Here is a 576,716-nt window from a genome sequence, read left to right as displayed (position 1 = left end):
CAGTTTAAAAATAATGCTATTTTTATTATTGTTTCCTATGGAAACCATTTCCCGGGGCATGGCAACAGCCACATCCGAACAGGGACTTACTTATTTAAACTGCTTTCCCTTGTTGAGCTTTGGATGACCCAAGCACATATTTCACCCCAGTGGATTCTTCAGGGCTAATCCCTGCCCATTGGAGAACTAGCTAATACTGCCCAGCCACTCTCCCAGCTGCTAAGCAGCCAAGAAAAACTATTGTTCTCCAGAGATCAGTCTGAGGAACTTCAGATCCTCAGGGAATAATGGGAAGTTACAGAAGCTGTGATCAAATTGTCAGAACTCTCCAAATCTGCTTGAGGTCAAATGTTGACGAAAGCAGTGAGACTCAGAAGACACATACGCATCACAGAAGCCTTCCATGCTTGCACAGGAGACGAGAAATATTCCCTTTGCATCATACATGCTTCTGACAACATGCTATTCTTCTTTAAACAGTAAAGAATGCTAGACTTCTACTTGCATCTATGTATGAATAGCTTGTATCAGACTAACCCTCCCACAAAAATAGCCATAAAAACACCCCCTCCCAATAAAAAGGCTATTAAAACAATGGAGAGTATCCAAAGCAGTTAGGACTTAAGAGGTCAAGATTCTGGAGAAATATAATGCATTGAAATGACCTAGATAGTTATCACTGCAATTTTCCCCAGGTACTTTGCTAAGGCATAGAGGAGATGATAGATAGATAGATAGATAGATAGATAGATAGATAGATAGATAGATAGATAGATAGATAATATAGACATAAATAATGCTGCAGGACTCTCACTGGGCTAGGGAGACGAAAAGTAGACTTCAGGGCTATCAAACTGAAAGGATTTGAGGAGCCAGCATCCTGGAGAAGTGAGCCCCACATTCCCTGTGGAATTTCCCCTCAAGGCATTGACCTATTTTTAAACTAAGTAGACAGTCCAAGAGATAGAAACCAAGCAACCACACAACAGAAATCTTCTCAGACTAAAAGGGTCACCAGAGATTTTAGTAGTCTCAGTGCTAGGAAGACAAAACTTAGAGTTCTAGACCCACCAAAAAAGAGGAGTCGTGGTACACACTCTAAACTTGCAACTGAGACCCTGGAAGGGCTACACCTACGAGTGAGTGTGGGATAACTCAGAGATAGAACAGCCCTTACAACACCTGAAATTCAGCTCCAATCAGCTCAGTCCCTGATTGGATCAAGGTCACCTTGTCCAAACAAAATTATAGCCTCCCTGTACGATGGTAATCATCTAGAATCTCTATAATTTTTTATACACAATGTCCATCATTCAATCCAAATTACCAGGCATGCCAAAAAATTATGACCAACGCCAAAATTCAAAAGAATAAAAAAAAAGTCAAGGGAATACAAAGAGAGACACATGTGATCCAGATATTGAAGTTCTCAGACACAGCCTTAAAAATAACTATGATTGAAATGGTCATGGAAATAGATTAAAATATGGAGGATTTCACGAAGAACTGGAATCTATAATAAGAAGGTATTAAATGGCAATTCTAGAACTGAAAAACATAATAACTGAATTGAGAATTCAAAATCCTACATTTAATGGTAGATGAAAAGTGGTAGAGAGAATTGGCAAACTGGAAGATAGGCCAGTTCAAAAATCTAAAATGAAGCACAGAGGGGAAAAATGGAGAAAAGAGTTAAAGAGATACATGGGACATGGTGGAAAATTCTAATATACAAGTATGTGTAATTAACATTCCAAGAGAGGAGAAAGAATGAGGCAGAAACTATTTCCCAAAACTGACAAAAGTTATCAAGCCACAGAATCAAGAAATTCTAGGATCTCTAAGCAAGATGAATATAAAAGTAAACCATGCTTAGGCACGTCATAATGAGACTACTGAAAGCTAGAGATGAAGGGGGAAAAAGTCTTAACAGTAAATAGAGAAAAAAGACATATTACCCTCACATGGGGCAACAATAAGACAACTCTGAAGCAAACACTAGATTTCTCTATGCTTGAATAAAAATTAGAAAATGAAACTTAGAAGACAATGCCATTTACAACAGCAAAAATCATGAAATAGATAGGAATAAATCAAATAGAAGATGTGTCAGTTCTTTACACTGAACACTTCAAAACATAACAGAGAATTTTAAATAGACCTAAGTAAATAAAAGAACGCACCAAGTTCATAGATCAGAAGACCCAATATTTAAGGGTTAATTCTATCCAAATCAATCTGTAGATTCAATGCAATCCCAATAAAAAAATATCTTTTCTGACAAATTGGAGATTGATAAATTGATTTTAAAATTTACATGGAAATGCAAAGGGCAAGAAAAGGGAAAAAATATTTGGATGAAGGAAAAAATGTTGGAAGACCTATACAAGATTTATTACAAAGCTAAATTAAATAACTGGCATTAGTGAAAAACAAAATAAAACAGATCACTGGACTGTAACAGAGAATTCAGAAAAAAAAGTGGTCTTTCCAATAAATGGTGGTGGGTCAATATGGGAAAAACTTAACCTAAATCCCCTACCTACACCCCAAAATCAGTTCCAAATGGATCATAGAACTAAATGTAAAAATATTACAGCTTCTAGAAGATAACCTAGGACAACGTCTTCATCACCTGGGGTGAGCAAAGAGTTCTTAAACAGAACATAGACACTAAATGTAAAGGAGAAGGTAGAAAACTGGATTTTATTAAAATGAAAAGTTTCTGTTTTTCAAGACACCATTAAAATAATGAAAATAATGAAAAGGCAAGTGAGAAGCTGTGAGAACACATAATTAATGAATATACATATATATCCTATAAATAGCTGAGAAGGTAGAGATTCCAATTGAAAAATGGACTAAGGGCTTGAATGGTCTCTTCAAAACAGGATGTATCCAAATGCTCAGTCAGTACATAAAAAGGTGTTTGATTACATTAGTCATCAGGAAAACGAAAATTAAAGCACAATAAAATGCCACCACTCACTCAGCAGAAAGGCTCATATGAAAGGGACTGTAAGGATTGGTCAGGATATGAGTGGTGGCCCTCTCATCTGCTGATAAGAGGCAAAATGGTGCAAATACTGGGGCAACTTTTAAAATGGCCACGTATTCTTAGCATCTGTGTACGCATTTGCAATCAGCACATACAATCTGACTTTGCACTTGCTTTCTCCAAAAGGCCTATTTCTCCATTCCTTGAATCTGGGGTTGGCCATGTGACATGCTTTGGCCAGTGGGGCATTAGCAAATGTGACACTGGAAGAGGCTTGAAAAGAGTCAGTTTGTTGAAATTTGTTCTCTTTTGCTGCTCTTGGCAACCCTGCCACCACCAGCATGTGAAATAAGCACAGGCCAGCTTGTCACATGATGAGTGACCCATGGTCTAGTTACCTCTATCATGCCTACTGACAACCAGCCAAGTGAATGAGGACATAAACCACCCGCCGACACACACAGACCACAAATGAACCATCCCTGATTAGTCCAGTTCACTACACTGACCCACAGAACAATTATTTGTTATCCAGCAAAAGCTAACTGCGAAAGAAAAAAAAAAACACACTTTAGAAAATTGGCAGAATCTGCGAAACACATACCGTTACCCAAAAATTCCACTCTAGGTATATACTCAACAGAAATGCATCAAAAGACATGTACAAGAGTGTTCATTGTACAACTATTCTTATTATGCCAAACTAAAAATACTACGAATAGCCGTCAAGAGTAGAATACATAAATAAATTGTGAAATAGTCATGCCAAGGGATGCTATGTATAGAGCAATATAAATGAACAAACTATTGGTAAATGCTCTGCATGGATGAATTTCACAAATGCCATGTTAAGTTTTTTAAAAAAACACAAACAAAAGAATACATACTGCATGACTTCATTTATAAGAAATTTAAAAACTAGGAAAAAATCTGCAGTAACAGTGATCAGAGCATAGTTACCATGGGAAAGGTCTTGCCTGGGAGGAAGCATGAGGGAGGGTTCTGGGTACTTGTAATGTTTTATATCTTAATCTACTCAATTGTGTGTACTCTGCAAACATTCATTGAACTGAGTATTGAAGATATGGGCCTGTTACTGTATGTTATACTTCTATTTTAAACCTGTAAATATTAATAAGAAATGGTTCTCAGTTCTATTCTCTACAATGTGTTCTTCAAGGAGCTTATCTACCCACACGCACTTTTAGTTAGTATATTTCTGCTGATGACTTAAATCTATGTGTGCAGATCCTATCACTCTCCAGCCCTTTTGCCCATTATCCTAGTGAATGCTGAGTCTAAACCTGAACAAACCTCACTTACCCCTTATGTTTGGGTTTGGCTTGCTTCCCATCTCCAGGACCTCCTCTGGTTGTCTTATCTCCTTTGCTCTTCACATCGTATTGTCAAGCCCTATCAAGCCTTCCTTTGAATTTTCCTTCAGCGGATCCCTTTCTCCTTCCTACTTTGTCCGTCAGAGTTCAGAGGTGGGAGACAGAAACCACTCCAGTTACCTTAATCAAAAAGAGATTTAACGCAGAGAATTCGGGGTTTAAAGAATTTTGGGGAGGCTGGAGGAGCCTTCTTTGGCTGACCTGCAGGGATGACCCTGAAGTAAGACCACCAAACTAGATCTCCAGCAGAGTTCTACCTCTGCCACAATCAGGCCGGTGGGCTGCAGGAGGCTGCCACTGGAAGTGCTGAGTTCAAAAACATCCCAGCACAGCTGCAATCCAGATATCAGGGAGCCACCCAGACACCCCAACACTCAAAATTCGTCACACGAGGGACTAGAAACTTCAGAATAAACTCAACTTATCCACAACCTTGCTTGCCAATAGCAACAATCAAGGTGGAAAAGGTGGCCCCCATCTCACTTTCCACTTCAGGAAAGTGCATATAATTGGTAGAATACTGGCTGCATGTGAAATCTGAGAATGTAGCTATAGGCTTTCTAGCCTCTGCAGTCCAGGAAAGCCCCTGGAAGGAGATTGAAATAAGTAATGAGGGTCAATCCACCATGTCCATTGCACCTAATACAAGCCCATTGCGTCTCACACATGGACCAATCCCTTAGTCATACAGGAGACATCTACGCAGCGTCTGCTGGGCACCTGGGATGGGGGTAGGTGCTGAATACAAAAACAGACATAGTTCCCACCCTCAAGGATCTCTTGGTCTAGAAAGGGGGAGAAAGGTAACAACTGATGGTCTCAAAACAGTGTGGAGAGCGGGTGTGTAAAGGAGGTGCCTGATGCACCCTGGGAGTGTGGAAAAGATGCTTCTATCTTATGATTCTATTATTCTATCTATCTCTGGGGGAATAAGGGAGCTTTCCCAGAAGAGGCTCAAACATATTTCTGAATCTTTGAGAATATCATTTCCTTTGTCTCCATTCCATCTTTTTCTTTTCACACTTTGTTGGTTGGTTGGTTGGTTTTGACATTCAATATTATTTCCACTCCATCTTAATAAAAATGTTGTGAAAAAACTCACTCATGCCTTTTACTGTTCATGTGCATATTAATTATACCACTCCAATTTTGTTTACACACTTGGTCTAGAATACATCACTTTTTAATGGAGGAACGGATCTTTGACTCAGTCCCCCACCCATTTAATTGGAATCCACATAATTTAGGTTTTACCTTTGCTCAGCTGAACTAAAATTACTGTACAGAGGGCAATGTGCTTCATTAGAGCCAGCTCTGAAACACCAGTAACCCCTGGAGCGTCCATGCAAGTCTACAGGTTCTTAATGGGCACCTACCACCTTCATATCGTTCTTGTCCTTCTCTGTCTTGCGATGGGTCTTTATTTGGAGATGCTGCTTATAGTTTATGTATCCAGGTGTGATTGTAGCTGAATAAGCCAGTGAATGACTGAGATACAGCCGGTGTGTCATCCTATAGTGCTGACTCTTCTCTTTGGGGGCTGCTTCATTCCTTAGCTCAAAATGTGCCACTCCACTTCAAATAGCTGCCAGCCAGATAAGTGCACTTTCTGTGATGTCCCATCAGGCCCCAGGTCCATGCGTTATTAAAAGCTGAGTAATGCTCATCATCTTTAAAATAAAAATATTAGTTCCTTTAGACCAGCTACCAAATGAACTTGAAGCAGAGGAAAATGGGAATGGTGTCTTCACAGCACTGGACAAAGAGTAATAGCTAAAATTACTTTTGCTTATATCAGGACCAAGGTTCTTAACGAAGCAAAAGCATGAAGTGGGCAAGTTTGGTGGTGGGGTGGTATCTGACATGTATGGTTTTGTTCCATCCAATGCTGGCCCCTGTCTCTGAGGAAATCTCTGTTTGGGAAAAGAGAGTGGCTTTCTTATGATATACCTACCTCAGAGGCAGAGCCGTATCTCCTTTTGACCTTGTAAGCAGTCTAGGTCCCTGGCATATCTCACTGCTTGTCCCCAAGGCCACGTGAGCAACTCCTCCACTAATCTCATAAGCCACGGGGATCCCTGACTCTCTTGGGCAAAAGCTTTAGGGAACTGAAAAGGAGAAAGGCATGCCAGATTTTCACACCAAGTTTTCCTTGCACCTCCAGGTTCAAATTACAACTCTTAGTCTACTTATACATCTAGTTAAACAAAAATAATTAATTTTACTTTTTCTTTCATTAATGACTAATTATATTAAGTTAAACAGACTAAACTCCCTTAAACAATCATTGCCATTTACATCTTGGTTAATTAAATTTCTTCAAATATGTAAATCTGCAGTTATAAATTTAATGCCTTCTGTTTTCTTTTGAACTACTTCAAATGCCTATCCTAAGCAGCAAAGCCTTTCCAAGTATTTAAACAGCTGTAATAAATCTAATAAATTAAACTATAAAAACTATGACACTCAAGTTCACTTAAATATTCCAATTTGTTTATAAATTTAATCAACTTTTTTGTACTTAATTAAATCACAAGTCCAAAATCTATTACTTAATTACACATTTTAAATTGGAATCATAAGGCTAGTCCACCTTTGTTCTAATACGTTCAATTCTAGTACAAACAATGAGATCCAAGTACACTCAGATTTTCTCAATGATTTCAAATATATCCCTAAACTACACAAAAATCTGAGTATTACAGATTGGCTTACTTCAATATCTCTGTCTTGCGGGCGACCCTGCTCGCTGCACCATTTGTCACGCGGGGCGGCCTGCAGGGACTCTGTTCCCCCTCCCCGCATAAGAACGCAGGATACGGTGAGGCCAAAAAGGAACACCCACGCAGCCATAGGTAGGGGAGTCACACCACTATAGTCTCACTGGAGGCTGGATTCACACGACGTGCGACCTGCTGTCCGCTTTTCTGCCAACCGACCGACTCTCCTCGATTCCACTCCCCAACGCAGCCGTGGCAGTTATATCAGTGGCCAATGGCTCAAGGGTTACAGCTGACGGCCAACTAGCCACAGCTGACGGCCATCTACTACCCGAGCCAGCACCTTTCCACGTGAGGCCGAGAGCCTGGAAACTGCTCTCTGGGGCTCTGTCGCCACACTCCACCCCTACAGGGTCTCGCCTCACAATCTACGCGACAAGCATCTTCGCGAGGGTCCCTGTGCCATATTAGCCTATCGGCACCTGACCACACAACACCCAAAAATTTGACAGATAAGCCAGGGCCTTGGACCTTTTCCTCATTCACCCCCCAGCCACGTGACTTCAGGTGGCAGAGAAGAGAGGGAGCTGCTTGCTCTAAATCAGAAAGAGAATCTGATGTTAATAAAATATCATTGACATAACGAAACAATACCACAGAGGACGGGCAATCCCACTGTGCCAAATCCTGGGCCACGAGCCTATGGCAGATAGTGGGGCTGTGCAAGTATCCTTGCGGAAGGACTTGAAAAGTCCACTGCCGCCCGTCCCAAGTAAAAGCAAACTGCTCTTGACACTCGGGTGCAATGTCAATGGAGAAAAAAGCATTGGTTACGTCCACTACATAGTGATATATCCCCAGGCAGACAGTCAGACGATCCATTAAATCGTGATTTGAAGGCACTGCAGCGGGCAAGGGTGGTGTCACCTTATTTAACTCCCTGTAGTCACAGTCATTCGCCAGGGCCCATCTGGCTTCTTGACAGGCCATACTGGGGAGTTCAAGGGACTGTGCGTCGGCCTCACAACATGTGCCTTCTCCAATTCCAAAACTGTATGGCAGTACCTGGCAGGCGGTACTGTCGCACTGTAACCACGCACCAGGGCTGTGGCAACACTTGAGGAGGGTGGTGAGCATGCCCACGTGTCACCGCTTCACCACCCAGATCCGGAGACGGAACTCTCCTACCAACGTCTGTAAGCTGAGGCCATGTAGTAGCACATCCACCCCTAGAATATACTCCGGAACGGGGGGAGACATACACCTTGTAGGTACGGTGGGAAGCCTTCCTATACCCAGTGATAAGGAAACAGCTTTTACAGTCACAGTCTTTCCCCCGTAGCTATCAATGCAGATTGCTGGTCCAGGGAATAGTTTCTGGGTTCCCATAAACAAGACTGCAGTCTGCACCAGTGTCAACTAGGGCTAAAAACCCTCTGCACATTAGAAGGGGACCAATGTATGAACAGTTCCACGTGGAGCCTCCGGTCCTGCTCGTCCCCTCTGACTGGGTACCTTGGCCCCACCCCTAATCAAGCTGAAAGGAATCGGCCTCAAGCGGCCACATGAAGTCCGTGGAGGAACACGGGTCGCGCTTTCTCAGGCTTCTCCAGAATTGCTGTTCCGGACGCAACTGTTTCCAGAGTTCCAGCAGGAGTGCATTGGGTTTTTCGTCTATTTTCTCCCGATCGACCCCTGCTGCCACAAGATCACGCCACGTCTGTGCGCGGCTTACTCTCTGAGGCCCGCCACCTCGCCCCTTTACTTTTGATTTGGGCTTCCAGGTCTCAACTGCGTGGACCTCCTGTCTTAACTTCCTTCACCTCCGGCTTTCAACATCCCCTAGGGTGGCCATGGCATTTGTAACTTCATGATCCGTCGCCCCATATAAGATGTAAGAATGGCAACCAAGGATCCAAAAGCACTCGCAGGTGCAGTATCCAAAACCAGATCTCTCATGCTGGCTGTAAAAAGCTTCATCCAGCCCCTGCATATTAGGGTTGAAAATAGCATGTCTCATACCCATTTCACGGATGATTTGAGTAAGTTCCGTATGTGACTGCCATTGACTCACAGTGTCTGGCAGCTCGCCAGCCTGTCCCCATACTGTGCGTACCGCAGCAGTGAACCACTCATTAGAGAATGGTTGCCCTGGTCGTGGGCCAACCTATGGCAGTTCTATAACTTTGTCGCAGGGACGGATGCTGTCACAGGCTAGCTTTTCCATCTCACCTGGGGAGCAGAGAATGTGTCTGCCCCTCATCCCATAAACGTAGTAGCCAAGCCGAGACTGGCTCTCCAGGGCACTGTCGTACACCGCCTCCCCAGCTCCTGCAACTCAGTGGGAGTGTAAGGGGTGTAGGTTGTGAACTCAGTCACAGTTGGGTTGCCGGCAGCAGCGCCCCCGGGGCCCAAAGGTTGCTCACGGTTTACCCTTTGCTTCAAGATTGGCCGGGCTTGGGGGTTGGGAGCTACATTGTCTCCACTTGCTTCCTCCGCCTCTGTCTCAGAGTCTCTCCACTGTGGGGCCCCTCTTCTAACAGGCGGACCCGAGCTTCCAGCGCTTCCAACCGGGACACCTGGTCCGGCACCTGGGCCATTTCATTAAGCGCATTTTCCATGTTGAGACTCAAGGCCGTGAGGAACATCCAGCCCATGCGGCCAGCTGTAGCCTTCTCCTCCTCCGGCAACTGCTCAGCCAGAGCCTGCAGGGCCCTCTCCACTCTGGCTGGAGAGCCGTCCATGTCCTCCCACCCCTCCTTGGGGGTCCAACTCCTGAAAACAGTGGCCACTGGACACCACACACTGTGTAGGGGCCACACGTCCTCCTGCCCAGAGTCAGACTACCTGGTAGGAAACTTGCTCGCCATGCCAGGTGTCTGAGTGGGTGCAGGCCTCCATGGAAGATGTCCACAACCCTCGGAGCCTAAGGCCGCAGCAGATCACCAAAATGAAGGCAACGCCTTCCATGGCCAAGAGGGTGGTGTGCCAGCTGGAGGCTTGAGTCTCCCAGGCAGACCGCTCCTCCCATTCCCGGTGTCGCTCCTCCTGGGCTTCCTAAAGCTGAGCTCTCACACGCACAAACCGCTCCACCATGCTTTGGTAGGTTTTGGCTGGCACCGTACCCTGCTTACGAAACTGAGCTTTTATACTTATAAACTGCTCCAGTACATTCCGGAGAGTTTCGGCCGACACCACACCCTGCTCACTGCGCCATTTGTACGCGGGGCGGCCTGCAAAGTCTCTGCTCCCGCTCCCCACATAAGAATGCAGGATGTGGCTAGGCCAAAAAGGAACACCCACATAGCCATAGATAGGGGAGTCACACCACTATAGTCTCACTGGAGGCTAGATTCACACGACGTGCAACCTGCTGTCCACTTTTCGGCCAACCGACTGACTCTCCTCGACTCCCCTCAACTCCACTCCCCAACGTAGCTGTGGCAGTTATATTAGTGGCCCATGGTTCAATGGTTACAGCTGATGGCCAACTAGCCACAGCTGACAGCCATCTACTACCAGAGCCAGCACCTTTCCACGTGAGGCTGAGAGCCTGGAAACTGGTCTCTGGGGCTCTGTCCCCACAACAAGGAAGTCCTGACCAGGGGTATTTATACCTCTTGGGGGCAGGATTTGGGGACATCCCATGGATATGGCTTGTGAGTTTCCTCCCAGTGGGTGGGATCCTCAGTTTCCGCTCTTTCTACCTTATTCGTCACTTCCAGAACTATCATGGAGTCAGATGCATGCTGGGAGTGATAGTAACTGCAATGAAAATGAAGTTCCAATGACATCATAATTAGCTAAAGGATAATCCCCTGTCAAGGGGATTAGCATAGCTGGAAGAAACTGGTTCTTATGCTTCTCCAGCCGGAGGTGCCAGATATAGTCATTTATTTGTTACGTGTGTAACCAGTGAGGTGCCTCACTGTTGTATTCTGGAAGGGGTTGTCAGTTTCCTAAGATACCTATCCTGCCTCACACCCATCAGAGAACAATTTCATCATCCCCAGAAAACCTGGGTCGTCTTCTCAGGGTGTTGAGATCACTACTTGGCCAGGCAGCCAAGTCCTGGAGGAGACTGCATTTGTCTGAGCCTGCATTTGTGCTGAGTGATCCTCGCTGCATCAGTGGTGGACCCAGGAGCCTTTCCTGTCATCCGATAATGGGAACTCCAAGTCCTCACCTTACAGAGGGTGTTAATCTTGAAGACACCTGAGTTCAAGTGGCAGCATGACCTAACCTTCCAAAACATCTTCCAACATTCCTGCCTGATGGGGCATGATGGAGACCTGCACTCCTTAAGGTTTCAATTAGCCTTCTCTAGTCCTCATTACCTGCTGAATTTGAATTCTTTCCATCTTCCTATATGGTCAGGCCACACATCTTACAGACAGTGAAATCTGATTGGTTCTGCACCTGTGCCGTGACCCTCTCTGCCTCTGGCATCGTGCTGCTGATGCTGGCCCCGCTGCACAAGCGTCCTTTCACAGCACCCTTCCAGAGCCTGCTGTACTGGGCTGCTGACCTCAGTCCTCGAGACCAGAAGCGGCAACCGTTCTCTGTGTTCAAGCACACCTCCAAGCCACGGATCTAAAAAGGTGAGTTGTGCTTCCCTTTAATGAAGGTGACCACAGTGTGATTGGCTGGAAGAATGTAAGTTACAAACATCTATCCTATCGGATGCCAGTCAGGTATTCACTTCACAAACATTACTGGGCCCTTAGTGTATGCCAGGAACTAAGGATATAGTGATGAACAAGACCCACCAAGTCCTACCATCATCCCAGTAAGAGAAACTAGACAGTAAGCAAGCAAACCGCCAGCTCCCCCAGGGTCTGTCGGGTCTACACAGCCCTCCTGTGACTGAGGGTCTCCGGCCGCTGCCCTTAACACCTGAGGCATTTGCACGGTCCCACCCAGTGTGAAGCAGCGCCTGCTGCCAGGTCCAACAGCCTACCCTCCCGTGACAGAAGGCTTCTGCCTGGCTGGCCATGTGACCTGGAGCAAGAGGTGACAAATTCGATGGGCAACAGTTTCCTCCCCTGACAAGTGAGATAACAGTACCTACCCCACAGGTGAGGGGATTACATGAGCTCATGCAGGTAAGCACTGGCACCATGCCTGGCACTGAGCGTGGGCTTGATAAGTGATAGCAAGTACTGTCTTCAATAAATGCATCTTTAATTTTAGGTTTATGACTAGTCAACTCAGCTGCCATAATAGAATACCACAGACTGGGGCCTTAAACCACAGAAATTTATTTCTCATTGTTCTGGAGGCTAAAAGGCTGGAAGTCCAAGGTCAAAGTGCCAGCATGAGCAGGTTCTGGTGAGAGCTCTTTTCCTGGCTCGCCACCCTCTCGCTGTGTCCTCACATGGTGGAATGAGAGAACGAGAGCCAATCTCTTCCTCTTATAAGGATCCCATCCTGAGAGCCCTACCCTCGTGATCCTATCGAACCATAATTATCCCTCAAAGACCCCACTTTCAAATGCTATCACATTGGGGATCACGGCTGCAGGGTATGAATTTGGGGTATACACAGACATTCAGTTCCATAACAGAATGTTTTTCTGAAATTTCACCAGGCTTGACTTTTTTTATCTCTTGAAAATGATACATTCCTGACACCATTCACAGCTGAAACTTGAAGAAGCATAGCTAAGCATTGTCAAAATTGTCCTCAATGAGTTATCTCCTTCCAAAGAACAAAACATTCCTTCTGGGAGTGAGCTGGTCATTCTCCACTTGTGCCTTCAGATATATTCCTCATGCTCCCTGCTTTCTCTGTGCTCTGAACATCTCTCGGGGGAGAGGGGTCCCTTTCCACTGATTTCTGTTAGGATTTGGCCAGTAGGAGGCAGCGAGCGGAGCATGTTAGAGGGCAGGAAGTAGGGCAGTCTTTCCCTCTTCCCTTCCTGCATTGGTGCCTGGGTCTGGGCGTGACACAGCCCTACATGGCTTCACCTCCTACCAGGGAGAGCACCTTCTACCTGACTCCAGATCTCACTGGGCCCCCACTTCCCTTCAGGCCCAGGGTTTATAACAGCTTCCCACTCTTATTGGTCCCCTTAACCCTGCCTGCTCCTCTGTAAAGAGTTCCTTCATTAAACAATCTTCTGTTGAACCACCTGAGAGGTTTTCTATCTTCTGCTCGGACCCTGGTTGCTCGATACACTTATAATAAATTGCAATATTTCCCATGCAACCTACCTCCCTATCAGTCATGCTCTTTGTTTAACAAATATTTTCCATCATTAAAAGAAAAGAAATCTTGGAGAATTTCCAGCTGGCACATGTGGCTTTTGCAAGGTCATGATGATAATTGCCTTAAGGGTAATAGTCATTTTTAGTATTACTTGGAAGCGACAGAAAACAGTAAAGGAAATACTATCCTTGCTTACAGCTTGATGGATTAAGAAGAATGAAACCTAGGAAGTTAGAACAGGAGTTTGCAGATCAAGCTAGCCAAATATCATTTGCTGTTGCCCGTGGCCTTCTCAATGCTCCCTCCTTTTAAAGCAAAGTACTATTTATCTTACCAATCAGAATCCAACTTATCCCTCAGCCAACATTTAGGGCTACCATGAGGTATAGTCTCATCCCCCCCACCCTGCCAACAATCTTGGAAATCATGGAAATAAGGTTACTCTCAAAGAGTTCAACTTTAAATCCCTTGTACTGGTTAGAACAGAGAAATGAAAAACCACCTCACAAGCAAAAGGATCCTTAGAACTGTAAGGCTTGGCTTTAGCTTGACTGTATATATTAAACTATCTAAAGCAAAAATATGTCAGTCAGAAGAGGCCAGCGAAAGATCACAGCAGCAGACAGTAACTATGCTCAGAGAATTATCTTGCAGAGGAATAAGCTTGAATAACTCAGTAGGTTCTGATATCCTGATAGTGAGACAGATACCTCAGCTTCTCTCAGACAGATACCATTAAATAATCAATTCTTCTAATTCCCCTCTTCCAACTCTGTGCTCACCAAGAAATATTTTTACAATAATGACTTTCTTATTTCAAAAGCAATGCATGTTTATTATAGAAATAATCAGAAAATGTGGACCAAGCCCAGGATGACATTAAGGCCTTCATTTATTTTCTTCCATGCCGTTTTTCACAGTCATAAATACACAAACATACATATTAACAAAACTAGACATGTTTCATCTTTATGGAGGCGTTTTTCAACTTGCTCTTCACTTAATAATAAATAATGAAGATCTTTGTGCGTCAACAAATACGTTCTATTATAGCAGTTTAAGGGATACGTTGTTTTTAGGTGGGGCGATCCCATAATTTATTTAACCAGAGTTCCATTAGTGCATATTTCTCCCATTTCCATAATTTTGCAATTACCAACAGCACTGCCTGACACATCCTTGTAGCAAATCTTTGCACTTCATTAACCATTTCACTGCACAGGTTCCAAAGGGCATGAACATTCCAAGACGATGGAAACATTTGCCAATTGCTTCCAGATTGCTCCAGTGTTTGCCAGTTTTTATAGTTGATAAATCATTAGGTTGTTATTTTCATTTGTATTTTTCTGATCATTAGTGAAGCTGAACATTTTTTCATGAATTTATTAGACATCTGAATTTCTTTTTTAAGTCTTCCTATTCCTATCCTTTGCCATTTTTATTGGCATCTCGTCTGTCTCTTATTTATTATAGAGGTCTGTATATTAATAAGATTTAACTTTTGTGATATGTATTGCAAATATTTTCCCCAGTTTGTTATTTTCCTTTTATTGCCATATGGTGTTTTGCCTTAAGCGCAGACTCAATTAACAATGAATTTGACTTTTATGTAACAACAAGTCCACTCCACTGGCTTATTATCTCACATAACAAGCACCTATTAGAGAGGCAGCAGCTGGAACTGACTCAGAGGGTTGACAATATGACGGCTCATATCCCTTCCCTCTATTGCCTTTCTCCTGCTCGTCATCTTATGATCACTAAACGGCTGCTGCAGCACTAGCCATCAGGTCTGCATTCCAGGCAAAAGGAGGAAGGGTGGAGGAAGAGACAACACCAGTTGACTCTTGCTTATGCCCATTGGCCAGAACTGACCACATGGCCACTCCCAGAAGCAAGTGAGGGGCAGGCAAGGATGAAAGGGAAGATGGAATTAAGTTAGTAAATTTATGCTGTCTGCCGTAAAGCAGTTCTAAGATTTATATAGTTAAGTCGGTCTATACTTATTCCTTTGGTTTCATGCTTAGAAGTTCTTCCACAACTCAAGGATGTATTCCAGTAGATAGTAGCCTATGTTTTCTCTTCCATTGCTTTTCTTGGGAGGAAGGGGAACACGACTTTTTTATTGGGGAACAGTGTGTACTTCCAGGACCTTTTCCAAGTCAAGTTGTTGTCCTTTCAGTCTTAGTCGTGGAGGGTGCAGCTCAGCTCCAGGTCCAGTTGCTGTTGTTAGTTGCAGGGGGCGCTGCCCGACCATCCCTTGGGGAAGTCAAACTGGCAGCCTTGTGGTTGAGAGGACGCGCTCCAACTAACTGAGCCATCCAGCAGCTCAGCTCAAGGTGCCGTGTTCAATCTTAGTTGCAGGGGGCGGAGCCCCACCATCCCTTGTGGGACTTGAGGAGTTGAACTGGCAACCTTGTGGTTGAGAGCCCACTGGCCCATGTGGGAATCGAACTGGCAGCCTTCGGAGTTAGGAGCATGGAGCTCCAACCGCCTGAGCCACCAGGCTGGCCCCTCTTCCATTGCTTTTATGGTTTCATTGTAACGTGAGGTAGAATTCAAACACTTTTTTCCAGATAATTGGCCAGTTGTCCCAAATCATTTTTTACTTTCTCCATTGGTTTGAAATATCTTAATTGTTTACTATGCTATCAGATACATTTAAGTCCATTTTGGTACTTACTGTTCTGTTTCTTGTATCTAGTTAGTTACTCCTATGCTATAGCGAGTACTTTAATATAACTTATCATGCATTTCAACATTGCAAGGCAAGTCCCCCCTCATATACTGCTTTTTCAAAAAATTTCCTGACCATTCTTGAATGTTTATTATTCAGATGAATTTTTGAATCATCCTGTCAAGTTTTTTTAAATATCCTATTTGGATTTCAACTGGAAATGCATTAAATTTATAAATTGAGAAAAATTGACAACTTGTGTAGTTAAGTTTTCTGAAGCAGAGATATGGCATAGTTAAAGGTCTTCTTTCATGTGTCAGTAAAGTTTTGTGATCATCACACAGTAGGATCTTTTTTCTCTGTTCTGTATTTTAATTAGTAATAGCTAATACATAGGAAAGCTAAAGATTTTTATAAGATTGATTTTACAGCTGGCCACCTTACTGACCCCTCAATGCATTCTGAAAGTTTTCCTTACTTATTTTTTGGCTAGTTAATCTGCCTGAGCCTGAAAGAGGGGTATCACACACAACTTTCTGTTGTTACCTGGCTTCCTGTTATGGCTCTTACCATATTTTTCATTACACAATATTAACCTCAAGCCTGATTAATGTGATTCTTCCCTGAGAGATAAATCTTGCTCTGATGACAAAACCAGGTTTCAGAGACAGCAGAGATGATCTGGCCCAGGTTCAGCAACATAGGCCTTCTTGGGAGTTCCTGTCACTCAGGCAGGAATCTCTTCTATGTCATATCCATCAGATACTAACCTAACTTCTGCACAGAAAGTCCTAGTAATAGGAAACAATTAAATTCAAGGTACCTAATTCCGATTTGGGGACATTTCAAATTTTTAGAAGATTCTTATTTATAGACCCAGATCCTACCTAGTGTAATTTTTCCCTATTTCCTGGGAGAGTCTTACCCCTTCTTTAGCACTTTGCCTCAAGTTTTCTTAGGTAACACAGTTAAGATTTCCCACCAGTCAAGTGACTCTGTCTACAGCTGCTCTGCACAGTGAAGATGGTCCCTCAAGGACGTACCAGAGCTGTTGGAGCTAAGAGGAGACACCTGTCACAGGCAGAAGCACAATGACCTTCGCCGTTTCAGCATCATAGGCAGCTAAGTAGTCCACGGTTTTTCACAGGAAGCACTTTAGGCCAAATCTCCCCCATCCTATACTTGTGCATTTTCTGAAAATTTGATTGATCCCTGTGAAAATTCATTGTATTTGTGTTTGACTTTTTTTCCAGTCTGCCTATGTAATTTTGAGATAATTTTGAGATATTTCTCTCATTCATCTCATTCGTTAAAAAAACTAAACCTTCCTGTTTTGTGCATTTTATACAGTGTAATAGGCATGCCTTTCAGGGTCTAGGTCCAAGTTGCCTGCAGATGTGTTGAAATGGCCGGGGCTGTGGAGAGAGACCTGCAGCGTGGCCTCCTTCCAGGTGATACAGAAGCTGATACGCTGGGCATAGGGGCTCAACCAACCTTATTGAAAAAGTCATGAAAGCAGGGACTTTGTCAAAAGTCTACTGAAATAAGAGTACAGTACTTCCTAGTACTGTTTGACCCCTCGATGATGCAGCCAATTTAGGGCTTTAGCATTACAATAGGGTACGGCATACAGGGAGCATCCAGCACCCAGAATAAGATCTGACTCTTGGAGTGAAATGCACCATGGGCTTGGGGTGAGGGTGGGGGTGGAACTCACCGCAAGTAATAATTGGAAGCAGAGCCAGCCGCTCAGCTCATGGCAACCATGTTGGCCTCAGCTTCTAGAGGGTGTGTGAGTGGGAAAGTGTGTGGCACACGTGTATATTCAATGACCTACTAATATAAAACAACTTTATGTGAGAGAGGGGTACAGTTTTCCAATTCTAGCAAAGGGGCCATAAGGGCTAGTGACAGCACCAGGGAAATCACTCCACAGTGTGCCAGCCAGGGGAGGGGGGCTGAGAAAGGGACCTTGTAGGACAGCTTTAGGATATAGAAAAGAGAATAGCAGAGTTTCAGGAGAGAAGGAGTAGTCAAAACACGTGCCGCCATGTGTGTTTCAGATGGGGTGAACTATGCAATAAAGAGTTGCTGGCCTACAGATGATTGGCTTTGGGTCTGGACGTGATCTAGTCCATTTTACTTTGGCCAGGGTCATTGGGTCATGTTGCATGAAACATAGAAATCTCCACACGTGGAACTGTGTCTAACCATTCTCCTCAGAAGCTGAGGATTTGACTGACCTACAACACATCATTGAATTTCTCCAGTACATACTGCTCCAATAACCACAGCACAACTCAATTCCTTTAAGAGAAATTATGTGCAAGACAGAATGTCTCCAAGTTAACTGGTGGCCCTACAATCAGGAGTCAAAGACGGACCTGCTGTTGAGTCTGTAATTAAGAGAATTTGAGTGAAATCCTCTCGGATACGAGATGATGCACTACATGACCTCTCAAGGTCATTCTCATTTCCACAGTCATGCGACTCTGTGAAAAGCAACCAAATAAGGATAAATATATAGCAAGTCTTGAAATAGTAAGTCTAATTCAATGTAAGTCAGTCTATTTTGGTTTCTCAGCTATATCAATTCAAAACATGCTTTGGGGACCACGTTTTTCTTCCTAATTGATTGGAATGAAGTAGATTATTCATGACCGTTTTGGCTTTTTCTCCCCAGCAAATAGCTCTTCCTTTTCTCTTCGAATGTGAAGAATAGCTTTAAATTTGACATGAGAACATGAGATATTATTTTTGGCTTCAGTAGAATTAAAGCCTACATCCCCAAGTGAAATCTGGTCTTTGCTCTTCTAACCACGCTTCGGGTTCACACTAATGGCAGAATGGAAACATTATATTTTAGATCTGACCTTGAGGTGCACGAGAAAGAGAGTCACTACACTGTCCTCTAAACAGAGGAGCCTCGTTTCTCAAAACTTAGCCAGATCACAGAGCTGGGGGAGTAGAAAGAGTCCTAGTGACCAACTAGTTCAGTATTTCTCGAACTATAGTCTAAGGTATACAAGATGCTCCTAAACAAAATGTTCCATTGTGAAAATGGCTCACAGAATCACTGCTTACTGTGTCCTCATGAAGATTTTGAGAAAGCTTCAAGGGAAGGAAACTTTTTTCGCCCTAAATAATCCCTAACAACTTCTGGAACTGGCATGCCATGTTCAAACCTACTTTGAAGAATGCTGAGCTATTCAACCCTTCCCTCATTTTACAGAGGAGGAAAATAAAGCCCATATTAAGAGACATGAGAAAAATCACCCCCCTTTACTGGCAGGGCTGGGAATTAGAACTTGGCTTCCAGACAACTAGTCCAGGCTCTCTATCACCTTGAAAAAAGCATCATTAATGGCAGTAGCTTTGATGGATCCCCTAGTACATTTTCATTGTCTGGAATTTGAGGTTGTATTTATTTATAGTGCACTCAGCAATGAATCCATCAAATACTTTGAACATTTTAAAAAGGGCATTGGGCCCTGTACAGTTGACCTAAATAAAACACTATCTTTTAAATGGCATGTAATTTACTATATAGTGAAATATTTTGTCATGCTATATAATCACATTCTGAGAGGTTATTCCTTTTATAGGAGAGAGTAAATAAAAGGGGTCAAAATCTCAGTTAAATGTGTTACTGAAATGGAAATAGACTGCCCTGTGAGAAGTAACCATAGACACTTCTTTTGTAATGCAGAGAGCAATAAATGGCAAGTCAAAATTATAAAAAATTGCCCAAAGGCCATATATATATATATACATGTATATATATAATAAGTTCAAGTAGTTTGCACATGCTGACACTCTTCAGAAGCAAACTTTTTCTGACTTACTCTCTGAATTCCAAAGGCATTTTGAACCTATACACACTTCTTTGATCCTACAATTTTTTCTGAGACTCCAGCCCTGATGCTTTAGGATTTTTCCCCAAGATTTTTTTTTTTTTCTGCCTTAATACACTTGAGGTACAAGATACACTCTCATCAGTCAGGATATTTTAAATTGGTTTCTAGCCTCTGAATATCAAGTTTTCAAACATCATGTTTCCAAAGCCAGTGCTGCCCACATGGTGCCTTTTTGTGAACCAGAAAAGGTGCCCCTCCTTGGGGGCAGTTGCAACCCTGCACCAGGCCCAAGTCTTGGTGAGCAGAATGCAGGCAGGATTCCAGCCCCACCTGCCTCCCCACCATGGAGGCCCTCCTGCAAATGAGCAAGTTGCACAACCGAAGGCAGGGGCCCGGTCTGCATCCCTCGCTCTCTTCCAGGCCTCCACCTTGGAGGGCTGGACCAATTCCCACCTGCAGACCAGCCTTTACCCTGACCTGACTTACACTCTGTTTATGGACCTTGGGCCTCACAACTTGCCTTACTGACTCAGCACCACAACGCTCCAGGTCTGACAACTGGGCTCCTGAATGTGGTCTCTTGTTAGTTCCCTTGCTATTTTAACTGGGTCTGTGCCTTGAAATCACCAGTTACCATCCAGTTAACTGGATCTTCAGTTCTTCCCAGGGTCAGGGTGCTGTTATCCATGGATGAATCGCTTGATGACGCCAGCCTTCTTGCCTGAAATTCTGCACTCCCTCTCCTGCCCTGGATCCCCTGATGCCATGTTATCTATTCACAAATCCTCACATCTGGACCACGTGGACTGCAGACCTCTCCTGCCATGACCCCCTAGGCATGTGCTCTGTACCCCAGAACAAGCCCACTTGCTTCCGAGGCGTTTGCCCGGGCCTCGGCTGCTGAGCTACCTTCAAGGAATAGCCTCTTCCCCACATGCTGCCTCTGAATTCTGAGACCCACCAGTCCAGTTTCTGCACAGATGCAGACGCCTAGTCCTTCTCTATCCACATGGACAATGACAGTTGATATGCAGAGGGGTGACCTGAAGCACTGCAGATTTCATAAGAAAGAAATTAAAATGTTGCATTAGTCCATATTTTACTTATTAAGGCAGAAAGCAGAATACAGTTAGAAAGAATATCAACCACAAAGGTTGAAACAAAAAAGTGCTTTGATAAAATTCTTACTTAGATAGAAAATTAAGGCCAATGAATTACAAGCTCAATGAGCCAAGGGCTGTGCCTCTTTACTGCACCACAGTAAATCCAGGTTCAAGACCGTAATAGGTGCTCAGTTAGCACTTGCTAAATGAACGAAACTTAAATCAGTCTAAACACAGTATTTGATCAAGAAAGGTTTCTTTAATTTATGTTGTCATTCTTTCATCATACATGTTATAGAATCTGTTTTTAGTCATTTTATAGTTTATGTATTAAAAAATACATCAGAATAGGAGAAGATAATTAATAAAAATAAACACTATAAACATAATAAGCATTAATGACACAGTGGTTGACATAATGGATCTTAATAGGAAATGTGAGCAAAACATACGTGCCTGTGTGTGAAATACTGGCAGAATGATAATGCATAGATGGAAATATGTTTTACTCTTGGCAATGATAAAGGGTTTTCCATGACGATAAACCCAGGACTAAACAATAATGCTTTATATTGCCAGAATACTTGACAATTTACAAAATGCTTGAACACATGTGATCATATTTGATCCTCACAAGAAGATATAAGAATGTGGTTAAAGGAAATTATATGCATCACTCTTTTATAAGAAAATATCTAGTGGCTTTCAAATACAACAACTTTCAAGAGCTTTCTGCTTTATCATTAACAGTAACGATTCAACTGCTAGCATAGAAAGAGATAGGAAAAGATACTCTCTACTATAAAGAAAAATTGAAAGGAAGGAGCCTATAATGGCAACTTTCCTTTATTGTGATGAAGACAGACTTCTATTATTCAACCTGGACAGTTATACAATACAATTCTAAGGGATAAGTAATGAGATGCTGGAAATGAGTAATGAGACTCGAGCTTTGGAAATCTAGTTTCAGCTCACCGAAGAGGAATTATTACCACACTTACCATTTATATTGCACTGTATTGATTGTAGTGCACGTCAAAGTAGCTATAACTCTGGGAATCCAGAGCAGCTATTGGGAAGAATTCAAGAGGCTATAATAACAGCAAACTGGAGGTACCACAAGTTCTGTGTGGGTTCCCAGCCAGCCCAGAGCCTGTCCTTACAACAGTATGCTTCTCACTCTTGTTTCCTTGCTTTCCAACAGTGTTGTCACTGGATATCCTGCTGGAGAATTTGGTGAGTTACTCTAGAAACCTACATAATATTTCTACTTAGACAGAAAAGCCTACCTTTTAAATAAGACGATACATTTCTAACATATTTTTATTGTTTTCCTTTCTTCTTTGTTCCTTTCACAAAATACAAGTTCCTTGTTAAAATTTTTTCAAATGTTATAGAAATATATAAAAAAGTTGCTTTGGTCCAGCATTTTATTTGTTAAGGCAGAAAGTAGAAGAAAGACAATTAGCAAGTTTCACCTCCCCACTTCCTTCAAGTTAACCTCTGTTAATAATTCAGTGTAAAATCCAGTAGATCTTTTTTCCTAGGCATATATTTAATTAGTCAATAACTTAAAGTTCTTTATACTATATTTTTGACAACTATTTTATATCAAGCAGCAGGGAGAAAATGACCAATATGTGACCGTTATCAGATTTTAAAAAGAACTCAGCTTCATACTTCAAGCATAGAGAAAGCAAAGAGAAAAATGTTTTTAAAATAGATGGGAAAAAAGCCTGTCATTGTTTGGAACTAGCTAGAGTGAGGGCTACCCGAATTCTGGGAACTTTAATGCTAACAGGTTTCTAGCTGTCAAAATTTGAAATAGAATCCACAGAGGCCAAAAGGTTTGAAATAAGAATGTGGTCAGATGCATCACTGGTATGGACCTTCAGCTGAGTAAAACAAACACCAAAATAGCAACGGAGTCTGTCTCAGAGAAACTTGCTTTCCCAGCAGCCTCTCTGGCTTGCTTACAAGAAATTTCAATTACTTTTTCCTCAAAGGGAATCATGCTTCCATTGAAACGTTGGTCCGGCTCCTATTGCATGAAGCAACTTTCTGAGCACTGGTTTCCATGCTTGGAAATGCTTGTCTTACTCTTTCAGAACAAGTGCCCCTGTCTTGTAGAAACTGTGTTCCAAATGTTTGCAAGTCCCCTGTTTGGAGCTTGTATTATGCATTCCCACCGAAACCAGTCAACGTGGGATTTGGGGGTTCCTAGAGCAGGCGCATTAATCAGATGGCACCAGAAGTACCTAATTTTGTGCACTGGAGAAATATGCGATATTGGGTAACATTGTCTTTCAAATCTGTTTTCTTGAAGCATTCTAAGTTGGGATGGCTGGAATATGGTTCTAATCTCAGGGCCAGGGACTCCCCATTTTGTGCCTTGTAGGGTTCCCAGGCTCAGTAATCACCCTCTCCCAGGACCTGGAACAGAGCAAGTGGCAGGAGCTTGGGGCCAGTGAGGAGCGAGGTTATAATTCCCCCACGAGCTGGCTGGTAGGGTCCGAGGAGTTCTTTGTCCCTCCTCCTCAGGGTGTGTATCTGAGGAGGATCCTCAAAATGCAGATTGCTCACCCAAGGCAAAGGTTATCTATTGGTTTGCCTTAATTGCCTCTTCTGCCCTCTACTGGGAAAATGAGCTTTCAGTAGGAAGGAGGAAAGTTGTTCATTATCTTTGGGAGTTAGAAAGAAGGTAGAGGTTTGTGAGCTTCATCCTCAGGAATAAAAGCAGGATTGGTAGGTACTGTCTCAAAATAGAGACAGGCTCTACAGCACAGGACGCTGTAATGTCCCTAGATTTAAAGATGTAGCCTCTCTGTTCTATTCCTTTCAGTAAGTAATTATAAACTCCTTAAAATAAAAAGTTTCTGTGCTTCTTGGGGAGACAGCAAAGGCGGGGAGAGTCATGGAGCCTGCACTTTTTCCAAGAGTCTTGGGAGAACAGAATTCCAAGTGTTAAAGTGGATCTCAAGAGGTATATAACCTGTAACAACATGGCAGAGAAAAGACATTCTCCAAGTGGAACCAGCAGCATCTGTATCACCTGGGAGCTTATTAGCCAGGCAAGTTCTCAGGCTTCGCCCCAACCAAATTGAATCAACAATGGTGGGAGTGAGGCCCAGCTATCTGTGGTCAACAAGCCCTTCCAGGAGATTCCAATTATCAAGCTCAAACATGAGGCCCACTGGGCGGTGGGTAAGGACTCGAACAAAACTGTTTTTCAGTCCTGGCTCTGCTGCTTAACAGCTATGTGAGTTGAGGAAGTTAATCTCTCTGACTTTATGGAGATTAAATGAGATAATATATTTGGGTCTCAAATATATCAGGGTCTCAAAGCACTTAGACATATAGAGAGCACTCAGTAAATGTTATTGTCTATGAGGGGAAGGAAAAAAGCTAAATCCTCAAGATCTTCAACAAGTTAGCACAGCATTTACCAGTTTAAAGGGCCCTTTTAGACTTTGGCATTGTGTTTGCAAGGAATTCAAAGTTTAGATAAATTCTTTGTGATTTCACCCACATGAAATATATGAGCTAACATATATGAGTATTTATTTGAGCCAGGCACTATGCTAACTTCTTTTTTTTTTTTTAATTTATTTTCAATTTATTGGGGTGACAATTGTTAGTAGAATTACATAGATTTCAGTTGTGCAATTCTGTATCACATCATCCATAAATCACACTGTGTGTTCACCACCCAGAGTCAGCTCCCCTTCCATTACCATACATTTGATCCCTCTCACCCTCATCCCCCACCCCCCAACCCCCTTACGCTCTGGTAACCACCAAATTACGTTCCCCAGATTAATTTTCAAACCCCGTGGCCATCCTGTGGTCACCGACTGCCCTCCAATCCCCTCACCCTCCCCCCCACCCCCCACCCCTCCCGCCCATCTAGCAACCCTCAGTTTTTCCTCATTGTCTCCCAAACTGTTTCTGATTAGTTCATTCACTTATTCTTTTCTTTAGAATCCTCAAATAAGTGAGATCATATGGTACTTATCTTTCTCTGTCTGACTTATTTCACTTAACATAATGTTCTCTAGATCCATCCATGTTGTTGCAAATGGTAAGATTTCTTTCTTCTTTATGGCTGCATAATACTCCATTGTATAAATGTACCACAGTTTCTTAATCCAGTCATCTACCGATGGGCATTTTGGTTGTTTCCATGTCTTATATGCTAACTTCTTTATTTACATTGCTGCATTTAATTCTCACAGCAACCCTATGAGTAGGTGCTATCAGTTTCCTTATTTTACAGATGAGGAAACTGAGGTATAGAGAGCCTAAATAATGCAACCAAGCGCACATAGCTGAAAAGTGGTTTAGGACCTGAGCCCAGCTTCTAGCTATTAACTGCATGTAACTGATGCAAAAACTGACGCATTCATTTAGTCATTCATCCAATATTTATTTAACATGAACAACTAGGTGACACACTGAATATAAAAATGAGTAAAGATCTCCATCCATTTTTTTTTCTTTTGGTTCAGAATGAACAAATGACAGATTGCCTCATGTTAAAAGATGCTGTCATATGATGTCAGAGGGGCAATAGATTGGGGGAGTCGGGTGATTACTTTGTGAGGAGTGAAATGTCTATTACATTGTTTTGTACACTTGAAACTAATAAAAACAAAACTAAAACGATGCTGTCATGTGTCTGTTTGTGAGGCTGAAAAGATTTTCTATGACTACCAGTCTCCTCTCAATGGCCATTGACAAAATCCACCACCATTTACAAATCAGCCTCTCAGACTGTGAAGACCAGGCCTGTGCACCGGCTGCCAGCGTTTCCCCGGCTGGAGGAGCTCAAGCACAGCCTGAAGCACCGTGTCGGCAACCCTCCGAGCGGTCCTCTCCTCCACCCGCTGAGTTGTATCCTTCACTTCAGCTCAGCTAAAGTAGCCATCCACTCCGCGCCATAGGCTGATCAATCAAACCGTACAGAAGGAGGTGCATCACCCAAGAGCTGGTAGGCTGACTCTCTTCCAGGGGTAGAACCTGTCACTTATACCTAAAGTGAAAACTATTATGACATTTCTCAGAAAATGACAAGGACTGAGTCCTGTTTGTTAGAATCGCGAGATGTAGCGCAGGCCAAACCCTTGTACATGGTTTAAGGCTGATCAGGAAACTGAGCTCCATCCAGGGTCTCAAATCAGGCAGGGACTCGGTTCCCGGCACAATCTGTGACCCCTCACCGCCTCCTAGAGTCAGGGCTGATCACTGTTTCAAGTAGCCACCGTATTCAAGTGCAGCGATCGTCACCTGGGAGCTGGCAAACGATCCTCCCTGGGAGACGGCCTTGGCGGACACCGCCCCCGGGGCCGGGCTGGCGACACCAGGTGCAGCTACCATATCTTCCATGTCCTGCGGCGGGGAAGGAGAGAGGGTTTAGGGACAGCGGCCGTTCCCCGGACGGGTATTCAGGTTGTACAGGGGGAGTTGAGAGCGGAACCTTTCTCCTCCGCCTCGCTCTCGCTTTCACCCGGGCCCAGTTGGCGCCGGACGCAGTGGTGGAGGCTGATAAACATGGAGACCGCGGGCACCGGGCCTGGGGAACGGTCCTCGGGGCTGGAGGCTGCGGGGTCCACCGACGACCGGCTGTTCGTGGTTAAAGGTGTGTTGTGGTGAGCTGCGGGTGTCGGGGCGAGCTCACCCCCGGGCTCTGCCTGCGCGGGAGCGGACATTCCCACTTATACTCCGCCCTGGGAGACCTTGGCTTGGATTTGCCTCTGAGTTTAGCACGTGGGACCCGGCGGCCCGGGTGGGTAAGTGGTCGTGGGAGGTGGAGTCTCCCCTGGGCTCACGGCTGGTCCGGAGAGCTGCTCTGTGTGTTGCATTTCCCTCCATCCCTTCTGCACTTTCTCTCCTGCCCTCCCTTTTTCTAATCTCCACTATCTCGTTTTTCCTCCCCGGGAGAAACTTCACGCTGCGGTCCCGGTGAAGGGACCTGCGCCCATTCTCTGCACTTGAGAATGATACCCCAGAATGACCTCAGGAACCAGAGGTAGTGAGGTCACGCGGGTTTCACAGCCTCTGTCGTTTACCTTTGACAAGAGCTGCTTAGCCTCCTTTCTCGAATTGCAGAAGTGATTTTGAATGTAACTTAAGTAGTACCTGAAACTTACTAGTGTACGTCTTTTTAACTTCAGGTTTTTTCTTTTTCTTTACTCTCTCTCCCCACCCCCCACGCCTTCCCCCAAAAACTCTTGACAGGTGGAATTTTCCTTGGTACTGTTGCTGCAGCGGGAATGCTAGCTGGATTTGTTACAACATTATCACTGGCTAAAAAGAAAAGCCCTGAATGGTTCAATAAGGTTTGTGACACCGAAATCCATTCATAGAATTGTTATTGTTTACAAATAAATGACAGCTGTGTTGCGTAGTTAAAATAAAAATGTTGATGTTCTTTCATATTGCTTTTAGAAGTAAACCTGTATACAGAAGCGCACAAGTTAATCAACGGTCTTTATTTTCATTTGGAAAGAAGTAATTATGTGCTTTCTTAAATTTTAGCAGAACAAGACTTTGAAAAGCTCATCTAGCACACTTCCTATTCACAACATGACTTTAGATGTAAATCTAGGTAATTCATTGCCGGTTGGAAGAGGCCCTAATATTTTATGTACCACTAAGAAAGAAAAAGTGATGCCAGTTAAACTCTTGACACAGTACTGATTTCAAGAGGTATTTCTAACTCAGAGATGTTAAAATGTTGAAATAAAGTGCATCTCAGTATCAGTTTAAAACATGTCAGCTTCTTGAACCCAGAGACCATACATGGTTGTGCATTACTGCAACACCCCTTTCGAAGAAAGTTCCTGGCACATAGTAGGTGCTCAGTAAATTTTGAAACAATGATTACTTAGGACAGAAAATCCTCACTCCATGAGCAAGATTGAGCAATCATTGTCATGGTCTCATGTAGGTCACTTCCCTAGTTGATGAGAAATTTTCCTCATGTTTGCTTGTAGTTACTTGTTCTTATGTATTATGCTGTCTCTGCCCTTCCTACCCCATATGGTTTATCCATTACTTTATTGCTTCCACAAATGTTACCTTGGGCTCTTTTGTGTGTGAGGCACTATGCTAGGTAGGTTTAAGAGATATAAAAGTGAACAAAACATCTGCCCCTCTGGAAGCTAGCCTCACTGCAAGAGAGAGATATTAAATATTCACACAGATAACTATGTGATTACAATTTGATGTTTGCTTTAGAAGAACAGTGTTATGTGAAAAATCATAAGCCAGTTGAATTCCCTTTCTACTTGCATGTAGTACCTTTAATAACCTCATAATCATACTTAAGCCTTACGGATATGGTAATGTGAAGAGACCACATTACAAGTGCATTTGGACCCACCTCTGAATATCAGGGCTCATATGGCACTTCCCAGATCACTCCTACGAACCTCATGGTCATCTCCTCCTATATTATAGGATATATTCAGAGCAGAATATATCTTGTGGAAGAAATCAGTAAAACCTGACAAATAGTGGGGCTTTCATAGTGGAATTTGGGTGGATTTCTAAGCTTAAGTGTCCATATTAACCTTCGGGTCGGATCTTTTTGAGAATCTGATGAAAGCTAGGCATTCTCTCTCAGGGAAAAAAAAGCACATACAAAATTGTCTTCACAATTTTGCATTCTATTTTGTGGTTCTAAGATTTGATTATCACACATGCCCTTTCTGGTTTAACACAGTGGTTTTCAAACTGGTCCACAGAACTTTGGGGATCCTTGAGACCCTTTTTGGGGTCTGTAAAGTCAAAACTTTTCATAATAATACTAAGACATTTGCACTGATGGTACAGAAGCAATGGGGGGTAAAACTGCCAATGCCTTGATGTAATCTAGGCAGTGACCCCAAACTGTACTAGGAGTCATTGTGTTCTTCATTACCATCCATCTGTCATTTTTTAAGAATAGCCATCATTGCATCAGATGTCCTCGTTGAAGCATAAAATTACTAATTTCATTAAATCTGGACCCTTGAACTTACCTCTTTAATATTCTGTGTGAAGAAATGGGAAGTACACATTAAAGCACTTCTGCTTTATACCAAAGTAAGATTTATTTTTCGAGGAAAAGCAATTGTGTGATTGAGTTGCACACTGAACTAGCTGCTTTTTTTCATGGCATATCATTTTTACTTGAAAGAACAACTGACAAACTGCAGTTATTCTGAAGTGGGTATTTGGCAGACACTTGCTTAAAAATTAACAAAATGAGCCTGTCTCTTCAAGCAAGGAGTTGTTCGTATTTTTTGCCAATGACAAAATTTGAGCTTTCAAGTGAAAATTAGATCTTAGAAAACTTGTACCTGCCATTGTCAGCTTGACAGCTGCTCAACACTTAAAGGCTTTTCTGATGAGATTGGGGGTGATATTAATGATGTGATTTTTAAAAATATTTAATAAATGGTGTCAACATTGGAAAGATCTGTATGACTTGGTAAATCAGTATTTTCTGAATGATCATGATGCATGGATATACTAATGGATTTCAAGGTTACAAAGTACAAAAGAATTCATTGATATGACTTCTGGTTTCGTATTGCAGTTAACCTTAAGAAGCTGTTTGTTGAGTTTTGGTGTAGTATCAGAGAATGAAGGCTATTAAAATACTCCCCCTTTTTCAACCATGTATCTGTGAGAGGCTAGATTTTATTCCTACACTGCAACAGATTGAATACAAAATCTTGTATGAAAATCCAACTGTCTTTTATTAAGCCAGACATTTAAAGGATTAACAAAAATGTAAGAGATTGCCTCTCTTTGCACTAAATTTTGTTGTTTTATAAAACAATTATTTTTGTAAAAATATATTTATGTTAATCTATAATGAGTTTATTATGTTTAAATGAATAAAGTTCAAGAACTTCTTAGTTTTATTTTTAATGCATTAGATATTGATAAATATAATATAATCAGAAATCTTTGGGGTCCAAGTATAAATGGATCCTGAGACCACAGTTTGGGAACCACTGTTCAGGATGGTTAAATATATAAAGTTTTGCTTCCCCTCTGGGAAAACATTTAAATTAGCATTACCACTGATCCAGACTCTTGAGAGTTAAAGTGATTTGTAGAGGAGCGCAGAGGTTCTGGAGCAGTTATTGGGTTTATCCTGAGCAAGCACCACTTTAAAAGTACTACCACTTAGGCAGTGTACTGCGGGCGTTTTTCTCTTAATAATACCTAACATTTGAGTGCTTACCACGTGCCAGCTGCTGTTCTTAGGGTTAGGATTCATTTACCTCCCATCACAGCCCTGTGAGGTACTATACAGAGGGTGCCAAAAATATGTATACACATTTTAAGAAAGGAAAAAACTATTAAAATTGTAATACTCAATATATACCTATAACAAAGATGAATACAAGTCACATTTGACTTCTGCAATTACAAGAGGTGCTCAAAGTGCTTACCATCAGTGTCCAGACACTTCCGGTTACGGCGAACAACTGCTTGAACAACATTGACCAAAGTGTCCACTTGTCTACATTTTTTTGGCACCCTGTACTGTTGTCCCCATTAAACTTAGACACAGAGATTAAGAAACTTGCTCACCATGACGCTCTGTCCATCTTTGATTACGTCTGGTGACTAAATAATGCCTTTTCTTTTTTTTTTTTTTTAGCAGGTTTGTTATTTGAATAGACTTTTATCCACTAGCCTGAGAATCTAGATTTTAACCATAATACAGATTCAAATCGCAACCCAAAAGACTTTAAAGTGGTCAACTGTCAGTTGGGGACCGCCTACACTGTTATTATTTTGGATGATAATCCTTCCTTTAATGTGTTAATTTGCATTCTCTGAACTAAATCTCATGCTAGGAAACTGGGAGTTGAAGGAGAGCAATAGTAAGTGCTGAATGAACATTCATTTTTCTTCCTCCTCCTTTGAATAAACAGAAAGAGGTGCAAGCTAAGGTGGCCAAAAAATTCCACTCTTGAGTTTCTTTGGTTGATTAAAATAGATCAAGGTTTTTGAAAAAACTGTTACATATGGCACATTTGTATAACAGCAGTGTCATAAAATGATTGTGGGACTAACTGAGGCACTATGAGTGAAAATAATGTACATATTACATATCTATTTGGTTAAAACAATTAAAGCAAATATGGAATAATATATACATACACAAATAATTTACTTATCTAAATTAACATGGTGCCCCTACTTTTATAGCATGGCAAAGTTCTTCAAATAACTGAGTTATTTCAAAACCCATATCTGTGATGAGTAGATAAAAAGGGCAAGTCGTCATCTTTCTGCTATTGCTACTTCTGAGAAATTATGAAAATAAATCTTTAAAAAAAATGTATATACATTATAAAAGCACAGCCAGTATTTCTGTGATGTAAAGAATATATCAAAATGTGGTATCAGATAAGAATGCTCTGTAGAGGAAATAACTAGATCGAACATTCTTTTTAAATACCAGTTTGATTTGCATTAAACTGAAGAAAACTAAAAAGTGAACCTTGTTCTTAGGTGTGTAGTTGGCTTTCTGCCAAACTGAACAGTTTGCTCTTGATCCTTCCTGCACCTGTGAATAATAGATTGATTCTTGTCACCTGCTAGAAGATAATGGGCACTTAACGTCTTTAGGCCTCAGATGTATTGTAAAGACAGTTTTCAATTAGAAAATGATTTTTCAGTTTTATCTTGGGGATATTAAATACCATAACTACAATGTGATTTGTTAAAGTCAACTTCATGTGCACATGCCTTCGTTTTAATTTAAATTTAAAAAATAATGTGGCAGTGAGGGAAAATGTAGCTTTCATTATCTGTATGTGACTAGCATATGTGTTTATATCTAAAGATTTTTTAAACAACATGTTTCTTTGGCAAGTCAGTCTTTCCCTGCAGCCAGTCAGCCAATGTTCATTTTGAAACTTCTGAGTAGGATTTATGGAGGTCATGTGACATACAAACCAGAGGAAAAAGCTGTGACTAGATTTTTAAAAACCTAATAATAAGGACAGATCAATTTTTAATATAATTTCCACTAAAAATTCATTTTTGGAAGTATGTAGACAATGAGTAATAATAATGTATTTCATCTCAATCAATTTCTGAGGCTGATATACAAATATAGCATGTACTATTTTTAAAAAGGATGTAAAAGTTTGAGAAAATTAATATTTTATTAAGAATTGCTATGTCATTAAGAGTTATTTTTATACATAGTTATCTTTTTCACTTGATTTAGTAAAACAAATGTGGGTTTATGTATACTTTTAAAAATACATGTGTATGTATAATACATACATAATTTCTGTCCTTCCCAGGAAAATAAGGAATTTTTAATTTAAGTTTCTAAAATAAAATGTAGGCCAAAGCACTTACTTGGTTTAATAATATTTGGTTAGTCGTACTGCTATTCCGGATGAAAATTTAGGCCAATTAGAACTTAGTGCATTTATGGGAGCTCTGCGGTACCTAGGGAACAACTCTAAAATTACAGCAACAGGAGGAAATTAATTAGATCAGAGAGTATATTGTTTTTGTCATAGAAAATGTCTAAAGAAAAATTTCTTGAAAATTTGGTTGGGTCTAAGGTATATTTACAAAAAGTATAAGTCAGCAAATACTGAGTGTCTGCTAGGTCCGGGCATGTGCTAGGCACAGAAGACAGATAAACGGAGTTTCTGTGTGTTATCAGTAACATTCACAATCACAAAACACGTGTGTAAAGAAACTATTAAGAAATGTGTTGAGCACTGTCAAAAGTATTCTTAAAAAAGAAAAGGACTTAGATGGAAATGCCAGGTGGAAGATAGGATGTTATCAACTTGCTGTCTCTTACCAGATTAGCTAATTCGTTTGATGTCATTCTAATGAAAATACCAATGTATGGGCATTTTCTCCAGTTGTTTGGGAGTTGGAGAAATCTTGACAGAGTGTTCTAGGGTTTTTCTAGAAGAATTAGTGGACAAAAAGAGCAAAGAAAATTTTGAGAAAAGTAATGAGTATGATATACTTTCTGGTATTAAGAGTTTTTGTGATTCTGTAATTAAATCTGTGGTTCTGGCATAAAAAATAGATAATAAATTAGTGGTACAAAAATAGCTTAAAAATAAACCTGTCTCTATGTAATTTTCTCAAATAAGCTGGGAGGAGGAGGATAATGGATGGAGTGCTGCTGGGGCAGTGGCGAAGCTACTTGGGAAGTAAACTCCCTTTAGTTCATCAGCTCCCGTGAAAACCAAAAGAAATACCAGATGATCTAAAGAGTTACAGGTAAAAAGAAGAGAGAATTTTAAAACAAAAATACAGCTAAAGAAAAAGGGAGAAATGACTGTAACTTTAGCATAGGGGAAATTTTAATAAGCTTAAAAAGCATTAGAATGCACTTGGACCAAAAACAAAAGGAATTAAAAGTAAACCAAACTAGGGAAATAGGATCGTATATATGATCGGTATAAGGGCTAACGAACATTAATATATAAATAGAATATACAAATAAGAAAACTTTCAATGGGCAATTAACAAAAATACACAATTCAAAAGACAAGCATTTGATTCATGATAACTTGGGAAAATGTTCATTCTCACTAACAAATATAAATAGTTTTATATAAACTTCCAAAGTTTCTCTTGGGGTATTTTAGTGTGTGTTTGCTTTTTTTTTTTTTTTTTCCCCCACATTCATTTCAAAAACTCCCTAAATATTTACTCATTGTGAACTGATGCTTTGTATCCCAACCTTTCTGTCTTCATCGCAGGGAAGTGTGGCCACCGCTGCTCTCCCGGAGAGTGGGTCTTCCCTTGCCTTGCGAGCCCTGGGCTGGGGCTCCCTGTATGCGTGGTGTGGGGTTGGTGTGATCAGCTTTGCCGTCTGGAAAGCTTTAGGCGTTCACAGTGTAAGTAACTACAGTCCTGGAATTGGTATCTGGAGTGTTCGTTCTTCTTTCTGCGATATAAATCTTTCTGATTTTCAAAATGGCGGATAATTTGTTCTCTGTCTTGAGAAGTAATGACAGAGAATGTGACTCAATTCTTACTAACAACTAGGCAACTTCTAATTACTAGTAAATCATATAAATAAATATTTGAAGATGGTGAAACGTCAAATATAAATTAGTGACCAGTTCATAGCAATGTTCATGCTATATAAATTGGCACTAGCTACTTATTCAGTCAAAGTATTTAATTTGGAGCAACTTTCTATGATGTTTGACATCCATATATATCAATATCCTAAAATAGTTAAAGCATTTTAAAATTGTTATTTAAATTATTAATGTGTTTACATATTACTAGAGAAAATCCAAAAAGCTTGTGTGCATGTGTGTGTGTGTGTGTGTGTGTGTGTGTGTGTGAGATTTATTCCCCAAGCTAAAGAGCTGTGCATTCAGAATGATTGGCTTCTTTCTAAATAAACTACTGGTAGGAAGTTCTGTGGCCCAGGCTCTTTGTGACAGGTAAGAATTGATGGTGGCTCGGGATAGGTGGCAGCCGTGGAGTTGATGGAAAGAGGTTCTGGATATATTTCAAAGGTAGAGTCAACAAGCATTTGTTACCAATTGGATGCCAAAGGTGAGAGAAAAAGTGAAGTTAACGATGTTTCCAAGGCTTTTGACCTGAGCATCTGGAAAATGGATGGAGACCAGTGTGACAGGAGCAGGCGTGGGGTTTATTGTCAGAAGCTCAATCTGGGACTTGCCAGTTTGAGATATCAGTTAGGTAGCCAAGTGGAGAGTCAAGTAAGCAGTTAGCTATAGAAGGTTGGAATTCTGAGGAGAGGTGCAAGGTAAAGATATAAATTTGAGACTCATCAGCATACAGATAGCATTTAAAGCTAGGAGACCAGGTGAGCCCACTAAGGCAATGAATGTAGAGAGAAAAGAGAGCAGGCTCGAGGAAGGAGCTCTTAAGCACTCGTAAGGTTTAGAAGTTGGGGAGTGGGGAGAAAGCAAAGGAGATTTCCCTGCCGAAGAAGTAGGAAAAGCCAGGAGAATGGTAACTTGAATGCCAGGTGAAGAAAATATTTCAAGGAGGTGTATGCTGGGGCCAAGTCACATGAGATTGTCCATGAGTTAGCAATGTGGCGTCAATGATGGGTAAAGCGTGAGAGGAGGCGATCCAAGAGAATGGAGGAGAGAGACTGGAGGCAGTATGTATAAACACGCCTTGAGTTTTGCTGAAAGGAAAAGAAATGTGGTCATATCTAGATGGGGGACTTGGGATCGAGAGAGACAGACAGACAGACAGATATTAAGTAGGGAGAATTGACAGCAAGTATGCATGCTGAGGGGAGTGATTCAATAGAGGGGAGGAAGAGGAGGATTGCTGGTGCCATGGGCATTGCTACTATTACTGACATGATTGAGGTTTTCACATTTGGCTTAATCATAACTAAACATAGGCATTGTACTTTTCACTCAACATATGCTGATAGACAAACAAATATTGCTTTTCTCCTAGTCTGACTGACCTTTATTTTTAAAGAAACTGCTGGCAAATTTTCATAGACCAACAAACTTAGGTTATTTAAATTAAATTATATGCATGAGACCTTGGGCTCTATGGGCTAGACTGTACTAGTTTAGTTTCTAGAGTGTGAACTTCTTTGTTGTATAGGACTGAGAAGAGGACTGTTGTCTAAATAAAATATTCAGGGGAGAAAAATTCTTTGCTGTTTGGCCCTATTGAATATTAGGATAACTTGGGACCCTTTTAGATTGTATCTTCCTGTCTTTGACTAAAAAGAGAGACTGCAAATACACTCTCCCTACGGTGTGTCAGTTTGAGCTCCTCCTCTGAGAATGCTCAAAGAAAAACGGACCACTGATACTTTGTCAAGGGCACATGTTTTAAAAGCAGCAGTGTTTATTGATTTGATCATTCAGAAGACGTTTGTGGGGCTACCCTGAGCTAGGCAGTGTGCTAAGGCAGGGCTCTCTAGTCGACTTACTATAGAAAGCTTAGGTTTTAAGACTTTCTAAGCAAATTCTTACTACGTGACCCTGCTCTGAGGCTTGTAGAGAGTAATATGGTATATTTCAGCCCTACATTTAGAGAGTTCCTGCATTTGAGAGTTTCGATGGTAACTGAGGTTGCTCTGAATCCAGTGATGAATTTTTATCACTATTTACTGCCTGTTTCTAGGAAATGTCATCTTTCACTAACTAAGGAAACAGTCTTAGTCAGAAAATGTTGAACAGAAATGGTCCAAGTCTGTACACTCAATAAATAATCGAGATGATCATTCCAGATAAATGCAGGTAAATCAAAATCAATTCCAGCGTCAAATAATTGTGGATAGCTGCCTTCAATTACACTAAATCTTCAATATAAACGCAGTTCAAAAAAAGAAGGGTGCCATCTAATGGCTGACCAAGAACAGCTTACATTCCCTGTTCTAATTTACAGCTACATCTGCTGGCCTGAAAGAGAACATGTAGAAAATGCTTAAATCAAAGCTCTTCAGATTTTTAGAAATATTTTAGATTTATTTTTTGTTTATTCATAATTGTAGTATTTCATTTCACGTAGAATATGTATAACACATCAAATATAAATATAAATTTGTATTTTACACAATGGTATATCATTTAATCAGAGGTTCCAAAAAAGGAGAGATAGGAACCAATGCTGTCAATCGATTGAAGCAGATAAGTGGGCCCAGAATTTAAGAGAGGACCCTCCGCACGTCTGTGTAGCAGTCAGTTCAGGTTCAGGCATTGCCTCTCCAGCTCCACCCCGACCAGCCTTGGGCCGGCAAGCATGGCCTGATCGCTTAGTATGGGTTCATCAGTTACTTTAAATTATGGTATTTTATTATCTGATTATGACTGAGGCAACATTAATTTTATCACAGTAACTTAAATGAAAAGAATGAACAGTTACTGTGGGTTTATGGTCCTGGGAGACCGACACCTTCAGGCCAGAGGAGTGCACACCGTGCACTGGGATTAGATCGTTTTACCAGGGCAGACATGTGAAGTTTAGAGAATAGTTGAGGTAAATGCTCGTCAGTCAGTAAATAGGACCTTTTGTGATACCAACTGGTAATTCCCCAGTTATCAAAAGAATACCATGCCTCCTACAGTTATTTATTATATGTTACTCAAGAGCAATGGCCTGTTCACTTTGTTTACCTTTTATTATTTATAGTAGGTATTGATACTTGAAAGGATTTCTGAAGAAGTTGAGTGTATTTATGGTTAGACTATCTTATCTTTTTTTCTCCCCCTAGAAGGAAAAACATTCGGTGTATAACTAATCCTGATTTAATATGATGGAAGCTATATAGCTTCTTATGTCTGCGGACCCACATTCTGTTTTTTGAAGTGAGGTTATGTTCTCAAAGTACTGGTTAGAATTGCACATTGCTAATGTTTAATGTGGTTTGTCTATAATATATTCATGATATTTGGTGTAGTTAGAATTTACAGATCATTTCAAGTTGTTGCCCTCTTAGAAGCTACCTCAATAGTAATAAAACCATGAATGAAAACATTCTTAGTTATTGTGAAATACTTTAGGGCGGCCTGGTGGCTCAGCGGTTGGAGCACTGTGGTCCTAATGCTAAAGGCTGCCGGTTCGATTCCCACATGGGCCAGGGAGTTGCGCCCTACAACTAGACTGAGAAATAATGGCTTAAAAACCAGGTGGGGGCAAAAAAAAAAAAAATACTTTAAATTGTCCAGAGATGTATATTTAAAAATTAACTTATAAATGAAGGGAGTTTTTTGCTTTGTTTACCTTTTTACCATGGGGATAAGAGGTATTTGTCTTTATTTACATATATTGGTATTTATTTTTAAAGAAAAATATATTTTGGACCTATCTTTTTTTTAACAGATGGCTTTGTTGGTTTTTTTTTTGTAAAAATATATCTTCATTGTTTTTAGAAAAAAGAATCAGTGTAGGAAAGTGCAAAAAAGGAAACAGATCTCACTGAGTTATAATCACCCATTACAGTGAAATATCCTCAGACCTTCTTCTATAGGCACTTCACATAATCGCATATAAATGCTGTTTTACTAGGCTATTCTGGCACCTTTTTTCACTGGATAGTCATAGGAACATTTGCGCTGTAGAGTATATAAATCTCCATCACTTTTAATGGCCACATGGTACTCTATTGTGTTTTATAATTTATTTAATCATTCTCCTGCCAACAGTGTTTAGATTGTAATTTTTCACTGTTACACACCAGAGTGTACCTTCATAGGCATACATCTTTTTGTACTTGTCTTGGTCAAGAAATTTGTGCTAAGGACAGAAGATGTTATTGTTGAATCAGAGGGCATGTTAAAAATGTTTTTGATATTTGTGCTAAGTGGCCCTCCAGGAAAGTTGATGTAATTTAGAAGATGTCAACAGTGCATACAAGTTTCCTGGCACCCTTGCCATTAGTGGCTTCTATTACTCTGAAATGGTTGCCAATCTGATAGGCGGAAAATAATCTCTTTCTTCCTTTACTGCATGTCTCTGAAGGCCCTGCTGCTGTAAAGGCTTTTACGGAAATAATCTGTGATTGCAGTCGTGCGTACTCTCCAGCGCCAGTGTTGCCTCCTCATCTGCTGACATTGGTTGCTTCTTTCTGAAAAGCTTAGGCCTCTTTTCTTTAAAAAAATAAAAGTAAAAACAGATGAATAAAACATATATTAAATATTTCTCTTAAAATTGTCATTTAACTTTCCTATTCTAAGAAACATCCTATAAGAGAAGTGATATTATACCTTTCCTCTAAGATAATATTGGATGTATGCTAATAAAATTTATTTTTTCTAGCACTTTTTTGTAGCTGCTGCCAGCCATACCTTTTATGTTAATATTTAGCTCACTTCTTCATTACCTTCTGACCAATTTGAGGGCTTTTGCTAATCACAGTCAAATCTCTTTCTTTGACTTCGCTAATTTCAGGTTTTACCAGCATTGTGACGTATCTCATATTAAATACATTTATTCCTACATTGTCTTAGTCATTTCAAATGAAGCAGCATCGTAGAATGAATGCTAGTACCCCATATGTAAAATAATCTATGGAGACGCTTAGAAGTTTTTAACTTCTAAGCTATCTAAGAAGGAAATAGACTTTATGTTATATATTTTTCATTGATTAAGTTCAAAGATTACAAACAAATGTGAGTCTCCTAGCAAATTGTTGAGTGGTAGCCACTTCTGAGTGGCCTGCAGAAGTCTGAAAAGCGGTGGAAACATCTCCCTTCTGCCGCCCCCGCCCCCCAATCGAATCTCAGTAATCTCAGTGCTTCCAAAGGCCTCTGCAGGCTTCTGCCCCCAGGAAGCAGGCTTCAGTTTCTTACACTGATGACCTCGTCAGCAGACCCAGTCTTGCTTCCTCTTCCCGACAGTACTTACTGGAAGGCCCAGAGCACAGCGTCATCATGATCTTGCAGAGATAGTTCCATCTATCAAGCTCTCGAGCCTCAAAAAGCTTAAGCATTGAGGAATATTTTCCTGGAATCATTTTCAAATTAATTAGAAGTGGCACTGTGCATCAGTTAAATTCAGGTCTGAGGTGACAAGAATATCTCTGTGACCCTGACTTCCCATGAAGCTTTAATGGACCTGGCATCGGTGGTGAGAGGCACTCACGTGCGTGGGGGAGCAGTTTGGTGACAGAGAGCCCGCGTCACAGGGACTGGCTCAGTTTAAAAGGAGAGATAATGACCAATCCACTTTTTCCCTAAGCTGGGGGGTGGGAAGTCAGCTGTTTTGGCACATTGCCAAGATAGCTCTTTTAAAAACCCACCAGTTTCCTTTTATAAGTAAAATAGAGCCCAGGCATTTTATAAAGTGAGAATGTGCAAGAATTGCTAAGAAAGATAAGCTCTGCTATAAAAGGCTTCTTATTGGAGGCCTGACACAGATCAGATTAATCACCCCAAGAATGTTCCCAGACTTATTCCACTGGAGGAGAGGTGTCCTTGATTTCACTTGGGTTTTTTTGTTCTTTGCTCTTCTTTCTTTCACGAAGCCTGGAAGATTGGACTCACATGAGCAGATCTCTCCGTAAAGCATTGTTGCGTGAAGACCTGATAGTGTATGCTTTTTCCCCTGAAGCTTTGTTTGAAAAGGTATCTACTATTGGTTAGTCACTTAGGAATATCTAACACTATGAAAAAAATGTATATGTTGATACATTTATATATTATTGCAACTGATCTCTTCTGCCTGCCCCGCCTTGCCTCTCTGCAGTTCTTTCTCCACGGCACTGCAGGAGTGCGCCGGGCTTCACCTTCCCCAGGCTTCCACCTGCATCTGTACCACTCACTGCCTTTCTTCATGTCCTCATGGGTAAAACGGCCATGCTGCTACCTAAGGGCCCCCATCCTTCCTGCCCCCCACCCACGATTTATGGGCATTCAGTGTCACCCCTGGGATCTACCAAAGCACCTTGTTCCTTAATTATCTTCAACCTTCGCTGACCGTCAGTTTTTCCCTCTGCCACAGTGTGTGGAGCCATGCTCTAGTTTCTGCAGCCTCTGAAAATTCTCTCAATATTTCTCATCCTTCTCCAGCTACCAGCCCATTTGTCTGCTTCCTTTCACAGAGTTCCTGAAAGAGTTGCCCATGGTCCCTGTCTCACTTCCTCCCCTTTCTCTCCTCAGTTCAGCTTCTTTCCCAGCACTCCCTGAAACTGTTGGTGGCAGAGTCACCAGTGCCCTCCTTGTGGCCAGATCAGGTCTTGTCTTTATCCTCTGCCACTTGACCTCTCACAACGCTTGACACAACTGAGCATTCTTCCCTCAATGAACTCTTTTGGCTTCTGAGATACCTGTATCTCACTGGCCATTTTGCCTGTCTCCTTTGCTGGCTCCTCTCCTGGGAGACCTCTAAACATCAGTGTCCGGTGGCTTCCTACTTAGACTCTTCTGTTCTCCATCCCTTGGTGCGCTCATTTAAATGCCATAGTTCCTGGCATTTAAAACAGTCTATAATCTGAAGATGTCCAGATACATACATAGCTCCAGCCTGACCTTCAGATTTGCCTCACAAGTGCGTGTTGTCCGTCCTCACGTTTATCTCACAGGTCTGTCAGCGCTCCATGTCCTAACTGGACCTCTTGCTTTCCTCACCTCCTCCCCACCTTGCTCCTCCTTTAGTCTTACCCACTCCCATCCCCCAGTTGCTTACGTGAAAAACCCAGCAGACAATCATCTTAGAGTCTCGTTTCCCCTCACTGCCTCCATGTGATCCACGAGCAAGTCCTGCTTGTTAGCGTTGCTGCTAAACAAGCCTGGCTCTGTTCGTCCTTCCACCTCTGTTCATCTTTTGCCTCGTGTATTGAAATAGTTTCCTATCTAGGAAAGTGACCTCTCCTTTACTTCCTCCAGAATTTTTTCTCCACAGAGCAACCAGAAATATTTTTTAAATGTAGGTCAGATCATGTCACTCCTTTATTGAAACCTGTTCGGTGGCTCCTGTTGAAGTCGCTCAGGATGTAGCCCCACCTACCTCACAAGCGTCATCTTGAACCACCACATTCACCCCTCCCATTGCCCTTCTGTTCCTTCAACCGGCCAGGCTTCGTCCTGCTTAGGGCCTTCTGGCTTTGCCCAGGAAACTCCATCCCCAGGTCTTGGCACAGCTGGCTGTGTTGCCATCCTGGGTTTCAACCGGAATTTATTTCACCTCCTCAGAGAAGCTTCCCCAGACCATCTGGTCTAAAATAAAGTGGCCTCTTCACTCCCACCACTCAGTTCCTGTCTGACATTATCTTATTTTCTTCATGGCACTTTCGCTAAATAAGATTATATTGACCATTTTCTTGGTTTATCTGTCTTTGCAAAAAGAATGTAAATTCTGAGAGTGGAGACCTCATTTATCTTGTTCGTTGTTGTGTCCTCAGCATCATATCTGTGCCTAGCACAAAGTGGGTATTAGAGAACATCTGTTGAATGAAATCTGATCACACTGCTTCTGTCACTTCAGTGGCTCCCTCTTCCCTTGAGAATAAAGTCCAAGTTCCTTGAAATGGTTTATGAGTCCCTCTGTGATCTGGCCCTGCTTACTCACTAGCTCAGTCTTCTCAACCAGGGGCAATGTCCGGAGACGTTTTTGGTTGTCATAACTGGGGGTGTTTCCGGCGTCTAATGGATAGAGGCCAGGGATGTCACTAAACATCCTGCAATGCACGGGACAGGTCCACAAAGAAGGGTCCAGAGTGTCAGTGGTGCTTCGGCTGAGAGCCGAGCTGTGTGTCTCATGAGCTTTATATCACGCTCAGTTCTAGCCAAGCTGAAAGGCCGCGTTCTTCCTGGCCTCTGAGCCCTGGACTTGCTGATCCCCGAATACCCCTTCCTCTTCCTGTCATCCCCGCTGCTGACTCTCTTCTTTGCCAAGACAGAGTTTGGAGACAAGTTTCAGTTTTAACCTTTACATTCTGGAGTTAATCTGTTTGGGCGGTTTTGAGTTTATAAGGTAACTTATGTTTTACCTCAAATTGAAAGTAACTTCCATACACAAAGATGTTCTTTGTCAGTTTGTTGTTTTTTTTTTTTTAACATGAATAAAGCTGTTGTTACTAATCCACTGGCAGAAAATAAATGGAGTAGATTAATAAAACACCTATGCAGTTAGTCTCTAGCCATAAAGTTCAAGTTTCAAAATTGTATTTTAGATACAATTTGGGATGTTTACACACATACTAATGACTTTTAATTTGTTTTCATGTTTTGTGCCGCTTTTAAATACTTCCTTTCCCCCGTTTTGAGTAATACAAGCAGCTCATTTACATTGCACCAAAAATTACGTCTAAGATGATGCCTTTAAAGAACAAACATGAGATTTGGGTAATTTATTAGAGCTTGCCAATTCATGCCATAATGTTTGAATACCATCAATAGGAGGTTGATCGCAGTGTTGACTTTGAATTGACAGTCTACCTTTATTCTATTCAGGGGACAAAGCTTCGTGGCCCTGCTTTTGTCCTTCCTCAGCGTTCCCAGTATTGCTGACAAAGGATAATACTTTCAGGTGCTGGGATCTGTAAAGAACCCCACACAAGGATTACATAGTTATATAGATTTAGTATCTGTGAGCAATACAATTATAGCCCACTAATTTGTTTTAAAACTACAATTTGCATTTTATAACTTTCAAATCACAAAGAAGATTTTTAAATAATTGTTTATTTAATACCCTACTTGCATGCTGGTGAGTTTATAGCCAATTTTAGATCAGCTTATTAACTAACATGTTTTCATTGCCTTTTTTTTTTTTTTTGCAATTGAGGGCTTTGTGCATAATATTTTTAAAGATTTCCAAGGAAAAAAACATTTTAAATAACTTCAAAGGATAAAAATATTCTCTCTGCCATTGCATTTACTGTGTTAAAGCACTATGGATTTTTTCTTTTTTTTTTTTTGGATGTTCTAACTTGGTAAAGGTAGGTGTTGCCTTTGAGAATAGTTAAGAACTCTTTAGCTTACCCATAGCTTTATCTGAAATTTATGCATCAACCTTGCTAAGAAACCCCAGACAGACACCTACACATTTACTTACCACTTTATTTAGTGCCTTTCCATTTCTCTCTCACCTTTTAGCGCTTTAGCCTTATTTTACCCACTTCTATAGTTATTTACTTATTCTTTTCTACCACAAACATTTATTGAATCCCTATTTATGGAGCAAGCTCTGTTCTAGAGGACAGGATATGCTGGTAAATAAAACGTGATCCCTTTTGGAGTGACAAATTCCTAAGTAATTATATCAAATTACAGAATACTTTGGTGGCATAGGTTTTTTAAAATGTCAATTCTGCTTGGAGCATTTTAGAAGATTTAGGAGAAGATGGAATACAGATGGTCCCGACTGGATTGACTTAACGATTTTTCAGCTTTCTGATGGTGCCAAAGTGATTATGCATTCAGTAGGAAGTGTACTTCAAATTTTGAATTTTGATCTTTTCTCAGGCTAGAAATAGGTGGTACAATACTCTCTTGTGACGTGGGGCAGCGGCAGTGAGATGATTTTGTCCAACTGTAGGCTGATGTAAGAGTTCTGAGCACGTTTTAGGTAGGCCAGGCGAAGCTGTAATGTTCAGTAGGTTAGCTGTATTAAATGCATTTTTGACTTACGATATTTTCAACATACAATGGGTTTATCGGGATGTAACCCCATCATAAGTCCAGGAACATCTGTATTTGAACTGGACTCCTTAATAGAAAAAAGTTAGTGTTGGTGGGTGTGAGAGTCCAGGTGGGAGGAAGAGGATGACTTAATTGTAAACCATTCTTGGTCCAGAGACTTGCTGGTCATCTTTATTTCCTGCTTCATCCCTCCTAAGTGGTAAACAAAAGTATCATGGCATAATCCTGCCATCGGCTATAATGTTGTACTGCATTTTGAGTAGATAATATGAGTTAGGTTTCCATTCAAAAGAAATAATGGGCCACCCAAGATAGAAAATCATTAGGGTGGGGAGATATCTAGTTATAGTTGGCTTCCAACGTCTTTGAGTAGACCTAAATCTGCTGTGGAGGTCATGTACATCTCTTCATCTTTCTTAGTTTCTTTTTCCTTCTTATCCCAAGACATAAAAAACTGCTTTGTTAGAGGTATTTTTATTTTGGAGAGTGTTTTTTTTTCCCCTCAAAATTGATTTAGTTGTGGTTAAGGGGAAAAACTGAAGAGGCAGCTCTCATAGAAATTGTATTTCTGAAGAGGTTCAAACTCTAGAAAGAAAATTACTATAGAAAGAAGCTATCTAGCTAAGAGTCTTTATGCCCTTGAATTTCATCCGCCAGAATACTTATCTTGGAAAATGACTTGACTGGTCAAAGGAATCATTATAGGAAGGTGGGAACAGGCATCAGATTAAAATATTTCTAGTTATAACGGAAATAAAAGAAACAATAGCTATCAAAGTTGGTCTTTTAAAAGGATCCTTCTAAAATGTTGGCCACCATTAAGTAAAGATGATCGTTTTTTAAATTCCCATTTTTAATTTGGCAATGGTTAACATAGTGTGGAGAGAACTCACGTGTGGTGCTCTTACCATTTCTTGTGTCACAGAGCTTGTGACTATACCATCTAAACAGTGTGTCTGCTCATTGCTCAAGTGCCAGCAAGTCACACTAAGAAAGGATCAGTGTGGCTAATTGCCACAGTTTTCCCACCGCTCTCCAACTTCTGTGCTTATTGTTCCTCTCTTCCTTTTCAGTGGCAGGAAGAATGAGGATAGCTTTTCAAGCCCTGAATAGGAAATACTCATTTTGTCAAGTTTCAGTATTCTAAAACTGAAATCTTTTTTTGCTGACCAGAGGGAGTTTGCTGCGTGTACCAGGAGCCCCATTAGGAGAGAGCACGTTGCTCTCTTAGAAGGAGAAGAGAGCTTCGAGCAATCCTTACATGGGCAGAATTCTGTTTATAAGTGGGGAGAAAGTACCGTTGGTTTTATTTGGACTTTTATAGTTTATTGGGTTTATTAGAATATATATTTCATCAGATGGAAAGTTTTGTATGTCCTTAGAAACTTGAAAGGAAATTTGTAAGAATAACCAGAAAAACACATTGGAAGGCAAGATACACGGATGCGTTGTTGTCCTAGCTAATACAGTTGACCCTTCACCAAAACAGGTTTGAACTGTGAGGGTCAATTGGAAAAAATCTGTAAGTGGGCACGTGCAGTTCAAACCCATGTTGTTTAAGGGTCAACCATATTTATTTTACTGCTTTAATCAATTATCTTTGTGCAGGAGTTAAAATTTGCCACTTTAAGGACATTTAAGATGTATTTTCATTGTAAAGAAGGCTACATCATCAACAACTTTCTACTTGAGAAATATTTTGTAATCAGGACTCTCAATCATAAGCTTTCCTCTGTGTGAGAAAAAGTTAACAGCTTTCTCCTCGGGCTATTTTAGTTTAGTCCAAAACTAAAAATGTTTTGGACGAGTTCATAGTCGGCCCCTTACCCTTGTTGTCAAGCTCCTGTGACTTCCCAAGTTGTGGGTCAGGTTCGTGACTGGCGTAAACACAACAGAACCCTTTCCAAATAGAAGGTTCTCAAACTGGATACAACGTAGAGCAGGATCCCCTTGTGCACGTGCAAGGAAACGGTGCACAAGGCCACGGAGAGACAGTATGCCGGCAACTTCACTCTTCCTGGCAGGGTTACGGTTCAGAAAATTGAACCTTTTTTCATCTGTACTTAATGAAAGCGTTTTTTAGCATACTAAAAATACAGTAATCCCAGGGATCTGGGTGGGTCTATTATACACATTAAATATTGAAGAGAATTCATGTTTTGTAACACTTGAACTCCAGGGTTCATTTGCTAGAGAGCCCTTCCACCGCCTCAGTGCGAGCAGAGCAGATGCGACAGGGACTTCCGGGAGGACACGCGCGCTGCGCCTGTACTGCGCAGCCGCAGTAGGAGGCTGAGGGGCGCGGCCCACGGCCCACCACAGCCGTGCGCAGACGCAGCGGCAAGCCGAGCAGGTGGCCAACGGTCACTCGCTCCCTTCCTTCGCTCCTGGAAGCTTGCCTGCCGCTTTCCTCTATTCTCTTCCTCCACCTCTTGGGTGAGTGGCCATGAGCTGGGCTGTGGGAGCCCTGTGGGCCAGCCGGAGAGTAGGCGCTGCCGGAGCGCATTTCCTGTGTCTGGGGATGACACCGTTTCCCCGCCAGCCAGCCTGCATCGCACACGGGGGCGCTTGGCCCGTCATCCCCGTGTCCAAGATGGCGACTGTCAAGTGTGAGCTTATGAAGCATTTAATTTCAGAGGAGGCCGTTCATCGCAATAAGGTCTCCATTATAGGAACTGGATCGGTTGGCATGGCCTGTGCTGTCAGCATCCTACTTAAAGGCTTGAGTGATGAACTTGCCTTGGTGGATGTTGCCGAAGACGAACTGAAGGGCGAGGCAATGGATCTTCAACATGGCAGTCCTTTCGTGAAAATGCCAAATATTGTGTCTAGCAAAAATTACCGTATCACTGCAAACTCCAATCTCGTGATTATCACGGCAGGTGCACGCCAGGGAAGGGGAGAAACACGCCTTAATTTCGTCCAGGGAAATTTGGCCATCTTTAAATTCATGATTTCTACTATTACCCAGTACAGTCCTCACTGCAAGCTGATTGTTGTTTCCAATCCAGTGGATATCTTAACTTACTTAACCTGGAAGATAAGTAAATTTCCCCAAAGCCGTGTTATTGGAAGTGGTTGTAATCCGGACACTGCCCGTTTTCGTTTCTTGATTGGGCAAAGGCTTGGTATCCACCCTGAAAGCTGCCATGGGTGGATCCTTGGAGAGCATGGAGACTCAAGTGTTCCTGTGTGGAGTGGAGTGAATATCGCTGGTGTCCCTCTGAAGGCTGTGAACTCACACATAGGAACTGATAAAGATCCTGAGCAGTGGAAAAATGTCCACAAAGATGTGATTGCCAGCGCCTATGAGATTATTAAAATGAAAGGTTATACTTCTTGGGCCATTGGCCTATCCGTAGCTGATTTAACAGAAAGTATTTTGAAGAATCTTAGGAGAGTGCATCCAGTTTTCCACCATAATTAAGGGTCTCTATGGAATAATGAAGAAGTGTCCCTCAGTGTTCCCTGTGTCCTGGGAGAGAATGGTATTACAGACCTTATAAAGGTAAAGCTGACCCCTGAAGAAGAGGCTCATCTGAAGAAGAGTGCAGAAACACTTTGGGAGATTCAGAAGGACCTCAAGTTTTAAAGTTGTTAAATCTACCATTCCGAAGTTATTGAAGAAGAGATAGTAGTTAATGGGGTTATAGATGTTAAATTTTTTAATAAACTTAGATTCCTAAAAGTTGGATATAGGAAAGGGGATAGAGTGACTCCCGTTTGTTTAGCCCCCCAGCTCTTTTATTTAGTATCCAGAGTTTTTTAATAATCCTAAGTGACCTCATCGAAGGTGTTCTCATACCATTGAGGTACCAGTTCTTGCCTTGAATATATAAGTGTAGTTGCCATTTGGTCCAAAAGAATGTAGGGTGTAGGTGTTTGTTGTGTTAACAGAAATTCTGATTCTTTTCATTAATACATGTTAATACTTTCGTTCTGGATGGTTTATGTACTATTTCATTTATATACAATTTTTAAAAAGTAACTTCTCTACAATGTAAAAATAAATGTACACACAGAAGTACAGAGCCATCGATTACTTTCATTCTCCTGTGACAACCTATCAGCAGGGCCTTTAAAAAATCATGAAATGGTAGCTGCAAGTAGGTCCTGTGTATACGTATGGGGGGTGTGTATGTGTGTGTGTGTGCACGCATGTGTGCACGCACCTTCATCCAGTGAAGCAGGATCATTAGGTTAAAATACAAAAATTATAGTGATCAGGTTGGTAGCTGTTATGAAGTCTTTAATGCAGTAAAATACAAAGCTTTTAGGAAGAGGCTTGACAGAGGTGGTACAGTTACTGTCATTTATTTGGCAGAGAAAAACATCCCCAAATTCTGCAGTTACTGAAAATAAAGCCTGACTGAAATCATTTTAGAAGTGCCTCTGAGAACCTGACCTGTTAGCACTTTAAATCAAGAAGCATGTTATAAATTGTTCTTCCTGGGCTGAGTCTTAGCAGCAGAGAGGGCCCTGGCCCTAACACGCTCCGGGGTCGTCGCTGCTGCGCAGTTTACCTTACTTACATTAACAGAAAGCTCTGGCTTTTGAATTGTGCCCTGTTGTTAAAATTGGCCATTTAATGAGTACTTCAGGGATTGTATTTCTCAGCAAGTTACACATTCACTTTATTCCTAAATCAATTGACTTGACTACAGATTCTAGACTTCATCATGTGATACGTGTAGTGAGGGTTTAGGAGAAAGTGAAGATGCTTGTCCGACCTTTACCTAATGGTAGTACTAATAACTTAGAAAACAAGTTGAGATTATTGTATTCATGTTAGCTTTCCTAATGCAATTGAATATTAATGGTATGTTCAAACGTACCTCAGGATCCATGTGGATATCAGCAGGCCTAATCAGAAGTGAAAGAGACCAGCAGCTGCTGTCTAAACTAAGCCAGTCCTGCTTAATTTAACCAAGTAGACATAGGACAGTGATCTGCCCCCAAAAATGACCCTTTACCATGCTGTTCACAGTTCCTATACTATTTCATTGAAAACATCTAGGAACGTACTGATTCCCCCGGAAGCAGTGTCATATAATGGGACTAACTAATGTGCTGAGTGTCCTGAAAGTGGGACGGATGGTGGGTCATTTGTTCCAGAGCTTTTTAAGCTCTTCTGCACAGAGTTCCTCTTCTCCTTTGTCCAGCCTTTGAATTTTTATTCAACCATGTTTCAGCCAAATTTAATGTCCCATTGAAGGGCAGCAGAGCATGCCTTATGTCTATTTTCTAATTCTTCACCATTAATGTCCATCAGAATAGGTAGGGTTATGCTGGAGTAGAAAACAATCTCCAAATGTGTGGCTTAAAATAACAAAAGTTTATTTCTATCTTATGTAAAATCGTGAAAAATGGGTTTACACGACCCTAGGGAAGCTGTCCCCCACAAGTTGGCTCCGTACCTCAGCTTGCTTTGCTCTCAAGGCACTGCCATGGCAACACGGGTTTCCATGATTACTGTGGAAAGGGAAGAGACGCCTGCAGAAGCAAATACCTACACTTAGATGCTTCACCCAGGAAGTGACACACATTTCTTTTACTCACACATTAGCCAGTCACGTGGTTACCTAACTTCAAAAGGGTGGGAAAATATAACCCGCCCCGTATCCACAAATGGATGAGTACTGGCTTTTGGTGAAACATTGGTAATAATCTGCCATACCATTCAAAATAAAATGGTCACCATTGCCAGAGGTATATGTTTCCAAAGTTCATTTTTAGTGAAAGCTGATAGTAGAGGTTATGGAGGTGCCATGGTCTTTCCAGGTCCCAGAATCAGAGTGATTTACGGGAAGAGCCCTGGACATTAGTCAGGCAGCTGTACTGATTATAAACCATGTCACCCTGGATGGGTTAACCTCTCTCTCTCACCTCTGGTTCTCATATGGAAAGTGGTGGTCCTCATTGCTGCCACATAGAATTGTGAGACTAAGTGATAGCCTAGTGCTTGGTACAGTGCCTGGCATGGAGGAAATCCCAAATGGCAGACATTATTCCTGTTCGGGTAACATTTATAACCTTTTTCTGTTTTATGAAAAGCTGAATTCCCAGGTTCCTCAAAATTATCATTGGCGCTGCAATTATTCACATGTGCAAAGGCTCTCTTATTAGTTGGTCCTAAGGCTTTCAGCATTCTGACCCCAGCACTGTGGCTGGCAGCAGTCCTGCACCCCCAAATGAGGAAATTGAAACTAAATGAGCTAGTCAATGGCAAAGACACTTCAAAACTCGGAGCTTTTAATTCCAATAACTGCTTATTTATTAGAATCAATGATGTAAGGATTTATGAAATTAATTAAATTGGGGACACACCCTGAAGCCTTAAGTAATCTTTCAGCACACCATATATTATAACAAAAGTTTCCACACTGTTTTTCCCTGCCAAGACATGCATAATAAATATGTATATCCTGTGTTTTACTCCTGATGTACTGGCTATATGGCCCTTCAAGAAGCTATTGAAATGTGAATGAGAGTGACACTCAGAAATATAATCTTGAATCTGTTCTAATATCTAAAAAGTCAATTGTATCTAGTCTTCAGAATGTCCATATTAGTGACAAAATACTTGTAATACATGTCTGAATTGTCATGACACTCCATTGGACAACTGCTGCCTTAGACAGTGGTACTTCTGGTAATATTACAGCCCAGCCCTTTCGGACACAAACACTGGGACTTGAGGATGCCGTCCTGGGAGCAGCGGGCTCCAGGCCTAGGGAGACCCATTCGTGTCGTCTTTGCGGAGCGCAGCCCCTGGAGTTGTGCAGTGCACAGCGGCCCTACTTAGAAGGGCAGCCCTGTGATCCATAGGCACAGAAAATTCTCCCTGGTCAGAGGGAAGAGGGATGAGGAAGATACAGGGAAGAGGTCCCAGAGTTGGGGAAATGCTTCAGAGTAAAACTGAGTTGTTGGATGGAGATTCTCGTTCCCAGCATGCCCCATCTTCACCAAACTTTTGGGCTACAGGGTAGGGGGGTGGCGCTGTGCTAATAGCTGTGATTGTCATCGTGGAATTCAGTCCATTTATAACCAAGTTTGCTTAAATGTACTCCAATCCTAGGTCTGTCTTCAAGCACACTTTTAAGCAAGGGAATGGTCTGTTGGCCTGTGATAAGAGTCTCACTGATAAGACCAACACCTCTGAACTGCATATTAGAAACTGATATGGGTGAAAAAAACTGAAGGTTTTGATTTACTATGCATGTAATATAAATGATAGAAGCTTTAAAACCTTCTATGGAGTCTCATTGTTTAAAGCAGCTCGAGGCCCTGTTTATAACTTAAGTGTAGACTCTGGGTTTCCATTTCCACCGCTGCAAAATCAAACAAGAGGGCTAAGTGGTGTTCTTTATCCCCCTTGCCTCCCTTCCTTTACCTCGCTCTGAAGCCTATCTATTCCTAGTTGGTTATTTTTGAGATATGATTCCTTCTAGTGGTTCAGTTACTCACTTAGGACCCTGGGAACACATGAATAACACAGTACTTTGGAAATGAGAGGGAAGAAGAAAGCCAACACTAAAAAATGGGAACAGAACCATGCTGAAGTGGAGCAGGCCACGCTTCACCCTTCTACCCCGGCCTCATCTGAGTTCCCCTACTTCACCCTTCTCAGCAAGCCGACCACGTTCCATATCATAGAGGTGGAATGATAAGTGATTGTTCATTTCCTGGCTCTCCAACACTCCATTTGGAAACTCTGTCAGTAGCTCAGTTGTAACATGTTCCAACCAGAAAAGTGAAGCGGAGAAAGAGCCAGGCAGCACATTGCAAGCCCTAGCCAGGGATACATGTGTGTTTTGTTTTTGTTTTTAATTTTAAAATTAGTTTCAGGTGTACAAAGCAACATAATAGTTAGACCATCTAAACCCCTCATAAAGTGATGACCCCACCCCCCCAAACTACTACCCAAACTACATTCAATATTATTCTACTTCTGCTCTTCAGGTGTACAGTGCATTGGACACAGTCTATGAAGTGATCCTCCTGATAAGTCCCAGTGCCCATCTGGCACCTTACGTGATCTTTACAACATTGTTAATTATAGTGTAAAAGCTATCCACCTCCCATAAGCTAGTGTTCCCCTCCCTGAGGACGGTCTGTCTCTCCATGAGTCAGGTGCTTCAGGCTGATCCTGTGTATTAAGGTTTTCCATCCCCTGCTCCAACTCTTGGATTCCAAATCTCCTGGTAAAATCTCTATCTAGATTTTTCAACACTGTCTGGCACATAAAACATTCTACTTTATCTGCCATTCATTGATTTGTTCTTTTATTAACCCCCTACTATGTGTCTTCTCGCCACTTCCTTCCCTCTGGCTCTAAAATCTAACTCTTGAATAGCCTGAGTATATTCATGTATTCAGGTAGACAGAAATCTTGATCTCAGCTGCGTCTTTATATGTGAAAGCCAACAATACACAGCGTGCTTCTGGTAGGGGATAAATATCATGGAGGGTTGACAGTTCAGTCTGTTGCTTTCCAGTGCAGAGTGGAGTTTTATGTTGTTTAAGACCCAGTAGATTTATATGTGGAAGAAGAAAAGAGGTGTATGTCATTTTCTTTCAAGGTACCTGGGATACAGTTTCTTACCTTTTATTGGTCTTTCTTTGCTCTGTACCCACAAGCAATGAAGTATCATCAGTCAGCAACAGTGTCGTTTGGCTGTTTCCCCCTTCTTTTAACATTGATGATGGATTTTTTTTTCCTCTATCTTTTAGATGAAAGACTTTCGAAGTAAATGCAATCGATATTTCCAGCAATTCCCAAGAAGTCTGAACCTGCTGTTGAGTGGGAGGAAGCATTGAAATCCAATGAGATGAGCATGGTGGATGAATTCCAAAAGGATTGTTCCAGAAAGGGTGGGCTTTGGAGACGCCAGACAGCAAAGGGACGTATTGATTTCTCCTCAGGAAGATGTGCAGATTGTTCTCTGAACCCACAGGATGGATGACAGTGTCCGCACTGGAAGCCAGTAGTATTTCTATGTGCTTTACTTTAAAATGCATGTAGGCACGTGTGTGCGTGCGTGTGTGTGTGCCGTCTTTGGGAAGGGTCAAGTTTTCCCAAGTTAGGAAGACTATTTCAAGATAATTATATAGATAACTTCTCTATGTGGAGGAGATCCCGGGGAAATACTTCTGTTTATGATTAAAACCAAGTTTTATACCTGAAAAAATATATAATAACCTACCATGGAAAATCTTTATAAACAGACTGCTAACAGCAGCAGTACCTCAGTGTGTCTAATTAAATGAATTTCAGAAGACTTTCTTGTCAGTGTGTGACCGTCAGAGCCCGAGAGACTTGCTCCTATGAGGCTGATGGGCCAATCCTGTACATCAGACAGTGGACGCGGCTCTGCGGTGTTTGCTTCCCACGTGGTACTTACCTGCCAGATAACCTCGCCTGCAGGTCCTGCGAATGCTTAGACAAGAAGCCAGGAACAGATTATGATAACTTGAAAAGATATAGTTATGCTACATTAAGAATTCATGGGTATAAAATGCTTCTGGGTCCCTACACAGTGACTGACAGTTTATAGTTTTGTCTCAGTTGTCAATGTGCAGATAGCCCTGTTGTCATCTATTTTTTAACCAGAAAGTTACTTGAGTACCACCGTGTTTCCCCGAAAATAAGAGCGGGTCTTATATTAATTTTTGCTCCAAAGACGCATTAGGGCTTATGTTCAGGGAAGTCATCCTGAAAATCATGCTAGGGCTTATTTTCCGGTTAGGTCTTATTTTCGGGGAAACACTGTAGTCTCAACATTAAGTATTTAGTACCACTTTGCTGATGAAACTGCTACTGGTAAATCCTTATATAATACCCAAAGCTATCCTGTTTCTTCATGAGCTCTTACAGAAAACAGAATAATGTCTACATGCAGTTATTTCTACTGAGACTTAAAATTTGTAAAAGAAAAACACCTTAACATGTTAATATGTTCAGAAAAATAACCTCTCAGTGAATATCAGTTGTGCCATTTCTTTGTAATTGCTTGGGCCCTAATTAGCAATCAGGTTTAATAAAGTTTGTTTGAAATTAATCTATTATAATGAAACCTTTTAGTTCTAAGGAAATTTTTAAATGAAATGTCAAGTGCATAACGTTAACATTTTTCTCTAGACCACATTACCCTGTTAAAACTGTTGTATTGTTAATTAATTCAATAGGTATAACCAACGTCTGGAATTCACATGTAACCTGGTAAAAATCCAAGAGTAAATGGTAAGGCTTGTGAAGTTTATCAGGGATGTGGAGCAGCAAAACTCTTCACCCATCTTTTGATTTTTAACTAAATCTCTGCTAAGAGAAGATTTCTAGCAGTTGCTTCAAAACCTCCTTGGGAGCTTCACAGGTGAAATCTGAACCAGCCCCCTTACTAGGAGGGCAGGGAGAGACCAAAGAAAGAGGGAGGCAGGCCGCTCCAGATCGGTAGGCGGCAGGTTCAGTGATCAAAGGGACTTAATTACGAGGCTTGTCTTGTCTTGAGCAGCTGCAAGACAGTAGTTTTCCCACAGCCGTCCACCAAGTCTTAAAGTTTATGAGGAGCCCCTAATGGGTCAGCTCCTGGGAGCACTGCGGCAAGAGGAATGCACATTCCAGGGACGAGGAGGGGGTGGGGAGCCCCCCAGTTGCCCAGGTCCAGCACTCAGGTCAACCAGTGGCCATGTCTTCTCAATGACCTCCCCAAACTAGCCTTTGAATGAATGAAGGCAAGAAAGGCTGGAGCAAAGTGAGTAGGTTTTGTCCATATTGTCAGTCTGAGTTTAGGGTCTCCTGAATAGAGTGGGAGTTACTAAAACTATTTACAACTGGAATCTAGATTTTATTTTCTCTTAAATGGAGAATAACTATTAATTTTTAAAAGCCCTCCACTGGGTAGGAGAAAAGGAGAATTTCTAGCTTGTCTAGGATAAGAAAAGGGAATATCTTATAACTTATTAATTAAATATCTATTAATTCTATTTAATAGGTAGGTTCCTGCCTAGTAAGCTTCTTGAGGGTGGGACTCCTGTCAGGGCTCTGTCAACTTGTGATAGCACCTGCTGCAGGGGCTGATGGCATCCAGACCCTAGGAGGAGCCAGGGGCATCGTGGGTGCCCTCTGTCCTGGCACGTGGGAGGCCTGAATCTGAATACATATTTCTATGGCGTGCCTGTTTACAAAACCCTTTCCATATGTATCTTGTCCCTGAGGGGTGGCAGGGGACTCACATAAGAATGATCGTGGGTCACTTGCTGAGGGGAGGTTGACAGGGACAGAGTCCCTAGAATAGGTACTAAGTGTGGGCTCCTGTTGCATTTTAAAAGCAAAAATGAAGTAACAAAGGTAAAAATTGAAAAAAATCAATGTGACTCACGTGGTATTTTTCCATACTCAAAACTCAGATATCAGAGGATTTAGTCATTTGTCTATTCCTTTTATACCAGAGGCATATTGTTAAATTGGTTAATGGAAAGGAAAAATGTTTTAACAGATAATGTTATTCTTTATGTGAAGTACCATCTGTGTATTGAGTTCTGAATGTTTCTGGATATGGAAGAGAGGAAATGTTATGGAATTTCAAGTTTGCCTTCATAGCTGTCTTTATCTTGGGTAGAGTATGACAAACATAATCACATTTATCTCCTGGAGCATAAAGAGTTTTAATCACCCTATTAACCAGGATGACATTTTTCACAGACTTAAAAAGGAATAGAACAGACATTATCTTCCCATAAGCAATCCATTTCATGGAGGCTGAGCACTAGAAAAATTTTAAAGGCTGGATAACGCAAGCCATTTCCATTCAATTGTGTAAGCCAACATTAAGGCAGCTTTCAGTAAGTAAAGAGTGTTGCTTACAGCAGTTGAGTGTTAAGCTTTACATTTAGAATCTCAGCCCCAAAGAGTGGATAGGGAAAGCAATATAGAGCAAACTCAGTGGGCGGAGAGGGACGACTTCCAAGGCCTGGGGATTTATTCAAGAAAAAAAAACATATTCTTGTAAGTTATTGCCACCCTGTATAAATGTATCCATTGGCTGCTGTTATTCTCAGTCAAGAAAATGCGGTTTCTGAACAACCTGGGAATGAAAAATAGGGCACGGGAACTGCCTCAAAAGATGCCTGCCAGGAGCCTATCTCCACAAGAAACTATTCTAATGACACAGGCGAGAGCTAGAGGCACAGCCACAGGTGACCTCCATCGTCAACATCTGCTGACCTTGGGGGGAAAAAAAAAACCTTTCTTTACCTGCTCAGTCAAAAGGTGGCACTTTATCTCCTTGCCTATCATACATTCTGCTTAATTTCATGGATAGTGTGGGGACTCAACTTTGCAAATTAATCATTGCAACCTAAGGGGAAAATATAAGAAATTAAGGGGGGGTGGGAGAGCCATGGGGACAAAAGTAATTAAAATCCACTGAATTTAGCTATTGCACTTGGGGCAAAACTTAATCTCCTAGGTTTGGTTCATGGAGAATGTTGTATATTTTCATCTCATTTTCATGCATCTTCTCTAAAAGTAAAACAGTTAAGGACAAATGAAAATCAGCTGGGTAAAATTCAAAAAATATTTCTCCAAATAGTTAAATTTCTCACGAGAGGTAGTAAGATACACATTTTTATAGTATTTTACATGTTTAAGTGAAATGTTTTTCCTTTCTGCCAAGAGTCACTGCATAACATGTCAAGTTTTTGTGTCTCTGTATTGGTGTTATCAAGATTCATTATCAAAGGCTGTGATTTTGTGAGTCTAGAAGAAGAGGAAAGCATCTCTTGCAAACAGTGACATTCATCTGTAAAAAGGAGTGAGGCTTTTGGCAAATTTTGTCTGATGGCAGGTAACTTGGTGTCATGCAGGGTGTCATGCCGGGTCTCAGCTCCTGCTCCCCGCACAAGAACGCAGAATGTGGTGAGGCCAAAAAGGAACACCAATGGAGCCATAGATAGGGGAGTCATACCACTATATTCTCTCTGATGGCCAGGTTGGAGACACAGGAAGCAGGAGCCACAGGATCCACAGCCTGCCGTGCACTTCTCTGCCAACACACCTGTGGGGACAGAGCCCCAGAGAGCAGTTTCCAGGCTCTCGGCCTCACATGGAAAGGTGCTGTCTTGGGTAGTAGATGGCCGTCGGCTGTGGCTAGTTAGCTGTCAGCTGTAGCCGGTTGCCAATTGGCCACTGATAGAACTGCCGCGGCTGTAGTGTAGAGGAGAGTCGAGTCGGTCGGTTGGCAGAAAAGCGGATAGCAGGTCGCACGTCGTGTGAATCCAACCTCCAGTGAGACTATAGTGGTATGACTCCCCTACCTATGGCTCCGTGGGTGTTCCTTTTTGGCCTTACCATATCCTGTGCTTTTGTGTGGGGAGCGGGAGCTGAGACCCCACAGGCCGCCCCGCGTGATACCATCCCACTTGCTAACTGCAATCCATGCTTGCTAGCTCAGTCACAGCAGTTATATTAGTGGCTAATGGCTAACCGGTAACAGCTGATGGCCAACTAATCACAGCTGATGGCCATCTACTACCCGAGCCAGCACCTTTCCACGTGAGGCCGAGAGCCTGGATACTGCTCCCTGGGACTCTGTCCCCACACTCGGTTTTGGAGAAAATGAGAATTACAGTTAACAGAAACACAAGTAATTTCAACTTTTCTGCCTAAGCATTAGCAGAGTGATTCAGGACCTTAATTTGTATTTCTTACATAAGCTGGGTCAGGCTCTTTGCCTCATTATCATTGGGTGAGGCATAGTCACTTACTAAAAAAGTAAACAAGAGTAAAAAACACAGGCAGAAGAGTGTATAACTGTTCTTAATGACAGAAGGGGAGAGCCATTCTTAATGGACTTTCCTAAGAAGCTAAATCAGGCAAACTGAAGAAGCTTGGGGCATTTATGGAACACCTGCGTATCTGAAAATGCCGGGCTCTGAGTGGGGTTCCAGGTCTGCAGCCTGGCAGACATTCCACAGGACATATCCAGGTGGCTACCCGGAACGAGAGGCGCGGGCTGCAGACCCGGGTCTCCAGCACACATGGCCTACTGTCTAAAAGGAGACCGTTGATAGAACTGAGTATAAAAGAAAGCTTGGACTTGACAGGTCTTACCAAGTTGTGCCAAACTCTGCAGAGCCTTTTGCTCTGCCAACCTGGATGATGGAAATGTGCTTATTTTCATTTTAACTGCTACTGGTTGTCTTCCCAACTTACCTTGCAGCAGGGGCTGGATCCTACTGGCTCCTACTCTGAGCGAAGCCTAGTGGCAGACATCCTCATCTGGAAACCCGTGGGGCTTCCATCTCCTCCGCCACCCCCTTCTGCCCATATCCTTCCATCTCCCTTCAGTCCACAGTGACTCAGCTACTTAGAGACCTTTTCAGCCGGGATAGAGGTTACAGAGCTAAGAAAACTCGAGTAGTAAATCTCATGCAACACTAAAATAAGACCTCTTGTCAAAGATAAGAATGATTGAGGAAACCCTTTGCGCTGAGCTTGCTTATGGACCAGCCCTGGCCCTCTTTTCATAGATTTTGTTACAAATGATCGGAGTGAAATATCTATGGAAGCAACACATTATCAAGTCTACCAACTCCCTGTGTAAGAGGGAGACCCTTTGATGCAACATAGTAAGTGACGGGGACAGCTCCATTCTGGCCGCTGGGATGCATGGAGGTGGGACCACGGAACCTTATCTAGGCTTGTCTAGAGCAAGAGGCAGATGCCACTCCAACCTGCAAGATGGGGCTCAGGCTGAACAAATCTCCCTACAAAGATGTTCCCATGGAAGCTGTCCGGATGTGATGAGTTGGGGTGGAATCCATATCCTTCACAGGAGTACATACATTTGCTTTAACTCCTCAATATTTCAAATATTACTGAAGGAGCAGGGAGTGAGGGGCTGGGTTAAAAACAGAGGATCGGGTGAGCCTGAGAGAAACACCTACATCCCCCTGAATGAAGCAGCCATTCACCTTGGCATGGCTTCTTCAGGTTCAGGACTGAGCCCATAAAGAGCCCTTAGTAGTATAGGAAGGAAGGGAGGGAAGAGAGGAAAAGAAGGAAGCAAAAAGGAAGGGAAGGAGGAAAGGAAGGGGGAGGGAGGGCAGAGGAAGGACAGGATGAGGGAGGGAGAGGAGAGGGACTTCCTCACTGGGAGAGGGTCCGCACATGCATCCAAGATCCCATGTCCAGCTAATGGTGAAACTGACATGGGCCTTCTCACCCAAGCTAACCACGTTTACCTCAGCCACCAACACTTAAGAAAATAAAAATCACAACGCAATGATGAACAATTCGTTTCTGAGATGGATCCTGGGTTCTTGCTGGGGTTCGCCACTCCTAGTCCTATGACCAGATAGCCCCAAAATTAAAATTAAAAGCAAGATTGCAACGCATTCACCAACTCTGACCTCCGAGCGGGAAGAAACAGATAAGATGAAAGATCCATTGAAACAAATATTACTCAGGGCGACCTTGTGTCTGGCCAAGGACAAGGTGGCAGTCTCCCTGTGTACTAGGACCTGTTCAGGCTCCCAGATGGGGACACATTCTCTGAAAACAGAAGACCTAAAAAAAAAAAATCCCTGCCACTTTTCACTTCATTTTAGAAGCCCCACTCTCTTCCTATTGGTTGTATTGGCAATATCATCTGGAAATAAGTCTCCTTCCTCATCTCTGGGGGTGGAGAGTTTTATTTTGTAGTCAGAGAACCTGAACTGACGCTCCATTCTGAGAGCCTGAAAGACTAGGGGCGGGCACACGGGAACACCGGGCTCAGGTCACCTGGGCACAGAGCTCTTCATTGAAGAAATTACACCGAAACCAACCCACCATCCACTTCCCTGTGAACCTAATTTGCCCTCGAAAGAAGTCCAATAATTCTACCCAATTTGTGCCTTCGATGCAAGCTTCAGCATTATATCTTACTTTTTCACTAGTCACTAAATCATTTTGAGCTGAGTGCCATCACACATTAATTACATAGCATGACAGACCCTCAGGTCACTTGGTTTTCCTGGGTTGTGTCTGCCGGGAGACAGTGGGAGTTATTAGAAAAGTTCGGGCTGGCAGTTTAATATCATCCCTTCCAGTATCAATGTGTGACGCCCCACTCCGTGCCTGTGCTTTAAGAACTAAAATTAAAAACAGCTCTCTTTAAATACACAACAGGCCGAGCATCTTATGGGCCCTGAGCTGTCCTGACCGGGTGCAATGACTTTCCCCTCTGTGGCTCCCATTTTCTAAGCCACCCGCTCGGCCACCCCACCCTGGTTGGTCAGTGGTCACATCCAGTGGTGGTCAGTGACAGAGAAGGCCTGGAGGCAGACCCTCCTCCAAGACAGCAGCCTCTCCAGTAAGGACAGTGATCAATTTCTGAGTTAAGAGGAGTCCCGCAGCTGTGTATCTCTAAGTGCTTGTGTGTGTTTCGTCTGCCCCAGAAAACATTCCTAAAAACACCTGGTAACTTCAGGTGCACCCTGGCTAAATACAAGGCAACTCCAGTGGGGCAAGGGACACACACGCTCCCCACCCTGAGCCGTCCCCCTCTCCGCTCCATTTCTCTTTGTTTTATTCCAAGTGTGCCAGAAGACGATGCCCGACCTGCCTCCTGCCCTCTGTCTTCAGACCCACCTAGGCTTTCTCCCTCTCCTATCTTCCATGTCCTCCCCTCCTCCTCCAGGAACACCTGGGAGAGCAAGACGTGAGTGAGATCCAGTTTATAAGCAAAGGAACATTTACTGCAACCTGAAGGAGGTCTTCCCAACCTCTTAGCTGACACAAGGTCAAGCCTGCGGGGTCAGCATTCTTGGGTTTGGATGACTTCTTGTGTTTCTCTGGGTGGTCTGCAGCAAACCTCTTCAGGTGCCTTTCAAATGTCACTTGGGTGGCTCCTACCACAGGACCAGCCCTGGCTTTCCAAAACGAGACTCAAGTGAGCAGCATAGTGGCAGGTTAGATGAACCTTGGCTTTTTCTTTTTTCTTTCAGAACAAGGACCTGTTGAGTGATTCTGCAAACCTCTTTACCTGTTCTGGGGGCCCCAGCGTGGCCCATGCGCTCTGCCCAGTGCCTTTTGCTCAGCTAGGAGCATCCTTCCAGGCCCTGGAGTAGTCATTTCCCAAACCTTGTCCTTGCCCATAGTGAGTTCAGAATCTCTGTTCAGAACTGTGATACATAGGGCCGGCCAGGTGGCTCAGGCGGTTGGAGCGCTGTGCTCCTAAGGCGGAAGGCGGCGGGTTCAATTCCCACATGGGCCAGTGAGCTGCGCCCTCTACAGGTAAGATTGTGAACAACAGCTCTCCCTGGAGCTGGGCTGCATGAACAGATGGAGGTTGGCGTGAGCTACCACCGGCTGCTGTGCGCGGCCATGGGCTACCGTGTGCTGTCATGAGAGGCTGGTAGCCAGCGTGTCAGTGGCCAGCGTGAGTGGTCAGCAGCCATTGTGAGCACCAGTAGCCAGCAAGAGCTGCCTTGAGCTGCTGTGAGTGGCCAACCGGTGACTGTCAGCCTCAGGGGGGCAGCGCAAGGCTCCTAATACCAGCATGGGCCAGGGAGCTGTGTCCTACACAACTAGACTGAGAAACAACAGCTTGAAACGGAGTGGGGTGGGGGGAGGCAGAAGAAAAGGCGGGGAGGAGAACTGTGATACGTTCAATATACATTTTCTTTACAGGTAAAACTCCTTTATGACAAACTCCATTATAAACATTTTTAAAAATCCTTCACAATCACGCAGTACCCATGTAACAGTCCACCCTCCCTGAGAGGGTTTCCAGGGGCTGCTGGTGTGGGGACGAGAGATCTGAGTCCCTTCACCTCCAGCTTCTCCCCGACCTGGCCCTGCCCTACAAGCGCACTCTAACCTCTCAACCTTGACCCTAAAACTGGCCCCTCCACTTGCTACTGGGATTACTTTGGTCAAATGACCCATGCAGACCCACTGTCTCCTTCTCTCAAATGGGTACAGGAAGAATTCCCTTGTTACCATGTTGCTGGGACAGTTAATTGTATGTAGTGCTAATACAGCCGCCAGCGCTGAGACCCCCAGCCCGTGTTCCAGGCACACTGGATTCAGTGTAGGTTAGTTTGCACTGAGTAACCCCCAAATGCTCCTCCTACAGCACACTTTGCACACCCATCAGGCAAGCTCCTCCCAATACTTGGGCCTCCAGATCTTACCCACTTTTCACCTGTCACCCAGCAGGTGGGAGACTCCTGGGGCCTGGGCTCCAGAGGCCACACTTGCTGCTGAGTTGCCAGTCCCCACCTCTGCCCTAGCACACCCCTGAGTGCTCAGGGACCACTGGGCATCTAAAGGGGGGCAGGAGAAGGCTCGGATACCCCGGCGTGGAGTGAACAGGGCCTGTGGATTCACCCCAGTGGGGAAAGGAGGGCCCTCTGCCCATCCAGCACTCTGCCTGCACCGTGGTTCTCAGACCTCAGCTGGGACCAGAATCACCCAAGCGCTTGTGGGAACACAGGTCCTGGCCTCAGCCCAAAGCCTCTGGTTCAGTGGTCTGGGGTGCGGCCAGAGAACTCGCATGTCCAACAGGTTCTGGGGATGCTGACGCTCACTGTTGGTGTGGGGAGCACAGTCTGAGCACCAGGCCCCTCTTCTGGGACCACCTGTGCCGACAGCACTCCAGACTAAAGGTGTCACGGGAAGCGTCTTAGCTGATCACCCACTGGCTACCACAGACAACCTTCTCAGGCTTCTGTGAAAGCTACTGTTCCCCTTTTCCTGCTTCTCACACACCCCCAGATAACTGCATTCACTGGACTGAGGACACAGATCCATCGCTGTCACCCTCCCAGCCATGGGTCTGCGCCTTCCCCTCTTTCGTCACCTGATTCGCTTTCTTGGGCCGGATCCTTATTCTCATCCAGGCAGCCAGCTCCTAATGAGTACTGTCATTCTCTGCACCCTCCCGGGGGAGGGGCGAAGGGGAGGACACAAATGCCAGACACCAGACACGTTAGAGACAACACAGAGCCCCAGGGACCCCTCAGGGACTCATTCAGAAATGAGTAGTGAACACTTAGAAGTGTCTGACATGTCTCAGTGCCCAAGTTGCTTACGGTGCAAATGGGGGGGGAGACAAAGTCACAGTAAATGTCAGCAGACGATGACCCAAGGGAGGGGTCCTTCCCTGCAGACCTTGTGTCCGAGTGGGCGGTGGCCTTGGTGTAAGATGTCCACAACTCCAGGAGCCCACGGCAGCAGCGGACCACCAAAAAGCAGGCGACGGCCAACAGGGCTCAAGTCTCCCAGGCAGACCGCGCCTCCTGTTCCCGGTGCCACTCCTCACGGGCTTCCTGAGACTGAGTGTTCCTACACACAAAATGCTCCACCACCCTCGGAGAGTTCTGGCCAGCACCATACCCTGCTTGCGAAACTGAGCTTTCATAGGTATAAACTGCTCCATTACCTCTTTGAAAATTCTAGCCGGCACCGTATCCTGCTCGCTGGGCCATGTGTCATGTGGGGCCTCAGCTCCCACTCCCCACACAAGAACGCAGGATATAGTGAGGCCCCAAAGGAACACCCACGGAGCCATAGACAGGGGAGTCACACCACTATAGTCTCGCTGGCGGCTGGGTTGGAGACACAGGAAGCAGGAGCCACATGATGCACAATCTGCAACCTGCTTCTCTGCCAACCAACCAACCAACGTAGCCACGGCAGTTATATCAGTGGCTAATGGCTAACCAGTAACAGCTGATGGCCAACTAGTCACAGTGGATGGCCATCAGCTACCTGAGCCAGCACCTTTCCACGTGAGGCTGAGAGCCTGGAAACTGCTCTCTGGGACTCTGTCCCACACCTGGTCTGAGAGAACAACCTGGAGGGGGCAGGAGAAGATGCACCTTGGGAGATGGAATGAGCTGGAGCTGGGGAAAGGGAGCAGGGAACCATGGCATGACTCATTTTATTGCACTTTATTGTGTTTCACAGATGTTGTGTTTTTAAACAAATTGAAGGCAAAAAGATGACGACTGGCTTTATTTCGATTCTCGATTTATTGCAGCGGTCTGCAAAACCTCTGAGGTGGGCCTAGGATAAGAATGGCCCTTGTATGGCAGTTACTACATGTCAGTGACTGTTCTGAGGACTTGCATATATTAACTCATTTAATCCTCACAACAGTCAGGGAAACGGAGGACACTGAGGCCTGGAGAGGTTAAGGAACTTTTCCCAAGGTCACACATCTAGTAAATGTCACAGATTGATTCAAATGCGTGTCTGACCTACAAAGCCCTCCCCACCATTTGCCCAGGCAGCAGACTACAAGGGAAAGACAATCTCAGCCTTAAATCAGTGTCTGGGGGCAGAAGTTAAATGGAGGCCCACGTGCCAAATGCCCGCATAAAGGTCTGTGTGAAATGTAGAAGTCAAGCTAGCAAGTTGGTAAGTGAAATATGTTTAGTGTCCTCTCTTGACAAGTACAGCTTCACAGCCATCTGGAAACCTGTTCACACGTAGCATTCTGACCCCCAGAGATCCACCAGGACATGGCGGGTGCAGGTGGGGTGGCTGCAAACACACAGCTGGCCCTTTCTCTTCCCTCAGTCCCGGCTCCACCTGGAGCTACAAGGGCCTTGCTTGCACACATGTGTGGACACCCAGCCAACAGTCCAAGTGTGTCCTGCTGCAGCTGCCCTTCTAGCCCCAGGCTGCAGAGCTGGACCCTGCTGTCACCTTCTTCAGAGGCCCTAGTAGCTGTCACCAAGTGAACACAGTAACAGAGACACATTGATGTCCTTTGGAGAGCTAACACACTGCTTGTGACTTTATTTTCTTTCCTCCGATAATGACACTTCGGCAAGGCTTCATGTTTCCATCCTTGCTTTAGCGACCAGAAAGCTCGGCGCGAAGTTTAGCCTTGAGTCATAGTTATTTTGTCACCTTCTTTGCTTCCTCCCCCTTCGGCATGAGTTTTCAATTCTCTATTCCCATTTTAGCAACCTTGTTGTGCATGTCTTTTATTGGAAGCTGCCTCAAATCCTTTTTAGAAGCTGACAGGGTATAAATTATAAATAGACATAAATACGGCTGAAATCTTCCCATTGTCGCTTTCTTGGTTCTGGAGTTCTCTGAAGTCCTGACTTGGCGTTTGTGATAAATTCAGCACAGAACATTTTATGCACCAACACATTTAAAAATTTCTGTTTCGGTAAAAGACCCTGGGTTGCTGTAATTCTGGACTCACAACTGGAAACTTTCAGGGAAAAGTTTGTAAGCATTGTTCCTTCATGCAGTGGCTGTTTGCAGCACCTCTCTTAAGCCTTAATAAGTATTGTCTAAAATTTGCGGATTATTCTTAGCTAGCTGGGAATAGCTAAAGTGGGACATTGGGAAACAAAGAGTCACTTCTGCTCAGAGAAGCATAGTCTTGGGGAATTTATGCTTAGAGAAGGTTCAGGTGCCACAAGAGACCAGAGGGAGGAGGGTGTCCTGGCTGAGAGGGAGTGCCGAGAGGTAAAAGAAGCCTCCCTTGTGACTAACTCTGAAGGGAGTCTGGGTCTCACTGAGCAGAGGCCACTGAGCTGCCCAGGGTTAGGACAAGGCACCTTCTGACCTAAGGCTGCGGAGCGGAAGTGACCAATGGATCTTTGTTACTTGCTTTCAACTTTTTAAATCTTCACCAATGAGATTAGGTACTTCAGCATTTAATGCTATCATTATTTAGTAGTTGTAATAGAAAGGAATGGAATGGAATGGAAACGTTGTTTAAAACAAGAAGTAAACACACACACACACACACAGACACACACACACACACACACACACACTCACCTCCCCCATCTCATCTGGCGCCTCTCAGCCCCCGGGTGCCGTGTGTCACGTCCCGACCACCACCCGCCACCCAGAGGAAAGCCTAGTGCTCAGGGGTCATGCATGAGCTCTGCTCTAACCCTCTTCCTTTAACTCAGCCTCGACCCTCTAGCGCCCTGGGGACTCTTGTGGGCACGCATTACCGTCTCCTGTGGACACTGTGTTGGCAGTGAGACCTTCTCCCTCAGCCGCAGGCTTGTTCTTCCTCAGTGATCCTGGTCACCCACCCTGCTTGTGTCCCCTGCTCTTCCTGCCACCTCCCACCAAGCCCACCAGGGCTCAACTAAGGAGATGGGACTTCCCTCATCTTCTGGGCCACATGAGCCAAGCACCTGCCACTCGCAGAGGCAACAGGTCCTAAGTGCTGGTCAGATTTTGAGGGAAGAATAGCCTTCTTGAAAAGAAATCTACAACACTAAATTTATAAAGTGCTGGCAAAAGTCACAGCTCCAGAAAGGTTGGCTATCTGACATCATTCCCAAGGTGAGCAGTGTCACCAAGACCACTTATGTGTGTGTGTGTGTGTATGCTTCTATTTACATGCAGCTTTCACTGGATGCTGAGGTTCACGTGATTTTTAAAAACCTTTATCCTCTTCTGTACTGTCTTGATTCTTTTTTCTTTTCTTCTAACTAGAAAAAAATGATGGAGCATTTGAAAAAATTTTTGAGAATAAAAAACCATTGCCTCCAACATACTGGTTGATCTAAAGCCCCAAGCAGTTCCCACTGCCGTCATGGCTGGGGAAGCAGAAATGCCCTGACACCTCTCCGGGATCAAGGCCCCATTCCGGAAGGGGCCTCCACACTGGCTCACACGCGCCCTGGCCTGTCGGATCAGATTAGATCATCAAGATGTTCCCTCTGCCCCTGGAGTGAAGCCCAGAGCGTCCCTCTGGACTTTCCTGCCCACCCAACACACCAGTGTGTTGAATAGTGTCCCCCCAGAAGGCATGTTGAAGTCCTAACCCGTGAGCTGGGAATGTGACCCTATCTGGAAATAGGGACTTTGTGGATGTAATCAAATGACTAGTGTCCTAATAGGTTGAGAAGACACAGGCACACAGGGGAAGGCAGTGATGTGACCACAGAGGCCGCGATGCAGTGACGTGTGTATGCGCCAGGGACACTCCGGAATTCTGGGAACACCAGACACTAAGAGAGAGGCATGTCACAGATTCTCCCCAGGATCCTTCAGAGGGGTGTAGCCCCTGCTGGCACCTGGATTTTGGACTTCCGGCCTCCAGAATAAATCTCTCTGAGAAAGAATAAATTTCTGTTGTCTGAAGCCACCCCAGGAAACTGTTACAATGACCTTGTTTGCTCCACACCCACCTGCTGAACCAGAGCTGCTCTCCATTGTCATCTTTTCCCTAAAGCCGCCTGTGCTGCCGGCCCCCATCCCAGTGGGCTGCGGATGGCATTGCGTGTTTGCCTGGCTGTCCTTCTCACAATGAGCCAGCTCCTGGAGGATTCGGGTCGGTGTTTTTGCTTCTCTTCCTCCCGGCCCTCCATGCACTCAGCACCCAGCAGAGGCTGGGCAAACGACCCCATTTTGGGGACGCAGTGGGACGGGGAGGTCAGCCTCTCCCGCTTTCCTCTGATGCACCACGAGGCTCTTCTCTTCTAAGATCAGTCTACACTCCCGCATTCCCACGTTTCTGTGTTCTCAAGGACTGGGTGTAGACTACAGGCTGGGTGGGACCACGGGGCCAACATGAGGCTGCACTTCACGCTTCTCCCAGCAGAGGGCGGCCGAGCCCCGGCCCGGAGGCCGCTGCCTGCGGCAGTCTGCGCGGCGCGGGGCCCAGGCCGCGGGGCCCGCCGGCAGTGTGTATGCGGGGTCGGACGCGGATGTCGGCCCTCCGGGTGTCCAGTCCTGGCCCGTGCTGGCTTGGGCGGGAGTAACCACGAGTCTCCGGACGCGGTGACTGCAGCTCAAGCTGGCAGCAGCCATAGACGGGCGCCCACCACCGACTCCCGCTCCCTTCCTCGCTTTCTGGTCCACAAAACCGGCGGGAATGAGCGCTGCAGCCCGGAGATCTCGGAGCGTCGCTTTCTTTCCTTCTTCCGCCTCTGTTCCCTAGACCCAGCCCATCCAGGGCTCCTGGGCACCCACAGGGCGCCTCTCAGACACCTTTCCAGTCCTAGAGGCATTGTCACTCCCATGTCCAAGGGGCGTGTCTGCGTCTTCCGCTGCTCTCCCCTCCCCCAACCCCTGCCCCGCCCCGGAGGCTGACTTCTGACGGAGGTCCTCTGCTAGGTCTGTGCCCCTTGACTAGGCCCCGGCTGCACCGGACCCAGTGCACCCGCAGGACGCAGTGCGCGCTCTGAATGTCGTATCCACACGGCGCCCCCAGTCCAGACCCCTCCACACCGCAGGGTGCAGACATGTCCACCTCTTACTGCCTCTGTGACACAGTGTTGCCTGCAACTTGAGTTTGACGTACCTTTTCCCAGGTGTTTCCTTTTTTGCTTACTTATTTGAGTAACTTTTCACCATTTGTCATGCCGGGTCTCTGGTCCCGCTCCCCGCACAAAAACGCAGGATATGGTGAGGCCAAAAAGGAACACCCACGGAGCCATAGGTAGGGGAGTCACAACACTACAGTCTCGCTGGTGGCTGGGTTGGAGACACAGGGAGCAGGAGCCACACAATGCACAGTATGCAATCTGCTTCTCTGCCAACCAACCAACCAACGTGGCCACTGGCAGTTATATCAGTGGCTAATGGCTAACGGGTAACAGCTGATGGCCAACTAGTCACAGTTGATGACCATCTACTACCCGAGCCAGCACCTTTCTATGTGAGGCCGAGCCTGGAAACTGCTCTCTGGGACTCTGTCCCCACACCCTTGCTACAAGTAACCACATGCTCAAGGTAGAAAAATAAGAAAACATAAATAAGCAAAGGAATGAAAAAAGTCACCTGAAATCCCAAACTTCCGTCAGTAACCATATTAACGTCTTTGTCTTGCCCTCTCTGTGTGGCTGTGTATAGAGATACATAGGTATTATTTTTCCGAAATAGGGATCGCATCCTCTCCCCAACCTGTTTCCACTCACCAACTCTCGGAGAGCATCTCCCCAGGAAGGCTGCAAACTGTGCATCTGAGCCAGAGAAACTCTGTTAGCCTTGGCAGGGAGAGTGGGAGGGTGACCATGTAAACCAGGAGACCCCAGGCCCCGCCTGGTGGAGGGCTCTCCCTGGGAAGGAGCAGGAGAGCCATGGGCACCTGTCCCCAAGGCTGGCGCTGCCTGCACCCTCCGTCACTCGGTTGGTGAGGTCTCGTCCAGTCACTCGGCAGCTCTCAGGGCTTCAGGTTGCCCTTTTGAAGAGCACTTTGAAGAACATCCCATTCCTGTCCCTTTCGTCTCGTCCTTTCCCAGTCACCTGTGAGTGGAAAAAATTCTGCCCTTTGTGGAGTGGCTCTTCTCTCTTGGCTGACTTTAAATCTAAGGAAGACAAGCTGAATCTATGCTGACACGTGAAGGAGCATTGTTCTTCCTTTCTGTATCCAGAGGGCAAGGATAGACTTCCGGATCAGTGGTTCTCAGGCGAGTAGTGGAGGTGTGGGATGTGACTCTGCCGCCCAAGGAACATTTGACAATGTCTGGAGAAAACTTTGATTGGGACTGCCAGTGGATAAAGGCCAGAGATGCTGCCAAATACCCCATAATGCCCAGAACAGCCCCCAGAAATAAAGAATTAGCCACCCCAAATGCCAGGAGTACCAAGGTCAAGGACCACAGCTCAGGTGTTTTACACCTTCTCTTGGGGCCCAAGAACTTTGCAGCCTGGAGCACCTCCCAGAGGGCCATGGACTTGACTGGTCACTTCTACGCCATGTCCATTTGGCCCAGGACATAAAAGGGACAAAGAAGGGCAAGAGTTTGAAAAGCACATCTGCTGAAGTGAAAGGACCCCAACATTGGGGGCCTGGGATCGGGAGGAGAGTAATTCGGCAGCTGGGTGCCCTGTTTTGTTTTGTTTCATCTTGCGTGGATTCCAAACATTCCTTGCAGGGAAGATGTGACTCATTTTTGAGTCTTTCGGGGTGATTCAACCTTTTGACTGCAGAATCGCAGAGTGTTAGAGCTCAAGGGAACCTGACACATTTTTCAATCCAACTGTCTCGTTTTCCAGATGGGAAACAAGGCCAGACTGAGGTGAACTGTAAGCCCCGTGCCTCAGTTTCCTAAATTACAAATGACAGCATCTCCCTTTGCCAGGCGCTACCGGTGCCTTGAGCACTTTCACACACATTCTCTGCATTTGTCACAAGCCCATGAAGCCGACCAGTTCACAGGTGAGGATACGGAGGCGCTCAGATGCCAGGTCTTACCTGAAGCCACACAGTCAGCAGTGGAGGTGGCAGTGGAGGTGGAGGTCAACCCAGGTTTCTCACTGTAAACCATAGCAGGCCCCTGGCACTCAGACTTGGCTGCCCATTAGAATCATCTGGGGTGTTTAGAAAACAGCCCCAGAGACTCTGATTTAATTGGCCTGGGGTGCATTCTGGGCACTGCGATTTGGTGAATGGCATTGGTGAATGGCATGATGTGATGTGGGGCAGAGAAGAGTCTCTCAAGAAATTTTGAGATTTTTTTTTTTAATTGGGGAAGGGGAACAGGACTTTATTGGGGAACAGTGTGTACTTCCGGGACTTTTTTCCAAGTCAAGTTGTTGTCCTTTCAATCTTAGTTGTGGAGGGCGCAGCTCAGCTCCAGGTCCAGTTGCCGTTGTTAGTTGCAGGGGGCGGAGCCCACCATCCCTTGCGGGAGTGGAGGAGTCGAACCAGCAACCTTGTAGTTGAGAGCCCATGCTCCAACCAACTGAGCCAACTGGCACTGGCCCATGTGGGAATCGAACCGGCAGCCTTCGGTGTTAGGAGCATGGAGCTTCAACCGCCTGAGCCACCGGGCCGGCCCAAATTTTGAGCTCTTTGAATGCATATCTTCTTGGTAACAAGCCCATAGTTTGTAGGTCTAGAACCATCAGAATTGGCTTCGTGTGAGTTTGCTTCCCATCTGTATATTGAGGTCCCCAAACTTGGTCAATTTGAGACCTGTATTTTCTGGCTGCTCTTTCCTCCTTGGGGGTTTGGAGAGTTGAAATAAAAGCTTAAAATGAACCCATGGGCCTTGGGGTCAGGGGCGAGCTGGAACGTCCCCGACCTGTGTAGGTGACAGGAGGGAGCAGGCCTGAGAGCCGCAGCCCTGGGTTTCAGGGTTCAAGCCACCCTATCTCGCAGGGACATTCCCATTTGTAGCGGAAACTCCAGGAAATGGAAAGGCCTTCACAACAAGAACATGTCAGACGGCTGCATTCCAGGCACCATGAGGCAGGAGGGAGGTAACAGGTCTGGGGTAGCGGGGTGGTGCTTTCTAAACACGAGTCTCAAGTCTCAGACAGAGGGACACACATTAGATACAACCCTAAGCAGTCTATTCCTCCCAAGTTGCATATATCGTCTGCATCTTTGTCCTTTAGTGAGAAGAGCATTTGAACCCATACAGAGTGATTGAGCATGCATCGTCCTGTTTAATCCTCACAGCAACCCCACTGAGCAGGTATGATTCCTGGCATTTCATGGATGAGGATGCTAGGCCTTCAGACGGCTCGGTCAGTGCTGGTGGGCAACAGGCCCTGGCCTCTGACTCAGGTCCTCGCCTCCCACCGCCTCAGCCGCCGGCCTCCTTGCGGGGCACTTGTGTCTGAAGACAGGTGAGGTGGACGCTGCATCAACATACGAGGTTGGACAATTAAGTTCGCGAACTCAACCTAGAGAAAGTGCTACATACCTCATTGCTGAATATCACTACAGTCACCTTCGAATTACTCTCCTTGGGAAACTATGCACTGACACCAGCAGCTAGTCCACCTTTCAAAAGCAATTTTGGAACTCTTTTTCTCGAATGGCCATCAGAGCTGTTGTTGTATTACCGTTGATGTCCTGAATGTCATCAAAATGTCTTCCTTTCAATATTTCCTTTATGTTCATAAAGAAAGAAGTCCTTGGCGACCAGATCAGGTGAGTAGGGAGGGAGTTCCAACACAGTTATTTGTTTACTGGCTAAAAACTCCCTCACAGACAGTGCCCTGTGAGCCGGTGCATTGCCGTGACGCAAGAGTCATGAATTGTTGGTGAAAAGTTCAGTTCGTTTTTGTCTAACTTTTTCACGCACCCTTTTCAGCCCTTCCAAATAGTCAGCTTGGTTAACTGTTTGTCCAGTTGGCACAAATTCATAATGAATAATCCCTCTGATATCAAAAAAGGTTAGCAACATCATTGCAACAAGTTGGCGAACATTTTGTTAGACCGCATGTGCTAGTGCTGCTAATCTGGCCTACGAGCAGCCGCCGACTTTCCACCTTCCAGCTGTTGGTCCCTCATGGCCCCTCTTTCCTTGGGCAGGAGTTCTTCACTGTCCCCTGCGAGGGATCAGCTCATTCACGGCTTGGCGTCCATAGTCCATCGCTCTTGTTTTGCTCCACTCCCCACCGAGGGTAGGTTATATTTCTTTCACCTTGAAACTTCATATTTTCTGTATCAGTCCCCCAAATTCACATCTCTGGGCCAATAATATAGTACTGCTTTTCTCATCTGGTAAAATGGGTTTAATATGTTTTCCTCTCTCCATTTTATTTTTATTTCTTCACATTATTCAAGCTCTACTTTGACAGGAATTTTTACTTAAAAGTCTCGACCATTCTGCAAGTGTTTATGTGTTTGTGGTGTGTGCGTGTGTGAGCCACATGAGTGTGAGTGTGTTTTAACCTGGGCTGAGTCTCCAGGGGGGTCCCAGCATCACCAGAAGCCTGGTAGAAATGCAAATTACAGAGCCCCATTCAGACCCACTGAATGGGAAACTGGGTTGGGGCTCAGAACCTGTCTTACTTAATGTGCCCCCTGGGTGATTCTTTTGATAAAATTTGAGAACCACTTTCTTCAGTATAATCCACTGTTGTTGTTTTTAATGATCTACTCCTTAAGGCAGAAACATGTAAACAAGAAGAGGGATCGGTAGACTTTTTCTTTTTTCAAATTTCTTTGTTCATTTTTTAACTGATAAGACATGCATGTGCACACACACACTCATACACACTTATCCGTCTTCCAACCGTCCTTGGATTTTAAGAATCCTCCTCTTGACATCTGGCTCTTACTCTTGGGGACATTCAGTCAATAAGAAAAGCAGGTCTGAGTCTCATTACTTCACACTAAGGTAGTGATTTCAAAGAGAATGGCTGAGGAAAGCAATGACTAAGCCAAAGGAATAAAGCCGCAATGGTGGAATTTTAGGCACCTGGATGAGTGGTGGTGGTGGCGGTGGTGGTGATGTAAAGGTGATGATGGTGATGGTGAAGTGGAGGTGAGAGTGATGGTGGTGAGGGTGGTGGAGATGATGGTGATGGTGGTGACGGTGGAGGTGATGGTGACGACGAGAGTGGTAGAGGTGATGATGGAGGTGGTAGTAGTGAAGGTGGTGTTGGTGTTGTTGATGTCATTGGTGTGGGTGGTAGCAGCAGTAGTGCCGCTTACACGCCAGTCCCTCAGATCTTATTACCCACATGCACCATTTCTTACCCAAAAGGTCTGCCTACCCTGCATGCATCACGGTGTGTGCCGTGGTGTGTGCGATGGCACATGTGTGCTTGGACTTGTATGAGCATGTGTCTGGCCACTTTGACTTTAGCATCTCCAAAGTTTACAAAACCCCTAAAGCTTTTGAAATAAAAATAGGAGTAATCCATTTGGATCTTCCAAATTAGAAAGAATAAATGAACCACCCAGCTGTAGTTATAGGCAATTAACGTGATTCTGGGAGGGCTTCACTGCAAGATAATGGAAAAGCTGATTATAATCGAGCCAGGAGTAATGAGGGAGGTCAGAGCAGTCCCTTAGCTCTGGAGAAGCCAGGGTTCCGCTCTGTCCCACACTGCTGCTTGGAGGCACAGGTCTCTTTGCACACTGAGCAGGGAAGGCAGGGCAGGCGGGATCAGCCTGTTTACCCACGGGGGAAGGAGCCAGGAGGGAGCCTGGCCTCCTTTGTGCGTACCTGCAGCTTCGTAAAGAGAAGGCAGCTGAAAATAAACCCAGAGAAGGGCAAGGAAAATGAGGACAGGATGGGAGAGTGCAGGAGGGGAGGGTCCTCGTGAGAACAGACTAAAAACAGGACTTCTGACCTGGAAAGACACTGGCAGAAACAGGGAGATGAAGCCATGTGTGAGTCGGGAGTTGACTGGATTTCTGTTTCCACTCCTGCAATGAGGAATCTCATGGCCACATGCAGATCAGCTGTGGTCCTTAAGCAGGCCCCCACGCTTGCGTATTTGCATTCTAATTTTGTTTTTTTAAACCACTCTCCTGGGTCTTTTAAGTGTGTGTGCATATGTGTGTGTTGCTTTCTTACACACTGTGCAAATTGTTTTCTGAAAACAATTCAGAGCACGAATAAACAGAGAAGTCTGCAGTACACTGAGCGTCTACGTTTGCTGACCAAGTTCACCAGGCCAGCTCTGGTTTGAGCTGAGCTACAACAATCTCCAAGCACATTTTCTTTCTTCAGAACCTGGAGTTTTGGTCGTGCCCTCTGTCTGGAGACCTGCCCCGTGGCCGCAGGTGCCTTGCACTTTTTATGTCAAGCCTCTGGGCCTCCTGTTGGCAAGACCTGCTTTCTGGCCGATTCAGATCCTAAAGTTTTCTGTTCAGGATTCTGTGACTTTGCAGAGACATGAGGGATTCATCCTCTTCCTCAGACAGGTTCACTACAAAGAGCCCTCCCCCACTTCCAACCTGTCATCTGTGGGAAGAACGTTGTGGCCTCCTTCGGTGATATTTCTATCCTTTGGAGGACAACTATCTGCCCTACACTTAGTCCTATCCTACTGGACCTTTGACAAATCCAAGTGACCCACTGTGGCCTTATCTGTAGTCCGTATGGCTAGGTTGGGAATGAGACTGTGAATTCACGTCCACAGCTAGTGACGCAACAGCACCACGTAGTGGTGGAGGGCCTGGGTTCGAATTCCGGCTCCTCATCCTCGCTGCGGGAGTTACTTAACCTCTCTGTGCATCAGTGTCATCACCTACCAAGGGGGGATGGCACGAAACTTCTCTCACAGGGTTACTGTATTTAGAGATAAGAGATTTCAAGTGCTTAGTTCAGCACTGGACACAATGTAAATGATGACAATGACCATTTTAACTATCATTTCCCTTGGGCAGCAGTCAGGCACTGGCCTAATAGCCTATTATAGAAATTGCACCATTAGTACTTTGATCGTGGTTCAAAGCAGGGGCCTTAGAAGCCGTGAAAGCCTGGTAACCGAGACCTTTGGCCTATGCGACCCCACCTCCAGACCTCACTGGTCAGCAGAGGCCGTCCAGCTCTGGCTGTGCCCATTTCACAGATGCCCCGTGATACGTCACCCGTCCTGCCACACTCTTTCCCCATAGGGCACTATGTGACCACCACCACAAAGACTGATATCTAATGGGCCTGGGACAGAGAAACCAAGACTTTGGCTTAGGTGAAGAATATTTTTCAAAGTTCCCTTTCATTTTGGTGCCTAAGCACCCTGTAGTGTACATTTGTCCTTTATTTTCTGAATGACCTTCCTATATGTGAAGAAGTCCCCATGCTGTGACTCTTGACTTCTCATGGAAGTCAGGACTCAAGTCCCAGCGTTCCCTGCAGCGAGGATGCAGGCTCCACCAATGAGACACGACCTGCAAGCCCCCAGTTTAAAGGTGAGCAATGTGTGGGCACAGGCTCAGCTGGGGCTTCTGTTTTGCTGGCACTGGTGGAGGCGGGTGCACCTATTATAGTTTTCAGGTGATAAGAGCAGCTATGGCCGCAGAGCCCACCCTGTGTACCAGGTTCAGCTCCCAGGGCAGAAGGGACATCTGAGGTTGTAGTGAAGTTGAGCTCCCAACATTCGGTGTGTGAGGTGATCGTAGGTGCCGATCCTGGCAGATCAGCCTTGATCTGCTTCTCCAGCGTGCTCAAGGTTTCTGTGAACTACCTAATAATACACTGTAATAATTCCCTTTCGGCTTAAACGAGTCAGGTGGATTCTGTCCTTCACAACCAAGACAACTGATTGATAAAACACCACTGGCTGAGCGCTCGCCACGTGCCAGGATGTCACCTTCTTCACTTAGCACTTGACTGCACCATCTCATCGATTCTCACAGCAGCCAGGGCAGAAGCAATGGCTTTAAAGAGTCAAGCTGCTTCTCGGCTGAGTCTCAGCTCAAGCTGCTTGGGGCCAGGGATAGGCCTCTTCAGAAAAGACAGTAATTTTCAAACCTGAAATCTGCTCCAGATCTCTCCAGAGGAGACTGGGACACTGAGGTGTGCACTGGAGCTCCCAGAGGGTCTCACAGGTGCTTCTCGGGCCACCTGGAGCAGCAAGCCAGAAAGCCTGGACCATCTGGAGTTGGGCATCCTCCCTCTCAGCCTGTACCTGTGGGTCTGAGGGCAGAAGAGGCTGGAGCCCGGGCTTCTGGGGATGGGTGTATACTTGCCCTAGGGGCCCTGTCAGACCTCAGAAACCGGGGCTGAGTCCATCTCCCAGATGTCCCAGAGATCTCACAGCTGCTCAGAAGAGACAAACACTGCTTTAGACTGTGTGTGTTTGGGTGTACATATGTGTGAGTGGTGTTTGTATATGGTGTGTGTGCACGTACGTGTATATATGTGAACGTGCGTGTGCGATATGTGTACGTGTGTGTATGTGTGTGCACACACGTGTGTGTGTGTGTGTGTGTGTGTGTGTGTGTGTGTGTGTGAGGTGCTATTCTTCTGGGCATTGTCCTTTACCTCAGTTCCTGATTTTGTTAAGTCATCAGAGCTCTTCACTGAATATTCAGACTATGCAATCGCACCTGTGCAGAAGCCAGTGCTGGTAACTCGCTCTCTCCCTCACGTGATCCCGTCTCAAATCAAAATCACAGAACAGTTCACTCTGTCAACAACACTTTTTAACGCCCTTACTTACTTCCTCCCAGCCACACACAGCAACTAAGTTCTGGAACCAGACAGTTGCTTTATGCTCTTCACTCATAATACATATAACAAACATAATGATACACGTATTCCGAGCTATGCAAGACGCTGTCTGAAGCGTGGGGACTCTGGGGTAGAAGGGACAGGTGAGCCTAGCGTGTACTCAACAGCCAACACTCCCCACCCCCAGAGAAGAAAGAGGAAGCTTGGGTGTTCAGAGACAAGAGAGCTGGAGTGTGGCAAATGGCAGGATGCAGGTGAGGACAGGGCATAATTTGTGGGGCCCAGTGTAAAATGAAAATGCAGACCCTAGTTCAAAAGTTAAGACTTTCCAGCCGGCGTCAGCAGAGTACTAAGCCAGGGCAGGTCTCTGAGTGACTGCAGGCCTGGTGCGGCACTGAGGCAGCTCTGTATGAGAACATGGGTTGAGAGGTACATAGGTCACATCATGAGGCCTTATGTTGAGGGAAAGATCTGGATTTATTCCACCTGCAACGGAAGCCATAGTCAGGGCCCAAGGCACGGTGAGATCTTTGAGACGTGGCCTGGCTCTGTGAGGAGCCTGGGCTGGGAAGGGGAGAGTGGACACAGGGGGACAGATGGGGCAGCTGGAGGGCAGCCAGGACGATGGCTTGGCCTGGGCCACACAGAAGGAGGCAGTGGGAAGAGGGTGGGCTTGGATGTGTTTTAGAGAGAGAGAGCTGATGCGTGGCCATGGGCGGGGAGAGACGGGGAGTTCTGCTTGGTATTTGCAGTTTGAGATGCCCAGTAGCCAATCCTGTGGGAACACAGACGGGCCCTCCTAGGCAGGCGGCACCTTTCTGAGCAGATGTCCTTCCTCTGTCCTCACAGAAGCCCAATCCCAGTTCAAGACCAGCGACAATGCTTGCTAGAGACTCTTCACAGTCAGAGGCCATCCTGCCAGATGCTAAATCTCCCCTATAAGAAATCTGAAGACAAAATGCAGCCGCTGCGGTCCAAAACCAATGTGTACAAAACAGCCCAGAGCCAGCAGAGCAGCAGGTGTCACAGCGGTAAACACTGCCACCAACATATTGACTTTGGCAAGGCTCATGCGTGTCTTGTCACAGAAATAGAGTTCATCGAAATTGAAAACTGGGATGAGACAGCTCAGCAAGGCCACCTCTCTGACTGTCATCCCAAGTAATGAGACCAAAGGCAAGTGTTACCATTTCCGGAATGCCTGGCACATGCATGTTGTGGTCAAATGTCCTGGAGACTTCCCACGTGTCATCTGACTTAGTCTTCCCAACAGCCCTGTGAAGTGAGTAGGATTCTCCCTGTTTTTTAGATGCTGGAAATGGGGCTCACGGAGTGATTTGTTCAGGGTCAAACAGCTAGTTAAGTGAAGCCCCAATTAAAAACTAGCCTGGCAGATCCTGTGAGCTGCCAGCCCCCTTTTCCAAGCTATAATGGCACCTAATTTTCTTATGACAATCTGGCCAAGCCCACAGGATGTATTATAATCGACCTCAGCCAGTCACAGCATCCTGTCCCCCTTTGCCAGTCGTTGGTACGGCAGTGAGCACATGCCCATTCTGGCCAATGAGATGGGAGAAAAAGCTGTGGGAGCTGGGGCTTCTGGGAAAGATTTTCTCCCTGACACAAAGGAGAGAACACTTCAAGGACAAGTATGCCTTGAGTCCTTCCCTCCTCCTTCCTGCCTGTGGACATGTTATGGGTGGCCTGGGGAAGACTTCTCAGATCTCTGAGGTGACAAAGACAAAACCAGCAAGTTGCAGGTGCAAAATGGAAGCTTGGAATGGGCCCAGGTCCAGAATGACAGATCCATGTCAGGACCTCCTGCCTCCAGACTTCTTGTTGCGTAAGCAGTTAAGTACGCATGGTCGAAGCCACTGTTAGTTGGTTATTTAGTTATTTTCAGTTGAACATCTACCAACATAAACCCTGGGTTGGTCTAACTTCAAAGCCCATGGTCTTTTTTCCTGTTACCCTCTGATGTTTACGTGGGGGTCCAGCTGTCCTCCGATGTCCATTGTCAATCTAGTGCCCAACAGTTACCTAATGATCATATTTGGAAAAACCGTCAGTGTAAAGAATGGGAGATGGTCAGGTCAGCAAGAAGAGACATCTGGCTTCGGGCCTTCATTGTTCTTGGCATGAATCCTCGCATCACAGAACTTCAAAGCTAGATGAACTTTGGTTGATCGAGGATGGACCCAAACCATCACCTAGTCCAACCCGTGTGTTATAGATGATGAAATTGAGGTTTTGAGGGGCTGAGCGACTTGCCCCTAGACCCACAGGTAGCACCAGCCCTGAGGCTGGGACTTGGCTCTCCCAGTTGGCTCTCAGCCACACAATCTTTTCCTTGCTCTCCACTTAAACTCTTTATTGACTTTGTCTCAAACTCTAATTGGCCATACCCTTCACATCAAAAAGAGCTTCTCAATTTAATCATATTCTTATGGCAGGATAAACTTTAATGCCATTAACTGAGGTTTCTTTCACGTTTATTTCCTTGTTGTGCCAAGTTACCACCCTCTTCTGATGAGCTCAGCAAGACACCCTGCCCAGAAAATAAAAAGAACCCAGAGACTTTGTGGGGAAGGTGTCAAATTCTTGGCTCTTCAGATTATAATTGATTCTTGAATCTTGTCACAGAAACAACTGTCTTGAAAGCAAATGCTGGGCATTTGGAGTCAAGAGACCAAGGTCCGAAGGAATCTAGTCGGAAATGTGTGCTATCAACAATAAATTGGAAAGAGAAGAGATGAAGAGTCAAACCGCCACACCGAACTGAAGAAAAAGGAAGCTTGGGTATGGAGAAGCCCTAAGAAGGGGACTGACGTCTAGGGAGAAGGGACAGGAACATTCCTATTGCCCCAAGAAGGCATAGGTGTTGCTGAGGCAGAGAGGTACAGCTCAAAGGACATCATGATGAGGGCACAGCCACAGATATCACAGCGAACTACACAAGACTGAGGCCATCAGAACTGTGACTACCTTGGTGAACACTAATGAGGGACCATTCTGGCCAGTGGACCTCAATAGGAATGGGTGTCAATAATGAATATGAAAGGAAGACTTTATATCTCTGCAAACACTAGTGCAAGAAGGGAAGACACTTCCCTAGATATCACAGCCTCATGCATCTCATTTATTTGCTGACATTAAAACGGTGTGTAACGAATAATCGGAAGCCTTGGTGGTTCAGCTTAGTTGAAACAGGCTCTCTCATGTGCTTGTAGCAGCTATGGGTCGACCAGGTGGCTCTGCTGGTCTTGGCAGGGCTCTCACATTTCTGGGGTTGCTGGTCGCTGGGTAATCTAGCTGGCTCCATCACACCTGGGGTGAGCAGCTCTGCTCTACCTTATGTCTCATTCTTCTCTTAGCAGGCTACTGTGGGCATTTCCTTTTCTTGGTAATGGCAGAAGGAAAAATAAAGTAAGTCTAATCATGCAAGTGCTTGATTAGATTTCTCATTTGCTAGTATCCCATTGGTCAAAGCAAGTCATATGGTGGAGGCCAGAGTCAGAGGGGGTGGGTGCTAAAGAGTTACATGGCAAAGGGAAGATACAGGGAGAGGAGAAGAATTGGGCCACGCTTGCAATCTGCCACATTATGTAAGCCACCACCTGCCACCATCATGGCCCCAGAAATGAGAGGCCATGAAGGGAAAAGAGAGAATCCCTACTGTAACTGATCTTAAGCACAAAATCGCTGCCAGATCATAAATTTGTCCAAGTTTACCTGCAATTTACTAGATTAGGTTTTCTGCCATTAGACAGAAATGGGGTTCAGGATAAACATTAAGTTTAATTGTAGAAAAATAAAGTTACAACTTTTGCTCAGGTGATTTTGTGACTGTTATTTGTATCCACTACGTTCTTTAAGCCAAATTTTCAAAATCAACAAGATGATTGATAAGTCAACCTTAAATACTCTAGAAGCCAGTTTTCTGAAGACTTCCAACCAAACCTGGAAATGACATCCAAAGATAACATAGTTTTACTTCCAAAACACAAATAGAGAGGTGAAGAGACTGATTAAAAATTCTGATTTGGCCTACAACTGTGAATTCTGGAACAAAGTGTTCAGGGGCCTCTGACATGCTTCCTAGAATATCACCTTTCTAATGACAGCCATCTCTGTAATTACAACAATAATTGCTTCAAATGTGAAATACCACTTATCTGGCCAGAAAATCTGTCTGGGTCAAGACAAAAAATAACATTCAATTGCTTGTTGTCAAATGAATAATGTTATCGTCATTAAACCAGTTCTAGGGTATAATCTTGTGGGTGATGCGTGGCCTCCTTTAGGACTGGCTGGGACACCAAACTCAAAAGAAAGACAAACGTTTCATGCTCCTCGTGCCAGAGTTTCTTCCTAGTATTCGCTGAGAAGTCCTTAGTGAAAGAAGAGCCAGGGACCAGGGTGGCCAGGAGTGAAACCAGAAGGGACTCAACTGTCACCAGATAGAGGAAGGGATTCCCCAGGTCTGAGCAGTTTATCTCCAAACAAGCATTTCACAAGTTGTCACCAGTTTCTCAGAAAGAGAGAGAGCGCGCGCGAATGCATGAGAGAGAGAGAGAGAGAGAGAGAAGGAGGGTGGGGGGGAGAGAGAGAGATTAAGGAAAGGTGTTTTTCTGCCCCATGTTCACAATGACATAAGCATGCTGCATTTGTCAGTTGTCTCTGTCATGTCCTGTCACTTTCCTCGGTGTGTGTGCGTGTGTGTGTCTGTGTGTGTGTGTTCTGTTCTAGTGCTTCAAAAAAGTTTGCAGAGAACATGATGTTTGTGCCCTTTTGATAAGGCACGGGTATGAGGCAGAGGGGAGGAGTTGACCTTCTTAGTTCTTTTTGTCCTGATACTTCCTTGTGACTTAAGGCCATAGGGATCCTGGGGGCCTCTTGTTCAGGGGCTCTGCCTCAAAGTGGGATTCCATGAAGGGCAAACACTGCCTACACCATCCCAACTGAAGACATGAAGTCAAAAGAGGGCCTGAAATGAATTGTACACTTAAAATGGGTGAATTATAATGTATGTGAATTATAATTCAATTTTTAAAAATGGAGGGTCTGCAGTATCCAAGCCTGAAGTCTCTGGGGGCCTTGGAGTCCCTTCATAGTGCACTAAAAAACCCTGCCTGAGAGTCAGGCCATTGCCTTTTGTTTATAAAACCCCAGGGGTCACCCTCACCAAAGGCTATTGGAAATGCTGTGGAAATTCTGGAGCAAACATGCTAAACAGTGTGCAGTGAAAATTCACCTGCACCAGAGTAGACCTGCTGACGCCAGCATTTCCAGGGGACTGCACATCACTACAGGTGTCTGCAGTGGGTGGACACACAGAGACATACACTGGGGCTGTCCTAACCATTTTACAGATGAACAAAACAACCTGGTATTTCAGCACCAGCTGGGATGCTGGAGCCTCTGAGTCCCATGTCTGATACCTAAATGCTCCCCGACCCAGAATAAACATCCACTGAGGACAGAGGGCTGCAGCTCTGGGATCAGGATACTGAGATATCTGGGATCAGTCTCCATTGCAACTTTGCCTTCACATCCTAAAAACCATGCCCCACGGAACTGGGAAACCAAATCAGGCCCACAGCTCGGGGGGGCTCTGACTTGGACCAGCGGGTCCATAGCAGCATCTGCAGAACTTCCACTCACCCTCAGGCCCCAGGAAGAGGGTCAAAGAAACCCAGCTCTTCCTGCTGGGCCTCACTTTCGGTGCTGACAGGAAGTGGTGTGTGGAAGACACAAGATGCCTGAATTCTCAAATTGTCCACAGCTTCCCAGGGCAAATGCTGGACGCCCCCACAGTACAGCCAGCCGTGGGCCCAAGACCACCATTCCATGCCTCCCATGGCCACCAAGTTCCTGCCTAACCTGCCCAAAACCCAGCCCCAGCATTCAGGCCCACCAGAGGGACCCATGGTGGTGATGATGGTGATGATGATGAGGAAGATGATGATGGTGGTGGTGGTGGTGATGGTGATGGTGATGGTGGTGCTGGTGGTGATGGTGGTGATGGTAACTCTGTGCGGCATTGGGTAGAACCCTGGCTGTGCAGGACCACCCCTGAACTCCCCACTCCTCTGGTTCCAGAAGGAGAACCTTCTTTTCAGCAAGAGCTTGGTGCTACAGAGAGCCTCAGGCTTGCAACCCAAATAACATCTCTTTAATCTTAGTCCAATTATGCAGCAGCTGGCCCAGGCCTGGGTGCCTCTCTAACGGTATTTACCTGCTCCTGGCATTTTGGTTGATAAACACAGAAGATAACTCTTCAAAAAAATGTAACGAGATTATTATGGAAAATAAATAAGCATTAATTAAGGCATCAGAGAGAAATGTGATTTAAAAGGAGCTGATGTGATAGACTTTTCCACCTTGTTATTTCTGGCAGGAGGCCAACACCTGACAAATAATGAGGTGATAACAAGGAAAAGGAGAAGCTGTCATCCTTCTGTGACCACCTAGGCTTTCTGGGGTGGGGTTCAAGCCTCTCCTCTCTGCCACTGATGGGTTTCCTGGTGAGTCTTAGACTGCCAGGGGTGTATTAAACCCGGAAGAGGTGGGCTGGGGGCTGCTGCTGTCACTAGAAGGGGAAGTGTGGCACCAAGAGGCACAGGTGGGAGGCAGACTCACACACTCATTCCACGAATATTCCAGACCCCCAGGAGAGAAGATGGCCCTGTCCTCATGGAAGCTACATTCAAGCAGGAAAGAAACACCCTGAACAAATAAATGAAATGATTGCAGGTGCTAACAAATGTTTTAAAGAACAGGAAAGCAAGAAAACGTGAAAGAATGTTAAGGTGGAAATGGGGGTGTTATAGGTTGAATTATGTCCTTCCAAAATTTATATGTTGAAGTCCTAATCCCTAGTACCTCAAAAATGTGACTGTGTTTGGAACTAGACAGGGTCTTTGAAGAGGTGATTAAGTTAAATGAGTTCAGTAGGGTGGGCCCCTAATCCAATATAACTGGTGTCCTTATAAAAAAGGGGAAATTTGGACACAGACACACACACACAGGGAGAAGACCGCAGGAAGCCGGCCATCTGCAAGCCCAGGAGAGGGGCCTGAGACAGAGTCTCTCTCCCGGCCCTCAGAAGGAACCAACCCTGCTGATCACAGACTTCCAGTCTGCAGACCCCAGAGACAATAAATTTCTGTTATTTAAACTCCCAGTCTGTGGTACTGTGTTACGGTGGCCCCAGCTGACTAATGGCGGGCGGGGTGTTGGGGAGGCAGGGACTGGAACAGGTCAAAGAGTGAGCCATTGTAAGGGTAGGGAGAATGCTGCTGGCAGAGCAGCAGAGCGGCAGCAGCGGTGAGCAAAAAGTCTCCAGCTCAGGGACCAGCAAGAGGCCAGAGACTGAGCTGGAACCAGCAGAGCAAGTAAGGGTAAGAAAGCAGGAGGTGCCCTGGGGAGGCGGCCAGAGTCAGATCCTGTACAGTCTTGTAGGGCGATGCAAGAAGCCAGCTTTTGTTCTGAGCACCCTGGGGAGTCGTTGGAGGGTTTGGGCAGAGCAGTTAGGAGAGCGGCCACACCACACACTGGATCACAGTGCACTTTGTGGGGAATTGAAGGGACTCTCTCTTTCTGCAGTGACCCTTGGGACTGGGGCCACTGGAAGGACAGGGACTGAATGAGATTACAGAGAGAGAGAGAGAGAGAGAGAGAGAGAGAGAGAGAGAGAGAGAGAGAGAGAGGTGAACTAGGTGGGATATTAAGTTTACAGGGAGTTAATAAATTATATAGTTATAACCATTAGACCTATAACTTTATACAGCCCGAGAATTACCTGAAGGGATAAGGGTCACAGTTGCCCAGCTTGCTGGGAATGAAGGGCAGAAGTCTTGCCCACGGTGCTTGAGAGCAACAAATGTCAACCAGCGATGGCTGACGAATGGATAACAAAATGTGGTCTAGCCATACAATGGAATACTATTCACCTTAAAAAGGAAGGAGAGTCTCACACATGTTAAAGCATGGATGATCCTTGGGGACATCACGCTAAGTGAAAGAAGCCAATCACAAGAGGACAAATACTGTATGATTCCACTTCTATGAGGTTCCTAGAGTAGACAAACTCATTGTCATGCGGGGTCTCAGCTCCTGCAGGATATGGTGAGGCCAAAAAGGAACACCCACAGAGTCTTAGATAGGGGTGTTATACCACTATAGTCTCGCTGGCGGCTGGGTTGGAGACACACGAAGTAGGATCCACATGATCTGCAACCTGCCGTCCACTTCTCTGCCAACAAACCAACCCCATAGCTCAGCCACGGCAGTTATATCAGTGGCTAATGGCCAACCGGTAACAGCTGATGGCCAACTAGTCACAGCTGATGACCCTCTATTACCCGAGCCAGCACGTTTCCACGTGAGGCCGACAGCCTGGAAACTGCTCTCTGGGGCTCTGTCCCCACACTCATAGAGACAGAAAGTTGAAGTGTGGTTGCCAGGGTCTAGCAGGAAATGTCAAGTGTCAAAGGACCATTAAAAACCACTATTGCTGTTCCTCTGCCACATACAATGCTGCCAACCAGGGTCACAACCACAAGTGAACCAGGATGCAGCCAGCTGCGACACACAGCCCCATAAGTCCTGTTCATCTGCGGGAGCAAAGTATCAAACATGGAGCCAAGAAACAGGTTCTAGTCCTGCCCCTCCCACTAACTAGCAAATGACTGAAGTCCTGAGGTCCTTGGTCCTCAACTTGGTAAACTGAGTGGCGGGGGGATGGGGGAAATTGGTACCCACTACATTAGGGTGTGTCACATGTTGAGACCTACGAAATCTCTGAGGCCCGTGCTATGCAGGAAACCTAAAATGGCTGTGGCTGAATTTTGTGGAGAAGCGCTGTGAAGGCAGTCAGGGTGGCAGTGTGACCTTGTGGGTTAGGCTCCCTCCACCACCAGGGACTTCTCCAGAGGGCAGCAGCAGGTGCCGTAAAAGACTAACAAGGGCATTCCAAAGGAAGAAGCCCTGATTTCTAGCACATGTGCTCCCATGTGATAAGGAATCTGTAAGTACCCGGTAAATACAGGTTCCCACATGGGAGCAGCTAAGCTGAGGTGGGACAGGCGGGAGTAAGACGGGCCCCATGTCATGTGTTAAAGGAAGGACCATACGAAACATACTGATGTTTGAATTGTAATCTCTTTCTCAAAACCTCTTGGATAATGCAAAGTTGAGAAGCCAATAAATAAATGAATAAATATTAAAAAAAAAAAAAAAAAGGAAAGAAAGAAAGGACCATATGCCTGCTTGCCATGTCCTCAGCCCCTCACTGTCTGTCATCAAGAACCTCCGCGGCCATGCTCTTCATGCCGACTTCCTTGGGCCCAACCTTAGATCTTTCATCTTGATATTCATTTTATTACAATCTCAATCTTTTTCTGATTATTGAAATAAATAACACATGCTTACTGTAAAGATTTCTAAAATATAGAAAAGTATATTAGCAATGAAATGAGGCCCTGTAACCGCTGGCCACATCTCACCACGGAGGATTAGAGGTGGCTTAAAGTTAGGATTTCAGAACGTGGCTTTTTGGTCTCCTATTGGGATGCATATTGTGCATATCAGGTCCCTCCTTTACGTTATCAGAGGGTTGGGAGCAGAAATGCATTTCTCCCTCTGGAAGTTTTCCACATCCTCTGCTATGAGGGGACTCACCTAGCACATTTGCAGAAATCCTGTAGGCTAGAAACAAAATGTTAATAGACATAGAATCTGTCTATCTATCTATCTATCTATCTATCTATCTATCTATCTATCTATCATCTATCTATCATCTATCATCTAATCTATATCATCTATTTATCTATCATCTATTATCTATCTATCATTAATCATCTATTATCTATTATCCGTCTATTTAATCTATCTCTATCATCTTCCTTCTAACGCTTTTAACAGGATTGCTGCTTTTTGCAACCTATCAGTGACTGAAACCCATCCTTGGCCTGTTAGAAACTGAGCCATGGCCTGGCCACCCCTAGGGAAGGTTCCTTGTCCCCACCACCAAGCTCTGGACATGTGGTTGCCCTCTTGGTGGAGCATAGGTGGGGACAAGATGAAGAGGCAGGAAGCTTCAAGAAGAGTTTTAACAGTGGACATTTCAGCTCTTGAACCACTTCCAGTCCTGGCCCCAGGCCTTTGATTGCTAAAGGCGGTCCTTACCTCCCACGGGAATCTGTATGAACTGTGTGTGGCCGCAGACTCTGGACACGCCACGGACCCCGCCCACCATCCTGCCACTGGTAGCTTCTGTGGTCTCCACTCAGGGTTCAGGCTCTCAATTTCCTCTTTTATCTCACCCAACACTCAGGCTGCGTGGTGCTAAGAAAATAATTTTGAAGAGGGTTAATTGTGGATTATCTTCTTTGCAGAATGCTTGACAAATTACTTTGCATAAAGCCAGAAAATGATCACGCAGTGCAGTCTGGCTGAGCAGGTCGCCAGCACAGAACACCCTCAGTCAGTGTTTCAGAGGGCAAGATCGATTCTTCTAGGAGGGCTCACATTTCCGAGTCCTCATCATATGCAGTTAGATGAATTATAAGCCACACTCCCATTACTTCTTTTCAGTTTGACACACTCAGGACAATGGCCGGGCATTTAGAGCTGCTCCTGTTCTAGCTTTGTCATTCTGCGCCTGGCCTTTCAACTCTCCTGATCCCACGAAGACCACAGTGGCTAAGCAATAAAGAGGTAATTATCTCACACAGCCGAAGTCTGCAGGTCAGCAGGTCCAGGATGGGTGCAGGTGCTGGGCGGTTTCCTAGTGCCTCACTCTGTTATCCTCAGCATGTGGCTGTTCATTCTAGGCCTGCCGCCTCATGGTCACAGGTGCTGCCAAGCCACAAGCCATCGCACACAAAGGAGTTCGAGGTGGGAAGGAGGCAAAGGTGCAGAAAGGCTTTTTCCTTCACTGACTTTGTCATTTTAGCTGAAAACAAGTCTTTTCCAGAAGCCCCATCAGAAGACTTGCGCTGTGTCTCATTGGACACAACTGAGTCACATGTCCAGTCATGGAGCAATGGAGGAATTGCCGTGAGTCGTTTAGATCGGGCAGTGTCCTGCTACGGGCCTGCAGAACGGGAAACGGGGGTAATGGCTGTCGGGATGGCCACGAAAAGTATGGGATGAGTGTAATGGAAGGTGAAAGAAAGCCTGACAGTGTTCTCTTGCAGGAAACCTATTCTGACATCTTGAGACTCACCAGAAAAGAAAGACTTTGATGCTTGTGATTATGACCTCTAAATCTAACCCAGTTCCACCAGTGAGGCCAGCAGCTATAGCCTGAAAAGTCTCCAGGGCTCAAGACATCAGAGCCTTCCCCTGGACAGTGCCAGAAGGACACAGCCTGAAGAATGCCCGTGCGAGCGCCTCTGCCCGTCCACAGTGCATTTCCTCTGTCCAAGAAGATGAAACTTCACTGTGTTACTGGACATACATTCTGCTGTCACCTTCTCGCCCCTTAGCAGTGCCTGCTTGTTAGGATGTGGAATGCACTTTGCAAGTGACCCGTTTGTATTGACACGGCTGACTGATGGCTCATATCTGGAGATGAGCGTTCAGTTGCCTGCCACACGGGCCTGCATTCGCAGCCGCGCACCCTAAACGCACACGCCCTGTCTGGTGAATACAGCAAAACAGCGGCAACCTTCTCAAAATTAATTGGTTTCTGGATCATTTGCATTTTTTATAGTTGGCCAACAAAAGATAGGGAGAAGGGAGGGAACTTATTAATGTTTGAAGAAATTCTCCAAAAGGGGAAGAAGCGCGCATTTTCCGCGAGACCCAGAGATGCTCCTGTAAATACGACACCACGTTGCTTTCCTGGCCACCCCTCCCGGGCCAGCCCCTCTGAGCGCAGAATTGATATGCAGCTCTAAAAGTAGACAGCTGCTGCAGACGCCCAGAAACCGCCTGGGGCTTACCTGATTTTATCTGGGGTCTGCATTCTGGTTCGGTAACGGCCATTTTCAGAAAACAACCAAGGCAATTTCAGGATTTGCTGTCACAATAGGCACACTAAAAATAAAGTCAGCATAAATAGATTAAGAAATTGACAGAATAACAAGGCGTAAAGAATTAGAATGAGTGTACACGGTCCAGATGACAACACAGTGCTTTGTGCGGGCAGAAGGGGAACCAGGGGAGGGTGGTATGAGCTGCTGACTCGGTGTTTCCATGTTTCCTGACTGTGGGGAGAGCTCATTTCAGAGGGACAGCCAGTGCTTAATCTAATTCCGCGTTAGTGGCAGCAGAGGCACTAAACTAAGGAGAGAAAGCCACTTTCATTGCAACGTTCCCATTTTTTTCGTGGCTGACACCTCTTGAAAAGACAGATTGGAAATTTTCCACAGCTGACCGCTAGCCCCAAACATGAGTTTGGGGAAGAAGAGATGCAGCGCCGAAGGGAGTGTAAGTTGGAAAAAATGGTTTTAATTCAGTCATGACATTTGGACAAAATGAATCTCTGTTCAACTGGTGTGAGAGGAAAGAAAAAAACTATGTGCTAGAAACTTACTGTGTCATCGTAGGTCAGTATATGCTAATTTGGGGAGATGGACTTTTGTGACCTACAGATTTCCAAGCAGTCTTCATCAACTGGTTAATCCCAAAGTGATGACTGGGGCTTCTGCCCCTGGCCCCCCACCCAGTGTGGCTGGAAGACGTCATCCCTTCCTCCCACATCCCAAGCTGGATGCCAGGGAGAGGCAGGCAAGGAGCCCAGAAAACCCCCAATTCTTCATCCTCTTGCCCTTTCACTGATTCTAAGACACTCATTGAATAAAATAGAGCAACAGACACTGCTTTTATTGGACCATCTTGTGGAATTTTTTGGGACATCATTTCCAAACTGAGTTCCCCGGTGTCAATAGGTGTTACATGAAAAAATTATTCTTGGCATAAGTAAGTTTGGGAAATTTACAGGTGAATTTGCATCAGGACTTCTCTGAGTCTTTAATATAAGGTGCTTTCTGTATCTTATACAAGGGGTAAGGCACACCGGTCTTTCAAACGAATGTTTCCATTTTTCAAGTGGTGTTTTGTGGAACACCTTGGAAGAAGTTTCTGGAATACTTTTTGTCCTGGATACACATCACATGGTTTTCAACCACTTGGACATCCTAAAGGCAGTTTCTCATCCTTAAGAAAGAGGTGGGAAGATTGAGGAGCTAGCCCTCTGTGTTTCTACCAGGCCCAAACCAGTTTTCTTTGAAAACGGAAACAATTTTATTGTTATTTTTTTCAATTTTGTACCTATTCAATGATCTACCGGGGGTGTGGCTTCAAGAGCAAGGATGATGGTCCTGAGTTCTCCGGCCTGGGGGGGAAGGAGGGGACCCCAGGTCAGTCTGCACCTTGACTGGTGGCAGACACGCTTGTGCCTTTCCATGCTGTGCTAGTATTTTGGCAGACATTCATTAGAGGTCAATAAAAGTTAAATAAATGAAATGGGGCTTCACTGTGGAGACATTTCATCATTTCATTAAGCATACTATTGTGTCCAGGTGCTTCACCAAATGGAGAGCTAGTTATGGGTTCATCTGACTCCTAACTGCTGGTAAAATAAGCGAGAGATTCATTCTTCTGATGTTCCTTTCTCTTTGTACAGCCCTCCCCAGGCAGCTGCAGGAGAGGTAGCCAAGACGGGCTGCCTGAAACATTAACCTTCCATGTTTTCGAAAGGCAGATGGGATCTTCTAATCAATCTTTCTCTTGAAGGTTCTCCAGCCTGGCTAGAATTAAGAGAAGGTGAGAGTGGCAGGTGGGGTCGTGGGGTGGGCGATGGGAGGAAGTGGGAACTCTCTGGGTCCTCCAGCTTGGCTAAGCTTTCAGAGCCCCTTGGGCCTCTGGAGCTATGGTCCAGAGTGGGGAGTGCACTTTTGCATTATAAGCTTCCTGGAAAACATGGTGGGGGGACCCCACAACCTTTGGGAGATCTGTGCATTCATCTTCAGTCAAGCCCCACAAGGGTATAAAGTTCAAGGAGCTTTGAAGATGCAGAAAAGCAGTCAGTTCTGGCTGTGGTAAGGACCCAACAGTGAGCAGTGCCGTGGGCAGAGAGAGGGGGTCCTGTCTGGGTATCATTGGAATAGCTAATTTCAGTAAAGGATTATCCTTTACTCTATGACAATAGAGATGCTCTTCACAATAAACCCATGAATAGATGGTCGGTCGATTTTCAACAGAAGTGCAAAGGCAATTTAATGGCAATTTAAAGGCAATTTAATGAAGGAAAGGATAATCTTTCCAATAAATGATGCTGGAACAACTGGACAGCCATATGTCAAAAAAAGAACCTCCATCTAAACCTCACACCATATACAAAAATTAATTCAAAATGCATCATGGACCTCAATGTAAAGCCTTAAGCTATAAAACTTCTAGAAGAAAACATAAGTAAAAATTTTGTGACCTTGGTTTAGGCCAAGTTTTTTAGCTACGACAGCAAATGCATGACTCACAAGAGAAAAAGAAAATGATAAATTGACGTTCATCATGATTAAAAATGTCTACTTTTCAAAAGATATTAAAAGAATGAAAAGACAGGCGATAGACTGGGAGAAAATATTTATAAAATACCTAATTAAAATTTTGTTCATCGATCACTTAGTATTTGCCAAGTATTCTTACAGAGGTTTTACAAGTGATTATGCCAGTCAGTCTCTGAAGGAAGGTATTTAGCCAGATTTTAGAGATGATTTAACTGGCCTTCAGAAAAGTTAAGTACTTGCCTAAGGTCACACAGCTAGGAAGTGGCAGAGTCAGGACTGAAACTCAAGTTTGTCTGATATCAGTGCCTGTTCTATTCACTGCCTCCATCATCAGATTGGTCTCTTGGACGTACATATACACAGTCCTTGGGCAAGTATTGGTCTTGCCTCCATCCTATTTGCTTTCGTCCTTTATGTTTATGTAATGCTAAGAGATATGCTTCTGTAATTTCCTGTGGCTAGTTTGTCTTTCCCCCACCTTACCGGCATTTTATAAATACTTTCCACGCATGGATTACAACTGCAGAATCATCCTCTCTTTCAGCAGCTTGGCCAGTCTTACTAACCCTACACAGAAACCTAAAACAGGCTGAGTGACAACTCCAGCCTCAGACAAGGAAAGTGGTCCTGGCCTCAACCCCCTCAAGGCCTAAGTGTGGATGAATTTCACCTCGGGTAACCTCTAGACCTTCCAGTATTGGGGGGTGCTTCCAACTCTGATCAGCTGTGAAAATGAGGCCACGTTTAACGAACAGCATTGTTCTGTGCAAACGCAGTCCATGCTCTTGGCAAGAAGAAAGACTTGGAACAGACCACTGATGATTTTTAATTGGATGGGCCTCGTGGCTGTAACAAAAATCAATGTATTTCTGACCCGGCTGGCTGATCCGTCTTGGCTCTGCCGCTCTTCTCTCCGTTGTGCCCCCCACACCCACCCCTGCCCTCTCCCCCAGGCTCCTCTGGCAGCGGTAGTGGCTTGGGGAAGAGATGCCCCAGGCTCCCACCCACAACCCCGCCCCAACTATAGGCCGGGGCCAGCGGGGGAGGGGTGGGGGGAATGGGCTGGGGGGGGCTCAGGTGTGTTGGGGGGAAGGAGGCGGTATGCGAGGGGGCGGAGGACACAGGTAAATGTGGGGTGCAGGTGGGTGCTGGGTGCAGAAAGGTACCAGGTGTACAGGATTGCAGGGCGCACCGGTGTTGGGGGCTGCACGGACAGGCAGGTTGGCGCCCACAGCCTCTCTGCGTGCAGGGTCTGACTTCCGTGGACAGTGCAGATCCCTGCTGAGAATCTGCCACAGTCGGAGGGCCCAGACCCACAGCGGGGGATGGTGAGACGGGGAGCTTTTCATGCTTTTGTTTCTGGCGGGAGTCCCCACTGTGAGATATTAAAACTAAAACAACAGAACTTCACCTCCTGGAGGTCCATGAGGAGCACATCGACTCTCCCAGCTGGCAGCTGCTCAGGGTCGAATGACATTATTGGCTGCTTTTCCTTTGTTTTTGTTTTGCTGGGGGGAGAGGGGGTGGGGCGGGGCGGGAGACTGTGAACAAAGTGGATGAGACAACTGTTCTATGGAGCATTTAATTTTTTTTTCTCTCATTCACCATGAGGAAAGAGTAGAGTAACTGTGTGCTCGCATTACTGAACCTGGTTTAAAGGTTTTTCTCAAGAATGACAATGGCATGGCATCTCTTGGTGTCTGGGAGATGTAGACAGAATGGTCCCTTCTGTCTGTGGGCTTGGAGGGGACCCAATTCCTGGAGAGCAGGTCCGCCTTCTCAGGAGCGGCCTCGGGGCTGTAACAGCAGCAGGCAGACCCGGTGGGGCCAGGCCTGGCCGCACACAGCAGACCCCGGGCGTGCACAACTGCAGCGGGAAGGGCTCCGCACAAGGGACCCCACCAGTGAGCAGCTAGCACTGCAAGTGATGAGTGTTTTGAGGATTTTTGAAAGTTGCTTCTAAACCACAGTACAGCCCCACAGGAAAGAAAACGGGGAATTCTCTGTAACATCTGGGGGCTTGCTGCCTGCCATGCCTGTGAATTGTGCCAAGCTGCCACTTTGCTTTCCTAACTGAGAAAGTCCCCGTTTCACATTCAATACCATCAAAAATAATTTAAAACACTTTATGGTGAGCCTAATTACAGTTCCTAATCTTTGTCTTGGGTGGGTGTTTAACACACACACACCTGAAGAAGAAATCTCAGAAGGCAGACACCTCCCATCCCCGCTGGAAATCTGGAAGCCTGACTATGAATCTGGAAGACACCCCTGAAAGCTACATTATGAGCCCCAGGAAGCTTTGCTTGTAGGCTGGGTTGCATTTCCTACAAAGCTTTTGCTTTTTAGCCACACAAGCTATTTCTCTCTCCAGGCATTGCTTTTGTGGAAATTTATCATATTTTTTCCCTCAGTCCAGAAGTGAATTTTTTTTTAAAAATTGAAGAAAATCCTTTAAGCTGTTTTGGACTTATTCAAGCATGTAAAAAGGGTATTGTCCACCCATAGTTCAGATGCTTAGTATGTTCTCAGATAGCCCAAATAGTTTGACTTTAAAACTTTGAATTGGGACTCTTTATGTAGCATCTAAAAAAGGTGCCATTTATGAAGAAAAATACTGTCATGAAATAAAGGATACGGGGAGTAAGTAATCCTGCTGGTTATAGTAATAGATCGAGACTCATAAATCTTAGCTTCTATTCCTGGCTCTAGAAAGAATTTGTGTTCACTGCATTTGGCACATGGAGGCAACAGGGAGATAGACTCAAGAACTTGGATATGAAGGAAATAAGATCTTCCTGTAAAAGTTAAATTATGAACTCCATACATAAGAAACAGAGCAAACATGCACAAAGCCACCTTAAAAAAAACACAACAATTTGCAAGTCACGTGGGGGTCAATCGGGGTCTCAGGGGAGAGTCACAGAGACAGCTGCTGGTAACTTATAATCAAACTCCAGGAAAGGGGCAGGGCAGAGGGGAGGGAATGGGGATACCTCTGGGCCAAGTGCTGGAGCATTCTGCTTGTGGGAAACAGCAGAGCGTCCCTGGCCAACTGAGATTTCAAAGCCTTGCTCTGCCATTTTCTAGCTGAGTGACCTTGAGCCATATTAGACTTATTTGGGAAAATGGAGACAACTGTACTCACCCTACAGAGTTGAAGGAGAAAATACTAAAATGTATATAAATTACTTAGCAGGGTCGTGGTAGTGAGTATTGGTGCAATGTTCGCTGTGGTAGTAATGGTGGAGTGACTATGGTGGTGGTCACAGTCATGGTGGGAGTGACTATGGTGGTGGTCACAGTCATGGTGGGAGTGACTATGGTGGTGGTCACAGTCATGGTGGGAGTGACTATGGTGGTGGTCACAGTCATGGTGGGAGTGACTATGGTGGTGGTCACAGTCATGGTGGGAGTGACTATGGTGGTGGTCACAGTCATGGTGGGAGTGACTATGGTGGTGGTCACAGTCATGGTGGGAGTGACTATGGTGGTGGTCACAGTCATGGTGGGAGTGACTATGGTGGTGGTCACAGTCATGGTGGGAGTGACTATGGTGGTGGTGGCCTCAGTCATGGTGGGAGTGACTACGGTTGTGGTGGTCACAGTCATGGTGGGAGTGACTACGGTGGTGGTGGTCACAGTCATGGTGGGAGTGACTACGGTGGTGGTGGTCACAGTCATGGTGGGAGTGACTACGGTGGTGGTGGTCACAGTCATGGTGGGAGTGACTATGGTGGTGGTCACAGTCATGGTGGGAGTGACTATGGTGGTGGTCACAGTCATGGTGGGAGTGACTACGGTGGTGGTGGTCACAGTCATGGTGGGAGTAACTATGGTTGTGGTGGTCACAGTCATGGTGGGAGTGGCTACGGTGGTGGTGGTCACAGTCATGGTGGGAGTGACTACGGTGGTGGTGGTCACAGTCATGGTGGGAGTGACTACGGTGGTGGTGGTCACAGTCATGGTGGGAGTGACTATGGTGGTGGTCACAGTCATGGTGGGAGTGACTACGGTGGTGGTGGTCACAGTCATGGTGGGAGTGACTACGGTGGTGGTGGTCACAGTCATGGTGGGAGTGACTACGGTGGTGGTGGTCACAGTCATGGTGGGAGTGACTACGGTGGTGGTGGTCACAGTCATGGTGGGAGTGACTATGGTGGTGGTCACAGTCATGGTGGGAGTGACTATGGTGGTGGTCACAGTCATGGTGGGAGTGACTATGGTGGTGGTCACAGTCATGGTGGGAGTGACTATGGTGGTGGTCACAGTCATGGTGGGAGTGACTACGGTGTTGGTGGTCACAGTCATGGTGGGAGTGACTATGGTGGTGGTCACAGTCATGGTGGGAGTGACTACGGTGGTGGTGGTCACAGTCATGGTGGGAGTGACTACGGTTGTGGTGGTCACAGTCATGGTGGGAGTGACTACGGTGGTGGTGGTCACAGTCATGGTGGGAGTGACTACGGTGGTGGTGGTCACAGTCATGGTGGGAGTGACTACGGTGGTGGTGGTCACAGTCATGGTGGGAGTGACTACGGTGGTGGTGGAGTTGGTAGTAGCTGTAGGCCTATCCTCAATGTGGAAATGGTCAGGTTGGGCTCATAGAGCCTGGTGCCGTTAACACTGCCCACTAGCCAAAGACACCAGGAATGCACGAGTATTTGAAGAAAGCTGGGTTTTTTGGCATTTGTTACCAGAAGAGTGACTGAACACAATAGAGAACTTTGGGATTGTGTCTCAGTGAGAGGGTGGTACAAGTACTGACAGGATTGGGCTCTGGACTGGGTGTCAGAACATTGGGATTTGGGATGATTGGTCATCACTTATTTTATGTAAGAGGGGGAGGAGTGGAGAGAGGCTAAGACCGTGATTGGAAAGAAGCGGTTGTCATTCATACTAGATGGGAGGGACAAATACGGGGTCATTTGTGGTTTAAACAGTGTGCTTGTTTTTTTGTCTGTGTTCAAATACTGTTTTTGTCTCTCTGCATCCCGGCCACAGAGTGACCTTGTTCAGTGCTGATGTTCAGTGAAACTGTGTTTATTCAACAAAAAAACACCCCAGCCTCGCTGTGAGTGCCAGGCCAGCTCCAGCTGACAGCTGCCAGGGCTGCTTTGCTCTCACCATCTAGCCCCCGGCTCCTTGCTCCAGTTCATCGCTCACCAACTACTCCTTTGATTATAACTGGGCTTCCCACAAACGGGGCCTGCAGGGGACATTTGTGGTCACACAGATCTGAGTACTCCAGGTCCCTGCGGTGAAATTAATGTTGAACCATATGAAATTGCCACTGTTGTGGGTCAAAAGCACTCAAATATCGGCAATTTCACACAATTGAGCCTAACTTTCTCACTGTAGGTTAGCGAATTCTCCTTCTGGAGGCCACAGCTGTCTCCTGTGAACCTACCGTGCGAGAAAGGACTCTGTCTCTGGGTATGAACAATTTGGGGTTTCTGATCCTTTGAGGCAGGCAGAGTTTAACCCTAAACCACACTCAAATGATTGAGGTCCTAATGAGGCTTTGGGAGAACTCTAGATGGTTCCCTATGGTGCCTTTTTCAGCTTATCAGAGGGAATCTGCCTCCATGTACACGTCCACCATGTTAGCGAATTGATTAACTCACCAGTTTCAAAATGACTGACCACGCCTTTGCCCAGGCCTAGGCTCAGTCCACCCCTCCACGTGGAAGGGACTGGGTCAGCGGTGGTGGGCGCATGAGGGAAAACAAATGAGAAAAGTCAAGACACAACCACCTGTGGCCAGGGCTTAGAATCAACATTTAACTTGGAAGTGGCTGGAATCCACCAAGGAAAACACCCAGGGCAACATAAGCCGCCCAAATGCAAACCACACACCCACTTCCCGGGTGCCTGTGACTTATCCCCAAGCCCTATTGTGACCTCAGTAAAGTTCTAGGGGTGACCGCTGCCTTAATGGATACCTTTCCCTGGCAAGAATCATGGAGCACCTGAGAGGGTTAAAAATTCAGGTGTACAAAACCACCTGCACTTCGAATGGCACTATCATAAGGGCACTTGCTGAGCCAAGAACGGAAGTAGGGGCGACAGTTTTCCAGCTTCTGCCAGGCTGGGCTGTCCCCTCTGGCTTGGGCACTTCTGGACAGTACCAGTTACCTTCAGCATGTTGGGGCAGCTGCGAGAACAGCCCAGGGTGAGCACGTACCTTTCTGAGCCCAAGTTTGGGGAATAGGAATATATTAGACGCTGTGGCTGCGTCACTAATTACCGCGACCATGTGGTTTAAAACAACAGAAATGTACTCTCTCAGGGTTCAGAGGCCGGAAGACCAAAATCAAAGCAGGGGGCCAGGGCGAAAACTCTGTTCCATGCTTCTCCCCCAGCTGCTGGTGGCTACTGGCCAGCCTTGGTTCTTTGGCTTGTAGCCACGTCATTCCATCTCTGCTGCTGTCGTCACATGGCCTCCTCCTGTCCTGGGTCTTCTGTCTCAATCTCCCTCTGCCTCTCTCTTATAAGGATACTTCTCATTGGATTTGGGGCCCACTCAAATCATCGAGGGTAATCTCCTCATTTCAAGACCCTTCATTATGTCAGCACAAACCCTCTTTCCAAATAAGGTAACATTCACAGGTTCAGGAGATTAGGACATGGGCATGTCTTGTGTGGTCCAGCGAGCCGTGCACCACAGGGAGCTGGGAGCAGCCCGCTTCCCTTGCAAGGACCTCTGTGCCCTGGCCCTTCCTTAATGACCTGATGAACATCCCTCAACTGGGCTGGGACCTCATGAACACTCCGGCCTTCTCCAGGGGCAGGTGACTTTACCCTCATCCCCCACTGGAAGCAGTGCCTGCCAGACGTGGCCAGGATCACTTTTGTAAATCTGCCTGCCTGGCTTCCTTCCCTCCCACCTTCTTCCTCCAGCATTTACCCCATAAAGACCGGATGCAAGGTGCTGGGGATCCAGAGAGGGGGACCCAGACCACCTTTGTGGACCCGCAGTCTAGAGAGGCAGACAAACCCCCTCCCCTGGGGTTGAGGATGCACACACGTCCCACGTGCTCTGGCCCATCACCCTGACACAGATACACACCAAGGGTGCTCCTGACCTCTGGAATGGCTCCTCATTCCCTCCACAGTGACTAAGCACCTCTTAGACACTGCTCCAGCCATTAACGTAAGCACTGGTGCGGCCTGGATGTCCTATTCTCCTGGAGTGCCCAGGCTGTCCACACAGGCACTGATTTAAGCTACAGTATCACTTGCTTCCAAGTTTATGAGGCAATAAACAGCCCCCGCATATTGATGACCACCAAGGTGTTTGCTCAGCATGTTTGCTGTGCGCATGTATTACGAGCGCCTGCTTTAAAGCAAATGAAACTGCAACTATTTTCATTTCCTTTGGTCGGGCCATGCCCCTCCCCCGACAGTTGTCTTTATTTGATCCCTGGTCCCTCTTCCCTTGGCACAGGGACACAGTCCCGTGACCAGCTGAGCCACACGCCTGGTTCCTCATTCCTTTGGGTCTTGGGGAGCCTCAAAGGGCCCCAGCTCATTGCTGGTAGGGCCTTGGAAGATGAGGGTCAGTTTTCTGAGAGCCCCACCCTTGAGGCCTCTTGTCTGGTCTTGTCTCTCCTCCCTGGAGAAGAACATACATGGCAATAATAGAACTGAGCAACTGCCAGCATCCACTCCCCGGGTAGCATAACACACCAAATAAAATTCCTTTTCATCTTGAGGAGCTGGACGCTACAAGGCTGGGCTGCTAGTCCATAAAGATGAATCTTCAGAGCATTTACTAGCTGGAATGCCCCACGAATCCAAACTGGTTTATGTATAAAATATTAGGAAGGTTCGGAGGAGGTGGCGAGGCTGGGCAAGATTGATTGCAAATTTTGTGCCAACTGAGCAGTTCCGTGCGTGCCAACCAGCGAGAACAACACTTGAAAAATGTATTAGATTATCCAGAACACCACGCTGATTTATAGGCAAGGTAATCCCCATCTCGCCATCCATTTCTGTAATAGAGAGAGATTAGGGCAATGGTGGCACTTCATTGGGATTTTCCAGCTCAGTCCCCACCCCCAGTAGCCCCCAAACCCACGATGAATCATGCAGTAAACTCAAGAGTCAGCACTTTCAACCGGACATTCTGATGTGGAAGGTTTTGAGATCTGAAGCATTTCTGAGTTTGGAATGAAAACTGACTGGATGGGGAATTTGTTTTTAAAAATCGAATAATATTGATTGCTTAAAATCACAGTTTCCTAGTGAGAGAGAGTAGGTACGTTCCCCAGGAGCCCTTAGACTGGGTTTTAAACGTGAGGTATATTTGGAGCGGCCAGGTGGCTCACTTCCACAGGCACTTCATGTGACCATTGCCAGTGGTCCCATCTGGACATAACTGTGGCTCCAAGCACATGGCATTCGGGGCCACCTGAATCAGGAAGAACAAAGCCAGAGCCAAAGATGACATGCATACTTACCTCTGCCACTGACCATTTGTCTATTCAGTAGACGTTAGCCAACACCCAGTATATTGCACACGGGAGATACCAAATATGGCAGCCCCCCTCTGCTGTCTCCTAAGGGTTTCGTGAGACATTGGAGGAAGCAAATCAGGGGCCCTGCCCTCCACAGCCTTACAATACTGGCTGGGGCTGGGGCACAGGACTCATGAATGAGTAAATACGATGTATGCAGCAAGTTCACAAATTAAATGAATAAGAACTGGCACCTTGTTGAGTCAGGGCTGAGAGAGAGAGACCAAGAACTCCTGGGTATGGGTGAGGGGTGCTTGAGGGGACTTTTCTTTCTGTGCAAAGGGCTGCAGGGAAGCACTGGACATGAGAAGTTGTCTGAGTAGACATGGCCCATCCACATGGCCAATATTTTCTGCCTCTCTGGAAGAATCATGACCCCTAAAAGCTGTTTACCAAAAACCCTCTCTTTCAGGGAAATCTCATTCCCAAGTTCATTGCTCTAAGAAATAGTTTAGGGAACTCTCATCTTTTCGTCTAGCTTTTGCACATGCCCAAGGTCAAGACTGTTCTAGGACCCCTTGGCAGCTCTAGAAACTCTCCAGCAAAATCACCTGTGCCCAAGGAGGGCTAGAGAGCCTGTCTCTGTACACATCCACTTCATCAACAGATAGCTCTCTCAGGCCTGGGAGGAGGTGATGCTCCCGGGGGTGAGAAAAGAGTAAAATCCCACCGCCCTGAACCAGCTGCCATAGCTGCGTGGGTGTGGGTGGTTCCTGCCCACAGAGCTGACTACAGGAGAGGGACACGATGACTGCTCTTGGGGGTGACCAACAGTACAGGACTATATGAGACGAGGCATACTATGCACTAAAGCTCATGGCACAGACATTAGGCACAGTCACCAGACAAGTTAGGTGATAACACTGAGACCCAATTTCTGAAAGAGAGCTTGACTGGTGACCGGCATCATCACCATCAGTACCACCGTCACCACCATCATTCCCAATACATTCCATCACTATCATCACCACCACCACCACCATCTCATCACTGTCCTCACCACCATCACCACCATCACCATCTTTATCATCATCATCATCACCATCATACCACCATCACACCATCATTTTTTCTTGAAGGTACCTGTAGGCCAGGCCCTTTGCTAAGTGCTTTGCATGTATCTAGATCAATCCTCACAACAACCCAATGACTGAGTGGCCATTATGATCCCATTTTATAGATGAGGGCAACTGACGATTAAAGAGATCACCCAGATAATAAGTGGCAGAGCAGGAATTCAAGCCCCTGATGCCTGACCCCAAAGCCTGAGCATTCACCATATACCAAAGTTTCTTGAAGGTTTGACCTGGAGAGATTAGAAAGATAATCACTCCAGGCTGTAGGCAAGCTGCCCGGTATAACAAGAGTGGGAATTTGCTACATTAATTTGTTCTTTGTATCATTCATTCATTCACTCTCCACTGATCTGGGTAGAGATGGCATGAAGAGGTAGAAGTAGTCCCTCCCTGAAAGAGCTGACCCATGGCCCTTCAGGGGCCAAATATGGCCCTTGCCTGGGAGGAACACAAAGGTCCCATGTGTCACTTCTTCACTCTGAGAGGCACCATGGGACCAGGTACAGGAAGTTTCAGCATCCTTCACGAAGTGCCTCCTTTCTCTTCTCTTCCCACCATTAACACTTAAAAAAAAAAAAATCTACCCACACAAAACAAAACCCCAATCCATCTTGCCAAAGACATATTCCCTTAGATTTAAAATCCTATGTAATTTAAGAGATAGGTAATTCACGTGTCTGCATTTAAACCATCGAAGTGCTTTTAAAAGAGGTACTTGAAATCTTTGGAGCTTTGGGAACTTTAAAAACTCTGTCTTTGAAACATGGGACACACACACTTGCCAAGGATAGAGATCGTGAAACACCGGAGGCTAGGGGTGGGCTTGAGATTCTAAATCCCCGACATTTCACTTAACAAAACTCAGCGTTAACATCCACTTCCAGTTAGGACCCCAGGCTCATACGGAATTCTCACACCTTGGCGTGCCTCTCCCGGGCGGCTAGAGAAGCAGCCCTCCCCACCCGCACCGGGACCGCCCCTGTCTTGACTCAGCTTGCACCCGCAGAGGATCCACCGCAGGGCCCCGGGAGTCCTGCACAGGCACCCGCGTTGGCCACCAGGTGGGGCGGACTATGTCCGTGGCAGAAGTTGCCATTTCTAAAGGCACCAAAGCGCCACCGAGAGTGCACGAGTCAGTGGGATGAAGGCCGCCAAATTTGAAGTCCGACTGGTTTGAAACATGGATTCCTGGTCTGTTCTGTCAGCGTGGCTGAATGATTGGCCCGGGGCCGCCCCAAATCTGCGCGGGACCAGCAGTAGTCCCCTCCCTCTGCGCGCGCGCGGACACACACGGGCACGGGTGGGACCTGGGCTCACTCAGGCATGGGACCCTGGCTCCCCGCCCGCTATGCACTGCGTCCCTGGTCGGGTCCCCATAAAGCCGAGGACTTGGAGGAGGAATGGGAGGAGCCGTTGGCGTGCACGCGTTGACAGTGGCAGAGAGGTACCGGTAGTTACACGCAGGGCCGTGGCTCGGGGTCAGCTCCGTGGTGGGGTGGGGTGGGCGCCAGACCCCAGACTCTGCCCGGATCCTTCTCCCCCCACCCACTGTACTTCCCCATACCCCGCACCCGTGCCCAGAAGAGAAGGTACCACACGTGTTCATCACGCATCCCACAGGCACCGAAGCTGGGCCAGTTCCCTGGGGGCTGCTGGCCTATGGCCTCCGGTCCCTGGAATCCCGAAGTCCCCTCACCCCCAGCCACTTTTACACCGTTGTGCAGGGACATTTGACGCCCTTTCCCACCTTCTGCTCTGCTCAGGACCAGCCTGTACCCAGCCCCCCAGGCGGCAGGACTCCAGGGTTAGTGACGATCTGAGGAACAATGTGTGGCCTGCAAGTCAGCCTGCGCCTAACGCAGGAGGGCGTCAGCCCGGGGACACATCACCTACCGCCTTCCTCCTCAGTGCCTGGCAGAACCCTGTTTTCTTCTGGTAACTGAAGGCGGTGGGGGCATTGGTGTAGCCTCCTCCTGGAAGCTGCCTGGCGGGCACAGTCTGTCCTCCAGGCTCTGCTCCTGGCTCTACTCAAAGCCATCAGTTAGAAGGTTCCAAGTGCTGAGGAATGCTTTTAGAAAAAAAAAAAAACATTTTTTTTTGTTATATTTGAGCAGTGGCATACAATGTTAAATCCCGGGGCTTTGGGTTGCCTTCCAGAGCAATAAAGAAAGCCAAAGGTGATGTGACCAAGTTAAAATTGCCAGGGAGAGGGTGCCTGGTCCATGCCCACTGCCTGCTGGTCTCCCCCACCCACCCACCTGGCCTGCTTTTGCTTCCCCCACCCAACTTCCCCACCACGTCTGAGTGTTTCCTCCGGCACCCTGTTCTTGCCACCAGCAACCTAAGTGGCTCCCAGGTTACCACCCCCAGGTCTGAGTCCTCACCATACCCTTTCCTGGTGACTTCCGCCGTCTTCCATGACTGTTTGGGGAAATTCACCCTGCTGAAAAGGAAGAAAAGCGTCTCTCCTTTCACAGCTCCACCTTTCCAATTTCCTCACTACTTGCAGTGGCTACAGCCCCCACACACTCCACCATCTTTTGACCTAGATTGACCTCAAACCTCTTTCTCTCCTGTGCTCCTCTAACACCAAATTCAGTCTGATCCACATCCTGCCAATCTTCGCCTTGTATTATCACTCAAATCCACATAATGTTCAAGAAAGGTTGAGTTCTGAAGGTCAAGGGTGAGAGGAAGGGTATTCCAGGAAAGGGAAGAGCATACAAAAAAGCAAGGGGCAGCGCGGGCACCAGTGTTGGGAACCAGCCAGTGGACTGGAGGCCCCTGCTGGGGGCTCACCGGGTGGCCTGGCCTTTGCCTCAGTGGTTTGGTAGCCAACACATCCCTTCTAGTCCTCTGCCCTTCAAAAACCTCCTCTCTCAGCGGTCCTTACACGTATCCAACAGCCCTTGCAGACCAGCTCTATCTTCTGTCCCCATCACTTCTTAGGGAACAATGAGCTTCTGAAGTCCCTCTCCCAGGTGTCAGCCTGACTTCCTGTGCACACACCTGAACAAACTCCAGCTCCCCTTGTATGACTCAAGCCTGCGTCCCTCTTAGTGTTTGGAGGCTGGGATCAGGCCACTGCCTTTCAGGACAAAAGAGGCCCAACCAATCTCTTCCATCTCAGTGTCTCTTCAAAATCTCCTCAGATAGGCAGTTTTCCCTCCCACCCCCACCCCCATCTGAACCCGCATCTGGACCTTGACTCCTCAGAGATTACTTTCATGGAGTAACAGGGTTAGTGTTGCTGAACCAGAAGTTGGGACGCCAGGCAGGAAATGCGAGCTCTGGTGGCCTATTCGTGAAGAACATTTACATTAGTTTCATAAAACAATAGGAATCCCACTGAGCACATGACCACTGCCGACCGCACACAGCACGGCCTCTTCTTAGAACAAGTCTGGAGAAAGGCCTGGCTGGGCGGTATGTTTTTACCTAAGCTTGTGTTCGTGGGGAATAGCACAGCATCTTCCAATGCAAATGGCCACATATGACAACCCAAGATCTAAGAATTTCCATGAGCCCAGAAATCTTTACTATGTGCCTGTTGATACGTTTCCAATTAAATACGGAGGTTTTGGTAGCAGCCACCAGCCTTCTAACAAATCACCCAGAAATGGAGAGATTTGACCTGGGAATGTTGGTCCTCTCATCACCATGGAAACGGGTATTGCAACTACGTGGAAGTAAAGCCAGTTGTTGACCAGATCAACAACTGGTTTTGAGGAGATGGTCCTGGCAGGCTCACCCCTGCCATCAGTGCCTGGCTCGCCTGGCTTCGTCCTTCTTCCCGCCTGTGAGGTGAAGGCTGGGAAGTTCTGTAAGTTGTCTAGGGCTTTCTCTGGGGTTTCCTGAGGGAGCTCCTCCTCCCAACCCCCCAGGGGGAGAAACAAGGGGTTCAAAGGTGGATCCTCAAACTGGAGCCTGCATCCCACCCCTTCGTGGATGTGATGCTGGATACGACCATCCCTTCTGAGCCTGTTTCCTCAGTGAAGGGAGGAAGAATAACCCAGCCTGGCCCACAATGCCGCACGTTTAAAGGAGATAAGGTACATGAGAGTGATGTGTCAATTATAAAGTGCTGTACAAATATCAATTATTATTATAGTACTTCCCCACGGTCCCCTGGGACTGGAATATGAGCCAGTAACTTACAGAGTAACAAGAATAATGATGAATGATTCTGAAATCCTTACTTCTGTGAGGAACAATACGTCATATGCAGTATTGAATTCGGCCCTCAGTCTATCCTACCAGGATAGATACCATTGGTGTCTCCATTTACAGAAGGAGCAGAGGGCTCAAACGCTGGCTTGTCACAGGGGATCCGGGTGGCCAGTCAGACAACTTAGACATGGTCACTGTTTGGAGAGAAGTCACCTTTCCGTAGCTGTGTCATCACACTGACACATAGCACACGTGTGTGGCACATACGTGTCCCGTCCCCATTTGGGCTCTCTCGCCCCTTGGGCCCTCACTGGGCCAGCAAGAATTGCCCTGTCCAGTGTAGAGGCCCATCCATGTCCCAGAAGTTCATGCTAAGAAGTCCGGCTCCACCAGCCGGAAACAAGACCCAGCTCCAGGTGGCTGAAAGGACACGTGGATAGACAAGGGGTCTCTCAGGTCAGGTGACCTGCCTCTGAGGTATCTTCTGACACTGACCAAAATGATCACCAGGGAGCAACGCCCCTCTCCACGCCACCCTACGCCTGGCCTTTGGAGTGCAGACTCCTGGAGTCCCAGCTTGGGCCGGAGGCCCCTCTCTTGGGTTTTTGGTGCACCCCTCAGTTTACTGCCATCAAAGGATTAGGGATGAGGGCCCTGGAAAATGTCACAGACACTCCCTGCCCTTAATTCAGCAGTGGAACCAGACTGCTGTTCCACACCAGCCACTCTCCTTCATCTCTGGATCCAGCCCTCTCACCGCCATACTCTAGTCCTCTCTGTGTGTCGTCTGGCCACCCACAAGGGACCTGCTCCTGGATGCCAACTTGGGTGGTGCAGGCCCCGTCCAGTCAATGCTGCTCCCTATTAATAAAGAGAGCCCCCCCTTCCCGAGCTCCCGTCACACCCACCCGGGGCAGAGGCCAAACTGCCCTTCATGTACACAAAAGTTGGGCCAAGGAAGCTCTCCTCAGTCCAAGGAGATGCCAGCTCTCTGCGCCTTCCCAGGTGCACGGAAAATTCTCCTCTGACCAAACGCAGCTCCGTGAAAGCAGCCGTGAGGCTCGCCACTGTGTAGAGGGTGATGTTTTTAAAGCAAAGCCCACCTGCCCCCTCAGGCAGGCACTAAAGCAGATGCGCGTGACTTGAGCTATCTCAGAGAAGAGGATCGGCAATGTTGATAACAACAACGCACTCCGAGTCCACTTCTTCCACTGAATGAATATTTGTAGCTAATTCTGGCTGCTGAATGTCTTCATTTAAAATATACATATACATGTATTTTGTTCAGTATTTTAATTAGGCCCAAAGGAACATACTTTCGAATTTTGGTACACTTCATTTGTTATATTAATGAAAAGCCACTTTAAATCAAGTTTCACGTTGATATTTCATTATGTATGCTGCTCTCACACATCTCTAAAAGAGATTTACGTTACAGGTGGAAACCACAAATACCGGCGGTGGACAAGCTGTTAATTTAAAATGCAAAGTTTTCTTCCGAAGTGCAGCAAAAATATAAGGTTATATTCCTCCAGTGCAGCTAACTTCCCTATAAAATGGCTGCACCTCGAATTCCAAGTAGAAGCCCTCCCCACCCCCTTGGGAAGCCAGCCTCCAGTCTGTTGGCTCTGTTGTTCACGCCAAGACTTACAGGTCTGAAGACAGAAGTTCAACACAGGGTCAGAGCCCCGACGAAAGGGATGAGCTGCTCACATTGACTGGTAGGCATCAGCAACTGGGAGGGAAAGGATTTGGGGACTTGGGGACCTTTGTGCCCTGGAACTGCTATGCTGTGGGCTTGACTGTGGCTCATGCCTTCTACACACACACACATTCACATGTACACATGTACACTCGCACAGGCACACACTCACGTGCGCGCACACATGCAGGCACACATGTACACTCACGTGTACACACACGCACACACGTACACATGAACACATACATGCACACATGTACACACACTGCTGCACTCACACCTACACATGTACACACTCCTACAAACATTCACATATACGCATGTACACATGCACATACACGTGTACACACACGTGCACACACATGTACACAGATACACACATGTATACATGTACACACACACTCAGTGATGGTGATATCATGCATGGTCCTACTCGCCCAATAACGTGGATGGTCTCGAAGGTGGTCTTGGCCTTGCCCTTGGCGGCTGCTGAATGTTTCTATGTTCCAGGCACTGTGCCAAGCATGTTAGCCATATGCCATCTCAGTGAACACACATTACTGTGCTGTGACGGAGATGGCGCTGCCCCATTGTGTGTGGCAGAGGAGAAAAATGAGACTTACATGGCTATGGAACTAAGATTTGAGGCCACCACTGACCCCCATGTCCCAATGAGGGACAGCAGGTTCTGTTGGGGACAGCCATCCCCGGCCCTGCTGTTGGGATACTGTGACATAAAACTGGGTTGAGTCACTAAAGGCCAGTGCATTCCGTCACAGTCCCAGGTAAGGAGGGTGAGTCACAGCTCCCTTCAACACTGGCCACTGACATTCAGCCTCAAAAACTAGCTCCCTTTTAGACACAGGCTCCTGCACTAAGTCTTACTTCAGGGCTTACGAGCAATTTGTTCAACCAGGAAGATGATTTTTCTGGACTGCTGAGACTCCTGGGCCACATGATCTAACTCTGACTCCCTTTCCTTATCTTTCAGGCGAAGGAGGTGATGAGGACAATTGTGATAGAAATACCAAGCAGTGGCCCTCAGCGCTTTACAGCACTTTGACAGACATCAGCTCACTGCACCCTCACGACGACACTACACCAAGGTGTTATTATTATTCCTGTTTTACAGTTCTCAGATAAGTCAAGTGACATGCCCCAAATCACACAGCAGAGGTGGGTGTCAGTGGAGAGCAAAGGAGCCCGCGGAAACCCAAGCTCTCTGCGGAGGGACACCTGGGTTGTCCTCCTAGTCTTCCTAGTGACACTTGGGGTGGGGGGTAGGGGGGAACCTAATTGACTTTTGAACGTCTTACAATGGAAAATAGGGATTTCAGACAATATTCTGCTTCTTAATTTTTTAAGAGAACTTTTAAATGTACGGGCAAGAATGCTGGTATTTGGCACCATATACACTGAAATGGCCTCTTTCTAGAAAGTTAACATGAATATGGCAGTTTAGTGACTGAGGAGTATTCCACACAAGGCCTAGAATTCATATTTGACCAGACTTTTCAAATCATATTCATTAATAGTAACACACAAGAGCTATAATTTGTTGAGCACCTTCTCACTGTGGCCAGGTTTATCATGTCATCAAGCCAAGTTTTACATACCTGCCTGCTGGTCCCTCCACAGTCACCCTGGCCTGCTTCACTGGGGATCATGTCAAACTCTTTCCCACCTCAGGGCCGTTGCACGTGCTATTCCACCTGCCTGGAATGTTCACCTCTGGGCTTTGCATATGGAAGCTCCTTCTCGTGCTCTGGGACTCAGGGAGCCCTTCTCTAACCATCCGGTTGACCCCTCAGGACACTCTTTCAGAGCACTGGCTTTTTCTTCCCAGCACCCACCAGAATCCTGGAAGTATGTCATCTCCATATTTGCTTATTTGTTTTCTTTCTTTCCCACTTATGGTTGTCAGATAAAATACAAGATACCCAGTTAAATCTGAGTTTCAAAAATGGGCAGAGGACCTGAACAGACACTTCTCCCAAGACGACATACAAATGGCCAACAGATGTATGAAAAAGTGCTCAACTTCACTAGTTATTACGGAAATGCACATCAAAACTACAATGAGATACCACCTCATACGTTAGAATGGCTATCATCAATGAGACAAATAATAACTAACGTTAGAGACGACGTGGATAAAAAGGAACCCTCACACACTGTTGGTGGGAATGCAGATTGGTGCAGCCACTATAGAAAATAGTATGGAGGTTCCTCAAAAAATTAAGAATAGAATTACCACATGACCCAGCAATCCCTCTCCTGGGTATCTACCCCCAAAATATGAAAACATTTACCTATAAAGATATATGCACTCTGATGTTCATTGCAGCTTTATTTATAGTGGCCAAGACATGGAAACAACCAAAGTGTCCTTCGATAGATGAATGGATAAAGAAGTTGTGGTATATATACACGATGGAATGCTATTCTGCCATGAGAAAAGATGAAATAGTACCATTTGTGACAACATGGATGGATCTTGAGGTTATTATGCTAAGTGAAATAAGTCAGACAGAAAAAATCAAGAGCCATATAACTTCACTCATAAGTGGGATATAAAACTGAACGCAACAAAGGAACAAGACAAACAAAGAAACAAAAACTCATAGACACAGACAAGAGTTTAGTGGTTACCAGAGGGCAAGGGGGAAGGGGAGGTGGTACATGAGGGAAAAAGGGTCACATATATGGTGATGTATTATAGAAATGTACACTTAAACCTATATAATTTTATTAACCAATGTCACCCCAATAAATTTAATTAAAAATTTTCAGTTTCAGATAAATAACAAATTTTGATACTTACACTAAAAAAATTCTTTGTTTATCTGAAATTCAAATCTAACTGGATATCTTGTATACTCATTTGCTAACTGTGGTGACTCTATTCCCACCAGCCCAAAGGCTACATGAAGAAAGAGGCAATTTGGCCCAACCATATATTCCCAGGGTCCAGCTCACAGTAGGTGCTCAGGAGTTATTTACTGAACACACCTAACAAGAGGCTGTGTGGTGATTCCAACTGGGACTCGCCAACACCATAGCCCATGCCCTTTATTCTAGATGGTGTGCAGGGCAGTGTCATCCTCCTTCAGGCCATGGTGTCACCATCCACACACAGCATATTAACATCCCCCCACCCTGACAGCAACCCCAGTCTCCACTGTCAAGAGACTGGGGTCCAGAGCAGATGAGCAAAGGTTCAAGTAAACCATCTTTGAGATCCTTAAAACGGGACATAAAACAAGAGAATTGGTATGTGTGGGGGCGGTAAATCTCAGGAGATGAAACTAGACCATCAGTGTGTGTTGGTGATTTGGGGGAAGAGGAGCTGTGTGTTTGATGGGGGTGTGAGCAGGCAGGGAGGAGACAAGAGGCAGCGGGCATGACCTTGTAGAAGAGTACATCCATTAGAGGTGCTGTCTCCATGGAGACCAGACAAATGGCGAGCCAACCCAGAGAGGCAGGAGTGAGGGCTGTAGGGACAGATGTTCAAGGAGGGCCAGAATTAAATACACATAACATTGCTGAGTGAAGACTCAGGGGTTTCAGATAACTTCCCAGACACCAGTGAGGGCAGGGGAGGAACTGCACCAGGAGGCCCTCAGCTGTGACAGGAAGGCAGGAGGAGTGAAGAAAAGTTCGAGACCATCGTCAGGTGGCATCTGAGCTAGATGTTCAGGAGACGACATGTTCTGATACACAGAACAATCCGAAGGGTAAGCGCCCTTCCTTGGTTTGGGGGCAGACACAGAGACTCCGGCGGTTACTGCTGGGAGTGGGAACCGCCCCCCACACCCCAGCCCTGTCAGCCCCTCCCATTTCGAGTTCCCCAGTCGGGAAGCCTGATGACAGAGAGCCTTGTTGGAAACACCAGCAAATCTGGGACCAGCCCATACTTGGTCCGTCTGACCCTCAAATCCCTCTGAAGTAGAGACATGGGAGGGAGCAGCCGCTTCCTGCAGCTGAAGGAGCAGGCGCAGAGCAGTGAACCTCCCCCGCCCCCCGTCTTAGCACCAGTCTTCTGATTATCCCACACGTGGCAGTGCCCTGGGTGCCAACTTGCCAACTTCCTAGGGCCCAAGCCCACCAACCCCTCCTCCTTCTCCAGGCTGGTTGAGCCCACCCGGACAGCTGAGGCTGAAAGTGCTAGATACTCAGTGTCCCGGGCTCCTTGAAGCCAGAGGTGGGCATGCAATGTGGGTCTGCCAGCGATGGGGGTCTGCTGGAGGCTTCTGGAAAGAAGGTCCTCCTGATGAAAAGAGACATGGCAGACAACCCTCTCCCTCACCTTCTCCTTCTCTCTCTGGATGAAGTGAAGGTCAGAGCCTCGGCCATGTGGAGTGAAAGGGTGGAGGGGCCTGGGTCCTCCAGGACCTCAGCGAGTTGGAGAACCTGCCCTGGGCCAACTTCTCCAGAATGTACCGCCTGTGAGGAGAACAGGCCTGAGCACGGGAGGGCCGGCAGTGCTCTGGGGGGCTGAATGCCCCAGCCTGCATGGTGCCCTCACTTCACTGCCCACCATGTGCCTGTGTCCAGTCAGGAAAACAGGATCCCCACTCCTGGAAGTACTTCAGAGAGAATGAATTTTGTGCAGACACCAGAGGGCTGAGAGAACAGAGGGGACCACGGCGGGTATCCAGAGCCCAGGAGCTTGGACCCCGGGGCAGGTTATGGGATGGGCCATGCCCGGAGGAACCAAACATAAGAAGAGTCCGGGCTCTCCTCCTCCATCCCAGTCCCTCACTCTCCTCTCTCCCCCACGCCCCATCCCGCCAAGGGGGCTGGCAACACTAAGGGCTGCAAACTCACAGCAGGAGAAACCTGGGTGGGCCATGTTGCAGGGGATCAAACCCTCGCCACATGCGTGCTTGGGACACTCCAGCTGTCGAGGGCAGAATGACAGCACACGCTGCATGTGTATAAACCTCTGCCTACAGTGAGTGCCTCCAGAGTGGGCCCGGAGCGCAGAGCAGCTACCAATGAAAACCCCCAAATCAGTAAACATGCCCAGAGCAGACCTCTGACTCCTCTGCCCCAAGACCTTTCTTTCTCTGGACCCCATGGCTTGAGTCTTAGGTGCTGACAATCCTGAAGATTCATAATAATGTGTGTTTGTAAAGTTACCTCTCACTCTGAAAGAATTCGCCCTCCACATCCTGTCTGGCCCTTCCCGGAGCCCCTGGCTCTCCCGCTCCCCGCACCCACAGCCTGCAGCTCTCTCAGAAGAACCTACTTCTTCCCACACTCGGAAATCTGGGAGCTGCCTTGTCATGCAGGGCATCTGGCGGGGTCTCTGCTCCCGCTCCCCACATAAGAACGCAGGACATGGTGAGGCCAAAAAGGAACACCCACGGAGCCGTAGGTAGGGGAGTCACACCACTACACTCTCACTGGCGGCTGGAGACACAGGAACCAGGAGCCACACAATTCTCAACCCTCACTGTGCCGCTTGCAGATTCAGCCACCACCTTCTTGCTAGCTCCCCCTTTTTTTGCTAGCCTAGCCACGGCAGTTATATTCATGGCTAATGGCTCACTGGTTACAGCTGACGGCCAACTAGCCACAGCTGATGGCCATTTGATCACAGTCGATGGCCATTTACTACCTGAGCCAGCACCTTTCCACGTGAGGCCGAGAGCCTGGAAACTGCTTTTTGGGGCTCTGTCCCCACATGCCTCTTGGCATCTAAAAGGTACACTTTGTCTTCCCTGCCTCTGAGCCTGACCTGAGACATACGACTGCGGGTCCTGCATTCAGGAGGCTCGTCTCGGACCGAGAAGGCCAGGCCTGGGACCAGGCCCGAGGGGCAGCCTCCGCGGTGAGGGCCCAGGTGCTCGCAGGCCGGCACTTGTGAGCCCTGATGCAGGCTCGCAATTCCAAAGGCGCGCCATCTGCCATCCTCAGCTGAAAACAACAGAAAGCTAATGCATGTCAGCCGCGCACTTCTCCAGCTCCGGGTAAGTAGGGAAAACGACAGCACTGCGGGAGTGTCTAGATTTTTCTCTTTCACTAGCAGCCACCACCCCACACCTCCCCCACTGGCCTGCAGCCCTGATTTCACTTGTCACAACAAAACAGCTGTTCTCCTGTCCTCGGCGGAAAACACTGGCCAGGGAGAACCAGCAGGAGATCCCCAGGCCTGCGGGCCGTTGCCTTGCTCCGTCACTGGCGAGTGTGCACATGCACACACGTGTGCATGGGGGAGGGGTGAGTGTATCAGGCAGGTTAATGGTTCAATTCCTAGGCCATGTTTTTCTGCTGGCCCCGGCCTGTACTTTGAAACAGCAGTGCAGTGAGTTCTGCTCCCACGAGAACTCCTATTTTAGGAGATTTTGACCCCAGGCCCGGAGATCCACAAATGGCCAGTGGGAGAAAATTCTTCCTGAAGAAACCCCATTCCAAGAACGGAACCCGGCCTTTGCAGGCCAGCTTCTCAGGGCTGACAAGGCTTGACGTGACCCGGCAGGAGGTGTAATGAGGCTCCACCCAGAGCGGCTGGAAGCTAATGACACGCTGGCAAGTGGACATAACGTCAGTGGGCAGCTGCTCCGAGAAGTCCACGCAGAGGCAATGTCTGAAAGGAAGAGAGAGCGAGAGAGCCGGGAGTGGTGTTGCACATGGAACGACAACTCACATTTGTTGTAGAAAAATACGAATTAAAAGAACCAAATAAAATTAGGTAACCCCACCGTCTAGTGATGGAACTTGTTAATATTTTGAAGGATATGCTCCCAGCGTGTGTATACCTGCGTGTGTGTCTGAAACGGCTTTCTTTGTTCTGGAATCTACTTCTCTTACTTAACAAATTCTTCCATGCCACATTTACATCTACCTCGGAGTCCATCGTGTGCGTTTGTGATTATTTCCTCAGCCGATAAGTGGGGGAGATGGACCCCCATTACGCATTTCTGTGGCAGTTCGAACGGCCCACACCCAGGCACCTGGAGCGAGACCAGACACGTTAGTCCCCACCCTTTCCTGGGGAGGGACTGGCTCCCACTCACACCTGGGAGCCTGAAGAGCAGCCTGACTTGGTTATTCAAGTGTGAAACTCAACCCTGGCAGACATTTGAAGTGCAGGTTATCCTGGACTTCCGCTAATGGTTTAGAGACCTGGGCAGGCTGCTGATGAGGGGAGGGTGACAAGAGGAAGATTTGAGTTCTTTGAAGTGACCTTGGGGTCAAGAGGTCATTTAGTCCAAGTGATTCATTTTGCAGATGGACTGAGGTCAAAGTCGCAAGACTTAGGAAAAAAGTGACAGAATTTTTTTTTTAAATGACTATAACTCATACAGATTCAATTTCTATAAAAATAATTAATGTTCTGGTGGAAAAATCAACAAAGGATACAAATAGACATTTTCCAAAAGACAAAATATAAATCTTGCTGACAAAGAAATGAAAATGAAACAACAAAGGGTATTTTTTGTCAATCAAATTTTTTGGGGAAAGATACTCAGTGCTGGCTGGGTTCAAGAAGCTAGACCTTTCTGTCCACTTCTATTGGACATGATGTCCCCAGAGTAAACCGTGGCCATATGTCCAAATAGCTTTAAATATAGTCATCTCATTTGATACACTGTTTCTACAGGAATTTATCCTAGGAACTTATCGTAATGAATTAATTAAAGATAGTCGTGAAGATTTACCGTCTAGGATATTCATTGCAGCATTTTTTTATGATGGTGAAAATTTGGAAAAGACATAAATGTCCAACAATAGGGGATCGGTGAAATAAATGGAGCCCAAAGCAGCCACTAAGATTCAAATTTTAGAAAAATTAATGACGTGAAAAGGCTCATGATATAATTTTAAAATTTGCTTACAAAATTGAACATTTTATTAAAGTGGACATTTCTGGGTGCCAGAATTATAGGTAATTTTTATTTTAAATATTTAGCTCTATGTTCCCATACTTTTCAAAATTTCTACAGTGGACATACTTTTAATCTCTTATTTTAGGAAAAGGACACAGAAGGGAGGTTGGATTGTGGAGGGTGGATGCAGGGAGTGAAGGAAGTAAACATTTGTGAGAGCCTTTGCTAACTGCCATTCCCCATTAGCCAGTAGCTTGGTCCACGCTGTTCTCTGCGGCCCCCAAACCCCACAGTGCCAGGCACTGATTTGGTGGTCCTGGGCTCTGGACCCAGGAGTTCAGCCTGTTGGGGGACCCTGCAGGACAAGACAGTGGTGTTGAAGGCCAAGGGCAGCCTGCAGGCCCACTTGCAACTGTTTCAAGTAATAAGTAACAACTAACAACTAACAAGTAACAACTAACTACATGGATTTTTGTTGGTTTTTGGCACCCAGTGCCTCTGCCACATTTCCACACTTCTCATTCCAGGGACATTCTGAAGCTTTATTCTCCCAGCGTCCTAACTCCCTACCCCCTATGCTGACCTGGGAGGGGTGAGTGGGAAGTGCTTCCCCCTTCTCGACTTCCTCCTGACACCGCCCTCCCTCCTGACAGGCCAGCTTTCAGGTCTTGGGGTCTTTCCACTGGCCTGTGCCAAAGAAGCAGGAGCACCGAGTCTGGAGCAAGGGGATGGGTGGGGCTCATCAGGCACAAGACAGGGAAAGATGAAGAGAAGGTGGCAGCACAGACACAGAAGAGAGGACGGAAGCCCTGCAATGGAGTCACACACTCCAGAGGGGTGGTACCTAGCCCCACAGACACGTCCGCCGAAGCCCAGGTGACCAGGAGCCAACAACCCCTCTCCGAGGGGGGTGTGGTGACCACTGGCAAAGCTGCACGTGGGACGATGGCACCAGTCAGTGGAAAGAGGCTGCAGAAAGGGTGCATCCGCAGTAAGGCGCAAGCCGGCAGCCTGGGCGTTGGCGCTTCCACTTGTCCCCATTTGATGCCACTCCTAGGAAGTGGACAGAGACCACACCGAAAAGAATTAGAGAAGGAAATTCAGGAACCAAATTCTCCCCAAGTCTAAATCGCGTTACAAACAAGAGGAAATAAACACATCTGCTCTATTAGAAGTACGTTCCTCGAAGGAAATCCTGCGGGATTCGTTCAGCGGGGACAAAACTCAGGCGTGCGGCCACGTTAACCGCAGCTGCTCTGTGCCAGGCGCCCTTCCAGGCTCCGAAGGCCTGACAGTGGGTGAAACACGCCCACTTCTTGCCCCCCATGTAGCTCTGGGGACGTAAATGCAAAATTGGACAGTGTGGTGAAGAGCAAGGGTGAGTGTTGGAAGGGAATGTTGTCAGAGAGAGAGGACCTGGAAAGGGGGAGCAAATGTGCCTCGGGGAGGTGAGGAGCTGGGGGTCTGGTTGGCTGGGGATGGGGATCTGCCAGGCCACAGGCGCAGGAAGCAGCCTGGCCCGTCCCAGGGAGGGGAGCTGCTGCTTACCTGGCTTTTGCCTGTTTCCAATGGCGTCCATTTGAAGCCAACTACCGGTTCAGTTCTGGAGAAAGTTCCAGCAAAGGGCCCTTGATTGCCCTCTGGAAGGCTAATTAGTCCCAGAAACAGAGCGTCTGTGGGGCCTGCGGGACAGGGGAGCCGTCAGCCAGCACAAATGGGAGAGACAGCATGGGGCTGCCTTCTAATGGCTTTTTGAAGGTTGCTCGGCATTTGATTGACAAATGCCATATGTCCCAGTGCTCAGGGCTTTGCGACTCCTCTGAGTGCTCTCTCTCCCTCACCTCTAAAACAAGTTCCTCTTTGCTTTGATTTCACATATACGACTTTATCAGTCATTGTTCAGTAAAGGCGGGAAATGCACTCGTCTTAACACCCCATCCCACGCAGGGTCACTACCTGCTCCCCCCCCTGCTGCCAAGTCCCCCATCCCTGTGGAGGGCAGAGGGTGGTCAGGGAGGAGCCCTCGCCCCTGCAAGGCACTGCCCCCCTGCTGGAGGCGCTGTGAGTACAGGCCCCAGAAATCCCAAGGGCTCCCAGACTCCGGCCGGTGGCTGAAAGCCGGAGGATGGAACAGTTGCCTGGGGCTTGACTAGCCGGCAGCAGAGGGACTGTGCTGGGCTCCAGGCTCAGGAGACCACCAGACCCCGGTCCCTGGGGGCTGCCCCACTCCTTCAGCTCCACCATCTCCTGAGCAGGGGCCCCAGCTCCCAGGGAGCACGGAGGAAAGGGCTTGGCCAGGCTTCCCCCATGTCCTCGGGCTGCAATGGCTGCCCTTTCTTCCTCTTCTCGTCATAGCTGACCACAGCCACGACAGCCCTCCGTCCTCATGCTCAGCCCCGCCGACCTTTTCTCCAGGCAATTCTGGAAACGTCTAATTGCTTTTATCAGTCTCTCTCCGAGAGACACATTAGAAATCACAAGTCTCATTTCCTCACTTGGCTCTGTGGGCTGGAGAGGCCCTGCTGGGAGGACGGGGTGACTCCCGAAGGGTAACTGGGCGGGTGGCGGTGGGGCAGGAAAATTAGAAGCCGGCAAAGCTGCCAGGGAACACAAGTGACAGGCCATCACCGTGCTCTAATGACCACCTGAACGCTTGCTTCACTTTGTCAAAAACAACACCCCGTCCTGCACGACACTCCAACACCTGTTTGTCCCTATGCGTCCTTCAGATGACGTCTTGACTCACTGTCACTGAGGCAGAGTCTTTCTGTTCTTCCGGACCCCCATCCTGTGTCTTCCCTAAACAACTTGCTTTCCCCCCATATCAGGGAACCTCGTTTTGTCTGTTGTCACGCCCTGTGCACCCCGAACCACCACCACTACCCACTCCACCTGCCCAGTGGGGTACCAGAGCCCTCAGAAGGCTGATTACCCTGAGGAGCCGTCTGAAACATCAGCAGAGACGATGTTTCATCTGGCCCTACTACCCTGCGGCACAGCGAGGCCTGTCACCATCTGCCATCTGCTGAACCTCGAGAGCCATGTGGACAGCGACAGCCACAGGATGGCAGAGGACAGGGACATGGAGAAGCACCTGACATTCAGTCTGCTCTGCCTCATCAACAGGTGAGTCCACTGGCCACTCCCTCGATGGCTGAGGCCTCAGCGAGATTCCAGCAGGAAGGCCTGCGTGGGGACTGGTCCTGGGCCACGGCCGCTGGGTGCTCAGCTGCCACCCCACCGTGGTCCCCATGCATTGTCTGAGTCTGGTGTTCTTTCTGCTCATTCTGTGAGCCACTTGACATCCTTCTAACGAACCCCATTTCTGCTTGAATTAATCCATGCTGGTTTCTGTTGTTGGCAACCAGGGGGCCCTGGCTGTGATGGCAGCTCCTCCCAGGGTGACTGAACGCATCCCTGGCGGGCTCAGGGAGGACTTGGCACCCTGGAAAGAGCACCTACGTGTAGGTGTCCTGCTGCCGCCCGCAGCCGGCTCCCTCCAGGGCTGCGCAGGCTTCCCAGCCCCGGAGGCACTATTGCGGTTTTCCTGCTAGCGGGTATTGTCTCATTTCTGGTCTTTTCGGGTTACTGACGACTCAGGAGTCATGGATACCGATGGGATCCTCTTTATCTTCTGCACAAAGGTCGCACCCATCACCGGCCCCCACACAGCAGTGAGTGTCACTGACAGGGCCCTGAGGCCCTCCCTGGTAACCTGTCTGTACGCCCACCTTGTCTGCGCGGGGCCTGCCCATTGTGGCCACCACATCAGGGCCCAGAGAGCCGCCGTCCCCAGACAGGTCCTGCTCACGTCCAGGGGCTGGAAGGAGGGTCCTTTGTTCTGGGGGAAGCTCACAGGGGGCCACACGATGCCATTGAGGAAAGAGGAAACACTGCGTTTTGCTCTTCCACAGTAGAATCAACAAATGAACAAGAAGCTAAGGAGAAAACAAACTTATAACTATGACTTGGTGTTTTCCCAGTCTCTAACTGTACTTCTTTTGGTGACAATGTCCTTGGAGGACCTTCATGTTTCCACAGCGTTGTGCCTTTGATTCCCAGGGTCCCCGCAAACACTCCCTGCACAGCCCCGTGCAGAAAGACCCCAGCTCCCGCCCTCAGGACTCAGATCAGGAAATGGGGTGCCCACGTGTGACTGTGCAGCTGTGGAAATGCTCAGAGTCCTGTGTCTGACTCCCTTCACTGAGGAAGAACAAGGTGTGGGGCCTGGGGCTGCGTGGCCGTCCATGGAGCAGCATCCCGAGAAAGCAGAAGGCGCCGGACCCCCCGAAAACCCTCCACCCCAATTCTGTGAGGGTGGCGCTGGGGCCAGACTGGAAAAACAGTCCACGTGACCCACTATCTCAATGAGGATTTGAAGCCACAGGCAGGAGGGTACATCGTGACACGCAAGAGATGCTGCAATAGACCACGTGAGTTTCAGACATGAAGACACGTTTCTCACCCCCCACCAACCCTGTAGGAATGCCAAAGTACATATAATGGTGATAAGGTATATGGAAAATAAAGGAAGAATGCCACCAACGAGTTGGAAACGAGGCCTTATTGCCATAGTTGTGATGCAGACATGGCTGTGAGACAGCCTGCCACTCCACACGGGCTGAGAGAGACCCTGCCTAAGGGTCCCCAACAGGATCTCGGGGACTCCACGCTGGGAGCAGGGCTGGGAGCGAGGCAGGACCATTCCTGTGGGAAGGGCTTAGTTTTGTGTCAGTGAGCAGCTAGCATTTACACTGGCCACTAGATTCTTCCTGGAGGAGGTACTTGTCACCAGGAGCAGGGCCCTTGTCCCTGGGAGGGCCGACTGGGTGACTGACCCCTTCCAGTTGTGCAGAAATGAGGCAAGTAGGTGCCCTCGGTTCTAAGCCACGGTGACCAACAGCCCACTTTGCCCAAGACGTGGGATTTTCAGGGCTAACATCAGGAAGTCCGGGCAAGCTGGGACTAGCTGGCCACCTTCTCTGGAGGGAGAAGTGTCCCAGGACTCGCCCTGCCCTGAACCTGACAGAGCTGCTCCTTTCCCATACCTCGGGCTGCTGGGGACACTGGGCCACGAGCCTCCTGAGATGGGACCGGCATGCAGAGGCGTCCCAGTTAGATTTCCTGTTACTAAGACACGTCTAATGGGCTGAGGTCATTTGTGAGGAAGCACCTTGGGTGTCTCCTGAGACTGGTCACTTGGGAGGGAGGGAGAGAAAGGAGGAAGGAGAGAGGGGTGAGGACTGGTGCCCTGAGACAGCCGGGGCCTGGGGGCTGCAGGGTGTCCTGGCTCCAGACTCCATGGGGTGGAGTGGATGTAAGGGCCGTGAACTCAGCATAAACCATCATTATCTGGAAATACAGGAGGCCTCAAGCCTGGGGGGGTGGGGGGAGTTGGAGGCCCAGAGCCTGCAGACTGACTAGCAGAGAAGGACCTGGGACGGAAAATAGATATTTTCACTACTTTGAACATTTAAAGGTATAGCATATACACACTGTACCAATGTCAGGTTCCTGGTTTTGATATTGTATATGGTTATCTGAGATGTAACCATTGGGAAAACTGGTGAAGGGTACACGGGACCTCTCTGCACTATTTGTGCAACTTCCTGTGGGTCTATAATTACTTCAAAATTCAAAAGCCTTCAAAAACGATACGGGATAAAATTTTTTTAATAAAAACTGGCCATGTCCTAAGTCACAAAAGTTAACTCCCACAAATTACAAAAGAAAAAAATAAGTTGGGACATCATTTTGTACCCCAGGCCATTGGAGCAGAACTGCAGGTTGCCCGGGGGCTGGCCAGGGAATCCTCTACTGCTCCGCTGGCCTTGCTCCGCTGGCCACGCTGGCGCTCATCCCCAGGCCTGATGTGAAAAGGACACTATGACCAGTAAAGGGGGGACATTTCCATGAGGGCCCCTCACGGAGGTGACTGTGCCCATTAGAGAAGAGCTGCAGCGCTCTAGCCAACACACACACGGACACACACAGACACACCGACACAGACACATGCACACTCACACACACACAGACACACACACACCCCATGCTGTTCACCCCATGCTGCCACCTCACCTCCATGGAGCGCACTTATTTATTGTGGAACCCCCCCACTCCAGTGTAGGGGACCAGGGCAGGCCTGAAAGTTAGCAGCAAAAAGCAAATTTCCACAAATGGCCTCAAGAAACACACACAGAATGGACCAGACTTTGTTACTTTGTCGCTTGCACCCTCACTTCCGTCCTCTGCTTCAGGGACCACGGAGCCTCCAGTGAAACAACATTAAAATACAGAAACTGTGAGTTTCTTCTTTCCTCCTTTACTCCTTGCTTTAATACAATCTCCAACAAAATCCATCCCCAATCTAAAAGGTTATGGAGAAAAATAATTGGACATATAAAAGATTCAGAAACCTACAATAAGGCGGCTTATGTGAGCAAGTATTTTTCTGTGAAATTGATTTTCTCCAAGAAAAAGAAAACTTTATATTCTCAGAGAGACTAGGGAAGAAATCGCATCTATGAAAAGAGCACCATTTGAAAATTTTAAAGTATTGTTTTTAGAAGTAAAACATTAATTCCTCCCTTTCTTAGCACCACTGAAGCACAAATAGCATATTGGATATTACAGAAAGTCAAACTAATACCTCCAGAAATGCTCTGAGCACTCAGAAGAAAATATAAAGAGGTGAACATTATGAATCACAAGGAAGGTAAGAAAAAGGCAAGAACACAGTATTTGTTGACGAATCTACACAAGAGGGATTCCAGAAGGAAATAATGGAGCCGAGGAGAAGAAATAACAGAAGAGAAACGATCAAATATAGAAATCACATCAGCTACATTCCATGACAATAATGCAATAGAACGAAAGATTACTAGCAAAGGGAAGCACAGAGGGTAACAATGAAACCACTTTCAAGCTAAAAGAGAGTCGCCCAAATCACCCGTGGGTAGGAGAGGAGGGAATTCCGCCATCGCAAGGTCGGAGCCACGGCAACGCAGCCGTCAGTGCCGAGGAGTGTGCTCATCAGAACACTGGCAACTTGTCTGTGTTTTAGAAAATTAAGTGGCAATGAAAATACATATTCCAGTGAGGAAGTAGGAAAATAAAGAGCAAAACAACCTGGAGGAAAGAAGGAGGAAGGAGAAGCTCAGAGACTCATGAGTGAGCAAGGAGCAGAGTAAGTGATCCCGGCAGCTTGTCACCTAGCTGTGACAAGGCGGTCGAGGAGAGAGAACCCACTGGATGTCCCCAGATAGGAGGCCAGACAGGATCAAGGAGGTGGCGAGCAGTCTGTGGAAGGGCCGTGTGGGCCTGAGAGTAGACCAGGACAAGGAAGGAGTGGCCCTGCGGGGCTCTTGTCTAATGGGAAGGGACATCAGTCCCATCTTTGGGTCTTGGGGAATAGCTTCCGAAAGGAAGTCACTTTTGTCCATCTTCACGTGTACTCCTGTTGAGACAAACCCGACTCCTAGGCCACGAGCAAATGGCCATGGTGGGTGGTGGCCATGGTGTCCTTTCTTGGAGGGTATAGGCAGGCTTTTGGGGACACCAGGCCACAGCACGCCTGCCGTGGCCGGTTGGGGGGTTGTCCACAGGCCATCCCTGAGCCCCTCCCCCTCTGTGGCTGTGTGACATACGGAGCAGGTGAGGGGCATGTAAACCTAGGTGCTCACCTTGGAACGCTCCTGTAGCGTGGAGAGGTTGGTCTTGAGGCACTGGTGGCCACGAGAAGGGACCTGGAGAGAAATATAGGGCCAACAGGAAGGAAGCTGGCAGTCCAAAGGAGACATACACTGGCACCAGCCATTGCTGCTTGAGATGAAATCCGTGTCTCCAGAATCCTGGGGCCTGAGTTGCCGGGCAACGCAGGGTACAGGCATTGTGGATCTATCTAATGCCCCAATTTCTAGGTTTGTCCCACTAACTTTAGACGTGTGGCCTTAAGACCTATGGTTTTAAGGTCTCGTTTCCATCTCCAGGTTGGACGTCTTGACAGAGTTAAGCAGGGTGGAACACAGACTCCCGTTCTTCTCCCAACAGCCAGGGCATCTTGGAGACACTGTGTGGTCCTCACCGTCCCCCTCAAAGGCCCAGCCAGCTCCCCACACTTCTGGATTCATAGTAGCTAAGGTCACTGCCCAGAATGCAGCCTCGTACATGGCGCCAGAGGACAACTCCCACAGTAAAAACACTGTGAATATTGATACATGTTTCCTTGATCTGATGATTTTTGAAGAGCAAAGTAGGATAATTTTTGCCTGCAGCAGAAAAGGCAAGACAGCTGGTCCTACAGGACCTCCCTGGGCCGCTGATAAGCTATACGCTTTGGGCGTCCCCAAGATGGAAATTTGGCTCTAACCTTTTTTTCTGAGGAGCATCTTGAAGGGATTGTTCTGGACATAGCCTTGGGGTTCTTTCACGGCAGGTCTGAGGGTGCTGAGGGACATTCCCCTCCCCAAGCGAAACTGCCCTCTCCATGCTCTTGATCTCTTCCTCACCAAAATGCGTGGACAGAGTGCCGTGGCCTACCCACGGGCAGGGCCCACAGCTGTGGACGCGGCCGATTTCTGTGCCCTCTTCCTGCGGGGATGTCCCCCCACCTGGGGGTTCTCCCGTATTCTCTCCTCTTCCTCTCAGCCTTTCCTTTTCAATGCTCTTGTTCTGAATTCTGAGCCTGGCTCTCAGATCCCCTCAGGGGAGCCACCCATGCTCACCCCCTCTATGCAGATGACAACGAGGTCTGCACTCCAGCCTAAATTAGGTTTTTGATTCCAGACCCCTGTGTCCATCTGCCCACTCACTAGCTCCCCTAGGGTGCTCCATAAGTGCCACAGACTCAAAGCGCCCCTCGGCAGCTGTAACAAAACAACACAAACATATCATCTTGGTGCGTGTGCTGGAACTCAGAACAGGGCTTGCGTGGCTAAAACCCAGGTGTCACCAGGGCCGCGTTCCCCTTGAAGGCTCTAGAGGAGAGTGGTGCTTGACCTTCTCCAGCTTCCAGATGCTGTCCACATTCCTTGGCTCAGGGCCCCTTCCTTCATCTCCAGGGTGTCTCTTGGGCCATCCCTCTGTGTCACACACAGACCCCTCTTCTGCTTTTAAGGGCCTTGTGCTTGTCTCAGGCACACCTGGGTGATTCGGGGTAACTTCGCTATCCTAAGGTCAGCTGGGAGCAGCCTTCATCTCCCTCTGCCAGCAGCCTAACATGTCTGCAGGCCCTGGACATTTTCAGGGCCACTGTTCTGTCGACTAGACCACCTGCCCGAGGCTTGCAGCTGGGTCCCCAGATTTGCTGCTCAACAACTGTCCACACCACTCTCAGGGACGCCGCCAGGGTCTGACTCTCCCCTGCCCTGTGTCCACCCCATCACTAGAATCTACCTTCCTAATAACCCTCGAATCTGTCCCATCTTTTAAAGGCTGCTAATCCTTTAGCCGACGGCCACCGCTCTCACCCAGCCCTCGGTGTCTTGTGTGAATACTGCCAATGCCCTGATGGTTTTCAGCCTCCAGTTTCACTCCTCAGACCCCCATGTCTTTCTAACCTGGGGAGCTGATTACACTGCTCCCTTGTTTAAACCTTTCAGCAGCACCAAGGCCAACTTCCTTCAGAGGAACACAGGGCTTCTGCGGTCTGGTCCTCGCTCCATCCCCAGTCTCATCTGTGGGACCCTATGCTACTCCTCCCTCAGACCACTTCCAAACCTGTAATCCAACAATTCTGGATTTTAGATCCAGAATGCCCAGGGAGCTTCCGTAAGTCTCTCCCACAGGAGCCCACTGCCTCGGAGAGAATGCCTTCTCCTTTCCTTAGCCCCATTCCAGTTCCCGCAGTCTCCTACAGGAAGCCCTCCCAGGTTGCCTCCTCCAAGCTGGGCTGGGCTCCTCTCTTGTATCCTCTGCCCACATGTCTGCCACACGCATCGCACTGAACAGTTCTTATCAGCTGATGTGCGTGGCCTCCATTAGGCATGTGACGGCGCTCGGTATTTGTTTTCAGAATGAGATGTGCTGTGGTTTAGTACACGACCATTTCATGCTAGAGGTGTGCTTAGGCTTTGCCCACTGCTATGACTCTGATGGGAATGACACAGAGGCGTAGTTGCAATGGGGTCTCGCTGTCTGTGGGAGAACACAAAGAACCCTGCTGGCCTGGACAGCCGGGTGGGGTCTGAGGCAGCACCCTGCAGGGCCTTGCCCCACCCGCCCCTTGTGGCCGGTACAGGGCTGGGTCATGCCCACCCCCACGCCCTTGCTGGGGTGGGATGGTCAGGAGCTCTCAGTCCTGGAGTGGATGTGGACCTTTCCCGAGGGGATGGGAGCCTGTGAAACCCCCCCACAGGTCTCCACCAGAGTTTGATTTCATATGTGCTTTTGAGAAAATAGAAAACAACAGATTTCTCACTTCCACAAGAAACTGAGGCAGGAGGCTATGAGGACAGTGTTCTCCAAAACTGTGAGTTCAATTCCCCGGGTGGGCATAAGACCGTGAAAACAACTTACAGGCACTTAGGAATCTCACCGTTTAACAACAGCCTCTCTTCTGGGTGGGTGGAAAGAGATGCCACTTCGTAAGATTTGATTGCTCAGGACTCCAAGCCCCCAAACTAATATTGAATTTCATTTCTGAAAACAAGGCCCACCAAGATGAAATTCCACTAATTAACAAAAGCTGATTTGTTTCCCAGATGCATTCCAACCTATTTTGCTCCAAAGCAGACATCAAACGGCAAACGCGGGGAGAGGGGGTTGCCCATGAAAGTTGGCTGAGGAGACCTTCACTCTAAGTCCCCCTTTGGAATTGAATCACTACGGCTCCTGGTCACCAAGAGTCTCCTCCCTTCAGATCTGATGGCCAACAGAAGTAGTGGCCATATGCTCACACCATTTGGTGAAAAAGACACTGAACCAACCAAACAAGCACGGCACATATGGGTAAATGTTGTTTGACCCATATTTACCCTAGGAGGATATTCATCTTAATTGTGTAGAAGATATGTCATTTTTCTTACCCACGAACAAATAATCTCTCATATTAGACCAGCATTTTTAAAGCGAGGACCCAAACTTAAGCAACTGATGTCCTCCCCATATGTCCCTTGTCACTTGTCATTCCTCAGGTGCCTTGAATCACAATGGGTGACTAAAACGTGAAACAATAAAGAAAATATTATGAAACTGACACCTCAAATGTTGTCTGGCAGGAGCACCAAAGAGGTCAGTTATTCGGTAGAATATCTAAGAGCCTCCAAGCCAGCAAAGCTTCCCAGAGACCCTAAGAAAGCTCAGGCCTGAAGGTCATGCTGATCCCTACCAGACAGGCCCATTTCCTGGATGACCATAATTTCAATTTTAAAACCTAGTTGGAGTTTGGTTAACTCCAATTTCTTGTCAACTACAGTTGACCCTTGAACAACGCTGGGGTTAGGGGTACTGCCCCCGCACCCGCCACACAGTCAAAAATCTGCTTAACTTTTGACTGCCCCAAACCTTGAGCTGTCCCTCAGTATCTGTGGGGCATTGGTTCCAGGGTGCCCTGTGAATATGAATGAAGTCCGCAGATGCCCCAGTCCCCTGGATAAAATGACACAAAGCAATGCATACAGTTGGCCCTCCACATCCAACCACAGATTGAAAACAGGACAGGGATTTACTGAAAAAATCCTCATAGAAGTGGATCTGCGCAGTTTAAACCTGTGTTGTTCAAGAGTCAACTGTGTCACCTACGAAAGCCCATTACTTTTCAAAGAAATTTAAATTCCAGTACAAGTTTTGTGGTGTATTTGAAGGTTCTAGAGGGCAGAAAATCTGGCTGACACGTTTTGGGAATCTCAGTCCTTAGCAGAGTATCTGTGTCTCGTAGGGACACAGTGATGAGTTGCTCACAGGGGGTCACACAACCTTTGGGCGTGAGAATGAGAAGGGAGGTCAAAGGAAGGCTTGGATGACAGAGACGCACGCATGACACGGCTGCTTACGCCGGGGAGTGGGTGATAATTCTGTCTGCACCTCAACACGAAACAAACATGTTCTTAGGGACAATGAAGATAAAGCGGTAAGGAGACTCTCAGAACTTAAACAAGGACAGAGCATTCACAAACTTCCCTGATTTCGGTTTAAATTTGGACTATGTTCCTGTTAACAGAGGCACAGATGTAAACATATGACACTACTTTTCAATGATGAGATTTCACAAAAGATGCACCCCCGCCCCCCACCATTCTGTGGCCAATGTACACCACGGCCTCTTTTAAAAGCTTCTGTCTCCTCTGGATTTTGCGTCAAGTTGAAAACATTTCTTAGGCAAATACACATTCTTGGAAAGGGAACATCTCAGCTTGGTTGCAACTACTTTGAGTGTCAGCCTACGCTTCTGTTTTTGGAGCCCGTATGTTATGTTCTAGACCAAGGCTTCTACGAAGAACAACTAATGGCTGTGAAATTCTCTCAAGTGCAAAAACCATCCCACTGTAAAGTGATCCCACTTACCAGGAAGCAGTGTTGTAAATGCTGTCAGTTCTTGCCCGAAGGGCGGCTTTTGTTGGAACAAGGATATCTTCAGGGACCTGAAGTTTAGGGTCCTGAAGCCTTTGGGAAAACCTCCAGAACATACAGATCCTGGGCCAGCCCAATACCCCGTTTATGCAGAAGATGAAAGCTGAGCTTATTTACCTGACCTGAAGCTCACCCGGAAACGAAGAACATTCTGAAGGCCACTTCTACAGCCCACAGAAATATGGCCCATCGCCAGCTAAGTGTGAAGACTGAAGTCCTTCTCCTCTGGGGAAGCTCTGCTGTGTGCGTCAGATGAAAAGGAATAGCACATAAGACATTGTGAGTGGCCACCTGCCATAGTTCACCCCTGAAAAATGTTGCCAGCCATTTTTTTTTTAAAGAAGTGCAGGACAGGATGTTTATTGCGTGACTGTATTCCAGAGCTATGCTCCCCCAGGCCTGCAAAATGAAAAAGGAGGGCTTCCACTACCTCTGGACATCCAACATCCCCAAACTGACATTCAACAGAGAAATTATGCAGAATCACTCTTGGGGCTAAATGCGGGCAATCAATAGACTAAGACTTCATGGCTTTTACTAGAAAGCCAAAAACGACAAAAAAGTCACACCAACTGTATGACTGGTTATGAAAATGGGAAGCTATTCTCTTAGGCCAGATTGAAAAATTACACGAAATACTCTTTAGAGCAGTGAGCAAAGTGTATGTGTATGTTTAGGATTACTGTAATCACTGAAGTTACAAGGTCTTTATAGAATTATACTATTTAATCCTCAGCAACCCTGAGGTAGGTGGCTCCCCCATATTATAGGTGAGCAAACAGGTTCAAGGAATTTAAGTACCTTGCTGAAGGCTTGGGGGATAGCAAGAGAAGGTTCCAGGATCTCTCCCTCAGTGAGGACATCTTAATTTCAGTTTATGGAATAAGAATACACTGTGGATAAGCAGGGAACACAGATGTTTAGAGGTCAGGCATGATCTTTGGCTCACGCAGGTATTTCCCAAAGGTCTGTCGCATGTTTATAGGATTGGAAAAAAAAAAGTTCCGCACTTATCTAAGTCAGAAAATGCTTGGGATAAATGGGCTTCTTTTCTGCAGGATTTCTCAGAGTAATCTTTAATATAACATGGATTACAGAAGGCTAAGGGAAGAATATGTAAGGCATTTTCTTTTTGAGCTCACTTCTGCTTCTTAGAATATACTTTGGAATAAGCCAGGGTAAAACTTCAAGTCCCTGAAATCAAATCTAGGAAGACAAATGAGTCTCCTAATTTTGGGACACATCAATGGCCTTCCCCCAATGTCCCCTCCGGAAGTTTCACACATTTAAATCCCAAAGTGAATGAACCTGGTAAATGAACTTCGGCATCTGAGAAGCCTGCGTGACTTGGATCCTCATCAAACACAGGCAGGACTGGAAGTCAGTGACGGATGAAACTCAGTGACAGGAAGTGGGCATGGGCGCATGTGACGATTTGTGGGACTTAGGAACAAAAGGGCCTTGAACAAGGTCTTCTCGTACACTTCAGCCAATTCCTGAATTTCCCAGGGCTTATCATGTAACCTGGGATCACGGGGCACCCTCGGCTACTGTCTTTGCTTTTCTCTCCACTTCAGAACACATGAGCAGCTCCTGAGACAATGAGCAGGAAAGGGACCCAAAGCTTTAGCATCAGGTGTTAGAGTGGGGTGGGGCCTCAGAGACCACGTGTTAAGAGTGGGGTGGGGCCTCAGAGACCGTTCACCCCAGCACGTTTCACCGAGCACACAGATGAGCTTACCGGTCAGGCTGCAGCTCAGACTTGACTAAGTGTTCTTGATTTTCAGTCCAGAGGGTTTCTCCCCGCACCTGGACTCACTTCAGCTAGAACCTCCCTTTATTTTAGTCAACAAAATGTACTGCGGGTTCTCAATGCATCAAGTCTATCGGGAAGCTACTTTATTTCTGTAATCGTCTGGCATGAAAGACTAGAATGTAATTGAAACAGGGTCTTTTTTCATTAAGGATTCCGGAGAACCGCAGGACCAGCTTGGCACATAGTATGTGCTCCATACGTCTCCACTGAATCCATGAATAATGGGACTCGCTAGTAGGTTACATACTATTGCCAAAAATATTTATTGGCGTTTTTAAAAGCTTGTTTGTGAATTCTCTGGGGGTGCTGCAGGGGGCATGGGAGGGCAGGGACTGTCAGGCAGCTGGGCCTCAACTCTCCAGTTAAAGACGTGAAACAAAACTCAGCAAGAAGGAAAACGCGTTGTTTGGCTCATTTATAATAGTTTCTCTGCTTCCTCGCAGGTGAACAGATATGGGAATTGGTACATGGGGTTTGATAGGAAATGAAAGATTTCCAACCGTTTTTAAATGGATGGATTTTAGGGCAAAGGCCATCTTTTCATAAGAGGTAGTTAATAGCTTACATTGTATCATCAAGCCGCTCATACCCCCCTTTAAAAAACCATCCTCTATTATCACTTAAAAAAAAAAAAACAGCTTAACTAGTTTTTGAATAGGTCACACTCACCAATAAAAACGGATTCTGTATCATTCTCAACCTCAAACAACACCTTTGAATAGTTTTTCTGAGCACATGCCACCCAGTATCTCTTGTGACATTAAAAAAATTCACTCAAATACCAACAGATTCAACTTTATAGCACCATTCCAAAATACTAAACTTTCTTCGCACCTTTATTTTAATCTTTTTTTGTACACATTTAAAGTATGGGCATCCTGTAAATTTCTGAAAAGCCTCATAGGAAAAAAAAACCAACTAATTTTTAGGACAAAGCAGTAACTCAGTTTGTAGGCAAGATGATCTCAGGCGAGCTGTGAGTTCTTCATGGGCTTCTGTCGTCTTGATTCTGGGGTGAGAATGGAGATAGGATGCTAACATCTTCCTGGATTATTCTAGAGGTTACGTTGCATGTCAGTATGTAAAAACGTGTTGCTCAATGGTCAGACTCTAGGTATCGATTACAACTCAACCATGACAAGAACAGTCTTTTGTAATGCTTTTACTCTTTTGACAAATGAACGGGGATATTAGATAACTTCAAAGTCTGTATACACCTTTTATTCATACTCTGTAAGAGAGAAATTCGAATAATATTGAATTCCCTCTTACAAATCTCCGTATTTGAAGCTTGGAGCACTAAAATCTGTTCTTAGCAAGCAGTTAAGAGTTCAAGTAGAAATATAATGGGTTTTTAATTCAACATATATTTGGCTGCATTGTTATGTAAGAAGACTGACTAATGTGGGAGTTGATAGATGATGAGGCTGCTTGCAGAAAAAAATGGTTTCCTCGTGACACTAGTGAGTCACGTTTCCCACTCTGATCATTCGTGCGTGCTCTGGTCTAACTCTTCCATGTGCACCTGGGTAACAGGTAGGCGAAAGGACTTGGAGTTTCTGAGTATGCTGTGATCGGTTGGGTGGTGTAAAGAGGTAGAGTCAGGAGGGTGTCCACTAACAGCTTCATTCTGCAGCAGTTTCAAAGAAAGTGATTGTTCCACAGTAACAGTCAATGACCCAGGAAGAAAGAGTTTAAATTAGAAATGGCTAGTATTAAAAAGCTACTGTGTACCAGGTAGGAAGGAATATGAGAATATTAATATGCCCTGAAATAGAAATAATCACTTTGCACTATGTACACCACATACAATATAACATATTCTTTTTAACATTGCACAATATAAATATTATACACGGTGGAGTAAACTAAATGCAAAATAACTTTGAGGCACACAGAAGAAACATGGACTAGATTGAACTTTGATTAAAATGAAGATGGGGTTAGTAAAAGGCAGAGTTTTACAATGTCAGGTCAGTGAGCTTTTGAGGTCTTACCTCAGGGCTAGCAGCCACCTCCGATATATACTGAAAATTCTCACACCTCAGTGTCGTTAGAGTTGATTGCTTCAATCAACTAATTAGCTAAATAATTTGAGAAAATCAAACTGTTGCTCCCCACTCTAAAGTAGGTGACCCTAAAAGTCCCTCCCGACCTCAGGATTTTGTAACGAGGGACTGTTAGTAGTTGGCTGTACTTCCCCTATATCTTGTAAATAACTTGTTACTATGAAACCGCTTTAAGGAAACTAGAACAGTATTCAAGAACACCCATCACAGTGCTTAACAAGATTTAATGTACATTTATTCTTAACATGTGGAACATATAAAGATTTTATACTGAATAAATGATATTCATTAAGCCAGAGGAAAAGGAGGAATTTACATCAAGTTTTTTTCTTTTTTTTTAAACTACATTATCTTGAAATACAAATGTGGATTCTCGTCACTGAAAAATCTTTGAAGTTGTGTTTCTTCCTTTTAGTTGTATTTTTTCTTTTTTTTGACTGTACTGTAACCATTTTCTAAATCAATCCATATGCAGCCATTTCCACACCTGATTCATGAAGCAAATTGTGATCAGCTGCTCTCCCGAAATAGAGCATGACTTTATACATACAGAAACTTGTACATTACCCTCTTTTTTTTTGTTTTTTTTTTTTTTTGTTTTTTGTATTTTTTCTTTTTTTTTCTTTTTTGGAGATATGGCCCTAATGAAAAAATATATAAAATAAAAATAAAAAATTATTTAAAATCTACCATCACTTCGTAGTTACCACATCATGAAAAAGAAACTAAAAACTTTGTACTAAAAAAAAAAAAAAAAAAAAAAGAAAAAAGAAAAGAACAAATGAGGGTATGTTTAATGTACAACTTCTATATACATCACAGCCCATAGGCAGTAAAAAAAATATTTAAAAAATGATTAAAGGAATTGTGAAGAACTGTCATGTGTAAGGTCAAAAGACAGACAGCAGACATGACGGTAGTGGTGAGGAAGCAATTTCCGTTGATCGTTGTCAGGTATGTATTTTCAATCTTAACTTAAAAACAAACAAAAAAAAAAAACAAAAAAAAACATTTTTGCTCCTAGCCTAATGTAACCATTTTCCTGTGGAGAAACCAGTATCATTTCAGTTTGACTACTGACTGACACACCTCCTTGAGCCCCTATACCTACATCTCGAGAAATTTCTATTGCACAGAGCTTTGGGCGATGGGATACAGTTTTTATTTCATTATCTGAAGAATAACATGCCTAGGAAATTGATAATTTTTCACCTTTTTGCCTCAGTGTGGTGAACTTTTCCCATCTTAGCATGTTTTGCCACATCTTTTTTCTTTAAAGTCAATTAGCTTCCCAAAAAATGCAATACAACATGGAAAAGAACATTAAAAAGAAAATCTGTGAAAAACAAAAAGTGACCTTTGAATGCACTAGACAGCAACTTTGGTTAAAAACAAAACAAAACAAAACAAAACAAAAAACCCCAAACAGATGTACTTATACACACAGACAGCAAATATTAATTTCATAACTGTTCGAATTAATTATTTCTTTAATTCCCAATTGGTAAATAGTGAATGGGGCAGAGGAGCAAAGATTTTCTTTTCCTTCTTCCTACGCTGGATAAACAAGAACAGAAAACAGCCAGTTATACGGGAGCCTCTAGTCTTCACTCTCACATGCTGCCTTCTCACGGATGTCATAACTGCCCGATCTGAAACAGTACATCACAGATGACAGACGCGACCAGAGAGTTCAGGACGGCCGATATCGAGATGTCCAGCAACCGACCCTCGTGCAGCAGGAACTCTGAGCGGTTCTCGTCCACCCTGGCCATGGCCAGCAGGGCCTTGGCCGCCCTGCACATCATGTCCACGCTGGGCGGTTCCAGAGGCAGGGGCTGCATGTGCATGAGACTGTGCTGGCTCTGCTGGTACTGGGCCATCGTGACCCCGTCCTCTAGGAAGCTTATCAAGTTTCCAATGCTTCCTTTTTGCACAGCTATTGCCCTTGCTGCCAGCGTGTCCCCTTGGGCAAGGTTCGATAAAAGCGCCATGGACATTTCTCGACAGACTGGGTTTTTGCGATCCCCAACGTACCTAACTAACGTGGCATAGAATTTCTCCTGACGGCTAAACGGAGGTGTGGCCAAGATCAGGTCCACATTATTGTCCTGGATACTGAGTTTACAGAGGGTCTCCAGCACAAGTCTCTGAGGCGACAGGACAGAGTTGGGCCCCACAGTTGGGAAGGGGTCTTGTGCCTCTGCAGACGGGCACACCATCCAGTGCAGCAAGCCATCCAGGATGGGCAAGCAGATGCTTTCCGTGTACGCCGACAAGTCTAGCTGCCCGGAGATGTTGGCTAACGTGACCAACGTGTTATCCCGTAAGACCTCCAGGCAGTCCCACCACCACTCGTCTTTGCTGCAGGCCACCCCTTTGTCCTCGTCTTCCTCTTTCTCATAGGTTTGTGGTGCTCGTTTTCTCTCGGGATGCTCGTGGTGAAGAAGAATGAGCTTCCCCAGGATCAGCACCAAGCCTGGATGTTTGGACATCTCGGCGTCATTGCCAGGCACAAAAGACAAGCTACGCACAATGTTTGACACACAGATGCAGCGCTTTGCCAGGGAGTCTTGCCAGTGCGCGATGGTGCAGAGCGGGGTCTCGTCCCGGCTCCGCGGTTCATCCTCCAGCAGCCGGATGTTCCGGTGGCTCTTGGCCTGGTGTATGCCGAAGGGAAACTTGCTGCTTTCAGCTTGGGCGCCCGGGTTCGTGTCTTCGGGCAGTGCCCCTGGTCGGGCGGACAGGACATCATCAATGGTTGCAATGATGCTCTTCTCTTGCTGTTCTTCTGAATCCCCTTTTCCTTCTTGCTCTTTCTTTCGGCCTGTGGAGCTTAAAGGGGGAGGAGGACGCCTGCGCGGAGGAATTTCCATCTTGCTCTCAAAGTGAGTCTGGATGTGCTCGGTGGTGTCGCCCCCACCCAGCTGCCAGTGCAGAAGTCCACTGCTGAACTCTTGAACACGCCCCAGCTTGTCAGATCGGTCGACAACAAACAGGTTGTTCTTTTTGACTATCTTGATCGGCAGCTTGTCGAACTTGCTGGCTTGCCTGGGCTTCTCCTTTGGATCTGCAGTGGCGTCGGGAGGGGTCAAGGCTGTGCTGCTCCTCTCCTCAGTTTCTGCCTTTCCGCTGTCTTCCTCCTCGTCGTCGTCCTCATCCTCCTCCTCGTCCTCAATACATTCAGCATCTTCGTCCTCTTTCCCAGAATCGTCGGCCAAGGACTGGCTGTCACCTCTCGTCATTGCATTGTGGTCAAGTGCTTTGTGGCTGGGGTCTCCCACTTCATATTCCATAAGAATTCCAAAAATGTCAATCAGGCATTTTCTAAAGTACTCTACTAAAAGTTCGAGAAATCCAGACAACTAGAGAGGAGGAGAAGGAGAACAAAAACAGGTACAATGTCATAATATCAGAAATGACTGAGAAGGGTAAAAATCCTGGGTGCTCGCAATACGTTTTTATGATGACTTTCACACATTTTCATTCATTTCTGGCTAGGCCAAGGAAGAGAAATTACGTATCAGTTAGAACTATCTTCCTAAATTTTTCATTATTAACTAAACCAACATTTACCATCTTTCTTATTTGCTGCTTACTTTCCTACTCTATCAATATGAAAACTTACCTGTTATTTTCACATTTTTAAGCTTATCACTGAGGCAGTGCTTTGCGGTTCTTCATCTTTTTTCCTGATTTAGATACAATACATTCGTTCTCAGGAGAGCAGGAACGTGGATTTATAGATTCCTTCACCCAAAGTGAGTCTGTTTTCTCTCACTTATTTGAGACTTTGCCTACCTGGATTGTTACGGTTATTATTATTAAAACTTTATGGTTATCTGTATCTCAGATGTCATAGGTCCCTCTAAGTTACGTTCTCCATATGTCGTTGGGAGAAGATAATTTCAGCAATGTAGTAGCTCATAAACACAGAAAATTAAAAACAGATAAATTTCGTCCCTGATAAATGGATTAGAATGTTTCATAGAATGCAGTTTTACATATCAGTTATTCACTGTTCTAGCCGAAAGACAAAAGCCCAGATGAGAACCAGTTTTGTTTCTTTTAAGCAAATGTTTGTATCAAGAAAACCAACATGCTCCTTGATTTGTAACTGCTCAGTTCCCTTCTCCACTGCCCTCACCGGCCCATCTAGGGAAAAGGATCAGTACGTAAAAAAGGATTCTTTAATGATAATGTTACAGAAATCGACCATACTTTCATATCCTGCTGTCAGGTTCCTGAGTTGGATACAATTACTAAGTAAAGGGAAACCCAAGGGGCAACCAGAAGCCCTTGTGTTTGGTACGCAGGGACGATTTTTCAAACACAGGTTTGCGAACTTCACTTTTGCCCGAGGGCAAGGGAAGAGGGAGAGCTGCTGAAGCAATTCTGGTTATGACAACGTGTGATCGACAGCAGTTCACTTCACATAAGGATAATTATTCTAGCAAAGGTGGTATACATTTTCCTGATACTTATTTTCTGTTAAAATAGACTTCATGCCATGTTTATGACCTTATTAACACACTTCCTATCAACTGTAAAACTACCTTTCTGGGCTCCGATGAAGACTTAAATGAGAGAAGAAAGAGGATGGGGAGGATTCTGGTCCTATTTCTATAGAAGCAGGAATGACATGTTTGGGTTTTTTTTCCCCCACCCAAAGCAGAGAGTTGTTTATACACAGCAAGGAAAACGTTTCACATTTTTGTTCCTAAGTATTTCTCTGAAAGTCTGTAGCCCAGTTGACTCTCAGGCACTTTTCCTAATCCTCAGCTCCTCCCTCTCTTTTAGCGATTATGCTGGAAGCTACTCTACACCTAGCACTGAACAAAGGAAGGATTTAAGCTCTTTAAAAGTAGTGGGCTTTTAAAGAGGGCTTCCAAATAACCTGAGAGAGGCAGAGATGGGAGGGAATGTACCATGAAGTGAGTTTGGTCGTGAGTTCATGACTATTTCAGCTGAATGACAGGTACATGGAGATTCACTAAATGGTGTTCTCCACTCGTATATACAGTTGACCCTTGAACAACATGGGTTTGAACTGTGCAGGCCTACTTATACATGGATTTTTCTCAGTAAATACTGTACTGTTTTGATCTGTGGTGGGGAGTCCGTGGATGCGGAGGGCCGACTGTATGATTGAACTACGTCGTTTTATACAGGGGACTGGGGCGTCCGTGGATTTGGGTATGTCCGGGGGGGCCTGGAACCAAGTCTCCACGGATACTGAGGGACAGCTTAAGTTTTTGGGGGACTCAAAAGGAAGATTTCAACTGTGTGGGCCCCTGCGTTGTTCAAGGGTCAACTGTTATAACATAAAAAATTTTTTAACTTTCACATTTTTTTTCAATTAAAAGAAAGATGTGAGGTCCCCTTGGCAAGAAGAGTTATGTTCCATGGCAGCCCACTGCATTTCCAACACTGACTACAGACATAACTTTATGTGACATTTGAATTAATTCCCAGTGGCCTGCTAATATTCATGCTAAGCAGCAATTTAATTTTACTACTATCATCTATTACACACACACACACACACACACACGCACACGCGCGCGCGCGTGCACGCGCGCATAACTGTTTTCTTATAGGAAATATAGGTATGTGTATAATTATACTAAAGACTGAAATGAATTATTATTCTAGACTAAATTCTCGGACAACCATCCATTGATTGATGTTGGTTTATAACAACTACAATGATAAAAAGTGTCACATGTCGAGTGCTGGACATTAGTTCAAGTATTATGCACTACTTACTTTTCTTACTCTAATTTGGTTCTCAGGGGGATGGGTCCTGGCTTACCTGGGAGAGATTGAATGTAGCGACAGTGCTGTCATCATATAGAAGAATATTAATAGTGTCCAAAGCCCAAGTACTTTCAGCCAAAAGACCTGACTTCAGGGACATCATCACACGCCATGCCTCTGGAGTAACTAAAAATGGGGAAGGAACAAGGATATACTATTAACTCTATGCACGAAGGAATAGAAAATAAAAGAACAAGAAAAAAGAAGTGGAGTGTTGAGTTAAATACTGATTTTAAATAAATATTCTGGGGGATAGTTAAACACCATCATTTCCCGCTTTTAAGTAAGGTGACAGCTATATTAAGAAACTTTGCTTGTTTAATATCTTTTTGCATTGTTGTTTAAACATGAGCCAAAGTGGTTCCAGAGGTGGGAGTGGTTAAGCACAAAGGGTCCTTTCTTATCTCCAGTTTCTTTCTTTTACCCCCTAATAGAGCCTGTAATGATGCATCAGAGTTTTGATAACTGAGTCAAACCAAAAAACAGTATTTGTCTTCTTGTGCCTGCTCCATTCACAAATGTCTCAACGTGGCATCTTCGGAAGGCTGGCAAGTATGCAGAATATAAGAAAAATTAATTCCCAAACAGCACTTCTCAGACACAGAGTCTTGGTTTTCCCATGCCGTCCTCTTCTATTTCTGAGCTCCGCCCCTCAGCACTTGCTGTTGACAAATATTAGCAACTTTGATGGTTCAGATATTTCAAGAGCATGGCTTGAGCCAGGGGATGGGAAACAGTAGGGCTGTACTTTAGTATTCCCCATTCCTGTTATTGAAGAAGACAGAGTGATTAGATAAACCGTTTGCAAGATTTGCCATAAGATGGGGCTAGAAGAGGCCCATGATGTGTTGAAAATTTCGGTGGAAGCTGTCTCAGGAAACTGGTGGGAGCTCAGGCTGTGAACAGACATGTGCAATCAGACCTCACCCCAGCACCAGCCAACACCAGATGCCAACAGTAATCTCGTGTTTGGAGGGGACCGTGGGTTACCACCTTTATTTTAATTTCATCTACCTTTTAAATTTCCTAAGATAGGCATATAATACTTTTATAACAGAAAAAGCAGACTTTCTTTTTAAAATAAGGAACATAAATTTTCCTAGGCTAAAGACAAATACTGGTATAGTGTACTAAGAAATTCTATAAAAATTTAAATATTTATTTAAACATATATGTACACACAAAGACGTACATGTTTTTACATCTATTTCCATATATAAAATGGTACTGTCTGTATCTCTTTCTTACCACCAGCAACCCTCTTGAGATAAAACGCCTTACCTTTTTCCCTCCCTCTCTCTCTATATCTCCTTAATGTCCAATGATATAAATCATATTTTAATATCTTTAATTTTCTAATCACTGGAAATTATTTCATGTCAAATGATTTTGAGAATTTTGAAAATAATTTTTTATATGATCAAGATCTATAATTCCGTTGCTATATTAAAAGTCCTTCAAAAATAATGCAGAAAAATAATGCAGACAGTCCATATATCTAATCAGTATTCAGTACACCCCAAATAGGATGAACAAGTAACATCAGTATTCAGCTGAGAGAGTTCCTTGGCCCATATCTACCAGTGCTGTAAGGGCTACATCAATTCTATAGATCATATCACATCAAATTCCACATATCATATCACACATCTATCTACCAATCATATTCAGGCTTCTCCCTTTTCCCAGGGAAACTCACTGTCCGTATGTACCGTGTTTTCCCGAAAATAAGACCTAGCCAGACAGTCAGCTATAGTGCATCTTTTGGAGCAAAAATTAATATAAGACCTGATCTTACATTATAGTAAAATAAGACCGAGTCTTATATTAATTTTTGCTCCAAAAGATGCATTATAGCTGACTGTCCGGCTAGGTCTTATTTTTGGGGAAACACAGTATGTTGCTACCAAAGTTACAGATTGGCTTGTCTTCAAATTTTCTCAGTCCACCTCAGCGTTTCCTGAGCCTCCCAGCTATTGTTACTCATGCATTGCAAAAAGGAAGTGCTTTGTCAAGATCAGATCTTTAAGCCCCAAACTAGTCTACAGTCGCTGATCCGCTGGTTTCTCACCTGGAGCTCTATTCTCTCACACTAATAACACTCACGTGTAAAAACACCACTTAAATTCACGCTCTTCTCTGGCACTGTTTTTAAATTCAGATTAGTGGCTTCCAACTACTGCTCCTTACAAAAACATAAGTCATAAAAATTTCATACCTTTGAGATGAACAGGAATTATATCTAAACTAAAATTAAAATTCTAGGTCACAACTGGAATTCATTTCAGGAGCAAAGCCTCGGGAACGCTTACCGATATCTTTTGAGGTAATCTTTCGCCTTTGTTTCAAGACTGGCTGGGATGCTTCCACTGAGCCAGGAGGAAAGGTAATCTCCCTTCTGATAGGCGGTGGTTGGGGGGGCGGGCCCGTGACCTGGGACGTGGGGACGGTGGGCATGACCTTCTGCATCTTCATAGATGGCAGAAAGGGAGACTTGCTTGGAGACATGCGGCTCTCCAGCGAGCGCTGGAAGGAGGCGGGGCTGGGCGCTCTGGAGATGTGATTTGGCAGTGACGGCGGCGTCTGGTAGGATGACTGAGGCGGGCGCGTGATGGGCTGCATGGAGGCTGAAGAGGTCATATAAGGCTGACGTTGGCTGACGTGAGAAGGCCACTGGCTCTCGTGATTTATCCTTTGATCAGGTACCATCATGTCATCCGTGCGGTTCATGCCTGGATACGGAGGTGCCTGAGCAGGGCCGCCGGGGCCCTGCCTGTTCTGGTAGGGGTAAGGCATATCATTGCGCGTCGCCCACATGCTCTGCTGAGGCCCCTCGCCGGAGGACGACTGCATGGGCCCGCCCATCATGGGGGGCATCCCGTGCGGCTGTATCTGCCCCGGGCCCTGCATCCTCTCTCTGTTGTAGGGGTACGGGTACTGCCCCTGGATGGGCCTCCTATCGGGTCCCGAGTAGGAACTTCCGTACTGGTTATACACCTCCTGCTGCTGGCTGCCATACTGCACGTTGTACATGTCCCCCTCGTGGCGTTTGGCTGGAGGCCCGTACATGCCGTCCATATGGCGTCTGTAATTCTGAAATTCACGGAAAGACAGATCATACCGATGTGCTTTCACAGGTATAACCACACACGTCAATTATGCAAAATCGTCATCACCTGGAGGATGTTCATTTCAAAATGAGTATGGGAAGTTCCTCTAACAACTAAGGACTAACAATTCATGAATTCTACTTCGGTATTGTACAATACCATGCCACGTACCCCAAAGAGGGCTTCCCAGGATTATTTTCACGTGCTTGAAAGTTCCTGTGGAAAAAACAAAGCCTCCTCTCCTGGTACTTGCCAGGGCTGCCACTAACTAGGGGGTAATGGCTTTGGTGCCCACCATGCAGGCAGTGGTAATGGGCTTGCAGCTGCACTAGGCTGACCTCAGGGAGTAGTATAAACCTCGGCGGAATGACTGAGCATTCTGAGGGCCAGCCTGAAAGGTTCCTGGATGAAACAGAATTCTTAGGCCTAATTCACAGAAAAGCCCACAAAACATCTGGCTCCTCAGACTGGACCTGTGCTACTGTGACACCCACATCTATGGCCCTCGCCCCAACTCCGAGCTTGTCCAGGTCAGACTCTCCCGGCCTCTGAGGACAGAGCTGGGCGCAGCCCCTGCCACCACGCTCTGCTCTTCTGGACACCAGGGGCCCAGGCCTGATCAGGAGGGAGTCGGCTCACATCAGTAAGGTACTGATGTGTGACTCAGTGTTCTCCCACTTTCCTTGAAAATTGTTTAAGATCAGTTGGTTTAATAATACAATTTAAAACCCCCTCTATTTTAGAAGAGATCTTAGACATGGGAGTTATTTAGAAATAGCATTCCTGTGTCTGAAAAGCCACAGCGTGACGTGCAGTTCTCTGCGTAAGTGGTGACTGAGGTAAGGTGCGAGCTCAGTATCTCTGAGCTGCCATGGCTGCGAGAACCAGCAAGCGCCTATGGAAACAGCCCAAATGTGCAGTCACTAATACCTGATCTCTGAAAGCCAATCAGTATTCACTACTAGTCTAAGACATTTTAAGTTGTTTTTTCTACATATCCTCTTTAAAACACAGTGACAAATTTCTGTTCTAAAATGGAGTTTGATATGATAGTACACACAACAGACATGCATTTAAAATATACTAAACTTGGGCTTGTTATTATTTACAAGGGTGAATGTCCTTAACTTCTCACATTATCTTTGTTTCCAAATACCATCAAGCTATTTTTAATTTGCTGACTTCAAATCCTGTGAATATTTTCTAGCATTAAAAAAACACACTGTGGTGGTCCAATAAATGCTAATCATTTTTGTTATACTTCCTAAAACTCTTCAGAAGTAACACAGTACAAGTTGGGGTTTTAAACAGAAAGCACAGAGGCACGCCCGCTCGCCAACTCACCGGCTGCTGTGGATACAGGCCAGGCTGGTGTCCTGCATATGGCGGCTGTCCTGACGCAGGGCCTTGGCCTGGGTACTGCTGCCCGTAAGGTTCATGCCTAGAACGAGGCATTCAGAGAACACTTCATTGACAAAAGACCTCAGGCCAAGAGAGAAATGAACAGTCTATTTCCTGAAACTCTACACCCTCAACAGCTTTTTCTATTCTTCACCTTACACAACTTCCAGGAGGCACTCTGAGTGCAGTGACACTGTAACTTTGAGCTGAAGGGATGGGAACACCCACTTTGGGAACGGCGCCAATCTCCTGGTTAGTAGGTGTGAGAGGAGTCCCGGCCGGACCGACTGGAACCCTCTGCCTTTGGGGAGAGGCCCCACCCATCCACGGAAGCGTGCCCAGCGAGTGTCATACAAGACTGTGATGTGACTGACGTATTAATGAAGGCAAGGAAAGATGAAAAGAGTATAAGAATCAAAGCAGTATTTTTAGGAGTACCCAAACATGGACAGGTAATAGTGGGAAATGTTTCTACTTCTCACTTTCTCATTATGAATATAAAGTGTTCAGTTCCAAATTTACCCATGATACTGAGTTGGCTAATTGTATACATGTAGTACTCAAAATTCAAGGTCCTATGACCCTAAAAGGCTAGAGAAAAGAATAACAGTGATGATTTAAATGTACTCCTATTAGATCTTAAAATGGGAATGAACAATACATTCGCTTTTTCAACTGCACCGAGGAATTATAAATACCATAAAAAAATAACATGTTTAAAAAACAATAGATTTAAAATTTAAAAAAATAAACTAGTTTAGTTAGTATATTGATTTTACAGGAAAGAGAGTACTTGGACTGACTATATTCCTAAACTGGTCAGGAAACGAGAATAAGTAATAAAATAAATGAATTTTTTGAATATAACATGTAAAACAGACACAGGAGAAGTTTTTGCTAAAGACACTGATATCTAGAAGAAAGCTGACAGGAGGAAAAGAATATAATTGTCATGTTTAAAATTTAAGCTGAACAAGTAATACTTTTCAGAAGGGAAAACTTAGCAATGAGGTAAACCCCTCTCTCTAATGTGGTAGAGCCAAAATGACTTTTCAACCCAGGCCAAGTGATGTTCTAGAAAGCATTCTAGAAAAACAGAAAAGTATATTTGCTTGGGTTCCTTTAAGAATGTGTGTCTTAGGATCACTGCTCTCCTTCTAAGCTCATAAGCCAATACAAACAAACAACACACACACAGGAGCTTTTCCTGGACCCTCAAAAACAACCCAAATCTAAGTATAACCCTTGCTCCAGTACACTAAATCTTACACAGAGGTTAACTGGTTAATGGAGATACCACAAATAAATATTCACCACACTTCCTCAGGATAAGAATTGGAAGTCTGGATTTTTAAATCATTATCAGAAAGTACCACACCCTGTGGGCATGTGATGGCTGTGTAAGCCCAAGAACCAGACTCCTAGAAAAATGCCAGAAACAAAATTTATTTGGCAAAACAGTGATTTTTCAAACTCTTCCCCCTTTGTATTAAACCACACACTACTTAACCTTTGCACTATTTAACCGCTTCCTGTGAGCCAGTCAGCGGGCTGATGACAGGGCGCCATGCTGACCCAGGTGGTCTCTGGGGAGCACGTCCCACCGGAGGGTGAAGGAAATGACCGAAACCTTTCCTATCCTGAGGCATGTCAACGTGGCTACAGCTAGAAAAAGAGCCTTCGATTGCGCCTCCATTTTTGTTTCCTTTACAAATCACCAATATTATACCAAAGCTTTGTTCCTGAGCACTTCTCTTTTTGGATGTAAAGAACATACTGACCAGGAGAAGGGGCTTTGTAGCAAGTTCTGAACTGGGGCACAGCTGTGGGGTCTTCTCCACGGGAAGAAACCTACCCAAGCCACCATTTTGGGAAGCAGTTTTCTGTTACCTCTCAGAGACATTTCAGTGACTGTCCTTCTTTCTTATTAAAAATAAACCTGGGTCGGTTCTGCAACATGACGTTTTACTGTCCAGATATTGTCCTGTGAAGAAGCCCCAGTGAAGCCCGTGCTCTGGCTGTTCTGGGAGGTGCTTACTAAAGAGCAGAACGTTCTTGTTAAAATGTGCACGGGGAGGAGAGGAAATGTCTCAAGAAACACCTAGAAAAACTTTCCACGAACTCACGACAACCCGAGTCCTGTGTGGCCACCACCACCACACAGACCTTTCCTTAAGGAACAAATGCAGGTGGCAGGAGCGGAGGTGGTGCTGGACACCCGAGCGTTCTTGGAAGATGCTAAGACGAGCCACACGTGGAAGCTGCAGGTGTGTCTCAGTGTGGTGACAGAGAGCCTCTGAGTGCTGGGAGGACCGCTGTTACATGGGACAGTCCTGGCACTTGAGTTCTTAGGGAGAAGACTTGCCATGGCAGCCTGGCCCCAGCATATTTCTAATTGAAGCTTTTGGGCATTTACTTATTGAAAAAACACAGCTGCACCTGGCTGCCTGGGGACAAGGTCCTTCTCCCCGGTCCTGTTATGGCCGCCAGCTGAAGGCAGCCAGCTGACACTCATAGTCCTTATTAACTCCAGAAGGAAAGAAGATACTGTATGTCATCAACTACCAGGGCTCAAACATGTTGGGAAGAAAGCACAGTTTCTAGCAAATAGTTTCGTCTTCATCTTAGAAGAACTCACCTTCGATCATAACTGGTTCCATAGGGAAACTGCTGCCGCTGCCCCATGCCCAGACTGGACATGGCTCCGGAGGAACTTTGGTTGTACATGTCCTGCATGCTGCTACCGGCCATCTGTCCTTGCGTCATGAAGGGCTCACTACTCCCAGGCACTGCAACATTTTAAACAACAGACAAAAGGAACCATTTTCAAAAGCCCAAGGGCCCAAACATCCCTTTCTAGTCATTTCTGTTATCCTTCGTATGGAAGACACATATGTATCGTATCCTTAATGACTGACAATAATACGAATGAAAGAGTGTCAGGTCTGGAGTCAAGATGGGCCCTGTGGGAGCAGAACTCTAAGATGGATCCCAAGAGCACCGTACCCCACATTCATGCCTTGTATAAGCCCCTCCCTTTGCGTGTGGGTAGAAACCCTGAGTATGAGGGGATATTGCTCCCATATTATGTTCCCTCACATGGCAATGGGATTTCACAGATGTTAACTAGTTACTCATCAGCTGACTGAGTGAACCAAAAGAGAGATTATCCAGGTTTGCCCTTTAAATTTGAATCTAAAGGTCAGAGATGGACCAAGTCAGAGATCCCCAACTGCTCGTCCTGAAGAAGCACCCGCCTTGCAGTGGAGAGGGCCATGTATTAGGAAGGGTGGTAGCCTCTAGTGGCTGCGAAGGCCCCAGATGACAGTCAACAAGAAAACAGGACCTCCTCCCACAACTGAAGGAGGCGAATACTGCCAAGAGCCTGAACAGGCGGAGAAGAGGACTCCAAGCTTCTGAGGAGACGACGTCCTGGCTGACACCTTGATGTCTGCTGTGTGAGCCTGGAGCCGAGACCCCACCGGAACTGTGAGATCATGAATTTATATTGTTTTAAGCTGCTAAGTTTGTGGTAATTTGTTATGCAGTAAATTGAAGATGAACCCAGTCCTAGATCTCTGGGTAAGTTAGTACACTTCTGAGTTTATTTCCCTGTCTATAGAATGAGGTTGGTTAACCCCTATCTCATGGAATGACAGCGAGGAAGAAATGAAATACACTTACAAAGTCCGTTCCCTTCCCTTACAGGAGAAAGAAAGTGAAAACCTTAACATAAACACTCATTCCCTGACTCACTCCAAAATCAGGATAAAGAAAATCACCAGGGAGTTAGCAACAGCGCGAGAATGGATGAGATTCAACTATTTCTAGCGGGTCGAGCAGCAGTTAGGTGGAGTATGCGTTAGCATCAGCTCAGGGCCTGAAGGAAATTGGGTCAAGCCCAGAAACTAGCCTGTAGGCAAATTAAACATTTTAATGCAAATCTTAATTGACACAGTACTACCTCCTTCACCCTATGCAGGTCACTGTTACGTTACATGAGGCAAAGCAGATTGCCATTCTGTGAGCTGGTTAATGTGTTAGGCTGGGAGAGACATGCAAATAATGAAGCCCAGTAATGGCAGGAGGTGCTCTGCGTTGCGATGTGCTTTCACATACTTTATCGTTTGCTCTCCATCAAGCTGCAATAGAACCAGTTTTGATGTGTTTTCCATTTTATAGATGGAAAAACAGAGACAGAAATTAAAGGGGGAAAAGTTAAATTGTGTAAGTCCCCAATACACACAGAGTTCTTAAAAATCAATATGAAATTTGATTGACAACCAAATTAGAAAATGGGCAAACACATAAATGAATATTCACAGAAAAAAGAAAAAGAAATGGGTGATAGCTACAGGAAAAGATGTGTGACCTCACTAGTAATTAAAGAAATCCAAGTTAAAGCAATTACAAGGCCTTTTTTTCCTCCCAGTCTGATTGGCAAACATTAAAATGACTGGTAACACTGAGTTCTCAGTATGGGGAGAGCACCCACGCACTCCTAGAATGCTCGTGGTAAGAGTATTAAATGGGTATAAGCTTTGCCAGTACCCGAGCCAGCAGGCTGTGCTTTGGCGATGCCCTACAGAAGCACATCTGTGGGTATTCAGACTGATGGCTCCTCCCACATGAGACTGGGCTGTGACCAGCTGTGACCAATGGGGCACTGGCAAATGTGGGGCAGCCCAGGCTTGTAGGCGCTTGTCATCTTGGAGTGCCCCTCCTTGAGACCCATCCAGTGTCATGAGGTGCCCAAGAAGCTCCATAGAAAGGCTCCATGGAGGAGGCCTCCAGGCAACAGCTCCAGCTAAGCTCTCAGTAGGGCCTCCAGATGACACCAGCCATTCAGGTGACATCCCAGCTCCAGCAGAGCTCTCAGTCAGGCTTCCAGATGAGGGCAGCTGCCTCAGTCCGTGTCCCAGTGACAACACACGGAGTGAAGAACCAGCCTGCACACCGCAGAACCGTGCACAGAACAGCCCAGCAGGGCACGCAGGCAGATAGCGGGGCCGAGGGTCCCGTGGCTCCGCAGTCTTAGGCTGGGCATTCAGTCACGGCCCCACCACACGGTGGGTCACAGCGATGGCAGCAGCAGTGACAAGGGCAAAGAGCAAGGTTTCCACTGATGTCGGTCATTACATAGAAAACCAGAGTACCACCAAGTTCACTGACAGAATAAGATGAACTGAAGAATGGAAAGCTTTATTGTAATAGGGACAGGACTGTGAGAGAATCTGTCTCCTGTGGGTTTTCTGTTTATCTGCTTTAATTTGGTACTAAACATACCAGCATTGTAAGGTGGGTGAGCCGAAATATACGGGAAATGTGAGACGGAACTTCCTTCTGAGCCAGTGTGTCATTCACACGGTTGATGAAAACAAGTTATACAGCTGCCTAGTGCCTGGCAAGGTAATCCACAATCATCACCCATCCCCCCAAATTTATCTTCGTAATAAGAAAAACTAGGCGTAAGGAGACAGAAGACACACAACTCCCGCCATCTCACATAGCATGTAAGGAGAATCCTGGAATGGTTCACAATAACTTTTGAAGCCAGATTCCAAATACTGCTAATTATTTTTCCATGTTATTATAGTCACACTTTCAGAGTCTAAAAATGTGATACAACCACCAACAGCACTAACAAAATGTTCTTTCCAGCACTAAGAAAAATAGCTGCCTCCAACATTCACAAAGCTTTTGAATTTCTGCGTTTATGGATTTATTGCATGTTCTGCAAAATCTCTACTTGGAATAAGCAGCTCTGAAGCTTTTGAAAGGAAAAAGTATAGATTATCTTGCTTTATGTAACAAATAAATCTGAAATGTCACACTATACGAAATACAGTTTGTGGTTAAATTTACTTTTTGTTTGTTCCCCGCAAGGTCTGCTTTGCCACCATACTCCCCAGCACCACCCTGTGCCAGCCCGTGCCGTGTAGCTGGGCTTGCTTACTGTGCCAGTCACCCTTCCATGGGCTTCATGCACATTAACGCAGTTAATCCTCATGACAGCCTTTGGGCAGGTCCCATTAGTATCCCCACTTCTAGATGAGGAAACCGAGGCACAGAGATGCTAAGTACTTTCCCCAAGGCCAGAAATTTAACAGATCAGGGAGTTGGGACTCAAATATTTCTAAAACACACAAGTGAATCAGTGTGGGCTGGCAGAGAGAAGAACGCCCTCCGGACTAAGCCTGCGCACGGGTCCCTCTGCGTTTACCTTTTCTCATCCCACCAAAGGGGTCCTTGTTGGGCTCGTAGGGCATCCTGCCCATCACGTCTGGCATGCTGATGCCCTGCTGGTACGGGGCGCTTGGAGTCATGGAGTTCCGTTTTGGGAACGACGTGTCACTCGCGTCTGAGAATGGGTCGTGCACACTGACTGTACTGCTTCTGAGGAGATGAGAAAAAGAAAGCCAATTGATACAGCAGGAGTTACCTCCAAACACTTACTCAGAAAATACGCCAATCCTGAAATGTGTTACTGTAAAAACTATACAGTGTAAATTACATGAATAAAACTAGTAGTAATCAACATTTAGAAACTTACTAGGGAATACCATTTCTTTATTCTATAAAGTTTGCTCCAGAAAATTAAGATAGACAAATCTGATTTTATATGGCTCACACACGTCTTTTAACATACCTTCCACCTTGCATTGGGGTCATCTGTCCATGAGGGGTGGAGGCTGGAGTAGGTGGCTTCAGGTCACCTGGAACCTCTGCCATTGAATTACTGCCAGTTGACTGGGGGGTCTGTGGACCTTGCAAGGATCCCGAATTAGCTGATAGTAATAAGTACCAAGAGAAAAATGGCGAAAAAACCAGAGGTTATCAAATAAGGTCAGCCTTGCTAGTTATTAATACAAAAAAAGAAAAGACACCATCTTATTAGAAATAGCAACAATATCCATTGCTGGTAATGATGTAGTAAATTAGTTGCTCTTACTTTTTTTATAGAGGTATACTGGACATATAATATTATACTAATTTCAGGTATACAATGCAGTAATTTGGTATTTGTATATACTGCGAAATGATCACCATAAGTCCAGTTAACCATACATAATTACATTTTTTTCCTTGTGAGAACTACTCTTACATTGTTTATAGTGAAAATCAGAAGTTTAGTAAACTATTTGGAAACGTATTTCATTTGTGAGCTGTAAAACATATTTATACCTTTTGACTGGGTAATTGCTTTCCTGGGTATTTATCCCAAGAAAATAATCTAATGTAAAGAAAGTTTTAGGCAGAACAATGTTTATTTCAGCATTGTTTATAATGTCGATAATCTAAATGTCTGAGAATAGGAAAAATCGGATGAAAATTTTGGTATATCAATTTGATGGACTATTGTGTTGTTTTAGAAAAAATTAGAAAAATTAGTTCTGGTCTTAAGCAATGAGCAGTGTTTAAGTTGAAAATCAGTGATACAAACTAATAATGAGCCTTATATCATATTTCAATGCTTTCTCAACATCTGGATGTGTTTATGCTCTGTCATTAGTAGTGACTTTTGCAGCTATGAAATCAGATTTGTTATTACAAATACAATAGTCGTTTGGAGTTCTTTAATGTCATTATCAGAGTTCTAAGTCTTGGCTTTAACGATAATTACATTATAATAAAAGAGCTCAAATTGAGCAGATCTTTTCAAAACTTAACTGAGATTATTGAAAAAAAAAAAAATCAACCTCCCCTTATAGGAAAAACTAATATTTTAAGGGTTTCTGCTCTATCACTGATCACAGTCCTTAGCATGTTAGGTGTAATAGATATTGTTTTCATTTATTGATTAGTTATTGAATAAATAATGTGCTTACTATATTGTAGGTTCTTTTCTGTGCCTGGATTCCACGCAGGAATCCCTGCCTTCATGCAGTTTACAATAAATACTTTCAGAACTATATCAAATGGCAGAATCACGGGCTGCTTGTAAATAATACTATTGTGTATGTTACTCTCTGTAGTTCCGGTCCCATGCAGTCCCCAAGGCTCATGACGGTCACCACCATCCACACTGTACTTTAGAGGAACCTGAGTTAAACTGATCACCAGAGATTAGAGAGTGCGCTATAAAGGAGTCAGAAATGGCAACGGGTCTATCCCTTCTACTCAGAAAGCCTCCGATAGCTGAACTTGGCCGTCTCTCGCGAGATCAGGCCTGCCCAGGTCTGGCCTAGTCGGGAATGGGTGCTGATGACTAGCCAGTGAGACTGTGTATCTGTATGACGCCTCCCCTGGTTGCCTAGGATGAACGTGACTCAGGCAAGTTATCAGAAACACCAGCAAGACTTACTTTTAATGTGGGTATCTTTTCAGAGGTAGATATTAAAAAACAAACAAACAAAAACCTTACTAACTCAGGCTTGTAAAACCAAATTTTGGTGAAGGCCTAGAAATGCATATTAAAAAAGTAAATGTAATAAAAGAAAAAAGTAGAGCCTTTTATAAATATATAAGGACAATCCTATAGACTGCCCCATAGAGCTGGCAGGGGAAATAACTGGCATCTATCTAGGGCATCTCAGCCAAGGGCCGGCCAGCATAGCGGCCTGCAAGGCTTCCCTGGAAACATGGCTCACAAGGCTGTGATTTCAGAATGACCCTTGTTTACAAGTATTCACATTTACAGCTCATAAAAAAAAAAAAAAAAAAGAAGAAAAAATTCTTCCCTGTTGCCAGAGTTTCTTCCTTTCAGGAAAAAAATGCGACCTCTTAAAGCTCCATTAATAGCGAAGGCTGGCACTCTCTCTAGGATATCCCTACCTTTTGCCAGAAGCTACAAATGTATACTAGAAAGTAAACAATGGAAAGGTTATTGAAGGTTAAGTACATTCACACACTTCAGACTGTACAGCCAGACTCCTAGCTGGGAAGATAATTTACACAGCACGAACCTGGTGCCCTAGTTCTGGCTGGGGTTGTGGGAAGTAGGGTGGGGAGAAGGAAGAATAGCTGATCTGTCCCAGGTCTACAGTGACTAGAGGTCACCCAGAGGGCACCTTTGTTTATAACCCAAGCCCCTTTCTCATTTATCTTCCACTGAGGATTCCCTAGTTGGATCCATGACAGGTTTTGTGACATCACCTGTCAGCTAATAATAGAAGCGCAGTCAGCCACCTGCCAGCAAAGATGGATGGGTTTTTGGTTACAGACTTACTAATTGAATGTGGAGCTTTCTTGCCCCTCCCCTCCCCCACTCTAGTTTACAGGCTGCCCAGGCCACCTGGGGAGGTGATTCCAGAGGCTGTTCATGAAAACTCCACAAACTAAAATTTTAGAGTTTTATTATAACGAGATTCCCACTGGCACCTGAAAGGTGCACCTGTACCCTGGGACTTGCTCAGGTTTCATTCGGGGGCCTTCTTCTGCTGACTGCAGTAATCTGGATCTCTGTGTGAGAAACCACACAGCCAGTCCACACTGAAGACCCTGATCTACCTTAAAGGGCTGAGGGTTTACAGCTCCCAGGGCCGACACAATTGAACATCAGATCCATAGGAGACAAATCAAAAGTGGGATACAGACGGATGACTTGAATGCTCTTAGAATACAGCCAAATGATCCAAGGATTTAAGTTGGTTCAGAGTGACCATTAACAAAAACAATCTAGAATATTTCATAGGAATACTGTAATTTAGTTTGCCTGAATGTGCTGGTAAGAAATAAACTACAATTATGTTCTTATGGGAAAAACTGACTTCAAAGAACACAGATTTTGGTGGAAAATTAGCTTTTAAAAATTTTGTCGTTATGTGACCCCTGAAATGGCACATTGTTGCGAATAATTTTTTTCCCCTTCTTTGACAATAAAAACGTTTCAGACATAATTTCCTTAATGATAGCTCTGGAATCGGAGAGTACACTGGTTCACGGGCACTGGGGAAACCCTTGGATACGGACTGATGTTCCTCACTACCCCACTGACCCTCCTCGTGTCCGTCTGTCTTGCTGAGCAGTATGTCTTGAGCAGCACACAGGACACGGATGACGAGCAGACCAGCCCCTGTGCACGCTGGGAGCTGCCTCCTGGGCCATGCGCTGACTGAACAGCTAAGCTCAGGAAGCTTTCCTCCACTGCCGCTTGCTTCCTAGGACTTCAGCTCCATTTGGGCCACGGAGAAAAATGGATTATCACAAGTGCACCTGCAATCCAAGCTCTTTTGTGCAGTTAAAACGATAATGCTGCCATAAAGACGGCAGTTTAAAAAGGAAAAAGCTGACTGTTAAGAGAACGGGCCTGTGCTTTCTGCGGGATCTGTACCTCAGCGGGATTTCCTGTCCTGAAGCTGACGCACACTGGGAGAGCTATTCTCCACACACAAGTGTAGGCCATTCAGTGACACGAGTTCTTTCCTGGCAAATAAAATACACCTTTAGATCTTTGCAGACGTCGCCACTTTGGTCCCAACACCCCACTGGGTTTTTATTTTGGAAAAATAGTTTCAGAGCTGTTCATAGGCAGCTTGTTTTACTCTGTGAATGTAATGTTGTGGGATTTTTAAAATTAGATTTCACAGTTTTTCAGGCCCACCATAACTGGCAAATGCTTCAGATATTTAAGGGTGGGGTTAGAGAGGAAGATTTCTACTTGTACTTAGAACCGACAGATGTCAATCTGGGTATATTCATGGCTAGTGCATGTCGGGCCTAAAAAGTATTTATGTGCGATCCTTGACTAGCGACCTTAGGTGCAGCATTGCCTTCCAGAGAGCAGCTAAATTAAAACGAGAAACAACTTCTTTCTTTGGCTTATAGATACCATCCTTTACGTGTACACATCTTACGTGTTACAGAGGTATTTCAAATACAGGCAGATGAGTACGTGGGTACAGGCTAACTCTGGAGCCGCACAGCCTGGAGCAAGCCCAGCTCTCCCACTATCAGTGTGACTTGGGGCAGGTGACTTAGATTTTATGGGCCTTAGTTTTCTTATGGATTTTAAAAGTGTCTGCATCACAGGTCTGATGTGAAGATGAAATGATAAAGCACTTAGAAAAGTGCCTGGCACACTAAGTGCTCAGGAAATATTGGCAATTAGCTACATGATTGTATCCCTCAAGAGGCCCATGCAATGGGAAACGGTAGCCCCACCTTATGTGCAGGACAGATGGGTAAATGACGACCATCACAGGGCTTGGAAGTGGCCAGAAACAGACAAGAGAACAGCAGCAGTGAACTTGAGTGAGGTCACCACTCAGAACTAAGGATGATGCAAATTTCTTTTCATCTCTAGTATTGTATTTATCAGAATGTAATGACTTAGTAATTTCAAATTTGAAGCACTAACAGTAGAGCAAAGGCTAGCAGGAGAACTGAAAGAATGGCAGGGCCTCCAGCAGTTGAGTGGAGAGACAAGACAAAAGGCAGGATCAAACTTGGTTTTGCTTATGAGAGTTTGGGTAACTTGCCCGCCATTATTCCTGAGACTCCTGGTCTCCAGGGCAAAGCTACGGGCTCCTGTCTCAGAAACACGGCCGTACAGACTTTACCATGACAGTGTGCTGAATTCCCGGAGTGGGCAGGGCACATTAAAAACCAAGTCCCAATTCCATTTGACTAGCATACAAATCTGAGCGACCCCGACAGAAGCTGAGCCAACTGCAGCGTGTTCCTTTCCAGAGTGCAAAAGAACTAGCACAACTTACTGGGATACTTATTTTGACAGAGTTAGATGGAATATTTCAAAATACCTTGGAATAAAGATAGCTCAGAATTCCAAAGTCCGTTTTGCCTAAAGAAAATAAAGCTAAAGAGTGGTGTCTTCAAAGTGCTGACCAGAAAGGGTAGTAGGCCCAATTTTATTCCCTCTTTCCCTAGACACTGCCAACGAGGGGTGGTCCAAGTAAACAGACAACACAAAACACCCGCTTCCTCTGGAAGACCCCGCGTCCTGTGTGCTTGGCTGTGGAGAGGCCTCCACAGACCCCGGCCTGGCTGGTGCGGGTGCCCTGGCTGCAGTGCGCCCACTTACCAGGAGATGGCGGCTGCAGCTTGGGTTGCTTCTTGGTCTCCCCGGTGCTGAAGACTTCCGGCGGGGGCTCCTCCCCGCGCTCGATCTTGCACTCAAAGGCAAACAGGTACTGGATATACTGCTTTTTCAGGGAGCTCGCCGCACTGCTTGAAGTGCCAACGTTGAGGTTGGTTGCCAGTTCACGCCACTTCTTGTTTTTATTAACCTAGCAAAAAAAAAAAAAAAAAAAAAAAGGCAGGATCATTGGTTTGCAGCAAAGTGGCTTGTTTAAAGCCAGGAGACAAAAAAAGCGCTTAATGTCTTGGTTTACTTTTTTTTCATTTGCCTCTTTTAACTAATGCTCATTACTCCCACTCAGTCCTGCAAAGGCAGCATTTACAGTTATAAAACCATTAAGAAGCCTGCTGATAGCTACATAAAAGGCATTGCTCGTCGTTGAGATTCTTCTGCCTGGTGTATCTTCTAACGCCTTGCACTCTTCCAGAGCCGGTGCTGCTTAGAGCTGGAGATTTATCTCAGGAAATGTACACTCTGGCTCACACTCTCCCCTTCCCACCTCTAATTAGAAAAAAAAAAAAAGGGCATCTAAAAACTAATTTAAAACACAGTAACAGAACTATTTTTGCAATTGAAGTGTTTGAGTCTTGATATGAAAAACAATGTTTCCTTCCGACTGCCACCAGCTCCCAGAATGATGAGCCTGTAATTCCAGCCACGTCCATCCTCTCACGTGAGGCTTTCTTGTGCTGCTGGGCAAAGACGACACTCGGTACAAAGGCTAACGAGGCCTCTGTCCAAATGACACCGACGTAAATGCCCAGCACAAGCCACCAGCTGGCCTACCCGGCAGGCCTCTGGGGCTTATGAAGTGGCAGGCGCACATGGGACCATCCAGGGTTCCCACTTACACGTAGGCTGGAGAGAATACAATTGCAAAAAAGAGAAGAGAAAAACAAATCCTGAAATGTTATGTATGGATTTTAGGCATTATTTGAACCTTTGGATTCCCACTTGGGAACAGAGTTACGGAGGGTTCAACTACATGAATGAAATGTGAAGACCTGCAAATACTGGGGAATATTTTGCCTTTAGATATGTCCTGTGTTCAAAAGCATGGTAAGCGTAAAGGAGACAAGTGGTTTTTAATGAAATGTTAACTTTTGGGATTCAAACTTTCTCACAAAGCTCTTTCTATCCATTTACTTAATACTAAATGGTGCAGGATAAGCAAACTATAGAACGCTCACGAAAATGATTGATGCCACTTTGGCACTTAATGCCAGCCTGCAACAAGCAGGCCTGTGGATTGCTTCAGAAATTACACAGAGCGCTGCCTGGGAAAAATGAGGCTTGGAGTTCAGTATGTGTGGTTGCAGCACCTGCTCCAACCACATCTGATGGTCACCAGTTTGATGGGTATGAGTGACGAATGCCAAGTGCCCACCACCGCGAATCGCAGCTACATTCAAGCATTGCTCATTAGCTAAGCTAGCAGACACTCACTTGCAGACCCAGCGTGGTACTGCACACAGCTGAGTCAAGAGTAAGGTATCCAAACAATCTTTACAATTCTGTCTGTGATGAGTGGCGCCCAATTGTTTAGTATCCTGGGGATTCTAAAAAAATCTATGTCAGGGTCTAGATACAGAGGGAAGAGGTCAGGGTCCAGGTGCAGAGGGGAGATCAGGATTTCAGGCGCAAAGGGGAGAAGTCAGGGGTCCAGGTGCAGCAGGGAGAGGTCAGGTATCAGGTATAGAAGGGAAATGTCAAGGGTCCAGGCAGAGGGGACAGGTCAAGGGTCCAGGTGCAGAGGGGAGAGGTTAGGGACTCAGGAGTAGAGGGGGCAGGTTGGGGGTCAGTTGCAGATGGGAGAGGTCAGGGGTCAGGTGCAGAGGGGAGAGGTTAGGGACCTAGGATCAGAGGGGAGAGGTCGGGGGCAGGTGCTGAGGGGAGAGGCCAGGGGTCCAGGTGCAGAGGGGAGAGGCCAGGGGCCCAGGTGCAGAGGGGAGAGGTCAGGGGCCCAGGTGCAGAGGGGACAGGTCAGGCATCCAGGTGCAAAGGGGAGGCATGCATCTTGATATCTCCCTTCGCTGACCACCGCTCACACTTGGTCGGCAGTGTTTGATTCATCGTCAAATTACGCAAAGTCTTGAATCAGCTCCAGTTGTTTCAGTTTAGGTCTCAGGTCCATGGTTGGATGGAGAACCTCAGGGAGGACAGAGCACACAGGCCTCTCCTGCACCCCCAGAGCTGCAGAGCACTGAGACCAGGATGGGCCCTGGGTAATACTTGGGGTTAGATGACTTGCCGTTGGATAGTTAGTGACCTGCACCACCAGGGTGGAATGCAGGGTGCCTCACTGTGTATTAGACCCCCTGGGGCCCAGAGTGGCTCCCTTCATTGACCTGGGTGGGAGCCCAGGTGTGAACAGGTTTTCACAGCTTCCAAGTGACTCTAATGCACAGCTAGACCTGAGAACTGCTGGTAGGTGGGAAGAGCACAAGTTTTGGAAGCAGACCTGGCCCTGCCACCTACCCTGAGAGTCCCTGGGCCACAATACTATTGTACTTCATTTTGTCAGTTTCCTCATCTTTTCTCTGGGGGCAGGTGACTCCTGCATGCAGTGAACACCTGCCCTGGTACCGTTTCCCATCCCCACTGCAGCACACGCACACACCAACTGGACTCCACACTCAAGGCAGGGCTAGGACTAGGGTGAGGCAAGTGTGGCCTCGAGGCTACCACATTTAAGGGGCACTTGCTCTGAGAGTCAGGTACCTGCACAGCCCTGAAAACAAGCGCCTCCTGGAACTCTGCGCCCCAGGAGCCAGCTGCACCACCGTAGTCCCAGCCCTGCGAAAAATGAGCACTGACCGCCTTGTTGCACAAGAGGTCAGGGGTCCAGGTGCAGTTTTACAAGTATGACAGCTTTCTTGATAAATTGCTTGGGACAGAGGTAAACTGTGGATTTGACTTGTATCTGATCCAGACTATTGATTTAGTCATGTGCAAAACACTTCTGGAGTATTCCACAGAATCCTGGCAGATTCCACAGAATTCTACAGCTGTCAGGGACCCTCAAGAAAAATCTAGCCCAAGTGTCTCAATTTACAGATCAGGACTGCGGTCCATATAAATGACCTGTCAAGGTCATACTGTCAATTGGCTGCAAAGCCACGGTCCCCAGCCCCAGCACTCTGCTCCCCCACATGGACCCCGGTACAGGTGACTTTCTCACAGGCTTAGCTTTTTCTTCGTGAGAAAACAATGAGTCTACATATTCACGGAAACTTGATGTGAGAGCTCCCTGGTAACGTCTCCTTGTTCACGTGCTTATTCCATCTCACCTGTGCCAAACCGCCAATCTCTTTGACGCAGACATAGAGCCGGAACAGATCCAGGGGCTTCTTGCCCACCGCAGGCAGACTTGTGACAGGGGAGCCTCTCTCTTCCATGAAGGTAAGGTAGCGGTCAACCCACAGCTTTCTCTCTGGCTCATTCCCCAGCTCATACACCTTTGTGATCTTTTCTCCAGTGGTGGTGGATGAACTGGACTTCTAAAGCCCAGAAGGGGCATTTGGAGATGGGGCAGGGGTGGGCAGAGGGAAAGGGAAGAAGGTGAGAAAAAAGTAATGAGCTACCAAGTACAAAAGGAGGAGAAATTTAAAAACTACTGCTATCACACAACAATTAGGAATGAAGGCTACTAGTTCAGGCACAAACTATACATTTCTTAATTAAGAATTTACTTTGACTTTAAATACAGGCCCAAACTCCCTCTTTTATATACTTAAAAAACAAAACCCCAAATCTTTTTCACTTTATTGATACAATAAGCGTTGAATCCCAGAAGGCAAGGTTCCAATGACGACTCACGTCATGTTTAAAAATAAAAGGTGTTAGCTCATAAAATGATCACAGTGAACTTAAAATTTCACACGTGGTATTACAGAGCCCAAAAAACTACATGGACCCTACTTTTCCTTGTCAAAATAGTGGCTACTGTGTGTCTTCACTGAAACTCTAAATTGTATGGAGGAACAGCAAATGCATGGTGCTTGCTGAAAAATAAAAGGTAGGTCATATATCACAGGAACTAGTGGTGTGGGCCCTATGCTCATTTGAGAGCTTTATACATTCGTGGGCTTCTAAAGCTGTGGCATTTACTCACGATAACCAGCTTTCCCTACTTAAGAGGTCTTGAACTTCTCTGTCATGGTAAGGGGCAATTAGATAATTATTTTAATAGCTTTCTTAGGCAGCCATGCTTTAATCATGAACACGTGCTATTTCATATTTCCAGCCTATCTATGGATAAATATATACATTTACTTTTACGCACATGGGTTTATGGGCCCATGTGGTTTTTACTGATGCTCTAATTCCTGGTCTTTTATTTTTCTAACTCTATTTGATACTAAAATGTCAAAAGTTGCTGTTTCTGCACATCTGACGCCCACCATCTGGATTATGTGATCTGGGAAGGGAACACTTTTAGTCCTAAACCGCCCAACTGTATATTTTCCCTTTCTTTTATGTCTCTGTATTTGTGGCAATATTTGTGTACTTGTAGTATTTGCAACTCTGGGGTTACTGTACAAAATCACTTCTGCAGTCCCCATAAAATGTCTTTGGAACAGTAATTTACTTCACTTACTCATGTTGACTTACTAGGTTGTCATCTGCAATGGCTAGCCATTATTTGAGATGGACTTTTTCTTAACTCTTTTCCATTATATCTAGCTTAATGTAATTTTAAACATATTGCTGAAATTCTGGGGGTTAAACACGATTGCCATTGAGGTTTGATGCTACCTTATTGAGCAAGATCTTGATCCCCAATAAAAGTAGGGCCTGAGAAAGGATGCCTGAAAATGAAACCAACGAAGCTGGTGAATGGCAGCGTTCCCTCCAATTAACGTATAATTCTCCCAAGCTGTTTTTGCTGAAATTTTAAGCCTTCAGCTTCAGAATTATTCAGGCATAGAGTCTTTACATCAAATCTATAAAAATGGATGATGCAGTTTATGTAAATAAAAAAAATGTAGAGTGGAAGGATAAAAAATAGTGTGATCTTTTAGAATAAGTTCTTAACATTTATTTTCGTATTCTTATTATAACCAAGGAATATTTGACTAGGACAAGAAACGGTTCTAACACATTTTACGCCAGGTTCTCCTATTGATAATAGTTCAGGAGCTTTGTCATCATTAATAGAGTACTTATTACTAGGAAGTTTTGAAATGCTAGTATTGAAATTTTTTTCTTTTGGGGAGGTACTCTAAAAAAGTGGATCCAATGTTTTTTAAAAATGAAAATTTGAAATAAGGACACAAGCAAAAAAGCATTCTTACCTAAAAAAATAATTAAAAAACCAACCTCCAACTTACGTTTCATTTATGAAAAACTGAAAAAGTTTCAGATTTGATTGAAGGATGAGAGAAATAAAAGCAATCATTCCAACTTAAAATTGCTCTGAGTAGCTCTACCAACATCCTGAACCTAAGACTCAACTGCCGTGTCTGGCCCAGTCCTCCCCAAACCCAAACTGGGGAAGGAAGGGTTCTGGACGAAGTTGCTCGTGACCCGAGCAGTGAGGGCCTGGAAGTTTGTTACGAAAGGAGTGGGTTCTCCTAACCTGAAACAGGCCTAAAATAATGGTTTACTTAGTTTGACTGTACATATTTTAACTTATCTTTCTTTCTCTGTTAAATGAACTTCAGTTTAACTTCTGCATATCTCAATTTGTTCTCTTAAAATGAGAAAAACTTAATGAAGATAATAGTTTTTAATAGAATCATTTTATTTTTCATAGTTTTTGGAGCTTCAAAAAGCATTTTTATGGAGCCGTATGCGGGAAAATGCATCTCAATGAAAAGAAAGCGGTTGGGCCTCAGTTTACGTGTTAGGTCCTAGAAGAGGCCCCCACAGTGCCTGCTCCCCTTCTCTAAGCCTCCGTGCAGGCTTTATCTGCCCTTGGCGGCACCTGGCTCCACAGTGGACAGAAGCCTGTGTTTTGCGTGGGGTTACAGCTTCCACAAGGCAGGGTTCCTGCTGATCTGGAAACACCAACAGTGGGTGTACGCCGAAGGTACTCAGGTACTCGGTAGGTAGATATTTGTTCTATGAACGAATACTTAAATGGATGAACAAGGTCTGAAAAGTCTAGCACCATCCAAATAAGAATTAACGACTGATTAAAATATCATATAAAAAGGATTTCTGTGAGCAAGGTGCTCTGTGAATGTGGACACTATCTAATAAGACTGAAAGCTGAGCGGGGATCGTGCCCACGGCCGGCATTTAACATCTGCACTCCCGGTGTGCCCCCAGGTCGGCTTCCCAGCCGATCACCAGTTAGTATTTGGGTGTCTGAACACAGAAACAGGACATGAAGAGAAACAACAGCCTCAGGAAATAAAGAGTATGCACTCTATCACTGATCAGGCTCAACGCAGACCTTTTTTGTTCAGACATTAGCTATGATGTGACCTTTGGATAAAAGTCTTACACACTGTACCCACTGACAATGGGCAAACTAGCCCTGCAGAAAGATGGGGTTAACTTTTCCAGGTCACTAGGACCATCTCATATTGTTTCCGTGTTGTGAAAATTGTATCCCACTGCATGAAACTGTCGTGGAGGCAAGAAAAAGGAATGGAGATTGCTGCAAAATTATAGCAAGACATTATTATAGTGCCACAAATGTCTTCCTTGCATGAAATTTAATTAAGTCTATAAGTACATTTTCCTCAAGTCTTTTAGGCAGATTTACATTTCAGCAGTCTTTACCATATGCCCAGTAATATGTGTATGTGCAAATGTTTATTTTTATTTGAGAATGTTTTGTAACAACAGTGCTGGTCCATAACATGCTGTCAAAGCAAAGAGCATCTTCATTATTTAGTTCATCTCAGGCCTGCTATTAGACAGCCTTTGTTAGGGAGACTTTTAAGAGCAATTTTAAGTACAAATTGACATTCTATCTCAGAAGGAGCAGTTAAATATTCCTAAATTGTATGTATCTGCAGTGATTTGATAGCAGAGATAATCTGAGGTCCTTCATTACAATCTCCTTTCGTTCCTTTCTTGAATTAGCCTCTTATTCAAGAGAATGGCTGTTTTCTCAATATAGAGCAATCATCTAACCTTTTCCACTATCTGGAACCACAGCTTCTCTTGTCTTTACCTACCAGTGGAGCCAGAGTTTGCTTGTAAATTCTTAAAATGGTTACAGTACAGGAAGAGATAACATATGGAGAAGTATTTAGGAAAAAGAAAAGTAACGTGCAATTTTTTAAAGTATAATTGTATAATCATCAGAAAATTAAGTTAACAATTCAGTTTACTTTTTCCTTATATTTAAGTGGAAAGTGGGGTTTATGCAACTACTAAGTTAAAATACAATAAAGATTCATTTTTTATAATTCAGAAATTATCAAGGTGGAATTTTTAAACATAATATAGTCTACTAGTAGTTTTTGTTTTTAATAAATTATCAGTCTTATTGTCTTAAAATTTTAAAGATTTTCAACCTCTAATATTTTTCCCTCTGAGCCAACATACAAATGTTTTTGAAGAGTTGTAATTTGAGTTCAACCTGTTAACTTGAGAGTATTACTAATTCAAAAATGCTTTTCTTACGATTAAAATAAAACCAAACCAAACCAGGGTACATTATGGGGAAAGCCCCACAATGCTGGCTGCCTTCTGAGACTCAAAGCAGACAATACAAAGGTATCAGAATTAAGGAGCTGCATTCTCCCTTCCCATTAGTCCTGCTTAACCCATCCTAGACGCATTTTTCATTTCATCTTGGTTTGTTTCAAAAGTGAAACATATGTCTACAGAGAAGGTACCAGTGAATGTCTGCCCTTTCTTCCTCTGAAAAGGAAAATGCTGGTTAGACTAGAGCTCCACATGAGTTTTACAAACATTTACTGGAACCACCAACTCTGCAAACTATCTGCTTAAAGCGGTGAATGGATAATTAATAGCAGCCTCCTTTTGGGGTTTTGACTAGATTGCCAGACTCTGCACTTAGAGTCTTCTTCTCTCCAACTTCTTTTCCTGAGCCATGCTCTCCAACACATTGTCTTACAAAAATTAGCGTGTTAATTAAGTCTTCTTGGCAAGTAATTGCATGTTAAGGTTTTTTTTTTCTTTAAAAGATCTTTTGATTCCCTATATGAATGTAAAATAAAGGTTATTACAGTACCGTTCTTTTTTTTAATGGCACAGAATTAATTTCTTTAGTAGGAAAACAAAGGCTCTACAGGCAGAAGAACATAAAGGCTAAAATAATTATCTTATATATACATTATCATTTTTGTTTTTTATGTCATATGGAAAGCAACACGTAATTTCATCAAGATTATCAGCAGTCTTGTGCAGGATATAATTTTTCATCTCAACTGATTGTAATGTAGGCATACATTATTAACCTAAAAACAGCATTCCAAATAGTTATAAGCACTAACATTTCCAAACTTTTCTGTTAATTTCTGACAAGTGGATTGAAACAAAGCAGGGCTGATATTATGCTCAACCGTGCCCAGAGTGTAATATTTATATTTTCAGGTAGGCAGTTTTGAAATAAGATGTTTCAGATAAAACAGTCCATGAAAGATTTAGGCCAGAGGCCAAACTTGTCATTTACTCTGTGGCTGCTATTAGTTCCCATGTAAATGGAGAAGTAACTCGTTTTAAATTTCTTAAGTGCACAATGGATTAGACATTTAAACAAAGTCACTGTGTGAAGGAGTTTGGACCCAGTAACACAATCGCATGCTTGGTACAGAGGTGCTTCTTTATATGGCGGTTTCATTACCAGATATCAACTCTATGATGCACATAAACTTTACTCATTTTGTTACTAATATAATTATAAAGAAATCCCTTTCATGGATAAATTACTGAAGAAAAAGTCTTATAAAACAAGTAAATAAGCAAGCATTAACGTAGAATTAATTATCAAAAAACCCCAAAAAAGCAAAAAAAACAAACAACCAGAGCCACTTACAGGGCTTGATGGAGTCTTTGGCCAGCCTGGGCTGCTAATGCTATCGCTTTCATCCCCATGAAATGAGGAGATGCTAGCAGAGCTGGGGGACATGGGGGAGGGGACTGGCAGGTTGCCGGGGGTTGGGGGCTGAGAAATACCCTGAGAGCTGTAGCTATCCTGTGGTAGAGGAATAAAAAAAAAAAAAAAAAATTGACAACGGTAGGGCAAACTTTATTTAAAATAACACAAAGCACATCCAGTTTAACAGACTAACTTTTATATATAACAGATATATATAAAGACATGTACACGCACACACACACACGCACACACATAAAGGTATTAAAACAACATTCTTAATTAGTATAATCGCTGAGTGTGCCGGCTGCTGGATAAGGCCACTGAGCCCCCATGCTGACTTCAAGCTTACATGGAATGCTAAGCATGGGTTACCCCTTATGAAAGAAAGAAAGGAAAAAAAAAGCTGTTCACCTTATTTATCAAATAAGGCAGGAAAGCAAAATATTAAGTATGTTGTTGTTGCTGAGGCGGCCAAAACAGGAAGCTATAAACTGAAGGCAGAGAAAATGGCTGCAAGTTTCAACACCAGGCAAGATCCCTGACTTCTCCCCACCCCCAAAGCATTTCTCCTAGGTGGTCTTGTCCCTCCACCCCTCTCCCACGACCGTGAGTTAATGCCATCAGAACTAGTAACTTTCAGATCCACACCATGAGGGGGGTGGGGAAAGAAAGAAAGACTACAAACATGTGGCACAAAATGAAGGCATGCAGAGAGAAGAAACCAAATGGGAAAAAAAGTGTCGGCCAACACCAGGGAGTAGAGAACAACATGGCAGCTTTAGCAAGGCAGGCCCCACGCCGCGTGCAGAGGAGAAAGCAAATACCTTCGCCTTGCTCTCAGGCTGTGGAGTCCCTTCTTCTTTACCGTCTGCTTTGAGAGGCAGGGGCAATTTGGATTCACCAGGAGACATCATATCTGCAAGACCCATAGATGCTAATCGAAAACAGGAGAAAGAGTTTAGGATTATACATGTGATTCGTCAGGCTGTGCTCCCGCTAACACAAGTTACTGGGTGACGCATGGGGCACTTGAATTTCCCTTGAAGAAAAGAAAAAAGAAATTGTAACTCAGCACACTAATTTCTGAAATCTAAATAGCATGACATTCTGGCACTCCTTCTTTATCTTAAAAAAAAAAAGAAAAAAATAATCATTTACTCAAGACCCAAACCACTGAAAGTCAACTTATAGCAGTTAAATATACAGCAAGCAGTTATAGTATAGTAAGTGACAAGTGGACATAAGCCCAATGTTTAAATTGCTCATCAGGTGTTGAAAGCAAATGCTGGATGTGTATCTTTTTCACTTGGTGACTAGAGGATTTAGTGCTTTCTTAATTTCCTAAATGCACATTACCTATAGTTTGCAAATATCATTTGATATTTTATATTGTTTCATTTCAAAATCTTATCTACTGCATGTGGCCTAGTCTATAATAATGAAAGACAATCGTACCACATGACTTCAAAAACAATAATCAAAAGTCAGTTTTGAAGGAAAAGATTTCTAATTACTTTGCAATGGGGCTGGTTTCCTTTCAGCCTGGTGCACTGCGTTTGATTATCAATTCTCAACCAGAGCTCCAATGCCCAGGTCAGATACCCACACCAGCTCAAGGGTCAACCTGACAATCCCAGGCAAAACTCACGTTCTATCTCCAGGCTCAGAAACTCGATCAAGTTCATCTAAGCTTCGGAACGAAAACTTCACCAACGAACAACTGACCTATACACATTTACTGCAAATACTAGTAGATACTTTCAAGTTAAAAATATGGCTTTAGATTTCTTTTTAAAGGAAGAGCAAGGCTACAGTAGGGACTCAGTGTAGATATCAGGGGAATAACAGCTGAATGTCTATGGGGCCCCACTGTGAAAACCACGTGCACAACACTGGGCTGTGAGCACGGCACAAGCAGATGTGCGAGGAGTCGGCGTGAGGAGAGACGGCAGTAGGAAAGGAAGAGGGGAGAGAATTACGAGCCTTAGAAATGAGTGGAGACCAGAAAACATGCCTACTTCCAAATCAAATAAACCTGAGGTTTTATGAACGGGACCCGGTTTACATTCTGCAAATGAAAGTGCTGGCCCAAATGAGGCGTCGGTACAAATGGGGCACAATGTGCTGGAGAAAAAGAGCAGCTTTAGAAAAGGCCCCACAGATTGCCCACTACAAAATGATTATTGCTCATATTCATGTATTACTATGTTTTAGAAAATGATTAGTTTTAATTACAGCAGTGAGAGAGTGAGCAGGGCTCTGGTGAATTTGCTGGCAAGCTTTGTGGTGCTAATTTGCTAATATCGTTAGCATCACTGCAGGTTGAGACCAGAGGTCCTGCCAAAAGAGCCACCCTGCCACGTGCCCATGAGTTTACAACGGCACACTCAATGGCGCGCTCTGAAACGCCTGCATTTTCCACGGCCACAGTGGCTTGTTTTCAAAGCCCATTTGCAGCCCAGTCAGCCCTTGAAGTCATTACCACACACACAAATCATAATTGGGATGTTTTTCTTTTTTTTTTTTTTCCAAATTACTTTCAATACTTAGACTTTAAGAACTGGAACAAAAAGCTTTTTCAAGTGATGCAGCTGCACACAAAAATCTATTGGGATCAGCTAAAAATGCTGTTATTTTTGTGAATGTGTGAAACCTCAGAAAAGCAGCTGAGAGAGATTACACGAAGAAGACCGCCTTGTTGCTTTCGTGCGGTTTTATCTCTGGGGTCTAGCGAGATATGAACTGGTAAAGCTGTATGTTAAGAAAGACCCTTTTTAGAAGAATAGAAGGGAAAAAAAGCAGGACGAGTGTGGAAAGGGGGGCTTATTCATGAAAGTCCATACGTCCTCGCTGGTTATTGAGTAGGTTCAAAGGAATGACAGCCACACAATTCCAGAGAAAATGGCAAGGTCAGGGACACGTGGCTTCTGTTAAGTCCCGCTTCTCCAAAGATTACAACAAATAGTTTTCTCAGCATGTATCATAAATCATGCTTAAATATATTTGAAAAATAGCAATATCCTTCTTCATGCATCAAATGTGTTAATGTGCACAAAAGTAATTTTTAAGCATAAAGAGCTAGGTCAATATGTTACGATAATTAATGATGATAATTTACACTGATTTAAAAATCAGACTTAGACGAATATAAGCATATATGCTGGTCTGAAATCCCCCAAATTTCTTCATTCTCTGTTATATATTTTAAAGAGGGCATTTGGGTTATGCAAATTCAAAAACTGTCAAAAGTTGCATTGCTTTATTATTTTGAGAGATAGATAAGAACAGGATTTAGAGTAATAGTTTTTCTTAGTACTCCTGCCTTACAATGCAAATTTTATTTTACAAAATGGGTCATAAGGGCTTTCCTTCCTGTGGCTTTTACTATCCTTTTGGTTGAAATGCTTATTTTTGACTTTGTAGCAGAATTCTCCACGAACCACTGCAGAGAGCCACGTGCCTCCCAGGGCAGTGACACTCCAGGGGCACTATTTTCTTCTCCTTTCCCAGAAGGGAAAGACCACCCCTTTCTTAAGGATGTGTTAAACAGAGGCGCTGATCATTCTCCTACTGACACCAGTAATCAGTGTGTAAAGTTCAGGCCAGGAAGGGGCAGTACTGAGTCTGACTGTGGAGGATGGGGGTTACTGTAAATACCCAGCATGCACTAGCCTCTGGCTTCACCATCGAAATTTAAGAGCTAGAATGATTTCTTAAAGTAAGTGTGGGTCAAGGTCCTAAGGCAGCTATTTCACTGTGGATTTAATATATTCCAAAAGAACATAAAGAACATATGGTGCGAGTAAAACTGAACTGAAACATTCATTCCTACTCTCCCAACTTCCTTTACTTAGTCTCCTTACAAGGCTGCAGAATCATTCCCAGAAGATGGTAAAACAAGACCAGAAAAGCACAAACAGTTCTTTTCTTTTCATGGTAGATAATATACCATACTCTGCAAATATTTTATTCCTTGTTTTTGAAAACACAAAAGGGCCTATCTCTGGGTATACATCTGTAGATATTCATGGCTATTTTTATATGTGGCAAATATATAAAGAACACTGTTAACATAACACATACAAGGTAATGAGAAAAGCTCAGGAGAAACACTTCTCTCTGCTTAGAGCAGCAAGGCTTTCAAAGAATCCCGGAAAGTTCCCTATGCTGATGCACCTGGGGGGGGCAGTGCAAGGGAGAGGCACGACCCCATCATTCCATCACAGCCCCCTCCCGACTCAGCCGTCCCAAAGACACGCACAACCTGAGGAAAACCAGCATGTTTGCTGAGCATCACTGCTTCACGGAAAGCTCCTAACTCTCTCTTGTGAGCTGCACGGACGGACGCTCCCAAGAAAGCCCAGCTACTTACGCAGCCACCAATACCTGTGGTATAACTCAGCGTCCATTTTCCCCAGTTTAAGAGAGATGGTTTTCATAGTTTATCAAGTCTTTTGTATTTTTTTGGGGGGGAGGACAGCAATTCACCTAAAATCATTAACTTAATCAAACAAAAAAGCCAACAGTATTTATAAGCTACCTAGATAACCAGTAGCAATAGTGCTAAAGACCCCAAACTTCCTTTGTGAAGGATCCTAAAATCTCAAGACAGAAAACAGCTATCCATCTGGCAGATTTATATTCTAGGCATAGTTTTGTAAATCTTTTTTTTAATTTCAAAACAGCAAATTATCTGGTAAATGGCTAATGCCACACAAAGCTGGCAGCAGTTCTGCCAGGAGGCTGTTGAGCAAAATACCCTTAACCTGGTGGGTCTCAAGCTTTAGCCTGCACATAAGAATCACCTCAGGAGTCTGTCAGCAATGACGGTTCTTGGGGTCCCTCCCTCACCATGGCTCCTGGGGGCAGTCCCAGGAGTCTGTAGTTTTCATGAGCATTGCAGGCAACTGACAGCTGGCTCTCAATTTCTGAGAACCCTGAAGGAAGCTGTTGACACTGTGGCATTGACAGGACATTGCTGGGCTGGCAGAAAGACTCACGACTGGAATCTGACAGTGCTCTGTGTGGAGGAGGCCTGGCCAGGCAGCCTGGGGCGGCTCATTTCCTCCCTGTAGGTTATGCTGATGGAAATGCCCCCCACACTGTAGACTTCCGGTGAGGCAAACTTAGCCCTGCCTGGTAGGTATGTTTTCTGACATCAGATGTCTTCTTTAAGATGATGGTTTATGCTCAGACTGATGAATATTATAAAAGAAAATATAAATAAGTACTATGTAACTAACAATACAAGTATTATATGGGATGCATTTAACAAGGTTATACAGGGCTTATAATTTTGCCCATAGTAATACGTAATTCTAATCTTTTAATCCAAATAATTTTTTTTAAAAAAAGCTCTAAAGGGAAAAAAAGATCCCCACAGCCTACCGTCCTACTTCCCTAGCATTTTCAGTGAAGAAATAGTTGTCACATTCATACTCGCACTGACTCCATTTAAATAATTACTTGCTCACTGAAGCTTGTAGCGATTTGTCACTACACAGGAGGACGTTTTCTGGCCCTGTACACCGTCTACAGCACAACTGCTGGAACTCAGTGAAGAGGATGCTGGATGCCAGGGGCATCAGCTGCTAAGTGAGGCTCAGAAAATCCCACTGCCAGCCCGGCCATCGTTTGTATTATCTTCACTTTTTCCAAAAGTGTCCTTGGATGGAGAAAATGCTTTGCTGTCATCACCGAAAACTTATCTCCAGGGGTCCAAACCATGGAGACTGATGTGATGATGATCCAAGCCATTTCTCGCCCATCCCTAGAAAAGCTAAGTGGACACCTTCAGGCCCAGTCTCTCACTGGCAGCTCACTGTCCCATTCTGGGTTCTTCTGTCATTCCCGTTTCCCTCCGAGACCACGCCAGTTCTAGCAGAGGCACGTACGCTCATCAGCAGATACACAGTGAATGCTAAGTCGTCAATATTCCTTGGATGTGCTGCATGATTACTTTCTATCAGGTAGCATTTGACTTAATAAAGCTGAAATAAAATCATATAAATGTGCAGAAAAAATTTTGATAAATGTTTAAATTATTAAAAATTCAATGTTTCAAAATGCACAATGCAATAAAAAAAATACTACTAGTCTGTACAAAAGGCTGTGAGGATAAATGGCCTTTCATTGAAAAGATTTCCCCAGTATGAAATAACAAATAGCTGAATTATCTGAATAATAATAATAAAAAAAACCCCTCTCTGTGAATCTCCATTAAATTGGTTATTTCTTAGGGACACATAAATCTTCTTATGCAGGGCACGGTGCCATCTATTTGTTGTGGGTTATTTTTGTGGCTCTGGAGTCCAAAGGAAAAAGGGAAAAATGAGTATTGCTAATAGTAGGTGAAAATTTATTGTGTCGTTTCAATGCTCTGAAGTAATTTCATTTCAGCAAGCCAGACGAAACACATAATGTCATAACCCAAACACGCTATTACCTGGGACAGTGCTGGGAAGGGAAGGGGAAGCTTCTAGCTAATAGACTGTTCAAGAGCTTGGCACTTTTCATTGCAAATGTGAAAACGCCCACCTCCCTGGATGAATGACCACCTGCCTAACATCAAGATGGACCATGATTTATTTAAAAACTTTCATCTGCACTAGTAGTTTCTAGTTTTAACTCTTCCACAAACTTTTAAAGAGAAGTAATCAGGGAAAGGCACTATGAAATTGGACGCTAGAAACCAGCACTCGGAAGCTCAGACAGGCTGCAAGCCCAGCCTCTAGCTGTCTCTTCTGCTGACAAACAATAGCTTTGAGGTGGACTTTCAAAGATGGAGAGGTTAGGAAGGCAGAGAAAAGCAGAGTGAACAAAAAAAGGTAAGAAAGGGAACAAGCCTCTAACTCCACAATGTTTTTCTAACACATAAAGCATCACAGGGCACCCACTGGCTACTCACAGCTCTGTATTAAGTCAAGGAGAGACTCCTACCCCAAAGTGGCATCTATCACTCTAACAGGGAAGATAAAGCAACAGGTCGGTTGAATTACTGACCTTTATGTAAAAAACAATTTACATAAAGTGTAAGGTAACCCTCAAGTTTTCAAACAGTTGGACTGAGCAAGTTTCCAAGAAGCAGAAAAGCAGTATTTTCCCCTTTTCACCAAACGGTCCAATTGCTTGACTTGCTCTTGTACATTCAGTGCTGTTTGCCTGCGAGGAGAAGAGGGAGAGGCGGGGCTGCTCTCAGAAGCCCAGAGCCGCCAAGGTTACCTGCGGAGCTGTTCACCATGTTGGGCGTCATGCTGTAGGGTGGCGCCTGGGTGTTCATGAGCCCCGAGCTGTTGTTCATGGGCTGGCTGTAGGGAGAGCTGGAAGCCATAAGTCCACTCTGATTCATGCCCGGGAAACTGCCTTGCCTGTATGGAGAGAAAGCACACGCATACGGATACTGACCACGCACATTACAGTTTGACTGGGAGTCATTTCTCACAATGCATTTAGGCAAGGGGTGGGGCCAGTATTTCTCATATTTTCCTTAAAATAATTTATTTCCTGGAGAGAGAGGCTGAACTCTTATTGCTTGGTAATTACTTAATATACTTGTACTATGTAAAAATTCCAGATAATGTAAATTCCACAAATAAATTACATGTTTTAAAGCATGTCAAGTGTTCCAGGTTATGATTTATATAAAGGAATATAAGCGAGAAAGGTGGAACTTGAAATAAGAACAGGAATTACAAAAGCAAGCAAAATTAATTTCTAATGTTTAAAAAGATCTGACTCTATTAACATTACTATCCTCACATCAAAAAAACAGAAGTCAAGAAATGGAAAAAAAATAAGCAGTGTGGGAATACTTAAAAAAAAAATGCGTTGACTTAAATTTTCTGATATAATGAAATGGGAGAAAGCATTCCCAAACTCCCTTCAACCCTATTATTTAACCTTCTGAAATTATGTGCTATTAAAAACATACCAGTGTCCCTATTTAAAAGTACACAGTAAACATTAGGCTTCCATCTCTTTTTGTAGGATTTCATCTGTGACAGGAAGGAAAGGGAGCTGGACTGGCTGAAAGTGTCCCTAATAGGCTCCTGCCCTAACAGGCTCACCCCTTCCCCACTGCCATGCAGACTCAGGAACTTAACTTTTGGTGACTTCATTTGGTTTGTTTTGTGTCTTTACATAGAGACAAACTTCTTCATTCTTGCAAAGCGGCAAAGGGCACTCTTTGATTTGAAGGCAACAACTGTCACACAATGTCATTTCTCTAACGGCAGGTAATGGTGGAGGGAAGGGGAGGATTTAAACAGCAAGATGGTTTCATTCTCCCAGGAAAACCACGGCAAAGAAAGATGATAGCAGTGTGGCGAAATCTTGAAAGTCGAGCTTGACTACCACATTGCAGTCAAGCTTGGCTTATCTGCGCAGTACCTTTAAAAAACTTTTCAAAGTCTTGGCCGCTAATGTTTACTCTTAAGAGTAAAGCTAATGAGAAGGGTGAAAATCCAGACACTTTGCTTATCTGCCCAAATTAATTATGATAACAGCCCCCTCCACCGCCACTAAACTATCATTTGGTGGCTCTTAATGGATAATAGTAGAAAATTTTAAAGAGATTCTATAAGGGATTAACATAAGTCATTAATAAAAATGTAATATACTATTCTTTTTGTGTAGGTATTTTCAGTGGGTTCAACTTTTTTACTTGTAGAAAAAGTTCAAACATGGTCTATTTGAAAAGTCAAAGTATCAAAGGTTTGAGTGTTTTTCTTTTAAGTATTATACAAACCATTCAGGGAAATTCTGTACAAACGAACACTTGATGGCTTGGAAAGAACATTCTAGAAGGCTGAAAGACTAATGGTGTGAGTGTGGCTCTGGGAGAAAGGAGTGCTAGTTCATCCTTGAATGTTCCACTCACTGAGATTCCACTCTGAAAAACGCCAGACTGCTGAATCAGAGCTGTGATACCCACTGCAATTCATTAAGGATGGATCTGAGATCATCCAATGGCTCCTGATTAACCTCAGATCGTACATCCTTATAAATACACTGCCCAGCAGCTGTACACACATTCCTGTATGGTTAGGGTCGTAACATGAGCCTGCGGATAGTTGGCATTACCTCAGACATGCAGGTTTGTTGAGATGTTTTCACTCAAATGAAAGACTATTTAGTAGCATTTATGGAACTGTTTGAAAAGAGAACAAGTGGCAGCTGTTGGAACAGTTCTCTCAGTTTCTCAGCAGATTAAGCACAGGAAGAGCACCCTTAACTTACGAACAGGCAGTGTTTTCTGCGGACTACTTCCTAGGTAGCCATTGCTTCCAAATCTCAGCCCACTCTGACCTGTCCTTCAAGATCCAGACCAGCGGCCACCTCCTCCACGCAACCCATCCCCATGCTCTACCGGGGAGCTCTGCCTTCTGCAGGCTCTGCTTTCATAGCACCCTGCTTTCTTTTATGTCCTGAAACAATTTAGGTGCATGTTTTGACTCTTCTAGGTTGTGTGTGGACGCCTCCTGAGAGGAGCGACTGAACACATGACAGAAACTACAAAATACGTTTTAACTGAATTGATAGAGGCCATTTTTATCACTGTAAATAGGAATTATGAAAGATGGCCACCTTTTAAAGCTTCCACCAAATTCAGTTTCACATGCAGTGTAACTAACATATGTATGAAATTAACAGTTCTTTAAGCACAGCTGTTTGTATAACAAGGTAGAAACAAGAATCAGAATATAAAATCTACCAGGCAGATGGTCAGATGAAGTAACCTCAAAGACCACATCTAACCCTAATCTATGATTTCTCTCCTAAGTCTGCACTGCCCATCTTCAATCACCATAAGATGACGAAGGTACACCTTAAAGAGGTTTTTAAAATACCCTTAAAATAACAAAAAATATAAAGGATGACAGATTTGTGTGTTGGATGTCCGTTGCTGGTTACAATGGTCCTCAATGAAACTGCATCTATAGTTTTCAAGAGTCTGGTTAAAAAGTGGGTCTTAACTCTGTCACTAGCCCCATTTTCCACTGTCACTAGGATCTGGGAGCAAATCATGCTGGCTTGCTGGGCCTCAGTTTTTATATACAAACATGGAGGGACTGTTAATAATTTTAACATTACTACTTTATGAAGGACCTACAAATATGCCTGGCACGATTTCTAGGCACTTCACACATCTAATTTTTAAATTCCTGGAGGAGGGTAGGTAGAATTATGCTCATGTACAAAAAAAGAAAATAAAGATCAGAGAGATTAATAACTTGCAGAAAGATACACCGCCAACAAGTGGCAGAAACAGAACTCCCCAAGCCTGCCTTCAGTCCAGTGTCCTATCCTGTTTTCTCTAAGGGCCCTCACGCTGCTAACACTTGATGAGACAAAGTGTAATGACATACAGCAGCCTACTGTATACCTTTCTATTTGTCTACCGGACTCATCTTTGGTGGGAGAAAGCTGACAGATCAGAACGGTGGTTTCCTCTGAGCTTCCCGGAGGGCACCCTTTGGTGAGATGGACTCAGTGAGAGGTGGTGGAAGTAAATAAAATAGCACCCTGGGCAACTGCTTCTGGAAAGGAGTTCATCCTGTGTGCTGCAGGCCTCTGGGGTATCCAAGTGGAGAAATGAGTCCTCGCAGGAATGCAGGGCGTGTGTGGCCATGAGCACAGCCCCTGGCCGCCTGGCTAAAGTGGGAGAGAGCTAGTCTTTCATCACCGCAGAAGAAATCCTATTTATTATTGCTTTGGAAATTACTGGCAAGATGACTGGTAATTTTGAACAAGCAAGATGGGCTTAATACTAAACAAGAGTTTTCAATGCGCTGTTGAATTTTAGAAATCGAGGCAATTCGTATTGTGGAAGGAGACGTGAGACGGCCGCCTCTGTGATTAAGCCGAGCACTCCCACTTACCCTGGTGCAGCGACCGTAACAGGATTTCTGTGGCTCACAACAAAAAGCTTATTTGGTTGGGCTGCCTACCCTTCCTCGGACCACAGCAACCTCGGAAGTCGGTGCCTTTGCAGAGGCAGCACTCACCGACTGCTGAACCCCTTCTGACCACAGTGACATTCGAAGACTCCAAATGGAACTTGGAGACCAAAGAAGTCAATCGCTAGACATTTTCTTTTTTCAAAAGGAAACAAGAGCAGGCAGAACAGAACAAAACACCACCAGGCAAAGATACAAAAGGAAATGAGGGAAACATTTTCGATATAACTAAGACCCTACCAAAAGGGAAGTGGTAGCTGGAAGAGCAACGTGCCCTACCTTGACCTCTGGGTTTGTGACTCACTAGGGGTTTCTAGTGGGTCTATGGACTGAGGTCATTTTTGTTACAAATTACTGCTGTCCTGACGCCACACATTCCTCGCCTGCAATGGCTGTGGCAGTGAATGCCCTACGACGTCCCGAGAGGGAATTCGATAGACACTTAAAGGGAACGTTTTGTTGCGGTTATGCTGCTAAGGCACCTCCTGGGCTGCGCCCAGTGAAAATGACTGTGGCAGGCGGTGCCACAAATAACAGGGTGCTGACCAACGGGCCTGCGCTTACTGGGGTCGGGGCCCACTGGGGAATGGCTAGGCACCATTCCCTCATGTCAAAGCATCACGTGGGGGGTTGTCATGTAGACACGCGGAGCTGCGGAATAACCAGAACGGTATTTAAATCAGTCTTCGGTGGGGCTAGATGTAAATGTTTAAGATCTGTCATTCAGTGACAAAACCCCTGTTATTGTAACGAGAGTAATTCAGAAGTGGGGCTGCACATGCATTTCCCGCAAGCGATTCTGGTCCTGCGTTTCAATCTACACAAACACACACACACACACACACACACACACACACACACGTAATTTTTATAGGTTCTCCTTTAATCACTTTGGACATTTCTTAAACATCACACATTCATCTGCCAACAAAGGGCTGGCTTGGGGGAAAAAAACCAGAAACAAACACCAATTTTAAAGTGATAATTTCCAGGGCTCCACTGTGAAGGCAGAAAGTGGAATACACCTTCCCCATATACTCTGAATTTAGCAGTTTAAATATCAGTATGAAATCCATTTCTAAATATCTTGTTTTTAAGTCAACTGCAATAAAATTTAACATAGTCTGTACATAACTGTGGTCCTTTAAAAGAATATTTAGGCCATATGTTTTTAGCAATACCATCATTTTGTTCTCAACAGTGATAGACAAGGAGTGTGAAATACACATCTTGAAAAATGAATGGATTTCTGATACAGCTCTTTGGAGAAGAGGACGGACAGACAGAAGAAATATTTTGGAAATAGACACCACGTGAGTGAAGCCTCTCTGTGCAAGTCCGAGGGGCAGACATACGGAGAGAAGCCCTGCTCTGAAGAGCTCTAGCATGTCCACTGATCATCCATACGTTCCAAACGAACATAAAAATGTGTGCTTTATTAGAAAACTGTGTACGACTGCCACATGTATGTATCTTTCTCTACATGGACTGTCACGATAGATGTAGTTTGACTTACGAAAGCAGAAAAGATTACTGACTCACTAGATCTATTAGGCTACCCCTGAGATTTGGGGGCACTGTCCCACTTCAGCCCAATAGTTATCAGAACCAGGAACCTTTGAAAAGCCCCGTTCTGACAGAGTCGCTTCTTGGAGAACTCCAATCGTCTATATAACATTACACCAGACGCCCTACTTTAAATGTTGTATAAACACAAAGTATTTTCATGTCTATGTGTCCAGCAACACTTTCGACCTAAATTACACAGTGACTCTTTGAAAGCAGTACCAAGAAGGACAAATGCATACATCTACTATCTGAAGAGGGAAAAACACTCCCTGTGTCTCCAAAACAACACATTTGAAACAGAAAAGAAGGCTGCCCCAGCCCTGGCCCGTTGTTGGAGTGGTGACCCCATCAGTCGGCCTGCAAACACAAACGCATCAGCAATTCTGGGGGCAAAATCATTGTCTAGTTCAACAAGCTAGTTGCTCCGGGTAGATGTCGATCCTGTGCAAGGAAAGTGGCTTCATATCATTAAACCAAAGACAAAGAACACATACAAAGCCAATGACTTCAAATTTACAGGTTTCTATAAAAATGCACAGCCACATGCTATTAAAACAAACCAACTACAGCACCCTTTTCAATCAGGGAGACATGTTAGAAATAACTAAAATGAATTAGAAATACCGTCCATTTGGTTGGTGGTTCCAACCATTGTTCAAGATAGCTGTTTTAAGATAAGTGTGGGAGGAGAGGGGGAAAGGAGGAGCACAGTCGTTGTCCAACACAAACAAACAAAGTCAAACAACCAGAGCAGCGAGGGTCAAATGATGCCCAGGCTGTGGGTGAAGGGGAAGTGCCTGCGCTGGGGGGCTTCTAACGGTGAGGACGGGCTGCCGGCCCCTCTGCCCGTTACTGCAGATGAGACGTGAGGGATCGGACGGGGAGTTGGTCAGGTAAGGAGGAAAGGAGGGGGCCTGTGGGCATCCAGGAGCAGAGGACGGCTGGTGGGAAGACTAGTAAGAAGTGAGAGTGGGGTGAGGGAAGTCCGGGTTCTGTGAGGTTTTGACTGTATCCTAAGAGAAAGAGGTTGAGACGAGGTGTTCTTAGGAGACACGGCATAGAGAGATTTGTGCATTGTTCTCTGACTGTACTGGAGGCTGAGGAACGAAGGTCGGGCACACAGGTTGTGTGGCTATTCCGACAGTCCAGGTAAGAGACGACAGGGCCCTGGAACCAGGACGTGGTGATGAGTGAGACTCTGTGGGGAAAGGAAAGGTGCACCAAGATGGCTCCTGGGTGTCCGACCGGCTGCACAACAGGATGGATGGTAGGCCGTCACTGAGAAAACACTGGACAGATCATGAGTTTGGCTTGGGGCATGTTACCTGATATGGCCCTCAGCTTCCAAAAGGCAAGGTCAGGGAGACAGCTGGAGAGGCCAGTCTAGAAAGCAGAGAGGAGTCCTTTAGTTCACCTTCCCTCCCTATGCAGGAAGGCCTTTATAATACTGAGTCTTTTCTCTAAGGTCTCCCCTCCTTGTGAACATGACCTTTCCAACGCAGCCCAGTCCCTTAAAGAAAGCTGATATGTGTAGACTGCCAGCAACAACGCTACAGCAAAATTTGCCATTTTCTACCTAGAAATTAGTAACTCTCCAAACCCTTTGGTAATCGATACATGTGAGTCTTATTTTTTCCCTTTAACAATGGGCAAAGGGGAATGTTATTTTTCAACAGCGCTGTGACAAAGGCCCTTTCGACAGAGGGGCCGCAGTTCCCTCAGCATGGTCCCGAGAACGGTCTCTTCGTGGATACGTTTAGCGGATCACTCCCCAGAGAACTGCTCCCTGGCCTGTCTTCGCCACTGGCCTCTGTAACGTGCTGTTGCTCACAGGGCTCCTCCGTCACTAGAGACATTTCTTACGGTTGTCTCCACCGTTCTCCAAAGAGCTGTATTTTCACCCTGGCATCTTGGTGAAGCTATTTCCACCACGCACTGAGGAATACTGCACAGTCCATCCAGGGTTTCTTAAGAGCCTACAACACCAGAAACACGTTTTCCTTTCTGTTAACTACTTCTTGCACACTTCTCAGAGGGTTCCAACCTGTGATCAGCTGTTTCTGGCCTTGTTGCTAAAATGGCACCTGGTGTGCAATTTCAAAATTTAGTACTTGCTTTTCACCTCGATTCAGGTATCCGGTTTGAGCTGTTCCTAAAACAGCTGACTGCTCGTCACCGTCTCTCTCAACGCAAGCAGGAGAACAAATAGAGCTCAGGGTTTTGCAGTGAAAGATTTCCTTGTCAGGGTATGAAGAGATTGTAGAAAGTGTCGCTGCTTGAATTTCGGTAATTGGTAATTAAGAATGTTCTCTTCATCTCGAAGGTGGTTTTGGTTTGTTAAGCCCATTGTTCTGTAATTATAAATGATTTACTGGCAATTATACAAAATAAATTCAAAGTTTCCCTTTTGAAGATGCTTCACTTAGAGATTTTGACATCAGCACTTCCCAGGTGACACCCAGCACTCCGACTACCTCGGCGTCGACAAAAGCCAAGGGGACAACAGTGGGTCCCCAAGCCTGTCTTTTCCTGCAGGTGACCCCAGAACTTTGTGGGTTCTGGTACACGGAGCTTCCCACTGGCCTCTGCCAAGATGCAAATGGCGCACTTCCTGGTCTGGTGAAAACGATACCCACTGTCCCGCACAGAAAAAAATTGAGTAGTCACTGACATCCTTCACAGAAAGAAAAAAGTGTCCCCTTTTAATTGCCTTAAAGATCTTTACTTAAAAAAAACATTTATCTTGAGATCATAATGCCATTAAAAAAAGAGCTCCAGTAATTTACAAGGAGGGCCATTCCTTTTCAGTGATGGGAGCACCCACCGTTTCCACCAGGACATCCCCTTCCTGGGTACAAGGGATAAGGGAGAGAGTGACCTGACCAGGGAAATGGGTCTCCTTCGAGGTACAGGCAAATCAGACATGGTGAGCAGATCAGCTCGACAAATACTGAGCTAAGTAGCAGCGAATCTAAGTGATGTTTTGGGAATGAGATAATTAAGAACGCACAGATCTCTAGGCATTCATAGACTTCTTGTACTTTAATGGACCCGTCTCGGCTGAAAAAAAACCCAAAAGAACAGATTTTGGGTCTTGAGATCTCCATCTCATATATTTTGCCACAGGAATATTTTGGAAAACCCTTTAACAAAGAATGTACTAGTCCAAGTTATAGTGCCAGGAAATGTATTAACGTAGTCATTTCTAACTTAAAAAAAAAAATCCTCCTAAAATTCTTATAGATTTCCTGAGCTAAATGGGGCCTTCGGCCACAGAGTTACTCAATTTAAGCAAAACACTGTTCAAAGTTAGGGTAAAAATGTTGCAGGAAAGTCCTGAAAACTGAGCAAAAACAGTTCTTTATGTCCTCACAGTCACCATGCCCTGAGAAGCAGGAGGGGTGGGGGCAGGATCCAGCAAGTTCTTACCTGGTGAGTATTTCACAATCAAAGGCAACCCAGTAAAAGTTAACTTTCAAAGCAAGGAACAAAACCTTTACAGGTATTTGGTTTGGTGTTTTAATCTATGTAATCGAAGTCGAGTTCAAAATAAGAATGAAGGTCAAGATTAACAGGAGCTGTAGGGAGCTGCTACCGTGTTCCCCGAAAATAAGACCTAGCTGGTCCATCAGCTCCAATGCATCTTTTGGAGCAAAAATTAATATAAGACCTGGTATATTATATTATATTACATTATATTATATTAATTATGTTATATTATATTATATTATATTATATTATATTATATTATATTATATTATATTGTATTATATTAGACCCAGTCGTATAGTAAAATAAGACTGGGTCTTATATTAATTTTTGCTCCAAAAGATGTATTAGAGCTGATGGTCCAGCTAGTCCAGCTGCATTAGATGCATTAGAGCTGGTCCAGCTTATTTTTCGGGAAAACACGGTACCTGCTAAGAGGCCCAATGAGCAGTCAGAGAAGCCAGCCCTCACCTGTGATCTTCACATGTGCACCCACAATACTCCCCAAACCCCCAGGCTGGGGGAGACGAAGACGCAGATCATAGCCTCTGCAACACTGATTAACTGTCCCTGCCATCTTTGGCCCTGAGCACTGCGGAGGTGACCAGATTTCAGACTGGGAACAACTCAGCACATCCGGTATTGGCCTGAAAGCCTTGCAGGTTGCCAGCGAGGCCAATGCTACTTACCACCTGCGAGATATGTGATTTCCACAGTTCTGCCCTTTAATGACTGGCTGGGCTGCGTTGCTGATCGTTTTCTGGTGATGGGTTGACTATACTTTTTTTTTTTTTTAAAGATTTTATTGGGGAAGGGGAACAGGACTTTATTGGGGAACAGTGTGTACTTCCAGGCCTGTTTTCCAAGTCAAGTTGTTGTCCTTTCAATCTTAGTTGTGGAGGGTGCCGTTCAGCTTCAAGTTGTTGTCCTTTCAATCTTAGTTGTGGAGGGCGCAGCTCAGCTCCAGGTCCAGATGCCGTTGCTAGTTGCAGGGGGCGCAGCCCACCATCCCTTGCGGGAGTTGAACCAGCAACCTTGTGGTTGAGAGGATGCACGCCAACCAACTGAGCCATCCGGGAGCTCAGCGGCAGCTCAGCTCAAGGTGCCCTGTTCAATCTTAGTTGCAGGGGGCGGAGCCCACCATCCCTTGAGGGAGTCGAGAAATTGAACTGGCAACCTTGTGGTTGAGAGCCCACTGGCCCATGTGGGAATTGAACCGGCAGCCTTCAGAGTTAGGAACATGGAGCTCTAACCGCCTGAGCCACTGGGCCGGCCCTTGACTATACTTTTGAATCTAGGTATGACAGCCCGTTTGTCTGGCGTGAGGGTGTGGGCACGTGGGGGCAGAGATGTTAGGAGGGCCGTGAGTTAGACGTGAAGGCAAGTGGCCTAGACCAGTCAACAGGGCACTCTCCCCACCTGGTTAGTAAGAGCCCCAGCCCAATCACAGGTATCGTGAGGTATCGCGACAGTGAGGGCAGTTCCCGACTGTGAGGCGCAGACCGGAACATGGACTAAAGACGCGGTGAGTGAAGAAGGCAGGTGCAGGCATGGTTGGGAACCTGGAATATTTCAGTCTAAGGAGGACACTGACGTCTGAGAGACGTGAACAGGCAGGAAGTGAGAGGGGCTTCTGGAGGAAAGCTGCCATGAGTAAGACAATGCCAGAGCTGAGAGCTCCTCCTAATTCTACCCACTGTCCACAGCTCTAGTCCAGCATTTTCCTCATCAGCGTCCATCTGGAAAGGCATAGACAACGGGGTCTCCGAGTTGGCACATTGCTGCCCCTTCCCTCTCTGCCTTTCTCTAGCACTCTTCAGAAGCAGGAACCCCAAGTGCCAGTCCTCAGATGTGTCCTGTCCTTCACCAGAACCACCCAGGGCTTTATGAAAACCATGGGCCTGAGAGCCTCTCCCTCCCATGGTGGGCATGAGGCTGTGTGTATGTTTACAAAATCTCTAGGTAATAGTCAGTCACTTAGGGAACATCACAGACTCTAGTCCACTAAGAGCTGGCTGTACATTTTATACTTTGATCAGTGTTTTACTATTGTTTTCTTATTTGAAGACTAAAAAAATGTACTTTATGGCTGCCCTAATAATTCTATAATTCTGAAAGAGTTGATCAAAATCATAATCTTAAAATACCAACATAACATTCATTTAAATTCTAAATTTAGAGGAGAAAAAGGGCTAAAAATTAAAGCACAGGATTTAGATGATAATGCAGAGGCTTACATTTAACTGTAGAAATAAGAACACTATTTAAGCCTTTGAAATCTTTCTCTCCATCTTTCAATAACATGACTTTTCAAATCATAGCTATTATTTTAAAACCTAATTGTCCAAAATCCAAAGGGCTGAATTCTTTCTTAATACAAATCTCTCACATCCCTTCCGGCCCGCGGACCCCACTGTAACTCGACACAGAAGTTCTCGTCCCTTCTCTCCGACATTTGAATGCATGATCTCCATCAATGTATTTCCACACCAGTGGCTCCTGGCCCATTAGCAGAACTGCGTGACACTGGCTTCAGAGGAAAATAATAGAGAAAAAGTGCCTTGTTGGCAAACAGCAACAGGGAGATGAATTATAAATACATCAGTGAAGAACAGTTGCTGGAGGTGTGTGTGGGGTGCACATGAGGCTATGCACCCAAAGGAAGACAGACCCACTGGGGTTTGTAAGTGGAGTTGGTTTGTTTCAAGCAGAGGAAGACCACCGCTCAAACTCTTACAAAACATTCAGCCGTGTCAACATCAATATAGCCGGGTTGCTACTGAACCAGCTACCTAATGGCTAAGACTCCATGGAATGTAATTTACCCTGTTAGAGTGGCTAAGATTCAAAAATAATGTCAATTAACATCCTCAACCTCCTGTTTTACTAAACACAGAAATATTTTAAAACTAATTTCAGTTATCCTAGTTTTTGGTATGACAGAAAGTATTAAAATCCAAGTGTCCAGACTTGGGGTTGTGATATTCTGCATAAAAATTCCCTTCGAGGCAAGCATAAGAAGACTTTTCAAACAGACTCATTTTTGCTCATGTTTTTCAAAACTAAGAAGTCAAAGAGTTTTCCTCCTTGTGACGTTCATTTAGTCTAGGGTGAAGTCTTTTGGGGACAGCGCGCGTGTCAGCACTGGGCAGGTGTCTGCATTTACCCGGGTACAAATGCCGACTTCTGCTTCTCTCTGCACGGCTCAGAATCCGTACTGTAACAGCCACACCCCGGTCACAAGAACGAATGCAAAATGCTAAAGCGGGCAACCGAAGGATGACGACAGAAATTCAAACCCATCTGTGTGCCATCAATCAAACTGCTGCTTCATCTCAGAAGGTGAGATGTGTTCCAGGAACAAACCACCTCCGCCGTGCGCCCAGGCTAAGTGGGAATGTGTCAAATGTCCTTTTAGGTGAAACAAAGGCTGAGCTGATGGGGGAAAAACCAGACCGCAACCTAGGAGTAGGATCTCCACTGAGACACTGCTCAATACTTGGTTTCTAATAGTAGAATTGCCTTTAGACATGAGAGAGAACTAAAATTAAGAGATTTTTTTCAAAAGGGAAAGTACAGAGACAGCACTGAGTAGCAGGAAGAGCAGTGGGTCCAGGAGGCAGGGCCGGGTCTGCTCTGTGACTAAGCGCTCCTGAGTGGGTAATGTCACAGGTCGCAGCTTCCTCCACCATCACATCAAGGGCTAGGCACTGGATGACATCCAAAACCCGCCCAGCGCTGGGAAATGACAGCAGAGTAGGTGACTTCATTACTGTTACATACACAGAAGTTTTTATTCCCTCTCGGGCATAAAGGAAAGAAGGCATGCTGAAATGAATTCTATTAATCTCCAATTGGAACTACATCCTCCGGGAACCCATTCTTATGAAAATATTATCATCTTAAAGATCTGTGCCAGAACACTAGCAGAAGCCAGCTCAAGGCATCCAAGACGCGACTGAAGAGGATCCAGAGGAGATGCTGGGGGTGGCATATCAAGGTATCAAAACCTACTCTGGCCTGACAACTTAGGGCTTGCCGGGCCTCCTGTAAGTTCACTGAAGTCACGCATCAGACTCGGAGCTCATCTCCAAGGAAACAGTCTGGATAACTGAAATATCCAAATCCACACATCATGTATATTTAGCAAAGGTGTCAATTATTGAACACTTCCAGGTGCCACCCGAAGCACACTACACGACGGAGAGAAATTTATGTCATGTGTGTATGTACATGTGTCATGCAAAGCTATCACACGCTGTATTTGTAGGCTGGGAGTCATGCTGATGCTTCTTTAGGAAGCATCCTGAACTTCTGGCTGACTTTGGATCTCTACGCTCAGATGATGTGTCAGAACCCTTCCGACATGACGCTGTATACTGGGCTGAAGACGGAAGTTGTTAGCCATCCCTGAACTAGGCTTTCAGTAAGATCCACCAGTATTTCTAACGCTCTGTTTCTCATCACTTCAAAGGAATATTACAGTCACTAGAAATGCTTTACACAGAGGCAATGCATTTTCTGAGTAAAAAATCTATCACTGTGTCTGGGGCGGGGTCCTGGACAGATATAAATTGTTAATTTCAAATAATTGGATATTATTACTCAGCAAATCTACCCGAACCATCAGATTTACTACATTCTATTGTAAATCCTCTTATAATCAAAATAAGGGATTCCTTTGTTGAAAAGGTGAAAAATACAAAACAATTCATCTCTGTGTTCCTTAACTTATTCAGTGCAGCGGGTGGGTTTTATCGTTGGAGTGCCACTCTAAAAAAAGGACTTAGTAAAACTGTTTCTAACCAGTTACACCTGTGTGTTTTCTGTGTATTACCTTATATTCAACTGGCTGAGAAAGCCTGAACATACTGGCCACAATCCTGCATTTTACAGCAAACTTTCTGTTTCTAATTGCACACACACTCTTTCTCACTCACTACTTTCGTCATTGATTTGTGTTTTTCAGATTCGTTCACAGGCTCTAGCCCCTTTGGGATTCTGACCTGAGAAAGAAGTCATTATCACAAATTGCGAACAGTGTTTCTGAAAGGCTTGAACCACTTCTTCCTTTCCAAAAGAGAAAGTGACACTTAGCAAACTAGCTTTGCAAATTGCCAACTTAACTTAAACCTGACAGAGTTATCAATGGGCAAAGAAAACAAAAACAAAAGCAAAAACAGGAGTTTGTTGCAATGAGCTGTTACGTCAAGCAAAAGCATGTTGAAAATCAAACTTCTTAACCCACAGCATTAAAACATGTACTATACATGTTTTCTCACATTCAAGCTTCTGCTTAAAAAAAAAAAAAAAAAAAAAGGCACAACAGGTTATGTGTATTGCAAAGTGCAAAGGAAGGAAGATTCCAAATAGAAATAAAACTTTCTTTTCTTTCTTTTTTAGAAAGAGCACTGCAGACATGAAAGACAAAATTCAGAGCTCACAGGGGTAGGGCTGCAAAGATGAGCCTTTGCCAAGTGTGCTGTATAAGATTTACATAGAAACGCCAACATCTTTCTTTTTCTTATTTTTAATTAAGGAGGAGGTGTTGTCTTCTAAGGAAGCTATCTGGATGCTGCTGGCTGAAACGCAGATTTGATCTTCTCGTGCTGGTTAGCTAACATTGATTTTCTGCCCCAGTGGAAGAGATTTTACTCTGATGCATGCCATTTAAATTCATTTTACACAGCTGCTTAATGTGGCTTGGCAAGGCCCAGCCGAACCAGCTTTGTGGGTCTAAATAGGACTCCTGAGTTGGTAAAGGACAGATCCTACGGATTAGCAGCTGATGATAAATGCTTTTCTCCCCACCACTGCTATCTTCCTACTGACTCATGAAGTGACCTTGAAGGCAGCACAAGAAAGGAAAACAGAGGAAAAGCCCATTTTCTCCAAATAAGGATGTTCACCTAATTCTCTATTTGTTATTTCATTTTTAGGGTTATGTTTGTAGAATTCTGTATTTGTTGGTCCACATTTAGAACCATGTTTACAGGATTTTAGAACTCTCAATTGCAAAATTATCATTTGCTCTGCTGTCTACATAAATGTACACTGAGTGTAAAACTATTAAAAAGCTCTCCACGTCATGCATTCATAACAAGTAGGGAAAGCACAGTTCTATAAGCTTAGTCTTTGAACAAACCTAGTTGACTGCTCCCTGTTTTATTTTAACCAAGAATGTGGTATGTTTCTACTGAGATACCTACGGAACGTGATTCAATATACATAGGATAATCTGATGGTCACTGTGTGCAAAACGGTATCAATCATCATATTTTGCTTAGTAAATCACTCAGTAATCACATACTTTAAGCACATTCACTAACGTACAAGGTGACAGCCTGATATTCCATAGGCTTGTAGGAAAGACGAGACACACTTTTTGTTGCTGTATGTAATTCCTGTGTTGTAATTGATAGGAATATGGCAGGCAACACTGTGTTTGGAAAGAAAATCCTGTGTTGGATTATTTGGTTGTATTTTCCTGGTGACTTCAATGTCCTAAACCTCCTTGGGTGGAGGAAATAATGGAAATCTTTGGCACAGACGTTTGTTCAGTGATGCCGTAATGGAACCCCCGACACGTCCTGTTAATAACCCGAGCCACGTGTCCTGCAGTGAGCCCCTGCACTCTGACTGCAGGGGTGTGTAGGAGCAGGTCACTGCAGTGGCAGGAGTGACAGTAAGTCATAACGGTGCTACACGATACCAGTTCCTGGACAACAAACACAACGACAACGGGGGAAAGGACATCAGAGTAGGGGACTTGATTACTGTCACGCAGATAAAAGCTTTTATTCCCTCTCAGGCACGGAGGAAAGAAGGCATGCCGAAAGCCATGCAGAGACGATAGGTCTGGGGGTCAGCATGCAGGCTGCTACCGAACTACCATAGTACAGTACCATTAATAAGACTGAAAAGCAAAACAACAAAACAAACAGAAAACCCGAAACAAACAAAAATAAACAACAAGACAACCCCCTTGGAGATGGATTTCCTTTTAGGTCTTTCACTGTCTTGTTCTAGGTGTTACTTTTGCAGCCAGGTGGCACGTTCATTAACAATTTAAAAAAATGCCCAGGTCCCGCAGCGAGTCAGGGTACGTGGCTACCTACCCGTACTGGTCAGGCTGGTGCATCATGGGAGCCTGAGAGTTGCCATAGTTGGGGTGCTGGGAAGAAAACATGGGGCGTCCGCCAGCCCCAGACTGGCTGGGATAAGCAGGCGACCTAATGTATGGTGGCCTAAAGCAGAACAGAAGAACAACTTCTTTGGATTTGTTCTGTAGACAAGTCTGAATCCCCCTGTCCATTCTGCCATTTCCACACGTAGGCGTGGAGGGCTACAGAATGTGTCATAACACTCCGTACCATGCAGCTGCCTGGGAGTGGGACTGGGTAACATTCCTTAAACAAAAAATAGTGCTGTGGAACAGGGCAAAGGAGAGAGCAGAGTAAGATTCTCAGATTGAATCTCAGTTCATGATTCTGAAGAACAGCTTGGACTTTGGTAAAAGCCAAAAAATATACAGTCTCCATTTAAATTCCTGGAGAGCTCAAAAGGGCAGTACGTGCAAGTATGGCTTTGGAATGGTCTCCTGGTTACAAATAGACAATGAAAATGCATGGAGGTGTATTTATATGTTAATTTATATAAAATGATATAAACTGATTCAGAAAAGGGGCATAGCAAGACTTTTTAATCAAAACCTCTGTGCTTATCTTCTTCCCAGATCACTATCCAAGGCTTCATGTCAAATTCAATCAAGTACTTTCTACTTAAAAAGAAAATAATTTGTGCGCTATGAGTTGCAACAATAGGCAATTCATTTAAACCTAAATTAGGACTTCAATTGGACCAGCCAAACCAGTCCTCACAGACAGGTTTATTAAAACATTCCCTAAAGTCCACCGACTTCAGTTTAGAGGTACAGTGCTGGGGTTCAGAAGATTCTAAGTAATTGTATTGTGGAAGGGAGGGAGGAGGAGGGAGAGGGGGAGAGGTGGGGGGGTCGGAGGGAGAGAGGAAGGGAAGGAAAGAGGGAGAGGGGGAGAAGAGGAAGGAAAAGGAGAGGGGGGAAGGGGAGGGGGAGGGGGTGAGAGAGAGAGAGAGAGAGAGAGAGAGAGAGAGCGAGAGAGAGCACAGACGGGGGAGAGAAAGCGGAGGGAGGGAAGGAGAGAGAGAGGGAGGGAAGGAGAGGGGGAGAGAGAGAGATAAGAGAGGGAGGTAGAAAGAAGGACTGATTTTCATTTTGATTACTCAAGGGAAATGTTTTATTTGGAGAACACTGAAGGGGTCCCTAAAATTCCCAAAATAGCAGCTTCAGAGGAAAAGTAACAAAGGGACACATTTACACACACACACACACACACACACACACACACACACACACACACACAGCTTTTATTTCCCTTTGAAAAAATCAGAATCTTCTCTCTTCAAGATACCATATCTCCATAGGTATCTTTCAGTGTGCTTTGTTTTAAAACGTATTTTAATGTATGTTAAACATAAAACATACTAACATGTGCTCTTTGAAAACATATTCACTTTGGTCTCATAAATTTTTAATTCAGTATGTTATTTTTATGCAGGTCAAGTATTTACTTTAAGAATTAGTTTTTAAAAAACCAGGATTAAAAATCAGGATTAAAAACAAGTAATTGAGGATAAAGCCTTCCTCTATCAACTTAAACTTTCTGAAATATTATCTTTGCTTTATTAACCACATTTTGGTTTGGACAGAGAGAGGTATGCCCAGAAAAACAAAACATAAGAATATGAAGTATATAAATCTCACACATATACATTTAGACAAACACACACAATACACATATGTGCATATACAAAGTTTCTGTTTTATAAAGAGTTTTATGGTAGGGTAGTAAAAGGGGAAGTTCTTTTTTAGTGTTTTAGGTTTTAACTAGTTTTTAGGCTATAGAATTTCCTGCCCAAACCTTGCTGTTTCAAATGGAACCACACGGACCCTCCCTATGCCACTGGCCTGTGTTGCTGGTGGCAATGACAACTCACAGCCACTTCAAATAATATTCCACAACTGACTCGCCCATCACTCAGATTCCTTCCTCGGTGTCTCAGAGAACATGGTCTGTGATTTACTTTCCTGAGCTTTATGGCCAAGCAAAATGACCCTCGACTGCTGTGCACCCACGTGACTCAGGGATGACGCAGCCCTGAGCGGCACATGTGCTCACATGTCCACACACAGACCGCCCGCCCCGACGGCATACCTGCTTTGTGCTGAGTTTGCAGCGGCCTGCATCACTGCGGCAGCTGCCTCCTGTGCCTTACGGTTCACGGTTGGCATCGGTGGCCCCATTCCTGGCCCGCCCTGCTGAGACATGCCAGGAGAACTGGGGGTCATGCTGCTCATATTTCCAGGAAACGGTCTGTTCTGCATCCCAGCCGATGGCATTCGTCCCAGGGGCACAGCACCACATGGCTGGCTTGGCCCTTGTCCATGCATCTGGTTGTTGGCATTGATGCCCATGCCAGGCCCCGGGCCGCTGTAGCTTGCACTGGGCACCCCAGTATACGTTGGGGGTCTGGAGTAGTTACCTAAATAAAAAGCAAACACAAATTAAAGGCTTTTACTTAATATCTGGACTTGTGAAAAAATTCACTGGAAATATGTTTTGTCCACCAATGTGATCAACACACAGTCTTAGTCATTATCCTTCTTAACCCTTCCCCTGGTGGTGCTGGTGGGGCTGGCCATCTCCAGTATGCTCTCTCTGTGCGCTGCGAAGGCAAGAGCCACACAGGGCACAACAACTCGGAGGGGAAATCCAGGCTGGGGACGGACACGACTGCAGAACAGGCCAGGGTTCTAGCTAGCACTGAGTGCTGCTTCAATACACCCAACACCTCCTCCTGACACGTAACCAAAGTAATTATTGCAATCCCCGGTCCTTAGCAAGCACCGCTCTGAGGATGTACCCCTCCATCAGTACCACACTCAACAGTTACGACGATGGCTTCAGAAAGATAGCGTGTGAGACCCCATGCACATATGGTCGGAATCAGCCTTCCCAGTCCCACAGGAGGCGTCACGCCAGAACTCCACCTAGTCCAGCACAGTCAGTTTTCCCGGGTGTTGGGAACACTATTTTTCTGCTTGAGCACCAGATCAAGGGCTGGTTTGTGCTTGGTGCCGTGTTGTACGAAATACAGTTCAAGCATTAGCATGACACTGAACACAGTGAGCTGGTGGGACTTGTGAAGCAGGCATAGCCTGAGACTGAGATGGGAAACCACATCACACCTCCCATCCTGCTCGCACTGGGACACACACGTATGGAGCAGAATGGCAGCTATGATGGCCCAAACTGTTCAACAGTTTCTCTCATTCCACACCTTTTATTTTGATTGAATGTACATAAAGTAAATTAAAGGCATACATAATGCCATTCTAGTAATAATCGCTGCACCCTACTGTGAGCGAGACACTGGGTTAAGTGGTTTGCATGAGCAATTTCCTTCCTTTCTCCAATAACCATATGAAATACAGATATGACCATGATTCCATTTACAAATGAAGAAAACCAACAGCTAGTAGGTTAGGATTCAAGCTCAAGGAAACTGACTCCGGAACTCATGTAATTAACCAATAAAATATGCTGCCTTCTAAGAAATGTTGAAATAAAATAAATGTAGAAAGTCAAGTGTTTGTAGAATGTGGGTGTTTCTTAATCCATCCTCACTACTTTCTGGAAGAATCTCCTCATCCATGTAACACAACAGTTCTAGGCACAGGGCATATAGAGGTAAACACCATCCAATTCCTGCACTCAAGCTCACCATCTGTGTGTGTATGTACATGTGTGCTTGTGTGTGTGCGTGTGGTGTGGAATAGCAGGGGTAAGACAAGAAAACATACAAAAGCAAAACAAAAAATGATGCACTGCAAAAAGCAAGAGGACTAAGAGCAAGTCTGCTCAGGGTGGGGGGAGCAGGGGGTCTCCCGTGTAGGGGCGTTAGTGAAGTTTCCTTGAATAAAGCCACCTTGGGCTGCAACCTCAGGAGTCCGTGTGGGGCAGGCTCTGGGACCTGGGGGGCTGGAGCTGAGTGAAGCCTCCGCATTTACTGACTGTATGACCTCAGGTAAGTTGTTTTAATCTTTGTTTCATTCTCTTCTTTGTAAAACAAAGATAATCCCCTCTAATATTGTCTACGTGTAGAGTTGTTGGGGTTAAATGATATACGCGTAACATATGCAAAGTATCTCAAACATGGGTGTGAAAACGGTAGGGGTCTTATTGTGGATGGTAAGGCAGAGGACAGGAGAGGGCATGTATGGGAGAGGCCACGATCAAGGGCCGAGGGCCGGAGGGCACAGAGATTCAAGGTGAAGTCCCTGATGAGCTTCGTGTGGCTGTGCGGTGGGCACAGAGGACAGGGGCCGATTCAGCAGGGACTTTCTATCAGGCGTCCAAGCTTGGGGTTCACTCTGGAGATGAGGACCTTCTCCAGGTTCTCCAGCAGACATTGGATTTGAGGAGTAAGAACAATAAAAGCAGATACTTGCTACGCGCAATGTGCTGAGCTCAGTCCCAGGTTCTTTGTAGGAACTCATTTAACCCTGACATCAAGCCTAAGAGGCCCCTATTATGAGCACCCTCAGTTTAGAGACAAGGAACCTGCTGCACAGGGTACTGACTAGCTTGTCCCAAGGGCACGTGGCTAATAAGTGGGGAGCCATGGTTAGCATCCAGCAGTCTGTGAGTACGGTTCAGAGTCCAAGGACACAACTACTGTGCGGCTTTCTCAAGTGCTTAAGAGAGAACTGCACACGTATAAAACAGTACCATCAGAATCAGAAAGCCAGGCTTTCTTCAGTCCACACATAGAAAGCAGCATCACCTGCAAATCTGCAAGCATTCCACAGACTTTTCAACACTGACTGGGAACTTACTTCGTTAGGTGCATTATGGGTACTTTCTTACTTGGCTGTCACTGTCCACAAAGGCCATGGGCCAGCACACTGTCTGTAAAGGGCCGGACAGTCTCTGTCACAGCTAAACGGCCACTGCACCCGAACGTGGCCAGAGGCACTATAGACACAATGGGACTGCCCGTGTTCCAATAAAGCTTTATTTACAAACACAGGTGGAGGGCCAAAGTGCATAATCTGCTGACCCCTGTGACAGACCACCCTTGGGACAAGCTCATAAAGTGCTCCACCAGCACAGAAAGTGACTAGGTAAAGCCAGCAGCTTCTTTGACCCTGAATATCCTCCGGAAGGCGAAAGAAAGGGAGAAGAGGAATGAATACAAGTGGGGCACTGGCAGTACAAGGAACTGGAAAGTGGAGGGAAAACAAAAGGGAACAGAAGGAAAGAACCAGAGAGATATGACATAAACTCTCGGGTGCCACTGAGGTGCGTGGGAGTCCCTTTTGCAGCCAGCTCCTCAAACTTAAACCGCTTTTCCACAGAGATACTCCACTTTGCAGAAATAATCAACCTTACATTGTTTCAAGTAAAAAGTAAAAAATGCTCACTGTTTACCAATTTTAACATTCTTTATAAAAGTTAAGTTGCTTCTGAATCTCCCTTCCCATGGGACCACACGTAAGGTCCCCGGCTGTCTTCTCATCCCACCATCTTGGTGGAAAGGGCACCTTATGCTTCTCCGGGTGGGGAGGGACATGGAGCGGCGGGCAGGTTGCTCGGCCCTGCCTCTGCCCCCGCGTCCTCTATGCCCCAGACGTTAGAACACGTGTGTCTCTCTCTGTGAGCCGAATGGACTCCTCCCCCACCTGACCCCACATGCCCTCACGCCCAGATTATCTGATGACATCAGTGAAATCTACTGCTTCTTTTTGACTCTTGCTTTTATTAAAAACAAATAAACTCACAGTTTGAATGCAAATGAAAAGAATCCACATATTCATACTATTACTCTGCAGCTAGTTTCCACCCTCCCCCAACACTCATTTGGTGACTCATTTGGTAAGAAACCGTATGCAGTGAAAACATATGTGCACGTTGCTTTCGAAGGAAATGAAATGTCACTTTAATCTTGTTTTAGAAAACAAGCACTTAGACATGGTTACTGCAGACGATGCCCACAATGCAGTTCCACTAGAGAAGAAGGTTTCTGATTTTGTTGAACTCTGTTCATAGCTGGACTAGAACTGCTTACAGTTGGAACTGGGAAATACTGTCACTCTGGGTGCTTGCAATTTAGGTTTAACTGGCAGTCAGGGGTTATATTTTAACAAACACAAAGGAAAGAAGCGACCGAGGTGTTCAGTTACCCTGCATCCATCCTTCGCATTCGTAGTATGTACTAAAAAGAGAAGGGCTGCGTTTCAATAGCTTTGCTCAATTCAGCAGCTGATCCTCGTCTCCAACTCTGTAGTGGGGTGGAGCATGCATTAGAGCACAGCCCCCCACCCCACCCCACCCCACACACGCGTGTGCGCGCACACACACGTGCCATCAGGCAGAAAGGCCCACTGAGTGCGGGGCTTCCAATCTACGTTTCCTCCACCAGTCGGGCTGACCCAGGAACTGGCACTCAGAAGCACAAGTCAAAGGAATATGTTCTAATTACAGAGGCCTCTGTTTGGTAGAAGAAATACAAAGCCCCCTTTCTTCTCCTGGAAACTTTGAAGACGTTCCTCATTAAACTCACATGCCCCGATAAAAATGATTTCTAAAGGCTTTAAATGGCTTAAGAGGCAGCAAAGAACAAAGCACGGGCTCGCGAACGTGGGTGTGAATGTTGGCTCTGACACTCGCGAGCAGCACAGCCCTTTCTGAGTATCAGTTTTGCCACCTGTTAAGTAACGAGAGTGGGCAATAGCAGAAAGTGACCAGGACAGCGGCGAGCACAGGTACCTGATAAATGGTATCGCCTGTCACTATCAACAATCACAATGTTATCAATAACCACTGATATAATCTTTCCCCCATAATCTTTTAAAAATGTGTGGAAGGAGTGAAAAATGACTCATACCCCCCACCCCCAATTCTCTGCCTACTCGATCACATATCTTTCTCCCCCAAATAAACGAAAACCAAATATGTAAGCCAAGCAAAACATGAGAAGAAAAGCCAGGGATGAGAAGTGCAATCTTATTTCCATGTTTCTCTAATAGATTAGTAATTTGTTGGCACTAGCTTTGACACAAAACAGATGGATCCAGCATTAAGCACAAAGGCAGCAGATGCTCGGCCAGCCTACCTCAGCTGGACGGGCCTTGCAGCCAAGTCCAAGAGCCCACAGTTTTCAAGTGGGTTCATCTTGGCACACCAGCTTTGGAAAATTGGTCACCAAATGAATTCAGATTCCAACCCACCAGGAGTTAGATTCAAGCACCAGAGAGTGAAAGCAGGAGCTAGACTGTTCCAGTCACCATCGTTATTTTAAAAGGATGGCAAGTAATTCTCTCCCCGATTCTACAATATTTAAATTTGCTAGTTACAACCAATACTCCAAGCTTACTGCTTTTATTGAACTATTAAATGTTTCCACTCACATAGGAAATTTTGCTTCTCAGTCTCAATCATTCAACAATTATTTATGAACAGGAAATGTTCTGTATTATTCCTCTATGCTGTGGAGGGTAAAAATGGTGTACAAATCATGGAATAGATACTTTAATCTGGGTGGGGAAAAATAAATGGATAATTAGCTATATGTCATGATAAATATAGTTGTGAATTAGAGCTAAATAGGCATTTATCTTGTTTAGCCAAAGATGTTCACCTCTTTTTATAGCCACCTACTACACAATATTATTTTAAGTCAGGTTTATTGAGTTAGAATTCATACACAAAAACAACCATATCCAGTCCTATAATCACCAGCACAGTCAAGACATGGGGCATTTCTATTATGACAAAAAGTTACCATTCTGTGCTCAATGTCACTCCCCCCATGGCCCCCCCATAGCCACCGATCTGATTTCTCAGTTCCTACAGTCCCGCCTTCTCCACAATGTCATATAAATAGAGTCGTACGTTATAGTCTTTTGTGTCTGGCTCCTTTCACTTAGCATCATGCTTTTGAAATTCATCCATATTGTTGCACATCAGTAGTTTGTTCCCTTTTCTTGCTGAATGGTATCCCATTCTGTGGACAGTTGGGTTGTTTCCAGTTTTTGGCAATTATGAATAAAGCCGCTAACATTTGCACACAAGTCTTTGTGTGGACATATGTTTCATTTCTCTTGGAAAAACCCTAGGAATGAGAGTGCTGGACTGTATAGTAAGTGCATGTTTAACTTGAGAAGAAACTCCACCAAAAAACACATGAGTTCTAATTCCTCTGCACCCTTGACATTGCCAATTAAAAACATCTTAGCCATTTCAATAGGTACATAGTGGATATCACGGTGGCTTTAATTCTCATTTTCCTAATGACCAATGATTTTGAGCATTTCTCACATGCTTATCTGCAGGTTACCAATTTAAGCAAGATCTTTTCTGGGTTAAAACAAAAGTTATATTTCAAAAATCTTCCAACTCTACCTTCCTACCCAGAGTGATCACACAACGCTGCTCCTTTGTGTGAGGTAAGCTGACTTACCTCAAGTAAAGGCATTAAATCCTACTATTTGTGGAAATAGAGATCATTTGTTTTTGAGCTGATATATAAGGCACCATTATTTTTCATAGGTCAAGATGCATTTCAAAAAGTCTTCAAAATGTAAAAGTAACAGTATTACACAAAGCTTGTAAAAGAGGGTGAAAAGTCCCTATTACCTTACAGTATGACTTTAGCATTTCACTTTTGGTAGTTTTTTTCTACATATGTTACAAAAGTTAACTCCTTTAACAAGTTAATTATATAGTAATGCAAGCTGAATGAAGAAAACATAAAGAGACAAGAATGATCCTTCGTTTCACTTCCCAAAGATAATTCTTAGCACAGTCACCATCCAGCATCAAGGCAGGGTCAGGAAAGTGTACCAGTGTCTCTGGAATACTTTGTCTTCATCATTTCAGGAATCGTTCTTAAGGGCTTCTTACATGCCAGCTATGTGCTAATGACTGGGGACCCTGCTTACTTACACTCTGGTGACATCAGACAAGCAAATAAATAAATCTAGACAATGTCATGTGGTGCTAAGTACGATGAAGAAAACCACAGCAGGGAGAACTTATACAGAATGGAGAGCGAAGGTGTCCCTGAGGTGACTGAGGAGAGCCACTCTGGGGAAGCGAGATGTGTGTGTGTCAGCTGCCACTCTGGCAGCAGAGGAGGATCCTTGGAGAAACAATCATCACCAAAACTGACGTCACACACTGGCCCAGGGGACATATGTGCCCAGTCAGATGCCAGGGTCTGACTTCAAGGCAGTGAGTGAGGAAGAGGGCACAGGCCCACAAGGAGCAGGGGCATAACAGTATGCTGCATGTGTGACCTTCAGAAAGCCACTTGTCACTCCAAAGGTCAGTTTCCTCATCTGCAAAAAGGGTAAAATACAGGATTATCTCAAGCGGTTGCTGTGGGGAAAAACTGATACCAACAGTCACTGATGTTGGACAGGGCTAATGAATAGATAGACTGTGTCAAGGGAGAGACACATAGTGTTCCAATATTAATGAGACAACTTTTTAATCTGTGAAATTATCTTTTTACTATAAATTGTGTCATGTGCCAAATTTTACTTTCATGATTCAAATTTATTTCTCAAAGTACAAGAAAAGCATCGACATAACAAATGTAAAAAGATATTAACTCAATAGCCAAATTTAGCATAAAACAGTAGCATCTCTATGGTAAGAAATGAAGGCGTCTCAGAGTCACCCTTGTCACACAGTGCGGGAGCACCTGTGTCCTCCCGCCCCCATCAGAGTCGCTGGGGGCTGCGCAACCCCACAGAGACTGCAGGGGAACGGCGCCCCCTGGAGGCAGGCCTCTGATTTGCTTCATCTGATGGCCACTGCCTAACAGAAGTTGAAGGAACCCTTCTGTTAGGACACTTCATAAATTTTGTAAATTGTGATTCCATAGGTCATTTCTTTTCAAACAAACGTTTGAAAAGATGGCAGAGCTATGAGACCCAGGAGAAGGCTCCCTGCTAAGATGTACAGTGAAGCTGCATGTCCACATCCTGTGTGTCTGCACTGCTGGCCAGCGCTGTGTAGAGTTAAAAGTGCTGCCGAAATGCAATGACGTGCCTAGTCTTCGGTGAGGGGAGTGATTGCTAGCACCCTTGAGTGCTGCTGACTTTAGTCAGCAATATCAATTAACTATTTAAAATAGTTAGCTTCATGCTAGTCAAAATTAAAATTGCTTTATGTTTGTACTTTTTCCTTCCTTTTTTAAATTTTAAGTTGATATGTACTTTAAATTTTCTTTATTTCTTTCCTAATTCCCAGGTTTTGATAAACTCATGTTTATCAGTCTGTTAAAAATTCATGCTTAAATCTTATAACTTGAAGGCTAGATGTGAGCGTGAAAATACTGCATTAACTACCTTTTGCTATAAAATGATCCACTTCAATTTGTGTTTTCTAATATTGGCAAGCTGGAGATTCAGCATATTTCTTTAACAACAAAGCGGTACAGAATGTGGAATTAATAACGTTTGCCTAGCACTGTCAACTTAACCATAAAGTAAGGTTAAGGTAATAGGAAACTGTAAACACATCAAGTGTATTGCAACCCATTTTAAGAAAAAGATAAAATGCGTAAGCTGAGGAGGGAGTGAGCTAGAACAGCCATTGGAAAGCCAAAGGCCAACATCTTGTCAATCAGAGGCAGGGTGGGGTCTGGGGGGGTGAATCTATGTGGCAGACACACCTCGCTAGCGCAGAAAAGAGGCCAAATTTAGCTTAATTCAATAATAAGACTGAAGCCCTGGACTTACAAGAGCCGAGACTGAAATCCTGGGTCATGGTGACACTGAGGTTGTCACGGGCCTCTAAGGTACTCTCTAGTAGCTAGTCAGTCGCCAACGAGTGACATTTATACATTGTTCCTCTTGAATTGAAACAGCTGTAAGATTATTAATGTGAAATTCACTATTTTAGAACTGCATTCATTTCAATGAGGTATCATTTAAAGTTTGCCTTTGCTGAATTTTTGAGAAACATTATTTTAATGATGCGAGAAGATTTCAGATGACACCTAATTTATTTTAGGGAAAAAAACCTCTAACTTGTCTGAAAAATACCTTTCACCATGTAATTTAGAAATAAAAGGCTTATCAGACTCACCTACTTAGAAGCTCCTTGTTTCCTAAGAGACGCATTGTACAAATTAAGGCATAAAACCAGGGCTGCGTCAGTGTACAAACTGTGCAGCTGTACGTGGTGCTCCACACTCTATCGCACAAGTGGTGACAACTGGGAGGAATCTAGGCTCAGATTTAGTGTGAGCTGCCGAAGGTAATACCACTTACTCATAAGCAAACTAAGGCTAGACCTTCATTTTTTACAATTAGTGTGACAAATATACAAACGACATTTGCAGACAGTATGGCAGACACTGTTCTAGAGTACACGGAAACAAGTAAGACAGGGCTTTTCCTTAAGAACTATAAAGGCTATCAAGATGAAATTGATTTCAGCTCTCATCTTCCCATACAAATTCATTTGTTAATAATTAACATGTCAATTACAAAATTTCTTTCTTTTATAAAAGCAAGTCCCCATGGCCCTCTCTATTTGCAAATGCTTTGTAAAGGTAGTTATTAAATGTGCTTGCTCGAAGGTAGAAAAGTACTGTTTCATAAAATATATTGTAATTAAACATTTTTACACATTTAGATTGGCTGTATCCCATTTGTATATTTAATAATTCAGATTTTATAGTATTAATATACATTTCTAAAAATTCCCCTTTCTTAACTTCATAGTTCTTTTTTCTTAATCTCTAGTATTGTGAATTTATTTCTAAAATGTTCCTTGTCCTTGAAGACAAGTAGTTTGTCTTGTTTCCCTAGTGGGTCATGGAATGAATGAACCAGTGAGAAGGGAAGTGTCTAAGGCATGGAAAATGACACACCAATGACTATGTGAGTGGCCTCTGACACCTCCCTCAGTTTGAACCCTGGCTCTGCCAACTTATTAGCTGTGGGACCGTGGGTAAATGCCTTAACCTGCTCATTTGCAAAATGGAGATGATATCATGGGCTTCCCATTAATTAAGAAAATGAGCAAGTTTGCCTGAATTTGAATGCTGGCACGACCACTGTGTATCCTGGCAAAGTTGTTTACCTGTTGTATGCCTCAGTTTCCTCATCAGCACAGTGGAGTCATAACAGTACCTGTCATATAGCACGCTGTGAGGATTAACGGAGTTAACGTGTCAAAAACACTCAGAACAGGACCCAGGTCACAGTAATATTTAATTAACGTTCGATGTTATTACTAAACAATTTTGGAGAAGCTGTTCCTGACAATAAAATGGTTAGCAAAAAGAGATTGTGAAGTATTTTCCCCTGAGATGTCTTCAGAACAAAACTAACCCAGAAGAAAGGCATCTAGTCAGAAACAGAAACAGAAGATGAGACTGAGGACGTCTGTGGGTCACTGAACAAGTGAGTCTTTCTAGAGATGGTAAAACGTGTAACACAAAGACGCAAGATGAATATTTTACCTATAATTTGAGTAGTTAAAAGAAAGAAGGAAAAAAAGTATTTAATTTGGGTCCCTGTTTAAAAGGATCAACAAAGAGAAAAATGTGAAAGAAAGAACATTTATTGAACTGAACGATACATGTTTAAGCGTAATTTCCTGTCATTTGGTGTTTGTCAAGGAGAGGACAATACAAAGAGGGAAGGTGAACGACTTTGAACGCAGAGAGCACCAGGACAGATTTGAAGCACATAGCTCGTGGGGCCAGTGAAGGAACCCAGGAAGGTACACACCTCACAGTGGAACGTGCTGCAGATGTCACCTGGGAGAAGGAGGGACCTCAGAGCTCAGGTCCGCAAACATTTTCTTTCAAAGTTAGAAAGTGCCAAGTACGGAAATTATCATCCTTATTTTAAACTGTTTCTAATACCAACCTAAACTCAGTATTTATGCCTTAGAAAAACTTCAAAACAAAATCCTTATCTCTACAACCAAAATGTTATGAATGGCAGATCCAGCGGGCTGTACTTAAACGTCAGAAGCTCCAGAGTTGAAGGAAAATTTAGACTCAAAGAACATTAGAATTAGAAGCAAATTCTGAGATAACATAACCGCATCTTCTCCTCTTCTAGAGGAAAAGTAATTCCCTGAAAGTAAGCAACTGGCTAGGGACACAGCAGTTTGGATGAGAACCCTCAGGGGTTCAGAACTCTTAAGAATCTTCACCGTCAGCAATTGCGGAAAACTGAGGGTTTTATTCAAAGAAGAAATCCATTCTATAGAAATACCCTCCCTGTGATTAACTCTTGTAGCTTAAGTGCTTCCCTCGTTGTTTACAGAAGACACATCAGATAGTCTGAGGCTCTTCTCCCCTTATTATGAGAACAGGGAAGTGTGAAGTTGCAAGGGTGAATTATTTCAGAGTAGAGAGACAGGAGACCAACTTTGAAAATTCCATGAAGCCCTGTGAGTTTTAATGATAAAGTCCTAGACCTTCAGGAACCCCCAGTTCTGAGGACAAGGCTCTGACCTTGTCCCCAGTTACATTCCGAGCAAAAGCCCACATTTTTTGTGCCCATCACAACTTATAAACTCTTTTCCAGCTTTCACTAAAGTTTTCTTCTCTTCATGACAGCCAAAGAAACCCAGTTCTGCTACATGTCACAACTATCTGGGGCTGACAGGGAACGGGGCAGACTGTTAGTGTCAAGTGGGACTCATTAGTCAATTCCTAGGGCTCACGGGGATTAACAACATGGAAAACCATTTATGACGCGGTATGAAGAGAATCAAGCAAAAGGCAATGTCTACATCCACTCTGACTCCACGCACGGACAGAGGCAGGAAGGGACCACGTACAAAGTGTTATGTTTAGGTGTTCTAATACAGTTTTCCTAACAACAGAAATAGTTGGAATGTAATATAACAAAGCTATGCAAGGCAAGGAAATGACGCTACTGCTAGTACTAAAGGTGCTCACATTCCTTCAGAAAGACATCTTTAAAACTAAACAAGGTAACTCAATTTTCAAATTGCAAAGCATGATTACTATAAAACAGAAGGAAAGCTTTCTTTCCAGGTAAAAAGCTGAGAGGTGCCTGGGCCTCCTGGTAGAATCGTCCGGCCTTACAGCTACTTACTCAATGGCTGGAGAGGCTTCAAGAGCTTCAAAAGAGATGGTTTGTAAAACAGATGCAAAGGCCTCTGGGAAATAATAAGGCTTTACCACAGCAGACCTGACTTTGCTGTGGAGACAGTAAACAGTTTACTACAGCTTCCTAGTGGGAATTCATTATTTTCACTTGGAATATTCCTGGTATTTTCAGAGTGAGGAAACTCTGGGAATTGTGCCAGATTATCTCATTCTCTCTAAATTATCCATTAATGTCTAATTTAAATAAACAAAATATAAGGAAGGTGCTAAATTCAAACGCATTATTGCCAAAAGTAACTTAGGAAAAAATATATATGAATACATATATATCAGGTTAAAAACCTTGATAAAAGAAGTCTACATGTATATGACAAAACACACATCGACTTCCAGGAAGGCAGAATGTAAACGGTGCTTTTTGGCATGGTTCCACTTATTTTTCTACACTTGCCTTATTTTCCTGTTCAAAAGACATGTCCATTTCAGGCTGCCCCATCTTCTAAGAGTACAACTCGTAATGACTGGGAAAATTAGAACTACTATTTACCTGATACAGCATTTTGGAGACAAACTGGGAGGAGATCTGATGGGATGACATCTTTCTGAATAGTGGGCATGGTATTGTAAAGATAATCACAGAGAGGGAGGGGGCCAAGATCAGAATTCAACATAATGAAACTCAAGTTTTAAATAAGAAACTTTTTGAGGACAAGACTTGTGTCTTTTTCTCAACAAGCATTTAGAACTGTATTACAAAAACAAGGATTTACTGCTTTATTACTAATCCACGTATGAAGAGCACTTACCACAGTGTCTGATGCATGAATGCTTAATGAAGAGTTGCTATAATTATTTTTCCCATCATTGTGGGCAACTAAAGGACTGTGGGTTTGCATTAACCTCACAAAGCTGTCAGGTAGAAAATAATGGGATATTTAAAGATGTTTATAATACTAACATCTTGAAGGACTAACATATTAAAATTTCTACGACCTACTGCAATACATTTTGGAAGAATTTTTAAAAAATTTTTTTTTTACCTTGTGGTCCATACTGGCTCATCTGTGGACCGTAAGTCCCACTGGAGTTACTCTGCTGAAAGCTACTGATCCCAGGATGCATTTGGCCTCCAGGAGAAGGATGAGGCGACATGGACGGTCCTGTCTGTTGAGGTCCATATTGAGACATCTGAGGGTTTCTTTGTGTGCCTGCCATAAAACCTACGTGGGAAATAAATGGAAATATATAAATGCAGGTGACAAAAATGGACATGGAACTGTGTGGAAGGCAGGTGGGGAGAAGGTTGATGCTGTGAGATTCCCCTAAAGAAACTGCTAAAGACATCTCAAACCCAGTGTGGACTTTGGAGAGCCCCTTAGGGCTACCCAAGTCCTAACTCTGAACTCTCATTAGAGAGTTCCCGGGAATCCAATGGATCAAGGACTTGAACTAGGGAAAGGAGAAGAGGAAGAAAAAGTAAGTAACCTTATAGATGAGGTCCCTATAGAAATCAATAGTGACAGCTAGGACCTCCTTTACCGCAAACCCTCCATTCTCGCCAGGATGGACATGGGGTACACGCCCCCTCAGAGCGTGCTTGCTCACTTCCTGCTCTCTGGGACGCATGCCTCTGGTCACTCACATATCCTACCTCTCTCAAGCCCAGGCCAACACCCAGCTTTCTCCTGCTCATAACTGTTTTTCTCTCCTCTGATCTCCCGGAACAATGACTGTTCACCTTGACTCCTAAACAGTGCTGCAGACCTATGAGTCCCTGATTCAGACCCTCCCTTATAGGTAAACTGTAAACAACAGGAGGGTTTGACGTGTTTTCTGTTGTTCTGCCCATGGTCTTCCCATCTGTGACAATACCACTTACCCAAATGCTCACGTCGGAAACACTGCCACCATGATTCTTCCCTCCCTCCCTTATTTCCTATGTGTGTCATCCTGACAGATCATCCTGTTGCCTCTACTTCTGAAACGTATCTTGAGCTGCTCCTCTTCTCCTCCATTTTCATGTCTACAAATGCCTCGCCCCAACCACTGCCTTCTTTTCCCGCACCGTGCTGTGGTCTAACTCATCTCTCTCTCTGCCTCACCCTCCATTTTGTTCCTTTTGGTTCACATTTCACAAACTTGCCAGAATTGCCTTTCAGAAATAAGAAAAAAAAATTAGAGCATATCTTTCCCTTGCACAAAACCCTTCCACGGTTCCCACTGATCCTGGGAATAAAATGCAAACACGTGACCATGGCTTGTCTGTGGTGCGGCGTCGCTTCCATCCCTGCAACCTCATTTGCTGTGGTTGTTTTCCTCCTCTCTACACTGGTAAGTCCACTGGCTTTCTGACAGCTCCTAGAAGATGTCTTCTTTCCTTCAACAAAGCCTTGTCCTCTCTGCTCTCCTTCTCAGATGCTCCTCCACTTTCCAGTTTCTTCTCATCCTCCAGGTCAGGTCCGCCTCCCCTGACTGGCTACCGACTGCCAGGAGCTGGCAGTGGTCCTGCCCCTTGTCATTTCTTACTCATTTTTCTTCACAGCACTTTTCATAACATGTCATCTGACTTTACTTTTGGTTCACTTATCATCTATCTTCCCCACTAAAACACAAGCCTCACGATGGCAAGGGCTCCATCTATTGCATCCTCAGTGCCCAGCAGTGCCCAGGTTTGGCACAGGTAGGTTTCAAAAACTACTTTGAGATATCAAAATAGAAGTATGTAAAAGGAGCTATGAAATACTCATTTAGACAAATCAAGACACGCATCTAAGACAAAGCTAACATCGTTGAACCAGCATACTAACAAAGGGCAGTTGGAAAACCAGCTCTGAGAACCCAGGAGTGTGGGTTGGTGAGAGGTCCCTGTGTCAGGTGAAGGCATCAGTGCACGGAGGGTGCTGAGAGGAGCCGGTTTCTGCCTACTCCAGAGGACAACCCGGAGCAGAAGCTTCCAGAGAGAGTCTATTGAGGCAGCGGGAGGGTAAGAAGACGCCTGGCTCCAAGGTCAGCTCAAATTTAGAGGGTTACATGGGACAGGGCAATTAAAAAGTGGTTTACATCTCAGTAAGGAAAAAAAAAAGATCTTTTAACATTGCTTCTGTCTAAAGAGATAGACATAAAAGTACGTAGAGCTGTTCCTTATTATCCTATTTCATTTATTCACAAAGATAAGCCTTAGGAAATTGGGCTCAATTGGCAGCTTCCAGATATAAATCAGCATAGAAAATGTTTGCTTTTTCAAATCTGAAAACAAACAGAAAGTCAGAGCACTAAAATTACTATAAATGAGTGCATCTTAAAATGTTACATGAAATATTTATCTAAGCTTTACTACAAAATTCTCAAGAGCTCCATATAGAGTCCTGTTTAATAAAAAGCGTGTTTCAATTCCATATAGATTATGTGGGTTTTTCTTTTTTTTGGAGAATGACTGCTTTCTTCTTCATTAGTTAAGGAAAATACAGGTCCTTTAATTAGCATGAAATTTCACTTCAACCATGAAAAGGGCCCATGCCGAAGGATTTAGAACCTCTGATAACACAGTTTGTCCTTAAGTTACTGTTGCCTCTGGGACACTTACTATAGGCTTAAGGTTTGTTCAAACGAGTTCTAAGATTCTTACTTGGGCACATTACTTCTGACTGCTCACTCAGTCCTTACAAATATACATGTCACGTTCCGCTTGAACTATCTCACTGATCACTGGCATTATGCAGAAAGTCAAGTATGCGAAAAGACTCCAAAAGAGGTGGAATGTTAAAAGCTAATCCAAATGAAATGTGTCACAGCATCAAATTCCACATCTCAGGGACAAGGTTATATAGCGTTTGGAATCTACCTCCTTCTATAGAAATTAAAATCGGAAAGCTGATTTTTTTTACCTCATGCTTTTGCAATGGCACCACTTCCATGAGCTTCCTGAAATCTTAGTTTGTATTTTCAGTCAGGTGCACTCCTTCCCAGATATCCCCCAAGACAATGAAAGGAGAAGGTGACATAATTCCCCTCTTTTCTGAGCTACAATCATCTAATGGCAGCCAATTGGGAGCAAAAGGCCTAAATTATAGTCTTGTTTGTGTTACCAGCTCAGAATCTCATAGGGAAAACAGACATGTAAATAAATATACTGCAGTGTGTACTGATCAAATTAGCTGTGTGACCTTAGGCAAATCAAAATGTATCTGAGCCTCAGTTTCCACATCTTAAAATGAAGCTGTAAGTAAGAACAACTGAGATAGCACAAAAGTTCTGTAACCCTCTAAAGTGCTGTATAAGAGATAATGATGACAATTTTCTGGTTTATAAGCCGCCATGAATATCTTTTAACTTCTGAATACCTCACACATTCAGATGCAGTTTCCAGTTAGAATGAACAGGCTAGTTACTTCTACATTAGTTTTAAATTTAACTATGTAGAATCTTTGTTACCCCAGTGCTCATGTAACTGTGTATGAATCCTGAAAGGGTAGAACAGTAATTCCTCTCTCCAAAGGCAAATTGTGTTTTAGTGTATCCGTTCCGAGGTATTTTATAATTTGTGTTTGATTCTGTATTTCTCTTGTCACAAGTAAAGTTGAACGTTTCATTTAATTGCTGGAGCTGTTTTTATTTCCTTTTCTAGAAAGGATATCATTTGCTGATTGTTCTGTGGGTGACTCTATGTGTTAACTGTGAAGTATTTCATCTTGCAGATACAGCTCCTATTACCAGACCGGCGTAAGGTCTCTGAAGCTCTTGAATCTGCAGCCCTGTCTTTCAGCCTGATTTACTGGCATAGGCCAGACACTGTGTTGGCAGGAAAGTGATGGGATCTGACTTGCACTTTTGAAAGCTAATTCTACTGTAATATGCAGTATGAAGAAAGGACTGGAGGAGACTAAGGCTAGAGGTTAGAAGACCAGTTGACAGGTAGGTAAATTGATTCATAGTATATAATCACAATTAAATGCCCACAGTAATCCCACTAAAAAAGCACTCCTTATGAATATAACCATATTTTTAAAAGGTTATTGAATATCATAATCTAAACAAACTGATGTAAAGTTAGAAGATAGAAGTTAGTTTAACAAGAAGTATTTCTACTTTTCACCCTAAAGATAAAAACTCTGCATGTCTATTATTGTTTCCTCATCTGTAAAATGGGGAAAACTGTATCTACTTGATACGGTCGTTGTGGGGATTAAATGAGGTAAGACATGCAAGAAATTATAGCAGTCCCTGGCACACAGTAAGTTTTCAATAATTATTAGCTATTACTCTTATTACATATTCAAAAAAGGGAAGCAAATGAGGCAGGATGGCAGAATAGCAAGGGTGTGAGGCTCGGCGGTGGCCTTGGCCTTCCGTGTTTGCTGTGCAGAATGCAGCACCTAACTTAACCTTTCTGGCCTCGGTTTCCTCAGCTGTTCAATGGGGAGAAGGAAGACATGCAGTATTTGTACGGGAACTTCTAGCTCTAATTTTCTATGTTTCTGGCGTAAACATTTTTTTCTAGAAAAATCAAATTCAGATCTGTAATTTCTATGTATATTTATTTGGAGGAATTCCTTGTGTTGTTTTAATCTTTATTTTGAACGAAATAAATTGAAAATGTTTCCTGAAATGTTTCCAAAATAAAATTTCAATAAAAACTTTTCTATATTTATGGTGACATTTATTTGATTGTATTTTGCTTCTTTAAGAAAATTATTATAAAGTGTCAGCTTGTAACATAGTTTGTGAACAGAAAAACTGACAGCTGAGTGAGTCAAGCTGCTTTTTAAAAAAGGTGTAAAATTTTTCTAGTTACAAGCCATCTGAGTTTTGAAAACCAAACTTTCTAGTAAGGGAAATTCAGAAAATATAAAACGAATTTCCTACATATTATAGAAGTATGTTGAACTACTAGATGTATTATGGAATTATATGCCCCAAATAAGTATCTAACATGGAAAATTCAAACTTTGGGAAAAATACTGATTTAAATGATTATTATTTACATTATATAAAGGACTTACCAAAAAATCCATATGAAAATATGATTTATATATTTTATCCATAACATAAATCCATAGAAGGTTTATATAAATGGATATACTATTTTTGAGTCCTTCATTACATGTGTATACAGTGACAAACATTTGTACTAACACATTCCAAATGAATCACATTTCTGATATGAAAAATCAGAGCTTCCCTTTAAGAAAAAAAGAGAGCAAAAGCTACATTCTCAGAGAAAGTAGGAAACACACACACACACAGGCATCTGTGGGACAAAGAGGCCATGTGGATCCACGGGTTCTCTTGTACGAAACAGTACATGCACTTCCTGTCCTGGCTTACAAGATCTTTCTGACAGTCAGATATGGAAAACATATGCAAAACTGCTTTTCTAAGCTGGAAAACACCATGGAAATGCTATACAAAGCCATTACTATTGCCTTTTTGGTGATGCCACGAGCCTTTCATTCACTGTGTGAGTTCTGATCTAAGCTATCATACTGGTAACTCAATCCACAATAATGTTACCCAGTCTTCTGCCAGCATGTCCCAATTTTACTCTGGCTCTATTGGAACTGTGGTAAGAGAGCATCGAAAAACAGGAAAAGATGTGATCGCTGCCCTGGAAGAACTAAAATTTATTTGAATAGAAACTAAAACCTATCAACAGGGAACAATGATAAACTAAAACTACAAAGCATTGGACCAGGCACAGGGCTGAGATAGAAACAATGAGCCAATCAATGTCTGCCCTCGTGGAGCTAATATCCAACAAATAACTACAAGTAGTGTGTGATGAGTACAAGAAAACTAAAGTACAGGTGCTAGGAGGATATAAGAGGACCCAATTCAGCCTGCGGACAAGGAAGGCTTCCTTGAAAATGTCCTCCTTAAGCTGAGACCTCAACGATGTATAGGGATGAGCCAGACAACTCCTTTAACTAGACAGCTTCTGAGATTCACTAAGACACAAGTATGTCTGACTAGCAAGTAGACGTCACAATGTATACTCTTGGAAGCGAAAGTTCCTGCATTCACCCAAATCCTGGCAGTTGCTGGGGCACCCTTTTACTTGGTTAGCTTTTTTCAACGGTTAGTTTAACATTTTACCCCTTTCTCAAAGGCCTCCTCTAGCCCAGATGCTAAATGCCAACAATCAACAGGAAAATGCAGCATCACTTCTTACAAAGTCCTGCCCTCTCACCGACAAACATCTACAGCCATGCCCCATCCTTAAGGATTTTCCTCCTTTCAGAAGAGAAAAAAAAAGAAAATCTTTTCCTTGAATCCAAGGCCAGTGCCTTCACTTTATGCTATGAATCCCCCGTCCTTTCTCATCTCTCCAGGGATGTGTCAATAGTATTTGTTCAAGAACTACTCAGTGACTCTCGATTGCTTAACATAATGAAGTTCAAACTTACTACCCCAGCATAAAGTCTTTCCAAAATTTGGCCCCGCCTATTTCTTCAGCATCATCATGGCGCACCCATCGCTCAGAGACGCTTACCTCCTTGCAGGCACCAGGTCGCTTTAGACCTGCAAGTCTCCGTGTATTCATTCACTTAACAAAGATTTACTGACGGGTCAATGTGCTAGTCATTGGTCTAATAACAGTTGACCTTTAATGAGCATGTATTACGTGCCAATAGCTTTGTTCATTATTAGCTCATTTAAATTTCAAAACAACTATGAAGACATTGAGGCCACAGAGGTTAATTTGCTGAGACAACTTTCAAACATTTTGTTTACCACAATTCGTAGTTAAGAACTATATTTTCTATGATGATTCAATGCGTATGTGAGTATATGTTTATATATTCACATGTGGCATTCATACGCACAGTGCATGTTTCACAAAACAATTGTGCAATGCACTTTGATATTTTATTCTTTGTTTTGAATTAAAAAGCCCACTAGTGGGAGGCACGGTCTGAAAACAGAATGTAAGACTGTCCTCTACTGAAAGTTCACTGCTCCTGTCTTTCCTGGCTCTGCCTCCTGCGACCCCCACAGCAGTCCCCGGCCTTCCGGAAAAGCAGACACCTTCATCTGCTTGGGAATCCCCATATGTCAGCTGAGGTGCAGCAGGTAACACTGTCACTGCTCGCTGGTGTGACGGTCTCTCTGCACACCTCGCACCGAGGCTTTAAACATGCTCTCTCTGCACCTGTCTCCTTAGGACCAAGCAAAGTGTCTGGCACAGAAGTGGAAACAAACATGGTTTTAATGAATAAGAAAACATCTTCATTCAGATCCCATTTACTTTTACTTTATGGAAACAGTTTAATAAATGTGATGGCCTGGTTCCTTATTTTATACTTTATTCGAGGAATAATTTCTGGGGAAAGGAAAGCAGCTATTTGAGAAAGGAACAACTGACAGCTGACAGCCCAACAGACCAGAAAATACAAGGCGTTGGTGGTATAGTGGTGAGCATAGCTGCCTTGCAACAGACCAGAAATATGGTTATTTCTATCACCCAAATATCTGCCGAATGCATCTGCTCTGTCCATCTCCACTGGCAGTGCAAATTCAAATTCTGGATTCACCACTTATGGTTAGGTGACTTCAGCTAGTTAATAGTTAAGCCTAAGTTACCTTTTCTGAAAAATGTGGATGACAACTGAGCCTGCCTCATAAAATTAAATGAGAAAATGGTACGTGAAGCATACAGCTCAGTGCTGCACACAGAGGAGAGGCTCAGTAAGTGATAACTGTTAGTATTCATATTATTTTTCTTATAACCTACCATTTATCTCCTGTCTAAATGACTCCAAGTTTCCAAACTAGCCTCCCTTGCCAGGCTCCCCTATAAACCAGTTACCATGGTAAAGACAGAAAGGGCTGCGACTGCCTGGACTGTGTGGTTAATTCCCTGAGGTGACGAAGCTGCAGCTGTGAGCCTCCTGGCAAATGGCACAGTGGCCCTGCCCAGGCGGCAAGCAGCCCTGTGTCACAGTGCTGGGCCTGCCTGCCCCACACCTCCACCACCACAGCCACTGATAGTGGGTGGGGAGCTTTCCTCGCTCAGTTGACTATCCAGAAACCAGTGCCCTTTTCCAGATAGCTACTTCCAGAAATAATTGGCTGACCATGTTATTTGGCTCAGAAAAGCTAAGCTTGTCAGTTTCAGGCCACACACCCAGCGACTCCAGTGCTGATTAGTTCTGAGTGCTGTAAGTCTCAGCGTACATCCTTCCTGATCTGGCAGATTCCCTGGAGTTTGCCTATTAAGAAAGAGAGAGGAAGAGAGGGAGGGACAGAAGGAGAGAGGGAGGAAGGGAGGGAGAAATCAGGATTCCTGTCAAGTGCATGAACAGACTCTCAATGTAAAAGCAAGGGTCTTGACTTTTGGTTACCACTGGATCACAAGCACCTACAACACCTAGCTTGATCAACATTTATGCAATGGATGAATCAATCCATTAGGGTTCTTTGTAGGCTTTAATGGGAGACCAGAGTCTGAAGTAAGATTATTCTCTTTCCAGCTATAAACGCTCAAGTTGCTGGCCCAGGAGAAAGGAGTCCTGCTCGTTGGCTGGGGGCTTGTCATGGAGCTACGGATCTCGTGTGGTAACAGCCCCGTCTTGGCCAGGCTTGTTTCGACCACCTAGTAAGAGGGTAATAACTTGCCTTAAAGTGTATTCCAAAGTCACATAGTGTTAATTTAGATATTTAATTATAATTTGAAACTTTTTTGAATGCTATTTTCGATGTATCCAATAGCTACAGGCAGGACTGGTGGGGTTGCCAGGACCTCACCTGGAGTCACTGAGTCTGCAGCTAAGGACTGTTTGCTTTAGGATCATTCGCCCATGGATATTTATATTAGTACCAATGGAAAATTCCTAGACAAACAATCTATTCTTACTACACAGCAGTACAAGTCATGTTAAATCAAGTTAGGGAAAATGCTGCTTCAATCCCTGCTGTAGAGACCTATGTTAAAGACTAAGCCAATGGTTTTCTTTTCTCATTTTTAAAAAATCCTTTCTTTAAAAATGCAAAATTACTATCTTGGAAAACTGGTCTAAGAGAAAATTAGCATTTCTAAAATATTTATCTGTATTATTATTAAATAAGTGAGGTTTCAGGAACTTTCAAATATTTTTTTCAGCACTGTACTACGTGTAGTTTATTAAGTGGATATTTTTCCTATTAAAAAATGCTATATCATTGTCTTATTTATAAAAAAGAGAAAATTCTTATAGAAAAGAAAGATCCAGTGTTACTGGCTAAACCTCAGCAGATTAAAAAAACATTAAAAGCAGTTGATTTACGTAGTCATTATAAACGAATCACATTTTCTATATAGGAGATGAAATGAATACAGAATATTTTTATGCAGGAGGAGTGAAGAAAACTTCTTTACTGGACAAGACAGAGACAGAGTTTACCTTTAGAAGTACTTCAAAAACTCTCAAAAGTAGAACGAAATTATATTTAATTGAAAAGCAAACTTAGGCCTTAAGGGCAATTTGGGGGTGATATACAGGAAAACAGAAAGGAAAGCTCCATGGGTCCAAATGGGCGATGACAGGTTGTCACAGCTCCAAAACAGTCACTGATGGATTTAAGAACCAGCCAATGAAAACACATCCCTGAGTTGAAAGGTAGTAGAAAACTGATTTAGAAGTCAAATAAGGAAGGTTACAAAAACAAGAAATTTCAGAAAATTAAAGTGGAAGGCATTTTAACATGGATCTTAGTCTCCAACTGTACATCGTTTTCCTCTTCACACAAGGCAACGTTCTGCAACAGAAGCATTAGAAACTTTAACTCCTGTTGAAAAAATAGAGTTAAGCACGAAGCCCAAACCATAGCTCACCTACCCATGACAGAGAAAACAGCAAAGAAAGAGGGAGAGTGCCCAGGCTAATGCAGGAGAGCAAGAGAGCAGAGAAGCAATTACAGAAAAATGTGATTTCTCCATCAGAGGTGCGTCTGCAGCTGGTAGAGCTCCAGCACCGTCAGGACATCAACAAAACACCCAAGCTTCCAGCAGCCACCAAAAAAGCAAAGCACGTGTTTCATTTGGCACACGGACAATTTATTTCCATGTTGGCATCTGTTAAAAATTCACGGAATAACTGCCTTGTTTCTTCAAGCCAGTTCAGTAAAAGCTGTTCCCCCACGTGTGAAATAATGGCCATGCACGGCACCACCTTAGCTGAGTCTCCGGCTGCAAAGACAGGCAGAGCGATTTCTCATCACAAATAGGTGTCAGGGTCCCATTTGGAGAGAAAAATTGATTTTAAAGAATATTCTGGTTACATTTTAATATCTCCAGTGTTTATTTGCCTGCCTGCTTCTCTTCATGATGCGAACTGCTCTGAGGAAGCGGGAACTAATGACCCGTGCGAGGCTGTAACCCAGCCCCCCGGAGCTCTCACAGCTGTGCTATCAGGTCAGCTGGCAGAACAGCTCCGTCTCCCTTCCCTGCCACCATGGCTCCCGACATTTGGAGGCACAGACGATGCATCTAAGTTGTCCCCATCCACCCCCACAAAACCCTCTCAGCTACTGCCATCATCTATCATTGGGAAAATGAGAGTCAGGGGAGGGATCAGACTGATCACCCAGATGGTATGTGGGGGGCAAAATATCTGGCCTTTCCTTGCACAGATCTTGTGAGTTTTAGCTGCAAAAGTCCGCATCAGTGCTGAGGACAAAGACAACTGCATGCATGTCACTATGTGCTGGAAGAAGCAAAGAAACGACTTTCTCAGACTTTCAACCCAGGCCTCCCCTGAGTCACTTGTGCCTGATGCTTGTGATGAATATTTGCTCAGTGCTTTGCAATTTATAACTTCCGGATACATCTGATTCATGGAACAAATCCATGGGACGCTCTGATCCTCACTTTACATATGAGGAAGCAGAGATTTAATTAATTTAATCGTCCAAGGTCACAAAACTAGTTAGTGGTAAACCTAGATATTTTGGTTCCAAATTTCTTGAAGATTATAACGAGGAAAAGCCAGTACTATACGAGACAAGGGAATTTTGAGACGGAACAAGGCCACACGGACCTCGTCCTCACAGAGCTCTAGTTGGAGAGGGAGCTCAACTGTTCATCCCAGCAGTGGGTCCCGAGTACTACGAGATAGCGTGTGGGGGGTGCCCGGCGCATGGGGCCACACCGAGATCACTCATTTATTCACTCAGCAAATACAGACTCAATAAGTGCCAGGCCATTGAGGACATGAAGGATTAGTAACGACAGGCAAGGGGACCCCATGTTGGGGTAGAGGTGGGTGGCAAAAGGGTTGGAAGAGGTTCAGTGTGACGGGAGACTATGTGAGACAGTGGTGTAATGACAAGGGAGACCGGAAATGGAGGCTGGGGTGAGATAAAGAAAGGCCTCAGAACCAAGCAAATTAGGACAGCCTTTCTCCAAAGGCAAAGGGAGCTGTTGGAGGCTTTATGAAGGGCATGACATGGTCTTATCAGTCTTCTGGAAAGACCATCTGGATGCAGCATGGAAAACAGACTGTACGGGAACAAAGCTGAGGCAGGAAGAATAGCTGGGAGGTTGCTGAAGGTACGTAGGTGGCCTGGGCTAGGGTAGTGACAGTGGGTACCAAGATAGGGGATGTGTGGAAAACATCACAGGAAAACATCACATCAGAATGTGATGACTACTGGGGGGCAGATAGGGGGGAAGAACGCATCAAGCATGTCTCCAGCTTTCCGAATCAGGAAACTGGCAGACAATGGTCTTTCCCTGAGATACAGATCAATAAGGCACAGGAGAAAACAAGCTGTTCTAAAGAAGATCACTCAATGTACAACGTTGAATTTACCTAAGATCCAGACGTTCTCAAATACTTTCACTGAAGAATAATGAGCCAATTACAAATGAGTGTTAGCTATTAAAAATATGGTTAAGTTGGCAATTCAAAAAAAAATACTGCATATAACAAAGCTAACAAAACTATGCTTCTTTTAAAATATTCTAAAATTTAGACCGATGATTCCTCAATGAATATAAATCGACTTTTATTGTATGTGATATTTGTTTTCCCAGCTTTTTGGTGAATAGATGTCTAGACAGTAGAGTTAATAGGAATTTAATGATAACTCTAATACAAGTCTTATACTGTTATTTCCTTCACTACTGACTAGCTTTGGCGTGGTCCACCATCCAGTCCAGAGATCTGAGGCTGAAGAAATCAGAAACGGCTTCCCAGATATTCTCTCTTGTATATAACCTCCCATTTGAGTTCATTTTCCTCTGTCACGGATTATTAAAAAAAGGGATCCTCAATTAAGAGCAGAGGCTAAATTAATTGCATCTGGGGGTGGGGACAGACTCATTAAAGCCTGAGCACATTGATCTATACTATACATACACAGCAACACATAAGGAAAGTGATGTATTTTCTCTTTTGACAATACCCTTATGCTGCAAAGCAGCATCATTTTATATTTAGTATGCTTACAATATAAATAAAAACACCTTTGTATAAAAGGGTAATTAGAAAGGTAGACTAGGAGAACATTTTTTGATAACCAGTATACCCTATGAAATATTTCACCATCTGCAGATTTACTATCATACTTAAAACTGAGAGAATCCAATAGAAAGAGAAACAAAGTAATTTCTGTAGTTTGCAAAAACAGAAAAAAAGCTTAAATCCTAATTCTAACTCCTTAACAATTATCTTGGTGGCCTCCGTCATTTTTGTACCAACTTAATCTGTTCTTGACCATTAAGGAGTTAGATCAATTAAGATAGTCAAAATAATTTTTAAACTATCAAAACCAATTTTTCCTGTAAATGCCACTATGAAACCGCTAGGAGCATTAAGATGTTTTCACAAATTTTGCATATTTTCATCTAAATATTCCTGGTCATAAAGAGCATGGTTGCGTGGGGTCTGGGGGTAGGCGGAGGTGGCCCCTGGACATTTCATTTAGGGCCAGGCTGCAGGTGTGCGGACTCCAGCTCAGACTGGCACAGTGTCTGTCTGCTTGTAGACACACGTCTGGGAGGCATGGAGGGCAGAAGTGGTACCGTCAATCTGGTACAAGACCAAAATGCCAACAGAGTTTTAACAGAGAGAAAACACATTGCCACAGCAAATGACCGACATGGTAAAACCAAAAGAAGACTTATTAATATGGTAAAGCCTTCCTAATGTAAGAATAAGAAATACCGTGTTTCCCCGAAAATAAGACCTAGCCGGACCATCAGCTCTCATGCGTCTTTTGGAGCAAAAATTAATGTAAGACCCGGTCTTGTTTTAATATAATACAAGACCGGTCTTATGTAAGACGCGGTATAATACAATAAAACAAGACCGGGTCTTACATTAATTTTTGCTCCAAAAGACGCATGAGAGCTGATGGTCTGGCTAGGTCTTATTTTCGGGGAAACATGGTATTTTCCTCTTTGGCTGTTCTGTGCTCTAAAATGATTCGAAAATTCTGAATGGGTGTAAAGCTGAATTATTTTCCATCATCTGGCTTAATCTTTGTTGCGTGTCTATTGTACACGAGGCTGTTGGACACACAGGGACGCAGAGCACAAACGAGATTCGCTCTGGCCCCCGTGAGCTCAGTCTAATGTGTAGTGAGACTCTGCACTGATTTTAAGAGGTCACTTTGCCCTTGGCATTAACAACTAAGAGAAAGATTTACCCTAAGCAAATAGAATGCCTAGAAATTTGACAAGGAGGTCTATTCAGACTTTGAAAAGAGGCTAAAAATACAACATTAAAGAGTGGGAATAAAATTATACCAAGGCAGTTAACATTTGGGATTAATAGAAGAAAAAATATGAGAACAATGAAGACATATTCTAGTCGATCGACCCACATTAATACATGTAAGTTTGAAATCTCATACTTTTGAAGTACAGAAATTCTGATTTACCTTTTGTGTAGTGTGTGCGCGCACACACACACATCTACATGCCTGACCCCACCCCATCTGCTACACACTTTTTCTGGATAATGTCACTATTTATATTTATAAAAACGGAGCTACTGATAAATATGGTGAAGCTCAAATTCCAAACATGAGAGTGCTGCCATTCTTTTGATACACAGCTGTCAAGAGCTAAATTTGGTTTAAATTACTTGAGGGGGAGAAAACTGCAAAATTTTGTAGTTTTTCTCTGTGTTCTGCATCTACTGAGTAAACACATGACTCGTCTGGCTTATCTGATTTTGGTCCCACAGTAAGAGCTGCAATCAGGTACAGTAAGCCTGTATGCTTCCACTACCACTTTGTTTAAACAGGAGAGAGAGAGAAAAGAAGGCTGTTAGGTAGGTGGACGAGAATGAAGGTTGGGGTGGGGTGCTCTTCAATAATTCTGGCACATTTCACCCAGGGTACCCTCTGGACAGACCTGACGGTCACAGAATGGTGCCACGGAAGCGCCTCCAGCTACAGAAGGCATGGCTGGCACACCACGGTCCTGCAGCAGCGTCAGTTCTGTTTGCAATCCGTGTCCAAAAGGGAAAGTTCCTAGTGGCTCTGCCTTCGTGTATCTCAAGGACTAATTAAATCCTCATTACTACCTTCTAATTATTCAAATACTATGGGATTACACTAAGGAAGTCCCTGCTGGCACGCCAGATGAAAAGGGTTAAATAACCTATGTTGATTTTGAGAATCCAGATCTAGTTCAGACCTTCAGAAAACCACCAGCATTAACATGAATATTTAACTAGACACCACTGTGAAAATTAAAAGGGAATTCAATTAAAAGGTTTTCAAAAAATTAATTCTGACCTCTCTACATCTGCCCAAATAAATAAGCCCTCTTGAAACGTTTTCACCTAATTGTTAATCCAATAAACTAGAAGGGCATTTGTGAGGTTCATTAAGCTTAACATTTTACAGGGGTTAAAAATGGGATCATTTTGATGTTAATAATAATTATACAAATTTATCCACTCAGATGATTATTCCATATTCGCTCCAAGCCCTCTTGGAACAAAATCAACAACAACACATTCATAAGCCGTTTCCTATTGCTCTTTGCAAATTTTAAGATATATGTACTGTGTTTCCCCCAAAATAAGACGTAGCCGGACCATCAGCTCCTAATGTGTCTTTTGGAGCAAAAATTAATTTAAGACCCAGTATTATATTGTATTATATTATATTATATTATATTATATTACATTATATTATATTATAAGACCTGGTCGTATAGTAAAGTAAGACCAGGTCTTATATTAATTTTTGCTCCAAAAGACACATTAGGAGCTGATGGTCCGGCTACGTCTTATTTTGGGGGAAACACAGTATATTAAAGATTAAAAAATAAGGATGGGGTGGCCAGTTAGCTCAGCTGGTTAGAGTGCAGTGCTCATAACACCAACGTCACAGGTTCGATTCCCGAATGGGCCAGTGAGCTGCACCCTCCACAACTAGATGAAAACAACAGCTTGACTTGGAGCTGACAGGTCCTGGAAAAACACACTGTTCTCCAATATTCCCCAATAAAAATTTCAAAAACAAAGAAAAAAGAAAGAAAGAATCGAAAGGATAAAACTAATCTAAACTTGTTAGCTACAATTTTCTTGTAAAATTTATTTCAGTATTTTAGGATTTTCTGAACTGTTCTTCCAATGCTTAGGTAACATAATTTATACTACTTGATTTTATTTTTTTTTTTGGTGAGGTGCTTTAATAGCAATTCTGTATGTCTTTATATAAGGTCTACAGAGAAGGTTTAGTTTAAAATAAAAACCAACGGCAAATGTGTTACAGAATACTGAACTGAAATTTTGTCCTTTTTTCTTTTAAAGAGATCAGGAATGAAGAAGTTAAGCCCAAAGAATTTGAACTAACTGTTTTTTTAAGTTAGTAAGAAGTACCAGCATTCATATAAAATGCAAACAGGAGAGTATTAAATCAAGAGTACTGAATCCTCCATATGGGAAAGTAGATGAAAAAATAGAGGAGCCAATACTACATAAGAATAAAGAGGTCAGTAAATATCTAAAGTGTGTCCTTTCTTTTTGTAACCAAGATGGCTGTATCACTACTTACTTGCACATATACTTTTATAGATGGAAAATATAAAACGACAGAAACTTAGTTACTTCTGACTATACATAATGTGCGGAAATAGATTTGTGACTGATGTCCTTTGACAAACTCAATCTAGAACCTCCAGAGGAGGAGGATGTTAAACTGCAGGTGGGGGTGGGTGTGGGGAAACTTCAGGGCCACGAGCCATCTGGGCCGTGCACTGACTCTGTACTCAACCTTGGGCAGAGGAGGTGCCTTTGCAGTTGCCAGTGTGATTCAGACCCTAGGACAGACTCAGGTCTGCAGAATTCTCCTAAACAGAGTGCACAATTTTTCAATAAATGAATTCTTCCCGATTGATACAGGGACCAAGCAGGAAGGAACGATGGCTGAACCAAGTTCAGCTTCTTGGGCCTGGAGGCACCTAGGCTCTAGGTTTGTATGTCAGACTCCCCATGAGGACTCTGGGGAGTACCCAGAAAACTGCATCTCCAAACAGGAGTAGGCTGCATCTCTTGCTTTGTGTAGTTAGTTGTCTCTGGGCAAGTGTGTTTCTAGATTCTTTGACATTAAAGAAAATCTATCTCCTGTGGATACGTTAAAGAAAATATGTGTATTTGTGGAATCTTTCTTAATCTTATTATTACAAGAAAATAAGTGTAAAAGGAACTAACTATTCAATTTGGTGATTCTAGCACTGAGCAGTACAGAAGCTATGTTCTTTTCTATTAAGGTTCATGATTTCTGACAAAGAATATATTTTTTTAAATAAGATGCTAACTCACCAATAGATTTTTTCCTCTCTGCTTCTTTCATCACTTCCCTAAATAAGGGGGGAGGTAAATCAATTGCAAAGGTATAAATGAAGTTAAATTAAATTTCAAAACATGGGAGTCAACACTGGAGAATTTTCTAGCAAGTATTTTCTTAGATCTACTTTGCACTGTAGGCATTGTTGGTACACATCCAATGATGGTAAAAACAAATAAGAAAAGCATTTTTATCATTGTACCAAAGCATTGGAATGACTGTCATTTGCCATTAAAACATCTGATCAAATGTCATTAGGATCTAACATTCCTTCCTAGGTTTTAACAAATAACAAAGCCATTTAAAAAAATTCTTGCTACCCAACTTTTAAGGAAAGTTGGCAAAGCATTATCTAAAACTCTTTCTGAAATATGAAGTTTTCCTTTTCGGGGGGTTGCCCAACCAACAAAAGGCACACAAAGGATGCACATAATGTCTCTAGCAAAGTCTTTCAGAGAAAGTTTGGGAACATGTTAATAAATTCAGATATACCAAATCATAAAATTTATATTTGCTATTTGAAGGGCATGGTCATTATAACTACACAGATTGTTATGTATCCATTATGTGACTGACCAAAACCACACTACACATAATAAAGATAATCAGAGGGAAAAAAGAATAAACTCATCACCATAGTAATTTCCATATAGTGACAACATAGGACTACCCTAGATTTTGCCATGCAAATATCCATCTTCAATTAACTTAAAAGTTTAATTTAACTATGATTCCTCATCCTTGACATTTGGTTTTCTACATTTTCAAATTTCTTAAACACGTTATCAGTTGGAAGGGGTTGGGGAAGATGTTGTTGGAAGATCTGGGCGGGGTTTCTCTTGTTAGTTCTTAGTGATAAAGGTTAGACTTGTAGTACTTTCAAATAAGGCACGTCTTATCCTTTAGTGCTTGCAAAAGAAGCAGACTTCTCCCAGTGGGATGAGGTTACAGGGTCATGGTGCTGTTTAAATGAAATAACACACATCTTCATCTTAGCTCTGAGTCTGGCCTGAGCAGGCTCTCAGTGCAGGATAATTTCTTTAGTCCTTTTTTCTCTACTCCCCTGACTCAGCAACACATGTAGGTGAAACCCATGGCCAGGAAAGGGAGCTTGGGGAGGATACCCCTTGCATGGCCTAGTATGATCTCCACGGACTTCTGTAATGTCTTCCAGACGACCAGCACCACATGAGGAATTAACACAAAACACTCTATAATAAAGAGGATGTGAGGTACAAGACTGATTTATAGGAGGTCACAGTGAAAAGTTTAGAGAAACAAATGCACACCTCGCACAATTAGTATCGTTAGAAAGCAGTGGTTCTCAAAGCATGGCCCTCAGACCAGCAGCGTCAGCAATACCTGCAAACTTGTCAGAAATGTCGATTTTCAGTGTCCCACCTCAGACCTATTGACTCAGAAGTCTGGGGTGCGCCCTAGCAATCTCTCTGAACATGCTCTCCCAGTGACTCTTGTGCACCCTAAACTTTGAAAACCATCAGCTATTCCATTATTAAAACATACTGCGGTATCTTGATATGGCAATGAAAGTAGTAACTATACATTAAATTATAATTAAAAAGTTAAATATGTAAAGGTGTTAGGAAATGAAAATTTCATTTTATTTCTAGTAAACATTTCATTTCAACACAAATGATGTGTAGAGCAGGTTAATCTATCTTTTCACTGGCATTACTTTCTAAATACTGTGGTACTGAGTTTTTAACATGCAAAATAACTAAAACCTTCTACTTCTAATAGAAGCAAGTCATCATCTGTATAAATCATACAGAAATAATTACAAACATTAGGAGTCAGGAACCTTTAATACCAGCTACCAAGCTACCGACTTCTGACTTCTGGGCAAATGTGAGAGAAGAAGGTGGGGAGTGAAGGAAAGTGGCATCTTTCGTGGGTGGGATGGGCAATCCTGACTCTCAGGCAATGAGGAGTGACTTGGCACAGCAGTAGACGGTGCAGTAGGCTTGTAAACTCCGGTCTACACTAACCTGGATTAAAATTGCTACACCACCACCAACAAACATACCTTGACTACCAAAAGGGAGAAAGAAGACAGAGGTAAACAAATGAAGGCTGAAGGCAATAATATTTGGAGGTCAACATGCAGAACGGAGCTGAAGGTCAAAGGGTTTGCAGATGTGGGCCAACCGGAACGTTCAAGGGCTTCAGGAAAAGCCCAAGTTCTTTTTTTCTGGCTCTGGCACTAAGTCGCCTCTGAGAATGAAGAAGTCCTAAGAAGAACCTCTACGGTCCTCCGTTTCTTTATTATAAACGGAGGTGTCTGGACTCTATGATCTTTCAAGTCCGCTCCAGTTCTAAAATCCTATAATAACACAAGTTCTGACTACGTGTTTAAATTTTTAATATTAAATATCGTGGAACAAATAATTGATCAAAACAGCTAAACATACACACACACACTCTAACAGTTAGTTTACTTCACTAGAACCAATATCCAAATTGAATCATTAAGAATCATTTTTACACAGCTAGATCAAATATCAGACTGTAGTCATGTATGAACTATGCTTCATGGTTCTATGTGGACATATATATTCTTTGAGTCTTGAACTGTGCTTTGGTAAAACTTCACCCAATCTGCAAGAATGCATCCTTCTTTTCCATATTTGTTGTTACATGTAGGCTCTTGTTTATTTCATTCATCTGATGAGGAAACATAATATCCTTTAAAATATTACTTATAAGGATATGCATAGGTAAGCAAATTCATATAGGCCTCATAGACTCAACACACAAAGGTATGTAAGATACAAGTTGCAGACTTACCTCTTTCCTGTGGCATTGGTGACTGGCTCAAGGCAGGATGGGAACTAGATTCCGACTGGCTCCCGGGTGGCTGAGGAGGCATCTGACTGCCTGTAAAACACAGGAGGGAAAGCTTTTGCATTAATACTCCAATTGTGCAAAATGAAGACATAGTTACATGTATTTCCTCTTTATTGTCACAAATATGGCCCCTACACAGAAAAAGACATAGCTCAAAAAGCATGATATTTCACCGTGTGTGTGTGTGTGTGTGTGTGTGTGTGTGTGTGTGTGTGTAAAACGAAGACGAAACATGCATAAACATATTTAGCAAACGACCTCCAGAAAAGTTCAATTTCTTACTGGATGAGTTCCCAAACTCGCAGATAAATCAATTAGTAGCTGAAATCCCCTGACACGCACTTCTTTAATGCATTAACAAAATCCACGACTGATGAACTGAACTCATCCTCCTGAGTTTGAACTAGTCTCGAAGTGGGCAGGCATGCATAGTGACCCACAATTTTTCATTGTTAATATTTGTTCAACGTAGTAATAGCAACTGATGTGTAAAAAAAAATTATAATTAATCAGATTCAACATAAACTTATGAGAAGACCTCTGTTAAAAACATAAAACATAAGACTATAAAATGTAGTGTATGTTAGCACTAAAGAAATATTATTCTGCATCTCTTTTGATCTTTACTGCTAATAAAGCAATAGCACAGATTTAGCAACTATTTGATTTCCATTTATTTAATGTGTGCTCAATTTGTTCTTTCAAACTATAATGTAAGCTCCTTGAAAGAGGAATAGTGTCTTTTACTCCTTTAATCCTTCTAGTAGCCAACAAATGTTTAATAAATCTTGGTTATTTAATGGCCCTTAATCTAATATGAATTAAAGGAAAAGATACTTATTATTTTACTAATTAAAGAGAGACAATGAGTCATGTGAAGGAAGGAGACAGGATTTTGAAATTTAAGAATCATCAGAGGTACTTGGAGATCTCAACTCATTTTATGGCTCAGACGTTCAGACTCATTTCTGAGACTAAAAATAAAGAATAAAAAAAGGCAGTTGCACTTAGCACAGTGCTTAAGGCACACGCTCTCATGGCACGGGGACTGGCTATTTTATCTTCTAACTTCTCCCTATGCTTAAAATGAGTTAGAGAGACAGAAATATACATACATACACACATACACACATGCACACATACATGTGTCTCTGGTGTAGAGTCCGTGATCATGTCAGAACGAGCCAATAGCCCTTTGCCACCGCAGGACCTACCCCTGCACAGTTTTGTATATTACATTTGAGCAGAGAAGGAAATTAGCGTGCTGAAGGTTTAGCACCAATTCACCCTGGTGAAGGCCATGCTGCAGAGCCCGGTGTAACACACTGCACAACCACCCTTCGCAGTTCTGCGCCGCGGCGTCTCTGTGAGGCCAGGCAGCCACTGCACAGCCCAGCAGGAGCTCGGTCCCCAGAGTCTCTGAGGACTGTCACTCATGCTAATTCTAATAACGGTGACAGCCAGAGAGGCAGGGAGATGATTTTCCATTTAGATAACAGCTAGAAATAGTTGTTAAAATGTAACTATAAAAATTCTCAAATTGTTTTTGAGAGTTTAGGCTTCTCACATTGAGAAAAGAATGGAAAACTTTGGTGTTTCTGAGTGCTCCACGGTTCAACGGCCACTCTTTCCCAGCGAAAGTGAAAACCAAGACCTGAATTGATAGACACTAACAACCGCTGCACTGCGAAACCACTAGGAGTCATTCCCCCAGATTCAGCCAGGTTAGGGGATAAAGGAACCAGACAAACAGCACAGGATTGGTTTAACCAGCCTTTTACTCCTTGGTATTTGTAGTAAATGGGATTACCAGCAACTCATTCAATGTAACGTAAAAAACACTTAACATGCTGGATGAAAACAATCTGAAGGGCAAACACTGGTCCTTGACTTGGCAACAGATACACAAACGTGGCTGTGTGTCCTCAGGGTCCCGTGCTTCCTATGGAACACCCCAAGGCCCCAGTCTACAGTCCATTTAAAAATTTAAAGCACTCTGCAGCCAAATCCTGACTTTTAAAAATGTCACTGGGGAATCAACTGCACTAAGACAGGAAGTGCTTACATTATAATGATTGTTTCTGCATGACAGGCTGGATTCATAGGCTCATGACAGTAAAAACAAACAGTAATTCTCCTTACACAGGACACCACCACTTATACTATGTACGCCCTAGGCACTGCTCTTACATACAACATTTCCACTAAAACACAAAGGCTCTGAGAAACCCATCTCGTGAATTCATAAAATACTGCCACATCCAAGCAGCACTACTAGTTGTTGGGTGCAATTCTAACAGATATCTCGCTAAAGCAATGAGAAAATTCAGTTATTAAATCCATCCCTTAAAGAAACAATCAAGAACCTTTTTATGGTAAAGACAGATTTGCCCAAACTGTTCTCAATTCTCCATGTGCTTTTACCGCCGTCTTTCCAGTGACAGTTTCAGTTATTAAGATATAACTTCATCCTCCATAAGCACAGTCATAGCAGGTGATGACTCAGAAAACATTTTGACAAATACAGTACGGAAGACTCATTTGTGGCCAACGTCCATCTAAAGATGACCGTTCAGAGCCCTTTGGAACCAACTGAATCAAGTAAAGACCTTCAAAACCATAGACTTTTATATGATTTATGTTTGTCAGAAGTAAAACGTTCTAAGCAAAGTTTGGTAATTATTTAAAAATATTGCCATGCATAGTGAACAAACCAACTTTATGAATAGGCTTTAACATTAAAACTGAGTTTTTAAACAAAGCCCACGTTTTCCCCTCATCTATGTCTATAATGACATTAAGCACAATGGAAAAAAATTACAACTGGAAAAATCTATGTTGGGAGTGAGAATAAATTTTACCGCTTTACACGTATGTATTTTTTCTTCAATAACCCCTTACTTTTTATTTTTGATGCTCAGCACAAGTCTATACTATGATTTTTTATATATAAAAACAACTTATTTTTCATTTGTTTTAGACTTAAAGTTGTAAAACCAGAACAAGGAGTCCCCTGAGATCCCTTAGCCCACCTCCCCTAGTGTTCACATCTTATATAACCATAATATAATTAACATGAAGAACTTACCAGGGTATAATATTATTAACTAAAGATCTTATTTTAATTACACTAAATTTTTCACTTAATGTCTGTTTTTCTGTTCTACGATCTCATGTGGCTCTTGGTTGTCATCTCTCCTTAGTCTCCTCCAGTCATTAAAGACTCACAGTCTTTCTTCCTATGACCTTGACACTTTTTGAAGAGTGTTCCTCAATTTGGTTCAGTCTGGTATTTTATCATCATTGTAATGAGGTTATTTATTTTGGGAAGTAAACCACAAAAATGTCATGTCCTTCTTGGTTCATTCTGTCTAGGGATACGTTTCATTTCTGGTGGTTTACCTTACTTACTTGGTAAAGTTGGTGTCTACCAAGTTCCTCCAATATAGTTACTATTTTGCTCCTTGTAGTTGATTAAGCCTCTTAGGGGAGATATTTGAGACTGCAAATCCCGTCTCCTCAAACTTGCACCCACTAATTTTTGCATCCCTTAGAGAACCTTGTCTGCAACATTTATTATAGTGGTGTTTGCTAATGGTGAGTCTTTACTTTCTTTTTTCCTTCCACATTTATTAATGAGAGTCAATTGTGAGGAAGCACTCTCTCTTCTTCCTCATTTGTGTATTTATTTATTAGACTATTTCTATGTATCTACACGGACTCACTCTAGCAGACACGTTATACAATGACCTCCCGTGAGTCAGTCTTGTGTAATCTCCACTGAGGGCAGAACCTGTGACTTGGTTTCTAATTAAAAAATGTAACAAAAATGATGGAATACCACTCCTACAATTATTTTATATGGCAATATTAAAGGGATTTAGCAGGTGTGATTTTGCAAGTCCTCAATCGCTGACTCTGAAATAACCAAAAGGGAGACGATCCTGGGTCGGCCTGAGTTTAAGAGGACTTGGGCCTTTGCTGAGCTGACAGATGCTCCTGATGGCCTCAAACAAGCCAGCTTCCCTGATGTGAAGTGAGCCACACGGCAAGGACAGGCAGCCTCCGGCACCTGTGGGCCTCACTCTACAGCCACAGGAAGTGAATTCTTCCAGTGACCTAAATGAGATCGGATCAAATTCTTCCCTAGCCGAGCCTCCAGATGGGAACAGGGACCATCCAACACTTTGCAGCCTTGTGAGACCCTGAGCAGAGGACCCAGCTGAGCTGTGCCTGGACTCCTGGCCATGGAGCCTGTGAGATAATCAATGGGTGTTGTTTTAAGCTGCTGAATTTTTAGTAATTTCTTATAAGAAAACGAATACCCTTACGGATATTTTAGTCTATGGATTCAAATCCAACGTTGACATTATTTTGTTGCTCAAATGGTTTCAGTTTTGGCCATTAGAAGCTCCTCCAAATCCTTATATTTTTGGAACCACAGGTTGCTCCAGACTCATCTTCGGTTTTTTGTCAGCCCTAGCCCTATAATCAACCACTTCTCCTAGGAGCCATGGTTTTTCTGTCTACATGGTTTTTGTATTGGAGAATGGCTTAAGATCTGCGCACTAGGTCTGCTCATTATTCCTGGGATGTTATTGCTCCTAAGCACTGTCCGTGAACAGAAAGGAAATATATGTAGGTACATGAACACACACACACACACACACACACACACACACATCTGTATTTCCGTATTAGTGCGTGTGTGTAACCATGAGCTTATGCACATACCTTTAATTCTAGTCCAAAACTAGAGGGTACATTTTGCCTTCTCTCTTTCCTTATTTATAACTTCTTTCTCCACGGGTAAGAAGCCCAATTCTCATTATTTAAATCAATTTTACTTATTTGTTCAATTTTATTATGTACACAAAGTAATTTCGGAACTACTAACCTATAACCTTGTGAAAAACACAGAGTGATTTGTTAGGGTTTGTATTCCATTTTGAATTCCCTCCACATCCCGACTGGTTTTAATTGTTTTGATATTTTTAGGGCATGTGAAATACTTCTATGGTTCCAAAGGTGAGAGTTCTACAAAAAGACCTCCTCCCCCTGCTTCGGCTATTCCCATTTCTCCTTTCCACCCCTTTCCCATCTGCCCTCTATCAACCAATTTCCTTAGATTTTGGTGTATCGTTCCTATATATTTTTTTGCACAAATGAGAAGATACCTGTTTATTCTCTTACATTACCTTGTTTCTTACATAAAGGGTAGCATATCCTAGATACGTTTTGGGCTCCCCCCCCCCCACACACACACCTAACAGCATGTCCTAGAAAGTATTCCCTATCAGTTTATAACATTCTCATTTTTAAAATAGGTCTGAGCACTCCTTTGTGTGTGTGTGTGTGTTCCAGTTTGTTCAACCACTCTCCTATGGACAGGCATTGCAGTTGTTTCCAATTTTTGCCTGTGTATATTTGTATTGTTTGAAGTCTATCTTTAGGGTCAATTCCTTAAAGTGGGATTGTTGGGTCAAAAGTTATGCATTTCCAAATTTCCCTCCATGAAGCTCTGAAGCAATTTACATTCTCACTGGCAATATTTGACCTGTCTCATATGTGAGTAATGGTATCTGATATTTTTGAGTTTGTATTCCTCAATTCTGAGTGAGTTTGACTACTCTTTCACGTTTGAGGGCTGTTTTTATATCTCTTCTGGTGAACTGTTTCGTCATGTCTTTCCCCAAATTTTTTAATCTGGGTTTTCAGTCCTTTGTCCTGAAATTTTAAAGAATTCTTTATATATTAGGAATGCTAGCCCTTTGCCCGTGGTATAAATTGTGAATATTTTCTCCTAGTTTCTCACTTGTCTTTAGATTTTGTTTATACTATAAAATTTGTAATGGCATTTATAAAAATAGTAGTCAAATTTATCAATCTTCATTTTTTTTGCCTCTGTATTTTGAGTCCTAGTTAGAAAGCTCTTCTCTGCACTCAGGTTAAAGAGAAATTCACTCCAATTTTCTTCAAGTATGTGCATGGTTTCATGTTAATCTACTCGGAGTTTATTTTTGGGTGTGGTATGTGATATAGATCTAATTTGATCTTTTATGATGAAAACTTGTAAGATCTACTCTTACAGCATGCTTTAATGTCTGGTAAGGCTAGCCCCCCAAACCTCCACTCCACTTTTTTCAGTGTTTTCTGACATGTTGTCTAACTATATAAAACAGCTTATTGATATTTTCAGTCATCACACTGATAATTCTAAATTAACTGAAGGAGAAGTGATGATTGCTGAGTTTATCCTTTTCAAGAATAGGACATGCCTTTCATTTGTACAAATTTTTAGTTTCTTTTGGGTACATATAAGTTTTGTACATTTTATGTTGTTTATTCCTAAGCATTTAATCTTTGCTATTACAAGTGAGATTTTTCTCTACTAGTATGTCTTTTAAGTTTATTGTTTGTGTAGAGGAAGGCTATTGCTTTTGCATATTAATTTTATATCCTGTTGCTACTGCACTGAATTATTTTACAGTTTCAATTAATTTATTGTTGATTCTCTGGGGTTTTCCGGGTTTACTACTATATCATCTGTAAGTAGAGACAGTGTTATTTCTCCTATTACCATTCTTACACCTCACAGTTCTCTAGCTGTACTGGCCAACTTCTCTAGAACATTGTTGCATATAGTGGAGATAGTGAGTGATCATCTTTGTCTTGTTTGTATCTCAGTGGAAATGTCTCTACTGATTTTTCCACTACATATGAGTATGATACTGGCTTAAAAACTAAGGTATTATACGTTTTACTATGTTGAGAAAGTTCCCTCAACTGCTATTTCTGTGGGTTTTCTTTTTTCTTTTTTTTTTATCATGATTGGGTATTGAACTTTATTAAAAGTGATAATATTTTTCCTAAAATTCACTTATATATTATATAATATTAATAGTGTTGTTAATATTGAACCAACCTTGCCTTCCTAGAATAAATCTCACTTTGCCATGGTGCATTATTTTCTGAACCTACTATAGGATTTTATTTTCTACTATTTTCTTCTTAATTTTTACACTATGATAGGTTTTGAGGGAAATTTTTCTAATTAAAAATAGCTTTTAAGAACTGATAAAGATAATCATCAAACTAAATATTTTAAGTAACAAAACACGGGGATTTTAGTATATAACAGAATTGGGTGTAAACAGGCTAATATGTATAATTTGGTAAATTAGTACACATCCAGTAAAGTAAAACTTCTAGTAGATGAACAAACATGAATATATTATAGCTTGGCATACTTCATAGAGCAAGATGGGGGCGCAGTCAGTATTAACAAGCACACTTTTATGTTTCTTACAGGTAACACAGTCTTAACACTCCCCCATGGTTCTTACTTTACTTCTGTTTACTGTTGGTCTCATCTCTCTACAATGTAAGTTCCATGAGTACAGAGAATTGTCTATATTGTTCCCTGTTACATTCCCCAAACCTGACATACAGTAAGCATTCAATAAATATTTGTTGAATAAACAAATGTGTGGTTGATTAATCTAGAAACCAAGCCCAGACTAACAGTTAACTAAACGTTTATAGGTTACCAGTAATCAAATAGTTTTATCTTATTATTCTAGATGAGGAACTAGGCAAACATTTTCTGTAAACTGCCAGATAGTAAATATTTTAAGCTTTGCAGGCCATATGTTCTCTGTCGCAACTATGCAACTCAGCTGTTGTAGTGCAAAAGCAGCCAAAGGTAATACGTAAACAAAATAGCATGAATAAAACTTTATTTACAAAGCAGGTGGCGAGCTGGATTTGGCCCAAAGGTGGTAGTTTGCTGACCCCTATTCTAAACGATAATATCAGTAAAGAAACATTCAGGGATACTTGCTCAAAAAGTCAATAAACATCAAACGGTATTTATTAACAACATATAAACCTGACACACTCCCCCATATTTAATAACTATCAGAAATAACTATCAGTAACAATTTGGTTTACTTCCTCTTCAAAGCAGATCTGGTGCTGGATTTCTCAGCATTTAATGTAAGCACAGTGCTAAGACTTAAAAGGCAAGTGCATTTAACAGGTACATTTTTAGTTAATTGATTACTTGTAGTTTTATTTTTCCCAACTTTTTGTGGACAGACTGAAATAAACATATCAGAGCTACTCATCTGATGCAATCATGTAAGTTATACTCTCACACTGCTGTGCTGGGGTAGCAGAAAATAAACATGAGATGAATAGCATTTCCAGATTAACCCTTTATTGAGGCTAAACTTCCCTGGGTTAATTCCTTTCTAAATCACTATAGCATATAACTACAGAAACTCAAGAAGAACAAAAAGACTAACTGAACTACAAGAGCCTCTGGCAAACAAATCATTTACCCCCATTTAAATAATATTGTGCTATCTCTACATAGTACTAATAGGGAAAGAAATACGCAAAATTTCCGTTTTCAAAAGTTGTAGTGGCCAGGCAAAAAGCATTTCTTCCCTTCACACTGTTTCAGCAAAACATAAAAACCAGCTAACCCAGTATGGATTTAGTCATCCAAGATGAAACAGTGATATAATTAATCAGCATGGCATATCTCGCGTTTGAATGACAGATACTACTTGATCTCAATTTTACCGCCAGGAATCTATTCTCCCCCTCCAACTTTAGTACATTAGCTGACTTTGGGCAAAAGTGGATAAAGAGAAAGCAACATCTGGAATGCATATTTATTTGTCTCACAAATTCTCATATAGAGATGGTTTTACTTGAATGCAAAAAATGAAGTAAAAACCACTGAGTACTTACTACATAAGTACAAGGCAATGTCCTAAATGATATTCCTCCATTAGAAATTCAAGAGGATTGGCTTCTTAAAGTTAGCATGAAATGACATGTTAAAGCAGAGAAACCTGGACAATGTTGTTGGCCAATCTTCCTCAGTAAGGATCCTTGGGGTACCTTGGATCCTTGAGGTGCTTAGTGACAAAGACTTGGGTGTTATTCATAAATTCCTTGAAATTAACAAGAGCAAGACAGGTTTGTTGTTAGAAAAGCAAGGTCTATGAATTCACGTGAATGAAATTGCTAGCTGTGGTTGCTGTTGAATTTTGAGAAGAAACAAAGAACACTTCTAGTCACTTTGTTAATAACTCTTCTATGATCCAATTCTTTCCCTGTAATGCTGCTACAAAAATCAATATATTTCATAGTTTTTAGCAATTAGCAATTGAATTATTCTTCTACTCTTTAAGAATTCTCCGTGGTGTCACTAATGTTAGTGAGAAGTTAAAGAAAAACCACTAGGAGTTATTGCTACCAATCACACACACATCACGACCAAGTCAACTTGCATCTTGCATTCCCCTTTGACTGCATCCAAAACTAAGGCATCGGGTTGCTTTGTTCCAAAGTGTCCTCATGCTTTCTTCATGTTATGGAAATCAGTTCTGTCAAATCTTTAAAGTAGAATAAGGGTTTCACCTGTCACAGTCTGACTTTACAGCTCTTCTAGAAGACATATTTCTTATAAGCTGCCAATCCCACTGGTAAGAGCACTGTAACTTCTTCCCTTGGACTGCATTCAGGGGAGTTATTTCTTTAATTTCTGAAACACGAATTACTGGTTAGGACCTTTCCTTCCATGGTAAGTGACCATGACAAGTGACACATATGACTTTCAGTGGGCTGCATGCTGCACTCCGTATCTGCAGAAATCTTCGAACATCTTACCTAAGACGGTACCCACACCAGAGTGTGGGGGAGACAGTGCAGCTCTGCAACCCAGTCATTTTCTTTAGTGAACTTTAAATACCAACCTAACACCCAATGGCAACGGTGTAGGTGAAAAACGAGTTTTCAATAACTGATCCATTCATCGAATGTCCAAGTCTTGGGCGTTTATTTAGAAGAGTTAGAAAGGAAACTTTAATGTGCTCCAAAGCAGACATTTAAACTACAGAGTCTGCTCGGGTTCCAGCTTGGAGCTTACAGATAACACTTTATCTCAAGTGCTTGAATGTGGATTTACAGTACTTACTATTATGTGCTGTGTTTCAAACAGGCTCTCACTCTTACCAGAGGTGCTGTACTGGGGTATGGAGAGTGGGAGAGGCAGCTGTGACTAGGCTGTCAACACAATTCTTCATTGTGAACTAACCCTACCTCAAATTAGAGTAGTACAAAACGGAAAGTAACGCTCCCCAGAACCTGTACCCTCCAACGGGAACACAGAAGCCTAACCACTTGGTCCCCACCTTGGTGTTAGTCTGAACCTTGGGACACAAACCCTTCCATGTCCTATGGCTCAAATGTTCATTCAAAATAGCGTTAGATTTTCCAAAAACCTTACCTAAGAGAATGGAATTTGTTGATGTGCCACTGGGCCCTAAAATATAGATAAATCACTGCTGCAGTGGCCTATCTGACGTGTACTGCTGAGCTGTGAAGGGAATGTGGAAACTGCCAAGCTGCCTTGAATGAGACAGAGCCCTTACAGGAGGCACCGATCTTCATTCCACACAAACACTTAAACACCTGCTGGATCAATCTTTTTAACTATTCCCCCTACTGCAGTCTGAGGGTCTTGAGTCTCTTTATTAACCTCACTGCTAGAGCCCAAGACAGAGTAGCTGCAAAGGCCTAGCAGCTGACAAGTGAAAAACCAAAGCGAATATGGGGCATTCTATTTAAGAATTATGCCTTCACAGGGGTTGCACTATGAATATTTTGGGGTTTTCTGGTTTGCTTTTATTACAAAAACCAACTTATTATAACATTATTTCATCTAGCTCACTGGATTCAAGCCAGAATTTTTCCAATTGTCCTCTTTTATTAATTAAATATATTAAAGTTACCAAATGTATTTCCCATGGAAGTCAGTCTAACAGTCGGATTACCTGAAACTCATTAAAGACCTTTTGGGTAGATACTTTTCCACAGAGAACTCAAGGCAAGACACTTAAAAGGCTCTCACAAGGCACTCAGCAAGTCAAGTCAGGGAATGTTTAGACTTTACTGCTGAGGTCACTACAAGCTTTGACTGAAAAGATAAACCAGAGTCCAAAACATTTGTACACGGGAAGATTCTCAGCTCTAAAACATGATGTTCTTGGTGAGGACATTCCTCAGTGACCGGGACAGGTGGGGAAGGTGGCGTCTCTGCTGTGCTGAGGCCCACCCCCCATCCTGCCCTACAGCTGCTGACGGGCGCGCGCGAGCACCGTGGCCGAACCTGGCTGACCACCCTGTCCCGGCGCCCTGTACTCCAAGAACTCTGCTGAAGTGAATAAAAGCATTTTCTCTGTGACAAAAAAAAGCCCCTAAATAAAAGACGAAACTTTAGGGTAGTTTACAAGCTTTTGTTAACTTTAAGTGTGACGGCACGCATAGGAAATAGGTCTTATGACGCAAAGTGTGATTTGGTTGGAAGCAGGAGCCGCTTTCATCTTTGGGAATCTTGATGGTCTCAGGTCTTCCTCATGAATGCTGGAGAGGCACTAAATATATAAACCACCACACGGAAAATCTGCTGTCCATATTCAGCATATCTCATAAACACACACCATGTTCAATAGCTTTAGTGCTCAGGTGTACAATCCAGAGTTCTTTGGGGGAGCAACGTGTGTTTGACATAACACGGCTTACCTGCCCTCCACTGGAAGTCTAGATCCATAGCACTCTGTCCTCTATAAAAGCGGAAGGTTCTGAACGTCACTTAGGCAGAAACTGCAGGATAGCTCCCAGCTAAATCTGTTCTAATCCTTGCTCTGATGTGAGAGGCGGGGAGGGGAAGCCAAATAGAGCAGGCAGTTTATATTTCTCTCACTAGGACAAATTAATAAAAACAAAACCTAATTTCCCTCCACTCTAACCTATTCTTATTCCTCCCTCAATATTTTTCCTCTTTCTAAGATTCCTTTTGTGTTTGAGAAGCTTAATATTTGGCTGCCTTCTGAAGAAATGGGTATAGTGACAGATGAAAGACTTGTATTCACTGTATAATTCAGAATAAGGGAAAAAAATCGACTGCTGTGCATTTAAGATTCTAACAACCTTGCAATTTTGTATAGTCGTTTCCCCCACCCGTTCTTTTGAAGAAATCTGCTTTTATTCTGTTAATAACTAACCACAGTTGCAGCAGCATGGATCCGATTAGCAGTTCTTACAGTACAAAGGGGAGAGGGAAAAAAAGCTGTGAACAGGGTTGCCAATTTGTCCACCTGGGCCCCCAGGAGAAAGATTAGATGAGGTGCCTGCCTGCTCCCTTTTTTCCACTTGATCGCTGCTCCACACTGCCTAACAGAGACAGGCCTTTTCAAAGCCAAGGCACTTTCGTGCCTTTAATAAAAGTTTCACTCGCCTCCATCCTCGCATTACAAATTTCTCATTCTGGGTCCCAACATGTCATGACAACTCTCGACTGTAAACATGAGCAGTTATGGAAAGCAGTACTCGCTTGGAGTCATTTTGCATCTACAGTAGAAACACACAGAGAAGTGCTTGTATGCCCTGCAGGGACGAGGGCATGCTTTCCAGACGAAGTGGTACCCATGGTCAGTCAGTCCACGGGCATTTCTGTGCTGCTTCTGGATGCGAGATAAGGCAGGAAAATGATACACGGTTTGGGAATGAAATACTGGAATGTGAGAAAAATAGCACAGAATATATAACTTTGGGACCAACACATAAAATACTGGCATTATAGGCAATGTGGTTGCTATGTATTTTCTATTTAGATACAGAACTGTCAATTCATGCACTAAAATAATATACTATTTTTAAAGGCTTTAAAAATTCACTTATTTGTAATTACACTAAATATTGAGAGCTTATTTTTGTGATAAAACTTTAGACCTCTAAGTCTTTGGTATAAAATGACTTTTAAAAGTAAAGAGGCAGAAGAAAATAAAAAAAGAATAACTAAGAAAAAAAAAGCAAAGAGACAGAAAGCTAAAGCATTGTATTATGCCAAAAAATTGAAAGCAGCAGTCCAAGCAAGGGTTCTACCTGAAATCCCTATGTTCTAAGAGGTTGAGTCAACACATCCTTACTTTATCATTTTAATTTAAAGGTATCAGGGTGGCCAACGCAGGAGGCTGCAGTGATGCTGTCAGGGTTTCTCTTAGGAGCAGAGTGTGGCCAGGACAGGGCCTGGCTACCGGCCAAACGAGGCGCTGGGAGCCAAAGGCAGAGGGGCCAGGTGGGCTGAGCCCAAGTCACAGGAGCCTCTGACACGCAGGGCCATCTAAAAGTGCAGGACACAGACTGTGGCAACATGACAGGAAGAAGACATTCTGGACCACAGCCTCATATATTCCTTATCAATTCTTTTATATCAGATTTTAAGTAAATGTTCAGCAAGTATACTTTTGAAATGTATCATTTTCATGAATACATGTTTTTATCTTCTTCGACTTGTCACTTTCATATATCTGGAGCATATTACTCATGTGTTGCTGAAGCGCAAATTCTAGTCACTTGCTAATAGCTCACCACCCCATGTTATCTAGCAAGTGCTGACGCTGGCTACTTGGAAAATGGGAATATTATCTGGGTAATGACAAAACACTCCGCACAGCCAACCTGTTCTTAATTTACCATTTTCTTTGAAGACAGGGTTAGTTATTAATAAGACATTTATTAAAAATAGCGAAATAATGAAAATATTGGATATTAAACAATTCCAGAATTTTGCATCATTATTTATGTGACACCATTTTTTGTGTGTGATGGATAAGACTCAGGCAGGGGCTACACATGAAGAAATGTGGATCAGACTGACAGGATCAGACAAGGACCATTATTTCAGGTTCTGTTTTTAGGGGGAAAGGAAGTAAAATGATCTGTCATAGTAGATTCTCCTTCAGGAGGGAGGGAATTAGAATGATCCCATAAATTGTGAAACAAAATGGCAGAAAGATGGCTCCCAGCCCGCAGAAGAAAAGGTTATATAAGTAATCAATTTTAGAACTTTATTTTCTTGGGTTCTTGTTTATTCCCAGAGAACTGTGAGCTTTTTAATTTGGCCACCATTATGGACTGCCGCTTACTCGCCAGGCATTGTTCTTGGCACCAGGAATGAAAAGGAAGCAATGCTTACTGTCCTGCAGAGGCTCCTGGGCCAGGTGGAGGGCAGCTGGACTCCCCGGTATGGAGAGATCAGTATGACTTTGCAGAGGGAAAGACACTGGACTTGGGTCTGGAAAAATAACCAGGAGTTTGCCAGGCTGGCAAGGGGAGGGATGGATATTCCAGGCAAAAGGAATTCAGCTCTAGGAGCAAAGATCTGACACAAAGTGATGACTGGTAGTGCTGAAAACAGCGAATACTGAATGAGTTCCCTTTGTCCACTTCTAATGCAAAGCAATGATTAAAAAAAACAAAAAAAACCAAAAAACCAAAAAAACTGTACACTCAGGCTCAACTCTCTAAAAATATCTTTGTCTTTTTTTTTATGCACAATTTAAATGACTCTTACATTCTTAGATTTTGAGTGAAATGAACTTAAAAGAACACTTGTGGAAACAGGGGATTTATTACTAACTGATTAGGCCTAAGAATATAATAGTTATTTTATCACAGCAATTTTTCCCCTGTGACATTAAAATTTCAATTGAACCACAACCTATGTATAGAAAGCTAAGAAAAAATGGCAATAAATGCTGCCCTAAAAAAGCAAACAAATTAGCCCTTTATCCCTAAATTTTTCTATGACCTATACATAAATGATCATGACGGGGAACACAAGCTTCCTTTTAAAACATGCCCTTGGAACACTTCACGGGAAGTGTTAACCTGTACTGGACACAGTTGGTCTCGTCCATATCTAGAAATACTTTCTTGCTTGCCTTCTGGAGTGCCGCTCTCCCTGGTTCCCCCCGACACCACTGCTGTCCCTTTTCCTGATTTCTACATCTTTGAGTGCTCAGAGGTTCAGTCCTCAGAATTCCTCTCTCAGGATTTCCCAACCTTGGCCAAACATGACAATCACCTGAAGAGCTTCTGAGAAGTCCTGATGGAGGGTCTCGGTGACCAGAGAGGTCAGCAGCGCCAGGGGGACGGAGCGCCAGTCCTTGCTCAGGACGTTTTGCGCAGCCGCTGCTGAGAACCACTGACCTTCACTCATTCCCTAGGTCAGTGGTGCCCGGACCAGCAATTTCAGCAGCAGCTACCACGTTTCCCCAAAAATAAGACCCAGCCGGACCATCAGCTCTAATGTGTTGTTTGGAGCAAAACTTAATGTAAGACCCGGTCTTATTTTACTATAATATAAGACCCGGTCTCATTTAACATAAGACCGGGTCTTATATTCCAAAAAACACATTAGAGCTGATTGTCCAGCTATGTCTTATTTTCGGTGAAACATGGTAGGAATTACTGGAAATGTAAATTCTCCAGCCCCACCTTGAAACTACTGAATCAGAAACTGGGTGTGGGGCCCAGCCATCTAGGCTTTCCGAAGCCCTGCAGGTGAGTATGATGCAGGCTGGGTACCCTAGGTGATCTCATCTAGAATCCAATGGCTCACCAACTCGCTTCTCCACCCGAGATCTTTACTCCGAGTCCACACTCTTCTTATAACCAGCTGCCGATTCAAAATCTCCATTTGGATGCCTGGTAGGCATCTCAAATGTAACATGTTCTAAACCAAACTCTTGATTCCCCCTTCAAGAATGGGCTGCTTCCTTCGTCTTCCACTGCACACAACTACCACTTACCAATTTCTTGGACCAAAACCCTTCCGTCTCCACTACTGCTACCCACACATCCAGCCAGGACCAACCCTCCCCAGGCTACTGCAGGAGCCTCCCAAGTCGTCTCCCTGCTTCCTGTCTGGCCCCCATGGTACACTCTCCACGGCGCCAGAATGTCCTTTCAGAGCCTACACTGGATCATACCATTCCCTGCCTTCACTACGTCCCAGTGGCTTCCCATCACATATAAATTACTAAATCCTAATCATAACCTACAAAGCTCTATGGACACTGGCCCTTGGTTACCCTCTAATCTGTCTATCCAGTCTGGCCCAATCTCCCTTTCCCCACCATACTCCAGCCCCAGTGATGTCCCTGTGTGTCCCCCGCCCTGCACACTAAACACATTACTGATTCAGGCCCTTTGTACTTGCATTTGCTCTGCCTGGATACCTCTCTCCCAGACATTCTCATGGCATGCTTCTGCCCTTCATTCACTGAGTCTACACTTCGAGTATCAATTTCTAAGAGGCACCTTCCCTAATCACTGCTCTCTAAAGAAGCAACCTGATGTTCTTTTCCCTAACAATAAAATACTTATTTGCTTATTTCCTGTCCTTCCCACTAGAATTTAAATTTCATGAGGATAGGGCCCTTTGTCATTTATGCCTAGTGTATTTTCCTCAGTTCCTAGAAACAAGCATGCAGCATAATATGCATTAAGTACTTTGCTCAATTAATGAATGAAAGAAGAGAACAGTAAATTAAGAAAGGAATAAAAATAAGCAATAAGGGTAGTTGGCCTTCCGCAGGAAATCACCTGATTTATCCAATAGCAAAAGTGCAACATGTTACTTAAAAAAAAAAAAAATCAGTGAATTAATACATTTGGCAAGCTCAGCAAGGTCATATAGCTGGCATTCAGCTATATGCATCTGATGCAGTTTGCAAGTACAAACTCCTATGTCACTTTCTGTTTGGAAGGGAGAATATCAACATTAACAATCCCTGGTTCTATCATTTATAAACATGCATATGTGGATTATTAAAGATTAATGCATTTTAGGATTGGTGTCGGCATTCCGTTTGTCTCATGCCGAAACCAATTCTGTTCTTCATTAGTCAATGACAACCCCTTTCACCCTGTTATGGAGAGAAATCAAAGGTACAAGTGTGTGAATTGAGAATAAGCGATAAAACTGATTAGTAAGAGACATAACGGCTATAATCAATCAACACATCATAACCATCCTGGCTCCAGGGTTACCGGAAGATAGGGAAATAAACACAACACTCTCTGTAAAACAGTTTTGTTCCATTCACAACCGCTACTTAGTCCCTTTAGAATATACAGTGACACACATCAGAAGCTTGGGAAATCAACTTTAGGAACATCTTGACTGTAAGTACTGTTTATTTGATCACCATTTTCCAAATGATTTTTGAAATTCTCACGTCTATGCTAAAATCTGTTCCCTACAGCTTTGGTACCCCTCCATTCCAAGTCGTCCTCTAAAGTGCAGACAGAAAATACAGCAGGCCAATGCCAGTGGCACTGCAACAGTGGGGTGCACTGCGGATTCAGGAGCGACGCCAGTCTGCTCAGCTCAGGACAGGAAAACACACAGTAAGCAGGGAGTGTGAAGAGCATCTTCAGTGAACGGTGCAAAAACTATGGGAGAAGGGGGTGTGGACGGCTGCATCAGTAAACACGTCAGTCACTGCTCATCCCACAGAGCCAGAACAAGGCACAAATCCTGCCGTGGAGACACAGGCTTTCCTCTATTTTAACGTTCAGAAGACCAAAGAAAGGGAATGGAAAATGAGAGGGGAGTTTAAACTGAACTGCACAACTTAATTGTGACTAAAAGGGGGTGCAAAACCAACTGGGATGGGTTACTTTGATAAAATTCTAATGTTTTCTTATTTTTGAATGTGGGGGAAGGAGAAGTGGAAAAGGCTTAGTTGGAAAATTGTTGGAATGGAAGAACTGAAAAGATTTCTGCCTTTGAACAAAAGAAGAAATATTCCTTCCCCAATGATCAGAATACTGGACCGGGTGTGCAGCAATGGGGAACCTGCCCTCTAGAAACAGCAGGGGAACATTCATAACCAAAGTACGATGTTTCTATAACCAGGATCCTGGTCTGAATTTTAAATGAGGATCGTAAAGGGGGAGGCGCTAATAACTAATAACTAAACCATACAGAGCTGCAATCACATCTTTCTAAAAGACAAAATATATTGTTGCTTTCTGAAGTGTTGCTAAGCATCATTTGGAAAGGATCTGCAATTACTGTTTCATATAACATACAAATATTTTACTTTGTAAGGGAAAAAAATACTGGCTGAAGTTCTCTTTGGTTTGTAGAACTGCTGAATTGATGTTTTCTGGGCTGCCACGGATGTATCAATGGCATTTTGTGTTTAAGAATTTTTTTCCTGCTCAGCTGCCAATAAGCAGCATGCATCTTCCTTGCAACAAGCTGTTGCAGGATTTCTACTTCACGAGAAGCCAAAAAGGAACACTTGATAGATGTTTTAAAATAAGATTACCAGGTAGGGTGACTGCAGACTTTCAAAAAAAAGATTGTCATTGCATGCAGTGCCATTTTAGAGAATCTACTGATGCTGGCATGGCAGAAAACTGGTTTAGAACCACGTGCATGCAGAAACAAATTCATCCTTTTACCCTGAGTTTTATTGAGCAAGGAGAAATTAAAAAGTGGAAAGTTTAATCATTTAGGATGGGTTAGGCTTGACCCCTAAGAGTTCAAAAAATCCAAGGGGGATGGATTAAAAAAAGAGAGAAATACTGGTTTACACCCTCCGGTGTTCATTTTACAGGTACTAATCTTGACAAATTAGACCAGGAACTATCATTTCCTCTCTCTGAAATCCTTCCTGTTCACCCCAACCTATGACTAACTTCTACCTGCAATTCATTTTTCTCTTTCCCATTATAGCCTCCTTCCAGAATCTGCTTGTCTGAATGTCAAATTAAGCATGAAAATTAGCTTTTTGACGAGCATATCTTCTTGTTTGTATCTGCAGCTATATCCACTCCTGTAGAAAGAAGCCTACTCGCTCTCACTCACTAAGGAGAGGCTAAACTGGGGGAGCGCTTACATAGAACACCCCCAAACATACCACAGTGCTGCCCAGAGAGTTATTTTCCACTAGTTATTTAATCTAGTATGTGCCACCCGTTTTGGAATTCGTTCTCTTGGTGTCTAAGATTTTCCTGAGGGGTACAAGGTCATTATGGCTGGTTGGTATGCTGGATGCGTCACTCACCATCCAGGAACCGACATGATAAAGCTCCAGAGAATCGGGCTTCACTGTAGAGTGATGCTTTAGGAATGTGGAAGGGCCATCTCTGGCAAAGCCACTTCCACATGCGTTAAAACCTGTGATTCTTCTCAGAGGACAGAAACTTACTTGCCAGGTATGAGTCTGCGTAAGAAAGGGGCGCAGAGTGCCTGGTGCTGCGGATGGTGGGGGGGCCTCTGGAAAACATTTCTGTCTGGGAGGCAAGTGTGCAGAGCTTCTCATGGGGGACGACGTTCCAGCTGGTTGGAGAGGGAAGGAACGGAGAGCTTCTGGGGGAGGGAGGCCGGAATAGAAAAAGATCTGCGCGATAAGGGCAGCTCTTGAAAGATTAATGAAAGACTTCTCCACCTCACCCTCCTTCCTGTGGTTTCTCAGCTCCTAAACTGCCCTGGCCCTTACCCTTTCTCTCCTTCGTCCAGCACTCAGTCTGGGGAGAGGTGAGGTGGGAGGTGAGACACCTCAAACAGCAAAGCCCATCAAACTTAAAGAGAGGGAGTTTTTCTTTTGTATTTGATGAAACTTTATTTTTGTCCATGATGGCTACACAAATGTCATCAATGAGAATAAACTCTTAGTACTGTGCAGGGTAAAGCACAGCTGTGAAACATGTCCCTTCTCATGGCAACACTAATGTGTCGCGAATACCTAATTTTGTATCTTTGGTCCTAATCTATTGTAATCAACAGTCCTGCTGTCAAATGAAAGTGACTTGACTCCACCTAAAACTGTACTTGGTAGAAATGTCAAATGCTGAGAAACAGAATGGGGGGGAAATTCTGTTCAGGAATTGACAGTTGCTATCCTTAGATCTCTGTTAACAAAACTGATGAACTATGCTCAGCAGTCTGAACATTTCAAGTTTTTATAAACAAAAACCTTTGTCAGGCGATGAACAGTTAATGTGTGCTGCCCATCAGCCTCCCCGGCGTATGTTCACCCTACTTAATATTTAAACACTGTGGCTGCTTACAGCACATGGAGGAAAAAGCTGACAAAAGCCTTTGGCCAATAAAATAAAAATAAAAAAAAAAACCCTTCGGCTTATTTACATTTTTGCTTTGTTAGTAAACTGGAATGGTTGGCTCTGGAGGCAAGACAAGTGAAATCAACACCCACTAAATCTCCCGGCCGCAGCGATGCATTCTGATGTTGTGCTGTGTCAGCTTCCTCGCGTGTCAGGACGAGGCAGGCCCAGGCTAAGACCCACACAGTACATTCAAGACCCAACAGTTTATTCTGCTTAAGCCACGGTAAGTCACTCTAGGATGTAACCCAGGAAGCAGCAGAAGTACAATGTGATGAGGTAAGTTATTAGAAGTGAAACAAAATGTTTAATATCATACATTTCAGAATCAACTGCAGACGACATTAGATTGTCTTGATCTAAATGTATATGTATATACATGCACAGTACCAATTAAAAACATGGAGATATTTCATTTCTTTCTCTAAATATAAATACATCAATATAAAGGAGGGAGAAGAGAAAACAAGAAAATTTATAATGGCATTCGGGGCAGATGTAGCGTATACATTTCTGTTCTCAAATGCTTGTTTACCTTAAACAACCAGGGCTGAATTCTTTACCTTCTAACTACAGATACGGCGGCGATGCTGGAGCTCAGTAATGTGCAAATGAAAGGAGAGAATCCATGTGGCTACTTACCATAGAAAATCTCCGTCCCGCTTTGCAAAAAGGCAGGACGGAAAAGCCCACTGAGTCAGGGATGAGCCAGGGCCCCTGTGCCAATGTATCACAGTAGTTGCTCCCATGACACTCACAATGTTTGTGAGCAGCATGGTAGGAGCGCACGTGTGCAGTGGGTGGAGAAACCGTTTGACAGGCAAGACACAGAGTCAGCCGTTCGGGATGCTTTCCTGGGCTTTGTTTATCTAGCTCTGTGAGACTTCTCATTAGCTGTCAATTTCATTTACCAGGGCAGAGATGGAGAAAAATGATTGCTCTTTTTAAATAAACCCTGGGAAAGCGACACTGGGAAGAACCCCCAACAACATTCTGGCTTCACCTCATCCCGGCTATCAGCTACACAACAGCTGCGCATGTGAACAATGACTGACTGGAGAGACAATGATTGAAAGAGCCAATCTGTGACACACGAAGAGGCAGTAGCAAGATACCGCGGGAGGTAATGGGAGAGAAGTGAGGTCAGAAAAAACAAGTCAGTGCCGGGAATGAGAGGGGGGAGGGAAGAAAAGAAAGCAAAAGACTACATACAGAAAAAAAAAAGAGAAATTCCAAACAGATGTTCCTAAAGCAGCAGTCTGAGTATCTTTCCATGGGTGGGAAACCATGCCATTTCTCCCTGACATTTTTATCATTGGTATAGACTCGGAAGCAAATGACGGTAAACTGTAAATTATCTTAGGGTCTAATGTACAAATTAACAAAATTTAAACATGAGGACTAGAGATGAAAAAAGGAGGAGGTGAGATTATGAAATGGGCCTAATTATTCTCTATGGGAAGGTGTCTTTGCATTTAGTTAAATAAAAAAACCAAAAAAATCAACTTTATAAACATCTCTCAAGTGTGGTTCTATTACCTATGACCAAGTTCACACAAATACATTAAAAAACAAACAAGAAAAAAGAAGGTCATATAAAGTAGGTGAAGGGAAACAGAAGACAAAAATTTTTTTCAACGAAAACCTGCACGATTTTAAACAAATCCCCTTAACATAACACCATATAAAATTTTTGATGAACATCTATGAAGAAACATTTTGAGAATATGTTTGAATGTCCCTTGGCTGAGCTGTAGTAGGAACGGAGTAGAGAAATAGGTAGTACGGGGACTCAAACCATGGACGATGATGACCAAGAGGCCAAGGACAGGGTTCCTTTGTATGGTTCAAGAAAGGGTTCCCCTTCGCCCGGAGCAGCCCAAGTTTTGCTCCTATTTACCCCTCGGGCCCATGTTCCTGTCCAATGAGCAACCTGCGCAACCTCACGTGCAGCCCTAGCTACAGCCACTGAGAGGGAGGCAGTGGTCTTGGTTGTTGTTGTCTCAATATGTGCAAAAAGTGTGAGGATTCTGAACTGCGTCTGGTAGGAAATTTTATGCTAGACGGCCTGCCTAATAGCACATCACACAGAAATCAATTTGTCCACGATCTGAGTGAAGCAAAGATTTAGCTTCCTGTCCTCCACTGATCTTCTGGTCTCCTCTTAAGCTTCTCAGAACTCAAACTCCAAGAAGAGCAACCTCTGATCTATCTTTTTGCCAAGTTAGAAGAAAAATGGATTCCACTTTGTGAAAATATATTCTGCTTCTACAACTAGCTCTAGCAATCCTACTGAATAACCTCAGTGAACACAGCAAATCATCACTGCACATTTCACATACAGGAGTCTTCCCTTGTCTGTGGTTTTGCTCTCCACGGTTTCAGTTACCCATGGTCAACCATGGTTTGAAAATATTAAATGGAAAACTCCACAGAGAAACAATTCACAAGTTTTAAATTGTGTGCCGTTCTGAGTAGCATGCTTAAATCTCGCGCCACCCTGCTCTGTCCCATCCAGGAAGAGTATCATCCCTTAGTCCTGTGTCTCCACGCTGTAGATGCTCCCATTAGTCACTTAGTAGCTGGTTATCAGATCAACTATTGCGATATCATAGTGCTTGTGTTCAAATAACCCTCATTTTACTTAATAATGGACCCAAAGTGCAAGGGTAGTGATGCTGGCAATTCATATGTGCCTAAGAGAAGCTGGAAAGTGCTTCCTTTAAGTGAAAAGGTGCATATGCACAGGAAAAAACATAGTGTACAAAGGGTTTGGTATTATCTGAGGCATCCGCTGGGGGTTGTGGAAGGTGTCTCCCGTGGACAAAAGGGGACTGCTGTACACATCTTCTGAACTGCCCAAGGCAACCCCTGGATTAAGAATCAGAAGACTGCCATCTGGACGGTGATGACCCAGGACAAGTGTCCAGGTCCAGTGTGCACAGTAGCAATAACCCTGATCACAACAATAGTTAGTTAACACGCACTGAATGCTTCCCATGTACCTGCTTCATGTGTATTAACCTCGTAGTCTTTCCAGTAAACCTCTGAGACGTGGTTACTGTCTTTACAGATGCAGAGACTGAGGCACAGAGAGGCTCAGAGGCCTGACCAAGGTTACACAGCAGGTAAGTGGCTACACGATGAGGAGGTGAGATCAGATGATTACGTAAGTCCATACAGCTCAACGCCATTTCTGACTCCACTTGGGAGAAAGGTGAACAAAAGCCCAAACTGCTTATCACATTTTCTAAGAGGTTAGCCCTCTTAGAATAACACTAACATTAAGAAACGTTCTATTTGCCACGTTTTACATAATTCTATTACTATACAGCTTTCCACTCCACAAAGAGAGTTATGGATTTACCTGAGCAGCATGCCTCCAAAACAAGTGGACGTTTGCTGTATAATTTCTTCTCCGTATTCAATTTCACTGAATGGTTTTATCAAGTACCATGTAGACATCCCGTAGGTACAGCGGAGCTGACTTGGAATGGTGAAACGAAAATGTAGGCCCTTGGCAGTTAGCACGTCTGACACAAGCTTAAAAGATACGCTATATGCTTTAAACAGCACTTCCAAGAAAGCTGAACACTTTCTATTAAAAACTCACGTTCCCGAAAAGTCAGCAGAGAGAAACACATTTAGGTCCTCCCTCAGTTACTGTGAAGGATGGGCCTCATTTATGGTGGTGGTAATAGGTCCTGAGGAGCGAAATCCACTGACCAACTTCACCCTGCACAAAACACAACTAAGCACTGGACTCCAGGACCAATCCCATCAGCTGACCTAGCTACCTCCTCTGTAAGATGTGACAACACGTGGCCAAAGTGAGCTCTTTGGTTGGGTTATGAGTTCTCTACCACATCAAAATCCAAACAGTGAAATAAAAGTTTCAAAATCCCCATCTGGAATTATAAACACGTGTATGAAAATCATCAGACTGTGAACTACCCATGTCAGGGATATTAAATGAAAAACTATAATATCTTTATGCCTCAGAAAAATTTTCATTTAGGTTATTAAGAAAAGTCCTTGTGATCCAATTCAGAAAGGAGTGAATTATTTTTTAACAAATACAATATTTTATATATGACTTTCCAATGTTTAGGTAGGTGATGCCTCAAAATCCATCTCAATACCAAAAATTGCCTAAGGAATTCAGAAATATAGAGTAGTCATGGCTTTAAAAATGTTCCAAGCAGGTAAATCCAGGTTTCATTACAATTACTGTGAGGACAAATAGTTTTGGAAGAACAGTACATCAAGATGACTTAATCACTAAATACCAAATATGTGGAGGTGATTAGGTCATGAGGGTGAAGCCCTAATGAATGCGATCAGTGCCCTCAGAAAACACCCGGAGAAATCCCTCATCCCTTCCCCCATGTGAGGACACAGCAAGAAGCCGGCTGTCTGTGAGCCAGGAAGTGGGCTCTCCATGGGCACTGAGACTGCCAGGGCCTAGATCGTAGGCTTAGCCTCCGAAACTCTGAGGCATACATTGCTGTTGTTTATAAGCCAACATATTACCTTAATCAACATGCATTAAAATTATAGCTATATCCAAAATATGGATGAATTTCAGAAATGCAACATTCTGTCAAGAAGGCAATTGTAGAAGGCCGCATACAGCATGTGATTCGGGTGACCATATTTCCTGATTTGCCCAGAATCTTCCTGGATTACCCCTGTTGTCCCAGTGTAATTATTAACAGCAACCTTTACATGCTGAAAAGTGTCTCAGCTTGGATGATAAATTATATAGTCATTCTAAAAATGATGTTTCTATAAAGCTCAAAACTAAATAAAACTAACAGTATATACTCTAGGAATGAATGCAATGCATTTCTTTAAACCCGCCAGTCCCCCTAAAAAAAAAAACACCAAAAAACAAAAAACAAAAAGAAGGATTAAAAAAATATTCAGAGAATATCTGAGGCATGGAGAAGTACAGGCCTGAACATAATGCAAAACACACAGGTAGATGCAATACCAGTGACAACACTCCAGTTAAACGGATGGTGGGCTCATGGGTGAGTCCTCATTTGATAGTTACGTTTCATAATTAGCATGTGACATATGTATATATACTTTATACACATACGTATAAAGTATATATATTTATATAAAGTATATATGTGTATGGGATGTTTATATACACCCCATATATAAACATTTTTTTTAAATATAAAAGGTATAAAATGTTAAAAAGGGAGAGAACTCCATCATGCTTTCAAGATAATAGAAAAAAAAGCTATCAGAAAATCTATCAGCAATTCAATGTCAATTCTGATAGGTTAGTAAAAAGCACTTTCTGGAATCCACCCATATGATGTTAGCAAAATTTACACAGAAAAAAATTATATCTAGTTTGCTGACAAAGGAAAGCTAGTTGCTTGGTGGGTCTGAATGAATGAAGTTCGATCTAAAAAAGATGAATGAGGATGAGGCAACTGACCAATAAAAAATAATAATCCCAAGTACACAATAAAGGAAGCTGAAGGTACAGAAGTAGTATGACTACTGAAACAGCTGAACGCAAGAGTTAACTGGAACATAAAATTCTTACATCAAACTTAGAAGGTGATGTTTGTATTAGTAACAAGGCCTTGAACGCATGCTGGCAAATTAAGACACTGATAACTATAAATACTAAAAATATTTAAGAAAATAACTGCCATGGTAGAAATTAAATAGAACCATAAAATCTAAGGCCAACAGTAGTCGACAATCTCACCTTGGCGGCACTTAACAGAGGATGTTATTTAACAGAATCATTACAAAAAAATATGCTAGGGGAAAATAATTTTCTGGAATATGTTAAGGTAAACGGGCAAACTGAAGATATCAGAAGGACTGGTGATTTCATTAACGGGGTTATATTCACGTTGAGTATTTTTAGGAATTGGGACTTTTGTATGCATTGGTGTTAATTCATAAAGTTATGCTGCTGACACATGGTCCCATAACTAGATCTTTAAATAACAAAAAAAGGTAATGGAGCGTATGTTGCTACTGAGGTACACTGGATCTGTCTTTACTACAGAGTAAAACTGTAACGAGTAAGAAAGTGAGTACCTGGAATACTTGCAGGAGAAATTGGGCCAGATCGTGACTGGTTGCTTCCTACAGGAGAGCCGACAGGAGAAGGTGATGGTCCCCCAGGGATGCTGGAGAGGTGCGGGGATGCGTGTGGGGAGAAAGGTGACTGAGCTGGGTTGCTCTGATCCCCTTGGCTGCTCGTGGACCCGGATGCACTGACTGCTGAGCTCAGAGCTGCTTCCGTTCCCGTGGGGAGGTCATCAATGGAGCCAGACAGGTCCTGTGAAAGAAAGAAATAGCACGTATTTATAGAGTCACACATGACTGGACCAATACCTGACCAAAAGACGATTTGTAAGTCAGAACAACACCCCCTTCAACAATGATGTTTTTCTGGGTACCACCCAAAATTCAGAGCATGTCCACTTGTTATTAGAAAACTTTAATGAGGTCTCTCATTAACTTGAACCCATAAGATCTGATCTATCCCTAAAAAGTGAGTACAGTTGTACTACATAAAACCATCCTACAGCTTAACTTGAAGCTGTCAGCTCCTAGTCCAACGAAGCATTCAAAAGGCCACAGGAAACAACAGTGACTTACCATCTGAATGGAATGTCTGATTCTTATTTTTTAATTCTATTAAACTTATTGTGGTGACATTTGTTAATAAGATTATTTAGGTTTCAAGTGTACAATCTATAATATGATACATTATCTGTGAACACCACGTTGGGTGTTCACCTCCCAAAGTCAAGTGTCTTTCCGTCACCATATACTTGACCCCATTTTACCATCTCTACCTCCCTCCCATCCCCCTTTCCCTTTGGTAACCACCATACTCTTGTCTGTGTCTATGAGTCTGTTTGCTTGTGTCTTATTCATTTGTTGCTTTCTGTTTTATATCCCATATATGAGTGAAATCATAAGGTTCTTAAAGTTTCTGTGTTTGAGAATATCATGCTAAGCGAAATAAGTCAGAAAAGGAATGCCTGATTCTTAAATGATCAATTCCATAAATGAAAACTACAGGCTTTGGATCCTTTTAACTAGAAGTCAACTTTGGAAGACTGCTTGAATTTCAAACTAGGATATTCTAATACAATAGCAGTCAAAATTTTAAACAAACCTTGTGGTGTAAAATTCTGACATTTTAAGCAATTGCAAAAGTGCTGTTATAACAAAATAGTGGTATGCATATTTTTTATATGATATTGTGAAAATAAATCCCTTTGGAGTTATGTTGGTAGAAATGAATCCTTATGTTACACCTTACTTTTATAACAATTTTAAGCTAACGAAACAACTTTTACTGCCACCTAATTTGATCACATCACCCTGCGAGGCAGTTATTAAAATTCCCATTTGACAGGTAAGAAACTGAGGCTCAGAGAATCAAAGTTATTGTCAAAGGTTACCCTACCGAGGACAGATTGCATCTGCTAAAGATGATGAAGAGAGAAGAGAAAGGAGGAAACTGTCTTTGGCACACTCATCCGAGTGAGAAGCGGGCAGAGCCGTAGTTTGGTTTTCCTCTGTGTGGTGGCACTGGGCCTCGCAGAGGCCACCACCCAGGTGCTCAGCTGGCATGCTGTAATGACTCCCAGGTCACTGAGCCTGCAAATCCAGTGCAGGCCAAGAGCCAGGTATGGGATGAGGCCTAAATGCTGAGTTCTAGTATACAAGATATTTGTCTTGATAATCTAGGATCAAATACTGCAGAATGAGATCAGAACTACTAACATCTACAAAGCATCTTTCACCCGAACGGACACCCTCCATTTACTCAATTTTATTAGTGTTTAATTTTACTTCACTGCTTACTACTGGACATTCTAAGAAAAGGGCTTTGAAAACAAGTGGAGAAAAAAAAAAAAAAAAAAAAAAAAGAAAACAAGTGGAGGACGCTTAGGATTTGAAGAATGAATCTAGAGCAGGTAGAGCAGGGCTGGTTACAGAGTACCCCAAAACGCCACAAAGCAAGTTTAGGATTAAAATTCTAGTCTCCTGCAAAGTTTATCTATTAATCATGTTATATTATTAAGTTCTCTTTTTTTAACATCAAAATTTCCAATAACTAAAAAATACATTCTGAAGAACAGTTGATGAAAATCTCACAAAAAGACGTTTTCGAAAAACAGAAATTTCTTACATTAAAAAGAGTAACATCTTTCTAAATAAAGAGTAATCTTCAATGCCATATAATTGAGCTTATAAATAACAGTCACAGGGAAGATTGAAAATATCACCCTAAGAAAGGTTATCATTAAATCTCTAAAATGGGGATAAACTGAATCGTATCTTCAGAATTCAGAGAAAAACTACATAAATATTTCTACTCAGGACACATGGCATGCATGATTTTGCACACATTCAGCTGGTAAAACGTTGTATTTAACTTGAAGACTAGAATAACTAGATTCAGACTTTTGAACTGAACACAATTTGTGAAGCCAGGTAGACACAGGGGAAGGTTATTAAGCAAGTAACATGCTGCATACAATGTAAAAGTATTCACACTTCAGCAATCAAGGCAATTATCTCAGTTCCTGGAAACAAAACTTAAGCTAATAGATGTGTACACATGTACTCCAACTGATGTCCCTCCCACCCCAGGCTCAATGGCTGGCTTCTCACTGTGCTTAGCCTCAGAGATGGGGTGGGTGTGGAATAACTCTTAAGTACCCGCCCCCAAAGAATGCCCTTCCTAACCAGATGTAGCCAATTCATAAAGGGCAAAGAGACACACCTGCATGGCTCATTTAAATCAGGGCATTGCAAACTGTGTGTGGCCTGCTGGCTAAAATTGGACCCCACCTGATTCTGCTCCACTCACAACCCAAACATTTTTAAATGACTCAAAAAAAAAAAAAAAAATCAAGAGTAATATTTTTGATACTTGAAAAATATCTGAAATTCAAAGTCTGGTGTCTGTAATGTTTTACTGGAACACAGCTACAGCCATAAAGAGATGCACTCTCTAATATCTAATGAATGTGTATCACCAATAAACATAGGGTCAATCAGACAAAAATCAGTTGGAAGGAAATGCTTTATGCGTTTCTTTAGAGAAAAAAAAAATTGGTCGATAACTACACATAAAGCCATTATCTTCTATTATACTACATATGGAATTAAACACAGAAAAGACAATATAGATGCAATTTAAAAAAAATCATTATTTGAAGTTAAATAACTTGATGCAAATCTTTCTTCATAAAAAAACAAATTGCTATGTTGAGATTTTTTAAATTCTCTGCATGACCTATAAATTCCTTCCCTGTCCTCCCTTAAAATTCCACGTTATGGTTGAAAAAGTGACATGGATGGGTGTTAAGAGAGCTTCATTCAAGCTGCAAAGGCATGAAAAACATTTCTGTTATTCAACAAGCTGATCAAGGAAGTATCAAGAGAAACATATAAAAACGGTGGCTTTCTTAGTGTTCACATGTCATCAGAATTTCAGTGCTGACTAGACCTCAGTGAAACAGAAGAGTAATAAAAAGATATAATTTCTATATTACTGTTATAGACACGTAACTTTTATATGTAAATTATAGCGAAATATTCTCCCCCTGCAGATGCTTAAGGAAGCCATATGTATAGCTATCTTAAAACACATTAATAAAAGAAGTTCAACAGTGGTTTAAACATTCAGCCTATTTAACAAAGAAGCCCTGTAACTAATACTCCTCTAGAGGACAATTTAGTCAGCAGGGCACCAACTCTATTCTTCTTTTATAAGTACTATCAGATCTATGATTCCTGTAAAGAACAGAGACCTTACTGCATCTCATTTGAACCAAGGCACCTTCAAGCTACAGTGCTTCCATTTATCTTGCTGGAAAGCTGGCAGGTAAGGTAATTGCAGGGAGAACTCTTTTAAGGGGCTGAAGTCCCCCTGCCCACAGCGTTCCTTACATCCTTCCTCTCTATTGATGGAGGGCCGGGTAAGGCAATGGCTTCACGGGCTCATGCATAGTCAATTCAGTATTTTGCCATGACAATTTGATTTGGCAAAATCTCACTGTTAAGTGGGGTTTTCAATGTCTGACATCACTCAGAACACTGAATATTTTCCAGCACACCAAAAATAATACATAACTCCTATCAGTGGTTCATTTATTGTTAGAAAATCAGTGCCTTAAAAAAAAAAAGGTTGTTTTACTTTAAAACTTAATTTAAATGAAAGTTCCCTGCAAAGACTTTTCTCTGTAACCATTATCCCTCCACCCTCTGACCGTGGAAAATTTTCATTCAACCCAAGTGACAAGTAGAAGAGATTTCAGCGCGCTTAGAATGAAGCGCCACCGGGAGCAATAACAGTGCTATCAGACTCTGACAAGAGAAACACTTACGAATTAACACAGAGCAGAAATATGTTCCTGATTCAATACAATGGGACAGGGTCGGGCAGGGCAGTGACAGAGGAATGTATGTGGGAACACGCCACCAGGAAGAAACACAGAAGAGTTTTTAGAGATCTACATATACATACCAGGGGTGCCAAAATAATGTACACAAGTGGACACTTTGGTTAACGTTGCTCAAGAAGTAGTTCGCCGTAATCGGAAGTGTCTGGACACTGACGGGAACCACTTTGAGCACCTCTTGTCATTGCAGAAGTCGAACGTGACTTGCATTCATTTTCTTATTATCGGTAAATATTGAGTATTACAATTGTAATAGTTTTTTCCTTTCTTAAAATGTGTATACATTTTTTGGCACCCTCTGTATATATAAAATAGACACACAACATTAAGTATAAACATTCTCTCATGTCTACATATTGTATGTGATCCTCCCTAAAAATATTTACATTCATATATATGACTTACTACCTCAAAAGACATCTTTGGTTTTGATGGTATTCAATTTGTCTAGTAAGTTAGCTTATTAAATGATAGAACCAGTCACTGCTGGGGATATCTTACTGCCCCAAAGAACTGGGAATAAGTTAGAAAATTCTACTCCCTTGCTTAATTAAATAAGTGGGTTTTTTAAAAAGCAAATCAACATCAATACAATTAGTTGATGGTATTGGATCAGTCACTGACAGAGAATTGCAAAGCACGGCACACATTGGGGCATCTCTTCCTCAGGAGCGCCCCAAGAGAGCACGAGCATAAACACTGAATTAGAAACAGAGGAGATATTCCAATCAATGAGACCAGTTTAGGTCTCTTGTTTAAGGATTTTAATAGGATACAGTTAATGATTTCTCCCTGTGACTTCCCAGGGGTTTGAAGCTCAGGTTAAAATGCCAGTTCAATGATCTTTAGAAAAGTCAGTTCTCTTCAGAACAGAAATAGTGTCTCTTGTCCTTTTTAGAATAGTAACTATGACTTTCAGGCGTGTCGGTTTTTTTTTTTTTCTCTCTCCACCTAGATCTAACTTCCTTAAAGGCAGGGATTCCTTGTGCCAGGTGTGGTGCTAAAGAGAGGACAGATGAGACTGGTCACTGGTGAATGGCACTGAATTTATAAGCTCTAGAGTAAAATACAGCTGCAAACACTATAAAAAGCAAGCCGGCACACGCAAATATTTCTAAATATTTATCACAAACGCTCTACTGAAAACTTGACTTCGTATTAAAATTTAGCAGTGAATTTTCAGCTCTCTGTTTCCAATTAACAACCCGGAGGCTAAGCGTCCAGTCTCATTAGCTGCTTAGCTCTTTAGAAACACGTGGTAAAAATCACTTCATACCTTCCAACCTTATTTCAGAACTATCATTTTGGACATGTGATACAAATACACCTTAAAACTGATAATAGAATTGAGTCAATAATTTGATTGACATATATACACAAAAGGAAAAACCTCACAATGACTGTTTAATTTCCATGATGTTTGTAGGCTTCTTTTCAGCATGTACGTATGTGTAGTAAATAGTGTATTTCAAGACACCCACAAAAGTCCCTGCTCCTTGCATTTGTCTAGACGGCAAATGAGTTAAAAGCTTAAACTTCCTGTTTAAATGAATAAAAAACATGCAAACGCACAGAAAGACAGAATCCATGAAGAAAATCTTTCAAAGCCCTAATTTGGCCTTAAAACACCTTCTTTCCAAGATGCTTTATAAATAATTATACGTATCTTATTTTCTATTTAAACATATGCAAATAACAAATATTTAGCTCTTCATTATAGATGACAATATACGCAAGGCATAGCCTTAAGATGTATGAGGTCAACTAGAAAAAAAAGTTTCATGTTAATTTAAAAAGTCATAAGCTCCAAAAATGACAATCTCATATCCAAAGCCAGAATGACACAAGGAAAATCAATGAGTCAAAATTCGTTTTAAGAGAGGTAGCCAAGAACCACTTTTTGGGGAAATGACTTTCACCTGACTCACTCGCATTCTTTCTCAAGCAAACATCCCAGTGTGGGTGACTCTCATGTTAAGGGGACACTTACAGGACAATCAGCTAGACTGCTACTTTACAAAAGCAGGATTCAGAGTTAAACATACTATTGCAAGCAAAATTTGTTATAATGGCTATATTCCCTTTGATTTTTAAAAATCAGCACCTAAACTACACCAAGTGTTGGATTGTTCACCCACTAATAGGGACTAACCTATTTGGAAAAAAAAAAAAAAATCAGCACCTAAACTAAAAACTCGCCTCAAAGGTCCTTGAGTTAAGTCACGTAATATGAAATGTGCTGCCATTCTAAATTTAGAAGTGGTAAACAATATAAGTATGAAATATGCATCATGTAAGGGAATTCTTTCCCATTGCACAGGCCTCAGGGGGATCCTAAATTACTCTGTTTCTGAACTCTGCCCAGGGAGCCTCTGCTCTTCCAGTGTTCACAACAGTGTGGAGACATTATGTAGGCCAGGAAGAACCACAAACAGACCCTTTACCACAGATGGGCAGTATTGAGCTTCAAAACGGTCTGGTAAGAATATTTATAGTTTTCTTTTGGTTGTATGGAATTTGGGATTAACTTTCATCTGGAACTAACGTGACCCTTCTGGGTTATACTCCTAGGACCACCCTCACAAACGCTCACGATGATGACGGTCGTGAGGATTTTAGCAACAACTGCGGCTACCTGTGCTTTAGCACCTTCTAAGTGCCAGGGATACTGGGCACATCTCCTTACAGGAGGAAACTACAGCTCCCGTTAGCTCCTGTCCCTGGGTCCCACCAGCCCAAATGGTTATTAACCAATGTCACTGTCCAGTGTAAACAAGACCCTTCCTGACGTCAGGTCAAGGCCCAAGTCAGTGCTGAGAACACCAGCAAGACTCACACGTGAGTAACTGCTGGCCCTTTATGGTATTTTAAAGAATATACTTATTAATACAAATTTCACTACTGGTGAAATTAAAGCTGTATAATTAAGTGAGAATGTTGAATAATCTGGGGAGAGATATTTGCACTGTGTGTACCCTTCAGAGGGCATGATCTATCAAACTAAAGTTTGCAGATGGAGCCGTGGGATGGGTGGGTGGGTGGGTGGGAGGAGGTGGAAAAGAAGGTAGAGGGCAGTTTTCACATGTGGACAACATCTTATATTTAAGTTGGCCTGAAATATGTGACTTTGGACACTTCAATGTCCTTCTTTTGTGGAGTCTCAATGAAGAGACACAAACAGCTAAACAGATGACTTCTAATAAAAAGAACTTCTCTGAGGAGGGTGAATTAGTAAGGGTGTGGAAGACAGAACAGCATGTGTTCAGCCACCACACGTGTCCCCAGGGGCTGCTGTCTGAGCTGGGCCCAGGCTAGGAGCGAAGGTGTGCCCTTTGGACAGGTGGAGGGCAGGAGACAGGAGGCCGAGAAAACCCTGTGTGAAGGTGGGAAGGGCCGTGGGAGGGCGTGCCCCTCAGGGGGCTGGAAAACAGGTGAGAGAGACGACGAGGCTGACGCGGCTGCCTGAGGGCAGCTGAGCATGACCTCATATGCCAGGCCAAGGAACACAGGTTTACTTACACCTTTAGGAAGTAGGCAGCCAACAGAAGTCGAAAAAGTTTTAATATTATCAGGGAAGGAAAAAAGAGGCAGTGGGTGCCAAATAAGAAATGTTAAACATTGTAAAGGAAATGAAAACTCGTTTTCAAGTGTGTATGAACAAAGAATGCTTTAAACATGATTTAAATTACTCTTGACAGTAGTGTGCTTTCTAGATTGCAATTATTTCATGAGTCTACATATGATCCTACTCATTTCAGTTATATGTAAGAATTAACGGATAAAACGAGAAGGATACATATATATTACCCTTAAAATAGCACAGCAGTGTCTAAACACTAATTAGGAGCAACATTTCCCTCTAACAGATTATATTCTTTATCTATTCTACTCCAAAAGCGCAGGTGATGACTCCTGCGACACGCACTCATCAAGGGGAATACCAGCTAATGACACGCCAGAGGAGGGATACGAGTTTATGGGTTGGTGCCTTACAAATATCAATGCCAGGTATGAAACTGTAAGTATGACTGGACCATGTGCTCTGAAAGCAAATTGACAAGCTAACAAGATCTGTAAATATGTGAGATTTAGAGTTCGTCTAAACCTTACCAGTTTTTATTGCTGAAAGCGTATCATAAATCTTTATAATAGAAAAGCAATCAACACCACCTTTTGCATCTTTCGTGGTAAAAAAAAACAAAAAAACCTGTTTAGCTTAGAAAGTACAATGCTTAGCACGTAAAAATTCTGAAAATAAAACTTAAAAACGAAAAGGCAGGAACCCTCAGGAGACATTTATTTCTTCAGTATGTAGCAATGATTTAAAATAGTAAGACCTATAGAGGAACTGCAAATAAATTAGCAACCTCAAAAATACAAAACCATAAAAACATACAACTCACAAATTATACTGAGTCTACACGGAATAAAGGGAAGTTTTATTTGTAGAACAATACTAAAACTTTGTTATTTTGACATTTCCCCTAGTCACATGAACCATCTGAACATACATACTTGTTCTACATCTTTCACTAGAATTTTAAAAACTTTTTATTTTGGAATGACTTTGGATTTACACAAAAGTGGCAAAGACCGTACTAATTGTCCCGACAAACCCTATGCCCAGCTTCCCTTAATGTTAACATTTTACATAATGATTATGGCACATTTATCAAAACTATGAAATTGACATCGGTACAATACTATTATTGAAATTACAGACAATTCATATTTTACCTATTTTTTCAGTGATGCCGTTTTTTGTTCCAGGATCCAACCCAGGATACCATGTTACATTTATTTATGGTATCTACTTAGTCTCCTCCAATCTGCAATAATTTCTCAAATATTTCCTTGTTTTTCACAACCTTGACACATGTAGAATGTACTTCAATTTGTGTTGGTGTTTTCTCATCATTGGGCTGGGGTTATACATTTTGGGGAAGAATACCACAGAAGCGAAGTGTCCTTTACATAGCACCGTATCATGTGCTATCAACAGGACTTATTACTGTGTTTCCCCGAAAATAAGACCTAGCCGGACCATCAGCTCTAATGTGTCTTTTGGAGCAAAAATTAATAAAATAAGACCGGGTCTTATATAAGACCAGGTATAATATAATATACCAGGACTTTTATAAGACTGGGTATAACTTAATATAATAAATATAATATAACATAACATAAGACCGGGTCTTACATTAATTTTTGCTCCAGAAGACACATTAGAGCTGATGGTCCGGCGAGGTCTTATTTTCCGGGAAACACGGTAGAGGTGGTATTAACTTTGGTCATGTGCTTAAGATGGTTTCTGCCAGTTTTCATCACTATCACTTTTTTCCCCTTCCCCTACTCTATTCATGAGAAAGGGAAGGGAATTACGCTCCACCTCCTAGAGGAGGAATATCAAAGAATTTGTGGAAATTAAAACCAGCTTAAATCCATACAGCAATTAATAAACATTTGGGGGAATATATGAAGCTAGCTGTTTTGCCTGCTAATTTTAGTATTTATCAGTGGATCTTGCCTGCCGCATTACTCTGGTGTTCAAATGTTGATTTTCTATTTCCTTCACCCTTTCTACATTTATTATTTGGAATTCTTCTGTAAGGAAGAGCTATCCTGCTTCCATTCATTTTTACGTAGTCAAGACAATTATTTCCCTTACTTTTTTTTTTTTTTTTTTTTGGTGCAACCTAAGTTCCTTTATAAGATGATTCGGTGATACCCTTATCGACACTAAATGATAGTGATACTTCCAACTGAGATGCCATGATTATAAAACACTGGAGAAAGATATGTATTTCCCACATAGCTAGTGGTAATGTCACTTAATATAGCCACTTCGGACAACAATCTGTAAGCATCTCCCAAAGATGAAGAAGCATTACCTTATGACCCACAAAGTCCACTCCTAAGTTTGCTGTCTGGCACATGTACATAAGGAGAGATATACAAGCATAGAAGCATTGTTTCAGTATTGTAATAGCAAAAACATTGGGGACAATCTAACTTTCCAGCAATATAAAATAGACATGTATTCAGAAAATAGGATACTACAGCAGGAAACTGAATGAGCTAGAACTAAAATTAATATGAATCTCATTAGCAATGTTGACAGAAAACAAACAAAAACCCTAATGCAGCAGTATGTAACTAAGGCAGGAGAGAAGGCACAAGACAGGAGTGGACCATAAACATGGTCATATAAATCAAGCAAGTCTAGAGCAGTAGCAGGAAGCAAAGACAAGAGACAATGAGAGTGGGAGCAACACTGTGGATTAGCAGGGAGATGGGGAAAGAAAAGAGAGGAGAACAACTTCCCGGTCCATACCACCTTCCCGACAGCCAACACGCTACCATGGCACCTACAGCCCAAGTGACCAGGTCTAACCAGAAATGAACCCTCACACTGTTCACTCCAGGAAGCCTTACTTCCCTCCTAGAGTCTTCCGGTAATATCTGGCTAAGGTCTTCCCTGACACCAGCCACCAGACTGAGCTGCAAAGTCCCTTCCTCCATGATCCCATGTCAAATTCATCTACTACAGAACTTCTCGTGTTGAGTTTTAATAAATTGGTGTCATCCGCCACCGTGTAAACTCTGGAGGAAGACGCCTTACATTCAAACCCAGCTTTGCCACTTATGAATGGACCGTGGGAGACATACATGCCTAACCTTTCTGTTCTTCACTTTCCTCATCTGTAAGATGGGCAACTATTAGTCCCTGCCGAAAAGAGTTGTTGTGAGAGTTCAGTGAGAAATGATAAATAAAAGGATCAATACAGTAAGATCTCAGTTGAGTGTGAGCTATTATCGTGATAACCACGGGGGAGAGGCTGTGGGATAGAGCCCTGTGGAACTGGCGACAGTGCAGAAAGCAGAGGTATCAAGAGGGAGCACTGAGACGGTGAAGAAGAAGGGAAATCTGAACTCCCCTTGTTTTCCTAATCCCAGTGGATACTGACAAAGGCTCTGCAGGGCCTGTTGGAAACAAGTCAAGGAAGAGGTAAGAATTCTGTTAAGAACAGAACCCCAGACAGCAGCAACCAAAAGAGAAAGGAAATTCTGCATGAAAGGGGCAGGCTCCCCCGCTGGATCAGTCATTCAGAAGCTCTTTAATAAGATAAACACTCCTGCACTGTTTATGAACACAGGTTTTCAACAATATTTCTATCAATGAAATGATAACAAATATTCTAGTATTGGAAAACAGCCAACAGTAGAATGATAAGAAAAACACCCTAAATTACTCACTATTTAAGAATCACAAGTAAAATGTTACCCCAGAGAGACTATTATGCTATAGTAAAAAGAGTGCTGGATGGAAGCTTGGTGCCGTCATTCATCAGCTGTGGACAAGACAATCTAACCTTTTATTCAGTTGTAAAATGGGGATTATAATGCTTATTTTGTCAATGGGGCAATATAATGAATAAAGCAAGTGATATGGAAATGGTGGAAGACATCACTTTTTAAATATAAGATGATATTGTTTCCTGATGCTAAGTTGTATATTAGACACACACTTCAAATCATGCTTATTTTAAAGGATAAGTTAGAAATAGAATAGAATAACAACGAAATAAATACTAAGGCCACATCAATTCAAATCACAATTTGCTTCCTTAAATGCATATCTCCCTTTATAATACTGCCAAGAAAATATGAAAACAAGAGTTATTTCATTGCTTCAGTATTAAAAAATTTGAAGACAGCTTAAAATTATCTTGTTAAAAATAGAAATAGTTTCACGGCTTCAATATACAAAAAGCTGAAATTTTTATATTTTCATAGAAATCATTTTTAAGACTTCTGAGTTCTTTAGAAAAAAGTAGGGAATGCAGAATTTTTTACGATTAGCCTGAATAGATTACAGATAGAAATGTTTTTCAGTTTATAGTAAAACACGAAATTCAACACATTCAATACTTCCCAAAAGTCAAACTTAAAAATATGCATTTTTCTTATTTTCAGTTATGATTCACAGACTACTTAGATAAGAGGTTTTCAAAATGAGTTGTTTTTCATCTTTGTACAAGGGCAGCTGGTCACTTAACACCTCAAGTGCCAGCACTTGAGTGCAGTTTTACATAATAACTTTCCCTAAGAGCGTGTAACCGTTTTATAACATATTCCTTCAAATACTACTTCTCATAAGGAGGTGGTCATAAACCGCTTCAGGGTTTCCGACAGAAACTTTCACACCAATAATGATGATGATGATGATGGTATCAATAAGGGCCTGAGTTAGGTCTTGATGTCCAGCCTGTTTCACACTGAACCACGCGACCTCTCGACAGAGTCCTGTGTGCCACGCAAGGGTATCACGGTACCTCACACTTACAAGGCCCTGCCTTGCTGCTCGGAGCATGTTCCCAGGCCCACGAGTGGAATCAAGTTTTCTCTGATGATTGCTTTAGTCCACTACACGGCGGCTCGGAGACGGCATAAACAAATGAGGTACAGGATTCCAGACAGCAGAAGGGTAAAATTTACATTTCTTGTGCCTCCTGAAACCTTTGAACAGAGAGACCTCAGTAACCCGACTCGCAAGCCCATCACATTGCTGAGTTCCTCTCTATCCCGGGAAGTCTTAAGTTTCAAAATAAATTGGACTTAAACTGGTCATCAATCTGAAATCCCTAGGAAGTGCCGTGAAGCCTCCTTTCGAATCTCTGCGTCTTACTCCCCTCCTCTAATGAAACCTGCTTTTAAAAAGCATTCATTAGATGTTCGTTTTTTTTTTAACATTGGTATTGGAGTTGGTATTGGATCGTAACAGCATTCTTTTCATTACTGGGGGTGGGGAGAGCGGTTACAAAGCCTCTGGGTGCAGGAGCCACACAGCTGATTCCAACCCTAGCTCCCGTTTGACCTACGCCGAGGACTTGGGCAAAGGAGCCCATAAGCCTCCATTTCTCATCTGTATGTGTTATGTCGACAATAAAAGTAATGACCTCACAATGTTGTTGGGAGAATTAAATGAGTTGCTGTACCTAAATCACTAAGCATGATGCCTTGCACCAGACAAGTGCTCATTAAATATTTACTGTAATGTAGGTGTACAGTGATAACGGAGCAGATAAAAGCACGAATTCTGGAGCAGGAACAGCCTGAAACCAATTCCTGGCTCCATCACTTCTTTCCCAATCTTAGGCCAGTTACTTAACCTCACTAAGCCACAGATTCACCATCCAAAAATGGGGAAAATATTACTCACACCATGGTAAGGATTAAATAAAATTACGAAGAAGTAGTAGTAAGCATACAATTTGTGTTCAGTACAGTTGCTATGTAAATGTCTACATACACACATATCAGACACATAGCTTGATTTCTTAACACTGTTTATAACGTAAAATACATTAGGAGCACAGGATAAAGAATTTGTAAATGTCTTAGAAAAATATCTCCCTTATAAAGATGGACGAGTAAATAGAGGGCATGAATGCACGCTCCCATTAACAAATATTTACCAGATAATCAGGTAGTGGGCGGCGAGCACAATAATGATTGTTAACATAACTACTTAAGAGCCTCTGGCACTTCTATAAAGTCAGTGTTACAATTACAAACAGTGTGTGCCAAAGAGGGTACTGACTGGAAAAGGTCAGCAACCCTTGAAGCCTTTGTTCAGATCTGCTCCATCACTTCCTACTGGCGTGAATGAGGCAAGTGAATTCATACCCCAAAGCCTCATCACCGATAAAAAGGATCTGTCTCAAAGAAGCTGAGAGAACAAATGAGTTTAATAAAGAATCCATTTAATAAATATTACCCAACATAATTTTGATTTTTATTGTCACAAAGTATGCAGATAAATTTAAAACAAGAACACTAGATGTTAAAAAGGCAAAAAAAAAAAAAATTAGAAACCACCTAAACGTCAATTTAGTAGTGAGCTATTTAAAAAGATGTAATAATTATTAAAAATAATGTCATTTTTATTGAAAAGATTACTGAGTAAAAATCAGGTAACAGCGAACATCATGATCGCATTTATGTAAAATAGTATAAAATATTACATGAACATATATATTTACATGTACACATAAAATACATTCATGTGCATGTATTTTTTTAATGCATAAGAGGTATCAACTGATGCTCAATAAAATGTTAACAGTGGTTAATTTAGGTGATTGGATCTGGGAGGATTTTGTCTTCTTTATATACTTGAGCAGTTATTCTAATAAACGCTGAAGATTTCTTTATAAAAGAAATAAAACAAGAGGAAACCTTGGAGGTTTTAACAGTCTTTAACACAAAACCACAGCACAACTTAATAAACAGCATGTTAACTATGTCCACTCTAAGGCAAACATAAATGAACTTTAAAAAAAGCCCTTTCAAAAGATGTAGAACACTAGCAGTAGTCACGTGAAATCATGAGTATTTTCAGAACACATGTTAAAACAACGCAAACATATATGGTAATGAAACGACAAGACAAAGTGGACAAATAAAAAACTATGCTCATATGCATCGTTTTCACATTTTATTAGGCTAAGATTTTTAATGAAATTTTCCTACGGTTTCCATTAGCAAGTCTGTACATACTTAAGGTGGCTGAGAAAACTTAAAAAATCAGATTTGATGTAAACAGAACAAAGCAACAATATAAATACTGATATTAATAGTATGGCCTTTTGATATAGCGAGTCCCAGCCCGACAATCCAGCCCTCTCAAACTGACGCACACTCAGCCAAGAGAGACACAGGTACTTCTAGCTCTGTGGATCCTACCGAGCTTCTTCTCCACAGTAGCTGGCATCGTGAACCCAGAGACCCTCAGAAGAAACAGAGACACATGCCTGTCAATTCTGTAAATAGAATCTAGTACAAATTGTTACTACCCTGCTTCCCCGAAAATAAGACCTGGCCAGACCATCAGGTCTAATGCGTCTTTTGAAGCAAAAATTAATATAAGACACGGTATTATATTAATATTATACTATATTATATCTGGTCTTATAGTAAAGTAAGACCAGGTTTTATATTAATGTTTGCTCCAAAAGACGCATTAGAGCTGATGGTCCGGCTAGGTCTTATTTTCGGGGAAACACGGTATATCATTGTTGCAACACTGAAGCAACAGAACCAATTGCTGGAAATACTGAATTCCACCACTTCAGGTAAATGTAAGCTCCTGTGCGCTAAGTAATTCCATATGGAACACTGCCGTCAAGGGCCTCGTTTTAAGACTTACATGTTCAACATTATCGATTTTCTTGTACTTCCAAAGAAAATTACAATTTTTAACATAATTCTTTGTGAATTGATGCTTTTAAATTTCCTGTTTCATTTGGATATTGTAGAAGAAAGCAAACAAGCCAGAGTAAATAGGGACTTAAAATATCGAAATGGACCTGAAATAATAACCAGAGGATTATAAAACTATAACCTCAGGTGAAGTTGCTGTACGGAGCTCACTTAGCTCCTACAATGAGTAAACAGGGAGATGGCTAGGAGTGCCGTCACAGCCCGACAGCGTGCAGGACGCGGTAGGACTCCATGATCTGTCCTCCACAGAATCTACCTGTCTCTTCTTTACTTTCCACGGCCTGTCCTCTTCTGAATTTTTCCCAACACTGCTAAGTAGATAAGACATTGTAGTAAAGGAAAAGACGGATTTGGGCTCTGAGAATAAAAGCAATGTATTTTTAAAGGCATGTATGTAAAGACTGGTGAGAACTACTTATGAATTAAATAAAGGAGGAGTAGAGGAAAATGCAAAAGGACAACATGCAGAGCAATCTGTTCTGAGCTGAATGAGGGCCAGTGTGCAGCCTCGAGGCGCGGCAGGATTTCTCTGTACAGTGCCAAACTCCACCAGTATTGTTATGGTTAGAAAGGAATTTCTCACAAGAGCTAACAAAGGCAGAAGGTCATAAATAAACCCAGCAGGATTGCCTTGTCAGTTCTCATTATTAGCGCTGCAGGCACTTGCTTTTCTATGGGCTCTTCACAGGTTCATTTAAGTGTAAGAGTTCCTCCTCAAAAATCCACATACTCATAAATAAAAACGGTTCTTCATCTAGCAAAAAAAATATATATACTTGAAAAGTAAGTAAGAAAATAAGTAAACAAGGAAATCAACAAAAGGGCAGAGGCCCAGCAAACGCAGGGCTCAGGCTTGCCTCTGGGAGAACAGGAATGCCTTAACTCAGGCCTTCGCACCCAGCAGCAGCGATGGCCGGCGGGCTGTCTGCTCTGTCCCTGCAACAGAGGTCTGCAGAATTCTATCGGGGCAGGAAATGAAGCTGAGCTCCTAAACGGATGCTGACATGCGTTATAAACTGAGGACAGCACAGCTGTGTGATCATTACTGCAATTAGGAAGTGACAGTTAGTGTTAACTTATTTTAGTGAAGATTTTTAACCAGTAACAACAAGAAGAGGTACAATTCTATTAATGATAGGAAGAGATGCTGCTTTTTAGCTATTAAAAAATTAGGAAGGTATTTCTGGGTCTTTAGAGATGGACACTACATTCCACATCAGGCAGATGACATGTCTGAGCTCTTATCAGTGCGTCTTCAGAGAACAGAATTGGTTTTATAATATATAAAATAAGATGCAAATCTCAATTCTTTCTCAATTCTATGTCTCTGTATTCTAAGAGGAGTAGAGGATATCAAATCCAATTATTCCAATACAGATATTAATTAAAAGGAGAAAAGATCTGAGAAAATTTGATTTCATTTACTAATACCTTAAAACAAAAAATGTACTTTTCTTCAGCAACATGAAAAACATATTTCATGGTGCCATCTATTTTCTTTAAAAAAGAAAAAGAAATTAATATTTTAAAGTACTATAGCTCAGTATTCTTTAAAACAAATAAGAAACATCAGAAAACAAAAAAGAAAAATCCTTAGTGACGCCAGAGTCAGAGCTAACTAAATTCTAACATTTTGCCACATTTCCTTCTAGTCTTTTTTCTTAAATGTAGCAAAAGAGCATATCTTTAAAAGCATAATATCTAGCAAAAATAAATGGGGCATCAATGGACCTACTTGCCATCCTCTATCAAGAAAATGAACATTTTGTTTCCCAGATGATTTTCAGTTTTATAATTTATACATTTTTGATGTAATTATAAATTTAAAAAATATAATGAGTGTCCACCTTATCCCCCTGAAGAGAACAATGAAAGATTCCAAGAGAACAATGCTGTTCTCACAGGCTAGGATGCTGGAACAGCGTTTTCTGTAGTTACTTAGTCACAGATACTGGGCTAGCATAGCAGGTGCTGGTGTGTGTGTCACAAAAAAAAGGTACGTTTGCATAATTTCTTGTCCTGGGCTCGCAGCCTTTCATTTCCTGCCACTCATGATTATTAGGGTCAAGCTGATGTTGAATTCTTCACAGAGAAAATTCTCCATGTTTGCTTCAGATACTGGCAATTGGTCTATGTTCTCAGCATTCAAGCAGGATTGCCCTTGAATAACATAACATTATGGTGCAGGGAACATGAATAAACACTGAAAAGAGGGGAGTTTAAATGCCCAAGAGAGGTAAGGAACTGACATAGGCCTTACTTTTTACGATGATGGGGAAACGTGGGTTTTTCTAGAGAACATTTCTGAAATAGCTAACTAACTGCATCAACCGCAGCCTATACAAGAAGTCTGTGGAGTTCAATTTGCAATCGGCTGCAAACATAATATTACATTTCTTGATTAGTAGCTTTAAATCAGGTAGCCCATGATTGACAATGTTAGGCCATAAAGAGTCCTTAAGAACTTCCTACTGAACATGTCCTCAACAGTAACGAACAGTCAAAACACAGTTCCCGAAACTGACATGAATTGCATATAAAAAATAAAATGAGCTATTTTTAAACCTCAATAGCTAACCTATGCTAGGATTAACCAAACTATATCACACCAACTTTTGGAGTTGTTTAGCAGATGTTAATGGGGCTCCCACCCATATTTCAGGTAGAAACATGATAGAAGATAAATATTAGAACATAGGGAGAATGATAAAATAAATACATCATGGGAATGTAACGTACAGCAGCATGGTAAGCATAATTAATAATACTTCATTGTATATTTGGAAGTTGCTAACAGAATAGATCTTAAAAGAGTTTATCATACAGAAAAATTAGGTAAATGTATGGTGCGACTGTTAACTAGACTTACTGTGATCATTTCACAGCATACACAAATATCAAATAATTATGTTGTACACCTGAAACTAATAGGTTATAAGTCGATTACATTACATTTAAATTAAAAAAAATACAAAAAACAAAAAAAGTGGGAAGAGCAAAGTTTGACTGCCTTGGAAGAGAAACACGATGAATTGTTAGGAATGGCACAGATGTTTCAGAAGTGAAACAAAGCACAAGAAACATTTAGTACCATCCTGTGCTTTTGGAACGCGCAACTGAGGTCCAGAGAGGCTAAATTATTTCTAGCAAAGATATGCACAGGTTGTCCGGACACGGATTACACGAGAATGCAGTTTTCTAAGTATTTTCTTTAACATTAACATTCATATTGATAGCCTTATCTGACAGTTCAAGGAAAAGGGAGGGAGGGAGGGAGGGGGAGAGAGGGAGAGAAGGGGGGGAGGAAGAGAGAGAGAGAGAGAGAGAGAGAGAGAGAGAGAGAGAGAGAGAGAGAGAGAGAGAGAACATATGAGAGCACACATTTATCTACTTAACTGCATTTTCCAATAGTTATCGTTTCACATTGTGTATGTAGGCACAAGAGTATCTCAAAATCTCGTTTCATTTCGTAAATAAGAACATGACCTTGTAAGTGATGAAAGAAGCAACATGCAAAACCATACAGCAGAGATGTCCCACTATGGACAACAGCAGGACAGTTTAATAGATCTTTTGGCAATTGAAAACAGATCTTCTATTTTCTCATTTCTACCCTTTGGTGTGTCTCACACAGTGTTTTTCCTACTTCTCCAATTTCCTGGATGTATAAATGTGTTCACTCCATCTCCTTGTGGGTGAGTCACAACAGCTGTCACACACAGGCCTATAAACCAAGAGACCATAAAGTGGCACACCGGAGGACAGCAAACTCCCACAGCCACAGACAGAATACCCGCGTCCTCTTAGCCTGCATCCCAATCCAGGCACCATGCCCACCTCCAACACAGCAAAGGAATTCATGACTAAATTCAGGGGGAATCCAAACAGCAATAAGGAAAACGTATTTTATCACTGAAACTGACAAAGCATCTGATATTTTCATTCTGTCTGCTGACGACCCACAGGATTCACAAGAGTGAAATACAAAGAGAAGCAAATTGTGAAGACCGACGGTTTTGTGAAATCATACTCCATGAAGTATACCATCTGTGATCTAGCACAGTTCTCAACCTACAATGGATCCCCAGTGCAATTTGCTATGATAAATAGTTTATTTTATAGAGTTTTGAGTTTTGAAGTATCTGTAATTGTTTTCGGTCTTAAACATATGGGGTACAGCACACAAACTGAATTTGAATTCCTGATAACAGTGGAATTAACTGTACCTATGGAAAAGCCGGCCATGTGTAATACACAATTACATATAATAGGACACAAAGACAGAAGAAAAAGGGGAATAAGGAGAGAAAGAAAGAAAATGGGAGAAAGTAACGAAAGACAAGAAAATATAAGTATGGCATCATATGCATAAGAAGTGTTTAGTTTCTGGATGAATGGATGACTAGTCAATGGCTACATGTGGGAGATACAGCAAGAAAAGCAGACAAAGTTTTGGGCAGATCAGACACACAGTAAATATTATTAAAGATCTTAACCTATCACTGCTAAACTAAACAGTATGGAAAACTCGACATACACACTTGGGCAGGAAACACCTTTGTGAGCAGGAAAAAAATGGCCTTCTGGGCAGATGCAGCCCCACAGAGCCACGGACTCCTGTGGAAGAAAACTGCAGCCCTTTTTCAGGAATGTGGAGAGCAGGGAGACTCTGCCTTGGCCGAGGGTACCTGGTGGGTTCCAAACCCATTTGTGTCCTCCGAGGTGAGCACCAGGTGCTCGGTGACAGGGACCTTCCTGGCACCACAGGCAGGCACTGCTTACCTGGTAAGTGAGGAGGAGTAAAGGCTAGCGGTCAGAGCTTTGTGGTGTGACCTTGGTCCACTTCTAATTTCTGCTAATTATTAGCCATTCAGTCTTTTACACATAGACTCTCTGAGGCCTCAATTTTTTCAGTAAACAGGTAGAAGTGTTGTTAACTTTATGTTTATAATGCTATAAAACAAAGGACTTGGAACAGTTCTTGGCAAATAGTGAGAGACCACTAAATGACAGCTATTGTTACCTTTTTATCCAAGCCATTTGTTACGTAGGCCTGACAGCTGTCTCATTAAGTAGGAATGGCTAAATGCATTTATACACAAGGAAATAGGTCTCAGAGGGTGAGGCGGTTGGGCCATGGTTCCAGTCCAGTCTCTGACTTTCAAAGTCCACGCTATGTCCACTACTCTAATCCATGTTTTTCTTCTTGTTACTATTCCAACTCCATGCCAAACAAAGGAAAAGATAAAATAAAACCCAGGGTAAAAGAAAAAGTGGTACTCTATCAATGTTTCCAGAAGGTTCCTGGTTTTTCTAGACTTAAAATCATTAATAATCCAAATCTATCTTTTTCCTCTCCGAGCAAAAAATTCTTAATTTTGCTTTGATGGAAAATGAAAATCTTCCCCAATGCTTCCGGGTCCTCCACTGGAACAGAAAGTAGCAAATCACTACCACCCATGTGCTAACCTGAGGACTAAATGTGATCCATTCTTTGGAATAAAAGACAACCTTGAATCCAGATATAAGCTACCTGTTAAAGACCATAATAACATCCTGCAAGCAGGATGGTTTTTTTGGCCTAAAAATGTCATTAAAATTAAAACTTCCTTCATTTAGATAGTCAGATATTTAATGAAAGATATTTTAAAACTACTATGCATTATTTAATTGTCAGGAGATAATTTGAAATTCTGAGATTATACCCAGTCCTCAGAAAATAGTAATTATGTAAGAAAGGATAGTAGAAACAAAGTTAAAAAGAATTGAACTATAACTTCCTTCTTTTCTGTAATTCTGAAAAGGTAACTGTTGAGAAATTCATTTCCAATGCAAAGGAAAGAATACTTTTGTGATATCCATCAATTTTAGAATTTCTTTTAATAACTATATGAAAAAGTAAAAACTGATACTGATGTAAATTCCTTGAATAAGGTCTGCTGTTTTCTTCGTACAAAACTTTTAAACATTTTAAAGTGGAGAGATAATATTGTTTTCTGTAGCGAGACCAAAACATGGCTCACCATTAGTGGCCACTGATTCTTTGAAATATCACTGACTTATTCAGGACACGTTACCCTTGGTGTGGGCGGAGGGATGGATAGAATAATGATGTAGAAGAGGTACAAGAGCACTTCCGGAGTCCCAGGGGGGATTTGAACTGTTATTATACAAGTACGTTCATGTGAGGAAGTGTAGCTAAGCCACACACTTAAAATCTGTGCACTTTGCTGTATTTATATTTCTATACTATTTACAGTAAAAAAATCAACTTCTAGACAATGACTCCATAGTCATTTATCATGATGTAGCAGAAAAAAAGCAAACAAGAGAACACAAACCAGCCATCTCCAGACTCCTTGCAGCCCTATCTCCCCTGATATGACAGCGCAGCACTAACGTGGGCCAAACTCTCCTTCAGTATGCTCCCTGAATCCACCACTTGCGTTTAGCAAAGCAGGAGTCCAGTTTAAATGGAAGTTCCTCTGGGTAGGTAACATTTGACCTCTGACCCCACTACCACAATTGTTGCCATTCTCCAGTGACTTGCCTGCAGGGTTCATTCACCAGTTCTGGGTCGTGAACTACCCATGAAGTCAAGGGTCCAAGGAAGCAGTGCTTGATGCATTTGAAGACAACTGTACCCGAAAGGCATGTTTCATCAATCAGAGACGGTTTTTTAATATAAAGTAAAAGGAATATAAACCACAGTATTGTCATCATTTACATGAACAAATTCACAGAGATAAACGTATGGAAAGATACATCCCGATTAAAGTACAGAACTAATAATATCCAAAGCTAAAATAGTTCAAATTTTAAATAAAGGACAATTTATTACCTTTGGTGTATTGTATTTGAGAGTACTTTCCATTTGTCTCACAGATTTTTCCCTTAAGTTTTCATGAATTTGAACTCCCTTTAACCTACATTCCTCTGGACTTGGTCCAACACGGTTACAGTGGATTGGATGGGGACTCAGAGAAGTACATTTCCCAAATATGATAAAATGCTGCTTTAGTAATCTTTTTTGCTTAAACTACTTTATTCCTTTCACACATACTTAACTAGAACTATTTGCAAGTAACGTCTCTGTTAATTTACACTGATTTTAGTGGAGTATAGATAAGTTGGTGCAAAAGCTCTGTTTGCACTTGAAGGTAATCTTTCAGAATTGAATTCAGTTCTTAATAAAGAACAAAAGCCATGTAATTCCCTCTAGTGGTGTTTATTTGTACAGAAAAGGAAGGAGAGAAGATGCCAAAAAGAAAAAAAGGGAAGGAGAGTGAGAGCTCAAAATGGTAGAGGAGGAGGAGAAGAGGAGAGAAGAGGAAGACGAGGTTATAGCGAAAGATGGAGAACTGCACTCAGGAGGCAGGGACTTAACACCAGAGGTTAGATTATGCCTGGGTCACAGCTCTACGGTGCATTTCATTCAAACTGCTTGGGTGAGGGTGAGGGGACAGTGGGCGTCACACTCTGCAGGATACTTAGGAGCTAAGGAAGCATTTAGAAGTTGTTCCTATGAATCCAGCCGAGCCCTGGACATTTTCCACTTGACTAACTTTGGATTGGTTCCAAGTACTCATGAATGAGAAGATCTGGAAGAGCAAAAATTAAAACAAATGATTTTTTTTTTTTTTTTTACCGTGAGCAACAATATACTGAAAACACGGAAGAAATGCTAAGAAGAATGTTTCTACATTGTTAGAAAAACACACCAGAGCCTCTAAATGTTTAATTTTCCTCTTTAGTATTATAAATGAACACAGCTAAACAAGCTTTTTGGAGAAATGTTTCAGATTCCCAATGTTTATAAATACGTGAGAATGATTATTATTCTTCAACAGATATATGTAAAGTTACCTTAAACAGGTCAATTCCTAGGCTAGCCATACTTGCCTATAACCAGACAGTTATACTGATCTAACTCAAGAAAAACTTTATCAGTCAAACAAGGGGCCAATCACAGAGGTTCTATAAGATAAAGTTGAAAATGGGAGAAGGAATCCAGGCCAACGGATATCAACTATATGGAACGTCTACTGTGGACATGGAGGTATCTAGCTATCCCAGTCTGATACTACAAAACATACAAATTGTGTCACCATCCTACATTCGGATGCCATACTCACAAAGTGACCTCTTCCTGCCTAAGTCCGCCACCAGGAAAACCACTGCCTTGCCAAGCGGGGTGGTCAGTGAGTCTTCTCCAGAGAGACTGTTCATCCACCTCTTGGTATCCTCCTACTTAAACTGCTTTCCGAGCCTCGCAGGATAGAGAATCAGACCCTGGACCCAAAAACATTTGCAAGGTAATGTCACCCTGTGATGAATCATGAAGAACTAAAAGTCTCCTTGGTAACTCCCTGGGCATGTGCAAGTTCTAGCAGGAACAAGTGGGTAGGTCTACCCCTGGTATTAATTCTGTACATAAATAACGACAGGGAGTCTGCCTTATTACAAGTACATTTGATAAGAGTTTTTACCTTTTATTTTGTTAACATACGCACTTTATAAGTTAATACATTGCTCTTCCATAGACTCAATTGTCACAATCAAAGAGAATTCAATGTACTTTGTATAAGAAAATCCCTAATAGCATAACCATCTAAAAAAATCTCTAACAGAAAACAAATCAGTCTCTATGATTAGCATGCTGGTGATGCAGAAAAAGCACTGGCTTGTTATTCCTAGCCACGTGACCTCTATCAGCTATCTAATCTCAGAGCCTATTGCGGCATTTGTAAAAAAAGTGCATTATATCACCTGCCTCTTAAGGTAGTGTATAAAAGAAAAAGCAGATGTAAAGTACTTTTCCAGATGTCTGGCATTGCATGTTGCTCATAAATGTTAGTTCTCTCCCCATTTCTACCCTTATCCAGTATTTCATGCTGGCATGAAAAAACACGAGGGATGGCTCATTCACCTGTACCAGCAGACAGTCTTGGGCACCTGAGTGTAATCTGTTAAGATTCAAAAACGTAAAAGAAGGAGGAGCCACCATATCAATATTCTCTATAGTCTTCAAACTCTAGGGTGAGGGTGGTCCAGCTGGACCCGTCTGTCCTCATTCTGAAATGAAACTTATTTCTTTAAAATATACTTTAAAACATTATCAGATTAACAGATGCTTTGTATAAAATGACAAACATCATGGAAGGAACAAGATGAGAATCCTGATCAGACTCTGTTATCAAGTTTTGCACAGTACCCCTTCACGTACTTTCTATGAATGTGGCAGAAAACGCTCTAAAACCAAGCTCGTGTCTATAGTAACTGACAGCAATTAGAAGAAGGAAACAGAAATGGAGCAAGCACAACAGCAACAGAAAGCAAAAGCACCGAATGGTGGGGTTACATACTTGGAAAAGGAGTGTCAATTCACCATGATTGCTTTGCAAACATCTGGGTATCTCCAAAAAGTGACAGTCCACATGGGCTAGCTTTAGCTTCTTTCATATTTACTGTCTCACTTTTCCCACTGCAAAGTCAGCGTGTATTAGCTGCTGGAAAAATTTACTATGGTGTCTCTCTCAAAAATATTTTCCCACCTACAACTCATTGCTGGTTCGGGAAGACTATAGCATAAACACTTCAATTTAATTGTCCTTAATTGAACTGTCTGCAACGCAACAAACAGATTTCATATGCTGTGAAAAAGTGTAAAGGGTTTAACCAGCTATCTTTTCAATTCGGGGACTATCATATAAGGACTTGGAGAGAGTAGATATTCTGTATGGATGGCTTAGAGTTATTGGATAAAATATACGGTCCCTGTTAAATTTGTATTTCAGATAAACAACAAATAACTTGTTAGTATTAAGAATGTGCCAAGCGATATTTGGAATATACTTATACTAAAATTTTAGTCATTGTTTCTTTGAAATTCAAATTTAACTGGGGGATCTGTGTTTATTGTTGTTTTGTTTTGTTTTGTTTTCTGAATCTGAAAACCCTTGGACAGATGGATGGAAAAAGTCATGGTAACCTGGAGTTCAAAACCTGAAGGCAATGCCTGGACTCACCACCACGGTGTGAAGTTAAGCTGCTGACTTAACCCCTAGGCTCTTCCGTGTCATTCTGTATGAAATGGGGATGAGACCTGCCACAGCTGCCTTGCAGGTTGATATGAGACTCAAATAACAATAATACCACATTAGCTGCAAACACGTGGAGCTTATTACATGCCAGGTACTATTCTAAGTGCTTTACAGGATGAATTCTCTCAATCTTTACAACTTTTTGAGGTATTTACTATTATTACTTCCATTTAAAATTTTACTATGATATATTCTAGTCAAACAGTTAACAATGTAAATTCAAACACAGCCAGGTTCGAGTCTATGCTCTTAATTTACTTCTCTAAAAATATGATAAATATATGTGAAAAGATACACAAATAGGAGATGTTCTTACTACTATTAAAGAATTAGAAGGAATAAGATTAGGTAAAAATAGGTAAGATTGTCTCAGTTGGAGGACAGCCTGAGTAGAGCTACAGCAGGAAAAGAGACCCACCCCTCTGCTATCCAAAGGTTTCCGCAGCAGGGGACGCTGGGGGCTCCACGCTAACATTTTCAAGAAGGCTAAGAATGAAAAGGACCAGCGACTCCATGGGGAAGAGGCTGTAAAATATCACTTATGAGCTAACTAACCATAGATGGAGAAAATTAACCTTGCTGTGGACAAAGAATTTGTAGAGATGGAAAGGAAGGACAGAACTCAGAGAAGCTCAGAAGAGCCAATCCGCAGGGGGTTAAGGGCTGACTCAAAAATGTGTAAAATAAGCTAGTACATACTTATGACCATCTTAGGACTGTAAATCTGTGCTAAGGCGGCACGGCGGTGCCACTGAATGGGACAAGAAAATGAGAAATGTAAAAGCAAATATTTCCGTTTTTGCCTTAAAGATATTAAAATGCTTTTAAAATAAGTTTAAATCTGTATTTGTAACCAGGTTGAAACTTTGTGTGTGTGAATTTGTTTTTAATGAAAAGCATTGTTTAAGAAAAATTACTACCGAAGAAACTGAATATTGGAAAATGGTTTTTTTTCTTTCAATTTGACCACAGACCTTAGGATTTTTACATTTATTAATCAGAGTATATAATGTATGTGTTCGTATAGAGTATTTGGTAAATAATTCTTTACTCCAGACAATTTTCAATCCCAAAAGATACACGCATGCATACTATACCCTATTATAAAGTAAAAATTGAACATTTTCTGCTTTGACATCACAGTTGTTTCTGAATCTAAAGCTGACATGTACGATACATAATTCACCTTAAGAACTGTTTTCATCGACTGATGGGTTGTCTTTACGATGTGCTTATCAGTGTTCTGTTTAGTGTTAGTATCTAGACAAGGAGTTGGCAGCAAAGTTGCTGCTTCACTAATTACATTCTTTTCTAAAAGTTCACCCTGCCTGGGTGTCCAGGTAATTGCAATTAAGTCAGGAATCTGGTAATTAGAAATTCAAGTGCCCTGCCAGGAATAATACACATCCTCTTGATGTGCTGCCCACAAGACCTAATTCACTTGGAAAAGACAGACGCTGATGTGAAGTGGCGGTGTAGATGTTGATTAAGCCACAAGCACTGAAATAAATTTCTCCCCTCATTGTTCTCCCTAAAAACAAATGCATTATATTATCTCATTTAAACTCCTACAAATCATTTGGTGGATCTGGAAATGCACAGGCAAAAGCACAATCACTAATATCCAAAAAGGTTGCTTTTTTTCCTCACAAAATCTTTTCAAGAAAGGGAGGGGAGTTCAAGGCCATTAGGTCTAGCCAGGCAGCAGAGTGGGGGTATGAAGAAAATTTAGGGTCACTTGTATCTTGCTAATCATTATGTCCCCAGGCTTTCCACAGGGCCTAACCCACTGAAAGTAATAATTGTTGACCAAACAAGTCTTAGAACCTGTTAACACTCTAATCCCAGAAAACTTTTTGTAACATAGAGTAAACATTTCTTTCACTTACCAATGTGACTTATTTCCATTAAATGAATCAGATTCTGTCTTCAACCAAATCTCGTACGTTACAAATCTCATATGTACTACTGAATATTTACAAACATATTCACTAAATAATGAAGGCTTTAGGAAGGAGAGCAAAAACAAATGCATAACTTTTAAACTATCTCTTTAAAAAGCAGTGACTTAGTTTGGCTGATTCTTTTATCTAAATCATTTTCTAGCTAATGGAGTAATTTCACCAATTTCTTTTATATTGGACACCACATAAATCTATTGCATAACAAGCTACTATAAATGATAATGTAAAACTTTCATTTATACAATTTACTATTTTCCAAGCACTCACATTTTCTTATTTGATTCTAAAAAGCTAAAGATACACAACTAATCAATATCTTTTTAAAATTTAGTCTTTCTTATGCCAAGAGATACTGTTGACACATAATTTTTTTTTTTTTTAAACGCAAAACCATGTTTCTAAGCTGCAGCACCTTTGGTTATAGCTCATTATGTTCAAACGTGATGAGACATCCAGGCCAGGTGTCTAGGACCCTGCGACCTCTTTCCCACAAGTCACCAGCCCCAGTCAAAGCATCTCCTCACACCCCTGTCTGATGCTCCTCTCCTGTTCTGTGGCACTAAGTCTACTGTCCTTCAAAGCCGTATCACCCCAGATCACACTGCACTTCCCCCTTATGGAGTCTTGTGTCACAGTAACCATTGCACACTTGTCATGTGCTACATGGCCCCATTTCTCCAACTGCACTGGAAACTCAACGAGGGCTGGAACCACGTCTCACTCATCCTGGTGTCCTCACGACCCAGCACAGGGCGGCTGAGACAAGAATGTGTGTGCAATAGCTGTCTGCTGTCAGATCACAAGGCCTGCTCCTATCAAACACCACCACACCATCAAAAAGGGTGGCCTTCAGAGTGGCAGGAAATAAACAGCCTAGCACAGGGATCGAGATAACGTGGTCTCTAAGAGATAGTTGCAGATAATACCTTAGAAAAAAGGCTGCTGTCATTCAGGCAGGCGTCTGAGCATATCTTAACTCCCTAACCCTACTGGAAGCACAGTGAGGGTTAGGGTAGAGAAAGCCATGGGATCAGATGGGACAGTGACACTGCCGCTTTAGCTTGCATGTAGGTAGGTGCTTGTCCTGCCATTCTATGCCACTGCTTTTCTTAAATGCTGTATAGTTCATCACATTCCCCCCAAAAGTATGAAACCATAAAATACTCCATTAAACTTCAAAAATTCTACAAAAGAAACAAATCAGTAATTTTCATGCCAACATCAGTAATTCCTCTGTAATTAAAAAAAACTATCCCATCCCGGTTATGGAACGTATTGTTGGTATCAACAACCTTTCTAAAATTAATGTTTCTAAACTTTTATTTGATCCTAGAATCAAGTGTGGTCAATATTTATTACTTTTTTAAATTAAAATATTTGTCTATTTTCAAAATGTGGGGAAATTTAAAACATCACTAGGTTTGCTTCACATCTGCCTATTTAAGTTGTTGGCTCAATGGAATTCCGCCACAAAAGGACTCAAAACAAGTATATAGAAATCCTACTTAAAATACATTATTTTTCTCTAAGTAATTCTGAAAGAATCGGTGTTGGCAAAGATAAATTCATAATATTGTTATGTGGGTACATAATTTTAAGAAGTAAAATTGAGTTAAAAAAGACAAAAGATAGTTTGGATTTTTTTATACATCATATTACATCTGGGGTTAATCCACAGAACTTGTTATATATATACATATATATACATATATACATATATATATATAATTTCTTTTTTTTTAAAGTTTATTGGGGTGACAATTGTTAGTAAAGTTACATAGATTTCAGGTGTACAATTCTGTAATACATTATCTATAAATCCCATTGTGTTCACCACCCAGAGTCAGTTCTCCTTCCATCACCATATATTTGATCCCCCCTTACCCTCATCTCCCACCTCCTATAATTTCTTTAAAAATTGATACAGAACTGAATTTCATAAGCAAAGTTTCTCTTGATATATTCCAAAAATAGTCAAATTTCAATTTCAAAATGATGATTTTAAAAATTGTTAAGAAATTTTTTTTTCTTAGCACTTCAAGTCTATAAAACCACCCAGAATTGCCGGAAACTTCATTTTCTATAATCGGCATGCCTGTGAAGATTCCTGAGCTCTTAACCAAACATATCTAGAAGAAGGAAGAAGAAACTGAGATTATGAAACCTTCTCGAGAAGCCCGAGAAGCAGCCACACAGAGCATTCGCCAGCTCCCAAAATGGAATGGACGGCACAGTAAGTCTCCAGTGAGAAATTCTTTCTCCTGCGCTAGAGCAAAGCCTCAGGAGCTATATAACAACATGAGACATAAAACTGCTGTCACGACGGACAGCTCTGCTACAGGTGCTCATCATTTATTTTCAATGTTGTCGGCCAAATACGTTCTATTATATCCCACTTTCATTTTTCCAGACTGCTTTTTTTTTCCTTTTTTTTTTTAAAGAAAAAGTTAAGGACACTTTTAATTCATGTAGAGAAAACCTTTTCATCCCTCAAATCTGACAGCAAATGTGAATCAAACACTGGGAGGCAGAATTCTAAGATGGCCCCCAGGGTTCTCTGCTCTCTGCACTCTGCATTACTCCCTCTCCTTGAGTTAAGACTGTGAATGTGACAAATAACACTCCTGCAATTATGTTATATTACAGGGCAGGAGATTGTGAAGATGTAATTAAGGTCTCTCAGCAGCTGATTTTGAATTACTAAAAGATTGTCTGGGTGGGCCTGACCTAATCAGGTCATCCCTTGGGAGAGGTCTGCAGTCAATCTCCTGCCAGCAGTGTTGTGGAGAGGGCTACGTGGCAGGGCATGGCCATGGCTGATGTCCAGCAAGAAAGTGAAATTCTCAGCACTAGAGTAACAAAAAGGTAAATTCTACCAGGAACCACTGAACTTGGAAGAGGACACAGTAGTATGGCAGGAGCTTGTTGAGATCACAGCCCCAATACCTGGATCTCAATCTTGTGAGACACACAGCAGAGGACCCAGTGACTGGACTGCTGACCCAAGGAAACTGTGAGATAATGAAGAGGTGTGGTTTTAAGGTTCTAAATTTGTGGCAAATTTGTTATTCAGCAGTAGAAAAGGAACACATTAGCAACTTCCATTTCCTTTCAAATCTAACGAGAGGGCATCTGTAAGATTCTTGAATTTTCCTTTTTTCAAATGTTAGTTTTCTATCTTTATCAAGAGTATTATAATTAAATTTAAGAAAGACAAAAAGACTGCAAGGAGATACTACAGTGAACACTAAGGCTTGAAATTAAAGGTAATTATTTACATTTATGTTTTCTTCTTAAAGCAAAATAATCGAGCAGCTGTTCCCTAGGGTACTTTGTGCAAGTTCTACAGGTGAATTTACATGACAAAGACACAAACAAAAAACAGTACTTTACCAAAACCATAAAATAAGATAGGTAAACTAATGATTATTCTCTAGTAAATTGATTAATGACCCATATCTTTTCTAGTGGCACATTATTAGTAGTTACTTGTTACTTCTTAAGGAAATGAACCAGTTGTAAAGAAGACAGCAGAGGGAAGGCAGTATAAATGCTCTCCATGTCCAGAACCGCGCCGAGCTGCCCTGGATGTACTCCCAAAGCCCTGGGTCACCTCCCCACACCTGCTGCAGGTGGATGTGGAGGAGGCAGCTCTCTGGGGAGTCCTACTCCTGTTCCTGTCAGGTGAGGTACATGCTTCCCAACAGGTCATTGTGTTTCCTTCTAGGCACATTTATGCTACACATTCCTCCAGTTTTAAAACCTAATAAAATATGGAACCAAGTGATGTACAAATGTGAAAGGAGGGGTGTTGGAAAAAACCCTCCTACACAAAAGATGAATGAACTGCTAAAACATCACTAAGAATTGGATGTGGCTGTCTGTGATAACTGTAAAAGACGGCTGGAGAGGGATGTACATATAAATGTACACTTGTATGTTTTATGTTAAAATAAAATGTATAACGTATGTACCCTTTTTAAATGATTTGTTTGAACCACTTAACCACCCACACCTGCATCTAGTAGGAGTGCCATCTAGTAAGCAGCCAATTATACTGAGAGAAAGCGATCAGCTCCAACAAAACTTATTTGAGTAGCAGAGTGTAGCCTCTGTCTGCGGTTGACACCCACTCCAATAGGCACGCTTTGTTCTAGACAGATCCATTACCATTCAATAAGCTGGTTGGAAGCTATTCCCTGATAAATCCAGCTATCCTGGAGAGTCATACGGGCTCCGAGAAGCTGGACTGTAGGGAGATAATTCAACAATGTATGAGGGTCATTTTCTTCATTTTCAAAATTACAACTTCTGTTATTCAACCTGTATTCTCACTGCTTCAGCTACAAGACCAAACAGCACAGCTGGGGACAACACTTTCCCACATCATTATGTGGTAAAGTATGATGTGCCTGAAAGCTGACAATGTGTGCAAGGCCTCAAACTTCAGTTTGTAACAGTCCATTTCTGCAAACTACTGTTCTGACTGAATTTTTAAAATAATTACCTATTAGATACACAAAACCAAAACAAAAGCATGACATTAACATCAAATCATATCAATAACTATGCAGAGAACCTCAGAGTACACTTTTGTGAAATACACACACAAGATTATATATGGCTGTGACAAAAGGAAACAATATGAAACAAAAAATACCACCCTTTCCTTAATTTTCCCCCCATAAAAATACCAATAACTAAGTGTGTGGCATATGAGGACGGTACCACTGATCTGCCTTAGATCCTGTCACTCAAGAATTGTCTGTACACTCTCTCCCCAATTATATTATTATATTCTACTAGTATTATAAATATTCATTCTTTTCCTTGCCTTCCTGTATCTGCATTAATTGATAGATACACAGGCACAGGGAATCTAGATACCTCTAAGCCAACACTCAAAAGATACAAAGCATGAAATCCAGAATTGTTGCGTATTACATTTCTGTATAAACTAAAATTCAGTACAAGAGATAACAAATCACAAATACTGTCACCTCAAATAAAAACAATTCCTTTAACAATTTTTTTGCTTAATATGAGAATCTGTTGTATGTTCTCTTTCCGATTAGTATTGACTGAACTCCAAACTGCATTTTTCATTAATATTTAAACTGATAAAGCAAGCTACCTGGATCTAGTTTCGTTGTGCTCATTTCTAGCTGCTGCTGCAGTTTAAGGCACATTTTCCTTTATTTCACTTTTCCACAAGCCATAAAAAAACTCATTTCTAATTCATCCGTTCGTTCAGCTTAACCTCTCTTCTCAGCAATTAAAGCACTATGCGCATCCCTCATCTATCACACAGCCAGCTAAATAATGCACCGCGTCCCCCGCTCATCTTTTATCATCCCAAATGACAGGTATTAGCATATCTCCCCAGTCAATTACAGTGCAGCAGAATAATCACAGCATAATTGGGCGAAAGCCACTCTAATCACCAACCCTGCAAACTCGCAGAATAAAAACTGAGTGGCAGTTCAGACAGGCCTTGCTCTTGTCCATGACTCTAGCCAACAAGCCTGGCAGATCTCCACTTCCTTTCTTTTCAAACTTATCCTTTTATGGAGGTCAACTTACCCATTCGATCCATGTTAAAAAAAAAAAAAAAAAGAATATATACATACATGTACATGGGTGGGAACTATTTACAACATGCATATACATGTGTTTCACTAATACCTGTGTTTCTAGATGTTTGCACTTACTATTAAATAGCACATAATGAAAAATTCCACTGTTCAGAAAACAAAAAGGCATTTCATGAATCCCACGTCATTAGAAGTTCTATTTCATGGCTCAGATTAAGGTAAAACAAAATATTAAATTTTTTATAAAGGTTACTCATTTACTATCAAAACTGAAGCCCTTCAAATGTCTACAGGATAAAGATATCTTCTGTATTGTAAAAATCAGGATTCCTCTACTTCTTTCAACATTCATTTATTACAGGAAATGTATTTTTAATGGAATATCAGTTCTTATTCTTATACTGCAGTAGCAGTATATAATATATACAATATATTTTTTTAAATTATGGTGCTATTAAGTACAGGTTAACATGTAACAGAAGCTTATACTTTTGTAAGGGATTAAAAAATAAGACAAAATAGGAATATAATGTGAGAAACTTAGACGAAGAAATTCCAAACTTAAGATACAATAAATATTTTTTTTTAATTCTGAGAAAGGTAAGGAAATTTGTTTGAAATTACTTTTAGAATACTTTTTATGAGTTTACTGACTTTACCATATTTAATGTGTAATGCCCTATGTAGGCCTATATCCAATTCTCATTTAATAATATGTATTCATTTAATACTCCATTCTTCACCTTCGCCCCCTCAATTACACAAAAAAATCATTCTGAAGTGAAAATTTAATTTGGGGAGGAGTGGAGTGAGTTTAAGAGGAATTTCTTAAAAAAACATATATGATTTCTTACGAAGCAGACAAATAAGTGCTTTAAACTGTCATGTGTAGGTACAAGAAAATGAAATTTTCTGTAGGATTTCATTTATTCTATCTCGATCACGTGCAGCATGAGTCATACTGTTCCCTGTACTTCCTTCTCCTTCCATGCGTTTGTCACTCCTTTTCCAGAGGAAGTCCACGCTTGAGGTGTGCTCTGGCCTGGAGACAGAAGGCTTCTCCCGCTCAGCCAGAGGAAGCGTCACCACAGCTGGGCAAAGTGAACAGCAAGTCTCGGTGACCTGGCACACGGCGACACACAATGGCTGCACGGCCGCTTTGGGTATGCCAAATGAATAAATTACATGGCAAAACCCTCTGCTTCCTGACTCAATAGCAGCCACGAAAACAAGGAAAGTATAAAAATATGCCATTATTGCAACAAAGCAAAGAAGATACGACATTCATTATTTTTATTATTTAGAATTTTGTGAAAATTTCAACCACAACTCTGTCAGACAATTCAGTCCTTCAATACACACAAAGACTCTAAGGCAATTATACAACATCAAAAAGCCAACTGTCAAAAGACCAGAGAAAAAGCAGAATTTAGACTCAACAAATAGTCTCCCAGACTTTTTCTTGCTTCCAAATCCTGTTATTTTAAAATTATAATATGAAATGTTTTATTTGCATTATTACTTCAGGAACTCTGCATGTATTTTTCTTGGCATATCTTTGCAAATGTACCCACAGGATACATTACTTCAGTTGTAAAATGGTAATTTTATTGCTTATTGGGGAATATCTGCTACAAGTATTTATCAGTGATACATCTGGTATGCAAGTATTAATTCAACAGGTTTTTCTTCTCAGATCTGATTTATAAAAATCATCTCCTAATGTATTCTTTAATTCATATAAATGTTCTAGTTGGCTTTAAGCATCTTGCAACATATTGGCTCTTTCAACACTAGTCAGTTTGACATTCTCAACTGACTTGCAAAAATTGACATGGCTTGGGTAAAAGCCAGATTTCAGGCAGTAGGAGGGGAGGAGGAGGGTTTTCACCATCTGAAGAAACAAAACTGGCTTCAAAATCTGGCATTGGAGAGAACCTAAACCACACGCAATGAGAAGCATCCTTCATCCTCCCTGGAATAATTTCCTTGCTCCTTCCCAACAAATCTTAAGCAGCTTGATGTTTATTAATACGGTCACAGTAACTCTATGCTAAGGCATTTTATAGGCGAGCCCAGAAACATGCCTCTAATTATTTGTGCACATCTCAAATGAACAGGTGTTTGAGGGAGGGGATAAGAAGAATATATACATTTTTATTATTACTAGAAAATTAAGTCCTTGAAAAATAGTGCCAAAATAATGTCCTCAGGAAAAAATGCGGTCAATCAAACTCCAGAATATACCTGTAAATAAGCTTTCTTTCAGCATAATTCCTCCCTTCCTTCAAAAGATCATTTGAGATCCACAGCACCTGAGGCCGTGTTTAATTCCTAACATCTTTTTCTACAAGAGAAAACAATGTATTATGCTCCCCTCCACTCACTTGGTTATATAATTTGGGCAAACATTTCTGGACAAAAATGTATTTATTAGATCTAGCAAGCAACGCCATGCAGTCAGGAAATCCATCTAAAAAGTCTGCCATCTGCTATTACCTGACAAAGATTTTGGTCTAGAAGAAACGGAGCTCCTACCACACTAATATTACTTGGTCATGATAAAGTATTTCTGACTTTTCATATAATGTTCTGGAAAAATCATTTTTATAGGGGTATGTGGCTTACTGGGCACTTTCATGCCAGTTACCCTCCACAAACATCTTGTGATCACCTAATACTTCAAATTGCACACATACACATTCCAATTGGGATAAACAGCTTTTAAAGAAAAATAGTGTTTTCACTATCGAATATAGATCTAAAATGATATAGGAGAGCCCAAATACACTGAATTGAACCACATGGAATTGTCAACATCAGACCGTTTGGGGCTGTAAAAACCACAATTCTGTGAGATTCACTCCAATGCCTGGCTCCAGTGCTGGGACGACTAATGACTGGCACTGTTATAATTCTGTAGAAAGGGCACCCGTCTGGGGTGTAGACACTTGGATATTTGTTCTACTTTGCCACTAAATTGGGCCTAACATAAGTCACATTACCTCCCTTAGCCTTAATCATTGTGAAGAAAGAAATTGAAATTAATGTGTTGGGTTACTTTTCCTCTTTGAGAAAAATGATTAACAAAAAACTGACCCATGAATCAAAGAGTCTAGAATTAGTCCCAGCAGCTCTAAAGGAAATTAGTAAAGGAGACTAAAGACGGTAGAAAATAAAATTCCCATACATTGTCTCTCTTTTGAAAATTTTGCCTGTCTTTATTTCATGGAAAAATTTGTTTGTGGACAAAAATATTTATACTTTTCCCAAGATGATGAGAAAAGCTTAGACTAGTAAACACTAGCAGGAAGAAATCAGAAGAATAAATAAGGATAGAATTGAAGGTCTGACCTAATAAATCTATGAAAACCTGTAGCATTTGAGGGCCGCAAACAACCTTCATGATAACAAGAAACCAATTTCCCAACCTTGTATTAGGACTTACAGTAAATAGGTCTGGTCACTTCAATAGGACAGCCAAGCAGTCCTAATTATAAAAGAGCAGGAGAGAACTGCTGTTCCATATTTAATCCACATTCAGAAATTAGGGAAGACCCCAACCACTCCCCGGTAACACTTCCTCACGGCATTTGAGACCTCTCACCAGTAATTCGGCGTCTCTTTCTCTCTTCATGGCATATGCTTTGAGCCTTCACAGTCTCTGTCTTTTCTAAATTTTATATTCATGTATTCTCTAAAGACACAGTTGAAAAAGAAGCTAAAGTAGCCCTTAAAAAGATAATTAAACATGACAAGCAAAACGGCATCAAAATATTACCGGGGAATATAAATAAAACATTCCCCCCAAATCTTTCCTAAATAAGAATAAAGCAGATTTGTTTTAAAGTCAAACATGTAAGTGTTTGAACCACCAGCAGATGGCAGAAGGAGAGGATGGGAAATTCTCTAACAAAAGAAGAAAACTCAACATGGATTCCCAACCACGACTTGAGAACTGCTGTGCATTTTTTTCTCCTCAAATCTTTCTTTCACAGAAAAACAAAATTATTTTGCTTTATCAATATACAGTCTATAATTTTAACTGCAATTCAATCACTGAAACAGTAAAGAATAACCTTAGTTTTCTACTTCTCTAAGGATTTCTAACAAATTTTCATTAATAAAAAATTTTAATGCAAACATAAATCCTTTATACTATGAAAAGTAATATGAGTTGATAAGATTATGAACTTCAAAAAGAAAATGTTTGCTGGTTTCATTTCAATGACATTGTTACCTTAAATATAGTTTCACGTAAGTTATATTCACACCCACTTAGAGAGTTTAGACAAATAAATTCACTACAACACACATCCTGGTAAGAAGAGTTAAGAAAAACCAGAGTTAATGTAGCTTTACAAGAAAAAAAAATGTTTCTCAAAAGAAGATGAATGCATGCTTTCATTGGTTACATTAATAAAAGGAAAAACATTTTAACAGGTAGAATCTTATTATGCAAGACTAAACATTCTAAATTTGAAATACTATATTGATAGCCCCGGATAAATCAATGAATGAATGAACCATTACAAGACCCCACCAGAAAGACCCCTAATTTCATGAGCCTGTTTAAAACCTTTCAACTCTCAAAATCCAATGAGACATGCCAACTCTGTGTATTTTTTATTTTTACTGAACAGAACATCTCTTGTTTTGTATTACTTTACTAGAACAGCAAATTCCTTGTTCTCATGTATCTGCTTTAATCTTCATGTTTTTCTATGAATTAAAAAAATAGGCTGTTCTAATTGTGAAATGTATTACCGTGTTTTCCCGAAAATAAGACCTAGTTGGACAATCAGCTCTAATGCATCTTTTGGAGCAAAAATTAATATAAGACCCAGTATTATATTGCAATGTTATGCTAGATTATGTTTTATATTATATATTATATTATGTTATGTTATTATTATATTACATTACATTATATTATATTCCCGGGGAAAACACGGTATGTTAAAATGTCTTTTGTTATATGAACACTTGGAATCTCTACTTTCTAGGCCAGCTCTGGCCAAATTGTATTGGAAGTGGTCTATACATACACTGTGCCTCCATGGTAGCCACTAGCAGCGAATGACAGACATGAAATCAATGACTTCACCTGCAGACTTGGTTAACAAAGATACTTAACAGTAAGATTAATTGGGCCCAACTGGTTGTTGGTGTCAACCAGAACCATTCAACTACCCAACAAGCATTAACAATGAATGTCTTCCTTCAGTTGGGTTCTGCAGAGCTACAACATAAAATGCCAGGCTAATACATTACCCCAGACAACAGGAGATCAGGGAGAAAATCCCAGAATAGGAAAAAACGGAGTAGTAATATGTTATCACAGGTTTTTTTGCTCTTATAACCACAATTGTTACACCATCTATAGAATTCTAATCAGCAATACTTATTTACTGTGAACCAAGTCAAGTCAATATGGATATAAAAAGATGAACAACATGGAGTGTCTAAATGCAAATCTTGCTGGGGGGAAAACACATGCCACATAATTGAGCTGGGCCAGGCCATATCATGCTGTTTTCCATATACAAAAGAAAAGAGAAACAAGTTGGCAGAAGAGATATCCCAAATAAGTTGCAAAGCAGCAGGTGCTGCATGAACTCAGAGAATGAGAGCTCAGATGTCTGCAATACTGAGGGAAGACATCACGGAGAACGAGGAGTACGAACTGAGTATGGAGAGTAGGGTGAACCTGAAATGCAACAAGAGGCTGGGAAAGCATTCCAGGAAAGGGCAGGCTCAGAAGGGGGTTAAGGGCTCAGCACAGTTATGAGACTATGCTAATTGGGGGTGAGAGGACCAGTAGGAATTTTGACGTTATTTTTTACTAAGGTATTTATTCAACCGAGATATGGATAAAAAGTTATACATAAGAGTAAACAAATTTAGTACTTGCTTTAAAATCTTATTTTTAGATATTTTAGGCTTAAGCTTTTCTCTAAAATAACAATAAATTTTAGGTGCCTAAACCAAATACTAAACATTATTGCCAGAGAGGATAAAAAGTAATGTTAAACATTAAGAGGAAATATTAAATAGTTTAATTTAAATGTTAAGAGGAAAAATAATGAGACTAAAGTCCTTAAGTCTAGTCCCACCTCTGCTGGTAATGAGCTATGACCTTGGGAACCTAGGCTCCTTTGGCCTTCAAGCTCCCTCATCTCTAACATGGAGGAAGGCTAGACCAAAGGATCCTGAAGATTTCTTGCAGGGATGAAATTTTAGGACTCTAGGGAAATGTAGTTTCAGGAAAAGGCAGAAAGAGGAAAAATGTAGGAGGGAAGAGACAAAATATATAATGGGTCCTGCAACAGGGTTTTGAACAAAAGGCCTCACTAAGTTTAATATGCTGTCCTAGAATTCGGTTTAAAGGATGGGGTGGAGGGGCCAGGTGTGCACTCTCCTTCCAGGCTAATTGACCTGTTTGTAAGGCCTATACATACCAACTCACTGTGAGCAACGTAAGGGCAGGAGCTGGGATTTACTTTGGTGGTGACTGGAACACAGGGATTCAATAAATGTTTAAAGCAGGGATAATGACTCAATTATCCCTGAATGAAGCTAGAGTTATAAACCCCAAACAACACTCTGACAACATTCAGCGGTTGTATTTCAGTACCCCCAAAGTGGCTGGGGGGATGTGGAATTTCAGTAAATCCTGTTCCATGGCTAATTCAAAGTTAAAAGTCAATTACTACTAAATGAAACTCTTGGTTTCTTGTACTATTTCTCATATTCTCCACAACAAAGAAAGAAGATAAAGAAAATGCTACCATGGTCTAATCTTTTTTTCTTCCTTTCTTCCCCGCCCCTCCCCCCACCGGTTCAAGCCGTTGTTGTTTCTCAGTCTAGTTGTGTAGGACACAGCTCCCTGGCCCATGCTGGTATTATGAGCCTTGCGCTCCCCCGGGCTGAGGCAGTCGGTCACCGGTCATCCGGTCGGCCACTCACAGCAGCTCACAGCAGCTCTCGCCGGCTGCCGGCCACTCATGCTGACTGCCAGCCACTCACGCTGGCCACCAGCCACTCCTGGCAGCCCACAGCAGCCCATGGCAGCACAGTGCCAGGGAGTTCACAATCTTAGCTACCAAGGACGCAGCTCACTGGCCCATGTGGGAATCGAACCGGCGACCTCGGCGTTAGGAGCACAGCGCTCCACCCACCTGAGCCACCGGGCCGGCTTGTGTCTAATCTTAATAGAAGGGAAATCCTAAACTCCGGAAGATTTGAGAACCTCAACGTTTGATAAACAAGGCCTGTCGAGCCTTCCAGTCCACCTAGGGGAGCTGGTGAAACCTACACAAGAAGCTATATCAGACTACACACCTTGAGTCCAAAGGCGGTATCCTCCGAGGTCAAGACTTCAACCTGAAATCATAAGGAAAAAAATGATTTAGGCACTATCAGAGAGCTTCTTTGAGTCTAGCCACAGACACCAGAGCACAGGCATGGCCTGGAACTAAGAGTTCTGAGAAAACGGGCATTCAATTCACGTTAGGTGTCAAGAGAGAGAGATCTGAGAGTCTCTTCAAGAGCAGGGTCCCTGTCCCGGACTCTAGCTTTTTAACTTGGCAAGCTTCTATCAAATTAACACATTTGCCATCGTGCTGAAGTAGTGGTATAAGATCCTTAAAATGATCCAGAAAGTTAGGAGAATCATCTTCTCATTTAGATTAGAAGGTGTTGCATATACGTTTTGATCTTTCGCTGACAGACAGCGAAGGGAAAGTTATGCTTCGTAAAGCAGTTTCATCACATTTGTGAAGGAGCTAGTCATTTCTTGTCCTGCTCACATCACAGTGGGTAGTCCTCAGTCTCTGGAATGTTGCAGAGCAAGAGTTCCTGAAAGCAATACTCAGGGAAAGGCAGACAGCGTCTAAGCAACAAGTTGTGAAATGATGGCAAAACTTCAAAATTGCCTGTCAGTCTTATGCACTAGAAGACAGAGCTCCCTAACATGACTTTTTAAAGCTACACGGAACGAGACGTGTATCGATAATTACTGTTTTTTAAACACAATTATTCAGTCTGGTATAAAGCTTTTAACTGACTTGTTACAAAGTACCTATATGATGGAAAAGAACAAGGAAAGAAGGCAACAGAACAAATACGAATATTTTTTGAGTGTCTGGGGAAGCCAGTAGGGGTGGGGCAGTAACAGACTAGCTGGCTTCACTGTTCGTTTTAAACCTTTTAAAATTAGGCATTTGTAGTAGGTGTTTTAGGTAGAAGGCACACAGGCCTACCCAATGTATCTTGGTGTGACAAAACTGGACTCTTCTCTTGGGAGAAGGAAATACAGAAAGGAAGATCATTTCAGTAAGACTACCATCCAGTATGAAAGTAAAGGGGTCAAAAAACAAATAAGGAACAAATTATATTCTCAACTGCTTTACAGAAAGTGAGGCTCCCCCACCACCTGGTTCCTGACAGAGGCTGCCTGGCGCACTACACAAGAGAAACGCATGATTAAGTACTGAGACGACGAGCAGCCTCACTGGGATGAAAACCATATGCTGCTGATACCAAATGTGACTTTAGGCTAAAAGTGAAATGTCAATCAACTATAGCACAAAATCATCGTAAAATTCACTGACAGCATTTCTGTTGATACTTTGTTTTCCAAAGCTAATTGTCAGATTTAGAAACAAGATCTTATTATAGACTTTTTAAGAGAAAAAAAAGCACAACAGTTACTTGCATTTTAAATATGTGTGAATTTCCTAAAGTCCTGCCTTTCACAACACTAGGTTACTAACCTCCAATATCTTGACGTTAGAGTCTCTAATCAACCTTGCAGATTTTAGTTAATGGGAAAGCACAAACAACAACTTCCCTGAATCTTAACTACTATAAACACTGTGACATTTATGCCTGAATTACACACAGACCATATCTGCACACCTCAGTGTTAGGTACATTCATTCTTGATGTGATATTTTAATACACATACAGATATTTTAAAAATATAACTTTAAATCTGCAAAATCATCTCCAGAGTTTTGCATTTACTTAATGTATTGTACAAAGACAAAGTAGCATGAAAATTCAATAGCAAGTAGAAATCTGTTTAAAGATACGGCTTTACTGACTTAACAGCTTGAGATGACATCACACCCAAGCTTCCCAGAGGAATATGGGGACTTCCCAGGTGGCCATGGCAGGGGACAAAAACAGACCTTGGCGGAGGACAGAGGTGAATTTCAAAAGGTCAGCCTCACCCTCCACCCCAGATTCTATCTCCAGCAGGACTCGAAGAGGTGTTTTGAAATTCTTAAGTATTAATCAACTGAATTAAAGTAACTTTAAAAACTTATGTTTTGTTCAAAAGCACTATCGTTTAAATACATATGCACTCTAGTTCAGTATCCTTTATATTTTGTTTCTGTAAAATTTTAATCTCGATACCTATAGAAAAACAGCTAATTTTAAAAACATGAAGTTAACCTCAGTTTAATAAAAACGAAAGATCAATGTCACAGAAAGATTTTCATGTTGGATCTAAGAGCATTTTTACCTAAGTTGGAAGGAATCCCCCTCTAGTGGGAGTAAGGGAGTATTTCAACCTTCACACATAATTTACAGGTAGTAGTCATTCAACTTAACTATCAACAGAAATCTGTTAAGCTTTTGTTCATTTTGCCCTAAATTTGAATCTTTAAAAAAAAAATTTAAAAAGTAAGTATTTTATATTTCACAAGCCAAAAACACCTGTATTTCCTATATACAAATTACAAGTTGCTTTGTATTTATCTGATAGGATTTTAGTTATTAGTCAACCAACACCATCAAATTTGATTTGGCTATAAAGTAGTCACAATTTTAAGTTAAAACAAAAATGTACAACTGGAAAAAATCAGTACATTCTCAGTGGAAAGATGGACTAACACGGTGGGAGGGCAGAATGCTGCCAGGGCACATTTACCTGAGCCATCACCAAGCCTTTCTGGATATTTACTCCCTGCAGTGAGTGCCCTGTGCTTAGCGCTGTAAGAGAAAAGTGATGTGTTTCACTGAGGTATTGACACCTAGGTGAACTGTACCTGACTGTACCTAAACATTCATTTAGAAAATGAATTCAAATTCAGAAATGAGCGGAGGAGATTATTAACGGTGTTGTCTGTTCTTTTTAAATTTCAGTTTGGGGAGATTTAAAACTGACAGTTTTATAAAATCATCAAGAAAAAGAGGTCAGGGGCAGCCGGATGCCTCAGTTTGTTAGAGAACGAGCTCTTAACAAGGTTGCTGGTTCAGTGCCCACATGGGATGCTGCAACGAAAGATTGAAAACAGCAACTATACATGGAGCTGAGCTGCGCCCTCCACAACTAGACTGAAGGACAACGACCTGGAGCTGACGGGCCCTGGAGAAACACACTGTTCCCCAATATTCCCCAATAAAATAAAATAAAATAAACACAAAAACCAAAAACCAAAACCCTGCGTTTGGACTCTAAGAAGGAAAAGGAAAAAAGGTCACAGGTTTTATGAAACATAAAATTCAGACATAATAAACAATGCTCTCCTTCTCCACAAGCAAAGATAACTGAATACCCTGATGAGAGGCAAACCTTATGTCAGTGGTGAGAGGACTTGTCAGGCTCCTGAGGTATAAGGTGCGAGATGTGTGTGTAGGCTAACAAAGCAGAGACTTCCTGAGTCCTTATCTTGGAGTCTCTGCTTCCTAAGTCTCTGCTTCCTAAGTCCAAGATAAGGACTTAGGAAGTCTCCAGCAAATCACGCTTCTTCAAGTGATGCTACAATCAACACTTTATCACACAAATACTGAAAAGGATTCCATTTGTAGAAAACTTCTAAAATCACTGTAAAAGTTCAATCCAAGTAGTTCAACAACAGCTAAGCCATTCACAGTTCTTTCACTCCACTCAAGAACAAAAACCATCATTTGGCTTCTCTCTCTCTCAATTACTCTAATAAACCCTACCTTGGCCAAAATTGAAACAAAAACCACTTTAATTTCCAATCATTCCATTAAGAAAATGGGGGAAATGTGAATTAATGCATTTGGAAGTAAAACTGGTTGTACGTTTTTCTTTCTTGAATCACTTTCAAAGTCCTTTTTACTTTTACCTCTAAAGCAGAGAATACTAATATCCAGCAGCAAAATTATATCCCATTTTAATAAAAATTTTTTTCTAATATCAGGATCAAACTGCTACAAAAAGAAAAGTGAGAAATGATGATTTATCATCATATATAAAGAATCTTATTCATAATTAAAGGAATGTAAATGAAAACTCCCAACATTCTTATGTTTTTCTCACAACACATTAGTAAAGATTAAAAAGTTTGATGATTACAATGTTGAAAAAGGTGTGGGAAATCACTGAAACCATAGCCTTGCACTGATGATGAGAATGTACATTAGAATAAGTGCAGGTTGGCAGTACCCATCACAGTGCACTCACATGATTCAGTGTTAACCCAAGAAGTCCACTAATATTCAAGTGCAAAACTAAAAGATTTATAAAACTGTTTACCAGAGTTGTTTGTAACAGTAAAAAGCTGCAATCAAATGTCCATCAACCAAATGTCCATCAACAAGGGAGTGTTTAATAAATGACCATACAGCCAAGCAATAGAATATTATGCTGCTGCAAACAAGGAGGTAAATCTATGTGTGTGGATAAGGAGAGAGTTCTATGCTGTTACATTACATGAAAAGAATCAGAACAGTTACAGAGTAACCTAACATTGGTGTTTTAAGAAAAGTAAGGTAAGGTAGGTATACTTGAACTCAAATGTTTGATATACATAGACCACTTCTGGAAAGATATTCAAGAAACACATAACTGATTATCTCAAGGGGGGAAACTTATTTTTCATTGCATTTACAATGTAAGAATTTTTTTGGCCAAGTGTATGTGTTTCTTGTTCAATTAAAAGTAATTCGTTAACAAAATAAGCCAACAATAACTTTAAAATATTGCTCAATGTCAACAGTAGTCACTGAAATGAAAGTAAAACATCTTATCTTTCAAGGTGGCAAAGATAAAAAATGGAACAGTCAATGCTTGAGTGTATAACCAGATTCCCAGACACTTGGCCTGGGTATGTCAGTAAGAATAGCCCCAGAAAACAATTTCCCACTATACATCAGTAGCCCCAAACATATTCATGCCCATTTACTGAGTAATCAATTTGCTAGAGAAAGAAATCTTGACTTAATTTGTCGTCAACTATTTCTACACTAAGTATTTGTACTATATCATTATTTGAAATAACAGACAGATCAGAAAAATGTACAAAAATAGGGAATGGTTAAAGTATGGTATATTTATATGCTAGATCATTACATAATCATACAAACTCAGTTTTCAGGAAATATTTTATAATATAGGAAAATGCTTATAACATTTTAAATTTTAAAAGTAGAATAAAAAACAGAAATTCAATATTATAAATATTCAATTCTGTTCACTTGTTTCCTCCATGCCTTCTAGAATAAGTGCCATTTTGGAAAATGTCTTCCCCACTCCAGGATTTTTGAAAAACCCATTCATGTTTTCTTTTAACACATTTGACTATACTATTTTTACATTTAAATATTTGATCCATCTATAACTTATTTTGAAATAACAAGGGAAGAGGTGACTCAGTTTTAATTTTCCATTTGAATAACTGTGATGCAGCATAATCCCTTACTTTCTCCAGTAACCAGAAATACCATGTCTTCACCATAATTAAACATTAAAATGATAAAAATTTTGCCTCCAATTCCAGGTAGGGTTGGAAAAGCAAAATTACCGTGAGGTATTCAACTCAATGGGAAATGGGAGTAAAAGGGAGGAGACTGAGAATAATCAACAAGAACCTGATGGAATTTGCAGTCACAACATTTGTCCACAAGTGAATTACGAAGAATTCGGATGCTCTCGGGAAAAACAGTTTTGGCCTAAATAATTCAAAAGGACTAAAATACTATTTTACTTACAAAAACTGCTGTGTCTGCTGTCTGCTTTGGTTGGGCCAAAAAGATCAATATAACAACTAGAAGCCATTCAATGAAGCACTTTCACCTACATTAAGGAGAAGCAGATTCATAAATCAATTGCTCAAAACCATGTCCCAGTATTTGTGACAATTGAAATTGCAGGACAGCCCCCTCCCCTAGTCTCTCCCCCTACAGCTCACACTGACTGAGTTTCAAAGTTTTAACTATAGCAAGCAAGTTGTTTTATCTTTTTATTATTATTATTTCTTACTGCTAATATTACCATTATCCTACTTTGTTATCTATTACAAAAAATAAACGCTTAAAAAAACACGTAAAACCTTGCCAGCATTCTTCTCTTCCTTACTAATTCTCCTCATTCTCCTTATTAGGATGTACACGCCACATGACAGCTCAAGGACACAGCTTGCTAAAACCGCTCAGCGTTCGGTCAGCTGGTAATAGAACACACAAGGATCTCCTTCTCCGTTAAAGGCTACTGTGCAGAACAACCATTCTCTCAATGAATTTAAAATAACTAAAAACTTGTCCCTATATAAGGCACCAATAAATATTAGGAACAATGATAAATTTCCTCTATACAACCAAAAAGCATTTCTGTGAATACCATGTATTTCGTTTCAAGCCAAACAATGGCTATGTGCTAATTACGCACTTCACTACAATGTTATGCTCACATTATCTTCTTTACTAGGATGTTGTTAGCTGTGTCTTCATATCCTAGGCTATTCGATTTAAAACAAAGGTTCTCATCATTGTGGTCACACTCCTTTTTCTAATTATGTTCTCCAGCTGAGTGAGGATACCCTGACTTAATGACATGGCTGAGAGAGAAGAAACCTAGAGGGCAGAACAGTGTGCAAAAATAGCCACCACTCTGCAATATGACTTTATAGCCCCTTCCATCAAAAGATGGAGTCTACTTCTCTGCTCCTTTCGTCTGGGTTGGACATGTGATTCGCTTGGTCAGTAGAATGCAGCAACAGGAATCACGCTGTACCACTTCCAAGTCTAAGGTTCAAGAGTCAACACATACTTCTAATTATCCTCTTGAAAGTCAACTAGCCACCATGTGAACAAGCCCAGGCTAGTTGGAGGAGAAGAGACATATGGTTCTGTCACCACATCACCTTAGCCAAAAGCCAGTCAACTCCAAGAAGTCGAGCCACTTAGGTGAACAGAAGATTGAAAAAGGGAGGAGCCTAGCAGAAACCAGAACTACCCAGTCAGTCCCCGGCCAAACTGTCATACTGTAGGGCTGTGAGCTACATACATGGTGGTTGTTCTGAGCACTAAGTGATGGGTTGGTTTGTGGCATAGCAAAAGCTGACTGACACATTGTACAGCTTTAAATAAAAGAACTGTAGGTGTCCTACATTCACCTGCAGAGTTTACCTGCAGGCAAAAACACTGATACTAAAGGCAGTTCTGAAAGCACTTATGGTAACTACACAGCCAAGTCCCTCCTCCATCTCCACTCCCTATTTGAACTTTCCAAGACCATACAGTCTATCTCAGTTCTTTACTATGGCCCACAAGAAGCTACAGTGTGGCTCCTGCTTGCCTCACTGATCCCTTCCTACCATGTACAATGTTTCTGCCGCACTGGCTTTCTCTCCATTCCTCAAAATCCGCACTGGCTTTCTCTCCATTCCTCAAAATGACTCACTCTCACCTCAGGACCTTTGCACTTGCTGTCCCATTCTCTTGGAACACTCTGCTACCACACTTTCCTATTACTGCTCTCTTCTCATCACTCACACCTCTGTTTAAAGGTTGCCTCCACACAGCCCCTCTCTCTCTCTCGTATTACTACCTGAAATTTGCTTGTTTATCCCTTTTCTAAAATGTAAACTCCACAACAGCAGGGACCAATCTCATTCACGGTTGTATGTTTCTTACCTAGAATAGTGCCTGGAAAACAGTAGGGGCTCAATAAATAACTGTTGAATGAGTGTGTATGAATGAATGTTGAGGACTCTTAACACCATAACATATAAATACATGTTTATTAACCCATTTGACACAGCTCATCATGCCACAGGTATAGATGTAACAAGATGTAAAACATGCTCCACCTATTATAACCATGGAAGTCAGTCTTATGTACCATTTCGCTGATGATATACACACATGCATTACATACAAGTGTTTTAAAAAAACAAAACCCAGTTTTGTTATACTTAATGATGATATATATGCACTGGATGCATTTGTCTCTCTAGCCAAGAGTAAAGTTTAAATTCCTTTAAAAAGATTAGGTTTTTTAAAATTATGGCAATGGAGGAAGTATGTTGCTCAGATAGATCTTTTCTCCCTTTTTTTCTGAATTAAATAATAATGATTCTTTTAGAATGTACTGTCCAAGGAATGACTACAGTAAATATTTTATAAAAGAACACATACAGTTCACAATCCTTCCAAAGTAAAGTTGTTAAAAGGCAATTCCAATAGATTTGAGCTCTGCATCTCGGCTGCTTGACTACAGCTCAGCAAGCAGATGGAAGAGGCCCCTTCACAGGCTGCAGGTCCTCGCTGTGAAGGAGACTGGTGGATATACATTGTACAGAACACCACCAGCACTGAGAAGGCTAATCCCATGTCTTCTTGCTCACAGTACCACGCCTATTCCACAGATGGTCTCCTGGAGACAAAGTGGGAGAGGAGCCCAAGTGTAAGCCCGTCGGCTACACATTTGTCCATGTGGGGGCACTCAGAATGCCCTAAAGAAATCACATGTATAAAAGTTCATCATTTGTACACTTCTGGTGTTTATCAAGAATATGGGGTATGGAATCATGAAAAATATAGACCAATATGTATGGATGGATTTATGATTTCATTTGTTTTTTCTAACTCAACCATGTATAGTATATACAAATAATGTAAATTTGTAAACAAAACTTTTGAAAACATCAGACTTTCAATAAAAGCAACGCTTTCATATTTACCTTTAGCTCTTCCTGTAAATCATATTTTATTAAAGCAGAAAGCATATTATGGTAAAACACTAATAATTATTCATTACATCATCACTTCTGTGTAATTGCTTTTTCTTTATTCAAGTTAACATCTGTTTCTTATTAAGATTTTCTATACTTACTCATAAATTCTAAAAGGTTGATGAAGGAAAATATAAAAGTTATAGGAGTCCACGCAGTTCAAAAGCTTAAAACTTTTGAATATTTGGTAGGTGGAATTTTACCTAAAGTTTATAAAAATTAAGATAATACCATTATCTCATCTTCCATTGAGTCACATACATTGTAAGTTCTGTTATAATTCAATGCTATTTTAAACAGTACTTCCCTCTGTACCCAAGTATCTACTCATTCATGTGTAAAATGATATACGAAGTTTATAAAATTTACTGTATTTATACTATATTCACAAATTTACTACATTATAGTCCAATTAATTCAAATGCTCTAGAAACATAAGCCAGTCATATAAACCTCGTTTTCTAATTTTAATTACATTTTATAAAGAGAAAAATTTCGTATTTTAAAAAGAACTGGAAAAATCTACTAAGGTAATAAAATTTGAAAATTTAGCTCAAGTACTATCTGGCCATACGTACTTACCCCCCTCTCCCAGTCCTGCCCACCATGAAGGTCCGCTCAGAAAAGCAAACTGCAAGTTGTTATACACCATTAGGCAGCAGAGTTACTGTGGACAGGCTGTGGAGACCCACAGGTAAAGGCTACGTAAAGTTATCACCCTGTCTAAGGGCAGAAGGTACAACAAACATGACTTTAACTATTAGATGAGAAGGAAAAGGTGTTTTAAAACAGAAACATTTTTAGATCAACAAATTACACTTCTATTATTGCCCCCAAATGGCTGTTTGCACAGTATTAATTTGATTCCAAGCCATTGATTCTTTTTCTGCTGCTCTCTCCCTTGTCCACAAGTCGCTGGCCCCCCAGCTATCACCAGGGTCTGCACGAAAGAAAAATGACAAACGAAAAAACTTCTGTTTTACCCTAAAATACTTCTAACCAAAACATACTGGTTTTAAAAACACTGAAATAGCGGTTACAATCAGACTTTTACGACAGTGCACCTTTAAAGCCTTTCAAAGTTTAAATTAAATTGCTTAGGACTATTTTGATTACCAACTGTAACAGAAAGACAACCCAGTAAAAGAGAGAAAAAGAATATGAGGTCAGTTATATTTAAATTTAACCATAAATCTTTACCTTTTGGCTTAAAATTGATTCTTGTTTTAGATGGGACTTATTTTGAAGAATCTATTTGTTTAAGTAAACTAGTAACTGCAAAACTAAGAAGTCTCAGGAAGGCAGCCACTTGTTACTTCTCATAGTTCTTAAAAGTGCTCACTCTTCTTCCAAAGCACCTAAACTGACTCCACACCAATCGTGTGGCCTCCTTCGTGTGGCCTCCTTCGTTTTCTCACATAAACTGTTTAAGATTAGTCTTATCTAATGGCAACAATAACGAAAATTTTAAACCAAGAGTGTAAGTGTGTGAGGAAACTGAAGCTAGTACAGGAAGTTCTGGAAGAGGCAAATTAAGAAAAAAGAGTTGATGTTTTCAAGGCAAATAACTGTCAGCATACCACTATTCCATTCTGCCCGTCTTTCTCTCTCCAAAATAAGCATATCTTCTAAAAAAAAAAAAAAAAAAAAAAAAAAAAAAAACTGTACAAGAAAAAGAGGAAGCCTTCTAAAATAAGTACTAGCTGTGTGAAAAAATTTTGCTACTGAGTTTCTTTTAATGCCACTTTGAGTTTAAAATTGTTCAGTATCAATCTTCTCGAATAAAGGGCCATAAACGCCTTGCCTCTAAAGAATCTCTAGTCTTGTAGAGTCGAAAAATATCGGTAATTCAAGAGATGGGCATTTTAGTACAGAAAATAGGAAGATAATTACACTCATCTGCTCACTTGAGAGCTGGGTGCCTGTGGACACACGAAGCTAAGGTTAGACTGGAAGTAATGAACAGAAACCTGAAACGAAACGACTACGGAACTAAGACTGGCCCCAAGGAGAAGGCAGACGCCACACTTGTTAGTGACACTCATCTGTAACTGCTTTATTAAGAAAAGCCACTACCTATCAAGGGGCATGTCTTGACATGAAATAATAAAGTCGCTTTTCAAAATGCTAGTGACATGATTACAGTACCCCCCTAAAAAATAAATTACCAAGGAGGAACTCTCTGCTTCCACCATAGGCAACAGTATTCTATGGCAAAAGAAAATAGAAGTAATTTGTTTAAAAACATGGGATTCAAATACGAGAACTGATTTTTAAAACACAATCTATTGCAACAAAATAATGCAACCCCTTTAGTAAGAGTTTGGCAGTTTCTGATGATAAGGTAAAAGTAATCTCAACACATGATCCAGAAAGACACTTCCAGAGATTTACCCCATGAATGAAATGAAAACACATTCACATGGAAACCCGCACGAGAAGGTTTATAGAGGCTTTATTCGTAATTGTCAAAAACTGCAAACAATCCAAATGTCTATCAAGTGGTGAATGGATAAACGTAACATGGACCACATCCATAAGACAGAAAACTAGTCACTAACAAAAAAGGAACTAATTGCCGATATAAGCAACTACATGAATGAGTTTTTAAGTAAAAGAAACAAGATTCAAGAGTATGATTCCATTTCTTTGACATTCTGAAAAAAGCAAAACTACAAGGAAGGAAAACAGAACAGTGGTTGGCAGGAGCTGGGTATAGAGGGAGGGGCTGACCATAAAGGGTCAGGGAGAAAGTGCTGGGACTGACGCTAACGCTGCATCAGAAACGTTCTAAGGTTCTATTAGAACACTATTTTTTACATATTATCCTGTTTTGCATTTCACCACATAGTAATCCATGGTACTCAGAAAATGTTAGCTTTTCTAAATATACAGACTAGAATTAAAACAATATTCCATAGTTTCTCATGTTAAAAATGACTGATTTTCATTGTACAGTATACCCTTTGTTCTGTTTTGATAAGATGTTCTAGATCATAAAGTTGAAATTTTCAGTTGATTTCTAGAGATTTCCTGTGTGACTTGGGGATTGCTAGAGTTTTCTACAGGGGACAGAAGGTTGCGATTTTTTGGTTAGGAAGAACAACTATAGGTTGTTTTTTGAAGATAGAAAGGGATTACGTGTCTAATGAAAATCTTTGTTATTTAATATAATTGCATATAAATTTGAACTTCAACATGAAAACCAGCAAATCAACATAAAACCAAACTAGTCAAAACTAAAAGTAGTATGTACACGTTGAGACATGAAAATATTATACAACCTTCAAATCAAAACTACAGCAACATTAAAGTAGTATGTACAAGTTAAGACAAGAAAATATTATACAACCTTCAGATCTGAAGCATGACGCTTACCGCTTCATAATAGTGCCTTCACTTAATGCTCAGAAAGTTTTAAGTTCAATTTTTAAAATTCAAATCTTAACAAACAAACGAAACTCTTAAAGGATCACATATTTACGTGTCTTTGGTAAGTCAATTCCAATAACTCTAAGAGATGTATGAGGAAATTCAGTTACTGAGCTTATATCATGAAACTACTTTACATTTAGAAAGTAGCAAAAAGCTTGAGATACAGTCTCAAGGTTGAAAAACTGGATTTTTGATCTGAAATGTCTAGTCTCAGGATGCCCTTTTAACACTTTTACGTTAAGTACACTTGATTTTGTTCACAGAAATTCTTTACAGCTTGTTAAACAAAAATGAGGTTTCTGAAATAAACAATGTACAGCCAAACTTAAAAAGAAACTAGTTCCTAGGCAGTAACATTTATGTTATGTTTTACCAAAAGTCTATAAACAACTCTGGCCAAGGATTTCCAGTGGATTAAATTTTTGCATGTATACTTCTCCCCCAACCCAGGGGACATCTGGCAATTTTGAGAGACATTTTTGGTCATAACAGTTGGGGGGTAGGGGGAGGTCTGCTACTGGTATCTAGTGGGCAAATACTACAATGCACAGGATAGCTTCTTGACAACAATGAATTATCGGGCCCAAAATGTCAATGGTACCAAAGCCAAGAAACCCTAGTCTAGATATGGGAAGTCCCAACTACTAATATTCACAAGTGTAAGCACATGAAGACTTGATTCAAATCATTTTATCCACAGGAATATAGTGTTTGGAATGAAAGGCAGCTCAACTGCTGAAACAGTTAAACTGGGTATCACTGTGTACATGGTACAAAGGCTATAGAACCAGGTTCCACAAAGCAGAACTACTGAAGTAAAATGTTGCAAAACGAATTTTTCCTCCAAAAAGCAGCTCTCCAGTTCAGTGACAATTCTGTACAGGTGGATAAGTCTACCTTTATGAAATGTGAGTTCAGTGCCATATTTTATTTTTAAATGGAGGGGTGGGGAGTTTTACCAATTACTATAATTAATATACAAATTCACTATTTTAAAAAATAGGGAACTGGGTAAAAGTGGAAAATAAAATCTCTGAGATCACTAACACCTGTTAACACATGTGTATGCATGTGTTTCCATGTGTGTATCTTATCTACAATATAAATGTAAAATTAGTCCAATCAGATATTGACTCAAAATCTCATTTGAATCTATTATTTACTTCAAGATTCACTGTGAAAAACCTGGGGGAGTGTAAGACTCTCATACTCACTAGGATATTTGGTAGGCAAAGTACAACTTCAGAATTTGCCATCAACCAGGCAAAGGCCCAGAGCAAACAGAAACTGTCTTGAAGAGAGTGGGCATAAAAGGCAATCCAAACTGGCATGTCTTATGCTAAACACTTATTTGGGTTACAATTTTAAAATCTAAGACTTTCTGGATAACATTGGAATGGTGACTCCTAAGTAAAGCCTGACGTACCTATAAGTTCAAATGCATTTTCACCAATGGGGTTGGGGGGTGCCCACATAACCGTAGAATATACTGGTAGGATGAGAAGTGAAACTGTTGTTTATTCAATTCATGTTATACTGTTTTCAGATTCCATCAGCTTATGTCAAAGTTTGTTCTGTTTTCTTTTCTAATTACTATATAAGTATCATTTCTGAAATACACGGCCTTTCCATCAATTCAGTATTTACAGAGCAAGGGAGTTAAGAGCTCGTCACCCCCAAACTCAATGACCTGAATCAATTTTACCACTATTACACAGATTGTAGCTCAAAACCTAAAAAGAGCTGCCTAACTTTGGCCCACTGACAGTCTCCAGTGACAGTTTATCCTAATACTGCATCTGCTCTTTGCACTCATGCTAATGTGAGGAGGGGAGTACAGTAGTGTGCACCTTGGTGTGTGACTCACCCTTTTTAACAAAACACTCAAACAAATAAGGATTTAACTTAATTTAAAATGGAGCTGGTAAGTGTCATAAGGGAGCAGTAACAATCAGGGTAGAAATGTTACTACTGTAATCTATCGTTTTTTTGTATATATGTCAGTTGAAAATATTACACATATTCATCTGTACAGCTAAAATTATAACATTATAAGGCATAAAGGCAAACAGAAGTACATTAATATTCAGAACTCCTATTCAAGGCCATTTTTCTATATTCCTCAAACCACTCATTTCTTAGATTCTGCCTCTACTTCAATACTGATTAACTCAAAACTACATTCCCATAACAGATCCTCTATTCAATTTCCAGGACTCCAAAATAAAGTTGATTTGCGTGATAGAGAGGAAACAGAACTCCCCTACTTAATAGTAAGTTATTTACATAAGCAGGATCAAGAGTAAATAAAGACTTTAAAAATTATATAGCCCACAGAGTACAATAAAAGAAGTTTAAAAACCAACTAGCCACAGTTGATTACTACTAGTTGGATTAAATGTGTGTTTTAGTTAATCTATAGTTTTGTGTCTTTACCTTACTTGAAAATGTCAAAGGTGTCTGGATTGCAACATTCTCCTTAAAACTCCTACAGGAGACCAATGAGAATACCCAATGATCCTAAAGTCTTCACGTCAGAGAAAGGCTGAAAAGAGAAGGCACTATTCCCAAAAGACTCTTTAGCATTTAATTAAGAACAAGAAAGCACGGGAAGGAGAAGAAACTTCACAAGCTTAGACTTTTCTCAGCTGTAAAAAAAAAAAAAAAAAAACATGCTGTGAGTTGGTTTTCCCGCCAAGGAAGGTTGATGATGCTGTACTTGGCTCCAAGACGCACTTATTACACAAATGGAAACCTGTCTAAGCAGCCCCAGCCAGAGTCGGTCCTGCTCCTGGCAACTCTGCCCAGGAAGCCACCAAAGGAGGCGGCAGCCCCGCCTCTTAGCCGGCCCCGCCCCTCAGCCTTCAGCCCAGATGAGTCCTCCCAAGCTTGGGCTTCAAGCTCCAGCTCACCCCTGCCCGCCAGCCCCGCCCCTCACCCACCGAAGCAAGGCCCCGCCCCTCACCCGCCAGCTCCGCCCTGTTATTGTCAACTGGGTTGCGCTCCGGCCCCACCTCCCTCCCTTCGCCCTCTGCCACCTGTAGTGCCCAGTATTTGGGGGCCAGGGCTCCGCTCCGACCCCGCCCCTGCCAGCCGCCCCGCCACTCGCCCACAGGCGGCGGCTCCGCCCAGTGTTTGGCGGCCCGGGCTCCACTTAGACCCTGCATCCTTCCTCCCCAGCTTTCTGTGTTTTCCACCATGAAGCACTCGCTTTAATTATGCAAAATGAGTTGCAGTTCAGCCAGCCCTGAAGTTGGGCGGTGGTGTTTCTTTTGGGGCGGCAGCGAAGGGGTGAAAAGAGATGAACCAAAATAAGCAGGGGGGGAACGACACGCAGATTTTGCCAGGCCAAAGGGAAGAGGAGGTTAGGGGGCAAATGAAGCAATTTCGGGTGGAACTGGGGCTAAAAGTGGCACAGGATAAACGCTCTTGGCCTTTGTCAATCCAGCGGGTTGTTTCATTTAATGTTAAGCTGTGTCAGCAGAAACTTTACAAAACCATGTTTGACAGGGCATCTGGCACCTCCGGCCTAGGTGCCAATTTTCCGGCTTGCAGAAAGCATCACAGGAGGCGGCCAGAGCTCCCACCCCCGGAAAGAAAGGGCCCGGGTGCCTTCCAGTCCCAGGGAAAATGGCCACGCAGCACCGGGTGCGCGGCCTGGGAGGAAGGGGCAGGCTTGCTAGTCGGGCTGGAAGGACCCCCGGGTCCCCGCCCCGTGCCACTTCCACGCACACAGCCTATGGGGGGGCGGGGGAGGCGGGGCGAAGGCTGCCTGCCGGGAAACCTGGGGCGGTGGGCGGGGAGCACTGACTGCTGGGAGCTTTGTTGCACAACCTCGTCCCACGCAGCCCTACCAGCTCCTGCTCCTCCAAGGCGGTTCCTCCATGGCGCCTCCAAGCAGAAACTCCTTCGCGATTCCCGGGGTTCTAGGCACCGGGGGAGTTTCTGAACTTGCTTAATCATTCAGCCCACCATCCCCATTTCAGGTTTCTTCTTTATACTTTTTTCCTAAACATTTGTCTGTTTCTAATTGAGTGCCAAATCAAATCAATGGATGTGTAAATTGTTAAACATAAGGTCTTGGTTATGAAAAGATAAAAAAAAGACGAGTTGTGTTAATGTACAGAAAAATGAAAAGTTAATATTAAGGTTGGCGGATAGAAAGGGGTCATCTCTCCTTCAAATATTCAATACTCTCCAAAGCCAGTCTCTGGCAACGAATAAAAATAGATTAACTGTTAGGATGATGAATGATTAACTTAGAAGCTGACAGGCAGGCTAGCAAGAAAAGACAAGTAGGAGGGAAGCAAGCTAGAGCGAAAGCCAGAGAGAAGCAGAGTCGGACCAGCCCAAGGAAGAGGGCCATGCAGCCAAGGGAAATGAGCCCCGCACTAAGCCAGCAGCTGGCTGTGTCAGAAAGGTCAGCCTTAGCACGCCTTTGAGGGCAGATGTTATAATTTTGAGGAAATTATTAAATAGAATTTTAAATCACAACTGTGTAATATTTTGAATCAATTTGAGTATGAGAAATGACTAAAATCAGGCCTCGTTGTTTATAAGATACCATTTCTCCTTCAGTCCTACCTACTGTTACAGTACTGACAAAATAACAGAAAAGCATGCGTGGTGGCATATACTCCAAGAATTCAAAGATTATAAATCCTTATTCAAAAATTTAAAGTTTGGGTTCATAAAACAATGCTTATGAAATTTATTTTAGAGCAAAGACCTTTTTAGTTCCCACTTTACAATTACATTGTTATACAACATTTTTCCAATAAAAAGATGAGCCCATGTATATTTTATTGCTTAACTTTAAATTACATCCCTTATGAAATGTTGAACTTATATCAGGGTGTAAAAGAATAACATGTACAATGCTATAAGCAAGGTTTAAAAACAAGAATAAGGAGAACTATTCAAATCCATTTTAGGTCAATTCTTCATCAGCAAAGGAACGTTTTACTGTTACTTATATTCATCCCACTTATTTTCTGAATATTACTAATTTTCCTAGAAACAGACTTTGCTAAATGGTTTTCGATTTTTTTCAAGGTTTTTTAAAGCCATAAATAATTGACAATTTCTCAGAAGCAAATTTGTTATACCGATACTCCTCAACCCACGAAGGGGTTCCGAGTCTACCTTAAACGTGCTCAGAACACAGTATCCCCCCAAAACGCTGGCAACACAGTAACGCCTAGAGCACTGGTTGTTCATCCTCAGGATCACAGGGCTGGCTGGGAGCTGCGGCCTGGTGCCACTCACTGCCCAGCATCGGGAAAGACTATCACCGAGTGTATCTCTAGTTCCAGAAAAGATTAAAATATAAAATTTGAAATACGGTTTCTATTGAGTGCCTATGGCTGTTATACCACCGTGAAGTAAAAAAATTGTAAGTGTAAATCAGGGGCCATCTGTACATGCACTATTCCCTCTGCTTTTTAGTCCTCCAAATTGTGTTAACTGGTATGTATGTATATATGCACATATGTACATATTTCTGCATGTATGCATGCTTGTTTAAGGGCTTGTTATTGCTCCTAGGCTGCAAACCCGTACAGCAGGCCACTGTACTGACTTTTTCAGATGGTTCTAGTTCTAATAAGATGATGGCTGTAATGAGAATAGTCATGATGACAGACACCCCAGGTTTCAACGTGGTGGACTGAATAAAAGCATGGTTATGACCTTAACTACGACCTAATAAGTTTGATTCGGGACTGTTTCCTTTGACATGTTTGTGGTACACCCAAGGAGGAGACTGCCAGCTGGCAGTGGAGGCAGAGGTCAGGGTACCCTACCAAAGACCACAGAACGTGGAGTCACGGGCAGTTCGATGACAGTTGAGTTCATGGGAGTGGATGACTGAGCTTATTATAGAAAAGCATGCGGAATGAGATGAGAATAGAGCCTAAAACAGAACCTTCACGAGTTCCAACATGTAAAGGACAAGTTCCTCCCTGCTCTGAGGGAAACAGCAGCCACTAAGCTAGAAATGTTAGGATTCTGGAATTGTTTTTTCTCCATATCCAGGAAGAAATCGATTTTAAGAGCTTGGACTCAGGCAAGATGACTGAATTTAAAGCCTCCAAGCACTGGAGGCAAGTTTCTTAGCCTCTCTGTGCCTCAGCTGCCTCCTGTATGAAGTAAGTACAATGATGACAGTAGATGGTTGTTAGGAGAATTAAATAGCACTTACAAAGAGTTTGCTTTGATCACCATCCAATTATTCCCTAAATGGGTTTTTCAGATTCATCCTAGCATCCATTCCTGTAACCACTGCCTCAGTTGAGGTCCTTATCTCTCCTTTTAAACCCTAGAATACTGTGAAACTGGTTTCCGTGACATCGCGCTCTTTCCCACCCATTATCTTTCACAGTGCCCCAGCGCTGTCTTCAGCAAACACAGGTTTGAATGCAGTCATGTGCCACCTAACAATATTTTGGTCACTGATTGGTAGCATATATGACAGTGGTCCCATACGATTACAGTGGATTACAAGCAAAAAGTTTGTTTGCAATGTTGAAAGAAAAGGCTGGCCCCGACTACACCGCTGAATTTGCTACTAGCTCTGGCTGGTTTAAATAGACAAGCAGGCTCAGCATGCGGTCTGCCTGCCCTGTGCCCGCCCTTGGCTGGGGCCAAGCCTGCAGTTGGGGAGGAAATGAAAGAAGAGGGCGGGCAGGAGGGAGCCCAGGAGCCTGCCCCACCCACCTGAGCTGGCACACACAGGTGCACTCATGCACACTAAGTCACTTCCCTTCCCTCCATTTCTCTTTTATCTTTCTCCTCCCAGACCTGTTCCTGTCTCTCTGCTCTTACTTCCTCTCTCTCCCCCACCTCCTTTTATTATTTCTCCTTTATCTCTTTGAGTCTCTGTAGATCTCTGCTCTCTTTCTCTCTCCCTTCTTTCTTCTTCTCCCTCCTCCAGACTTGTATTCTCCCTCCCCAGGGTGCCTCCCGCCACAGCTCCCCCAAAGCAGGAGCATAAGTACACACTATCTTTTATACTGTATTTTTGCTGTACCTTTTCTATGTTTAAATGTGTTTAGATACATAAATATTTACCATCGTGTCCAGCTGCGTACACTAGTCAGTACAGTGGCCTGCTGTACGGGTTTGCAGCCTAGGAGCAATAAGCTGTGCCATAGAGCCCGGGTGTGTAGTGTGTAGACCACAGAGGTTTGTGTAAGTGCCTCTGTGATGTTTGCACAACGACAAAATCACATAAGATGCATTTCTCAGAAGGTATCCCTGTCATTAAGATATGCATGACTCTTGTCACTCTACTCAAAATCCTTCAGAATATCAAGAGTTGGGTGGAGACTCCTGACCTTGGGATAAGGGGCCCTGGGGACTATTTCTGATCTGCCTTTTCATCTCCTTGCTCTCATTCCTTTAATCACCCTCCTTGGTGACATGTGTGCTGAACCTACCATATTTTTCCAGGCCTTTATTCATACTGAGACCTTCATTTTCCCTACTATTATCCCTTTTGGAGTCCCCCTGCGTCCTTACAGGAAGACTTTCTTGATCTCTTCATCAGAATGTACTGCACTTTCTACACCACGGATTGGAGTGCTATGATTTTATTATTTTACATGTAACCATATACATGTGTATTTTGCTCTTAGATCGCTGAAGGCAAGGTCCTTCGATTGTGTATTTATGTATATGCTCCCACCCATTAAACACCTAGAGCATATGCTACACATAGTAGGTACTAAATTAAGCAGAAAAATGTTTAAAGTTTTACAAAGAGAAATGCTAGAAATAATTCTCATACTCCACTTTACCAATCCGCAGGTGAGTAAACAGGAGGGAAGGTGGAGACGTGAGTCCTCTTCCTTACATGTAGATAGTCAATCATTAAATAGCTGGATTTAGATAAGTACCTCCCAGAAGTGCACAGTTTACCATCACAAGGGGGCATCTGTTAAATTTACAATTTATTTTTGAACATTTTTCCCTACAAAAAAGGTAAAATTCTATTTTAAAAGATGTTTAGACTCTAGACACTTGCCCCATGAAGAAGAACCTAGGGTTATTTACTTTCAACTTCAAAGCATAACTGAGAAGGTGAGGCATTCTGAATGTGAGGGCCTCTTTACTAATGGACTGTTCCTTTGTCAAACTCGAGAGCTTTGTTTCCGGTAAATGAGGTCTGGTCTCAGGACAGAGACCAAAAAACGGATAAGGAGCAAGCATCATCCAGCAGAACGTGAATTTCTATTTTACTAGAATTTTGACTAGAATAGCACTCATTCCTAAAATAACACAACCATCTCTCTACTGCTGGATTCTTAAAAAGATGCTAACTAGTTAGAGCTGACCTTGAACACCACGGATTTGAACTGCACAGGTCCACTTCTATGCGGACGGTTTGCAGTAAAACACTGTAGTGTTTTGATCCGTGGTGGGGAGACCGTGGATGCGGAGGGCCGACTGTATGATTGAACTACGTCATTTTATACAGAGGACTGGGGCGTCCGCGGATTTGGGTATATACCGGGGTCCCGGAACCAATGCCCCATGGATACTTAGGAATAGGGTTTCCAGGCGGGAATTCCCGCCCATTCTCAGGAAAATTTTTCGCTTTCCTGTTCCCGAATCCCGAGAAAAGCTGGTCGGGAAATCGGCTCCTTGAAGCCAGGTACTTGGTAGTATCCACCGTCACTTTGTGGAAATGATTCATTGTGGAGAAGAGAAAACAGTTTCTATCTCGGGATTCGGGAACGAGAACGCAAAAAACTTCCTGAGAACGGGCGGGAATTCCCCCCCCCCCCCCCCCGCCCGGAAACCCTAAGTTGGACGGAAACCCTAAGTTGGACGAATCTTAAATCTTTATCTTCATTTTCTCCCCTTGAGCTGCAGGACTGACCAGACCTTTTCAACCACAGTCTCATAAAGATGGCCCTCAAAAACCTTGAATTAGGCAAGTCAAAGGCAGAACTGATTTTCTCTTATCACTCCACTGATGTCAGATCAACTTCTGTATTCTCTTTGTTCAGTTAATGACAAACTACCAATCTGCCTAGCTCGAAACTTTGGAATTTGCCCATGTCTTTTTATATTGATCCAATCAGAAATCATACTGCTGTCTTCTGTATCTCCATCATTTCTGCCTTAAATTCAGGCTCCCAAGAACTCCTTATTCTTCAAGACACAGTTCAAATTTAATTTTACAAACACCTTCTGTGTACCTATCAAGTGCCAACCACTGTGTGCCGACACTGGATGTTAAAGACTCCTATAGTATCAAATGGCGCCTTTTCCTTCCCAATCCAGTACCTCAGGTGAGTCAGCTCCTCAAAATACTGAATTAGAATGAGCTAATTGTTTTCTACTTTAGCTTGCACGTTCCTAGAAGACAGAGAATGATGTATTTTGCTGTTTATCTTTTTATTCCTGGCACAATACAGAGACAACACAGTGTTTAGTATACAGAAGATAATCGATAAATTCTGTGGAATAAATGAAATGTAAATTAGGCTTAATACCCTTTAGTTTACAAAGCAGACCTAACTGTTCCACTTGTGATGCCATCTAAAGGTTCTCATTTAACTAAAAGCTAATCTTTTCCTCAAATTTGGAATTCAGATGATCACCCTTGTATCAAAAAACTCTTAAATTCAATGGAGTTATAACATCATCCCACACTGTGTTACTCAAGGTAACTGTTAGACATTTAGAAATTCGCATGTGAAGTTTTACACTTACAAAGCCTACCAGCTGTACTGGGTACGGTGGGGGAAGGGGAGTTTATATTCCATAACAATGTAATTACGAATCATTTTTAACCTGGTCAGTCAGTACAGAAAGACCATCTGTTCCCATGTAAGCCAGCAGAACCCAAGTTACCAGTGATTCATAGCAATACTTCCCCTTAGTTTACAACTCTTGCAATAACTAATTTACCAACTATACCAATCAGAGTTCGTAGAAAGAATTGAAACTTAAGTTTAGCGAACTTATCCTGGGAGGAAATTTCACGGAAGTATTGACTGAGTTCACAGAATTGGTTGTGGAAGGCCATGACTGGAAAAGAGGTAAGAAAGAGAACCTACCCATAATGTCACCAACAGCATTTCCAGTAATGGACACACAATGCTTCCAATACTGCTGGACTCCTGACTTCTTTGTGCTTTAATCCAGCAAGAGCTTACGGCCGGCCAAGCATTAGTCACACACTCCCTCCACAGTTTCTAAGATCTGGTCTCCTTGGGATTCAGTAGTGGAAAATACAATGCTGTTTTCACCAAGTTTCATCCTTGGGGGACTGCTCCCCAAAGAAAGCAGGTTTACATACTGCGCCATTAAAAACAAACGAACAAATCCAGCAAATATTCGATACTAGCATCAAAAATATCAAGATGCTCAAAGGATTCTTGAATGCATTAGCAATGCACAAAGTCAAAGCACTGATCTCAAGCACGGCACCGAGTGTAGGATTCCTCCAGTGCTGGCCTGTGTTACTGAATACACCCAGGTGGCGGGCTCCTTTAATTGATTTGCACTTGTCACTTCTAGTCTGTTCAGGTATGCCACTGAATTCCCTTTGTGCTGACATCCACTTTGGCTATGGTGCAATCAGTTTCTAGTCAGTACAGAAAACAATAAGTTCATGAGATTGTGTGCAACCTTCAATACACGCTCACCCAAAACTCTCGTGTGCTATTTAATGTGCATGTTGGCTACCAGGCTTACTTGGAGCAGAAAGCACTGAGATTCTGGGCTCGTGACAGATGCCGTCCTCAGTGATCCTTACGTAACCTGGAAAGTAAGCGCCTTTAGACCAACCGAATGAAGCAGATATAAAGCAGTGCAGTGCTCCTAGCATTTACTTGTTATCTTTAGGCTTAACTGAGGCCTCAGTTCAGGGCGCAACAGTTCTCATATTGACTGCTTGTCCTGCTAGTGCTCCACGTGAAATGAATAATGCTGAGTCAATACACTTCAGAAAGTACTGGATCTAAATGTTAGGGAACAGAGTTGCTGGCTCCCAGGATCATCTCAGCAGACAAGTAACTTAAGCTGAGATCACACTTTGGAGGCTCTGACTAGCTCTACAAGGTTACAGCATGCTGTCGGCAATGTTAGAACAGTAAGATGACTAGTTCCAAAGCTTCAGACCCTATTTAAAAACACAATCTTTTACGGTTTTCTATCACACTTTACTTGAGAACATTTGTTGCTTTCATCGGTATTTTGCAGGGATATTTGTAGACTTGAAAGGAGTACTGGATATTAAGAGAGTACTTCTTATTTCATAGATGAGGAAAAATGCAAGCCCAGTAGGTTAAACGATTTGTTTAAGGACACAAACATAGTTATTTGAGAAAAATCAGATTAAAACTCAGGTCTGCTGACCCTAGGTGAGGGCTGTACCTTCCAATGATATCTTGTATTTACATTTGGTGAGACCTGGCTACAAACTGAAGAATCTTTAGGTGCGAATCAATCAGTGACCGCCAGGGTCAGTTGTGTGTGAGGAGCCTGTCCACACAGGGTGCCTGCAGTTAGCCTCCAATAAACCTTTCTATGCACCAGAGTGTATTCGCCATTTAAGGGGCCTGAGAATGGGGAAGCCCTCATGATCTGCTCCATCTTGCCTCTCCAGTATTCCCCAAACTGCCTGTGTGGACTGTTCCTCAGCCCGCACCACCTCTCTCTGGGAATCAAGGTATCACTACCAACTGATGACAAAGACAGCCCCTGTCTAGATGGTGCTGGTACACTTCCACCCCGTACAGAATCCCCGACATTCTTGAAAACTATTATTCCTTAAAATTTTACTTTGAGGTACATTTCTTGAGGCCAGCTCTTAAAACTAAGTGAACTGGCCTCTTTCCAGCCTGGCTTAGCTTGCAACCCTTTCCCCTGGGACCTGCTTTATGTAGGATAATTTGAAACCCAGTATCTCCCTGTCTTCACTTCTTAGAACACTACATCTCTTTCAAATATATTCATATTATATATTGATTCTTACGCTACAGAATGCACCAACAAGAAGAAATGAGGTTACACTGTAACAAGGAAAATAGATTAAATATGAGAAAAGCAGCAAGGGTTGATCAATTAATGAATTTAACTGAAAGAGCTAAAAATGGGGGTTGGGGGGAAAGTCATAGATTTATAGGAACCTTAAAAAAAAAAAATCACACTGATGTCTGGACCTCATTTCCAGAGATTCTGCTTTAATTGATCTTGAGTGTGTCCCGGGTATGAGGCGTTTTTAAAGCTCCCAGGTCATGCTAATTTTCAAGAATCATTGCCAAATGTAAAGGAATTTGGTTGGAAAATGTTCTAGACCTTCATTATCCAAAGAAATATAAGCCACCAATATGATGCACACAGATAACTGTAAATTTTCTAGGAGCCATATTAAGAAGAGTTTTAAAAAGTTAAATTAACTTTAATAATATATTTTATTTGAGTCAATATATACATATCTTTTCAGCATGTAATCAATATACATATATTAATGAGATAGTTTACATTCATTTTTTTCATACCAGTGTGGTTCACCAGACCTATGATTACTGGGAACTTTTTCAAAATTAAACCTTTGCACTTGTGTGCAGAGCAGTGAAGAGAAACATCTGGGCACAGAAGGTAGTGCATTCTGAGTGGGAGACTGGCTCCACGGGCAACCAAGAGTGTCCTGTGGCTGTGGGGAAATCTTACACTGCAGTGTCCTCAGAATTAGCAGATTTGGGTTATAGGAAATTCAGTGTCCCATGCCACTGCTCCCCAACCCCCAAATTCCCGACCTCTTGAGAACTGGTACCCTAATGAACAGTATCCTTCAAATAAAGCAACGAAGTACTATACATACCCAATGTTTTTGTCCCCTAGATGGGGAACCAGTGGCACCCCATATGGGCACTGATGGTACAGTGTAAAGGCTCTTTTCTTTCTATATATAGAAGTGAAATTGTGGCTCACAAATGCTTCAGGCCTCAACACAAGTGATGGTGACTCAAAGATATTCTGAGGCATCACATTTCTCTGTCACAGGGGAATGTAACTGCTACCAGTTCTGCTAGCCAGGGCTTCTAAATCTCTGGAATCATCTCTCAGGCTGGCTGTTCTGCAATAAAATACAAGATCTAGGAATTGAGCTTTACCATAAGCACACGTGCGGGTACTCTACACACCTCTCCATATGCCTTTCCCTACTGCTCTCTTAACAAAAGAACTGCCTCTCAGAAAGAGGGACAACCACAGATTAACAAAAAAACCACAAAAAGGAAGTATCACTGATATTCATTTTTAAAGGACTACCTGAAGAGCTGAGAGGAAACCTGTTTTTAGAAAGAACATGGAGCTTTAAAGTGAAGCAATAACATGGTTTGGACTCTGCCTCCACCATTGGGCAGCTGTGGGGCCCTAGACTGGACAACCTTTTGCAACATCGACTTTCTAATGTGTGAAATACACAAAATCATACCTTTGTCTGCTGAGCTGTTGTGAGCACTATACATCATAAGAAAAAAAACACAGCAAAAGCCAGACCGAAGTAGTGCTCAATAAATAAGACGGATTACTAAATTTTCAAAGTAGGGGACAGAAAGAGATTAAATAAAAGAATATAAGCGGCATCCACAGTGACAATTATTACTGAAAACCACCATAATCTGTAAGCCACCTGCATTTCCATTTTATCAAAAACACCCACTTCATACGGTGAGCACCTAACAACCCCGAATATGTCAGTCATCCCTCCGGGACTCAGAAATCTAACCCAGAGAGAAGTAAGGCCTCGGGAACTTCACTCTCCATTAATCTGGAAGGCGCTTGGTTATAAATGTTTTCTAAGTTGATCAATACTATAAACAAATTAAGAGAATTTAAGCTACTTAAGATTAAAAACTTGATTGCATTGTTTATAGATTTTTCATAATCACAAATAGGTCTAATGATATTTTTAAAAGCCCTGTGATGCTCTAGTTGAGAATGGTTTATTTGGTTTTTGTAAGACTACTGTCTGACCAGCAGGGCCCCACTGTAGTGTCTCTCCCCCGTTCTTTACTGTTCTATAATTTTTTCACCCTTTTTATTCCTTCAGTGGTTTCCCTTGAAATATTGCCACATATATTTAACTAAACAAAAAAAATCTCCCTTTTTGGATAGTGAAAGGACTTTGGTTGTAATCTCCCTCGTTTTAGCTTATTCTTGTTGAATAAAATTTTACTTCTTTTAATTCCATAAATGAGACTCAATCATTATTTTATATCATGTTGCTTGGCTTTACCTATTTTGTATCTTCTGCTTACTATTCCATCTTGGACATTCTTGCTGGGATACTTTTTCTTTTCCTTGAATTACTTCTTACAGAAGTTCCCTTAGAGGAACTGAAGAGGTTTTTCAGTGATTAAACTCCCTCAGTTATTTAATTCGAAATTTTTTCATTTTATCATAATTCTTTAATAGTACTTACAGTAACTTTTCTAAATTCCTACTTCTTCTGGATTCCACAATACTACAGAATTAGCTAGTCTTCAAACTACTTCTTCAAAGGTAACCTGCTCTTTTTCTCTGGCTACTTTCAGGACTTTGTCTTTGATGTTCTATAGTTAAGGTAAGTCTAGGCATATATTTCCTATTTAAACTTGGAATGCACTGTTTCCTGGATCTGTCAATTCCTTATTTCCATAAATTCTGAGAAGTAATTATACCTTTTGAAATATGCAACACAGGTATCAACCAAGATAGGACAGTAGAGAAAGACAACAGACAAATTTTATGATACTACTTACGCATTTAATTTCATTTGTAATAAAAGACAAATTCTCTGAAAACATCCATATTAACACCTCACAAAAATAAATAAAACACAACTACAATTAAACTATGGACCACAATATCTATTGTGATATGGCTGTTCTTGAGGCATAGTTCATAAAAGACCACTCTCTGATGACAGATAATTTTTCCTTAAAGACTTCAAAATGAATTTATATTGCATTTTATTTTATACTTCATCATAAAAGTTCCCACAGCACAAAACAATGCAATGTTTCACACCTATTAAGCTCTCTTTTCAACTTTTCTACTTAGTTCATCTTAACTAATCAAACCACAACCACTACATAATTTGTTCTTGGCTCTAACTGCTGACTAAAGGTATAAAATTCACATGAAAGGGAATGATGATAGACCTTTAATACCTTTTCCACAATTAATTAGAGCTCAAAGGAACTGCAAAATGCTCAAACAGCTAGCGAATTGTGTTATAATTGTGTTCATTTTTCCAATTCTTTAAACATCAATAACATATACAAGGTCAATGATAAGAAAACAAAAATTCTTGAACAAGTCTAGACACCTGCACTACAATCAAAAGGAAACAAGAAATTAGAACAAATGAAATGGAGAATGGTTACCCTGTTCACTTTTGCCCATTTCGTACCTTCCCCCCAAAACAAAATTTAGAAAAACACACATTGTGAAAAAGAGATGGAAACTTGGAGGTATCCCGGCCTTTGGCCCTTCTTCAGGCTATTGCTAACCAGGGGCAAGTAAACATGGTTCTTCCCTCTGTTCCGTTGTTCCAAAGGCAAACCACTAACTTCACTAAGAGGGTGGTACTGCTGATCACAATGTACAAATTGACTGCAGAGCCAGAAAGAGCGAAGTGGCAACTTCACAGCGAAGAACAAGAGGTCATGCCGACTTCTTTACAGGGAAAGGCTAACCCCTCTGAGGAAAGAGTTTTCACTTTCACACATGTACAGTATCTCCATTTAGATAATTTACAGAAGTTGTTTTGTTTAAAAACTTATAGGATCCTCGAATACAGTTATTTTTATAGGCAATGAGGCTGAAACGTACAAATGTGTACAAAACTAGAGACAGCAGTCTAGAATCTCTACCTATTCACAGGTACCCAAAGACGGGGGAGGTAGAGGGAGTGGGTGATTGAAAATAGGAGTTAAAACCAGGGAATTCTCAATGTGAGTGTGATCACTTCAGGTCCAAACAGTTCGCTGTATTTCATTTTAGAGATTCCCTTATTTCAGGATTCTGTAACACCCCTTATATGAGAAAGGATAAGAATTATCAAAAGACTGCTTCATCAATTACAAAGAATAGCCCCTCACAATCTTTTGTACAACTATGGTAAACAGGCTGGCTACATTACATCATATTCTTTGCTCAAGAGGTAGATCAAAACATAGGCTGTGCAAGCAGATGGCCTGTATCCAAATCCTGGCACCCTCGGTTTTGAGCCAAGAGTTATTTAACCTCTTTGTGCCTCATTTCCCACCTCTGCAAACAGGTATGACAGAAAGAAGTAACAGTATCATACGGCTGCTGTGAGGGATTAAACAAATTAATACATGTGAAGCACACAGAAAAGTATGTTAACTAAGAGTAACATCATTAGCAGATACACATTAATTAAACACCTGAAGTGCTAAAGCATTTTACTTCATTGTCAACAATGAAGTTTATGAGATGTTTTTGGTGCTGGCACAGATAAAGCTTTTATATCTAAGGTAGTGACAGGCAATAAACACTTGTTGGGTGAAACTATATAGACACACAACCCACTCCAGAAACTACAGTGTCTCCAACTAGTCCTTTCACCTAAGAGAAACCTACTTTCCATATTTCATACTGTCACCTAATTTAGGGCCAATTTGTCAACTATCATGTCTGTTTCCTAATTGGCCTCCCTGCCTCTAGTCAGCTCATTCTGATCATAAAATTAGCTGTTGTAAGAGTTGCTAACACCTGCTAGGCCTGTACACACCACTTCTCTAACACTCAGTGGCACCTCACCACCTACCTACTCGACCCATTCCTTTCCCTGCCTCTCACTCCCCGGATGTACCCTCTCTTTTAGTCAAAACCGAACTGCAGTCATCCCTTGGTACCCATGGGGGATTGCTGTTGGAACTCTCCTCAGACACCAAAATCCACAGATGCTCAAGTCCCTTAAATAAAATGCCGCACAGCAATTGTGCGTCATGAGTCTTCCAATGATCTCTTGCACGGTTTCCTATCTACAACCAACACCTGTGAACACTACCGCCTCTGCACGTGACAGCCCATTCAGCTCACTGACAGGCAGGTCTTTTCTCTCACAAACCCTGTATAAAGTAAAGAGGCGTCACTGGTATTCACAAATTAAGCCAAAAAGCTAAATAAACCTGATTTCATTGTTACACTGTTCAGTGAATCACTGACCTTTGTCAAGACCGTCTATATCTAAATTACGTTCTTTTTTTTTTTTTAATTGGGGAATATTGGGGTATAGTGTGTTTTTCCAGGGCCCAACAGCTCCAAGTCGTTGTCCTTCACTCTAGTTGTGGAGGGCGCAGCTCAGCTCCAAGTCCAGTTGCTGCTTTCAATCTTTAGTTGCAGGGGGCGCAGCCCACCATCCCATGCGGGAATAGAACAAGCAACCTTGTTGTTAAGAGTTCATGCTCTAACCAACTGAGCCATCCAGACGCCCCTCCAGCAGCTCAACGGCAGCTCGTTGTCTTCAATCTAGTTGTGGGGGGGTCACAGCTCACTGGCACATGTGGGAATCGAACCTGCAGTCCTGTTGTTCAGAGCTCGCACTCTAACCAATTGAGCCATCTGGCCCCCCTAAAGCTATATTCTTAAACACAGTGAAGAAACCCAAACATCCTAATACAGGAGGCAGCATAGTTATTACCAGGCACAGAGGTGCCAGAGTCAAACTGGAACCTGTCAGCTCCCAGCACCCACCCATTTACAAACTATGGGACCTTAGGCAAGTCACTGAAAGAATGACCAGAAAAAGACACCCGCTGTCATCTGGGAGAGGCTCCCAGAATATAGAGAAATGGGCATCAACACTGCTAAGTCAGGAATCCTAGGTAAGATTTCTGATGGTCTCCCACCCAGCCACAAAGGCACATGTTGCCTAAAATCCTTCCAGCTAATAACGGGCTGCAGGAATAAAAACTCACAGTCACAGCCACTGGGCATCTGTAACGCAGGGACTCAGCTCCCACTCCCCACACAAGAACACAGGATACGGTGAGGCCAAAAAGGAACACCCACGGAGCCATAGGCAGGGGAGTCATACCACTATATTCTCTCTGGCGGCTGGGTTGGAGACACGAGAAGCAGGAACTGCAATCTGCTGTCCGCTTCTCTGCCAACCAACAAACCCCCCAACACAGCAGTTATATTAGTGGCCAACGGCTAACCAGGTAACAGCTGATGGCCAACCAGCCACAGCAGATGTCCATCTAATAACCGATCACGTGGAATAACGTTTCCGCATGAGGCCGAGAGCCTGGAAACTGCTCTCCGGGACTCTGTCCCCACACTCCATCCCTCCAGGGTCTCGCCTCACAATCTACGCAACAAGTATCTTCCGTGACGGGCCCTGTGTCAGGAACCCAGCTCACAAGAAAAGTTTCAGTCCAGTTCAAGTAATGTCCCAGGGGGTGTCCCTTGATGTCCACTTATTTCCTGGGCACAGCCAGGGTTCTCAGGGTACCACCAGTTTTTCTGGGCACAGCCAGACTTCCTGGGCACAGCCAGGGTTCTCAGAGTACTGTGCTAGAACAACAGTGGCTCACATCTAAGGTGCTTACATATTCTCGCTGGTGGCTGGGCGAGACACAGGAAGCAAACGTGTCAGTTCCACCACATGGTGGTACGTTCCCAAGCAAACTGTCAAGCAGTCCATCAAATCAGGGATGGAAGGCAATCCCCCATAGTCCACAGTCGTTCGCCAGGGCTGTGCGCCGGCTCTACAACGTGTGCCCTCCCTGCAGGGCGAGGGCTCCAAGTCCTCCCCTACCTGGGGGTGAGGGACGACCTTGACCTCACCTACATCCTCCACCGAAGACTCAGCAAGCGTTTCCTCCTGGGGCTGCAAGTCCTGCATCTGAGCCGCCTCAGCAAGCACTTCCCAGCCCACATGGCTGCAACGACCTTTGCTTTCTCCGGCCTATACTGGTTGGGGAACCGTCCACAGGGGTGCAGCCCTCTGGCAGCTGCGCAGCTTTTTCTATGCTGGCCGGAGAGCTGTCTTCCCACCCCTGCACGGGGGTCCAACTCCTGAGAACAGTGGCCACCCGGCCCCACACATTGAGTGGAGGCCACATGTCCTCCTGCCCAGAGTCAGACATCATTCCTACCTGGCCGGAGTCCTGTTCGCCGCGCCAGATACCCAAGTGGGTGGTGGCCCCGGCGCAAGATGTCCACAACTCTAGGAGCCCATGGCAGCAGCAGACTACCAAAAGGAAGACAATCTTGCTTTGACCAATAGGGCGGCGTGCCATCTGGAGGCTTGAGAGGACCACCAGTTCACCGAGGGGTCACGTTTCTCCCAGGCAGATCGCGTTTCCTGCTCCCGGCGCCGCTCCTCATGGGCTTCCTGACAATGAGTGTCCACACGCACAAACTGCTCCACTGCCCTTCAGAGAGCTTTGGCCGGCACCGTACCCTGCTCGCTGCACCATGTGTCATGCGGGGTCTCTGGTCCCGCTTCCCACACAAGAACGCACGATATGGTGAGGCCCTAAAGGAACACCCACGGAGCCACAGATTGGGGAGTCATACCACTATAGTCTCGCTGGCGGCTGGGTTGGAGACACAGGAAGCAGTCTGCTGTCCGCTTCTCTGCCAACCAACCAATCCCCAGCGTAGCCACGGCAGTTATATGAGTGGCCAATGGCTAACCGGTAACAGCTGATGGCCAACCTGCCACAGCGGATGGCCATCTGATAACAGCTGATGGCCATCTGATAACTGAGCCAGCACCTTTCCACGTGAGGCCGAGAGCCTGGAAACTGCTCTCTGGGACTCTGTGCCCACACCATCCTCATCAGGAAATTTTATCTGAGTTAAGTTAAACAGATCAGAGTACAAATTCAGGTTTTCTCACGGGATTTCTAACCTCCCCAATGGATTATTGCTCCTGATTCCTGAGCATTCACTCTATTCCCCAACCCTTCCACTGTACCATAGCCGAGTGCCAGCCAGGGATTTATTACAAAGATCAGGGTAGGGAGGGACTAAGCCCAACCTGGCACTGCTACCAAGAAACAAAACAAAAGCAAGCAAGCAAATCACCACCACAAAAACATCATCAAATGTGATTCCCAGGGGAGACCCTGGCCTCCAGCACCTGCCCTAAGCCTGCACACCCCCAGGGCGATGGGGCGTGACCTCTCACTGCAGCCTGCTCCACTCCTCAGTCTCCCCTATTCCTTGTGTACAACACTGTTTCTTTGCCTTTTTAGACACCACTTTTCATCCCTCACTGTAATCACCTGTGTAGGGCTGGACTTATTGATGCTAATTAGACTGTAAATCAAAACAGGTTCCTGTTTTTCATGTGAGCACGCCAGAGCAGAGCCTTTGAACATGGTAACGAGTAACTGGGATGAGCGAATGAGTTTGGATAATCCTTAATAGCATCTAAGTTAAAAAGAAAGAAAAGATGACATGTGGTATCTAGAACAGTCGAATTCATAGAGACAGAAGGCAAAGTGCCAGGGGCTTAGGGAGGGGGCATGGAGGGTCAGCCCTTAACGGGAAAGAGTTTCAGAATAAGTAAAGAAAAAAAGTCGTGGAGATGGACGGTGGTGATGGTTGCAGGATAATGTGAACGTCCATGATGCTACAGAACCATACAATTCAAAACGGTTAAAAAACAGTAAGTCATGTGTATTTTACCACAATTAAAAAGAAAAAGAAAAAGCAAAGGAAGGAAGTGAGAGGAAAAGGAGAGAGGGAGAGAAGAAGGGAGGATGAAAAGAAAAATAAATATAACTAATGTATCTCTTGTTAGTAACATTTATTTCCCAAATTAAAATGTTCTGATAAGCTCTTTGTGTAACTCAAATTTAATTTTTCCTCAACCGGTCCTCCCTTAGCTATTGCTGCAAAAGTTCTCTTGGAACGTCTAATATAGAGATGTTCCAGAAATTCTTCCTTGCAATTCTCTTCTTAAAATAATGTTATTACTCATTACTTATAATTCTCTTCTTTCCTTTTATCTTATACTGCAAATCCTAGAGCTCTTCTCTAGAATTTCATTCCAGAACAAATCTATAACACAAGCTAAATGGTTCATTTCAAATTAAACAAACTTCCAAAATGTACTGAAACCATTAATGTGTGTTTTAAAAGGTCAGGCTTTCGGGTCCCTCAAGTCGTTGACTCCAGTCTGGCAGCAATCTTCAATATTTATTTAAAAAATGTAAGAACAGAATAAACATATTCTGGGATTCTTTTTTCTTCATTATGAAAGTAACACAAGTGCAAACACATAAATTTAGAAAACTGGGAAAAATTACTAAAACCTTAAACTTAACATTAAATAAACATTTTCCAACTTCCTGAAAGTTTTAACAACCATTATCTTTAATTATATAAAATTTCCATTTGAGGGAATGTGTGAAAAGTCATTAAACTAAGCCCCTTCTACAAATCCTTTAGGTACTTTGCAGATTTTCCACCAGTCTAAATAAGACAGCAAGAAACTTGTCTTGTGCACATAGCTCTTCCTGCCCCCAACATTTTGCATTATTTCCTTAGGACAGATTCTCAGAAGTGGAACTAAAGTTAAAGGAGAGAGCATTTCTCTGCTGCAGGAAAACTGTGTGTGTGAGTCGGTACGTACACATGCGCCCACAACACACAGCATTTTTCTGTAGATAATTTGTAACATTTCCTTTTATACAATAAATTAGGATTATTCAAACATGGAAAAAGATAAAAAATTTCTGGTAAAGGGACTTCGTTGTGAATCAAGTCTTCTTTTTCCATTCTGAAATGAAAACATTCAGTTCAGAAATTGTAGCTGTGTGCTAAAAGCCTCTTCACGGAAGAGATAACAGCACAGGCTCCTCTGTAGTTTATTAAAAATATTACATGTTACTGAGTAGTTTCAACAAACTAAAATATTTTTCATTCTGGTTACATATTTCTTATCTTTCCCGTGTTAAAAGAATTTGCAGAAGTTTCCAAATGATTAATAATTGAAATAAATAAAAACTTTGTGTTTATCAGTAACTAGCTTACTTACTAAGAATACGTATTATCCTGGACATATCCAAAGGATGACTGCTTTATCAGAACTGAAACTGGCACTCCTTTGCAATCACACTCGTCCCGAATCTGCGCATGCCTTCTCAGAAAACAGCAGTTTGGCAAGAGGGAAATGGACCACAATTACTGAGGAAAGCAACAGCCTCCCCCCAAATGCTTTACAATGGTGAGAAAATGTGAGTCCATCATCCCACATCTACACAGAACGCTAAATATCAAGCAAATAATCATACGCAAAAGAGAAGTTAGGACAAAAATCTAAAATTATGCTATTAGTCTATAATATGAAGACGCACAATATTTAGTTTCAGTGTGTCTTTGGTTCATAGTGCTCAGGACATTTTTCATATATTTTACTGTTCTCATAGCCCTATCACACACAGACACAAAACACATCTTCACTTGTAACTAAGAAAAGTTTCTAGAGGCAAAGCAGCGCAACATTTCCATCTCGCATAACATAGGAACTCTCAAACTATGACTCATTCTGTAAGAACTAAAGAATAAGACTCCAGCTCTGCCGCTCTCTCTAGTCCCCTAGGACCTATCTCCAGGTTTGCCTCACCCATTCCAATGTCAGGGTCTTTTTCTTCGCCATTCCCTCTTTCTGGAATGCTGTAACCTTGGATCTTTGTATAGCTGGCTCCTTGTCCTTCGGATTTTTAGCTTAAAGGTTTATTTCCTCTGAGAGGTCTTCCCTTACCATGCAACATAAATTAGCCACCTGCTTACTCACTTTCATGTGGTCATATCTAACTGCAAGCACAGCAATCATTACTTTCTGAGATTTCTTTGGGCATCTATTTGTGTACCCCATCTTCCTCCACTAGAACACAAACTCCCTAAGAGCAGCAACTCAGCTGCAATTTGCCCTTCTGCCTTCCTAGTGCCGCACTTCGCAGCAGGCCGTAAGCACCTGCCGGGAGTCCCGACAGCCCTCGGTGTACGCTCACAAGCAGCCAACAGGAAATATCACAACCAAATACAGGTTTCCCTCCACTATCCGAAAGCAGAGCCTACCAGTGAAGCGTTTTGTAAACGGAAACGGCGTAAAACGAAGAAGCAATTATCAAATATCTATATGGAAAAAAAATTAGAGCATTCCCAGACCACGAAATAACGTACTGAATCTACCAAGCACCAGAGAACAAAAACAGCACTAACATACAGTAAAAGCAGGGGCCACAGCAGAAGTAGACACAAAGCACAGCGGCTCAGACCCAGGTGGAGCTCTGGGGGCCGATGCTGAGTGGACCTCTTGGGCAGGCGCTTGGCGGGGCCACTCCCGCTGCAGGGCGGTGCTGCTGAACACTATTTTCACTTGTCACCTGTTTTCGCAGAAGCTAAAATCCTCTTTGGATTTCTTCCAGTTAGGGAAAGCAGGTACTAGTGTTGGTCTTTTCTAAAAGTGAGGTGGCAGAGGCAAACTTGAGAAAAGCAGCGGGGAATCCTATATCCTGCTGCCTGCTCGCTCTTTCGACTTGCTGCTTCCAGCATCCGTATGTATGAAACCATGGGCAGAAATAAAGGACTGCCCTGAAGCCTCACCCCAGAGCTACTGTCTCTACTATTTGCTGATTGAGACACTAAATAAGGTGACAAACATGGGAACGACAGTAATGAACCTTGATTGTACTCATGTGCCAGGTTCAGACAAAGGCTCCTGTGACCTTTACAAAAGCACTACCAGACCGGTAGTACTCTGTAGATGAGGAAATTATAACTCAGAGAAATCAAGAATCCCCTCCAATGTCACACAGCTAGTTAGTTGCATGGTTGGGCTCTACCTGACTGCAATTACATGCTCTTAACTACCATATCCCAGCGATAAATGGGTAACGTGAAGCTTCTCAGTGCAGCCCTAATATACTGGTCATTACTTCCTGCATTTGAACAGCACACAGCACCTGTAAGCACAGAATACATGATGCATTCCGTCTCCACACAGGTGCGTGCTTTGGGCCCTCCACACTGCGCCTCCTGGGTTGGAAGTTATAGGAATTCTGTGGACACGCCCCATGAGGCTGACAGTATCACTGAAGAGAGGAAAATGCTTGCCCTATCCCAGCCCCAATTTCTTCCAACTGCTCTGCTGAATAACTTGGAACACATTCTGACACCACTCAAGCTTGCTGTGAGTGCACAGCAATCTTTTCTAAAGAGCCATATTCCACCACAGTTAGAGGTAAAGAATGTTCTTTTCTTCTTTATCAGGCAGAGTAAATACAGCTTGGAGTTATTATTTTGTCACAGAATACAAGATCGGAGAAAATGCAGTGGTGGATTTTTTTACTCTACAGTTAAACACACCAAACTTGTAAGTACTGTGTTGCTTCTCTATCAGTTTCCTGAAGCAACAACTGAGAATGAGACAGCAAACCCCTCTCCTCGGGATGAGTCCAGACAGTGTCAGTACAGACTGTGGAGTCAGACAGCTCTGCATTCCCACCATTCCTCGCTCCTGCAACCCCTTGAACTTTTCTCAACTTCTTTCGAAAGAGACAGAGATTGGGAAAGGAAGTGAAAACAGAAAGCTAGTTCCAAGTCAACTACACATTCACTCACAAGCATATCCGGAGCTGCTTTCTGTCCATACCCAGAAGCAAAGTCGGAAAAATTACCACATTGCACGGACCTGTAACCCGTACTCTCTAGTATTCTGTGACCACCTGGATCACCAAGTGACAGTCTCCAAGATGACATGGTTGCTTTAAGCATTAAACGGAAAAATGCAGGAATATACCCCAAAATGTTTTCCTACGTGAATTTATTCACACCCATTACATTAAAATATATGAAGACTTTGCTAATACTCACATTTTCAGATAAATGATTTCCTGGGATAATGATGTCTTTATGTTTCCAGTTCATTTTGTGGAAACTAAAAGATTTTCTCAATTTTTCAGAAATAGTATACTTAAGGGGTAAATAACTTCATTTTCAATTTTCAATAAGACTCATTAGATATTAAAATTCCTTCCTTTATGTTAATGTAAACAAATGAAAAATTCTAGAAATGATGGGGGGAGGTGGTACCATGGAAACAACAATAAAAAAGAAGTTAAAATACACGTGTTTAACTCTCAGCTCTACTACTTGCCATCTGAACTTTGTAAATAAGAATTTTTTCTTCATCTGTTCCCTGTTATATAGAAGAAAAAAAATGCCTGCCACGTTTGCCTCTTGGTAATTGTAAATATTTAATAAGATAATAAGGCAAAACATTCTAAAAGCTATAAAATGCTACACGATGATGACGAGAATGAATCGTATCTTGATACTAAAGTAAAAGGCATGCCAAAAGTATAATTACAAGCCCTAGCCATTTACAAAACAGGAAACAGATTAAAGTGTTGGTAGGATTCTTACACAGAACCAGAGAGGAATCTGTAATACAAACATAAACTTGAATGGTTTTGAGGTGCACATCTTGTCTTCAATCCTTAAGTTTTGTCAGAGGGAAAACAATCATGTTTATACAAATAATTAGTGTAATATGCATAGAAAATCACAACTTTTGAGACCAATTTTACACCTATTTTGGTGTTTCCCACAGACTACATCAATTCACATGTGCTTGTGAAAACAACAGATTCAAAATGAACTCCCTGGAGACTGAGATCACTGAAAACGTATCTGTCTTTAGTAACGCGAATCATCCGCCTACTGGGCCAACTTGACCGTATGGCATTCTCTCTATTAATGACATGGTTCTTTTTCCCCCTCCCAACATCCCACGTCATCCTATTTTCACCATGGTTCTTCAGTCACTGTAATAAATCATCAGGGTTATCCACGAATACGGCAGAAGTGTGGATTTAAAAAAAAAATCAATCAGGAGGCTGATTTGATTTGGACATTAACGTCATTGTGAAACTACATTTCCAATTCACAAAATTTATTAACACTATGCAGTAAAAATCTAATTTAATATGAGGCACTGACAAGGCTTAAAATTCAGTTGTTAAAAAAACCCCAAAAATCCTTGGTAAAACTTCCAAAAAGCAAAATGCAGTGTAATAGTAATAGCCACAGCCTTAACACCCTCTATCTGTAAGATATACCACAATTTACAAAACACTCTTAACACTTTATTTTGACTTGTGATTTATTTTGATTTCCCCAAACAATTCTCTGGGGCAGAAACCCCCACTTTACAGAGAAGCAGCCGAGGCCCAGAGACGTGAAGCGTGAGGCCCAGCTCACACGGCGAAAGGAGGACAGAGGCAGGATTCAGGCTTCGGCTCCAAGGCTCAGTGCACTTTCAGTGCATTATCCTGTCCCTGCCTGGGTACCACAAAGGTGGTGGGTTGTTACTGATGGGTTTGCAAAAAGATCGCCTTTCTGAGGCTTTGGGGGAGTCTTACAGTCTCAGGAAGACACCCACCCCGACTGCAGGAAAAGACATCTGCCCAGGGGTGTCGTCAGCCCTGCAGATACTCCTTATGGCCTCCTCTCCTACCACCTGCCGAGAACAGTATCAGCATCCAGACTGTGGTGTAGCCTACTCATTATCCAAGCTTCTGGACAAAATTAAGGAAAATTTTTATGAACATGAGCTATTCCTGTTATTCACACAGGGCCGGAGTACGATGCGTGGTTAAAGGATTTAGTCCCGAGTTTGGAAGAGCTTAAAGATTTAGGGGATCTTAATAAATATTAAGCGTTCCAACTGATATGGGAGGCTCATGGGAGAGAGACCTCCTTCCCGTTGCCCAAGTGAATTCTTCTACCATTTGGGGTTCCAGATTTAGTAATATGTCCTGTGTCACGTGTCGCATGCAATACATGGGGCATCCTTATACTAAACAATTATCCATTGCTTATCTGAAATTCAAATTTAACTGGCTGTCCTGTATTTTATCAGGCCACCCTACTTCCACATCAGTGACACAGTAAGAACCCAACACGTGGTTGTCAGCAGCTTCTCCAAGGAATCTGGTGACCGCTGAATAGTAGCTGGTACAGCATTAACCACTCTGTCACTAAGTATGTCTTCACAAGAACTCTGCACTAGCCACGTAAGTAAAAAACTCCAAAAGGCTCAGAAAGGTTAGTTAAGTGGCAGGTTCCAGGACCTGGTGCCAAGTCAGTGTTCATTTCCGAGTATGGTGCCCTGAGCGTGGCACAAAGTGATCCTGTATCATTCACTAACATATATCATTATCGATGTAACGCAGCTGCTCTATCAGTTACCAGGACTCCGGCAGTCATTTAGGACAATCTTTGCCCAGAAAGTATCCAATCAGCTGGTTCCTTAGTCAGCACACTGTACGTCAATTTGTAAAATAGGGTACAGGTCAACAGCTACTTACAATCTCTTCCTTTTCTTTAGCCCTTTTTGTACCTTAGAGGCAACCAGAGTTCTTTTTAGTAACGAAAAATTAACGGAGAAGGAAAATGAAATTAATCTTTCAGGGACCTGTTTGTAAATCATCTCAGCCTATCCTGGGAGATGCTGGGGCCTCCTACTACCTCACTGGTCACCAGGGGCACCTGAAACCCCAAGCCCACAAGAAAGAACAGGGCACAGCCACCTCCTCTGGCACTTCGTTGGGGGTCTTTGGAGTTCAGCAACCTCCTGTGCTCGCAATCCGACACAGCAGAGGGGTGTCACAGGGAGGCCCACTGCCAAGTCCGTCTACCCTGACTTCTTCTCTACCCTTGGATCACCCGGGCATGGCTGGGCAAGCTGAGGACTCAGGCTCAGGGTGAAAGAATCTCTCCAAGCAACTCCCGAGAGAGAGATGAACAGATGGAGAGAAACACAGACGGTGAAGCTGTCTTCTGCCTCTTAAAAGCTATGTGGTCTTGGACAGGTTATTAAACTTCACCGACGCTTGAGGGACTGGTCTGAGGATTAGAGATAGAGCACGTAAGGTAACCCAAAACAGGTAACAGGGATAGTAGTCGTTAGAAATAATGGCATGTAGCTATCCTTATTCAATCACCACACACACACACACACACCACACACACACACACACACACACAATTTTTTTAAAGCTGTTTCTTATTATCCAAGTCTGAGGACTGGGTTTTCACTTGGGAAAAGCCTTTTGTGAATGTATTTTTTCTGTTTGTGTGTTGTTTAAATGTCATTTTCTCCTTGGAGGGAGTACATCAATAATGATACCTCAGGAACTCCTCTGTGCACATCCCTAAACAATGAAATGGTATTCTTTGGAGTCAAAACTGCTGTTTTAAGGTTTCAAACACACTGGAACATTCTGCATTAAGACTTCCTACCACCTACGTATATAATCAGGTCTGTTATTTAAAGAGAATGTGGACCCACATACATGATGAGCAGAGTTCTAGTATTGATGATAATATAAACAAATGAGCTGTTCAATTCCTTCAAGTCAACTGACTCATGAAAGAAAAAATAATCTGAGTAAGTCTCTACTTCCACTGTCACTGTGTCAAACATTCTCAAATAATACTTTTGGGAAAAGCAAACACAGAAATCCACGTTAAGAAAATATCCCAAAGTGAAAACGTGCATTTCCACACACCAGACAGACTTCACGTTCTCCACAGTCCCTGCTGTCACAGTACAATGCCTTTCGTCATTTACTGGACATTCAGTAAATATTGATTTTATAATTTGAATAAGTGTCGTTCAATAATTATATTAGCTAGTCAGTAAATATGTAATACAGTATATATTTTACAAAGAGGTACTATCTGGAATTTGCATTTGATTTTAGAAATTTTAGAATGTATTGTCCATAGGTTTACCAACAAAAATTCAAAAGTTGATCATTACAAATGAATAGACTGTTTCATTTAAAAAACAAGACTATTTTGTTTCTAGCTTTTATGAAAGAACAATGGTTCCTACCTACACTGTCAAAGGGATAACTATTATTTCTACGGCATTCAAAATAATTTGAAAGTTGGGATAATTATATTAAACAGCTTTGGCACTACTTCATGATGGCTGCTCTGAAGAATCTGTATTTTAGAGATTCTTCAATTTTTTTAAATATTAGGGCCTTACAGGTCTAAAATATTTTATCCCCAAGCATCACATCCATCTCCAAACTAATATAAAATGAAGTCTCACAAACATCTCACAAAATACCGTAGGAAATAAATGTTTGTGGGCCAGAATTACCACACTGCACATCTAACAGAATACTTATGATAAAAACCTGAAGATGTGAACGAATTTGCCCTATCCTGTGTTACAATAAGAATTACACCACTGAGTAGATCTAATACTACCCTATGGCCTCAAATGGTTAAACTTAAAAGATGAAGCTCCCACCCTCTGCAGGAGGTATTTGAAGATCTATTATTAAGATCTGTCTTTCAATTCACTGAGCATTATTTTCTTAACTATGGATATTTTTTTAATCCAGAAAATAAACTTGGCCACCAAAGAATGACACTGAGTTGCTGCTCTCCACCATCTTTTCCGGCTGGTGGCTCACTCAAGTCCAATACTGGCTACTAACCTTTGTGTCACTGCATCGTTGTGACGCCCGTAAGCCTAATGGGACTCTGCAGCTAGGCCACCTCTCCCAGGTCCGGTGGCCTCTGAGCAGGAAACAGGCCGTGTGTAGTCTGCAGGGCCACGACAGCTGCTGTGAGTTTGATCAGCATGCAGGCCCAACAGAGAGGAGCCCGTTCTGAACACCTCCCACTCCAGAAGGTAAGGCCCTCCTGGTAGCCTTCTGCCCTGCTCACTGGGCTCCTTTACCGGTAAGGAACACAGAAAATTCACAGAGGCACACCAAATCAAAAACACACACTTAGAATAAAGCTGGAGAATCACTGAAAACAAACTAACCATCTTCTATATTCAAAGACTGTGAAGATAACACAAAAGTAATTGGCTTTTCATTTTTATTATGAATATGATTTTTTTCAACTATAAACAAGCTAGAAAGGGCATTTACATCACGATGAGATGTTAACATGTAACACTTTCTTTTAACATGAGGTTTTCCCCTCAAACCTGCAAACTTAGAAATGAGCAAGAGCAACGGGCATTGTACCGAACGGTTTTCCCAAGTGAAGGGTTACCCAAACACACACTCGTATGCTTGTGTTTGTATCTATAGAAATTTTAACTACTTATGCAAAAATCCAAAAGCTAAATGTAAACTTAGTGCAATTTACATTTATACTGTATCTTGTACAGTTATTACCGTGTTTCCCTGAAAATAAGACCTAGCCAGACCATCAGCTCTAACGCATCTTTTGGAGCAAAAATTAATATAAGACCCGTTATTATATTACATTACATTACATTATACCTGGTATTATATTTATCATATTATATTATATTATACCCAGTCTTATATTAAAATAAGTCCCAATCGTATATTATATTAAAATAAGACCGGGTCTTATATTGATTTTTGCTCCAAAAGACGCATTAGAGCTGATGGTCTGGCTAGGTCTTATTTTCAGGGAAACACAGTATATGGTATATACATTATTACGTATACACATATATACGTCACATACACCACATACTATGCATGAACTATTTCTACTGTGGAAAGAAAATTAAAATAAAAAATAAGAATCTATGTTCAAGGTTACTGTTCATAACAAGAGATAGAGCTGTGTAACTGTTGACCGTTTTAAATATTGTTTTCTTTGTTATTTAATTAGGATTACAACTTTGTTACGTATCTTGACAATTTTCAATATTAAGATTTTAAAAATCTACACTTGAACAAACATGTTGACACTTGAGAAGCACATTAAGGTACACAATAAAGAGCAGTTTACAAATACTGCATCCAATTCCAACAGAACTTCTGAAGTACCAAAAATGTTTGGGGCAAAAAAGTCAGGACATTTAGAATAACTACTGTTAATGAAAACGTTAAGTTCCAATTTTTCCCTATTAAAATAACTTAAACGTCAGTATCCTGACAATATAGTCATGAAAACGGCCTTTAAATTTTTGAAATTCAAGACAGATATAAGAAAAAAATAAAAATAAACTTTTGCCCTTAACATTTCTAATTCTAAATTGGTGCGATAGCATGGACAATCTTAGATGAATATATGGATGGATCCCCATTTTCTTATGAATACCCTAAGATACAGGCCAGCACAGTAAGTTCTGTGGGGCCACACTGCCAGGGTCCAAATTCTATCCCTGCCATTTATGCCAGCCATGCGACCCAGTCAAGTGCTGCTCCTCAGAGCCTGAACACAAAGGGGACTAATGACAGACCCCAAGGGAAAGCTGTGAAATTTAAATGAGCTAATACCTGTAAAACGCTTGAGAAAGTGCCTGGCTCCTCAGTACACCCTCAGTCAATGTTAGTTAGTTGTTGTTACCGTTACAGTTGTAATTATTAATCATCTTGGCTGTGAGATATGATTAGCCATGAAAAGCCATTTATGGTTCGTAATTGGCTAGTTACGTACCATAAATTGGCTGGTTAGTAAGTGCAATAGAGCAAAAACATAAAATAAAACAGAAAGCTAAGGAAATCTGCCTTGCTGGCTATCCAGTCCGTTGACTCTAACGCAGCAGACTAAGCTCTCCAAGGATGCAGGCCCATTGTTTTCCCATTCACACTCCCCAGGGCCTGGCCAGACAGCACGTGCTCTTCAAGTGCTCACTGAAGCCGAGTTAAATAAATACTTTTTGTATAAGAAATTTTACATTACTCTCGGTAAAGTCAAAAATCAAATTAATTGGCAAGAATTATACCAAAGGGATAAACTACAAGCTTAGATGCCTCTGATTAACTATTAGCTGGCTACTTCTCATCGCTCCTGCACATGGCAGCTGTGGAGAGGGTTCCCATCACATGGGAAATAACCGCAAAACAAACACTGCTACTTCCCCAGCTATTGCCACCCCCTCTCGTGACTGAGCACTTTTTCTGTGTGCACTCTAATACGGGAGTATTATCCCACTGGCTCTCTCAGGAACCCTGAGATGTGGGTTAGCATCTCCATTTTACAGATGAGGAAACAGGTTTAGAGGTGTTAAGTAAACCGGCCTATCAAGTGGGCCAACTGGGATTAAAACCCAACAGTCCACTATCAGTAAAACTTTAGTTTCTTCAGTTTACGCACTGGCTTTGTGTAGTACAGCTATGATAGCTTCCTGCACCTTTCAGTTGTTGATGATCAACGTGCATTTTCTTGTGACTGTCAAAATAGATCATTATCTTTTTTCTTGCTTGGGATCTTCATAACTTAAAAAGACATACTCTTCACTTCACCTTGACCTCCAGGATACAAGATGATCCTCTACCAGAACCACCATCACTATGAAGTCCTGCCCCCAGCAGAGCTAAGAAAGACACGTAGGAGCACAGAAACGGCATGGTGCCCTGACCTGGAGGGTTTGCAGAGCACATGGGACAGAAGATAATGGGTAAGAGAATCAAGAGTAATGATGACAAAATGTAATAAACAATGGCCAAGAAGTGAAATCCAAAGAGAGAGGAAAGAACTGGGAGAAACTGCAACAATTCAGAGGTCTCCATGTCACAATAGCAGGGAAAGGGAGAGAGAGAACCATAAAGCCAACAGAGCTGTCAGATCCCTATGGCAACATGGCTCTTATGTGGACATGGGTCCAAGCCACTGGTGCAGAATACACACGAGCAAAAAACGAAGAAATTCTCCCTACTTTTATGGCACATTTCCCTGAGTATCAGAATGCACATGTCTAACTGACATTAATATTGGTTATTGTTCTCTAATGGAGGTGGTGGTTGGGGTTAATGGCTCTAGAACTGGCCAATCAAGGATAAACCGCCTCCAAATGCATAGGAACAAAGAAGTAAAACATCCATCTCCCATTCTATCAGATGGTTCCATATGTTGAAGTGTGTTCAAAATGACTGAAGCACGTTGCAGCAGCCCAGTGAACCAAAGACAGATCAGTTATGTTGAATGCAGTGACTGACAAGCCACTAAGCTTGCAAATGCGCGCGCGCGCGCGCACACACACACACACACACACACACACACAACCCATCAGAACTGGCGGTTGCAGAGCTCCTGCTGCAGTCCCTGACCACTTTCTAGTACACCCATTCACTTTCTGGTAGAAACAAGAGGATGTGCTGCCCACATTTCAACTAGGGAATAGCTGGCCAGAAGACAGCCATGAAAGGACTCCACGGGTACGTCTGCCATTCTTCCCCTCCCCCCACTGCTGTTGGCCATGGAGCCCCTAGATAAGCAGAGCAGGAAGCAAACTGTGCACATCACAAGTGCCATGTGCGAATGGGACGAAGGGAGCACAAAATGTGAGCCACTCACGTAATGCAACAGACGCTCTCCTTTGAGGTTCTACACAAATTGGACACCTGCAAATTAAGTCACTGGCCCAACAGTTTACATTATTTGACACATTATCAGTTAGTGTTTGATTCTATTCCCTTGTGCTCCCTTCTTACTCTTCAAGTTCCCACTCTTTAGTGAATCTACAACTAAATCCTTGGGCAATAATCCCTCCACCTTCAGCTCAAAATTGTGTCCTACAAATCCAGATTTCCCACATATCAGATTTTCTTAGCGTGGGCAAGAAGGAAATAGATAAAAATATTAGCTGTAATTGTCCTTCTGGGATGGAAGAAAAAGGCAAGTATTTCCACCCCACCTTTAGATTTTTCACAAATTACTTACAATAAGCAGCCAGTTTGTGTTTCAATCATGTTTATCACTTTTACTACTGTTATGCTGAGAGTTGTTTCTTTCGAAAGTGGTAGCACGGGCCTTCAAAAAAGCTGGCTACAGTCTTTAATAATAATAGTAATAGCAACACCTAGCATTTACTGAGTAAATACCATGTGTCAAGCAAAGTTCTAAGTGCATTACATGTTCATCTTGACCTAAAATACAGGTACTATTGTTCCATTTCACTGGCAAGGAAACCAAAGCACAAACTAACTAGACAATTTGCCCAGGTGAGTGACAGAGCCAAATGCAAACCCAAGAGCCTTAACCACCCATCCTGGCTATGTCTTCTGTTGATGATGTTTGTCTATAGGAGGTTTACTTTGAATGATCTTAGAAATTATTAGTCATCTAAACTTTGGAAACTTAAAAATCTCTCTATTAAACAGAAATTAGAACTGAAATAAAATTAAGTATTTAATAAATATTTGTCATGAACCTGAAAGAGGGGCATTCCTCTCTTAATGAGTGGAAATGCAATGCCATCCCATACAGGTGTTACTGGCTTAACTATTAAAGGATGAGAGGAAGGTCGGCCTGGCTACCCAAACCCGCCCTGCAGCCTCCACACCTGAGGGTAGATGAGTAATTCAAATGAAAATGTAACTGAAAGGAAGGGCAGGTGAGCTTCCCTAAATCTCTTCCTCACCAGTGTGAATCTTGACAGATCAAAGACAAAGCCTTCCAAGAAGTAGAAATTTGGCAGAAATTGTTTAAAATTGACAGAAAAAAAGGAGGAGGTAAGAATACTAACACTGAAAAGTTACCCAGTGCAATGAATGGGACAGCTGATTCGAGGCAAACTGGGCGGGGCCCAAATTTCTAAGGACAACTGGGACAGGATCAGGCCACTTAGATCTGAGTTCTCTTGCAGAATTAGTTTTGCAGCAATGTGCAGATGTTTAAGTTTTACTATCAATATGGTTCATGTTTTCAGGCTATAAAAATATATTTAATTAAACCCAGTATGTGTATAAAAGTTTTAATAATAAAAAAGACAGAGATTCAAGGCATGGTAGTTCTTCATATCTATAAAAAGAAAAACACTTTAATGAATAGGAAGCTGAACACTAAAGTAAATTAACAAAAAATAAACAGCCAATGTAATATAAAAACATGAGCTAACTGAGGTCGTTAATGTCAGTTAAATGGCAAATGATCCATTACAACCAATGTTGAATGTGTCAATTAAATATGAGCAGACAGTCTTGCAATTCGAGTTTAAAGATTTACTTTTACTTCTTCCAGATTCATAGTCTTTCGAACATGAACAATTTCTCTGAATTAACAACTTGCCTTTACACTCTATATACAAACTGTACATGAGAAGACCTTAACAATTACATTTATGAAAGCAGAGGATAGTATTACATTTAGAAAAGGGTCAATCCAGAAAGTATTATCAATTTCAAATCATTTAATTTTTACAGAACGATGACACTATATTTTCACTATTCTTTGCTTCTCTTTTCTTCAAGGACTACTGTCAATAAGATGTATGTTATGAAATGCACTTAAGAACTACAACTGAAAGAATCTTAAAATGTTTGAAGTATGTGGAAGCTTTCTTTCCATAAGAACTGTAAAAAAATAAAGCAGTCTTTAATAATAGCCTACTCTTTTGGAAATGATGTTTTCGCTCGCAAAACATTTCTTTCTGAAATACACTCTGTTTACCCTGAGCGAAATTTTCTGATTCCTTTCCAGCCCTATATTGAAGCTTCCCCCACAACGGTGTGTACCTGGCACCTGCGCCATCCATCCACTGCCTCGACCCTGCAACTTCCTCCCACTCAGACAGCGCTGCTTTACCTGGCTTTACTTTTGTTTTCCAGTAACATCAAGTCATTACAGCACATCCCGCAAAAATCCCCAATAAGCCAATAGACACCAAACAGGTCTAAGGAGATCCAAATCCCAATCTGGAAAATAACTGCTTTGGGGCATTTTTCATTTCTCCAGAATGTCCTTTCTTCCACAATGATGTTCAGGTACCTTAAAAGAGCACTGGGGGACAAAAATAAAAAACCTGAAAATTGTATTTTGAGAAGAGATTTAAATAGGAATGTGAAGATGCCTGGAAGGAAGTTGAAAAAAGAATTCGTTTCCAAGCTAGTACACTAAGGGGCCATCTCCCACGGCTTACTCCTGCTCCTGCAGCTCTGCCACCCCACAACTGTAGCACAACCATGCTCCACTTTCTCCTGTCTCTAAGCTTCTGCCCTGACACCCAGTGAAGAGATGACCAGCCGGTCCCCAGCTGCTCCCCACCCTCCTCCCAACTCCAGCCAGTGTCTTGTCTGCAGCCATGTGACAGATGCCTAGTCAAAATGTCACCCTTCCTGAATTCCTGACCCAAAAAAACGGGGGGGAGATAGTAAAATGATTGTTTCAATAAAATGAAGTTTTGAGGTGATTTGTTAACTGAAACAGTATTACTAACAATATATGCAGATGGGAAAGCATATGGAGGCATAAGAAGCAATTGAGCAGAGAGAAGGCAGGCCAATCAGAAACATCCGAGGGGCATAGGAAATAGGATATCATATCAATAAGGGGCAAAGCAAGACGGCTTATATAACCCGGAAAGCTCAGGAACTGGGGATCATCCGATTAAAATCAGGGGAAATAAGTGAAAGTCGGTAAAAACCAAAGCATCGGACCACTACCACCCCTATTCCATTAGGCAAGAGAGGTTCTCTGTAGACATGGACCAGAAATAGAAATGCTCAGGGCTCCCAGGGAGGGGACGGCTTGTGAAATGGGCTAAGCCGTGATCAGAGTCATTACTGAACACTGAGAACTTAAACTCCTTCTCTCCATAGTTCAGCTCTAGAATGTCAGAGCCAGGCTTAAACATCACTCACCATCTTTCCAAGCAGAAGACTATAGGTACCTTCTCTGGAGAAAATAAACTGCTCCAGAGGAAAGATTTTCACATGTCAACCTGAGGAAGTCCCCAACGACAGAGCTGGCAGATAACATCAGGACCCTGAAGAGATGCCTGCCCGTCCACAATCCCAGCTCACACTGAGAGCTTCCAATCAGCATTTAGTGCTTCACCCTTAAAAATGAACACTTCTGAATAAAGCCTTTGGCATAACTTTTAACAAGAGAGAAATTCAGAAGAAACAGAGATAATGCAAGGAATAGAAGAAACATTTAAAAACTAACATTTATTTCAACGAGGAAAAAAGGATATCGCATCCATGGAAGAAATATAGAAGGCTATAATGAGGAATGAAATACAAAGAAAAACACTTTGAAATAAAAAAATATAAAGAGAAAAATAATAGTCAGGTTGGAAGATAAAGTCAAAGTAATCTCTTAGACAGAAAACAATAAAGGAATGGAAAAATCAGTAAAAGATCAATCAATTCAGTATCCAAATGCAACCAACGGGAGTTTCAGAATGAGAAAGCAGAGAGAGAAAAAAAGTATATAAATATTACAAGATAACTGCCCAGAAATAAAGAACAGCACAAACTTAGTGCCCAGCACAATGAAGAATCAAAAACAAAGACCCACAGAAACGCAAACACACAGTGAAAATCTTAATAGCACCAGGGGTAGGGAAGGGGGAGGAGGTCACATATAAAGAAAGGGTCACTCACCAAAATGGCATCTATTTTTTCAGCAACATGAAAAGTCTGAAGGCAGGAATACTAGAAGTTAGAAGTTACATTTTTTAAAGTCTTAGAGAAAATTATTTCCATCCTATATTACTCTAGCCTAGCCAAACAAACTATTCAAATGTGAGAGTGTAAGTAAAGGTAGTTTTAAAAACATAAGGTCTAAACAATTTACTTCCTATTCACACTTTCTCATGAAGGTACTGACGGACGTGCACAATCAAATGACAAGTGATTCAGGAAACAGCAGATCTATCCATATATAAGAGGCATAGAGAAGAGTCAGCACAAAAAAATGAAAGGGGGATCCCAGGAGAGGGCTGTATACAGAAATAAAGAACAGTACAACCTTAGTAAGGTAACCACCACTGCAAAAACGGGTAGGAGACATCCAGAAAGTATGTCTATTAGGGAAAAAAATGTAATTGAAAAAAATTATCTGACAGCTATGACATGAAAAACTACTGTTGAGCTATTGGACGGTGGTGAAAGAACTAATCAGATTTTTAAAAAAAAAAAAAAGTCATGAGAAATGAATGAGGCAAACTTTAACTCCCGGCAAAACTAAAAGTTATCCAAGAAAGGAAATGTAATTACAGTATAGTGAAATACTTATATCCGTAGTGAACAAAGTTAAAAAGAATTAGTAATGAAAACAGTAAAATGGTCTTAACCTAAAGTTGAGATGTGATTATACTGGGAGGACGGTGAAGGGTGGGAAAGAGAGGGTCTAAAGCAACACAATCCTCATTAAACAATGCCAAACGGAAGAACGTAAAAGATAACACACATTAATGATGGGATGAATGTGTGTGTGGATTTTAAAAGAAACAGATATAAAAAGGCAGTTTCATTTGATTTTTTAATATCACCTATAAAGTAGGTATACACTTCTAAACTTTGTCTATTTTTAAAAACTTAGATTACCTGGGTTACAAGTTATCCTAGGAGGAAGGAACATATGTGCCTTTAACCTATTGGTTTTTTAATGCTTGATTCTTATGTTCCACACGAAGGTGGAGACTCTCCATTTCCTGATTGAGTTAACTGGGCCATTAATACCTCCCACTCCCACTTTACTACTACCCCTCCAAAAAAAACAATCACCTCCCCTGTCCATCCACTGGTGATGTGACTACCTGCGCAATCTTAGAGAAAGACGACGGCGCTTTCCAACAGTCAGGGCAGTGCTGGTACCACACACAGGATTAGACAAGGGAGGGCAGGGTGCTTAGTAGAAGTCCCAAGAAATTAGATATCTACTTTCAATTTTTTGCTAAGTCACGAATTAAAGAGTGGTTACACTCAACTGCCAAGACAACAAGAGACCTATACTGAAATGTAAGTATCAAAATAAATACTGACTAGATTTATCATGAAATTGTTTTATCCAGTGAATGAAAATGACTTAAATTCTGAGATCCTTCCTAAAATAATGAAAGAGCTAAAAACTGTATTCCTCTCTGTGTGCTGCAAGCTAAAAATCTCAGGTCCGGGGGTACATGGAAAACCACGGCTCCTCTGCAATGTACAGGCTCCACGCTGCGGCACCGGCCGGCCCTCGCTGCTGTCTCCAGGGCACAGCGACCCCTGGCCCTCGCAGGGCCTCCTCCAGGGCCTCAGTGACAGCAGAGATTACTATATGGCATCTTTTCACCTAGTTCCTTCACCACTAAACCAGACCCCTCCTCCAGGGAAAGCCACGAATCTGATCCGGATCCCCAGTAATTAGCACACTACCTGACACACAGAAAGGAGCGCAGTAATTCTTTTCCAGATATACTAATCAAATTATACCACTGTGATCACGGGCCTAAGCATTACAAGAAATTCTGCTGGTAGTTTAACAAGAAATACTCAACTTTTACAGATACTTTCTCCATAGTCTTTTAACTTGGAGAGTTAAAAAAAAAAAAAAGGAAGGCCACACTGCAATCAACGTTTTTAAAGGAAGAACCAACTGACTAAAAATAATCCATGTTTGTATTTCATGCAAATCTCTACTGTTTCTGGACTACTGCCAAGCTCAAACTCAGGCAGAGCAAGTAGTAATTTCCAATACCCTTAGAGCAGCCAATGAAACGAGCAGCACATGCCCTTCCCCCAGCCTCCCACACCTGTCACTGGGGCTGGTCATCTCTCCCAGTGACAGTTCGCCTACCAGCATATTCTGTATGAGGGAAACTGGACTCACTGGAACCTGACCTAGAAATGGTAAGTTTCCAACGAGGTATTTCAGCAGTCAGACAGGTATTTTATTATAATATGATACAATATATAATTGTCTTTGCAAAGTTGGGATTCTTGTCAACTGAGAATTTTCAAATGATTGTGTAACCCGATAAATATGGAAATAGCAATCACAGAACTATAAAATAGATAAATAAAATTCTTCAATCACAATTCAGGTAACATTATCAACAATACTAGTACTTTCAGGATTATTTATTTTACAAACCAAGACATAAGCACTGAAGACATTTGAATCTTTTATTCATTAAACAATTCAACAGCATTAAAAATGGGCTTATTACTTTTAACTGGAAAAATGTAAATACATTATATGTACACTTGAATCAGCTGCCATCTGGAGAGAACAAGAGAAATTTGGAACAAACAAAATAACAGTTTAACTTTGCTATCATAAGAAAGCCTGAAAAAAATATGTAGCTAGAAAAAGTAATATATCACATTTAAATGTATCCTACTAGAAGGTAAAAGTTATGTTTCTACAAAGAAAATGGTTCTTTCTACACTAACAAAACAAACATTAAATTCTCTTTTGAATTATATTAATGAAAATGTTTTTACCTTGGAACTAAATGGGATTTTAAGTAAAGAGCCACCTATTGAAAAAGTGAAAATAACTTCTTACACAGTGACACACAATAGTCTCTAATGATTTGTATCACAAAAGAACAGAGTTATTTTATGGTGATGAGATGGGTTCTATACCATGTACTGAGACTTCCATATTTCTGTATTAAATAATTACATGATGTCTAGCACCATGCTCAGTGACACTCAGAAGCATTAACAAACCTTACTGAAGATACCATCCTCTCAATACCAGTGATGAAGAAATCTACACTTTTCCCTACCTTCAAACTCTACTACTCCAATGTCCACTTCTGTCACAGATTGCACTTACTTTCCCCCCTTTAAAAAAATGGACAAAGTACGTAATGTAACAATTTTCATGACACTGAACATCAGGCAATAAGGACAGTGGTGCCTGAGAAACAGGGAAAAACAAAGGGAGCCCGACTGCCCAGCTTACTGCCCAGAGTGAGTTTTCAGCTGCAGTGCAGGTAGGGGAAAGCAGGCAGTCTGGATGTCTTTCCCTAAGTTGAGGAATGGAGCTGGGAGCCCGAGGGGTGCTGATGTTCACAGATAAGAGTAAAGAAAAGGAGAAAGCTACAGAGAGAGAGGTTCTGGATATTAACAATCTTCCCTCCAGGACTGAGCAGAGTAACATCCAGCCCATGTGTATGAAGAAACAATCTGAGGGTGGGGAAAGAATCACTGGCAAGGATTGGAAAGAATAAGCCTCAGGACAAACCCAGAAGAGTTCCTGTTCCTAAGCAGAGAGAGAAAACTGCATAGAACACTTGGAAGGAACTTGCCTCAAAAGGGGGACAAAATTAGTGCTAAATACCACTCTGGTCCCACCAATCAGAGTTTAAACATAAGGCCAAAAAGGATCAAGATGTTTCCAACTAAGGTAACTGGGTCCCACACCAAAGCTCAAGGACGTTTATACACATGCATACATATATGCAGGCATATCTTCATCCAGCACTCAACAAGGTAAAGTTCACCATGTCTGTCACCCAATCAAAAATTATCAGAAATACAAAGAAGCATGAAAATATGACCCATAACCAAGAGAAAAATCAATACATTGAAATACACACAAAAATGACAAAGATATTCAAATTGGTAGGCAAGAATACTCAAACAGTTACAACTGTATTCCAACTGGTCAAAACGGAAGAGAAAAAAGTGCACATCTTTAAATTAGAGATATGGAAACTATACGAAATAACCCAACTTGTCCTTCTAGAGATGAAAACTATAATGTCTGATATGAAGAATACACTGGATGTATTTAATGGCAGATTAAAACAACACATAAGAAAAGACTCCTAAACCTGAAAATGAAGGTACAGAAAGAAAAAAAAAAAACAGAAAAAAGGAAGTCTAATATATATGTACTTGATGCTACAGAAACCGGGGGTGGGGAAGAGGAAGAGACAGAAAAAAATATTTGGGGGAAAAAAAATGGCTGCAAAACTTCTAAATATAATGAGCTATAAATTCAGATCCAAAATAGTCAATGAACTCCAAGGAAAAGACAAAGAAAAACACCATCATACAACCATACATATGACTACAGTCATATTGTAATCAAATAGCCTAAACCCAATAATAGAGAAAATTTTAAGAGGAGCCAGGGGAAAACAATCCTCATTATATAAAAAACAACAAAAATAAGAAAAACTTCTTATCAGAAACAATGAAAACCAGAAGACAGTGGAGCAAATATCTTAAAAGTACTGAAAGAAAAATATTGTTAAACTAAAATTCGATTATTCTGTGAAAATATCTTTCAAACATGAAGCAATCACAAATTTCACAAAAAAGCACAAGTGATTAAAAAAATGATAAATTAGACTTCCGCAAAATTAAAGGCTTTTCTTTTGCTTCAAAAGACACCCCTAAGACACTGAGAAGATAAGCCACAGACTATGAGAAAATACCTGCCAATCATATTAAACAACTTGGACCCAGGATATATAAAAAAAACTCTTAAAACTCAGTAATAAGAAAACAAAATAATCCAATTTAAAAAACAGCGAAAGTTCTGGATAGCTTTTTCACCAAAGAAGGTATACAAACGGGTTGACGCACACGGAAAAGATGCTCAGCGTCACTGTGACGAGGGAAATGCCAGTGAAAACCCGATCACTTCCATAAGGATGGCTACAATGAGGAGGCAGAAGGCAAATGGTGGTGAGGATGTGGAGAAGAACACTGCTGGTAGGAATACAAAATGGTACAAAATTGTCAGAAATAAACCCCTCGTCCTCCTAGTAGTAAGTAGCTAACTACTCAAAAGAAATGAAACCATGACGTCTATAGCAAGACTTACACGTGACTGTGACAGGCAGAACTGTTCATAATAACTGAAAAGAGAAACAACCCAAAGTCGATAAATAAAATGCATAGTAGGCAATTAAACCTCTGACGACAACGGTGGAGGGGCCCGGGGTGAGACGGAAGTGTTCGGCTGGAAGGTCAGTATACGCTCTGCTCTCTGTGAGGACACGAGCTGAGGGGCAGGCTTTGGTAAGTGACACCATGTATCTGAAACCTAAAGCAACAGTTAAAACAACACAACAAAATATGGCAAATGCATTCTATTGTTCCAAGTGATGCTTCCTACTGAGTGAAAACAAATCTGCCGAAATCTAACAAAAGGTAAGCTAAAAGATGGGAGACTGCCACAGGTGCTTCCCTTGGCTTTTTAATTATCTGAATTTCATTGACATAAGCATCCTTGTGTGAAGAAGATGGCAGAAAATGGTATTTGGGGTGGGTTTCTATTCTGTGCTGTTTTCAAGGAACAATTTAACCTTTATCTTCTCCAATCTTAGGCAAAATTGAAACACTTCTGTCTCTACCTCCACACAATTAGCCTTCCAAGTACATTAACCAAACAAGATTATTCACTATAAAACTATCTGATAACATAATTCAGCGTGTTTTAAAATTCAGTGCAAAAGGAAGAGTCAATAATGTTCCCCTGTGAGAAACTAAGAAGTATGAAAAATGATTCTAGGACTCATATGGCTTTGTTATTACAAGGTTTATGAAGCTAAAGCCCCCAGAAGGGTTTACGTTTCAAAATCCTCAACTGTACTCACTCTGAACTTGTTTAGATAGCACATCTTTATTCAGATTGTTAAAAAAAACAACAAAGTATGCATAGATATCACTGAAATATACCCACAGCAGAAATTCAAAACTACATCACAGTTTTTACTTCACTCCTCCCCATATCCTCTGTTTTTTGTTCTCCTAAAATCCTGGACACTCTCAGTCCTTGAATGAATAAAACGATTTTTTTAAGTCAGGTGCCTTTTGGGAAATCACATCTAAATTAGCCCAGCAAATATTGTAGAAAAATGCTTCACAAAGAAAAACTTTTGAGATACAGAAAGAATTTCTATTCAGGTCATATAAAAACTAACCAGAACAGCAGAGATATTTGGGGGTTGGAAAAACAACAAAAAGGTATAGAACAAAACACACTTATTTATGATAACCATAAATATATATATCTTAGTATTTCCTCTGTTTGTCTATTCATAATCAGAGTAAAAAAAGTCACTAAATCACTATGAAAGAATTTTAAATAAATCAGATGTTTTTACTATTGAGATAAACTAGTAAATCAAACTGAACCAAAAATATGGTAGGGGGCTCATTCAAGAAAAATAAACCAGTGGAATGGTTTTGGAGATTTAAAATATAAACTAAATGGAATATTCTTCATTCATTTCATGTGCCTTTAGCCTATATTTAATAACGGGAATTCTGTGGTGCTTAAAACACTAAGTTCCTTTTAAATCAACAATAAAAAAAATTGGTTGCTTTGCATAAAAGTAAAAATATATATGCAGGAAGAAGAGCAACTTAGAAACTAACTAATAAAATAAACCTACATATCCTATTAAAATGCATTTTAAATTTATTTATAGGAAACAATAAAGCATAGAATTTGAGAACCAGAAAGGATGTTAAAGATCAATTAGTTGGAGCTTTATTACACGAAGTTAGAAACTACATTCGCTTACACCACCGCTGTTCAAAAGAACTTGCTGTGACAAGAGAAACCGTCTATATTCTGTGCTGTCCAATATGATAGCCACTAACCACGTGTACCTATTTAAATTTAAATTCATTAAAATGAAATAAAATTTAAAACTCAGTTCCTTAGTCACATTTCAAGTGCTCAGGTGTCACACACTTGATGGCTTCAGAACCGCATAGCACAAAGCCTTACACAACATGTGTAGTGAGACTGTACCACGCACACTAACAATAACAGCAGTCAGTAAGTCACTCCTTTCTATGATTCCCTACCTCCTTCAAAAGAATTAAAATACAAAGAAATTCCTGAAAGTATAAAATGCCTTTTTAATGGAATTTTGTTACCAGAATTCCTAGGCTAACAGTTGGGTGGGTCCTCTGTTAGAAGATCATTTGTTTTAAAGAAGTATCTCTGAATTGTAACCTATCCCATTTATAATTTCTATAGGTGCCTCCGGCTAGATCCAGTTGAACATGAGGAGACTGCTGTAAAGCAAGTGCTCACCTGAATCCCAAAGATCACCTAGGACAGACCAAGGGCCGACCTGAAGTAAGAGAAAAACAGCCTCCAATTTCAATAAACAACATGGGTCGGAGAGGCAGCTTCGCTTAGAGTACTGAATTCAAACTCTGTTTACGTTTACATGCTTACTTAAATATGTTAATCCCGCACTGGTAACAAAAGAAAAGTTCTTCATCAAGGTTACACGATCTCATTAAAATATTCTTAATAAAGCAGATTTGCACAATTTTATACTCAGAGAAGCAAAAGTGAGGGCACCGGGTAAAGTGGGCAGCTCATGTCAGCTGTCGTCCTCGCTGGTGCTGTGACATGAGAAACAACTGGGCACCCCTGGCCTCCGGCTGCCCCCACCCCACCCACCACCTGCAAACTAAGGTTACCAGCCTGGACCCTTTACTTCTCATTTCTGAGTGTTAGTCTACCGCACATCGTAAGTGCTCAGTAAACATTTGAGAACTGCTGTTGTTGACTACATAGATATTGGTTAACGTTCCTTCTAGAATTTCAATCTTCTTCTAATTTTCATTTAGGAATTCTGGAAGAAATCTCTTGTCAAATGAATATAAAGAATTGTTTTAGCCTTTTTATGTACTAGTTTTTAAATCTGAAGTTCAGAATTCTATGAACTAAGGAATGTCCTTCCTAGACTTCTAAGATGGCCCCCAAGACCCCTGGCTCCTGCTGTACATACCGTGTTATAATCCTCTCCCCGTTACTATACCGACAATTAAGTTACATGACATGACAAAGGTCAGGCACTCTGCAGATGAAATTAAGGTCCCTAATAGGTTGACTTTGAGTTAATCAAAAGAAAGGTTATCCTGGGTGGGCCTGACCTAATCAGGACAGCTCTTTAAATACAGTCAGAGAGACTCTCTCAGCTGGCCTTGAAGAAGCAAGCTGCTCTGAGTTCTACTCGTATGGCTGCAACGAAATAAATTCTGCCAACAACCACATGAGCTCAGAAGAAGACTCCCAGCCTCAGATGAGACCCCAGCCCGACTGATAAGCGGAGCAAAGGACTCATGCCCATTCCTGCCATGCCCATTCCTGATCCATGGAAACTATGAAATAAAAATATGGGTGTTGTTTTAAGCCTCTAAGTTAGTGGTAATTTATTACATAGCAATAAAAGCTAACACATTTCCAAGCTCATCCACTGTCTACTGTTTGATATATCTCATTCAGAAATTTTCTCTGGACATAGGTACACACACTTCTCTCAATCACTCTATGTTACATAATGCCACATGGTATTGTCCCCATTTTAAAGATAAGGAACTTGAGGCTAACTGACATGGAAATAAACTAAGTCGTACTGTAGGAAGGCATTAGTGAGCTCATGTCATTTTCTATCAGTAAGGATTGGGAGGCTCATTTAGCTCGGGACAAAGTCATAACTTTTTCAATATTACAAAGTAAAAGCAGAAACAGGAATATCTGATTTCAAGTCTATTTGAACGCAAAGCCCAAAAAATCCCACCAATTTTTCAGTTTTTATTCTCTGATAATTACTGTTAATTAGAAATAAATTTCTGAAACCTTCATCAAGAGTGCATTTCAGGACACATGAAGGTGAAGGAGGGTAGCAGTAAACTCTGTCGTTTGTGTGACTAGCATCAGAACTCTGCTGGCTAAGGAAACCAGCAGTACAGAGAAACATCAGAACCCAGAGAAAATCAGAGATCTACACTTCCACATAAAATACAAACTGGGGCAAAACTATTTTTCTCCACTAGAAATCCAGGAGTATGCAGGGAGAATGGTCAAAGCAGAGCTGAGAGAGAGCCGGGTCCTGTATACGATGGGGCACTTGCTCGGGTCACAAACATCGACTGTTGTAATTCAGCTTGAGCAAGACATAAATACATTGCACAATACACAGGGGATAAAAGCAAAATCCACTGAGGTAACAGAAGGCAAAAGGCTCCCCAAATGTTCTATCATGTGAGTACAGAGAGGGAATACAAGAGAGGTACGACAAACAATACAGAGCGGAATGTTGTACCATTAGCTACAAACAGCTGTCTTATACCCCAAAAGGATCTCTTTCCAATGCTGTTTACTAATCACAAAGATTTGGCAGTATTTATCAAATAGGATTAAAATAGTTTAGAACAAATTGTTGTTAATATTCCAAAATTTAAAACATCATAGCAGAATTACTAAGCAATCTTGATTAAAATAGTTACACATATTTCAAGTGAAATAGAATACAATTTCAAACTTTAAAATAAAATATTCAAAAGTAATGTTCTAAAAATTGAAAGCTTTTATTCCTAGTAATTAAACATAATGTTCTATATAATGTATACATTCTAGAGTTTGCTTATTGATACAGAAAGGGTAAACATTAATTTTCTTTACATTGTCTGAACTGCTTTTACCTACATTTGTCTTTTACCATAATGAAAACGTGTTACATAATGAAAAATAAGCAAGACAAAAGAAAACGAAATTGAAATTATTGTGCCTTCTAAGTTATCAGACAATGTACTTGTTTAAGAAAATCAGAATATAGTACTGAAGTATGTTTTTAAACTTCTATTTTAATAAATGTTCCAGAATCTAAGATCCCCTGGCCAAATATATCTCACATACATTAAGTCACACATCTGTAGTTAGAGATTAATAGTTATAAAACTAGTGCCACTGGAATAAGGCTGAATAAGGTTAATTAAATTGGCTTATGGGGAACTACTATATGTAAAGTAATTATTGTATTATTATGAGACCTTAAATTTTTCCCTGACATCTCTTTTCAATAAACGCAGAAAATCCTGGCTCACCATACCTACCATGTGAATTTAGTAGCTTAAACAAAGTTAATTCAGACTACACTCCTTTCTCCAGCTGGCTGTCCTAAAACATACACCGGCACTCAACTCGGGGAGAACCTACTGTGTAAAGCCAACATCGCAGTACAACCACCCAGCACCCACCCTTGGGCTGGAAAGAGACACAATTTTTGCCTACACTAACGAATGTGTTCTGAATAAAAGATTTGCATTCACACTGAATATTACCTGGATAATTTTGTTGACAAACACAAAATCAATGGAGATATTAACAGCAGGGTATGCTTGAACTCAGTGTCCATTCTTGAAATAATTTATAAATAAATGACACACTCAGGTTCATCTCTAAGTCAACTTGTTTGGAACCTGGAAATGCATTTTCCACAAATACACTAAGTTGAAGTTAAATTTCTCCAAAAACTTCAACATATAAATAGAACCAACGTTACCAGAAGCTAACTGTGCTTACAACAGTGCTTTCCTCAGGAGTAAAAGTCACCCAGAGTCCTGCTGGGGCCCATCCCCCACCTGTCTTGAGTCCCCTCACAGGCAGTAGGAAGAGACCTGCTTGCAGGTGCCCCCATTCCTTCACTCCAAGCAACCAGAACAAAATCTCAAGCCAAAGTAACCATTAACAATAAAAATGAGCTACCATTTACTGAGGTGCAGGATGAGCACATCTCAACTAATCGTAACAATAATCCTATGAAGAAGGAACTTTTATTCCCCATCTTCACCAAAACAAACAGGTAAAAAGAAAAGTCAAATAAATTGCTCAGGTCACAGAGCTAGAAGTGCTGGTACTGAGATTCAAACTGAAATCCAACAAAAGAGCATATACACTGCCTACATCTTACAGGCAAAATTAAATAAGTCTAACCTGAAAATTCTCAAAACTTAAAGATTATTGAATTTTTTTTGCACAATCCATAATAAACTCCCAATGTACATTTAAATATGACTTTTAGATAATCAAGCTGTTGAACAACAAAAAATTTTTACTGTTCACAAACTCCCCCCGTAGATAATTAGCGACCTATAATTTTACATTAGGTTCCAAAATTTCAAACTTGTATTTAATAGAAAAGAGGTGGAAAAGGAGACTATTAAACATTATTGGTTGGTGCAAAAGTAATTGCGATTTAAAAGGTTAAAAATAATTGCAAAAACTGCAATTATTTTTGCACCAACCTAGTATATTTCTATTGCAAAAACTTCTTCCCTAAATTGAAATCACTAGGTTTTATTTTAAACTTTATTAACTTTATTCTAAGCTTTCTACAACTTTTAACATATATTCGTACATTGAAGTGCAAATTTAGTTGATTCCATTAACCCCTGCAAAACTGGACAAAACAGCGTTGGAATTAGCAACAGTAATTTTTCTTAAACGACACACACTTTCCACACTATTAAGATAAAGTAGAGGGAGATTGAGCAAGAAAGATAGCTGCTTTAGAAAAACAAGCCTCACCTAGACGAACAGAAGCGCCTCTGTGAAGAGTGGAAAACACTGGTCTCATATTCTTAACAGGGACAAGCCAGACAAAATTTAGAAAATAAACTGTGCAGTCACGTTCAATGTAAGAATCAGCAAAGCAATGGCAAGGAATGTACCACTGAATTATGTTATTACTTTGAACCTGAAAAAATATTAAAAAAATAAAAACAAATTCTTGATCACAGCTGCTCCATGCAAAAAAAAAAACAACACACACACAAAAAAACACACAGGAAATCACTGAATTTCAAACTGCTGATAACTGATGTCTACCACATGGGGAATAAAATACATACGCAGATGTATATGCAATGAAAAAAAATTACTTATGAAATATTCATTTGAAAAGTAATTAAGTCTTCCAGTTGAAAAACTAACCTTTCACAACATAAAACTCATCACGTAGTTTTGGAATTAACACATTCTTCTGTCCTCTGGTGCTTATTACAGTTCATTTAGCACCTTCTCTACATTGATACTTGGATTCTTCAGATATTTTTCATTTCCTAAAAGCTAAAATAAAACAGAACCAAAGAATAATTCTCCCCAAATATCCAAAACAGAACCTTTACAGACCACGTACACAAGACATAAATACAACCTTAGTAAATTTTCCCCAAAATTTTTATGAAAAATAAAACCTTTTCAAATTAGAGAATCCGTACTTCAATTGAGGTTAATTAAGCTCTTTTTAAAAAAAGGAAACAGATTGAAAATGTATCCTCTGTCTTGCAAAATCAATAATTCCAAACTTGTAATTTTTATGCATAGAAAGACACACAAATACAGGCACACAACATTCTTTGGCCTGAGTACACACGTAAGATTATATTATCATAAAAAAAATTTAAAACTACAAATCTCTCAAATAATCCTGTCCTACTTCTCCCTACACAAAGTATCAAATTAGCCTGTCTGTAGTCTCAGCACGTAAGCATGAAGAGATTTTTTTTTTTTTTTGGTCAGGGGAAGAAATTAGCAGGATTTTAGGCTTCAATGGCCAAAACAGACTATTAGCTTCCATTTGGCTATTAGTCAAATAAGCAGGGTGGTCTCTAAAGTGTCACCAACAGATAGCAATAAATTCTCAAAATGAGACTCAGTGCCTGCTTTTCTCATGTGGAAGGGAATGAAAAAAGCTGATTCAGCGTATGCAGTATATCCATTCAAGTCACATACTACTGATGTCAGAGAGAGCCGTGACAGCTCATAGTCTTGAGGAGCCAAAGGTCGAGAGATGACTTAATAAGGCATGCAGCTGAGTCCAGGACAAGGCCAAGTTGGGGGGAGGGAGGACTAGGGACAACACTCCCCACAACTGAGGCCAAAATGCAGGATCTTTGTGACTGCTTCCAAGAATAACAGAAGAGTTTCTGCAATTGAAACAGAAATTCTTGTGTGCAAGAATTTCTCATTCGAGTGTCATTAAGCAGCTTCTTTCCATACCTGGCCAACATGTATGCATTCTAAAGAAAAAGAGAACAGCAAACCGCTTCAGAATCCTGACTCACGCCATGCCTAGTTTATGCTATAGATTATCTGTCATCTCTCTCAGACCTCTAGCTCATAAGCATATTCAAATTTTCTGTTTTCAAGATAAACACGATACAATTTCTGTAAACAAGGAGCATCTCAAATATATCAAGAGGAAATGTTTTTGAGGAATCTGATTTGTTTGTTTTATAAACTCTTCCATGGTTTTGATTTAAAGTAGTATTTGATCATTCTTAGTTAAATGCTACTCAGAATTATTTTTTAATGTCTCAGTATCATTCTGAACACTAAAGAAAAGAAGACAACTCAAAAATGCAGTGCTTACTTATACAGTATATTTAGGTTTAATGTTTTCTTAAATGGGCTTATTCCGTATGGATGCTATGCAATCATTTAAAATGGTGATATACAACTATATTTGACAGGAAAGTATGTTAAGTTTTCTAAGCAGGTTATAAACAGTACATAGATGATATAACTCTGCTTTTCTAAAATAAATGAATTATCCATGAATATACGCTGAGAAAAAAATCTAAGAAGATACAGAAAATAGTAATCTCAACGTTATAATGAATATATATTACCTATGTGATTAGAATAACCAATAAAGCTATTTTAAGAGAGAGAAAACTTATCACTGAGCAGTAGGTTTCTTTCTTATTTCCAAATCTAACTCTACGTTCCGTAGTCGATGCAAGAATGCAATACAAAATGTAAGTAAAACAAAGACTGATTTTTAAACCACTAAAACAAACAGAATCTATCAAAATAAGTTCTGTCAACGACACAATACTTCTAAAGAAACTGACAGAGGAACAGTTTTCTGAAAAACTACTTTCTAAAAATAAAAAATAAAAACTAAATTAAGAAACACTGAAGGGTATTTTACACTGGTTTTATTTAGAAATTTTAGAAATAACTGCTTAAAGACAACAAAGGTGAAAAAAAGACATCTGAATTTACTGCTGAATTGTCATTTACCCTTTTAAACTATTTTTAAAGAATATGTATGTATATATTAAATTTTTCTATGAAATAAATCAGTGCATCCATTCTTTCTAGCAAAAATAGGGTAGATTGTATAGTGGAATTGACTTATTCTTTATAAGCAGAAAGAATCGGCAGACTGTTCCTCCCACATGACGTTTCTTATGTTATTTCAGAATACATAGTACACAGAAATAGTACGAATTTTCTTTTTAAAATACATTCCTCAATAAATACAACAAAATACATTCCTCAGTCATGTAAGATGAGGGTTTTTCCTTAGTCTCTTGTGCCCATTTACTTCTGGTTGAAGAAACAAGCAGCAAATACTCCCTGTGCACAGATTTCACATTCAACGGGAGACGAAAGCTTCGCTTCCAGTGACCCTGTCCTTCAGCCTAATTCCAAGCATTCCAATAACACTGCTCACCAGGCTTCTCTCAAGAGGTCACTCGAGTAGTGACCCATATGATATATACATGGGTAAGTGCAGGTGAAGGGCCAGGCGCATGTGCTGCTGAACAGCTCCACGCCTGCGTAACGCAGGGTGACCCAGACGAGGACAGAGGCTTGGGGGTGCAATACTTGCCGACGGGCACCAGCCAGAAAGCCACTGAAGGGCCGGAGCTGGTGCTGTACACAGGAAGTCGCCTCAGCTCCATGAGGAAGAGCCAGTCACAGTTCTCTAAGCCAGCATTTCATTTCACCACCTCCCAAAAAATGTCTTTACTGGTGATTTCTTTCACTTCACTCTGCAAAATATACACCTTAGGTTGTGTGGAATACCATCATATTTTAAAAGTGCAGTTTGGCTTGGAATCTGACAGTGAAAGAAAGCTGATTAAACGTAAAAACTACTGTAGTACCTAGTTTCCACTCGACAGCCCTGATGCCATGGGCACTCACCCCCCCACACACACCCCTACCACCCCGCGAGCATGCATTCCACTTGTTTACGAGCCTGAGAAGTGAGCAACAGATGTCTGCAAAACGGAGGGACTTGGGGTTTCTTCCTTTCTTTTTTTATTTTCTAAGAGGTTGTGTTTCCGTGAGAACACATAAAACTTCAAATTTAGAAATCAATGTTCCATTTTACAACTATTTATTTGTTCCTTTTTAACAACGTAAAAATGTGGCCCACTTTGCAATGGTTTTTCAAAATGGCACCCTGAACTATACAGGAAAATAGAGCTCTGCTCTCCAGACTTTCTAGTGCTCTTTTTCGTAAAATATTCAGAGACTAATTCTGCTTCTTCACTGAACAAAATCAGCCCTCTAAATTCAAGCCTTTAATAAAATAGAGGAGAACATTGTATGCCTAAGATTCTAAAACCTTGTAACTTTGCTAAATCCAAATCCAATTGTAGTTTCCCACTCTTTTTTTTTCTGAGAATAATTTGGGGTTCTCCCTCATTTGACAACTGCCCTTTAAGTATATAAAACATAAATGCAAAGACTAGCCGTGAAACTACTGCTTTAATTTTTAAGGCTTTAGCTGCACTATGGAAACTGCCGCAAAGGAACGCACACCCATACTCATTCAAACTAAACACATTTGCTCATAAACAAACATAGTACCTTTAAGGGCAACACTTTGCCAATAAAACAAAGTTTATGCACATTATTTCTTGCTGGTTGACTAATACAATTACCAAATGAAAATATAATTTTAGCTTAGTATAAACTAGGATAAATTATTTTAAGAACAATAATTCCATTATATCAATGCACAAGGGAACTTACTATGAGTCAATAAAGGACATCTGTCATACAAACATGCCACATCACACATGTACAAAGCCTAATTCCCTATCAGAAAACAGAAATTTGTTTTATTTTTAAGCAAAGAAATTTGGGAATTGTACAGGAAAATGACATATTGATTTTAAAAAATCACAACAATTATTTAGGATGAACATAGTGTTCTCAAGTATAACTCAAGAAGTGGACAATCTTCAAAGACAATTCTGAATGAAAATTTAACCAGGAAACACGGGCAGCCACAGACAAACCAGAAATAGATGCATGGTGTGCAGACTTCTCACCTGCCAGTGATTGATTCAAGAAGGGCATGGGTTGAAGGGAAAGAAAAGTCATTTCAACTCAACTCCTTCGAAAAGTAGGCTGTTTCCGTCCTGTGTTGAGAAAACGAAATGCTCTTCATAACAAGCCAAAGTGACCTAACTCTCTTTAAATGCACTTTACGTCAACAAAGAGTTATAACAAGGAGAAAGCATTATTCACACACACATACACACACACACCCTCACCCCACAGCACCCGCCATTGCCATTCTAAGCTCACAGGTCAGAGCTTCCACAGCAGAAACAAAACCTTCATGGCCGTATGTCTCAAATGTATCTGTTACACCACTTTCCACTTTTAACAGTACTCTCCCAGATTTCAGTCAACTAAACTACATACAAAGAAAACTATAGCAGGAGAAAGCTAAAGCTTTAAACAGCATTTATTTATTTACTGGGGAGAGGTGAGGAAGGATCCATATTTTTAAAACTGATGATATATTTAAAAAGAAAAACTAACTCAGACGATGTAGTCAACAACTAACTCTATAAAAAGTTACACTTTCTTCCTAAAGACGTCTGTTAAAATTTTAGTAAACTGCTAAAATTTTGTTGAAAATATCTTGATAAAAAGACATTACATCCAACCTTTTAAGAGGTATTAAGAACAAAACCCTATATATACTGTAACAACAAACAACTCAAATTAGTCAAGACCTTTTTCAACAGAATAAAGTAAAGGTCATTTTCTTGCTTTCACCCTTCATGAATAATAGACTAAAAAGCAGAATATTATACTCAACCATTAAAAAAGAACACAAGTATTCCTACTAATAGAAGAAAGAATTCCATTTGCATAGCATCTTTCCTATGCAAGTCCCACAGACTCATTTAATAACCATCCTATAATCTTATTAGCAAAAGTATTATAATTAAACAGTCCTTGGGGTTTTGTGTTTAGTTTGAGGCACATGTAAGTAGTTAATGATTTTACTGAACTGAAAATTCCAGATAATAACCAAGTTGGAAGAAAGGGGCGGGGATTCTTTTTTTTCCTCACCTTGACAAATACTGGGCTTCATTAGTAAACCAACTCCCCTCACTCCCATCTTCATCATCTTGTATGCTTCGCTTCACTAACTGGACTACAATCGCTCCTTGGTTTTAACAGAGCTTTTTTAATCGAAATTACCCAGATTACTGACTTTTCCAAAAAGAGGGGTGAGGAGGGGACTATTATTTCTCAAATGAAGAAAAGAGAAATCTAGATTGTAATTTAAAAGAATGATTATTCAAAAGAAACACTGAAGACATTGGAAGACATTTAAATATCCCACAACAAGATGCGTAAATGTACACGGCAATAAAATATTAATATATTTGCTGAAACACGCTTCATAATCTCACGAACTCTGTATTGCTTTATCTTCCTTCAAACCAAGAATGTATCCGTCATAATAGCGCACTACAAAGACTCAAGCATTGCTTAGTAAAGTGAATTGATAAATTCCCCTTCTCCCATCATAAATAAGGCAAATTAGGTTTATAGACGGAATGAGTAAGAACAACTGGCAATAATAACCCATCCATCTACTTTTGATGCTGAAGTGTATGGTGTGCCACAGAATCAAACAAATATTGAGAAATTATTATTACTCATTCCTAATGGTTTTCCTCCTCTTTAAAGGATGGGGCAGTAAACATTTTAAAAATAAAATGATGTTCCCAGGTGTGGGATAATGACTCTGAAAAACATTAGGATTTAACCTTTTGGTATCAGGAAACACTGACTGTACTATGACTGTGAAAATGCAGTGTTTCGTGAAATGAATGCAGACAACGAGCAAAAGCTGAATTTTGAAGGCGGTGACAAGTGAATCAGAAATCCCGAAACATGTTATTCAAACTACCCAACTACATTATTTTGAATGTAAAATACAGTTCTTACAAAAATGCTAAACATGCAGAGCACTAAAAAAAGTGAATCAAGTGACTACTCGTAGATGGAAGGGGAAGGCATGGCCTCGTGCAAATTCCCTAACAGAGCACGATCCAGTTGTCGGGGACCTTGGGAGGAGAGTAGTATGGACTGAACACCAGTCTCTCATGTCCATCGTCATCTCCATCCTCACCTGGCAAATGAGGCAACAGGCCTTAAAAGGTCAAGTCTGGACATTCCTACGCTGCCCTGACATCGCCACCTACTCTCATGCTCTAAATATGAAATTATCTGAGACTCATGGGAGAAAACATCTCTTGATGCCCTTTACAATTAAACAAAAGGGAAAAATCCTAACTATCAGAAGACACCATCTGTATGCATTCAAGGGAAATTATTTACAACACCACAGGCTCAACCATAAGCTATTTTTCAGACAGCACCTAAGTTATGAGAAAGATGCCAAATGATAAGCATTAGGACATTTTGCACTCCATATCCTAGAGCTCCAGCTCACACCTGCACGGTGGGGTGGGCAGGCAGCATCCTGGAACTCCACAGGACACACTACTCCCCGTGGGTCACACCACTCCTTGACCTAGAACCATTGCCAGGGGTCCCGGCTTCTCACAGCTGAAGCTGACTTTGACATTGGTGTGTAGGTGGGAGGGAGGTGGGAGCAACCAAAAGACACCCGTAAGGTAGCTACTCTGTAATAACTACAGATTTCTAGTAAATATAGGCAATAGGAAGGTCAGAGAAGTAGGAAGCAGAAAGACATGTAAGCACCTCTGCTTTCTAACGTCTAAAACATTCACTCACTGAACATACAATTATCCTTATTCCTGAAATCTTGGTTTTCAGTCAATGTGCCAACACCCCACAACAGATAAACTTTACATTTACAATATACATGTACCTTCAATCTCCTGTACACGTGTTTAAACGCTAGTTCAGAATGCATTGCAAATCAATGATTTATATGCCAAGAACTTGAAAGCCTTAATTTAAGCACATTGTTATTTTTAACAAAATCCACTTTGCAGTAAAAACATGACTACACAGGATCCATAATCTAGGTCTGCACTGTCCTATATGGTAGCTATTAGCCAAATGTGGCTATGTAAATTTAATTAAAATCTAAAATTCAACTGCTCACACTGGCCATATTTCAAGTGCTACACAGAACATATGGTGAATGGCTAACATGTTGAACAACACAGATATGGAGTATTTTCCTACTGCACACAGCTCGATTGCACAATGCTGACCTAGAATATCTAGAGTCCCTGTAACATACTTTCTGTTACAAATGCTGTAAACAGCAATATTCAGCAACCAAAATTCACTCATATATTTTTCTCTTGGCGGAAGATGCAAAATTCACTTAATGACAATCACACTAAGTGTGTCACTGGAGTGACTCCATCCTCCTGGTTAGCAGGTCACCAGTCACCGGGGGGCCTACTGATGATAAAGGAAAAGGAACACTGTCCCGAGAGACTGGCTCCAGAGGATTATTTCCCACCTGCTGCCCCAGAACCAGCATCGTCGGAAGCACTTTTTTCCCCAATCTATAACACTTAGTGCCAAATTTTAAATTTGTAAGTGCTCTGCCTCCCAGATACCTAGCTCCAGAATTCGAGCCCTGGCCTCTGCAGGGAGAAGGTATGGGTGTGGGAGCAGTGGAGAAGGCTTATTACAAGTCCAGCAGAAACTGTGTGTTTGTCCTCCATGAATACAGGAAAAGACATGGCACCCATTTAAAAAAAGAACGTTTTTTGTGTGAGTGACCCCCTGGCGCAGCCTTCCCTCCCCTCCCACAGGTACTGCTGCGCAGGGAGGCAAAGCCCCCTTGTACTGCAGAAGCGGGTGCCCTGCGCTCTTCCCCAGATCCAGGCCCTCAGTGCACGTCTTCTCTGAGCTTTGGATCCTTACAAAAGACTACGCCAGTTTTAACTTCCCTGGTACCCAGCATCCCCTCAGTCCTGGAGGGAGAGAGAGTAAAGCACAGGGCATGTCAGATACATAGATGAATGCAGAGGAACGTGAGGAAGGACAGGAGGCTCCTACATCCACTCTCTGCTGTTCCGGAACCATCCTGGCAGGATAGGCTATGGGCTTCTGTGACCAACAGTCTAATTACCTGAAATATTAGGCCCCTCAAATGGGACCACGTCATTTCTAAGATCCATCATCCGGGAGGAAGGGCGTACCTTCTGCCTTGAACCCATGACATTTAGGCTGTTTGTAGGGCCCTTCAGGGGATGGGTACAGGTTCCGCTACCTCTTCTTGATGCTTACCGTGGCTACTCCTTCTGGATATAGGGAAGAAGCCAACGGATGCCACTGGAGGCAGTGATGAACTGGCTTACAAAGTATATTTTCTTCTCGAAGAAAACTTAGGTTTAATGAAGATAAAATTGTCTCAATGGCAAATTATGTATAACTTTCAATATTACAGAACCTTTATATGTATTATTTCATTGGAAAAGTCATGTATAATCCACAAATGAGTACTTTTGAAAAACAGCACTGTAACATACATAACAAGACTGTAGTCCTAATTGTTCTGGAAACCCCACCTCTGACCAAGTACATGTTTGGTTAATGTGTTACATAGAGTCTGCAGCGTGTACTAGCAGCTCTAGATTTATTACACCTAGAAGGATGGCCAAAACCAGAACGGCAAAATGCTCTGCACTTAGTCTTTTTAATTTTTTTATTTGAGGAACAAGTATGAGATACAAATTTACAGATGATACAAGAGTCAGAATTATACTAAAACTATGCATGCTAGATTCAGGATCCAAATACATGTTATCAAGCTTGAACAATGGCCCGAAACAAGTAAGACAGCACACATTAAGGGAGAACGTGAAAACCGCACTTGGGTTCAGGTACAGGATGTGAAAACCGCACTTGGGTTCAGGTACAGGATGGACGAGACCTAAGCCTCAGAAGCAGTTCCCATCAGTGCTGGAGTGCAATACGGTTGCTATAAAGCCTAGCCCCTTAGCTTCATGACGTCCAGAACAAATAGGGGGCCAGGCTGACTCAGCCATACCTTTGGAGTATTCAGTTTAGTTGTTGATTCATATCTGCAGGTGCTTATACAAAACGAAGTTTATCAAAGAATTAAGAATAGGGGAGTAGAGGGACCTGAAACCACATAATGAGGAAAACAGTTAAAGGAACTACTTAGCTTAGTAAAAACCCAGGGAAAATGAAAACTATCTTCAAATATCTGAACAGCCATGATACAGAAGAGGGATTCAGATTTATCTCGCATGGTTTAAGAAGGCAGAAGTAGAACACAATCCAAGAAAACATTTCAAGTTATGAGAAGGAAGAATTTCCCAACAATTTAAACTACAGGAATAAAATACTTTTATGAAGTAGTGAGTTCCATATCACAAGGCATTCAAAATGATATTTTAGAAGCAATTCATATATCAGGTAAGGAGGGTCACGTATATATTACATGAACTTTTGATTCACCATTATTCTAATGACAAAATAATCGAGAATCAACAACTCATATGTATATATAAGCAACTGGTCTCAGACCAAACACATTTAATAAAGTGAGAGACTATTACTTCAGAAGTTACATGAACTAAAACGTTTTCTTTTCAAAATATCCCATAGTTCCCCACAACTGTAAACAGTCTTTCCTTTAATATGGCATGTGAGGGTACAGTACAAAAGAGGGGGGCTAAACAGAAACTTGAAACAAAAGAAACATTTTAAAATAAAGTTGCTGCTGTAATTCAACTCGCATACACACACTGCAGTTTTGAGTATTTTAAAAGCTTAGTTCTTTAGAACTTTGTCTCCTTTGGAATTGTGCAAGATGGAGCAGATAATGGGTTAAATCCCAAAAACAAAAGAGCAACAGAGCAAATCTGACTGCATGTTTGAAAAAGCCTATAAAATGTTACAAGCAAAACAGGAAAGCCTGTGTTAATAATGCATAAACCAAAAGAGAAAAAAAGCTACCCATTTAATGGAATAATGCTTTTATCCTTGCAGTTAAAATGAAATAAACCATGACTATTAATCTAGTAAGACCATGTAAAAATGTAATTTTTAAACATTTACTAAAAGGGGACAGTTCAGTAACCACTCTGAAAATCAAGGCCTGTGTACAGCAGCGTTTAAACGCTAAATACCAATCTCCTGTGTGGACGCCATTACCCACCCTGTCGCCATAGCAACACTAACAGTATGCCTGACTTCAAAGACAAAGATGTAATTTCAGACTTCCAGCAGCCAGAGGGAGCGGTAAGAATATTCTACCCAGGCGGTGTCAGCTGATGATAAATTATAAAAATATCCAGGAAGGTTATGAGGCAGACTGTACCACATATTCCGTATTCCTGGGGGAAGACTTACATTAGCCAAACACACTGGGCAACAGCAAAAGTAAAACAAAAAGTAAACAAGGAAGAATCTCAATGGAATCCGATTTTTTTTTCTTTTCTAAAATTACGTAGCACAGAGTCCCGCCTTTCTTTTCTCTTGTTCCCCGGAGAAAATAAAAATAGCTTCTACCATCCCCTTTCTCCTTCAAATTAAGAGTGGCTGAAGATGTGCAAGGCTGTTCTAAGGGGCTTGCAAAACCACCTCTGTAAACTGCTACTCCTACATCAGGGAAACTCTGGCATTTGTCAGAAATTGTTTTAAGCACAAGCAACCAGCTAAGGGAGCAAAATCGATCTGTGCCCCTCGCCCACAGGAGAGCAGCTGCCCTAACTCGTGGAGCTTTATGCCAACTACCCAACCTAACCCCAACAAACCCAAGCAAGATATTTTTGAAGCCCGCTGAAGGGAAAACACTGAAAAACAATTTCCCAATTTACAGGTTTTTGTGTCTTAAAAATGAAATTCATAAATGAATAAAGCTGACATAGTGCTGTTTCATGATTTTGCAGCTGAAAAGTTTTTAAAAGCACAAGCCCTATAGTTTAGAGAGCCACAAAATTCTGAGTTAAGTCATTTTCCTAGAAGTAATGAAATACAAAACGTTGACGTTATAAGCTTTTTGAAGATTTTCTATGAGGAGGAACTACCAAATTACTAAGACTTGCTTTTACTGGAAGGAAGTTGTAAATGACTAGACTGGCCGAGAAATGAACAGAAGTAGTTTTACTATATGTTATTGTTTAATTAGAATATGTTAAATTCTTTTTGTTGAATTCTGTCTTATGATTTGGGACTGAAAAAAGTCCAGTTCCCTTACAACAACAGAGCAAAATACAGCTGCCCCTTTTCAGCAGATCTGAAGAATTCGATCTGTTCCCCTTCGCCCCAAAGGTCTGAAAGGCCTAAAGAAAAAGCAGTTGTGGATTCAAATCAGGCCTGGTGTCAAGATCCTTGCCCCCAACTGGGTCGCTGGCCTTTTGTCCACCCCCACTCACTCCAAAATATAAGGCACAGAAATCAAAATACTGCCAGATTCTTACGTTTCTTCCATGGCAAGTTAGTGGGGGGGGAGGTGGAGGGTTATGTGGGGGGGACGGGGTGAGGGAATCACATCAGATTTGGCCTTTAATGTTCCTCCCCACTAAAGCTCTGAAAGGAGCATTTTCTCCTGAGTAACACATGTCTAATTTTATAATGCACTCAAGTCAAGAGGTACAAGAAAAATAAATCACATAAATTTTGCCTCAAGATATAAACTGAAACAGTTATGTATCGGGTGCCAAAAAATGTATACACATTTTAAGAAAGTACTGCTTCAGCAACGCTGACCGAAGTGTCCACTTGTCTACATTTTTTTGGGCAGCCCCTGCCTGGTATTAAGTCATTAATGGAATGTTTGCCTTGTAAAATTTCGGCTATCACCTGTCTCACCAATTACTCTTGAGCTCAAATTTTACAACCCAGATTAGCAATCGTGTCCCACAAAAACATACAACAGAAAAATGCCAAATTATGAAACAAATTTGTCACCTATCCCTCAAAACAAAGAAAAATAAGTATGAAAGATACTCTTTATAATGGAACTATGTCCATACTAAGTGACTTTTCATCCTGCTACATATATTATGCTTACAAAACAATTATTTAAAAAAATTACTGTGAAATGAAAACACTCTCAATAAACTACTCCTTTGGACAGAACTGCTGGCTTTATAATTTTGACAGTTAAGCAAGTTATAAATAGCCATTCATTCATTCATTCACACATCAGAATGCCTAATTTAGGCCCCGGATAATCATCCCAGAAAACATGAAAAAAGTTCTTTAACACTATAAAAAACCCATATTCAGGCATCATTATTCATTATTTTCATAGGAGTATTTTATATTTCCTTTATAGAATATTACTTTTATAAATAATAGAAGAAAAATAATAGTCTTTCCTTCAGAAATTATGTTTTCACTTTATGTTAATAATTACATAACCTCAATTTCTCCTGCCTTGGTAGTCAGGGAGGCAGCCCTAAATTTAATAGTGATTCATGGTACTGTATCATCATGGTTTGCTTGCTTCTCCCTTCGTAAAACATTTTTTCAAAATTTGTATTCCACTTTGAGCAGTCTCAATTTATATAAATGTTTTCCTGTAGGTCAATTCAAATCCTCTTTAGAAGCACATGGATTATAAATTCTATATGAAATCATAGGAAATGAAAACGTTCTGTCACAATGGAACTCTTTCAGTTAAAAGTGGCCATTGGTGTATTTAAAAATAAACAAATTTATTTATAATTCACAGGGATACATGTTGAAAAAATACATCATCCAAGCTGTTTTTAAACACTGTTGTAGATGAAGAAATCTATATTCTTAAATTTCATTAAAAATCATTAAATTATAATTTCTAGGTCATACCTTATATTAGAATGCCACAGGATTAAAAAAAATCAGTTAGGGAGGCTAAAAATGCATTAATTACATTAAACTTTATATATTTTTATTGTTAATGAGAAACTAGGTTTGTAGGCAAACTCAAAAGTAGAACTGGTGATGATGAATATAATACACAAAGGATATAACAGAATAGTCAATAAAAATGTTGGGAAAAGTAAAATATCTTAATCTATTTACAATTGTACAGTCATATTCTTTTCCTCTATAATTTGTCCAGATGCGGTTTTACTAGCTAGCCCTGCTTGCTAAATATAGTTGACTTATTAAATAATGTTTTTCAAAAGTCCCCTCTTTGGGATACATAGTTTAAACATCCATAAATACAACTGTCTAACAGACTGACACTAAAAAACCAGGACAAGATACCTCCAAGGAGTTTCCCCTTTCAAAGTACCACCTGACTCACAATAACATATTTATTTAACGCCATCTAATCAAATGGGATGGAAAAAGGCAGAGTTCAAAAAGGTGTATTTCCCATATTAATATTAATATTTAGGCATGTCCCCCCTTGGCTGGTTTGCTCTCTCTCTCTCTCCCCCCCCCCCTCTCTCTGATGTAAATGGATATCTTATTTTCCCTGATTCACCACCTTCAGTCTCCCACTAAAGAAGTGACAGCAGTCACAGCTGGTTTTTCTTGGACAACCAATGTGGTTCGCGTGGTTATCAGCCTGAGAAATCTGAAAACTCTTTGCAAAATCTAAGGAGTTTATCTAAAGCAGACTTCACTGCAAGCAAAGTAGATTTCTATCCATATCTTCGCTTATGCCTTCTTTTCCTTTTCTCTGTCTTCTTTTAGGTGATTTCACTGCTCACTGATAATATCACAAGTTGGAAAGAACAAGGGAAAAGTAAATTCCAATCACCGCAGCCATTTAGTTAACTACACAAGTCTGACAATGATGGGAATGCAGACGAGTGACCAGCATTACATTATTGCAATATCAATATATTTCAATTGTCTACACTCTACATCTGTAATTTTTCATAACTAGTTATCCACGAGATGAATCCTGTAGGATTTTTGCCTCTACATCCCACCTCCACCTTCCCCCAATAATTTAGTCTGTGGTACTTAAACCAAAAATGGCAGCATAGTATTGGGGAAATGGTTTTGAATTACAATGTACATTAATGAAGTTTTCTCATATTCGTGTTTTTCTGTTATGTGGTAAATAAAAATAAAGAATACAAAATCAAAATGAATGCAGGAGAATCCCAGTGTATTCACACCAGTATACTCTGTCCAAAGAGGTTGGTGGTACTGGGGTTCAAAATAGAGTAATAGCAGAGGAGTCAATGAAATTTTAGCCAAGAGTCAGCAGCCACAATCCCGATGGCTACCCTGACTCTGGTCTGGTTCTGCCTGTCCTTAGGAAAGGAAGTCTGGGTCTCGGGAGGTCTGGTGGACTGGCAACCCTAACAGGCCCTGACAGCTAAATGCAGTTTCAAAGGAGAAGGAGGGCAGACAAAAGGTAAGAACTTGTTGAGCACTTATGTATATGGCAAGTACTACACAAAAGTTTATATATGTTATATCTCATAATGCAAAGGGGTAACGGGAAGTATACAGGCAGGAAAACTAAAGTGATAGTACACGTGACTGCTCAGTCAACATAACGTGTGTATTTACCGTGTTTCTCCGAAAATAAGACCTAGCCGGACCATCAGCGCTAATGCGTCTTTTGGAGCAAAAATTAATATAAGACCCGGTTATAATATAATATAATATAATATAATATATTATATAATACCGGGTCTTATATTAATTTTTGCTCCAAAAGACGCATTACCGCTGATGGTCCGGTTAGGTTTTATTTTCAGGGAAACATGGTACATAAAGTTTTCAAAATCTGATACACCCAAAAATGGCCAAAATTATATCAAAGTGGCTACAACTTTAATACCTTGCTTTTGTCCCTATAACAGAAAGTGAAAAGTCAGGAAAAAGTAGCAAAAATAATAAAATCCCTCATGAAGTCACTCAACAAAGCTAACATGATCGTTACTCTACCAAGCCAAGTATTCACCAAAGTGCTAGGAGACAGAGTTCTCCTTCCGCTAAAACCACTAGCAAGGATCGTAATGACTAAATGCCACTTGAATGTCTTGTATAAAAGGCTTAACATAAACTTGATACAGCCATCACTGCTCTTCTACTTTCGGATACTCAAGACTTCCACAAAAGGGCAAAACATTTCTGTGAAATTACACATGCTGGAAGTATGAATTTTGCAGATTCTATAGATGGTTCTCTGAAGATTAAAAGAGAAAATATGTTAAAGTATTTTAAATAACAGGCATCCTGAATACAGATACGTTCTCTTGATTTTTTTATTGTTGAAATGTGTTATAGGAAGAACAACACTAATAAGTTAGTAAAATAATTCAAATTTTATTATTTTATTCCTACATCTAATATAAAAAACTTAAACATAAGGGGGCAATCAATAAACGATTGTTAAATGTAATTGAACTTTCTATGTAAAGTGAAATCTTGTGCCTTAATTGAAGATGTCAACATTTGGGCATTCTAGCGATGGAAAACGTAAGTGTAGTAACTATGAAAGCAAAAACACTTGGGGAAATTTGAACACATTTGCATTTATCCAAGGATGATTTCAATCAAAATTGACAAAACAGTTTTATTTAAGAGAAAGTCTTAGGTTTGACAACTACAGTTTACGAGGACACTGAGGTGTGTTCAGGGTACGTGCATGCAGGCAGCTGCTCTAATAAAACGAGCACGAGATTAACTCTTAACTCTATGTCCGCTGAATTTTTAGGCACGTTCCCTGTCATTTTTGCATCTGTATTTTCACATCTGGGAATTAGGGCTTAAAAAACCTGAATCAAATTAAATACTGAAAAATACACACATATTAAAAACGCATTAATATTAAACCTTTGCTCTGTATGTAAACAGTGAAATGACAGTGTTTTAAAAACCTGGGGGGGGGGAAAGAGGAGGGGCTTGATTTTAAAAAAAAACAAGACAGAGTTTGCCTTCAGATTTCACGGTAATCTCCCTGAGGCCCTTCTTTTTCTGCTGGGATTTAAAAGTATCACAGAAACTCATGGCGCTCAAAGGGATAAACCATTTCTACAAAATAAAAGAGAACGTCTTTCAAAAATAGCTTGTTAAAACCAAATTCCCTACCACCTCCCACAGTCACATATACTCAAAAAAAAAAAAAGAGAAAGATTAAGTTTGTATAATAGACTCACAAACACATAAATTCAAAATAAGTTTCAGAAAAGTAGAAATAATGAGATAAAATTAAATAAGGAATGTTCCTCTAAAATGAATTGGTACAAGAACAAAGTCTAAATCATTCAAGAGTAAACAAACCAAACAATATAAAGTAACCTGTCCCCACCCAAGGAAAGGAACATATTGGGATACCCTATCCTACAAGAAAATAAAATGACCAGACATGAATCCCAATTGAACTATATAGTTTCATTTATTTCTTTAGATGGCATTGTTATCTCACCTCAAGTTAGAAACACTGGAACTGCTGAGTTTATACAAACTCTGATAACAACAGTCTTCAAATCATCTTCAAGAATTTAAATGAAATGGAAAGTTATGGCTATCATTTTTTCACTAGCAATTGCTGTTTATGTTTTACCTCTTATATAGATAACTATACAAAAAAATATGACTTTAGTAGCAAAAATGTTTTGTTTTCTTTTAGAAGTTTTAGAATTCAAGCAAAGTTATTCAGGACTTGCTTTTTAATCTCAAAATCTCCAGGTATTTTTTTCCCCCTAAACCAACTGCCTACCCCCAGACTCCCTGTTTGTCAACAGCAGGACCACACCTCCTGCTCACTCTGCTTAAAAACTTTAAAAGTATCATTCATCCCTCCCTTCATTTCACCATTTTTTCCCTCTGCATTCTCACTATCATCTTTTTTTAATAATGTGACTCACCCTCATTAGTGAAATAATAATAGCCTCCGAGGTTGTCTCCCTGCCTCCAGTGGAAACAAAGGCATCGTGAAAAGGAAGGCTTTGCATAAAGAAAAGGCCTGGTAGTCCCAGACATCAAAAATAGAAGAATGGGGTGGAATCTGGTGTTGAACAGGCAAAAGAGATGTCAGAAAGTCCTGTCTTTAAAGTTCATGCATTTTACACCTAAGATATCGTCTAGGACCCTTACTCTGGCCATATTTATTCTTCTTTTACTAGTAGTTTTCAGTGTTAATTAACTGTAATTTTCATTTATATGAAACAAGACATTTTGAAATGGCGCCCAATTTGCTGTTATATATAATAAATGTTATTATTTTGAAGCTAAATTTTCTCCAGATACAGATAATTACAAAAGAACCACCAAATACTTCAAGGTCATCTGAGGGTGGTTCTCTGCACTCAATCGCCCATACCCATGGGAAAAATAAAAACAAATGAAGATTCCTATTTACATCAGAAAATTTTAAGCAAGACAGTGTATCAGTTTCAAGGCACAAGTGTCACATGGGGCCAGGATACTGCTGTGCTGTCCCATCACTCGGGTCATCAGGCTCACACATTCTAGCTACTTGGAGAGAAGTTTTCACCTGTGGATCAGGTGTAGCTTGTGCTACTGCCTCAATCACACTATTTTGCGCTTTGAGAGAAAGAGGAATAAAAAGTAACAAGTAAGGCTTGTTAACATACCACTCTACCCAAATCAAACTAGTGAGCTTCAAAGATTTTTACAAGAAAAAGACACATAAAATGTAGAAATGCAGGGGACATTATCTATGAAACTGGCTTCAGGTCATTAAAACAAATGGCACTTTTCATGTCTGAGTTGCTTGTATTTCCACTCGTGGTAAATCTGTTTAAAAAGTGTAGAGTTACTCAGCTACTTTCTAGTATACAGATGTAAACCTCCAGTGTTCCTTCCACAGGCGTGAAATTAAACCGAGTAAAAACTTCTCCACAGGGTTCCCGCTGGTCCAGTGGGAAAAAGTATTCAAGGCAGGATTTCACTGTCCTGCAGCATCCTTATTTGTCTTTTCGACGTGCCTCCTAAAACCCCCCTTTAGGAGGTGGTCATAAAGACACCTGGTCTCTGTACAGCTGACCCTTGAACAACATAGGCTTTGAACAGTACAGGCCCACTTATATGTGACATAACCGTATTTTTCAACAATACACACAGTCCTGTCAATGTATTTTCTCTTCCTTATGATTTTCTGAACATTTTTTCTCTAGCTTACATCACTGCAATAATACAGTACATAACACATACACAAAACATGTGTCAATCAACTGCTTATGTTATTGGTCAGGCTTCCAGTCCACAGGAGGCTATTAGTTAAGTTTTGGGGGAATCGACAGTTACACATGGATTTTTTACTGTGCAGGTGCCCCTAATCCCACGTTGTTCAAAGGTCAACTGTACTTCTCAACTTTTCACATGACTCTTTCCCCTTCTCCCTACACTTCCCTACACTCAGATACATAAGGCTCCCAAATGGATCACATGGGGGAGAAGGGGAGCTCTGCAATCTCTGAGATATTAGAAATAGAGGCAGAGTCCACAGGAAGGCCCGCGGCTATCCCATGGACTGTACAATAAGGCTACGTACTCAGTTAGGCAACCCCAAACCCCTACATATGTTCCAAAGCAAACGGCACCCAAGAATGGGAGGGACAGCACAAGGGCATACATGAGTCATCCACTACAGATTTCAAGGTGGCTGTACTTCTCGCATTCAAGTTCTTCATGAAGGCAGAGAGTTCACTTTTATCGGTGCTTTTTCTTATATACTGACAACGGCCTGCAACCTACCACTTGCCGAGGAGTTAGGGCATGCTCCGAGATGGCTGCCTCTGACATGCGTTTTTTCAGAAAAGGACTTGAAGGTCCTGAGACGTCCCGGGAATTGCTCAAGACCAGAACGTGAGCAGAGACTTAGCGCGTGTACAATCAGCATCATCGTTACCGTTAGAACAGGTCTCCAGGTCAGAATGTACTATTCAGTCAAAACAAAGTCATCGATCCTTCCATACAACCGTGATCAGCTGTTCATTTTTGTGAGAAGGAGAAAAAGGCAAGTGATATAAACTACTTCCAACTAATTATGCTTATAATGATGTGATAGTAAATAATACTAGTTAAATATTTATGTCATTCCAGTCTAATAAACAGGTACTACTTAAACCAAGAGAACTCTAGAAAATTAGCTATCACTAAGAGAATGCCAAAATGTATGTATTTCATTGTAGAATCAATATTCTCACGTGTGCTGAACATGCACAGAGTGCACACACGCGCACACACAGATTCCATTGCCCGGAATATACTCTGGACACTTCAAAAAATTCAACTGATAGCCTGATAATGAAATGAAGTAAAAAGATACACACATCACAATCTAACATTGGATAAAATTTAGGTCCTGTGGAAAGAGACAATAATAGAACCTGGAAGCTTCTTTTTTGTTTTGTTTTTTAACAGAATGCGTTATGCAGAAAAGTAGTTGAGAAAGCTTAGTCACTTTTTTTGTGGCTGAAAGCTTTTTTCCCCCTCTTTTATTCCAGGCTTAAACAAAGTTCAGTGGGGCATCAAACTGCCTGTTTTAAATTACAGTCTGTATTTTAAAATAGAATGCATGCACGGCATGTTTCTGAAGCTAGGGGGTGGGAGTGTTATTCACGGAAAATTGAAGGCTTGTTGAGTCAATAATCTTCTTTCACACAGTAACAATTTTCAGCTAAAATTTCTTGACCCAAACAAAGGAAAACAAGACCATTCAGTTATTTTACAACAATTTAGAGAAGGCAAAAGAAAAAGATGAGAAAGAGAGAGGCACCTCTAAAATCCCACGCTGTGAGGGAAGAATAGAAGTTTTGCTCTCACGTAAGAACCTTCTCTACATATATTTATTTCCTCTCCTAAAGTGACAGTTCTTTGTTTTTCGGCGATGGTATTTGAAGGCAATGCTAGCATCATCTCTCGTGCCTCTGTTAAAAATAAACACTGCAGAAAGAAGGATTCTTGTGGTAGCATTCACAATGTTTGTCAACCATTTCCAGCTCTCCAGTAGGAATGCACTTCCTGCGCCCTTGTGATTGGTAGTGACTAATTCTGGCATGTGAGTTAGGAGTAATGAATCCCGTGCACACCAATGAAAGACCCTCCAGAGTGCTGTTTTCTCTCTGGGACAGGGCCTGCTAATGTTCAAGTCAGGGGCTGCTCTGAGTTACTACAATGAGCTGAAACCCTTCTGCAAGCTATGTTGTCCATGTAACAAGAACAAAAAATATACTTTTGTTGTTTTAAGCCTCTGACAAGGTCTCTTTGTTACTGTAGAATAACCTAGCCTAAGCTAACTGATACAACTCTAACAGATACCCTTAGAGGCTCCCATGTATACAGGTGTCTATGTCACACCCAGCAGCCTATTACAAGTTTGACGACGTGAACCAGCAAATCCCTACAGGATACAATGCCAGGTCACGTTGATGCCTTCACCTAGACCCTTGCTATTTACCAGAAAGTCAGAAATCAGGTCCAGAAGAGGTGACACAATTGGAACTCTTGCCAAAGACCCAAGATACAGAAAAATTAAGTATCCCCTCAATCTCCAACACGTGATTTTCCAAGCTATTTCAGGTATAACTGAGCACATCACATCTTGGATTCAGATGCTGCGACAGCAGCAAGAATAAATACGCATTCTGGAACTTTTCCTCCCAGAAGCCACTGCTTCATCGCACGCACATCCCACCCTCTTCACTTGGCTGCTGGGGATATTTCTATTTAAGAATAAAATCAGTGGATTTTTCTTTCCCCCCTAGAGGTACAGGTTAGCATGTTTCTTTCAGACTTAGATAAAATAGAATATTTCAGATAACCTACAAAACAACTTTTAAAGGATTCTGATTATAATTTAATATTACCTTGGTTCATCATAATTTGAATTTACATATATATACGTACATACATACATTTATATATAACTATATATAAATACACATACACATATATATAAATTAGACAACATAAGTGGATTATTTACTATTCTCATTGCTTCTGCTTTTCTATTACAACTACTCTCATTTCTGTTTTCTTTTTAATCTTTGTTAACATGGAAACATATTTTATATGCTTAAATTTATATGAGACATGGAACGTTTGTTCTTTTATTTCACCTGCCATTATTTCATGAATTCTTTTCTCTATTTCTACATAGTCTTCACAGATTTTCTCCTATTTTCACTGGAATAACTTTCATTAGGTTGAAATTCCACTGGGTTAAATGATGTGAAATTACCATTTATAGGTCAAAAATGGTCAAACAGACTATTAAATCAACACAACAAAATTTTCTTAACTACTCTGCAATGGTTGAACATACTGATTTACACATTTTAAGCCCAGAATAAATTTGCTTTAAATCTCTTTATGCATTTATTTTAAATTCTGTTTTCTTAGTGTATATTCCCAGATATGGGATTGCTGCCTAAAATGTTTATTCTTCCCTTTATTCCTCTCTGGTGAACTCCTGTGTATACGGTGAGATCCAACCCAAATGGTCCTTGACCAGGGAAGACATCCAGTATTCCCCGAGGCTCTCTATGAAACACTGCATTTTCTGAAGCACTAACTGTTCCACAGATCCTGAAATTTTAAGTTTGCCAGTTTGCTTTCTACAGTCTCTGAGCTCCTAAACTGACCAGTTAATAGTAAAAATAGTTACCTCCAGACCAAAAGAAAAATAAACACAATTAAGCAGTCTACAAATGTTACTATGAACTCCTGCTAGTTACATATCTCTTGTTATATACGACAGATGTGTGCCTTCAATTACCCACAAAGCGGAAACCTGTAAATTAAAATCTATTTCCCACCTAACTTGAGTAAATACCGTGTTTCCCCGAAAATAAGATCCAACTGGACAATCAGCTCTAATGCATCTTTCGGAGCAAAAATTAATATAAGACCTGGAATTATGTTATATTATATTCAGTATTATATCGGTATTATATTATATATTATATTATAATTATATTATATAAGACCCAGTCTTATAGTAAAATAAGATCGGTTCTTACATTGATTTTTGCTCCAAAAGACACATTAGAGCTGATGGTCCAGCTAGGTCTTATTTTCGGGGAAACACGGTATAATGTAAAGTGCACTGGACACTTTAGAATGGCCATGCCTGTGTGATTAGAAGAAAGCCCTCTGACTCCCCCAGATACCAGGAAATAGGAGAGACACTGAGGAAAGGAGGAAGGAGGCTTCCTAGCTCAATATGCCAAGGACTGCTGTTTGTAGAAACAGAAACAGCAGGTTAGGATGAGAAAAATACCCCAAGCTTCAGTGGCTTTTTCATTCTAGCATAAAAAATATTAAAATTTGAACTTGCAGGAGCTACAATGCTGACAAATTCCCAGGCGAGAATTCCTCACACACACTGCTCTTCGTGGCTCATACTAAAAGCCCAACGCTACTGCTCTCCTCTTTGTGCCCAGACAAAGACCCTCCCGTCAGAGAGGCTTATGTCCAGGTGTGGCTCTGTGGCTATTTGAACACAGACCTGGGAGCTGAGTACCGCCCAGCCTGCAGAGCCACACAGAAGGCTCCAAGGCCTCACCTAAGTCAAAAGCTGGGTCAAAATCTTCCAGTCCCACATTTGTTATGGCAAAATGTGTATGCTGACTTTTCTATTAGCCAGGAATATCTGCATTTATCATCCCTAACTTAATGAGCCTCATTTATCAACTATAGATCATAGTTATCCTTCTATTATCAAAACCAATATCCTGCAAATCAGTTATGTTTCAGCCACTCTTCATCTCCAATTTTGTCTAGTGCCTATTTTTTATAGTACTTCTTCATTAATTTTTTTGGAATTGACAGTCCCATAAAATGGGTTGAAATTCATTTCCCCCATTTATTAAATGGAAATCTTCAGAATATTATGTGAAAAAGTTTTTCAGGGTATATGCTTAGTTAAAATGTGTTTTTAAAAACTAAATGAATTTTTTAAAATAACACATTGCCACTAAGCAAACATCTCAGCTATAATGAATTTAGAATTATCCATTTATTTTAACAGGACTGAAGATCTCAATTTAGAAACACTTTGCACACAAACATTGATTTATTTAAAAGCAAACTATACTTCTTTTTAAATATTAATTTATTCAAACTTTCCATTTATTTAGCCTGCCTTAACCTGGAAGAAATCCAAACTGGTGAGATTTTACTGAATATTCATTTACAGAACAAGTATCTAAGTGGAAGATTGTTTTGAAAGAGGGAGAAACATTCCTTCTCACTCCCTACTACTTTTTCACCTTGTTCAGGTATTATCCTCTATTTTCAAAATGACTACCAATATCACAAAAATTCTCCGGGGAATAAAATTATATAATGTCACATCTTAAAGACTATTCCATATTGTTAAACAAACATTTGTCAGTCACTATCACTTTTTCTAAATTAGGACTTTCAAGAAGGTCTGTAGGTGTTTCTTTCAAACTTAATCCAAAAAGAATTGATGTTTCCATACAGAATAGACCAGTGACTAAAATTACATTTGAGAATATGGTAAATCCGAGGTAAGAAAGGGAAGTATTGTATGGTCCGTTTAAAATTTCTTCAAGATATCAAAATGTGTCTCAGTTTCGAAACTATGCCAGTGATTCACTGTATGTACAGACGCATTACCTGTCCACGGGACATCCTGCAGAGACTCTCCTGCTCCCTTCACAGGGGTGCTCACGGTTGACAACCTCCGTAACTCCAAAACTCAACACATTCTAACATACAGAGAACACAGATAACAAACAGCTTACGTCTTCAGGTGCACACGGGGAGTATTCATGCTCGAACACCAACATAAGGGGACAACAGTTTAGATTTCTCTATTATTAACTTACAATTTTTTAAATGTTCAAAATGATTTGAGAAGGATCAATCAACAAAGAGAGCTACATTTTTAACCTTTTAAGGACAATCATTTAAATCAAGTTCAAGATAAAAATAAAAAAAGTTTGGAAAGAGTCTATTGTGCAGTCATGCATCTAATTCTTTCCTGGCAAATCTTAACTTTTGCAAGAACCTACCGTCTAACAGGTTAAGATCATCTTAATTTGTATTTCTAGTTGGGTTGAGAACTTAGTAAAAAGCAAAACCCAATTAATAAACACTTCACCTAGCTTTTCCCAACAGTTTCCAATGGTTCACAGGAACTGTATTACCAAATCTACACACTACAGATGTCCCTATTACCCTATCACCAATATTCATATATGCTTCCAAAGTACATGACCTTTCACCCCTACGCAACATAAATGTTATTAAAGACTAAAAAACCAAAATGCACACAGAGTATTCTTTTTCAGTTAAGGCAGATCATTGTATGCTCTGCTGCTAATAAATGACCCCCAAAGAATATTCTTGGTAATAACATTTTCCAACCATTCTTTTTCTGGCTTCCAATATCCTGTTTAACACCCTCTATTTCAAAGAACAACCAGCATTTACTACCTCTTTCCTTTCACAAAGGGCCAAAAAAACATATGTTTTATCTAAACCTCAATATTTCCTTCTAATTGCAAACTCAACAAAAGTGCCATAAGCACTATTCCACAGGACAGTTAGGCTTTTTTACTAAACTGGTTAAGATCAAAACCTTTTCATGTCAACCACTTTAGATATTTCCTATTTAAGGAAGAAAGGGTCACAAAGGGGTTTTTAATGGCCTGATGGGCCTTTCAAAGGCTATTAGAACATGACTGCTCATATTCTGTCTCTTAGGTAAACAGAATAATGGACCTGCTATTTGAAATCCAACTGATGGCAGGCCTCTCTGAAGAATAAAACAAATGAGTTATTTCTAAACTGAAGAATATTTAACAACTCTTCAGATCCCTGGAGGATAAAGCACTATTTGCTTAGAACAAGGAAGGAAAAAAAAAAAAAAATCAAGCCTTTGTCATGTTTACTTCTTTTTATACAGGTTTATAAATATTTTATTAACAACATATCTATGTACGCTATATTTACTGAAATTATTATTACTGTTTCTGTCAATTTATATTTTACAATTAAAAAACATGTATTACTAAGAAGGAATGTCTCTACGCTTTTAGCTTAATTATCCAAAAGTGCCCAATTCTCCTTCCCTTAAAGCTTAAGTTTATCAAGTTAAAACTCAAGTGCAATTTTATTATAAAAGAAAATGTTTGTAAGAAGAAAGCCACCCGGTCGATACCGAGAACACACTGATAATCCATTCGTATCTGTAGTGCACAGAGAAAAGCCTCCACTGGTGTCAATTCAATACCTTGGAAAAGATCCTTTAAGAAATTAAAAGAAAATTTTGAAACTGGGGGAAGAATGTTATTTAAAACTTTTTACATAAATTCTATTAGGAAAATACTTACTGAATAAAACATAATAAATACTCTGAAAAAATTCTAGTCTAATAGGGGCCAACACAGCTATAAAAATAACTGCAATAAAAGGGGAAATACTACATGCCACAAGAGATGAAAATAAAAGACTGAACAACAAGTACATTAAATTATATTTGGGGGGCTATCTTAGAATGTAAATTGAGATGTACTCAATGTTTATAAAATAAAGGAGTTAAGTTTATAGCATTTTTTAGACCTTTCCACTGTTTATTTTGTTTAAATGCCGGCTTAATATCATATCAATATTAGAAGTAGAAAAAAAAAAACACAGAATACGCTCAAATTTTAAGTGATAATATTCCAAGGAGACAGAGTTCTTTAAACTAATTTTTATATCACATGCTACATGCTAAGATTTGTTAACAATGGTAATACGAAGGGTATGTAATACGTAAGCTAATGTATGTTAACAGCGCTATGATTAAGAGGTTTAGAAATAAATGGACATCATTTAGGAAGATTTGTTCTGAGATTAGGTCTGAGTGCATTAAGTGAAAAGTAAATGTTACTGGCCATGGGCCCAAGGCAACAAGAGGACAAGTATTAATTTATCACTCATTTGCTTTATGTGGATAATCTGAAGATGTAAGTCAGCTGGAAAACATAACTGCATTAGGTACCGAAGATCACCAAGAATTTACTGACATGCAAATACAGACAAAGATCAGATCAAACAATGGTGAGAGGGCAGTTTACTGAGGGATCAAATTATAGATCTGCATAAGGATGTTGGAAAGGCCCTGACTTCTTGTAATAGAAAGTTAGCTGTGGGACGAACTTCTTGTAATGGAAAGTTAACTGTGGGACGAACGTATGCTAAAGAAAATATCACACATATAGAACAATATTACAAAATCTATCTCACAAGCAAAGAGTTTAAGAAATAACTACTTGAAAAGGTTTCTCCTTAGAGTCACATATAAAATGGATAGAGACTTACTAATTATACATTAGAATCACTACACCATATTTTAAAAAATGTACAGGTAATGCCCATAGTTTCCTTAGTTCCAAATTACAAAACTAGAGATTATAAATATGATGCATTGTCTTTAACCTTAAATAAAAAGAAAATATATCATTGACACCTGAAAGGGAAAAACGCAGCATAAATCTACAAAAGACCCAAGAGCAAATTCTGATGTGAAAACAAATTCAGTTTCACAGTACCTACAGTATCAAATCAGCCAATTTAGAGAGCTGAAATAGTTAATAAAAGTAACACTAAAAATACTTGATATTATAGCCATACAGAATACAAATAAATCTTTCCCCCAAACTAGAATTACCTTAATTGTGTACAACATACTGCTGTAGCATTCACGTAAGTAAAAATGTATTTGTATACTTCATATAGAAACTTTCTACACAAACAAAGCCTGTTGAAAGAAAAGTGATGCACTACCATTCATTTAAACAAGCCAATTTTCATCTTACAGATTGGGGGCTGGGGAGGTTAGGTACACCAGCTGATCTGTGGTTTGTCCCTCGTTCAGTGACTGGTGCTTCTATATACTCACCATAAAACCTGGAAACTTTGCCTTTTTAAAAAAACATTATTGAAATGTTATTGAGTCAATCAGTATCTTATTTATCTGTGAGTTACAAAAAAACAGAAAGAAAATACCAATTAGGGCATTTCTGTTTTTCAATAGTTTCATAAGAAAATTTATATTATGAGCAAACTTAAATCCTCTTGGAAAGTAGGTAAGGTAAAGATCAAGGAAGAAAGTAAGCCATTATGTGACGTGTATACAAATAGAACAATTCAGAAAAATTTAAAGTACTGATGAATATATTGACTCACTTCTTAAAACAGATCAACTTAAAAAGTGCCATCCCAGAGCAGAACTTTTCAGTCAGTTTTCTGGAACTGCCACACTTCATTTCCTCCCTAATTATGCTCAAGTTAGCTGAATGTCCACTACCCATTCCAATGCAGAACCATGAAAAGAAGCATAGCCTACTGAGCGACACCAAAGGTCCAATGGATATGAAGAAAGCAGTACAATGCAAATTCTTGTGGTAGCTACTCAGAAAATCTGTATCATACACAACAAAATTTCCAACATATATGATAGCATACATCACCAGCCAATGATAAACCTACAAAGTTAGGCTTCTCTTAAAATACTAAATATCTGGTGGAAAAAAAGTTCATTGTCCATATGCTTCCCAGGAGTCAATTTAAATTCCTAAAACTATGAGCCAATTTCCACATATTCAGCAAATGTTCCATTTATCAATAGTGTTTACATACACACACACACACACACACAAACGCACGCACGCACGCACGCGCACACACACACACACACACACTCACTCACTAAAGCGGTGAATTATCTGCTAAAGAAAAAAGCTTACAGCATAAAATAGACTCCATAACCTTTTTCATTCCTTTAAAAACCAAATAACTAGACAGTAAATACTCCACTGTGACTAAAAACATGACCACAATAAATTTCACCCACCTTCCACCACAGAAATAAAAGCTATAAAAATTAGTTTCAAAAACATGTGCATCAAATTCAAAGATACTAGATTTCCTGTAGCCGTCACTTACCTTCTTCTCTAAGGCTACATATAAGTTGAAAATGGGTATAGCGTGCATGCCAAATGTCATGTGTAACATTCATTACAAATGCTTATTCGCAAGTGTTCAGAAGTAATATAATAAATCTTACTCAATGTGAACATATTTAATATCGTGGTTAGCCTAAACTCCCATCTTAAATAAAATTTCTTAATAGAGATTAAGCAATAACAATAATTCTTCAAATAAAAATATTTTAACAAGAAAATATAAAATTGTGCACAGATGTATTCTTTTAGTTTATAAGGAAAACCTCATTTAAATTAGGTTGCCTATTAAAAAGGCAAATTAAGCACAGATGAACTATTTATGAGCATCAACATGATACCCTATAATACAGCCACTACTCTATTCAATATGTATCTCAACCACCATACAGTATTCACTGGTGGAAATACTTATAAGTTGCTTTTTCCACTTTTAAACTAAAATATTTTCTTTTGGGTGAAAAAAGATTAGATGATTTCTCGTTACATAAAGTCCCAGAAGAAATTCAAACTACCACCAGATGGTTTCTCTCATTTATACCCATTGCCGAGTGGGAATTCCTTCATGTTTGACACATATAGACACCTTTCTTTGGTTTGTATCACTACCAGAAAGCATCATGCTAACCAGAGTGCAACTGGACTACAGAAACACCTTTCTGCAACAAAACTCACCAGACAAATAAAACCTTCCAACTGGACTCAAGAGACATACCTACAAATGAACTAAATGTACCCAAAACTACATAGCTCCTAAGAATGAAGCCCTAAAAAAAAAAAAAAATCACAAATATATCTGAAATCTAGAAACTTCTCTCCTAAAGCCTTAATATAATGTAGAACAAACAAAACAATAGCTTGTTTTTAAAGTCTTTAACTCATGTCTTACTGGTAAACTTGATGGTCTTTCTTGTTGTATCAAGTTCAAGTCTTCATGGTTAGGTTTTCCCGGAGCCAGAGGAGGTTGAGACCTAGTTCCATAGCCTTCCTGAGACAGGTCCTAAACAAACACAAACACAAAGCACTTCATAAATATCTCAATGAGTTATAAGCTTCTACCAAAACCAAGTGAAGGCTTATTACAAACTATCGATTCATGTTACATTTAAGCAGACATATACAATATATTATAGTTATCTTTTAAAAAATACTTTACCAAAAGCAAAAACAAAGACAAAAAAATAGTGAATTATCAAGAGCAAAAACATACATATAATTAATAATTAAACTTATTATGGAACCATACAAATCAAAGACTGTGTTTGAGCTTTGCAGGAAAAGATGAAGAAGGAGGTCAGCTACAACCAAACTCCTTGTGTTTTTTTTCCCAAATTGTCTTTTAAACCAAAGCAAACCAAAAGCTCATTTTATTGTTTAATTTTGATTTGGGTTGAACTGCCTTTAATATTAAGTTGAAAATGTTAAAATAATTAATGAAAACTTTATTATCAACTGACTTTTAATATGCCCTCTCAGTAACCCACAAAACAACATAATTATTAAGCTCACAGTATCCTGGGGTTTCTACAAAACCAATAAACACTATGTATAGAATTCCATATGTTCACGTGGCATAGTTTCCAGAGAACCACAATAAAGAATAAAACAGCAGTGGGGAACAAAACACACCCCAAAAACCTGCTGAGGTACCAAAAACTTATCATTAACACGGCCTTTCTGGCATCCTGTCGAACACTTTTCCAGGATGTATTCTGCATGGTTTCAGTATTGTGCTGAAATAGTGTTACACAAACCAAATACCACACCACAGCAACTTACTATATACCAGATCTCTAGCTGTTTAACTACGTACGCTCAGCTACTAACCATTCTAGCGCCACTTACACCACAAGTCACACTGCAGGACCGAATGTGAAATACTTATTATAGCATGTCTTAATTGGCACTCAAAGTTGAAGAACAGGTTTCTGATTGGAGAGGAAAAAAGAATGGAAAATATCACTTAAAAATAAAATTCTCTTTTCCTTTCAGTTTGTGTTAGAATTAAAGAAATATGATACACAAGTTCTAGTCCTGCTAAATCCTCAAAATATTACTTTATGAATTGTTTATTTAAAAAAATAACATTTATTAATTGAAACCCTATAAAAAGCATCTGCTGCCCCACCCCTTTCTCACACAGTATACACTTAAAATTACATGGCTTCGTAGGCCAAGAGCCTGGACCAATAGCTAGTACTACAAACTAACAAGCTATACAAGCTGGATTGAACTAGCCTAGCGTTTGGTGTGACCTTCCTTTAACAGGAGCTAAGTAAAGAGCACACCAACAATCCAGCATTTCCCAAGCAACCCTACACACACACACACACACACACACACAGAGAGACAGAGAGAGACAGAGAGAGACAGAGAGTATCCTTTTGTAAGAGATTTAAATCCCCGTTGTCCAGGTTTTTATCTGAAAAGAGGTGAGGTCTCAGTGAGCACATTCAGTACTTCAAGGGACAGCTCTTCAATCTGGTTGCCAGCAGAGGGTAACTATTAGGCTGGAGAGGACAAAAGCCAAGGCTGAAAGATTATTACCACTCTCACCGCCCCTGCCCCCCATACCGAGTTTCTCCCGGATCCCAGACTTCCACTTGTCACGCGGGCTTCCCGCTGGGTGCCCTGCAGGGTCCTTTAGATTAACAGCAAGGATTGCAAATCAAGTAGGGCACAAGGCCTCCATTCAGGGGCCGTCACCCTGTTACAAAACCCCCACAAAGGTGCAGGACGGCCGCACAATAGGCAAACAAATGAGCAGAGCCTGCCTGCTCCTCAAACACGGGCTTGTGGGAGCTCAGTGAGTACAGTTTACGGGCGGGCGGTGCTCAGGTGCTGTTTTGAGTAAACTTCAGTTAAGAAACAGGAACAGGCTCACAGGCCCTATGCTTATTATTAGCCTTTTACATTTCCTTTTATTTTCTCTTTGCAGCTAAATGACCCGGTTTTTTAAAAAGCTGAAAAAGCCCACCACAACTACAGTGAGTACACATGTCAATTTGGGTGCTGTCCCTCTAAAATAAGCAACACTGGACTAACAGACTACGAAAGCCCTCAGAAAATTTCACTATGACTTTACATTTCACTTTTTAAGGCTTTAAAGGTTCAAAATAAGTAGATTCCACCAAAGTCTCAAACACTATAATATTCCTAACCACAAGAGGCTTTCAATTATTAAATACAGTTGAAAACAAAACCAAAACAAAATTTAGTGAGAATCGCTGAAAAGGGGACTTGTTCTGCCTCAGTTTATGTTTGAATATAAGGATTAATTTAACTGAGAGAACATCCAGAAAAGGTACCAAGTTTTAACCCAAAACAATCATCATCTATAGGTATATTATTTACACTGGGACTATAAAATCTATGCTTGGCAGCTTTAATAAAGTTATAAAAGTTATACCTCATAACAAACCTGAGCTTTTCCCCTTCAGAGCTATATTTACGTTCTGGTATGTACTTATTTTCACCTCAAGAAGAGTAAAGCAGGAATAAGAAATTTAATAGATAAGAAGAGGGCAATGTCAGCATCAGAAATATGTTCAACATCACATTTTATAAACAAACAACTAAGCACAGCTTTACATTTCTAAATCATCACCGCCATCTTTGGTTATTTACAAGTTTAAACCAGTGAACACGAGCTTGTACACCAGTTTACATACACAAAGTATTCCTTCATTCATCCGCCATACATATACAAAGCCATGACTGTTTAAAAGAATATCATCTGTGATAATACAGGTAACCTCCACTTTTCCAAAGTTCACTTTACGCCACTTCACTTTTACAAAAGACCAACATTTGTACCTGTTTTCGCTAACTAAAAGAAATCTGAAGAGGTGTTTCACTTTTGCCAAAAAAAGTGAAAATAACGTTCAGCGTTTGTTGTGCAGCGAGGCATTACAGAGGCAGCTCGCACCCCACACCCGGAGCAAGGAGAGTGGCCCCACCAAGTTCCTGCCCCTCGAGCTGTACTCAGAATCTCAGCATCGACCCCAGAGCTTGCATGGCACCTGTGAGCATCTGTGCTTTATCTTTAGCAAGACGTGTCCTAAGGGGATCACTTCTTCGCTTTACACTATTTCGGCTTAGGAGAGGTTCCCTGGGAAAACTCGGCTTTTGGACAGCCGGGAAAACCGGTACCGCACTGCAGAAGAACCACACAGGGCAATGTGGTTTACCCCTTCAAGGCTTTTTATCAGTATTAATTTTCTTCATCTCACCCACAAACTTTTAACCATTGATGGATTCTGGTTTTAACCTTCTTTACGTTATGAGTCAAAGGTAAATAGGGAGACGGACACACAAACAACAAAAGTGTGAAAAGAGCGTGGGGAAGGGTGCGTACACATTTGTTTCAGAAGTTTTCACTTGGGTGTTTCTTTTAACAAATGTCAGTCAGGACCACTGCCTTTGCTGGGTATAACCTCTGACAGTGTGAAGCATGATCGCAAGGGAAACCCTGGTGTCCCACGTACACTGCAAGGAAGGATAATAAGATCAAAACTGTCGCATGGGTCTAAGTGTGAAAGCCAAGGTCATGAGTGCTTCTGTTTTCGTTTATAATGAAATGTATTCAGTACTAATGGCAACACGAGACTTGGAAGAAAATATAGAATCAAATGTCAAGGACTCTTTTAAAAAATTAAAAAGGGAAAATATTGCCATGGCATGAGTTCGAAAGATACAATGAGACAAACAATGAAAAGGAAGATTGCTGTGTCCTTCCAAGAACCCCCTCCACAAACGTTAACTGCTGAAAACTGTATGATGCATTACCAAGTATAGATACGAATTTAAATCCTCTTTCCTTTAAACACAACTGGGACATTTTTCTGTACATGGCATATTTCTGGTCCCTTAACAACATATTGCAGCACTCATTCTATATCTGTATCTAAACATCTACTTTATTCTTTTTTTTTATGCTACAGGTATTGCATCATTTGTCAGTGCTGTGACTTATTTCCTCAGTCCCCTAGCGGTGAACATTTAGGTTGTCCCCCGCCTTCCCTGACTTAGTACTGCGCTATAACAGACATCCTTTTGCATACATCTTCATATGAAATATTTCAGTAACATAAAACCTCCACAAGTGGCATTTCTGCCAAACGGTTGGTACAGTTCAAATTTTGATAGAAACTGGTCAAGTGCTCTTAAAGGAAGTGTCAGTGTACACTCACAGTCCATCATTTTGGAACAAAGTGTTACTGAAGGTTTACCTTACCATTACAATATGCCTAAGACATTATAAAAAGCAGCAAACCCAGAGCAGAGAAGTGGTGGGAGGATTGGTAGACAGTAACCAAAAATCAGAAACAAACACACACAAAAAACCAAGAATTTAACAAATGGCAATGTCACTAAGAGGTCGGGGACTAAGTCTAGAAGCTGGCGAAAACTTACTGTCTTCATATTAGGTGGGTGCAAAAGGTATTTAGGTGGGTGCAAAAGGTTAAAATTGCAAAAACCACAGTTACTTTTGCACCAACCTAAAAGTCCTGCAGAGAGCTTCGCATCTGAAAAAAAAGCTCCAGGCAGCCACCCGGGCTTCTGGAGCAGGAACACGTGATGATTGTTGTTATTTAAGAAAGGTTTTTCCAGTAATTAAACGAAGTACAGATGTGCCAGAAAAAGGAAGATGGCTCCTTTTACTGCTGCAACAATCCAGAGTGAGGTGATGGGGATCTGAGTAGCCTTAGAACAACAGCCTGCAAGATCGAGGTCAGAATGATTTTCTTGCTCCTTTTCTCTCCCTGCTTTCGATAAAGTCCTATCATCAATTCCAACCACTAACAGGGAGCAGAAATGGTCCTGCCAAGCAAGGTATGTGGCAGAGGAGGAGGATGGGACCTCGTCCACAAAGGACACGTCTGATGGCTGCATAGCGTTGCCACGGTCACGGGAAATCATCACTCTGCTCAAGAAACTTAGCGGGCTACTGCCCGCTCCGTGTTCAGTTTGTAGTTAAATACATTTAAAATATCCTTTCCAAAGGAACGCAATATAAAACTATAATAACCACTTCAAGAATGGCACCACCACCCCCCTGCCTCCTCAGAAACGCCCCAGTGGGAATGTTATTACCAAGGACAGGAACAGGCAGGGCTCGGTGGCAGGTACTGTGCACAGTCCCTCCACACAACAGTGCTGGGACAGACCCTAGTACCATCTTGTTTTTCACCCTGAGGAAACAAAACCTCCAGTAACTCAACTTGCACGGCTAGTGTCTGAGCCGATGCTGGTATTTCAGCGTGATGAACCCACCTTCCTTTCTATCCTAACTGTACGTCAGAAACAACTGGAATTGTCACACTACTACTACATGATAAGGATTCGATGTAATTTTAACTTGTTAAAGGAATTACCCTAGGCTTCCATATACCCTCCTAAATTCCCTTTTCAAAAATTATGAATCTTAAGTATTTTCTACGTGGGATACTTCCGAAACATTCAATGATAATATCATGAATCACAAATATTAAAATAAAAAAATGCCACAAAATCGAACACAAGGCCACTCTCCTTACCACTCACTCATTATCAAATCTTTATTTAAAGTCCACAGGCTGATGGAAAGCCAGGCCCGTCCCACCTTCGCCGATTACGTTTGTTTACAGCTAGTCCGCTGGTTCCTCCTCTGCCTGCCCCTTAAAAGCTGGGTCCGACCCTCAGATCTCCAAAGACTCCACACTGACCCTGGATGCTGACAACTCCCAAATCTCTACTTCAGGTCCCATACACATGAACAACGTGTAGAAAGTCTCTACCTGTAGGACGAGTCCCACGCATTCACCATGTTCAGAAATGACTCTGCTCACGGTTCTCCTCAAACCTAATCTCTCTCATCACCCGCTCACAGTGGACCCTTTTCCAAACCCCAGTCACTGTCCAGTCTATCCCCTCCCCCTTCCCATGCCAGCCACTTTTCTTGGTCCCTTTCCACCACAGCCTCTTGCCCACGGTGCCCCGGGGCTTGGGCTGGTACAGACGAGCTCACCAAACTGCCTCCCGCTGCCACGCCAGCTCCACCTTGTTTTCCCCTGGGGCCTATGCAAGTCCTCACCTTCACCCCTCAGCTTCCTGTGGGCCCCACTGGACATACGTCTGCATGTGCAGGCCTCTCGGTCTCAGTTGTGGTCCCAAGGGGATGTCCTTCCTTCTGCATCTGAAAAGCATTTGGCTGTCCTCAAACTCCTACTAGAAATGAACTCTGCCATCACACCAAACCACCACCTCACACCGATGATCGACTCCTCTTAAAGAATTTACAGTGCTGCATTTTAACCGTTTGTGGATCTCCTGAACTAGATTCTTACTTCCTCTTGGGTTCCTGGTGCCACACACCGACAGGTACTAAGTAAGAGCCTGGTGAATGACTGACGCAATGGCTTCTAGGAGCTCACACTTAGAATCAGACACAGCAACACAAAAATAAATGTATGAGGACAAACATAACTGAACAAAACTTAGGCTCGTGTCCAAGAATATTTATCATGTTAACAGCTACACTGCCTGGTAGCAATGTGCTACAAAACACATTTTGTTGTTTGTTACTGGCAGTCTTAAGGCAAAAAGATGACTGCAAAGGAATGCAGTAAAAAAATAAACTGGAAAAGAAGACGGAGGGAAAAGACTATGCAAGCATCAGTGGTGCCATCAAAAAAAGGGGAAAATCCAGACATTCTACTGCTTCTCATGAACACACCAGTGATGAAATATTCCTGTCACAACTAATTGATAAGAAGCTTGATAAAGCCTGTATATCTAACTACCAATTTATAGGAAATGAAAAGGACTGAGGGACACATTAAACCATAGCGAATCAATCAGCAAATCCCAAACTGTGGGGATCTCTACTAGACAAGTGACCTAGTTTCTTCAACAGATAAGTTGAAATAGAAAAAACAAAAGGAGAGAGGAACAGACGGAGACAGAGGAAAATCCTAGCAACGAAAAGGTATAAACCAATTAATTGTAAGATGCGCTTTTTCTGGATCTTGATTCAAACTACCCCATAATATGAGTTAAACAAAAACATTTCTTCCATTTGAGACCAACAGAAATTTGAACACTGAATAACTATATGAAAAAATTGTATTTTAAATGGGATAACTATATTATGTTTACGTTTCTTTTTAAAGCCCTTTAGCTTTTAGAGATATACTAAAACATGTGCAGATCAAATGATACAATGTCTGGATTTACTTTAAAATAGTGTTGAGGGTGGGAGGTGAGAGCAGAGATACAAGACTGGTCATATAACTGCTGAAAGCTGAGTGGTGGGGCCACGGAGATACCCTCGAAATGTGTTTATGCTTGAAATGTTTCATTTAAACGAAAGAGAAGTTAATGGTATGAAAGACAAACTCAGGAACCCACTGAGGCTGTGGTGCTGACTCTAGTTTTCACCTCCAAGACTACAAGAAATTCCGAATCAGTCCCCTTGCCGTCCACCTCCTCTCCCACAAGAAAATTCACTAAGCATAGAACATTTAATCTTTCACATATTCTTAACCCTCCCACATTTTATCTTTAACATGTCTGCTTACTGTTTAATCCTAACACTTAGCTGTCTTTAAAAAAAAGTCCCTCCAGAGCAGCTGGATGGCTCAGTTGGTTACAGTGCAAGCTCTTAACAGGGTTGCCGGTTCGAGTCCCACATGGGCCAGTGAGCTGCATCCTCCACAATTAGATTGAAGACAACGAGCTTGTGCTGAGCTTTGGGAGGGGCAGCCAATGGCTCAGTTGGTTAGAGCACCAGCTCTCAACAAGGTTGCTGGTTCAATTCCCACATGGGATGTGGGCTGCCCCCCTCCCCCAACCCCCCCCCCCCCCCGGGCCACAACTAGATTGAAAACAGCTACTGGACTTGGAGCTGAGCTGTGCCCTCCACAACTAGATTGAAGGACAATGACTTGGAACTGGTGAGCCCTGGAGAAACACACTGTTCCCCACCCCCCAAAAAAGTGTCCCTCCATAATCTTAACTAAATAAACCTTGCCAGTTTCATTTTTTCCCTGGATCCCCAGGTAAAACCTGCCCTTACTGTTGACCCAGTGATCCTTTCTCAATCTCATCTCTTGATCAAGCTGTCCTGAGCACAGCTCCAGCTGCAGTCCTTCCTTACATCTAACACACTTACCCTTATCTTGGTCCTGCCTCTTAAAGGCCCAGTTTCCTATTTCACTGACTCCAAGAAGACTTTTCCTGACATAGATCTCTCCAGAGACCATGAACCTTTGAGTCAAACAAACCCAAGCTCAAATTCCAACTTCAAGACTATTCACTAGCTGTGCGACCTTGAACAAATTTTCTGAGTTCAGTTTCCTACTCTAAAACCATATTGGATTGAGCTAACACAGGGTACAAATTCGCCCTCCTTTCCTCCTCGTGAAGGTGTACCTGCGGCCCACAGTGCTCAGAGAACAGGGGTTGAGAGGTGTTTCATATCTATCACAATTCGTTTCTGTTTAGGAAAATGCTAAATCACTTTAATTCTTCTTAGTCCATACCATTTCTTTCCCCTGTATCTTCCTTTACACTTGCTCCAAAAATATTTTATATTAGATTTTTAAAAATCACATGATCAAAGCTCAAATGCTGTTTTACTGCTACTGATTCCACAGGCAGATTCTAAGCGTATAGTTAAAAAGCCATACTCCCTCTAATACACCGTATATACTGATGAGTTCCAATGCTGGAGTCATAATGTTATTTTCTATCAATTCAAAGGAATAATTATTTCCAGATTTTTTTAAAACAATTCTAGGAAAGGACAGGCTTGCACAAGCTACTTCATGATATATTTTTTTTAATTAAAGTTTATTGGGGTGACAATATTAGTAAAGTTACATAGATTTCAGGTGTACAATTCTGTAATACATCTCTATATCACCATTGTGTGTTCACCACCCAGTCAGTTCTCTTTCCGTGACCATATATGGATCCTTTTACCCTCATCTACCATCCCCCTTACCTTCTGGTAACCACTAAACTACTGTCTGTGTCTATGAGTTTTTGTTTTTTTCTTGTTCTTTTGTTTTCAGTTTTATATCCCACATATCAGTGAAATCATATGGTTCTCGACTTTTTCTGTCTGACTTATTTCGCTTAGCATTACACTCTCAAGATCCATCCATGTTGTCACAAATGGTACAATTTCATCTTTTCTTACCGCCGAATAGTATTCCATTGTGTATATATACCACAACTTCTTTATCTATTCATCTATGGAAGGACATTTTGGTTGTTTCCATGTTCTTGGCCACCGTAAACAAAGCTGCAATGAACATCGGAGCACATATATCTTTATGGATAAATGTTTTCATATTTTTTTTGGATAGATACCCAAGAGAGGGATTGCTGGGTCATATGGTAATTCTATTCTTAATTTTTTAAGGAACCTCCACACTGCCGTCCATAGTGGCTGCACCAGTCTGCATTCCCACCAACAGTGTATGAGGGTTCCTTTTTCTCCACAGCCTCTCCAATACTTGTTACTATTTGTCTTGTTGATGATAGCCATTCTGACTGGGGTGAGGTGATATCTCATTGTGTTTTTTATTTGCACGTCTCTGGTGATTAGTGATGTTGAGCATTTTTTCATATGTCTATTGGCCATTTGTATGTCGTCTTTGGAGAAATGTCTATTCAGGTCCTCTGCCCAGTTTTTAACTGGGTTGTTTGTTGAGTTGTATGAGCTCCTTGTATATTTTGGATATTAACCCCTTATCAGAGGAGGCACTGTTTGTAAAAATTTTCTCCCATTAGGTTGGTTGCCTCTTTATTTTGTTGATGGTTTCTTTTGCTGTTCAGAAGCTTTTTAGTTTGATATAGTCTCACTCATTTATTTTAGCTTTTATTTCCCTTGCCCTTTGGGGTCAAATTCATAAAATGCTCTTTGAATCCAAGGTCCATAAGTTTAGTACCTATGTTTTCTTCTACACATTTTATTGTTTCAGGTCTTATGTTTAGGTCTTTGATTGAGTTTGAGTTAACTTTGGTACACGGTGACAGACAGCACGTGGCTTTCCAAATCTTCCAGCACCATTTATAAAGAGGCTGTCTTTTCTCCATTGTATGTCTTTGGCTTCTTTGTCGAAAATTATCTGTCCATATTTATGTGGGTTTATTTCTTGGTTCTCGATTCTATTCCATTGGTCTGTTTTTCTGTGAATACCATACTGTTTTGATTATTGTTGCCCTATAGTACAAGCTGAAGTCAGGATGTATGACACATCCAGTACTGTTCTTTTTTCTTAGGATAGCTTTGGTTATTCGGGGTCTTTTGTGGTTCCATACAAATCTGATGATTTTTTTGTTCTATTTCTTTAAAAAATGCCATTGGGATTTTGATGGGGATTGCATTAAATCTGTATATTGCTTTGGTAATAGGGCCATTTTAACCATGTTGATTCTTCTGATCCATGAACACAGAATATCTTTCCATTTCTTTGTGGTCTTCTTCAATTTCTTTTAAAAATGTCTTATAGTTTTCAGTATATAAGTCTTTCACATCTTCGGTTAAGTTTATTCCTAGGTATTTATTCTTTTTATGCAATGCGAAAGGAATTGTTTTTTTAATTTCTTTTTCTGAGATTTCATTGTTAGTATACAGGAATGCAATGGACTTTTTGTACGTTGATTTTGTAGCCACCAACTTTACTGTATTCGTTTATTATTTCTAGTAGCATTTTGGTGGAGTCTTTAGGGTTTTCCATATATAGCATCATGTCATCTGCAAAAAGTGGCAATCTAACTTCTTCATTCCCACTTTGGATGCCTTTTTATTTCTTTCTCTTGCCCGATTGCTCTGGCTAGGACTTCCAACACTATGTTGAAAAGCAGAGGTGACGGGGGACAGACATTTTCTTACTGATTGAGTCTCTTTATTATTGATGGCAGATTCCTCCACTATATTGTAGTTTGCCATCAACAAGAACGGCACAGGACTTACGTGTATACATGAGGCTGCAGCAGCACCTACCACTGAAGCAAAGATGAACCAAAAGGATTGGAGAATAGAAGGTCACCCCACCAAGAAAGCAGCTGTCACACTGTGCTAATCAAGTTTAGAATCCCAAAGGCCACTACTTTGGCACTCAAGACTAAGAAAAGCTTTTTATTTTTTTTTTCTCTCTGTTTTCCCAAGCACTTCTCCCTAAATTATCAGATGGCCCAGAGTGGGAAAGAAGCCAGCCACATGGTTGCCTAAAATCACATTTCCTGAAATATAAAGAGAAATATGGAGGTACTCAAGAGCTAGGGACTATGTAATTAAGATTTTTAATAGATTATTTTAATAAACTCACAAATCTAAATGAGCCACAGTAAATGTTCAGCTATGCTTTTTGTAATATACACGCACAGAAACAGAAAAAAAAAAATCCCAGCTCTTGTAACTTATTACCTAAAGAGAATTACTTTCCTCATCATAAAACCAAGATATAGGGACTTACCTCCCAAAGTTGTATTAATGATTAAAGGAGAGGCTACATTTAAGCTACAGCAGTATGCCTGGAACATTTACCTGTTCCATAACTATCACCTATCATTCTTGATATACTTAAAACCACACTTAAGAATGAGAATCAAAATTGTCATTGAACCGCTGGACTTTATCTTGTGGCCGTGATGCTGCTGATGATGGCGGATGATGATGACGGCAGCAGCTAACATTATCTAGCACTTACTGTTTGACAGGCAGTCTCGTAAGTGCTTTACTCACTGAATAAAGTCTTTTTGTCTTAGACATCAACCCCCAGGGAATAAGTAGAAGAAACTGAGGCACAGAGCTTGAATAACATGTCCAATGTCACTCAGTTGGCAAGTGGTGGAGTTGGGATGGGAACCCAATATATTCTTTCTCCAGAGTCCATGCATGTAACTACTTTCCCCCTCTCTTTCATCGGACAAGAACTCATCTCTGAATCTATCCCATAGCTGATAAATTTCACCCTGAGGCTGGGTCCAGGAATCTAAATTTTAATAAACTTCCCAGATTTGCTTGTAAAGTTTGAGAACTGTGACTAAAGGCAGGTGGTACTTTTATTAAAGTTTGACAATTAAGAGGTTGCTATAAGGTGGGGTTTTTAGGTACGATGCCATGACCCAGTACCTACAGTGTGGAACGTGACTGTCTCGTTAACAAGGTCTAGTTCACCAGGCCCTCCTGGTTGTGAAATAGGTACCTGAGTCTACCTACCCCAGTGAGGTCGGCAGTTGGCCCTGCTTGTCTTACTGTGGTAACAGCAACAGCTCAGAAAGCTCTGACATGAAATGACACTGGCATCTCACACTCTGGGGTTGACTTACTGCCCAAAACCCAAATCCATGCCTCCCCAGATCAGGGAGTTGGCCAATCCTGGCACGCGAGCCAGAGACCTGGGCTCTGGGACTGAACCTTACATTTAGGGCCGAATTCTTAACCTGGAGTTAAAGGGATTTGAAAACTCCCTGAAATTTAAAGCAAATTTTGTTGTAATGCGTATATTTTTCTGGGAAGAGGAGCTGAGCTTTTACCAAATTCTCAAAAGGACCCTAAAACAGCTATGGTCAAGAACTAACAGGGATAGTGATATAAAAAACGGAATTCACCAGAATTGAGAAGATAATTTCATAAAGATTTAAAAACCAGATTAGCTACAAATAACTGCATTCGATATTATAATCTTTATCTAAATAACTGAAATAAGAATATAAATAGTAAAGAATTTCCAAATATAGGTAGTATCTGCTGTAATACATATCTGCATTAAAAGCCCAGTTTGCCTAAGTAATTCTAGTGTAAAAATTTCCCTAGACAAGACAGCTTGCATTACTATACACATACTTTCATTAAAGAATAGCATGAGGGATAGCAACCTGTTGAAACAGAATTTATGAAACCCATACGCTGTAGAAACAGGTAGACAGTTTTTTTTGCCAATGAGAGTGAAGTAAGGTGCCAGAAAAATCTTGCCTCAAGCCAATCCTGCCAACCCATCCCTAAAGCTGTACAGGGAATCACTTTTTAAAAGTGGTCTGACTTCCCACTTTTGCCTTTGGAGTAAAAGCTATTAATAAAAAAAACATAGTAAAAGAAGAAAGATGGCTAGATTAAACATAGTAACAGAAAAAAAATATAACACAAGACAACAAAAGCTCACTAGCTATAGAAGATTTTGTTGTTTTGCACTGTATCACCAACACTTTCAAAATGCAAGAAGCAAGAAGGATCTGTTGATTTTTTTATCATGAGCATATGACTTCAATAACTTTCAAAAAGAGGTTAAAATGATCATCTAATCTATGAAATTAATTCTCTCATTCCCCATTCCAGCCTTCATTTTCAGAGTATAAAGTATGAGGGAAAAAGGATACTTAAAAGAAGTTAGCATCCAATTCCTATTCTCTTTACTAATCTTCAGTGGAAGTAAACAGGCGCTAGGCCACCACAGTCAGGCATTACCGGAATGACCACTAAGGGGTATTACTAGTAAATGTAGTAATATCGATGGGTCACACTAAAGAAAGAATGGAAAGCACTGCTTAATATTCCTGCACTCCAGTGGCTCCCAGCTTTGGAGTTCATGGCAACTGCCTATAGAGTTAAATGCAGATTCTCAGGTCCCCCCAAACCCCCAAAGAACAGTTTTAGAGTAAGAGAACTTACTAGAGCTATGGCTCCAGGTGATTCTAATACAGATAATCAATCCCCCCTTTGTTTCTTTTTAGAAAACCACAGTTCTACACTTATCCACTGGCCTTGCCTTACCCTACTTCTCGATCTCTACCCTTCCTTCACCTCCAAAGGCTAATGCAGAGACACGAATCCATTTCTCTCCCCAAAAGTCCAGCACTGTGAGGAAAATCAGCCAGTAAACTGAGGCTGGTTCTGTTATCCTTCCAGGGAAAAAAAAAAAAAAAAAAAAGGTGTTCACTGCCCAAATTAGCAAATTCTACAAGTAGCACTATGTTTCTAACATCTGCAAATAATCTTCTGGAATACAATATACATAGAGCTTGTTACTCTAAGAATTTTTAAAATCAAACAAATTGATGAAGAAAGAACTTTTATGAGGCATACAAAGTTATGTTTTACTTTACCTTCCTTACTTTAACAAATTGAAATGAGCATTTAAAGACAAATGAAGACAGTTGAGAGTAGCAAAAAATGCAGGGGGAAAAAATTTCCCAATCTCCCTTGTGTCAGAATTTAAATATCAAGGAAGGAGGACTGTATGAAATAGTATAATGAACGTCGAAGACAGTTTTAATTGCATGTTCTATTCTATCCTCAACTTCATTCCTCCATACCAGTGGGGTGGGGTCAGGGGAGATCACTGGATCAGACAGGAAAGGAAGTGGAAGGGGCACAGAGAGCCATAGGCAGGTGCGAGCCCTGGCTCCCCACAACACCCACTCCTACAAGGGTGAGGCTTCCCCCTCTACCAGCTGCGTCTGGGCAACCAAAAGCTAGAGAACAAGTCCCAAGTGCACCCACCTGTCACATATCTGAGCCAATGCCAACCTCCATCTCCAGTGAATGGGAGGGGCGCGGGGGGGGCCTGCAAGGGGAGTTGAAAGTTCACATACTATTACAGTTGTGTTAGAAACACAAGGAAGGGTGTGGAGCTTAGCTAATTTTTAAACTAAATCCTGCTAACGTGTTTGAAGTTTTTCTTCAACTTCTAATAAAACATATCTTAAACAACGTAAGATTTTCCTCTTCTGTGACCAGCTGACTTGATGTTCCGCACATTTCTAAACATGCCCGATACTCAGCTAAGCAGAAGCCCGACAGCGTCTGAGCCCGCCAGGCTCCAGGCCCAGGCTACTCACACATTCCGCTGCCAGGGGCTTCCAGGCTGCTCTTCTCAGGAGCAACCTTCCATCACCTTCTTAAAGTAAATTAAGTGTTAAAAATATGTTATTATTATATAATTCCTCACTTTCTGGTTTTGTTTTCCTTTGAAAACAGAAAAATTTGTTTTACTATTTTAAACATGAAAATGAATGGCATTATCAAATTATAATCCAATGCAGTTATTCCCAATTATAATCCAAAACATAAAAATAGTAACTCGTTGAAAGATTTCCATCAGAGAGTCAAAAATGCTTTATTACTGGAAGAGATCTGTACCAAAATCTGAGGATTTTTTGTCTTGCTTTTCTCCACTCCTATGAAACAAAGCAAAGGCCAGGCAGTTGCAGGCTGACTAAATCACCCTGATTTCTACAGCAATTGAAAACAACAAAACATTCACGTCAAATGACCTTCCAACATTTTCAAAATGTTTTTCTTTCATTCTTCAGCAGTTTTTCTATTTACTTATTAAGAAGCTTTCTGGAATAACAAGAAGCAAAACACACACATGAAAAACACACACACACAAACTGACTATTCTATATGAACTGAAACTGCTAAAGCAGCAAATTAGTGCTGAGCTTTTTAATATACTATTCTGTCTCCCAAGGGAGAACTACAGCAGCAGAGAGGAAGGTCGCCACTTCCTCGGACCGGTCCTCCCACCTCTGCCAGCCCCAGCCAAGAGCCCACCATACAGGCTGATGCCGCAGACAGACCCTAGCACCACCTCGGAGTTCCCAGGAGTGGCTCCAACCAAGTCCTAGCCGCCGTAAGTGGTTACTCAAGAAAACAACCAGAAATCAGTCTAGGGACGGGCCTTGCTCAGACCTGAGAGTAAGTTACAAGTTCTCTCCTTAGATGCTCACAAGCTCTTTAAACTTAAAAGGAAATTCCCCCTAGCGATGGTTCAAAGCCTCAGACAACTGCAAATAGGGTTAACAAGAAGAAAGGAGGAGATTCAAAATTCAAATATAACCCAGGGCTTCACTAGTAATCTCCTTTAAAACAAAGAATAATCTTTATCAATCTACATTCCAAAAGTTTTTATTATCAAGTTAATTAACAGACTCCAGTGTTAGTATCTGAATGCTAAGCAATTAATGGCAACGAACTATAAATGCCCTTGTCTTTGCTGTTATAATAAATCTTATAAAACAGATGATATGAGCACGTCAGTGATTTTAACACAGGCCTTCTACGGTTAATTTCCCCAAAAGCTGCAGAATAAGGAGCAGCTTATAAATTAACATTCTGTCACAGAAATAAGAAACATAGATTAGGATAATTAAATAACAACAGCAATAGAGAACTGTTAATGCTGCAGTGGATCCACACAACTGTGCTTAACGTAACTTCTTATAAAAAAGGGATTTTACCCTTATGCTCCAATGCTACCTCCTTTTCAAACGATGCCCATTTGCCAAATATTTTGTTTACTACATCTTCTTTTGAAATTGCTGACCACAAAGATGTCTAAATAAGCAGTATTTTAGAAAATATACATTAAATACTTGTGCCTACCAACTCGTACATTGACACAGACGTCTACTTGGTTCAACTATTGGATCTACTGTTACCAGTGGCCTGCCAAGCTACAACTATTTTCTGTTAAAAACAAAATAATTAAACAATAACCTTGTATTTCATTTTCAATCACTGAGGAAAAGCAATGTAAGTGACCGATTCCAAGCGTAACTGATATGTTCTTTCTAATGCCCTTGACTATTTAACCAATCTTTTCATCTAGTTCAGGGCCATTGAGGTTTGGGCATTATCTATTTTCACTAACAAGGAGCAGGTCCTATCGCTGATCCTTTCTTCTTCTCTCGCCAGCAAACTAGTACTCATCCTTCAAGACCCTTTCACCAACACCCAGTCGCCGCTCACAAAGCCACCTCTCCCACTATCCTGCCCACAGTGACCCTTCTGCTCGACTGGCAGCTCCTTCTGGTCCAACACCACGTCTTATTAATCACTCAGTTCCTGGCATATAAAATACTCCCACGCCCAAAGACGTTCAGTAAGTGGTTTATGCTTCTCTTTTGCTTTTCCTAACTGGTCTATCTTCTGCGCTTTCCCCAATAAACCTAAGGTTAAGAGAATAAAAAGATAAAGTTATACCTCGAGAAGTATGTATTCATAATACCCAATATTTCTCTCAGAATCTGAGATAATTCTATCAGCTGGAAAAACAGCTATACCTAAAAAGGCAAAGTTTGAAATTCTCTTGCTGCTTTACACTAGGGTTTTTAAAAAATCCATCCTGATATATATATATATTTCTTTCCTCTTTAAATAAATTGGGACTCATGTGAATGGAGTTACCTCTAACAAATCTCCTCTAAGGAAAGAAAGATTTTTCTGGCTATGAAAACAACAGTGTAGTTTCAAGCCATAAAATTCCTGCCAACTGTCACCGTCCTGGAAATGCAGCTGAATCGGCAGAGGACCACTGTCAATAGGAAGGTATTAACAGACAGTCGGGTTTCCACACGAGGCAGCTCCCTTCAGGTCACTTGATTCAGGAACACTGACCTTCATACGGAACAGCTGCGTCCGTTAGGAGGCAGTGGGTGGAAGGTCCTGGAGAAATGTGAGCCACAACAGAAAACAGGATCTCTACTCCAGCATCTCACGAGAGTGGATCTGAGGCAGAACAGGAATTACAGGTAAAAGGGAAAGGCTAGGAGTCTATAGGTATAAGGAGGAAGGAGAGAAGGTAATGAGAGTTTGCTAAGAGGGGAACCAGGAAACAAACCTGCACGTAATACTTTATGGCCCAAAAACGATGACATGGAAGGCAAGCGGAAACTAAAATAAAACAAAAAAATAAAAACTTTTGGCACTAAAGGTTTTCCCTATGTACAGAAATATTAAATGTTTAGTAAAATAGTTTGAGGAAGTAAGCTACGAGTCAAAAACACTTTAGAATGGAAGCAACTTCTTCAAATACCTATTATTTGCTTTACAGTCTTAAAAAATTAATACTTTCCTAAAGAAGAAAATGTCAGGGTGCTGAGTGCATACAACGCTTGGTGAATGTGAAGTGCGTTTTCCTGCCCATTCTACACCAGGAAAAACCAACCAGACCTATTCTTACGCTGTAGTTCTATTTCTTCTGCCCCCTAAATTGAGCAGCACAAAAGAGAAATGCATGGGAATGAAGCAACAATAAGAATTTGTGATACTTAAGGAGACTCTGACTCAACAGTCAACCAAAAAATTACAAATGTCCCACTGTGTACTTCTCTTCTTTCATGAAATCAAATTTGTTATCTAGTCAGTCAATGACCACAGATTCTATATCTAATTCAGAATTCTGTGAGGTCTCTTTAACATTGTTGGGGCTTAAAAAAAATATGTATAATCCTTATCAGAAATAAAATAACTTAAAAATAAGAACCATGGAAAATAAATATTAAAATGTACTTAAGTAAGCTGGTTGGGGTTATCATTTGTTAAAACCTAGAGAAGAATTTGGGAAAATACACCAAGTCTTTAAAAGTGCCTGTTCTATCACCCAGAAATTCGACTTGCATTGTTTATAGAAGGTAACATTTGCTGTGTGGACCCACACATAAAGCACAAACATGTCAGCTATAAAATGATCAACAAAGCACTGTCTGCGATATCAAAAGAAATTATAAAACCTAAATAGCCAGCAGTAAATGTTTATCTTCTTCAACACTGTAAAGTCTGTTTACTAAGTACCAGCAAATGATATATATATATATAAATATATATACACACACAGTTTTTTCCTATACACCCATATATATCTATGATAAAGTTTAATTTATAAATTAAGCATAGGAACAGATTAACAACAATAACTAAACATAAAATAGAACAATTGTAATAATGTATAACAATGTACTGCAATGAAAGTTATATAAATGTGGTCTCTCTCTCTCTCTCTCTCTCTCACACACACACACACACACAATTTCTTTTTATACTGCACTCACTTTTTCACTCAAAGGAAGCACTTCAGGCCTTCTCTATGTCATATATAGATTGCCAGCATCACTAGTCTTACACTTCAGAGCCATTACGAAGTAAAATAAGTATCACCTGAATACAAGCACAGCGATACAGGACAATCAATCTGACCACCAGGATGGCTACTAAGTGACAAAAGGGCAGGTGGCATCTCCAGCATCGAGACGTTGGACAAAGGGATGATTCTCGCCCTGGGCGGGACAGACAGTGGGATGGTGGGAGATTTCATCACGCTACTTAAACCCAATTTAAAACTTATGAATTACTTATTTATGGAATTTTCTATTTAATATTTTCAGACCACAGTTGACCATGGGTTAACTGAAACCACAGAAAGCTCAACTGTGGATAAGGGTGGGCAAAAAAATCTGTAAAAAAATTTTTTTGAGTAAGTCAGCAATAATATTCTACTTTATGCCAAGCCTTGACCTTGGTACTGGGGACACAACAATGACAAAACAACATCTTTCCTCTTATAAAGCTTATATTCTAATGGGAGAGCCACAGACAACAGAAAACAAAACAAGTATGCAATATGTCACATAGCGATCGGGGCTACGGAGAAAACAAAAGCACAGTAATGCGACAAGCGCAGGAAGACAGGGTGGGGGGTTGCTATGCTTCTTACAAAGTGGTCGGAGAAGGCTTACCTGATGTGGTATCATTTGAGCAGACTTCCAGGTAGTACGTCTTCCTTGGAAGACTTCCAAGGAAAAAACCTGCAGATAACTGGGAGAAGAGCAATCCAAGCAGAGGGAACAAGTACAGATCCCTGAGATGAGCGCCTGATGTCTGAGAAACACCAAGGAGGGCTCTGAAGGGGGTTGCTCAACTGGTAGAATACAGTAGTCACTGTAAAGCCTGTGGCTGCGTAATGCCGGGGTGGGCAAGGGCACTGGAGAACCAATTAGGAGCAAGTGGAACAGCGCGAGTAAGAGACCAGGATGCCTGACCCAAGGAGCAAGCCCCAGAACTAGTAAGATGGACTCAGATTCTGAACAGAATTGGGAGTTCAAGTGGCTTTGAAAGAAGAGTCAAGGAAGACTTCAAAGTTTCTCGCTAAAGTGTCAGGAAGGACTAAGACGGAGGAAAATATAGAAGAGGTTTGTGGAAGAAAGAGTGAGTCAAGAAATCTTGCTTTGAATACACTGACTTTCAAAGCCTGTTGAGATATTCATTTAGAGGTGCTGAGTAGGAGCAGGGTATACAGATATACAGAGGGTGCCAAAAATAAATGTATACACATTTTAAGAAAGGAAAATACTATATTAAAATTGTAATACTCAATATATGAGGTAGGACAATTAAGTTCACGAACTCATCCTAGAAAAAGCGCTACATACCTCACTGCTGAATATCACTATGGTCACCTTCGAAGGGCTCCCCTTGGGAAGCTATGCACTGACGCCAGCGCCTAGTCCAACCTTCAAAGCAATTTTAGAACTTTTTTTCTGGAATGGCCATCAGAGCTGTCATATTACCCTCGATGTACTGAATGTCATCAAAATGTCTTCCTTTCAATATTTCCTTTATCTTTGGGTAAAGAAAGAAGTCATTGGGGGCCAGACCGGGTGAGTAGGGAGGGTGTTCCAATACAGTTATTTGTTTACTGGCTAAAAACTCCCTCACAGACAGTGCCGTGTGAGCTGGTGCATTGTTGTGATGCAAGAACCATGAATTGTTGGTGAAAAGTTCAATTCGTATAACTTTTCATGCAGCCTTTTCAGCACTTCCAAATAATAAACTTGGTTAACTGTCCAGTCGGTACAAATTCATAATGAATTATCCCTCTAATATCAAAAAAGTTTAGCAACATCGTTGCAACAAGTTCCCAAACTTAATTGTCAGACCTCGTATACCGATAACAAAAGATGAATAAAAGTCATGTGTATACTTTTTTTTTGGCACCCCCGGTATATATAACGGAGAAGTGTAAACTGCAGAAACACATTTGAAAGTTATAAGCCTCTAGACGATATTCAAAGCTATCAGACAGAATGAGATCACACAGGGAAGGTGTGTAAAGACCAAAGAGAAGAGGCTCCAACACTGACCACAGACCAATATTGAAAGGTCAGGGAGATAAAGAAAATCCAGCAAAGGAGAGCAAGGAGTGGCCAGCGGGCAGAAGGAAACGCAGCAGAGTGGTGTCCCAGGAATCAAGCCAGGACAGTGCTTCAAGGAGGAAGATACCCGTTTCTGCATCAAATGCTCCTGACAGGTGATAAGGAGGAATGACAACTACCTGTTGGATTTTATAACAGGGAGAATAATGGTGGCTTTAAAAAGAGCTGTTTCAGTAGATTGGCTGAAATAAAGCTTTATGGAGTAAATTCCAGAGGAAACAGTAAATGCTGCCCCTATTTCTAAAGAGAAATAAGCTGGTGGTTTGGGTCAAGAAAGGGAGTTTTTTTGTTTTGTTTTGGGTTTTATTAGGTAAGAGAAATGACAGGCGTGTTGACATGCTGGATTCTAATGAGAATGATAGAAAGGGAAATGGACGGAGCAGTGAGAAGGGACTTAGGAAAGCTACGACTGGAGGGAACGCCTTACACAGGAACACGGAGATTTCAACAGAGTCCTCCAGGGGAAGCAGACTGTACGTGTGTAAATTCTCCTGACTGCTTGAATTTCTTCAGTGAAATAGGAGGCCACATCACCAGCTGACAGTGGGGAGTGTGGGGTTTGAAGACAGGGATGTGAAACAGCCCCAGGGAAAGTGCAGTGACACACAGGGCAAAGATTATCTGGAGTTAGTGGCCGTGAATTGAAAAGAGTAACAGTCTTCCTTCTCTCCTTGTACCCCACTCCGTTGGAGTAGGTGGGGGGATGGATTTCATCAGGGTTGCTCAGGTAGGTGTGTAAGATGGGGAGGGGAGGGCAGCACAATGTATTTACGAGTATGTGCGAAGGAAAAAACAGTATATGCAGAGGAGTAATTATAGCAACAGGTTAGAGATTAGCTGGGTGATTCACTGAGTTTCAAGAACCGTGCCACCATTTTAGATTACTCTGATCAACAGAAACATTTAGAGTATCCAATTTGCTATCCTGCTGGAACTGGTAATTTCTTACATTTTATAATTCATTCATGTGGCATACTTTACCCAATACATTAAAATATTATATACATTACATGTTTATTATAGATAATTTAGAAGATGCAGATAAGGCAAAAAAAAAAAGGAAAGCTTCAATAGTACAGCTAACATTCTTGCTAATTTTTACCATGTGTGTACTTTATTTATAAATTTAGGGTATTTCCACACTTTAGGGTAATTTACCTTTACTGTTAAACAACTCTGTGAATATGTTATTTTAAAAGTTCTATATTTTCATTTTATATATTTACTGCTGTATGGTAAGAAGCCCCATGGGTTCAAATTCCTGCTCCTGATTTTTAGTTGCTCATGGAACAACATGTTTTTTCACTCTCATATGTACCAGTGGAGTTCATAGTTATTACACATGTGGGTGGCAAGCCTCTGACTATTTCACAAGTCTTCTAATGTAGACATGCCTGAGCATTTACTTAGGAAAAACACAGTATTTTATAAACTACTTTCTGTCCTTCCTATTACATTTAAAGCATTATACTGACGCTTCAAATTTTGTATATAAAAGGTAACTCATATTATGTATGAATTTTATTTCAAAAAAAATTAGGAAGCATGTTACTTATGTATGTTGATAAGATTTCAAGGGAGCAGTTAGTTGTCCCGAGGATAAGGAAATATGAAGAAACTTAGTGGCTATAGTGTAGGAATGCTAGCTTGTCCCTTCAGCAACCCTCATGAATGTATGAGAGAGATGGATCCCACAGATAATCATGTCCCATACTACTTTTAAAAAATCCCAACGTTCATGTGATACAGAATTGCACACCTGAAATCTATGTAATTTTACTAACAATTGTCACCCCAATAAATTTAAAAAATAAAATTAAAAAAAAATCCCAACGTTCATTTAGATTTAAAAACGAAACAATAAGAAATGCTACTTAGTCTGAGCCTAGAACCCAATTCCATTTTGCATATAAGAACAAAGTATTCTTAAAATAATTTTATTACATATTGAATTTTCCAGGAATAAAACTATCCTGTATATTGAGGGAAGACTGTACTTTGTTTCTTTCAGTCTCTGACCAAGAGCTGCTCAATCTTAAAAGATGTCACCACTGACAACCCTGCTTACGACATATGAGTTGCTAATATGACACTCCTGTATGAGTCTCATTTTGTAGCTGTCAAGTTCACAGTCATCCCACATACTCGTATAAATGTAATCATCTATTCATAAGTCTTCTAATGCAGTCATGCTGAGCATTTACTTAAATATTCAATATTTTACTATATGCTACTTTCCTTTCACTTTTCCATATACAGTTTGTGCATCATTCTGACTTGTTTGAAATTTTGTGTAGGTAACATATTATCTATGAATTTTATTTCAAAAGAATAAAGGAGGCATTAGAAAAGTTTCATTATAAAATGGGAATGTACTGTCTGTATGTTGTAAATTATCTTTTATATTACATGTTTATATAGTTTTAAACTATATAAGGGATGTCAAGTTAACAACTAGGAAATACCAAGAGAGCATCAATTTCAGCAGTATGGCAGATTAGATACTCTAAGTGTCTACTGATTTAAAAATCTAAAATATTGAATAAAATGCCTTTTTAAATGGATCACAGACTTGGTTTGAATGTGAATGAAACAAGAAACATACAGAAAGTAAACCAAGAACATGGAAAGTAAGAGCAGTAGAAGCTGCCTTTTACTATGGATTGTAACTTTCCATTCAATGACTACACAGGGAGAGGGAAAAGGGGACATAACACAGGTTTTACCAAAGGGGAATAAAACCTAAGATAATACCTCTCACATAAATCAGGGACTAAGAAGGGCTATACCAATCATTTAAGAGCATGAAAACCCTCTAAAGAGACAAGAGAAATACTTGTCTTAAACTTAATACTCAGAAGTAGGAGGAATTAAAAAATGCTCCTATGAGAATTAGCAACCACAGGCTAACCACCACCGGGCTTTCTGGTCAACATTAACACTTACTGGTGTGGTCTGCTAAACCTCACAGAGAAAATTCCATTTCAAATGGCCCCCGAGGCATGAGCCCCTGAATCCGCCAATCACTCTTATCATCACGGTGGGACGACAAAACATTATGTTTATCTTGAAGGAATACACTCATAGTGTCCCTTATGGAGGACTCGAACCATGGCAGTCAGTAATGATGTGCAACGAGACACCCAAACGCAGTGGCTTAAAGCCACCAGCATGTGTGATGCCCACAGGTTTTGTGGGTGAGGAATTTGGACAGAGTACAAATGGCAAGGCTTGTCTTCATGACATCTCTGCAGCCTCCGCTTCTATGGAAGGCAGCCGACAGTCGCCGGAAAAGCTGGCGCTACAACCATTTAGAGCCTTCTTCACTCAAAGGGAGGGCCACAGACCCCTCCTTTCAACAGGCGCAATGCCCTAAATGTTGGGGCATGATTTACCACAACCACAAACAAAAATGTTAACCTTCAAGCCTTCAGAACTAACTTGCAATTTATAGGAAACAGAGGGACTAGTGAACAAGTTAAGCCACATCAGGAGAAAACAATCGGCCAGAGCCATTTCACAGGACAAATGACTCAGTTTTTAAACATGCCAAACGCAAGAATGGGAATGGGAGGAAGAGAGAACCACTCTAGATAAAACAAACCAAATCACTGTATTAACCTTTTTTGAATTCTGCTTGAAACAAACTCATTATAAAGCCTTTCTAGGGACAACTAGGGATATCTGAATATGACTAGGTTAGTAAATGGAAATAATTATGGTGGCACGTGATTGCTCATTACATCATTCCATTTATCAGCATATTAAGAATTTTTTAATACTAAAACTTTACAAAATAAAACACAAAGTACAGTTCCAGATGACTAGTGCCCATGGGCAATATGGCAAAAGCATATAACAATTATTCTGAGGAATCAGAACATAAACCCAGGCCTCAATAAAACTATCTTCAAAAAAACAAAGAAAAAAGAGAAATGAGAAAATCCTTAGCACTAAAAGAGAACATAAATAATGCATATCAAAATTTGAGAAATTCAGCTAAAGCAGTAATTAAAAGGAAAATTTTTAGTCTTATAGTTGACTTCATCAGACAAAAACTTTCAAATAAGCTAAGCATTCAATCACTTGATTGAAAATAATTTTTAAAAAAGAACAGCAAAATGAACATCAGTAAAACAGAAAGCAAGACACAATCAAAGTATGAATAAAACTGAATTAAACTTAAGAAAAAAAACATGGTAGAGAGGACAACAATCAAAGTTGCTTTGGAAAGGTGAATCACTGGGCAAGGTTAATCAAGAATAAAAGAAAAAAGAAAAAAACACCATGAATTAAAATGCCTTACCTCCGGATATTATAGAAATTAAAGTAATAGAGACTACTAAGAACTTTATGTTAATAAACTTGAAAACCCGAAAGAAATGGATAAACTCCTAATCTATAAGGATATATAAGCAAAACACCAACTCAAGAAAAAATTGATTACATTAATATGCCTATACTCACAAAAAAATAATAAGATCAAAATTCGAAAATCAGGAATGGGACAAAAGCTAAACATCAAGGGACAAAAGCTAAACATCAAGGGCTACACAATCTTTCATGGCTTTACAGACACTTCTACCAAATATTTAAAAAATATGTAATTCCAAACTTTAACATAAACTATTCCAGTAAATTTAAAAAGGGATTAGTCTCCAATTCATTTTATAAAACTCCGTAATACAAATACCAAAACCTCATAGGATAATTACAGTTCAATCTCATTTGTGAACACTGATTCAAGAAACCTAAATCAATGTCAGCAAATTGAACTCAGAGATGTACAAAAAGGTAATACATATCATGAGCCAGGTTTATACCAGAATGCATGTTTGGTTTAAAAATCAAACATACATCATTTACCCAATAACAGATTGTAAGAGAAAAACAAAGTGATCATCTCAACAGGTATAAAAAAACACAAGATAAAATTCAGCATCAATTCATGATAAAAGCTCTTAGCAAACTAGGGAAAAGAAAGGCAACACCCTTGCCCAACAGTGGACAGCCACAAAAAAAGGGGGAGGGGGTAAACATTATAATTAATGATGAAATGCTGAAAGCCTTCTTTTAAATCAGATAGAATACAAGCATGGACAGTTCTTTTAAACAGTACCCTGGAGAAGCTAGTCTGTAGAAAGGCAAAAAAGGGAAGAGAGTGATTTTTTAAAGCAATTTTTTTTAACTGAGAAAACTTAAAAGAATCTACAAAGGACAGAGTTAATAGAATTAACAAGAACTTAACCGGTCACTAGCTAAAAATATTAACATACAAAGTTCATTTGTATACACCAATAGCAATGAGAAAATATCATTTTAAAAGCAATTTATACAGCAAATATATAAGGTATATAGCAATAATTCTAACAAAAAAAGTACAACAGCTCTTTTTAAAGAATGTTATGAAAGAAATTAAAAACTACCTAAACAAACGAAGAAACAGAGAGACGTCATTCAGGAAGAAGAACGATGGATGGTGGAATGGGAATGTGGGGAAAAAAAGGAAACCGGCCATGAGAACAAGCCGACGGACGCATCCTCGCAACACACAGCCAGTGCTGAAAGCAGAGTTGGACTAAGTCACTTTTTGACAACAAAACGAGTAATCATCTACCTCTCCTGTCTTTCTCTAAATGGCAGATGCTTCTCTCCCAATGACAACTGGTCCCACTTCGATCCTCCTGTCTCATGGATAAAAATTAAGACAGCTGATCACCAAATGCCCCAGCTTTTTGAGAGCAGCCAATCCAGGATGGAACCTCCTTTTTCCTAATCCCTCTTAGAACCATCCAGCACTGGTCCCAACCCTAGAAACCCCACCCCCCCAGTTTCCCATGATGCGCGTGAGACCCTCAGGAGTGCATTCTCCTGGCCCGCACAGCCCAAGCTTCGTAAGTCAAACTTGTTTTACTACAAGTGTGTTCCTGGTCTGTGGTCGGTGGGCTTCCACAAGGCAAAAATTGTTCAAATGCGGAACTTCATTTTGTTCTACTGCTACTCTTATAAGTATCATCCATTTCACAGAAAAAGATATAATGAAAAACATAGATCCCATTATAACAACAGCAAAAAGGATTAAATTCGTAGGAAAAAGCGGTAAGAAATGAAAATATATGAAAAAATAAGCAAACACAAATAGGCAAGAAAACTCTGGGGGGCAAAAAAAGACTAATGAATTTAATGAAGATACACTAATCCTACCAGATACTAAAAAATTATAAAAACAGTGCTGGTGCATTAATAGGATCCATTAAAAAAAAACAAAAACAGAATAACCCTACACGCTGTACCTAAGGGAATGTAGCAACTAATAAAAATGGCATTTCCAATCAAATGGAAAAGGTAACTTAATAGTTAATTTTATATGTCACCTTGGAGTGTTTTGTGATTAAATTAACATTTAAATCAGTGACTTTAAATAGACTCTCCATAATGTAGGTTTACCTCATCCAACCAGTGAAGGCCTGAAAAGAGCAAAAAGACCAGCATCGCCAAGCAAGAGGGAATTCTCCAGCAGACTGCCTTTGGACTTCACCTTTACACCAGCTCTCCTGGTTCTCCCTTCTTCCAGCCTTTGGACTAGATCTGGAACATTGGCTCTCCCGAGGCACCAGCATGCCAGCCCACACTGTGGATTTTGGACTTGCCTGCCTCCATAGTTACATTAGCCAGTTCTTTATAATAAATCTTTTTATTCTAACCAATTAGATGTGTAAACATATACTGGATGTGTATACATATGCATATCCTATTGGTTCTGTGTCTCTGAAGAGTCCTAATGAAATAGCCTACACAAGGAATGGTACTTAAACAACCAAAGGGCCATCTAGAAAAAGACAATGAAATTGGATTATACCTCTCTCGATTGATTAGAATAAGTGAAATGTAAAAAGTGAATCTATGAAAATACTGTAACATGGGAGAGTTCCTTTGTACTTTTAAGTATGAAGGCTCATACTCCCACTGAAAATAAAATCCAAAGATCATAAAAGATTGGTAATTTTGACTACATAACTTTTTTCTTTATTTAAAAGCCTCTCTGCATGACCAAAACAAAAAATGTACCATAATTAATGTCAAAAGACAAATGACAAGATGGGGGTAAGTGGGGGGGGAGGGAGGGTACTAATTCTGATCACAAAGGTCCAGTATCCCTAATATATAAAGAGTTTTTATAAATCAATTTTTAAATGACCAACAACTCAACAAAATTTAAAAACAAAAAGACATGAGCTTACAGTCCAGAAAAAAAGGAAATGTAAACACTTTTAACCATCACTCATAACAAGATAAATGCAAATTAAAACTACATTATGAGGTTGGCAAAAATCCAGAAACTTCTTAAAACTCCGCTGTTGGTACATGTGTAAGGAAACAGGAACTCTCACACATCAATGGCGGAAGTATAAATTAGTACAACCCCTACGAGGAACAATCTGGCAATATTTACCAAAATTATAACTGCATGTACACAATGACACAGCAGTGTGACTTCTAGGAATTTATCCCACATATACGCTTGCACATTTATGAAATGGCACATATTCAAAGTTTATCATGGTGGTATTATCTAAATTGCAAATAACTAAAAATAATCTAAAAGCCCACCAAAATTTATCTGGTTAAATATATAAAAAAATGGAATGACACTATAAAAACGAATGAAGGATTGCTTTTGGAAAGATTTATAGAAAATATATTTTAGTGAGTGAGGGAGGGGGTGACAAAGAACAGAAGGGTACATATAGCAAGTTGCAGCGTGCCACCATTTGGGTAAAAATTAATTTATGGTATTTTGCCACTTTGTATAAAGAAACTCCAGAAAGACATACCATAAACTAATAAAGTGGTTATCTGGCAAAGGGTGAGGTGAGTGGTGAATTAGGAAGCACTGGGATGGGAGACTTACCTACATCCTCTTTAATTTTGAAACAATGAATGTATTGATTATTCAAAACATTACACATTTTTAAATGTTAAGGACACAAGTGAAGTATCTTAACGGAACCCTAAAATTACCTTTTGTATCCATCACATTGACAAAAGACACAAAATATTATTTGCTGATGGATTCCCTAAAATAAAATCTATGTATGCTTTGTATGCTCTGTCCAAACAAAAGGAAAGTCTGCAGGAAGGAATGTTTTGTATGTTATGAAAAACTGACTTATTACATTAAACATAGTTGAGCTTCTTTGGTTTTTAAATGTATGTGAAATAAGTATTACAAATTCTTATTAAAATTCAGCTTGATTTTGAAAATATTCTATTGCTTATTTTACTTCGTTTTGGGATAGATTTGGTGGAATTATTCTGCTTTTGTAGGTGCTAGCTCTATCTAAAATACAAGATCTTGTTTCCTAGGGAAACTTTTTAAATCAATCTGAACAAATCGTTCCAGTCAAAGCAGACCCTCTGATTAGGCAGCCTAAATGTCTCCAACTTCCACTTTTTTGTCCTATAATGCGTGTAATGAATTGAGAAAAAACTTAAGACAGTATGAAGAGTATGAAAACAAGAAAATATTCCCAACATACTTTGAGGAATATTTGGTTTTCCTCAGAATATACAAAAACAAAAATATTTACGTTAAAGAGTCATGGTTATATAGTATTTCCTGCCATATAATTTTATTGTATTCAAGTCAATAAAATAACAGTAGTATCAATCAAAGCATAAAATAGACCTAAACTAAGCCCATTAAAATGCTATTCATTAAAATATCATACCTGTAGTATGCTTTAAATATTTAAATGTGACGGATATTAAATGACTAATTGCCATGTGGTAGAAGTCATAGTGACTGCTTCATAAAGGAAGTAAATTTTGAGCTTCGTCTTAAAGGAAATGACAGGCACGCAGAATCCTTAATCAAACTGGTTTTACAATCAGATTCATTTTAGCACAGCAAAGTAAAATGAGTAATTTCTCTATTGAGTCCTTAAATTTTAAGCACATGACAAAACATTCTATGTCTACAGAGAAGTTCAATAAGGCTCTGAAGGCCCTTGAAAAGCCTATAACTTTATGTATCATAAACCCAGATACCAGTCTCTCACACTTAAAAAGAAATAAGAAAGGGGTTTTTATTTTTCCCACATTTTAGTAAAAGACTAAACCAAATAACTCTGAAATAATGTACATTCCTACCTCTATATATCCCTTTATACAATACCAAAATTTTGAAATCATATATACAAAAGACAGGATTTAACATGTTTTAACATATTTTAAGTCAAAAGTGCCCTTTAGAACACTTAATTAAAAGTTATATGGGGAAAGATTCCAATGAACCCAAGATAATATTTAAGAAATCACCAGAACTGATTAAAATTAAGTTTCATATAGTTATACAGTTTGCTTAGCATCAACTACCTCTTCAAAATGTGTAAGACGTACCTTAAAAACTAAATAGTCAATGTCACTCTCTTCCCCACACCTACCCCACATAGAAAAGAAAGGAGAAAGGAAAAGGTAAAATGGAAAGTTACATTATGATGCTATGACTGGAAGTGCTATCAAAGTTTCATCTGGATTCAAAGTAAGGGACTCTAGCGCACAACACCTTTTAATATCACTCAATGACAGTCTCTAAAACAAGATGAAACTGAATCATTTTACCAAATGCATATTTACTATTTTTGTACAAGTCATGGAAGCTGAAATATATATCCCAATTACCTCCCAGAGTTACTTAATGAGGCTAATTTAAACTAGAAACTGCTTAATATACTTAAAGTACAGGATTCCCTTTAGTATTTTAATATATTGTAATTGAAGTGATTATCTGTTTATAAGCTACTTTAAGAAGAATAACTGCCAAAGGCAACAATGTTTTGATATAGTGGCACTTACCATTAAAACAAAAACAAAAAAAGCTCAAGATAAAAATACCATGAATGTGCCAACTAGCTAAGATTAAATGATCGATAAAACCATTTTCCTGAATAAGCCTCAAAGTGACAGAGCACTTTCTTGAAAGATTCAGAACACAAATGACAAAGAACATGAAAGGACTGACATTTTCTGCTGTCACTATCCAGGAATGTAAGAAGCTATTAAACTAGTCATTCTTCCTACCCTTCAATCTCAAACATCCATCCATAAACAAACAAACATATGAACAGTTCAGATTAGGTAACAGTTTTGCATTTTCTCAAACTACTTTTTTTCTCAATGAAAACAAGATTTTTAAAATGGAACAGGAGACCACATCAAAGCCCGTCGGGCCCCTGAGGACAGAAGAGAGACGTGGGCATCAGAGGGGGCCTCACCTGCTGCGGCTGGTACCTCTGCTGGGACTGGGAGGGCAGGTACTGAGCCTGGGGCGGAAGGTGCGGCGGCTGCGGCTGCTGGTTGTAGTAAGGCTGCTGGCCCTGCTGGCAGTAACCACTCACACCTTGCTGTCCATACTGAGGGGGCATCTGTCAAAAAGTCAGGCAAAGAAAGAGAGAAAGTCAGAAAGTGCAATCCAATGAAATCAAACACGGTTTCAATTCAGCAACATGAAGAGGGTTCTTCGCTAAGCAATTGAATTCAGTATTTTTAATAATCTCGCCCTTACATAAATCGACATACTGCCTTCTATTCCTATACTATCGATGAAGTCAAAAGATAATTTGTCTTTGCTTTAAAAAATAACATTTTATCAGATATCAAATATTGATTAACTACATAAAAACCCAGTGTGTGTATATGTGTGTGGGGGGGGGGAGCTCTTAATACTGACATTGAAAAATAGTTTCTGCTAAGAAAGTCAAAGAAGCATTATGCTAATCCATTCTCATGCGACACTCACAATGAAAATGAACTCCAGCAACCCAAGTTCAATAAGGAGTATTTTGTAGAACGTTTGTAGTTTGGGTGCATGTACAGGGTGCATCTTTGTTTCAACTAAGGTCAGAACTTCCCAATTACATTTGCAGCACATACCGTAGCAGTTATATTAGCAATTCTACTGACTACTTTTGCTAAAAAGAAACTACATTGCTTTACAATCAAAAGAAAAACCTTTAGAAAATAATACTATGAATATCAAACAATATACGCATCAATATGAGTTCTTGAAGGAAGGATATGCATATGTAATACAAGGATAGTATTTTACCAGTTGATAAAACAGGTAATGATGCAAAGCGAAGTATACTGCACTGCAAAAACTAGAGATACAAATATAAATATGGCCTAAAATGAGTCTTCTGCATCTTTAATTCACATGAACCTAAAAATCCTGGAAATCATTGTGTAAAGAAAAGTACTTCTTCCTGAAGTACACCATTGATAATTTTTTTTTTTCAAACGAGAAGTCTATTGGCTTTTTTTTTCCTAATTGGGAGAGAGACCAGAAGACAAACAAGATACCAGGATGGCAAAAATCACTCGAGAGACAAGAATGGTGGAGTTAATAACACAATATGGTCTGTTTGAGAACGCCAAGAGCTTAAGCCCCGTAAGCCCACACACTTAAGAATTCAGTGATCAGACCAGATACACACTTCAAAAACAAATTCACTATAGAATACTGAATGAAGAAAAAGAGGGAATGATAAAAGGACAATATTAAATACTCTGCCTCTAAAACCAATTAGCACAGCAATTCATAACACATACAATGAAGTAAAGGGAAAAAAAGGCTAAACGTTATAAAGTTCATATTCCTTTTGACCCAACTGAGATTCTTTTCGAGATCTGTAAGCAATGATCACAAAATATTTGGCTACAATGGCCCACAAAGCCCTCTCATCATAAACCCTCAGTTAGTAGAAGAGCAGACAAGCTTGTATTGAAAATCATTTAACAGCTCAGTTGAATTCTTTGCTTATATTTATTTTACAGCTTGGTATCTCATAATGAATGTATGTCCCTGCCATGAGCCAAGCCAAAGAATTTCCATAAAATACAACTCCACATGCTAGAATACCATACACTAACTACCACAACACACATCCTTCCGTTCAACACCCATATGTTAGATTTGATATCTAATACTCTATTTCACACAAGCATCTTTGCAGTTGGATTTGAAGCAGTTAGGATAACACTTTTGCCAGTGTTAAAATGGCTGTAAAGCTCAGTCAACACAACGGCAACTCCCCTCTGAATTGCACTGTAATATGTTTACTTTCTGGTTTACAGAAACCCTTACACACAATATGGAAGTGTTGTTGGGGGTGGGAGGGCGGGGCGCGCTCTATTTCTAAGCAAAACAACAGGACATATTACAGGCGTCTACTAACACTAGAGGAGTCACCAATGTACTAGAATCTTTATCTATTTCAGCTCTGAAAAGCTTTGGGGCAGGTTGGGGTGCAGGGGAGGCAGACTCAGAGGCAGGAAGGGCGGGGAGAGTACAAGCCAATGTCCAATGGAGTCAAGCAAAATGTGCAGAACACGGCAAACCTCAGAAGGGGAGCCATCAAACACCTCTGCTTGGGGGACGTTCTTACCGTCTTCCATAATTAAAAGCCTCTTCACTGTCCTTTAGGATCCGTGCTCTATCCACTGGGTACCCACCTAACAGGCACCTCACACTGTGACTGACAACGCAGCACAACGGGCCGTTGGGGAGCCCTGGGCTCTCGTGCCCATCATCTGGTCCCCTGTCCTTAATGGGAGCCAAGTAGGACAGAGAACACTAACTCCAGTTCACCTGAAGAGTCTCGGGGCTAAAAACATAAAATCTAAACCCAAGTCCTAACGTCCTTCAGTTGTGCAAATATGGTCAATAACGATATTTGTCTTACATCTCCATCTGGACAATGGGGCTACCTTATCTGTTAATTCATATAAATATTATAACCAGCAACATACTAATCCTACTTGGAATTCTACACAGATGCTACTATTACTTATTAAACTACAAGGTGCTGTTTTAGATCTAAAATACTAATTATTTCTAAAGTTTTACCTTTAAAAACCATTAAATACAATACCTGACCTGTCTGGAATCAAAACCTAATTCTTTAATGACCAATATTGTTTTTATTTTAATCAATTTAGATGCAGGACTTTCAAAGATCTATTATATGCTTTTCTGAAATCTTAAACCAAATAATCATTATTACGAAACAGAAATCGACAGGCCCCAGAGCCCACTGCTGCAGGCTGTCTGCACACATCGGAGCACAGCTCTGTTCTGCGAGCTGTCTTCTCACATGCCATCAGGGCACTCAGCCAGTGCTCGTCACCCTGATCTCGACCCTCACTGGAATCTGCTGAGGACTCAGAAACCCACTACGTTGCTAAAATTATGAAGGCCCAGGGGACCCATCCATGAGGGAAGTGCTTGAGCTTTAATTGCCTTAAGTTTTGTGAAATCAATTTTGGCTACTGAGAGTCTTTTTGTCGATCTCTTAGCTCTCAACCATATTCAGGTTGAGATATGAATCAGGTTATCAAATAAGATAACCAGATTGTTAGATGCAAGTGAAATTTAACCAAGTTACCGAGTACCAGGAACTAAGTGCTGAGCGTTGAGGATACAAAGCCTGTCTAGCTCGCATGCCACCCCTCCCCTGACCAACCTAACAGGGCATAGCGCCACCCACCATTCTCATGCCAGTTCCAATTTTATTTCACCACAGGGGAGATGATCTGATTTAGTTAGTGAACCCCTTATTTATGCGTTCCTGTGTGTACTGTCTGTCCTCACCACTAGACTGTAAGCTCCCACACTCACGGTCTGCTTCCTGGAAGAGGGCTGCCAGTCAGTAGGTGTTTGTTGAATGAATGAATGCTGTTCAACGGATTACTAAATCAAGTTGTTATTCTATAAAATGTTAAAGTAATGAAGGGACACATTACACAGTAGAAATTACTTGTACCATCCAAATCTTGGGTACCAGTGGCTCCATCCAACAAGCGACAGTCCCAAAGGCCACAGTAACAGCAGCGCCCCCGGCAAGGACCAGCTAACCTTTGAGGCATCAATGCCCAGCAAACGCCCAGGACCTTTGGTTTGCTTTGAATAAAAAGAATGTCACGAAACTAAATGGGAATACCCAGAAAATTCCTGGGATCAGAGCTTTTCTGTTTATTTCAGAACAAGAACTTATTTCACTCACTTCTAAATAAAGAAGATCGTAAAGTGGAGCGTGAACACACACAATAGCAAAAAATTTATTCCAATTTTCAAAAAACTGATTGCTTTCAAACATCACTGGAGAGAGAAAGCATAGCTAAAAAGGATTCACTTACATTAAGTATTTATTTGAGGGAACGACTCTGATACAGGATTTGAGTAGTGACTTTAGCATCTCTTAAATGTGAAAGGTGCAGGACTCCAGGCCCCATTTCTCATTTCACCTTGCCCTGAACTTTTTGCTCATACTTCAAAAGAAATGATCCAGGTTTAGCTTCTTCCTCTTTTTTATTTCTGAAGAAGTTTTAAAAAAGCAGTTTCCCCATTAAGTTTAAAGATGCACTGACTTCTGACCCAGCGATTTCCCTTGTAAATACGTGCGCGTTCCCATGAACATTCTCGTGTCTCCCAGGAAGGATGTTCGATGTAATACAGTTGACGAGAGCCAGAAAGAGGACACAACGGAACTCCAACACAGTGGGTATGTGGAAAAAATAGATTTCGCTATGGTCATACACTGGAATTCTATACAGTATTAAAGGAGGGGGTGAGTAAGACCCACATATCAAAACCATTCTAATTTTAATAACATAATGCTGAATTTCAAAAGAAAGTAACCAAAGGTTAATGCAGTGTGATACTATTCGTATACATTTTTAATAGACAAAAATAGTAGTACATATTGTTTATAAATACACTATATAGTAAAAGCATAAAAATATGCTATGAAAAGGAAATATATGACACTCTCCTGGAAGGGTAAAAGGGAAAAGATGAGGTGGAGCTTCAACCTTGCATTTTTTCCCTTAAAAAGAGAGATGAAGCGAATGTGACAAAATGTTAACAAAACCTACTCTTGGTGCAGTGACACAGCGTCTGTTACCTTTCTTCTGCACTTGTACACACAGGGCGGGAGGGAGCCCAGGGAGGGCCTGGGCGGAAAGGGCCTTGCTCTGCGGCTTTGGTGCGCGGTCCACCTAGGACTTTGTTCCAGAGACCCATCCCTGACTACTAGGCCAGGTGCCCTAATCTGTTCCAGAACTTTCGCCTGGGGCAGGACTAAACCAAAGACTTCATTATGGTCTTCTAAATTTCCTGTTGATTGGTAAATCTCTGACAGGAAGGACTTTATGCCAACATTTTTCTATGGCTCCTGCAAGGGACACTGATCTGGCAAGTTATTAACTCACAGAAATGAGCTCTATAGTCATAAATGTTTAGGAAGTATACATACTATAAAGATAAAACACACTAACACATTCAAGGATCTGTGAAATCCTTAAAAAGAAACTCATTAACCTTTAAATTTGGGGTTTCTCAAACTTATCTGATCACAAGCACCCACCACACCCACGGGGGTGTAAATTCCATAGAAGCTGGAGCCTTGGCGGTTTAGTTCATTGTACTCAGACTCCCGACCTGTAGTAAACTCTCAATGGTTATTTGTTGACTGAATCTCCTGGAATAAGTATATGAATCACATGCTATAAATCACACACCACTGACATACAAATGTAAGAGCTTTCCGCCTTGAGCTACATCCTGGTCCAGTCCAATGTTCTATCTCCACAAAGGCTCATAAAAACACTGGAAACACTTTGATGTGAGCCTGGAAATTATGAAAATTATTCCATTATGAAATATTGAAAATATACCTTAATTTCTATTATGGATTTGTCACCTCTGGATTATCTAAATCTATTTACATTATCAGTGTGTCTCTCCTTTTGGAGGCAGACAATTTAAGATCAAAAGAAATACTTCATGCACTGTCCTAAACGTACCACAGCCATCTCTACTAGAGCGAAAACTCCCCACTTCCGAATCCTAACAAACTAATTTTAAGCTATGTAAAGGCATGAGCACTTTTCTCCATATCTTCAGCTTTCCAGATTAAAGACCTATTGTTCTTTTCTTACTGTGGTAAAATACACGTAACATAAAAGGTACCATTTTAACTATTTTTAAGTGTCTGGTTGAGTGGCATTCAGTACATTCACCTTGCTGTGCAACCGTCACCACTCCATCTCCAGAAGCTCACCATCCTAACTGAAACACCACACCCTTAACAGTACCTCCCCGCTCCCTTCCCCGACCCCAACCCCTTCTGGTAACCACCATTCTGCTGTCTCCACGAATCCGGTGATCCCAGGTGCCTCATGCTTACATGAGGCACAGCAGTATCATCATACGATATTTGTCCTTTTGTTTCCGGCTGATTTCACTTAGCATGCCTTCAAGATGCATTCATGTTATAGCATAAGAATTCAATTTTCTTTTCGAGACTGAAAAATGTTACATTGTAAGTATATACCACATGTCTTTTTTAATCTAGTCATCCATTGTGGACACTTGGGTTGTTTTTATCTTTTGGTTATTATGAATAAATCTGCTATGTAAATGGGCATACAAATATCTGTTCAAGTCTACACTTTCACTTCTTTTATATATCACCCCAGAAATGAACTGCTGATCATATGGTAGTTCTGTTGAATTTTTTGAGAAACCGCCATACTGTTTCTCACAGTGGTTGTACCACAGTGGTTGTACCATTTTACATTCCTACCAGCAGTTCACCAGGGTTCCAACTTCTCCACACCCTTGACAAGACTTATGATTTTCTGTTTGTTTTTGTAATAGCTATCCTAGTGGGCGTGAAGTGGTATCATACTCATTATGTGTTTCATTTTCATTTTCCTAATGATTAGTGCATCTTTTCACATGCTGCTCAGTCATCTGTTTATCTTACTTGGAAAAATGTATTCAAGTCCTTGGCCCATTTTTTAATAGAGTTGTTTGCTTTTTGTTGTTGAATTATAGGAGTGCTTTATATATCCTGGATATTAATCCCTATGTGATATATGATTTGCAAATATTTTCTCCTATTCTTTGGGTAGCCTTTTCATTCTCTTGCTAGTGTCCTTTGATGCATAAAAGTTTTTAATTTTGATGTAGTCCAATTTACCTACCTTTTGTTGCCTGTGTATTTGGTTCCACATCCAAGAAATCACTGCTAAATCCAAAGTCATGAAGCTTTACCCTATATTTTCTTCTAAGAGTTTTACAGCTTTAGCTCTTATGTTTAGGTCTGTGATTCATTTTGAGTTAATTTTTGTATATAGTATAAGGTAAGGGTCCAACTTCTTTGAAAAGACCTCTTGTTCTTACTTTACAGAATTTTTCACATCAGCTTCAAATCCTTTTGTTCTAAGGAGCACAGCTCAGCTTGGTATCCACGTTTCCTTCAAGAACTATATAAAATGTATACACATTCAACACACTGTATAATCTGCTTATGTGAAGTTCAAAAACAGGCAAAACTAATTTACAGTGACAGAAATCACAACAGTGGTTGTGGGAAATTTTGACTGACTAGAAAGAGGCATGAGAAAACTTTGAGACTGATGAAAATATTCTGTATATTAATTGGGGTGGTGGTTTCATGGGTATACATATTTACCAAAATGCATCAAACTGTACACTTAAGATCTGAGCATTTTATTGTATGTAAATTAAAACTTTAAAAATATTAGCAGAATATGTATAGATACTTAATAACAAAGGTAGTAGCTAAATTTTCACATTTTTATATGTTTACATTAAAACCATTCCAGTCTTGCTTATGCCTAGATGTAAATTTCCTGTTTGATAAATTATGATTGTTTCTAGATGCTTAACAGGGAGTTTTCATATTTTCACTTTACATAATCCAAGTATTACATAGCAATTGGGCATATTGAAATAATCATGGTGGGGATATAAATTCAAATATCTAAGGCAAGTCATACTGTGCATGGAAACGATAGCCCTTTAACCCAGAATTCTACTTTTGATAATTGATCTTTAAAAAGTATGAAACAAGTATATAAAAGATTATGTGCAGCAAGCAGTTCACTGCACCCCCATGGTAGCATTACCACTCAAAAATAAGAAACAGCCTGAATGGCCATCAATAGGGATTGGTAAAAAGAAAAAGGGGGGAGGGGTTCAATAAAATAGCCTAGAGCTATTAAAATTAATGAATCTCATTGTGGGTAATATGTATTTAACAGCAAGAAAGTCTGTCTGTGGATTACTGAGGTAGGGCTTATGGGGTAGCAGATTATAAAACAATATATACAGTATGATGCTATTTTTGAATATGAAAATCTGTTTATGTGTGATATGTGAGTAAAGAATTAATAGCCTAGAAGAATACACACCAAAATGTTATCTATCATTTCTTAAACCAACTCAGTGTTTTTCATAAATCTAATACAAAATGCAATTTATTTTGGATTATTTATCGACGTCTTTCTAAGCATTATCAAAAAGTACATTATAACAATTTGTGTTTAACAGCAGAAACCTCCTTAATTTTTATTTGTTTGTTTTTCATCATAAGTTTGAGCCCCTCCAGGTAAATTCTACAAAATGAAAAGGCACAAAAGCAAAGGAAAAAAATCGTAAAATCACAACAGCTATACTTTAGTCATTACTGTGGCAAATTCTTCTGGCTTCCAATTTCACAGAAAGATCAAACGCTATTTTTCATGCATAAGAGACAGACTGAAAATTCCCCACAGCCAGGAATTCAGATGCTAAGCCAATGTGTGGTTGAACCAACGGCATGAGGAAATTTTATGATGTCAACATGTCCAGTCAAAAACAATGTGCTAGAATGTAATAAATGAAGTTTACAAGGTCAGGATCCTACAACTGTTCCCCAATCTACAGTCCCTTAAGCTAAGTTCCCAAATGAGACTTCTAAACAATTTAGGGTTTTGTGTGGTTTTTTTTTTCCATTCTTGTTTTAAAAATGAAAAGTCTTATCCTTAAGCTTGACTAAGGGGGGGGAAGGGGGGACTACACAATTTCCTGAAATTACTCCTTCACGCTTGAAAAATGAGAAACAACATCAACATATTGAGCGCTTATTATATGCATTGTTACACTAGAGCTAAATTCCTTCAAATTCTGTCCAGCTTCCCTTGAGTAACAGAAGAAAGACAACCAGGGATTGAAGGACTTGGCAAAGCATTCAGGGGTCAAATAGTGTCTTTACTCAGAACATGCTTGGTGACCAACAACAAGCCAAGCGAGTTACACGGCTCACATTGCTATGGAACCCACTTCTATTTTCATTGATGGCCTAACAGGTAACTTCCAGGCCACAAATATTACTATTGTTTTACAGACTGAAAATTAACCAACATATCTGGCTAACCCTCTCCTTTAGCTTAAAAAATCTGTAATTCATATCATAAAATAAATTCACATTTTGATTTGTGAAATGTAGTTCAAAAGTTCTCATTCGTCATCAACAATAAGCCCTTTTACATGACAAATTTGTTTTCTAAAACTTCCTTAACAGGTGCACACAATATAAGATTGTATCAGCATAAGTAACAGGGACAATAATATACAAATAATCTCTCTCGGATTTCTTTACAATTAATTGCTTACAACATTTCACTGCTTATTCGAAGTCCAACAGCTCTATATTTAGCAAATCACAGCTTAAGCGAATACTAGGTCAGACCAACGTTCTGAATGGTCGTGGGAACTAAATGGTAGTTCCTCTCATGACCTCAATTTCCAAAACTCAGGATCCGTCCTGAGCAGCCTTTACCTCCTCCTCATAATCATTATCATTCTATTACCCAGGAATTTATTTATACCCTTCTTAAATTAACTTATATTTCTAGTTCAGGCCACCTCTTGAGGGTAACAAGTTCTGGAACATTATTATCCATTTTGTAAAGTGGTACAGCCTTTAGTTTTCATAAAATTAACTCCAAGCTTCAAGGAGTGCCCCCTAATGTCAGTACTTAGAATCTGATTAGCAAATGTATGGTCAACCAACGCAAACCAAAGCCTTTATTTTACCAGATCAAATATTCTTTGTCAACTGCTATCTATCCTATAATGTCCCTTGATTATTTTCATTGGCTTATGTAAACTGCTTTCACTCTGTTAGTCTTTATTTTGGAATAGCGACTAAAATAGCATGAATGATTCCAAAGGCCCAGCAAGCATGGCTATACACAAAAGTAAGATTACTTTTCTAGTTACTTTGAACAAGAAACCTCTAGTGCACATTTTGTATTCTCCTCCACCTCCTAACTTCAGCTGTTTTCACCTTTCCGTCCAGGTCAGCCAATTAGGGGAAGTTTTGTTTAAGTATTCATAAAATGCAGGCATTCACTGGCAGTAAAATGCTTCCCTCATTTACTACTAGTGTTGAACTAAAGTCTTACTGTACACAAAATTAACACACAAGTGTATAATTGTAGTTTTATGCTCAAGTGCCCTAATTACGCACTCTAAAACACTTTCTTCCCAAGGATCCACTGAGGGCATTCGATATCACAGCTCTATAAAGGCTACATTGTGCTTTTTGATAAAACAGAACTATTACAGGAAAAAAATGCAGCTTCAGAAAGAAAATATGTGTGTAGTACGCAAGACGATAAATCTCATTCTAAAAATTTTAGCTAGAAAACGGAATATATTTTCAATGTATATAAATTTGGTGGGGGGAGGGTGCCTAACAACAAAAGATTGTTCATTCATACTGCCTATCCTTGAAGAGAACCAGTATATAAAAACAACTGATCTAAAATATTTCGTAAGTCATCACAGGGGGGAAAATTTCCCTATAAGTCCACATGCCTTATTTATATAACAATATAAGCAGGGAAAAAAAATTAACAGTGAAAGAAGACATGCTTATTTCTAATGTGGCAGCTTTGACATCTAGGCAACCAGCACTTACATTTAAAACAAAACGAAAACTAAGTATTTTCCTTACCAAACAGTCATTTTGAAATTAGAGAACACTAACTAGGAAGTGCATCAAGGTGACTTGTTCTATCTCCGTGGAAGTGACAGTACGTGCAGAAAGAAATGAAGGGCTCTGACGGCAATCTATAGTAATAAATAGGTCACTTCTGCTAACAGAAGCAACATTTTCCTAGAAAAAACTACTTGAAAATAAAAAACAAATACAATAAAGGCACAGTCCTATGCTGCTCCAGCCAAGAAACTACTTTCCCAAGAAAAGAGTCATGTGGTGGCATGTATTTAGTAACGAATACACCACACTGGAAAATAATTTGGAGTCTCCAGCTTTCCTCTTATTGCCCAAACTGCTACAGGTAGTTTTGAATCAGTGAACATAATCGTTGACTTGTTTCCATTTTTAAAAAAAGTCTTCACAGAAAAGATTTCAAAATAAAAATCAAAACAGCACAACAGTACTTCACACATTAGAGCGGCAGGGTTGTCTAATGAAGCTTTAAAATAAGTGACAAGCTACAGTATTTGCATGTTTTAAAAAACCACCCAGTTGGAGTGCACATGGCAAGGATACCATTTACTACAGGTAAAAATACTCAGCAAGTACAACTGATGGGAACCGTGGAAGGAGCTTCTTGCCTAGCAGCCCTTTTGGCCAGAGAGTTCTATTTTTATAAAGCACAAAAAGAGGAGCCAAGAGCTTTACCACTTTCCTATACAAACCCAGCTGCCAAAATGGATGTGCCAAAGGGGAATTTCAGAGAATTTTAAAGAGATAACCTTTGCTGAGACTGCAATGTCAACTTTGTAAGTGCATGACTGGAACATGTGTGGTGAATGCTAGATTGAAAAGACTGTTCTATTTGAGATAACTATGGAGTGGGGGAAAACAGAGAAAACAGGGATTTACCAGAATAAGATCAGAATTTTAAAACAGCCAATGAAGAGACAAGCAATACCTGGTGTCTTCCATGGAGGGGGAACACGGTGGCGCAGGCACAGCGGGGAGCGAGGCCATCTGTGGCAGGCTCTCTCTGCCGTGGGGCTGTTATACCACGGATGTCAATTCCGTGTGTGTGTGTGTGTGTGTGTGTGTGATTTTTTTAAAATACAGCTTTAAAGTTGTTTATTTTTTAATAAAAGAGTCAAAGGGTGGAACTATATGACTGCAGTATTACCAACAATCTACAGCTCGCCCTTTGAGGGTGCGGGAACGAGCTGCGTCTATATTCTTTGTGTATCTTTTTTATTCGGGGGGGAGGGGGGGATGATTTAGGGAGGCAGGGAAGGAGGAAGAGAAAAAGGGAGGGAAGGAGGGAGGGAATGATTTTGATTTTGGTAACTGAGTTGATGAAAATGGGAGTAAACACCCACCAAGCCCCTCAAAAGTGGGAGTTTCCAACACTATACTGTGTTAAACACGATCCTGTAAAAATATACAGTCTAGATGTTCAATCAGGTATTTTTAAGGGAGAAACATGTACTCATCAATCTATCCGCCTCTAAATCTAAATCATGTATATGGAGAAAAATAATAGCGACGGCGACACAAAAGGGTCAGACGTCTCCACATACCCCGGCCAAGACCCCAACCCGGCTATGCAAGTCTTCCTGGGAGACTGAGAATGTAAGGACAGCCCGCGCCAGGGGAAGGACGGCGTGGGGACCTGTCCTGGCAGCCTCCCTCAATGGAGGCACTGATTCTGGCTCGGGCAGGGAGGCGGCTGCAGGCTTTGTCCTGGGCTACGCAGGGACCGACGAGGCTTCAAATGAGCGTCACTAGCCTTTTTTTTTTTTTTTTGGGGGGGGAGGCTGACTTTCAGAATATACTCATAACAAATAATGAGGAGGGAATAAAGGAGGCCTTTTGCATTAGAAGATGTTTCTACCACTAACCCCGTCTCCCTCACAAGGAAGTGATTTCTCCCCTAACCCAAAACGCAAAGGTAAGACGAGAGGAAATATACTCGTATATGCACATCAGTGGTTGGAAAACTGACTCCTTGCATTTTATTCCCTGGATCATAGTCTGAGTTGGGGGCGTGGGGTGGGGTAGTGCTCAAAAATATATCCAACACATATCTGGATCAATCAGCTATTGTTTGAAACTGAAAATACACATCCATTCCCCATCCTCTGAAGGCTAAGCCTAATTACACTTTATTGCGAGTTACTTTCTCATGCACTATTAGAACTGGTAGAGATTTCAGAGATCACTGGCTCAGCTTTCTCCTTACTAAGATCAAGGGTTAGGAAACCTGCACAATTTAACCCAGCTAGAGTCACAAATAGGACTCAGTTCTCTCTGCACCTGACCCGCACCCCTGTGCACACCCCACTCTCGCGTGACATCAGGCGCTGAGCGTAAGGACTGGCAGGCCCGTGTAAGTGAAGCATGGAGGAGAGGTTATGAATGGACACTCGGGCTGCGACAGGAGCACAGGACAGTTTGGAGACCTTGCTCTGTTCTAGGAGAGACTAGTGGTGTAAGAACAGACAGCTGGGGAGCTCGAGAACGTAAGGGAAGCGACAGGAGTGGGAAGGGGTTGAAAAAACAGAGATAGGTGAGTAAAAAACAATGGCTGTAAGTGAAAAATGTACACAATTTTTTTAAGTTTTAAAAACTAAAATTTAAAAACATAGGTGGTTTAAGTTAATATAGAAAGTATTACGATATAAAATTTCTACCAACACGGACATCATATGATCAAGGGAAAAGCAGGAAGGGGGGAGTGTCTTCATTTTGAGTCAGTCAGCACATAAATTTAACTTACATAATAAACTTGTGATATTGGGTGATAGTTTAAAGAGGAGTTCCACTATGTGATTGAGGCAGTTATGAGGAAACGAAGCTTTGGATAAAATATCAAAGCCCTTGAAATGCAAATATATTTGAAAACAAATGTTTATATTAAAAAAGAGAAAATGATTTAATTATTTCCCCTAAGAAAATCTGCAATTTTTTCTTATTTCATCAAACTGAACAACATGTGCCAAATATTCCCAAAAGATGGGTCAGGAACAAATATAGGATGTTGACATTTAAAAATTATTAATAGAAATATACCTGAGGGCAGGCAGAGGAAGACTTACTTCATGTACAATTCTCAGTAAATTAAAAGTGTCATGTCTTTCTTCTGTCTCCTCTACTTATATTAACAAATCATTAAAAGTAGGAATTCTAACCTACTAATTATGAAAACTAATAAATGGTCATCAGACCCTAATTATCCATCAAAACTATACTTTAACACAGACGTAACCTCAGATTGTCCATTCTAAGCACCCATGCAGGTAACTCATTAGACTTTGGGGAAACACGCAAGACATTTAACTGCTTTGCTACAACGTGAGGAGTATAAAATAATTGTCCTACGGTACAATCCTCCAGCCCAGTGAGACAAATAAGGATAACTGGGCCAAAATATTTCTAGCTAGACCATATTTTAATTCTACTTTAACTATAAGAAAACAATTTCTTACGTACCATTAAAATGAAAAGGCCAGGTTTCAAACACATCCCACAATGATTTTCACTTGGATGAATCCTTTAAAAGATGCACTGTACATTTAGGGAGGCGGGCATGATTTCCAACTACTCATGTGACGGATTTAGTCTCCTTCCAAGAATACTGCTCTCAAGACCAGTGAAGCCCGTCAGCGCACCAATGAGACAAGAAACACAGAGGTCAGCAGGGGTCTCCCCACCTCAAGACAAGTAGGAGGAACTGTTGACGGACGGCCCTACTTTCTAACCAGAGATGCTATATTCAATAATCACTTCAAACCTGCAGCGCTTTCTTACTGCCAGAGAAGCGAAACAGCAACACTAGTATCTGGTTATTTGATGGTTCCTAAAACCTCTTTCCCATGTCCTCCACTCCCTGTACTGGTGGGAGCCTAATAAACCTAAAAATCCCACCACCCACTTAGCAGACTACGATCCCTCCATATGTCCAGGATAAATCAAGTGTTAGGGTTCGGGCGCCCCTTCCTTCACCGGTTCTCCCACAGGGAACTCCCCATCTGTGGAGGGGTGTCCCCGGTGGCTGCCTTCACTGAAGGCTCCTTCTGGGGTTGTGCTCAGAAGCAGCGCTGCTTAGGTGGCCAGGCCACGTTGTGCAGCTGGTAAATCAAGTAACTGCCTTCAATTCTCCATCAGGTTGTCCTGCAAACAGACAATATTCTAATTCTACTTTATCTCCACTATAAAAAAGCAAAACAAACAAACAAAAACACCCAGTTCTTACATTTCCATTCGAAGGAAAAAGGGTAGGGAACCAAAGGAACTTAAAAGTATTGAAGGTTAATCAGAGAAATGGCTTTCAAATGTTTGACTCCAAATCAAAAGACGGATTATGTTTTATATCACAGCCTTGAATACACACGATACGCTTACTACATGTGACGCACTCACATTTTCTTTATGTTCAAATTCTTTCCCTTTTGAAAAAAGTTCTGGTTGCAGCCTCATACTTTGCTTTCATGCTCCCACTAATGAATCACAATGAACAGTTTTAAAACACTGCATTCGAGGATGATTTTTTTCAGAGCATCTCAGGGAAAACTGTTTTGAGCGATACAACACCTGAATAAATCGGTGTCCATGGATATTGGTTCCTGAAGTTCCTCTCCCCTCCCTACAGTTGCCAGCGATACACAATGCCACTGCCAGAGAAAGAGACGCACTGCTGGAGCAGCTCAACGCGAGACAACTGCACACCGAGAGGCGCACACCCCACAGAGCAGGCAAACAACCCTGAGCAGCCCCAGGAAGGAGTGGGCAGTCAACGCAAGAAAGGGCAGAGGTGAAGCTGGGGTCGGTCAGGTCACAGTCCTGAGCCGAGAATCAGAGTGAGGCTGTGCCGTGGTGAGCAGGAGGCAAGTGCTGCACGGTGGGCGTCAACGTTCCAGTGGCAGAAAAGAAATGAAATGAAAAGTATGGAATGAACTGAATTCCAGAGGAGACAAAGCAAGGGCAATGAGATGGGAGTAAATTTTAAAATGAAAGAGAGTGAAGAGGAAGGGCTAGGACTTCTTTTGATTTTTCTGCAAAGATCCCAAAAGAAGAAAAGTAACCCATCGCAGGGACAAGGTACCATGTCTGTCCCGCGGTGGGGAGAGCACAGAGGACCCCAACTGTGACACTCCTGACCACCACGTCCCTGGGGTAACTCTGAGGTTTATATGAAACATTCAGGCAAACAATCTCTGTGGAAGAATCACTTGGAAAAAAAATGATGACTCCTCCCACCTGAGATTTGCAATAATGCTGCTAAGAAGAATGAAGACAGCTGGATATAACCGAGAAGTTCAATGCTCATGAGAAAGGTCGCTTCGGTAGAGGCGTGACTGGGTGACACGCTGGGTGTCTCTCGAGAGTTCCAACACCAACCAACACAGGCAACAGAAGCCAGTGAAGGCCGCTGTGGTCACTGAGTTTGCATCCTTAGAAAGCTCGCCCGAGTTCACACCCGCTCACCTCAGGTTCCCCCGTCCGCTTATCAGAACCTCACTCTGCTGGCTGCCACGAGGCCTCCATACAAAATCCCCCAGGCCACCAACTACAGTACAAGGTTCATCAGCTCTGACTCTTCTCCAAAATGAGTGACTACAGTAAAACCAGACAGACCTCATCATCCTGATATGTCACCCCTAAAAAATAACATTTATGATAATAGCAGCACTTCGTATTTACAGAGCGTTTTTAAACTTTTTAAACTATGTTCATACAGATGATCTCATTTAACTGCAAGACAATCCTATGAAAAGGAGTAGAATTAGTCTTCTTTCACAGAGAAGAACCTCAAAATGTCTTAAGTATTTCTGGTCTCCTGATTCACACCAACCACAGAATTTAAAGAGAAACGTATGGCAAGGCTCCCTTATAGTTGGTATCTGTATCTACGCTTTGTTTTCCCAAGTGGATTTCAATCTTCTCTGAATTTTTCGTTATATCACATATATTGATTCAACATTTTATTGAGCAATAAAGTTTCAAGAGGATCATCCCAGGCCCCACAGAATATACAAATATGAGTAAGATAAGCAGCTTACAAGCAGAATGGAGAGATAACACGTGTTTACAACTCAGAATAAACAGGGAGATTTTGAGCAGTAACAGAGAAGCACAGCAGAAAAGGGAGCAGGCAAATTCCGTTGGAGGAGTTGGGGAAACGAGTCCGGGAACATTTGGAAACGCTGTTCAGACCTGAATTCCTGGACCTTGGCCTGGAGGGAGGGATGGTTCTCATTGGGCAGACAGAGGACAGAGAAGTGGAATCTCAGTTGAGTAACAGAAACCCGGTTGGGAAAGACAGGAACATTTTAAGGGACTGAGGAAAAGTTTGATCCAGCGTGAGGTAACGATAGAGAAAAATTCTGACTAATTTCCCAGGCCACACTGTCCATACAGCAGACGCTTAAAAAAATACTGGCTGTATGAATGGTTCACTCTGTATGAATTCGTACATTTTATTTTAAAACACAAACATATGAGTTACCACTCAAGTTAATGACTTATAGTTAATTCTCAAATACCAGCTGTGGATTGCCGGTAGGAAAATGTTAAGCCCATTAAGAGTTCGCCCCTAACCACACACTTTCAGGATGCAGCCTTCCATTACCGTCCATATTAACCCAGCTCAGCCATTGGCAGGGAGGTCGACATTCTGCTCTCTGAAATCAAATACACACTCTAAAACCATGTAGTAATTTTTAGGGAATATCTACCATTTGCAATTATTGCTATAACTGCTCCCCTTTAATCCACATGAACAAACACTGATCATACCCCCAATGGCTACCACTTAGACTAAAGTTCCAATAATGGGTGACAGAGGCAGTCGAGTGCTGAGGGACAAGGCCCCCGTCCTCAGAGTCTGAAGAGTGCGTGGTACAGAACTGGAGATGACACACCACATGTGCAGACTTAGGAGAAGGAGCTTGAATGTGTTACAGGTGATATTACATATGTATGTATATGTACACACGTGAATGGATATGCGTGCACACATATTCATTTATTTCAAAAATAAAACTACTGAAGTTACCCAATGTCTTCACATTTCTTCTGGTACGTTACAAATTTCAAATCTGACCCAGCAAAACATTCCAATACCACACGGCAGACCTCAGTGGGTCCAGACTAGCCCTGCTTCTCAGTAGCAGCAATCAGCCTGCTGAGGGGAGAAGGGCGCCCCCCAGAGGCTGCTCCAGACCTCACAGCCAGGGTAGGTGGCCGGAGCGTGAGGGGTTGGCGGTGGCAGACGGGCGCCAGTCACAAGTCACCAGGCTGAGCTGTGGAAAGTCCTGCAGGCCCAGGTCAGCACACTGTGACAGTGCAGTCGCACAAACACCAGCAACTGCGTGTGCAATCCCTTCTAACTAACCTCTGTCAAACCACCAGACCTGTACACACGCACTTCTAAACCACGGTCTTTAGCCTCCTTTTTCTCTGCATTAGAAATATGAGAAAATGACTACACACCCTATTGTTAACTTAAAACTTGTTTGCTACACGAAGTTAACTAATATTTTCTAAAATAAAAGTTTAATAACTACCACCCACCAAAAACCATCAGTGTTTTTCTCTTATGCAAGTTTTTCACAACACACTTTTTAAATAATTATAAAATTTTCTTAATCTATGTAAGCATTGCGTTTAACACTTACAACACTGCAGCAGCTGTGGGCGACCCTCCAAATGCTCTGGAGTGAGCTGTCTCTAACACAGTCCCAGCACGCCCCCCTAGTTGTTCCTCGTCCCATCACCAGGATCCCGCTCCTACCTCCTGCCTTCTCCCCCCCCCCGTCACATCCCTCTTTCCATCTGACCGTCCTACTAATGACAGTCATCTTCACTTCGAGGTATCCCCCCCCACACCTCCAGTAAATCTCTCTTCACCATCACTTTCTCTCCTCTACCTTTCTACCTTGCAGCCGGGTCCTGTCCTCCCAGTAACATTAGCCTGAACTCTCTTACCCCCGGGCCCCCACCTCACATCGAAGCTCAAATACACATGGGGAGGGAGCGGGAGGGGGAGCCCCCAGCAGGACCCCAGCAGGACCAGCTTCTAAACTCTCCTAACGTTGGAAGGTTTCTCAGCTAGAAACAGTTTGCCACCTGCCGCTGCAGAGGGTTTGAGATTTTTATATTGCTGCTGTTTTTGCTTTGTTTTCCAACCACCATTATGAAAGAGTTGACTCAGTTTTCCTACAAGATGCGCTGCCACTCGTCTGAAAAACACAGGAAACACACCCCTCTGCATATACGTAACACGCATGTTATCATGTTTCTATCTTAACAGCAGGAGTTGGTCTCATACTTCATAAAAACAGTAAGATATAAGCCCTCTATCCCTTAACAAAAAACTACCTAAGACTTCTTAAAATTCTTAAGAATTTGCATGTGTTTAATATGATACAAACAAATCAACTAAAACACTTCTTACACTACTTGTTTTGAGGCAGTCAATTCCCAAAACATATTTCCCACTGACGAATCTTTTAAACTGCTCACCTACCTGGCTTCTCCAGCAATCCACAAGGCTCCACAAATACACGATTCCCGGAGGGAGAGTCCGGAGGGAGAGTGCAAAGGCTTCGTCGGCTGCACTCATCTGCCAGAGTGCAGAGCTGTGAGGCACAGCCACAGAAGTGCTGGTAAATCCCACTGTCTAATGAACAGATACAGTTTCCATAATTTTTATTGCTGTACTCCACAGCTGAATGGCTGTCACGCTACTGCCAAAGTACAGGTTCCATTTGAATGACATATGGCACCAGTCAACCACAGCATTAAACAACACAAGCAGACAGAACAAGAATACAAAATGCCCACCAGCCCTGGCAGAAGCAGGTGGGCTGGCCCGCATCTCTGTCCGTGGAGGAGGTTCCGTGCGAGTGTGCCTGCTGTGAGCACACCTTGCTGAGCCCCCTGCAGCTGGGCACGGTGCCCTGCAGGCTGAGGCAGTGGGCACAGGCTGCCTGCACTCTGGAGTCAGAGCGTGGGGTCAGGCTCCAGTGCTGCCCGTAACAGCGGCAAGTCCTTCACCCCTTATAACATGGTATTACAGCACCCCTTCCAGCTCATTGAATGAGAGGCTGTTGTGTAAACTTCCTGAATGGTCAACCACTGTGTAAATAATCACATGATAATAACACTTATCTCACCAGTAACAACTTCCGGAAGCACATGCAGGCCAGGACGTACATACAGCAGCAGTGTGGCGGACACCCGTCCACCCTCTGGCTGCCCGGCCTATGAACACGCTCTCGGTATTGGGGAGAAACCTAGGAGTCTGATAGAAGGCAGTGATATGGTGATTTATAATAAGAAATTTATTTTTGGTCTTTGTCCTCCTAGCTTCTAAAATCCATGGAATTTCTAAGTGATGAGAGACAGAAAGGTGTCTTTTGTCATGTTGAGTGGCTTTCTCACCCAAGGATGGGGGCTGGTTGTGATGAGAGGGTTGGAACTTTCCATCCCACGGCCCCCACCCCAAGCTCAGGGACAGGAGAGGGCCTGGAGGTTGAATCCATGGCCAATGGCCGGTGATTTACTCAATCATGCCTATGTATTGAAGCCTCCTTAAAAACTCAAAAAGACGGTGTTTGGAGCGCTCCCAGGTTGGTGACCACGGGCAGATTCTGAGAGAGGCGTGCGCAGAACGTGGACGCTCCCCACCCCTTCCCACATACCTTGCCCCACGTGCGGCTTCCATCTGGCTGCTCCTGATTACATCTTTCTATAATAAACTGGCGACTTCCTACGTACAATATTTCTCTGAGTTCTGTGAGCTGCTCCAGCAAATTAACTAAACCCAAGGAAGGCAAACTCTGGATCTCTAGCCAGTCAGACAACATGGACTTCTGATTAGCATCTGGTGGGGGGGGGGCAGGCGTCTCATAGGACTGGGCCGTAACCTGTGGAAGCCGCTGTCATCTCCGGGTACATAGTGTCAGAATTGAGTTCAACTTGAGGACACCCAACTGGGGTCTGAGAACGCTTAGTGGTGTGGGAAAAAAGCGCATCCATTGTATCCAGTGTCAGAATTGTAGAGGCCAACTCTGCCTCCAAATAGAGGGGCTGAAAATGCAGACCCCTGCTTTCCCAAACGCACCAGCAACCAGGTTTTGGCACGTCAGCCAGGATCAGGCACTGAAATGCACATACGCTGGTCTTTGATTCATTGAGTAACACAGAGAAACAGGAACAGGAGGCTATTTCCTGGCAGTAACCCGCAACTTCACGTGTGTGTCACGTGTGTGTCAGCAGGACAGCAGTAGGGGCGATGAGGGAGGACGACTGTGGCGTCACAGGCTAAGTGACAGTGGCCGCCTTCTCTGTCCTTGTGACCTGGTTTGGCTACTTCCCCGCAGCGCGGTCTCCCCTGTGCCTGCCCTGCTTGCTGGCCCAGTTCTTCAGCCTCCCTGGCAATTCTGTGAGCTTCCCCACGGCCCGCCTACATTTCCATTTCTCCTTGGACTGGCTGGACTTGGTTCGCATTGCTTATAACTAAGAATTCTGGCTGATTCTTCCCATTCTGAAATGGGAGGAAAAATAGAGAAACTACAGAACTTCACAATGTGCAGCAAAGCAGAGCAAAACCAGAAGACAGAACATGATACACAAACGTCATGATACACATGACAAAGGACAATCACTTGATCAAGTCTATAGGACCAGAGCAGGAAAAGAACCAAGTCCCTCAGAAAACTTTAGGTGACGGATCAAAAGTGAAGAATGAACATGGGTATGCGAGAAGGTCCACAGGTCACATGGAACAAGATTTTAGAGGCAGGCAGTTCTACTGTATGAAGTGAAGTTCACAAGGCCAGTGGTGGGTACACTCAGTATCAACCAAGAATTTGAATACAGGGACAAAAGTGTTAATTAAGTTGAAGTTGACCAGACGTAGATGGGAGCCAGTGGGCAAAGAAGATGTCGCAGAGAAAGTACAATAACATCTGAAGCAAACAAGGAAGGAGAAGGCGGAATGGGTAATTTCAGACAGGGGACAGTATGACAAAGTGTGGAGCGACACTCTGTATAGTGTATTCTTAAACTGCAAATATTTCAGGAAACTGATGCATAGATGTAGGAAGGAGGGCTGGCAGGACATAAGGTTGAAAAGGAAGGCAGGAGTCAGTTCAGAAGGATAACAAGTTTAGATTTTATTTTCAATAGGAATTCATTAAAGAATTGTATGCAGGAGAGTAACATGTAAGCTTTACATCTTATTTTACCAAAATTACTCTGAAAGCTCCATGTGAAGCAATCATTAAACTAAAACTGATTCTTAACCATTTGGGATGCATAGATCCTTTTGAGAATATAATTACCAGAAAAGTGCATGTAAACACACACATGAAATTCTTAATATTTAATTACAAAGAGTCCTCAGCCTCCTGAAGTGCTGTGAACACGCAGCGGGTCTAGAAGCAGGAGCGAAACAACTGGCAAAGACACTGGTGGAAAGGATACAGCAATTGTCCACACCAGTGATGGCAAAGAACTGAAATAAGGTGACGGCTATGAAGAGAGAGAGAACAGAAAAGGTTGCAGGAATTAATGATCAGCTGGACGTGGGGAGTGAGGGAGGAACAGCAAGGATGGTTTCCGGGGACGACTTAAGTTACTGAACAGTACCATACTTTTATGGGGGCGAACGACGGACTGGGGGCAAGAAAAGCGAACGGGATACTCAGAAGTGAGTTTCCAAAGACACAGCGGGTGGAGACGCCCAGCTGGCCCTCGGAAATCAGTGTCAAGCTGACCAGGCTGTAGTCCAGGGCAGTCACTGGACCAACAAGGAGCAGCAGAGGCTCCACGACCCATCGAGACGTGGCAGGGTCGAGAGGCTCCGAGCCAGGCCAGCGACCACAAGGGGAAGCCAGGACTCAGGTGAAGTCCACAGGCCGCAAGGAGCTCAGGGGCAGGGACAGAACCCCCCCAGTGTCATTTGCCGAACAGAAATACAACGTACTGGTCTGTGCACGGGATTCATCGGCACGGGCACATCAGTGCCATCTACTCTAAAAACATAGAACCCGGATAAATTTCTTTCAGTCACTCTGGTCAGTGGCTAGCAGGTACAATAAGGAAATCAGCAGCATTAACCAGAATTCTCAATCTTCTCGAAGCCCTGACCTCAAAAAGGATAGGGTGTACAAATAAAACATTTTGAAGTATGCTTTTTGAATACCCATAGAATTTGCAATATTCAACAGTACATTTCCATAACACTACAAATCTAGAAAAGAATATTCAACCTCTTTTCAGGAAAGCATTTCTTTCAACAGAAGTATTTAGCATGTTATATAAACATGTTATTCAGAGAAATGTACAACATAGGGGATTTTCATCACATTTACTGCATTTGTTAGCCAAAATGTAGCACTTTTGTAATCACCAACTGAGCTGCAGTAAAACCTCTATAATATTAAACAAAACAAAACATGGCAGTTAGCCATCCTTCTATTAAGAAAAAGAAAACATTCTCAATAAGTACGGCTTTCTTGTGACTTTTTTCCCTAAGAAACACATTTTAAACACTAGCTCACTGGCAAAAGCATGATACTGTTTAAATTTGGACAGAGTCTGGCATCTTTACTTTGTGAGGAGTTGGTGGGAGAAAGACTAACAATTTTAAGATTCTATTATTCTCACACTAGAATGCAGAGTATGAAATAAAAATAATAAAAATATTAATCCAGACTATAATTCATCTGGTCATATATCTCCTTTGCACCTCACTCAGCTTTTATCATTGAGTATTATAAATACAATTAATTTTGAATAAATGTTAGATGGTTCTATACTTTCCTAGGGAACAAAATATAGATGTCACTAATAGGATTAAAAGATGGACATATGAAGAAAGCTTACGGCACTCAGTTAACAATTTGCAAAGCTCTGAAGTCTGACCATCTAGTACATACTCGCAATCATTTCCTAAGAAACTATGAACACGTTCCTTCTACATAATGGATTTTCTGCCACATAACATACTGTAGTGCAATGGTACTTAATGCCAATTTAATGAAGGAATAAGGGAACAATGAATAAATGGTTAACAGTCTCAAATATTTCTCTGGATACTACTTTTGATCTATACCCTCAAATAAGCAATTTGAAGATAGACTGCTTTCAAAGTACACTGTAAATTTTAGCAGGTAAAAGGAGATATTATATGTCAATTAAATTCAAATATTTAATTGATCAGTTACTACAAGTAGGATATTCTACTTTACACCCCAGCGATGAAGTCAAGTTATGGCTCCTGCTCTGAAGAACCCTAAAGGAGCAAAGGACCAGGACTCAAATTACCATACGCCAAGATTCAACATGCTATGGCCAAGATGAAATATGCTTAAAGCACATTCTAGAAAGAGACAAGCTCCACAAGGAGAGTAGAGTTTATCTTTGAGAAGTGGCCAGAGTGTCTGCAGAGATAAGTAGGTAAAGAGATGAGAACTTCCAAACGAAAACTACTGGCACAATAAAAAGTGTGGGGCATATTTAAGAAGGCAGGGTTTGCGTGAGAGAGGCATGAGAGAGAAGGACAGAGGGGGTGAGAGAAGGTGGGAGGTCCCACGAAAGGCAGAAGTGGCACTGAAAAGGCTATGAGAAGTCGGTAAGAGTGATCTAACAAGTGACAGGAGGAGGAGATGTCCTTTCAGTCTGCAGGTCTACTACATGCCGGTCACCACCCCGATGCTAGGCCCTGAGCCGTGGTGTTTCACTCTCTCAACAACCTGATGAGGTAGACAGTACCATCCTCGCCCTACAGATGAGGAGACCGAGGCTGCCCAGGTGAGGAATCCCCACATCACGTACCTAACAAATAAACAAGTGACCGGGCAAATCTGGAATATCGGAGGCCAGTGCCTACTCTAATGCATTAAAATGAGATAAACTTGAGAAGTTAACCAATACAGGAAAGGAGGGCAAAATCAAGTGTGCCTCTATGGGATCGCCCCCACGGGGCTGAGGATGCCACTGTTAAGAGAAATGGGCAGATAAGATGGAGGAGTAGCTGTTTCTGAGGAGGTCTGAGAAACTCCTCAGCTGACAGTTGCAAAGACAAGCCTGGAGCTGGGAGATAGGTTAGGGCTGCAGACACAGAGGGAGGAGAGCCAGCCTTAAAGAGACAGCGGAAGCGAACCAAATGCCTGAGACTATCAGTGGAGCGACCTTACAGAGACAAGAGTCTTGAAGACCAGGCTTATCCTTCAGGATACAATCGGGCAAACACATCTAAGTTAAGAGAAATCCTCCAAGTGCTTCAGGTGTTACAGTAAAGCCTTGTACACGATTCCACGGCCTTTGCTAAATAATTTGCATTGGGTGTCATCACTCAATCTGCAAACCAAGTGGAAACACACAGACTGGACCAAAGCAGATGGTTTATAGGTTTCAAATGTATAGTTCTACATCTTCACTGGCGTGTGTTCATATTCTCACTTATCCTGGAAATCTCTTTCTCCCTTTCAAAAATTGTTCTCTCATTTTTACATCAAAGTTCACAAAAATATTCATTTGTAAATTTTTAAGTTTAAAATAATAAAAATAGACTAGTATTAGTTACCCTCTTCTCAAAGTATGATAATTTGTGCACAAGAAGAATGTTTCCTAAGAGAAAAGAATAAGTTCAAAGTAAAATTCAGCTCAAGATACTAATGTCACTTTGAACTTATAAAATATCTCAGTATCTTGAGTTGAACTATTATTCAATTACAGTGACCAAAAAAATTATATACAAGTAGCCTAATCCAGAACTTTCTGATCATTAATCTACAAGTTAGTTTTACATGGATACCAAAATTTGTGCCCTGCCCTCTAAGTTCCCTGAGGGCCTCCAATTTGTCAGGAGTTGTGTGAGGTGTCAGGAACAAAGACATGAGAAGCCAAGCTCCCTAGCATCCAATGTGCTTAGAATCCAATAGGGAAAGAAAATTCCAATGGCATTTTTGATAGAAATAAAAATAGTTATCTTGAATTTATATGGAACTACCAAAGACCCCAAACAGCCACAACAATCTTGAGAAAGGACAACAAAGCTGGAGGCCTCACCTTTCCTAATTTCAAACTATATTACAAAACTACAGTAATCAAAACAGCATGGTACTGGCATAAAACAGGCACAAAAAACAGCCTAGAAATAAACCCACACATATACATATGGTAAACTAGTTTTTGACAAGGGCATCAAGAATACACAATAGGGAAATAATAGTACCTTCAGCAAAGTGTTGGAAAAACTGGACATCCAAAAGAGTGAAAGTGAACCTGCATCTTATGTGAACCATACACAAACCTGCATCTTAAGTGAACCATACACAAAAATTAATTCAAAATGGATTAAAGACTTAAATGTAAGACCTAATACCGTAAAACTCCTAGAAGAAAACACAGAGAAAAAACTCCTTGACACTGGTCTTGGCAATGATTTCTTGGATAAGACACCAAAAGCAAAGGCAACAAAATAAAAAATAAACAAGTGGGACTGCATCAAACTAAAGAGCTTCTGTACAGCAAAGGAAACAAATTCAAAAGGCAACCTATCAAATGGGAGAAAATATTTGCAGATAATCATATACGATACGGGGTTAATATCCAAAACATATAAAAAGCTTATACAACTCAATAGCAAAAAACACACACAAATAATCTGATTAAAAAATGGACAGAGGTTCTGAATAGACATTTCTCCAAAGAAGACATACAGGTATGCCATCAGGTACATGAAAAGGTGTTCAACATCACTAACCGTCATGTGAATGCAAATCAAAACCACAATGAGATACCATGTTTCCCCGAAAATAAGACCTAACTGGAAAATAAACCCTAGCCTGATTTTTCGGGATGACAACCCCTGAACATAAGCCTGAATGCATCTTTTGGAGCAAATCTGAATATAAGACCAGTTCTTATTTTCAAAGAAACACGGTATCAGGTTACACCTGTTAGGATAGCTATTATCAAAAAATAAGAGATAACAAATGCTGGGGAGGATGTGAGAAAAGTGAACCCTGATACACTGTTGGTGGGAATGTAAATTGGTGCAGCCACTATGGAAAAAGAGTATGGAGGTTCCTTAATGAATTAAAAATAGAACTACTATGTGATCCAACAATCCCACTCCTGGGTACATATGCGAAGGAAATGAAATCAGGATCTTCAAGAAATAGCTGTACCTACATGTCCCCTGCAGCTTTATTTTCACAATAGTCAAGATATGGAAACAGCCTAAATGTCCTTAAATAGATGGATTAAAAAAAAAAAAACTATACACACAAACATACACACATATTGGACTATTATTCAGGCATTAAAAAAAGAAGAAGAAGGAAATCCTGCCATTTGCAACAACATGAATGAGCCTGGAAGTGAAATAAGCAAGAGAGAGAAAGACAAATACTGTATGATAGCACTTAAATGTGGAATCTTAAAAGAAAGCAAAAAGCCAGTTACACAGAAACAGAGAACAGAATAGTGGTTGCCAGGGGTAGGGAGTGGGTGAAATGAGATGTACAAAAGGTACAAACTTTCAGTTACAAGAGGTAGTTCTGAGGATTTGACGTCCATCATAGTGACTACAGTTCATCATACAGTATTGTTGTGTAGTGACAGGTGCTGAGAGCAGAGCTTACGCCCTCTTACACACACACACACACACAAATTAACTATGTCAGGTGATGTTCATTATCTTGAACTTGGTGATCTTTCCACAATATATATGTATATCAAACCACCACACTGAACACTTTAAATATATACAATTATATTTGTATATATTCCTCAATGAAGTTGGGAGGGAAAAGAAATAAAGTACTACAATGGAAGAAGGGGAGAAAAAGAAACACTAACTGCCCCGTGTATCACTGCCACACTGCAGCTCAGCCTACAGTTACAGAGAGAAAGGCGGAAGGAGGAAGGAAGAGTCAAGGAAGGCTTTGCTAAGCAGAGCAGTCCCGGAGTAAGAGAAGCTGTGCATCACTCAGTAAGAGCAGGTAGGAGGGTGGGAGTTCAGGCAAGAACCACCATGTACAAAAACAAAGAGCCAAGAAACAAGAGGATGTGGAAGGATAACCACACCAGTAGGTTAGCGAAACATCAACAGCATGGCAACTCAAGTGGCCTTGTTATTTCCTAAATACCTATTTGCCCCTTATTCAAGTCTCCTAGAGGGCTGTCCTGCTGAATGGAAATGACCAGTGAACGTTTACAAAGCCGTTAAAACCAGACAGACCGGGAACTGATGGGTTAATAAGATAGGCTCTGATTCCACGAAACGATGAAATGGGGGAAGGAGCATTTATGAAGCACTTAGTACCAGGTCCTAGGCTACCTGCTTTACACATGACATCTCACTTACTAATCACAACTCTCCTCTAATAAGGAGGAAATGATACAGACTGTGTCAGACGCTTAGTCAAGATCATTGACCGTGAGAAGCAGCTGTTGCTTAAATCATGTTATTCCACACAGACTCCGCTCCACCCTCCCCCAATACAGGACTTGAGAATCAAGTCTTCGCACCACACTATATAAGCAGCTATTCATTTGTTATATTTTTAACTCTGAGAACATAGAGAAAAACAGAAAGAAAAACTAAATTTTCAAGTATACATAAGCCATTCAAACACTAAGACACCATCAGGAAAAAAAGCCCACTGTGGTTCCTCAAGCAGGAAAAAAGAAATGACTGTTCTGGTAACTCCTCATGAGCCCAGTCCCAGGTGGCCTGGAAGGTTCTGGCATCGTTACACGTGGAACACTACACCTGCGTGACGATGCTCCCCTCAGCTCAGGTCACACAGGTGAGACGACAGAGACACTAGCTATCCCTGCAGTCACACAGGGTCCCAAAGACTACACGCAAGCAAGAAATGTAAGAAGAAAAAGATATTCTCACACCAGAATATGGCCTTCCACGTGGCACCTAAAAATCAATCAATCGATCACAGAAGTCGGATAAAACAGGAATTCAGAAACACAGTGTTGGAGTCAGTTAGATCAGGTTCTAAGCTTGGTTCTGTCACTTCATTATGTGATCTTGAGCAACTTAACCACTGTGTAAGTCTTAGTTCCCCATGGAAGTCAGGCCTTCTCCACTGCACCCTACAGAATGTTCAAGCTTGTCAAAGAGATCTGATTTCCATTCTGTCACAGACCATTTTTTATACCGTCCACCGCATAAGTCAACAAGACCATTCGGTGGGGTTCCCTCAACATCCTATCACTGCCTTCATTTACCAAACATTCATTTAACGCCTCCTAAATGTCAGGCCTATGAGAGCCAGGCGCTGAGAAATGCAAAGGGAGAATAAGCCATGTTCCCCAAAAGTTTCATTTCCTACACTAGACACTAGTTATTTGGGCGTATATGTAAGGAACACCGGCTGCACAATTAAGAAGAAACCATGAAAGCAGTCTTAGTTTCAAGCCTATTTGTACATCTTCATCAATACACAGTCTTTCTTTTCTCAGATAATGACAAGAAATTTAAAAAATCACCAAGGTTCTAGTTACAAAGCTTAATGAGATAAGCACTAAAAGTTCTTTCAGGCACCATGCTAGGAAATCCAAAGGTTCTAGATATAACCAAACAAGAATGAATATCACAAATATCAAACAAGGTTCAAACTTTATGTGATGGTTGCTTATTAGACGTTATTAGGGAATTTTTGAATAGAGAATCACACTGTTGCAAGATGCTGAAGGTTTAGTAAAATATTCTAACTCTCATTAGGTCTAAGGATCAGTACAATTTTAAAAAAACATTTAAACATACCCATAATGTTCAAAGTGTTCAAGCACAAACACTTCGCAGCTCTTTTCCTTATTCGTGGGGATATATGCTAACACGTTAAGTTCGTTTGAAAAGCATTTCTATTTTCCCAGCAAAACCCAGAATCCTCATTTTTCCATCAGAAGTTCTAAGTTACCAAACAGATTCGGTCTTCTAACAGGACTTAATTCAAAGCAAGCTCTTCCAAATACACGGCCACAAAAGCATAAGAAACTTTTTAAACTATAGATATACAAAAGACAGTGAATGAAATTTAACCTAGAGAATTTGTTAAGTGGCAAATATATTGTTCCATGATATCCTAAGCCATGAAGTTAGGATATTTCCAGGTGACCTTGGCCTCTGACACCAGGTTGGATGCATGGCGTTCAAGGTCAGGCACAGTCTATCTAGAAAGAGCCATGAGAACGCTGAATGGAGCTCCCTGCCAGTCCTATCTCTTAACACAGACCAGAAGTGGGGCTCAGAACTGAGACTTGCTATTACAGTATAAATGTATCTAGGAGAGAGAGAGAGAGAGAGAGAGAGAGAGAGAGAGAGAGAGAGAGAGAGAGAGAAGAGATTTACTGAAATTCCCAGTGAAACAGTAAGCTCTCTCCAGCCTCTCCCATTGTCGCCCAACAGAATGCAGAATGATCATTTTCATTAACAAAGGGAGAGGAGGAGAGGGCATGTCAGCCACTAACTTTCCAACTTCCTCAAAGTCACTGTAATCCAGGGTGTGAAGAGCACAGGCAGAGTGACAGGAGAAGCAGAGTCCTGACGCCGCCAGACAGGCAGGATGAGGACTCCGGGAAAGGCAGATAACATCCTGACCATCCCTGGCCTATCCCACTCCCATTGATCCCTGCTGTGTAGGGAACATTTGCCAGGGAAATCAGTAATCGCTGTAATTATCAACTCTCTATCTTGTTACTATAAATACTAAAACATTATTGGAAAAGATATTTAAATATGCATTTTCAACAGTTGTCTGAAGTTCTTAAGTGTGATTTTACTACTTGTTCTCAAAACCAATTCTCCCCCATAGGAATGCATCTTTTATTTTTTTAAGAAATCTCAACGGGCACATAAAATTTGATATAAAAAAATTCGCTCTATAGCTCACTCTAGACAAATCTGTCTCTTCACATATTATGACATCTGAATGAATTCTTGGTGGCTTCCACTTGCATGCCTGTAAACCTACTACATTAGCGAGAAGAAAAATGCCATAAAATTAAGTCTTTGTATGTCCCGACCCCTTAGACAGAGTAGTTAATATGTGTCACTGACACTTTCCTACTTTAATTCTCTATTTCAGATAAAATAAATCTGTGCAGACTAACAGCTTAAAAATTTATTAATTAGAGTATAAAAATCATTAATATTTATAAGACAGTTGTACTCTTCAAAGTTTTTCTTCAAATGATAGAGATTTTTCATCCAAAATGTAAAATTTCAAATAAATAAATACTATTATTCACTTTTTATAGCCAGATGCTGATGCAAAGAAAGATAAATGAACTCTACCAAAAAGAGAAGACAACCTATGAGAGAGACATACAAAATATTATTTTTAGTTTCTTGTCTTTGTAAGAATTATCATTAGAGAAAATAGCTAAATTTGTTAAATCTGAGAATTTGGCCACTTCTGACACAAATTTGAATATAGAATTCCAAATCTTTAAATTCTTCTTAAAAAACATACATACCCAGTACATCAATTAAAATGAAGTCAAAAGTTTCAACTGATAACACAGATAATATAATGCATCCAAGGAGAAAAGACTAAATTCATTTTTTAAATCTTAAATGTTTTATAAACCATCAAATGTCTCTTCCCTCAACTACTTAAAATTAGATACCCCAAATAAAACTAGATCTCCCAGTAATCACTACTTTTCACTAGTCTGTTGCCTCTTTTATTTTATAGTAATTTTGCTCAATTCCTTAGAGATGTTTCAATTCCACGATGATAAAACAGAAAATTCCATATTTAAAAGCTGTCTCTAAATCCCAGTTCTATAGCTCCATCATTTATACTCCTGAATGGTTTTGTGTATGAATATCTATTGTTTTGTTTTGTTTCCTTAAAGCCTTTCAGCATTTTTTTTCTAAAGTCATTTCTATTTCTTCATCATACAATGTTTAGATCCCTAATATTTATCTGAATGTTATATGATACAACAGAAGCACCCAGTACTTCAGTGATCAAAACTAAAGAAATACCATTTCCTCCAGGGAGAAAGAAGACTGAGTACATTTTTTTTTCAAGTTACAAATAGCCCAAATAGTAAAGAATGTGTGGAGAACTGACCCAAAGTAATAAATCACATATTCATTCCTGGGTCAGTATTGACACAACCAGTCATTCAGCAGCTTGCTACACCAATTTTCTCATATGGAGCTTCTCAGGATTGAAATGACCCCCCACCCTCAGCTGTCAGTAGGAAGAAGACCAGTGCCTGTAAAGCACTATGACAGTCGCACCCGCAGCAGCAGCAACGCTCAACAGCAGGGAACACTTGCTCACTGACGCAGCCGCGCATTATGGACATTAATTTCTGAAACAAACGTTTGTGTTTTTCTTTACTTGTCATTTTAGAAAAGATTATTTGATGCATAGAGCAGATGTATTTTGGACTCAAATGAACAGAGTGAGATTTAAGGGGAGGGTCCGTGAAGAGGAGACCGCGATCTGCTGCAGTACTCCTGAGATGAAATGCTATTTTTAAAAGTCACACTAAAAGTAGACAGATACTTTCTTATTCTTAATCTGAAAAGACACTTACAAGATCTAAAGGAAAAATAAAAGTATTCCAAAGCATTATTTTTAAACTTCAAAATAATACATTCAGATACTTTTCACATAGAACCAAAATGGCGGAAAAAACGGTATTTCTGATAATGACACCATCCAGAAACTTTTTAGCACATTCAGCTAAGGAATCAAACCAGTAAATCCAATAAAAGAGCTAGATCGGCTTTCCACAGGAAGCAGGGTGCTCAGACCTCCCACACCGCTGAGGTGAGGAAGCTGACATTCTTCGCAGCTACGCCCATGGCAGTGGATTCCCAGCAGACACTCTTCCATGCTTTTCCAGTCCCCCTGCTCAGTGAGGAGTCACCTCTGGGAATGCGCTTCCAGCTGCCATGCAGGCACGTGCTGGGTAGGCCCCGGGCTTCGGGCTTGCTGGGGTAGCACTAGGTTTCCACCAGTCCCCAGCTGCCAATTGCTCCTCCACAAACTGCTCCCTGAAGGCACCTCACAGCACCTGAAAACTTGCATTTGAACATCCACTAAGATAATGTCCTTTGTTACTCTTTACTAGGTCCAGAAATGTCACTTGTACAGCTTTTGTTGGTCATCAAGGATCAAAGCTGTCCAGCGTGTGCAGTAAGAAGCAGAAGAGAGGCCAGAAAATTCTCATATAACGTAAACTACAGGGCCTATCACGGCGGAGGCTGAGGGCGCTTGCGGGACGGTGCGCTGAGGCTTGTGGAGGAGCGTGCAGCCTCACGGGACTGAGGGCACGCTGTAGCTCGGGGCAGGAAGACACAGCAAGTGGGCCGCGATGGATAAGGATAGGCACACTTACCCCACTTACGTGTGCACACACGTTTTTAAAGGAAAACATTTCTGAAACAAACACCATTATAACAAGTCAGCACTGTGCCAAGCCATGTTTAATGGGGGATTCACGTACAGGGAAAGACTGGTCCCAAGTCATTTTCAGATTTCTGTGCAGAAAATAAAATCCACTAAATCATTTAAATGAACTGACTTCCACACTGCTTGAAAAATCGTCTCTGTTTTCAAGTTGCAAACAGTATAAACCACTCAGAAGAGATCGCAGAGTGAAGACAGTTCTCGTAGCTGTTAATTACATTTTAATGTCTGTGACAATTCTGTTTATATATTGGACAGACTGTAACCCACAGCTATGTACATATTCACATAAATTACAAAGGTATTTATAAAGTAGAACACATGGGTCAGACCTACAAATGTAGTAAATGTAGCCAAACTGTTTAATTTTATGACTTACATATTTACAACCAAAAGAGAGACTCTGGATAAACATGGCAGATTCAGCGCTTACATCTAATATCATTCCCTCCTAAAAACAAAAACAACAGTACAGTTTGCTTTTCATTTGCTTTTTGTTTGTTTGTTTTATTTTTAAAACAAACCCACAAGTACAGGAACAACAGCAACAAAATTTTGGATGCTAGAAACAGATGGACAAGTAGTAACTGACTTAGCCAACACAGTCGACAAGGCAGAATCTTCAAAAGGCTCAAAATTTGGTGGAACCAGATACCTCTGAGAGGAGAGTGTATGTAGGGGGGGAGAACAGGGGGAGCCGGGTGGTGCTGAGGATGAGAAGAGGGAGTGAGCTGGAGCCTAAAACAAGAAGGGATGGTTAAAAGCAGACGAAGCAGCACCTCTCCCATTAAGCACAGCACCTCCCTCCAACCCAGAGATTTACTTCCAAAAGGGGGAACACGGCGCTCTCCAGAACCACTGCTACAGAAGTACCGGGGCAGCATCTACTCAAGGCTGAGATCCCTCACACAAGCCTGTCAACAGCCTTCTCGCCGTGGGAAAGCTGAGGCCAGCTAATAGAAAAGACCTAAATATATACTGGGGTAGGAGCGAGGGATGTCCCAAATTCCCCTAAACACCCCCCCAGGTACCCCACAGTAGATCTTATGGTCAGCAAGCCCTGCTAAAGCATGCGGACGACCAAGGATTACTGGTAGCTGAGGAAAGCCTTCAACATGAAAACAGAGACCAACACAAGCAGAAAAAGACAAATTAGAAGGCAATGAAATGATGCAAAACCAAGTACAATCATTAATATCTGAAAGAGATGAAAGAACATAATCTACCCTGCAACAAGAACAGAATCCGATTAAAACCAAATAAAATGAATTAAGGAAAGGAAGAAGGAAGGAGGAGGAAGGAAAGAGGGGGGATGGGAGAGGGCAGTACTTTGAGAGGACTAGGAAGAGCCTTGGAAATTAAAACTGTAATAGAATGAAGAACTCTTTGGAAATGGACACAAAAAGAAAATGACATAGAAAACAGTAGAAAAGATGAAGTTGGAAGCACAGTAAGTCCAGTATCACATGACAGAAGTTCTAGAAAGGGAGGACTGTAAAACTGAGGAGGGAAGGGACATGAAAGAAATAATTCAAGAGATTTCCCATGGTTGAGAGAGTGCTCAGGGCAGTGGATAAAAAGGGCCCTAGATGAAACTTAAGGACACTGGGGGAAAAGGTCCTAGAAACATCAGAAAGTGAGTGTAGAGACAGGGTATCCGGAGGGGTCACAGGCAAAGAGCAGGAAGCAAGAATGGCTTCAGACTTCATAACAGCAGCTGCTTCGAAATTCTGAAGGACCTAAAACTTTCATAATGTCATTAGCCAATGTTACCCCAATACATTTTTTTTTTAATTCTGAAGGAAGATGATTTCCAGAATTCGATTCCCAATCTTTAAGTCAAGTCTGTGGATAAAATAAAGACATGTGCAGACATGCAAGTTCTTAAAATTTGCTTCCCTGCACCATTCCTGAGAAAGCTACTGGAGGACAGACTGCACTAAAACAAGAAAGACTCAGAATCCAGGAAACCAAAGATCCAATGCAAAACAGGAAAGAGGCTGGAGTGAAACTCCAAGATGCCCGTGAAGGTGAGCATCAGACACAGAGGGTGTGGAGAGGCCGGAGCAAGCCAGAGGCTGTAGCAGAGATTCCTCTAGAAGATAAAATTGATAACATACTGTTGCATCTGAACTTGAACATCTTACAACAAAAGATGGACAGTTATAACTGATATTACAAAATCTAAAGTGCAATGAGTGGTAAGTACATGTAGAAAATTAAAGAAAAAACAATTATGAACTCCAAGAAAAACAAAGAACTGCACAGGAAGAGAAAACAGCAGTTTACTACGTGGCTCATCTCTGAACAGTTTCCCCAGCCTCAATAATGTAAATACGGCAGTGGTCAAACCGAAAATCACAACAAATATATATCAGGAAGATGAGCGGATATGCAGGATTCATGCTTGTGGTGAGGACACAGTGAGAAAGGAGAATTAAATCGTCATCTTCCAGGGAAATCAACAGTCAAGCTTAAAACTGAAGGTAGCAATACAAGTACATTATTCAAAAATATGGAGGCATCCTGCGAGAAGCAGCTAAGAGAGTTCAAAGTGGCTACCTCTGGGGCAGTGAAAGGGGGGAACAGGGCAAATCTTATAGAACCATTGACTTTGTAAAACATTTACATCTATAACCTTGATACAAATAAGAACTTTTTAAAAACTAGGCTAAAAGATTAAAGACACTAACGGAAAAGAATTACAGTACCATAAGCTAAAATTTTTTTAAAGCCATACCTTATATATTACCATTACTTAGAATAAAGCTAAAAGCCCAAAGGAGGCATTGAGGGTGTATTCACTGCTCACAGCACACTTCTGAAAGACAAGATAACCATTTGTCAGAGCGCGTCCTCTCCTTATCTCCCTCAGAGGGCTGCAAGATTATTAATCTTCGCAACACAAAGAAGTGCAAAACTACAATTCCCAGGATACCCTGCAGCCCATTCAATTACTTTAAGTACATGAGGCTTTGCTATGAGGGAGAAGATTAATTTTAAGAAAATATAGAACCAGTTCTCACAAGCCATTTCTAGCCTACTATGTTCTACAGACATAATTTTTCCATTCTCTACTTGAAGAAAAAAAAAGTATAGAAAACATATCATCTGTTACGGGGTGAACACTATTTTTTACTTACTTCAAAGAACAATTTCAAGATGATGGCACTGCAAGTCTCGAAACACAGAATGCTCAAGCCAGAAAGGAACTAAGAGGTCACAGAATCTCTTCTCCCCTCTGCTTGCCCCATGCATCCAAGTTTGCACATGAAGAACCCAGGGTTCAACCAAAATGCTCAGGAGCTGTGTGTAGCACCACGGAGGTCAGAATAACTCACTTATCCATTCAACAACTGAAAACATGTTTCTGGCGACTCTTCTATGGAAGTAGGACACAGAATGGGGGTATCCATAAACCTAGGTTCCACTTCCTGCTTTGTATTTTTAGTAAGTCACTTAATATTTGAATTTGCTTCAGTTTCCCCGTCTGTAAAATAAAAATACAACTCTCCTGTATTTCATAAGAAAGTTTATGAGAATGGAGTTTCTTTTAGATTCCTAAAGGAAAAAGAAATACAAATACTCTCTCTACTATCTCAAGTATACACAACACAATCACCTCAAACTCAATACACCGAAAATCAAACTCATCAGCCTCCTCCTCAAAACTTGCCTCTCCTTCAATATTCAGGCTCCTAGTTAACGGGTTCAAAATCTTCTCCATTCCAACCCGGGAATCTGAAGTTACCCAAGACTCCTTCTCCTCTCCCATCCTGCACCTTCCTACCTCAGTACAATAACCTCCATGCCATACCTAGCTTACCTTCTATATAGATTTAAAGCTACCTATCTGAGTTCCTTCCAGTTATAACAGAAATACCATAAACGGGGCGGCTTAGAGACAACAGAAGCTGATTTCTCACAGTTCTGGAAGCTGAGCGGTCCAAGATCAAGGCACCAGATTTGGTAACTGGTGAGAGCCCACTTCCTGTGTCAGTCTCCTCAAGGTCCTCTCCTGGTAGAAGGAGCAAGGGAGCTGCCTGGGGTCTCTTTCAGAAGGGCACTAAGCCCACTCAGGGGGGCTGCCCCCTCATGGCCTAATCCCCTCCCAAAGGCCCCACCTCCTAACACCATCACACTGGGGGTTAGGTTTCCACACATGACTTTGGGGGGAACACAAACATTCTGCCCCACCCACTTCCCTTTTCATCCTGACCACACTATACTGATCCACTGGATTCTAGTTTATTCTGGTCTTTGTGTGGCCAGACTCACAACAGGTCGTTTCCTACCCTCCAGGTTCTTTCCCTTTAAATCCTCTTCCCCACCAAGCAGTAGCAGAATATGATCCAGTAGAATGCTAATTTCAAAGGGCCTCCTCCCCTTCCTCCTTAGAACTAGGAAGGCTCCATACTGCTTACAGGACTCAAGTCGAGCTTCCCAATTTGGCAGAGTTCTCCGTGACCTGCTCCAGTATCATCTCAAGCAACTTGCGTGCAACTACGTGCAGGTCCCTATAACAAGCAAGACTGGCTGACACCATACACCACCACTCCCCACACCCAGCCCCCATGCTATTCTTTTGCTTGAGACACAAGTCCCACCTTCTTTATAAAATGCCTCTTACCCATATTTTTAATAATGTTCTTTTCAATTACAGTTGACATACATTATATTAGTTTCAGGGGTACAACATAGTGATTAGGCATTTATATAACTTACAAAGTGATCATCCTAATAAATCTAGTACCACACATAGTTATTACAACATTATTCACTACATTCCTTATGCTGTATTTACACCCAAGACTATTTTGTACTTCTTAATCCCTTCCCCTTTTTTACCCACCACCCCAACCCTATTCCCACTGGGCAACCATCAAATATTCTCTGTATCTATGAGTTTGTTTGTTTTGTTTATTTTGTTCTTTAGATTCCACAAATAAGTGAAATCATGATATTTGTCTTTCTCTGACTTACTACACTCAGCACAATACCCTGTAAGTCCATCCACATTGTCGTAGATGGCAAGGTTCCATTCTTTTTTATGGATGAGGAATATTCCATTGTATACATGTACCACCGACTCTTTATCCATTCATCCATCCACAGAAACCCAGGCTGCCTCCATATCTTGGCCATCGTAAACAGTGCTGCCATGAACATATAGATACATTTGTCCCCTCCAAGTAGCATTTTAGGTTTCTTCAGATAAATACCCAGAAGTGGGATTACTGGGCCCTTCTTTGTCTCTTGTTATAGCCTTTGTTTTACAGTAATTTTGTCTGGTATACATATTGCTATCCTAACATTTTTGTTTTGTTTCCATTTTCATGAAATACCTTTTTCCACCCCTTTGCAGTCTACATTCACTGCCTGCTTCCCTTTCTTCATTCACAACTTAAACCACTGCAATTCAAGCTTTACTATCAAACCACAGTAAATACACACACACACACACACACACACACACACATACACACACACGTGTGTGTGTCTGGTCACTTTTTAATCCTTATTCCCCATCTCTTTTTGCAGCATACAATATTGCTGGCCTCTTGCTACTCCTTTGCAATGGCCCCACACCTCTCTTTCATGACATAATTCTTTTCTGATATTCCTCTTACTGCTCTGCCTTCTTTATTGTACTCTCTTACTGTTTTCCTCATTTGCCATTCACCCTTTTACTGCTTGGGGTTCCCAGGTTTGTCCCCAGCCTCCTTCTCTTTTCTACTCCTTAGGTAATGCACATCTTTTCTTCTGGCTTCTACTATGGACCTACCATTGTGATCTCAACTCATACACAGTGTCCAGAACCCACCCCAGAACGATTAAAAAACTCTTTGGGAATGGACTCGCCATGGACACGTGGTTCAAGTTCCCCGGGTGATTCTAAATGGATGCCAGGACACAGAACCACTGAGCCACACAGTAACTTTAGAATACTCATACTGTGTTTCCCCGAAAATAAGACCTGGCCAGACCATCAGCTCTAATGCGTTTTTTGGAGCAAAGACTAATATAAGACCCGGTCTCATTTTACTATAAGACCAAGTCTTATATAAATAATATAATATAATATAATATAATATAATATAATATAATATAATATAATATAATAAATATAATATAATATAATATAATATATACCGGGTCTTACATTAATTTTAGCTCCAAAAGACGCATTAGAGTTGATGGTCCAGCTAGGTCTTATTTTCAGGGAAACACAGTAGAACCTTAAATTTCTACCTTTAACATCCACAACTCCCCTTCCCTGTATTTCCAACTGCAAACTGAACACTTCCGTTTCCTGAAGACGTCGCCATAAAGCCACCACTACCTTCCCTCAGACCTGCTCCTGCTCCTGGACTCCTTTATCTCCACACTGACACGGACCTCTTGGCCATGCCGCACACTTGAGAACCATCTTCTCCCCAGGCTGTACCTGCTACTCCCTGACAAGACCCGCGAATGCAACCTATTAGTTGCCCCTGAGGCCAGCTCCCACCCCTCACACCCCAGGAGGGTAACTTCCTCGTCATCCCCGTTCTTCCAGGTTCCTTGTCGGCCACTCTCCACACTTCCAGCAACCACCTTTCTAGACCACTGATTTCATAGTGTTTCCTTGGTTTAAAGCTTCCCATAAAAACAGAAAGTGCTCCTATTTACACACGGTAAAGTTCAAGTTCCTTGGAATGATACATAAGACCATTCACACTCACAACCTTTCTCTAACCTACTGTCCCAATACAAACATCTATCACATTCTCTAACATCTTTAGCCCTGTGAGAATCAGATTACTCTTCATCAACATACAAGTTTCGGGTTATAAGCATTGGATCTACTGTTTCCACTAGAATACCAGACACACTCCTGTTCTTCTCATTAAAACCCGGTTCACATGTTACCTACGCTTCCCACTGTGGCTTTTGTAGCTCAGTGTCCCCTCACCTGTGATTCCCACAGCTCTCCTTATCTATCTCTGTGATCGGAATTACCACACTATTTAACGTTATTACACACCTGCTCTCTGGCTCGCCAATTGTTCTCTAAAACACATCTTTTCCAAAACAAGTTTTTGTTACATTACAGAAATTATAAAATGTTAGTTGCACAAAAGACAAATACCATAGCACAAATGGCGTGCTTAAACAGACCACAGGCTTTTTCTAAAAATACTCACACTGTCATAGGCTAGGGAACAGCAAAAAAAAAGAGGATTTCTTTCTAATTATGACAAGTACACAATGCTATTCCTCAAAAATTATTGATATCCTGACTAAATATCTTTTGTGGGAATTACTGAAGACTCCATTAGATGGAAGTTAAAACCCTCATTTTGCTAACTGAAGACTGAAGTTCCTTTCTTCTCTTATAACCATCCCTAAGTAAATGAGAGGGCAAAACTACTGTCTTCAGCTTGGTGTGGATGTTACACAATTAACTTGCAAGCAGATCAAAATTTACAGCTCTGGACTCCAGTCATACTATCATTGTATCTTACTACCTTTTTATTGGCTTAAATCCCTTATTCCCAACTATTAGAAATTATTGGCAGTTTATACTAACAGGCTTCCGTCATGTTTCACTTCCAAATCCCATTCCAATCAAAACCAAAATAGATCAATTTTTAAGATTAAAAAAATAGAGACATTAAAAATAAATTATGCAAACAATCCAAAATCCTTCCGATATTATCTATGATAAATTCTGAACATCAAGTAAAATTGTAAAGATCTAGTAAATCATTAAGTCGATGCTATACCAACTTCAGAAAATGAAACTTGAGACTACAGCTTTAAAAATGTGTAAGAAAGCCAGGTCTGCACAAGAAAATATATCCATAAGTATAGGTGTTTTCATTCATATTCATCTCACTTATGCAACTAATTTACTGGGCAGGGAGGGGAAATTCTAAACGCTTTCAGGGTTTATCAGGTCTCAAATTTGCATCAGTGCTGTGCCCCACCTCTTCAGATTAAAGTCCCTCCCTGCACCCCCTCCCCCACTGTAAAAATCAGATTCAGACCAAATGGCTGAAACAACTCCTGCTGCATGCACTTATGTAACTAGACAAGAAGGGTGTGAAAGTTTGAATGAAAATATTAGAAGTGACAGCTTTCCACCTTAGTCTTTCTGTGCCCTCTCCAAACGGCACAGACAGATGGTAATTTTCAAGCACATTTAGACCAGGCTTGGAAGGACAACTCAGCGATGAAGAAATAACTGCACATGCAAAAAACCACATGCTTTGCAACCTGCAGTTTTTAATCTAGAAAAGCTTTAGTACCATTTAACACAAACGGAAAAGCTGCCACACACATGGCTCCATATAAAATGCCGGTGTATAAATTATAAAATAAATTTTTAACAGTTTCCTTTTCACATTTGCACTACACCATGCCAGTAAACGCTGGAATGTTTAAGGAAAAAAAAAAGAAAAAAACAACGACCTAAAATCTAAAAATTATGTAAGCCACCAAACAAGGAATACCAACTCCTGAGGACCGGAGAACTCTTCCCTGCTCTCAACTGCTTCACGAGCAAAGAATCAGACGACGGGTGGCAATGCCAATGGCAGACTCCACCGTAATGTCACATCAGGTTTAAGGCCAAAGTTTACAGGGAAACAGCAAAGGAATAAACTACACACTTTGATTCATCTGTATTGGAAATGCAAACCTGACCACAACACTGGTTAAAGAACAGAAAGCTATTTGCCGTTTTTTTTCTCTTCAAACCAAACTAAAAAGAAAATGAAAGCAGTTCCAGAACAGGTGACCAGAATTGTCATGGCTTTTTAGCCCCTCCCTCAAATCCAGCTCCACCCTGAATTTCCAGTTCAAGTATAACAGAAATTACAGGAAAGCGCCCTCCTTCACACTGACAGCCCAAGGAGCAAACAAATAACAATGGTCCCAGCAGGAGGGCCTGGCGGAACCCCCACACCAGAAGTTTGGACTCAGACCAAGGCCACACCAGGGCCTCTGCTTCTACCCACTGGGCCACCTGTCCTTTAATTTCAAGTGGCTTATGGCTGGCATTTAAGCTTCCCAGGGGCTACCTCTACTCAGGGACGATGCTAGCTAGGGTTCTGACACTCTCCTGCAATTGTGGATAACAGAAAGAGAGAACACAGTTTTGTCCTCAAAAAACCTAGGTTCAGCTTTTGCCACTTCAAAATTGTATAACCCTGGGAACGTTACTTAACCTCAGCCTCAATTTCCTCATCTAGAAAATGGTAATACTCCCAGTACTATTTCACAGGACTATTATGAGGTTCAAGTGAGATTACTGATTTAAAAGCACTTAGCAAACCATACAAATCTTACTAAGCTGATGTTCTAATTGTGACACTTCAAACCAAGCCCAGGGCAGAGATAGTTTCCCTCAATTAGAGGTGCCACCACAGGACACTAAAAATTCAACCATAGGTCCTTCTGGGCCATTGCAACCTTGGAGTAAACGGTGAAGTTAAAGACCCCTCCTAACCTCAGAGCAAGTACTTCAAACTCGCGACTGTTCCGTTTAGATACCGCATCCAGCATTTTTCTATTATAGCTTTTCCTTGAAGTTTCTTCCCCTTACATTTACGCTATAGTTTCAACAAAATGATTTGACACATTTTACAATTAAGCAATGTGTTTTTAAGTAATGGGGGTTATTAGACCCAAGTATTTTTAAAAGCTGACGTTTATTTTTGTATGAGAACACACACACACACACACACACGCACACGCACACACATATGCAATGCAGTAAGTAGGCTATAACGTGTACGTGTATATATGTACACATGCAAACAAGTAGGGGTGTAAAAGGGCCGGCCAAACATGAGCACCCCATGACGAGGCCCCCATGACGCTGGCGCTGGGGAGGCAGCATACCTCAGTGGTTAAGAGTCTGCAGCAGCACCAGCTGGATTCAATTCCAGCTTCTCCGCTACAAGCACTGGGCAAAGTTACTTAATCTCGCTGTGCCTTAGTTTCCTCATCTGTAAAATGAGATAACAGTATATACCTCATAGAACTGCCATGAAGTGAAATGAGTTAATGTATATAAAATGCTAAAACCAGCATGTGGTACCCAGTGGGGAATTAGAAGTGTTTACATTATCATCATTCAATGTGTCCTAAAAAATGTACGCTCTGTGACCATCATATTCACATGCACGTATGGTCCTATGCATCCACACAGGTGCATGTATGGCAGTACACACTCCTTTCCATATGGCACATGCAGTGAGTTCGTGTGGGTTAACACGAGGCAGGCAGCACACAGAGTGTCACCCTGTGTCAGGCACTGTTCTGAGAGCTCCAAACTTAAGAACTTAAGTTGTGTTTAATCCTCACAACATCACAAAGAAATTGAGGTCCAGAACGAGAACAGAACCCACTATCTTATCCACTATCTACAACCAGTTTTCATGAATACAGTTATAATTACAATACGTGAAAATACCAGGTTACATGACCGAAAGTTTTCCTTATAAATTGGATACTAAAGAACAAACCACTATAGTCATTATTTTCATGTTAGTAGCTTCAACAGTTGTCTTTTCATAAAAGTGCTGTAGCATCTCTAAGGATCCTGTGAGTAAGAGAGTAACCAGCTGGTTCCTATATTCCAGAGCTCATTTCTCTGCTATAAATCAGCAGATTATATATCCCCATCTCTTATTGTGGGATTGTAAACAGCAGGAGTGTGTACATGTACACACACACACACACACACACACACACACACAGGCTTAGGGGTCTGTTCGAAACAGTGGATTGTTTTTGACGAACTTAAGATTTCATTGTTTTAAACAGTTTTCACATAGCTAACTTACTGCTTGGCTTGAATATTAATATCTTCATGTAATTATAAAATGATTATTTTATAACTTTCATCAGAAACACTTCCTAAAACGTGATTATTTTGTCAAAACAGAGAAACTAAAAGTAAAAGTAAATATGTAGTTTGATGAAATGATTATTCACTTGTGAAATAAATACCAATTAAACCAGGACAACATGTGAAACACACAAAAGTGAAGAAACGGGTCTGCTCTACTTTGTGTAACACAATCACATGCTTCTATTTTAACATACACCCTCCACAAAACAGCCTATATCCTACAGAATGTAAACTTGTAGGTACTTGTACAGAAAAGTATTTTTGTAGCTAACGTTCACTCTCAGTGTAAATTCTGGTTAAATTCCCAGCTTTTGAAAATCAGAAAGCAATTTCCTTATTCACTTCCTTTTAAAGTATCACTCCATCCATAGCCCCTGAAAATTTACTAATTCTAAACAATAATTTAGATAATATTACAAGCTTGTTCTTCCAAAATTGGACATTATTCTCAATCTCTCTGACCTAGGTTCATACACCCGCCCCTTGGTGTTAAATTAAGCTGGCTCTGGTGATGTCATTACAGCTTGGATTCTACCTTTAACACATATTCCATTCCCTATGAGAAGCATCCACCCCACCCCAACTGCCCGAGCTAGTAGTTTATCACAAAAGCCTTATCAAAAAGCCCAAGTGGGCAAAAACCATCTAGCCGTTAACTAGAAGTTAACCGGACAAAGCAATAAAAGCAACAGAAGCCCGAGTTACCACCTAACACATTTTGTTCAATTATTCTGATGATCACGTTTTTGTTTTAATTATTTATGGTAATTATAGCAGTTAATGTGCTATAATATTTTTGCAACAGAAGTGAACTGTCAATAGAATAAAACCTTCACAAATCTTTCACTTGTTTCATCTGTGCCCATCACACTCAAACACAACAACCAGATCCCATCTCGTTAGCTGATTTCCAGAGTCTGAAACAATCACTTAACTGGAGCATGAAGGAAGCAGCGGTGGTCCTCAATCACTTACATCAAGAAGATCTAAAGCACAGGGAATAGTCCAGATTTCCTCAGTCCTGAGACAATTTTGTCAATTCTGAGGTCTGCCCCCAACACCTGCCTTGGGCCTGAAGATGCTGGAAGGAATGAATGCTCTGCTACTTCAGCACAGCAGCCTAACACCTGCCTCCCACCCTCCCAAAGGGGCTCACTAAACTGCCTCAGGTATGGGTGGTAAAAAAATTTCCTGAATTCCACAGAAAATTCCCAAATAAAAATCAATAATCAGTCAAGTCCAAACAAAATAGCCATTTTCAAGTTCATTTTAGCTCACCATGGCAATTGTGTTCAATCCTTAGCCCAAAAATAAAGGAGGGCAAATAGAGTACACACATTAGCTAGCTTTGGTTCGTAGAAGAAAATTGTTAATGTTATAATTCATAACTCACTGAATAATCACATTTTGTGAAAACATTCATAACAACGTTTTCACACACAAAAAATGATATGGTTTTCCATGGCTTCTACTGGTAAATTCTTTGTAAGCATCGTCTCATTTAACCCTCATAAAAACCTACGGAGGCAGGTATTAGTACGTCAGATCCATCTTCCAAAAGCAGAAACCCTCTTTCAGAGGTTAAGGCTGAGCTTTGCAAATTCAAAAGCAAACAGGAGGGAGTATCTGTGTCCTAGGAGTGACACAACACAAGGGGAACAATCATGCTGGCAAATCAGACATTTCTTTCCCGCAAATGGCCTCAATGAAAGAAGGAAAAAGCAGGCTTCTAGCAGGCTCCAGCTGTGCCCTACCTCAACCCGCAGGGTGGCCCAGAGGTAAACCAAAGCCTGGGAAGGAAGCTTGGGCCCTAGATTGACCAAAGGGACGTACCATTCGGGCCCATTCTCATGTCCCAGGTGGAAATAAAACTCATTCTTAGGTCATCCTAGGACTCTGAATTTTAAAACATGACAAGATGGTCTTAAGGAGTGTATCAAAGTATTTCAAATCACTTTCACATAGACGGTCACCTAGTCTCACAACACACTGTGATACAGGCTGAGTTAAGGGCTATAATTCCAATGTGTTAATTAAGACGGAAAGCACGGGGCTAAACCTGGAATTCTGAAGTTCTAATTCCTAATCCAGTCGTTAAGCTCTCTGAGATTCTAAAGTACCAGCCTGTGCCATGGTCCTGGTAATTCCATCAGGCAGACAGAAGGCCTGTGTACAAAGGATGCCCCGCCCCTTCCGCAAGGTAGCACTTTAAGTTTCTCGGCTTTCTCCCTGCAGTCAGCATTATAACGGGACGCTAACGCAAATCACAGCAAGCTCACGAAGGCAGGAGGAAGGTTTGGGTTTCCAGCCTAAGCGTATTTGGTAAACCTCTCTTCCTTTGCTCCCCCAATTAACTGGGGGAGGGAAACACATTAAGTATAAAAACTGAACCATAAATGAAAAGAAAGAATCATGTCTGTTGGGAACACGAATGCTTGTATCCGAAAGCTCTATTACAACCCAGGAAAGCACAGCTCAGAGGCACAGAAATGTTTAAGTCATTAGCTATTAACAGAGCCAAAGGGTCGATTGTTGTAATTAAATCATAGTTTAATCTTCTGTAAAATCCTCTGAGTTAGTGTTGACATGTTTCCTTGTGGTCAGTTTTGGAAAAACATCTGCTAATGGTAAAGTTTGGGACTCAGAGGGGGGGAAATGACATCCTTCTGGTTGGAAAAGGGTCATAGTCTTAGGGGACTAATTTTTATAAAAACATCATATTAATGAAACCCAATCACTGGCTCTTAAGTTTTTTTTAAGTTGAAAGAGACTTAAACACAGAAACAAACTAAATTTATGAAGGCTACTGCAAAATTGAACAGAGTATTCTGATCCAAAGTCCCTTCGTGTTTATGCCCGAGATAGAGTAGAAATATAACTTTCCCCAATTAGGAAGGAAATACGTCAATAACAAGTACCACTGAAAGTGTCCCTTTTCTAGATCAACCTAACACTCAAAAGATACCAATACCTCTATAATACCTTTAAAAAATAAGACACTGATTCCCACTCCATAGGGACCATTTTACTGCCAATTTTGCTAAAGACCATTTAGCTAGCTATATTCAAGCCTATAATTTTTTAAAAAGCCAAATCAGCTCTGAACCTGTGCTGGGCTTTTACATTATTTTAGTGTTCTACATGAAGCACTCGATCAATAAATATTCAAATAAATTAACTGAGTAAGAAGTTTACTGTACTTAGTCATTTGAATGCTGAAGTAGTAATTTTAACAATCTTTGCAAAATTCCATGTTACGTTGTGCAGGCACAATTCAAATCCACTCCTGACACCCTACAGCTATAAATTATCTCTAGAGCTTGAAAGTGAAAGATAGGCCAGGTCTGAAATAGCTAACAGTTGGACAGCTCCAGCTTAGAGAAGGCAAACCCTACAATAACTTAGCTCCAGAGCCTTCAGAAAGAGTCTAATTCATTGTCCAAAAGACATGGGGGGAAAAATCCCTTCCAAAAAACATTCTTCTACAAAAAGTATATTCTCTATTGCTATTTCTTAAATATACAATTAAATATGAGACTCTCAAAAGCAAACCAGAAAACAGAAGCTGCAAAAAATAACAAGGAACAAGTTGAACCCTGCATGACTGGATGGCATTTGGAGAACAAAGAGGGTATGTGTCCCCGTCCAAGTCAGAAGTTCTGGATCCCCTTTCCAGGCTTCGTGAAGACCTGGGGACGGCCGCTACTGCTGGAGGGGCCTCTGGCACAGAGGGAGCTCAGGCAAGCAGCCTTTCCATAGGCAACAGGAGCGCTCAAAGGCCAGCACTTGTCCACTCCAACGTGGTAAGAAATAATGTGGCCGCACAGAACACTGGGATAAAAGAGTGCCCAATACTGTTAACAAATATTTCTCGAACAAATACTCAAAGTTCTAGGCACTCATACAACACCTTGTTGACCAGCTGTCATCTCTGGGTGGAAGGACTGTGGGGAAGTTTTTATGTCTTTACGCTTTTTACATTATCTGGACATTTAACAGAAAACACCTATCATGTCTCCTATCAGGAAAAAAAAGCCATTTTCCTTTTTAATGTTTTAATACAATATGACTTGAAAGAAGGGACAAAAGTAAGATCAGTATCTATTTTCAACCAGGAGAGGGGAGGAGAAAAGAGGGGAGGGGAGAACAGGGGGGGAGGGGAGGAGAGGAAAATGTTGCAATGTTGCAAGGACTGCAACAAAATTACTTATCTGTATGTGACTTAAAAGGATATTTATTGTTGGTAAATTTAACTATACAATTATTTCTATCCAGGAGAAATTCTAAAATGATATTAGGCCTAACTTTAATTTTCAGAGAGAAAAAATATTTAAAGGTCCTGTGGGTTAAATATTTATCTGTGGAATTATACTAATTACAATAAGCAGTCACTCTATGATTATTAAAAATGACTGTACTTTAAGTTTAGTGTAATGGCTTATCATAGTGTTTAATTTATCCAATTCTACCTTAGATTACTTTTCACCCCTTGAAGCGTGTAAATCCCCAGCTGCCTGAGGACAGAAACTTTCTCACACTTTCCTGAGCACTTTGCATAGAACAGTGCTCAAGAAATTGCTGACCAATGGATATTATCTACTTTCAAGACTTTAATTGAGCTCTCATTTTGACTACAAAGTCATAGAGAACTCAAAGAATAAGATCAAAGAAGTTTCATAATACACAGTATAGATCATAAAACAGGAAGAAATGTTCACACCAGACTATGTTTATCGTTTTATTAATCATTTATTATAAAATGCAAGCAATATTTAAAAACTATAAAACTCATTTTGTGTTTCAACTGCAGATCAAAGACTAAATGAGATAACTAAATGACAAAAAATTCCATTTCCACACAAAAATTAATCGTGAGAGATTTTCTGCACAAAATTGTATTTTACCTAGAGTCCCACTTTTTTTTTTTAATACTTTTTAAAAAGCAGAAGACCAGCCCAAGGTGAATTTATTGGTTTTGATTGTTTTCCTCCTATTACAGGAAAAGTAACCCTGACTCTTTGACCCTCCAATTTTACTTCTAGGAATTTATCTTATAGAAATGCTTTCACAAGGATACAACTATAAGAGAGCATTCTTTGCAACATCATCTGTCACAGTTAAATATTGGAATCAACCCAAATAGTTCTCAATCAGGAATTTGATTAAATAAATGACAACATATCCACACAAAAGAATACTGTGCAGCATTATCTAAATATAGATAATAAAAATATGTAGAAAATGGCTGAGCTATATATTAAGCAAAGAAAGCAAGTTGCAGGAGAATATGTGTAATATTTAACCATTTTAAAACTATTTAAAAGTATATATCCCAGACTTGTTATCTCTGAAATTTCATAGGACTTTTTAACCTTTCACTTTCTGCAGTAATTATTTCAAAAAATTTTTAAATCATTTACAAGTAGTACTTTATAATCAGGAAGAAGGAAAAAAAAGAATTATTCTCTCACCCCCCACAATGAGAAGTTCATTGTTTCCCTAGGAATAAAGCAGATCCCATTGTAGTCAGATGTACCTCATTTATTAAAAAATACCATGGGCAACAAGATTTGGAAACGGTCCTGATTCATGCAACCTACTAGTACCCCCTTGAAGATATGAATACAGAGGACATTAAAAATAGGATTGTTTTTATGGATTTCCAATCCTACAAAATTAGAAATTCATAATATGAATTTACAAAGTCCACTCATATTTTATAAACAGTTCCTCCAAAAGAAAAGTATTTACACAGTTTCTTGTGATAATTCAGTCTGAATAAGAATGTTGTAGCCTAAAATCACGAGAACTGCTATAATAAAAATATGTAAGTTCATACTGACCAGTAAAAAAGGGTCTCCAATCTAATCATAAAAAAATTGTCCCAGCATTCTCAGGATTTCACACCAGTGTCCTATCTTCTCTATTTTCCGGGGGGAAAAAAAATTCAAAATGGAGCACAGTAATTTTGTGCAGTGCAGTGTGTAAACTGGTACAGTTCTTTGCCCATCCACTTAGATACAGGTAAGCAAGACATTCTCTCCTGGTGACAGGCAGCTAGCCCTGGGTTGAGTAACTATGTGCTAAAACGTGCCCAGCACTACCTGTTCAAAGACAGCCGTGAAAAGATGCTTCGAGTTCTGACAGAAACCACTTTCTGCCAAAACATCCACAGAGTATTACAAAAAAGCCAGCAGTGATGTTTCAGCAAACCTGGTCTCAAAAAGGTGCTCTCATGCATTTTTAATCCTCAAGAGAAAGTGAACAATTGTCCTTCAATCATCAGTGTCAGGGCAATGACACGGTTCCTCTTCCTTAGGGTCCACACAAACTGGTACAAGTGGCTTACCAACTACGCTCCTTAAGAGCTTTAAAAAAAAAAAAACAAAACTAAACAAAGAACTTTCCCCCTTCCCAAAACCCAGGCAAATATTTGCCTTTTTCTCCTTCCATCAAGTGGTGAGTAAGAGAGGAGGGAGGAAATTAATGTGATATCTGCTCTTCAGGACAAAAAAACATACAAAGACAGTAAGAGTTTACAGAAAGGGGTGTTTCAATTTTGACTCTTCTAAAGCACGGAAATGCAGAAGCTTCTATGAATTAAGTAACATTCCGCTATTTAACATCTTTAAGTCTTAGCAGTGGGTCACACATCATGACTGACAAAAGGATATGGCCTGAAAATTATTTTTAAGGAAAATTCTGTAACATCATTCCATCACTTCACCAAACTCCTTACCAGTGTCTAATAACAAAACAAAGCAACGTATCAATGGCTTTTAGGACTTGAATCCTATGGTTTCAGAGCATAAAACAGCATCCAGGAAAGAAGGTAGGGAGAAAAGAGATAAAAATAGTTGTGTAGGTATTGTTAGGAGAGGAGAGCAAAAAACTCTGGAAATAAATAAAACCTAAGCAACAATTCAGAATAAAAATTAGCATGCATAATGCCAAAGAAATTCTGGACATAATTTAGGGAAAATGCCACTGGACACAGAAGACCAAAAATGAAGACTAAATGTCCCCAAGTTGTTGCCATTTAATAAACATGTTTCTCTAGAAACCTGGTGTTCAATCAATTAGTTCAAGTCTATGTATGTACTTAGGCAGTGAAGTTTCTCCCTAGCAGATGGTACACAGGCTTCAAAAATAACGGGAAAATTTATTTCAAGTTGTCTCCTTGGTTAGTTTAACAAACATCTTCCCAAAAGCTATGAGAGAGGGGGTTGGCATCAGATTCCGCTTGTACTTCATTTAGGATAACAGAGCTAAGACAGGATGGCGGCGAAGACCCTGCCCACAGGGCCACTCTGCACCCCCCCTAGAGCTAAGCTCCATTCCCAGGCCAGACAAGGCTATAAAAAGCCTGGCCTCTGGCCAGCTGGCAAGACCACACACCGGGTATTTTTAACTTAAGGGGCCTGAGGACCAGGCCAACACCATGGCACCAGAATGTTCGGGGAAGAATAACAACCTCCAGCCAGGCTGGGGGGTCTCTATATAAAGCTTTCTCCTGAGTTATCCTAATTACCGATCCCTGTCTTAATAGTGAAGGAGACATAAAAAGATAACATTTGTGAAAGCTGATAAAAGTGGGCCCCGATTTCACTGGGAGAGAGCACGATCCCTTTAAAAGACCATATGTATAGTTACATAAACAGCAACTTGAACACTAAACACTGGCCAAACAAATTGGACTCTTATTTTTTATTCCTGACAGATAAGGCTACAAACTTGACTTTTGTTATAATTACTCTAACAGTTTGCTGTTGTTGTTCTTAGTTTCACACTGGTCTTGGCACTGGGCCACACATGCGGACAGCTCCTCAGATAAAACTCAAACACGGCGAGACCACAAATGAGTGCTAAGCGCTGAAAAATTATGCCATTACAGTTAGTGGAATTTTCTGGGTACGTAAGTCCTAACCAGAAAGCTCTTTTAGTTTCACCCCTAGTGTTAAACATTACATGTAAACACTGGTAAATACGTCTGCCTTAAATGAACACTGTTCCACCTTTTTTGGAGTGCTGCAGGGTCTTCAAAGTCTTACTCCCAATTTTGAAAACAGAAGTGCCCGGTGACAGCAGAAGGGGAGGGCAGGCAGTGGGGCTTCCAGCGGAGTAATCCTCCTTCACTGCTTTATTTACTGGCTTCCTCTGAAGGCTTCCAGAGTGCAGGGGGGACACTGAGCTGCTCTCAGCATTTGGAAACCCGTTGGTAGAGCACGCAAAATGTCACAGCCAGAAATCTTTCGGACTAAATGTAAGCTTCAAATGTTTTACCTAACTTGTTCGTTTCTTATCCTGAAAGCAAAGGGCAAGCAGAAAAATGTTATCTGCTTATCAATTTGCATTAAGAATTTTATTACAGAGTGTATGCACACCCAGTGTATCCTTAAAATTTAAACCACTAGGACCATCTTTGATATAAATGCCATTAAAATGTCTGCGCCCACATTCAATTAACCTCCTTTTTTTTTTTCTTCGTATCATTTCTCTCAATTGGACTCTTCTCTCAAGTTCCCCTTCCCTGGGGAACTTGCAACCAGACAAGGGCACAGATTTCTCCTCTGGATGGATGGTAGGGAGCCTCATGGGCCTTCCTACTTCCGACCTCCCCTGCTCTGTCCTAAACACAGCTGGGGAGATCATTTTCCCCTGAGCAGCACTTCCTGAGTTCCATGAGGCTTTTCCTGGCGAATCTAAACAAAGGCCACCCCCGCCTCACGCAGCCTCCTCAGGCCGGGCACCCTGCCAACCAGGGGACACTCCAGTGATGCTGTTCACTGCATTTATTCATGGCTTTATTCTTAGTCTACAAATTCCTTGAGCCACACTGAAAAGTCTAGTGTATTACCAGATAGCACACACTGTGAAAACCTTGTAAGCAGGCAACAGGTTGGTTAGAAAAACTGCTTTATTAAATGTCTTTGTAGAGAGTTCCAGCAAAGGTGTCTGATTAAATGCTCATGTTTATCTCTATTCCCTCATAGAACCCTATTAAAACAAGAGGAAGGGACATTTTTTAAGTATGAACCCAGAAGGACAACAAAAACATAAGATGAGATGATAACAGATAACAGAGGTCAAAACAATGTTGGAAGAAAAAAAAGTTGATAGACAAGTGATAATTAAAGTTTTAATTTGTTCTAGGTGAGAGGATAAGAAGCAAGCTAATTAAAGCTCAGAACCCCAAAGACTGAGGAATCAGATGGCAGGGGGCTGGGTGAAATGTCTGCAAGGAGTAATTCAGAACCCCCTTCCCAATCCTCACCCCAATCCTGCCAGAAGTCAAAAGAATTACCACCTGGAGAGACTAGCAGTAGAGAGGAATCAATGGAAAAGAGAAGATTAAATGGAAATATATATATGTATATTTCCATTTAATATATTTCCATAAATATATTTATATTTATATATTTTTTCTTTTGTTTTTTCCCCACGTTCAGCCGCCAGATGCTGATTTCCTCTCTAGATGAGTTCCTGAGGGAAGGATAGGTGTAGATAAAAACATCTGAGGGTCCTCAAACAAAATGACCTAATCCCCACTCCGCCATCCAAACCCACCTGTGGACACGCCTGTCCAAGTACACAGTTTCCATCAGTTCTTAGCTTTGTGTTCAGATGTACCTAACATATCAATCGAAAGCCAAGATTCATCAGACATTTTAAGAAAGCTCCCAACAGGAAAAAATAGTGAAGGGTAAGGATAGTAGGACTCAAAGGAAACGCAGACAAGTAACACTACACAGCAAGTCTTCAAAAACAAAGATCCTAAAATGGGTTTCAGGGAAATAAACTATTGTATCCATGAAATAAGAATAAGATGGTATATATAAAAATAGGATTTAGTCAATAAAAGCTAGTTTGTGAAAAGTGATACTATGAAAACAGAAATAAAAAATTCACCAGCACAGTAGGAAAATAAACTATTTACCACGAAATAAAACAAAAAGACAAAGAGATGAAAAAGGGATAGAAGAAAAGGCTTAAAAAATAAAGAATTAGTCTAGAATTTCTAATACCCAACCAATAAGAATTCAAGATCATAAGAGCAAAGGAAATCAAGATGAGGAAATTATCAAAGAAATGATACTTCTCTCCTCCAAAACATTTCCAGAATTGAGTTCCACATTGGATGGGTCCAGAAAAATGAAAAGAAAAAGGCCAACTCCAGGGTTCATCAATATTTCCGAAATCAGCGAAATAAAAAGTTTCTAAGTCGCCAGAGATAAAGAACAGATGACATATAAAGTATAAGGCCCAGGACCTCTTCACAGAAATACTTGAGCTCAGGGGTCAACAGAAGAGTGGCTTCTGAGAGGAAATTATTTCCCATCTAGAATTCTACACTCAGCCAAACAATAAACTAGTGTGACAGTAGAAATGGCATCTTTCTGACATGCAGGGAAACTTACCTTTCCTGTACTCTTCCTAAGAAGCTAATGGAAAATGTGCCCCACTAAAATAATGAAATTCATAAAGACAGAAGACATGGATTCAGAAAACGGAGGTTGAGGCCAAAGTGATTCCCAGAATTACGGTTAAGTGAAGTTTTACTACACACATGCAGCAGGTCATGAGAGTAACAAGGTCCAGAATGGAGAATGAGACACAGGGATTCCAATTCTGAGCAGGGAGGAACTCAACCTGCTACTGAATGCCACAGCAATTTGGAAACAAGCAATCTGCAACATGCTTCATTCCAATCAAAATCTGCTGTGGCAGGTCTAACAGAAAGAACTGAAGTCATCTAGTGCATCCTAGCTGCAAGGGAGGCCATGGATTTGGGTTCTGAATTCTAAATTGTGGAGACAGGACTTTTAAATGTGGGCATTGGCATTCCCCCAAACACAGAAAAGCTAGTCAAAGGATTACAGACATCTATGAATATGAAAAAGGATCACTAGACTTTGACTGACGGGTTCTACCTTTTTGAGAGGAACTGTATAGTCTATCAGAGGATGAGGATACATTTTTCAAAAGTAAAACAATGAGGCAAGTACCAACAAAATGTATATTAAGGAAATATATTCTCAGTTCATGTCTCAACTATAGAGAGTTATTTTACACAGTCCTACTAATGTAAACACTGAATGTTGATTTAATCTTAATTTATGATCTATCGGGACAAGAGAGGGAAAGGGAATTGTGGGGCAGGGCAGTATAAAAGAGTTAACTTTTACATAGTGGAGTTAATAAATAGAATCTAAATTCGAAAAATGGAAAAAGCCACAAAATCATGTCATTTAGAAATATGGATTTAAGTACCAAAATAAAGCATTCAGAGTTGAAAATGGATGCCCCTAGAGAATAGAACTGGGCAAGAAGAGATGGAGCGGGACTTGGTATTTCTCACAAGAAGCCTTGTAGTACTATTTTTCAAACTGTGTACATATAGTATTGAGGAAACTTTTTTTTAACTTTCAATGCCTGCGTCTCCTCCACCAGACTCCTCGTCCTTCACCCCAAGTACGAGGCCTGCTGCAGACCCTCTCTAACTCGGGTCATCTGCAGCCAAATGTCCAACCCACATTAAATACCTGAGACTTTTTTACAGCATACAGTCTTTTTTTAAAGAAATAGAGGACAGTCAGAAAGAATAACAATTCACTAAGGAGACTGTTGGGTCCATCAGACTGACCCATGGTCCATGCATGAGAACCAAACTAAGCAAAGTAGGACAGCAACGGCAACAAGGAAAAAATGGCTACTAGTGACACGGGCATCCTTTTACATGTACTCTTTTCTACTTAATTCATTGGATGTTGCAACCATACATTGTCTGTAGGGGTGTTTAACTGTGCATATGTGACAAAGCAATCAACACATATTCCGTTTTCCAAATGGCAGGTGAGCCACTAGGGTTCACTGGATTTGCAACCTTCCTTTCTCATATTTGGATTAGGAAAAGGTCATCAACACAAGAAAAGTCAGCCCTCACCTCTTTATCTCTGAAAGAAATCATTGGACTTGATTCATGTGTACCTCTGGATTTTCAAGTAACTAATTTTATATAATGCCAATCTTACATCTTGCAATTCATATAAGAACAATGTAATGAATACTAATAAAATGCTTCAAAATGAAATAATAGAAGGGGAAATACATGAAGGAAAGAAAATCTTATTCACATATACTGAATTAAATAGATCTGATTAACAGAAGCAAGCATTTTATTACCTTTTCCTTTTATACTGGGAAAGATATACAGTAAATATATGCAACTTTGTGTAACAAGAAAAAAACGCCCTAAAGTATGTTATCGGGGCAATAGTTACAGATAAAACTGGCAATAATCAGAAAAACTGGAAAGAAGTGCAGTTTTTCACATTCCTGTTTATAAAAGCAGAGGTCAAAGACTAACATAAAAGTCAACTAATAAGCTCAATTAAGGGGGGAAATAAACAATGTTTAGATTTTTATTCAAAATTTGACTTCTTTATACATTTCCATATCATCGTAGTTAAACACACCAGAGTAGAAGTTCAGAGTATTGATTATATTGTCTGAATATTACTTTAGATTTTTGGCACGTTCCTATTTCTGACAGCAAAACCCACGAGCAATGCAGAATGCAAAAGTGAGTTGAGTATTTATTCTTTAGGACTAAATGTAACTGCCACAGAGGTGGTGTAATTGTGTGATGTAGGAACAGTTGTGCATAATCTCTGAGTAGAAGAAAATAAGGTTAATAAAAATCACAAGCCATTTTAAAAGGATCTACCTATTAAAACAATGTGCATAGACACGCTGGATCTCTGGCCCCTCTGGATACATGAACAGATTAGCAATTTTCTCCATTCTGGAAGCCTAAGTATAGAGAGACAGTTTCTATTCTTAAAAATCAAACAAGATCCAGCCAGCCTTCAAGCAGAAACCCTGTTGCTTTCTGAACTGATTCATCAAAGCACTAAAATGGGCAAAGATGAAAGGAAAATTTGGAGACACAAAAAGAAAAAAAAAAAGATTCTATGCTTGTGCAAACTTAAAATGTGAAAATTCTATAAAATTCACCAAAAAAAAAACCCTTTAAAGTCCAATTGAACTGAAAAGCACCCCCACTTTCTTCTCCCAGACCCAGCGAACTCCTACTCCCAAATCCAGGCCTAATGTCAGCTACCCCAGGAAGCCATCTCCCTACCCCACGCACCTGCTGTTGTTCTCAGGGTATGTTCCACATACAGCTCTTTACTACAGCTCTCAGCGCACCGTCTTCTAAGTACCTACATACCCGTCTTTCCCTGAGTGCACTTTGAGCTTCCTTACAGTGAACAAACCATTAAAGACCTTAATAATATTCTCTTAATTCAATAAACCAAAATAACAGCAAATCAAATGAATGTATGAGGTAATAGTATTTATCTGAACAAAAAAGACCAATTTTGAAAATCCAGCAGGGATCTGCCATATTTAGAATCAGTCTGTATTCACACATATAAGTCTGACACTCTGTTCCACTTCCCCCCTTCCTCTCCCGACCCAGGGAAGAGTCCCTCCACGTTGCCATAGCAGCGGGGTAAACATCGATACCTGCACTCACTACACACTGCTCAACTCACCTCTCCGCAGAGCATCTAGGGAACAGAGACCTGGTTATTGTCATTTCTATATTCCCCAATGACTAGGACAACAGAACACACAGCAGACCTTCAATATATGTGTGATGAGATAAACTAGAAGTGAGTAAACTCAACTTACAGTATGAGTTGTTTTTCTTTGAAGTGAATCACTTTCAAATAATTTTATTTTAAAAGAAAACTTTGTGTTTACTACCATAAATAGAAAACCCGTATTACTTGCCATAAATAGAAGATAACACAAAAATAAATACTATGAAGACAATACAGTATGATTACATTCCCATGGGACACTGGTGCCTGCCCAAGGCTCTTAGACTAGGCCTGTCCTGTAGAAAATGAAGGGAGGGCAGGAGGGGTGTAAAGTGTGAGAATGGTGTTAGGGCACTCATCCATTCATAAGGAAGACAAGCGGAAGAGGATTCTTACCATAAGGGTCAGTGTTACTTAATGCTGAGTCTACGTGCCACCAAAATGATCTTGCCTAACACCAACGGACGTGTGGCACCCACTGAGAAACACTGGACTGGATGGTCTTTAACGCTGCACTACCTAACGGGAAACCGGAATTCTCTCCTACTGCTTGCATGACCTCAGACAAGCTACCTAACCTGTCTCCCAGAGCAAGTAGTACTGCCTACCTCACAGATTTGGTGAGAATTACATAAAATGATATATGTAAAGCGTTGTTAGGATACCCTGGTGCTTAGCAGAATGTCAGTAACTACCATACAATGTTAAAATCCCATATTTCTAATGTAAGACAGTACATTTGCTGTAGAAAACAGTTTGTCAGCTCCTTAACGAGTTGAAACAGAATTACTCTACGACCTAGCAATTCCACTCCTAGGCACATACCCAAAAGAACTGAAAACAGGTATTCAAACAAATACTTGTACACAAATGTTGATAATAGCACTAATCACATTAGCTAAAAAGTGGAAGCAATCCAAATGTCCATCAACAGATAACTGGACAAACCAAACGTGGTCTATCCACACAATGGAATAACATTCTGCCAAAAAAAGGAATGGAGCACTGACACACGCTACCACAGGGATAAACCATGGAAACACTACGCTAAGTGAAAGAAGCCGGCCACAAAAAAATCATATTATATGATTCCATTTATATGAAATATCCAGAATAGTTAAATCCATAGAGAAAAAAAGCAGCTTAGTGGTTGCCAGGGGCTGGGGAAGGAGGAAACATGAAGTGCGTGTTTAATGGGTACAGGCTGCCATTGGGGTATAATGGAAATGTTTTGGAAGTAGATAGATGTGATGGTTGCACAATACTAGGAAAGTACTAAATGTCACTGAATTGCACACTTTAAATTGTTAATTTTATGTTAAATGAATTTCACTTCAATTAAAAAAAACTGCTCTGATTCTAGGTGCAATTGACATAGTAAGTAACATTCAATTTTTGACTTTGTAAAAGGTCACAAAGGACTTCCCATGAAACTAATATTCAATGTCAAAATGAGGCTACCTTAATTACAATCCGTCTTATTATTCAAAAACTCAAATAAGTTCTAGTCTCCGGGATGCGAAGCAATCCAGTTTTACCAGAACCATGAAGTCTGGTACCAGCACGGGCCCCGAGTTAAAGTGCAAAGGCTCTGAAATCCTTCTCTGCCACGGAGTGAGCACGTGACCTTGAACAACCTGATAAACCTCCCTGGCCTCAGTTTCCTCATCTGTAACTGTGGATCGTAACACCTACTCCAGAAAGCCGCCCTGAGGACTGAGTGAGTTAATCCATGTAAGGCAGTAAAACAGTGCCTGACACAGAATAAGCCCTTAATAAACACTAGCTATTATCATTACTCATAAAACAGAGACAAATGAAAGTGTGGCAAGGATTAAGTGAGAATATCCATGTGAAAGTACCTAGTGTGACTCCTGGCACCCCAACTGTTATCATCGTCATCACCCAGTGACAATCTCTCACATTTTACAAATAAGAGGATGGGCCCAGGACGATGGCGATGACAATGGGCAGAAGGCGGACAAGGAGGGAACAGCTGCACCGAGGCGCTCGCTTCCTGCAGCTCCTTAAAGGGAAAATCGTTAACAACCCCACTGAAAAACGGGCAGACGACCTGGAGAGACATTTCTGCAAAGAGGACATACAAATGGCAAATAGACTTATGAAAAAATGCTGGACATCACTAATCATCAGAGAAATGCAAATAAAAACCACAATGAGATATCACCTCACCCCAGTCAGAATGGCTATCATCAACAAGACAAATAGTAACAAGTGTTGGAGAGGCTGTGGAGAAAAAGGAACCCTCATACACTGTTGGTGGGAATGCAGACTGGTGCAGCCACTATGGAAGGCAGTGTGGAGGTTCCTCAAAAAATTACGAATAGAATTACCATATGACCCAGCAATCCCTCTCCTGGGTATCTACCCAAAACATCTGAAAACATTTATACATAAAGACACGTGTGCTCCAATGTTCATTGCAGCTTTATTTACGGTGGCCAAGACATGGAAACAACCAAAATGTCCTTCGATAGATGAATGGATAAAGAACTTGTGGTATACATACACAATGGAATACTATTCGGCAGTAAGAAAAGATGATATAGGACCATTTGTGACAACATGGATGGATCTTGAGATTACAATGCTAAGCAAAATAAGTCAGACAGAAAAAGCAGAAAACCATATGATTTCACTGATTTGTGGCATATAAACCAAAAACAACAAAAGAACAAGACACACAAATGAAGGAACAAAAACTCATAGACATAGACAATACTTTAGGGGTTACCAGAGGGTAAGGTTGGAGGGGGCCTCTAAAAGAGGGTAAATGGGGTCTAATACTCGGTGATGGAAAGAGAACTGACTCTGGGTGGTGAACACACAATGTGAAATATAGATCATGTATTAGAGAACTGTACGCCTGAAATTATGTAACTTTACTAACAATTATCACCCCAATTAATTTTAATTTTAAAAAAGGGGGGGAATTATTATCTATAGTTCGTCTTCAACTAGAATAAAGCACACAGGGATAACTTTTAAAAATTCGATCTAAATTACATTTTTTTACTCCTAGGAATAGCCATGACCTCTGCGTCTGGAAACAAGCTACAGTGCAGTGTAGACATAACTGCAACAGTTCCAAGTCTGTCTACAATACAGCCTTTCGAAAAGCTAAGCTTTAGAGAGGTGCTTTGATCCCATAAAGCATGTGAAAATAATCTGCTAAGAATGGGTTCAATTTATCAGTTTCACTTACGGAAAACGGAAATATCACATTTAAGGGTTTCTTTTCTGTAAATAAATAAAAGCAAGTTTTACACAGTTCCAATATAAGTGTGGATGTAAAATATTTCTGCACTAGAGGTTTGAAGCCCATTTCACAGCTCCGTACCACCAGGCTCTGTCTACACCGTGAAGGAATTCTCTCCCCTCTGGAAGTAAACCCAACTCCTAGCCCCTCCCGGAAATACATGTTTTCTAAGAATGCATCCTAACTATTTGGGAAGTTTTCCTCAGTAAGCACTGTCAATGACGGGGGTTAAGATGAAGATCTGAGCTCATCACACTTATGCCAAATGCAGTTCAGCTGTTGATCTAGAATCTTTGCTCACCTCCCCTACGTAGTATATTACACTCAACATAAGTCAGAGGAAAGTCACCGGCCGTGAAGCAGCAGCTGTTTCCAATTTACTCAATGGGGTTAGTACAAGAGAGAAGGATCCCAGGCCCCCACCACAACACACATTGAAATAAGCAACAACAATCTCTCAGGTACCAGGAATTCCTCAGGAATCTAAAAGCGGGGTAACAAGTGAGGTCAAGTGGCTGTCAGCAGGCTTCCTGCCAGATCAGCAGGAGCTGGGCACTAGGGTTCAACTGGAAACAATGAGAGCAGTGGTGAAGGAGCCCACCTCGCAGCCAAGCACAGGTGACAGACACACGGCTGAAACGCCCGACCTTTCTGCACCGGGCGCCACAGACTTCACTGGCGAGTCCACAGATGTGCAAATGCATCCCGCCGTTTGTTTGGAAGTGTTTATGGAGTGCCTTGTACTGTTCTAGATGGACGGCAGCAGGGCAAAACCAAGTCCCTACACTCGAGAACTTACGTCCTAATAGGGTGGTGAGTGCCAAGCAGGAAATAAAACAGGGCAAGGGGTGTGGGGAGGGGTGCGATTTTACCTAAGTCAAAGGAGACACCGCCAATTCAAATGTGCACAGAAACCTGAAAGAAGTAAGAGAGCAAGCCCTACAAAGACAGGGCTGAGAACCTTCCAGGCAGGAGGAGGAACACACTGAGGTACAGAGGGAGGGGTGGGCAAGGGGGTGGAGACGTGGGGGTGGAGCCTCAGGGACTCCGAGTGAAGTGGGGAGTCACAGGAGCAGTGCCGTGGCCTGACATACACCCTTCTAAAGGACGTTTCTGGGTGCTCCACTGAAAACAGACTGGGGGCAGCAAAAGTCAGGAGTCCACTGTGGTAAGCAAATGGGAGACGGTGGGGCCTGGCCCAGGGTGGTGACCACGGAGGTGGTGACAAGTACTCAGTTTCTGGATATATTCTGAAGAAAGCAACAATGAGGTTATCTAGCAGACTGAAAGGTTGAGGGAAAAAAAGACTGTGGAGTTTGGGTTTCGGCAAGCAGACGATGGAGCTGCCATTTTATTGAGACAAGAAGACTATAGGCAGAGAAGTTGGCAATGAAAACTTTTGACACAAGAGAAACTTTGGAACTGTCAAGAAAAATTCGGTGTTCCCTACAAAGATTTATAACCCAAAAGCTCTACCTCTACAATTTAGAATCCAGAACTCAATCCACAGCGTCCCTTGCAGCTAGGATGCATTCAGATGACTTCAATTCTCAGTTAGACAGCCATAGCTGACTTTGATTTGGGAACCAAGCACCCTGCATGTAGCTTACTCCTCATTCTCCATTCTGTACCTTATAACTCTCATGACCTGCTGTACGTGTGGAGTAAGATGTCCTTGAACTGTCATTCTGGGAATTCCTCTAAGTGTGCTGTGATACACCTGATGTCAGGACAATGACGTCACTAGGTCATTCTTTCCACAGCTCAGCCAGAGACATCAGCAGAGAAGGAAGGCAGTTCCCCCTGGCAGCCCAAGAGACTCGGAGGGGAATCTGGTCTTTCCTCTTCTCTCCAACTATCAAAATTTGAACCAAATACTGAGGAATAAGATCCTCTTACCTCGATGACCCCTGATAAATGGCACAGGACTTAGAATTAGGAAGGAGAGAAGGAAAGCCTTACGTATCTGTATGAAGCCCAGACTACTGAGGAGAACCTCCAAAGACAGAAAAACACTTAAGATACCTAGATAATGTTGGGATATCTGGAAATCTCGTGGGAAATTTCAAGGTAACATAGTAATTAAAGGAACGCGAAGTCACCTTTTTGGCTGACCCTTTTAAGGAAGCATTCTGAGGTCATACAGCACATAGGCCAACAATTCTTCTGACCCTTTCCTTTTCCCCAGTTCTCTCTGGAAGCAATGATGATGTTGATTAGAAAGGAACATGTAATCCTTGTAGCTGGGAAACGGTCCTACTTGGCTGTCTGTTTTGCTAATGTACCTCAGATTGGAGTTCCCCTCCCAGCAGACATTTCTCCGCAGCCCTGCTTGGGCCCAGTTACTACAACTATCTAGCTAGTTTTTTTCAGTCTCGAGACCAGTATTGTAAAAATTACCTCCACAGTGATAAATGTTTGCATTTTAATTCTAATACTTTCATTTCCTGCTATTGATTATTAGTCTTAACCTTTGTTTCTGAATGTTTGATGTTTTCTAGAACTTGACCTGGGTCCTTGCCTTTGACTAACCCTGAAGAGCCAAGTCCAATGCTTTGGTAGTTATTTTTTTATTTAAAAAGTGTTCTCTTAATAATTCAATACCAGTAATGGGAGACTAATTTGGTTAATTCTTTAGAATACAGTCTGTTTTCTAAATTAAACCTACTTTTTTCTAGAAAATGGGAAGCTGGGTAACTCCTGTTGTTTAGACAATTACAAAACTTTGGTTTGGGGCTATGTTGGTAGGCAAGGGATTTTTGTGTTATATACATACACAATACCCACACTCAGTTCGCAGCTTCAGAATTTCCAGGAAATTTCTAACACCTGGCTCCATGTGGGGAGTTCCCGGACTGAGCAAGCCCTGCCGAGCACCAGTGAGGCGTCCACACAGCCACCCCAAGAGAAGCAAGGCCACTTCTTTCTTGTGTTTTTCTCCTTGTAATTTTCTTCCCTTCATGCTCCCACCATCTTCCTTCTCTTCTCCCTCTCTGCTAAAGTGTCTTGCTGATTTCATTCACAACCACAGATTGAACTTTTAAAGTTACTTTTCAAAATTAGAAGGGCAAATGGCCTTAAAAAATTTGTTGCATATAAAAATAATCAAACTGCCAAGAAGAACTTTTTACTATAAAGAATTTAACTTTCTTCTACTAACATAAAAGAAAAATCTTCCTTTACCCTAAGGGAAAAAAAACCTGTTTTAAAATACTAAAACAAACAAAGCCATCCAACTCCCCTACGTGGAGTTAAAGAGGAGTGAATGTAATGGCACAGAACATGAATCTGAAAACATTTCTATTCAGAGTTCATTGTTCAGTTTATCCCAATGTTGTACAGTATACACTTATTTTCAGAACGACTTAGAAAGTAAGAATGTGTAAAATGAGTAAGTAATTACTGGATCTCTCTTTGCTCCCTTTTGTGACTTCAAGTAAAGGTAGTAGCATTTCAACCTGAAGGTTTTCTGCATACTAAAAATGACAGATTACATTGGACATATCTAACACACACTAGAAATTCAAAAGAGGTTATCTAAGAAAACATTCAGTTTAAAAAAATAATAAAATTAAAAATTAGAAAAAAAAATTTATTGCGCCGATTGCAACAATTTGATAATCTTTGAAGAAGATACAGCTCTTTCCCCTTTAAAAAGAATTTTGAAGAATTTGGGCTAGTAGTTGTATTAATACAGCTTGTCAAGCATCAACCCATAAATTTCAGAAGACTTTATTTGAAATGACAGGATTTTAAAATCCAAAACTAAAATGAAAAGACATTCACTTACTATTATTTTCGAGGGAAAATCCAAGCTAGATCTTGGAGTTAAATTGTCTTCGTTGGCAGACGAGCACAGTGAGGTCCAGATTTTTCCACTATCACACACAGATTAAGCATTAATCAGCAAGGATTAAACTGTCCAAACTCCTGGTGTGGGCACATTTCATCCCTTTAGGGCAGAGGTGAGTTTCTGACTCACTGGGGAGGGCCCAGAACCAGCTGCCAGCAGGCGAGAGGCAGCTGGTTAGGAACCTGCTCTCGGGTCCTTATTTACTGGTCTATCTTGTTGACACCTGGTTGTTAACCCCCACTGCTCAAGAGAGTCACCTGTGGAGCTCAGAAAAAGCCAGAGGGAGGCCTTTACGTTCAGATGTCATTGATATGGGCATCCGTCCCTGCAGTTTTTAAAGCACCCCAGGAGATTCTAACATTCAGCAACGCTTGACAACCACTGGCCTAAGATACACCACTTGGTTACTTGAAATTTCAATTTATCTTCTGGGATTTTTGTTGTTTTTCAAGGAACACTGAAGGAATATGGTTAGTTGATTTTACTGATATCAACTATTAGCTTGATTTGAATTGTTTAAGTTTTAACATAAATATCACACTTAATGTTTCTTTGGTGAAAGCAAATAAACCAAATTTATTTCAAATATACTCAAGTAATCCTAATGGTACCTAAAATATATACTTGAGATTTATATGTCAAAAATAAAAATAATAGAAAAGTTTAACAGATATTTTAGATTGAAAGTCTATATAGGTAAAATACATTGAATTCATATGTAAATAAACAAAACAGTATAAGCTACCAGCAGAGAATAGGCACTGTATACTAATATTATCTTTAGAATATCTAGAACAATGGAAATGTTCAGATAAAAAAATGTATCAAAATAAACTTCGTAATATAAAAGTAGCTTTCCGAACTATAGAAGAAATCATCTAATATTTTCTCATTAAACTTTCAAGTATAAAGCCTGTCTTTTCTCATTTTTAGGAAAAAAGATTTTAAACTGTATACGTATTTAACTTGAAATATGATCCCTTCTAATACATCTCTACTAAGAATGTCACACTGAGGCTTCAAAATGTTTAAATCCAACTCTAATATAAAAAGTATTCCAGAAATTTAAATTTAACGAAGGTAAAAATTACCATATCTACAAATCTTTTCAAAAATATTTTCTTGGTACAAAACTCCATCTACAGGGAACTTTGGCGTCAAAGACAGTAGCATCTGCTACCTAGTAGGAAGCAGAGATGTGAGGTGTAAATGTGTTTTGTTGGTAAACCATAAATATCTTCACGTTCACTGATGAAGAACAACTGAGGAAATCAAGACAAAATGCGGCCAACAAAAGGCCATTATTTACACAAATCTGCATCTGCTAAAAGGACTCCAAACATTTCAGGTGTACAAGCAAAGCAGCTTGGCTGCAAGTCTCTATGTACAGAACATGCATATATAAAAATGCTGTAAATTAACAGTGAAAGAAATCTCACAGCATTCACTGTTTTACTGGCCAAAATGTTTACCTTCATTTTACTGATTTGTTTGTTTCTACTGTATGTATGTCTATACACAAGTAAAACACACATTTAACATATTATTTATACACATATACAGATATATTTCATTACACTAGAATACCACTGTCACACAAATGTTCTGTTTTATATTCTTGCGTGTGAGTGAGTGTGTGCACACACTCGGTGCAGGTGGGTGTCTTTGAGTGAACATAAACTATCAAAATTTTAAGTCTGAATGTGAAACAGACACTAGGCACCCATTTCCTCTCCATTAGGATAAGTCAAGCTTTCCTTTCTCATCCCATCACACCCAATCATGCTCCTTAAAAATAGGAAGTCTATGCTCTTTTTAGAGAAAACTGAAATTAAGCCCTGACTTTAGATTCACACTTAAGATTCAAAGACTGAGTCTAAACAAATATTTCATGTCAAAAAACTACGGAATTTTTAAGTCTTAATTTAACCAGTCCTCCTCTCCCCATTCATCCTTACTTTTCAAAGACATTGTTCAAACTATATCAAAACATAACTTTAATTATAAAAGTAACAGGTGGGAATCCTCGAACTTGCTTGGCTACCTTAATAACCCCAAAGAAAACATTTATTTTAGCCAAACAATTTTAATGTTTGTCTCCTTTTAGAAACATTTGCTGCCAAAATAAATATTTACATTGAAAAAAGTGTTTTGGCTGTTAAGATGGTACCCAATAAAATGCTTATGTTCTGAAATAAATATTTTACTCAAAAAACACACAGCAAAATAGACATATGCAAAGGGTGTAGAGATAAATTAAAGGCACAAAATAAAATATCTATTGATTTTTAGTCTTTTTCAAAAGAACCTCAGTTTTCAATTCAGTTTTATTTAGACTGAAAGTGTTAAGTTCAGATGCATCACCTTAACAAAAATAACTAATTTATATTTAATTTTGTCATGCTGTCTTTCAAAACAACAATTATATTCCCTATTCTTGTTGTTGTAAAGGTTTTCACACAGAGATGTTGTTAAAAACTAAAGCAGTCGTGTTTGCCCATTAATTATATAACAAATGCTCTCATGAACGTAAATCTCTCACTTTGTCCTCTTTCGCTTTCCCTGGTTTTATAGTAACGGCAACAGGCGTCAGATCATACAAACATCGGCAACAAGGTAAGAATAGTTAAAATATCAAACCAATAACCCTTGATAACACAGAAAAAAATCTCAAACTACATAATCTGCTTGACACAAATAAATATATCTTTGCTTCTGAAGCCTATTTCTCCTGGGTGTTATTTTGTTTATATGAAAACTCGTTTTTAAAGCAAGTCAGCACAGGTCTATGTGTACATTTATGATCACAAAGGACAAGAAACAAGAAACAAAACATTTGCTCACCCATATCCTGATCCAGCAAAGGATACCTCGGTGTCTACATTTTTAAAAATATCCGAAAAACTCAGCAAGAGTCAGATTCTAGTAACCTTAAAGATTATACATCCTCTGTGTAGTTTTGTATTAGATAAAATCAACCAGTGTGCTTCTGTTAACCATCCCCAGGTTTGAATTCTAGGAGCCTACAGGCAGAACATTCTCCACAGAGGCATAGAAAATTCATTTCCCCTCTCAGCTCAATAAAAACCCAAGCAGACTAGTTTTTGGGGCACTGTGCAAAACTAATCTGTTTAGTCATGTATTTGCCTGATGATGTGGGAGAATCAGCAAGTGAAAGACTACAAATCTAGTTCCAGTTAATAAATACCAAAATAATGTACTATTATCACGTCATGCTTCAAAGACCCAGTCATGAATATATTTCAAAAATAAAATTATCACCATACAAATCAAGAATCACCAGGTTAATACTAAAATCAAACACTCAGTGGCCAGTTCCTCTTGACTCTCAGAGACAAAAAGTAAGCAGTGATACTTACCCATGTTAAATTTCATATAAGCACTGCAGTTCTTTCTAACAGAACACTCATTTAAAATTCCTATCACAGAAGTGGAATGCCAGCCAGAAATCAAACTGTGACCCCTGAGCCAAAGACAACTTACCACTCAGCTGGTAAGTGGGCAACTCAATTTACAAACTTGAATTCCTGCATTTTAATCCTTTGCAGAAATATATGAGCAATATTAAATGAACTGGATTCAGCTCATTAGAGGTTCACAAACCAAACACAGAAAGCTTTGGAGGCCGTCCAAAGCAAAGTCATGCCTAGGTGGTGATGTCCAGTCAATAAAAAACTCAATGTCATCATCATCTTTCAACTTTTTCCCTGAAGAACATTAGCAGCCATGACTACACCAATGCTAGACCAGTTACATCAATACTAGGAGAAGACAGATAGGACCAGCAGCCAATCACTGTGCCAGAACGTTATTTATAATTATCCAAAGTTTATAATTATCCAAAATTCACAAACAAAGCAACTCTCTGAAAATTCCTCACCAAGGAATACAGACTAAAGCTAATAGAATAAATGTGCTCTACCAACCTTCATTTTTTTTGCTGTTTCAAAGCTATTAATTGCCTACACCTAACAGATCACATGAACTTGCTGTGCTAAAAGGCTGTGTGACCCCTTTAAATGTGACACACATTCAAAAATGCATTCAGTTATGGTTAGCCTTTTAGATTTCAAAACAAGAGACTATATTTCAAGGCTGTATTATAACTACTGAAAAAGTGAAAAATCAATAAAGATTATTTAGAACTCTCGATTATGATGAACTCAGTAAGAAAGGTTGACATTTTATAGCCAGGGCATTCAGTTTCTAACCAGATACACTATTTCCCTTTCAATCATCAGAAAGATATTTGCCTAATTAGAATCAGGCATTTCTCTTGGGTAGCAGTAAAATACCTAACCTAAAACCTTAATTAAAAATTTGCTGAACTACTTGGTGGGTAATCTTCATCAATTTATCCCTTCAAAGAAATCTAAGAGTTACTCGATTTTAAAAGTTTATGAGAGCCACAGGGATTAAATAAAACCAAAAAGCTAAGAACACTGAGGTTACTCTATGTATTTGTAATATGTCCTCTACTTTGAGCCTTAAGCAGGGGAAGAAAATAATGGGGAAACAATTCCTAGGTAATCATTCTTCACGCACCTTTCCCCTCGTTAGATTCCCACTTTGGGATTGCAAATTAAGCCAATGTCAAAAGCTTCTAAGACTCTAACTCATTTAGACAAAAAGATAAAGGGATAAAGGAGCATTCAGCAGCTTGCCATGAAATAGCACCTTCTAAAACGAGTTTCAAGTTTTACACCAGGAAAATATGGTGGAAAGGAAGGTGCAGAAACACGGAGTGACCAGCATCCACTTCCCTCCACCAGTCCTGTTATTTCCCACCACCTTCCTGCCTCTACTCTCTTCCTGTGGCCTGAGTATCATACAGAACTATCAGCCCCCAATGCAGTCAGCTATAGAGTAGACTTAGGGTTCCAGCAACTAGCTGTCTGGGCTTCCTCCCTTCAACAAGTGCACGTTAGCTTTAACACTAAAAAAAGGAAGAGACAGAAAATCACAACTCTCACATTACTTTTCAATCCTTTACAGATGATCTCCCTCTCACAACTAGCAGCCTTAACTAAAGATTTTTACTCCAGAGAGTAAAATGTTGCTAGAAGAATGAAGTAATGTTGAAAAAATTAAGAGTGCAATTAAGCATGTGCTGCTAGACTTCTGAGTGACCATGTGTAATAAAAAGGGGTGAGAACAGCCGACAATAATAAAGGCCGTGTAAGGAACCAACAGCACGGAGTCAAAGGCTGAGCTACTTCTCTTTCCCTACAACCACCTGAAAATAAAAATATCACCCAAGGAGGAACAAAGATAAATTGGAAAGACAATATTCAGTCTCTAGAAGAAAAGCCTCAGACGCAACTTATTCATGAACTTTTAGTACACAGCTATGCAGCATATAAAGTATGACGAACATATCCTTCTCCTCATTCACTTTACAGAGAAGAAAAGTTCTATCCAATTTTTTCACTTCCACACATGATTTTTCGTCAAACACAGGGAAGAATTTCCGGAGAGGAAGTACTGTGGAACCCTGGAAGGGGTTACTGGCAACACTATGGAAACACCTACCTGTAGGCAGTGAACTGTCCAGGGCGTTGCCTGGTGCACCCCAGGGGGCTGTGAGCGGGGGTGGGAATTGATAAATAAGCCTTCTGGTGTTCCTAGTAACTAACTACCCTAACAAGTCCAAGTCTAATTGACTCCTTTCCAAAGCCCATGCTTCCTCAGGCCAACATAACAAGGATACACTCTCCAGTATCCAAGAGACTGTGTATAGGTTTACAGGTAGATGGTAGTTTCAGGTAACTCCAACTATTTGATTCTAGAGAAAAATACTGGGTCTTTTTTTTTTTTTTAAGAACAGGAAGTCTTTTTTGTTTAAGTAAAAACAGAAAACTCATCAAAATCTAAGAAAACAGATACATATCAAATCCTCTTATATGAAATACAGAAACGTTTTTCAAAACATACAAAACAAATAATATGTTAAGAAATAAAAGCAAAATAACTTTTTGGGAGACTAAAAAAAATGTTTAGGTTGATGCCATCTTCATGAGAAAGACCTTTAAATAACTTAAAACTTCGCCTTAAGAAGTCTAGTCACAGCTAAAAAGCTGACACAGTCTGACACCAGAAATGTTAGAAAGCCAAATTCACTTTGTGGCTTAGATCTATATAATTTGCTGCAAAATGATGACACAGTACATCTTTCAAATACGGCTGGTAATACCAAACAGGTATTTTGTCCACTTTGTTCTAAGAAGTTCACTTTTCCTTCTTTAAAGGGGGGGTGGGAAGGAATGTATCTGTGATTATTTAAAGAAACTGAAAATTCAAAGAAAACAGAAAAACAGTGAAATGCCCCCTAATTCTCTCAACACCAATCTGAAGTAGACAGTAAAAGAGCACCCTATGGCCAATTAAAAGAGAGGGGTGGGGAGGAGTAAAAGCTAGCACCAACCTGCTGCTGTGGGTACTGCATTCCTCCCATGGCCCCTGGGGTCCGACCCTGGATGCCAATTGGATACCGCTGTGGGCCTGGGGGGCCGTAGGAACCTCCCGGGTAAGGGCTGCTCTGCTGAGGCTGAGAATGAGGGTTACTCCCCATCCCATACAACTGAGGTCTCTTCATCACCATGGGATCCATTGGGTTGCCCTGTGAAAGAATAAACAAAGAAGTAGGCTTATTAAATCATTATTACAAAGGCAGAAAGTTTGTTATGCTGATACATACATTAAAAGCACAACTATCCTGTTGAAAATATTAGAAACAATGATCTAACAAATAAAAACCCAGAAGAACATTAAGGAAAAAAAAACCTAGGTGGATATAAGACATTTTATTTTTTTACTTTTAGGAAGGTTTTAACAATTAAGAGAAATCTGGAGTAAACAACATAAGATTTTGCATCCTAAGCAGAGAGAAAAGACCTGCATCTAAAATTCTACTATGCATGCAGAAAAAGCATGACAGGGAATGTCGCTCAGCTCGTTTTAGCTTACTAGTAGTAATAAAAGCAAAGTACACTGAACAGTTAAAAACACTTTCTGACTTCAAAGTATTCTTGGAACAACTACTTGATTTTAGACCTGAGTCTGGAAGTCCTTATCAAACATTAATGCACCTGACTGCTCATTAGAAAGTGAAAGGATAGATTTTAGATAATACATAGTGTCTGGGGTAAAAATTTTCAAAGATCACTAGTGCGTGTGAATAAGCAAGCACCACAGTATGAGCCACAAGCCACCTTCCCGGTATAAGTAAGCATCTTACCAAACATGACCAGTTCAAAACTAGACTTTGGCTTTTATTTTTGGCTTTAGTGAGTCAGCCCATGGGCCTCAGGGCCAAGGCCACTGGGGAGAGCCAGAACTGGAGCTTCAGCCTGGGCTTTCACGCCCTGGTACTTGGAAGGGGCAGGGTGGTGGGGAAGTCCCTCACCACAGTGCTCAGAGGCCTGCAGCATTCATGCAACAGGTCAGTTGGGTCCTTGGGTCCTTCCTTCCTTCCTTCCTTCCTTTGCTCCTTCCTTCCTTCTTTCCTGCCTCCCTCCCTCCCTCCCTCCCTCCCTCCCTCCCTCTTTCCTTCCCTCCCCTCTTCTCCCTTTCTTCTCTTCTTCCAAAACCATTTACTGATCGCGGTGCGTGCCAGACTACCCATGTTCACACTGAGTACATACATGGGGACTCTCAGGAAGGCTGAGGATTCACAGGACAAATAGGAAGACTCCAGGTTGAAGGTGGGGAGGGGCAGAGCGTAGGATACCATAAAGCAGAAGAAACTGCCTAAAGCACAGGCTCAGAGGAGATGAGCTGCCTGGTGTGTATGAGGGAACACAAGCAGTTTAGATCCAAATGAAGCAGGAATTTGCAAAGAAGAAGCTGAAGCAGAGTGAGCCTTATATGTCATTTTAAAGGCTTCAGATTGTACCTTGGGGATAAACCACTGGGTGCTTTAACAGAGAGCTATAGTCAGATCCACCTCTCAGACTGGAGCCAGGGTGGGTCACCACAGCAGGCAGGTGAGCTGAGGTCTTGAACCGATAGCAGTGGTGGAAGGAAGGAAGCACAGATGCAAGTCACAGGATGGAAACGCAGCTCGACTTGGAAAATGGCTGAGTGATGGAAGACGGGAATCAAGGGTGGCTTAACAGACGGTAAGACACCAACGGAGACTGAGCAATGCAGGGGCAGAAGCAGACCGACCCTCCCGGGAAGTGGGAGCCTTCAGTATTCTACACATTAAACTTGAGGTTCCTATAAGAGATCCAGGTGCAAGTACCAGAAGGAAGAGACACACTGAGCGTCTAGCTTGGGGAGTCAGATTTGACCTAGAATAATAAATAGGGACGCCAGCATATAGAGGATATATGCTTCTGGAGAGCAATGATTTTTTTGTTTTACTCGCTATTATATCTCTGGGACGTAAGTCAAACTGCACATGGCACATAATAAATGTTCAATAAATACTGAATGAATTAACCAATGGGAAGCATGTAAAAACTTTAGAATTTTATCCAGGAAGAATATATGAAAAGAGAACAATGGGTGGAGGACAAAATTCTAGAAAATATCACCATTTAAAGGAGAAGGAAAAGAAACAGCCCACAAAGAGGCCAAAAGAAGAGTGAAAAAATGCAGTCAGTGTGGTGTTATGAAAGATAAGGGAGTCATGTGTAGCAACCAAAGAGGCGTGCCCAGTGCAGCCCAGGTGTCCAACAGGTGCGGGCTAAAAGCTCGTGTTATACTTGATAACTAGGAGGTCACTGATTGCACTTGGCAAGGGTGGTCTCATCACAGAGGGCAGGGCAGTGTCTACCCTTAGACACTGGGGCTCGAATGGGACGCGAGAGAGGGGAGCCATGAGTATTGACCCCAAACCCAAGTTGAGGAAGCGACAAGAACTGCCGGTCCCTCAGGGGGTCAAATCTATGCTGATGGAAGGAGAACTGATTCTGGGTGGTGAGCACACAATGTGATATATAGATGATGTATTACAGAGTTGTACACTGGAAACCTATGTAATTTTACTAACCATTGTCACCCCAATAAATTCAATTTAAAATTTTACTTAGAATAAATTGATGAATAAGAAAAAAAAAAAGAACTGCCAGTCCTCCCTCTCACCGACACCCCACCCCAAGGATGCATGCAGTCTTTGCCCTTCTTCCTTCTCAGCGTTACTCTGGCGCTCATTTTAATAACTTGATTAATCCACTCACCACACATTTACTAAATATCTACTATGTGCACTGCGCCAGGCCCTGGAGGCATAAAAATAAATGTCCGGGGCTGTCCTGGAGAAGTGAACAACTCACTGGAGAAGACAGGCTGAACAAAGATTTCAATGGCCTGCAGCAGACATCCTGCCTGGGCACACAGGCCCTGTGAGGAAGCAGCATCTCAGGCAGTCTGTGATGGGTTGTAACAAAGCCTTCCTGTAGGAAATACCTAAGCTCAGTCCGGAGGGGTTCATGGGCCTTTGCCAGGAATTGATCTCACCTGAATGAAAATATGTGCAGGCCAAATAGTTCTGCTCAAAATTCACAATTTCATGGAATGTTAACTGTGTTACTTTCACCAGTCAAGAAAAACTTTGTACTTAACAATGACAGAATTGCTCAAACAATATACTGACGTCACACAACACGTTCTGACTTCACAATTCAACATACAAACATATATATTGATAGATAATACTGTAATGACACTAAAATTGAGGACTAAGAATTAAGTTTCCCCAGAATGATTTAAATTAATTAGAATTTATGACTAAAAAAGCAAATTCTAATTATTTTCTACACTTTGTTTCAAAGATAAAATAAAACTTTCTATGGAAGTGTGAAAATCAAGGTCGAGTAGGTAATTTCAAAATCCGCCGAGAGCATGCATGGCCTATGGAGAGGCTGAGTAAATCTGATTTCAGGCTAAATTTCCAATCCGGGGCCCTGCGGCAGCCCTATCTTCACATTCAATCTGGATAAGCCAGGACATAGGGAAGGTCTATTTATTTCACTTTAAATAATGCACAACTAAAATTGGCTTAATTAAAGCAGAAATTAAAAATAGGAAAATGATTGGAACGTCTACATTTTAATGTTATGGATAACAGTGCAGCAAATTCATCTTATCAGTGACTAAAATTGTTTTGTAATATCTGTCTCATCACTGCCATAAAGTCTCACAGTCCTACTGAAAAATCAGTTAATTTGCACCCATGTCAAAAATGTTAGCTTAACCCTGAGATTTCTGAAAATCGAAAGCATGAAATACACAGATTATCTGTACCTCTCAAAATGCATCAAATACCTTCCAGTGAGAATTCAGATATGAAAACAGATACTTATACAGTGCAAATTATTTAACTTTAACCTTCTCTCCTATGGCTTGTTATTAAATATTCATCCAGAATCCAAATTCGTCCCGCTGTGTACGCTTGCTATTTTTAACATTAAATATGTACAACTGCAGGATCTCAAACCCTGCTTTTTGCTAGCATCTCCTTAAAGAAACCAAAGACCAAATCAACTCTAAGACTTTTCCCAAAAAACCGAAAGGCCAAGTTGCTTCTCATATGCACATCTGACCCAAAACAATTTTCTATTTTTATCATCTACCCTTGTGTTGATGTATTCTAGAGAATCGCCATTTTCATTGCCCACATGAAATGTATGCTGTATCAAAGACATCGTCCACATTAAGAACCGTCCTCAAATACTTCTCTCAGTGTATCATTCCAAACATGTCTTTCCTTTCTAGATACCATTCCACAACTGCTGCAGTTTGAGCTTCAATTACGTAAAACGAAACAAGTACTTTGAAGGCTATACTATGAACCACCCACTTTCAAAGAGCTCTTAACATAACTAGTCTGCCTTAAGTTACTCGGCTTCTGACGCAATTTTATTCCTTGAGTAGTATTCCTTTATTATTTCTTGTAACTTCTCCTTATTTTTTCAAATAAGCTTTTGGATGTATCTGTATTAGATACACAACACATACACACACCTATGTATGATGAGTTATACATCACACACTCACACACACACACACACACGCACATACCCTTTCCTGGTTCTCCCTTTGGGAAGCGGCCACTGCTGCCTGTATCCTCCAAAAGCCTCAGAAGGTTTTCCATCCCTAGGACTACTAAATAGGGAGGAGTACAATGTATATTTTTAAAATATATATTTGAATATGGATTCTAGACATATTAGGTAGCACAGTTAGGCTGTATTATAGGTTTAAAAGGTTTTCAGAGGCTTGCCTGGGAATTCAACTACCCTTTTAAAGATTATCCAAGTTAAAGAACAACTCACGTATATCCTTAGTATACTTTAGATGTAATACTTGATGCTTTTTAAACTTAGATACCCCTTCATTACTACTCTTTCAGAGTACGCCTACACACGTATTTATAATAAACTTACCTAGGTAATTGTATTTACTCCTAAATATCAACTTAAGAAGATAATTTATTAGTAGTTTCTTTATGAATATTATTCAAAATGTTTTTCAGTCTAATTCCTTACACTACAAATTGAAGAAAGGCATTACAAAAACCCACAGAATGAAAAAACTATCACATCTTCTTGATCTATACTCATATCTACATATCTGGATTAAGCAAAAGCTCAGAGAAAGAAACTTTCCCCTGTTGAATCATTATTTGGGAAAATGTCTGTGTTAGCACAAACTAAAGAAACTTTTGAAGTAATAGTTCATTACCTCTAAAACAGCAAAAAAAAAAAAAAAAGAAAATCAATGTGAATAAATAAGTATTTGAACTAGTTGGTATAAAATAGTGGGAAACTCTTTCTGAAGGACAATCTGACAATAAGCTGTGAACGAAAGCTTTAAAAATTCTATCTCTTCCAACTCTAATACTCTGTCTCAAATGGGGCAGGGGTGCTATTCACCCAAACTTAACCCAACAGCTACGTGGTTTCTAACACTGAAGGGAGACAGCATGGCCTTGGGGAAAAGCGTGGGCTCTGAATTCAGAGTGGATGCACCCACCCCCTCGGCCCACCACTTACTACCACAGTGTAACCCGAACACACTGCTTATTTCTTAGTTTCCTAACTCACTAAATGGGAGAAATGATAGGGACCTCACAACCCTGAAAACTGAATTAGTAAGAACTACAAAGGATCTCAGAGCCACTTATCAATTGTTTGAAGAAGAAAACTGAAACTCCCCAAGTAGTCAATGATTATAGAATATGTGAACGAGCCAATCAGCATAGAGGGATACGCTGAGACATGGAAAAGTACATACAAAAAACAGTGTCAACTGTTTAAGGGTGATGTTCATGAATTACAGCTTTGTGAAAAGGAGGCTGATAATGATCAGAGCCAGCCAGAGTGACCTGTAATTAGTGGCTGTCGTATCATGAAGCAATCTATGTTTACTTTTCTGTGATGATGTCTAAATATAACTCTAAAAGGCCTCTGGTTTTTTCCCAGGCATGCTGCAAACATTACTATGGCTTTCTGTGGGGTGGGGGTGGATGGGACACAGCTGTCCCGCCTTCGTCCTCCTCCTCCCTGCACCCAAACTCCCATTTACAGCACAAACAGGCAGGGAAGAGCTGCAAGTCCTTCTGGGGACGTTCCTGCTCCTCACTCACTCAAATCTTGGTTCAAGATTATAGAGCTTCGCCCTTCACACACCCCAGGGACTCTATCTACGTATGAGACCTGCCTGGAATCTCTCCCATGCTTCTTGGAACAGCCTTCTGAGTTGCCTTGTATCGTTATTTAACTCATGTACTATGTTTCCCACTTTTCATGTGTCATTTCTCACCTCCCAAGTAAACTAAAATGGCAGTGTCCATGCTTTGCATTGTTTTATGTCTCACTTAGCATGTAGCACAAATTACTTAGATCTTAGATGAGTGTGGTGATTCACCTTGGGAATGAGGAGTCATCGCATAAAGCAAACCATTCTCAAAAGTAAAACGGAAAAATCACTAACCCATTTCTCCATTAAGTCTATACATTCATGCAGAGACACACGCAAAGTCAATGATAATATAAAACGCAACAGTTGTAGTCAAGTTCTTCTCCTAATGGCATTAAAATCAGTTTAAGTCAAAAATAGGTACAGGGCACCAGAGACTCTCCCCTCATTTGACAAAGAGTGCATATTCCTATTCAAGCCAGAAAATACCCAGATTCTCAGTTACCACTGTCACCACTACCACAGAATGCAATTACCAAAGAAACGTTCTCCTCCCAGACCACGTAAGGGAGACTGGGAGTTGTGGGGCACCGCCCAGCGGCACAGAACTAGTGCAGAACTGAGGCTAGAACAGAAGTTTCCTGACTCGGGTCCAGTTCCCTCTGCTGTATCGTGCATCCGTGGATAATCATGAGACAGGTAGGAAAAATGCAACCCAACATCTGAAACCATTGTTTCCTGCTTGTACTAATGACAAAATAGTACTTGTTTATTAAGACTTGTACTAAAATACTGGAACTTCAAATTTGGGTTATCAACATGCTATTAAGTTCTTCTTTTGTCAGCACAGGAATATTTGCCACCTTCCACAACGGTATAGGAAGGAGCAAGTGGAATTCTAAGATAATAGAAAACAACAGAAAAGCCTGTTTGTTGTTAGCTCTAAGAACCATCAATTACTGGTACCTCCAACCATGATGGCTCTTGCAACGTGGGAAGAGAGGCAGGCAGGGCGCAGACACCTCACATACTGACGAGGAGAGAGAACCAGCGCCAGTATTTTCATTTGGGTTTTGGTTTTGGTTTTCTTAAGGCAAGTTACAAAGACCCACAGAATGAAATCTGAAGGAAGTGGGCAGGGGCCAAGAAAAAAATTTTTTGTAAAAATGGGATTATAGGCGATTTTTATTTATGCAGTTTTTATCTGAAATAAACATGTTTTGATATACAACTTTAAATGAAGTTTGTTTTTCATATATACATTATAGTTAAACAAGAGTAGAAGAAATATTTTTCCTAACTACATTTTAAATTTTATCCTGAATCTAAAATATCACTGGATTTTTATTTTTCAGAATTATTAAGATTAGCCATAAAATATTAACATGTTGTTACCTATGTATAACGTAACTTCCATAAACTACCAATAAAAAGTAACAATGAAGAGCTGTGATTCTTAACTCTTAAGGATACTCTAAAAATGCACCCATGATGTATATACATCCCAAATTCAGCATATAGAGTCAGAGGTTCATGGAATATTCTCTAGAAAGCCATGTAAAGACCCTCCTGACCTGCACTGGAACTGGTCAAGTACTGACCACTGTCTGCAAACATTTCCAAAGCACGTTAATACGTTTTTGTTTCATCACAACTCTTACAGACACCGATAAAGGGTTCAGCACTGAAGCACAGCATCTCAGAACTGAAAAGACCCTCACTGATTCATACATGATATATATATTATCTCCTAAAAGTGTCTACAACCATGAATGTTATGAATTTCTTCCTGCTATATAACAGAAATCTGTTCCTTGTTATTTACACCCATTTGCTTTACTTTGGTCCTTTTGTGCATATTTGAAGATAGCTGTACCTATTTCTGTTTTCTGAGCACAATATGCCAATTCCTAGTCCCCTTACACAAAAGGTATTATGGGGAGGAACTTGCTTCCTTTTTTCCAGATCCTACATTAGCATTAATGCAGCCTCAGCTCTCTGTGCTAGTTTGGCAGCCGCATCACACCCATGGTCCATCCCATCAGCTATGAATAAATCCTACCGCCTGTAACACAGTTGGTTAGTTGATGCAAGTGGTAAAAGTTTATCTGTTTCTTTGCTTATTCTCATTTTGCTTATTTCTGGTCACAGTTCTAGCCTGACAGCTAACATACTGACTGCATTTCTTACCTTGATGTCAACCACCAATTAAATCAGCATGCCATTTCATTCATGTCTTCATTCCCAATGCTAATAAAAATATTGAAGAGGTCAAGGGAAAGGACAGAGCCTTGGGCTTAGGACTAGCGCCCTTCATGAAGACTGTCACAAACCGACACATCAGTATTCCTGGAGGAAGAGCTTCATTAGCTACCTTAAAAAACCCTTTCCCCCCGACCCACGCACTCCTCCCATTCACTGACTACACTTGTTATGCAACCACGAATCCACATCTGCCTTTGGGTGACAATCTCTTGACGCTTCAAATTCCTCCATCTTTTCTAATATATGCAATAAATAGTCCGAACTTTAAGAAAATACTCAGAATTCAAAACCAAAAAATACAAGGGGAAGGCGGGGAGTTTAGAGGCAGACAATCCTGGTTGTGAATCCTGCCTATACTACTTATCAGCCACATAAACTTAGGCTCGCATTTAATACGGTACAGTTATGTTCACCTGTTGTGTTGCTGAGGGGATTAAATGAGGTACCACAGGATTTGTCACATAGTAAGAGATTCCTAAATCCTCTTTTCCCCCTCTTAACAAATTAGCGAACTGAAGTCAGAGCAAAATCACTCAATAATTTAATCTATTTATTTTCTTGTCTCCCCGGCACATTGTTAATTAAAGGTGGAAATTTTGTCTTACTCATCTTTGCATACCTAGCACTTAGTGCAATGCCTGGCATGATTAATATTTGCAGAACAGAAAAAGCAATGACTTCCTCAACACCACGTAGCCGGTTAAAAAGCAGGGCTCGAACTAGAATATGGGCCTCTGAACAGCCAATGGGTACAAGAAGTAAAGAACTTCACTGCAGACAAAGCTTCACTTTTCACAAGTTCATATAAGCCATAGCTTCCATTACCGCCTCGTGCCTGCGTCCCCCACACGCGGCTCTCCCGACTGGTTTCTCTCAGCCCCAGAGCTCCAGACCCAAACTGCCACCAAACAGTCCTGCCTGGAAGCCCAGCATCCTCCCCAACCTGTTCTGATCTCATTAAAAACCCCCCCGCCGCCTCCTCCCCCAGCGATGTACAAGTTAGAGTCCAGGGGCGCATTCGGACTCCTCCTCCTCCCTCTCCAGCAGGATCCCCCACTGCTGCCAACAGGAAATCTCCCCCTCGCACCATACTGGCCTCCACAGGGGCTCTAGAAAAACCACGCACTTGCCCACCACTGGGCCTTCACTGAGCTGTTCCCTCCACATAGAAGAACTGCCCTCAGAGCAGCCCTCCCTGAACCCCAGCCTGAGGCAGGGTCCCCTCAGAAAGCACTGCACTTTTCCTTCCTCGCAGTCACGAAAGTCTACACGAATATTCATTTGTGTGACTACTTGATAAATGTCTGTCTCCCCGACTAGACTCTCCCACAGGAATAGGAACAGTGAAGTGAAGAAGACAAATATTAAATCTATTTATAGCTATCACCTAGGTGTCACAGAGCAAGTTCTAAACATGGGGCTGTTTTGGTTTCCCAGTTTTTGCCTGATTTTTATAAATTGCCAAAAACTTATTATTTGCCTAATTCCCCAAGTGCAGCAGCTTGTAAGTCAATTCAATGAGTAAATTCCTATCTGCCTGAACTGTACTTTAAAATTTAATTTAGTAAATGTAATAATGTTATGAACAAACCAAAGCATATCTACTTTTTTTTTATTTCAAGAGTAAATTAGATCTAAAAGGAATATCAAAATAGTAATGGAATATATTTCTATTTTCCCTCAGACTTGTTATTATTCTTACCAACCCCCCCCCCAAAAAAAAACTGTAAAACTATTATCACGGCTTTAACAATTTCCAAAATTTACATCTCTAAGTATAGAATACCATTCATATTCATGTGTCACTACTGACAACCTAGCAGCAGGCTCTTAAGAAAGAGAAATAATAAGATATATTTCCTGTGTAAATACAGATTTAAATCAAGAAGAAAAGCTCTCATGAGAATAAGTCAAACCTCACCCCCACCACTTTCAGGGGTGTGACACTAAAGAAAGTCACCACCTAAGTTCTCTGCCTCTCGGTTAACTCCTCTGTACAGCAAGAACACAACCACTGTCACTAGCGCGTTGTTACGGAATTGGAGATACTCAAGCTCTTGGCACACGACAGGCTTTCCATAGGGACAGATTTTTATTATTATTATTATTATTATTATTATTATTATTATTGCGTAACTCCAGAATAATCACTAGGAGGCATGGCTACCCTCCACCCCTCCGCTAACGTGCATAAGACGACATAGCAAATCAATCCTCACGTTCGTTTTCCCGAAGTCCACAAGGCCTCAGACTCTTTCACCCTGTGGATCACAGGCACCACTACCAATGACCAGATTTTGCAAATAAGCAGAAACCAATCTGCTATCTCTAGTACGACGGGAAGAGCATAAAGTCTGACACGGGGTAGACCTGAGTTCTCACTGGCCAGGAAATGTTGGGCAAATTATTCCACGGCTCTAAGCCTCTCTTTTCCCATCTTTCAAGTGACGGTAATACCTCTTCCTCAAAGAGATAATCATTCTAAAGCTGTGTGGTGGGTGATTTGCTGAATAAACAGCCCCAAAGATGTATCAGAGCGGTACCCAGGGACAAACAGAGAAGTCACTGATTTCCCCAGCAATCTCCAGGGCTGCCATCACGCCTCTTTCAAACCACTTTAATTTTTTTTAAGTTAATAAGTTTAAAACTGCATCAAAGAAAATGCCAATAAAAATACGAACGTTACCAATTGACTTAACCTGTGTCTGGACAAAGAGTGCCTGCCACGCTGACACACAGGCTACCAGCCCCTAATGTAAAAATGCTTGTCAGAGACACGGCCCTCTTCAAGATCTACTTTATCGGAGCCAAACTAAGTGAAAGCATGTGCTGTCTCTTACTGTAATGTGATTGTTCAAAGAAAAAAACAGTCAACGTGACTAATATATAGCCAAATTTTATAGACTGAAAAAGACAGAGCCCCTAAATGCAACATGACAGGCCCAGGCAGGATGCTACACTGAAGGAAAGAAGATCGCTACACAGATGCGATTAGGACAGTGCACAAAATTAGAATACGGACTTCAGCAAAGGTATACATCCTGACAGTGATCACTACTCAGGTGTGGAAGAGGAACCTTGTTCCTAGGAAATACACTCGGACACATGAAGGAGTATGGGGGCAGGAAGATACAACCTACTCTCAGTGATTCTAAGAAAATACTCTGTAGATAGGTAGGTGGGTAAACAGATAAAGCAAATGTAGCAAAATGTTAAAAACTGACATTATCAGTAAAAGCTATATGGGATTTCTCTGTACTATTCTTACACCTTCCCTATAAATTTGAAATGTTTTCCAAATAAAAGCTAAAAAGAGGACAAAAAGGAAAGACAAGAATAACTGAAAATAACCCCTACACCTCATGTCTGCAGGGGGTCTGCAGCTCCCCAGAAGTAAAAACCACCAGCGACCCAATGACCGTGCTGTTGGGTCAAGGGGGCTTCCCGAAAGCTTAAAACCTGAGGGGATGAAGCAGTGTGGGAAGAAAAATAGGGGGAAAGAAACATGGAAACTGGAAGAGTCAAAAAAAATAAATAAATAAAACCTAGGCGAAAGAGCACACAGACAGAAAAAAAGAAGTGCAGGCACTAAGGTGCAACTGGGGAAGTGAGACAGAGGTTGCAATACTTTTCCTAAAAGTACTGATGTTGGCAAAATACATACTGAATATATATTTTTTAATATATTTTTTTAAGAATCTTAGGAAGCTTCCACTGCACAAAAAACAATTTTTTTAGTTAAAAAAAAAAAAAAAGATCTTCTGATTAAAACCCTGCTCTGGTGGAGACCCTTTCCCACAAATCCTCTTTTCAGGCTATCACCCTCAAACCTCAAGATGTAATGAGGCTTCTGGCCCCTCGGGGTTTCTTATTAGGCGTTTTAAAATATCTCAAACCAGCCCTTAAAAATGTGCCATCTTTTAACCCAGACGCTCCCTGATTTGTTTTTATAAGTTTCAAAAAGTGCTTTTATAACTGCCACTTCTCACGTGTGACCCTGGCTCCGTCCTCGTAGCCTGCTCCCCTCTTGCAGCACTCCAAGAACGGGCGGCCACAGGCTGTCGGTCAGGTTCCAGGTTCTCTGCTTTAAAGTAAAGAAAGCAACTACCCGGATGAAAACACACATGGGATTTTTAAATCTCAGTACAAATAAAAAAGTGAATTATTCCAAAACTGTGGTTGACAAAGCTTCAGCTGAAAGGAGAGGGTTCAGAAGTGACGCATCAGCCAGCAGTTTAAGTGCGTGCTTGCTATGGCAGATAAAGCCTAACTTTCCTGTCACCCGCCACAGGCCCGCAGGAAGCCTTGCTACAGGAGAGTGGGGTCAAGTACACAGACTCCGGAGTTCAATCGCCCTGGCCTGCACCCTGGCTTACCACTTACTGTGTGATCGTACACACATCACACCAATTCTCTGAACTTCACCTTCCTCTGAAAAGGTAGAATAATAATAGCACTGACCTCATAGCATTATTATAATTAATAAATAGCATACCGTGTTTCCCCCAAAATAAGACCAGGTCTTATATTAATTTTTGCTCCATAACACGCATTAGGGCTTATGCTCAGAGGATGTCATCCTGAAAAATCATGCTAGGGCTTATTTTCCAGTTAGGTCTTATTTTCGGGGAAACACAGTAGTAGATACAAAACCCTCAGAACAGTTCCTGGCACATAGTAAGTGATCAATTAAGTGTTAGGGATTATTCCTAGTGGGCAATTTCACTCCTCTGAGCCTCATACCTCCTCACACGTAAAGTGAGGGACTGAGAGATGCACTCTTAAAATCCCTTCCTGTTCTAGAATTCTACAATTCTAGAATCATCCCTCTTCCCTGCAAGAACTTCCAACTGTCACAGTAAGTATCAAAAGGAATGTGAACTATTAGAGATATTTCTCCTTTCTGACTCATTCTTTGACCAGAAATCTTAACAATAAACTGCCCTGAAGGTCAAAAGTTAGGGAGACGGCTATAAAGGGGTCTAAAGAATTCAAAACCTACAAGTTCAACATCCAAATAATCACAGCTCACCTTAGGGTGACGTGCCTGTAGGCCTTAGCCCACAACGAACTGGACAGGCCTCTTGCACACCTCCGTGCCGACCACCAAGGCACCTAATGCATCTCCTTCAAGAATGCCCTTGCACCCCAAATGCCTCTGGCTACCTCTAAACTGAAAAAGCTCTTCCTGACCCCACAAAGTACCACTAGATAAAGTATTCTGCCTGCTCAGGACTCCCACCATATACTGTGACTCTCTTATTTAGTAGATATTAAACATCATAACCAATTTCAACTCTGCGTATGTTGGTCTCCCACATCCATGAGCTCCTTAAATTCTCCTTAATAGGAGAATTCCTGATAATTCTCCTAATAGCCCCAACTTCTCATACAGTGGACAATTACTGTTGCTATTATTTCAATAATAAAAAACCAAAATGAAGGAAACTCAAGTGCACCTTAACTGTTACCTCTCCAAGCCATTCTCTTCTAAATAACATCGTACTGCAATCCTAGATGTGTCAATTATAAGTAATAAAAACTGTGAAACCTGATTCCGAGTCTGGCTCGTCACAGGCACTTAATAAATGTCTGGAATATGAATGTGAGAAAGACATCCAGCTGTGTCTCTTATTCCAAGAGCGACTTCTCCTGGATTCCAATACAATGCTCCACGCAGGCATCTTTTATTTCCAAGCTATAATGTCACTTTCTAATAATGTCATTTCTAATATTCTTAAAACATTATTTCCCAAACTATGTTTGTAGCTGTTCCTGTAATTAAGAATGGAAAATGTCTATAAAGCAATGCCACTCTTTAAGATTCATAATATATGTTAGCATAAGAAAAGACTAAAATGTGTTTCACAGAAAAAACACCGGTTCAAGTTGGTTGTACACGGACCTGCCTGGGCAAGTGTTTTAAGTAGAACACAGGAAAACATAAACTAGGATGATATAAACATGTGATAATGCATCCCATTTCCATTGTTAGCTAGGTCTATCCAGTGTGCGTGCGCGCGCATGCAGTGCATGACTTCTACCCCGTTAGTGTGAGAGGTAACGGCTGAGCTTCCTGTAGATTGTTAGATACAGCTGGATAGTAAGAGCAACAAGGTCTGCTGGTCATAGAGCCTCCGCATTTATAGCAAATTATTAATCAAGTTCCACCTGAAACAATTTGTGAAATTGATTTTAATCACTGGGCCTCTCATGTGAAGCTTTGTATAATCAGCATTTCATTTACAAAATTAATTGCCTGATTGATTCTCAGGAGGCAGTTGCTGTCATTACCCTGCTGTCATAACTTCTGAGTAGGGTGTCACAACATGAAAGTCTGATAGTAAGAAAAGCACTGCTATTTTAAAAATAGGTGGGGGGGAGAAAAGGATAAAGGAGGAAAACCAAAGTTATATTATCCCCTTCAGCCTGCAAGAAAGTTGAAATTATTTCATGCTAATTACACTGTATATCAATAACCTTCTGCTAAATTAATTAACATACAAATCTAGGGTTCAGGGCATGAAGGATTTTTACTATATTAAAATAGTAACTAGAAGGTAAAAGCATGAATTCACCACTAGAGTTAAATTTTAACCTATGTTGCAAAACATATATCTTAACATATGATATCCAGGTAAAGAGCAGCACTATATTAGACTGGCAGACTACTGCTAACCATTTCAATTTCGCATACTCTGACTTTCTTACACTTTCTAATTTAAAAAGGCATGACAAGAAATTTTAGGAGTTTAAGACTGATACCAAAATATATGCATATTAAGCACACCAAAAACATACATAAGCATACATTCATTCAGTCTTTCAAAAATATTTTAGTATCTATTATTGTGAGATAAACACACTTTTATATTTAATTCATTGCTCACTATTTAATATTTAATAGTCTACTGGTAATTGATAGGTCTTCATCTGAAAATTTGTCATCACAATAAATTAACAAAAATTAGGCCAAACTTCTGTATTAAAAAAATTTCTTTGTTAAAAAAAGGGAAAAAAAAGGTAAGATGAATACAGAATAAGAGAGCAAAGAGGGAATTTTTTCTAAGTTACTGAGTGTCATTAAAAGTAAGACCTCATTACCTGTATCGTCTCATTTTCAAAGAGACTCATTTGCCTTCTCAGAAAGAATGCCCAATTCTGCAAAATCCCCTAAATCTTGCCCCCTCCAAATTCACACTTGCATTTCCCACATGCTCCACATTCTATGAAAGTAGGGTTGACCACACAAAGCCAAGTCATTTTCAAAGGCATAAAGTATCTCCATAGGATAAAGGGGACTCACTTAAAACAATCGCTATTCAATGTGTCACTTTGAATTTAAAAGAGGCCTTCTCTAGAGACCAAATGTAATTTACCTTCTTTTCAGTACACTAAATTTTGATTCCCATGTACAGCCAATGAATTCCTTTGAAAAGAACAATCACCTCATAAATTTGTTCTATTATCTTGTGACCAAAGGTATTTTGTTTGCTAGCGTGACACTGGGACACTGTATCCACAGCCATGCTGCCGGCTAACATGACAAATTCATGGGTAGAGGGCGTAACGGCAACATCCAGCCAGCATACGCACCTTGGGAAGGGGGGAGCTTGGGAGGGCGGCCCCTCCGTGACCTGCTGGCCACGTTTTACTCCCCTGCAGAAAAAGAGCAACGGTCTCCAATTTTTACTGGGCTCCCGGGGATGCCCTGGGTGTTGGTAAGGTAATGTCTACAAAAGTGCTGTAAGTTCTGGAAAGAAAGGCATTATGCAAGCATGATGCCTGCCTAGGATCATTCCTAAGCTACACACACTGTAACTGTTTTGGAAAACAGGGATCACAAATTCAAAAGCATTATCAATTTAACACCTTCATTACAAAAGAAGCAAATAAAGGGTAGAGGAATTCTCTTACACATTGTTCAACAGGGGCGGAGACTTCGCATAAACATTGAATGCTAGCATCACTAACCCGTAACAGGATTCTAACAGTACGTCAGAAACGGTTTAGGGTAGTAATTCTCAGGAGTGAAAATGATTCGATGCTATATAAATAGGAAGGGGGGTGGCATGAGGATGCAATTGAACATGTATATTCAGAATTTTAATTATCTATTTGGAAAAGGGGGGAAGTATTGTTTTTATAACATAGCATGTGAAAGTAGAGCTTGATAAAATAATCCCAGTTTTTAAGGATTTCCAGGAAAAGTCTAGTATCTGTCTTTTTGAGGGAGGTGGTGAGCAAGGAGCTGGTCTTTTGTGAGAATATATCTGAATGCTGGAAGTCCTCTGAGAAAATTTACATTTATCAAAAGGAGGTATGAGAGGGCCGGCCCGCTGGCTCAAGAGGTTAGAGCTCCATGCTCCTAACTCCCAAGGTTGCTGGTTCGATTCCCACATGGGCCAGTGGGCTCTCAACCACAAGGTTGCCAGTTCAATTCCTCGAGACCCGCAAGGGATGGTGGGCTCCGTCCCCTGCAACTAAGACTGAACACAGCACCTTGAGCTGAGCTGCTCCCGGATGGCTCAGTTGGTTGGAGCGCAGGCTCTCAACCACAAGGTTGCCAGTTCGATTCCTCGAGTCCCGCAAGGGATGGTGGGCAGCGCCCCCTGCAATTAAGATTGGACACGGCACCTTGAGCTGAGCTGCCGCTGAGCTCCTGGATGGCTCAGTTGGTTGGATCGCGTCCTCTCAACCACAAGGTTGCTGGCTCGACTCCCACAAGGGATGGTGGGCTGCGCCCCCTGCAACTAGCAACAGCAACTGGACCTGGAGCTGAGCTGCGCCCTCCACCACTAAGACTGAAAGGACAACAACTTGAAGCTGAACGGCACCCTCCACAACTAAGATTGACAGGACAACAACTTGACTTGGGAAAAAGTCCTGAAGTACACACTGTTCCCCCCCCACCCCCCAAAAAAAGGAGGTATGAGTGGGGAGGCCAGATGTCTCAGTTGGTTAGAGCACAAGCTCTTAACAACAAGGTTGCCGGATCGATTCCCACATGGGCCAGTGAGCTGCGCTCTCCACAACCAGATTGAAAACAAGCTGCCACTGAGCTTCCGGAGGGGCAGCCAGAGGCTCAGTTGGTTACAGCATGAGCTCTCAACAACAAGGTTGCTGGTTCGATTCCCACATGGTATGGTGGGCTGCACCCCCTGCAACGCAACTAAGATTGAAAACAGCAACTGGACTTGGAACTGGGCTGTGCCTTCCACAACTAGATTGTAGGACAATGACTTGAGTTGGAACTGATGGGCCCTGGAAAAACACACTGTTCACCAACATTCCCCAATTAAAAAACAAAAAAGGAGGAGTGAATTAGAAAAGATTAAGAAACAAAGATATACAAGTTACCTCAGAGGCCATATCCATTCATTCATTGAACATTGTTTAAACTGAACAAATATTATGTGCAAGGCATTATGAAAGATGAGCAGATGGGTTAAGATGGTTCTTGACTTTAAGAAACCTACACTATAACAGAGGAAATAAGAGTTGTATATAAATAATTCAAGGTATAAATAAGCCACAGGACAGAGGAAAATAAAGTCCTATGAGAGTTCAGCTGAGGGTAATCACTTTTGGTTGAAAGAATTCACGGGGAATTTATCATTTAATGTGGATAATAAAAGAGGAAGAAGATACACGAAAATATTGAACCACAAGTAGAATAGTAACAGCCACCATTTAATGAGTGCCTACGGTGAGCTGTGCAGTTTGCTAGATGCTTTACACATGACATAACCATCCTAACAAAAATCCTGCAAACCACTGTTTTCAGTTGAAGGAAGTCATCTCCTAGATTAGGTAACTTGCCCCAAGGTCACACTACAATATGATGGAGTCAGGATTTTCCCACGTCTGACTGGTGCTCGTTGGAGAAGAAGTCTGTAACTTAACTGCCTTTAGGTTCCCCTCTAAGCCACTCCAATTAATATCCCTTGATATGAACAAACTGTGAATAGAAGACTCTTTTAACTGACTTGTGTCTCCATAAAAGTCTTATGTTGAAGCCCTAACCCTAGTGTGGCTGTCTTTGGGCCCATAGGCAGGTAATCAAGGTTAAATGGGGTGATAAGGGTGGGCCCTAATTTGATACAACTGGTGTCCTTATAAGATGAGAGGCCAGGGTATTTGTTCTCTCGTGTTCTCTCCGCCCTCCCCCTGCCCCAGCGCCCCTGCACACCCAAAGAAAAAGTCATGTGAGCACACAGCAAGGTGTACAAACCAAGAAAAGGCCTCATAATGAAACCTTCCTTGCTGTCACCTTGAACTTGGAAATCAGAACTCCAAAACTGTAAGAAATAAATTTCTGCCGTTTAAGCCCCAGTCTACAGTATTTTATTATGGCAATCTGAGCAGATTGGGGGGAAAAAAAATCAGCACTCTTCTCATTATTCTGTAAAATACAGAGTACATACTCTGTGACCACATGTAGGCTTCTCAGAGGGCTCCCTGGGAATCCCGTTCCTTTTGTGTAATCCTCTCCTCTTGAGTGTGAGCAAGACCTAGGATTTGTACCCAACTAAGAGAACATAGCAAAGATGAAGGGATTTTGCAGATGTAATTAAATCCCTAACCAGTTGGCTTCAAGTAAATCAAAAAAGAGTCTCCTGAATGGGCCTGACATAATCAGATGAGCCTTTTAAAAGAAGGTCAAGACTTTCCCAGAAGTTAGAGACTCCAGGAGAAGAGATCCTCTCTCTGTTGGTGGCACTGAAGAAGCAAACTGCTAAGAATTCTACAGCCACAGGAAACAAAGTCTGCCCACAGCTGAGGAAGCCTTCCCTAGTCGAGCCCCCAGATGAGAATGCAGCCCCGTGGACTCCCTGATGGCAGCCTCTGAGACCCAGAGCGGAGGACATGGTAAGACAGATGTGCCTGGACTCCTGACTCACAGAAACTCTGAGACAGTATATATGTGTTGTTTTAAGCCACCCAATTTGTAATGCAGTAAAAGAAAACTAATCCACAACTTAGTAAAAACGATATACTTTCCACATAGGTCCTCCACACTCAAATGTGCAAGCAAAGTGCTGCTCCAAACGTCTTCCCACGTGGGACCTGCTGCTGCTCAAAACAATGGTGTTGGTGCGCCAATATTTTCACTGGCAGGAAGCCTGCAAACATGCAGCCCCAGAGGTTATTGGGGGCTCTTTTCTTTCCCATTTCTGGGCAAACTCTTACTCACCCTTCAAACCTGGACTCTAGGATCACCTTCCCTGTCAAGCTTGTCTTGAAATCATCAGACAGAATAAAAACTGTCTCTTCTGTGGTCTCAGAGACCTTTGAAGAAAACTCTATTATAAAATTTTGAAGGTTTGGCTGCAATTTTCTGTTTGCTTATCTCCTAAACAACAAGACAGGTTACAAAGACAGAGGGAAACACCCCTCACGTTATAATAGAGATAGAACAGGGGCAAGAATCCAGCTCTAGTTCACCAGCTAGAGGACCTGAAATGGTGCAAGTTACTCAACTTCTCTAGGCCTCAAATGCCTCATTTTTAAAACAGAATAGTTTGCAAGTGGGTACTCAATTTTTAAACCCAGAACCTAACATAATATCTGTCTGCAGAGTAAATAAATATGACAATTAAAATATACTTGAAAAGTCAACCTAAATTCTAACTGAAAAAGCAGAAGTACCAGCAATGATACCAATAATAAAATAGGTACAAAATTGTGAATTGAAAATGAAATTGGTGGTTAAATTAATGGCAGCTATTTAATACGGTAGTACGCACATATATAGCAACAAGGGATAGCAATGATTTAAAGTAGGAGTTGTTCACTTCTCATTGCCCAAAGGCCTATGAGGCAGGGCCCTGTCCTCTGCCTGTCTTCATCTCACTCCTAAATACCATTCTCTGACTACCAGCCCAGCGGGGTTCCGGTGATTACCTAAATCCTCAAGTGTAGGGCTGCATCTCTCTGCCCTTTTCATGCTATCTGACCATGGAACACATGCGGCCCATCTCCAAACAGCTGGCCCCGCCCAGCGTGCCAAACTTAAGAGACCACGTCACAGCTCGAGCCAGCTCCATTGTCAGGTTGGTCTCAGCCCAAGTGATTTGAGAAGGCTATTTCTGAATCAGTTTTGAATGAACCAATAAACTTAAGAGGAAAAGTAGCTGTTCTCCCCTCTTCATTTTTAAGTGAGACAAATTTTTAAATGCGCTTGACAATGGCGGTACAGAAGCCTCAGGTTTACCCACACTTATCTAAAAGCTGTATCTAACCTAGCAATTCTGTATAATGCAATTGATTCGCCAGTATCATTTTACAATTCTGATTAGGTTTCTCTAAAATCCTGTTTATTAAATTGCTTCCTTTAAGCATGCACAGTTACTAATTTGTTTCCAACTAAATCAGGTATCATATGAAAAGATTACACTGCAACAGTGAAAGAGCACTCCAGGGATTATGTTTCATTTAGATTTCAAAATTAAAATAGAGCTAAAATTTTACAACTGTAAAATTTCTTTTTAAAAAGAAAGGCAGCTTAATTTAAAAACACAGGTTTCTGGATCAGTCAAATGTCAATACCCCATTATAACATCCTCGTACGAAACGACCGTATCATTCACAAAGCACATGAAGCAAAGACCAAAAGACTCACTGTGGGTCTCATGTGCCGATTTCTTCACAGTCAGGAGATCAGTCATGGCGTGACACGCTTCGGCGTCCAGAGCCAAACACACTGAGCCTTTATGAGTCAGCTCCATGCACAGAATCGGCAATGTAAAGGAGGCCAAAAATAAGACGGCCAAAGCTTTATTAGAGGAGGTTACTGGTGTTTTACTTTACAAATAACAGCCAGTCAAGTGAGTAAATCAGATATGATGGGGGAAAAAAATCTCCAAAAACTAGTATTTCAGAGATTTTCTCAGCCATGTGAGTTTGATTAACTTTAATTAGTCACAAAGATAAAACAAACTCACATGTAGAAACTTTAAGATATTTCTCCCCAAAGTCCAATGAAATAAAAGTCCTTAACACTATTTGTAACCAAAGATTTTAGTGCCTCTAAATGTTTCCTAACTTTTTTCAAGTTTCTTTCTCCTCACCAAGCAGAACCAAGAGCAGAAGAGAGCAGGATATTCATTTATGTTTTAAAATCAGATCAACAAGTAACAAATTTGTACAACTAATGAATAAATCCTTATTAACAAACAATACAGATATTTTTGTTTTCAATTTTCATATTTGCATAGAGATTAGAAAAAGAGTTCGTTAACTATGGAGATTTAGTGTAGTTAAAATATTTTTTTAAAACTTAGAGCTGATAAAGGAAAGCCTGATGCAGCAAAAAAGGGAGTTGTCAAGGCTGAAAAGAGCAAGAAAAAGAAGGAAGAGGAGGAGGACGAGGAAGATGAAGAGGATGAGGAAGAGGAGGAAGATGAAGAAGATGAAGATGAAGAAGAAGATGATGATGATGAATAAGTTGGTTCTAGCGCAGTTTTTTTTTCTTGTCTATAAAGCATTTAACCCCCCTGTACACAACTCACTCCTTTTAAAGAAAAAAATTGAAATGTAAAAAAAAAAAAAAAAAAAAAAAAAAACTTAGAGCTGAAACTGAGAAAAACTAGGTATAAAATAGAATGAAAGGGTAAAAGTATGGTTCCAAGGAAATCTGTGTTAGGAGGACCACAAGAGAATGTGTGTGTGTGTGTGTGTGTGTGTGTGTGTGTGTGTATCGAGGGGAGAGAGGGGGAGAGGGAAAGAGGAGAGAGAGAGAGAGAGAGAGAGAGAGAGAGAGAGAGACAGCGCGTGCGTGCGCGCAGTTAGTTAGTTCACAGTCAATTTAGGCCAGAGCCCAAACTCACAAGAACACCACATGATAGACTGCCAAGAATACAATAAAGACTCCTTTTCTTCCAAGAGATTTGAATTACAAAGTTATGGCCTACATTGACCAGGATGTCCACTTAATACCAGACCTAAAAAAGAATGAGAACCTCGAAGTACTTCAGGTTGTATATTACACACTACATGTTCTCCTTTCTGTTCTTCTCATTCTTATTTGCGAGCTAACTTAGACACCATGAAAATAACCTCAGGAAAAAAATCCAGCTGATGCTTTCCAAATAGGAAATACTCTAATCTTCTCTCAATGACTTTTGAAATTTCAATTACTGAATTCAATTATTTGAAATGTCTCCTTCTGCTTCCGCTTTGGGATACAAAAGGGTCAAAGCATCAAAGGTAACACATCTTAGCAATGCAGAGGCTGTATCTTTATAACATACACCATGCAACAAACTTTGCTATGAACAGCACACAGTGACACAGGAGGCCTAGGACCGCATCCGAGGGAGTCAGAACAGGAAGTGACGCAGGCTCTGTCTAAACACCCTGTGGTGTTCCTTCCAGGAAAATCCTCTTGGCCTCAGGAGACCGTGACATTCTAAAATGATTCAGCAGTCCAAAGGAGAAACTACATTGTGTTTTTTGTCAATTGTTCAATGACTGCTTAGACAATAATAAGAGAATCTCTCTTCCCCCTGCCCCAACACACAAAATGACCCAAAGGAAAAAAGCAGGACCACTGTGATGTGTCCAAGAGCAGCTTCAATGGGAAAAAGGCCAGTCGAAGAACATGTGTAGTATGATCTTATTTATGGATGTTTATGTTTATATAATTGTATATGTTCATATGCAGTATTTTTAAAGAAAAATACATTTAACTTTAATAGTACATACTTCTGGAATGAGGAAGCAGTAAAGGGGAATTTAAATATTTAGTGGACATGTTTCTGCCAGTGTTTGAACCTTTTATATGAGAATGCATTCATGTACTACACTTCTGTAATTTTTTAAAATCTTCAAAATAAAACTCATAAATATGGAGAAAAAAATTAAGAAATTGACAGAGTGCCTAGAACATGAAGAAATTCAATTAAATGACAGTAAAAAAATAATTAAGTGACTGTCGCCAGTAAAAAATAATATAAAAAAGATCACTGGATGGAGAATCAAGCAGCTCGTTTAATATGTACAAACTCTTTTGCTTGTGGGGTTCACAACTTTGGGCAATCCAGTTACTCCCTCTGGACCTGTGTCTCATCAGACACCCGTAAAATCTACCCAGCCCCATGGTAGCTCAGCACTGCTACTTGAGATCGCAGAGAATACAGAGTTGTGTAAATAAAGACAGCTAATGGGGGTGGGGGCAGATCTGGTTGGAATCTGAAATGGAAAAGTGTATTGTGTCTATTTCATGATTTAAACCAGGGGTTGGCAAACTACGGCCTGTAGGCCACACTGGGCCCACCACCTGTTTGTGTAGGACCAGTGTGCTAAGAATGCTTTTTACATTTTTAAATACTAGATGGGAAAAAAAGCAAAAGAAGAGGAAGGAGTGTCTCACAACATGTGAAATTATATGTAACTCTCAGCGTCCATAGTATTATGGGCCCACAGCCTCCGTCTTCATTCACGGACTTCCTAAGGTTCCTTTAGTGCTACATCCACAGAGCTGAGAGGTTGAAGCAAAGACCGTGCACATGAAGCCTAACATATTTACTACCCGGTCCTTTACAGGAAAAGTTTGCTGCCCTTGACCTATGCCTAATGTCTCTGTAGGTGAAGAAGGACCGTATACACTGCAGAGACAGTGCGCAGTACAAAAGCTCCAATCTGGAGCCGAAAACTTGGTTTGAATCCAAGTTGTGCCCTTAACCTGTGCTTCAGCGTCTGCATATGTAAAACAGGGATATTAACCAAACTTCGCAAAATTACTGTGAGGACAAGATAAGAATAGCACTTTGGGAATTATTAAATTATCTCCCAAATTCTTATAATTAAGTAAACTCAAACAATCCCCATTGAAACTTTGGTTGAAAATGTGATGCGAAAAAGTCTGTGAAATGTATTTTTATGTGAACTGTGCTTTCAGAAGAAAGGCCAAATGGAGAGCAGGAACCCCTCCAATCCAGCTCTGATGAAAGTATGAGAGCCATAGACAGAACCTGTTCTCCCCAGCTGACTGCCACATTAAGAAGGCAGTGAGTGTCCCAACTTCAGAAACTAAAAGTACTTTTTGAAGATTGTAAGCCTTTGTTTTCTAAACGCGTTAAAGTTTTGTTTAGATGTCCTGTGTATGCGTTTATCACTTACTGAAGACCTAGACCGTGTACCCTTACAGCAATTCACTAACTCCCCATTTTAGTGATAAGGACACAGAAGCTTAACAAGGTTCATGGTTAAGATTTTGGAGCCCAGGGTTGAACCTAATTTAGTGAACGTAATGGAAACAAAGTGGCCATGACATACATTAGCAATGATCTTTCTGACTGGCAAATAATCACAGCACAAGGTTTCAAAGTTGCAAAATGTATGTTTTTCCTACTTTTTCCTTGCATGCAGGTATGCAAAATAAGAAAATAAAAACAAAGATGGCTTTTGGATAGAAAATTTTTTTTCTGGCAGGAGCTCTAGGAGCAGAGTATTCCTATAGGAAAGCCAACCTGCCCATGGACAAAGCGCAAACCTGCTACTTTCCTCAATAATGGCAATGGTAATGATAGCGGCCATTACTTAGAAAACACATTCTCTATGCTTTATATATACTACCTCATTTAATCCTCAAAGCAACCCAGCCATCTTTTATTACCTCCATCTCACCAATAATAAGTGGCAGATGCATATAAATAGTTACAATAAATTATCAGTTAAACAGTTAAACATCAGTGAGTAAAGTACAGAACTTTAGCAAGATGTTTGTGTATGTTAAACTCTTATTCTAATTACATGTCTCTTTATAAATACTGGCAATTAGTAATATTGCCTAATCTCAAAAATTTAGTTTTAGGAGGAAAAATCTCAGGGACACTGAGATAAAAAGGGCCAAATATTTAATACACACAACAAAACGTAACAAGCGACACACAGGAAAAATTTTATATGAAGCCCACGTATGGCAGGATATGGAATTTGAAGCTTATAAACTGATCCATTCAGTGTGAGCAGCTGAGGAGGGACAGGAAGAAGGGGATCAAGAAAAGGAAACGGGGGGTGGGGTGGAGAAAAAGACAAAATGAAAGCAAGAAAGAGCATACCGTGTAGGAGCAAAAGAATTCACTTGAAGGAGTCAGTGGGAGGGGAAATCATAAATGCAAAAACAAAAGCAAAGATAAGTCTAAGTGAACACGAGACAGATATGCACACAGAGGGATGAAGGTGATCGGTAGGTAGGTAGGTAGGTAGGTAGACAGACAGACAGCTCAAAGATGAGAGTAAATCAAAAGGAAGGGGAAGGAAAATATTTTGGCTCCTCTTAAAAGGCAAGCAGCAATCTTTGCAAGACCCATCACTCCTCTGTGTGTGAAAACTCACAGAAAATATACATACATTTCTATTACCTAAATTTATAAATGTGGACTGCGTTCCATAAAGAAAATGTCGTCTCTTAAATCTTCATTGAAAGGCTTAATAAATGTACAAAATGACACACTTAAAAAACTCAAACACCTCTGCATACTGGAGTCAGTTCCAATAAGTCAGTCTGATAAAAAGGAAACATGGTTGCTTGGAAGCTATATAATTAATTTATTATACTCCTTACATATACCTATCGCTACAGTGGTAAGGATAAAAACAGTGGTCTTACACATACACCCATCAGAAATAAGCAGATGGAAAGATACAAACGTAGTATCAGCTGTATTACTGTGATAGGATTGCGAGTTTCTCTGTTTTCCACTCTTGTAGTTATGTTAAAGGCGTACGCACACATAAATACACACATGACACATAATTGTGAACTTCTATGTACACATATACTTGTATTTCTCTGTTTATCAGATGCTAAAACTACTTAGAAATATAAAAAAATAACTTACACTTAGCCGCAGAAAAACAAGGCCAATGCATACTCTCTCTTTATTTATTTAAAACTTCTCCCCTCACACTCTGTAGGGAACATCTATTTTCACTCTTCTATGATCTATGTTTGAAATTAAAAGGCCCAGTGGGCTAGAAGAGCTGTAACCTTCTATTTGTTATTTCTCAATAAATTCTAAGAACCTAAAGAGAAGCTGCAACGTGAAAAGAGAAGGCAGAGTAGTCAGAACTATCAAGTGCCACCTAGTAAGCCTCTGGCCATTCCTTAAATTGACTTTTGATATTCTAAAAGTAAAAAAAGTCCATGATTTAAACACTTCATTATCTGTCAGTTCAAGTAGTATTATGCAAACAATCAAATCCTAAATCCTAAAAAGGGTATATTATTCAGAAAAGAATGACACATAGTGAATGAATAGAGAAGTATATAGGCATAAAGAACCACTGACATACTTTACACATAATCAAGCTTTCAGAAACACTGAAAATTTATTTTTGCTTCATTTAATGATGTGAAGTAAAATGTTTGCAAACAGAAAGTTTATTTCTTCTAATCCATAGCCTATAGTAATTCTTAATTATTCTTCATCACAACACTATAATCTAACACTTTCAGGACGACTGTGATGTTTCTGACATAGATTTAGGTCCTCTAGTGAAGACAAGCTGTGAAAAATCGGGTACGAGAAGAGGAGAAAGGTGCCGTTTACACATTTATCTGCACGGCTCACACCTTTGGCAGAACATCACCAGCCAGTCAAACATTCAGTACTGCAATAATTTTGTCTCCATCCTTTTGACAATTTGTTTCACGCCTCATTTGCCATGAAGAGTTAAAACATTTTAGTCAACCTTGAGAAAGCAATTCGATTTTTTTCCACAGCAAAATGCATAACCTATTCCATCCAACTACCAGGCCACTGGTTAAAGTTCAAACTATGACACAGATGGAAATCAAGTGCTTTCCTTCAAAAGTTGCAGAAGAAAACACTAACCAGTCATACATTTATTTTCAGTGGATACGAAACAAAATCAAGTAAAACAGACTTCCACATGCTTGGTTCCAAATTGCTGCCACATTTCCCCTCCTATTAAATAAAAGTGGACAACACAGATACCCTCCCTGTTCCTACCATCCTCAGAAGACATGGCCGGAGCCTGGACAGAACATGGCCATGAAACAGAAAGAAAGAATTTCTTACAGTATTGTTGTTTTATTGGTGTTTTCAATCATTTTAATTTTGGATCACCACAAACATTTGTACAGAAACACAGTTTCAAAAGTAATGATTATTCAAGATGCTATATTATTTACAGCCTTCCAAAATTTAAGTAGCTCTTGCTCTCTACTCACTGAGAGCACTGCATAGTAATTGTATGTTTAAATCGTTTTAAATCTCACAAGATGCAACTAGTCTCTGCAGCAGCACTGGCCAATAAAACTTTCTACACTGATGGGACGTTCTCTTCTGTGCTACATTTGTACTTTTTTTTATAAGTGCTGAAAGCACTTAAGATGTGGCTAGTACACTGCAGGACTAAAGTTTCAATTTTACTTAATTTTACTTAATTTTAATAGCCGCATGTGGCCAGTGGCTACCATACTAGACAGAGCAGTTCTAAAGGGTACATGTAACGCTCAAAAGGCTTTCTGCTGGAAAGAGACCTTACAGTCACATTAAGTGTCCTGATGCTGAGTTTTCGCTTTAGGAAGGGGGAACGATAATGAACACTAAACCAAGTATAAAGATAAGCTTCACGTTGTCATCAAAACACACACACACACACACACACACACACACACACACACACACAATACACTGTAGTTCAAATCTGCTTCCTAACTGTTGGGGCAGAACGAACATGTACTATTAAAATCTCTGCCACGGAGGAAAGGGGGACCTAGTGGACATCATGTCTCTTGGGACACTGGGAAGAAGGTAACGCCTCCCCTTTAGTCTCACCTGCTGACTGGGGGTCGTACCACCCATTACGTGGCTTCTTGGAGGATTATATTTTCTCTCTTTCTAACCAAATGAAATGCCCTCAGTGGGAAGTGGGTATCTTTCTTCTTCAACTTTTCGAATACCCGCATAGAATATCAAATGATGTGAATGCAAGCAATAAAAAAAAAATGCTATTGTGACAGTTCCCACAATATAAATCCAGTCCGCTGGTCTACCTCTACTCCTGCTAGTTCTGCTGAGAGGAAATACAATACAATGTCTGAGAAGGTAATGGAGTTCTGCAGAATGCCTGGGTTCATCTTGTGCCAATGCCACTTCCGAGAGAAGTGTCTTAGGCGTATCTAGACCGAGCCTTTGTTTACTCATTTGTACAATGGGTACAATAACAGTCCTTACTTCGTAGATAATGAATTGATGGTCCTTAGCACAGTAACCCCCAGTAACTGGTCAATAAAGTGTGTTATATTATTAATTATTCAATATGGAAGATTTCAGTACAATACAAAAACAAGTGATTTCCCTTTGAGATTCCAGGCACCATCAGGGAATCTGACCTATAATTTGTAATGCGTGAAAGGGGATGTGCATGTGAGTTGTAATTTAAAGAATGGTTTCATTATAAACAGACAGTAGAAACGTACCTGTATTAAATTAACAATTTTAACATCAAAGAATAACTTATAACAAAGCAAACTGTTACAGAATTGCCAAGTTTTTAGTGGCCAATCCTGAATGCCAGCTCTCAAACACAAGTTTTTGGAGGGGATAATGAGAAAATGTAACAACTTTTACTCCTACTGACTACCGCCTTAGCCTAAGGTTTTTGGCACAGAAGTGGCAATAACCCAAGCTAATTCCCCAAAGGCAATAATCTCTGTTTTAAGAAGTCTCTCCAGAGATACAAAGATGTCTCCCTCAGTCCAGCTAACTCACTACTTCATGTTCACAATCCAGTGAACCAAAGATATCAAGAGCACCCAAAATGACTGGTAGTCTGACATATTACAAAACTTATTTTCTGCAAATGGTGTAACGAATCTTTATAAAAATGTGGCTCCTTCCTCTCAGCCTACAAATCTACTGGGATAACCTCCACCCTTAACAAAGAAAAAAGGCAGCATGGGCTTTGGAGTTAATTTCAACGAGGTAGACTCCTGGGGCCATCGTTTAATGGCCTTGGTCAAAACAGTGCCTGCCCCTCTCGTCCTACGTGTCCTTAGAATCTATAAAACGGGGACAGCGAAACCTGACACACAGGAATGTTACAAGGATTAAATCAGAGAACTCCTATAACAGGTGCGGTCCCTCATGGGCAAGCACCGTGTCCTGCCACACGCAGACACTGCATCAGGCACTGGGAGGCAAGAAGAGAAAGGCGCTTCCGTGTCACCCGAGCAGCCCCTGGTCCAATGAGAGAAGAAAAACAGCCAACTGACATTTGAGGGAGCACTTAGCACAGCACCTGGGCACAAACAAGGCGCACAGCAAACGTGAGTTCTCTACCCCCCTTCACTTAAATTAAAAAGCTTTTTAAACAAGAAAAACCCCACTCTGCTTCCAAACATCTCAAAGCCTTTCTCGTTTCCCATTCACTCCTCAGCAGCTTACCTCCTTCCTGAGTGCTCTTCCCAAGGTCGTCAATGACCAAGTAACCAAGCTGTGCTCCCTCTTACCTGGACTCTCCTCAGTGCTCACCACAGCTGCGCATGTCTGTCTTCCAGAAACCTCTGTCCTCCATGGCTTCTGTGGAACTCTCCTACATTTTCCATCTCCTTTTCTGGCTCTTTGGCTGGCTCCTTTTTCACTCCTTAAATGTTGGTGCTCACAAAAACTCAGCACCCCACTCTTCTCCACACACATGCTCCCAAAGGCAAACTCATGGACCCCACTCTCCACTGATACCTCATGCTGAGAACACACACTTACATACTGGTCCCAAATCACCCTCCTCTTCTCCAGGTCCCCACTTCCTATCTGCCCACGAGCAGCTCCATTGAGCTGTTTGAAACACATCTCCAACCGAACCTGACTATTACTAAATATACACGATGATTAAAATGCAACTGAACACCTTCAAAAAGTTACCGTGCCACATGCCTTCTCCCTGCGGAGGGACGCCCAGACTGCCTGCACCCCGTCCCCTCTCACACTGGAGGAAACAAAGGCAGCACTAGGGTTGCCATTCGCCCTTGCAACCAGTGACAGTGAAAATGCCACATTTGGTGTCTGTCCTGTGACACAAGAGGAGCGTGCTGAGCACTGATTTGAAAGATTACAGAAATAAGTGTGATAGTACTTTTATAAATTGATCTTTATTACATATCCAACTATAGCCTCATTACTAAATAACCAACATTTAAAAGTGTTCAATTCTTTTGAATTGCCCCGTGCTGTTATCCTACTATAAGGGGTACCACCCCTCTGCAGATGGGTGGTTCTGTTACCTCTGGAATTAAATTTCACTGGAAGGTAACCCTTATGAAAGCAGGGGCTGGGTTTTATTCATTGTATCCACCACACAGTAGGTGCTGAATAGATATCAATAGCTTTTCGTTGAAAGAGTCAAGTATATACATAAAGAAACACAGTATCTAGCAATGAATTGTTGGCAATCAGCTTAGGTTTCCCACCCACCCCCAACCTACTCTTCGTTCCCAGGATCTGGTGGGGTATGAAAGGTTTCCCTCAAAATGTCCGGGTAGTGCTATACTCATTGTTTCTCCTACAGATTGGTGTCCAAGGCTCTCAAGACACCAGGAAATGTATGGCTTGGCTGGCTTTTCGCCCGATTCCCTCGCAAGGTCACGAGGCACTGGCCAGCGCAGTTTGTTTCCTCCCTATGGCTTGGCAGAACTTGCTGCATCTCACCTGTCTGCCTCGATGAGGCCCTCGCTTCTAACCTGCTGCCCCATAGCTGCTCGGCTAACTTCTCCGCGTTGTATTTATAATGTGGCAAAAAGGAAAGTTACCACGGAGAATCAAACAACTATCATCTGTGCTTGAAAAGGGAGGGAATGGCTTTATTCTTCTCCGACACAGTTAAGTTCATGAGCACTGTGCCAGTTATTTTCTTAGGGCTTTCAGAACTGTTTCCGAATGTTAAGATTGCACTGTGGAAAATCCTAGCACTGGATGAATGATACGTTACTACAGAAATTCTCTGAAAGGACTAACACAGGTAGAGAGGTCTTAGCTTTCTAGGCAAAAGACACCTTTTGTCATAACGAACAAGATTAAAATGTGACTGATAAGACACTGAAGATGCTCATTCCCTTCATAAGTTTAAAGAACCAAACACAATTAAAGGTCCGTTCTTACAGAAAATAACTTTCCTGTGACATACAGCAACGGCTTAAAAAATAAAAATTACCAGTTTTGTTTTTTTTCTTCCTGAGCATTCTTAAAAATACTGTTAATTCATTTGCCTGAGATGGCTAACATGCAGTCAGCATTAACTTCAAAAACTATAAATCCATGATTACTCCGGTAGTGATTAGTACTTAATAAAGCAAAATCAAATATTTTTATAAAATAGGAAACAAGAGAGGAAAGCCTTCATTTAATTCTAAGCTACAAACAGCGTATGGAGCTATGTCATTTGGAAACATTCTTGGCCTCAGATTTAGGAGCAAGCAGGAGGTGAGGAAAACCCAAGTTGAAAACCCAGGAAAGAAATACACAGAGAGCCAGAGTACTGGGAGCAATCCCATGCTCAAACACTCCTGCAGTACTGGTTAAGTGGAATTTAACTTACATCGCTTGTCTACAACAAGGTTATGAACCAAATTGACTTTTTCTTTTTAAGCTGTGAGATTTGCTTTTTGACAAATTTTAAAAAAGGAATAATTTGGGTCATAAAAGGGAAATTTCCCAGGATTGTACCTTGCCGTTAGACCTAACTGGGAGAAGACCACTAAATGGGTTTCAGGGCCCATCCCAACATCCTTCGGCCCAGCCAGCCGAGGTTCCTCAGGGAAGTAAAGCAACAGAGCGGACCGGGGCTTCCCGCTGGGGCACCTTCCCAATACCACTGAACCTGGCTCCAGGACGGTCATGTGGCAACAGCAAAGACAGAAATAGTCATGACAATACATCATGACACAACCTGGCCAAAGAATCAGAGGACTTCAGCTTTCAAATTTCTTCTTTTAACAATGCATTAACATCTTGATTATTTTAAGACATGTTAATTTGGGGGTTTGTCTTACAACTTTCACCACCACAGTAGTTCACTCTGGGGATATAATGAACACTGAATTTTATTTTGTTGGTTTCTTACTCTAAAATGATCTCTTCCAGCTGCCTATATTCTCCACTCTCTCCAATCTTCTAATGCCTAATTGTCACTTGTTCTCTCTTCATACTTTTTGGACTTACCATTTCTGGACTCGTAACACCAAGTGACCTTGAGACATTGTCCAGTCCATCCATCCATTTTCTCATCCCAAACTATTAAGCGCATACTACGTGCTAGACACTTTTGTAGATGCTGGCCCATCCTCTCCCCAACCCAGAAACTTCAGTCACAGCCACACTTAACCCCAAACAGAGGAGAATCTATGCTCCTTTTTAAACATCAACAGACTATTTCACATCCTCCCTTTATGACTCAACTCAAACCAACGACCCAGATGGCGGGGCAGAGATTCCCTAACAGGTCAATGTAAATGAGTGTTCAGTGACACTATGAGAAAAATCCAATAGCCATCTCCGTGCCCTTGGAGCACAGATCTTCTCCTCGTTGTCTGGTATGACTATAAAGCCAAAATACACTAAAATCTCCTCAATTATGAGAATGCAGTTCTACGTGTCTTAACAATAACAAGTGTGTCTATTTCAGTGTTACCTCTAGTTCATCACTGACTTCTGTGGGGGGCAGAAAGGTGGGTGTACAGGCCATCCACAGCCTGACAGTGCCCAAGTCCCTGAGAGGAGGGCCTTGGGGACCTTGTCTTCCTCCCCGGGAGATTCTAATGTGCAACCAGGTTTGAGAACCACTCCTTTAGTAGTAGACACAGAACGTGGGCTTTAGCATCGGACAAACCTGGGTATGGAAGACATTTCTTAATTCTACCAGTTCTTCTATAAAATAGGGAGACTGCCTTGCAAGACTGTTGAAAGGATCGCAATTAACATGTGCAATGTATATGAAAAAACATTCAACATCACTAATTATTAGTGAAATGCAAAGCAAAACCACAATGAGCTATCACCTCACACTTCTCAGAATGGCTATTATCAAAGAGACAAATGACAAGTGCAGGAGAGGACGTGGACAAAAGTGAACCCTGGTGCACTGTTGGTGGGACCGTAAATTGGTGCAGCTGCTGTGGAAAACATGAAGGATCCTTAACCTTTTCACTGCATTAATTGATTTCAAGTTTGTTCTCCAAAATGTGTCAAAAATCTACAGAAAATAATTACTACAGTATTTATATTTTTAAGTAAATACAGTTAAGGTGCTACATTTTATTAAAATAAATGATTAAAGTATAAAAATTTCCAATTGTTATTCATTCTTGAAAAACACAAAAATATAGAAAAATGTACATCTGCTTTCCTAAACTTCCTTTCTGGAACACTGAGCTCGTGGGATGAAGTCGAACGCTGCAGTCAGTGGCCTGGAAATATCATTTGACTACAGTCGAACGAACGTCACACAGAAAATGTTAAAAAATTAAGAACAGAACTACCATATGATTCAGCAATTCCTCTTATGGGTATTTAGCTAATGAATATAAAACACTATCTCAAAAAGATATATGCACCCCTATATTCACAGCAGCATTATTTACAATAGCCAAGATATGGAAACAACCTAATTGTCCATAGATGATTGGATGAAGGAAATGTGATACACACACACACACACAGCCAAAAAAATGTATACCCATTTTAAGAAAGGAAAAAACTATTAAAATTGTAATACAATGAATGACACTAGCATTTATTTGATTAACACCATCTTTTGAGCGAATGTCATACTACACATTGCTACGGAATTAACTTCAAAAACTAATACAGAGATAACATCTCTTAAAATATGTATACATTTTTTGGCACCCCTGGTGTGTGTGTGTGTGTGTGTCTGTGTGTGTACACACACATATACACACACACACATATACACACATATATATACACATACATATATACATATATAATGGAGTACTACTCAGCCATTAAAAAAGATGAAATATTGCCATTTGCAACAAACGAATTTTGAGAGTATTATGCTAAGTGAAATAAGTCAGACAGAAAAGGATAAAAACTGTATCACTTCAGTAACATATGGAATATGAAACAAAAAGGAACAAACTAACAAACAAAAACAACCTCATAGATACAAACAACAGAATGGTATTTACCAGAGGGGAAGGGGGCTGGGAGGAGGGCAAAATGGGTAAAGGGGGTCAAATATATGGTAACAAATGGAAACTAGACATTTGGTGGTGAGTAATACACAGATATCAAATTACAATGTTGTATACCTGAAATTTATATAATGTTACTAAGCAATGTTACCTCAATAAAAAAATGTAATTAAAACAATGACATACCCTTAAAAAAAATACATGCAATGTGCCTGGCACACATAGTAGATGCGCAATAACAGGTGTTATTACTGTGATCGCTTTTATTATATCACTATTATTTAGGGCTTATCTAAAACTCTTTCTCTGACCCTGCATTTCTTTGAGAGGCCAAGAATGGAAAGCAATATGTTTGTAAGAGTTTTACCAATCACTCCTGACTAGAACGAGAGGCCCATCTCATCTGCCCCCACAGAACAGTCTTTTACAGGCCACCCTTTAAAGAAAAAAAATCACTCAAGTTTGGCTCCTGACTGACCAGCACCTTAACACTTCTCCAGCCTCATCTGGACCCAGCGGGCCGCTCTCCCAGGAGGGTCTGTGTGCTCTTGCCCACTGTGACCTTAACCACACACCTGCCTTGCTCCTCCTCCAACTGCAAAATGACTCTGTCTGCTCAGGTAAGGGCCACGCCTCCTCATCTCCACCCTTGCATTAATCTAATTTTGTGGGCCAACTTGCTGCTCTATCTTCCCAATTGTACATCCAGATGCTGGTAAGACGTTAGTCCTGCCATCAATGCATTACCGTCTGCCACGCCTTACGTCTGTCATGTTAACAGAAATCCGTGCATGTCCCCACCGTCTGCATGCTCATGACCACTTTTCCCATTTGCTGTGGTAGTGGTGGTGGTGGTCCTCATATGGAAAAGAAATGTCTTCCTCAAGTCAAGGAATAATTTCCCTTCCCTTCCCTTCCCTGTTTCCATTCAGCCTACTCCCACACAGACGTCCTCTTCTGCACCCCACAGAAAGAGCGAGGTATCTCCACACCTCCCACAGAGCCCATACCCGATGCTCTGAGCCATCGTGTTTCACAAGCTCTAAGGTACCCAGGAAAGGCTCAGCTCTGAGAGGTACACAAAAGCACTCATCAACTTCCGAATGCCCTAACCATCCCTCCTTTTGTTAAGAAACTAGTTGGAGTACCACTTCAGACCAGTATTCTTATAGAGAACTTTTCTTCTGAATACTGTCATATCAACCAAATCAAGTGTCATGTCTATTATTTATACTGAATTTTAATTTCAAGTATGTTTACCAACAAAGCAAAGATTAATACTCTTTAAAAACTGATTTTGTCTAATAAAAATCCAAAAACTCACTATTCGATAATCACTTTTATTAATCACTATAAAACTGAGTAAGAAAGCTCACATGAGTGAAGCTATCTCTGTTAAGTGTAAGTTCATCTGAAAATGTAATAGGGCAAAAACAAGAAACAAGCTGAGTCTTCCAGGTACAGGTGGTACCATTCATTCATCTCTCCAACCTGCCAATGACTTCTACCTTTGAAAGGCTCATCTAAATTAAATGTACTTAAGCCCAGGCTTGCCCACAATATTAAAATTAGTTAATTCTCAGGTAGTATTAAAAAATAAACAAAAATTCAAAAAAGATTTCAAAAATTTAGGTTGGAAAGGAAGAGAAACAGTAGAGTCAAAGCTAATTAGAAATGCCTACATTAACAATGTCCTTTTTTAAGGACATTGTTCCAAAACGCCTACATTTCTCTCTCTCTGTGTTGCGTTTTTCATATCCTTCACATCAGCACATTATCCATAGCTGGAATATTCATCCTCAACAAGGCAGAAAGCTTGCCTGCCTCCCTGTGTTATCTGTCCGCGTTCCATTGGAATCCAATTTCCTTGCATTACCTCTGCCCAGGTCAGGGATGAATGGCTGTCAAATTCCCAGTGGAATTTAAAAAAAAAACAAAAAAAAAAAACCCTTTCTTCCTGAGGCAGCAAGTTTCAATTCACAGAGCACATGGCTAATCTACATATGTGAAGGTCACGGCACTTCAGTCAAAGAGGTTAAGAATGGAACAGCTCACGTAAGGGGTTGTCTTAAACATCTTGGCATGATGCCCAACAAGTAAGATTGTTGAGAAGCAATAGATAACTTCTGGCAGCAGCAAGGGGGAAATATTTTGATCATGTGATGCCGCACACACTACCTAGTCTATTTCATGTGTGAAACTTTGAGAGTCCCCTAAAAAACACCACATACGCAAATCAAATCCAGATTTCAGCTTGACTGGGTTAGCCATGCTGGTACACCTCCCTCTTCATAAAACACATTGATATGAAATTTCTAGATGCACTGAGACTAAAACGTCAACATATTGACAATCAGTTGGCTCAAGTATCTTAACAGCTGATTACAACCTCTTTGTATTAGTTTTTCAATGAACCATGAAACTACTGAGACCAGGAAAGGGTACTGAGACTAAAAACGCAACATTCCTTTATGTTATCTGAATACACAGAACTGCCTTAAATAAAATTCACCTTCTTCCTCCATGCTTCTCTCTCTCCTCATTAGTAACAAGGTGATATGGAAAATTATAGGAGCTTAATGCACAAAGACAAAACACAAAATTGCTTTTTGCAACCTATCTTCACTAATTAATTACAGAATAAAAGTAAAACACTACTACTTGCAAGCACTCACACTCCTGACAAACACTTCAGTGGTGGAGGAGGGACAAAGTCTTGCCACACGGAACGGATACCAGACGAGAAACCAGGAGTGTGACAAAGCCCAGCTCTGGCTGCTGTGAGCCTGGCACCCGCCTGAGTGTTTTCTCTAGTCAGCCAAATGAAATTAAAGGGAGTTGGCACTAAGAGGGGGGAAAGGGAAGATTTTTGAACACAGCAAAATCATAACAAATGTGACTACAATGTTTAAAACTTTCAACAGTTAAAATGAGCTACATGTTTAATGTATGAAGAAAATTACTAGAAGCAAAGATCCACTTCACCAATTTGAAAGTTGTCTGCCTACCACCAATTTCCTTCAGCTCAAAATTTAGATTGTTTTTGAGGCCATAATTACTCAATCCATATTTCTAATTAAATGGGACAGGAAGTCAAATAAAAATATCCCACAAACTATCTTCTGTATTTAATCACCAATATTCACTCAGTAATCTAAGAACATGCCTCTCCAATAAACTATGACAACACAAGGCTTAACAATTCACCAATATTCTCTGGATATCTTTCTCTCTGGTATTGTGCCCCTACACCAAGGGCACGAAATGTTTGTTGATGGTGGTGAAATTCAATGTTCCAATTAGCGATCTTTAGAATTTATTTTTCCTTACCAGTTAAAAAAATGCATGGCTGTAAACATATTGGAAAACTACAAGAGACATTTTAGAAATGTGATCAAAATGTGATCAGTCGCTCCATAACTTACTTTTCCTAAACACTTGGCAAGGTAAAGACACATCAGGCAACAAAAAACTGAAACATCTAGATTAGAAATAAGCTTCAAGTATTAACCTGTTTTTTCTGAGAGGGAAGACCAACAGGCTGTTAAATCAATTAATACAGAACCACAACCAAGTCATTTTAATTCCTGATCCATGAGAAAGTGCAGTCCTTTGTTACTGGACGAAAACGTCCATTTCCTCGCCAGTGTACTGCAGTGTACCAGTAGTTTATAAAGTTACCTCTCACAACAATTGCATAAGTCAAGTACTCTTTCCCATCCCTTTAGAAATGAGGGAACTACAAACCTCAGAGAGGTGAAGTAACTCGCCTGAGGTCACACAGGTGGTAAATGTCCCATCTTCCAGGTTCTCTAACCTGCACACCTTTGGTTCTTGCCCTTATCTGCGTCCAGCCCCACGCCTCTTCACTTGAAATTCTGCTAGTCAGGACTCGCTGACTAGAGCTGATTTGCACGGAGCCTTCCTACTCCTACCCCCACCCCAATCTAGTCTCTGTGAGGTGTCCCTCTAACATCAAAACTTTCCCCACCTAACCTGTTCTTACTATCTTGTGTTCACATGTTCTTAGTCACTGCGTTGTCAATTTGTCAAGGTCCAGGCCCTAGTCAGAGGGACCCGTCAACTCTCCACAAACATCTGTCTGATGCCCCAGCTCTCGTCATGACGACACAAATCTACAGTCACAAAGCCATGGCATACAGAACTCTGAGCAATATGGTGAAAGTAAATGAGCTGAATTTTGATTTCTTCATGCTAATGATGCTACAAAGTAATTTCTTTAGCAGAAAAATCACCATAGGATACCCAAAACAAAATCCAAATTAAGATCAATTTCTCATCAATGTCATAGCACCTAAGAACAATCTCCAAGTACAGTGACCTTCCACATAAAATAGTGAAACACCGACTGAACAGATTTCCTTGAAACTGACACTGGAAATGTGTAATACACTCATCACGAAATTTTCAGTTTGAATACATTAACTACTCTTCAGAGTTAGATGCTGCACTTTGAGGGGTATAGTCTTTCTGTATAGAACTGCAGAACTATAACGCAGCCATTCATTTTAATTTCCACTTACTTAAACACAGGAGCTATGATAATTTACCAGGGAAAATTATGGATCATATGTTATATTTGCTCTTTGTATCTTGTGCACCAAATGGTACTCAGTAAGAATTTGTTCATGATAGAATTACATATTGTCCCTGATACTTTTTTATAAATCTCAGTATAAAAACGTAAAAAAAAAATTGTTCTTCTCTATATATTTGAGGCATGCCTTTGTCATTCTCAAATTTGACATTCCCTGTTCTGGGTATTTGAGAGCAGCCCCAGTAAATTATGATCCTGCTAAAGCACCAAATCTGAATCACACATGTAGTGAAGTGAAGCAGATACAGAAGCAAGTTACTTAACTAATGAGAGACTACAAGTCCACCACCCAGAATCCCAAAAAAGCCCAGTTTCAAATTTGTGAAACTTTGTCCCTTTGCAAAAAGTACTTTCCCTAAAAGCCAGCCTATTTTTCTGCCAAGCATCAAAGTGGAAAGGTCTAAGTGTAAGAAAGGAATGATTCTTGGCCAGAGAACACAATTTACTAATTAATATTAAGGATGGAATAGTAAATGGGGCAGCTCCTTGTTCCAATGATATCAGTGCAGCGTAGGCTCTATTGGTAAACCAAAGCCAAGTCATGGAACTGTTTACAAGAGTCCCAATCAGCACAAAACTACATTTTGTGAGGGAAATTACAGTGGGATTCACGAAGTCTGTGTATTTGCACAGGTCTCAGTTTATATTCACTGAACATGTCTGGGAGCTAGTATAGTTTAATAAGCTGTTCAGTGGCGCATAGCTAATGAGGCACTATTTTTTTTTTAATTCAAAGCAGCAGAGAATTTTGCAGCTGGGAGGGATTGGGGGTCACCTGATTGATGGAGGCAGGGACTTGTCCTCAATCACACCCTGAAGTGGGGCAGAGCCAGGTAGAGAATAAGAACCCACGTCCCCCTCACTACACCACTGGGGAGGCAGGTGGGGAAAGAAGACGGGCCAGTACAGAGGCCACAGGATTTACAGCAATGACCTCAGCAACAACCCTGCCCAGCAGGCAATACTCCAGGTAAGGAAACTGAGCCCCTAACCCATCTCAGAGAAAATGGGTGCTGAAGTCTATAAATGAATCAAGATCTGACCAATCCCAACCCCAGGTCTCTCCATTACATCAAGATGCCTTGTAATATATTCGTATTCTCTGCTAACTCCTCATAATACTAACAGAATAAACTAATATACAACAAATATACCAGTTCCCTTAGAAATATGTCTGCTTTTTCGGAAAGATACTTGCTCAGCAGTACAGTAGCAATGTTTTACATTTCTATTTCCAAGGTCATTTATAATTCATTGCGTAAAGTGAATTTATTATAAAAAAATACAAACTAGAAGCAGAAAATTTAAAGGATACTAAAAAGGGTTTATAGCTTTATATACACATATGGTCACTGAATCTTAAATTTTGCTTCTTGAAATTTCAGAAATTAGATATCAAATTCTAGACAAAGTTTATAATTACCAATCATTTCAAAATAAGGCTATAAAGTATGGTCAGGGCTTGAATTTCTAAGATGCTCATCACAGAAAGGAACAGGAGATACTAAGAATCTGGAACAGCCTCCACTAATCATCAATGCCTCGCTTTCTGAAAGGTTTATTTCAGGACCCAGAAGCAGTAGCTGAATTTACTCTTCAACCAGCATACATTATCTAAACAGTTACCAAAAATACTCCAGCAATCTAAGTATCTTCCTAAATCTGAGCAGACTGTTTTTAACTTTTTTTCCAAGAGCCCATGAAATGTAGCAAACTGAGAAGAGGAAAAAGGACCACACTATATAAATTCCAAAGTGATTGTATTTCCCTTCTTTTAGTTATTATTCTCTGTAGCGGATCTATATTTTGCTCTGGCACAAAGCCAGTAATTGATTGGCAGAAATGGAAAAAGAGTCACTATCTCATATCAGCTATATCACAACAATCTACAATTATTTATTTTGCCAAAATCCACTCCCCCACCCAAAACAAAGCAGGCCAACAGACAGCTGACCCACATGGTTGCTATATGTATTTGCACTTTTGTTTAAACGAGCCAGTCCTAAGTCAACGATGCCCAAATCCCATGCCCAGGTACAGTGGGAGCCGGCGTTGGCAGTGTCCCTCTGCCTGAACTGCACACAAGAGCAGCAGCAATCCCCAAATCCTGGCTGGCATCTGTGTCTGGCACAAGGCTGATTAAGAAAATGGGTGCTCAATAAATATTTGCCACTGGTCGTTTGGAGTAGATATTTATCTAACATACACCTCACAGCACACACAAATGCTAACTGTTTACACCTTAAATAACTGTTGCTGCCCAGCAGACGTTCTTGAATCACAGTCCATCTTCTCTGTGCCCTCTGTGGAACCCAGCATTAAAGTATGTAAATGATCATGTAAAGATGCAACTATACAGATCAGCATCAGTAGCAGCTAAAACACAATTCCAAGAGTTTACACACGAAAAAAGCCTGTTCAAGAAAGATGAAGATACTAGGAAGTATCCCTTTGCAGCTGCCTCTAAAACATAATCAAAAGGCCAATCATCTTCATTTAGGAATTTTCCCACATACTAAGAATTTTTGCAGTTTTGCTGAGGACTACAAATTAAAGACATGAGGGGGGAAAGCACAAAATTTGGCTCTCAGAACACTATGAAAAGGAACTCAGCATCACGTGGATTGGTTGTTTGCTCTGGTTTGGGGTGGTGGGATGATGCCCCAGAACTTAAAATGCAAACAGAAAAAAATTATTATCATTGTAAATGATTTTCATTGTAGTAAGAAGATAAAACCAATAATTTTAAAAAGAGGCTAAAATGCAAAAGATGAGAGAAATAAGAGAAAAATGATCATGAGAACAGTTCATTTCCATTCCTTATTGTCTAACAAAGTCCCAGGTTTCTCTCAACAAAGTACCCCAAACCTTTAAGCAGAAAGGCTTCAAAAAGTTACTTTTAAACTTTTAATGACAGAACTGACAATGAAACAACTAACCTACACAACACACATTTCCAAATAGACAGAAGCTGGGTGGATTACTCCAATGTTAGAATTGGGAGGAAGTAATAGACTAAAAACAAATAAACAAAAACCACCATAATCTTGGAGGAGGAATTTACTAATAAACTCTGAAGTGGCAAGAGTAATGATTATAAAAATAAGATTATTTTGCTTACAACACACATTAATACCTAACAATTTTTAAGTCTGACATGAAGAAAAAGAAGAAAAAATAAATATTTTTACTTCAGTTTGGGAAGATGAAAAAGTTCTAGAAATAGACGGAGTGATGGCTGCACAACAATGTGAATGTACTTAATGCCACTGAACTGTACACCAAAAAATGGCTAAAATGGTAAATTTTATGTTATATATATTTACCACAATAAAAAAATACATACATAGTTTCTTTACAAATATAGTCTAGGATTTTCTTCTGGATTTCATCAAATATGGCTTCCCCTTCCAGAGACACCTAATAAGGAATGACTTCTTGTGTGGTTCTCAAGTTTCATCTTTCATCAAGGCCCAAACGAGACACTGAGAAGTAGCTCCTATGGAGGATGGTTAACAGAGGCCAAATCTAGTTCAATTCTAAAAGACCATCTTGCTATGACATCCAGATTCTGCTGCCATCTACCTAAGAATATCTATTGCTAAACCAGATATGCTTAAGATTTTAGGGCTTTAGTCTTTTTCCTAGCAATAAATTAATTTCATCATTAGTTCATCTGTCAAACTCAGCAGGCTTGTAGTATTTGTAGCATTGATCCATTCAGAAGTGAGTTTGAAAACTGCCTACTGGAACCTATTCAAATAAGTAAATCTAAGGAAATAGGTTTCTTAGAATTACTCCAAGTTAGACTTTGAAAATGTTTACTGAAAACTTACTGGGGAAACACATATTTTCTCTTTGATAAATTCACTCAGTCACTCAATTAACGTGAATTTTAAGTTAAATTATAGTATACGTATATCAACAATAAGTTGACACATATATCAACTTGTTGTTGATATATGTATACTATAAGTAAAACTATAGTATACATATATCAACAATTTCATTCATTTTGATGTTAGCATAAGGCAAAATAAGTGGACATTTAACGACACCTAAATTGTTTTCTATGAAATTTCTAAGAGAAAAAGTCACTAAAGTATACCAAGTTTTTAGATCAAAATTAATTCATTCAATCACCCAATTAAGCCAAAAGGGGCCACTTAGTCTTTTATAAATAAATAGCCTCCAAACTGGAAAAAGCAATATTGTATAACAGATCTACATTTATGATATATAAACATATCCTTGCTGGATGATTAGTTTTGCCTGGTACTTCTCCCCCACACCACAGGGAACCAGCACTTGGGATTACTCAGCCTCACGCATGCATATACAAGCAAGTGTGGCTCTATTTTACATATCCAGAGAATCTGCACAAATCTCCTGATTAAAAAAAAAAACACCTCTGAAAAGGCATGAGCCTGAAAACTACCCCATTCCAAAAAAGACTGTGACATGGATGTGGGCCCTTAAGTATAAACAGCATTGTAAAATGTCATAAAAATTTTGTAACATGCATTTTCAAAATCTAAATACCGCAAAAAAAAAAATAATGGCATGAGTTTTATTAATACTCATTTTGGGCCTCCACAAATCAGTTGCTTTAAGTAACACACAACAATTCTTTCAAACATAAAATATACGCCTCGAATTTACAAATCTACACACAGTTCAAAATGAAAGTGACACAAGTTGAATATTAGTTCCTTTTCCACAAATACGGAAGGATCAAAGCACACAGATCCATTAACTGATCAGTGTCAGTCTAGTGTGGTGAGAAAAGCCTCTATCATTTAGGACAGTGGGCAAAAAGCTAATATAGTTTCCTATGCCAAAATTTACATCTCCAAATCAGTCTTCCAGTAAGGAGCAAAATTTCACAAACTCCAACAAATTTTAATCAAACCACTCTCTTCCAAGGAGAGGACAGGGTTAAATAAATGAAATGATAATCTTTTCGGTTTGCCTGTCATATTGGTATTTATCCTAGGGAAATAAGTATGTTCCTATTACATCAGAAGTCACATTTTTAAATACACCCTGCCCTAAACTACGAAGTAATAAAGCCCATTAGTAAGAAATAGATCTGAAAACTCAACCCCATTCTATTACACCTATCTTTTAAAATATGTGTCTGTGTCTAATAAAATTACCAAGTGAGTTTATATTAGGTTTTCCCCTACATTTCTTACATTTTTAAAAGCAGTTCTCAAACCAGAATTAATGCTATTTTTATATGAAAGTGAAGACATTATTCTCTCAATTCTAATGAAGGAACACAATATTTAGAGTGTAGGTACACACTTCTGATACTATGACACTGGGAAAAATGGAACAAGTATAAAAAAAGCTTTGCCAAAAATTCATTCCTAAATATAGATCAAAACCAAAGAAAAGAGAGATTAAGGTTCCTCATTATAGACCCAAGGTAAGAATATGTTTTTCCCTGGAATATACTTATTGATTCCGTGTTAATATAAATGTAAATTTAAGTGATAGCTGTCTTAGAGAGCAGTTGCCATTAAAAAAAAAACTGTCAAAAGTACACAGAAATCAGGATCTTCAATGAAAACGGTTTTAAACCATGCATAATTTCATGCCAGATAACCTAGGAAAACAGAAAATTGTAGACATTTATGTTATATTTTTGTTGTTGTTTAAATGATAGGCCTTTTCTATGAACCACAGTTGCCAATCCCACATCTTCTGACGACAGAGCAGCCAGCCAGCCATACCTCGGCAAATATATAAATTTAGGCCACAAAAATTTCTTTATGAGATTTAAAATATCAGATAGGATAAGATTTCATTGGGAGGGGAAGTAGGAAGTCCATGTTATACTATAATGTATCTTATACAAATTTTAAGGTAATCAGGAATCAGTCTTTAACTTCCTGCTTTGTAAGCCAGCTAATCACTTTTCTTTTAATGGTAAATAAGGTTCATTTTTTATTATTGTATTATAGTCTCTAAAACTAAAGTTAAAATAGCATTAATGGAATTCAGCATAAATGTGGACATTATATAAAATCTTAGTTATATGAGTAGACTTCCGTATTCCTTTTGAAATCATTATATCTGAACACTTTATCTCAAAAAAATGCAAAACTGTATCATAAAATGGCTTATTTCACTTTTCAAAAAGACCCTCCCCTTACAATACATGCATATATTTTGTTCCTAATTACAAAAACATTGGCCACCCAATATAAACCATTTCCTAATATCAAAAATGAAACTAAATGTGTTAAAAGCCACAAAAAAATTTCATCATTTAACAACGTGATTTAATAGGTTTTATGACCTATAGTTATGAAGTAATTTAATATTTTGTACAAATGAGTGTTTCTTAGTACAATTACCATAACAAATACTAAATAATACTAACGTTCCAAAAAAAGAAGAAATATAAAGAATACACATTCCACATGTTACACGGTAAGGTACCTAAAAGAAATCTGTGAATCTAGGTCATATGCCTATCATTTTTCTTCCCCCGCAAAAATAAAAAAGCTATTCCCAAGGGTCACACTGAGGACATAATGGATTCACTCATTCCAAGAAAACAAAATACTTAAAATGATTGGTACCATTAAGAAATAATACTCCAAAGTAACATGGACCTACATCTGCGTCTGTCATCCTTTCATTTCTAGTTTACAAAGATGTGAATTCTAAACTGTCCCTTTAAAAGCAAGCTGACAAAGCAAATCGTTTTAAAATTAATTACATGGATTTATTTACATAAGGTTTCTGTATGTTTTTACTTGTGAGAATCAAAAATAAAAATTGAAATCGCAAGTTTTCTATCAATAATAGGAAAATATATATTATCATTAAAAGTAAAACTCCACTAACTAAAGATTTGAAAGCAGTGGACACAAACGTCCTCAGCCTGGGAGTCACATGATTATCTGTTAAATTCAGTCCTTCACTGACTCAGACAAGTCTTTCCTCTAAGATATGATTATTATTAAAATACACCTTCCTAAATAAATGAGCTGAGTAGAAAAATACATTACAAACAATGTTATTCCTTTCAAACAGATTAAAAATATAAAACCTTTCACAGCATGAAAATGTCTATGAAAAACAAATTATTTGGAAGAAACACACCCAACATAACTTAAATGTAATATAGTTTCCCTAATTCATTGTGTAAACAGTTCAAATAAGGCTCACATTAGCTAATCTAACAAAATAATCAAGGGAAAAAAAGGTTCTTGGGGCATTTCTGTATTCTCCAAATCAGAAGCAAATATAAAATGACTTTTAGTATTTCACAAGACTATCCATTTTTTCCTTTTAACTAATTGTTCTCTGCAAACATTATATAGTTTTCTCTTCATGTTTTTTAAATATAATGTCAATTCTAACTAAAACATCTCATCCATAAACAAAATGGTCAGAATTGTTAAAAACAAATGACTAGAAATACAGCTTTAATCTTGTTATAAAGCTAATTAAATTTCACTGAAAGGTATTGTTGTATATCAGAATCTTGAAATTTTTAATAGTATAACTTTTAAATTTATAATAAACTATGTCTGATGACATAATGCAAATTTTTTTATAGTTTAATCTATAAAGCCTATTTTTATAAAGCTTAACAAACCCCCAATTTGGTAAAAATCCTTTAATTATCTTCTAACTGCCATCTCCTCACTCTACAGTCAAGGGCTGTGACACATGCAATGTCCATGTTAGGATTACCAAAGATCTGAATTTTGTCAATGCCGAATACTGGACACCAGTGTAACGTTTTCATGTATTTAATTCTCTTACTAATAAATACGATTCACAATAATTTAAGCTTTAAATAACATTCAACCTTACATCTGCTTGTAATAGAGCTCAGTTATTATTTGTGGCAAGAATTTTGTGACTGTACTGCTCAGCACTATTTACATCAGCAGTGCTAAATGCCCAATGGTGAGAGGGGAGCCAATCAGATGGCAGATTAGATGTCAACTCAGAGGCAGCTGTCTGGAGACTATTACAGCCAGTTTACCTCCACAATTCAAATTCCAAACCTTGCAAAGGAGATCAAGTCAGTCTTTAGGCTCAGCCTACGAGCAAGAAGCGGCAAGAGTGCAGGACACTTCCTAATAACGCTGCGGGACTTGGGTGACAGCAAATTAAAGAAAATCCTTATAAATCCTATCCAAAATGATCAATTTTCACTGACCTGCTATTTTCCTGGACTTGCTGAATAAAATGTATGCCAAATCCATGATCAAAATAAGTTCAATGTAACCGGACTGTGTTCCTTTAACATAGCCTATCTGTTGAAGGTGACTCCTTCCAAGCAGCCCGTAAGCCAAATAATGGATTTCCTGGCTCTTCTTAGGAATGAATCGATATATTTTAGAATATTTCACCTCACATCGTTGTACATTTGGGTATTATTTTTGCTAGTAAATATTCCAACTCAAAGCCCGCATCGAATTATCTCTGAATGGCTGGGCATAACTCCGAAAACCACACTCGGTTACCACAAAGCTAACCTATTTTTCCTGCCTTCACCTTGGAAGCCGAAAGAGAACGTGGTGTGGCTGGAGGTAGGACAAAGTTCCTCGTTCTTTTCCCAGTTAATGCTTATTGTTGGCGCTAACCGAGAAGACGAGGTTAATATTCTTGCCCAGACCACAGTGGCCGGAGCGCCGGTCTGGTTACAAAAGCCGCCGGACCGTCCCCAGCGCCCACACGGCTGGCTGGCGGCGCAGTCCCCGACTCCGGCACGCGCGGCTCGGGCCTGGGGTGGGGTGGCGAGGCGGGGTGCTCGGCCGCCGGCAGTGCCAGCGCCCGGCCCGGCCCTCGGCCAGACCCCCTCGCCAGGCCCCCGGGCCGCGCACTCGAACACCGTGCGCTCCCCAGACTCTAAGGGAGGCGTCCACCACTTAAAATGGCTTTGGGCGCCTCACCCCCACCTCCCCCGACAGAAGACGCAGAAAAAGTACGCGGAAAGAAAGAAACTAGGGCTCGCGGCGCGCGCCGAGGCCGCGGCGGAAGCAGGCCCGGCCGGCGCGGGGGTTACCTGGGATCTGCCCATGGTGGGGCCAGGGGTGCCGGGACTCATCGCCGGGTGGCTCCTTTGTTGCGCGGCCGCCCAGGCCGGGCTGGCGGCGGCGTACTGGGCACCCATGTCCTTGCCCAAGCCCATGCCCGCGGCCGCCTGCTGGCCGCCCGCCGCCGCCCCCGCCGCCGCCGCCTGGGACTGGGGCTGCGACGGCGGCGGCGGCGGCGCGCTGGGGCTGCTGTAGTCGGGGTAGCTGCCGCCGTAGCTCCTCATCATGGGGCTGGGCGAGGTGAGCAGCTGGTTGAGGGTCGGGGTGGCCCCCGACGGGTGCTGGTTCTGCCCGGCGAAGCGCTGGAAGCCCCCCGCCGCCGCGCCGGCGGCCGCCTTGCTGAGGCTCGCGGCCCCGCCGCCCCCGGGGCCCATCATCATGCCGCCGCCCTGCTGCCGGGGGGAGCTCAGCACCCCGTACCCCGAGGACGAGCCCCCATAGCCGCCGCCGCCGCCGCCGCCGCCTCCTGCTGCTGCTGCTGCTGCCGCCGCCGCGGCCGCCGCCGCCACAGCTCCCGCTCCCGCTCCCGCTCCTCCTCCTCCTCCTCCTCCTCCTCCTCCTCCGCTGCCTCCTCCTCCTCCGCCGCCGCCGCCGCCGCCGCCCGCGCCGGGCCGGCTGTAGCCCGGATAATGGTTGTACTGGCTGTTGGGGTACCCTTCATGGGAGTTCTGCAGGGGGTCCATGCTGTTGGGGGCTCCGGCGGCGGCTGAGGCGGAGTGCATCATCCCCATCCCGGGGCTTTGTTGTCCGCCATGTTGATCAAAGCAAGGCCCAGCGCGGCCGCCGGGGCCGCCGCTAGCAGGGGCAGCGCTGCCATAGTAATTATTAAACTCCGAGACGGCTGCGGGGCCGCCGCCGCCGCCCCCGGGCACGGCCACCGGCGGCTGCTGCGCGCCCAGGGTGCCCAGGCCCGGGTGCTCGTACCGGCCGCACGCCGGCTCCCCCATCTTGGGCGGTGCGTCGTCCTCGTCGCCCGGCTTGCTCAGCAGAGGCTGGCCAGGGGGGTCAGCCTGGCCGCCCGCGGCACTGTCCTTGGCGCCTCCATGTTGCGGCTGCTCCATGTCGGGACCGGGCTGAGCCGCGCCGCCGCCCGCGTTGCCGAGGCTGCTGTTGTTGGAAATGGGATGTTGCTGCTGCTGCTGCTGCTGTTGCTGCTGCTGCTGCTGTTGCTGCTGCTGCTGCTGGAACTGGTTTAGCTGCTGCTGTAATGCGTGGTGGTGGTGGTGGAGGTGGTGGGCATGGTGGTGCTGGTGGTGGGCATGGTGGTGCTGGTGGTGCTGCTGGTGGGGCGGTGCGGAGGGGGCTTCGCCAACGGTTTTCAGTTTGTGGTTGGGGAGCAGCCCCGTCTCCATGGCCGAGCTCGGGCCCGACGAGGAGGAAGAGGAGGACGCCGCGGAGGAGGAGGAGGACAGCGCGGCGGCGCTTCCACCCTCCTTGAGAGCCGCCTCGGATCCGCCGCTCTTGGCGCTGTTAGTGCTGGCGGCAGCGGCCGCCGCGCTCGAGTTATGGGCCATGTTCAGTTCGTGACGGGGGTGCAGGGGGTGGTGGTGCACACTGTTCAGGCTGCCGCCGTCGCCGCCGCCGCCGCCGCCGCCCCCCAGCGTGGGTCCCGGTGCCGCCGCCGCCGCGCCGCGCGCCCCCGTCTCCAGGTCCCGGACCCCGGGCGCCGGCCGCGGCCCGGGGGGCGCCCGCCGCTCGCCGCTGCCCGCCCGCGCCCGCGCCGCCGCTGCCGCTGTTGCCCGCGCGGCCATGATCGCCGCGGCGTGGCGAGGCCGGGCGGGGGGCGGGGGGAGACAATAAAACCCACTTTTTAGTCCGCGGCCCCTCCTGTGCGCATCCACACGCCCCGACGGGGATCGAGTGAGCCCCCTCCCCCTCCACAGGCCCCGCCGGAGCCGAACCGGGAGTCACGCCTTACGGTCTGGGCCTGTTCCCGCTGTGTGATTTCATGGTGAAAGTTTTGAGTTCAGGTTTAAATGAAACTTTTCTCTTTTCCTCTCTAACCCGGATATGGGTAAATACACGACTGGTTGAGCCTATTGGGCCCAGCATGGCATGAGAGGGAGCCGAGCGAGCCCGAGCAACTATTATCCACTTCTCTCTGATTACTCGTGTGCACTCGCAAAACGTGGACTGGACTCGGTGGGCCGCCGCCGCCCGCCGGGCCCTGCGCCCGCCGCCCGCCCGCCTGGGCGCAGCCTCCCGGGCACCCGGCGGGCCCGGGCCCTAGGGCTTGGGCCCGCTCCGCAGGCGCCCGGAGCGCGGCGGCGTGGGGCGGATGAAGGCTGCACTTTCCCCCTCGTGCCTCCGTCTCCTTGCCAACCGGGCGTTCGCGTGTTTGTTTTCACGTCTAAAAGGAACGATACAAAGGTGGAAAACGAGTCTGACGAGCAGACAAAAGAGGGAGAAGGGCTGGGGAACAAAGTTGTCTGTTGGCCTCAAAGGTTACGTACGAGGAGCCGACGGAGAAAGAAAATATTTGGGCAATCGGTGCAAAAGGACTGTCTCTCCCAGGAGTTACGTAATTTTTCAGTGTTAGCCTCTGTGCCTTGATTTCGGGCCATCAGCATAATTCCCACTTCTTCAAACTGCAAAATTAGGAGAGTTTAAGTGATCCTTAGCCGAATCGGAGGAGCACTGTGCTCTGTACACAGCAAGTACTCAATAAATGCTTATGATTGACTGCACCTGCCCCAAAGATAATGTTGATATAACTATATTTTAAGCGTCCTTATATATGTATGTAGGCTTATCAGTGAAAACTCAAAGTATTCCCAAAGGAGCGTCTTTCTTACAATGCACTTGTCCTCTCTAAAAGGAAAGTATGAAGAGTTGTGTGTTATGCTCCAAACAACTTACACATGGAAATTTTAACGGTCATAAATAGCAACAGCTAAGGTTTATCCCATAACTTCATAAACCTATATGATGCTTTTCACCATATTTCAGAGGTTAATGTGCTCAATTAACCCTTTTGATATGAGTTCGTTTCTAGGCAATTGGAAACAAAACTAAAAGAAATACATGTTATGTTTAATAAACATAAGATCAAACATAATATAAATTGGTCATATCTAATCCTAGAGTAGAAATGTTTCATACTTTGTTCTTTAAAAAGTACTATCTATTGTTTTATCACTTTATGATGTCTTAAGTGTTTTTATTGTTAATTTATCACCTAGTAACACCTTGAATTGCTTCAATAGCAGGAATTCTTAACCTAAGCAATGGCTCAGTTGTACTAGTGTGGACTCAGTTTTCGTGGAGAGAAAGCATTTGAAACCAGAGCTTTGATGAGGTCTCCCTAGCTGAAATATATATGATTTTGGTAGAATGTAGTTTTCTAAAATGATTGCATTCTTCAGCTTTTCAAAAAGACCATTTTAGTTTATTTCAAGTGCAGTAGTTATTTTTGTTTGCTTGACCAAGTGTCAATATGTTATGTGACTAAATAGAAAAGGATAGATGGGAAAAACAGGTGACTAATGGGGGGAGGGAATCAAATGCACACCCAAGGGTCATTATATAGAGTATAGAAACAACAAATTGCAGTTCTATGCAAGCAGCTGGAAAACAGGGTTATATCATCCTGTGTAAGAGAATAACAGAACTGTAAGATGAATTCATGCCAAATCATTCATCAGTTTTTGCCAAGAGACTACTACATCTTTGTCAGTGGGCCTTTTTGACATTTTTCTTCTGATTTTCTCCCTTTATATATTCAAATACAGTACATACTAATTATATATACACATATATATGTGTATATATATGTATATATATAATACTACATAAGTTGAATTTTTAAGTTTTTCGTATGCAAATATAAATATATGTTTTGTGTATGTGTGTATATACATATATTCTAAAATGAATTACATATGTATGCATTTAGACATTTATAGTCAAACTAAATATATACATACAATCATAACAGTACATTTTTTCAAACCAATAAAATATATCCAAGTCAATTCATACAAGTGTAGCCATATTTCTGGCTTATTTTTAAAAACTAATTCTAAAAGGGAAAATGAGTCACCAAGTTCAGTTCTGGCCCATTTCTTAAAAATATTTCATATAGAAAAATGAAACCAAAAAAAGGTATATAAGTCAAAATCTCTTTTAATTCCATTTGCTTCAGCAAGTCATCTAGAAGATTGGAACCAAGAGGCTATGAAATAGAGGCCCCAGCACAATGAAATCAGTCTGCTATAAAAGGAGACACATGCCAGTTTGTCCTCCCCAATGGCAGATGCCACACCCTAAAGCAGACAGAAGGCACTGCAGTCTGTAAGAGAAGCACAACACAAAGCCGGCAGGACTTGGTTTTGTCTTTTAAACCACAGAGACTGCTAAAATACCTTTTAAAAAGCATCTTGCTGAAGATATTCAACCTATACTTTTCAAACACACCTCAGGAAAACAAAATCAAAGCCTCTTACAGTTTCATTTAAAAATCCAGGACTTAATAAACAAAACGGCAATTATTGGGGGCCTGTCAGAAAGTGATGAAATAGGTTCACATTTCACAAAAGCACAATTTGAACTATACATCATGATTTCTACTGTGTGGCTTGCTTCAATAATCATATATGGCAATTCAACATTTATATTTTAATTTAAAAAAAGGTAGTAAAAATCACCGCATTTATTTTTCGTAATGAATTCCTAATTTTTACACCTCTTGACTAAACTTCAAATCATGATGACAACTTTAATAAGTTTCTCCAGCCACAAGAAGCCGCAGAGGTGAAGGGCCGGAAGCTGCCGAGTGACGGTGCCTACAGCGGACCTCCCACCCACAGGTTGCCCCATGCCCTCGTGTGCAGCCAGAGGATTATCCGTTGTTTTGCTAAACATTACTTTTGGCTACAAAAAGGGTTTGGGGTTTGTTTGGCTTTTTTTAATTATATGAAAAATTAATATTCAAATACTGCTGCTTTTTGAAAAGTTTTAGGGCGCTGAATAAAGGACTGTTGGACTTGCCCACTTCAAGAGGATTGAGCCAGATGATAGTTTAAGAATGCCACAGTTCTGTTCTTTTTGCCTCATCAGAGCCCATCACACTGTTTGTTTTCAGATTAGTCCCCTTTTACTGTTCTGGTTATTTATTCGATAACTGAAACTATCACGATTCACTACCCATCATATTTCTCAGTATGCTTTACATAATTTGGAAGCAATTTAGAATAAAGCCCTGTCAAGGTTTTACAAATAAGAACTATTAAAGAATAAGGCTTTGGATACTTGCTTTCCTTTTAGATTTATGAGAAATGCGATGAATGGAGCTAATGGGATTTCCCTACTGATCTTGGTCAGGCACTTTAAAAAGCACTAAACAATTGTCCTTTTCACTTCTCTGATTTACTTTAGCAGTGAATAACTGAGTTAGTGCAAGATACGGGATATACATTTGATTTGAAACAACTATGCATATTAACAGTGGCCCATAACTTTGGGATGCAAAACAACTAGGATTTGAAAAAGATCTAGGCAACAGTAATTTAAAAAACTGGGGACTGATGATCAGTAGCACTATTGTACTTAGAAAGAATATAATAGTGGGGATAATAAAACTGATTGGGGAAAAACTACACTTACTCACAAAAAAAATTATCTAGAATCTATGACATGCCCTGAGAATAAAAAAGGTAAGTACTACCTTGATCCTGTTCTCAATAGGGGAGATAACCAATTACCCTAAAACATAATAAAGGCTGCCCTGAAACATCATGGAGGACGTGGCCAGTCAAGAAGCAGGCTCGGACTTCCCACCCAACAGCTTTCCCTGTGGCTGTGTCTTGTTGGCTGCCATCAGTGGACACCTCGCCGTAATCTTCAACCTCAGATGGCTCTAACATGCCCCTGGGAACCCACCATTGTTGGAGCTAGACTTCCAGAACCTTAGGTCAAAGTTAACATTAGACTGTTACAATTTCTCTCCAAAATCCCTAGAAAGATAGCAACGCCAGTGAAATAAATGAAGAAACACCTTACTACATTTTAGAACATTGTACTTTTTATCTTCTACCAGACTGTCCACATTTTGAATAATGTGTAATAAATATTTTTATTATAGCCTAGTTGAGAAATGTTCTGTAACTTAGACAAATGTGTGTTCAATGGCATTTCTTTCATTTTCTTCCCAGTATTGTCCTCATTCATTTTGCCTTCATGAGAATCACTTATTGAGTACCTATTAGTGTATTTCAATATTCTCTCCTATATCATGTCATATAATCACCTGTTCAGCTTCTGTCACTGATAACCCGCTGCTTGGAAAAAGGCACCTTATAGATAACTCCACTCTAGTTCCTCAGAAATATTAAACTTGGAAAGTAAACATATTTGAGGTCATGTATAATAATACAAAGGGAAGTCATTTGGACGACTAGTCACCTCAATTTTCTGGAAGCATTTCAGTGACTTATCTGAGGGCGTTCCGGGTTTTTTCATATGTGATTAATTGCTCCATAGTACATGTAAACTTCTAAAATAAAATTACTTTTCAAGCACAATAAATTGCAAACAACAATAACTCGTGTGTCGATGTATTCATTCATGGTTTTTATTTCACCTAGTTTATATTCAATTGCTTTATCCCTAATTCATTAAGAGAATCCATGGGCACCTTTACCAGTAAATTATTGACAGCTGTTGATTATTCTAGTAAGGAGCAAAGGACTTGGTTATATGCTTGGTTAAATATCAATTTCATTGAGGAATTTGCTTATCAATTCCTCTAAAAATGCCCAAGTTGTTAAACATAAATAATTTTTTTCTCTCCCGAACTTAAAGGAAATTTCCACATTGTGACATGTAACTATAGGACTTAAAATTTAGTGGGCTGTAGCTGCATCTCTGACCCTCAGATGTCTCCTCTAAAGCCGTACTTCTCTCTGTGGTGCTGGTGACCTGCTTTCTCATGGATCATGTGTGAAAGGCTTCCCTCCCAAAGCATGACCCACAAGGAGCAGCCGGGAAGGTGGCCTCCCCATTCATCCATTCTGTCCTTTGCAAGGCTCTGGCCACAACAGTGAGAAATAAAAAGGAACTTTCCACACTGAGTGTACCTGCTAGGCATTAATTAAATGATCACACTAATAAATGTGTCATTGTGCAGAGATAACATGCTCTGAAGGAAGAGACAGAATTCTATGAGGGAGATAAACGAAGAAGCCTGACGTAGGCTGGGGCCTGAGGGAAGGCTTCCCTGAGGAAATGTGGCGTGGGCTGAAAAGTGAGGAGAAACCAACCAGGGAAAGAAGGGAAAGGGTGTCCCAGGCAGCAGGATGCCTGACGGGCTGAGGAGCAGGGTGGGGCAGGCAGCCTGGAAAGGCTGTGGAGGTGGGGGGCCACCAGGCGAGGCCCAGAAGGCCCAATTCAATCCGGGTTTGTATTCCAAGAGCAGTGCAGAGTAACTGCAGCATTTAAGCAGGGGCTGACAGGATCGGATCTGGGTTGTCACAGGAGCCCACTGGCTGCTGGGAAGAGAGGTGGAGCCAGAGCCAACCGGAATTAGAATGGGGATCAGGTCCCAGGATGCCAGGCTCCGGCCTCAGACCAAATGAAGTCCTGGCCATCTTCATTTATTGAGGCTCCCAGTATATTATTATATTAAGAAATAATAAAACAGGATCATAAAATTAGTTTATTTTAATGTTTCCCTTTTTAAAAATGTATTCTACCTCAGAAATACAATTGCAAGTGTGCTTTTCACAGAAAAACTCTTAAGATTTATTTGTCTTTAATTAATTCATATGCCCTACAGACTGTGTGGTCTGTAAATAGATCGTAAATTTAAAAACAAATAATATGATGAACATCTTTTCATCTAGTCATTGTATCTCTAGGATTAAATGTATAACCTTACTTGGCAATAACACCAAAGTCTAAATTTGAGACTCTTTGAAAATGGCTCTCCTCATTATCTGTCATGAAGAAGCATAGTCCAAGTGAGAGATGAGAGATGGAGGTGGGTGGGGGCAGGAGGGGCCACAAGGATGGAGTCCACCACTTAAGAATGTGCAGATTGTTCGCTGCCCAAGGCTCCCAGCCAAGGAGATGAGTGGGAGCTGCAATAAGTGGGGCCAGAGCCTTACTTGCCACTCATTGAGTCCTGGCACAGGACTGAGTCCGCTGGAAGCTGGGGGTCTTTTTCCAATTTGCACAAAGCGCCATGTATGCTTGCAGTGGCCCTCTCTGGGAGAGACAGCAGGGTGATAACATGCAAGGATTGGTCATAGATTAGACATGGGGGTGAGGAAATGGAAGGATCAAGGTCTTGCCTCTCCCTTCATTTTCCTTTCACCTTTTCCTGGCCCAAACCAATGTATGAAGCAGCTGGAAACCAGCTTTTAGCTCTATCATCCCATCCCCTCCACTCGATCTGTCCTACCCAGTTTTCTCTACCCCGCTCCCCCCACGCTACCACTGCTCTGAGAAGCAAACTCTGCTCAGAATAGAATCTTAGACCTAAAGACGGCTTAGATGTTTTAAGAAGCTGAGGGCAACTCCTCAAATCCTCCATATAGTGTGAATATTTTGTGGCCTGAGAGCCTTCTCTCTTGCCTTTGGGAGATGATCCGTGGAAAACTCTTTGAAACAAATGAACCCAATGAGTCACGACAACCAACCCATGAGTTACAACTAGCCCCCTTCCAAGGGCTTCCTTTGCCCAGCACCAGGGGTGTCATGTTTGTTGTCAACCTGACGGAGGCCTCTGTACGGTCAGTGTGTCTGTCCGTCCCCCAGAGTTAGGCAGTGTGGCTGCCCTGTTCCTTCCCATTTGCCACAATGCAGAGCTATCGTTTGCAGTCCTTGGAAAGGGGCATGGGAAGAAAGCAGAAGCCTGGGCTGGAAAATGCCTGGGCTTGGGCAGTGTCCCTATCTGGCAGCAAGACTTGGCTTTTGGCCACCTTTCCACAGGTGCAAACCTTTGGGCAAAGCACCTCATATGTCTGCAGGAGGAAAGGAGAGGCAGGCCTTGGCGGGGTGCTCTCAGTGTTTGGAGCACCTCACACACCCCTCACCCAGTTCCCTATTCAGGGATAGGCCATAGTCTAGAAAAGGGGAAACCTCAGGCCGAAGTAGTTGTATTTAATCAATAAACCAAGCCACATGGAGGCTGCTTTGAGTTTTATAACCATTATTACTCAACATTTACTGTGTTTATCCTGTGCCCAGCACTTTGCATACACAGGGCAGAAAAGCAAGCTGCCTAACCCAACATCTGTTCTCCTCGCCTCACCTTTAGTAATAGAAGCCCCAATTTTTAATTGGGCACATGACCACCTGTTAAAAAAAAAGTCTACATTTCCTGGATCCCTTGCAGGTAGGTGTGTCCACGTCCATGGTTTAAAGGGAGCTGCGATGCTGGCTTCGTTACTATCTGGACTTGGTTAATGAGAGAGAAAAATAAACTGTTAAAGCTACTGATTTTTTTGGTTTTTTTGCTTCGTTTTATTTTAGGGTTATTCTTTTTCTTTTCTTTTTTTTTTAAGTAGGAAACAAAATGTAATCCTAACTCGTAGAATGCATTATGGTTTCTCATATAATTTTCACAACTATCTGGGAGTTCAGTAAATCTCTCAAGCCTTGATTTCCTCCTGTATAAAACCCAGAAAATGATAGCACCTATATCACTGGACTTCTGAGGATTAAATGAACTATCCCTGCAAAGCTCTGAGCACAGTGTCAGGCACAAAGAGCTTGATAACAATTCTTTATTAAGGACCTTACATCTCTCTCGCTAACATCGATTCCTGGAGGACAATGTCCCTAGCTTCCATTTCTCTTACATCTTCCACAAGGCCTAGAACACTCCTGCACCCACACAGTGGCCTGGAAGCACTTAATTGTCAAGAAAACTTTGTTTTCTTGTTTGTGTCAAGAACACAAACATGCAAATAAAATGACATGCGTTTTCAAATTGTTTCAATGCAGAGAATTGATGATGCTGTAACTTAAGCAACCATCACTTTTTATGTGGCTACTCATTTAAAGTAAAGACAGGATTCCTAATTTCTTCTTTTATTGGCTTCAAAGGTGTAGGAAATTTTTCTTAAAAGGTCCGTTCTACCTACCGTGTTTCCCCAAAAATAAGATGTAACCAGACCATCAGCTCTAATGCGTCTTTTAGAGCAAAAATTAATATAAGATCCGGTCATCATATTATATTATATAAGACCCGGTCTTATAGTAAAATAAAACCGAGTCTTATATTAACTTTTGCTCCAAAAGACGTATTAGAGTTGATGGTCCGGCTAGGTCTTATTTTCATGGAAACACGATATTAGGGTAAATAAGTTCTGAGCTATGTTCAGAAGGCTACTTCTCTCCGAAGCTGTCTGATTTCCCCTTTTCCACTCGAGGTAAGACTTTCATGGTTCTTGTTGGCTAAAGGAACATCATGTGGGCAAGGGATTTGTAACTGAAGAGAGTTGCGGAGTTGCTTTGAACGTATTTAAAGCTGGGGCACATCGCAGTAAATCTTGGTCTGTACTAGTAGAGCATGGCACTTGTTTATAAACAATGTGATTATTAGAGCTGATTCTGTGAAATTGGTTTCCCACTGACCCCAACAGAAACAATGCAAATATTCACCCTTTTCCAAAGCATAGTAAAAACTCCTGTAGTTCTTGAAACTAGACCAAGAATACACGTGGAAAAGCCCGTGGATTATTTTAAGTGAACTTATTTTTTTAAATCTCATTAACTTTTCACATATGCTGTTTATTTTTTACATCCTGCACAGGCTGAAAAATTAAAATAGACCAGGCCACTGTGTTTCATTTGGGGACATCATTATAAGGATGACATACACAAACTCTGGGGAGTTCAGAGAAAAACAAAGATGACTAAGGGGGCTTTTTAAGATGACTTATGAGAAAAGATTTTTAAAGCTCTGTACTATATGTTCCTTAGCTAAGCAACGCAGGAGGCGAGCGGGAAAACTGCTTGCCACCACATGAGAAGGGTGTCACCTCCTGGGGCCTCCTGATCTATAAAAGCTGGAGTGACATCCAGTTCAACATTTACGGGCTGTGTAAGTTTTCACAATTTTCTTAACTTTATTGTGTAGCAGGATGTATGTGTAACACTAAGTATCTACCATAAATGATTTTTTTATTGGTAAGAATTAAATGAGAGAGTATATGTAAAACACATAACATATTGCCTGGGATTAAATAGGTAAGGGGTGTGTGTGTGTGTGTGTGTGTGTGTGTGTGTGTGTGTGTGTTTTAATTTCTAAATGGAATAGATGTCAGGTATACTCCACTCAACCCCAAACATTTCTCCTGCTACCTAATTAAAAATTTCCCATTAAAGATTTATGGATTTATTCCTTTCTCTAAAGGCTTTGAGCCCTGTCAAAATGCAAACATGCTTCTAATAAGTAATACCTTAAGCTTTTATCAGTCATTTACACCTTATTATGAATATATTTTGCATCCCTTCCTGCAGGCCTGCTTTGATGCAGAAGAAGAGGAGATGAAGAAGAGGATATGTGCACCAGAGAGGATGAGATGAAGCAGGAATGACTGCAGTGAATGGCAGGCTGTGATGCTGGGGACAAGCTCTGTTTACTGCACAATATCCCCACGGAAACAGCCCTATATATTAATGGTGAGAGTGTGGAAAGGAAAACACACATAAATATTGAAAAATATTTTTCTTTCCATCCAAACATTTCAGGCTTGTGGATCCTCACTCCATTTCCTAAAGGCTTGGATCTCAGGATTTGTCATTGCTGTGTTACAGCTGACCCTCAGTAGCTCAAGCTAGGCACTGACCTGGGAGAGGGGAAGTAGGGGAATGCAGACTTGGGGTGCTTTTCCAGGCCAAGTTCATCTCATGATCCTGTGGCTGGGTAGGACAGTGGATGAGGTGGAGCATCATTTACTTTGGAGGTGATAATGAAGTGCAGTGAATCCTCTCCACGATCCAAGAATTCTGGTACTAAGACTGGAGGGAAGGAAGAAGTCAAGGGAACGGGTGGCCTCCAGGACCCCCACCCTACTCATGGGACCATGTGGCTCCCTTTAGATGCATGACAAAGATGGGTGGGTGCATGGAGTTGAGAATTTGCCTCATCGAGGGTAGGTGCACTGGAGACCAAAGAAGGAAGACAGAAACTAGAAGGGAAGGGGGAGGAATGGGAGGAGAAAAATAACAGACTTCTAGACACAGATAGATACACTGTTACTAGAAACATCACTAGTCTGGAAAAAACAATGTTGCAAGTTGTAATTTATCCTTTGATACATTTATCATCAACTAGGCTAAACCCTCTTACTAATGTGAGATAATTCATGGGAGTCATAAAAATTTTAGGTTCAAGGTTAAAACTGGCTGACCTTCCATGGATAAATTCCCTGGACAGTTGAGCCACCTGCCTCCGTTTTATTTCATAATCCCTACCATATTCTGATCTCTAACCTGACCACTGGAGAAGTTTCAGGTATGATTACTAATGAACTTTTTCCTTCTAGGAAAACCCTCTTGTCTTGTCTTGGCTTTCTGTTTCAATCAATTAGGAAATACATATATTGAAAACTGAAGCATGGTGTTCTGTGACTCTCATTCTACTCCTGCTTCTGAAAGCTGGGTGGGAGGTCTATTTAGATCAGCTAAGGTCTTGTAAATGCCAAGTAAGAATGAAAAGACTGAGGGGTGTGGGCAGGAGAGGAGTTTCAAGGACATATGACAGAGTCTTTGACCTGAGAGAAGCACATATTGGCAGAGACTTCAACTTCCTTATCTACAAAAAGAGGCACATGGACCAGAGGCTCTGGTGGACATGCTGCTCTGATGGCTATTTTTCTCTTCCTCTGACTTCTCTGAGACCATTCTAGCCCAAAGCTTCTTCTATGCTTTCTCTTTTCCTTCACCAGTTTCTCTTCCTCCTAGCCATCAGCCCCTGTGGCCAGCCAGCTCACTGTGGTGACCCTGCGGACAGCCCTGCCCTGGTCAAGATGGCATCCTTTCTGCCCTGATACATGTTTGCCTGTTCCTCTCTGTGCCTTTGCGCAAATCATTCCCCTGAATGTCCAGCTACTTCCTCCAGTGTCTCGCTCACTACTTGTCTGCTCTGATAAACCCCATTTCTAATTCCTTGCCACACCAGGTTCTCTTATACCTCTCTGCCCTTACACTGGCTACTTTCTATGCTTTTTCCCATGGCTTGGTCAAAAGCTACTATCTTTCAAAAGTCAGCCCAACTGTCAGTCCCTTTATGAAGCCTTCCTGATCACAGTTCCCACACACCTAGTAGAATAGTCACCTCTGAGCTATGAAACCAACTCGTGGACATCACTGTTTTAGCCCTTATTATATTGTATATGTATTATATTGTATGTATCTGAGTGCTCCAGGAAGGCACCCCACATTTTGCATATCCAGGGCCAACGTAAGACCTGGTGCCCATTAGCAGTTGTTGAATAAACGAATGACCTCTGCAAGCAGAGTGATAATAAGGCATGGGGCCAATATGGCTGAAACATTTGAGCTTCTCAGACCCTCCCTGAGCAGCCCTGAAGTCCCTACGCATGAGAATGTATCCTTAGTAATCGATCCATTGTTTTAAGGACATTAAGCCAAATCCTTCTCATGTCAAGACATTGGCAGTGATTTCAGAAGATCAACCTGTGAGAACCATATTACAGCAAGACAAGACCCAGCCACTCTGCTTACCTGCAGGCACTTCACAGTGGCTGGTGCAGGAATGAGAAAGTGAGACAACCTCCCACCTGCAAAATAGCATTCTGCTCTCGGAGCTAAAGGACATCCGACAGCATGAGATTCTCAGGATCCCTACTTAGCAAACAGGGAATTTTGCCTTGGACATCATGAAAGAAAAGTTCTCCAGTCCACGTACCAAGAATCAAAGATCTAGAGAGAGCGGTCATGATGCTCCAGTGACTTTCAGCTAGCAGTGTGGGGGAAGACGTCGGGAACAACACAGGCAGAAGAAGACTTGTGGAGAGGAGCTTACATAGAACTTTTGACTAGTATGAAGAAAGACTTCGTGACCACTATAGACTTAGGATTATTTAAAAGGTGCTACAAATGAAATATACTATTGCAAAATCTTTTTCACTAGACTTCCAAAGAGTTCAAGATTATTAAAATTATCACATATAGATATTCAATATTTCTTTGTACTACCAAAAAAATTATTTGCATGATTGATCTAAAACTAGGCTAATTATAGCTGAATTGAGACGTATTTTCCAGATACGCTGGTTCAGCTTCTAATTTTTTTAAATTCAAGGATAAGATGCTCGCTCTATGTGACATGCAATCTCAGTATTATATTATTCTGTCAGGATATGATTTAATTTATTTGTTTTGAAAAGGTTTACATTGATAAGTTTTAAATTGAAAAGTTTTCCCCCAAAATAGTGTTCATTTGGCTTCTGTCAACTAAAGGAAAAGTGGGAGCAAGACTTCCTGTGTATACCTTTCTATATAGTTTTGACTTTTGGACTGTAAATATATGTTCAAAAATAAATAACACTAAAGCTGAAAAGAGTCCATTCATTTTCCCCAGCAGGTGTAGATCCCTCTGGCTCAAAGAGCTGTCATCAGCTAATTGGGTGGAGGAGATTTCAAAAGCTCTGGCCAGCTGCCATAGACTGGACATCCATTCCCCTTTGCTGCTGGTTTTCCAGGTACGTGCTGTGCCTCGTAGCTGAGATCACACTTTGTGTTGCCCACTTGGTTCCTGGAATTGGGTACCAGCCCTGAATCCTGCCTGTCACTCTGTCCTTCTGGGCCAGCCAGGAGCTCTGCTGGGCTCCTACACCTATGGCAGTTTTAATCTTTCCCCCCTCCCTTGGCACTGCAGTCTGGTCCCTCAACTCTTGGCTCATTGCTGACAATGGTATTTGATGCTGCCTGCCTGCCTGGATCACCAGTACTAGAGTAACTGCAAAAACAGTGACAGCCAACAGTAAATGAGTGCTTGCTGTGTGACAGGGCAGGGCGCATAGAGATTCTGTGAGGTAGGAACATAAGAGTAGGATCCTGAAAAAAATGTAAAGTAAAATGACTTGCTTAAACTCATGCAACCAGTAAATAGAGAATCTGGGATTGAACTCAGGTATGTCTGACTCTAAACTGGGGGTAGGGGGTAGGAAGTAGGGGTCTCACGCTAGTCCACTGTTTAGGCAAGTCCTGTGGCCAGTGGCCATGCTCTCCAGATCCAAGGTGAAGCCTGAACTGCCGTGCCCCTCCTCATTTCCCAGGCTCAATTTGGTTCTGTAGTTTCTGCCCAACTCAATTGATGGGTCAAACTGCAAGGTCAGACACTGCCAGGCTATTATTCGATGCTACTATAGTTACCGTTTCACCCAGACCACACATAGGTATCATTCCCTTCAGTCTCCTAGCTTGGGACTACCAATAATTGGGAATGGGAAATGCTAAATTTATAAAGAAATATATTTACATTTGGTAAGACTTAAGTTTTATTCTTCTTTTCCTCATTCTCTCCTCTCCTTCCTTTTTTTCTTCCTTCTTTTTTCTTTCCTTCTATAAGAAAAACTAAAAATTCTTCTAAGGTCTTAGAAAAGCTGTAACATCTAGAAAATAGATGTTTATATGCTATTGAAGGTCCACTGTGAGAAACTGTCTTACACATTTTGTTATACTGGCAATCTTTTGTTCTACACAGAATTTGTTTTAATAAAATGTATTGTAAAGGCTTTCTAAAGGAAGCAGGGATAATGAGGGAAATGTTCAGACAATATACTGGGTGAAGTTTTGATGTGATATTTGTGGGGAATATCTTCTATTTTCCCTCCACTTTAGAATTAGATTTTTTAAAACCCTCAAATTAACAAAATTTCAGTACATACATATTGGCAAATCATTTAGAGAAAAACATTATTTGTGCCTCAGTAATTTAGAATTAATGATCCTCTGACTAGGGACAAAGCTTAAAGTAAATGTATTCATTGAAAGAGTAACTGAGGATTAAAAATCAGGCACAGACACTCCCCCTACATGCCCAATGGTCTCCCTCATACACCCGTATAAGCTCTCACACCCCCAGATAGACACAGAAACAAATATCATTAGAAAATTGAGAACATAGACATTTAAACAGTATCAGTCCATCAAACTCAAAGGTACTTGAACTTAACAGTAACTAGTAAATACAAGGATTGAGGAGAAGAGATGGGAATGGGAAATATTTTTCTATGCAGAAGCATAAAACAACTAATATATGTGTATATTATACACCATAGGACCTTTCCTCATTGACACCATTTGTTGTTCTATTTATTGCATTTACTTGAAGAAATTTTAAAAAGACATCAAAAATATCCACGCTTTAGACTGACTTAGATTCATTTCCGTCATTTAGTCTGAATTGGTGACGTTTCACTATAATGAATTTTAAAGTCAAATATGAAATGGTTTAGAACTTTGTGTGACCTCTCCCCTTGCTTAACATAGACAATTGAGAATAAAATGACTTCTGAACTATATGGTAATATGATACCCTAATCCAGTTTTCATTAAACTTTCTTTTTAAAATTGAAATTATTTTATACTATTTCCAAATAACAAAATTATTTTATATTCATTGTACAAAGTCCAAACAATAAAAGTAAGGCTTTAATAGAAAATTAAAATCATCTGTAATCCCACTCAATGGAGTATATTCATCTAAATGTAGATTTCATCTGGGTGTAAATCAAGACTTCTTCTATAACTTCTGATTCCAGCAACATGAGGACTGAGGCAGGCACCCTCCTGCAATAAACACATAGATATTTTGGATAAAATAAAATAAATTGCTAATACACAAATATATTGTGTTTTTAAAAGTAGATAATTAAGCCAAGAAGGAGGAAAGGGAAGTTCTCTTGGAGCTAGAGCAATAAGATTGAGCTGATGGAACCAGCATCTAGAGAATGGGAGTTGGGGTATAAACCTTACATGGAAACATGGAAATAAAAGATGCCATTGGGTCCACTCAAGATGCATATCTGGAAGTAAGAAGTTGAATTAAGGAGAAACTCTTGCAAAGTTTCTTAGTCCACAAAAATGGAACTCCAGAAAGGAAAGAAAGCAAAGAATCTTGCAATATTCAAGGCTTTGAGTATGAAGGAAAAAGAAACATCTCTTCTGAGAAATTAAAACCCCAAGCCTGAGGGTAGGATCAAATTTTACACTAGCCTTATAGCACAAGAATTCTCAGCTGATACACTAACAAAAAATCGGGGCAAGAAAAAGCAAATTTGGTCAAGGCCCCAGGAAACTCTGGGACCCTTGCAAAACCAAATGAAAACCCACACTACAGGGCAAATCCATAATCTCGGGTACACAGAGCTCCCATAGGAAAGACCACCACTGCTTAAGATGAGCTCACAATAAAAATTTGCAAACCATACAAGAAAATGAGGATGAATCAAAGGATTCAATAATCAACAAAATTAGTACCCAAAGAACTATAGATAATTGAACACTCTGAAAGAGACTATAAACATTACTATGTGTACAATGATTAAAAAGGTAAAAGAAGGAATTGAAATAATAATGGAACAAAAGGAAAATATGAGCAGAGAATAAACAGATTTGAAATAGGACCAAATTTGACTTCTGGAAATAAAAGATTAATTTATTCAAATTAAAAACACAGTGAATAGTTAAATTATCACGTAAAATAGTCAGCTGAAAACAGGTATGAATAAATCACCCATAATGCAATGCAAAAATAACAAGATGTTAATATGAAAGAGAGGTTATGAGACATGGAAGACAGATGAGAAGTTCCAATATACTTCCAAGGGGCATTCCAGAAAGAAAGTTGTAGACATTCAAAGAGGTAATGGGGGAAGAACAACACTGCTACAATTTGTATATTGTATGATTGTTTTATATCATAAACCCAAAATTATCCACAGAGAAATTATTAGAATTAATAAGAGAATTTAGCAAGATAGATGCAAATCCATAAACATTTTTCTGGAAATTTGCATTGTTTTCTTCTACATTTTCAATCATATTAGCATAAAGTTAATGAAAAGCATTCTTTACCTTTTTAATCCCTATTAAAACATCTGAATTTGACACTTTTATCAATTTAATATTTATTTGTGCCTTTTCTCTTTTCCTTGACTAGTTTGACCAGAGTTTATCTATTTTGTTACTTTTCAAAGAACAATATTTTACCTTCCTTGAGTCTCTCCATATTTAATATGATTTCTGTTTAATTTACCTATTGTTTATATAATTGTTATTTAATTGGTTTCTGCTCTTATCTTTATAGTGTTTTTTATTCTACTTCCTTTGTGGTTTTTCTATTATTATTTCTTTTACTTTCAAATTTAGAAACATAACTACTTAATTTTCAGCCTTTAAATATTAAGGCTATAAATTTCTCTCAGAATACCATTTTGCTGCACCCCACAATATATCTTTTATATAACAAGTGAGATGGGAGATCAGAACATATACATATAAAAACAAACACTGATAAAATACATAAGATAATTAGAATTTATACCACTTCATCGCATCATATACAAAAATCAACACTAGTTAAATTAATGAGCCATATGTGAAACACAAAATTATAAAAATTTTAGAAGTCAATATGGAGTACTTTTATGATATCAGAAATATAAACCTTTTCTTAAACAAGAAATCAAAATTGAAAACCACAGAGGAAATATTGACAAATTTGGCTACATTAAAATTGACAATGTCCATTCATCAAAAGATACCGTAATGAGAAAGAAATGACCAGCCACAAACTAGGAGGAGATATTTGCTAAATATATAATTGTCAACGGATTAGTACCCTGAATATGTAAAACAAATTTACAAATCAGTAAGAAAAAGGCAAACCAATAAAAGACGTGGGGGAGGGGTGTCAAAAGAATTACGCATGCATTTTATAGAGAAGAAAACATAAATGGTCAATAAGCATATAAAATGTCACTCAATCTCAATACCAATCATAGAAATACAAATTAATTCGACTATGACTTAGCATCACATATCCACAAAATCGTCAAATATTAAGTTTGAAACTATCATGCATTGACAGGGTTGGAGAGCAAGGCAATCTCCCATATGGTACTGAAGGGAGTGTAAATTAGTACAATCACTTTGCAAACCAATTTTGCTTTATGTAGATGCCTGTACTCCATGACCTAGCAATCCCACTCTTAGGTATAAATTCTATAGAAATCATCCTGTTCCAGGAAGCATTTATGAAAGTGCTTCAAGCAGCACTATGCCCACTAGTAACAACGAGAAATCCACCAAAGTCCATGGACAGTAAGTGGAATGAATAAAATGTGGGTGATGGAATACTACAGAGTACTGAGCAAGAGTAACTTACAGCTATACTCAATGACATAGTAGAATCTCAGGAACATAATTTTGAGTAGAAAAAGCAAATTGAAGAACATATATAGCATTAGTCCACAGATACATTTTAAAACATGCATAGCAATGTATTTTCTTTGTGAAACTACAAAGAAATGGTAAATGCAAGTGGATTGGGGGCCCACACAGGGGAACCTAAAAGTAAAGGTGTGGCTTTTTTTGTTCTTTTCCTATGTTCAATGGTGAGTACATAAGTTTTGTAGTAGTATTCTTGTTTTGTTTTGTTTTCCATTATTCTTTACACTGTACTTGTATTTTTAAGGTGTTGTTTTGTGTCTGCTCAGGTCTTACTAAAAACAATTTAAAAGATAAAATGCTAAAGAATGACACTTTCCCAGGACTGAAAAAGGACGTCTGTCCTCAGACTCTAGCACACCTCAGGCCTGGCAGCTTAAAGATAAATGCAAACCTAGACAGATGAGGGAAACTACAGAGCACAAAAGATGGAAGAAAGACAGGGAAAACAGACACATCATCCTCAAAGGAAAAAGTACGTTTCTCTGCAGCAATGGCAAATTCCAGAAGTGAAATAACAAGTCTAAGTGCTGAAAGGGGAGAAAATCCCAAAAAGAGTTTTTTACCCAGCCAAGCTTCATTCCAGAGCAAGAGCTGAATAATGACCTTCACTGAAAGAACTACTAAAAGATGTACTTGATTTAGAAGGAAAATGGGCCCAGAAAAAAGACTTGGGGAACAAGAAGTATAGGTAAGCAAAGAAATTGGCAAATATTTTGGTAAAACTGAAAAACAAGGGTGGATCATTGTTTAGTGGGACCTAAATCTTTCACAATTTGGGGAACCCTTTCTAAGGAAAGTATTAATAGAAAATTAGGAACAAAAGTTTACATTTCCTTCGAATAAGAATAGGAATAACAACAAACAAAAATTTAAATTGTAGCTAAATGCTACAAAACCTCACAAAATCCAGGAATACAATATACTCTTTTAATTATAATTTCACCTCCTCTATAATACATTTTATTCCCTACATTTTTTTTTTTTGGCTGCATACTCTTTGCTCACCTCTTGATGTGAAAATGAATTTTAAATATCATCCTCTATAAAGAAGTATAAAGATAAAACATTCTTCTAACATACATGGTCAAAATTTGTTCTTTTTTAAAAATCCGTCCGAGTTTAGGAAAGTTTATTTAGCTTCACATTCGTTATCGGCATGGGGGGGGTAGTCTTCAGATAACCTCAGCCCTTTGATCTCACCGTCAGAGCCAGCTGATCCAGGTCGGCGGGGTTTCACCACACCCAGTCTCCCTCCCACCCCTCCCTCGCCCGGGCAGCTCTCCGCAGCGGTGAGTGCCAAGTCACGTGGCCCTCAAGCTGAGAGTGGAGCTGTGTCTCAGATTCTTCTCTTTGAGGAAGATGCTGACGCTCCAAGGGGTCCTCGCGGAGCAGGTTGTCACTGGGGACTATTGCCCAAGGCCCAGGCCCTTTCCTACAGCCCCAAGACCACCGCCAGGATGAGAAAAACGACCCTTCAGGACTCCATTCCTCCAGTTCTCCTGGGGCTGCTGCTTCCTCCTGGCTTCAGGGCCGTGGGGGGGTCCATCAAGTTAAAGGGTCTGAAGCTGAAACATCAGCTTCCCGGTAAATCAGCCGTAAGCACAGGCTACAGAAAACAGTATTAACAAAACAGCAGTAGTAGTAATAACTGTTAGAGGAGCAATTACTTCCCACTCATACTCGTATGCTCATAGAAAGGAAAACAGTTCCACTTCAAGCTCCACAAGTTGAGCTATAAAAACACTCTTCTTTCTGTCCCCTTACCCATTCCCCCAAAAGGCAGAAGGATTGGAAAGTTTAGGAGGAAGACCTCAACATGCTTGGCTCGGCCCTTTCAGATCTGCCTGCCCCCAGAGAAGGAACATTCTGGTCTGCCTGTGTCCAGGTGGTGAGCGACCAGCCTGATTAGGGAGACCTGCTGTTGTCTCACCCGTGCCATCGGGGGAGAAATCTATCTAATTCAGAAATAAAGTACCAGCAAGCCCATCTGGCCACAGATCTAAAATCACTTTCTCCAATCAACTTTCTCTGAAATAAAGCTAATATTGTATTTTGATTTTCAATCTCATTCCTGCCTCTCTCCCCCCTTTTTTCCTCCATTTTGGTTCTGAATTTCAGAGAAAAAGAGAAATGCTATGTATGGGATACCCTACAATCCTAATAATAAAGGCTAATTTGAGGAGAGTTTTAAGAACAGGTGAAACTAATAAACTAGACAATATACGTTTGAAAAGAGAACAGCTACTGATTAACTTTTAGCCCTTCTTAAATGTGGCACATTCAAAATTTAAGGATAACCTCTCCATGAAATAGAATATCTTCCAAAACACTGGAGGGGGAAAAGAAGAACAAACTCAATAAATCCAATGGGAAGCAGAAACAAAAAACCTAATAGCAAGAAAAAATATGGAAATAAAAAACATAAAATAAAACGGTATAAATAAATCCAATTATTAGCAATACTAATAAATGTAAACATTAAATTCCCCTGTTAAAAAATAGAGATTACATGAATATAAATTCTTTCTGTATGCCCTCCCCAAGTTTAAAATACGATTCTGGGAAAAATATTCCAGGTGAAGACTAAACAAGTAAAGGCAGAAAGGCAATACTAAGTAGAAGAAATAGAACTTGAGGCAATAGTATTAGGTATAAAAAGGCCATTATTTACTGATAAAAAGAACAGTTACCAAGAAAATGTATGCACCCAAAAACATAACCTCAGAAATATAGAGCGACAGATAACAATACATATTAAAAGAATTATTAAATCCTCCAATCGTGACGGGTATTTTTAACACACATCTTGCAGAAACTGGTATAGAAAGCCTACAAATAATTAATTATGTTGAACAACATAATTGAAAAGCTCTTCTAATGGATATATACAGAATCCTGCCCCCAATAATTAGAGAAAACAGATAATTACCAGATAGTGACCACCATCCAGTCACAACAAATACTAAAGTATTCATTTCATATCACAATGCAATATAGTCAGAAATTTTAAAACCAACAAGATAATTTAGAAATTCTATCAATTTAGAAACTAAAAAGCACTTCAAGATGGATGGATGGATGGATGGATGGATGGATGGATGGATGGATGGATGGATACATAAATAAGATACATAAAGTATATGCAAGGGCAATGAGATAGATAAATAATAGATGATAGGATCATACTATAAAAATAATTTCATGAACTGCTTTTGTCATTTAATAATAGATTGTGCATCTCTTTTCATGTTAATAATTATAGATCCATATCAACATTTTAACAATTGTATAGTATCTCACTGTCTGAATTTATTTGTACCATAATTTATTTGTTGTTGAACCATTTATGAGTCAACATTTTGGTTACGTGGCAGAAACTGCAGGTTGACCCCTAACATTCCTTCTTCTCTTCTTCCTTAGTAACAAGATTGTTTTTAGCTGGGCAGGTGCCTTTTGGAATAAAGGTTTATTACCCAGTTTCCTTTGCAGTTAGGTGTGGTCATGTGACCAAACTGAAATGTTATGTTCAACTTACAGGAACTATACTTAAAAAGATCAACTATTGATGAAACCTATGTAACTTTACTAACCACTGTCACCCCAATAAACTTTAATTAAAAAAAATAAAGTAAGAAGAAGAACTGTGCTTTTCTCCTCCTTATCTTGGATGAGATGCTTGGAGATCAAATAACTATCTTGGACCACTAGGTAAAATCTTCATATTGAAGGGATTATAGACAAAATAGAGGGAACCTGGGTTACTGTTGATCGCGGAGTTACAATATTAGCCATGGATTGCTTATCTTGGGACTTTATTACATGGCAGGAAAATAAATTCCTACTTTATTTAAGCTATTATTATTTGGGATTTTCCTAAATAACACATATTTTCCCAAATATTTTGGGAAAATAATGATCAGCTGTTATAAGCATTCCTATGTTGTCTAATAAAATGTATAAATCATGGGATATATCCTTTTAAAGACTTTTGAGATGTATTGCCAAATTTCACTCTATGAGGTTGTACAACATTATACTTTCACCAGCAGTGTATAAAAATGCTCCATTTTTGTATATCCATTCCAACACTAGGTATCATTCTTTTCAATATTTGCCAATCAGACAGACTTTTTTGATTACTAGGATGGTAAAACAGTTTTAAAGATTTGTTTGCCATTTGTGTTTATCCTTTTTTTTAATGATGCTTTTTAAAAGTTCCTTGCCCATTTTTCTATCAAGGTATTCTTTTTCTGATTGTTAAAAAGACTGTATGTCGAATATTTAACTCTTTGCCTTACATATTATAAATATTTTCTTCAGTCAGTTTATTATTGTTAAACATTATTTATAGTATCTTTATGAAGAATTTAAAAACTTTATCAGGATTTCTCTTCCTCTTTATTTTCAGTCTTTAGCATCATTTTTAGAAAGTCCTGTCTTCTTATAAATTATGGAACTATTTGCTTATAATGTGTACCAATACTTTTATATGTTGTTTTGTTTTTATTTGACTTACTTTGAAATTGTTAATCCATCTGGTATTTATTTTGTTATATAATAGGGATCCAAATTTTTATTTTTCCAAGGGGTTAATCAAATACTTCAACCTTTATTGAATAAGTCATCCCTTATCCCCTGATACAAAGTGCTGTCTCTAGAAAGAACTAAGTTCTCCTTGGGTACATGGATCATTTTAGAACTCTCAGTTACGTTCTGTTGATCTACATATCTATTACACTACCAGTGCCACAGCTTTAATTATTTTACCTTTTAAATATTGGTATAATAACTGATGTGATATATCCTCCCTAATAAATTTTTAAAATTTTTCTTAAGATGAATTTTTAGAATGCTTAATATTTTAATAAAATAATAAACATGTAGGTCTATAAGAATTGGGGCTTTTATTTGAATTTCATTATAGTTTTAGGTTGATTTGCAAATATTTGATACTTTTTCATTATTAACTCATCAATATGGTATCGATGACCCATCAATATGATACTCCTTTTAATTTTTAAACTAAGGCACTTTGATCTTTTTCTGAGATATTATCATACCCTTTGAAATTAACGAGGTCATGAAGCCTCTTGTAAATGTTATCATTTTGGTGAGCGTGAGAAAGTCATAAAAGCAGCCTTTGCCTCCAATGTGCTTATATTCCACTAGAGATAATTAAAACTGCAGTGAATTGACATGAAGTTGTGTAAAACAGAAATAAAACTCTCTGTAAGTTCTTATTGTAAATATGGTGCTCTGTACTTCCATTCTGCAAAGCTGGCTGGGATGACAAATGACAGCAAGAGCAGAATGGGACTGATCTGGGATGGTAAAGGAGAAGGTGAAAGTCACTGGCGATGGCACAGGCAGCATGTGGGTTGCAGAAAGCAGATTATGAGGCAGATTCACGTGTGTCCCAGGCTGGCAAAGATAATATGAATATACAATAATTTTTTTAAAGGGAAGTTAGGGAGAAAAGAACCAATTATTAGAAGACCTTTCAACATGGATCAGCAATATGGATTTTATGTGAGCAAAAATTTGGACCTATTATAGTTTCTGAAAACGGATCTGAAAAATCAGAATGGTACTTATGGAAGATAATTGCTGCAATGAGCACACGAGTTTGTATAAAAGGTAATTAATAGTCTGCTTGGGGAATTGGTACAATAATTTATTGTGGAATTTATTTACTCAGTAATTTTTACAGAATATTACTATGTGCCTAGCATTGTGTCAGCTTTAAAACAACTTTGCAGCCCAAAATCTATTTTTACAAGGCCTTCACGACAGATGTCTAATGACACCACTTACAAAGAGGGAGACATTCCCCAGGTACTTCTGTACTTTGTTCAACAGAAATTTAACTGCCCAAGTGGATGTGTGATTGATGTTATTAAATGATTAATGCAGCAAACTCTCTACTTTCTCCTCTGCAGCAGAAATCTCCATTTAACCCCTTGGGATATGTAAGTGCCTCGTTTCTTAAGAAACTACAGTGAGATTAGGGAGAAGGGAGGGCTGCAGTTAGGAAGAGGGCAGTTTAATCCATCCTCCTCCCTATTGAAAAGCAGCTTCAACCAAGGTACTGCCTACTAAAATAAACTTTAACCTAAAAGGAGTTTGCAAAAAAAATTAATCAAATGAGAAAGTAAGAGTAAGAAATAAAACAGCTATTAGAAAAACCTATTTGTCTCCTGGTTGTTTTTTGTTGTTTTTTTTTTCAGTGCATTGAGTCTAATAACAGAAAATCTCACTGAAGTATTTCTAAGTGTATCACAGTTGCTTTTCAGTCTGCAAAAGCCATTTTCCTGTAGCATGAATATTTTTTTTTGTCTACATATAACTGACGTCTGTATGATGTGAAGCAAAATACTTTTGCTTCTGGTTGTTCCTGCTAGAATTGGAAGAGTTATGTGAATTGGATGTCTCCTACAAAAGACAACTTAAAATACTTGCTTCATGTTGTGCCTTAATTCCTCTCTACTTTTCCTTACTTGTAATTAATAGCTGCTGCGTGAGACAGTTTGAGAGGAAATGACAAAGTGCCACGTATAAGCATAGGTTCTTTATAAAACCACGTTTAAGTTTTGTTTTCCAGCACACTTCCCCCTCAGACCTGGGTTGCACATGTCCCTAAGCAGCTTCTTCTGACCTGGGGAGCACCTTTATCTTTTTAGTCAACTATTAAAGGAGAGTCTCCCCAGCAGGGGTGCCATGAGGGAGAAAAGAGAAAAAGGGACTGGTGTGATATGCCTACTCTTGTTCCTGTTCTTGGAAAAAGCCTACATGTTGTGGTTCCCAGAAGATTTAGGGAAAATTGAAACAAAATATTTAATATAGGTAAAAATGACTTGCATTAGCTATACATTTTTATAAGAAAAATATGTGTTCATGGCACAAGGAAACAGAAATAAACAAAACAGAATGACGACGATGACAAAACCAAAAAGAAAGAAAGAAAATAAATGATCCGGGACAGAATATGTACAAAGCAAAAATACTTCTTACTCTCCCACTTCCCAGTGTTGTTTCCAGGGCATATACATAAAATATTTATTTATTTTAGACAAACAGGACTATCTCACATAGATTCTCCAACTTGCTTGTTTTTTGCACAAAACAATTTATCTGGATTTCTTTGTAGCATATAGTTCTATTTCCTTGCTTTAAAAATCTGCATGCAAGCACAGATGTGCCGTAACATACAAGAGAACCAGATCCTAACTCATGGGCCTTCAGGTGGTTTTTGCTACTTACAAATAATGTGGTAATGATTATTCTTGTTCATTCGTGTAAAAAAACTGTAGGATGAATTTCTAAATGGAATTGGAAGATCAAAGGATGTATTTAAATTTAAAAGTAACATTTATATGTTAAAGTTTAAATACATTCTGACAAATTGCTCTCTAAAAGGTTGTATCAATTTATACTCTTACTGATGGTACCTGAAACTGCAAATTTCCCACACCCACAACAAATACTTTCATTCCTGGAAACATGAAAGAGGAAAATTCACTTCTCAATTTTAGAAGTTTTCATTTCTTCAGTTATAACTGAGCTTGAACTATGTGTATGTTTATCAATCATTTTTTCCCTGCAAACAAATTGTTTATTGTTTTTAAATTGACTTGTTTACCTTTTTATTGATGTGAAAGAACAGTTGGATGTTAGGACATTAACACCTTGTTATACATATTAAAGATGTTTTCCAAAAAAGTATAATAAACATTCTATTTAAAAAAGATATTCCCAGTTTTAGCAGTAGACCCCTTATCCAGGGTGAATTTGATTTAAAATCATTTCTATTTAAATCTCTCACTAGAGAATCTGGATTTAATCAATTTTCCAAAGAAAGTGAATTCTTCTATTTGATTTCACCTTAAGATAGTTGTTTGATATAACTTTAATACATAGCCATTATCTCAAAGATACATTTATGTTTCAGAAAGAAGAAAAAATTAGGAAAGAACAATGAAAAGTCAAAGAATGATGACCATCTTCATGTCTCATGAAAACTTTAGAACAAAATATATTAAGAATGTAAGGCATAGAACATTCATGAGGATCTCAAGCCTTGCTCAGAACTATATCCTTAATTACTTTGCCAAATTTTAAAAATAATTTCTATTGCAATTCTCTCTTTGGAGTGTATCTTCATAAGATGAATCCTGGTGTCTGGGAACAAGGGGAAGAATGCAAGGATAAGGGACGTTCAATGGGGGTGTAGGGTGGAATGTAACCCCTCGTCACGCCACCACAAACCTTTAGTACATCTTTAAGCATATTGGTCTGATTATATTTCTTGTGGAAGCCAGTGAATACAAAGAGTTTACATCAAGTTTGCAGAAACAGCACAACAGAGAACAGACACCTCAGTAACATATACCAACAAAAAAAAAAAAAGGAGAAAAAGAAAGTTACTGGGTCTCTGCAACACTTCTCATGACACAGTGTCCTGTCTATCTGGAATAGCAACCAGAATTCACTACAAATGTGCTCAGAGATGAAATTCTCCCAAAGCAGACCTTTATGGGTAATACGTTAAAGAAATTACATGAACATAATCCTCAATAGAATTTTAGGTCTTAAGGGAGTCTAAAGTTAAAATTATGTTTTCTAAGTCAATTAACAAATTTTTTTTTGGCAAAAAATATTATAAATTCTTAAGTCTACTTAATTTTCAGTCAGATTTTAAAGGAAAAATACGTTTTTCTATCTACACTGTCTCAGCTCCACTACCAGACTGTTCTTAAATGAATTAAACAACAAATCTGTTATAACATGTATCTAATATTTAATATCAGTGGGAAAATACTGTCTTCAAGCTCTTCAATCCTTTATGTCAGTAGTTTTCCTCTGTAAGGCTGTACTCACTGAGCTTACTTGAATGAAATCTATATGCTGTGAAAGAAAGTGAAATCACTTGTCAAGAAATCTCTGATTCCAGCAGTATTTATTCATTTGCAAATTGGTAAGTGATCTGCAAACTAGTTAAGGATGTTATAAATTCATCTTTGATTTATATCACCAAGAGGGAGAAATTAGATGATGAGACAATATATGCGAAAGCACTTTATCTAAAGTACCAACAAAATACACATAGTCCTTTAGTATTAAGACAGAAGCTAACAAAATAGCCTCAGGAATAGCCATGAGGCAAAGGAAAATTATTTCCTTACGAAACCAGAATTATAAATAATGATAAATAATTAGGGACAAATACATTAAAAACTCCCTTTCTTGCATATATTGAAATGATGAAATAGTTAAAAAGATTCAATTCATGTTTTAATATATTTTGTATTATTCAGACTTTATTGATACTATGGTCATTTTCATTTTCCTAGCAGCTATTATTTTATTTTTAATTTCTAATTTTACTGAATTATGATCAAAGAATATGTTCTATATGAAACCAATTTTTTGTTGTTGTTATTTGCTGAGATTTCCTTTGTGGAAATCATAGAATGGCTTGATTTTTCTCAAAGTAGATATATACTTATTTTTGTTTTACCTGTTTGGGAATCAGTGTTCTTCTTCAATTTTCAGACTCTTGTATTCCATTATAGAAAATTCTTATTGATTTTCTTCTTGAATATTCCCTATTTCCCATTTGCTACTCTCACCCTATGTATTTCTGAGACATATTAGATGTATGTTGGACCTTCTCATTCTATTTCCACATCTCTGAACTACTCTTTCATCTCGTCCATCTCTTTCTCTCTGTACTTCATTCTATCTAATTTTCTGTATGCATGTCTTCCAGTTTGCTAATTTTCGTTTTGTACGTGTCTAAAATGCTATTTAACCTATGCAGTGAGATTTTAATGACTATAATTTTCAGTTCTAGACCTTTCATTTGTTTTTTATTAAAATTTGTCTATTCTTTATTTCCATGGTGTGCAATTGTTTCATGATGTTTTCAATTCTTCTTTAAAATCTCTTCATTCATTTTATTTACAGTGGTACCTCGGTTTTCAAACATAATCCTTTCTGGAAGACCGTTCCAGTTCTGAAATGTTGGAAAACCAAGGTGCGGTTTCCCCATAGGAAGTAATGCAAAATGGATTAATCTGTTCCAGACCTTTAAAATCAACCCATAAAACTGCAAGTTTAGCATGAATTTTACTATCTAATGATACCATAGATCCATAAAATGTATGGCATTCGTAAACTGAAATGTTCGTCAACAGAGATATTCGAAAACCGAGGTACTACTGTATTTTAGAGTGTCTGATTTTGTTCTGTTTTCTGCACTTGTTTTGGTACTAATTTTCTTGATTGTTTTTCTCTGATGACTCTCCATTATGGTAGCGTTCCTCATGTAGTTTATAACATTTTGTTGCTGTTTGTTTGTTGTGAATTCATCTTCAATGGGTTCAGTTTTTTTCAGAGAGAGGCTTTGTTATGGACTGAATTGTGTCCTCCCTCCCCCAAAATGCATATGTTGAAGTTCTAACCCCCATTGTGACTTTTAAAGAAGTAATTAACATTAAATGAGGTCACAAGAGTGGGGCCCTAATCCACTATGACTAGTGTCCTTAGGAGAAGTGGAAGAAACACCAGAGACGCATACACACAGAGAAAAGGCCATGTGAAGAGGCAACAAGAGGGAGGCCATCTGCAAGCCAGGGAGAGAGGCCTCAGGAGAGAACAAACCTGCCAACTCCTTGATCTTGGACTTTAAGTCTCCAAACTACGAGAAAACAAATTCCATTACTTAAATTCTGTTACTTTAGCCAACCAATCTGTGGTATTTTGTTATGGCAGCCCTCGTAGACTATTGCAGCTTCTGACCCATGGGTTGTGAAAGTGACCTCACAGAGTGTTTTTGCATTTGCTTGTATAAGATTCCTACGGGTTTCAAGGCTCTGGACGTATTATTATGCTAACTTACTGCCTTCGACAGTTCCTCCAAGAAAATGGACTTAGGGTTAGATTTCTAAGCAAATAGTGTAAATTTAGACATCTCAATATGTGGCCTAGGCTGGTGGCAATTTCTCTAAGATGACGTCCCTTCCCTGGCCTGGGACCACTCTAGGGCTCAACAATAGCAAACGTCCTTGTGCTCCTTCTACAGACCAATAGTTGAAGATTTTCTAGCTCTCCTGAGGATCTAGGCTTTCTGCGGGGCACTGGGTTTGGCTTCCCTATCCAGTGAGTCTAAGAACTCATCTCCGGTCCCTGACTCTGCCTCTCCCATACCCATCCTCATCACCAAAGGCCTTTCTCCAGGGCTAACGACCCCACGGGTACCTGGAGCCTCAGCTCGCACTTCTGGCTTTGGCTTTGGTTTCTTGCTTTGTTTCTGACATCTGGGGAGTTTGTTGTTTCATTTTGTCCATCACTTCCAGGAATTTTAGTAGGAAGGGAGTCTTTCCAAATCATATTTGTCCACCATGTTCACTTCCTCATTGTGTGCACCAGAAGGTATAGATTATTTTTTCTAACATGTTAGAAGTAAATTTGACTTCACAGAGTAGAATTATGTGAGTTAGTAAAAAGTAAATTCATCACAACTATTTTTTAAAAGGTTATATTGTGGGTAGGAGAATAAATTAATTGTAGAATAAATAACTTTCAATAATGTGATAAAACTACCATCAGGGACCTTATTTCCAGACTTGATATCAATGTGATATATATATATATATACTTGTGGTTTCAGAGATAACAAATGTAAAAAAAAAATTGTACATATACATTAGATGCTGAAAAGCAAGAAAAAGTCTTCATCTTTGTGCTTGTATTATAAAGTCACTGATACCTTCATTGACCTTTAATGCACTGCTATGGACTGAATTGTGTTCCCCAAAATTCATATGTTGAAGTTCTAACCCAATGTGATAGCATTTGGAGAGAGGGCTTTTGGGAATAATTAGGCTTAGAGGATTCATGAGTTCAGGGCCCTCTTGGTGGGATTAGCAGTTTTACCTGAAGAGGAAGAGACAGCGCTCTCTCAGCCATTTGAGGACAATGCAAACCAGGCAGAGGGCTCTCACCAGGAGCCGAATCAGCCAGTACCTGCATCTTAGACTCCCCAGCCTCCAAAACTAGAGAAATAAATGTCTGTTGCGTAAGCCATTTAATCTACAGTATTTTGTCAATAGCAGCCTGAGCAGACTAATGTATGTACATACTGTCCATCCAGCTATAATTTGATTTCCTACCATCTGTTTTTCAGGTTTACGCTGTCCCTGCCTCCTTACCAGATAAGTAATAAATGATAGTTTATGATAACCCAAATTTAGAATATTTAACATGCAGTCAAGTTTTTGAAATTTATTTTTTCCCCATTTAAAGCTCTCCTGACTCAAATGTTCTCCCTCTCATTCAGCTATCCGAGGTTTGATTAAGATTGATGCATTCAGGAGCCCACAAGACCAGACTTCAGGATGTGGAGTGTCAGATGATCTTACCAGTATGGAACCTCCAATCAGCAGCATTTCCCGGGCATTGAATGGGTAACGTGTGCTTGCTGGGAGATACCCGCGGTGTTCTGCGCTCCCTTTAACAACTTGGTTTGTAGGCGGATGAAGGAGGAGAAGCATAATGCTCTCTCTTACTAAGGCACCATGAATTCAAGTAGTGAGGTCTACTACATAGAAAGAATATTTCCATGTTTTCTAATAGCCCTCTAATAACTATGACCACAGGGAAGGGAGCGATTGAAGGAGGCTATGAACGAAGCCCCAGGAGGAACCAGGAAACTTTCTGCCTTTGCAGCCTGTTCCATTACAGCTTCAACCTTACCCATAATTCCAGTTGTCTTTAAAAGAGTCCCTGAAACTTTAAATCGGCTCATTCTCTTCATTCCTATTGGCAAAGCAAGTGGTTTGGGTATTGTTTTCCCAATGCCATTTAATTTCCTGAAATTATGACGAAGCAAGGCACACTGTATTTGTGCAAATTTCTTTCTATGGGGTCTGGGGTCTGCCTTCTCCAGGGTGGTCCTGAATCACTAGCATGGGCATCTCTTGGGGGCTTCTCCAATGCAGCATGTTGGGCCCTACCCCAAAGCGACCAAATCAGAATCTGCAGTTTATCGAGACTCCCTGGAGACACATATGCACACTTGAGTTTGAGAGGCACTTGTTTAGAGTATTGTGCTCTCCGCCTGAGAGTTAGGCCTCAAGAACAAGATAAAGGTTTTCTCATAAACCTACCTAACGTGGCATTTTGATAGTCTATGAACAATTAGGAATCATAGTAGGGTCTCTTTTTCCACATATAAGAAAACCTAATATTTAAGCCTATAAATGAATCAGAGAAATTGTTTCCATTTTGATTTAGTATGAATGCGATCTTGCTCACAACTCCTAAATTGAAAGCAAAGAACTGTTTCCTTTCAGGTTAATGGGTTTCCCCTCATCAAGCTGTCCTTCCTTCATGTAATCTAGACTTGCCTCCACTTAATTTTTTTTATAACTGTTCTTCTTTTTAATAGGATTATTCATCCTTCCAATTTTAACAGCAATTAGACTCACCTCACGGTGCGTCATGCCAACTCAATCTGTGACTGTCAGAGTAGGGTGATCTTAGTCTTGTCTCAGTAACAAACCTTGACAACCAAAACAAAGCAGCAGGCAAAATTCATGATCAGAATTAACAATAAAGGATCACAGATGACACGAACTTCTTGAACGTGGTGATTGCCTCAGTCTATTCCATCCACATGGAAATAGTGTGTTCACTGATGACACTGTGGCACAGTCCTAAATTGTATTTTTCAGAAAAGTTTTTAGAGAAGACTCTTTAAAAGCCTTAGAAACATTAACATTTTCTTTCCAATTCTAATCTATTTAATTTTATTGGAAAACATTTACATAGCTCATCAGCAGACTCTCTAGTATTGAGTAATATTTAGCATGCTGTAATCATGGGAAGGAGAGATTTAGATTAAATGCTGCTTTTTATTACTATTCAATCATCATAAGTTGTTCCACTTTTTATCTTTTTAGTCAACAGATTTCAAAGGTGGGAAAATATCTTCATTTACAGACATACCTATATTTATCTCCTATTATATTTTCCATTAGTGTCTACATGAGATTTATTCCTGGTGATTCCCAACAAAGTAAATGTGAATCTCCTAACACCAGATGCTAATAATAAAGACAAATGCACCCTATCTCTTAGAGATGTTACGAGAATAAATCAGATAATATTTACAGGGGAATTTGACCTCACTAGAGATAGTATATAAATGAAATGTAAAAAAAAAAAAAAAAAGATTTAAAGAACAAAAAATTCCATTCAATTGTAGCCAGATTGACTTGACAGCACCAAATTACATTCTGAGTAAAGAAAACAGGCTTACTAACAGTGAGTCTGCAGCCCGTGGATAAATGCCAAATACTGACAATGAATTCCAGGTCTGGGCTGAAACCTCGGGCATCAGTTTGGATATGTGCAAAGTGAGCGCTTTGTCTTTTTCTACAAGTCTACATTTATTATACTTTGAATACTGATGAAGCTTTGCATAGGCTGGAGTAAATTATCAAAATTATTTTAAACCTTTTTCTACATTTAGTAACATATAAAGTTTGTTAATAAAGTAAACAGAATTTTTGCCATAGGTAACACATATACCTCCACACAAACTCTTTTTACATTTATATTATCTAGAACCAAAAAGGAGCTTTTAGCAGGACAATGGACAAAGAGGGAATCCTAGTTATTCATATCAAAAGGCAAAGTTGTCCTCACTGGTGTGGGGAAACCAGCATATTTTTTAAATGGGATTATTTGTGGGACACAGGAAAGTCACCCAATCCCATATATTTTTCAACATCCAGGCACACTGTCCCAGAGTCTACTGTTTAAAAATCTTTTGAGTTAAGGGAAGTGGCTGCATATTCTTGGAAAAGGCAAGGTTAAAAATAGAAGGATGATGAAGACATTCAACAATGTAATAAACCAACACTTACTGCATACCTACTATGTGCCAGGCACACTTCTAAGTGCTTTACCAGAACTATCTCATTTAATTCCCAGTTTAACCCGATGAAATAAGTACTATTATTATCCCAATGTTACAGATGTAGAAAAGGGCATAGAATGGTTAGAAGCCTGCCCAAGATTACACAGGCTACAAATGGCCTATCTGGACTCTCACCCTGACAAACTGACTTTAGTGTCCATACTCAAAACCAACATGTTTTCCTGTAAGTATAGAACTTAGCACCATACAATATATTACTGTTAAAAAATGAGACAAACAGTACTTTGCAACCTTTTATACAACGAAAACTATGAAAACTGAAAATTTTTAGATTGTGTTTGAGCAATTGTATTTTTCTAGAAATGCCAAGATTTTAATATTAGGGCAGCCTCCACCTTTCCATTTCAGAGGACTCGTGAACAGCAAGCATTCATTGTATAATCTTACTGTGTTGAAATTGCTCACCAAGAACGAAGCATTAGGGAGGGACAATCAAGATGGCACAGTAGGTAAACGCTGTGTTTACCTTCTCTCACAACCACATCAAAATTACAACTAATCTACAAAACAACCATTATTGACAATCGCCTAACATCAAGCTGAACTGAAGCCTTTCAACTAAGGACTTGCAGAAAAAGCCACCTCCAGACTGGTAGGAAGGGCAGAGACGCGGAACGGGCTGGTCCCACACCTGTGTGTGATCAATAAAGATCCAGAGGACTATTCTGAACATGGGGGTCCCATCCCCTAAAGGAGTGAGAGGTCTCAGCCCCACCCCAGCCCAGGGTTCCAGTGCTGAGGAGAGAAGTCCCCATAATTTTTGGTTGTGAAAACCAGAGGAGATTGTGACTGAGTAAGACAGAGCGCAGTGGCACTAGCAGGGGCTCCTCTGAAACGGACTGCACTGTGGACTTACCCACCAATGGAATCACTGTCTCTGAGCTCCAGCACTGGGGCAGCAGCTGGAAAGGCAGCAGGGACAAATGGTGGGGAATTGAGTTGTCTGGCTTGGGATGGGGGCTGGAGAGGCGGCTTTCTCCTGGACAGGGGAGGTGGTGGAGGCCATTGTTTCCTTCCCGGTGCATGAATGCAGGCGGCCGCCATTTCTGAGTCTCTGCTGTTTGTTCGCCACACCCTGGCAATTTGAGACCTGGCCCAGCCCAACTTTGGGGCACACCCAGGCTGCTTTCAGTGGCTGCTTGCCTTGGCTCAAGCTGCACTTTTCTAGGGTCTCTCAAAGGTTCGCAGAACCCAGACAAGTAGTATCTGGCTTGAGCATGTCCTGTACCTCTGGCTGAGCAACCCTAAGCCGGCACTAGCAAAAGCCGGCCTTGGTTCATGGCTTGGTTTCTCAAGGCACTTCCAAGCACAGCACAGATGGCAGATATCTGTGAATTTCTTTCTGGCTCCGTCTAGGTGGCCCCGGGTGGGGCACAGGCTGTGGCTGAAGTAGACATACAGCGGAACCCTTCCAAGGTGGTCCTGGGATTGGCACCCCCAGCGGCCAGCTTCAAAACAAGCGGGAGCATCACCTAGTCGTCTCCAAGTACGACACACCCAAAGGGCAGATTGGGCAGGCACCAGAGCCCTGCTGAGGCAGATCCTGCTCCATAGGATCAGCCCCTGCCCAACAACCCTTCCACTGTAGTCAAGGCCAGTCCTCACAACCAGTGAGCCCAAGGGTCAGTTCCTCACTTTGATGTGCAATTATCAACCAAGGCTCAACTACAAGAGGAGGCCACACACAACTCACACAAGGGACATACCTGGAACGTGTGGCTCAGGTGACCAGAAAAACTGTGCTGCTGAACCCCACAGCACACCTACTACATAAAGCCACTCTACTAAGACTGGAAGACATAGCAGCCCTACCTAATACATAGAAACAAACACAGGGAGGCAGCCAAAATGGAGAGACAAAGAAACATGTCCCAAATGAAAGAACAGAACAAAGCTCCAGAAAAAGAACTAAGCGAATGGAGATAAGCAATCTGTCAGATGCAGAGTTCCAAGCACTGGTTCTAAGAATGCTCAGTGATCTCATAAAAATGGAGATGGAAACCATGAAAGAGAAACAGTCAGAAATAAAGTATACAATAATGGAAAATAAGAATATATTACAGGAAATCAACAGTAGATTAGATGAAGAAGAGGATCCAACCAGCAATGTAGAAGATAAGGTAGCAGAAAACAACCAACCAGAACAGAAAAAAGAAAAAAGAATCCAAAAATTTGAGAAGAGTTTAAGGGGCCTCTGGGACAACACCAAGCATACCAACATTCACATTCTAGGGGTACCAGAAGGAGAAGAGAAAGAACAAGGAATTGAAAACCCATTTGAAGAAATAATGACAGAAAACTTCCCTAACCTGGTGAAGGAAATGGACATACAAGCTGAGGAAGCACAGAGAGTCCCAAATAAGATGAACCCAAAGAGCCCACACCAAGACACATAATTAAAATGTCAAAGGTTAAATACAGAGATAATCTTAAAAGCAGCAAGAGAAAGGCAGTTAGTTAGTTACCTACAAGGGAGCCCCCATAAGACAGTCAGCTGATTTCTCAACAGAAACTTTGCAGGCAAGAAGGGAGTGGCAGGAAATATTCCAAGTGATGAGAAGCAACAACATACAACCAAGATTGCTCTACCCAGCAAGGCTGTCATTTGGAATTGAAGGACAGATAAGCAGCTTCCCAAACAAGAAAAAGCTGAAGGAGTTCACCACCAAACCAGTATCACAAGAACTCTTAGAGGGACTTCTTTAAGATGGGAGGGGGGGTTAAGGACGGGTGAAAAATAAAGGGACTAAGAAGAACAAATTGTGTGTTATACAGTAGTCATGGGGATATAGGTTATAGCATAAGGAATATAGTCAACAATATTGTAATAACTAGGTATGGTGCCAGATAGGTACTAGACCTATCAGGGTGATAGATGGGAATGGGGTGGGGTCAAAGTGAAAAAGGTGACGGTATTAAGAAATACAAATTGCTAGTTAATACAGTATGGGGAATATAATCAACAATGTTGTAAAATCGTGTAAGATGCCAGATGGACCCTGGACTTATCAGAGGGATCACGTCATAGACTGTGTAGATGCCTGACCAATGCGCTATATACCTGAAGAGCTGAAGTAGAATAATACTGAATGTCAACTATAACAAAATATATAGGTATATATAGTCACGGGATGTGGAGTACAACATACGGAAGATAATCGGTGGTATTGTAACAGCTATATAAGATGTCAGAGGGGTAGTAGCTTGGGGGATGGGTTATCACTTCATGAGGGGTTTAAATGTCTAACTATTATGTTGCTTTGTGCACCTGAAACTAATAAAAAAAAAGTAAAAAATGAAAAAAAAAAATGAAGCACAAGGTAACATGCTAAAAGGATAGCTCTCTTGTGGAGCCAACAGCTGATTTTTGGGTGGAAATGAGAAATGTGGCAAGGGAATGAATTTAGAGATGGAAATATCAAAAGACTTACATAGTACTCATATACTGCGAGAAACAACTATCTACTATATTATTACTAACTTCTGTAGTAAGAGGCTACTATGGATCTTAGAATGTAGAATAGCTCTTGATACATACCATGTAAAAAGGGCCTTAAAAACTGTCCTCTAATGGCAGTGCTGTACATGTTTTTGTTTTGTTTTATCCCATAAAGCATATGGTTTTTAGAAAGAATAAAGTGATAGCCCAGTCTCCCTGCTCCTAACAGAACACTATAATATGGTTAAGTACAAACCTTTCCATAGCAACAGACATTGTGTACAGACATGAGCCCTATGTATCTCCCTTGAAGAAAGCTTTAAGGTTATAACAGACAAATTTGAAATAAAGCCCATGATCCCGTCACCCTGAAGCCTGCTTCCCCAAGGAGCTCAAGAAAGGATACATTGACAAATGACTCACCATGGCTTCCTATAGCTCATGTCTTTGCCTTCTTTTTTCTTCAAATGGCACTTCAGCCTTAATAGTTACAAAGGTTTCGAGAGAGAGGACTAGCACCACCTGAAAAAGAAAGGCCAAAAATCCAATACAATCATGGTTTTCCAGAAGTTCAGCACTGGGCTTATTGAATAGCATTGGGGGTAGTGGTTTTTCTACTTTGAGACCAAACACATTCATTCCTGCCACCCTATGCTGTTTTATTTAGTGCTTTTCCACTCTATGAATATTATGTGGACACTGGCTACCTGGTTAGCTGTAATGCTAAATAGGCATTTTTACATAGGGGGAAAGGTAACTTTGGGGATGGTATCTTGAAATGTTTTCATAAGCTCATATAAAAAACATGATATTAGGCAATTAGAGGTAGTGGCTAAAGCAGGGGCAAACTGGGCTTCTGTGTATGCAAACTGTTATTAGATTCCCAAAACACTTGCCCGTGCAGAGTGGACGCCTCCCTTTGCTCACCCTAATTAGGTAGGAGGCACTGCCTGGGGCCGGAGAGTAATCTACTCACTATTGTCTCCGTGTGTGGAGAAGTGAACGGCTCTGTGCAGCTACCTTTGTGCTTTGTTTTTAACATGCGGAACTAGGCTTGCAGACGCTATTGATTATGCTTAGGAGAGAGGAAGTTAATGATATGTTGTGAGTACATGTACTATATTTCATCCTATTCAGGTTTTAAACAGCACCCTCCTTCAAATAGTCTACTCTAAAGGTTGCATACTGAAAAGTGAAACAGATGGTCCAGTTTTATATTTCTTTTCCTTTAGAATTTCTTATGCTGCTCAGGGACCTTGGTCTTCTGGGATCTCAAATTATATTTCAGCCCATCATGTGTCTATCAGGGTTGATACTAAGATGGTATGTAAGAATTATTCAAAATCCACATGGCCGCAGTCTTTGCTGGTTCTTAGTATGCTATGTGCTGTTCATTTTAATTGAAAATATTCTAAAAGCCAGATTGATGTGTTTTCTTATCCCCCTAAAATAGAAACAGGTTCTGGGCTCATAATTGAGCACTCATAAGCCCCTTCTTATTAACATGCCCTCTCTAATTTGTGCCTCTGTTTGCACAATATAAATGGCCTTTAACAGCCCTTCATTCATACAATGGTCTCACTAACCCAAAGAAAATTAGTAGCAGGCAAAAGCCTATTTTTACTGACACAGAGACAAAAATGCTAATTACCTTAAAATATTCTCAAGTGTATATCTTTGGCATCCTTCCAGGCAAGGCTCAAAAGTTTTTTTCCCCTGTTATTTACTATTTATAGGGGAAGTTGGTTTTGTTTTACATTCAGGCATATATCTAAGTTTATATTTATAATTTCAAATCCTTTATTTTGAGTCCAGAGTACTGAGACAGGTTAGTTAACAAGTTGTTATGCAGACAGGAAAGATCCCTGGTGAAATAAGCAAAAGGCAACCAAATCCTGAAACTCCAGGTTCTGGAATGTCTCCTTCACTCCAGGACAAAGATATGAGAACGCGCCTTGAGGTTAATAAATTATCTCATAAATCCCTTCTGGCCGGACAAAGGAGCAGATCTGATAGACAGGAATGGGTTCATTCCTTAATCCCTTCAGGAGGAGCAAACAGGACAGACCTGATGGATGAAATCCATTGGAAGGTGCCAGCCCCTTGCCCCAAGCAGGTAAGGGAAGGTGTAAAAGTAAGAACTTTTGCCTCAGTCACTGGGCACCCCCATTCAGGACCCCCTCCTGCTCGGAAACTCTGACCCTTTACTTTCAATAAATTATCCTCTTTTGAAAAACACTCCTCACCTCTCCTTGGTCCGTGTTTCCATTCTTCGGTCCCACAAGACACAATCCCGGCACTCACAAAGTAAATATCCTATATCATTTGGGGGCTCGTCCGGGATTGAAAGAGAGGTAAATATTATCTGTACCTTTCTACTTGCCCACCTACGGGCCTTCATCAGTTTTTGTCTCTTTCTCTTGTCACACAAATATTGGGCCTCCGACAGCCATTTAAAAGCGACAAGCATGGCCGCTGACCTTAAGCCACAGAAGTAAAGGCTTTGCAGAAGGACTCTGGTTGATCCCCTCTGGCACTGAGCAGGAACAATGTCGGCCACAGTCCAACTGCCTTTTCTCTTGCTTTCTCTCTCGGGTGGAGTAAAGTCCAAAGACAGCGTGCAGTTGAGGTGAATGGCCCTTGGCAGCAATTGCGGGACTCTGATCGTAGCTACTCTTGGTGTGTCCCAAAGGCTCCCTGGGTCTTCCCCCAGCCCGACTGCCCGTAAGGGTGCCAGCAGGATGACTCCTTTGTCTCTGCTATTCTTTCATCCTGTCACTGTCTCTTAGCTTTTAAGACACTGGTCTGGGGTCTCTTCCCTGCGAGACCTCTGTAACACTCTCTGCGGACCTCAAGACATCTTAAGGTAAGAACATGAACCTCTGCCTCTATAGGATATCTCTTGTCACTCAGGATAAGATTTACTGGAATTTAACACTCCCTCTCATATCATCCCCTCTCTTCTTCCTCAATCTCACTGTACTTCTCTGGGGACCAGGTGCAGCTTCTCTGCTGCCTGGCTCCGCCGCTAGCGCGGCTGCAGCAACAGCCAGGAGAGGGAGGGGCCGCAAGAGCGCAGCTCCTCCGGAGCACTGCCCACCCGGCCAGGCCACCCGGCCAGGCAACCCGGCCAGGCCATTGCAGCCACCGCCAGGCCATCTCAGCCACTGCCAGGTAAAGTTTTTAAGGAGGACCAATATATTCTGGACTCACTTTTCCTTAAGGAAACAGCCTTGTCCAAAGTCTTTCGGGGCTTCAGATATCTCTTTTTGTCCCCCCTCACATATTGGGCTTGAGGGCCTCCTTCCACTCCCTCTTCCCTAGGCCATATGCCTTCCCTACAAGCTTTAAGTATGTACTCCCTCCTGTACTACCTTTATTCAGAAGGCCGCCATTATTTAGATCATGCCATCAATTTTCAGGATGCCCAGAGTCGAGCCATACATCCCTCCACTTTAAAGCACCTCGTTATCGGCCACAGCCTTTATTGGCCTGTGGGCCAGCGCCAGACATTCAGGTGGGGACACACACACACACACACACACACACACACACACACACACGAATTTGGGTAGGCGCACACCAGAGGCATGGGCTGGGCCACCCAGATAAACGGGAATAATCCTGGTGGGCTGTGTCTCCCCACCCACCTCGGAACTGGTCGCTTGGTGTCCATGGCCCACGTTTTCTAGGGGACGCCCTAGACCAAGTTGTGGGAGATGAATTGCAAAGGGACGCCTTTCTGTTCTTCCTCCCTTTCAGATGGGCAATCAGCCCTCACGCGCCTTCACCCCCCTGAATTGCATCTTGAAACATTGGGACAAATTTGACCCTCACACTTTGAAGAAGCAGTGCCTGGTTTTCTTTTGTTCAGAGGTTTGGCCTAACTACTCATTGAAGATGGGGAGATTTGGCCTTTTGAGGGAAGTATTAATTATACTATCTATATACTATACTATACTGTATGATAGTATATATTATAAATACTATCATACAGCTAGACCTGTTTTGCAGACAGGAGGGCAAATGGTCAGAAGTTCCATATGTTCAGGCTTTTTTTGCCCTGAGGGACAACCCAGATCTCCGTAAGAATTGTAGAGTTGACCCGGCTCTTTTGGCTGTGATCTCTTGCCTCCCTCCTCCCAAGGAGACCCCTTCTAAGGGGACTCCTCCTACAGGGACTCCTCCAAAGGAACCTCCGGCGGGATCCTCCTCTCCTGAGGAGGTCCCTTCAACAAACACCCAGTCAAGGGATTGTCCCAAAACTTTATATCCTGCTCTTCCTCGGGAGCCAGTTCCTGCCCGAACTCCTTCTAATCGGCCTCCATATCCAGGACCTCCTGTACAGAAGTGCCCCTAGTATAGAGTAAACCTTACAGGAAATGCCAGGAGGAGAATTTAGGCCTGCCAGGGTTCAAGTCCCTTTTTCCTTACAAGATCTCAGACAAATAAAGGGAGATCTAGGGAAGTTTTCAGATGACCCTGACAAATACATAGAAGCTTTCCAAAATTTAACCCAGGTCTCTGAGCTCTCTTGGAGAGATGTTATGTTGATCCCGAATCAGACTCTCACAGTTCTGAAAGGCAAGCAGCCTTGCAAGCTGCCGAAAACTTTGGAGATGGTCTGTTCCTAGCGTATCATGAGGAACAGACAGGACGGGATTCCACTCGGGAACCCTTCCCTACAGGGAACAGGCAGGACCCACTGGTGATCCACAATGGGGTCCTGAAACAGCCATGGGACGTTGGCAGAGAAGACACTTTCTGGCACGCATTTTAGAGGGACTGAGGAGAACAAGGGCCAAACCCATCAATTATTCAAAACTATACTATTAGCTAGAATTCGGAAGAAAATCCCTCAGCCTTTTTAGAAAGGCTCATGGAGGCCTTAATTAAACATACTCCGATAGGGCAGACACCCCCGCAGGTGAAATTCTTTTAAAAGGCAAATTTATAACTCAGGCTACCCCAGATATCCACAGAAAATTACAAAAATTGGCTATTGGTCCTGAAGTCACCTTGGACCAACTACTCAAGGTGGCCAACACTGTCTTTTACAATCGGAACCAAGAGGAAGCCCAGGACAAGGAGAGGAAAGTAAGAAAAAAGACAGAAATACCAGTGGCTGCCTTACAGGGCACCCGGGGAAAGGGAAGGTCCGACTGCCACAAATGTGGACAGTCTGGTCACTGGCGAAGGGAATGCCCACGGCAACCGGAGCCGACTGGGAGATCTCCGCAGCCCTGTCCCATCTGTGAAAGGGATCACTGGGAGTCAGACTGTCCCTGGAGGCCTCCACCCCCGAGGCCAGTCTCATTCAGTCAGACTCCCACTTGGGACTGAAGGGGCCCGGGGCTTCTACCAGTGGCTCCCTTGTCCCATCTAACCATTGGGGCCCCGAGCCCCGGGTAATCCTAGAAGTAGAATGAAAGCCTATTGATTTTCTTCTAGACACAGGAGCCACATTCTCTGTCCTCCTCTCCAAGCAAGGGATGCTCTCCAATCGACATGTTACAGTCTGCAGAGTCACAGGCAAGCCAATTACTAAATATTTTTCCCAGCCCTTAGGCTGCATATGGGGTGACCTAATGTTTTCTCATTCATTCTTAATCATGCCCGAAAGTCCTACTCCTCTATTAGGAAGAGACATTATGACAGCGATGGAAACTATTGTTCTCCTAGCCCCTGGAAGTATTCCTAGCTGCCTCCCAGTCGTAGAAACCAACATCAACTCTGATGTTTAGGCATCGGCAAGGGACAATTGGTTGTGCCTTAATGGCCACTCCAGTCCACATTCACCTTTATTTCCTTGCCGGAAACAATATCCTCTGAAACCCGAGGCACAGAAAGGACTAATCCGTATCATTACAGTCTCAAACGACAAGGGCCGCGTAGAGAATGAGACAGCCCTTGCAACACCCCCATCTTAGGTGGTCCCAAACCAAATGGAGAACGGAGATTAGTTTGAGACCTCCGGGCCATCAACGAGGCAGTCATTCCTACAGACCCTATAGTTCCAAATCCTTACACTCTCCTAGTCCAAATACCTGAAATAGTCAAACGGTTCACGGTGTTAGATTTAAAGGATGCCTTTTTCTGTATACCTGTGCACCCTGACTCACAATATCTCTTTGCCTTTGAGGACCCTGAGAGCCAGATTTCACAGCTCACCTGGACCATCCTCCTTCAGGGGGTTAGAGATAGCCCGCACCTCTTTGGACAGGCCCTAAGGACCTGTCAGATTTTTTCTATAACAGCTGTACTCTTTTACAATATATTGATGATCTTTTATTGTGTGCTCCATCTGAAGACCTCATCAGCCAAGGCACTACTGCCCTTTTAAATTTTCTAGCTTCTAAGGGTTACAAGTTTCCAAAGCCAAGGCCCAAAGGTGTCAGACTTCTGTCAAATACCTTGGGCTAATTATCTCTAAAGGGACTAGGGCCCTAGGGGAGGACAGAATTTGTCCCATCTCCGTGTATCCCCTACGTAAGACCCTGAAACAATTAGCGGGCTTCCTAGGCATCACCGGCTACTGCTGTCTATGGATCCCAGGATACGGAGAAATGGCCCGCCCCCTTTACCACCTAATTAAAGATACTCAAACTGCAAATATTCATCAGCTACTTTGGAGCTCAGAGGCAGAACAAGCTTTTAGCCTTTAAAACAAGCACTATTAAGTGCCCCAGCCATAAGCCTTCCTACAGGAAAATCCTTTCATTTATATATAACAGAAAGAAAGGGAATGGCTTTAGGAGTCCTAATACAACCCAAAGGACCCTCACAGCAACCAGAGGTTATTTAAGTAAAGAACTAGACCTGTAGCACACGGCTGGCCAGCTTGCCTCCGGGCCATAGCTATGGCTGCCCTCCTGGTTTCTGAAGCCACCAAGCTTACAATGGGACAGGACTTAATCATCTTTGCCCCCCATAACATTCAAGGACTTTTTAATACTGACAATAGTCACTGACTCACAGATAGCCACCTACTGCGATATCAAGCTCTTTTACTGGAAGGTCTAGTGGCTCAAATACGGACCTGTTCTCTCAATCCAGCCACATTCCTCCCAGAGGTGGAAGAAGAGCTGATACATAACTGCCAGCAAGTTTTACTACAAACCTATGCTGCTAGACCAGACTTACAAGACACACCCCTAGACAATCCATCACTTTTTACTGATGGGAGCTCTTTTGTAGAAAATGGCATACGAAAGGCTGGATCTACTGTAGTTCCTCTACAGAATATCTTAGAAAATACAAGCCTTCCCTCTGGGGCCAGCACACAACTGGCTGAGCTAATAGCTCTCACCCAAACACTAGAACTTAGTAAAGGAAAAAGAGGCATAATTCTAGCTAATCAATATGTTAATTTCACTAGCTGCTCCAACCAGTAATCTTTCAGGTGGTAACAGTTTAAACTGTAGCTCTACCACCTCTGTGAGTTCTAATGCACATGTCAAATTGCCGGCTAGATGGTTTCTCATTTGTGGGAAGACAACCTCCCAGCTTACAGCACCGGGGGACCTGCTCTCTCGGGAGATTCACTGTCTTCTCACCCCAAAAGCCTCATCAGGTTAAACATCACAATAAACTTACTCTGGACTCCAGTTGTAACAGCGATATACATTTATTCAGCCCCGCTGTGCATGTATCCTTATCTCTTTTTGTAGTACCTGCTATAACCATTGCTTTAAATGTAAAGATTAGTCAAATAGCTTTCTCAATAACAAAGGCCCTCAACACTACCTCACAGGCTATCCGTGCCATGAGACAAGAGTTAGGACAGGTCAGAGAAGCAGTTCTCAAAAACAGAGTTGCCATAGATGATCTACTTCTCAAACATAATCAAGGATGTAAAAAGTTTAAAGAGTTATGCTGTTTCAATCTCTGATAATTCACAGTTAATGAAAGACAAACTTCAACAAATTTATAATATAGTTTCCAATATTAAACTAAAAACAAGATTCTTCAGCCTAGATTTTTCCTTCCTTACTTCCTGGCTTCCCAGTTTAGTGGGACTTACGGAAAATTTTCTCATTTTTCTTTTATCCATTATTATAGGTATTACCTCATGCTGTTGCCTCCAATGCGTCTCAGCTTACAGACTACCCACCGGTTGGCTATGACGGCCTACAAGACAACAACATCCTCATCTGGACTTGTTTACCTACCAGGGACCCTTAGATAGGCCTCTGGACAAGCCCGAGCTGCTGGTCTCTTTCTACACCCCTCCTCAGCCTGAAGTAGCCAGAGTGGTCATTGTGCCTATTCCCTAACGGCAGTTAGGGTTACGTCTTCAGAGCGGGGATTGAAACAGGTTAGTTAGCATGTTGCTAGGTACATAGGGAGGTCCCTGGTGAAATAAGCAAAAGGGCAACCATATCCTGAAACTCCAGGTTCTGGAATGTCTCCTTCACTCCAGGACAAAGATATGAGAACGCGCCTTGAGGTTAATAAATTATCTCATAAATCCCTTTTGGCCGGACAAAGGAGCAGATCTGATAGACAGGAATGGGTTTGTGAATCCCTTCAGGATGGGCAAACAGGACAGACCTGATGGATGAATTCCATTGGAAGGTGCCAGCCCTTTGCCCCAAGCAGGTAAATGAAGGTATAAAAGTAAGAACTTTTGCCTCAGTCAGGGGGTACCCCCATTCAGGACCCCTCCTACTAGGGAGCTCTGACCCTTTGCTTTCAATAAACTATCCTCTTTTTTAAAAACACTCCTCACCTCTCCTTGGTCCGTGTTTCCATTCTTCGGTCTCACAAGACACGACCCTGGCACTCACAAAGAAAATATCCTACATCAGTACTGGTGATAGGTAGCATTGGTTTGCTTTCTACTTACTTGTGCGTACTCTTGAGAGCATGGTCCATTTTGACTAATTATGGGTTTGCTATTTTTGTTAAGGCACTCAGGGACACTTGCAGAAAAAAAGTAATGCCTAAAAATGTGAACTTATTTTATTTAGACATATTAATTACAATAAAATATTATTTTTCCCCTCAAAATCCCTTTTAATTTTTCTCTGATAACTAAATTTCTTTGTCCAAATTTATACTCTGAAGCATTCCCTTTCAAAAATGGTTTTAAAACTGAAACCTCTGATGTACAAAATAATAAAGAGACAAAATTCAATGCAAATTACTAAATTATGACGTCAGTTGTGCTGACAATATTTAAATAAAGATGAGCTTTTTATCACTTGTGCAACAAATATTTATTGAGGATGCATTATTTCCAGAGTATTTTGCTAAGCCTGGCTTATAAAAAAATAAATAAGGTAAAAGCGCTCATCTTCTTGAGAGTTTAGAAATCAAGTTTGGAGAAAGTGTCCACTGATGGATAAATGGATAAAGAAAATGTGATACACACACACACACACACACACACACACACACACAATGGAGTATTATTCAGCCGTAAAAAGAAGGAAATCTTGCCATTTGTGACAACATGGATGGCCCTTGAGGGCATTATGCTAAGTGAAATGAGTCAGACAGAGAAACACAAATACTTTACGATCTCACTTATATGTGGAATCTCAAAAGGAAAAAAAAAGGGGCTCATGGATATAGATATCAGATTGATGGTTGACAGAGGTGGAGGGGTGGGAGTGGGATAGGTAAAATGAGCGAAGGGGGTCAAAAATACAAACTTCTAGTTATAAAATAAATAAGTCATGGGACTGTAATGTACAGTGTGGTGACTATAGTTAATAACACTTTATTGCATATTGGAAAGTTGCTAAGAGAATGGATCTTAAAAGTTTGTAATAAGAAAAACAAAAAACTTTGTACCTATGTATGATGATGGATGTTAACTAGACTTATTGTGGTGACCATTTTGCAATATATACAAATACCAATTCATTATGTTGCACATTGGAAACTAATATGTTACATGTCAATTATACCTCAATAAAAAAATGTTAAATCAAGTTTGGAGGAAAAAAATGTATTCACACTAAAAGTTAAATAACAGTGTAGAAGTTTAGAAACAGTGGAAGACAACAGAATATAAGAGGCCACAAATCAGTGTAAGGTAAAGTGGTAATTAATGGTAAAAAAAAACAAGTGGTGTCCAACTCAATAATAAGGCAATCAACCCAGTTTTTAAAAATAGGCAAAAGATTTGCACGGACGTTTCAACAAAGAAGATATACTAAAGGCTAATAAGCACGTGAAAAGATGCTCAACATCATTAGTCATTAGGGAAATGCAAATCAAACAGAAAGGAGATACCACTACACGCCCAC

At 41.3% G+C, this 576,716-nt stretch overlaps 3 protein-coding genes across 4 annotated transcripts; 2 read left to right on the top strand and 1 right to left on the bottom strand.

Moving 5' to 3' along the window:
• Positions 1 to 25,505: 25,505 nt before the first annotated feature.
• Positions 25,506 to 53,810, top strand: TMEM242 (transmembrane protein 242). Its single transcript, XM_033103375.1, is given in 5 exon segments — positions 25,506 to 26,597; positions 27,197 to 27,297; positions 33,724 to 33,861; positions 52,801 to 52,816; positions 52,819 to 53,810. Coding segments are annotated over 5 exon segments (558 nt in total). The 5' UTR covers positions 25,506 to 26,509; the 3' UTR covers positions 53,034 to 53,810.
• Positions 46,359 to 47,933, top strand: LOC117020741 (L-lactate dehydrogenase A-like 6B). The gene is given in 3 exon segments (XM_033103374.1): positions 46,359 to 47,479; positions 47,481 to 47,508; positions 47,511 to 47,933. Coding segments are annotated over 3 exon segments (1,143 nt in total). The 5' UTR covers positions 46,359 to 46,513; the 3' UTR covers positions 47,660 to 47,933.
• A 77,813-nt stretch (positions 53,811 to 131,623) lies between the features above and the next one.
• On the bottom strand, positions 131,624 to 530,151 carry ARID1B (AT-rich interaction domain 1B). Of its 2 annotated transcripts, XM_033096399.1 has the most exons (21): positions 528,547 to 530,151; positions 480,206 to 480,400; positions 409,050 to 409,199; positions 377,672 to 377,782; positions 287,274 to 287,315; positions 246,586 to 246,829; positions 220,438 to 220,527; positions 200,883 to 201,062; positions 187,878 to 188,205; positions 169,829 to 169,974; positions 163,432 to 163,541; positions 162,545 to 162,703; positions 156,870 to 157,079; positions 153,523 to 153,727; positions 148,189 to 148,327; positions 147,763 to 147,935; positions 144,178 to 144,328; positions 141,483 to 141,579; positions 139,341 to 140,121; positions 137,024 to 137,154; positions 131,624 to 134,573 (listed from the first exon to the last, which is right to left on the bottom strand). In XM_033096399.1, exons 1-21 carry the CDS (start codon positions 530,089 to 530,091, stop codon positions 132,846 to 132,848), a joined length of 6,915 nt encoding a protein of 2,304 aa, XP_032952290.1. In that variant the 5' UTR covers positions 530,092 to 530,151; the 3' UTR covers positions 131,624 to 132,845. The 2 variants fall into 2 exon arrangements, with proteins under 2 accessions (XP_032952290.1, XP_032952300.1); XM_033096409.1 differs by lacking the exon at positions 162,545 to 162,703.
• Between the last annotated feature and the right edge of the window lie 46,565 nt (positions 530,152 to 576,716).

Source organism: Rhinolophus ferrumequinum, chromosome 3 (genome assembly GCF_004115265.2).
Source record: "Rhinolophus ferrumequinum isolate MPI-CBG mRhiFer1 chromosome 3, mRhiFer1_v1.p, whole genome shotgun sequence".
Lineage (NCBI taxonomy): Eukaryota > Metazoa > Chordata > Mammalia > Chiroptera > Rhinolophidae > Rhinolophus > Rhinolophus ferrumequinum.
This window is presented reverse-complemented; position numbering and strand designations above follow the sequence as displayed.

Excerpts from the sequence above, each read along its gene's own strand:
- ARID1B (XM_033096399.1), bottom strand. The coding sequence starts at position 530,091 with ATGGCCCATAACTCGAGCGCGGCGGCCGCTGCCGCCAGCACTAACAGC. Across the intron at positions 169,975-187,877 it reads GCAAACTCAGCACAAAGCAG|GCAAGGCAGTTTCCCGGGCA; the intron begins GTATGCCGTCGG and ends CTCTCCATACAG. Across the intron at positions 137,155-139,340 it reads GATTACCTCAAAAGATATCG|TTACTCCAGAGGCATGGCGT; the intron begins GTAAGCGTTCCC and ends CCCCATTTTTAG.